At 39.0% G+C, this 503,598-nt stretch overlaps 4 protein-coding genes, 6 long non-coding RNA genes and 3 pseudogenes across 30 annotated transcripts; 6 read left to right on the top strand and 7 right to left on the bottom strand.

The window, feature by feature from the left end:
* Positions 1-19,611: 19,611 nt before the first annotated feature.
* LOC100856282 lies at positions 19,612-20,633 on the top strand (annotated as a pseudogene).
* A 14,203-nt stretch (positions 20,634-34,836) lies between these two features.
* LOC111090656 lies at positions 34,837-37,609 on the top strand. Its single transcript, XR_005353067.1, has 3 exons — positions 34,837-35,043; positions 35,777-35,870; positions 37,210-37,609. It is a non-coding gene; the product is annotated as an uncharacterized LOC111090656 (long non-coding RNA).
* Positions 37,610-71,189: 33,580 nt separating this feature from the next.
* Positions 71,190-83,898, bottom strand: LOC119875958. The gene is made up of 2 exons (XR_005353602.1): positions 83,796-83,898; positions 71,190-75,979 (listed from the first exon to the last, which is right to left on the bottom strand). It is a non-coding gene; the product is annotated as an uncharacterized LOC119875958 (long non-coding RNA).
* A 122-nt stretch (positions 83,899-84,020) lies between these two features.
* On the top strand, positions 84,021-324,687 carry AIG1 (androgen induced 1). 14 transcript variants are annotated; one of them, XM_038526210.1, is made up of 7 exons: positions 84,021-84,201; positions 136,859-137,014; positions 167,228-167,329; positions 275,349-275,464; positions 317,989-318,152; positions 320,449-320,512; positions 323,969-324,687. In XM_038526210.1, the coding sequence occupies exons 1-6, from the start codon at positions 84,061-84,063 to the stop codon at positions 320,472-320,474; spliced, it is 705 nt and encodes a 234-aa protein (XP_038382138.1). In that variant the 5' UTR covers positions 84,021-84,060; the 3' UTR covers positions 320,475-320,512; positions 323,969-324,687. The 14 variants fall into 14 exon arrangements, 12 of the variants coding, with proteins under 12 accessions (XP_038382138.1, XP_038382136.1, XP_038382137.1 ...); XR_005353601.1 differs by lacking the exon at positions 275,349-275,464; XR_005353600.1 differs by lacking the exons at positions 320,449-320,512; positions 323,969-324,687 and adding an exon at positions 248,643-248,785 and having other exon boundaries at positions 317,989-318,123.
* On the bottom strand, positions 228,932-240,558 carry LOC111095529. Its single transcript, XR_005353603.1, has 3 exons — positions 240,395-240,558; positions 231,280-231,395; positions 228,932-229,156 (listed from the first exon to the last, which is right to left on the bottom strand). It is a non-coding gene; the product is annotated as an uncharacterized LOC111095529 (long non-coding RNA).
* Positions 287,001-295,469, bottom strand: LOC111095530. Its single transcript, XR_005353604.1, has 4 exons — positions 293,732-295,469; positions 292,577-292,665; positions 290,573-290,721; positions 287,001-287,200 (listed from the first exon to the last, which is right to left on the bottom strand). It is a non-coding gene; the product is annotated as an uncharacterized LOC111095530 (long non-coding RNA).
* Positions 324,688-337,339: 12,652 nt separating the features above from the next.
* Positions 337,340-344,928, bottom strand: LOC111090660. The gene is made up of 3 exons (XR_005353068.1): positions 344,613-344,928; positions 338,426-338,794; positions 337,340-337,525 (listed from the first exon to the last, which is right to left on the bottom strand). It is a non-coding gene; the product is annotated as an uncharacterized LOC111090660 (long non-coding RNA).
* A 42,240-nt stretch (positions 344,929-387,168) lies between these two features.
* Positions 387,169-387,581, top strand: LOC611679 (annotated as a pseudogene).
* Positions 387,582-393,121: 5,540 nt separating this feature from the next.
* On the bottom strand, positions 393,122-434,251 carry ADAT2 (adenosine deaminase tRNA specific 2). Of its 4 annotated transcripts, none has more exons than XM_038526223.1 (11): positions 434,112-434,251; positions 424,339-424,443; positions 420,967-421,117; positions 419,673-419,779; positions 407,842-407,914; positions 407,440-407,737; positions 405,261-405,941; positions 399,751-400,332; positions 397,127-397,226; positions 396,756-396,851; positions 393,122-394,897 (listed from the first exon to the last, which is right to left on the bottom strand). In XM_038526223.1, exons 1-6 carry the CDS (start codon positions 434,208-434,210, stop codon positions 407,694-407,696), a joined length of 579 nt encoding a protein of 192 aa, XP_038382151.1. In that variant the 5' UTR covers positions 434,211-434,251; the 3' UTR covers positions 393,122-394,897; positions 396,756-396,851; positions 397,127-397,226; positions 399,751-400,332; positions 405,261-405,941; positions 407,440-407,693. The 4 variants fall into 4 exon arrangements, with proteins under 4 accessions (XP_038382151.1, XP_038382150.1, XP_038382148.1 ...); XM_038526222.1 differs by having other exon boundaries at positions 397,127-397,316; XM_038526220.1 differs by lacking the exon at positions 397,127-397,226.
* Positions 434,252-434,376: 125 nt separating this feature from the next.
* Positions 434,377-470,525, top strand: PEX3 (peroxisomal biogenesis factor 3). Of its 5 annotated transcripts, none has more exons than XR_005353607.1 (15): positions 434,377-434,664; positions 442,955-443,086; positions 447,713-447,794; positions 452,575-452,618; positions 453,740-453,864; positions 454,156-454,222; positions 454,330-454,384; positions 454,926-455,094; positions 457,008-457,078; positions 459,339-459,461; positions 461,237-461,333; positions 463,845-464,002; positions 465,219-465,361; positions 467,158-467,286; positions 470,390-470,525. XR_005353607.1 is itself a non-coding variant. In XM_038526227.1 (12 exons), the coding sequence occupies exons 1-12, from the start codon at positions 434,592-434,594 to the stop codon at positions 463,926-463,928; spliced, it is 1,122 nt and encodes a 373-aa protein (XP_038382155.1). In that variant the 5' UTR covers positions 434,377-434,591; the 3' UTR covers positions 463,929-464,636. The 5 variants fall into 5 exon arrangements, 2 of the variants coding, with proteins under 2 accessions (XP_038382155.1, XP_038382156.1); XR_005353605.1 differs by having other exon boundaries at positions 465,222-465,361; XR_005353606.1 differs by lacking the exon at positions 467,158-467,286 and having other exon boundaries at positions 465,222-465,361.
* Positions 439,574-440,185, bottom strand: LOC111095543. Its single transcript, XR_005353612.1, has 2 exons — positions 440,037-440,185; positions 439,574-439,803 (listed from the first exon to the last, which is right to left on the bottom strand). It is a non-coding gene; the product is annotated as an uncharacterized LOC111095543 (long non-coding RNA).
* FUCA2 (alpha-L-fucosidase 2) lies at positions 468,229-486,404 on the bottom strand. Its single transcript, XM_038525479.1, has 7 exons — positions 486,160-486,404; positions 482,243-482,430; positions 478,394-478,733; positions 476,800-477,010; positions 476,381-476,571; positions 470,934-471,042; positions 468,229-469,040 (listed from the first exon to the last, which is right to left on the bottom strand). Exons 1-7 carry the CDS (start codon positions 486,402-486,404, stop codon positions 468,900-468,902), a joined length of 1,425 nt encoding a protein of 474 aa, XP_038381407.1. The 3' UTR covers positions 468,229-468,899.
* An 8,879-nt stretch (positions 486,405-495,283) lies between these two features.
* On the top strand, positions 495,284-496,280 carry LOC102151921 (annotated as a pseudogene).
* Positions 496,281-503,598: the final 7,318 nt, after the last annotated feature.

Below are 503,598 nucleotides of genomic sequence, written 5' to 3' on the forward strand. Positions count from 1 at the left end.
GGAGGAGGAGGAGGAGGAGGAGGAAACCCCCCTGGTGCCCTTGTTCTCGCTGGCGCGGCGGCCGCTCCTCGCCAAGGCTGAGCGTGTCTGGTGGGGGGTGTCTGGTAGCATTTCCTTAAGGACAGAGGGAGGGCGGGCGCGGAGGGAGGGAAGAGATCCCGACCGCCTGCCCGGGCTCCTCTTGCCTTTATTTATTTTTCTGACACTACGCGGGGACGGGCCCGGGGCGCGGGCCGCGGGGCTCGCGAGGGAGCGCGAGGCCCGGGCCGCGAGCAGGCTGCGTGCGGGAGCCGCAGCGGCCGCCTCCCCTCCCGGGCCGTGGACGCACCGGGTTATTCCTGGCAGCGCCTCCCCGAACAGAAGTTACTAGGAGGAGTGCGCGGCGAGGGCGGGCGCGGGGGGAGGCGGAGGGAGGGAGGGAGGGAGGAAGAGGGAGAGACTCAGCCAGCGACGTCATCGGATCCCCCAGCGCGTCCCAGGGAGGGAGGCTGAACCAGAAAAACCAGTCTGGAGCCCGAGAGCGAGAGCGGGATGTGCGGCGCGCGGGGCGGCGGGGAGGGAGGGAGCGAGGCGGGGAGGGAGGCTACGGCGAGGGCAGGGCCGGGCCCCGCTGCGGCCGCTCGGGCCGGGGAGACCGCGGCCGCGCTCCGCTCGCTGCGAGCGGGGAACTCCCCCGAGAGCCGCTCTCTGCTTGTCAGGCAAAAAAAAAAAAAAAAAAAAACACTTGGGCGTCTCTAGGAGCCTGAGAATTTCCTTTAGGGACGTGGAAACCGCCCCCCTCCCCAACTTCCTCATTTCCCCCTTAAAATCTAATCGTTCCCTGTCTTGATGACACACGGAATTAGAGAATAATTAGTATTGTCATCGGGATTCTGGCCGTGTACCTCTGACCCCTTTCCTCTCCCTCCCCCAGCCTCCGCTCACGGTTCTGTTAGGGTCAAAAAAAAAAAAAAAAAAAAAAAAATCAGACTCGCTGCCGGCGGCGTTTCTGGAGCTCTGCAAAGCTTTTTCCTAGCTCTTTCCGTGCCCCTGCGGAAGCGCGAACTTTTCACGCGCCTGAAATGCCCCAACTGCTCTCCCTGGGGTCACTCACCAGGGCGCCCGGGGCGCACCCAGCTCGCGGCGCGCGGCCGGCCCCCGCGGGGGATTCCAACCGGCCGGGGCAGCGGCCGGTTCCTGGGGGGTCTGGCCGGCGCGCGGCCTCGCCTGGAGGACCCGCGAGCGGATCGCAGCCCGCGCGGGGCCCGGGGGCGGGGGAATCCCAGGCGAGTGGGGACCGGGGCCCTGGGCTTCCTCCCCGACCCGGCGACACCCGGGGGACACCGGGGCTCCCTCCAGCCGCTCCCCTGCGTGCGTGCGGACTCGTGTGCACCCTCGGGGGAGGCTCCCCGGAGGCCGCGGCGGGTGGCTGCAGGGCCGGGCGGGCGCCGGCAGCGCGGCCTCCGGGGGGGTCTGCCTGCCGGGCGCGGACCGCGCGCCGCCCCTCCCGGGCTCCGGAGCCGCGGCGCAGAGCCGAGCGGAGCCCAGCGCCCCGGGCACTGGTGGCCCCGGTGGCCCCGGCGGCCTCCCCCTCCCCCTCCCCCTCCCCCGCGCATCCTGCAGCCCCCCCGCCCCCCCCGGCCGCGCCGCCGCCCTGCCCCGGGCGGAGTAAACAAGAGACGCGCAAGATTTGACCTGGCGCGACCCGGATTTCTGGCCGGGGTTCCCCCTGAGCAGGTGACTCCGTGGGAGGGGTGGAAATTCGTCTCTGGAATTCCGGGCCAGAGACGCTCGCTGTGCCTCTGCTTTTAAGGCAGGTATTTCACCGACAACTGCGGAATGTTTTGCGTCTCAAGTTTCAGATTTCGCGGAAAGGCACCAAATGTCAGGCAGTATCAAGTATTCCCTTCCCTTTTCATTAAAAACGAACACGTTAGATGGGAGGACAGCCCCCTAAATGACTTCCACACTAGCACTGCCGGTTTCGGTTTTGGTTTGTTCTGTTTTTCATTTCGACCTATAATCAGTTTGTTTCTCAGGTCCCGGTGCACTGGTGACATTGCCGTGAAGGAAGACCCTGCAGAATAAAGCGGCGATATCTTTTTTTAGCGGTTTTTTTTTTTTTCAAAGGAGAAAAAATCTGAATAATTTGGAATAAATTTCACTGTATCCTTTTAGATTGATCTCATTTAAATTCAGGGCCTACTTCCACTAAACCGGCTTCTTCCATTGTATAAGTTCTTGAATTTTCAGCCTTTCTCCACTTAACTTGAAGCACTTAATAAAAACTCTCCCATCATCGTTTTCTCTTAAATGTATGCCGTTGCATTTTTAAACATCCATTTGAAACGCAAAACATGATTTTCAAAATGTTTTTTTTCACTTCCAAACCCACCTGCTACATACTCCCAGAGCCCATTTTATTTAATTGCTTAATAGAGAAGATTAAGCAGTTTCTTTAAGAATCCAATTTCCCTTCAGCACACACAACAGCAGCTGCCCAAACTCCCAGAAACTAGGCAAAGGAATAGTAGGCAGAGTTTTGCTTCACCAGAATGAATGTTAGTTGAAATTGTGTCTCTTTAAAAGAGGAGATTAAGTGGCATAATGTGAATATTAAGGTATTTAGCTAATTGGGCAGGTAAAAAAAATTTTTTTTAAAAAAAGCAAATATACGTCAATTTTGATGACCTGATTTCACCACCAAAGAGGACCCCTAAAGGCAGTGTTTCATTGAACTTTATTACCCTGTTCCAAAATCATCAAACTCTAAAGGAGATAGTCTGAATTGAGTTGAAGCAGAATGTGTGAATATGTTTAAACTAGCTACCATCCCTTCAGCTTGGGAAAAATCACTATGTTGAAGTAAATGCATCCCTGTCTCCAGCTGCTAATGCAGCAACAGGTTTGTCCAGTTGCTTAAAAGCAAGTGCAATATAGTAACAGAAAAACAAAACAACTCTTTCCAGAGAACCTCCAGAGAAGAAATCAGCAATGGTAAACTGTGCACTCAGCCCTAGGAGGGTCTAAGGAAAGTGAGGTTGGGTGGGGCATAGCCCAGCCAGTTTGGACACCCATATGGAGCAGCAGCAGTCAGGTAAGAACTTTCTTTTCATAAGCTTTCTTACGGCTTCTCAATTTCAAAGGGAAAGAAAATCTGGTGATCTGGAATAAGAGGTATTAAGAAAGTAAAATAATTAATGTCCACATGGCTGTATGGCATTTTTTTCAGAGTCAGAAATCACCTTGGATTTTAAGCACTTTCATTTAAAAAATACTTATTACTAACCTGCCATGTGCTGAAGGTACTTAGGATGCATCAGTGAACAAATCAAAGATGCCCACTTTCCTGAAGCTTGTAGTCTAGTGGGGTAAGGGGGAGAGATGGAGGCGGAAGAGGAGACAAAATAAACAAGAGATATAGGGTATATAACTGTGGAAGGTAAAAAGAGTTATGGGGGAAAACATAAAATAAATTAAGGGATGTGGGTGGGGTAAGATGTGTTGCTGTATTAAATAGGGAGGATCAGGTTACACGTGCCACTTCTCAAAAGTGACATTTTTGCCAATAATTAAAGGGAATGGTTTAGTGGTAGATCTAGCTGGAGTAAAGAGGCTTAACACAGAGTGAACAGCTAAGATAAAGCTCTAAGACCAGAGCAAGCCCAGCATGTTTGTAGACCTCAAGGGAAACACTGTGACTGGAACAGAAGGTGACAGCCAGTGAACAGAACAGCCTCGTAAACCACTCAGAAAGGGCTTTTCTTACTCAGGAAAACGCTTGATAAAGGCAGGTTTATGGCCTTTTGCCAGCCAGTCCCATCAAATCTGAATCTTTGCGGGCCTAGAAACCTGCATTTTTAGCAGATAATGCAGTTTATACTTAAGCATTCTTAAACTCAAGACCTACTGCCACAGAGCATAAAGACCTATACATCCAGGCACGAGACTTGAGTACCAGGAGACATTGTACGTAGAGCTTCAGAACCAGGCATGTCCATGTTACTGATCAGTTGCAAGTTTAAATCCTCATCTCAGACTGGTGTAAGAATGAGAAGGACTTCATGGACTGGTACAGCTAGAAGTCAAGAACCAAATTCCTAGTCAGCCCACTCCTGGGGCTCAAATGATCTTACCCTGATCTGTTTGCCCTCTCTCAGCTCTTCCTACCCCTCTGCTTCACTTTACTCTTTAGACAAACATTCTGCAGGGTGATGGCAGCAGTCCCAGTTTATCATTTTCCCAATTTAGCAATCCCAGTGGGAAAAGACCTTCTTCCCAGATAATTCAAGGCAGCCTAGTCAAGTCCTTGGGCTTGGGTGGTAGGGTAATCTGATTACTCATACCTAGACCTGGAGTTGAGGGGGGGTATGTGTGCGGGTATGGGCCTCATGGAAAGAGCAGTTCCCCAAAGAAAGGAGTCGTAGTGGGGGGGGCGGTGTCCACTATATCCCTTAAATTACTGGCCTTAGTTTCTCTATTTTTAAAGTTAGGGAATTGGTCAAGATGACGTGGCTAACTCCTTATGGCTATAAATTCTATATAAATCACTGCAATAAATCTCTCCACAAAACTGTGTAAAATGAATTAACTACCATGCCATTCCCTCAGATAAATTTATAGTACTATAAATAAGACTCTAAAGGGGTTACCTGCCATAGAGTTCTGATGAGTAAATGGAATATAGCCTTCGGTCTTAGTAAAGAGTGATGACTTAGCACTGCCTTACTGATGCCCCGCCCACTGTCTACTCACCTGCTTTACTTGGTATATGGAGAAGAATTAAGCAGTTTCATGACTTGTACGGTGTGAAGAAAACATAGGACTCCAAAAATTAGTTGAAGAAAAGAATTTTGAGGGAGAATTTGCCTGTCTGTTGAATCGTTCTTAGGATACAAGCCAAACACTCTAATATGGACCAGTCTCTTTATTCCATTATAACATCCATTCATTGGGGAGTAGAGGGAGGAGGTGGTAAAAGGACCAATCACCTGGAGCCATACTTTCTGAGACTGAAGGTGACATCTGTTAGGATTGAAGGATCAAGTGTTCATCCTCTTGGCTTTCATAGGATGGGCAGAGCTCATAGACTTCCAACCAACCACATATCACCCCATACTCCAGAGTTTCTTTAGGTATATTTCAAAGACCAAAGACTACCAGTAACAACATCTCTTGAAATGCTTTTTGTAAAAGTCTGGGCCACCCCCTAAATTTGTAAAATTGGAATCCTCACAGAGCCTGAGAAACTCCATGGTACATAAACAGTCTCCCCTACCTGTGACTCCAATTCTCATTAAAGCCTGAGAAACATTGCTTTACACTTTGCCTCTATGATTGAAATGGGGCTAGCTGACTGCCTGAGAAACCCCTTCTTCCCACTTTATCACATTCCTCAGGCTTCATGTGATCCCTTATGACAAGTTAGCCCTTTTTATTCTTCAAAGATATTCTTCTGGCTCTTATTTTAACCAGATCTCATCTGTGTAAACATATGTTAAGAAAGAAAAGGGTCCCAGTGAATGAACCAAGGCTGGGTATGACAAGAAAGGAGAGATGACAAAGGTCTGTGGGGCACAGAAGTAGGAATGCACAGTGAGGAGAAGGGTGAGAGAAGGTAAGTTGGTGGGAAAGAACAGAATGCAAATAAACACTGATGATTTTCTGGTTTAGTTTAGGACTAGCCATGTCCACAGTTTATGGAAGGGTTCTGCACATTTAAGCAGTCCAAATTGCTAGTAGACTAGCTTCTTACATTCTCGAGAGCACTCAAGGGCTGCCCACATCAGATCTTTATCTTAAAGGAAGATAGGAAAACCAGAAGACTGGAGAACAAAAAATCTTATTAGGAAACAGTAGTAGGAATAAGACTGTCTGGGATAAGCCTGAAATGCCTACCCCCTTAGATATAGGGGAACTTAGGCTTATGGTGCGTCATTAACAATTTAGGAGGATCACATTAGCCCTCCCCATCATGTTCTCTTCCTTCCCTCACTCCAAAATGGGTTATAGTTGAAATTCCTCCACTTAACGGTCACTGCTTGGGGGTAAGGCTTTGCATGGATGAAAATCTTCCAGTACAAGCCAAATATAAGTAGTGAACTCTTAATATCCTAAGCTCTTAATAAGTAATTAACTTCTTATGAGAGATTAATTTATTAGATTGCCTTTCCAGAGTGACAGCTAGCTTAGGACTCAAACTGATTTATCTTGACGAAGCATAGGATGGAGATGATATGGGCAGGTGTGGAGGGGGGGTGAGACAGAGAAGCTCAAAGTTTGGGCAGGGTTGACGTGGGGAAACAGTAGAGGTCTAGGAATAGGACACAGACTGAAGAGGAAACAGTGTGGAAATATGAAGTGAAAGGCAAAGCAAAAGATAGGTCTTTGGTGCCCACTGAGAAAGCCTCTACCTGGGGCCGATGGAGAGGATGCCGTGATGACATAGGCTTCTTATGCATGAGCAAAGTCAGTGGCCCAGAGCATGTGTCCCAGCTCTGACCCTGACCAGCAGCAGACTTGCCTCCCTTCTCTGGGCCTCCACTTCCTCATCCAAGGGGATTCCCTTATAAGCATAGATTCTGAAATTTGAACTGCTGACAACACAGAGTGAGAGAAAAAAAAAAAAAGGAGGAATGGGAAGAGAGAAGAGCAGAAAGGGGAAGAACAGGGGAGAGAGCTTATCAAGCACCTTCGTATTCCTACCAAGTTCTTGTGGTGGGTGAGGGGATAGAGATTTTGGCTTAAACCTATGTCATAGGAACTTGATATACTATATGTTCCGAAACGAGAAGAGTTATTTCTTAGTATCAAGCCTTAAAATATTTTGGGGAAACAAATGTGTTTTTTTTTCCCTTGGATATAGCCAATGAAATTTTTTATTGGTACCTCAGTCCTTAAACTTAGGATTTCTGAGAACAGAGACTTGATCCACTCTCATTCTATTCTACCTGTTGGTCAAATGTCTGATAGATTTTTCCCTCTCATATGTAGCTTTGAACCATGAGTTAGGAGGAGAGAAAAAAAAACACAGTCACATAATTGTGACAATGTCACAAGCTTGTGCAATGATTCAGGCCCTTAGCTAGAAATTTTATGTAAAATAAGGTCAAAAGGATTATATTAAAGAGAAGATGTGCTAGTAGAGGACAGTATCCCAGACCCAGTGGAGAATGGTCTCAGCAAGGAAGGAGATACTGAAAGTACACAGATAAGCAGTGGGGTAGGTTCAACTTGTTACTGGGATAACAACATGGTAAATGCTGAGAGGGTCCCATGCAGCCATCAGCACATTTGATGAGCCCAAAGAACAGAGAGAGGAGTGTATCACAGCAATACCTTTCAAAAGTGAGAAGGAATAAATTCATGATTGCTTAGAAAGATTTCTACAATAGAAAATTAAAATCATTTTTAAAATACTTTTTACACAACAGGGTTAAAATTCAATTATTTGAAAAGTCCACTTATGTAAATGAGACCATTCTCATTGATTTCCATAGAATATAACAGTATTAGAAAGCTAATTATTTGTTTTATATCTTTTTAAAAAAGATTTTCATAAAGGAACCACTTATTCAATATGTCATTTCCCATTGACATCCTTCATATATAGAATATTTCATATTCTTGCATACAAAACCCTCTCTCTAGCATTCTGATATACCCATGTCCCCTAGGGCCCTTTAATTTCATCCATCCTTATTTATAATCAGTTTTTCTATCTGCATTGTGGAACCCTCAACTAGCAGAGGCTGTGCCAGCTATGAATTATGCTGAATAAGTACTCTGAGTTTTAAAGTCAGTATTTTATTCCTGCCTTCTTTTCCTAGGTTCTGTGTATAAGCTATGGCATAACCATTGAAAAAAATAAAAATGAGACTCCTTAGCTAAATAGAGTCTTATACAATGAGATAGGTAGGATCATAGTTAAGAGAGATCCACATTAGAAGAACACATGGTTTTGGAAAGATGTCCTGTTGTGTGGTTGATCTTAGATTTGTCCTTTAATGTAACAACTGTTTTCCAACAATCAAAGATTTCGTGCTGGACATCTAGAGATGTCTGACCCAGGCACCAGTGGTACCAAGATTGCTAAATGTCACACACGTAGTCTAGTCCTTGATGGATTAACACAACAGTCATTTTTTAAAAATTTTTGGTACACAAAATAAACAAACCACAAATGTACAACCAGATTAACTTTTGTATATGTATTTGCTTGTGTTTGTGTAATCATTATTCTGATCAAGATGGAGAATATTTTTAACCTTCCAGAATGCTCCCTTGTGCCTCTTCTCAGCTAATGTACCCCTGAGGTAATCAATATGATAACTTCTACCTTGAAGTAAAGACATCTATCTATCTATCATCTATCTATCTATCTATCTATCTATCTATCTATCTATCTATCTATCTACCTATCTATCTATCTATCTCTTTGTTCCAAAAATAATGTATCCAACGCCTATGTGCTGGGCACCATTTGGTCATTAAAGATACTAAAGCAGATGAGGCCTCTGGACTCGGTATTGCTCACATTCTGGACTCACTTCAAATCATGAAAAATAGCATGAATAATAAAACAAGATGTTTGGTAGACAGTAACTATTGGGGTGGAATAATAGTGGTTGAGGGGATATCTGCAAAGTTGACATTTGAGCTGTGAACTGACTGAGGAAGAGCAGAGAACAAGGGCCTCAGGAAGAAGGAACTGAAAGTGTAAAATCCCTAAGCCAAGAAGCAGTTCATGCCATGAGGAAATGAAAGGCCAGTGTGGCTAGACGTGAGAGGTGAGGAGCTGGGGGAGAAAGTCATAAGATGATGTAAGAGAGGCAACCAGAAGCCAGAGGAAGATTCCTTTATTAAGAAGAGACAGACATTGGAGATTTAAAATATACATATATATTTATAACATCAAATATATATATATATATTTAAAACATATATTTATAATATCAGGTATGTATACCTGATATATTCTCTTAATTAGTTTTTAAAACTTTTCCCCCAAAAAAAACCCTCAGTAAAAAAATAGTGGCTGCTAGAGAGGGCTTGCAAACTGGGTGGCAGGTCAGCAAGGAAAGAATTCCAAAGCCGAGGGCTTTCTGAAAGCATAATTATACATATTGAACATAACAAAAGGAAAATAGTTTTTAAGGTAGCAAATCCTAACGGGAATTTGGATAATGTGGGTGCTATTCTTCACATTTTTCTATGGCTAATTAGAGAGAACTGGGAAACACACAATGCTGCCCACAACCCTGCCAACCCATTATGGGCACTTCTAATTTCAGATAAATGAAGCCCTTGGTTACCACCCCCAGCTTGTCTTAGAACATGCATTGTATTATCAGAGTAGATGAGTAAAAATAATAGCCTTCTGAAGCTCTATAAAGGGTACCTTTCTCTTATTAGCAAATACTTAACAACATCAAATCACGTCTACATGTTAATGAAATGACTCCCAAATTTACTTTGCTCTTGAAAATCTAATTTTTCAGTCTTTCCCCTTTATACAGAAAATGTGATGTTTGGCTGGGCAGCTGAAAGCATCAACAGTTTCATGTGTATGTAACTAGAAAAAAATTAATGGCTATGTAAGATCTTGGGTATATGTGTATGTCTTCTGTTTAGTACATACAGTGTGTGTATTTCTTATCTTAAAAAAACATGCATAATAATATTTATTGACCCAAACATATTTAAAGTTAAATATATGCTAAAAACAAATTGCTGGTTGTCACCTTTAAAACTCTCTATTAAAGAAAACCATGATGCTATTTTTTAAAAACAAACATACGTGATGGGAAATACTAAATTGAATGATGAGAGTGAAGTTTGAGGAAGAAAAATCTCAAGACAATTGCATTTGAGTTTAAGTTCTCAATGAGAGAGTCATCACTAGGTTTATTGCATTTGTATAAACATAAGGACAGTGTTTGCAAAATGCCCCCAAGAAACCTAAATGAATGCAGAAATGAAGAAGATATTCATGATTTTAAATATCAGGAGATTTGAAAGCATAATGATATATTGTTAAGGTATCCATTATCATTGATATTTAATTTCAGAATTTAGAAAAGGGGCTGTCACTCATTTTGGCTTATTTCTTACTCATTCCAGGATTCTATGAACTATTTCCTCCCTCATGAGACCTCCCAAGGCCAGAGATTAAAAGGCAGCTGTTTATAGCATAGGTAAGAGGCCACAGGGCATAGGAGAAGGCGCATAGAGAGGAGAGGTGGTCCTATGGGAGAGGCAATCTATCGATATTAGTAAGATCTTTAGGGGTAGGCTGGGGTCCAAATTCCAACACACTAATTTACCTGACGGTGATTGTCCAAGTACCTTAACATCTCTGAGAGCTTTTTTTTTCCATGAAATTGAGACCATGGGATTTATTTCATTGTATTATTGTAAAGGATAAGGCATATAGTAAACACTTAATATATGCCAGCTGTTTAAGTATTTGGGGCTCAGCCACTAACTTTTTAAGTGACACGGAGCAAGACATTAATCTGTGGGCCTACTTGTCCTCCTTTTAAACTGAGAGTTGAAAGAAGTGAGCCCTAAGTCTCCTTCCAACTTTGATATTCTGTGATTCTTACTAAGGGACCCATTTCCTCATCTTTATCATGGGGATAATAAAAGCACTCACCTCATAGAATTTTTGAGAGGACAAAATGAATTAAGACAGGTAGAATACAAATCAAAACCACAATGAGGTACCACCTCCCACCAGTGAGAAGGGTGAAAATTAACAAGGCAGGAAACAACAAATGTTGGAGAGGATGTGGAGAAAGGGGAAGCCTCTTGCACTGTTGGTGGGAATGTGAACTGGGGCAGCCACTCTGGAAGACTGTGCGGAGGTTCCTCAAAGAGTTAAAAATAGATCTGCCCTACGACCCAGCAATTGCACTGCTGGGGATTTACCCCAAAGATACAGATGCAATGAAACGCCGGGACACCTGCACCCTGATGTTTCTAGCAGCAATGTCCACAATAGCCAAACTGTGGCAAGAGCTTCAATGTCCATTAAAAGATGAATGGATAAAGAAGCTGTGGTCTGTGTATACAGTGGAATATTACTCAGCCATTAGAAATGATGAATACCCACCATTTGCTTCCATGTGGATGGAACTGGAGGGTATTATGCTAAGTGAAGTGAGTCAATCAGAGAAGGACAAACATTATATGGTCTCATTCATTCGGGGAATATAAAAAATAGTGAAAGGGATTATAGAGGAAAGGAGAGAAAATGAGTGGAAAATACCAGTGAGGGTGACAGAACATGAGAGACTCCTAACTCTGGAAAACAAACAAGGGGTAATGGAAGGGAAGGTGGGCGGGGGGATGGGGTGACTGGGTGACGAGTGGGGTACTTGATGGGATGAGCACTGGGTGATATGCTATATGTTGGCAAATTGAACTCCAATAAAAAAAATAATAAAAGAAAAAAAAAGACAGGTAGAAATTCTTAGAACAGTGCCTGGCACATAGGAAGTGCGTAGTACATCTTCGCCGTGATGATGATGAGGATGCTGACAAAGAAGGATGTTGGTGACTCCAGTGGTACAGTGTGATAGCTGTCAAACAGTCAGTATTGGATTGAATACATCATCTCTCCTTTCCAAGTCAGTGCTAGAATTACAAAGATTTTATCTTCTAAACATTCTTTAAAACTAAACACAGGGACACCTGGGTCGCTCAGTGGTTGAGCGTCTGCCTTTGGCTCAGGCTGGGATCCCAGGGTCCTGGGATCGAGTCCTGCATTGGGCTCCCCGCAGGGATCCTGCTTCTCCCTCTGCCTATGTCTCTGTCTCTCTGTCTCTCATGAATAATTAAATAAAATCTTAAAAAAAAAAAAGACTAAACACATTCACTTCTCACTAAGAAATATATAGAGACTTTCCACTGTAGATATGTATCCCAGTCTGCTAATGTCTTTGCTTTCACTTTTGGTATTAACATTTGAAAAATTAACTGGCTCATTTATGGCCACCCTCTCTTTTTGCGAGCCTGGATATGAGCACTTTTATGAGCAATTTCATTCTGAAAAAACATATAGTACCCAAGTCCTACACATGTTGTCAAAGCTCTACTAAATTTACCTGGCATGTTTTCTGCTTTGACTTATTTTTAAGTAAGACAAAATTTCAAGTAACTCAAACATGCTCACATTTCATTGGTACATGAAGAAAAATTTTGATTTATCCAGAACTGTGATTTGCATAGGTCATTTCCTATGTTTTTGTGAAATGCTGCTCACAATTAAATAAGCTAGTCAAGCTAAATGAACTGGTGACTGTGTTCTAAATAGCCACCAGAATTATACTTCAGATGTTAACTGGTTTGTCCTGATTTAATAATGAATTACATCATTTGACAAATGAGATAAGACTTTCACCTTTAGCTTTCTGATCCAAACTTCTAATAGTTGAATTGTATTATTACCATCTGGTGTCTGGCCTCTGAAATGCTCTGGTGATGTCTGCCTCATTTCAAGTAGTCAGGGCTTGTCTGCCAAAAAAGCGTTCTCCTAAGCATCTTGATTGGCAGGTCCAGCGAGAAGGCTAAGAACCCAGTGAACCATGGAGATACAGCTCGAGCTCTGTAGAAGTTTCCTCATTTTCTTGGTTTGTGCTGCAAAGAACTTGTCACTATCAAAGTCATTTTTATTTTGGATCTCAATGCTGAAGGATGCAGTTCCTACTCTTCCAAAGCATGTTTGAATCTCCTGTAAGCTGTTTGGCTCCCTTTACAAACGTTAATAATTTTGGCAGCTTTTAGCCTCAGGTAAAATAATTTGAGAATGAAACTGAGAGTGCGATGTAGCCTGGAATTTTAACTCAGCAAAGCCAAACGAATCTGGCAGTTCTTTAAGTGGTCTTCATATTGTGCTGGGTTCTGAGAAAAGGTAAGATGAGTCCTATGGCTTTCGAAAAATTTATGGCAAGGTAAGAAAGACATAGTTAACACACACCGAACCGTAGCCAATGATATAGATGAAGGTAAAAGTCAGTGTTAAACCTGAGTGGTGCAGATTATAAGTGCCATCCGTTTTCTTGGTACATATGAAAGAAAATTTTATCTTTTTAAAAGATTTTATTTCTTTATTTGAAAGAGAGAGCGAGCATGAGTGGGGAGAGGGGCAGAGAGAAGTAGAATCCTCTCAGAGCCCGATGAGGGGCTGGAATCAGACCTGAGGGGAAGGCAGACACTTAACTGACTGAGCCACCCAAGCACCCCAAAGAAAATTATAAAGAGTGAAATTTAGGAATGCAATTAGAAATGAAATGCAAATAGCAAGATGCAGAGTGATTTAGAGTAGAAAAATATCTATGTCTTGGTAGATTGGAATGCTTTAGAAATGTGATGCCTGAGCAAAATGGGAGTTTCCAATAATAGCTGCACCATTCATTACTAGATGTATCCAAAATATAGTTAATATTAAGTCCCTGTTTGTCTATAGGGAGGCTGAGAGTGAGAGAAGTTAAGTAATCTACCTACAGTCGCCCAGTCAGCAAGTGGGAGAGCAGAGATTCAAGTCCAGGTCCAAGGCCTCTGACGCTATGCCCCTGACTCCTCACCACAGCACTTAGTAACCATTTCCCACTTTGGTTGACTCTACTGAGGTGATCACACATTTGAGAGTAAAAGGAAAAACTATAAATATGTCTGCCTGGGCAATGGGCATGAACCAAAATAGTCCAGAGCCAACTGGGATGTATCGTCACCGTCCCCCTACATCTCTCCATTCCTAGCTATCTACCAGGTACACAGTGCTTCTGGCCAATTGCTAAATTTTTGGAGCAAATTGATTAAAGTCTTATTGTCAGAAGTTCTTTCACTTTAAAAAAAGCCCACAAAGCAACAAGTACAATTAAGTGAATAGGTAATAGCAGAATTTCAAGCAATCAGGTACCTGATAATGGGAACTATTTCAAAGCAATACTATTTTCCTGGCACCCATCAAATCACATCTCTCATAGGAGACTTGGCCAGCTGGGTATTCAAGCATTAGTGATCAGCTACGTAAGTGTATTGATGGATTCACAGACAAACACTGAATTAATGAGGCAAAAATAAAACGTCTTCAGCCCAAGATGTCCAGCACTACCAGAGACCTCTGTTAGAATTCATATTCAATTCAGAATTCATCAACTTAAGGAAAAATATGGAAATTTGAGAGCATGCAAAAGAGACTAAAGACTAAAACATTATAAATACTTTTAAATGTTTAAAGCTACCACAATATACTGTTTTTCAATCAAATGATATATATCCTTAACCTATCCAAGTTCACAAATGTCTAATAGATGCAGATAGGGAGAGATCATCAAATGCCTGTGTACCATTTGTGTACGTTTTAAGCTCACTTCCATCTTAAGTATGTATGACATCAAAAATAACATTCTACCTGTTTTGCTTTTATTTTAGATTTTTGGTAATAGACTTTAAATTCCACTTATATTTGGAGGGGAAAAAAAGATATCTACAAGAAAAAATAGTGGGAAACAAAGGCGAAACAAAGGTAGAATCAATACTAAAAGAAGAAATGGGAGTAAGGAGAAACACCAACACAGAAGCATGTGAAAGTATGGTCCAGGCTCAGAGGACCAGCATTCTTGACAGAAGTGTTGTTAAATATCAAATCCGGTTGCTAAGAGAGGTGAGGGAATCTCCCTTTCCCAGAAGCCTTTAAAAATAGGATCACATCTGTTGGGATGGGATGATGGTGGCGCTCCCTGATGAGACAGCTGCCGAAGCAAACCTAGAGCCTGGTAATGCCACCCCTTCTATTTCTGATCATGAAAAGTAATAGAGAACTTCAGTTCACCTAGCAAACTGGGACTGATGATGTCTATCATTTTAATATTGTCATAAAATTATTTTCATTGGGTTTTGTAGTACAGAGGTAGGTTAACTAAATGACTCGGGATATAGTTGACTTTACCGCCAAGCCTCAAACCTTACTTAACCATTTGTAAGATTTCCTCAAAATATTATGAAACCAGAAAGGTAGTGAGTTTATGTCCTTCCTTATAAGAAAGTTATAGATAAGGCAAGATACAGAATCCTATTTTTCATTTTAACTTAGTAGGACTTGTATCCAGGGGATTGAGGTTATAGGAGAACCTTACTAAAAATTAGGGTCTGCCAGATCAGGATCCCAAGAAGTAAAGCTTGTATTCTCTGCAGAGATCTGTTATATCCACACTGCTGCCTCCATCACTGACATTTTGTTTTATGCTAAGCTATCAGACTATTTGCCACCGCTCTATCTAATTGCACAGGTATTCGTGAAGCTCCTGGGTTTTTTTGTTAGGCCCTGTACCAGTAATACAAAGAGAAAAGGGTCACAAACTCTGACCTTGAGAAATGCACAATCAAAAAAAATAAAAAGCAAACAGGTGGATTCAGGGGTGGTGGGACCTAACAACAATCTAATTTTGGAGCTGCATTTTAAGGACAAGATTAGAAAACTACAAATCTGGAGTTAAGAATGGAAGGGAATATTTATTGCAGCAAGAAAAGAAATCACAACAAATTACAAGTTTTAAAACTGACAAATTCAAGGAACATCACAAAATCTAGGGAAAAAAAAAAAAACTAGTGTTGGCTATGTGACCGATTCACATCTATGATTTTATTTGTCCAATGTTTTGGTTGCATATTAGTGACCCCAGAACAAGAATTTTTTATATCATTTTCTGTAGAAAGAATAAAATGATAATTCAGTCATCCCTCTGTATGCTTGATCAAAATGTGTTTTCTTCCTGATTGATTCACAGCTTATTCATAATTATATAAGCAAAGTTTCAGGATTGTTGTCAAGCACAGGGAAACCTCAATCAGGTTTCTTTCATATGTGAATTGTAAAAGCTGTAAGATTTCAGGGCATTGCATATTTTCTTGTATATGAATAATTTTAAATGCTCTTTCAGTTGATGATATTTATGAATCAGCTTGTCACTGGTGTGCTGTTTTAAAGGTATATCATGAATATGATTTTATCTCTGTCAGTTTCAGTATTCTATATTCAATTTGAAAGAAATTTATTTTTCCAATACATTCTTGTATTAGATTCATTAATTAGATTATCAAAGAATAGTCACTTAGTAATTTAATTCAAAATTTATCTCTTCCTCTTTATCTTATCTGAAAAATATTATTACAATTTATTGCTTGATGTCAAAATAACTTCTATTGATTTTGTCACTCAATTTTCTTTCATATTCCATTAATTTTCATCTGGATTTAGTCTCATTGCTTTAATAAATTAATTCACAGGTGATAAAAGAAGTGTTCTTTATATATGTCTCAATCAGAAGTTACTGATTTCCAGGTTTTTTTAAATGTAAAATTTCCAAAACATCTATGTAAATTGCAATCAAAATAAAATATTTATGCTTTATCATCTTTTTGAATAAACTTTTCACATCTAGTTTGTGTTTATGTTTTTCTTCCACACATTTGAAAATATATTTTAGAATCATTATACTGCAGTGTAGCACATGGAAAGATCTGAGCAGCATTAGTATGGGCAAACCACGTTGTCATCCTAGACTCTTGAAAGCAACATTGTTGGCATTTTCAAAAACTGAAGTATAATTATCATTCAATAAAATGTATAGATTTTATATAGTGTTCAATTCCATGAGTTGTGAATAAATCCATGTAGCCCACCACCTAAAACAAGAGAGAGAACATCTCTACTCCAGGAAGTTTCTCTTGTCTTTCTCCTATCACTCTGACCCCCAGAGCAACCATTTTCTGGTTTCTTTTACCATAATACATTTTGCCAATTCTTGGGCTTCATATAAATGGAGTCATACAGTATGTGATCTGTGTCTGTCTTAATTTGTTCAGCCTAATGATTTGAAGGATCAACCATGTTGTTGATCTTGATAGTATGTCTTAGTAATTTGTTCTGTTTTATTACTAAGTACTATTCCATTGTATAAGTATACCACAATTTGTTTATTCATCATCTCATTGATGGACATTTGGATTCTTTCCAGCTTGGGGCTATTATGAATATGGCTGCTTTGAACATTCATGTACAAGTCTTTTTGTGAACATAGTATGTTTTCCTTTCTCTTGGGTAAATACCTGAAAATAGGATTGCTAGGTCGCAAGGTAAAGCATGTTTAATTTTACTAGAAACATGGCATATGTACTTAAAATATTCCATCTACAAGGAAAACACGAAAACAAAACATGTAACTGTTGCACAATGCCAAAATGTCAATGAATTTGGTTTTTGGAAAGGCAACTCTTCCTCCACCTGTACTGCTCACCTATGGCTTCTTGTCCACCTTCATTCACTCACCCAGCCATGCAGAATGACTTGCTGTGTGAGTTTGTGAGTATGTGACTCAGGGTCTCCCTTATAAGTCTCCCTACAAGGTACTTCCTCTTGTTGGTTGCTGTTCTATTCTTCATCTGCCCTATCTATTCTTCAATACTCCATCTAGTCATTTTTTATTCTGGGAGGCCTTTACACCAACTTCCTCCAACCCCTCATCACCACTCTCAAGATTGAATGAAGGGTCTGTCCTGGATGACTCCATAGAAACTCATATTTCCCCCAAAAATGTTTGGTTATTTATCTGTCATCACCACTGCACCATAAGCTCCCTAAGAGTGGAGTCTTGTTCACTGTTAGAATTTAATGCCTAGTAAAGTTCTTGACCCAAAGTGGGCACTCAACAAATATTATTTGAAAAAATGAATAAATATTTTGGAAGGCTTGTATTGACATTGGGAGTGGAGAGGTTTCTTTATACCTGTGTGATATTCATGGGGAAATAAGCAGTTGGAATATTGGTCTGCAGTGTGAGTATTGGGCTGATGATATGGGCAGGATGTAGGTTGGTTTAGATATATAAGAACTCTCCTTAGTCTCGGTCATATTATATATAGATATGACTTGAGAGTTTGGGATTGAATGAGATAACCTGGGAAAAGGTGCCATTTTTTAAAATAATTGAAAGTGTTATATTTAGTTATACTAAATATAAGTGTTGTATTTAGTTCCCTGTCCCTGAGGAGGGATTATGAAATAAGTGGGAAAAGAGAGAACTTTGTATTTCTTATGTAAAAAATGTGGACAACTAATTCAAAAAGTATTGTGTTAAAAAAAAAGTATTGTGTTGTGATGTCAAGTAGGGCAATCAAGGTAATATCCTAACAGGTAGATGAGATTGAATAGTGCTATGTTGTTTTCACTTTTATTAGTGCAAGAAAAAAAGCCAGTTGAGTCTATTTTCAAATTGAAGGAGCAAAGTCATTGGAGAGATGATATTATTCTGAAATATGATAGTCAAATGAGACAATCTCTGTTTATACAAAGTTTTTGCTAAGATCTTACCCCATTAAATCATGATATACACTTTTTACCATCCTCAATGACCATATTTTCACTTCAAGGCATAGGTTATGATTGGAAGTCAGAAGTATTCAGGTACTCAAAGCAAAAGCCTTTATCCATAATGAGTAGAACTGATTGAAGACTGTATGAGAGGTTTGGATATTCACCAGGAACTCCAAGTGCTTGCTCCACTTCTTGTATTAGAGATCTAATAATGCTAACAGAGACTATCTCATAATGGATTCTAGATAATGACATTTTAGAGCTGGAAATAAGCTTAGAGACCATGTTGTTCTGCATCTCCCAGGCTTTATTTCTTGGTCAGGACACAACTAAGACATCATCACTTATGGGAATCCTTCTCAGGATATGAATAAGTACATCTTTTTAAAAAGTCACAAACAAATCTTATGTTCTTCTCCTAGAGTTTCATAATGTTTATTATTAAAATGTACATGTTCAAGACTCTGAGAAGTTCCACAGTAAATAAACCTATTTGGTTCACAAAATAGTTTCCAACCTCAAGTGGAAATTTGGATACAAAACCTGATGACTGAACACAAAACTCTGATGCTCTTATTTGATGAACACCTATACACATCTCACAGAACCTACTTTGAGGATCACTAACTAATCCTTTTTTTTTTTTTCAGATAAATCTCTCAGTGTTCTTATCTGCTTGTTTGACCCATCTAAACTTAATAGCTTGAAATAGTTTTCTCATCTTTGTTTATTGGGATCATCTGGGAAGTTGTTCTCATCCATATAATGTTATTTGAGTCTGCATTAATCTGTAGCTTGACTTGGCTGGAACATCAGGAAAACCCACTCTGATGCCTTGATAGGGATAGATGAAATGCTGAGCTTAGCTCCAGATACTGGTGTGGCTGGGCTTCTCTCTGTCCATGAGGTCCCTGAGACTTCAGCTCTTCACATGACTGTACCACATGATCTCCCCTTATGGTCTCTTCATAGAGTCAGCAGATGACTTACATGCTGGTTCAGGACTTCTAAAAGTACAAAATCAGACACTTCTACCACCTTTTTAAGGTGTAGGTACAGAACTGGTACAGCATCATTTTCATCAGTTCTATTGGTTACCTTAGTCACAGCACCAGCCCAGATCCAAGGGGAGCAAAACAAACTCTGTCTCTCCACGACGATGACAAATCATTTGCAGTCATATTTAATCTACCACACTTCTCATAGGCTTTTGGCATCTTGTGAAAGAAAGAACTTGCTTACTGATACTGGAAATGTCCCCAGATAGCTTTAAGTACCCAGGCTTCTTGGCACCACAGAGATGGCTGACATCCATTGATGTCGCCCCTGATATCCAGGATCAATGGCTTCGGCAAATGGCCAATAGGACCCAGATCCAACATATCAAGTAAGGGGGAGGCTGAAAGACATGCACCAATTCTAACAGTCTAAAACAGAGGTTGACCAACTACATCCTGTGGACTAAATCCACCCATTGTCTATTTTGATAGAGTGTTGTTGGAACACTGCCACACCCATTTGTTTATGTATAGTCTATGGCTGCTTTTGTGCTACAAGGTCAGAATTGAATAGTTGTGACAGAGACCATGTGGCTGCTAAGCTTAAAACATTTACTGTCCAACCCTTTACATAAAATGTTTACCAACCCCTTGTATAGACTTCTATAAGCATTACAAGATGGAAGTCACCTTATTCTGAAATGACTTAATTCATACATATTAGTCAGTTCAGACTACCATAATAAAAATACCATAGACTGCTTAAATAACAGAAATTTAATCTCACAGTTTTGAAGGCTAGGAAGCCCAAGAACAGGCTGCCTGATTTGGTTCCTGGCTCACCCTTTTCCTGCTTTGTAGAGCCTCCGGGAACTACTCGACTGTCATCTCCCACAACCCGGAGACCAAGAAGACTCTAGTGAAGCTGCCGTCGGGTTCAAAGAAGGTCATTTCTTCTGCCAACAGAGCCGTGGTGGGTGTGGTTGCTGGAGGTGGCCGCATTGACAAGCCCATTCTGAAGGCTGTACCACAAGTACAAGGCAAAGAGGAATTGCTGGCCACGTGTGCGGGGTGTGGCCATGAATCCTGTGGAGCATCCTTTTGGAGGTGGCAACCACCAGCACATGGGCAAACCCTCTACTATCCGCAGAGATGCCCCTGCTGGCCGCAAAGTGGGTCTTATTGCTGCCCGGCGGACTGGGCGTCTCCGGGGAACCAAGACTGTGCAGGAGAAGGAGAACTAGGCTTGAGGGGCTCAATAAAGTGTGTCCTTCAAACATTGTATGTTCTCATTCATTTGGGGAATATAAATAATAGTGAAAGGGAAAATAAGGGAAGGGAGAAGAAATGTGTGGGAAATATCAGAAAGGGAGACAGAACGTAAAGACTGCTAACTCTGGGAAACGAACTAGGGGTGGTAGAAGGGGAGGAGGGCGGGGGGTGGGAGTGAATGGGTGACGGGCACTGGGGGTTATTCTGTATGTTAGTAAATTGAACACCAATAAAAAAATATATAAAAAATAAAAATAAAAAAAAATAAAGTGTGTCCTGCCACAAAAAAAAAAAAAATTTTTTTTTTTTAGTGGCAATTTAATTTTAGGATCTTTAAAAAAAAAACCTCAACTTACAAATGAGTATACATCTGTGTATCTGCTCACACACATATCAATCATTCGCGCCCTCATCATGAGTCCAGCCTTCTATAGGTCGAGGTTTCTGGGGCTCCGAGATGACTGACAGCGTTGGTGCTCCAAGGAGCCCCTCTACCTTGATACTGTTTGGTGTGGCTGCGTGCCACAAGAGCAGGGTCCATTCCACGGCATCACAGGCCAGAGCAGCTCCTGTTCTATTCCAGATGCACCACGCAGATGCCATTTCTGCTGCAGCCCAAGCTCACGTGTCCAGGTGCTTGTAGAGTCTATGACTTTTCTCTTTTTTATTTCTGTTGCCATGTTTTTTCCAGGCCTTCCCAGCCCTGCTCTCAGAACTCATGCTTTGTTTTCCTACTCCATCTTCACATGATAGAGACAGAGATCATCTCTCTTGTGTCTCTTCTTTTATTTATTTTTAATTTAATTTTAAAGATTTTATTTATTTATTCATGAGAAACATGGAGAGAGAGGCAGATACATAGGCAGAGGGAGAGGCAGGTTCCCTGTGAGGAGCCTGATGTGGGACTCGATCTCATGACCCTGGAATCATGCCCTGAGCTGAAGACAGATGCTCAAGCACTGAGCCACCCAGGTGCCCCTGTGTCTTTTCTTTTAAAAGCACTAACCCCATTCATAAGGGCTCTACCCTCATGACCTAATTACCTCCCTAGGGCCCCACCTCCTTAAACACCATCACATTAGGAATTAGGCTCCAACATAAGAATTTTTGGAGAACACAAACATTTGGTCCATAGCACCAAACATTAGGAAACAGAATATTAGAAAGCTGAGAAAGAATTGTTTTATACTGTTGTATGTATCAAATATTTCATTATTTGTCATTGCTGATTATATTCCTTTTTTCATCCATTCACCTGTAGATGGACATTTAAGTTTGCAGTTTTTGATCATCACAAATCTAACATCTATAAATATTCATGTACAGGTCTCTGAATGGATATATACTTTTCTTTTTCTTGGGTAAATATCTAAAAGTGAAGTGGTTGGTTCAGGTGGTTGCTATATGTTTAACTTCTTAAGAAACTGCCAAAAAAAGAGACACTGCCAAAATGTTTTCCAAACATTTTATATTTCCATCAGCAGTTTACGGGAGTTCCTGTTCTGCTACATCCTTGCCAACACCTGATATAGTTAGTCCTTGAATTTCAACCATTTTAATAGGTATAAGTGGTATCCTGTTGTGGTTTTAACTTACATTTGTCTAATGACTAACAATGTTGAGCATCTTTTCATATGCTTATTAGTTGTCCATATATTTTCTTTGGTCAACCATTTGTTGAGACTTTTTGCCCATTTTCAAAACTTGAAGTGTTTATTTTATAATGTTGAATTTTGAGTTCTTTTAAGTATTTAGGATAGATTCTTTATCAGATAACTGACTTGCAAATATTTACTCCTAGTCTATGGCTCATCTTTCATTTTCTTTGGATGAAACCTAATATAACCTTTTTTTTCCTCTAATGCTTTTGGTGTCATACTAAGGAATCTTAGCCTGATCTAAGGTCACAGAGATTACCACTTACATGTTCTAGAAGTATAACTGTTTTAGGTTTTACATTTAGATCTCAATTTAATTTTGAGTTAATTTTTTAATAAGATGCAAGATATAGATCCAAGTTCATTTTCTTTTTTGGCATAGGGATGTCCAATTGCTCCAGTAATATTTATGGAAAAGATGATTCTTTCTCCACTAAAATGCATTTGCCACTCTGTCAAAGATCAGTTGTCTATATTTGTGTCAGTCTATTTCTGGACTCTGTTACGTTCCATTGATTGTGGCCATCTCTCCTCACACTACTTTCATGCTCCAATATAGCTGAAGAAACTGAGAATTCAAAATAAACTGGAATTTAAATTCGTCTGAATGTATATGGTGAGATGGAAGGGTAGAAAATATTGTAATTGTCTGTGAGCTCTACTGCTAACTTTTAGATGTTTAGACAAAATGTGAGTGGGCCTTTTTCTCTGGGTCTGACAAATATGATAAGCCAGGCAGAAAGACAGAATGAAGAGCACCAAATAGGCAAATATAACTTGCTTTCAACCTTCTAGTGTCTGTCAACAAAAATACCATCTCAGAAGTATCAGATACATAAGAATTATTCATAGTAATAATTGTTGGACTAATGAGTTAGGGAAAATGGCAAGAGACAATCTGGAGAGGGAAACAAAGCCAGATCATGGGGCACCTGGGTGGCTCAGTGGTTGAGCCACTGAGCTCAGGTCATGATCCCAGGGTCCTGGGATTGAGTCCTGCATCAGGGTCCCTGCAGGGAGCCTGCTTCTCCCTCTGCTTCTCTGTGTCTCTCATGAATAAATAAATAAAATTTTTTTAAAAAGCCAGATCACAGAGTATTTTAAGTCATACTAAGGAATTTGGAGTATCCTAAGAGTTATGTAGAGCTACGGAAGGATTTTCAGTATAAGGCTGGCACAACGGACTGGCCTTTTCTAAAGATTAATCTAGCTGCAAAGTGAATTTAGGATAAGGGACAGACTGGGATAAGAACAATTAATTTTAGTAATTAGTTGTCTATTTCAACAACCTAAGTGAAAGACAAAGATGTTTTGGACCAGATCAGTGATGATGAAAAGGAGAGAATTATGTATGAGTAAAGTCCACAGGACCTAATAGAAGAGATGTAGAAATTAAGGATTCAATTCCTCAAGCTTTTGGCCTGGGCAGTTGGGTAGATGACAATGTCATCCAATAGAGAAAGGTAGTGGATATATTGTCCTTGAGGCACAATGTAAGGCACATAGTAAGCTTTTGGCACAATGTTGACATATAGTCATTGTATGATATAAACAAATAAATAAATAAGTGAAGGAGTCAAACTTGTTAATTTTTTTCAACTATGTTTATCCTGAGGATGAAAACGATAAGGAGAACTTCCTCTAACATCAAGGAAAGCCTGAATCAATTGCTACTCCCATGAATTCATGTTCTTCTATGTAGATCTGTCTAGAAATGAAGTAATGTTATTATTAGTGAAACTTTATTTTGTTCTAGACTTGCATCGTATGTTCAGCAAGTCATAAGAAATAATTCCAAAATAAAAGACTTATTGAAGTAAAAGTTTACTCACTTCAATAACATCTCAAAGTGACTTTGGTGGTTCCCTTTGGCCAATTCTCTGTTATCTCAGGGATTCAAGCTTCAAATATTAATACAACCCAACATCATCTAATCTAACACCAACCTTAAAGATGTAACTTCTGAGGGCCTCATATTAGATGATAGGACTAAAGGATTACCCAATAAGTTTTAAGGGCAAGGCTAGAAGCAGCTTATATCATCAGTGCCCCCATTCCACTGAGCAGATAAAGTCACATTCTCTCAACACAATGCAAAGGAGCTGGTAAATCCAGACCCCACGTGTGCACAGGAACAGAAACTAAGACCAATGACCATCTAACCGGTCTCTACAACACTTGAAAATCAAAGAACCGTTTTTCAAATAAGTACTCAAATAACAAATATAAAATGTCAGTGGTCAAAATTTGTGGTCCTGTGCAAACTTATTATTCCAAGAATTTATCATTTGTTTTTAATGGCAAATCAAGATCATACTATTCTCTTCTATTCATTTAAGACACTCCACTATTTGGATGGCAAAGGTTTAATTGCTTAATTCTTGCTTCGTTCTTTTAGAGGAATTCAAACCCTTATGCTGAAGATGATATTTAGTGATGGTTCTTTTCTCTTGCAATGAATTCTAAAGGAATTTGCTACCATAACTACAGAGAAAAATTTGATAAACTGGAATGGAGACCTCTAAGAGGTGTATAACACTGATGCTCCAAGTTGCAAAATCTCTAATGTCATTACTGAAAAGATACATAGGTTTTTAGAAATTTCTCATTAAATAACACCTGGCATAACAAATAAGCCTTTTGTTTTACTTATTATCTTATGTACATGTACTATCTTATTTAATTATCACAATGACCCTAATACATTCTATTTGTCCTAATAGTACTGAGATTTTCTATGGGGAGCTCACTTCCTCCCCAATTCCTACCATTTGGTTGGAGCTGACTCTACCTTTAATTTAGGGGATGGGCACCTGACCTAAAACAGGCAAATCAAACTTCACAACTGCCTGACTTCAAGGAGTGATTCAGAGATAAACACAACACATAAGTCATGCTAAGTGGGAGCACTGCCAGTCAATAATTGGACTACTGTTGTAACAGTTAAGAAACAGACTTTCTCTTTCTGAAGTTAGCTAGATATGAGCTGGAGTTTTTGGAGACCATCTTGCCCCATGAGGAGAGCCTGCCTGAGAGTTGGGTCTACTAGAAGAAAGTAAAGCAGACACACAGAGACTGTCTTAGTATGTTCAAGCTGCTTAACAGAATACCATGAATGGAGTGGCTTGTAAACCACAGCAACTTATTTCTCTCAGTCCTGGAAGCTGGAAAGTGCATCATCAAGGTGCTAGCAAATGATCAAGGTGCTGGCAGATTCAATGTCTGGTGAGGACATATTTCCCGGTTCGTAGATGCCATTCTCTCTCTATGCCCTCACAAGGCAGAGGCATGAGGGAGCTCTCTGGGGCCTTTTTAATAAGAGCACTAATTCCATTTATGAGTTTCCTACCTTCATGACTCAATCACCTCCCAAAGACCCCACCTCTAAATACCATCGCATTGAAGTTGAGGTTTCAAAATATGAATTTTGGGGGAACACAAACATTCAGTCCACAGCAGTGACTATATCCTGAACAACGTTGTTTGAATCAGGACCCAGCCACACTGACACAGCCTACTCCTGGACTTCTCACGTACTAGAGTCAGTGCATTCTTTTTCTTTCCTTTTGCCATTTTGAGTTGAGTATCTCTTCTTGCAGCCAAAAGAGTCCTGTGTTGCTCTTGGTCAAGCTGTTGACATTTTCTCTACTTTATAGGAAAATGAAATCAGGTTTCAGAAGCCTAACCAAGTCTCTATAGCTTGGCCTGCGCTTACTCGGGCAAAACAGAAGGAAAAACTGACTTACAGCATAGTGCTTTAATTATTTAATTATTTAATTAAGATTCTTCTTATGTTTTAAAACAATTTTTCTTTTCTATCAAGACTGAAGAAAAGTCTTGTCAGGATAGAATAATTACTGCACCATAATTTAAAAAGTTCAGGCTTTCCAATATTTATTGGCAGTGTTGTGTATATTATATTATTATAAAGATGAATGCGGAGTCATTCTTAAGAAACAAATAGTAAATTTGAGCACTTTAGGAGCTATATGATGGATGCTTCTGCTCTATTATGTACTTAAAATGGAATTTGTTCTACAGTTGAGCTCTAGGTCTGATCTAAAATCAACAGAGAAGGTTCGCATGTGTGCCACTTTTGAAATTTAGTGGTTTTTTTAAAAAAAACATGTATGTACTGTATACTTCAAAATAACTAACTAACGGTATTCTTAATGGGAAAAAAATCCCATTTTTTTCCTGGAACCGAGAATGGAAAACTCAGCTGCATACCATTCCAATTCAAGGATCTGTAATCTTAGACCATTGAAGAGTTCCTCTTTCCAAGGAATGTTTCTCTGTGTGGTTTCTAAGCCTCCTGACTTTTTGCAAAAATTTCGCATCCCCTGGGAAGTGTAAGAGAAATAACAATGTTGGGGCCTCGTAGGTCTCCTCAGGTTTTCATGTTTGACACATAGTTCCTCTATTTTTATCTATCATATTTGGTCACACTCTTTTCTTCATTTGATTTTACTGGGTCGTCAGAAGAAAACAAAGTTATAAGGCAGTGATAAGGATTTCCTCTTTCACAACAAACCAAAAACAAAATTTGCTTAGACTCAGTCATGGATATTACAAAAACCCATGGACAGCCAAATTGTTAGCAATCCTGTTTTGTACTTCACTCTTTTAAATATCAATAGCTCTAGTCTTAATCAAAGTCCATGGCATTCTATATAGTGTTCACCTTAATAAGATTATCTCCTAATTGCCTGCCAGTTCCTGATGTCCTCTGAACAACCTCATGTGAATAAATAGTCCAGACAGGATAGAGAAGGAAATTGTTCTCCCCTCAAATGCAGTGTGGAGAATAATCCTGAATCATAACAGAAGGATGTCTTGATACTGGTGCCCAGATTTCTGGCTCAGAGGTGACCACTGTACTTGCATTTTGGCAGCATAATCACTGAACCTCTCTGAGCCTCAATTTCTTTAGCTGTAAAATAGAAATACTAATACCTTCCCCAGGGGATGTGTGAAAATGGAAAGGTTAAATGTTCTCTTAAACTTAACTGTTTGGTTAAAAAAAAAAAAGTGCTGTAAATCTCTATATGAATATAAAACATTGAAGGTAATTGAGCACCAGTTTTTTAATGCCTCCCTTGACATGCAAATTACGGCAAAATTTATTCAAAATATACTCAAAATCCAAGAACTGATGCAAATACGGTCACACAGGTAAAAATAACCTGTGACAAATTAAAGTCAAGTTACTAACAAGTAAACTTGTACAGTTAAATTGTATCAGCTATTATAATTATATATACAGATATGCACACATACACACAAAGTTTCAATAGGTGTAGCCAAATGCAGAAACCAGATTTGAGTAAAATTCTTTCCCATAGGTGAGCACATTAGAAGTAATTTCTATGGTAGTAGTCTGATGATTCATCTCTCAACTACTGTGCACAGTTTCTTAATTAATTTGAGTCATTTTAATTAGATTCTTCCTCATTTTCGCTTTAGCCCAGCATCTCTGGGTGGGATGGACCTCCACCCACCCCCCCACCCTCAGCACCTCCCACTCCAGCTCTGGCAGCTGGCTAGGGAACAGCCACCAGGAAAAGCACTTCATCAAGGAACCACAAGGAGAGTCAAGTGGCAATAGGATGAAAATGGAATTTTTATTCATTACTCACCATTTTGCCTCAGTTTCTTGGTTCTCATTATCCTCTTTTTCCTAACCCTTTCCTTATCCTTCTCCAGAGCTGCACCCACCCTGCTCCCCAGAATCTGATGTCTTCATGTAGGCAGCTCAGCTAAGTGCACCTCCCTGAAGGCTGTTCATTCCTAAAATGGTCACTACCTTTTCTTCTTCAGCTTCCTTTTCCAGCAAACTCACATCGTCTCAAACCTGCTGATCTCAGAGAGAATGTAAACAGAAAAACCGACTAATCAAGACTAACGTGTGAATAACTGCTTTTTCTTTCCTGGGATTTTGCAATTTAAGCATGTTAACCCATATTCATCCACAATTAGTGGAATCCCAAGGAACTTAAAGGGGATGGAGGTTACAGGGTGGGGATATCTATGGGCAACAGACTTTGTTGTGCCCAAGATTGCGATTCTGAGAAACCACCAAGGAGCCGACACCGATGCAAGCACATGAGGGTTCATTAGCAAGCTCGAGCTTGGGTCCAAGTATACTCCACACAGCAGAGCAGGGGCTTGGACCCCGAAGTGGGTTACAGCTGGGTTTTTATGGGCTGGTCTAGGGGATTTTCAGAAGGGGCGGAGGAAAATTTTTTGTTTCTTTCCAATATGGGGAAAGGGTGGGGGAGTTTCTTAAGATCTGATATGGGATTCTCTGCCGAGGGCATTCTGAGCTTTATTGTCTTTCCGATATGGGATTCCCTGCCTAGGACATTCTGCAGTTTTTCCTGTAAAGTTCAGCTCTTACTCCCAGGGGCCTAAGATGGCTGTACTTGTGCTAATGCTAAACTTGAGGTGGAATGGCCTTAATTTTTCTTGGCCTCCACAACTTTTTTTCATTCCTTTAACTTTTAACTCACATGGAAGCTCGCTTCCCTTTTTGGTGAGGGTCAATCTCTAGAGACTCTGCATTTATTTCCCTAGAAGACTTACTGCTTAGGGATTAGGAGTCACTTCTGGCTGCCATCGTGAGTTTGACACCAAGAATGCAGCTTTATTCATGGAGCATGAAAGCAGCTTGCAGAGTCCTACTGATTGGCATAAACCCATAAAGTTTTTCATTCACGTGCACACACACACACACAAAGTAGCACTTTCTCTTCATTCATACGCAGACACAATTCCAATTGCATTGGGCACATTTTCATCTTTCTGGTATTAGAATATAGAAAAATACAGGTGTGATTGGGGCTTGATTAAATCCTGAATTATCAAGTAACGTGTAGATGCCACAAGCTTCAAGTTTGCCCTTTGATTAAGTTACACTCTGGAGGTCTCAGAGAATCTTGGGAAGAATGAGTACTTTGTGTAAATTTTATTATTTATTTATTTATTTTTGCTGAATATGTGAATTTACAGGGATTCTTTTCAAGGCAGTGTTCACAAATTATTGCAATGTATTATTTCTGTTAATTGCATTATATATTGTATATATAACTCATTGGTAAAAATAAATTGTGTTTATGGATTGGTTTTTTTTTTTTGTACCTGTTTCCTGAGGTTTAACCAGGAACCAGGAATATTAAAGTGTTCTAGGAACACAGAACCACATGTTCCCTCAGTCTGAGCACAGAACCATGATGGTAGCAAGACATGTATATAACATTCTCAAGAGCTAAGAGTAAGGAGGTTTGCCAAACTGCTTATGTGAAAAAAATTATGAGGCAGGCCTTAATAATAGATTCAACTTTCTTCAACATGGATAATCCACCTTTTCCCTCCACAATACTGCCAAAACAATTCTTGAACTAATTCACCAATTAACTTCTAATGGTCGTATTCTAAGGCCTCATTTTTGTCCTTGTAGTAGGCTGTTGGCACATTCTCTTATTGATCCTTAAATTCTGGGGTTCCCATCCATTGTATTCTATTCTCATCCTTCATCAAAGTTCTCAAAGTAGAAGCCCACAAACTGGATAAAGTGCACAGATATATACAGTTTGGGCTCAACAGCCTTGAAGGCAAATTCAAGAAATAGTATTTAAAACCTGAACTCTTCACTTACTTCTTTGGCTTTTCCAAGTTTTGGAAAATGGAAAGAACTGACAATATTAGACCAACATTTATGTATGGCAATGATTAGCTGGAAGTAAATGGAAGTTTCTCCATAGAGATTGGACACCTGGTCTCCAGGTGCCATGGTCCTCACTTCTCCCCAAGGCCTTAAATCCCTGACCCACCCCTTTAACTGGTTCACCTAGGCGAGCATTTGCAGCTATTCTTCATATACTCACACTGTGTAATGTCATCCTTTCTTGTGGTTTGAACTACCTGACTAAAATTCTAATTCAGAACACATTTGTAAACACTACACAATATCTTGGTTCCCCCTAGATGTACTATAGATTCCTCATTCTCAGTATCCAAAACCAACGCATTATTTTTCTCAGAAGCCACCAAATTTGCTTCTCCTATAGTACCTGTACAGTTAATAGGGTCACTCTCTGAGATAGTTAGTTTTATGTGTGAACCTGCCAGGGCTGTATTACCTAATTATTCAAATCTCACTTTTGCTGAGAAGATATTTTAATACATGTGGTTTAACATCTGCAATCAATTGACTTTAAGTAGAAGAGATGATCTCTGATCATCTGAGTGGGCCTCATTTAATCAGTTGCAAAGCTTTAAGAACGAAACTGAGAGTTCTCTGAAGAAGAACTTGGGCCTTAAAAAGTATCATCAGCTCCTGACTGGAGGTTGTCAGCCATTGGCCTACCTGACATGATTCAGACTTGCCAGCACCCACTGTCCCCCTGCTTCTGTTCCTCTGGAAGAGCTCTGACCTAAGGGTAAAGGTAGTTTTGCCATTGACACCTTTGCTGCATGCATTTTCGCCACAAAATGAATTGGCCATAAGGCAAATCTGCCTAAGAGATAAAGTCACAAAAGAATAGAAGAGGGGCTTAATGTCCTTTTTAATAAACAACGTAATGAAACTTGGAAAATTAATAAAAATAATTATTAATTCGTCTCTGCATTTAAAAATGTATCAGTTTTCCAAATACAAGGACACATACTTATTAATGAGCTTTGTGAAAGCCTTCTACACTTGTTGTTCCTTCTCGGTATATTGTCACATGTCTGTTGATTGACATTCCAAGGTTCCACTGGAAATGTGGAAGAAGTGCTAACACTGTCATGCATTTGCAACTGAGCTTTGTTACTGTTGTAACTGATATGTTGTCATTGTCCCATTTAGTACGTAGCTTTATATGCTCTGATTTACATTTTCAGTAAGTTTTGTCACTATATTTTTTATTAAGTCTGTAGAGTAGTGGTCAACTACTATTTTAAGACCACCGTGTCTGCTGGGCTCTGTATAGACCATTATGAAGGCTAGCTAAAATTTATGTAATGAACAAACAGGAACCTTGTCAAAGGAGAAATGAAACCAAACTGACAACTAGCTTCCACACAGTAATTCTGCTGAAGGTGGTTGATTCCTAATAGTGAAATGAAACCAAACTGTCTACCGTTATTTTATCTTTTATGGCAAAATTGCCTTATGGCCAATTTGTTACATGGTAAAAATGTTTGTGGTAACAATGTTTGTGGTGAAAATGCTTGTGGCAAAGATGTTTACCGCAAAGATGCTAACCGTGAAAATACCAGACACGCCTGATACTCCATCCACCTAGATTAGCATGCTAAGAATCTTTTTTTTTTTTTTTTTTTTTTTTTGCATGCTAAGAATCTAAGAGACTTCCCCAATGCTTTCTTCTGCTTATGGCTTTCATCAGTCACACCTCTTCCAAATTATTCTTTAAAATAATGATCAGATATGATATATAATTCTGTAACTCAGATCTTTTCCCTATTGCTTAGAGATCAAAATCTCTAAAATATGGTACACATGGCTATTCATTATCTGGTCCCTGCCTACTTCTCCAGACTCATCTCTTTGCTGAGCTACCTAGTTCCCTTATGCCTACCATCTAAATGGAAAGGCTTCCATATTTTTTAAGGTGCCTTTATATTTTATTCCTCTATGCCTAAGCTGCTCCTCTGTCCTCAAATATCCTTCTTTATAGAGCACCTGGAAAAAATCTACTCAACTTTCAAGACATAGTTGAAATGTTTTCTCTTCTGTGAAACCTCTTCATCGTCCCCTTTGCCCAGCAGAATTGATCCACTCTTCCTTTGTACCGCAGCTTCCTCTTGCATGCTTCACCCATGTACAGCCATAATACAGGAATGTATTTCATTTGCTCATTCATGTTTTTCTGCCTATATTAAACTGTGAGGCCTAATTCAATACCTAATTTAGGAGATCCTTGTGTCAACAATTGCTAATGACCCCATCAATATCTATCCTCCCCTTCTCCAATAATAGAACTTCTACCTAAGCACATGGCCACCTAGAACAGAGGTTACATTTTCAGCCTCCACAAGTTGGTGTGGCTATGTGACTGAGTTCTAACCAACGGAAACAAAGTGAGAGTGCCCTATGCCAACATCCAAGAACCATAAGAGGCAGTTGACATCAGCTCTTAGCCCTTTATTCCTCCTTTCTTCCAACCTACTTCATGGATATGATGACTGAAGTTCCATCTTGGTTCTTAGAAAAAAAAAGTTACTCTTGGTGTGGTCAAATAGAAAGCTGCAGAAGCCTGGGTCCCTGAAGACTTTGTTTTTTTTTTTTTTTTTCCCTGAAGACTTTGTACAGAAAAGCCTCTATACCAGCCCCAAATCACTCATTTCTGCACTTTAACCCAGGAAAGAATTTTCACCATATTTAAGCTATTCTTTCAGAGAAATTAGGTGTATCACTCACAACCAAATATAATTCTAACTAATATATGCAATGTCTTTAATCAACACTCTTTGAGCTATTTTTTTTAAATTTTTATTTATTTATGATAGTCACAGAGAGAGAGAGAGAGGCAGAGACACAGGCAGAGGAAGAAGCAGGCTCCATGCACCGGGAGCCCGATGTGGGATTCGATCCCGGGTCTCCAGGATCGCGCCCTGGGCCAAAGGCAGGTGCCAAACCGCTGCGCCACCCAGGGATCCCGAGCTTTTTTTTTTTTTAATATTTTATTTATTTATTCATGACAGACACAGAGAGAGAGAGAAGCAGAGACACAGGCAGAGGGAGAAGCAGGCTCCATGCAGGGAGCCCGACGTGGGACTTGATCCTGGGCCTCCAGGATCACACTCCAGGCCCAAGGCTGCACCAAACCGCTGGGCCACTGGGGCTGCCCTCTTTGAGCTTTTAAATTAGAAATGATGCCTAAAGATTTGTTACTGGGTCCAAGTAGGAGAGTGGCTCATAATCTCAGAAGTGAGCTGGCTGGGTGTGGGTTTTAAGATCTGAGTGCAGCGTTTGCATATGCTCTTCCTGTCGTCTGCACAGGGTTTCTTCTGCATTTCAACCTATGGCCTTGGACTGAGTTTGATCTCTGCTCCCTGGGGACCCCAACCTTTGACGTGTTCTGCCCCACTTGGCAAGTATCTGGCTGACCAAGCCAGATCCTTCTCCTACATGTAGGGATGTGAGTTAGCAAATCAAACCAGGGGGAGGATGGCTAGGGTAGAGCCAAGATTGAGGTAAGTTCAGAGGCTGTGAGCTGAGTAAAGAAAGTACCAGCAGCATGGCAAAGAATTTGAGCCCAGACTTGGTGCACTGGAAAAACAGGACCAGGAGGAAAATATGTCAGACTATTGCTAGAGTGATTTCATTTGCTCTTTCAAAGACATGCTTACGTGTGCGGATGAATTATGAGGTATCATGACCTCTTTCTACCATGGGTGTAGGAAATAGACACTCTCAAATACTCAGTGGGAGTACAAATAGGAAGAAAAACTGACAAGCCCCTTAAATATTTTAAATGTGCATTCACTAGGAGCCAAAGATTTTTTAAAAGATGGGAAGGAGTTCAGAAGAAAGACTGAAAAGGCATGTCTTTATAAAATTTAATATTGTTCAAAATGTCTTACTTGAGCAATAAGACAAACAGAACCACAATTCACATATATCCTCTATTCCCAACAGCAGTAACAGGAATCACATTTAGCAAGAAACGCATGAAACTCGAATGAAGAAAGGTGTACAATTTCACCGGAGTTTGCATGAAGGCTGAAGCTCTCTCTCTATGATGATGCCGTCGTTCTGGTCTATAGAAAACCAAGAGCAATAACTGATAGCTTAGCACCGAGTTCAGGCATATGGCTAGAAGTAAAGGAAATACATAGAACTCATTATACATTGGCAATATTGATTAGAAAATATAATGGGGGGCAGGCCGAATTTAAATCAATGAATAACTGATTGATCACTCATAAATAGTTTTGGGAAATTTTGATAGCTAAATTAGGAAATAAAATTATATTCTGCATATATACAACCTAGATAATTTAATATGCAAATAAAGAATACGAAGAATAAAATATAGGAGCACTAGAGCACTAAAACAAAATATAGGAGACTATTTTTTTGGCATGAAAAAGGCCCATTGAGACCCTCAGTAAAAAGTTCAGAACTCAAAAAGAAGATCTTGAGAGCCGAATGTGTTTGGTGTCCCTGTAAGGATGCCCTATCCTTCGCCAGCCAGCCTTTCTATTCCCTTATTTTATGGATTTCTCTGGCTATGGCAGGCCAAATCTGCCCGGCTTTTCCTGACGTTTGTCTACATCTGAACTTATTTGATGAGATTACATCTGGCTTTATAGAGAAGTAGGGAGAAGGCAGAAAGAGAGAGAAAGAGATGGAAACACAGAGTGATTTACATGGAAAAGAACGAAGGCAGTGAGTCAAATGAGGTGAGGGCTGCAGCATTTGTGCCCCTTGGGACAGCACCCTGATGAACTAATCACCAGCACTAGAGTCACAGGTCTTTAAAGACCCCCAAGAGTGCCATGGAAACAGCAGAATCATCAGACACCAAGGGACCATGAGGCCTCGGAACACTGGTGTTTGCAGTAGCCCTGCAGGCAGAAGGCTAGAGCTCTCTTCCACCCTAGAGTGGTTTTAAGAAACCCCCCAGGAACTCTGCAAGACCTTGTGGCTTCGCCTAGGGGCCAAATCTGGGGGAGATCCCCAATTAGGGGTGGAATTTAATCCCCTCTTCCACGTCAACAGGATAGGCCTCTGAGTCTAATTTAGGTTTGTTTTAAATAAATAAAATAAATGACATTTCTTACATACCCAGGTTTAAAGTGACTTGGATGCAACACTATTAACCAGCATGGGGGAGAAAGAGGCACCACCCAAAAATAAGCACAAGTATGCAGGAGGACTGTTTGACAGTATGTGTCAAAATGTAAAATGAGTATGCTTTGTCACTAGTCATCTTAATCCTAGGAGTTCACACTAAAGAACTTTCCTGATTGAGCATACTAAATAAATACACTGCAAAATTGCTTATACATGGCAAAAAGATTTTGGAAAACTCTGCATGCCTTTTAGTAGGGAACTGCTTAAATAAGCTATGAAACAAATCGTGATACATATACAATGGAATATTCTAAAGCTTAAAAATGATCATATGCTCAAAGTCATTGGTCACATCTCTCCTGCCTTCCAGCATCAGAGCTCCTGGCTCTCAGGCTTTCAGACTCTTTACCCCAGCAGATGAAGTTCTCAGGATTTTGGCCTCAGATGGGGAGATTGTTTTTCCTGGTTCACAGGCCTTCAGGTTCAGACTGAATTATAACACTAGCTTCCCTCATTCTCCAGCTTGCAGATGGCAGATTGTGGGGCTTCATGGCTTCTGTAATCGCAAGAACCAGTTTCTATCATTAAATCTCCTCTTATCAATATCTCATATATCCTATAATTTCTGTTGCTCTGGAGAACCTTGAATAATACAGGTACTGATACCAATACTTTTCTACAGATAAGTCACAGGTTCCCACTGGATATATCTCTTGTCGGGGTACCAGTCAGCAACTCTATGGAGCAGCAAGCAACTCTATGGAAATTCTCAAAGGGTATGGTTTCAGAAGATTTTTACTTTTTTGTGTGCTGATCTATATTTAAAATAAGGAACGTGCATTATTTTTCCAAAACTAATTGAAAAAAAAAAAAAAAAGGAAAGCTAACAACTAGAGTTTGCTGTAGAGAATTGAGAGTTGCATGTACCATACATGTACCATGTATAATTGAACATTGGTAGAGCTTTTTGGAGGGCAATTTGACAATTCAATTTCTAAGAATGTATCCTGTGGGAGTATTTGTACCCTTGCATATAAGATATATGCCCAACAATGCCCATTATACCATTGTTTGTGATGGCAGAAATGAAAAAAATAATCACCTTTTTGTGGTTTATATCCTCAAGCAAAATCTCCTTATGGGTCTAGGGTAAGAGTAGGAAAACAATTCTATATTACACAACCATAAGAAACAAGGGAGAGAGATCATTTTCCACACATTGACAGGGATTGAATGTTACAATATATTGTTAGTTTAAAATAATACATGAGAGACAGTATGTATAGTGTGATCTCATTTAACATTACTAGAAGTATGCCTCATTTTATTGCACTTTGTTGTGTTTCACAGATGCTTTATTTATTTATTTATTAATTATCTTTTAATTGTAATTTTTTTTTTTATAGAGAGAGAGGGAGTGGAGAGGGCAGAGGGAGAGGGAGAGAATCTCAAGCAGGCTCCATGCTCAGTGCAGAGCTCAAGCAGAGCTGGATCTCATGACCCCAAGATCAGGACCTGAGCTGAAATCATGAGTCAGGGATCTAACTGACTGAGCCACCCAGGTGCCCCAGACTTTGTTTATTTACAAATTGTTTTGTTGCTATTCTGCATCAATCAAGTCTATCAGCACCATGTTTCTAACAGCATTTACTCACTTCATGTGGTTTGTCACATCTTAGGAATTTTTACAGTATTTCAACTTTTTCATTATCATTATGTTCATTATGGTAATCTGTGATCAATGATTATGAATCACTGAGAGTTCAGGGGATGATTAGCATGTTCATTTTTAAATTAAGTTATATATATTTTCTTTTTAGATATAATGCTATTGCACACTTAGAAAACTACAATACAGTGTAACCATAACTTCTACATGCACTGGGAAACCAAAATTTTAGTTTATTGCAATAGTCTGGAAGTGAACCTTCGGTATCTCTGACATATGTCCATATTTTTATATGCTCAGGAGAAAAATCCCAAAGGATATCTACCAGGTGATTAGCAACAATTATCTTTGATGAATGGGATTACAGAATTGTCACTTCCTATTTAATACATTTCTACATTGTATGAACATTTTACAATGAGCATCTATTATTCCTATTATAACAGGGGAAAACAATGACAAGAAGAAGAAGAAGAAGAAGAAGAAGAAGGAGAAGGAGAAGGAGAAGGAGAAGGAGAAGGAGAAGGAGAAGGAGAAGGAGAAGGAGAAGGAGAAAAGAAAAATCCCACAGAGAGCAGCATTGTTCCAGAGCTGGGGTCTTGGGCCAAAATTTAGATGTGGCAACACAGTGGTGGACAGGGCCTTACTCAGCTGGAGCTTGTGAATAGCTTGATTGGCATTCTCTGCCTGGCCTGGGCTTTCATTCATCTGGCATGGCTCAGCTGGGAACCCCCTTGAAATTTCCATTAAGGGATCTCTCCTGCTGTGGGTGTGATATTGGCCATTTCTTAGTTTTCTGTACAGCCAGAGAGCCAAGAATGCTACCAACTATGGGATTAAACTCTACTCAGCTCATTACTTCCTGGCTGTGTGACCTGGAGTAAGTTATTTAGCCTCTCTAGGCTTCCTACCTCAAGGGTCGATTTTGAAGATGAAGCTAAAAAAACATGTAAAATTCCTTCCCAGACATTTCAGCATAGAAAGTACATAATACATGTCAATTCACACTCCCACCACTCTGCCACTCCCTCTTTCTCCCTGTTCACACTTCCTGGCAGATGGATAGAGCAGTGGTTTTCAATGGGTGCTCTGTTGTTTTCTTGGTGGCCTCTTACAAATGGGAGGAGGAATATTTTTTGGTTGCCACCATGACAAAGAAGCTACTGGCTTTCACTCAATCTGAAGAAAGGATCCAGGAATGTCAGATGTCCTGCAAGACAGGAGACAGACCAGACAGTAAAAATCTTGCATCTCACCTGTCAATGCCCCAGAAGGTTTTTGTATAAGTCAAAAACCTATTTATATTATCTGAGTTTAGAAGTTCATTCCATTTTATATAGCATCACTAGGTTTCCCAGGAGGAAGATTGTATTTTGTTTTGCTGGGACTTTACCACTGTTTTCTCAAAATCACATTCTGACATTAGTTCCTCTCCTATACTATTTGAGTTTCCAAATAAAACACACCTCTAACTATCTGCTTTTGTAGTAGCCACAAGTTGATTTGGTCCTTAAATACAAACATCTCACTATTATATCCTCTGGAGTACTCATTCCTAACTAAGCATTTATACGATGAATCCATACTAGTCTATTATAAATTATTTTCTATTATATCTTTTATATTAGTTTGAATATTGTGTTGAATTTTTGAATCTATGTGTATGTAGATTGTATTATCTATGACTTTTATTTTGGAATCATAGCATTCCAAGATAGTTATTACAAAAAGAGGAGATGATAGTGTCTAGAAGAACACAGAGTTTCTCAATTGCATCAATAATCCCAGAGGAGAACACCTCACCTGAGAACTTGGATAGGTTCAAGAACTGCACACTTTCAAGTGTAGAATCATAACATTGACTAAAATTCAAGCATCTCACCGTTCCCATTTTCACAAGGATTATAAGCTTTCAGGATAACAACCAACATTGGTCCCTCTGGAGCCAGAACTGAGGAGGCAACAGGACCCAGAATAACTCTTACGTCCAGTTAGAGAAATGGAATAGTCTGTTGTCCTTTATAGTATGCTAAACCAGAAAGCAAGAGATATATAATGAGTCTGTAGTTGAGATGGGAAGGAAGAAGTCAGAGATGCCAAGTATATGGAGGAGGGGCAGAGAGGGGGCACTTGTTGGTAGGTAGAGGGAGAACAACTAAGTTGGGCAGGGAATAGGGTGAAGAATGTGGAGCCATTTTGGCCATAGCACATCTTCACTATGTGGCTAGGCTCCAATGGGGCTGCTAGACTTGCATGCTCCTACTGAATGCTGACTACTTCTTGCACGGTTTATTAAAGGTGTCATCCAACATTTGAAAGATAAGAAATTAGAAGATCTGACTTCCTACTTCCTCAAGTTTCTGTGCTAATGGGCCAGAAGATGGATGAAAATCATCAAAAATTGCCAATAAATAAACGATGATTTACATTTTGAAGTACTCTGTTACTTTTATCTCAGTTTATTTCTACTAGTGCCTGAATGTCTTCCTTCACAGACTCACTGAGAACATCATGATTTCTAAGACCTCCTAATGGGCTTCAGGCATCAGAGAGTTTGCAGGAGTGAAATTAGTAATAATAATAGTAATAACAACAAGAATAGAATGTGGAGTTGATAATGTAAAAACATTAGTTCCATAGTCTAGTTTACTTTAAATCACAAAACAAATCTGAAAGCAAGATTTCCTGAGGATGTGCAAAATGAATGTCCTGTGCCCAAAGACTGTGTTCACTGATTCTGTCAAAGTGAGGAACTCTATCAGTAGGAGAATAATATGAAAAAATAATTCTGAAGAAGGAAGTCAGAAAGGAGTTAGGCAGACATTTTATGCAGATAAGAAGTGGAGGTTTATTAAGGATGTGAAATATAAGACAGGATGTAAGTTTGATGGATTTTTGAAATATTTTGTCTATGTCATTTTTTGACACATCCAACCTGTCACTCATCATATCTGTCCTCTTATTTTATACATTATACACACATTTTATAAATATATATATATATTCACACGCATAGTCTTATGTAGAGAGATATAACTGGAGTATAAGCCAGACATAGCCCTGCACTTCCACAGTCAAACTAGTGAGGAACTCATCCAGATAACTTGGCAATAACAGCATAGATCCATGCTGGAGAAGTATGGTAGCTACAGGAGGATCTTGGAAGGCCACCTATCCCAGTTCTGGATAGTCCCAGAGAGCTTCCCAGGAGAAATTATGTCTAAGCTGAGATCAAAGAATGAGTTGAAATTTTCTGGGGAAATGAGAGTGGCACAAAGACAGGGAGATTATTTCCTAGAGAGGTGATAACTTTTAGAAAGACCCAGAGAGAATAAAGACTCTTCAAAACATAACAAGAAGTTCAACATAGGGGATAAGTGGAATGGAGTGGACAAATAAGGCTATAAAGGTAAATTGGACCTAGCAAGATTATAGCTAGAACTTTTAAGACTTTACACACCCTAAGAGCAAAAGCTAGACTTTAAAGGCTCTGGCAGGGGAACAATATGAACAGATAGAAATCACTCTGTACATTATAGTGTGAAGACTAGACTAAAAAGAAATTAAAGTGTATCATTTTTATTCAATTAGCATATTTTACTCACTTACCATTTCCTACTTTCTTTTTTTTAAATACTTCTCTCTTTTTTAAAAGATTTTATTTATATATTTATTCATGAGAGACACAGAAAGAGAGAGAGAGAGAGAGAGAAAGAGAGAGAAGCAGAGACATAGGCAGAGAGAGAAGCAGGCTCCATGCAGGGAGCCTGATGTGGGACTCGATCCTGGGACTCCAGAATCACGCCCTGGGCCGAAGGCAGGCACTAAACTGCTGAGCCACCCAGGGATCCCCATAAGCCACCCAGGGATCCCCCACTTCCTACTTTCTAACTCCCAGCTCTCAGCTGGCCAGTGTGAATCCAGTATATCACTGTACTTCAAGCATTTTTCCCCAAAAGATATGCTATATGTCCTGATTAACATATTAGGGAAGAATGAAACAAAAGCTGTACAGAATAAAATGAGAAGATTATTATCAATGGGGTCTCTTGAAGCAATGAGAAAACAATTTTAAGTGCAAGATAAAGAGTTAGCTTCCCTGGTAGATCTAGAGCCTTAAAAAGTCTTGCATTTATAACACAGGTAACAAATAATTATAATTCAGAGCAATAAATAAAACACTTTTAAGGTAATACTGGGAAGGCTTTGTAGAGGAGGTAGGAGTTTGTCTGGATTCTTTTTTTTTTTTTTAAGAATAGATAGGGTTAAATAAATGAAACATTAAAAAAAAGAATAGATAGGGTTTTTGATAAACTGAGATTGGAGGAAAAGTAGTGAAATATTTCAAGGGCAGGGATCCTTTTGAAAAAGGAGAAGCAAAAGACACAGTAAGGATAAAGTGTATGCAAATTGAACACCAATAAAAAATAAATTTACAAAAAAAAAGGATAAAGTGTATGTTTTGTTTGGAACTGTGGACATAGTGCTGGACAACTGCAGGTCCCTGACTGTCCCCCACTCTTGATATCCTGAATGGAAGAGCATCAAAGTCTTGGAGCAGTAGGTTGAAGGACTCTGAGTTCTGCTCTAGGAAATCTCCCCTTGCTGTGACAGGTGGATATGCTAATGTCACGCAGAACTGAGGACAGAAAGACCAATCTGGTTCTAACTACTCAAATGCTGTGTGAGAAAGGCATAAATTTCATGAGCCTATGGATGTGGAAAGGGAAGGAGAGTAGAGAGACTATGTAGTGGGAGAAGGTGAGAGAGAAGAATCTCTCAGTCCTTGGGCCTGTGAGTTGAAAATGGGCTAATTAGCCTTGCCCTACTGCAGAGACTATGGAGACCATGCCAAATCAATAGAAATGTCAGCAAAGTAAGTATTTGCATCTATTAGGAATGTGAGTACTAAGTCGCCAGTCCTTATACTAAATGCACCATGTAGCATGGAGGCCATGAGATGGTGCTTGTGAAAGGAGCTGGTAAGAAATGTTTTTGTTTGAATACTTGGCTTTGCTGCTGTCGAGAAGCAAAGCTAGAAAGCTAAGGTGTTATTATTTGACAGGGATTTATTTATTTTGCCTATATGAAATAATAGCTAACCATATTAATTGTTTTTAAACAGCCTCAAACAGTTCAGTGATTCTGAGAAAAGCTAGTAAGCTCATACATAAATAGGTACATTGATGTCTTGATATGAATTAGCAATAAATCCACAAACAAATCATTTGTTTTTCCATTTTCGCCATGATGGTTTCTAATAACTCTGCACATGCTCTTCACCTTTTATCCCTGGCTACACATTGGCTAAGGAGTATCCAAAGTAGTACACCCATTACAGGATTCTTTTCTGTATACCATGAAGCCTATATAGAAAACTTATAGAGAAAAATTTTTAAAAAAAGCAGATTTCAGGAATCTACTGGGTGGGAAGCTGTGCAACTTGCTTTGGGTACTAATTTTAAAAAATAACTGAGAAGGATGACAAGTTTCTGAACAAGATAGCAAGAATTAAAATGGGATTTTAACGTTTAATTATAGTAACTGTTAAAAGGTAAATGAGGGAAAAACTGGAAAGATTTATGGGAGATTCCAAGAAGAAAGGCTCTGTTTTAGTCTGTTTGGCTGTTGTAACAAATTACTACAAAATACCACAGTCTTGAGTAGCTTATAAGCCAAAGAAATTTATTGCTCACAGTTCTGGAGGCTGGAGTCCGAGATCAGCATGGTAAGATGAGGGTCCTCTTCCAGGGACCAGATTTGTTATATCTTCATATGGCAGATGACTCCATCTTTTCCTGCCTTGAGACACCTGAGCTCCTGGTTCTCCAGCCTTTGGACTCCAGGACTTACACCAATGGCCCCCTGGTTCTCAGGCTTTCAGACTAGACTGAATTATACCACCAGCTTTTCTGGTTCTCCAGCTTGCAGATAGCAGATTGTGAGACTTCTTGGCCTCCAAAGCCAAGTAAGCCAATTTCTATAATAAATCTCCTCCTCTCTGTATCTCTTTGTATTCTATCAGTCTTGTTTTGCTGGAGATCCCTGACTAATACAACATCATAGCAAATAAAATGGAAAATAGGTACAGTTTTGGAGTACTCTTAGTGCCCAGAAAAAAATAAAAGGAGAAAAAAATTGATAAAGGATGTTTCACATCAAGAGGTACTGAATTGGAAGCTAAGCCATGTATGAACATGAGGACCTGGCGTGAGTGATACAAGGAAAAAGGTACTACCAGAGAACAGATTAAGCAGCAAGACCAGGAATGCATTGAACACCAGTAGTGTGGCACTACATTCAGAGATGTAAGGCCACTGGATTTAATCAGAAGAAATCACTGTTGATCACAAATGGGGGATAGTCAAAGGGAGGAAGAACATTCAAGAAAAATAAAGAAATAGTGAAATTACAATGAGAGATATGGGGGTGGGGAAGCAACAGAAGAAAGCAAAAAAACATGGCTGGAGCTTAGAAAATGCTCAGAAATATGACAATGAAAGACAGATTAAATTTGAAAATGCTCAGAAATATGTCAATGAAGACAGATTAAATGAGAAAGGGCCAGAGTCTTTCTTTAGAGCTCCTGCTACTTATATTGCTCTGTGAAGTATGACTTGTGGAGCCTTGAAATTGTTTTGAACATAGCATAATAGATGCAGGGAGTGCACTGTCTCAGCACACAGCACCTCTGTCCTGTCATCAATCCACGAGAAGGACAAAGGCAGTGCCACGGATGCAAGGGAGGAAGAGAAGCTGATGGATGAGAGACATCACAGGAGAGACAAATACAGTAAGGGGAATAATGATGAAAGAAACAGAGGAAAGAAGTGTGGGAGGGAATAAACATTTATTTCCTAATATGAACCAGATGCTCTAAACACATTATCTCATTCAGTGTTCACTAGAGCCCTGACGAGCACACATCACCATATCGCCTTCTTAAGATTGAAGTAACAAGAGGTTAGGTAATGTGTTCAAGACCACAGAGCCACACAGAAGCTGAGACATTTATTCAGAACCTAATATCACAATGTCCATCTTCCTGACATCTATAGGATAGAAGAAACAAAAGGAAAAAAGCTAAGGTGAAATTATTAAATAGAAGAAATCTTAGAAATGTGATGTTAAAACATTACGCCAAGCCACCAGTCATCAAAGTCAAGGGTGTCCCTGGACTGCTATGGGAAATGCCCATGGAATTATACTAAGGAAATGCTACCTTTTTAAAAAGAGGTATTTTCTATTTAAGAAAACTTAATTTTCACGGACAGAATGGTGGGAAGAGTCATATTAATCAACTGAGACATAGTATGAAAATTGTAAATAATGAGGAGAATGCCATGCTTCCTCTGGCATAAAAATATGGCCAGACTGTGGCAATAGTACAAGAATTGTATGAAGGAGACCCCCCTGGAGAAGATCATCTCCCCTGCCCCATTCTTCTAGCAGCCAGACTTTTCTCAGCAATTCCGATCTGGGAAAATAAAAATGATAGGAAATTCAGCATTTGTTCTTGGCAACACTTGCTTTCTTTTTAGGCCACCTCCCACATTTTCCATTTGATCTATCTATTATATTACGATCCACATCTCAGGTCCTCAATGGATACTTCCAAACAGAAAACTACTAGCTATTAGTATAAGACTGCCTCCCTCACAAGTGAATTTCTTAAGCGCCACGACTCTTAGTTCGCTTAGAATAAATAAATCAATAAAATGTAAAATGTGTCTTCCCTGGACAAAACATTTCTGAAAATTGTTTATTTCATGAGAAATGCATGACAGATGGTATGAGTAGTGGTGAGGCATTCAAAACAGTACAAAGTTTCCTACTGTTCTGTCAGATGTTTCCACTCTCTGTTCCATCCATTAAATGCTGACTTATTTTTCCTCCACAAACTTCAGTTTGGCTTTTTAAAGATAAATAATACTTCTGGTATTCATTTAAGATTTTCTTATACTATTACTGAAACCCCAATATGAAATGTAACTTTCACACGACACAGAATAAGTGGTTTGAAACATCATAACCTAAATAACCACAACACCTAAGAATATGGTACTCACTGGTCAAAGAGCATTACTTAAATTACCTATGATCATTGAAGTTATTAAATTTAATGTGTAGATCGGTGCATAAGTAATAGTTAAATATGTTTAGTTAAAGAAAACTTCTCTAAAATTCTAAATGTCCAGTTGGTTATTAACAGTTTTTAAAAACAATACCCATAGAAAATTATATTATCTCAAGGATAATTAGATTTATCCTATTCTATTGGATAAACAATGAATGTTAGTCTCATTGAGGCCCACTCTATTTTCTGACTGTGGATTGATAAATACATAAAATTGGAATATGGGCCCACTCACATGCAGACGTGTGCACACACATACAACTTTCAACAGGATGCCGTTTAAATATGATCCTACATGACCCAGATATTCCAAGCCTACTACATACTACTCTCTCATGTGGTTTATGCTATTTCCCCTTTTTTAATCTTTTGAAAAATTATCTTGAATAAAATAAAACTTGTAAACATGTGGATGGTGACGCTCTAGATGGGCATTTCGGATGGCAAATGTATCGTATTTTTACTCTGCCCACTGACTCAGATCCTTTATAGAACCGAGTGACTCAGCATATGCCATCTATGGCAGAAACAAAGATTTATATCACTTTATCAGAAAGACTATAATCTCTAATAAGAAGCAAGAAAAGGGAAAGACCTCAATGAAAGGCCAAAACGTTTTCAGCAAAACCATATCTGCCGAAAATTAGAAGAACATTTTCAAGGTTATTCTGGAAATAAATTGACTCTATTTGGCAACCTTCACCAAATGGAAAGTACTGCAGCTTCTCCTGCCAGTTTTCTTGTGTGCAACTGACCACTGCTAAATAAGAAACAAATCCCAAACTCCTTTGCTTTAATTTTTTTTGTCTGGCCAGCAAACCAACTTAACGAATTATTTTATTTTTATAGGAGATTTGCAAAGTAGATTGCCATCTGTAATTGTTTTTTTTTTTTTAACCCAGCACTCAGTAGCATAATTGGCTAAAATTTTGTTGTTGATAGAATCCTAATGGTAATTACAAACGGAAGAGAAAACTGGGATATTGAAATCTGAGTAATTTGAAGCAGCGTTTTTAAAGTGGTAGCAGAATAATTCCGCTCTGCAGACTTGCCGTGTAGGTTTCTTTTCTCCCAGAATGCAGATTTGTGTGACAAGCACAGGTTGGTACTTCAGCTTGATAGATTTAATTTTCATTATGGATTAATGGGGAGGGAGTTTAGGGGAAGAAGGGAATGAGGGAGAGGAGGAGAGGGAGAAAGAATTCAGCTAGCAATTGAAGCATGCTGCATGTGGCCACCAGTTCAGAGAAGACATCTAAATCACGTTGCTCTGACTTCCATGGTATGTGCTAAGCTAAGCTCTTAGGAGAAGAAAGAAAATGTGATTTCATTTTTTTTTCCTTGAAGTTAACTACCTCCTTTCTTTCTCTCTCTCTCTTTTTTAAAGATTGTGTTTATTTATTCATGAGAGACAGAGAGAGAGAAAGAGACACAGACAGAGGGAGAATTAGGCTCCTTGCAAGGAGCCCGATGTAGGACTCGATCCCAGGACCCTGGGATCACTCAACCACTGAGCCACCCAGGTGTCCCTAACTACCTACTTTCATACATCTGTTTAAGAAATACATATTGAGCATTTAATGCCAATAGTTACAAAGTCATTAGCCTGAAATAGCGATTTCATTACCAAATGGTGAATACCATCATTAAAGAATGGTGTTCTTGGGTTCTGACCTTTTGTTTTGATAAAAGGATTAAGTAAGATTCTGCTGAGACTAAAAGCAGAATGGAGCAAGAGAGTTAGGACTATCATTAATTATCTTTGACCATTTGTTTTAGTCAAATATGCTAGTGAGTATCAAGATTTAGCTCAGCCTCTTAATTCCCACGAACCAGATGTTCAGCTCAAGTTGTAAAATGGCGATAAATTCCGACACAATCCTTACGTATTTTTCATTAGATCAGGATTCCTATTGCCCTTAGAAAGAAACACAAATGCCTTTCCGGAGCAGACAAAGCCTTGTCCAGTCTGACCACTGCCTATCCTCACTCTTTTCATCTCAAACTACCCTCCCCCCGTTACTTCCCAGCCACCCTGGTCTTATTTATATTCCCATAACATTTGAAGTTATTTTATTTTATTTTTGTTATGTATTTATTTCTCTATTTTATTTCTACATTTTCTGTTCCCTCTATCTGAAATACTTTCAATTCAATCTTCATGGCTCAGTGCAAATGTTATTTCCTCAGGAACCTTCCCTGAGAAGCCTCTCTTGAGATCTTCCTTGACCTTCTTACTGACTAGTGCCTCACCCTGCTCTTTTTTCTTCATAGCACTTATCTTTATTTGAAAATCCTTGTCTCTTTGTTTGTTGACTTGCTCATTGCCTCACTTCTGAGGCTAAAATGTAAAAAATAGGAAAGTGTGAACCTCATTTCTCTTTCCCATTGTTGTGCGTTCTGTGCTCTGGCAGCCTGTGCCACCTATTTGCTGAAGAAGATGTTTAGGAAAAAAGCCTTGATTGAGATCTCTGTTCACAAGGCCTCTGATTATTGGAGCATCGTATCTCCTCTGGTTTTCATGTCCTGCCAGTTTAAGTCACTCAGTTCTTAGTTATTTTCCCAGATTTGAGGATCCTACCTCACTTCACCTTCTGCTGCTTACTTCTTTGCTCATTGACTTAGCGCATGTCCTGTGACTGACTTTAACACTCCCTCTACCTGATGCTTGCAGCTGGACCCACATGTACCAAATTAATTTCTTGCCATAGCTTCTAATGCTCAAGATGATAAGGGATGATAGAAAAAAAAAAGCCTCAGATTTGCATTTTAGTCTCGTGCCACTCTGTGACCTTTGGGCCAATCATTTAAAACATGAAAGCTTTCTGAAGGAGAGTTCTCTGAGAGGCTGGTTGTGGAGTGTAAGAGAGAATGGGAAGGAGACTCCCAGGTGTTTGACCTGAGTAAACAGAGCTTTATTTACTGAGGTGGAGGTAAATGCTGGCGCTGGAGGCCTGGCTGGGGAGCAAGGGCACAGCTGCATTTTGGAGGTGTCAATTTCGAAACACCAATTAGACATACAAACTTAGAGGTCCACAAGGCTGCTGCTACAAAAGTCTAGAAATTGAGAGACAGGTCAGGGTGAGGGGTACAATTTTTAGAATCTTCAATATACTGGAAGTATTTAATGCCTTAAGACTGCATGAGTTCACCTACTGTTACCTGCAGCATCAAAAGGAAGGAAGGAAGGAAGGAAGGAAGGAAGGAAGGAAGGAAGGAAGGAAGGAAGGAAGGAAAGAAGGAGGGAGGGAGGGAGGGAGGGAAGGAAGGAAGGAAGGAAGGAAGGAAGGAAGGAAGGAAGGAAGGAAGGAGGGAGGGAGGGAGGGAAGGAAGGAAGGAAGGAAGGAAGGAAGGAAGGAAGGAAGGAAGGAAGGAAGGAAGGAAGGAAAAGAAAAAGAAAAATAGAAAGGTGGCCTAAAGTCTGAGGCTTGGGCCTACAAACATTTAGAAATTGGTATCCTGAAAAGCAACCAGCAAATGAAAGGCTCATGAGGGAGAAGAGAATTCAAGTGAATGTGAAGACATGGTAAGTTTCCTCTAAAATTTCTTTAATATACAACAACTTTAAAATATTTACTAAGTATATAATCTGTTCAAGTCACTTCAGGGTAACAAAATGAATCAGACCTGTCATGAATCTTGCCTTGAAGGTAACAGTAGTCTGGTAGATGAATAAATGTCTACAGAATATTCAAATGCAAGGTAAAAAGTGATGAATGAGTCACAAATAGTAACATAAGATAAAAAAAAAAAAAAAAAACGTGGTTACTAAATGCAATGTAGTATCCTGGGTTGGATCGTGAAACAGAAAAGGATGTTAGTGGAAAAACCAGTGAAATCTGAATTAAGTCTATAATTTAGTTGCTAGTATTATACCTTTGTTAATTTCTTAGTTTGGAAAAATATACTATTGTAATTTCAGAATTAATATTGAGGGACACTGAGTGAGAGGCACACAGGCATTCTCTATAATGTCATTGCAATTTTTCTGAAAACCTAAAATCTTTTTCAAAAAACCTTTATTGAGGAGTTCAGGTATGTAGATGAGAAAGACCTGGGCAGAGGAAGGCTACACAGGAAAAAGCCTCATGGAGTGAATGAATGTAGTTTGTGTTGACTGGGTAGCATTAACACACAAAACTAAAAAGGAAGTATATCCTAAGCAAAGTGAAAACGTTGGCAAAGGCAAAGAGCTACAGTTCTGACTAACCAGAAAATATCAAACAGCAATAGCTCTTCCACTAGGTGGTTCTAAGTGTAATTTAGAACCACTTCCCTGCTAGACTCAGGAGTGGTAGACCAATCACTACGTTTAGGTTTTGCACCATGTCCCAAACTTCTTGTCTGTCATTCAACCCTGTTCCCTCAGAAACTATCTGTCCCCATCTGGTGGATCACATTTGCTTCCTTGACCCATGATGGGGACACACAACATTGTTACAGCCACTTTGACCTAGCTTTTTGGACATGGGACTATTTTGACATCACCTTACTCATGTTACAGTTTCAATTCAAAAGCCTCTTGAAAAAAATGAAGTCTTTCTTTCTTTCTCAGGAACTCTTGAGCATTTTGTTGAAGGAGCCACTTAGTACTTACCCTTTCTGTCTTGAAGTAAAGCAGGGCCTGAGAAAAGACACGGTGCTGTTTCTCCCTTTGCAGGGTCGTACTTGCTATTGTATTACCTACTGTTTGTGTAAGGTGTGACCATAAGCCTCTTCTTTGGCTTTTCTGAGTGGCTTCTTAACCCTGCTAGTACCTTAACCATTAGGTTGCCATAAACACGGGAGGAAGTGGATAATGTAGTCCAGGGCCTGGAATAAAGAAGTGCCTAATGACACTGATATTATGCTCAAGAAGATGTTTTTTTCCCAAGAGGAGAGGACGACGTGTCTTATTCATCTTGGAACCCTCCATAACATAGTGCCTTATGCCTTTCGAGTTGAATAGTCTCATGAAAAGATGAACAGCCTATTGAGGTATCTTTCACACTTGAGAATTGTACTCTATTGCTAGTCTTCAGTGTATAGAAATTGTAATGCTTTGTGTTGCGGATATCTTAGCATAAGAAGGGCTCTCATTGTAGGAATTTTACATAAAGAAATTAAAGGTCAAAGGGGTGAAGTGATTTGTTCAATAGTGTACAAGCTGGCTAGAAGCTCTGTTACTCTTGTATTTCCTACTTCACATAAGGTAAGCCAACATATATTAAGTATATATTCTATATCAGACACTGCTATGTACACTTTCAAATAAAGATTTTAAATCACAGGGCACCTGGGTGATGCAGGTGGTCAAGCTTCCAACTCTTGGTTTTGGCTCAGGTCATGATCTCAGAGTTGTGGGATCAAGCCCCTAGTGAGGCTCCCTGCTAGGTGTGGAGTCTGCTCCAGATTCTCTCTCCCTTTCTTTCTCCCTCCCCTCACTCATGCTCTCTCTCTCTCTCTCTCTCTTTCTCTCTCTGAAAGGTACATAAAACATAAAATCTTTTTTTTAAAGATTTTATTTATTTATTCATGAGAGACACAGAGAGAGAAGCAGAGACATAGGCAGAGAGAGAAGCAGGCTCCATGCAGGGAGCCTAATGTGGGATCCCGGGACTCCAGGACTACGCCTGGCCAAAGGCAGATTCTATTTGTTTATTTATTTATTTATTTATTTATTTATTTATTTATTTATTTATTTATTTATTTATGATAGTCACAGAGAGAGAGAGAGAGAGGCAGAGACACAGGCAGAGGGAGAAGCAGGCTCCATGCACCGTGAGCCCGACGTGGGATTCGATCCTGGGTCTCCAGGATCGCGCCCTGGGCCAAAGACAGACGCTAAACCGCTGTGCCACCCAGGGATCCCCAAAGGCAGATTCTTAACTGCTGAGCCATCCAGGGATCCCCTACATAAAATCTTCTAAAATTTTTTTTAAAAGATTTAAAATCAACACAAAGAGAGAATTCTTCAATATGATCTTGCATTTGGGAGCTACTTACTGCATGTCACCAATTTCAACCCTGACTACTGAATTGTATTTTGATTGTGAATAGTTAGAGTTGAATGCCCTGACCTTAGAATGGATAGTGGTCCTAAATTTTAGCTTGCTGTCTAATCTTAATTAAGTTCTCAAGGTCATGTGACAAGTTTCAGAGTAGTTCCCTTACCATGATTTTCTCTTTTCCTCATACCTTCTTTCTCTGATATTCTCTGACCAAGAAACTCAACATAAGATAATGCCTGTCATTGGGTCACCTGAGTGGCTCTGTGGGTTAAGTATCTGACTCTTGGTTTCAGCTCAGGTTATGATCTCATGGGCCATGGAATGGAGCCCTGCATGAGGCTCTACATTTAGCAGGGAGTCTGCTTGAAAGATCCTCTCCCTTTGCCCCACCTTGCCTCTCAAATAAATTAATTAATTAAAAAAAAAAAAAGATTCTCTCCCTCTGCCCCTCCCCCTCTCTTAAATAAATACATCCTTTTTCAAAAACTGATTTTATTTATTTGAGAGAGAGAGAAAGAGCGTACAAGGGGGAAGGGAAGAGCAAAGGAAGAGGGAGTTGCAGACTCTCTGCTCAGCAGGGATCCCACATGGGGCTTCATCCTAGGACCCCAGAGCATGAACTGAGCCAAAGGCAGATGCTTTACTGAGTGAGTCACCCAGGCACACCAATAAATGTATGTGTCTGTATCTTTTTATCATATTTAAAAATTAACAATATTTTATAAAAACCTGTATTTCTATTTAGATTTAATATGAAAGAATACTTAGAGTTAAAATGGTAAAAATTTAAATACCATGGAAAGCTATGATGGAAATTGTTTCTGATAATTTTTTTTAGAATTCAGGGCTTCTCCTGTGTATTCATCAAATTAACTACTAATATATAGTAATTTAATAATTACAGTCTTCTTTTTTTATATTTTAAGAAGTATACAAAGGGTTTGGTGTAAAATATGTAGGGCATGGATCCCTTCTATAGATGAGCAAAGTATTGTTATGTGCTCGAGTTATTCCATTTTATCAAGATAAACCTATTTGTTCAATATCTTCTCTTTCTTTCTGCAGAATTATGGGTTTTTTCAATGAATTTATTATAAATTTTTGTTTTATGCATGCTAGTTTTCTATTTTCCTAGCACCATGCTTTTGTTTGGTCTGCTGGGTCCTCATAACGATATTAGAGTAGATGGATGGATAGAGATTTTTACTGAAATTTGAGGCTTTCTAAGTTTCCTGAAAATGCCCTTTATTATTCTTTTACATAATAATGTTATCCTTTGAGCTGTGGGCAGCTTACAGAAGAAATAACCAAGGCTATGAATAGAACAAGAAAACATTGTTTTTTAAAACCAAAATTTAAAAATGCATGAATGTCTTCTATTGAATCATGTCATGTGTATTTGGTGTCCCAATATATCATAATTTCAAAACAATTGCTTTACTGTAATGTCTTTCATAATTTGCCTACATACAATTGTCTGGCTAATCTTTTGTTCCTGTAATGGTATAGGAGAAGTTCCTTAAATTCTGTGTTTTCCATGACCCTTTGACAAAATTGCTGCTTAAACGAAAGCTACCTTCAATAAGGCAACCAATTAAATTCCCCATGAGCTCAAGACACATGGAAACTCTCCTTCCCCTGGCTGACTTCTGCCTTTTCTTTCTCCACACATTTTTTTTTGTTGTTGTTCATAAACTGCATCTCAAAACTATCAAGGCTTTACAGGAGAAGATCTGATTCTGTTCTGTTCATTACAAACTCCCAGTTAGCAAATTCTTTCTGGTCTTAGTCCGAGAATGAAATTTCATGTGTCTTCATTAAGATGTTTTATGTTAATCCCCTCACTCACTGATGAATTTATTTTTCCAGCAAATTTTTATTATATGACTGTGTCAGCTATAATATTTTAATCTAGACATGAAATATGGTTAGAAGTACTTTCCAGTCTTCATGGACTAACGGTGATACAAGTTTAAAAAACAATCAAAATACAACGTATGGTAGATAAAAGTGCTGTTATGGAAGCACAGAGGAGGATGAAAGACACTATTTGAGTGAACTAGGAGAAGCTTTCCAGAAGAGTTGGGTCATAAAAATTGTGTAGGTCCCCATCAGGTGGAGAGGAAGAGAATGGGCTACTGGGGAGCAGGGGAGGAATGATGGAGGCAGCAAGTCGAAGGAAGAATCTAGGCATTTTTTTCAAAGAAGGCATACAAATGGCCAATAGGTACATGAAAGAGGGGTTTGACATCACTCATCATCAGGAAAATGCAAATCAAAATCACAATGAGATATCATACCTGTTAGAATGGCTATTATCAAAAAGATAAGAAATAAGTGTTGGCAAGGACATGGAAGTAAAGGAATTCTTGTGCACTGCTGGTAAGAATATAAATTGGAGCAGCCACTATGGTTTTCCAGGATAGAGATTCCTCAAAAAATTAGTAAAAGAACTACCAGATAACCCAGCAATCCTACTTTTGGGTATATATTGCAGAGAAATAAAAACACTATTTCCATGTTTATTGCAACATTGTTCACAATACTCAAGAAATGGAAGCAACCTAAGTGCCTATCAGTGGATGAGGGGATTAAAAAGCTGTGGTACGTATATACAATGAAATATTATTCAGCCATAAAAAGAAGGAAATCTTGCCATCGGTGACAACATGGATGGACCTAAATGAAATAAGCCAGAGAAAGACAAAAACTATATGTTCTCATATGTGAAATCTAAAAAAGCTGAAACAATAGAAATACAGAATAAAATGGTAGTTGCCATGTGTTGGGGCAGGGTGGAGGAGGGGGGAGTTATGCGTCAAAGGGTACAAACTCCTAGCCATAAGATGAATACGTTTTGGGGATCTAATGCACAGCATGGTGATTGCCATTAACAATATTGCATTATATATTTGAAATCTGTAGAGAGAGTAGAACTCAAATATTACCATACACACACAAAAGTAATTATGTGAGGCAGTGGAGGTTTAACCAACCTTATTGTGGTTATCATTCTGTAATATGTATCAAATCATCACATTGTATACCCTTAGCTTACGTGTATATATGTCAGTGGTTGTCTCAATAAAGTTGAAAAGAAAAAAGAGAAGTGTCTAGGAGAGTAGAATTCAGCATATACTAAAGTGTCTATATTATCTCCAATCATCTGGAGGACATTGGGGGTCCCTAAAAGGTTTTCAAGCATAGATTGAAATAACTACACTTAATGTCATAATTACCTCTACACAATATATTTCATTTTCCTTTTCCTGATACAGAATGTTAGCATGCTGTTTATTTAATATGGCTATTGTTATCTTTAGATAGGACTTTATTTATTTTTAAAGATGTTATTTATCTATTCATGAGAGACACAGAGAGAAAGGCAGAGACACAGGCAGAGGGAGAAGCAGGCTCCGTGCAGGGAGCCCAATGTGGGACTCGATCCTGGGACCCAGGACCACACCCTGAGCTGAAGGCAGGCGCTCAACCGCTGAGCCACCAGGCATCCCTAGATAGGACTTTATTGATGTTAGAAGTCTTAGCAGCCAAAAATGGTCCAGAGCCATCTCTTATTTAATTAACTCTTTCCTTCCAAGTGCCCAGTAAGTACTCATGAAATTCTGCATGATGATAGGAAAGCATTCTCTTCTTATAAAGGAGTTTGGTTATTGGGCCACCAAGATGCAGCTCGTCTTTATGCTTATTCAATGTCACTTTGACCTTGAGAGCATTTCAATGTTTTATTCATTATTTATTTCATGAGATTGATATGGTCTCAGTTCTTGTTCAGGTCCTGCTGTAAGGAACTGAATCATAAAAAAAGAAGCAGAAAGCCCTCTGCAGCCTATAAAACACAGGTCGATCTGGGAAAATGGGTTTAGGAAATAGTGACTTTGTGAAATGTAGTTTAGCAAATCAAAAGAAAAATAGTAGACTTGTATATATAGCCTTAACAGAGGAACAGAACTCAGTTCTACTCTTCCACCATAAACATCTGGAACAATGGACAAAATAACATAAAACAACGGTGTCTAGATGTTTGGCAACAGTCACTGCATATATGTGATCTCTGATAAGTATTTTTTTTTTTTATCATACCCAAAGAAAGCCGGTACTGGGCTTTCCCATAGGCAGGAGATTAATTCATAGCCAAGGCTGAGGGTAGCTCCTGGCCCCTCCCTTATAGGAAAGCCTAATAGAGGGAAATGGAGAATAGTCTGGAGCATCTCCTCCAGCCTAGACAAGGGAGCTGAGATGTAGTCTTCCAGTCCTAGGTAACCAGAAGGGCTGGTGTAAACATCTCAAAGCTGTGCAGTACCAGGGCGCTCCAGGCAAAAGAAGAGCAGAAAGAGCCAAGAGTTCACAGAGCAAAATCAGTGGCCCTATTTGCCCAGGGAACTTGCATTGTAAGTCGGATTGAGTTACAACAGCAAAGAGCTTTACTGGTTTTAGAGTTGCTTCTCCCACTGCACCTGAGCAGGGAATCTAATTTGTAGACCTGTTTACCACTGACGAAAGCTTTCGACCTGTCCAACCAAGGAACTTGACCTGAGTACATAGGAAGCTGCATAGCCCAGTCAACAGCCTTATATTCAGTGGCCCTTAAACAGAGCACAACCTGTGGCCTCCCTGTCTACAGGGCAAAACCAGGGGCCTCACACTAGGGAATTCAGTGAACACTAGGCCTGATTCAGGCCACAACCAAACAAGGAGCTGGGAAGCTAACTCAGAGTCTTAGCCACCACTGAATATACCATTTATTTTTTGCATGAATTGCCTCAAATTTGGCCATTGGATTTCCTTCAAATTGACTCCTGTATCATTTTGACATACTCCCATCATTTTTGATCACCTCCTTATTTCCTGGTATCACAGAGTATTCCAGATTTATCCTGAACTTTTTTTTTGGTCTCAGTCCTGGAATCCACCATTTTTCTACGGAGTTTTAGTTTCTTTCATTAAGGATTAGTTTAATGTATAGTGAATGAAAATGAGAGCTCATATTCCACCACTTTAAGTCAATCCTAAAATATTAGTTTAGGAAACAGTATGAATTGTAGATCATAGTTGAAAGACAAGAAAAGACACGTGGAAGTATGGGTTTTCATCAAGTGATTGGCTTTAAAACAAAAATTGCTGTTGGCTTTCAGTTTTACCAGTTGAAACGTATCTTGGTATTTTAGACACTATTAAACTTTTACTGGAGTCAGAAAGTGTTGATGGGGGGTGGTGTTAAACTGCCCTGTGGGATCTTGCTGGGCTTCAGACATGGGTCATAAGCAGGACCACAGAGCTAATGTTTGAGTCATCATAAAATTCTGGGCTTAGAGCACGGTGCCCAGAAACTAAGTTTAGAGTCAATGCATGAGCCATGTTGTGCCCCAAATGACTTGGTAGTAAGGGAATTGCCTACAATGCCCAGCTGAGCTCTGGCTGAAGATCAACCACCTCTGTGAGGGAAATCAAGAAAGACCTTCAGTGTCTTTTACATTGAGAAATGGGATTGAGATGCTAGAAGACATTTTCCATCGGTATTTCTGTGAAAAGGGGAAGTTTGGTTACAACTTTAAAGAAATGACTATCTTTTGACCCATTTCATTTGATAAACTCAGTTTTCAGAATGACTCTCCTGAAAATTTTTTAAAAGATTTTATTTATTTATTTATTTATTTATTTATTTATTTATTTGAGAGAGAGAGAAAGAGAGAGAAAGTGCAAAGGCAGCGGGGAGGGGCAGAGGGAGAGGGAAAAGCAGACTCCCTGCTGAGCAGGACCCTGAGCCCAAGGCAGACACTTAAATGAGCATCCAGGCACCCCAACTCTCCTGATTTTTAATCACTCTTCAAATATTAGGGACTCCTGGGTGCCTCAGTGGTTGAGGATCTGCCTTCAGCTCAGGGTACGGTCCTGGGGTCCTGGGATGGAGTCCCACATCAGGCTCCCTAGAAGGGAGCCTGCCTCTCCCTCTGCCTATGCCTCTGCCTCTCTCTCTCTCTCTGTGTGTGTGTCTCTCATGAATAAATACATAGAATCCTTTCAAAAAAAAATCTTCAAATGTCATTTCATATCTTTCAACACAAGAGTAAAAATTGATATGACTACTATGTAACCGGAATCATACTACTTGCCTAGTGCCCAAATCCTGAAGTTACTGAAGTAAAATTCCAGGCTTTTTTAAAAATGAAAAAGCCCTCAGAATGTGTACATATTTTCCCACCCAACTTGTCATAAAGAGAGAGGGAGGGAGAGGGCACAGTCTTGACCTTTTTTCAGGAGTACATTATATCCATTTCTACACCTCTCTATCTTTTTCTCTAGTCTGTGTTTTTCAACTACTTGGATTTAAAAAAAAAAAAGAACTGGAAAGAATCTCCTCTCCTTCCATCCCAGGCTACTCAGAGTCAAGTTAGACTTGCCAAGGATAAAGAACTCATCAGGGCCATGAATCGTGCTAATGCTAACTCCCTTTTTAACTGGGAAAGCCTAGAAATCTATCAGGGGAATAAGAAGGAGCTAATGTGGATCTCTCCTGGGTTTTTCTCCATTTGGCATGTCATTTCTACCTTATAAAGTAGTCATGTGAGCTGTGCCTCTCATTCCACCCTAGAAGTTGGCCTTGAGCTGCCCTGAGAAGTCAGGCAGTGGAGGAGTTCCCTCTCTGGAATGTTGAGCAAGTACATTTTTACCTGATACTGTAACCCTGGATTCATCCTTGGCTCTGAAAGCTTCTCCTCCCACATAGTCTGCAAATCAACTTATCCTCATCCCACTGTGCCTGTTTATTCCACTGCTTCATCTGATGATTGTTTGTAATGGTAACATCTGTTGCTTATCTGCCTTTTAGGAGGTTGTAGAGATGAGTGAGGAAATATATGTTCAAATGAAAGGAAAGCACTTCAGCGGCACCCTTTGCTGAGGGCATAGTGTCACCAAACACATCATTTTCCAGAATGCCTCATTTAATAATGGAAGGTATCCTTTTACACAAGGGAAAATGGAATTCCCAAAGAGTGAAGAGACTTAGTGGAAACACAGTTGAAGATGTAAATAATCCAAATTTAGAAATCAAATTTCCAGATTCCAAGGGCTATGTTTAAAATAACCACTGTCTTCATACTCCTTGGGATATGCAAGAAAGTTCTATTAACATGTACAAGACCCTACTTCAGAGTTACATAAGGCCATGGTTTTCTATACTCTAAAACACAAGACAGACTATCTTCTCACAGTAGAATGCATTTAACTAACAAGAAGGCTATGTCAAACCATTTAAAAATAACTTTATACCCATTGACTTTACATTCATATTAGAGCCTAGTTCTAAGCATGGTTTTAAAATTTTCTGAACAATGTTTATTCTTTTCTGGCTTAAAAAGTAATGCAAGATCAATGTAAACGCCCTTTTTTAAAGATTTTATTTATTTACTCATGAGAGACACAGAGAGAGAGAGAGAGAGAGAGAGAGAGGCAGAGACACAGGCAGAGGGAGAAGCAGGCTCCCTGCAAGGAGCCCGATGTGGGACTCGATTCCAGATCCTGGGATCATGCCCTAGGCCAAAGGCAGATGCTCAACTGCTGAGCCACCCAGGCATCCCAGTAAACTCCCTTTGAAAATGCAGAAAAATGTAATATAAAAAATGTGAAATGTAATGTAAATGTAAGGCAAAAAAAATAAAATGTAATGTTAAAGATTATAATTTTGGTTAGTAAAATCACCAAAAATTTCTGTCTATATTAATATAGTTATATTTTGGGGCACCTGGGTGGCTCAATTGCTTAAGCATCCAACTCTTGATTCTAGCTCAGGTCATGATCTCCGGGTTGTGAGACAGAGCCTCACATTGAGCACTGCGCTAAGATAGAGCCTGCTTAAGATTCTCTCTCTCCCTCTGCCAATCTCTCTCTTCTTAAATGAATAAATAGTTATACATTTTTTTGCATTTTTATTTAGATATAATTAATATATAACATGTTAGTTTCAAGTATACAACACAAAGACATATATATGTATATACTGCAAAATAATCATTACAATAAATCTAGGTAACATTCAACATCATGCATGGATAGACATTTTTTTGTGTGATGAGCACTTTTGAGATCTCCTCTCTTAACAACTTTCAAATGCACAATATTGTTAACCCTACTAGTCACTATGCTGTATGTTACATCCCCACATCTTAGTTATTTTATAGCTTAAGCTTGTACCTGTTGACTCCTTTCACCCATTTTACCCACCCTCTCTGCCTCTGACACAACAACAAGCAATCTGTTCCCTGCATATGTGAGTTCGGCATTTTGTTTTTTGATTTTAGGGTTTTGGGTTTATTTTTTACATTTCACATAGAAGTGAGATCATATGGTATTTGTCTTTCTCTAACTTATTTTTCTTAGCATATCTCCTCACAGTCCATTCACCTTGTCACAAATGGCAGAATTTGCTTCTCTTTTATGGCTGAATAATATTCCATTGTATAGATATACCACAGCTTTTTTATCTGTTCACACACTGATGAACACTTAGGTTGTTTCTATATCTTGGCAATTTTTTTAAAGATTTTTTATTTATTTATTCATAAAGACACACAGAGAGAGAGAGAGAGCAGCAGAGACACAGGCAGAGGGAGAAGCAGGCACCATGCAGAGAGCCTGACGTGGGACTCGATCCAAGGTCTCCAGGATTCACGCCCTAGGCTGCAGGTGGCACTAAACCGCCGCACCACCGGGGCTGTCCTATCTTGGCAATTATAAATAATGCTGCAAGAACATGAAGTGTAGAAATTTTTTCAAGTTAGTGTTTCATTTCCTTCAGTTAATATCCAGTAATGGAAATACTGGATCATATTTCTATTTTTAATTTTTTGAGGAACTCTTATACTGTTTACCAATATATAATCCTACTAACAGAGCACAAGGGCTCCATTTTCTCTACACCCTTGCCAATATTTATTTCTTGTCTTATATGTTTTTATATCACATGATTACATTTATAATTATATAAATTATGCATATTATATGGCATATATGGCATATATTAAATTTTATTATATCAATATATCTATTAATACTTACTAATAGCATAATAATGTTTATATTAATAAATCCATCATTAGAATATCAGATGGCTCCTACTTCTTTGAAAAAACTCCCTCTTATATGTATTATGAAACTTTTCCTGTGAATTTATGCAAGTTTTAATGACTGTTAATAATTTTATTGGATGATTAGCCATAAATAATCCAAGTATTATATAATAATAATGTAAATAACATTGTTGGGACATGAAGGAGTCCTTTTTAATATTATTAACAGTGGCCTAATTAATATTCTTATATGTGAATCTTTATGCATATCCATAGCTTTTCCCTTAAATACATACAGGTGAAATATATATATATTAAAATTTAAAAGTTTTTATCACATGTTGCTATACTGCCTCTAGAAGTAGGCAAGTTACTCAAGTTACACTCTTTAAGCACTGTTTCCCTGTCTCTGTTGCAATCATTAGGATTCCATCTGCCTACAGGAAACAGAAAAATCTGACCACAGCAGTTTAAAAAAGATGTCTATTTGTCTCAGGCCACAAACAAACAAACAAACAAACAAACAAAAAAAAAAAAAAAAAAAAAAAACAAGGGTCAGAGCCAGCCTGATACTCATGCTCAACATCACCAGGGAGCCTGTCTTTTCTGATTTCCAGCTTGGCAAAATAGCATTTGGTTCGCTTTCTCTGTGTTGCAAAACCACTGCCCCACTTGCCTATACTTGTGTCAGTGTCGCTGGTCCAAAGCAGGAGGAAAGTCCCCAAACTATTCTTGGGACACTTCATCATTTGTTCGGGAAAGCCCTTCCCTGGGAAATCTACCTACATTGCATAGTAACACACCCTCATTACCAGGGACGCAGGTGTGGGAGGTTGTTATCTTAGCCTTTCAGTTTCTATATTAGAGAAAGGCAGGAAGAGGGGCTTTGAATGTCTTTGGGGTAGTTGTCCTCAGGGCTTGCAACATATATTGTGCTTATTTGAAGTTTTGTAAAAAACATAATGCTAAAATTCCCTCAGAACACATGACCAAAATATACTCTCACCAACAATGTTGGAGAGTGTCAGTTGTCCTTTGTCTAGCTGCCCTGTACTTTGGTATTATTAATTAGAAAACTATTTTCAAATATATCTCCTTTAACATTAACAAGTTTTTTTTTGCCCAGTTATATTCTTTTATATTTCTAATTGGGTATTTGTGATACCTTTGTTGTTTATATTATATGTACAAGTTTGTATTATTTTTTTCACTCAATATTATTTCACATGCATTTTCCTATGCCATTATATTTTAAAAATTGACATCAAATATCTACCTAATATTATAGCATAAGACTATATAATCATTTTATTTTTATCTTCCTCTGATTTTCCCTAATGTTTTGCTCTCTTGAATAATTCTGTTTTGAATAGCTTTATGTGTAATTTTTGTCTGCATCTTGGGTTATTAGGGTCTTATGAATGTCGACATCTATCTATTGTGATATCATGGTCTTGTACCTTTTTAAAGTTTTTAAAAATTTCTCAAAAACTATTTTAAATTATATGTATTTTTAAATATTTTATTTATTCATGAGAGACACAGAGAGAGAGAGACAGAAACATAGGCAGAGGGAGAAGCAGGAGAAGCCTGATGTGGGACTCGATCCCAGGACCCCGGGATCATGACCGGAGCCAAAGGCAGAGGCTCAACCACTGAGTCACCCATGCGCCCTAAATATTTTTATCCTGGAATAGTTTTAGATTTTTAGGAATGTTGTAAATACAGTACAGAAAGTTCCCATAAACCCTGTACCAGTTTCTTCAATTGTTAACACCTAGTAGGACATATTTGTCACAACTAATAGGTAAATATTGATACATTATTATTCACTAAAGCCCATACTTTATTGAGATGTCCTCACATTTTATATGTTGTCCTTTTTCTGCTCCAGGTTCCCATCTAGGTGGTCATTTAGCCATCAAGTGTTCCTAGGATCCTCTGGACTGGACAGTTTCTCGGTCTTCCCTTGTTTTTGAAGACTTTGATAGTTTTGAGGAATACTAGTCAGGTATTTGATTGAATCTACTCAATTTGTACTTGTATGTTTTCTCATCACTATAGAGGTTATTAATGATTTGGGGGAAGAAGAACGCTGAGGTAGAATACCATTTTATCACATCATATCAAGGGTACATGCTGTCAACAGATTTATTGTTGATGATATTAAGCTTGATCACTTGGTGGAGGTAGTGTTCTTAAAGATTCTCCATTGTGAGGTGATTCTTTCCACCCCTTTCCATATTGTACCCTTTGGAAGGAAGTCACTATGAGTAGCCCATACTTAAGGGGTGGAAGTTATTCTCTACTTCCTTGAGGGGACAGTGTCTATACAAACTATGTCTAATTATTCTGCACGGATAAGTTATTTATTCAATCATTTATTTATGTCACTATGAACTCTTAGGTATTTGTCATAGACTTTGGATTATAATTCAATACTACATTATATCTCTTCTTGTTCAAATTCTTTCAGCTTTGGCCATTGAGAGCTCCTCTAGTGACGCCTAGGTCCCTTCAGCATACCTTCATCTTTGGATTTATTGGTGGTGGTGATGGTGTTTGAGGATTTTTTGGTTATGTTGGTTTTTTTTGTCTGTTTTGTCTTTAGCACTTTTTTACTTCATGACACTACAAGATGCTCCAAGCTCATTTTGTGTATTTCCTGCCCCAGTTCTAGAATCAGCCATTTCTCCATGGAGCCTGGTTCCTTTTATTGGAGATAAAAGTATCAGAAACCAAGATCTTGACACTGGGTTTATTTAGTATTATATCCTGTGATCATGGATATATTTTCTCCAATTTTAATCTGATTACAATGAAATATGTATATGTACATATATATATAATTATGTATTATGTATATAACATCTTCAATTTAAGCCTATTCTTTGAGTCCTGTTCTTGGTAGAAATAAAGCATCAATGTTTCTTTTGATATTAATGTGAGTAAAGGTGATGCATAGCTATTTGCTTGATGGGCAGAGGCCTTTCACTCTTCCTGAGGTTACCTGAAATTCTCAGCCTCTATCACAGTCACCCTTTACAAGCTCTGTGAACTTGCACAGAAGGAATAAGAAGCCCCACTCCACCATCTTGCATCACCTCAGCAAACCCAGCCACAGAAAGGTACTTTTACATTACTAGTATTTTCCTTTTTATTTCCCACTAAAAAGCCCCAAGATTCTGCCTCTGAAAAATAAATTTTATATAGCAAGGTGGTAATAGATCAAATGTATCCTGATTTGAAGCTCCATTTGTACCCTTCAATTTTTAACATCATTTTTTTGTGAAATGAGAAAACACAAAGAACAAATTTCAGAAACATGAGGAGCCCTATTCATTTTTATGCAGGCATTGTAGGCATTGTACAATGACAGAGATCATTGGCATCGGATCTAAAATAAGAACAGAGAAGTAATGCAATAGGGAATCCATCAATCACATTAACAGCAAATGGCACCTAATCGTTTATCTATTATTTACCATACAAATAAGTGTATCCTGTCTAGACGGCAGAAACACTTAAATACAAAAGTGTCAATAATTATAAGTAGAGTATAACTTTATCAAACAATAGTAAACATTATTCTAAATTAAAATGAATAGAATATAAGGAAAAACATCTAGGTTGTATTTATCAACATAGCCAATTTTGGAAGTTGTTATAGGAATTCTGATTTATGTTGGCTACTAAATCTGATTTGGGGTATTGGGTAAAAAAAAAATACATGTTCATATTTTTCAAATAAAAAAAATTCCTAGGGACGTCTGGGTGCCTCAGTGGTTGAGCATCTGCCTTCAGCTCAGGGTGAGATCCTGGGGTCCTTGGGATCAAGTTCCCCCATGAGGGAGCCTGCTTCTCCCTCTGCCTATGTCTCTGACCCTTTGTCTGGGTCTCTCATGAATAAATAAATAAAATCTTTTTTAAAAACTCCTAAGTGAATATAGTTTTGTATTTCCATGAGCAATGGTTTTATTTCCAAGTATTTTTATTTCATTTTCAAATTTTTATTAATCAATTTCATGTCCAGTTAAAAGAACTAAAGCAAATGGCTCACCTTGACCACATTTCCCCATTATGACTTCTGTAGCCTTAAACAAAGAAAAAAATCACTGTTAGATACCATCACTATTATAATTTTGGCTAGTTAAATCACAAAATATAGTGTGGAATTTAACACATCCTTAGATAAAGTCAGAAATTGTCCTAAATGTTCCTAAATTTTGTGTCACTCAAAGACTCAATTTCCCCCTTTTGTTGAGTTGTTTATTTGAAAGAGTATTTCATTAGCAGAGTGTAGCCAGTGACTGACAGTGTGGGGCAGTCAGGGAGGAGCCAGGCTTGACAGAAGGGCCCACTCTGTGCACAGGGAAACCTAACCCAGGCTTTAAGGCTGACAGCTAGGCTCAGGCTCACAGGCATTTAGTCAGAGAAAACTGGCTGAGTCCACCCCTCAGTGCCAGGAACCATGGGAGCCCCCTGGCGATCATTATCCTCCCTCCTCTAGGGAGTCCTTGGCACGCATGTCAGAGGACTGGGGTGAAAGGGCACATCCATGACACAATATCAGAGTCTCAGTGGGTGGTGGGTCCTCGCCACAAGCGCCCTAGGTGTCCCTGGGGAAGCAAGGCTTTCACTAGGGTGCTAGATTTCAGGGACGAGATTCCAATACCCTGTAGAGGATTTGCCCAGAAAAATAAACAAGTTCCCAGCTTCCTGAGGTAAAGCAGGCAGGTTATTTAACAAAGATCTTCAATTGGATCAAGGCAGAAGCCCAAATGTAGAATCACAGGCACATAGCAAAGGGGTAAGGTTTTGGGTTAAGGCCACCCTTTGAGAATATGGCCCGGAAGAGAGACAGTGATTAGGGCATGAGTGCAGAGGTCATAGGTCAGCGGGAGACACTTTATTTCTAAATCAAGTAAGAGGAAATGGGTCTTGGCCTCAGGAAATCTGTTTCTGGAATGGAGCACCATGGAAAGCCTGTACTTCAGAAATAACTTGGTACCTCAGCAGTAGTCTTTGGTACGAGCTCAACTTAACAAAGATAGGAATGGAAGGCTTCTGCCTGCAGGACTGGAACAGCTTCATGCAGGGACCAGACTGTGGGAAACAGGGCAGTACAGAGGCTCAACTCAGCAGCCCTGACAACTAACCGTAACGTGGCATCCTGAATACAATCCTAGGACAGAAGGAGGTCAGTGGGTAAAAATGAAGGATGTCTAATCAAGCATAGACTTTGGTTAATTCGAATGTATCAATTGTGTAATATTTGTTACAACTATATCCTACACTGTGAGATGATAATAATAGGAAAATCTGGGTACAGGGTATCTAGGAATCCTCTGTACTAGCTTTGAGACTTTTCTATAAAACTAAAACTATTCAAAAATAAAATCTTAGTTTAAAAGAAATTAGATTTCTTACCAGTTTCCTTTATGCTCTTTCTCTTGTAAACACTTTTCTCTGTTCAGTGAGAAAATAGCAATTCTAATTTATTTGATCTGGATGTTTTTCTATTATACAACTCAAAATGTCTTCCCAGTAATATGATATTTCAGCATATATTTTGTGTATATCATATACAAAACCTGACCCATTTGCCTACATACTACACTCTCTGTGTATTGTTTTATTTTTTTTTTAATTTTTATTTATTCATGATAGGCACACAGTGAGAGAGAGAGGCAGAGACACAGGCAGAGGGAGAAGCAGGCTCCATGCACCGGGAGCCCGACGTGGGATTCGATCCCGGATCTCCAGGATCGCGCCCTGGGCCAAAGGCAAGCGCCAAACCGCTGCGCCACCCAGGGATCCCTGTGTATTGTTTTAATAATGAAGAACAACACATACTATGGTTTCATACCAACATGAAAATATCCTTCTTATCCATTCAAAAAAGCACATTTTAAAAACGATGTCATCAAAAAAAACACAGTCAACTTACTCTTGTCAATAAAAATTAGTTTTCAGGAGGTCCTGGGTGGCTCAGTGGGTTAAGTGTCTCTCTTCGGCTCAGGTCATGATCTCCGGGTCCTGAGATTGGGTCCCCAGTCGGGCTCTCTGCTTAGTGGGGAGTCTGCCTTTCCCTCTCCTTCTGCTTGCCTCTCCCCCTGCTTGCGCTCTCTCTCTCCCCCTCTCTCTGTCAAATAAATAAATAAATAAATCTTTTAAAAAATCAGTTTTCAGATAAAACTTGAAATTATTCTAAATTTAATTTACTTCCTCACTTCTTTTCCCTTCTTTTCCTCTTCTCTCCCTTTCCTTTTCCTCTTCCCCCTCTTTCCTTCCCCCTTTCTTCTTCTCATTCCCATTTTCTTTATTTTTTATTTTAATAGGTTTGAAATCCTTACTTAGATAGGTTTTCTTTGTATTCTTCCACAGTCCAACATTACTTAACTCCCAGTGAATAAGTAACCTGGCTGTGGATACATAGCCTATAGCATTTTGGTGAAAACTTGTAATTGTATTTGATAACTAGAGGTATCTAGTTCAATTCCATCTTTTGATAAAGAACTTGAGGTGTAGGGTTTGAAGAGGCTGCCCAGGATGAGCTATGCTCTTCCATGTGTTAATAAATAGCACTGCTGGGCCTAAATCCAGTAGTCTACCTCAGCCAAATGCACATTTTACTGCAGTGTTGCTTTCACTCCATAAAAATTACTTTGTTTGCAGTGTTACTCTTGAAATTTCCTTTCCTATAAAAAGAAAGACAAGTTTGTGCCAATAACTATTTGCCTGGACCTTATCATCTATTGTTCCAGCAGGATGTTGTGAATCCTTTTACTGCCTAACTTTATTATCTCTTTAAAAGGCGATGCTGGGAAAAATTCATGATTCTCTTACTTAAATGAAAATGCCAGCTAGTTAATAATTTATAAAATAATTTTACTACCATGTGGATTTCCCTCCCATCTAATCCCGTCTTGCAAGTGTGTCTGTGCGCTAAAATTTTAATAGTGTAGACAGTGGTGTTGTTTTTTAAAATCATCTCTCTGAAGAGTTATAAAGCTGTAAAGGAAATGAAATTTGTTAGCCTTGAAGGAGAGGCCATAAGAATATACAGTTACTTGTAGGGACAGGCCTGCTTGCCCATATATTCTGGACTATTCTTTATTTTGTGGCTGCAGTCTATTTGCAGCAGTTTTCTCTAAGGGAATTTCTGCTTCTATCTCAAGTGATTTGTGTTCCAAAAGAGCTACAGAAGTTAATTTCTAATATCCTCTCCACTCCCTACAAGTCTATGTCCTGCTACATTAAGCATATCTTTTCACTTCCTTAGAGCATCTGTTCTGCCCAACCTAGGAGCTGTCTTAGGTGATTTTCCTGATAGGAACTGTTCTCATCTTCCTTGGCTTTCAGCAATGGTTCATGAAACAACGGAAGACTAGAGATGATTGAAGAGTGGTTCAATAGGTCAGACTGTTGCCTTGGCGGGCATGAGTTCCTGATATTGTTGACTGAGGGATCCTGCTATAGCACTTGGATTTGGCTTGGGGCTTGGTGACTCTCTGGCATCTCATGCTGCCATTTTGACCTTGGACACAGCCCTTTGGACTCACCATCAATCAGCACAGTAGATAATCCTAGAGAAATTAATGGAGAAGCAGAGTAAAAATCTCTGTGAAACCTATCCAATTCCAGATATTTAGGACTAGCCTAAGTAATTTTCTTTCAAAAGTTCTTCTCTTCAGGCATTTAAGTCAGAACTAGACACAAGTTTACCTTTGAATCCCCATTTATAGCATATATTCTTAATTTTCATTTCTCTTTGTTTTATATTTTCTAATATAATAGCACAGGCATTACTGAAAAAATTAATGAAAAGGAAGAAAATAATGAAAATATCCACCCCCTCCCTCTGAGAAAATCACTGATCGCATTTGGTATCTATCCTTCCAGCTTTTTTTACTGTGTTTATGCAGACATGTATGTAAACATACTACAGAAAATACATCACACAGTGTGTATGTGTGACTTGCACTTGCTTTTTTACTCGACAATGTATATTGGGCATCTTTCTGTACCAATACACATAGTCATCCCATTGTTTATATTAACTGTTTAGTGTGCTATTCCATTATATGGAGGTATCATAATTCATTTGACCAGTACCTCAATCATGGATATTTGGATTATGTTTTTGCTGAAGGTAACATAATTATACATGTGTCTATGATTACTTGAGGCAATATTTCTGCAGGGTAAATTCCTGGGAGAAAAGTGTCTAGGAAAATATATTATTTCAATTTATACTTCCAGCAGGATTATATGGAAATCTCTATTTCCCTATCGTCATACATCGTATTGCCAACTTTTTTCCCTTTTAGTCTTCACCAGTGTTAAGTGAAATTTAGTTTTATTTAGTTATTAGTGAGTTTGAGGGAATTTTTTAAAAATTATTTATTTATTTATATAATTAGAAAGAGGGCAAGGGAGGACAAGCAGGAGTAGGGGCAGAGGGAGAAGGAGAAGTAGGCTTACTGCTGAACAGGAGCCTAACATGGGGCTTGATCCCAGGACCCTGAGATCATGACCTGAGACAAAGATAGACACTCAACTGATTGAGCCACCCAGGTTCCCCTTGAGTACATTTTTAAAATTATGTTTCACAATTATCTGTAGTTTGGAGAATTTTATGTTCATATTTTTTGTATTTTCTTTAATGCGGTTTTTCTTTACTCACAGATTTGTATTAGAATTTAACATATTGACTTTTAAATTTCTCTCCTTTTGGGAACATCTGGGTGGCTCAGCAGTTGGGTGTCTGCCTTCAGCTCAGGGTGTGATCCTGGGTCTTGGGATCAAGTCCTGCATCAGGCTCCCTGTGGGGAGGCTGCTTCTCCCTCTGCATATGTCTCTGTCTCTCTCGTGAATAAATAAATTAATTTTAAAAATTCTCTCCTTTTGCCATTTGTCTTTTACACGTTTATATGGTCCCTTCTGTTCATCTTCTTCATGGTTTTTATCATGATGTTATTTCACAAAGTGTTCCCCACATAAACATTATTTTCTCATGGTACATTTATTACTTTTGTAATATGTCCTAATAAATTACAGGACTAGACTTCATTAAGCTTTTTCATATTTTTCTTGGTTGATCTTATTTATTTTCTAAATGAAATTTAAAATTAATGTTCAATGTTCTGAAGATGCTATATTTATTTTTCAGTTGTAGTGGTCATAACTTTATTATAATTTGTCATTCATACTGTCTCCCCGATATGATGTTTCTTTTGTATTTCAGTTATATTTTATTAAAGAGCTCATGGAATTTTTTGTTAGATTTATTTCTACTTATGTTTATTAGTGTTGTTAATAAGTCATCTCTAGCATTTCATTTTCTGACGTGTTATTGATTTTTGGTGTGTTATTCTTGAATTGATTGTTTTCCTATGCCTATTTTCCATTGCTATTAATATGTCAAATAATTTTCTTGGTTTGGCTCCAAGGAAGTTACATAATTTTTGGTAAAGTGATTGTACATTTTCCCCAATATAAATACTTTATTTCTTTTTCTTACATTTTTCAATGGTCAGAAACTCCAAACATTGTTGACTGATAGTAGTAGTAACAGAAAAAAAAATTTAACTAATGACTTTAGTGTTATTACTTTTGATATTTCATTACTAAACATTGTATTTGCTAAGATTTCTAAAAAATATTCCTTGCCAAATTAAGAAAGTATGCTTCTTTCACAGCACACTAAGAATTTTAATCAGAAATAATTTTGAAATTTAGACAATGCCTTTTCATTATCTACTAAAATTAAATTTTCATATTTCTAATATTGAATAATTTTTGTGTTCCTGAATAAATTTGGTCAAGTATATTACTCTTTTAATGTACTGCAGATTTGATATTTCATAGATCATTTGAATTTGTGTTATCAGAGAGATTGGCCCATTATCATGTGATAAATTTATCAAGTTTATTGTATCAAAGGATGCTTTTAAGAGATTTGCAGCAGTTAAATAATATAGATTTTAACTTTAATTAGTTGATAATTTTGTTTTTTTGAGAAAACTAACAGGGCCCAGAGCCATTTTACTGGATGTTTGATAAATTTTTAGCTTTTCAATGAATATTAATCAATTTAGACTTACTAGATTTTATTCAGCCAAATCCAGTTGTTTGTATTTTCCAACAAAAACATCTTTTTGAAGCTTTTATTTGCAGGAAATAAACTTTATTTTAAAATTATTATTTTCGTTTTACATCCCTTTTCTTTGCTAATATTATGTTTGTGTTTTCTTGGGCTTATTTTGGCTAGATTTACCAGAGATTGGTTAGTTGGTTTGTCCATTTTGTTTTGTTTTTACAGTTTTTGAAATAATAGCTCACTGTTTCTATCAATAAACTATAATATTTGTTTCAGATGTGAGCACTCAAACAATAAAAATAAAACATACAAATTTAAAAACAGTCAAAAATAAAGGGAGGGGATATCTGGAAATAAAATCAAATGGAAAACTTAATCCATTTTTGTCACATACATGTGACAATGTATATAAGTAACAGAATAAATAGAACTACTCACACTGACAGACACTCATTTGATTTTTTTAATGTTTATTTGAACATTGGAAAAAGCAATTACTAAGCATTATCTAATATATCTGTATAGAATCCTTCTCTTACATGAAAAAAAAATTCTTTAGTTATTGGATGTTGTATATTCTTTCAACTTCTGTTCTATTCATTTGTATTCTATCACTAGTGGCTAGTACCATACTATACTTATTATATGTGAGCTTGTTTTCTATAGTAGCTATATTTTCTGGGGATCCATAACATCCTCTGGGGCCTTCTCCAGGGTTGGGGATTTTAAGCTCTTGATGGATCAGAATCAAGGTTGCTGGCACTGGATTTCTTGCATAAGCAGAGAACAGGACATCCCTGACACTTCTGTGAATATGGACTGGAAATTCTCCACTCTTCAGCTGGATTTTTAGAATAAATCAAGCTACCTACCTGAAGCCTAGGACAAAATACATTCACATGGCTTCAGAGAGCCAGGATAATAAAACTATGTAGAAATTCCTTCAAAATTATTGGATCCATAAAACCAGGCCAAAAGCAACACAAAACTGCTCAATAATATGGCCCAAGAGCAAGTGAAATACCTAATTATCATGGAAGATAAATCATAGACCCAACAAATGGAAAAGTTAATTCCTGACAAAGTAAAAATATTAGACTCATTGGAAAAGGACTTGAATATTAATATATTTAAATCATTCAAAGATATAACATATTTGATCTATGAAAGGGAGACAAGAAGTATAAATTCTTCCCAATCATACATTGAACATTTACCAATATTCAGATGTCACCAAGGAAATATCTTCAAATTATAAGAATCATCATAACAGAAATCATGGCATCCCCCCCCATGCACTGAAATTAGAAATCTACATACCAAATCATGAATGATATAGCTTAAGGTAAGGAGAAATTTATTTAAAAAACAAATTATTGGAAACAAATTAGGTAAGTGTTCAACTCAGTTACAAAAGAAAACATTACACCTAAAGATTGTAAAACTAGGAAATAATAAGTGTAAAGAAAAAAAATAAATAAAAACATTAGATTTTGAAAATACTAATAAGCAAGACAAACTTTCCAGTAGGACTTATCAAGAAGAAAAAGAAGTCACAATGATATTAGAAATGATACATAATACAGATTTGATAGGGAATTAATAAATCATGAGCTAATATATCAATAACTTTATACTAATGATTTTGAGAAATTAGGTGAAATGGACAAGTTTACTTAAAATGCACTTCATGAAATTGACCCAAATAGAAATACAAAATTTAACAATTAAGAAAATTAAACTTCTATTCAGAATAGTCTTTGACCACGCATGGCACAAGAGGCTCTATACATACGTAGTTTTGCAAGTTTTTAGCAAGCCATCAAGAAATAGATAATCTTTGTATTTTACCAAATATATAAAAACAAAATTAGAAAAGAGGGAAAACTACCCAGTTCATCCTATAATCTTAGCACTAAATGCAATCACAGGACTGAAAATGCAAAGTGAGGCCAAGCTCATTTATGTACTTGGAAACAGAAATTCAAACTAAATATTAGCAAATTTTGCCAGAGTTTACGTCATTTCATTGGTCTTTTTAAACTTTTCAAACTATTCTATTTGGTTTTTCTCTTTCTTTTTTTTTCTTTGCTACTAGGTTGAAAGTTTATCTTAAATCTTGCTTTCTTAATAAATGCATTTAAGGGTTAACATCCTCTTCTGAGTACTAGTAGCACCTGGAATGGCAGTTCCATATCTAGAGCACACTGGTCCATACAGCCTGGACACTGCTTCCTCCTGAAGGTCACTGCCTGCCCTGTGGGGCTAGGGGCTATCCATTACTGTTGATGCCTTTCTGACTACCGCACCTACACAGGGTATGAAGAACTCTTTTTAAAAAACTTTTCCCTATGCATTTTGACCATATTCCTCTTCTTCACTTGACTTTGTTTTTCATCTTTCACTTATTCATTATAGCTTCTGATCCAGAGAGACACCTTTTAAAATCTTCCAGGAAGGTTCTAGATTTTTTTCTTTAATTTTGTATTTTTAGGGGACTGTAGGGATTTGGGATGATAAGGGAAAGCTATAGCATTTAGTATGCTTTATATTTTGTGATAAACTTTATTTGTGATTAGTGGTAAGTTTTATAGTCTTGCATTTTACACTTAGGAATATGTTCCATTTTGAGTTAATTTTTTGTGGAAGGTGTAAGGTCTGTGTCTAGGTTCATTTCTTTTTCTATGGGGACATCAAGTTTTTCCAGCAAAACTAGAAAAGACTCCTTTCTCCACTGAATTGCCTTTGCTCCTTTATCAAAGACCAGTTGACTGTATTTGTGTAGGTTTATTCTGCTCCATTGATCTGTCTATTCTTTCTCTAACACCATACTGTCTTGATGACTGTAGCTTTATAATAAGTCTTGAAGTCAGGTAGTATCAGTCCTCCAACTTTGTTTATGTTGGCTATTCTAGGTCCATAAACTTTTGAAATAGCTTTACAAAATACCTTGCTGATATTTGATTGGAATTGCATTGAATAGACATATGATGTTGGAAAGAATTGACATCTTAACAGTATTGAGTCTTCCTATATGTAAGCATGGAATATCCATTTATTTAGATATTCTTTTATTTCTTTCATCAGAATTTTGCAAATTTCCTCATATCAATCTTGTATGTATTTTGTTAGATCCACACCTAAGTATTTCATTTTTGGTACTAATGTAAATAGTGTCTTATTTTTTACTTTCAAATTCCAACCTTTGTTGCTGTTATATAGAAAAAGAATAAGCTTTTGCATATTAACCTTGCATTTTGAAAAACTTGTTATAATCATTTATTAGTTCCAAGAGTTTTTTGATTTATACTGTGAGATTTTCTAGATAAGCAATTCATATCATCTGAACAAAGAAAGCTTTATTTCTTCCTTCCTGATCATATCATCTGAACAAAGAAAGCTTTATTTCTTCCTTCCTGATCTATATACTTTTATTTCATTTTCCCATTTATATGTATTATATAAGGACTGATTAATAAGGACTTTCAGTTCAATGTTGAGTAGGGATGATAAGAGAGAACATCCTTGTCTTGCTCTTGATCTGAAGGAGAATGGATTTCTTACCATTTGTGTTAATGCTAACTGAAGGGTCTTAAAAAATGTTCTTTAATAAGTTCAGGAAGTTTCCCTATGTTTATAGTTTGCAAAGATTCTTTAGCATGAATGAGCATTGGATTTTGTCATATGCTTTTTTTCCTTGAGTCTATTGATTTGATTATATGATTTATATCTTTAGCCTGTTGATGTGATGGATTACATTAATTGATTTTTGAATGTTGAACAAAACTTGCATGCCTAGCACAAATCCCACATGGTCATGCTGTATAATTTTTTATACATTATTAAATTTGATTTGTTAATAATTTGTTGAAGATTTTTACATCTGTATTCATGAGAGATACTCACCTCTAGTTTTCCCTGATGTAAATACACACTTTAATCAGTAATAATCATCAATTTTAATGAATGTACCGCACTAATGCAAGATATTAATGGTAGGGGAACCTGTGTGTGGCAGAGAGAGAGGGAGTATATGGAGACTTTCTGCTCAAATTTTCTGTATACCTAAAACTTTTTTTAAAAATTAAATCTATTAATGTAAATAAAATAAAAAGGAAAGAAAAAGTTGCCCTAAGGAAAGTTTTAGATCTGGCTCTGCCAGTAACTTTAGGCAAATCATTTAAATTTCAGAGCCTGTTTCATCATCTATAAAACAAAGGACCTAGAACAGTTGATCTTTAAGGTTTCCTCCAAATAGAAGAGTCATTCCGCCACTGTCAATATAAAGATGTCAGGCCTCCAATAAATATTAAGGTGGAAGAACAGGCTATTTTGAAAGAAAATAATCCATCAATTTAGGTAAAACTTAAAGGAACATCACTACACAATTCTTGAAAATAAATTACACTGAATATAGTTATTGGATAAATCCGGAATCAGATGTAGTTTTTGTGAAAGGAATAATGGAGAAATGAGGCATAAATAGGTATTGATGAAGCGTTCATTTAAAGAAGATAGAGCTCAAGTGTGTCAAAGATAACTTCAGATGACTTTGGTGCTATGAAATTAAACGATATGGTCAAATGATAACAAAGATTGTCAGTAATGGAAGTTTCGTGAAGGTTATTAAAAGTGGTTTGTGGGCCTGTGGGAGTCTTATCTCAAATTTTCCCATCCTTATGAATCAGATAATGGCATCGAAAAAGATGCTGAAATACAGATGTTGTTTCTGCCCAATATGTTTCTGTCCGATATCAGTGTGGGGGCAACAGGCAGTTGGGGGAAGGTGGGGTGTCAAAACTGTAGACTCTGAGGAAACACAACCCTAATTACATGGCTTATCAGTAGCAGAAGGGGAATTAGAACCTGGGATGGGATATGCACTGACTGGCATCATCAGGTGGCATGATATAGTGATTAAGAACCTCAAAACTTGGTTTTCTATCCTGGCTTTGACATTTACTGGCTGTATGATCTTGGGCAGTTTACTTAATTTTCTCTATGCCTCCATTTGCTCTTAATTAAAATGGGGATAATAATAGTAACCATCCTTAGTGAGGAGACAATGAGTTAATATTTGTAAAGTGTTTATATTAAAGCCTGACCTACAGTAAGTATTACCTGAGTGTTTATTAAATTAATAAAATACATAAATTTAAATTCTGGTCTTAGTACTATCCTACTATCCTCTGATTCAGCACTTTTTAAAGCATGCCAAGAAATAACCCCAATTACCTATCTGTACCATCATTTAGCTGCATGTAATGAAACACCCTAATACATGACTTTAAGCAAATAGGGGGTTATTTTTCCCATATCGTAAGAAGTCTGCAAGGAGGCAGGCTGCTATTGGCATTGGCTCAGCAGGTTATGGATGTCAGGGCCAATATCTCTGGTTATTTTCCTCATACTGAGAAAATGGCTACTAAAGTTCTTATCATCATATCACTGTGAAACAGGAAAAATAAGACTAGGGAAAAGCGGTGTTAGCAAAATATTCCTTAGAAGTCCTTCCAGCAATTTCCATCTTTACTCAGAATCATGGCATGGCCTAAACAGATCATTGTCTTCACAGATAACCTTTCAAAGATCCTTACAGGTGTCTTATCTTCTTCTGTGTTCAGACTCCAGGTGTCAGTGATGTGAACAATTCACCTGCTAATTTTGACACATGAATTTTTGCGAAGAATGGAAAGTGGATGCCCAGCTCCGGGGGTGAGGTGTCAGAACTAGCCTTGGCTCCAGCAGGCCTGCTTGGCTCCCAAGGTTTTCCTGCGGGTTGAGGGAGGCGGGAGTTCTCTCTGCTCTTAGTTGGCCAACTTCACAGATAATTTAATCTGGCTTCTGGCACTTGGCTGGATGGCTTGATGCTACCATCTCTCATGGCAAATCTGTTTTCTGAAAACAAAATGATGGTGTTTGGTTTAATTTTGTCAAACTCTTCTTTTGTACTGGATGTTTATTATGCTAGCTTCTAAACTGGACTTTTAACCAGCTCTGAGGATAACTAACACAGAGGGCCAATAAATGGACTGCAGACATTTTAGCTGCCCTTAATTCTTGGAAAAGGTTGCTTTATATGGTAAAAAGTAGCTACCCATCCCACCATCCCTGCATTCCACATTTCTGTAATACTGCCTGACTGCAGAGGCTCATAGTTCTCCCAAAGTCTTGCCTTTTATGGACAAAGAGTCTGGGACCCAAGGAATAGTTTAATTAGCTGCTTCATGGAATCTCAAACTATTGAGAAATATGCTTTCCATCTTACACAAGAGAAAGAATGTTCTGTGACAGCTGCATCCCCAGTGAATTGGCCACTTCCATGTGAAGGGCATCTTAGGGCAATCCCCTGCCAGGAGGGTGATGATGTTGTCCCAGTGATGCTCCTGAGGTGCCCCATCAAAACATGCTACAATTGCCATTTAGTATAATGTGAAAGGGCATTTCAAATGGCACGTCTTTGCATTATTGGAAGAGTTCTGTCAGAGCTGAGCCTTAAGAGATGAATAGACTTTCAACAGATGAAGAAAGTGATATGAATTAGTTGTACCCAAGGAGCATAGAAGAGTAAAAATAAATGTTGTGTTTTGGGGGAAAATAAGTATTCCGATGATAATGGGATACATAATATTTTATTTTATTTATTTTTAAAGATTTTATTTATTTATTCATGAGACACACAGAGAGGCAGAGGCACAGGCAGAGGGAGAGGGAGAGGCAGGCTCCTCGCAGGGAGCCTGACGTGGGACTCGATCCCGGGACTCCAGGATCATGCCCTGGGCTGAAGGCAGATACTAAACCGCTGAGCCACCCAGGGATCCCCAATACAAAATATTTTAAAAGGTATACTCATGTTAGTTGAAACACTGAGTTAAGGTTATGGATGTCAGGGCCAATATCTCAGATAAACTATGGAAGACATTGAGCACCATTATAAGAAAGTGGGATTTCCTGAAGGCCATGGGAAATCACTATTTTTGATGAGAGGAGTGATTTAATCTGACCTACAGTTTCAGGAGGATAATTCTAGTGGCAGGCAGTGGTGTGGAGATCCAAGGATAGAGGCAAAAGTAACAGAGTTTATTTCAGAAGGTAATAGTGGTATAAGTAGAAATTAAGGCTCAGATATGACGAATGTTGCAGAGAAAAAATATTATTAGAATTTAACTATCAGTTGGATGTTGTGGTAGAAACTGGTAGTGGTCTCCCAATGTTTGTTTTCTTTCCTGTATTAGATTCCTAGAGATGCTATTTTTTTAAAGATCTTATTATTTATTTATTTATTTATTTATTTATTTATTTATTTATTTATTATTATTTATTTATTCATGAGAGAGAGAGAGAGAGAGAGAGGCAGAGACACAGGCAGAGAGACAAGCAGGCTCCATGCAGGGAGCCTGATGTGGGACTTGATCCAGGACTCCAGGATCACACCCGGGGCCGAAGGCAGGCGCTAAACTGCTGAGCCACCCAGGGATCCCCCCCGCCTCTTTTTTTTTTTAATTCCTAGAGATGCTATTAACAAAGTACCACACACTGGAGGACTTAAACAGCAGAAATTTGTTGTCTCATAATTCTGGAGCCTAGAAATCAAGATATCAGCAGGGTTGGTCCCTACTAAGGCCCATGAAGGTAAATCTGTTCCAACCTTTGCCTAGCTTCTGGGGACAGTTTGCACTCCTTGGCATTCCTTGGCTTGTCATGACTCTAGTCTCTGCCTCCATCTTGACATGGCATTCAGCCTGAGTGACTCTGTCTTTTTATAAGGACTCCAGTTGTATTGGCTTAAAGATCTACCATCTGCCAGTATGATACCATCTTAACTAATTGCATCTGCAATGACCCTATCTCCAAATAAGACCACTTTCTGAGGTAGTAGGGATATGAACTTCAACATACATTCTTTGGGGGGGAAATTCAACCCATAACATCCCTTTTCCACACTAATGGAACCCTGATTTGGGGCTGGGTACATGACCACCCAGAATGGAGGCCGCTTTTACTAGCTGTGGCCATGTGGAAGAGTGCTGGCTAATGAGGTGAAGGTGGAATCATGTGGCATCTTCTATAAATCTTCCTTAAGGGACAGTGTACATATGCTCTTTTCACTCATCTTCATATTTTCCTTCATCCTGCTTCAAGGAATAGAGTTGTCAATTACAGCCAAAGTAGCCTTAACTTTTATAGGTGATGAGGAGGAGTGAGTGACAGTTATTTTGGACACCCTGGATAAGATGTTAACATGGAACTCTTTCAAAATGATAATTAAAAAGTCCCTACCTACAGCTGACACAAGCATACAGATGTGTGTGTGTGTGTGTGTGTGTGTGTGTGTGTATGTGTGTTGGTACACAAACTTGCAAAATTTTAATTGCAATGCATTTACACAGGCATTTATTCTGGTTTTTAATAGACCAAATTATGCACTGTAACTTACAATTAGCTTTATTTAATTATGTTACATGCCTGCCCTCTGAAAGATTTGAGCTTAAGACAGCTGAGATATCTTTAAACGTCTGCTTAATATTTGTTTAGAATAGAGGCTGAAGGCTATGGGGAAGAAAGCCCCTCTCACCTCTACGACCCAGAGCAATTGAGTTCTAGTCCCAAACTCTTATACATAGTTCATCCAGCAAACCAAAAGTATGTAATTACCCTGACATCACTGGGGAGAATAATTTTAGCAATGATTTGTTGTTACTCTAGATCCTGTAGATCTCTCTTATCTGTCATCCTATCACCTAAGTTGTTTCTGAAAATGTTTCTTCTAACAATGCTCCATCCCCTCCCTGAGAATTCTGGTGAATGAGTTACCTACAGCTTGCCATATTTCCAGAGATACTTTAGTATTAAGAAACTGGCACCTCTAGGCCATCTGGCTCCATCCTGACGTTTCTAATATAACATGTTGGTGCTGTAACCAGAGAATAGGAATGCTGCAGAGTGTCTAGAGAAGGAAATAATAAGTACAATAAGTACATGTAGATTTTGAATCACCAGTAAGTCATCCAAGTAGATCGTTCAGAGCAGGAAGACCACATATTTCCTGAAGAGGGATTTTATTTGAGAGAGAGAGAGAGAGAGAGAGAGAGCAAGCATGCACATGGGAGCAGGGGGGAAGGGCAGAGGGAGAGAGACAATCTCAAGCAGACTCTCCAACAAGCAAAGAGCCCGACGTGGAACTCAATCCCACAACCCTAAGATCATGACCTGAGTCAAAATCTAAAGTCTGACAGTCTGGGAACCCTGGGTGGCGCAGCGGTTTGGCGCCTGCCTTTGGCCCCGGGTGCGATCCTGGAGACCCGGGATCGAATCCCACGTCGGGCTCCCGGTGCATGGAGCCTGCATCTCCCTCTGCCTGTGTCTCTGCCTCTCTCTCTCTGTTACTATCATAAATAAATAAAAATTAAAAAAAAAAAAGAAGACTATCATTTAAAATAAATAAATAAATAAATAAATAAATAAATAAATAAATAAATAAATAAATAAAGTCTGACAGTCAACCAACTGAGCCACCCAGGTGCCCCTGAAGAGGGAAAGTTAAAATAGATTTATGCCAAGTCCTGCTGGATGTGCTGGATCTGGATACATGCACACAAAGATATGTCCCAAGCAAGATGAGTATCATTGACAAATGCACTGACAGACTTCAGGGAGTAAGGAGAATGTTGCAGATCTATATGTGATCTATCTGGTGATTTGTGCATAATCTCAACACTATCTTTTCTATAGCTTTTCAGTGGCTTTCCATAGAATCCTTGGTTTTTACCAATCTCATAATTTAGTAGAGTTCTCTATAGCAAACACAGTCCATTTTTAAATCTGTGAAAACTGCTGTGACCAGCAATATCAGCACAACTGTAATGGCTGCTGCTCATTTAGCTTGTAAATAACTACTCTTCCCACTTAATAGCAAAAAAATCTGACTAATGAAATGCAATGGTACTGAGTTTCATATCTAAGGTAATTTTTAAAAATCTCTAATTAGCATCAATTGTTGGAAAAAAGTATGATTTTTTACCTACTTCTTTTACTTAGATTTTTTAAAGTTTATTTGACAGTCAAGAGAGAGAACACAAGCAGGGGGAGAAACAGGCAGAGGGAGAGGGAGAAGCAGGCTCCCCACTGAGCAGGTGGCCTGATGTGGGTGGGCCTTGATCCCTGAACCCTGGGAACATGACCTGAGCCAAAGGTAGATGCTCAATTGACTGAGCCACCTAGGAACCCCTTTTATTTAGATCTTAATCTTTCCCAACTGCCTTCTAGGGCAAAACAGCTCTCCTTGGCACCTCAGTTCATATAAACATTTATAAAGAAACACACACATTAGATGATAAAAGAGTGGTTTCTTAAATGGGTTTTAGCTATAAATAATGGTTAAAAAGTGACTTTCTCAATTCAAAATGCTGTCATTACACTGAATTTATAGTGACAAAAGAAAACCTGGAAACAATCTAAATGTCAAAAAGAGAAAAGTTTAAGAAAAATATGATATTCATATTAGGTCATGCTATGCAATTGTTAAGCATGATTTTATAGAGTTTTATTATTTATTTATTTATTTATTTATTATTTATTTATTTTTAAAGATTTTATTTATTTATTCATGATAGACATAGAGAGAGAGAGGTAGAGGGAGAAGCAGGCTCCATGCCGGGAGCCTGATGCGGGACTCGATCCCGGGATTCCAGGATCACGCCCTGGGCCAAAGGGAGGCACTAAACCACTGAGCCACCCAGGGATCCCCGATTTTATAGAGTTTTAAATAGCAAGAGAATATTCTTATTAAATACAAGTTGCTTGATGCAAATTGTTACATAGTATGTCACAAGTAGCTATGTATGTATTGTAAACAGACTGGTCTGTGCTGTATGTTTGTAGTGTTTTCTCTGGTTGATGAGAGCAGGAGCAATTTTTTAATCTTCCTTTTTTAATATCACACATAAGCTGCTTTTGTAAAAAGGAAAAAATAAGCAACCCAAAGGGATCTTTTCTATAGCACCAAGGGTATTTTCCTCATGTCCAAGAAATACATCCCAACTTTTACCCTTGTGGTGCAGACAAATATGGAAGGAAAAGGATTTGCTCAAATATATTGATATTGTTAGAAAATGCTTATCTAATGCAAACACAGAACCAAATGAAATGCATAAACATTGACTATTATAAGGGTATGCATATATATAATTCTTCCTTTTGAATTTTAAGCAAAGACCACAGCTATATAAAGTTGGCTACTTGGAATACAACATAAGGGAGACACAGGGGTCCTTGTCATTTCCAAGATTAGCAAGGATTATCATCACCAATATGTCAGACACCCTTTCCTGAAAGAAAGAAATAAAGAAAGAAAGAAAGAAAGAAAGAATCTATACCAGTTTTTAGAAGTTCTTAAGGAAGAGTATGTCCAGCCTATACACTACAGACTAAGAGTTAAAAGCTATTACAATAGTCAAACAACACTAAGGTAACTAGAATTTAAGATAGGGTCTTAAAATCTTTCAGTGGGAAACATATTTCTATGAACCTCAACTGGGTAAAGGTATTCTCCTTTATCACCACTAATTGTGTGGTAGAATGAAAAAGCTAAAAAAGTGACAGGCAGGTATTTCTTTTCTAGGGTGAAAAACAGTATTCTCTAATTCAATACAGAATTACCATAGAAATATGTATCAGTAAATAATGTATTACAGTTCCTAAAATGGGGCTACTTTTACTGAGTGAAAATTTAAGTGAAATTTTAAGCAATATCCCATTATATTATTTACACTATAAAAACAATCTCTGTGTAAATTTTTCTCACACACACAAAAAAATACCTGTAAAACATAACTAAGATTATTAGATATGGTATAAAAAGCCAAAAAAAAAAAAAAAAAACAAACAAACAAAAACCCCAACCTGGACATGCTAACAGTGAACAAGAAGAAGTTCCAAAAATTGTAGACTGACATCCCATAAAATATTTGAGTAACGGTTTATGCTGATGTTTCATTAAAAAAAAAAAAAGAAAACAACAAAAAAACCCCTCCAGGAGCACCTGGATGACTCAGTGGGCTAAGTGTCTGACTCTTGATTCCTGCTCTGGTCATGATCTCAAGATTGAGATGGATACTCATGTTGGTCTCCACCCTGGGGCTGAAGCCTTCTTGCTTAGAATTGCTCCATCTCCCTCTGGCCCACAGATATCCATCTCCTGCTCCAAAACAAAACAAAATAAAACAATAACTCCACAAAGCTATTTAATAATGATTATCACATGCAGAATAACAAAATCAAGCCCATTAGAATGGGTTCAAACTGTTATTTGACTGCTATAATTATTTATTTAAAAAGAAACTGATCATAGACTAAAATCTTAAATGACTTTATGAAAATGTTATATTTTCTAACGATGGGAATGAGAATTTTATTAATGGTTTTCTAAAATGTATGGCAGGAAGGGTATACCAAACTTTGAGACTATCAGATTAACTTGTAAAACTTTATTAAGGACCTAGTAAGATCTTTAGTAGATCCACTTTTTCACTTTGCAATCTTAAGAACGTGACAAAAAGAAATAGATCCAATTTTTGCATGGACGTGTTGCATATTGCAACATATTGCATGGACTACAATTATTGATAATGAATAACTTTATGCTAGTAGAATGTTCTCGGAGTTACCTTGATTTTTGTGATATCAATTTCGTTTTTTTTTTTTAAGATTTTATTTTTTTGAGAGGCAGAGTAAGCGAGAGAGAGAATAGGAGTGGGGGGAGGGAGAGAGAGAAGCAGACTCCCTGGGAGCAGGAAGCCCTACGCCGGGTTGGATGGCAGGAGTCTGGGATCCTGACCTGAGCCAAAGGCAGACACTTAACCAGGTAAGCCACGCAGGTGCCCCTTGACATCAATGTCTATTAGTATAATTATAAGGCAAAACAAACAAACAAGCAAACCAACCAACCAACCAACCCCTACGGGTTTCTCTATTTTGGCTTAGAGTTTGATTGGAAATTTTCAGGAAAACATCCCTGAGTTGCTACTTTCTCTTTATCTCGAACACTCCGCTTTCCCTGCCCCCTACTCCACATTCAGTGACTCAGAGACTATTTGGAGAGGACACCTGTTTTCAATGGATCCACAGGAAATACCTATGTTGTCTTTTCACAATCTGACCCTGCATCTGGCTGGCTGAAATGTGATCATGATATTTAAAAAATAAAAAAAAAATGCTGCCCACAGGCTGAGGCAACTTCGCTGCGACAGCATTTACTGGAAGGCACTTATTTTCCTTCCATGAAGCTCTGGTGTCGTACGTTAGGAAAAAAAAAAGGGGGGGGGGGCGGGGCGGGGAAGAGCAATGCCAGTTTAACCCTCAAAGGACAAGTATTAAGTTACACACTCGAGTTTTGCTTCCAAACTCAGAGGGGGATGTTTCGAAGCAGAACCAGTCTTGAAGCAGAAACAGTTGCCTGCCTGACACCCCTTTCTCTAGGACCCTTGTTTATAAACCTCCTGTCCAAAGTTCCCAGGCCGCCGTGTCGCACCACGTATGGGCAGGCTGTTTGCAGACCTCGTGCGGCGGAGCCCGGGCAGCCCCCGCACGCCCCGCCCCGCCCCGGCCCGCCCGCAGGTGCCACCCGCCGCGCGCTCCCCGAGCCCCGCCGCCCTCGGAGCCCGCCCACCTGACGCCCAGGGGGCGCCCCCGCCCGGCCTCCCGGGGCCCCGCGCACCAGGAGCAGAATGACGGAGATGACGAAAGAGCTGACGTCACGGCGCCCGGCCGCCGCCGCCCCGCCCCGTCCCCCCGCGCAGGTCGCCGGGCGCTCGCGGTCGCCGTCCCGCGGGGCGCGCCCGCCCCAGACCCCGCCCCGCCGCGCCGCGCCGCGCCGAGCCAGGGATCCCCCGGCGCCCGCCCCCGCGCGGCCTGCGCCGCCCCGCCCCGCCCCGCCCCGCCCCGCCCCGCCCCGCCGTCCAGCCGCCAGGCCTCTCGCGAACATGGCGCTCGTCCCGTGCCAGGTGCTGCGGGTGGCGATCCTGCTGTCCTACTGCTCTATCCTGTGCAACTACAAGGCCATCGAGATGCCCTCGCATCAGACCTACGGCGGGAGCTGGAAATTCCTGACGTTCATTGATCTGGTAAGGCCTTGCGCTCCCCTCCCCCGTCCGCCCCGCACCGAGTCCGCGTGTGTGCAGGGGTGGGTGGGTGCGGGCACCTGCGCGCGCGCCTCCAGCCTCCAGCCTCCAGCCTCCTCCAGCCTCCAGCCGTGTCCTCGCCTCTTCCCCAGTGCTTGCGTCTGAAGGCCTGGCTGCCCCCGCAGCAGCACCTCCCGACCACCGGTTACCAGGTAGCTGGGGCGCGAACGGAGGTGGGCGCAGCCAGGTGGTGGGCTATGTGGAGGGGAACGCAGACCTGCTGCTAAGAGGTGACACGGAAAGAATCGCAACTTAACAAATGGATCAGACGACCTTGATCGTGAGTGGCCTCAGACCCATTCGCCCTCAGCGTGCTTTCCAGAGCACTCACCGTGGGATCAAGTTGCAGCGACTGTTGGAAACTGGGTATTGTATTGTCGAATCACTTGGACCTTGCTCTGAAAGGACCACAGTCCTGGTAAAGAAGAGAAAGCGCCTAATAAAGTTGTCTTCTTTGCATCTCTTTTCTTGCCCATTGTCAGTAATTTACTTCTAACTTTTCTCCCAGAAACATTAGGGGAGAGGTTTTCAAAATGCATTACCAGTATGACTTTACACTCCTTATATTTCCACTTAAAAGTGTGTAATAGTTTGCAAACGCAGCTCTGTTGGCACAATAGGATAGCCTTGGCAGTTGCAGTTGTTTCTGTTTGTTTTGTTTTGTTTGTTTAAAAAAAAAAAAAAAAAGCTTATCCACTTCTGGCACTAAAAAGGCTAGAGCATAAGAATATGAGCATAAGGCCCAATAATGGTATGGGGTGAAATCTAGGAGCTTGAGGGTGAAAGGTGACTAATTTAGACTGGGTGAAACACACACTCACCAATGACCAAATATGGATAGAGGGTTAGAACAAATCAAGGAATTCCAAGGCCTAGAGGAAAGGTAGAAGCAAATCCTGGGATGACAGAACTGCCCATTCAAGATTATACACAAGGTAGACTGCATAATCAAGATTATAATCTATAATTGTTGACTCTCCATTTTGATGAAGAGAACATAATATGTGTTTCAAGATATTTCCAAAGGCTTAGGGTCCCTCAAAGAAATGCAGTCAGAGGACTTTTTGTTTAGAAATACCGCTTTATAGTTGTTTCACGTTAGATCCTTTCAGAGAAGAATTTAAGTGCTTTTTCTCAGCAGTTCCCAAACTATGCACATGACTTTGGGCTTCAAGACTTCCCAGGGCATAGAGGGTTTCAAGGGTTTTAGTTTTCAGATCCTCAACTTCCATCTCTTTCTTGAAACCGATCTGCCTATGAGCATGGGTGCCTGCCTGCCAGCTCTCCTTTCTTCTTCCTCATTCATCCAAGGGATGAGCACATGACAAGGCTCCGTGCTGTATTTATCTGTTCCTTTTAGCATTCAGAATGCAGATTGTCACCAAGACTATCTTCACATTTGACTGAAAAAAACAAAGTCAGACTTGTTTTGACAGAAAGTCTTATTGGGTTGATTGGCTTGTCAATGAGGATTGGCTCTGCCAATTATGTTATAGAGCAGACATTTTCCATAGATTGAATGGTGAAATCTGCAGCCCTGAGGTTCTGATAAATATGTATCAGAGCATATGAAATCATGTTCCTTTTTCAAGTGCTTTATGTTAAAAATGTTTAGATGTTATTTAAAAATATGTGCATAGATTTTCGGAATTCTGTTTTAGAGGCTATGCAAATAAAATTCCTCTTGGATCACTACCTATCCCAATCCTTAATCAGATCTCAAAGTTGGCCTGCTTGAGTGTTGCCAACAAGCAGTGCTGAGCTGAAATATGGTTGGAGATCCTACCGGGGTCATGGGAACTATGAATAGTTCTCAGAAGCACCTTTGTTTTAGGTATAGTTTTGGGGGAGTGAGGGTGGAGGTCAGCAGGTGAGAGGGGTAGAAATTGCGGGTATCAGTTAAAAAGGTGAGAGATGTCTACTTCTCACATTGGCATTGCTTACTATGTGTTAAAAAAACAAGGCTTTCAGGAAACAGTATACCTCATAACCTTTGTGTGACATCATACCACAATAGAGCCAATTTGACTCTACGTAAACTGCCATACAGTTTATATTTTAGCATTTGATGACTGGACGTGCCTGTTTTAAGTATTTAATCACCACAAATATACATTTATCTACTAGAATTCAGGCCATAAATTCAAATTTGATTCCGTTTGTTTCATATTTAGATTCTGTGTAGGGCCTTCAGCCAGTTATTCAGACTTTTTACTTTTTATGACTTATGATTGAAATATAATAATTATCTTTAGTCAAGGATTCCTGTGAGAAAGTATGTCTGGAACATATTCATAAAAACATTCCTTCAAAGTGTTATTTTTTTAATTATTCGAGATTTAGAGGCTTTAGAGCTTATAGATTGTATAGTTGTTGAAATAGTCACCTGCTCAGCCCTTAGTAATGGCATGAAAAAATTAGGCTACTTTTATTTTTTGCATGTTTAAAACAAACTATAAACATTATTACTTAGTGTGTTGGACAACTTTAATGATACTAAGCTCATTGGAACAATTTTGGAGGAGGATTTAGCTTCTAAAAGTTTAATGAGAAGCCCCTTTTTCTAGCCAAGTTGAATTGCATCAGAACATTATCCTGGAGGCCACAGTCTGATTGCATGTTCCACAGCATCAGTTTCCCGGAATGTAAGTCAGGAGTTTCAGGCTACATGGATCCAGGAGCAGATGGCAGTGGCTATTCTGGCTATATCCATTATCTTTCATTGAGTATCAGAGTCGTCCCAATAGAATCAGAGCTCATGGCTAAGGACCGAAACACAAGTTATTCCTGTTGGTAATCTTACATTGTTCCTCCCCAAGAACTAGCATTGAAAAACTGTAGGAGGACTAAAGTATTTTGAAAATCCAAATTAGTAAATAGAAATGGAACACTGCCTTGAGGTGGTAGGCAGACTGATGAGCCCTCAAAGATGTCTACATCTTAATCACTAGAACTGGTGAGTATGTTAGGTTATGTGGCAAAGGAAATTAAGGTCCCTAGTCAGCTGACCTTAAATAGGGCAGTTGTCTCGGATTATCCATATGGCCCCATGTAATCACAAAGATTCTGAAAATGGAAGGAGGCAGAAGGGAAGAGTCGATTGGAAGAAGATGTGACTGTGGAAGAAAGTCACTGAGTGGCACAATGCTGCTGGGTTAGAAGGTGGAGGAAGGGGCCAAGAAGCCAGGGAATGTGGGAGTTGTGTAGAAGCCGGAAAGAACAGGAAATAAATTCTTCTCTAGAGCCTCGAGAAGAAACCAAGTCCTGCTGACACCTTTATTTTAGCCCAGTGAGACCCATTTTGGACTTCTGGCCTCCAGAACTATAAAACAATAAATTTGTGCTGTTTAAGCCACTGAATTTATGGTAATTTGTTATAGCAGCAAGAGAAAACTAGTACACTTGGTTTTAAACCCTCTGATCCAGAAAAAAACTTCAATGTGGTTGTACTTATGCAGTGACTCAGCTAGTTCTTTATGTATATTAGGTAACTGGTTAATTTTAGCTTTAGCTTTAACCAAAATGCAGGTTTTTGCCTCCTGCATCCACAAAACGGTGCAGAGGAGACATAACAATGGGCAGTATGAGAGTCTATCAAAACTGAACAGCATTGGAAAAACTAGGTCTTTACTGTGAAGTATTTTGGAATCTATCGTTACACAACAGACCATGCCAGGAAGACTACTCTCATAACTAGAAATAAGCTAGAAGGAAAGAAAATCTAAATAAACTAATGTCTATTTCCTTAGCCAGTATCACATCTAATGAATTTTCTTGAAATGATACAGACTCATTCACTTATTTGATGATTAAAGGATAATTCTCCAAGTTTTGCAGTGATTGCTTCCAAAGGTAGTCAAAATGAAGAATCGGAATAAAACCAGAATAAACAAATTAAAAGAAAAAGGCAATTGTATGTTGAGGCCTCAAAGTAGTGCTGGAGTAGAATAGATGTTTCGTAAATATTTGAATAAATGGAAACTTTCCAAATATTCAATGAGCGTTCTTGCCCAGTTTCTTCCTAAAATATTCAAAATAACAGGGACTTTTGAAATGTACCAATCAAAATTGTATTTCAATGCATATGGTATAGAATCGGAATCAACCTCTTTGAAAAACATGAACTGGACATTTGTTATCTAAAAAAATTAAATTTAAAACATATTTCAAAATACATATAAGGTGACTTTTACCGTAGCATAATTAAAAACATGTCATAAAAAATTGCAACTTTAAAATAAAAGAGACAAATATGTATTAGGCTATGTAACCTATCGGGATAGGTTATTTATTGCTATTCAAAAGCAAATTTAGCTAATCTTCAGGCAACCAAGGCAAAAAAGAATACATATTTGATTGCATCGTCCCTAGCATTAGAATAAAGGAAGCGGAAGCGTGTAGCAATTTATCAGGAAAAATAGAGTGGTTCTTTCCAGGTACTGACTTTTCAAGGCTATTTCTCTCTCAGACTGTCATATAAAGGACATTGGATAGCATAATAGATAATGCCTTTGATTTTTAGCAGAATATATAGAAATATTCTTAAAATTTATGTTTCTTACATCATGATTTTATGAAAGCCAAAACCATGGTCTTATATTTTGACTGAGTGAAGGCCTTTTTGTAGAGCCTTAAAATAATAAAATCTAGATATTTATTTTTGTTCTCTAAATCCTTATTGCAAAAGAATTTAAGAAAATCACAGAGGGAGCAGAATAAATAAGGGCTCAGATGTTGAAAACCTTGGGGTGTTCAAAGAGCAGAAACTGGTCAAGTATACCTGGGGGATACATTTTTTTTTGCTTTTAGACATGCTAAGAATTTTTGACATTTTAAAAAATATTAAAAAGAATTAATTGCATAAGTATACTATCTGAAGCATTTACGTTTGTCTTATATTTACTTATGTACTATAGTTCATGGTTTAATTTTAAATAGGAAAAAAATATCTTGAGAAGAGATTCTGTGTATCATTATGTAACTATGGTACTTAGTTTTGCCAATCAAAAACCACAGAGTGCCATGTGGAGGCCAGTAGTTCATTGAGTACTCTGAACAAAATTAGGTGGGTTTTTTTGTTTGTTTGTTTTGTTTGGATATTATACAAAGAGGGTAAAACTGCACTTTTTTTTTTTTTTCCAGTAGAATTAAACTTGACCCTAAAATGTGCACATAAACTTTAAGGATGAAATTTTTTGTTTTTTTTTTAACCTGAGGAAGAATTGTTGAGTATAATACTTCACATAGAATCCTCTTCACTCTCTTTCAAACTGTTTCTTTTGGGTTAGACATAAAATAGGGGCCTGGTTTTGTCAGAGTGGGGGAAAAATAGTTGATGATAGAATCACCCATTCCCTTTCTTAGTTGCAAATGTTATTGACATTACAGAAAGTCATCTGACCACGAGTTGAGGTCACTTTTTTTCCCCATCCCCACCATCCTCCATGTCTGGTATAACATTTAGCAAAATTGGTAGCTGCTCTTGAGGGTTTTCATTTGTTTTGCTGTGTTCCCCTGAAATGTCATATGTTTCTGTGGAAGTGTGAACAATAATACAATTTTCCATATTGAATCAGATGTTCCTGTGACCCAAGCATTTTTGGAAAAATCTTACTGCTTCAGATTCCATAACAGCATAGCTTTCTTTTGTGTCTGGCAGCCTATGGCTAGACAGTTAAAGGGCCCATTTCTTACCTGCAGGGCAGTCGTGTCAGGATACAGTGAATACAGAGCGCTCTTTGAATGTGAAAGGCCCCCTTGATCAGATCCATTGTGGAGTGGAGCAAAATATGGAAGGTAGCTTTGATAAGCTAGATCAAGATATGCTAATCAGGAATAACCAGAGAAACTGCTTGAATTTGCAAAGTGGCAAGAATTACTATCATTTTGAGGCTTGAAAAAATAGAATATATTCATTACAGTGCTTTAGAAGCATGGAATTCTAGAAAATCAGCTAGACAATGGCCTCACCCCTTCACCCCTTTGTTTTTTTTTTTTTTTTACCCCTTTGTATTGACTTAAATTTAGACCTCTGAGACTCTTATAATTTAAAATTTTAATATCAAAAACAATACATAGAATTATAGAGAATTTGTACAATACAGAAAGCCATAGGGAAGAAAGTATATTACATTTTAGTGATCCTTAATTTTCTGTTCATTATAGTATTTTAGTGCTTCAAGATGGTATTTATTTATTTATTTTTGTTTTAAAAAGATTTATCTATTTATTTGGGAGAGAGACAGTAAGAGAGAGAAGGAGCTGGGGAAGGGTGAAGAGAGAGAGAATCTCAAGCACACTCCTTGCTGAGTGCCGAGGCTGACACAGGGCTCGAACTCAAGACCCCAAGATCATGACCTGAGCTGAAACCAAGAGTTGGATGCCTAGATACTGAGCTACCCAGCCACCCCAAGATGGTATTTATTTCAGAGCTTTACATACACACAGAAACATATATAATCAGATTGCAGATGTATGTCTATATATGTATATGTACATATATATAGTTAGATTTCACAAAAAATTACATTCTTTGCAAAGTTATTTTTAAATTATAGAGAAAAATATTTGTCATTCAGCAATACCAATATTAGTATTTTGGTATTTGCCTTTTGAGCCATATATATGTGTGTGTGTGTGTGTGTGTGTGTGTGTATACAGAGAAAACAAAAAAATACAGCATATCGTGGTTTGCATACATTCATTTTTTAAATTAACATACACCAAAATTCACTTTTTGGTGTACAATTCAGTGATTTTTTTTTGACAGATGCATAGAATCATGTAGCCAGCACCATAATCACATAAAAATATTCTTTTATGTTGAGCCCTTATAGTCAAATCCTTCCCTAGGACCACAGGTTTGTTTTCTATTCCTATAGTTTTACCTTTCTAGAAAATATATATAAGGCATACCATCTATAGCCTATGAGTCTGGCTCTTTTCATTTAGTGAAATGCATTTTAGATTCATCCATGTTGTATATATTGATAGTTTGTTCCATTTTATTGCTAAGTAGTATTCCATGTTATTGATGTACCACTTTATCGATCCATTCATAAGTTAAAGCACATTTGAGTTTTTTTCTAGTTTGAGGTGATTAGGAAAAGAACTTCCATAAACATTTACATATAAGTTTTTGTATGAATGTGAGTTTTTTTTCCTTTTTTTTTTTTTTTTTTTTTTGTAGGTACCCAGAAGTGGAATTGTTTGGTTATATGGCAAGTATATGTTTGACTTGATAGAGACCACCAAATTATTTTCCAGAGTGGATGTGCCATGTGGCATTGCCATTAGCAATGCATGAAAGTTTCAGTTGCTCTGTGTCCTCATTAGTAAATAGCATTGTCAGTCTTTCTTCTATTTTAATGGGTCTGGCCCTTGTTTTTTGTTGCTGTTGTTTTGTTCAAGATACGGGGGTGCCTGGTGGCTCAGTTAAGCATCTGCCTTCAGCTCTGGTCATGATCCAAGGTCCTGGGATGGAGTCCTGCATTAGGCCATCTGCTCAGTGGGGAGTCTGCTTCTCCTTCTCTCTCTGCCTACAGCTCCCCTTGCTTGTGTGTACATGCTCTCTCTGTCAAATGAATAAATAATTTTTTTTCAAAAAAATTAATTATTCTCTATGATTTTGTCATTTCAAGAATCTTATATAAATGAAATTTTATGCATATGACTTTTTAGAATTGGATTTTTAATTCTCTGGAGATTCACCCAAATTGTTGCATCTGTCAATAGTTTGTTCCTTTTTTATTGCTGAGTAGTATTTCATGGTATGAGTGTACCACAGTTTAACTAGTCACCCATTAAAGGACATCTAGATTGTTTCCAGTTTTGAGCCATTATGAATAAAACCGCTATGAACATTCATGCACAGGTTTTTGTGTGAACATAAGTTTTCATTTCCCTGGCATAAATATTCAGGAAGGCAATTGCTGGGTTGTATGGTGGTTGCAAACTTAGTTTTAAAAGAAACTGCCCAGGACAAGAGTTGTTACACCATTTTTTATTTCTATTAGCAATGCGTGAGCCATACAGTTTCTCATCATTCTTGCTAGTTATTTCATGTTATTCTTCATTTTAGTCATTTTTGATTGGTGAGTAGTGATAGTTCATTGTAATTATAACTTGCATTTCTGAAATGGCTAATAATGTTGCACAACTTTCCATGTGCTTACTTGCCATGTGTAACTGAAACAAATAGTATTGTTTTGTTTATTAGTTTATAGTATATAGAGATGGTAAACTCACTTCTTCATTCTAAGAGCTTTGATAGATTCCATGGAAATTTCTTTTTTTTTTAATGTGAACAGTCATGTCATCTGCTAATAGAGACAGTTTTCTTTGTTTTTTCTTTTTTCTTTTAAGATTTATTTATTCAGAGAGAGAGAGAGAGGCAGGCAGAGACACAGGCAGAGGGAGAAGCAGGCTCCACACAGGAAGCCCAATGTGGGACTCTATCCTGGGTCTCCAGGATCACACCCCGGGCTGCAGGTGGCACTAAACCGCTGAGCCACCAGGGCTGCCCTAGTTTTCTTTTTTTATTTCCAATCTTCATAGCTTTTATTTCTTTTTCATGTTTTATTACATTGGTTAAGACCTCTAGTACAATACTGGACAGAAGTTGTGAGAGTGGATCCCCTTTCCTTATTTCTTTTTCAGGAAGAAAATAGTCTTTTGCAATTAATTATGAACTATATAAATCGTGTTGCAAATACTCTTTTTTTTTTTTTTTTTTGCAAATACTCTTTATCAGTGTGAGTACATTTTCTTCTATTCCTAGTTTGCTGAGAATTTCCTTTTTCAGCTCTTCTTTCTCCATGACTTCTCCCATATACTCCAGCTCTCAGATGCTCCTTTTCTTGGTTCCTCTGGCCAGAAAGATGGAATTCTTTCAGAATTTTAGCCTCCCATACTGTCATGTAGTCCTACCAATTGGGGCTGCCTTTACAGTGGTAAAGCAAGAGAAAAAAAAATACCCCTCACCCCTTCATACAAGAGGGCTTTCTTTTTCCCAGTTCCTCTGGCTACAGATGGATTTTCCTTGGGGTTTTAAATACTTGTACTATTGCCAAGGCAGCTTTGTAACAGAGGGAAATGAAAGGAGGAAAAGTAGGGGCGGGGGAAGGTCTCCTTTCCAGTCTCTAGCACACAGGAATTTTCTTCCCAGTCTTCTGACTAGAAAGAATTTCTCCTGAAATTTTTGCTATCAGTGCTTGCTGTACAGCTCCAATACTCAGCTTGCTCTCAGGTCAAATCTAGGGAAAAAAGGAAAATTAAAATACATGAACTGGTCCTTATTCAAGTTTTTATGTTAATTCCCAATCCGCCTGCTCTGGGTACTTTTCAAAGTCCTCAGGTAGCTGCCTTTTGTATTCTTTTAAGTTCTTGGTTGTAATTAGTGAGGGTGATAGGCTATAGTCAGATTTCACCATCTTGACTGACACCAGAAGTAGCTTACATATAATTTTAATGCCTATTTTTTCCATCTAGCGTATTTTGATAACATTTGCCTCTGCCTTTATACATTCTTCCATAATCATTTTTAATGATTGCATATTCCTTAATACAGATGCTAGTATTCATTATTTCAGTGAACATATGAATAGATAAATCTTTACACACATTTGTGATTATTTTCTTTGGATAAATTCTTAGAAGCAGAATTGCTATGCTAAAGTCATCAAGAGGTTATCTTAACTTTAAATCAATCAATTTACACACTTCCCATATTTGGAGTACTTATTTCTTTATATTCTTGCTTGAGACTATGAGTAGAAATACTTCCACTGATCAGTCAAGGTCCTTAAACTTCACAATGTCCTGCCCTGCAAATATTTCCTCACATATCTCATAAATGTAAGTGACTAGCTGTCTTTAACTCCGTGGTTACAAAGATCAGTGATATTAGGCACATTTAATTTGGGGTCATAAATCTTCAATTGTCCAAAGCATCCTAATTAGAATAGAATTGACATGGTTAAAGTAAGCAAGAATAATCTTGTATACATAATAATCATGGATTTGCTTGTACATTCTGTTCATCTTGCCTTAAAATTGTACTTTAGCTGAGTCATGAGTGATTTGAAAAGTCAACAGCAGGAGTCAACATCAGGAGTCTGAAGACTGTTACACATCTTTTTCTTTGTAATTATACTAATACATCTTTGCTATTTTATTTTTTTAAGATTTCATTTATTAGAGAGAGAGCACAAGCAAGGGGAGTGGCAGAGGCAGAGGGAGAAGCAGGCTCCCTGCTGAGCAGGGAACCCCATGTGGGGCTTGATCCCGGGACCCTGAGATCACAACCTGAGCCTAAGGCAGATGCTTAACTGACTGAGCCACCCAGGTGCCCCCATTTTCACTATTTTTAAAAAGACATATGAACATTATAAATGCATATAGAATGGGGATATATCCTCTTCTAAATTATGAAAGCATGCGTTCTATGCCAGAACCGATCACTTCTGTGTCAGCTCAGGTCTTGTTCAGGGAACCAAGATGGCACTTAAATTCCATAGTTTGAGTGCATTTAGGGAAGGAATGATTTTCAGGGGTGGACCAGGTATACAGAAGTCACCAGATACAATACAGAACTTGTAGTCTAGTAACAGGGAGGCAGGCTACCACTGCTAGGCCAGAGCAGTGACTTTTGGTGCTCATGCAGCATGTGGGGACTCTTCAGGGATTGTGTAAGCCAAACAATACCCTAAGTTTTCTTCCTCTGTCTGAGTTCCTGCCAGTACTCCTCATTGTTTAAACCCTATAAGAAGTCTTAAGGGTAAGAAAGCCTCTTCATGCAATGCACATAGATCTACCAAAGTGAATAAAGGAAAAATTATTAAATTTAAATCTCCTACCACAAATACATCAGAAGTCTCTGGCTAATTTGCAATTATTTGTATCTGATGTAGGAACATTTGTGTTTCACAAGTTATTAATTTACAGTCAAATATATAAAATGATAATTCATAACATACAACTTTTAGTATACTTTTGGTTTATTGGAGAATTACATACAACTCATTATATCCCTATTACAAAAAGGCTGTATAGCATAAGAGGTGAGCACTTAGGTTTAAGAGTCAGATTGAATTTGAATCCCAGCCTTTCCATCTACCACTTCTCTGATTCGGTGTAAATTTATTACCTTCTCTAAGGCCTAATTTTTTTTTCATCTGTTAAATGGGTATAATAATAGTATCTATCACATACAGTTGTGAGGATTAAATAAGATAGTTGTATAATCCAATGCCTGTCATGTATCAAATACTTGGTAAGTGTTATCTGATATTATTATAATTGTTAATATATACCTATAATCAGGATTTAAGGGGACCATGGTCATTTTAGGATGAAAGTAATGGCATTACACTATAGTGTTCAGAAAACATAGAGAGTTCAGTGATTAAATACATAGGATCTGGAGTAAAACCTCGACTTTGTGCCTTAGTTTCTTCATCTGAAAATTGGGGATGACGGAAATATGTATATGTGTGTGTGCATATATAAAACATACATATATGTGTATAGACAGACATGAAAGAAGGAATGATGTCAAACGTTTAGAATTTATAGACATTTGTTCTCTACAATTTGAGAGAATAGCCCATGAAAGCTAGGGCTAGTGAAATTGTTTCCAAATATGTAATTGTTAGTCTCCCATACCTGCTGGTCTAAAAGCTGAGATGATATCGAAGTACTTGGGTGGCCCACTCAATTGAACATCCGATTTTGGCTCAGTTCATGATTTGTGAGATGGAGCCCCTCCCTCACAGGGCTCCAAGCCTCAGTGGAGTCTGCTGGTGATTCTCTCTCTCCCTCTCCGTCTGCCCCTCCCCTGGCTTTCGTGCATGCGCTCCCTCTCTAAAATAAATAAATCTTAAAACAAAAACTGAGATGATGGTTCTTAAGCTCTTTTCTTGTTTCTGATTCAGGGATAAATTATCTGGAAGGACTTATTTATTATTTTTTTTTAATTTATTTATGATAGTCACAGAGAGAGAGAGAGAGAGAGAGAGAGAGAGAGGCAGAGACACAGGCAGAGGGAGAAGCAGGCTCCATGCACCGGGAGCCTGATGTGGGATTTGATCCCGGGTCTCCAGGATCGCGCCCTGGGCCAAAGGCAGGCGCCAAACCGCTGCGCCACCCAGGGATCCCAGGACTTATTTTTTTATCCCAGAGGGTAGATCTGGAAGGCAGCCAAAGTGTGGTCTGACTGGTTTCTGTAAAATCCAGAAAATAAGAGGGCAGGAAGAAAGTAGGAAGAGGGCTAACAGAAGTGCATTGCATTCTGGGAGATGTCTTATATACAAAACAAAGTGTTGGAGCTTCCTGTTAGTAACAAGACACCTGTTAGCAGTGTACTCTTGGATTTATAGTTTCTTTTTCATGTGCTCCATTAATTCTGTGTGTTAGAGAACCAACCTCTAAGTCCAGGGAAATGCCTTCTCAATAGAACAGAGGTTATTTACCAGGAAGCTTACAAAATTCTACACAGACCTAATGAGACCAAATAATTCGTAGCAGAGATATGCTTTAATGAGCACGTGAGAATGCTTGTAATTGGTAACTGAAGTACTAAGCTGCGCAGTGTTAGTTTTTGCTGCTTCTATTGAAAATTACATGGATGAATATAAATTGTTATGCCTAAACTGGCTTAATTATCTTTTCTAAACCATTAGAATGCTTTTATCATTGGTCAATCTCAAAGGTCAATCCCAGCCTTATTGAGGCCTATCTTGAATGAGAATGACTAAGATATTTTATTTTATTTTTTTAGGGAGCATGACTAAGATTTTAAAGACCTCATTTAATCAGACTGCTCCCCTCTTCACTCTTAAATTGTGATTTCAAATAACATAGAATTAAAAAGAAGAACAACTTTGTGTTATTGTCACTGTAAATAAGATTTAAGCCTGATACTTCACAATATGAATTTCCTTGGATTAAGATTTTATTTGTGTTTATGCTACCATGTTGCTATACTGATATGGTCAATCAATTTAATCAATACTATATGACAATAACTGATAAGCAGTTTTATTTTTTTAAATATTTGCTTATTTATTCATGAGAGACACATACAGAGAGGCAGAGACTCAATCTGAGGGAGAAGCAGGCTCTCCGCGGAGAGCCCGATGTGAGACTCGATCCTGGGACCCCAGAATCACGTCCTGAACTGAAGGCATACACTCAACCACTGAGTCACCCAGGTGTCCCTGACAAGCAGTTTTCTTAGTAACTTCTCTATCTTTGAAAAAATAATTTCAAAAGCAGAAAAAAAGGTATGCTTCAATCAAAAAGTGGATCTCTATCAAACATAAGTTAGAAGTAAAGAGGAATAGGGCAGCCCAGGTGGCTCAGCGGTTTAGTGCTGCCTTAAGCCCAGGGTGATCCTGGAGTCCCGGGATCGAGTCCTGCATCAGGCTCCCTGCATGGAGCCTGCTTCTCCCTCTGCCTGTGTCTCTGCCTATCTCTCTGTCTCTCATGCATAAATAAATAAAATCTTTGTTAAAAAAAAAAAAAAGTAAACAGGAATATATCATAGATACTGTAATACAATTGGCAATTGCTTTATTTCTACTTTACATTTTTACTGGGGGGAAACCTCGCATTATAGTTTAAAATGAACATTTTCTAATAATATTTAAACTTTTTCCATATATGAACACCAGTTAAACTCATAATTTGACTGTAACATATCTGAGCCAATTTCTGTTTGCCACAGAAAGCCATTATAATATGACCTAATTTGACATTAAAAAAAATTGCCATTAGTGACCTTTGGCACAAATAGAAAGGGAGCAGCACTGTACCAGAAGATCTAAATCATAAAGGAAAAGTGAGATTTTTTTCCTAGAAGAATGCCTGTCAGATGTAACCTTCCTTGCTTTTTGGTGAAATGGGATTCACTGTGTCATTTTGCAGTGGGAGAATTTCTCAATTATTCTGCTGCGGAAACTTTCCCTGTTGTGTCCCTTCATTTTTTTTTTTTTTTTTTTTTTTTTTTAGCATAGTTTCTGTGATCTGATATTATAAGCACACCCTTGCAAATCATCAACTACAATATCTCTTGCCTTCAATCTTACTTATCTAGAATATATGTAATTCTGACTAAACCCCAACCATTCATACTTGCACTTGAGCAGCTGAGCATGTTTAAGAAAACCATGGAAGCATGATGTTTGGTCCTGCTTGATATTTATGACCACAGATGTCAAGGGGGCCCTCAGTACTGCCCAACAGTGGACTACATTTTCTAGTCATTTGAAAGACTCCTGTTCTTTTTTTTTTTAATTTTTATTTATTTATGATAGTCACACAGAGAGAGAGAGAGAGGCAGAGACATAGGCAGAGGGAGAAGCAGGCTCCATGCACCGGGAGCCCGATGTGGGACTCGATCCCGGGTCTCCAGGATCGTGCCCTGGGCCAAAGGCAGGCGCCAAACCGCTGCGCCACCCAGGGATCCCAAGACTCCTGTTCTTACAGTGCTTCTTACACCTATTTTCCTCTGTCCTCAAACCTTGGGCATTCCTTTCCTGATCCTCTCACTCTTAAATCTCTTACTTGGAGAACAATATTCCTGTTGGCCAAAGAATATAATGAATTTGCAGCTTGTTTCAATAAGAAAGCAGAAGAAATCAGAAGAAACTTCCTCATTCTCCCACCATCAGATTTGCCAATCCACTTTCGTCTAAAACTATATTCCATCTTCTCTCCTGTTAAAATGGAAGCACTGTGTGTACTTCGGAGGACAACTTTTCCTCTGGTATGCTGCACTTCACAACCTCTTGCCAACTTGAGCATTCCCTTTCTGAGATTCTCTCCTCTCTCTATGTATTATACAATTTTCCATTTTGACTGCTTCATTCCCATCAAGCTACAAACATACTATGTTATCTGTCAACGTAAACACAACAAAATAAAACTTACCTTGGTCTTGGATCTTTTAGTGCCACCTTATTTTACTTGTTCCGTTTTCAGCAAAGCTCCTTGAAAGGACTATCTACACTTTCAGCTTCCACTTCCTCTTCTCACATTCTCTCTTAAACCCGTGCTGCTCTGCTGAAAGAGTTCTAGTTAAGGTCGTCAGTGGCCACCACATTGACAAGTAGAATGGTCAATTCTGAGTTTTCGTTTAACTTAATCTCTCAAGAGCATTTGATCCAGTCATACACCTTCTCTTTTTTGAAACACATTCTCAAAACTTGGTTTCTGGCAAATATACTCTCTTGACTTTCCTCCTGCTTCTCTGGCTATTTCTTCTTAAGTCTTCTTTGCTGGTTTCTCTTTTTTTTTTTTTTTTTTTAACCTTTCAATATTGAGTGATCCAGAAATGAGTCCTAAACTCTTTTCTCTGTATCATCTATATTCATTTCTATGGGCATCTCACCAAGCATTATGGCTTTAAGTACCTTCTAGGGATGATGATCCTTTATATTTATATCTGAGCTCCATATTCTTATATCCAACTGCCTGCTTTCTGTCTTGATTAAAGGATTAATCTGCATTTCAAACTTAAGTTCAAAACCAATTCTTGGTTTCATCTCCCACCTCCTATTTTACCTCAGTGTTTTCTGTCTCAGTAAATAACACCATCATCCAGAATTGTGGTGTTGGACACATCCAGAGTGCATTGTTCATCTGAGTTAATTGAATTTTTATTTGTATTTTCCATGGATTTTCCCAAAGAATATCTCATTTATTTAAAGTGAACTTGAAAATGTAAACAATTTGGCAACCATATCTGGCTCTTAAAATTTTCAACCTCTCTGGGCAGCTACTATAGTGGTTATGTGATGAAAATAACCAACTAATATCCATCTGTGTGAGTGAGAAATCATGAAAATTAGAGAGGATAACTTTCATATTGGCCAAAGCATATAATGCAAAAACAAAAAACAAAAAACAAAAATAAAACCTTCCAACCAGTTTTAAGTCTTGGATAAATTTTATCAAAAGGTTTTGGTTTTTTTAAAAAAAGCTTTTTTTTTTTTTTTTTTTTTTACGTAGCATTTGAGGGGGCGGTAACCACACATTTTTTTATTCTGTTAAAGATGGCCATGTTTATTTTTGAATTAGAAAGTGATAATATTATGTAGAAGATTGAAATAATTGACCAAAAATACTAAGGGAACTAATAAGTGATTATAGCAAGAATTGTAGGATACACTTACTTTCCTATGTACCAGTAAAGAACAAATGGAATTTGAAATTATTTTTTTTTTAAGATTTTATTTATTTATTCATGAGAGTGTGTACACAGAGAGAAAGAGAGGCAGAGACACAGGCAGAGGGAGTAAGCAGGCTCCTCGCAGGGAGCCCGATGTGGGACTTGATCCCGGGTCTGGATCCCGGGTCTCCAGGGTCACTCCCTGGGCTGAAGGCGGCACTAAATCGCTGAGCCACCCGGGCTGCCCTGGAATTTGAAATTAAAAACAATGCCATTTACATCTGGACCCCTGAGAATGAAATACTTAGGTATAAAACTAGCATAATAAGTACCAGGTCTCTGTGGGGGAAACTATAAATCTCTGATGAAAAAAACCAAATAACTGGATAAATGCAGAGATTTTCTATATTTATGGATAAAAAAACACAATACTGCCAAGATGTCAGTTCTTCATCACTTGATCTATAGATTCAGTTTTATTACAATCAGAATCCCAGTGAGTTATTTTGTGGGTATCAATGTACTGATTCTAAAATTCATATGGAGAGACAAAAGACCCAGAATAGCCATTATAAGACTGAAGGAGAACCAAGTTGGAGGACTGATACTACTTGACTTAAAGACTTGCTGTAAAGCTGTAATTCTCTAGGCTATGTGGCATTGGCAAAAGAACAGATAAATGGATCAATGGAATGGAATAGGAGAGGCTAGCAAAAGACCCAAGTAAGTTCAGAAACTGGTCTTTGACAGAGGAATAAAGATAGTCTTTGCTGGAGCTGTACATTCACATGCAAAAAACGAATCTAGACATAGACTTTCCACTTTTAACAAAAATTAACTCAAAATGGATCACAGACTTAAATGTCAAATGCCAAACTATAAAACTCCTATAATATAGGAGAAAACCTAGATGACTTTGGGTATGGTGATGACTTCTTACATACTACACCAAAGGCGTGATCCATGAAAGAAATCTTTGATAACTGGACTGCATTAAAATGAAAAATGTCTGCTCTACGAAAGATAAGAAAAAGAGAAGATAAACCACAGACTGGGAGAAAATATTTGCAGAAGGCATGTCTGATAAAGCACTGCTATCCAAAATGTACAAAGAACTCTTAAACCTCAACAGTAAGAAAATCTGATTAAAAAAAGACCAAAGTCCTTAACAGATACTTCACTAAAGAAAATATACAGAAGGCAAATAAGCATATGAAAAAATTCCCCACATCATATATCATCAAGGAAGTAAAGATCAAAACAACAGTGAGCTACCACTACACACCTCCTAGAATGGCCAAATTCTGGAACACTGACAACACCAAATGCTGACAAGGATGTGGAGCAACAAGAACTCTCATTCATTGCTGGAAAAGGTGTGGCCACTTTGGAAGAGAGTTTGGTTGTTTTTTGCCAAAACTAAATATGGTCATACCGTATGATCCAGTAATCATGTTCCTTGGTATTTACCCAAAGTGGTTGAAAGCCTATGACCATGAAGGAACCTGCACATGGATGTTTATAATGGCTTTATTTGTAATTGCCAAAACTTGGGAACAACCAAGATTTCCTTCAGTAGGTGAATGAATAAATAAAGGTGGTACATTAGACAATGGAGTATTATTCACCACTAAAAAAAAAAATAACCATCAAGCTATGAAAATACATGGAGGAATTTTATTTTATTTTTTTTTAAGAAAGGAATTTTTTTAAAGATTTTTATTTATTCATGAGACACACACACACACACACACACACACACACACACACAGAGGCGGCAGAGACACAGGCAGAGGGAGAAGCAGGCTCCATGCAGGGAGCCTGACATGGGACTCGATCCTGGGTTTCCAGGATCACACCCTGGGCTGAAGGCAGCGCTAAACCACTGAGCCACCCAGGCTGCCCACATGGAGGAATTTTAAATGCATATTATTAAATGAAAGAAGGCAATCTGAAAGGGCTACATGTAGTATGACTCCAACATATGACATTCTGGAAAAGATAAAACTATAGATACAATGAAAGCATCATTGATTGGCAGGAGTTGGTAGAAGGAGGGATGAATAGATAGAGCATAGAGGACTTTTAGGGGAGTGAAAATACTCTGATACCATAATAATAGATACATGTCATTATACATTTGTTCAGACCAATAGAATAGACAACATCAAGAGTGAACTCTAAGGTAAACTGTGGACTTTGGGTGATGATGACATGTCAGTGTAGGTTCATCAGCTATAACAAATGCACTACTCTGGCAGGGGATTGTTGATGATGGGGGAGGCTGTGGAGGAGGAGCAGGGGTGTATGGGAAAACTCTGTACCATCCTGCTATTTTTCTGTGAACCTAAAACTGCTTTTAAAAAAGTCTTACATTTTTGGGGGCACCTTGGTGGCTCAGTCGGTTAAGTATCTAATTCTTGATTTTGGTTCAGGTCATGATTTCAGGGTAGTGAGATTGAGCCCTATGTTGGGCTCTGTGCTCAGCATGGAGTCTGCTTGAAATTCTCTCCCTCTGCTCACACACATATTCTCTCTCTACAGTAAATAAATTAATCTAAAAAATAGTCTTATTTTTGAAAAAAGTAAATATCAAACGTCAAAGTAAAAATGCATCATTAGCTCTTTTTATATGCTGTTGCTCCTGAAGAAAACTTCAAACTTTTCAGCCAGAAATATTGCAAAGATCAAAGAGGCTTTCAAAGGGATTTCTAACCAGCAATAAATATCAGTACTCTCTTTCTGCATTATCCAGGCTTGTTATGCTCTATTGCATAGGGTATTCGATATTCTAAACAAGACAAAAACTTTCCAAAGGTCAGTCATGGAACAAATGATAAACATGAAGCAGTATAATAAATCGGTGCACAAGTTATTGAGCTTATTACTACTGTTGCTTTCCATGTCATATTACTTTCCCATCCTATATTTCTGCCTTTTACCTAGAGGTTGTTGCCATCTTGAGTTTTGTGTTTATCATTCCCCGTTTTAAAAAATAGCATGTACTTCTAAGCAGTATATTGTGTTGGTTAGTTTTGGATAGGGCCTTTATAGAAATGGTATCATTATGGAGCTTTCTTTATCCAAAAAGAAATAGCATGTCTGAGGAGGGTAAACCTGTACAATGAGCCATTGTGATACTGTTTACATGCCTGTGTTTTATATTGCTTTGAGTACTATGTAATTTGGTCTTGCAACTGATTAGACAATTAGGAATTGGAAGATGATATGTAAATGTTACTGTCTAACTGACAGAATGATTTATTAGAAACGTATACTTGTGGAATTCACCTGCCTTGTTGTTTGGGAGGCCCAGTGCCAAACCAAAACATGTGTGTTAATGGCAGACCTGTAGCCAGCTTTTTAAGAAAATTCAGCCAGAGTTGAATTCCATTCAAATACAGCAGTTTGTTTGCCAGTGGTGTCAATACTGATTTTAAAATGTATTTACTGAGGTGCCTGGGTGGCTCAGTTGGTTAAACATCTGCCTTCAGCTCAGGTCATGACACCAGGGTCCTAAGAGCCAGCTTCTCTCTCTCCCTCTGCTGCTCCCCCTTCTTGTGCACTCTCTCACAAATAAAGAAATAAAATCTTTTAAAAACTGTATTTACCTTTTTTATAGCTTTGATCAGCATTGTCGAAACTTTCAACACACTTGGATATATCTTATGGGCCTAGCTTAATTTTTTGCATCTGCTTATGCTAGTACTTTCTATTCTTCCAATGCCAACTGCCAAGTGGATTCTCTGAACCGTAAGATTTACATGAAGAAGCTTTCCCTTCGCTCTTAGGAAACTCCAAGGACTACTCATTGACCCAGGTTATTTACTTTGGTCTCAGAGATGGTTGGGGTTTGTTTTCATTAAAATTATTCTTTTAACTAAAGCATTTTGTCTCAATGTGATTTGGATAGAAAATGCTATCAACTATTTTTATAAGGAAAGCAAAAACACAAAAAAGACTGACATTTGGTCAAAACTATAATCTACGAAATAAAAAAGCATTCATTTACTTTAGGAAATAACAAGAATTTATATTATAAAACTGTGTAGTTAAAGCTACCTAGTTTTAAAAGTGCTTTCTTAATATTCTGATCTATCTTTATTCCCTTTGTTAAAAATACATACCCCCTGATGAAGATTTTATAAGATACTAGTGGAGAATAGAATAATATACTTAAAGTCTACGGCCTTACATAATTACTTTAAGCTTACTGTTATAAAAGTTTGAATTTTATTTTGTGTCATCTTTGTATGCATATCTGAGAAGCTTTGATTTTTTTATGAACTCTTTTTACATATGTTTTTTTTTCTTTTCTTTTTACATATGTTAAACGGCTTTGAGTAGCAGGTATTTAGGTATGTTGATTAAAATGGGATGTCATATTGCTGACTCTTATTCTTTAAATTTCTATTTTGGGGGAACAAAGTGAGAAAATGTGATAGTGAGAGGGTACATGCAGAGGCATCTGGGGGATCACTGAACCCAATGATCAAAATAATCCTGGAGAGAACATTCCATCAGTACAAGTAGCCCGAAAGAGTGGTACATATCAATTATTCACACCATGTGTGAATTACTCTAATTAGGTAATCACATTGTTTGCCTTCTACCATTTTAGCCTAATTTCTGGAGAATTATTGGTTAGAAGAAAGAGGATTGAGTTGGAGGGGTGGGGAGAGGAAGATCATGCTTAAGGGCATGAATTCATTCTAGAATAGAGCTTGAAGCAGGTATAGATCTGCAGAGGCCCGAGACTGATGGAGGACAGCATAGGCATGGGGCTCTGAAAATCAGAGAGATGGAGTCCAGAAAGGCTTGTCAGATGTAATCTCCATAGAAACCATCTACTGTGACTCCTGAGTTAATGCCTGAGCAAATATTTTCAGTCAGAAGAATGACTTAAAACATCTAGGAGATGTTAACATGGAAATGTCATTCTTTCTGGACTCCAGGTATTTTTTTAAAGACTGTAGACCCAATATACTCAATGGGAGATTGTGTTAGTTTTTCATTGTTGCATTCATTTTGACATTATGAACTCTGAATATAAGTGTCCTAGATAAAATAATAGTGGCTGATGATATTTTTCATAACTATCATACACCTTTATTTTTTCATCCTAGGTAATAGATACCTGACTTAATAAAATACAAAGGTTAGTTATAAGCAGAGATAGATGTAGACGTGTCAAGTAGTCATTTAGTATTTTATCAAAACCAAAATCAAAGAAAAAAATTAAACTCCATTAATCTGATTGCCACATTATTATTTTTTTTTATATTATACCGGAGTCCCAAAAATTTGTGTATACATTAGGCACAAATACCTAGCATACAGATATGTCTTAAGTCATTGTCAGCGAATCTGTTCTTTTGGAAAGTATCACCAGATTATATGTTTAAAATCAACATGATGGCAAGGAAAAATAGCCATTTTTATTAGTTGACTTGTTTACTTAACAAGTACTTTCTGAATACCTACTATGTACCATGATGCTAGATTATAGTAATACAGTGACAAGTAATATACAGTCCCTGCCTTCAAAAATGCTGTAGTCTAAGAGGGGTGTCAAGCCCAAACACTTACAAAACAGTGTGGAAGTATAGGGAGACAGACATAGTAGATCTTATGAGTGATTGAAAAGTCTACTCCTAACCATCACTGTTGGATCCTAAGGTGACATTGATTAGCTACATTAAGTCCAGCCACATAAAGAACCACATTGCTTGGTAGAATGTATATATCCATTCTGCCTTTGCCTGGTGAAGTATATGGCTGTATTTAGAAATTCACTGTTTTAGCTCATCAAGGTTTCATTTATAGCATTGACAGGGCAGATGTGATAAATATAGATGTTTTCTAAAATGAGCTACTGAATGTCCTTTTTCCTGATAAGTTCTAGCCCAAAATTGTTCACTAAAGGAGAATTACTAGAGCCTTGGAAGACGTTTGGTCACTGGCCAGGATTCTTATGAGTAACTGAGTAAAAAATACTTGCCCATCAAAATATTTTTGCCTTTATTTTCTGCCCTAAATGGAAGGAATTGACAGTGTTTCTGATCTGCTGCAGCAGCTGCTCCTGGGGATGCTGGAGATGCTGGAAGGGGACTTCTGTTTTTATTTTGATCAACCCCAGAGGTGTTCCCCAAAAGCCACGTGATAAGCAAATGTAGAGCTCAAGAGTAGGTCTATGCTGGTTTCTGAGACTTTTCTTTGTTACCTTTCTAGTGCCTCCTGAGGATGACTTTTTTTTCATTATTATTTAAGAGTTTTACAATTTATCATTCAATTCCATGGAAACAGATGAGGTACTAAAAAACAAAAAAAAAAAATAGAAACACCAAAAAGTTGAAGTGCTTACAGCCCTACAGCCTTTCTTTTAATTCTGAGGGTGGTGTTTTCTTCCTACCTCATTTTAGTGGAAGGATTCTTATTTTTCATGAGGACCCCTCTTTCCATCCAGAGGATGCCATCAGAGCAGGAGGATAGTGTTCTCTTGTCTCAATGGGACACTTTGTAGTTCTAAAACTACAAAGTTTTGACACTTTGTAGTTCTAAAACTACAAAGTTTTGAGTCTATGACATTTGATTCACTAAGGACTTCTTAGGTTTTCCCAGATGTGATTGCTCTTACGTTTTTGTTTTTGTTTTTCAGTGCTGAATCAGAGAAACCTAAAAAGTCATAGAATATCCTGAATGTGTCCCAGAGCTGTAACTACTGAGCTTGGAAGTAAACCCCAGAAAAGGGGATATCTGTTCTGGACAGTAAATGGCACGTTAGCAGTTTAGCTCAGCTAAGATAGGATTCTCACTGTGCCTCTCAGCTCTTTGCCACATTTCTCTATTTTTACTAAATTTTGTTTAAAATCAGAGCAACATGGCACAGCCAATGAGAACAGAAGTAGAATTCTGAGAACGTGGTTGAGCTACAGTAATATAAGTGGCTAAGGATGCATCCCAGGCCAATAAAGCCAGATAAACAAAGGAATTTGGCCAAAGAAAGACGATTCAAGACAACACTGAGTTGGAGCAGCATGTGAAGGGAGAAGGTGGAGCCCTGCATGGCATTCAGAAGGGGGAGGTGTGAGAAATCTTTAAAATGAGGCTGTTGATGAACCCACGGGGTGTGAGCAAATAGAGCATTGACCTTCAGGGAAGAAAATCAGGAAGTTCAGGAATCTTTTGTGTATTGTAACTTTAATATCACATACATCCTTAAGGCTAAAATATTTTCCTAGGAGTATGATCGCTGGAATGCTTCCTCAAGTTGACTATAAACACCACGAAGTGTAGATTTTACTGAGAAAAAAGTGTCAAATGATATCAATATTTTTCCTACAGCTCCAGAAAAAAATGTGGCCACAAGCAAAATTCTATCCTTGAATTGGCAACACAAATGAAATGGTTCATTTTCTGTAGGGGAATGTATTAGTGAGTTCTCTGATTTGTTTTTTGTTGTTGTTGTTGTTTGTTTGTTTGTTTTAATTTAAGTAGTCTGGGTTCTGATGTAGGGTTTTACTTTGGAAGTTCAGTAGAAGGCAAGGACCTTCACACAGCTCTCTGCTCACTCAGTTGCAGTTGCTCCCACTCATTGAGATTCTGGCTCTGGGCAGCCAGACTCCGACTGGGGCAGCTAATAGGAATAGGGGATGGACTTGTGGAAACAGGTGGTAGGATTGGAAGCCATTATGGATATGGTGGCTTTTCCATAAGGTTTCCTCAAAGTCTGGTGAATGATTACAGTGAGCTTGTATGCCTTTCTTTCTACATTGTTATGGATTGAATTGTGTCCACCCCACCCATATTCCTATATCAAAATCCTAACGCCTGGTACCTCAGAATGAATTTTATTTAGAAATAGGGTGGTTGCAGGTCATAATGGCATAAAATAGACCCCAGATCCAACATGACTGGTGTCCTTATAAAAAGGGGAAATTGACACAGACACAACAGGGAGAACACTGTGTCAACATGAAGGCAGAGATTGGAATGATGCTTCTATAGGCCAGGGAGCACCAGAGATTGCCAGGAAACCAGCAAAAAAACTAGGGGAGAGGGGATCCCTGGGTGGCGCAGTGGTTTGGCGCCTGCCTTTGGCCCAGGGCGTGATCCTGGAGACCTGGGATCGAATCCCACATCAGGCTCCCAGTGCATGGAGCCTGCTTCTCCCTCTGCCTGTGTCTCTGCCTCTCTCTCTCTCTTTCTGTGACTATCATAAATAAATAAAAAAAAAAAAATTAAAAAAAAAAAAAAAACTAGGGGAGAGTTATGGTACAGATTTCCCCTCAAAACCCTCAGAAGGAACCAATCTCTCAACAGCTTGATCTCAGACTTCTAGCTTCCAGAACTGTGAGAGGATCTATTTCTGTTGTTTAAGCTGTTCAGTTTGTGGTACTAGCAAATAAATATGTGCATTATCTATGCTTTTTGCCTCCAGTTCACGTTGCATTCACTGAGGTCAGAGACTACATCCTGAGCATATCAAATCCTCATCACATAGAACAGTGTCTATCACACTTAGGGAGACCCTCAAATATTTATTGAATTAATAAATCTGTTGGTTTCTACCAAAAAACATTTGGATATCTCTTACATAGGAGACCATATATTCTCTTTTCCCAGTTCTCAAACTTACTCCAATTAGGTCATTTTTGACTATGGATTAGGTTCAGGTGGCTTCCCTCAACTAATTCTTTTCCTCAGATCCTAACACTAACCTTCATTGCTGCATTTCTGTATTTAAAAAAAGTTAAACATAAAAATTTTTGTAGTATCTACAGATAAGTGAAGTTTTTAATACCAGTGTTCTAAAAAAAGCCTTCATTTACATTAAAATTTGTAGAGTTTGTATCAAACATTTGGCTAAGAGTCTCTTGAGGGGAGAAAAGCAATATTTTATTGACAGACAAAGTTAAGGATTCATTTTAATATAAAAATGCGTCTTCCTTATAGAGAGATATTCCTGGGTAAATAAAGAACATAAGTGGACAATTTGTTTAGACAGATCAAAGTGATAGCTTATCCAAAACATATCCATAGATGTAGACATTTACCATCTAGATTGTGGAAACTAGCTATACAAAATGGCAGTGCTAACATGAGTGAACTGAGACAGCTTTGAACTGTAAGTGAAAATGTAGGTTGTTAAAAGTCAACTGGAAAATGTTCCCCCATAAATGCAAGCAACAAAAATATGCCAGCTGGCCATATGTGGAAGTCTCAGCCTCTATACACTTGAATTTTCACTTTGGTACTAAGTGGTTGAAAAGCAAAAGGAAGGAGCTTTCTGGAGACTCTGACAAGATGAGGTGACCTGGAAGATCACAGAAATGAGGGGAAAAATTCTGGGTCAGGTGGAAGAGATGTATCCTCTGTAATAGTTCTCTGAACCCCTAAGTTAGACATTTTTTCTGAAAGCTTGGTGATCAGCTAAAATACCCTTATGCCATAATAACCTCAAAATACTTTCAACTCAATTTATCTTTTATGTTTCAGTTCTTGTGGTTTCTTCGTGTTTGTTTTGTTGTTATTTCTTTCTTAAAGAGGCAAGTGAAGTACAAATACTTCCATTAAATTTTTGGTGCAGTTAAATATATGATGGACAGCATGGTTTTACATAAAACGTCCATCTGAAAATGCATTTGCTTGAATTTCTGTTGTTTTAACTAGAGTTGTATGTTTTGCTTTAATGTTTAGGTTTTGCAAGATGGCTGCACAAACGCTTTTGTGCTGAATTACATCTCTCAATCTACTGTTAAGTAAAAAGTATTTCTAGAGAACAGGGATGCTTATCTTCTCTATAGTCAGAGGAGACTCTACAGTGGCTTCTCTCTACAGTGTTTGCTGCATATGGTTTTTACAATGCTAGTGCTAATCAGAGGGACCAGACTCAAATCTGGTTTTAAAACATTCCAGATTTCCTCTGCTTAAAATGGTGAACTAAAATTTTTCTTTAAGATTTCTTACTACATTAGCATTTTTAAAAATTCACTCAATTTAAGACAGTATCTTGAGAAACCTAAAACCAAGCAAAAAGACTTGGAAGGAAAATGTCTTTTGACCGTGATGGTCAAATGTTTGTGGTGTCTATTTGATAGTGCAACAAGCGAAATAGAACTCCTTGCTTTTCCTTTTCCCTGATATAACCTCTGTTTCTAGGAATAAAAAATAGAAGGGCAGTTGACAGCTCAGAGAATTCTCACTTAACAACTTCAGCTGGATGGGGCCCAAAATCTGGCTCTGGTGTATAAAATTACTCTTTTAAATGTATGGAAGGACATTAACACTTGCCTTTGCCAGTTTCAAACATATATATATATGTATATGTATATGTATATGTCTATATATCTATATATTTATATATACACACATATACTTATATATATATATACTTACATATAATTATTATTATATATATTTATTGTTAGAAACATCTTTTAAACCCTTGGGCTATAGGTGTATTAGTGTAGAATACCATGATTCCATACACTTGACTTATCTTACTTACCCTATCCTATTTATTTTCTAAGCATGACAGACATATTGAGAAATACGCAATCTTTTATTTTTTTTTATTTTAAAAGATTTTATTTATTTATTCATGAGAGACACAGAAAGAGAGAGAGAGGCAGAGACACAGGCAAAGGGAGAAGTAGGCTCCATGCAGGGAGCCTAATGTGGGACTCGATTCCAGGTCTCCAGGATCAGGCCCTGGGCTGAAGGCAGCGCTAAACCACTGAGCCACCCGGGCTGCCCAGAAGTACACAATCTTATATAAGTAATTAAAAAAACTTTTACAAAGGGAACACATCTGTGTAACCACCACTCAGAACAAGATATCAAATATGACCAAGACCCTAGAAAGCAGCCTGTGTCTCCTCCATGTCCTTACCCTCTCCGAAGTAACCATTATGCTGACCTCTGACCTCTGCCACAGTAGGTTAATGCTGCTTGTTCTTAATTTCTGTAGAAATGGAATCATGCAACATGTACTAGTTTGTTTTCTAACTTCTTTTTGTTCGGTATTGTGTCTATGAGGGTTGCTGCTACATGAGGTTGCAAGTAGCACTAATATATTCTTTTTCATTGCTGTGTGGAATTCCATCTTGTATATTTTCAAATTTATTTCCCATTCTATTGATGATGCACTTGTGAGTTATTTCTAGGTTTTAGCTATTAGGGATAATGCATCTATGAACATGTTTTGAACATGTTTATATATGTGTTTGGTGCACCTATATGTGCATGTGTGCCTAGAATAGAATTGCTGGGTCTTCGGGTACACATATGTTCAGCTTCGGGGATACTGCCAAACAGTTTTCCAGAGTGGCTTTAAAAATATACATTCCTGCCAGCAGTGTTTAAGAATTCTGGTTCTTCTGCATCCGCACCAAAACTTTATAGTGTCAGTGGTTTTTTAAAATTTATTTTATTATTTTTATTAAGCTATTTAGGGGTAGGCAGTAATGCTTCTTTGTGGTTTCAATTTGTATTTCTCTGGTCACTAATAATGACAATTTTTTTTTTAAATTTTCCTACTGCCATTTGAATAGACTCATTTATGAAGTGCCCATTGAAGTCTTTTGCCATCTTAAAAAGTTGGGTACTCTCCCGTTGCCTTTCTGATTTATAGGAGGCTTAAAAAAAAAGGAGTCCTTTTTCAGATATATATATATTACAAATATATTTCCTTCTCTATAACTTATCTGCTATGTTCATGGTATTTTTTAATCAGTGGAAGTTCTTCTGAGCTTAATTTATTAATCCGTTGCATTACTGTATATGCTTTCTATTATCCTTTAAGAAATATTTACATAATCCAACCTCATGAAGATCTTCTATGCTATACTAGAAGCTTTGTCATTTTGCCTTTTATGTTTAGGATCCATCTGGCAATGATTTTTGTGTGTGGTGTGAGGTAGGAGTGGAAGATCATTTTTTTCTCATGTGGATATCCATTCTTTTGACCAAAGGGTAGCAGTGGCAGCTTTACTATAAATCAAGTGACTGATTGTATGAGAGTCTGTGTCTGGACTCTGTTCTGCTCGTTTAGTCTATTTATCTATCCTTGCACTGATGCCACACTCTTCTAATTACTATAACTGTAAATTAAATCTTGATATCTGGTAATATAAGTCCTCAAACTCTCTTCTTCTATAGTATTTTTATTCTCCTTGGCCTTTTGCATTTTCATTTAATTGTAGAATCTGCTTTCCAAATTTTACACAAAAAGTTTTAGACTATTCATTGGAATAACATTGAATCTATAATCAGTCTAGTAATCGTTCACATTTTGCAATATTGTGCCTTCTAGACATAGTATTTTTCTCCATTTCTTTAGGTCTTTATCAACCTTATCTCAGTAAAGTTTTGTGGTTTTTCTTTGTGGCAATCTTACACATCTTTCGTTAGCTTTATTATGAGGTATGTGCCCTCTTTTTAGTAAAGAGCTGCTTCTAGTTTGAGTGGAAGAAAGTTCTTCCTTTTGATTCACACCCTTCAACAAGATATTACAGAGAAACTCTATTTTGAAACTGAAGAGAGGAAGTGCCCTTGCACCTTAAGGAGGAGGTGTGGGGTTTTTTGTTGTTGTTGTTGGTTTGAGGTAGGTGAGAGGTAGTATGTCTTGTCCAGATGGAATCTTTGGAATATCCTTCAAAGCAACAGATGTGTGTGGGAAGACTGACAGTATATTGAGAAGCAGACTGACTTACTGCCTTGAGTAATTGCATGGTTGAATGAAGAAACCAGTGCATATTTTAAGTATCTGAAGCACTTTCATTGAATGCCCATTCTAAGCCAATAGATTATATCTTGGACCTACCTTCCTAAATCTTTGACTTACCTTCACCAATCACCAGAGATCAAAAGTTGTAGAATTACTGATCAAATATTATCAAGGTGACTGAATAAGGAATAAATTTGTTGAATTTACCATCAAGCGTTATTTCCCATTAAATTTTTAAAATCTTCAAAATTTAATAAATCATACATGAGTCAGTGAAGGCTATTGTTTCAAAGTTGAAGTCTCTTGGAATTCTAATTACTTGCTTTATTTTTCTTCCCTTTTGTAGTCACACTTTGGGAAAGATTATTTCTTACTGACTTGAAAGGCTATTTTTGAAATACCCTACACTCTAAACACCTATGTGTGGTACCCTACATTCTAAACACCTATGTGTGGACAGTTGCCTGTTGGGCTTCTCTGTTTAAGCACCCCAATGACATCTTAAATTTAATACATCAAAGGAGGAAACTTTTTAGCATGCTCTGCATCTTGGTGAGTGGCACCTTTTGCGGTAGGCCTGAAGGCTGGGAGTGGTTGTCAACTCTTCTTTCTCCTTTTTCCCCCCAATAGCCAGTGGTCGCATCCTCGCTACACTCCTTTTTTTGAGTTCCACTGCCTTTTTTTCTGTGCTCACACCTGGCATACTTAAATAGCCTCCCTGCTAGCTCTCTGCCTTCAAAATTGTCACTCCCCAAATCATTATCTGTTCTCAGGGTGATCTTTCCAGAATGTGCTACTCCTCGTGTAAATCTCTACACTGGTTCTATTTAACATAAAAGTAAAACTTCTTAATATAGCTTTCAAAAGCTAGTCCTATTCAAGCTCCTCTGCCTTCTCCAGTCTCATCTCTCGACATTACCCTTTTTTCAAGTGACGTAGTAGTTATCCAGAGCTATTTGCCATTCCTTCCATCACTATGCCTGCCCTTCAGAGGTGCTGCTGCTGCCGGAACACGCACACTACCCATCATCCTCCTTTGGGGATGACCTCTTATTCCTTCTTTAAAGCTCAACTCAGATATGATACATCCTAGGGGAAAGCTTTCCTCATCCTTCCCCACCAGTCTGGATAATATTATAAGGCATTAAAAGTATTTATTTTGATCATCCCACTCTGAACTTCTTGAAGGCAAGAAGATAAACATGCCTTTCATGTTTATATCTTCCCTCCGTGGCTTCTCTTATAAACGGGCACTGTGATAGGCTCTCGGTTTTCAAAGGTGAAGGTATAACTTCTTCCCTTGGATCTCTTACAATATAGAAGGTGAAACAGAAACATGAACAGATAATCACTGTGTAATTTGATGAGTGTCACATTACAGGTATTTTTAAAACATGGAAAAAGGAGTGCCTGAATCTGGGTCTGAGAAAGTTCTATTTAAGTATACACAAGGGATCTCCAGAGAAATGTTGTGTGGAGAAACAATCCTCTAAGTAAAGATTATCTCCAGGAAAATTCCTGGCAAATTCATAGCCAGTTTTACCAGATACTGTCCAGAAATTGTTCATTCAGATCTCCAGATGCACAGAACTGCAGGAGAGCTAAAATATTTGCCAATGATACTTGAACATGTAAATAAACATTAGGTGGTTCAGTTGGAGGGATATACACATTCGGCATTAGTTAAGACTGGAAAGAATCAGCATCTTATTATGTGTGCTCAGGAGCTCTCTGACATAAATTCTAACCCTAATTGAGAAAAAAAGTCTACCCTGACTTTGTAAATATTTGTCTTTATGGTGAATAAGAAGAAGCACTTTTTTTTTTTCCTGTATATAATGTTAAATCCCAAAAAAAAATCCAGCAAAATAGGATCTTTACATTTTGGTCTCTTTCTACTCACGTTCCAGGAGAGGACACTCCATGGTTGATAGCTGTTTTATAGACAGGTTACCAGGCTTGAATGGTAATGACCAGAGCCTTATGTAGTTTAGGAAGACTGTACCATAGTGGTCAGAGAAGGAAGCCAATTCATGTGGCCTAAGTGATCTAGTCTTTTTACAGGATTGTTTACAGTAGGGGCCTCCCTACTGATACCTGTAGACTTGAGGGACCATGACTGAGCTTCAGGGGGTTTGGAGAGTCCCTAAAATCCCACGCAAAATTGAATGTGAGCACATAGGGATAAAGGTAATAATTTTCATCATGACCTTAAAGTTCTTGTAACTCACAGGACCACTGGTCTAGTTTATGTTTATTTTATTTATTTATTTTGTAATCATTTATTGAGGATTTAGCTATGAGTCCTTTTGCTCAGGGCTGATTTACTATTGTGATATGTGTTGCAGGGATGCATGGAATGATTCAGATTCAAGTTAGCACTAATTGAGAACTGATGTTCCAGGTGCTTCCACATGCAGGATCTCACTTAATCTTCACAGTACATCTGTGTCGTCATACTCTTACAACCATTTTACAGAAAAGGAAACTGAAGTTCAGAGTATAAAAAGAACTTCTTCAGGGCAACTGAGTACTCAAGCAAGTACACTGGGCTTAAGACTATAAGACTGGGTGCCTCAGTCAGTTAAGCATTTGACTCTTGATCATGGCTGAGGTCACGATCTCAGGGTCATGAGATCGAGCCCTATATGGGGCTCCATGCTAGATGTGGAGCCTGCTTAAGATTCTGTCTCTCCCTCTGCCCTCACTCCCAGTCTCCCTCTCTCTCTCTCAAAAAAAAAAAAAAAAAAAAACCTGTGTGTGTGTGTGTGTGTGTGTATCGTGCATATATGTGTGTGTGTGTATACATATACACACACATATATATATACACACAAAATATATACTTATATATTTTGTATGTATATAAATAAAGACAAATAGAACATTGTGCTTCTCCTACTTCTAGAGTAGACAGTAGGTGTTTCTGCAACACTTAAATATAGTGACATACATGCAAGGATAGAAACTAGCCCAGGCTGTACAGGTAGCTACAGTTCAAAATAAGTTTTTAGATCCCCTCCACCGCCACCTTCCCCCAGAAAACTGATTTAGTAGGTGTGCTCCTCCCAGTGAGAAGTACTAGAAGGACATTTTGATTGTGTGAGTTCTCTTAGGACAGAGAAGTACTGTAAACATTTTCTTAACCTAATTTGATTGCAAACAAATCCCAAGCCTAACTACCATTCCAGACACTGAGGTAATGGCATCAACTATTACATGGCCCTGAAAAGCAGGAAAGTTAGTAGAAAAGTGTATTTTCAAGCTGAGCTATCAAAACATGTATCTGTTTTCAAAAATCTTACAGGGACAATAAATTTAATACCTGGGTTTTTTTTCCTCCTCCCCAAAACAGTATAACCGGTTTAAAACAACACTAGATAATTCCTAAGGGGAAATGCTGCAAGAACCTTTGACATAATTAGTTTATGTTTTCGCTTGCTGTTTTAGTTACACATTTGCAACAAGTTCTCAGAAATATGAATGGAAAAACTTCTCTGATTCCACTTTCAAAAGAAAGTGGGAAAGAAAATGCACAAAGTTGGGAGTGGTGGCAGGAGAAAGAGAATTTGAGCAAATATGAGGCCAATACTATTTTTATTTCATTAACAACTAAGCATAGTGAGTTATAATTTGAGTAGAATGTTCAGGTTGTAAGTCTGTATTTTTCCAAATAAAAAAGTTTATTAAACTGCAATCAAATTTTCAATGAAAGTCAGCTTACAGGTTTTTGACCACTATATGATCATCAATTGTCTAAAGTATCCTGGCTAAAAGGTTTATTTTTAGGTCATTATTTCCTTGTATACATGTTTTTCATAAATTTGAGATGCTGTATATAAAATGCTTTTCTGTGCCTGTATTTCTCCATGTGTATAATCAGGATTATCGGAGTCCCCAGTTCATGTGGTTGTGGTCATGATTCAATGAGATAAATCAGTAATGTGCCCAGGACAGTTCTTGGCACTCACTCACCGTTCAGGTCATATTAGTTGTTGCTCTTGTGGTTCTGGTTACTTTTTGTTACTGTTTTTTATACTTGGTTATCTAAGTATTTTCTCAAGTTGTTAACTGTTGTTCAAACACATGGTGTTTCCTGGATATATAACATTCCACTTCTCCCTCAAGATTTAAGTAATGTCATTTTGGTCAGTTTAGCAATTTCCAGATTGTTGATGGTATAAACTCCACTGAATTAAGCATGCTTATCCATAAGTCTTGGTGACTAAGTATGATGCATTTCTAAAAGTATTTTAAAGACCTTAGATTCATATGTCCAAATTACATCCCTAAAAGATTCTACCCATTTGGAAGTGCCTACTTGTATAACAGTGTTTAAGTAAGAATTAAGTAAATACAGAAGAATGTGAAGAAATGTCAGAGAAGGCTATAAGTTTCAGAGCCAGAATATTTGCATTCATTTATACTGTAGGAGGCAAGACAAACATATTATGACATTTATTATTTTTCATGCTTAAAAGAAGCATTTGTGTGATGAAGAGCATCATGTCGAAGTCAAGAGGCCTGATTCCTATACTGACTGATAAAGGAATATATATAAGCTTGAAGTCATCCTACCTCTCAGAGTACACTCAAATTTTGTAAAATGGTGATAAAAAAGTCTTAAAGGACTTTTGTGGCAGTTAAGTAAGATTGTGCATGAAAAGCATCAAGCAGAGGTCCTGGCGTGTGGCAAGCACCTGGGGTTGACCTCAGTGTTATTGATCAAGAGTGTAATTTTTGTTGAAGAACAAGCCTTCACCTTCCTCAGTTTATGGCATCCATAGATTTATACAGTAGCAGAGTTTCCTTTAGGTATCTTGGCTGTATTGTCAACATTTTTATTATCTTGATTCAGGTTAACTTGATATAGTTCTGTTCCTTGATGAAACATACATTTGGCTCCTGCCTTGTTCCAGGCACCAAACCTATATCATTGGTGAGCCACGAATGAATAAAATATTACTTTGCCCTGGATAGGCTCACAATCTAGGCAGGAAGTGATTATCATTTTTTTCTGGATGAAGTTCTTTTCTTTATATGTAATGAACATTTTTTGTACTCTTCATGTGCTAGTAGGTATTTGGGGTTGAAAGTAAGTAATTTGAAAACCAGGCCCTGCCTCGAAGATGGTAGGAATGCTATATGCGGGTTAATTGGCATACATTGGTACAAAGCATATGGGCTTTTAGTCAAAAGACCTGACATTTAGGCTTCAAAACATCCTTGTTGAATGACTTCGAGCAAGGCTGGCCCCTGTATTCTGAGTGAGCTGGAGTAGAGTGAGTGGGTGAGGGGAGGTAGCAGGAGAGAGGGAAGGGCTTTATGAGACATGTTGTTAAGGACTTTGACTTTTACTGGACCTGATATAGGAAGCCTTCGAAGGGGTTTGAACAAGTGACATGATCTGACTGTAACGGCCTCATTCTGCCTGCTGTATAGAATAGAGGGGAGAAGACCAGAAAACAGGGTGGTCAGATAGGAGGTTTTTCCAGCAAACCAAGTGAGAGTAGACCATGCATGAGATAGTAGCAGAAGTGGTGCACAGTGTCAACAGGATAAAGCCAACAGGATTTGCTAATGAATTTCATTCACGGGGCTTGAGGTCCCTGTAACTATAAAATCTGAGTTGCCATAGATTGAGACAAAGTAACAGACTTGTTGCAGGAACACAAGGAGTTCATTTTTGGACTTGTTAAGTTTGAGTTGCCTATTCCACATTCAACCATAGATGTCAAAGAGACAGTTGGCATTCAAAGGAGAGGTCACAGCTAGAGATGTAAATGTGGGAGTCATTATCAGACACTGGATCAGAACTCCACAGCTGGAAAAGAGAAGAGGTCCACTGACTGAGCCCTGGAGAGTACACCAGAGTTTGGAGGTTGAGAAGTTAAGAAGATAAAAGTAAAGAGATGGAAGAGTATTCACTGGGAAAGATGAAAAAGCCAACTTGCAGAAAATCTATATTAAAGCCCATTATGTGTCATAAACTACCATATAGGTGGTCATGAAGCAATCACTATACACTTTTGAAAAGATGTAGTATATCATGGTTTTTTAGTGCCAGATTTGATTGGGGTATTTTTCATGTATAGCCCTTACCCTGTTCACTATGGTCATTGCCCAAAACCTAACTTTTTACTAAATGATGCCCTGATATCTGCATGACCTGAAAGATTTAAAGATTTTCTATTAGGAATTGATTCATGCACAAGGATGTTTGGGCACCCCTGGAGCTGGTCATATGCATCCCTGTGCAGAAAGCTTCATGATAGGGCAGCCCAGGTGGCTCAGTGGTTTAGTGCTGCCTTCAGCCCAGCGCATGATCCTGGAGACCCAGGATCGAGCCCCACGTTGGGCTTCCTGCATGGAGCCTGCATCTCCCTCTGCTTGTGTCTCTGCCTCTCTCTCTCTCTCTCTTTCTCTCTCTCTGTGTCTCATGAATAAATAAATAATCAAACAAACAAAAGAAAGCTTCATGATAACGTTCAAGCAGAGATAGTGACCTCAGCCCCTAAACTTGCTATGTAAAAATATTAAGAAAAGTACAAAAGGGTTTTAGGTCCACAAAGATTAAAATATTACTAAAATGGATGTGTGCATTATTTACAGGATGGCTTCAACATTAAGGCATACCTGTTAGATTTAAGAGATGGGCCGGGTTTGCTTCCAGGAAATAGTTCCTATCAGCTTTTGTCACCTTGTATGTGTAGAAAGCTTTTCCATTTGTCAGTTTTATTCACTCAATTGACAGAAATTAGTTTAGCATGATGAGGACATTATGCTACATGAAAGAGCCAGTCACAGAAGGACAAATACTACTTGATTCACTTCTATGAGGTATCTAAAATACACTCCTAGATGCAGATAGTAGAACAGTAGTTGCCAGGGGCCAAGGAGAGGAAAATGAGGAGTTGTTAATCAATGCGTGTAAAGTTTCAGTTATGCAAGATGAATAAATTCTCGAGACCTGTTGTACAACATTATGCCTATAGTTAACAATACTTTATGGTACACTTAAAAAAAATCTGTTCAGAAGGTAGATAGCATGTTAAGTATTATTACCATGATAAAAATAAAAATGAATAAAAAAGGAAATTTAGTAGCATAACACTGAAACTTACCATTTATGTTGCCTTTTTTCTTTTTTTTTTTTTAAAGATATTATTTATTTATTCATGAGAGACACACACACACACAGAGGCAGAGACACAGGCAGAGGGAGAAGCAGGCTCCATGCAGAGAGGCTGGCATGGGACTTGATCCCGGGTCTCTAGGATCATGCCCTGGGCTGAAGGCGGCGCTAAGCTGCTGAGCCACCCGGGCTGCCCCATTTATGTTGCCTTATGATTGATTGTGTTAATAAGTAACTGAATTGTAAGATCCTATGAAGAGTTTTACAACAAAGTAGAATTTGAGAGACCTAAATAAAAATCATTAACCAAAGCCAGTCCTATACAGAGCTTCTGGAGAGTGCCCCAGAGGAAGAATTTTTATAGGACTTTGTCATTGTCACTTACCAACAAATTTCTAAGAGCATGTCCGGAAGCACTGTGGTTACTGAAGGATCCTAGCTTTTGCCCATATGTGCTTAATTTAAATATCAAACACATCATAAATCTTGTAATATAGATCTTTAAATTAGAGATTATTAAAGGTGAAGCAATTTGAAACTATGTAATAATTTTCATAGGATGTCAACTTCTCAAGAGATATCCATCCATGGGGCAATATTTGGGTGAGTGGAGTAAAATCCACTTCCAAGTGGTGGGTAACAAACACTTTTCTAAAAGTGCACAGGCAGCTGGTTCTGATTGCAATAGGAAATGGAACTGAAGCCCTAGTGCTTCCTGTACTCCCAAGAGGCAGGGTGGGCTCACCAGAGTATGGAGCCATCACTTAAAGATGAAGAGAACAGTTCTTTGCAGTGTGGCTCATGAATACTTTGGGTTTAGTTATCTAAGTGCTGTATCCCTCCCTTTATCCATTGTTTGGGATTTGGGGCTTCTGACTGGCTAAAGAGCCTTAGATAGAGGCATCTATCCTGATCAGTGCACTGATTGGTGTGCTGAGCACAATCACAGCATAACAAAGGAAAACAATGCCACTAAAAAAAGATTTTTCTGATTCTGCACTTGGGGAGATTTCGTTCAAGATATCTTGAAGTCATAAAAGAAAAATTGGGTTTGTAATGTTGACTAAATACTCTGTCCTGGACTCAAAAATCAACAATAGATTTTTTAAAAAGCAACTGAGGCAGATGTTCTGTATACTGTATGGAAGCTTCCTAATGGACAGTCTGTAAATTTGATGTAATTTGTTGAACACCTTTAGATAATTTTTTCAATTCAACTCTTGTGTCCCATGTCCATTATGATAGAAAAGATGGATAGAGGAGCTCTTATTTGTCTACCATATTATCTAACATTTATTTACCAGTTTGAAACGTTAACCTTTAGCTACTGCATTCTGATCAAGAGAGTTACTGACTGGGGCATCCCAGGTGGCTCAGCGGTTTAGCGCCTGCCTTCAGCCCAGAGCATGATCCTGGAGTCCCGGGATCGAGTCCCACATCGGGTTCCCTGCATGGAGCCTGCTTCTCCCTCTGCCTGTATCTCTGTCCCTTTCTCTCTCTCTGTCTCTCATGAATAAATAAAATCTTTAAAAAAAAAAAGATTTATTGACTAAATTGAACATCTCGTTATATTAAGAATGAGGTATATAGATTTTTCAGAGTGTCTGATCAATTTACAACTTTATATTTGCTACAGACTGAATGTTTGTGTCCTGTCCTTCCACCACCGCCCACCCCCCACCTGCCAATTCATGTGTTGAATCCTGACTCCCAGGGTGATGGTATCAGCAGGCAAGGCCTGTGGGAGATGATTAAGTCAAGAGGATGGAGCCCTCATGAATGAGATGAACACCTTCATGAAAGGTTCCAGGGAGAGGTGGGTGTACCAGTGAAAAGATGACCACCCAGGAATGGGGTTCTTGCCAGTACCTTGATCTTGGAACTCCCCAGTGTCCAGAACTGTGAGAAATAAATTTTTGTAGTTTACAAGCCACCTGGTGTATGGTATTTCCTATACCAGCCCAAACAGACTAAGAAAATGTTACCTAAAGCTTTTCTCCCAAAGATGATGCCTCATTCCTCCCCCTTCCTTTCCCCCTCTCCTTCCACACCTCTCTCTTCCTTCCTTCCTTACCCACAGGCAAAATTCCCATAAACAGTCATTGTTAGCTATTTGGAGAAGCTGTGAAAACCACTTGTTAGGACCAATTTCACTGTGGTTAGCAACCAAGACTTTATCACTGTCAAGTGGTAGAAATCTTCACTGTACAAGTGTTAACTCTCATGAACCATACATAAGCATTTGATTTTCTGCTGGTAAAACCTCGTGGTAATCATTTCAAGTAATATTATTCTTAATGTTCTAAGTCCAATAAAAAGTATTCTCAGAAAAATCTTAGAATTACTTAGAAATTTATAAACAGCTTTGTTTTTACTAAATGTACTATGCCTGGAACAAGGTAGTTTTCCATAAAGTTGTTTTTCCTAGCCAACCTTAAAATTTAGCACAAATTTATACTTTCCAGTGTCTAACAAAGAGCTATTATTTTTGTTATTCTAGTGAGGAGATTATCACTTGTTTTCAAAATCAGTGTACCTTATGAAGCAACATAAAATATGTATTTTCTGTGTTCTGAGTTCTTAGAGCACTATGTGTTATTTCTTCCTGAATTTATACTTTTTAATTTTATTTGACTTCTTGATGTGTAGTATTGAATTAGCTTCTCTTAGAAGTTTCTGGATGAAGACTGTTTTTAGAAGAAATGTATATTTTTATTAATACCTGCTGGAACTTCTCCAGAGGACTTTAGATTTTCCTGCTTTATTTCATCCATAACAAAAGTGCTGAGACTAGCTTTATCCCTTTGTGGGGTATAAACCAATCTGATATATCAAATTGATATATACTCATCAATTTCTTATATTGTTCTGTCCACGTAGTTTTGGCTACTGACATTTCCCTCTATTAGCATTTAAACACACACTTTGTTTATGAGAACAGAAATGTGATTAAGGTCAAAAGAAGATGCATTACTTTAATATAATTGAAAGGAAAAATGCCATTGTTTATATTTCTATTGTTGCAAGTCAGTAAGTTACCTTTCATTGTCTTATAAATGTATTTTATATCAATATACTTCATTGATGGATTTCTAAAATATCTCTGATATTTTTTAGGATCAATATTTCTTTGTATATTGACTCCAGTTTCTTTTAACTTGTTTTTCTTGCCCCCAATTTACAATAACATAAATAGTACATGAAATTCACTCCTCACAATACATTTCATCCTCAGTTCTGCTGATTTTTATCTCATCCACCCTTGGATCTTGTTGTCACCTAGAACACCTGTAACTCTAACTCCTTCTCTGACCACAATATCCCAGCTCTCAGTTTGTTCACTCCCATCAGACATGTGACTGCACCCCCTCAGCACAAGACTCCCATTTTCTCCCTTGACTTCTTGTTTTTCTCTAACCAGTATAAACCCTATGATTGACCTTTCATACTCATCTCCTGATACCCTGATGCCCTGGTGCCTTGCTGGGCTTGCCTTTTGAACCCTCAAACCCATTAGGTCCCATTTGGATGCACACTCTAACAAGGGTGCCAAGCACAACTGCAGACAGATAACTCGGCAATGCAGGCCAGTGGAAATATATAGCTCTGCCAAGCCCCTTCCTTACAGGGCCCTCAGCACTTTCATGCCAAGCTCCCACCAGTCCGGGGTCAGGCTCCTTGCCACCTCATTAGACTGTCTTTGCCACTATTATTAATTCTGTATTTGGCAAATAGGTATTAATACTACACCCCACATGTGCCAATCTTAAGGGTTGCAATATTGAATTAAAGCCAAACCCTCCCCTCACTGGCCTACAAGAAAGTTAGATATTTATAAAACAGCAATGCTATTGATGATGTCATTATACTTGAATCAGGTGGTAAAAAAATAAAAAACAACAAAAAACAAAAAAACAAGATAAAAAGTGACCTGAGCTGTGTACTGGGAAGGGGAGATGGAGGTCTAACTCAGCTCTGGGTACCATCATTTATTACTGTCTTCTGTCTTCTCCTTGTAGTTTTACCTGGGCTAATACTGTGGATTTTTATTCAGTTATTTTAGGTCTTTATTTAAATTATATAGCTTTTCTGTCTTCTCCAGCTTACTTCTGTTGTTCAACATTGTGCTTGAATGATTCACTTACGTTGATACAGGTAACTCCAAGTAAATTAGTTTCCACTTCTGTGCATTATTCTTTTAATATTTCTATTTATTTATCGATGGTTGCGTTGGTGCACATTTGGGTTGTTTTCTATTTTTTTTTTTGTCATTACAATTCTGAAGTGAACAGAAAGGTCATGATAATGATTGGTTAAATTTCAGCATCTTTGTAAAATTTCATTTTGGCTATTCACTTCAACCAAAATCACAAGTATCACACAAGTATCACAAATTAGTAGCAAAATAGGCTACTTTGAATGCTCTACCATATTTAAAATGTTAAGGTAATATCTCCACTGGTTTTCCTGATTTTCTTTCTATAGAAGATGACATAAAATAATTAAATGGTCCAAAGTCAGGAGGTAGGACTCATGTTGCCATGCTGAATAATTCAAAACAAATGTCCGGGGGATCCCTGGGTGGCGCAGCGGTTTGGCGCCTGCCTTTGGCCCAGGGCGCGATCCTGGAGACCCGGGATCGAATCCCACGTCGGGCTCCCGGTGCATGGAGCCTGCTTCTCCCTCTGCCTGTGTCTCTGCCTCTCTCTCTCTCTCTCTCTCTCTCTCTCTCTGTGTGACTATCATAAATAAATAAAAATTAAAAAAATTAAAAAAAAAAAAAAAAAAAACAAAAAACAAAACAAATGTCCGTCCCTTATTCTTCCACGTTTCATTAGAACAAATGAAACAGTGCCCTCAGTGCTATTAAATATCAATGAAATCATGGTGAATTAAATAAGTATGTATTATTTCTCAGCTCCAGATTCACCCTGTAATATCTACTCTTCCATAATGGACTGGGCTTTTTAAGCATTTCTACTTCACAGTGATGGTAAATGAGGGGTGCTGAAAGGACATTGCAGGAGGATAGAGTTTTGCTTACTGGTTCTGTCTGCCCCACTGATCAGCCACATGGATAAGAGGATGTCTAATATTGCTTCTCCCCAGCCACAGGCAGGGTCATGCAGACTCTTGGTGACCTTCCGGTGGGCTTCCCAAGGAGGGCACCCAATGCCCTTGGTCTCCTGCCTGCCGTGGTTGTGCAGCGACTTGTGTGCTCCTGCACATGAGCTAAGGCTTATCTGCACCTGGAAAGGCTACTTCCTCCTTGCCCACTGACTATGGACCAGATCTTGCTCAGGCAACCCAGAGAACTTTACCACCATCTAAGAGGCTGCAAGCATACCTTCTAATGTGAGGTTTCTAAAGCCCATCCTTGGGGAGGAGGACCTTCTCTAAGTACTTCTTTCCTTAGATGGTCTCTGTGAGCCACAGAGAAGCTTTTAGAGTTCTTGTTATATCTTGCAGTACTCCTATGATAGCTCAGATGTTATTTATATTAAACTTCTGCCTTTTTAAAAAAAATAATGACTTCAATTCTGAAACCTAACATAAACTTACAGTTCCAGTGTTCTCAATGTCACCAAGTCCTTAAAGAACTAGAAAATCATATTGCACTTTAGTTATGATTAAGTTATGACTTACAATCATTAGATCACTTTTAAACTTATAAGAAAAGCTTGTTTCTTAAGAGAAACTTAAAGGTAATAACTTCATTTAAAAAATAATATCTATATTTACATTGTTACCTAAGTGAGAATTGTATGTATTTCTTTGTTTACTGTAATAAATAATGGTACCACTTTTTTTTTTTTTTTTTTAACAGTAGACTGAAGGATGAAAGCTATAATCTCCAATCTCATTCCAAGTTTTGTACTCTAGGTTCCAGGAGACATACATAAAACCATTCATAGGTAAATGAATCCTCAGTTTCACTAAGTAATACCATTGTTTTTCAAAGTGATTAAACCAAGCTATACTCCCACTAATTTGTTCCATATCATCTCCCATACTTGGTACTATCAGACTTTTCTGTGTCATTAATGAAATTATAGAATGTCTTAGGGACCTTCAATTTTGTCTGACATTTTCATTTTTTTAAGATTTTATTTATTTATTCATGAGACACACACACACACACACACACACACACACACACAGAGACACAGGCAGAGGGAAAAGCAGGCTCCATGCAGGGAGCCTGATGCGGGACTTGATCCCGGGACTCCAGGATCACACCCTGAGCTAAAGGCAGACCCTCAACTGCTGAGCCACCCAGGCATCTCTGACATTTTCATTGTTACTTAAGTTGGATGGTGGGAAGACTCTTTGAGCACTAGTTTCATACTTTCTGAAACTGTAAGGGCTCTGGGATTTAATTAATATTACCAATCTTGAGGTAAATATTGTGGAGTCTTACATGAACTAGTGGACAATAGAAATGAATGATTCATCTTCTACTCTTTAGGCTCTGTAACAGTAAACTTGAAAAGGATATATTAAACTAGTGAATATGGTAAAACAATGTCCAATATGAGCAAATACTGGCTGATAGGGAGTGAGATCTCTCAAAGCCATCCAGAAACTTTTGTCTGGAAGATCTGTTTCTGAAGGCAGAAATCAGTATCTAGAAACAGTAAAGTGTCTTCATAACTATGTTAACCATTCAGTTAGTTCCCTGCCAAGTAGTTAATTACAATTGTAGAGATGTAGCCTTTTGTAGACTCAATGTTAGAGCAAAATCAATAGATTATTAAATATTGAAAATAGAAACTTCTAAGAACAGGGGCCGTGTCTTCCTAATAGGTTTTATTAACACAATTTCACGTGTATATATGTATATGTTTTTAATATATATGTCATTATATATAGATTTTGCACAGGTTATGTATGATTATCTGATTTTATATCTAATCAACATCTGATTTTCTCTTAATTCAGATCAAGGTCCTTTTTAAATGTAGTCTTCAGATTTATCTAGCTCTTTAATGATTAGGTTGGCACTTAAATCATCTTCTGCTGAAAAGAGTAAGAAGATAGTGGGATAACATTTTACAATATTAGAAAATGTAATGCACTCCAGGACAGGGTTAAGACACAACATTTTTTTAATAATTGGTTATCACTATTATTATGCTTAAATCTAGATATAATGTGTTTAACAGATGTGGAGTCCACCAAATTAGAGGTTAGACACTTCTAAGCACATTCGAAATTGTAGCTCAACGCACAATCATTTCATAGTCTGTGTTTCTACATTACTAGTTCACTAAGTGCTATGGTCTCCCTGTAGTTGACAGATTTCCAGGGCTGTCGAAGAATTGCTACAGATATACTCAGATGTCTTAGGCAAGGAAGGCACTGGAAACAAATGCAAAGGAGATCCTTGAAGAATTCACTCATTTGACTTCATACATAGCGATCAATAAATATTTGTTAAATAAATCAATGGTGTGTTTAATTCAGTGTTCAAAAGGGATTCATGCTAATACTAATAGTTTAAAAAATCTTTAAGCCAACACAAGTTTTCAGTAGCTCATGGTATCAGTGAAGTGCAGTGAGAACACCTGAGGGGAAATTTCTGCCTTTATTTGCAGATTTGAGTGGAGTCCCTGGAAAGGTCCCTGCTATACTTTTAATAGAACATTAAAGTATTGTTGCTGGAACATGGTATGATTGCACCCATTCCTTTGTGGAGCATATCCAAATGCCTTCTTTAGATGACTGTTCTCCTTGCTCCTTATATATTGAAAGCAATTACATGATATTGTTAATGAATTTTGTTGACAGGCTTTTCTTTCCAAAAGCTGCTTATCGAAGCACGTTATTTCTAACTGAAAAGCTTATTTTTCTTTCTGTCTGAATGGACTGCTTGCCAGTGGTGACTTATGGCTTACTTCATCGATTTTCAGTAATGAGATAGAGCAGCATGAGGTAAATGTCTGTGTACATGGGCAAGGATTCTAAATCACATTCTGAAAACCACTGGCTTGATGATACAGTGAGTCCATCTCCTCAAAAATGTTTGCGGTGAAGATTTCTTGAAAAACCTTGGGCTTACAGCACATCACTTAAATGGCAGATTTAGCAAAAACAGTTACAGTCTCTAGTGAGAGAACCATGTTGGCTTGTTCAGCGCCTTAGAGGAAAATTCACCAGCCAGTGCATCTGTTGGGGAGGGTCTCAGTGGATAAGAGAGGCAGAGAGAGCCTGTGGTAGTTTTAAATGCATTGATTTCTCTACAAAGGAGCATCCAAAAATGTAACTGTCTATGGTCTCCCTGTAGTTGACGGACTTCCAGGGCTCTTGGAGAATTGCTACAGATACTCAGATGTCTTAGGCAAGGAAGGCACTGGAAACAAATGCAAAGGAGATCCTTGCAGAATTCACTCATTTGACTTCATACTGAGTCACTGTCTCATGGCGCTGAAATACTTCTGGCATTCGCTCTTGATCTTAATAACAAGGGGAAGGAATTATGTGCTTTTAAAAAGTATGATACTTGTGGAATACAGGGGGAATCCCTTGAAGATTGTGTTTTATAGTACTGCTATTTTATGGCCCTTATATCCTTTCCACATGTTCACTCCTTCAGTCAAATTCACTCTTCATTGAACACAGATATTGCCATGAATTGCTTTATTCTTTATCTAAATCTCCTTTTAATTAATGCTCTTATCCTCATACAAGGGCCTCCTCCAGGACCTTGTTTATGACAACTATAAATCTTACTGCCTTCTTTCCATCTGTTCTTTACAGTTTTCTTTCAGCCCGTGATCCACATTACTCCAGTATCCATTGCTACCCCTTAGAGTTCCGTCTTCTTGTTTCTTCTGTCTACCATGTCTCAATTAACTTTAAAATTAGCAAAATGTTCGAATATTATGGAATTCTTATGATAATCTTACAAAATCCAGTATAATAAATAAATGGTACATGATACATATAAGTCATTGGAAGTCTTACTCCCAATGGTCAATATAGCCATACTGTGGTCTTTAAAAATTCATATAAACAATGATTTGTATTTCTTACTTAAAATGCTGTGTTTCCTACTTTGGTGCATTCTTTGTTCTTGCTTGAGATTAGTCTGTTAGACGGAAATGTAAATTAGCAACTAATTATAGTAATGACATACCCCAATATACAGACTAAAGCTTTGGTGTAATTACATATGATTGGGGACATTGAAGATGATCTAATGAAATAAAATAAAACCTATTCTGGATAAACCATATCATATATTTTGGGGAATAAATGGTAGAAGTCTAACAAATTTGCCCTATGCTAGAAACAGAATTTAATAGTTTAGTGCATTCTAGAGAAAAAAGGAAAATAATATTAATTTAATGAAAACCACTCATGGGTAAGAAAAGATAAGAGTATGAATGAAATTTGGGTACATTTCCATACTTGTGGAATTGAATCCTAAACCTAAAATGACTCAGTAAATATTATTTCCTGACAGAGTTGAGGGGGTGGAGAGAAAATGCAGAAGGAATTACTCAACAGTAGAGAACATTCTAGAGGAACAAATATTAGAGTGAGTTCAAAATATTCTGGGATTTTTTTTTCATTTCGATAAATTTCCATTTATATTTCTTGGAGAGATATGGTACATTTGACCACTTCATTTCTACATATGATACAAAATAATAAGAGCAGCCAGCCTGCTAAGAACTCAAAGCCAGATGGTGTATGTATGTGTCATGCTGAGTTGATGGTTTGGAAATGCCAGCTCTGCAGAATGGCTGGAACCAAATAATGCTTCAAGGTAATCCTACTTAAGATTCACTTGTGCATCTCCATATGACTTTCACATTCTTAAGTTAATTTAATGAATTTTAAGTTGCAGTGGACAACATGCTACATATTAGGCAATAGAGTAAAATGTTTCTAACATGATTTGTTGGATGTTAGCTCAAATCAAATTCTAATAAAGTAGCAGAATCTAAAGTGTTAGCTAAACAGTATTGGCTGACTGCTTAAATGAACAATATAACCAAAAGTCAGTCTGTACTTCTCTGTAGAGAATGGTGGACTGCTCTAAAATTTTTAGAGATTATCTTTTGAAAATCAGCCAATGTGAATTAAAACAAAACAAAACAACACAACTAACAAAACCCAACAATTTTCGCTCTGTCTCCTGATGTTTGGAAATGAGGAGAGATTCATTTTGTGGTACCTCCTTTCCCTGACCTCCACACACTGATTGGAGGAGTCTTCTATAGCAGTTCAGGTGAGATGGGGGCCGTACTGTGGTCACAAGCTAGGGAGAGCCAGTGGAGAGGTCTACAGACAGTGACAGGGTAGGTACCAAGTAATAGTGAAGCGACTGCTATGTTAGATGACACCGCTGGATAAGAAGATGGATCAACTGTAGAAGGGTATAAGACTTCATAATACTGGGGCACCTGGTGGTTGAGCATCTGCCTTTGGCTCAGGTTGTGATCCAGGGTTCTGGGATCAAGTGCTGTATCTCCCTTTGCTTATGTCTTTGCCTTTCTGTCTGTGTCTCTCATGAATAAATAAAGTCTAAAAAAAAGACATCATAATGCCATTAATCTTACGAGTTTGGCAAACTGTTATTTAGAACTGTTACATTTGTATTTGCCAAATTACTTTTCTTTTTCTCTTCTAGAATATGAGATTCTGCTTCTCTTCTTATTTTTTTTTTTTCATTTTTAAGGTTTCTCCTTTCCTTTCCTTTTAAATCTTCATAACAGCACCTGTTTCCCAAGAATCAATGAATTATTTATTATTAAATTATTATCATTTATTGAATAATTTAGTCCCATATTAAATTAGTTTTTACTTTTTAAGATCATCATGTTTTCTTAATGAATTACCCTTTTGTCATTATAAATGTTTCTTTTTATTTTTGGTAACATCTTTTATCTTGAAACCTACTTTTTGATATTAGTATGGCTATTCCAGCTTTCTTACAATTGGTATTTACATCCATTTACTTTCAACAAATCCATATCTATTTACTTAAAGTGCTTTTTGTTTGTGTTTTAAATGCAGTCTGTCAATCTATGATATTAACTGGGAGAGTTTAAACCATCGGTATTTAATGTAATTAGAGGCATTATTGGGTTAAGGTCTGAGATCTTACTGTTTTTTTTTTTTTTCTGTCTTGTCTAGTCTTTGTTCTTTTTCCCAATTTCTGACTTCTTTTGCATTACCCTAATGTACTGTTAGTATTCCATTTTATTTCCAGTATTGGCTTTTTAGCTGAGATAGACAAAATTTCTAAATTGGCCCCCAATGATGCCCTACTTTAACCCTAAGAACCTGTCAATTAATGAAATATAATTTCTCTGATTGTATTTTGATACATAGCACAGTTCACATTAGGACATTACCCTTGTGGGCTTGATCTTATCACATGAATCCTTACAGGTAGAAAGCTTTTTCAGACTGATGGCAGAAGAAAAAGTCAGAGGGATCTGAAGCACCAGAGGAATCTGATATTCTGTTGCTGGATTTGAGGATTGAGGGGTGGGAACAGGTACACGGGGTAGAGAGCAGATCCAAGTAGCTGAGAATGACTGGCCCACACATAATAAAGAAGTATGAACCTCAGTCTTATACTCAAAAGGGACTGAATTCTACTAACCGCCAGAATGAGCTTGGAAGCTCCTTTCCTTGAGCCTCCAGGTAAGAACCCTGCTTGACCAATATCTTGATTTTGATGGCATAGAAACCAGACTATCCCACTTGGACTTCTGATGTACAGAACTGTGAAAAATAAATAAATAAATAAATTCATGGTGTTTTAAGCTGCTAAATTTGTGGTAATTTGTTATGTGGCACATACAACTAATGCTGAAGATCATTTTATTTCCTCTAGGGTTTACGGTATACATCTTTAACTTATCACTATCTGCTGCCAAATAACATTATGCTACTTTATATAAAATTAAAAACTCAACAACCTGTGCCTTCCATTTCTTTCTTTGTGCTGTTGTCATAATTTTATTTCCAAATATGTTTAAATCCTTACAATATTTTCTCATATTTTTGCATCAATTATCTTTAAAAAACAAAAGATAGATCTTTTATATTTTATCCACATATTTACTAATTTTTAGCAATTATCGTTGCTTGCTATAGACTGAAAGTTATTATCTGGTATCATTTTTTCCTTTCCTTTGACATATCCTATAGTGAAAAATCTATTGACAGTGAATTCTTTCAGCTTCTGTTAGTCTGAAAAAGTCTTCCACCTTTGAGAAATTTTCCCCCTTATTGGAAAGGTATTATTCCATTGTTTTCTGGCTTGTGTTGTTTTACATGAAAAGTCTGTGAAATTTCTTCTTTATTTTTGTGTATGTGATATGTCTTTTTCCTCCAGAAGCTTTTTTAAAGAAAAGAGGGAGAGAGAGAATGTGTGCATGCATGAGTGGGGGAAGGGAGAGAATCATCAAGCAGACTCCCTGCCGAATGTGAAGCCTGACCCCACAACCTTGATATCATGACCTGAGCTGAAATCAAGAGTCAGACCCTGAACCAACTGAGCCACCCAGGAGCCCCTCCTCCAGTGGCTTTTAAGAGTTCTTCTTTATCACAGATTTTCAGCATTTGATCGTATACTGCCTTGCCTTGATGTGACTTTGAGTATACTCCATTTGTTGATACCTTGATGTGACTTTGAGTATACTCCATTTGTTTAGTTTCTTAGATCTGTAGGTTTATAGTTTCATGAAAATGTCATGAAGTTTTGGAATAACTTCAGCCGTTATTTCTTCTAATACTTTTTCTACATGCCTCCTTTCCTGCTTCGTTAGAGCTTCAATATACACAGATTAGACTGCTTGACATTTTCTCACAGTTCACTGAAATTCTGTTGATTTTTAAAATCTCTTTCTTTCTGATCCATTTTGGATAATTTATATTTCTATATGTTCAATTTTTAAAATATTTCTTCTGCAACATCTAATGCGCTATTATTTCACTCAGTGACTTTTAAGTTTCAGGAAGCATCTTTAATTTTTCAATGTTCCATTTGGTTCTTTTAAATGTCTTTTTCCCCCCATTCATTATTTTCATTTAACTTCTTGAACTTATTTAATTTAGTGATTTATGTTCCTATCTCCTAATTCAAATACTTCTGTCATTTCAATGTCTGTTTTTATTTAATTGGTTTCCTTTTGGTTAAGGATTTTTTTTTTTTTTACCTTTTTGGAAAGTCTAGTAATTTATTATATGTTGAATTTTATAATGTTGGATATTGTTGAATGTCTGGATTTTGGTATATTTCTTTGGAAATTGTAGAATTATGTTTTTGCAAGTATTTAGGTTACTTGTATATGTATATTTTGATCCTTGCTCTTAAGAATTTTTGGGATGGATATAAAGTAGCTTTTATTTCAAGGCTACTTTAGCATCACTATTTAGGTAATAAACTTCTTAGGTCTCAGACTACTGAATGCTTGTAGTCAATAAGGCCTCTCTGGTCAGAATTTGAATAACTCTTCATTCTGACTGAGCTCTGAAAATAGTTTAACCCACAGTTTGTGGTAGGTAGAATAATAAAATGGCTTTCAGTAATATTCACCATTGTATAATTTCCTTCCATGGGGTTTTGGAAGATCCTGTGAATACAATCAATTCTGTAATTATATTAATTTATGTGGCAAAAAGAGAATTATTTAAGGTGGGCCTGACATCATCAGGTGAGCCATTTAATAAAAAAAAGATTTCTTTGACTTATTGCAGAGGAAAAAGTTCAATATATGAAAAACCTGATTTATATATTTAGTTCAAATGTCTAGTTGTTTATGGTGGGAAGGCAACTCTGGTGGTAGATACTTGATCATGAAATTTTATAATTCACTTAATTTGGAACTCACTAAATCCTGCTATTACTAGTCCATCTATAAAATAGAGAAAACTGAGTTAAGAATGAAAGCAAGTGAAAGAGACTAGCCAACTACATTTCCAAAGTATGAAAACCACTCCTTTTTACCTTTTACTTTTAAGTTATTTGTAAATGTTTCATAATAATGAAGTACATAGAAAATAATACAAGCTTCTATATACAGAATCATTTTAAGAAATAAAGTATTATTAGTACAGTTGAGGCCCTTGTATCTTCCTCTAGTCTTATTCTCCTTTTTTATTTTAAAATATTTTCTTTATTCATGAGAAAGAGAGTTTTTGTGCACAAGCAGGGGGAGGGGTGGAGGGAAGAGAGAGAAGCAGGCTCCCCGCTGAGCAGGGAGCCCAAAGTAGGGCTTGATCCCAGAATCTTGGGATCATGACCTGAGCCAAAGTCTGATGCTTAACCAACTAAGCCACCAAGGTACCCCAAGTCTTATACTCCTGGTAGAGGTACCTGAACTGAGTGCTATTAATCTTTTTGAAATTTATTTTAATACTATCAAACTGTAACTCCCCCCCCTTTTTTTGTTTAATGTTTTGTTGTAAGAATGAAAAATTGATATGTACTTAGAATTCCACTCTATGAATATAGCACTGTTTATTTATCCAGTCAATAATTGAGACATATAGGCTGACTTTTTTGAAGGAATGAATGCAGAAATTAACTTTTGTATGCATGTGACAAGAACACATGTATGAGAGTTTCAGTAAGGAAATACCCTCTGTAATGAAGTCATTAGATAATAGAGTCTATGCATCTTTATATCACGAGATATTGCCAACTATTCTTCAAAGGGGTCATCCAAATTTGCATTCCCATATTATAAGTATGCAGAACATACTTATAACCAGTGGTATTATTAGAATTAAATTACAAATAATTATATGAGTGAAAAATGCTATCTCAGTGGTCTACATTTGCATTTCCCTGGTAATTGATCAGGTATGACATCTTTTAATATGCTCACTGGCCAAATTGGCATGGAGATTATTATTCCCCAGCCTGGCAACTCCAATTTCTTTGTGTTTAACATAAAGGTCAAACATCTAAAGTGATAAGATATGGTATGGAAAGTTTTCCTAACTGTGAAATTATTCCCTGAGTCATTGAAATTATTTCTGGTCATCACAACATGATTCTTGCCAACTCTTGAGTTGAGCCATACTCAGTTATGGCAGATTCACCGTCTCCCATTCTGGTTTTTCTGGTTGTAGAAAGAATAACAATAAACTTTAAGTCATTGAAGCTAAAAGACAGGCTAAGTTATGAGAAGGAATATAACATTATACTCTAGCTAAGATTGGCTAATAATGGCAGTATTTGGTAGGCTTGGAAGAGCCAGTGATAGTAAAATATTGCAGGATTTTTGTTTATTTGACTAAGGCCAGCAATAGAATCTCCTTTATTCAGAATTTTCAAAATGGCTTAGATAAGAATTTGAACAGAATGATGAACAATCTGAGTGTGTCATGTTATGCTAAAGGATGGAACCAGGGAATTTTGAGGGTCCTTCCTTCTTCCCTTTGTTCTGTGCCGCAGTGAGGAACTCATCCATTCAATCACAGATTCTTTCCACTGCCAACATGGAATTTTGCACAAAACTTTTTGTTTTCTAAAGAGGTAATTAGTAAAATTGTATCTTTTACAAATATACCATCAGTAAATTATTTCAGATAGAAGCCAGAAAAATTACCCTGAATCTATTCTTGGTGCTAAATGGACATTGTTTTGAGCCCAGGGACTCTATTTTCTGCCCTTTCCATAATTTGAAATATCATGTGGCAAGCTATGTGACAGTATGCTTCCTGCCTCTACTCACAGCTCTGGATCATCAATACTTTTCCACCCACTTTGGGAATTTCACATATTATGGAATTACAGTGTTTTAGTGTCCTCCCCACTGTGATAGTCCAAGTTACATGTAGCTGAAGTAAGTAATTTAATTTGTAATTGATTTGGGAATGTACAACTGAAAGCATTTTGGGGAATATGGTGCGGTATCTCTGTTTATATTACTTTGGGAAGATTTTATTTCATAGAAAACCTGAGAAGGAGGTCTTATCATTTAGGTTTGACAACAGAAAATCACTCTGTACAGCTCTAATTATTGCATTCAGTTAATTTCTCTATGGCTCAAGGACTTCCTTTGGTGAGAAACACTTCCAAACACTTCCTTTGGTGAGAAAATTTCTAAATCTAGGAGATTAAAGCATAGGAAGGTTTCTTCACATTCAGACAAAAGTGTCTTGTTTAATATTCAGGCTACCCTGATTCTTTTCTTTGCGCTTCTTAGATGTTCACTAAACCCCACTGGTCAGTATAACTAGATCGCAGATAAGATGTTTTCAAAATAATGGACATATCCTTATGATATTTGATACTACTTTCTGTTGGGCCTCTTTAGACATGTATGTGTGTGCTTATTTCACATTTGAACTGAAATGAGCAAAAAGGGAAGCAGTGTTTTTAGGATGAATTTTCTCATCTATGATAGCCTTTTGTAAAGAAAGTCGTTTGTAAAGTCTTTTACATTTGTAGGCCAGCTCTTTAAGTATGCTTCCAATCTTCTCTTATCATGTATCATGTTGCAGAGTTGTTGCTGGTTGGCTGTCCTACAGCTGGGGCCTCTTTAGGTCTTTGGTCTTCATAACACCAGCTCTTGTCTCCCTCCAGGTCATCCAGGCTGTCTTTTTCGGCATTTGTGTGCTGACTGATCTTTCCAGTCTCCTGACTAGAGGAAGTGGGAACCAAGAACAAGAAAGGCAGCTCAAGAAGCTCATCTCACTCCGGGACTGGATGTTAGCTGTACTGGCCTTTCCTGTTGGGGTTGTGAGTATGACGTAGAATGCATCTAACCACAAAAGAAAACTTGGGTCTTCTTTCTGGCTTGTAAAAGAAAAAGAAGGGCTGATTATATAGCAGATTTCTGAATTAGTTTGCTGGGGTTACCATCACAAAGCACTGCAGACTTGGAGGCTTCAACAACCAACATTTTTTTTCCCTCACAGTTCTGAAGACTAGAAATCTTAAGAACAGGGCATCCACAAGGTTGATTTCTTCTGAGGTCTCTCTACTGGGCTCATAAATGGCCTCCTCCTCCTGTGTCCTCACATGCCCTCCTCACACATGTGTCCATGACCTTATCTCCTCTTCCTATCAAGACATCGGTCATATCAGATCAGGGCCCCTCCATGACCTCATTTAACCTTCATTGCTTCTCTAAAGGCCCTACCTCCAATTACAGTCACATTCCTACATATTGGGGGGTTAGGACTTCAACATATGAATTTTAGGGAGACACAGTTTAACCCATAACCGTTCCTTTGGCAATCCAAACTTGAAATGTATGGTCCTTGGGTCTATGACCATTCTTGAATTTTTTGAGCTTGGGAGAGGAGGTCAGTATTAGCTTATACTGCTTTGCTCACCCAACTGTACCATTGCCTAATATCACTTAAGTAAATGCTGCTTAATGCTTGGGTCTGTTCTGGCTTCATTGATTTTCATTATTTTCAGTTAGAAAATAGTTAGAAAAAGTCCATTTCTTGACTTCCTTCATGAGCCCATTAATTATCCATTGTCCATACATACACTGTGTTCCTTTAAAGGGCCAGGGAGCCATGAGATCCTATAGATTTTAACTTGTGCATAGCCAGGAAAAGAGAGAGAACTGTAAATCTCAAACTGTGAAGACAAGGAAGAGTGTGTTACCTAATTCAAATTCAGACCTTTCCTTTGTCAACCAATGTACAGGAAAAACGAAGCCCAGGTGATCTGGTCTAGCATATGTACAAAATGAAAGTTCCATGGTAGACAGAGTTGGAAAGTTGTTTTTTTAAATCCTTCCAGTGGCTCTTATTATTTGCCAAATCTATAGCTTACAGAAGACACTTGTTCTAAGACCAATTAGTGAACACCCAGACTATCACTGAATTGCTTTTTCTATGTGCTGAATTGTATTTTCTTAGATGAAGTAGTCCTTCACTCTTGAGAGCAAAGCAAAAAAATTCTTATAATCTGGTCACACTCCTCTGCTCACTCCCTTGTCTTTTTCCTTTGAAAACCTAAATGAGTGCTTAGATTGAAACCATCTAGCAAATCTCTCAAATTCAGTTGCTTAACCTAACAGAGTTAGATGCTTTCCGTATTATGTAGTATTTCCTTTTTTGGACTTGACATATAAAATTCAAATACTTTCTATCAGAATAATCATCTAAGGGAAAATTTCCACTGGCATAAAGTATAAAGATTTATACTCTATGTATGAAAGAATTATCTAGAAAATCCAAGTCTGTGTATTGTTTGTTTTTACTGGTTTATTCCCTTGGAATTTCTATAGGCAGTCATTGCCTCTGGAAGTCTTCTTTGGCAAGAAGGGATACAGTAACACAATACAAAAGTAAATAGGAATACAATATTAACACATTTTTTCTTAGTTCTGCCTCTCCCTCTGTTCCACAGTGTCAAAACTGTGTCTCTAGGGCTTAAATTGTGCCTCTTGCCACTCTCATCAAAAGCACATGGCATATGCCCATTAGACGTTTTTGACATTACTTTGGCCAGAAACTTTTTGCACCTGCTTGAGACTTGAGATATTTGTCAGTTTTCACTGTCCTTCCTGAATTGGGTCCATGTATGCTTCATGATGTGTAAAAAGGATGGGGGACTTTTTGTTTGCTTGCTTGTTTGATTACATTTGATACTTTTCTCTGTTTCACTATTGTTGTTCTCTCTGTGTTTTGAAAAGGGGATGAGAAGTAATTACACCTTTAATTTCACCCCTCCTTTTTAACCCAGAAGTCATAACATCACATTTCATTGTGTATGTATGCACCTGCCCTAGCTGATGAGCATCCAGAGAATTTAAAGAATAATGAATCAGTCAATCAGATGAGCACTTTCACTTATTTCTTTGACTTTCATTTTTGGCTTACCCACTGATATTTTATAGTCAATATTTACATTTTTCATAATCTTCCTTCATTATTATTATTATTATTTTTTCTCTGTCTCTCTCTTTCTCTTTGGTATTAGGAAGAATTCTGGCCAGTATTCTCCAGAAATCTTGTGTTTTCCACTATTTCCTTTTTTTTAAGATTTTATTTATTTATCCATGAGAGACACACAGAGAGAGGCAGAGACATAGGCAGAGAGAGAACCAGACTCCCTGTGGGGAGCCCGATACGAGACTCGATTCCAGAACCCTGGGATCATGCTCTGAGCCAAAGACAGATGCTCAACCACTGAGCCACCCAGGTGCCCCTCCACTGTTTCTAACTCTGTCTTTTGATTTTTTGCACCTATTTTCCTGATTTCTCAAGCTGATACACAGAAATTCATTCAGAGGCAAAAAACTGATAAATGACTTCTTTCCAGCCAGACCCCATTCATTTTGTAGCAAAGTCATATTTACAAAGGACATGAATTTGTCTCTTTATAATCATTTTAACTCAAACTGTTTTTTTCATTAAAACATAATTTTATGATTTTTCATCTTTCTTTCCCCAAGGTAATTTCCTAGTTTTCCTTTCCAGTGTGCTCTTGTCTATGCTGTGACTTCAGAGTTTTTCCCCCACCCCTCCTGTGTCTCTCCCATACCACCAGTTCCTCACTAGGGTCTGGAATTTCAGTGTGGTTTTATCACTGCGGTTTTGCTTCCTTGTTAAAATGCAAACCCTTCCTGGAGCAGTGCCACTAGGAATCACTTGAAGAGGTGGCATCTTCAGTGGTCCTGTGGCTCCCAGCCTGGGATAACAGTGCCCGGCTCAGTGGGTTCATTTCATCTGAAGGATGGGAAGAGCATCAATGCCTAGCACCTGATTTGATGGGCATGTCCTTATACCTGTAGGCACCTCTAGTGTAAGAATGCTTATCATGTGTGCAAATGATTAATTATGACATTTGTAATTAAACACCTTTGACCATGTTGGGTGACACAATCAAAATCCAAAAGAACAAAACACCTGAGTACTTGCCCTGTGCCCTGAGAGCCTTGGGAATAGCTCAAGCTTCCTAAGGATAAGGAGCAAGGTGCACAGCCCCTGTGTAGAACTGCCTGTGGTCCCCAGAGGCCTCCGGGCTGCCAGGGATTGCCAGCATTGCAGGGTACTCCCCCCCCCCCCCCACACTTTCTCCTGGCTTCCTTTGCTCCTCACCTTTTGTTTGTCAGCCAGGAGATTGCAAAGAAAGTAATGTTATTTTTGCTTCCTGGCGCAGGGCAGAAAGGCAAGGGACATGATAAAAGGGCAGAGTGGCACCTCTGCTCAAATTTTCCAGAAGAGACCTCTTAGCCCCACGCTTTGCCTGGCGCTCCCATTATCTCTCTCTCTTTCTCTCTTTCTCACCTCAGCTGCAACTGTGGCAGCAAGAAAGACATGGGTAGGTTATCCAGGATTTGTATTGTCTCCACTAATGCTTCCTCTGATAACGAGGTTAATTGAGAGTTGACAGTAATTGCTTTATGTGGGCATGAAGCACGAAATATGATTTTTGTGACTCATGGACCTAATGCATCTACTTCATGGACTCTATCCCTAGGACATATAAAAATAATGAAGCATTCCAATCAAAGATAATTGGAGTAAAGTTTTGTTTGAGCATAACCTTGAAGAAATCAGGCAGGGTTGCTTGAGTGAACATAGCATGTATCATCCTGGTTTGTGTAGATTCCCATAAATGCAAGGCTGGCCTTGATTAGTAATGCTAATGGCCGGAAACCACCACCACTCCCAAAGCCTTGCAACTCATTTTGCAGGGATAACCCATGGGAGGCTCTTCTTACCATGTGCAGTTTATTTCTGAACCCTGTCACCCTTTTAAAGAAGCATTACAAATAACTCTATGACATTATGTGGTCTGGAAGCACTGAAGTTTATTAGGAGCAATCAAACCAAGAATGTCTTTTGTCTCCTGTGAATTTGTTGACTTTTTTGTTAGCAGATACCCTTCTAGTTAAGGGAATCAGCTAAGACTTTCAACCAACCAACCAAACAAACAAAAAAGATAAAGAGGAAGAGTAGCAAAAAAAAAAAAAAATTGAGAACAATGAGTATGAAATTGGTTCTCTCAGAAATTTTAAATGTGTCTCCAACTGCTATCCAAAGCAGCCCCTTAAGTGACAAAGAACGCTCATACTTTCCCATTAATTTAAGTATATATGTCCCATTCATTTGCACCTTCTCAGCTTGCATGAGACATGTCATCAAACATCGCTACCTCCCCCATACATCTTTGTTCCTAGTGTTACTTGGGTTACTCTATACCAGAAGCTGAGCTGTTGCTAAATTAACCTTGACTGATGAGTGAAGTTGGGGATGTCCCTCTCTGTAGAGAGGGGGAGTGGGCCCAAGAAGGACCTGGAGATCTGGATTGTTCCAACCAGGGATGGGCATCCAGGGTATCCCAGGCAAACCAGCAGGTGCTAAGCTAAGTTCTTCTGGAATTTGGGCTCCAGGATCACACCCTGAGCTGAAAGCAGAAGCTCAACCTCTGAGCCACCCAGGCATCTTGAATTTGAGCTTCTTTATCTGAGTTTAGTCTCAAAGTTATTTGTTCAGTAACTGTCTCTGGTGCTATAAGTTCTTATGAAGACTTTGTGAAGATTTTATATGTACCAACCTGATCTAGATTCCTTGAAATGGGACTGTATGGGGACTGTATGATACCTGCTTCCTTTGGCAATATGGAAGTGTGATTTGGAATCTCAAATGCAAAGTTAAAGTCTTTAGCACCTATTTTCAAAAACTGATGAGTAAGTCTTCATTTATTGACATACCATCTGACTCTAAGCCATTCTTCAGAAAAATGTTGTGAAGCATACACATTTGGATCATCATAACCCTGCAATCTAAAAAACATTATTTTCCTTTCTGAGTTTTAAGTAAGAGATTGGCTTAAACGGAAAGCAAACATTAAGTAATATTAATTACTAATATTAATATCTGTTAATGTAACACATAAAAGAAAGGACTATTACTCTGTTTGAGAGTATATGAAGCAAATGCCTTTCCTTCTGTTTTGATATTGAGGGAACATTTTTTAAAAGCATATTATTTACTTTATTCTACAAACTCTGGATTTAATATAAAAATACCTTAATATCTTCTGATCCTCTCTTTATTAAATTTTCACACAAGTACCTAAAACCAAACTCTTTTTTTTTAAGCCTTCATTGATGTTTTAAGTTTCTTCACATGCCCTTTCCCTTTCTCTTTACTTTTGAAGTTAAAAATATAATATCTGCTAGGTTATATTTTATGGTAAAACCCAGTTCATTTTGAGTTGAATCAATCATAATGCTTTGTTCCTGCACTGAAGTGAGTGTGCATTGAGTAGCCTGAGAGGAAAGAAAGGTTCACAGATGAGCAGTCATTCAAGATCAGTAAACAAAATGAACTTTTTCCTCCCCTACCAGGAGAAATACTCAGGAGACTGTAATTACTTAACCTAAGTGAGTGGTTACATCAGTTTTTGGATAGCCTTTTCCAAAGACCAAGGACAGTGTGTGATTAGACAGATGTACCTGATAGGGAACCAGGTTGCTTCTCAACCATCATATATATTTTTGTCTCCCAAATGGAAACCAAAGATTTTCTGCCTAAGTGACCTATGTAATTTGTAAATTCGTACACATTCATGGAGACTCAGTGCAGTCAGCTTTCTCAATGCTTGTAAGATGAATTTCTTCAACACAAAAAATAATCACACTTTAACAACATTTTCTGTAGGTGCCCACTTTTAATCACACTACAGTGGAAACTACACATTTATATCCAAACATCCAAAGGGCAGAAGCTCCAGTCAAGTCGATAACTATTTGTGGGTGGGACGCTTGGTTGGCTCTGAGGTTGAGTGTTTGCCTTTGGCTCAGGGTGTGATCCCAGGGTCCTGGGATTGAGTCCCACATCGGGCTCCCTGCATGGAGCCTGCTTCTCCCTCTGCCTGTGTCTCTGCCTCTCTCTCTCTCTCTCTCTTTCTCTGTGTCTCTCATGAATAAGTAAATAAAATCTTAAAAAAATAATAAAATTTTATTTACTTATCCATAAAAGATTTTATTTACTTATCCATGAGAGACACAGAGAAAGAGAGAGAGAGAGAGAGAGGCAGAGACACAGGCAGAGGGAGAAGCAGGCTCCATGCAGGGAGCCCGATGTAGGACTCAATCTGGAGACTCCAGGATCACGCCCTGGGCCGAAGGCAGGTGCTAAACCGCTGAGCCACCAAGTGATCCCCAAATAAAATCTTTAAAAAAAATAACTATTTGTGGGTACATGGAGCTCACTAGGTGAGCAGATACCAACTGCTAAGAGCCAAGATAGCAGTAACTAAGAATTGATCTTTTCCCTCCAGAGTCATAATGCCTAGAGAAGGTGACATTATAAGCTATATCAACAAGTAGAGTAAAAGAAGGCATGGTGTAGATAACAGTGCATGGGGTGAAGATGAAGAAGTATTCTAGAAGAGGAAGGGATTGATTTTAGTGAGTGGGAGGTCCTGGAAGACTTCCCAGAAGTGATTATGTCAGAGCTCTGTTTTGACGAATGACTACAAACTTACTGGATGTCTAAGTTAATGATGCTTTCAGATGCAAGTAACAAAACACCCGTAGCTATCCACCTGGTTCACTCTTTTAATTCATTCAAGTCTCTGTTCAAATGATTACCTCTCAGTAAAGCTTCCATGAATTATCAATATAAATTAGCTTTCCATTTTATTCTCAATCTCCTTACCTTGCTTTATATTCTCCATAATGATTACCATGACTTGGCATATTATGTTTATTCTTTTATTTCTGTAGCATATGTCTCCTCTGACTTGGTACATGCCCTGTGAGGCCAGGGAGGTTGTATGTTTGATTTACTGCTGTAATCCAAGCAGCAGGAGCAATGCCTAAATAATTTAGTATTTATTGAGTGACTATCCATCCAACTGTGGCCTAAGCAATAAAGATATTTAATACCTCACAAAACAAGAAGTGTGTAAACAGGTAGTTTAAGGATGGTATTGCTCACTATTATCATTTGAGACTTAGGCATTTTTATTGTCCACTTTTCTATCTCTAGGATGTTGGCTTTTTGTCCTTGGACTTGCTACCTAAGGCCTCAAGAGGGTTGGTAAAGCCCCAAACATCAACTCCCTTGCAGCCGTGTTCAAGGCAGGAAGAGGAAGAAGCTCTTTAGGGAGCTCTCCCCATGTGCTTGTCTCTTCATCAGGCTAATGAATGTTTCCTATAAGCCCTGTCTGCAGACTTCCCAATAGGTTTTGTTGGTTAGAAGGGTCATGTGGCTAGAATCAGCTGCATGGAAAACTGGGAAGGCAAGTGGGAGAAGGGAATTAGCTTACCTTGAGGGCTTAAACTAATTATGATTTATCCTTATTGGTTGGGCACATTGTTGCCCAAACAAAATCAGGTTTTAAGAAATATGATAAGTAACAAATATTGAGGATAACTATTAAATGTAAACTAAGTAAAAACTAATAGGATTTTAAGTAATTTGTTGTTTATGTTTTTATGAAAAATGGATACAGTAAAACTGTTGAGACTAATTATGGACATTTTCTATCTTAGCTAAGAAAGGCATATTGTTTCCATTCATTCTCTGCCAGCACCATTTTTTTTTTTTTTGGTACATTCTCATTAGTATTTTTATAAACAGCTATCAAAATCCGATAATCAAAGAAGCTCTTCTCAAAGAAAGTCCCATATGTTATATAATTGACTAAATGGTTCCTGTTGAGTTTCTGAAACTCCATAGGAAGTTTGTGAGAGCTGGCTCTGCTGCAGATCAGTAACTCAGATATGCAGACAACTAGGTTCGATGAGTAAAATCTTCCTTGAATAGTTCCCTAGAAATTGTAGAGAATGATCATGTGCTGTGTCATTTTGTTGTGCCCAAGATTGCGAATCCGAGAAACCACCAAGGAGCCGACACCGATGCAAGCACATGAGGGTTTATTAGCAAGCTTGAGCTTGGGTCCAAGTATACTCCACACAGCAGAGCAGGGGCTTAGACCCCGAAGTGGGTTACAGCCACGTTTTTTTATGGGCTGGTCTAGGGGATTTTCAGAAGGGGTGGAGGAATTTTTTCCATTCCAATATGGGAGGGGTGGGGGAGTTTCTTAAGATCTGATATAGGATTCTTTGCTGAGGGCATTCTGAGCTCTGTTGTCTTTCTGATATGGGATTCCCTGCTGAGGGCATTCTGAGCTCTGTTATCTTTCTGATATGGGATTCCCTGTCAAGGACATTCTGCAGTTTTTCCTGTAAAGTGCAGCTCTTATTCACAGGAGCCTAAGATGACTGTACTTGTGCTAATGCTAAACTTGAGGTGGAATGGCCTTAATTTTCTCTGCCTCCACAATTTCACAGAGTTCCCACTCTTTGGGGCAGAAGGGCTACAAAAGTGTCTCAGGAAATGAAGATATTTTTTTTCCATATTTATATCCATAAGTATGATAGATATTTGAAGTATGTGATTGAGAAAAGGTAGAATCGATCTTCAGTAACATTAATAATGTGATGCATATTATGAAATAGATATAGGATTCTTGCTCTCAAAAATAAGACCCCTAAATCAGGATCTTTGTAGACCCTTATTAGGGGAACCCTAAACAAGACACAATATTAGCTGTTGGTTAAAAAGGGAAAGAGGAAAGAAACAAACTAATTTTCTTCTTCCTTCTCTGTGTCTCCTTCTTCCTCCTCCTCCTCTCTCTCTCTTACCTTTCCCCCCTCATCCCTCTACCCCAGCCCCATCTCCTTCTTTGTAGAAAAATAAATAATGATTTGTTGTGTGGGTGCTCTGAAACTACAGTCCTTGTAGGCATTTTGAGGTAACTCTTACCTGTTTTAGCTGTTATCACATCAGTTGAAACCAAAAGGAACATTTTCCCCCCGAGGAAGGAGCCAGTGAACTTTCCACCTACACAAAGGTTATTAACTTTTAGTTGTGCCTGTGGGATGACCAATGCTAATGATTTGCTTATCTTACCACAAAGAGCAGGTCCTGGATAGGACTTCTCATTCATCATGCCTTTTTATAGCTCTCTCAGGAACAGAAGTTGAGGTGTCATTCTGACTTTGGGGGATGTTTTTGGGGGGACAGGTGGGAAGACAAGGAGCTGGGAGACAGTGAGGGAAGAGCATGTGTGGACTCACAGCTCACAGGTCACCTCATAGCTCCATTCACTATCTTCTAAGGTCCTCTGAAGAGCACCTGCCAAGATGTTTCCCTCTCCCTTTATCCTGTAGGTTATGTCTGTGCTCCATTGACACAAGGGACCAAACATACACTGGGTGTTGGGTTGTGCTGCTAAGATTTGGTGGATGGGAAGAAAATGAAGGGAGCATGTCTGAGAAGGAGCCAGAAGGAGCGCTTCCATCCCAATCAGCTTATTCTTCTCTGAATGCTCTACCAACTTTGTTCATTGTTTGCCAAGGGGAGACTAGGGAGGGATGTGAAACAAGAAAATTCTGAGCATAAGTGGTGATGTGCCCACGTTGGAGATGAGTTTTCTGTGTCCATTTGGATCCCCACCACTTAACCTTAAGGAGGGCCTCTTCTCTTCCTCACATTAAAAATCTACTACAAAATGAGAACGACTGCCTTCATATAAACATGACTAAGTAAACAGGAAGAAGCCTCAGCATCTCCATGCCCAGAAAATATAAGCATGCACATGCCCAGGGGATGCTGTCAAAATTAGCATTGAGTCAACAAAGAGAAACAGCCCCTAGATTCATTAATATAGTAAAATTTTTGTCTGAATATTCAGAAATACTACCTGAGCCTCCTTGCTGCAATTACCTTAGGGTTTTAAAGAAGATGCCACACACCCAGAGGCATTTGCTTTCTGTTGGTGGTGGAAAGGCAGTTCTATTTGCGCTTTCTCAGACTTCTCGCCATCTCCCTTCCCATAGAGCCAAAACTGACAAACAACTCAAGGCTGAAAAATCTAGTAATGAACACTAACTTCTGCTGCATGTTCAATGGGGAGACAGTGCATAGATTCTGTGCTAAGGGCTATAATTTAATTGTGTATTCAACCCTCATAGCCCCAAATGGTAGGAATTTCCATCATTCTCACTTTACCAAAGATACTTCTATTTTACAATTTTACAGATAGGGTTCCCATTTTACAGCTTGCATGTCTGAGGTCCATGGTGCAGCCAGAACTTGAACCCAGAGAGCAGCCAGTGGAGTGCTTGTTGTGAGCAGGTACTCTAAACTTTTTCACAAACCAGACCTAACTTTGCTTTACATCATTCCCCTGATAGATATATTTAGCTACATACGTAAGTTCTGAGCTGACCACAATTTCTAATTTAGGAGAATGAATCAAAATAAGAAAGGGAGTTATGCAGAATCTGGATCAAAAGCCACTATTTATCATTTTCCTTGAGGCTGTTTAACAAAAGCTGTTTATTTGTGCTTATTACTGTTTCCATTTGATACATCATTTCACACCATAGAGCCAATGGTTTTGTATGGTTTTACTGGCCAGTTTGCAAAGTACAAATTTCCGCGAAAAAAGAACATCTTCCTGCCTTATCTTTCTGTTTCAACCATTGAGTACAGATTTAAGCTCCCACATTTACCCAATGTGCTTGTTTTTAATATGTGAAAATCAGGTTTTATCAATAGAATTAGCTACATTTTTTTAAATGGTTACTAAATGTGTCCAATGTCATCTGCAACTCATCTCTGGACTTGTAAGAAGGCACAGTTAGTGGCTACATGATTGCAAAAGAATATTTTTGGCAAGAAATGATCCAGTACATTCCGTATGAGTATTTTAACAAATGAACTTTGCCTACCCAGCGAATATTTTACTAAGAATTCCTGAAAGCCATTTTGTTCTGCTTTATCAAGAGAGACTTTTCAGTCAAATCTGTCTTTCTTTTTTAATTTATAATTTATACCTTCACCTATTTCCACCAAGGATTTGAGGTGGTCTAAATGAGATCAGTTCATCAAAGTGACCTAGTCTCCTGGACCTCAGCCTCGTTCAGCAGAGGCTGCCTGTAAATAATCTTGCCTATTTGGATAAGTGTCTTCTCTATTACATTGCAAGATACACAGAAGAACTTTCTTCTGGATTTTGTCTTGCAAAATCAGGAAAGCCAGAAAAAAGGGGAGAGAGCTTCAATAGACCTCAGGCAAATTTACTGAGTGCTATGCGCCAGTCACTATGTTAAATGCTCTCACATAACTTCACTTACTCTCAAAGAGGATCTTATAAAAACAAGAGGCAGTAGGCAATGGGAAGTTTACTAATCTCTGAGGCTGTGATCTCAGCACCAGGATTGGCACATTGATTAAGGGTACACAGGCTATTGCCACAATAGGCCACATGGGTGGGTTCTTGCTTTGCTGGGTCCTACCCAGAGAATAATGCCTACCATATTGGACCTGGTTGGTAAAGTTTGAAGCTCGCTCTATGCTTGAAGAGTGTCAAGCAAAAAGGATAGTAAGGAAGGAAAAAAGCAAGCAAACAAGCTCTAGGGAAAAAGAATCATCCACAGGAAGTAGATTTTCTCGCCAATCTTGGCAACTTCCTGAAGTGCTGATCCTCAAAGTAATTAGTTTAGCATAACCTCCTGGCTCTTAATTGACAAGCATTCTTTCATTCATATATTATGTGTGTGTGTGTATACACATATACACACACATATATATATATATAGTTGTTGTTTGTTTAAAGATTTATTTATTTGAGAGAGGGAGTGTGTGTGGGAGCAGGGAGAGAGGCCAAGGGGGAGGCAGAGAAACAATCCCAAGCCGACTCCGTGCTGAGCATGGGGCCAGATGCAGGGCTCGATCCCATGACTCAGATCGTGACCTGAGTCGAAACCAAGGGTCTGATGGGCAGATAGAGTACTGATGCTCAGGCTGCATAGATGCATCTTTGAACCCTTTTGGTTCAAAGGTGACCATTTGTTTGTTGACTCCTTCCACTTTGTTTATACAGCATAGAAACCCAAAGTCCACAGATTCCCACAATGAGCATTTATATATTTTACAATAAGAAAATATCACAAGTATTCTCATTTGCAAATGTATTGTCATTTACAGATGTTTATGCTCTAAACTTAAAGGTTAAATTATTCCTAGAGGAGGAAATAAAATTGATATGCAGTTGATATGATGCTCAAAAATAAATATACCAACCTTTCCAAAAGTTCTTTACCCATTGCAAACTATGCACAGAAATTTCTATGTATCTTCCTAGTTTGTTTTGTATATAATCCAAATTAAACAAAACAAAGAAAACCTTAGACTTTTTCTTCTCCTATCTCCTGAGCAATCCAGAGATTGTGAAGTGGCCATTTGTGGATGTCCTTACGTATTGAGACACTACTCAAATGTCACCGTAGCCTAGGGCCAAAGACCGAGACACTCAATTTTGTCAAACTTTTCTAAGCTGATCCTTCTCTCAGCCAATGAATTCATGTTAACTAAATGATTACAGATTGAAGTTTAGCTCAGAAGGATAATTGAATAATTTATGACAAAAAAATGTCAGGCAGACTCAAATCTACATAAACTCTCTCTAGCACAGAACAATTAAACAAATTGTTTCAAAATTTGTTTCAAATTCAGGGCAAGGGGCAGTGATTGGATGATATTAATGGCAGATGGTCAAGTTACTAGGATGCAGACTAGTAGATTGGAATGCTGCCTTGGGTGGCCAGGGGTGCCTGTCCTCTCTGCAAAGCTGGAGACCCATTCTTGCCCTGTTATAACTATAAGCCTACTCAGTATGATGATCACTTTTCCCTGTTAATATATCCTTCTTGAGCAGCCTATAATTCATTTAATCAGGGTTCAGATTCCACGGTTACAATGGTATTCTGATCAGGCCACTGTGATACTGTTCTCAAGACACTGAATATAGGCAGTCATTGATCCATAGCCAACCTAAAAGGATGCTTCTACAAAAGGATGCTTTAATTACTTAATTAACTTTGATTAGATTATATTTTTCTTAATTTTATTATCAGGTGGTAACTTTAAATTCAAGTTGTAGTTCACTGGATGTCTCTCCTATGTATTTATAGTTGCTTTGTGGATATTCATTTTAATATAATCCTATCTAAAAATAGAATACTGTCCCTTTTTGTTGAAAAGAGAGAGAGCAAGAGTTTGATTATTCAATGATTTATGTGACAAAAGGTCTAAATAGTTTTTTGAAAAAGTAATTTCTATGAATGCTATTTGGTTGGCAGTGGTTCTCTAACATAATAAAAATAGTCTTGTGTAACATTTATGGATATGTTTAATTATTTTACTTGTTGTCACTGACAGAGGGTAAAAGAAGCCTTGTGCAATTTGTTTTGAAGTGGAATTCAATTTAAAATGGACTGATTTAAAACTTTGAACCATTAAAAGGAGGGTTAGTTATTAGAATGCAAAAATGATCCACCTTATGGGGGTGATCTCACCTGTGTGAGGTATAAGGTGACCAGATGTACTCAAAAGAACATGAGCCTTGGAGAAAGATGTAGATTTTAATTTTGGGCCCACCACTTCCTAATGCAAATTTCAAAGCCTTCCAAAATCTTGGTTTTCTAATGTGAAGAGCTCAACAAAACCTAATTCACTTGAGTTATTGTGGAGGACAATGAAAGACACAGGGTATCTAGAACAGTACCCAAGAAGATGACAAGTAATCAAAGAGTGTCAGCTTCCTTCCATTTGCCCTAAAAGTGGCCCCACATCACAGAGAATGTCCTGAGATGAGAGCATGTTTTATTTTATTTTATTTTTTATTTATTTTTTTTTGTTGTGATGAAAACTTTTATTTTTTTTAATTTATTTTTTATTGGTGTTCAATTTACTAACATACAGAATAACCCCCAGTGCCCGTCACCCATTCACTCCCACCCCCCGCCCTCCTCCCCTTCTACCACCCCTAGTTCGTTTCCCAGAGTTAGCAGTCTTTACGTTCTGTCTCCCTTTCTGATATTTCCCACACATTTCTTCTCCCTTCCCTTATATTCCCTTTCACTATTATTTATATTCCCCAAATGAATGAGAACATATAATGTTTGTCCTTCTCTGACTGACCTACTTCACTCAGCATAATACCCTCCAGTTCCATCCACGTTGAAGCAAATGGTGGGTATTTGTCATTTCTAATAGCTGAGTAATATTCCATTGTATACATAAACCACATCTTCTTTATCCATTCATCTTTCGTTGGACACTAAGGCTCCTTCCACAGTTTGGCTATCGTGGCCATTGCTGCTATAAACATCGGGGTGCAGGTGTCCCGGCGTTTCATTGCATTTGTATCTTTGGGGTAAATCCCCAACAGTGCAATTGCTGGGTCGTAGGGCAGGTCTATTTTTAACTCTTTGAGGAACCTCCACACAGTTTTCCAGAGTGGCTGTACCAGTTCACATTCCCACCAACAGTGTAAGAGGGTTCCCTTTTCTCCGCATCCTCTCCAACATTTGTGGTTTCCTGCCTTGTTAATTTGCCCCATTCTCACTGGTGTGAGGTGGTATCTCATTGTGGTTTTGATTTGTATTTCCCTGATGGCAAGTGATGCAGAGCATTTTCTCATATGCATGTTGGCCATGTCTATGTCTTCCTCTGTGAGATTTCTCTTCATGTCTTTTGCCCATTTCATGATTGGATTGTTTGTTTCTTTGGTGTTGAGTTTAATAAGTTCTTTATAGATCTTGGAAACTAGCCCTTTATCTGATATGTCATTTGCAAATATCTTCTCCCATTCTGTAGGTTGTCTTTGAGTTTTGTTGACTGTATCCTTTGCTGTGCAAAAGCTTCTTATCTTGATGAAGTCCCAATAGTTCATTTTTGCTTTTGTTTCTTTTGCCTCCGTGGATGTATCTTGCAAGAAGTTACTGTGGCCGAGTTCAAAAAGGGTGTTGCCTGTGTTCTTCTCTAGGATTTTGATTTGACAAAATACAGCATCCATTTCTGATCAAAACTCTTCAGAGTGTAGGGATAGAGGGAACATTCCTCAACATCTTAAAAGCCATCTATGAAAAGCCCACAGCAAATATCATTCTCAATGGGGAAGCACTGGAGCCTTTCCCCTAAGATCAGGAACAAGACAGGGATGTCCACTCTCACCACTGCTATTCAACATAGTACTGGAAGTCCTAGCCTCAGCAATCAGACAACAAAAAGACATTAAAGGCATTCAAATTGGCAAAGAAGAAGTCAAACTCTCCCTCTTCGCCGATGACATGATACTCTACATAGAAAACCCAAAAGTCTCCACCCCAAGATTGCTAGAACTCATACAGCAATTCGGTAGCGTGGCAGGATACAAAATCAATGCCCAGAAATCAGTGGCATTTCTATACACTAACAATGAGACTGAAGAAAGAGAAATTAAGGAGTCAATCCCATTTACAATTGCACCCAAAAGCATAAGATACCTAGGAATAAACCTAACCAAAGATGTAAAGGATCTATACCCTCAAAACTATAGAACACTTCTGAAAGAAATTGAGGAAGACACAAAGAGATGGAAAAATATTCCATGCTCATGGATTGGCAGAATTAATATTGTGAAAATGTCAATGTTACCCAGGGCAATATACACATTTAATGCAATCCCTATCAAAATACCATGGACTTTCTTCAGAGAGTTGGAACAAATTATTTTAAGATTTGTGTAGAATCAGAAAAGACCCCGAATAGCCAGGGGAATTTTAAAAAAGAAAACCATATCTGGGGGCATCAGAATGCCAGATTTCAGGTTGTACTACAAAGCTGTGGTCATCAAGACAGTGTGGTACTGGCACAAAAACAGACACATAGATCAGTGGAACAGAATAGAGAACCCAGAAGTGGACCCTGAACTTTATGGTCAACTAATATTCGATAAAGGAGGAAAGACTATCCATTGGAAGAAAGACAGTCTCTTCAATAAATGGTGCTGGGAAAATTGGACATCCACATGCAGAAGAATGAAACTAGACCACTCTCTTGCACCATACACAAAGATAAACTCAAAATGGATGAAAGATCTAAATGTGAGAGCATCTTTTAGCAAAGGATTTACACTGCTCCACTGCAAACACTCATTCAAAAGATTAGATGTACAAGTTCTTGAAATATCCAGGGTATGTATGGTCATGCCATCCAAAATCCCAGAAGGAGTTCTTAAGGCTCATGAAAGCAGTAGATGGTAGAGGGAAAGGTTCAAGTACTGGTAAAAGCCTTCAAAGGAAAATAATATACTATTGGTAGAGTTTATGTCATAAGTTAGAAATGGGTCTGCTCTGCTACAAACTCCTCACCGACAATTTCCAACTTAGTTCCTCTGGAAATTTTGGAGGTGGTGGATGTATATTTTATTTTCTGGTGAGAATCAGCAACTGATTTATTGAACTTGAGTGTTGAACTTTGCACAAAAGAGGAAAAAACGGACTTCCTAAAAGAACTGACCTGTCTTTAGAATTTTCATCAGAGAAATCTATGTTATTGATGGATATTAGGCTTGTTTCCAAGTTTTTGGCAGTCCTGGGCAATACTGCTTTAAACATTCTTGTACATTCATTCTCCTGCTCCACATGTGTAAGAAATTCTCCAGGAAAAAAAGCTCCCCAAATGGTATGCTGCAATGAAATACTGGTGTGCCACGACTTGTCAGTCACCTCTGCCCCTGAGAATCTGAGCATGGTCTGGAGTCCCTTACTCCCTAACGGGACTTTCATTCCTTGTTTGCTGAGAATTCTTATCAAGAATGATTGCCACATTTTATCAGATTTTTTTTCTTGCACCTATACAGGTGCTTCATTGATCCTTTCCTGTATGCTGGTTTTCTATTTCATTTGGCTAGTCTTTGCTGTCTTGCGAAGATGGATACCTCATTCATTAATTTTTACACATTCTTCTCTTTTACTGTAAGTATAGGAATCTGTAAAATTCCCTCAATTAACACTTTACATCCCACAAAAATTATATCTATGATTTTTATTACTGTTTATTTCTAAATATTTTGTAGAGTCCATTATGATTTTGTGTTTGATCCCCAAGTTTTTAAAGTCTGTTTTTAGATTTCCAAATGTATAGGGATTTTTATGTTTCTCTTATTGATTTCAGACTCAATTGCACCTTGGCCAGAGGCTATGATCCGTAAGATACCACTACTCTGAAACTTTTTGAATTGCTTTTTGGTTTAAATGGTGGCAAATTTTTATATTCTTAACTTGAGCTTACAAAGAACACACATTTCAGATCACTGCATCTTCCTGAAATTCCTATCAGGCCACAAACCCACATGATTACTATCTTGATGTTCCAATGGTTATCTTATGGTTATGAATTTCCAGGATAATTTCTCTTTCTTCTCAATACAGAGCTAAATTTCCAGCAGGCATGTTTCTTAATGCCCTCCTCTCTGCTAAGTTGAGGGTCACCCTTTCACTGAAGGTAAAACCCTCTGGGGTACTAGCTTTAGGTGGAGGCCTTAGTGGGGTTCCCCACCTTGGAGATAGTCTTATCTCCTATCTCTCGAATTCCACAGAGCAACCAAAGATAAGGTTCAGGTCATTGTGGTTTGACAGATACTTTTGGAGGAAAGCTGGCCTCTGGTGCTTGCTGATCTCCTAGTGATTCTCACTAACTTTATTTTGACATCAGTAGTTTCACTACTTTTTGTCACATCGTGGTTTATTTTAATCATGTTTCCTGGGAATGTTATGAAACAACAAAATCAAGGTTATATTGTATGATATGTATATTTAAGAAAGGGAGACACACACAGATATGAACAGACAGGCATTTATATGTGCAGGTATGTACCTTTTTTCTTGTATTTGCAGAAAAGAACACTGAATGGATGAAAGAGAAACTAATACACAATTACCTGAATGTTTCATTAAACCTTTTTATACTTTTTTTTGTGGTGGTGGTTTTCATTGGGAGTGTAAGTTCAGAGCGTTTGTTCCACCATATAGCAGGATATATAATTTCTGATTCCCTTTTTTTACCACATGGTTTACCTAGAGAATGGATTCACCCATGGCTCCTACCAATTCTCCTTTGTATCAGTGTCTCCATAATAGGAGTTATCTTAGCTTGAAGTCCCTTTTCAAGAAATTATTGTGCCAAATATATCAGGGTTAACCAGGGTTAACCTATACCATTGTAGAATGAAAGAACATTAACTGTTTCCATTGTATGTCTTAGCAGTGGCTATATTACTATGCATTTTTCTGAGTACCTAATTGCACTTTTCATTCCATCTGTGCAATTAGGGGTAATTGATCCTTTTAGTTTACCAACTGAGTCGCAACTACTCCTGATTTCACGTTTATCCTATCAGTCAGATCTCAGTATTTCTTTTTTCCTATTTCTTTCTGTAGCTTGGCAGATGACCAGAAAATGGGACAGAGTTTCCAACCTTAGGGACTCATCTTCTCCACACGCAACCTCCTCACAGTGCATATCCCCTTATTAACCGCAACCTCCAGGATACTGTCAATGTAGTATAATAAACCTTCAAAAGAAGGATGCTACCACTAGAAGCCACCCCAAGGCAATTTGGGTTCACTTGATGGGAAATAAAATCAAACATAAAAGCTGGCATTTCCATGTTTCAGTTGGTGTTGAAACAGGCCAAGCAGAGATGGATGAGACTCTGAAAAGAGACAGAACCAGAGGAATGTGGCCTGATTGGTGTGATTTCAGCCTGTAGGTACAGGGATGATACCCAGCATGACACTGGGCACAGAGTCTAAGGACATAGGTCATAAGCACCCAGCCTCATAAGCTGGTATTCTGGAAAAGGACTTGCATCCCAAAGATGACATGAGAATAAGATAGGAGCTTATTTTTTTTAAGATTTATTTATTTTTATTTATTTATGATAGACATAGAGAGAGAGAAAGAGAGAGAGAGGCAGAGACACAGGAGGAGGGAGAAGCAGGCTCCACGCCGGGAGCCCGATGTGGCACTTGATCCCGGGACTCCAAGATCGCGCCCCGGGCCAAAGGCAGGCACCAAACCGCTGAGCCACCCAGGGATCCCCAAGATAGGAGCTTATTAAGTAAAATTTGAGTAAGGAAGGGAGCATGACTCCAAGGTGCAAGACAAAACCTAAACATCTGTTGGCCATCAGATGTTCTATTTCTCTATCTTGTGAATATGAATTTGCCAGAGGGAGGATGAACCTGGTCAAATAATCCTTGTTGAGATGCTTGAGATACCATTAATGCATTTATTACTAGCAAAGACAAGTATGAGTCTCCTGACTTGTTCTGTATTCCATGCTCCTGTTTTATGGTTTTGTATGTCATGTTTGATCCAGAAGGGCAGCTTGCTGATTTTTCTCCATGTGTCACCATCTTTCTTTTTTCTGGCTTTTCTAGGATGATTAACCAAACATTTTACTCACCAAACATTCATCGAATTCCTGTTATATTCAGGCCTTATTAGAGGACTTAGAAATGATATAGTCTTTGGCATTTAATCATTCATTCATTCAATTATTAATTGCTTCAGAAGTATGTACTATTATGTAGAAGATATATTAAGAGAGGTTAAAAGCGTTGCCTCTGGGGTCTCATTGTCTGGCCTCAAACTATGGCTTGGCCACTTTTTGACCCTGGGAAAGTTACTAAAATCTCTCTAAAGCTAATCTCTTCCTCTATAAAGCCAGAAGAATAATAGTAGCTACCTCAGAGTAGCCTTAAATAATATTTTGCCTGTGAAGTCCCTCACCTATACATAGTAGAGACCAAATAGGTGTAAACTAGCCTGGGAAAGAAAGAAAGAAAGAAAGAAAGAAAGAAAGAAAGAAAGAAAGAAAGAAAGAAAGAAAGCAAGCCAGCCAGCCCTGGGAAAAATTACATTTATATAATATTCTCAAAATGTTAAAATATAGTGGTGGATATGATCCATAGTTGTCAGGGGCTAAGGTTGGGGAAGGGTGTGACCCTAAGAAGATAGCATTATGGCCTTTCTCTGATGATGGAACTCTTCTGAATCCTGATTGTGGTAGAGATTACACAAATCTGTACAGGTAGTAAAATTTCATAGTACAATATGCAGCCCTCAGAAAATGAGTGCCTGTAAAAACTGGTGGAATCTGAATAGGTTTATAGTTTAGTTATAGTAATATGCCAATGTCAGTTTTCTGGTTTGAAACTGTCCTAAGTGTGTGTAAGATGTTATCCTTAGGAGAAGCTGGGTGAAAGATACACAGGAACTCTCTGTATTATTTTTCAATTTCTTTTTTTTTTTTTTAATTTTTATTTATTTATGATAGTCACAGAGAGAGAGAGAGAGAGGCAGAGACATAGGCAGAGGGAGAAGCAGGCTCCATGCACCGGGAGCCCGATGTGGGATTCGATCCCGGGTCTCCAGGATCGCGCCCTGGGCCAAAGGCAGGCGCCAAACCGCTGCGCCACCCAGGGATCCCATTATTTTTCAATTTCATGTGAGTCTTTGATTATTTCCAAATAGAGAGCTAAGCAATAAACATACAAAGTTCCAGGGGAGATATGACAGTACAACAGAGGGGAAATTGGTGGTCCTTGCTCTCCATGCTCACCAACTTCATGCGCCACTGGGAAGAGAAACCAGTGATTACACTGTCACTTATTCCTTCGTGATTCTGCTCAGAGAGCATGAGCAAGAAAAAGGGGAATTCAGGGGAAGCTTCTTGGAGGTTATGCTATTGCCAACCCCTTCTACAAGTGAGGATGAGCTGGGAGGGCTGGGCTGGTGGGAGGCATTCTAGGCAGAAAGAGCAGCAGATGAGGGACCTGGGAGGCAGATGGAGCCTTCCAGCAGGTTAGGGGGGTCAGCAAGTGAAAGGTTGTCTAAGAGTTAGTTGAATGGGTTGGTGTTATAAGCAGAGGCCTGAGGGGGGTCAGGGAAAGAAGTAATTACTTTGGATGAGAAAACTGCAGGGGAGTTTTAGGAGGCGGGGACAACTCTACCATGAAAGTAACACTTGATAGAGCTCGGATTTGGGGGAAACAATGTAATGGATCTCAAGCTGCAGTTACAAAAAGCACAAAGGAATGGATACTTGGAAGTGTGTGTGGTGAGTTTGGGAAACTATACATAGTCTGTTGATTGGGTTCCTGGAAGAAGCTGGAAGGGGACTGGAAAGAAAATTTGGGACCAGATCACAAAGGGAGTTTGGGTTTTATTCTACAAGCTAGGGGAAGCCATTGGAAGTTTTAAACTGAGAAATTTTAAGCGTTTTTAATAAGATAATTCCGAGGCCAAGATAAAGCATGGATAGAATTTAAAGGAAACTGATGCCGGTGGCTCTAGCCAAAGAACTACCGCAGGAGTCCAGAATAGAGACAGTGTGGCCTAGAACTAGTGTAAAAGCAGTAGGCACTGAGAGGAGGGAATGACAGAGGAGCCTTTGTGAGAGTCAGCTCAAAAGGTGATGGTGACCTCAGATCCAGGAGCTTTACTTCTAGTAATTTATTCCTGTGAGATACTCACATAGGTGCACAAAAACATACACATAATGTACTCTTGCAGCATTATTGGAAACTTCAGCAATTGGAATGAATATACATATCCATTAGCGAAAGCTTAAGTCAATTATGATTCATAATCATGCAGTATGGGATTGGAAGTGCTTTAGAAAAATGGGATATCACTATTAAAATGTTCTTAAGCTAAAACATTGCAGAAGACTAGTTATAGCATGATCTAATTTTCTAAAATAATGAATGGAATACTCTTTACATGCGTAGGAAAAGACCTTTTTTAAGGGAATACCTATCCTTTTGACAAGGACTATCTCTATAGGGCGAGATGACAAAGAGCTTTTACTTTTGATACATTTCTTTATGGTGATGTATTACAAGTGTTTTCAGGCTTCAATATGTCTGTCTGTGGCACTCATACATGCATGCATGGTCTTAGATTGGCCTTGTGAACAAGCTCAAGGATGGATAGTACATGCAGAAGAAGAGGACTCTTGGGAGAAACACCTGTTCGAAGTGAGGAAGCAGTGTTGGGTAGAAGGAAATGACTCACACTGCATTTGTAACGGGCATCCTGGGACCTCTAGAGTTGGGATGACCTTTCGGAATTGTCCAAAATGGATGCCGAGGGGCTGGCCTCCTGGCGTTGGTCAGTCATTGAATTTAGACTGTGCCCCCTTCACCCCACCCAGGGAAGGGGCATGCCTTCGGGCAAGGCAGTTCCCTGCAGCCGAGGGCAGTTCCCAATGAGAGATGCATCTCACAGTATTCCCAACATCTGGGGGATGGACACATGGGCCCTGCAGAGGGAATCTGGGAGAAGCACTCCAATATCCACCTCAGTTATTTGATACAAGTGTAAAAGCTCTTCTCTGACTTTGCAGACCTTGCCAGATGACCACACTTAGTTTGTGTGAATACAAAGATAAAGGAGGAAAACTCATGATCTCCATGCAGCACAAAATTCAGTGAAATGAAATGTTTTTAATTAAAAACATTTTAGCAATTAGGAATAGAAAGCAATTTATTTAGCCTGATGAAGAGCACCTCCTCCAGCCTACCCTTCTGCTGAAGCTCTGGCCCCTTTGTGGGACAAGCCCCATGGATGCAGTACCCCACTCCACCAGTTTGCGTGGGCCCAAGGCTGGGGTCATCCATCTCTGTGACCACAGTCCAGAGAGCACTCTAATTCTGGTATGAGCATTTGCCCCTAGGGCAGTCCCAATTTCTATCCTACTGTTCTGGTTTCTTCCCTGTTCTGTTCTTGTCTGTATGGGATTTTTTTTATTTTTTATTTTTTTTTAACTCCCAGTGATTTCCCTTCCTTTCTTGTCTGCTCAGCAATATATTTGAAAGTGTATTTGTTGTAATTTATTTAGCACCTAGTGTTTCACAGTAGGAAAGTTTTTCAGTGTATCTAGTCCATGGTACCACAGAAAGCAAAACCCCCACTGTCTTTACCAAAGACAGTTTTTCCTTTTACTGCTTATAATGTGACTTTCAGTTTTATGTGGTTTTATATTTTATACTTTATTTCTTAAGCTCTCCAGTCTTCTCTTGCTCTATCTTCTTTATTTAATCTCAGATTTTCATGTTTGACCTCTTTTCTTTCATGGAGAATTATTTGATCATTAATAATTTTTCTGGTTTGTAATGTTCAGTTGCCCTTTTTTCGGGGGGTTATATTCTACTTTCTCTCTCTCTCTCTCTCTCTCTCTCTCTCTCTCTCTCCCTCTCTCTCTCTCTCTCTCTCTCTCATGGTATTTATGAATACATTTCATGCTATTTCTCTTCTTATGATTACTCATCCTTAAATTGGTCTGTTCTTCCAGAGCCAGCTATTTGCAAAAGGTTAGAACTGGAGACAGGCTAGGGAGCTGAGCTAGGGCAGCTTGAATTTCTGCCTCTTTTCCATCACCACCTCCTTTGGAGAATGGTTTCTTTCTGGGCTGCACTCATTTCTCTCTTCTGGACTCATTTTGATCACAACCCATTTTGTACGGTGACCGGAAGCTTTGTGTTCATTAGGTGAGCATGAGCTGTTCATGCAGGCTGGTTACCCCAGATCCTTTCTCATTTACCATAACATACCCACATCCTGCTTCTTGCAGAGATGACATACTGGCCCGTTTCCACATTTAACTTCATCACTTCTGACACCTGAAGCCAAGCAGGGATCAGAACATTTCCCCAGGGATCAGAACATATCCCCAGTGCTCCCATGCATCTCAGACCTCCTGTTCCCAGCAAGGGTCATTCAGTATCTCTTAGGATGCACCGCCTATAGCAACCTCTCTGTTCTGCTCACTCGGGCAGGACATCTTTGAATCTTGTTTCTAAATCAGTCTTGCCCTGTCCTGGTTCATTTCTCCTAATACTTAGCAGCCTGTTGAAAAGAGTGATATTTGGATTATGGGTGTTCCCTACTTCATTGGTTTCAACCTGTTTCTCCTTCTTGTGTTTGGTTAATTTGGGGAAAGAGAGCCTTTAGTCTTTCATCTTAATCCAGAAATCCAGAGAAGGATTATGTCAGGATGATAGAAGACTTAAGCAGGTGAAGGAGGGGCTGGCAGGTAAAAAGTCTGAGAAGAGATGGGATAGAAGAATAATGCTGGAAAGAAGGGCTTCTCTTTCTCAAGGACAGAGGACAAAAAATATGGAGAACATAAAAGAGGAATTTTAGGTGATCGCTCCTATGGAAGATGCAGACACATACAAGAAGCACCAATACATCTTTATCATTTACTCTGCAAATTTTTATCATAAACATGCTATGTGTGAATCAGTGGGAAAAGAGCAAGGAACAAGACAGACAAGCTCCTGTTCTCTGACACTTCACCTCCTCATAAGAGAGCCAACCACTGAACAACAGCAAAAATTTATTTTATAGCAACGTCAACAATAGGAAATAATGGGGCAATTGACTCATTGGCAAGGCATCCTCGAAGGGGTGCTGCTTAAGCTAGACCTGAAGAGGCAGTGGGTGCAGCCAGATGAAAATGGGGTGCCAGAATTCCTGGCATAAAAAGTAGGAAGTACAAAGACCCAGAGGCACAAAAGAGCCTAATGAGTTTTAGGAATGGATTGCCAGTTGGAGCTTAGGGAGCAGGAGAGAATGCTGTATAATCTGAGGTCACAGAGAAAGCCAGGCGTCAAGGCATATGGGCACTCTAGGAGCTAGGTTTTATGCTCAGGTTATTTACTCAGTCAGAAGAGCCCATTAAGGACCTAACTGTAAGTAAATAAGGATAAATTATCAATTCTACCACAAAGATTTATAGTTGAAGGCTGTGAAAAAAGGCAGCAACGTGTACTATAGAAACTCTCCAAATACAAATGCAGATTCTGATTTTAAGGTAATTTGAGCATAGTGCACAGAGTAAAAAAAAAAAAAAAAAATGTGGTGTTACTCACAGCCTCATAATTATGAGTAGAGGAATTCTATGTCACATTTCCAGGAATGAGTACTAGAAACTAAGTGCACTCTGGAACAAGAGATAGTGTAACATTTCAGAGGGGCCTGTGCTTTGCTGTACATTGCTGAATTTGAGGGTATGGCTGAAGGAAGTCAGCCAGGAAAGCATGTTGGGACTCGGAATCTCCTGGACCTAGAGTGTGGGGAGCAAAGGGCCTTGTCAAAATGAGAGTCCCTCTCTGCTTGGAGACCATCAGAGAAGAAGCGAGCTAGCATCCAGAACATGCAACTTTTTCCTCACACTTTGTATGTTTGGAAGAAGAAAGCCTAACTGGAAACATGTCTACATATTACCTCTCAGCAAATGCAACCACAGAAAGAAGTGATGGGAAAACAAATCATGACAAGGAAATCTGGAAACGAAGTAATAGAGCCCGAAACAGAATTCATTTTTCCCCATAGGTATTTGGTAAAGGCTGAGTACTTACAGATTTGTTTTTAAAGGAAAACCAATTTCATAGGATTTCATAGGATCATGTCATATTGAAGCTGAAGACTTTAAAGATGTATTCATTTATTTCCTGCTTCCCTGCTTCAACAGTGGGTATTTGAGATATGATAAATGGCCTTTATGGACCAATCTATAGATTAGTGACTTTTCTCTTTGACCTCCTTCATGGTACGTTTCTCTGCAACATCCTTTGCACTCTAATCAGTTTTACTAAATTCCAAAGAAATTCTCACTGATCAGTAAAGCTTCTTCTTAGAAGTGGACTAAAGCTGATTAACTTCAACTTCTATTGGATACCATAGAAGAGGCTCTTTACAGAAGGAGACAAAGCGTGAATCCAGTTTTCTTTTGCATTCATTTCTGATTGTTCCAGGGGTTCAGATGAGGCCTCAACGACTAGCTGTAACACAAGTACTTTGTCTGGGAAGCTTGAAGAACTGGGAAGTGCCTGAGCGCCTTCTACTCTGAGTTCAAGTACAGTATTCTGGGCCTGGCAGCTTAGAAGCAGCAGGTGCATGCTGAGGAATAGCTGGCCACAATAGTGGAACATTTCAGGGGCGCTTAGCCTGTCCAAGAGAACCTATTTTTGTTTCATAGTCATGTCCTGGTGGTAGAGTTCAAACTTATTTTGGGTTTGCTGATGACCATACTATCAAGAGGATATCAGTGCATGAAGCCAAGAAGCCACCATCTGTGCTGTGTTTATATCTCAAGAATTATTTAGAAGGTTGATTATTCAGTTAGCTGGGCCTCTTGACCTTCTAGTGTTACACTAAGAAAGGTGACTCACATTTTCTTGAAAGTCACTTCACTTTTGATAACCCATGAAATTCCCTCAATATACAGTAGGGGTGAAAGAGTTGATCAAATTGCACCAATAAGTACTGACCCCAAAATGCTCTCCATGTGGCAGGGGCACCATGAATGATCATTTATAGTGAACAGAAAATATCTCTCAACACTGATATGCTAGGAAATAATTAACAGCTGGCTCTCCAGGGAGATAAATACCTGATTTGTAGCATTCACTGAATTCCATAGCGGAATAGTAAGAACAGCTTTATAAGTTCAAAAATTTAGATGAGATGAAAAAATTCCACAAAAAAGCAAAAATGACTAAAACTAACTCCAGAGAAAGCAAAAAACCCGAAAACTTTGTATCTATTAAGAAAATTGAATTCACAATGAACTCTCAGGAGAAAACTTACAAGTCCAGATACATATCAAATAAGGAAGAAATAATACCAATCTTGCACAGAGTCCCATGAAAATAGAGGAGGGAGCTTTTCCTGGTTTATTTTTTGAGGCCACCATTGTCCTGTCACCAAGATTAGAAGAAGGCATGAGAAAATAACTATAGATTGATATACTGTATGAATAAAGACAGGAGAAAAATTCTTAGCAAAATATTGGCAAGTCAAATCCAGCAGTATATAAAAATTATAATCTATAGTGACCAAGTATTAAAGGCTGGCTTCACATTTAAAATCTATATAATTCATTGTATTAACAGAATAAAGGAGGAGAACTATCTGGTCACTTGAGGATCTACGGCAAGGTCATCTGAAAAAAAAAAATTAGTACTTGTCCATAACATACCTAACTGAAAGATAGGAGAGATTTTCCTCAACATGATAAAAGATATCTGAGAAAAAGCTGCAGCTTATATCAAATTTAAATGTTGAAAGGCTGGACACTTTCCTAAGGTGGGGAAGAAAATGAGAGTACTCACAGTTCATCACTTCTAGTCAACATTGTGCTGAAGTTTGTAGGTAGGACAGTTAAGAAAAGAAAAAGAAGTACACAGCATACACATTATAAAGGAAGAAGAAAAGCTTGTCTTTATTTGCAGATTACATACATAGAAAAATCTAGAATAATTTATGAAAACTACTTGGGATGCCTGTGTGGCTCAGCAGTTGAACTTCTGCCTTTGGCTCAGGGCATGATCCCAGCTTCTCCCTCTGCCTGTGTCTCTGCCTCTCTGTGTGTTTCTCATGAATAAATAAATAAAATCTTAAAAAAAAAAAGGAAGAAAGAAAGAACTACTCAAACGACACAAATTTGGCTGAGATAGGAGATGCAGCATCAATATACAAGTCATTTGTATTTTTATACATGAGCAGCAAAGAATGTAAAAACAAATCCAGTATTATCTACAATAACATGAAAAAAAACCACGAGATGTTTAGTGATAAATTTTTAAAAATCTGTGTGAGATCCATACACTCAAAACTACAAACTGGCAAACCAGAGATCTATACGAATGGAGACATCAATGATGTCCCTGGGTCAGAAGACTCAATTTGTGAAGATGCCATTTCTCCCCAGATTGAATATATTGATTCAGTACAGTCATAATCGGAATTCTAGGTGGATATTTTTGTAGAAATGAGCAAGCTGAGATTCTAAAATTTAAATGGAAATGTTTCTTAAAATATCCAAAACAATTTGGAAAAAAAGAGAGGAAGCATATGGTAAGCAGAATTATAAGATGGCTCCATGATTGCATCTCCTTTGATGCAGGCCTGTATAATCCCCTCCCCTTGAGTGTAGGAGGGGACCTGTGAATGTGATGGGACATCACCCCAGCTTAGATTACACTACATGGCAAAGGTGAAGGGATTTCCACCAATGGCTCCATCCAGAATTAAAGTAGCTTCGTGCTTGTGTGTAGACTCCCAGACTAAATGTAAAACTTATTCTCACCCTTCAGAAACAGATATGTCTTAACCACCTTGTAGGTTAGGGTGTATACACATTGATTGTACAGTCAGTCCTCCAGTCAGACCCAGAAAGGAGACCCACACAGGCACTGAGGCATACTTGTGTCTTTGGGGGGAGGAAGTTGCAGGATCACAGTTTCCCAGGATGTGGTCTAAAAAAGGAGGTGGAGGCTCTGGTAAACCAGCCACTGGGCTCTGTGACTGCCCCCTCAGTGGGGGAAGAGGCTCAAGGTGTCTGGAGTAGGGCCTTCCAGAGCCGACATCTCAGACTTTAATGTGGATATGAATGACCCCAAGATCTTATTAAAAATGCATATTCAGAACATATCAGAATAGGACATGGCATTCCACAAATCTAATAAGCTCTCAGGTGACATGGAGGCTACTGATCCATGGGACTACATTTTGAGTCGCAATGCTATAAAGTTTGGTGCCGAAGTCTGAGGCCAGGTAACAGTGATTTTCAGTATACTTGAAATCTGTAGTGGAGTGAATAAACTGAAGTTGTGAATAATTCATTGTATTTGGAAAGATCCTAATTATAGTTAACATTAAGCTAATAATATTTTTTTCCATCTTGTACATTTATCAACTGAGTGAAAATAGTTGACCCCAAAGCAAGATAAATAACAGGAGACTCCAATCCGGTATTGAAACTATGTGTGTAATCTCTGGTTGCCTGTTGTAATTATCTTTCAATATGTTTTATGAAATGAGAAATGTTCATAACATCTTAGGTTTTAAGGGTGAACTCTTTTTTTCAGGCTACGATTACCCATGTCATAACTGACATACTTGGAAAAGAATTTTGGAACCCTTCTGATTACTAGCTTGCGTTGGAAGTTTTATGAAAAGTGGCATTAAAATATTTACTACTTTTATTAATAAAATGTGGGGGTATGGACGACTTACAAGAAATGAGATAAAAATTGTTTCTGCTTAATATTTATCTGCATTTTATCACTGTAGCATTTATTATGAGACATAACTCTGCAGAGACTTTGATCCTTCCCTCTGGGATAGTTCCCTTCTCCACACCACATTTATTGACTATGTAGCATTTGCCTTTTCTTTTTTTTTTTTTTTTTTTTTTTTTTATTGGTGTTCAATTTACTAACATACAGAATAACACCCAGTGCCCGTCACCCATTCACTCCCTTTCAAATTCTATGCTGAAGGTTAAGACCTTGGACCATTCATTTCTTTATTTTATCTGAACTTCTGTCACCATTAGTTTGAACAAAGATAAGAGAATAAATCTAGTACTGTACTCTCTTTGGATGGTTTATGTTGCTGATGGGTCAGGATAAACCTCAGGAACCCAGATAAACATGTAAGTTATTCTAAGAGAATTAGGATTCTTCCTTTGTGTTCCATATACTCTGCTTTGAGTACAGCCAAAGCCCCTGCTTAGCCTATATAAACTAATACATTTGCAGGAAATGTGACTTTGGGACATTTTATATAGCAGTGATTTTAATGCTGTTAGTGGTGAAATGGAAACTTGAGAATGTGAAGATTAATTTAAACCACATGATGGGTTCAAGGAAAATCCACTACAGTTTCTTGAATGTGTGCTGACTCTGTACAGTGGGGAATGGGATCCAAAAAACCACCAGTGAACTTTTAAACCCTCTTGAGAGGATTCAGACCAACACAATTAGCCCTAGAAGGGAGCTGTTCCAGATGACAGGCAGATTATTTATCTCTCCCTCGAAAACAGATCCCTTTGCCTGAGAGAACACAGTAGGCAGACCAAGGAAGGATGAAGGACCCCACATGTTACCACTAATGGAGTGAAGTTAGAAATCCCTTTCCAGTCATTAGCTGACTTACTAATTCATCTTTCACAATAGAGTACAGTCTATTGAGTTCTTTGAACAATGGATAACCAAACAAATTGTATATTGTAAATTTGAAATAAAGGATTTCTTTTCCCTTCCAGTTCGTTGTAGCGGTGTTCTGGATCATTTATGCCTATGACAGAGAGATGATTTATCCGAAGTTGCTTGATAATTTTATCCCAGGGTGGCTGAATCACGGAATGGTGAGTGGACTAAAACAAATAATTTCCTTTCATTAAATTTAGGCTTTTCATAGAATGTACCTAACTGGCTGTGCAATGATAGGGATGAAAGATTGTAATTAGAAAAGAATACTGCATGTAAATAAAAAACATCTTCCCATGAAACTGGTCACTATTAAAACTATGTAGTAGATGAATCCACAGTTTATAAGATGTCAGTGTTGTTGGATAATACAACTAGCTCATTCCATGGATGAATTTAATTTCTGTGCCATTCAAAAACTTGTCCCTTATTAGAGCCTAAGGACCTAGTCGCACCTATACAATTCTCGAGGCCCTGTGGTTCCTCCACTTCACGTCAGGGGATTGTATTGGAAGTAACTACCGCACTGGGAAAATTTCCTCCGCAGGAGCAAGGAGACTATTATTTTCTCTGGGAGATCTGCTGTAGGCATTGGAAGTGTCCTTGGCAGGCTGTGCCCATGGAGGGCATTTGCCTACAGTGGCTAGCTCTTTCCCTTCTTCTCCTGCTGATTCCTTCCGATGCTTTAGCCATGGTGTTGCCTTCACATGTTTCAAATCAATTATTTTGAATGGTTTGCATGTCACCTTGCAAGACTTAAGGATACATCCTCTGCAGAGAAATTTTATGTTGTCTTCCCTTTCTGCTTCTGGAATTGAGCAGTTTTGTCATTAACTAAGAAGCCTGCATTTTTTGGTTACAGCAATTTTTAGACTATGTCACTGGGTGCTCCTGGTGAAAAGGGCAACCCATCACAGAAATTATAGGGGAACGAAGAGCTAGAAATCGTACGTCATAGGTCCAAAATAACAGTTTCCTTTCTGCCCCCAATTCTGGTATATTTTGAGAGAAGTGGTGTGTGCTAACAAACAAACATTACTGTACTCAGGGGCTTGATTAATTCTTTCCTAAGCCAATTCATCAAAAGTGGCATATCTCAGAGAACTAGCATTTTCTTTGAGTCCAATTAGAGCCACACTGTTGAAAAATTAATGTGGCACCTGTCTTCTGGTTCCAAACACATAAGCTGGGTCTTGTCAGATTCATTTCACCATCTAAGGGACTTGATATGGTTACTCTGTGCCTCTCCAACTTTTGACTTTTCTTGACTGTGACCTTTTCATAACCCTGGCTCTTCAATCCCCTGTCCCACATGCCTTCCCATTCTTTACTGGAGAACCCTTGTTAGCTTATAGAACATCTCTTAGAAGTCTCTTTTTATCCCCGCAGGCCAGGTTAGCTCCCGTCAGCTAGGCTTCCAAAGCACCTTCACAATCTCCAACTGACACGTCTGTATCCCCCACACAAGTGTTACCTTCCTAGTGCAAACAGCACTCCACCCACCCACCTGATGTGTAGTAGGATCAATACATATTTGTTAGATTGATGAGTGAATTCAGTATACAGTCATTTCCCTCACCTTATCTGAGAGGAATCCATTCCAAAATCCCCCGTGGATGCCTAAAACCGAGGACAGCACCATACTATGTTTTTTCCTATAAGTACATATCTACAATAAAGTTTAGCAGAGTGAGAAATTAACAACATGAAGAGGGCCTTGAATGCCCTTGAATGCAACCGGTGGTTGCATAATGTGCTGTTGAGGACAGGCCTTAACTGTTTGGCATGTCATCTATATACCTCAGATGCACAATATTACCTTTAGGTCAGAGAATAAATCACAACCTTTGTAGATGCAGGTGCTACTTAATGTTTCCAACGAATGGTTTCTAAGTACTGATGAGGCCATTAGAATTATACCTTGACTCTCAGAATTTCCCCTTGATTCACTTTGATGTATTAAAATTCTCACTCTTGGAGACAAACACTACTTAGAAATATAAGGGGAATTTGAGTGATACAGATATATCAGAAAGGGAAAAGATAAATGAATTGACATGTCAAATCCTCTAAGATAATAGCTCAGTGGATTCTTTCCTAATGAATTTTGTTCATTAGTAGAGATGAATGACCTTTCTTTGGTTTTCTTCATGTTCCAGTACATGGTTCCAGAATTACTAACAAAGAAGTTGCATATGGTTGCCGAGGAATATTTTCCGATATTAATTTACGTTACTCTAAATTTGTATATATGTAACTTTAAATCGGATGCTGATTCTTTAGTTTGGCTATTAAAATATGAATATTAACTGCTAGAACCATGAATAAAAAATTTTTATTTTTATAAAAATGTATAAAAATATTTGTGAAATACTAATAAATCAAATAAACATTTTCACTTTATTAAAAAGCTTAATTATAATTTGTATTTTAATTTTAATAATTTTGAATATTTAATTTAAAAATATGAAAATAATTCTGCTAAAAATCTTTACATTCATTTGAATGTTCGTATTTTGATGAAAACATTCAAATTATGTACACTTTGATTATAGTTATATTTTTATCTTTTTATTTCTTTTTTTTAAGATTTTATTTATTGGACAGAGGGAGAGAGAGCATAAGCAGGGGTAGTGGCAGGCAGAGGGAGAGGGAGAAGTAGGTTCTCTGCTGAACAGAGAGCCTGACACAGGGCTGGATCCCAGGACCCCAAGATTATGACCTGAGCCAAAGACAGATGCTTAATTGACTGAGCAGCCCAGATACCTCCATTTTATTATTAATTAATACCTTACATTGATATTATAAATAGAGCTTAAATTTTGTGAAAATTTCCATTATAACAATATATTCAGTGAATTTGCTGAAATGAAGGCAAGAAAATAATTTTTTGGAATATTTATATTATATTAAACAACATATTTTTATAATTTATAACTTACACATTTGTAATTGATCAATCTGTGTGTCTTTACTTTGCTACTCATCCATCCAATCATATTTTTTTAATTTTGTTTGATGAAATATATATTTAATAATATAGGAAGACAGAACATATTTAATATTTTACAAGCTTAATTTGTAAATTTTAAATATTTCTGTGGGTAGTTTATGGCCTCTTAGGCCTTTTACTATTGCCTGTCTAGATCTTTCTAAGTACAAGAATTCTGCGAGAGAATATTCCTTATTCTTATGTGTAGAATCACATTTCGTGTTTGAAGAGTCTCAACATAATCTCTTGGGATCTAGAGCCCAACTAAGATGCAGTTTATCAGTCTGTCATGGCACCCCTTAAGAAGACATCACCAAGTCAGTCTTGAATTTACAGCACTCAACTGCCCAGCACAAAATTAGTACAAGAAGCCAGGCATGAAAAAAGACAGGATTTGAAATTCACAGGACTTTCCTTTTGATTTATTCTAAAGTACCCATAAGTTAGATAGGATTGTAACTAAAGGGAAGTATCCTATCTTTTCCTTTCTATTGTATACCTCTTTTCTCCCAGCAAGCAGTCTTAGAATTTTTTTGGAGAAGAGAAGAGGAAATGGGTAAATAGATGAGTTACAACAGTAATACAACCTCGCTCTATAACTGCTATCTTATCTCCAGGGTCTATTAACATAGCAGTTACATACATACAAAATTTTAATTTATTATAAATAAAAATATCATCCTATAAAATATAAAACATTTAACTGGAATCACTTCAGTCTCCAAAAATCAAGAACTATTCTATCCCTGCAGCCCTATTTATTTTTGTATTTCCAGCAGTTTGAACAGCACATGATGCCCATTAGGCATTCACTAAGCATTGGTGATTAAGAGCATATTTATGTGTTTGTTTCTGAAAGTTGGAAGAATGTTGGGGCACCTGAGTGGTTCAGTCGGTTAAGTGTTGGATTCTTGATTTCAGCTCAGGTCCTGATCTCAGGGTGGTGAGATGGAGCCCTGTGTGCTTAAGATTCTCTTTCTCCCTCTCCCACCCCCCTACTTGTGTGCGCTCTCTCTCTAAAAACAAACAAACAAAACTTGGAAGAATGTCATGTTTACATTTAGATTTTTCTCTATATCTAGAGATATCAGCAAAATGAGTCCGTTTTCAAAATGTCGCAAGAATGGTCATGGACAGTCGTGGTTGGGGTCTGCATGGCTGCAACCGTGAGGGCTAAGGTTTGAATTAATTTAATCTAGCAAACATTTGTTGAAAACCTATGAAATGCAAAATACTAGGATGAGAAAAATACTCTAAAGGGTAGAGTAGAAATGTCATGTTTGAGGTAAAAGAAAGTGAATAGGAAAACAAGTCCACAAAGCAACAGAGTAGTCTCTGGTAGGCTGTGTTCACTCTGATAAGAAGAAGCACTGTTGTTACTCTGGCCTGTTTCTTGGCTGCAAAAATAGATCACTGAACCTTTCTCTTCTGCTGATTATAAGTTTAAAGCATTGTCAATGGAATAAATATACATTAAAAGCAATAAATAAAGAAATATCTAAACTCCATTAAGATTGCAGATTCTCAGCAATGCTGTAACAGGAAAAACCAACAATGAGACAGTGTCTCTGCTTAGTGAAGACCTAATTAATGTTTATAAAATGCTTTGAGAATGCCAAGCACTGCAGAAGTTTGGATATTATTATTTTTATCATCATCACAGATCTTTAAGCATACATGACCTAGATATTCTTATAATCACAGCAGTTGTTCATTCCCCATATAATTTATAAGGAGATAAAAAAAATAAACCCCACCTCTCTTCGTGCTTGATTTGACAGTTGTTCTTGTTGTATGTAACTGATCCTCAAGAGAACTTTAATTTAGGCAACTATTCATTCTGTTCAATATTATTTTGACATTTGGTAATTACTAAAGTTTTTGTACATTTATCTTTCCCAAAAGAGAAGGCATTAAATACTCTTTGGATGATCACTGGTTTTGCAGGAACTCAGATTTGACGTTATTCTTTTGTTAAATAACACAACTTATGGGATGTTTCCAGTTCTGGGCCACAGAGATTATGCATTTCATGACCTATGGAGTCTGTGCCACCCTGATAGTGGATATTTCACAAAATAAGCTGTTGGACAAGAGAAGACGATCTTCTTTTTCATATGAAAAAACTGACCTTTCTCATTTTCCCAATATATTCTAAAGTAACTGGAAGATATCTAGAAATTTTCAAAAATAAAAGTAAGACTGGAACAGAGGTCAGAAATTTCTTGGGAACCACTTTCTAAGACTCCCAATGGACCTCCTAAAGAAAACAAATAAGACCCCGAAGACCCAGAAGCAAGAAGGAGAGTTCCATCCACAGTGAGGCATATACTTTCAGAGTTACTGCATATGGTTCTCATGTGTAAGCTTTTTCACATTTCATTTTACTGATCATAGCTTTCTCCTTGTGAATTTTCATTTGCTCAGGCTCACCTTCTCAGTAAGGCTCACTGTGAAGGTATTGCCAGCTACCCCCATGTCCCCAGCATTCCCTTACCCTGCTCTTTGTCCCTATCGTGGTACTTACCATCCTTGACATCTTATATTGTTTTACTTTCATGTTGTATTTATGGCTTATTGCCCATGTCCTTCTGCTAGAATATAATTTTCATAAGGGCAGGGATCTTCATTTCAGTTACTCGTTTATCCCAAGTGCTTCAAACAGTGCTTCTACATAATGGAAATCAGTGATTATTTGTTGCATCAATGTGAATTTTACTGATATTCTATGTCCATGTTTTCTCTTGCCTTTTTTTCCTACTCTTTGTGTTTTCCTTTTCATAGTAGTTGACAGAGAATTCTACCCCAAACTATTCACTTCTTTCCTAACTTGTATTTTACTTCACTCTTCAGTCTCAGCTGCACTGCAGTAAAATCTTATATACATAGCCTGCAATCCCTTCTGAGGGTCTTACTGGTTGGTATATATCATATTGCTATTACTGCCTGAGAAGGCCTGAAATGATGTCCAAAGAACACAGCGTTGTCCCTGGAATGTCTGAGACTTACAGGCCAGGTAAATAGAAATGCCTGGATCACATTTATTGGAAAGCTCTTCCATATATTGGTCATTTTATCTGGGTATTAGTTGTTTTTTCTCTAGGGTAATAGGCCATGGTTTTTTATTTTATTTTATTTTTTATTTTTTTAAATAATAAATTTATTTTTATTGGTGTTCAATTTGCCAACATACAGAATAACACCCAGTGCTCATCCCGTCACGTGCCCCCCTCAGTGCCCGCCACCCAGTCACCCCCACCCCCCACCCTCCTCCCCTTCCACCACCCCTAGTTCGTTTCCCAGAGTTAGGAGTCTTCCATGTTCTGTCTCCCTTTCTGCTATTTCCTACCCATTTCTTCTCCCTTTCCCTCTATTCCCTTTCACTATTATTTATATTCTCCAAATGAACGAGTCCTTATAATGTTTGTCCTTCTCCGATTGACTTATTTCACTCAGCATAATACCCTCCAGTTCCATCCACATCGAAGCAAATGGTGGGTATTTGTCATTTCTAATGGCTGAGTAATATTCCATTGTATACATAGACCACAGCTTCTTTATCCATTCATCTTTCAGTGGACACTGAGGCTCCTTCCACAGTTTGGCTATTGTGGACATTGCTGCTAGAAACATCGGGGTGCAGGTGTCCTGGCGTTTCATTGCATCTGTATCTTTGGGGTAAATCCCCAGCAGTGCAATTGCTGGGTCATAGGGCAGGTCTATTTTTAAGGAACCTTTGAGGAACCTTCACACAGTTTTCCAGAGTGGCTGCACCAGTTCACATTCCCACCAACAGTGTAAGAGGGTTCCCTTTTCTCCGCATCCTCTCCAACATTTGTGGTTTCCTGCCTTGTTAATTTGCCCCATTCTCACTGGTGTGAGGTGGTATCTCATTGTGGTTTTGATTTGTATTTCCCTGATGGCAAGTGATGCGGAGCATTTTCTCATGTGCTTGTTGGCCATGTCTATGTCTTCCTCTGTGAGATTTCTGTTTATGTCTTTTGCCCATTTCGTGATTGGATTGTTTGTTTCTTTGGTGTTGAGTTTAATAAGTTCTTTATAGATCTTGGAAACTAGCCCTTTATCTGATACGTCATTTGCAAATATCTTCTCCCATTCTGTAGGTTGTCTTTTAGTTTTGTTGACTGTATCCTTTGCTGTGCAAAAGCTTCTTATCTTGATGAAGTCCCAATAGTTCATTTTTGCTTTTGTTTCTTTTGCCATCGTGGATGTATCTTGCAAGAAGTTGCTGTGGCCAAGTTCAAAAAGGGTGTTGCCTGTGTTCTTCTCTAGGATTTTGATGGAATCTTGTCTCACATTTAGATCTTTCATCCATTTTGAGTTTATCTTTGTGTATGGTGTAAGAGAGTGGTCTAGTTTCATTCTTCTGCATGTGGATGTCCAATTTTCCCAGCACCATTTATTGAAGAGGCTGTCTTTCTTCCAGTGGATAGTCTAGGAATAAACCTAACCAAAGAGGTAAAGGATCTATACCCTAAAAACTATAGAACACTTCTGAAAGAAATTGAGGAAGACACAAAGAGATGGAAAAATATTCCATGCTCATGGATTGGCAGAATTAATATTGTGAAAATGTCAATGTTATCCAGGGCAATTTACACGTTTAATGCAATCCCTATCAAAATACCATGGACTTTCTTCAGAGAGTTAGAACAAATTATTTTAAGATTTGTGTGGAATCAGAAAAGACCCCGAATAGCCAAGGGAACTTAAAAAAAAAAAAAAAAAAAAAACCATATCTGGGGGCATCACAATGCCAGATTTCAGGTTGTACTACAAAGCTGTGGTCATCAAGACAGTGTGGTACTGGCACAAAAACAGACACATAGATCAATGGAACAGAATAGAGAATCCAGAAGTGGACCCTCAACTTTATGGTCAACTAATATTCGACAAAGGAGAAAAGACTATCCACTGGAAGAAAGACAGCCTCTTCCATCGCTTTTTAAAAGCAGTTTTCTGACATCACAAATTCCTTTGTAGAGCTAATATTCCACCTCAGGATAGAATTCAAGACTAATACTATTTGGCTTACACTCTGCCCTTTTTCTTACTACACTGAATAGATGAGCAGGCCTAGCAGTAGTTTAAGTTCATCTAAAGGTCTATAAATTTTATTCAGATATTTTTGGGGTCAGCAAAACCCAAAGTGTGGTTTACTCAAGTTCTTTTACCCCTAATCCTTAAATCCATAGATATTTCAAAGTAAACTTCATTCATATGTTTCCCATTCATTTGCCCTTAGTTCTTTATAGTTGAAAGAGAGGTAGGGCTAGACCCGAAGGTGTTGTCTTAGGAACTGGCTTCCTTCTTCATTACCACAAACAGATCATTCATTAGCCACAGACCCAACTCCTTGGCAGAAGTCCATCCTGCTATCCTTTCCAGTTCTCTTTTAATTGAAGCTCCAACCTCAGCAAGCATCAGTGATAGCTGCCAAAGAAAGTGAAGTGGAAAAACAAAGCTGTATTTCCGATCATAGAGGCACAGAATCCTAGCATCTTAAAACTTGGGAAGTGTTTCTAAAGACCATCTGTTCCATACACCATGTGATATCTCAATTCTCTGAACAATATCTTGGCAAATTCCCTTTCAAGTCTCTACCTGAGCATCTCCAATGATGGAGCTTCAACAGTGGACCAAAATCATGGAGTTTCCAGCTCAGGGAAGACTCTCTTAAGGAACTGAACCTTCTGTTTTTCCCTCCAGTTCAAATCTGCCCAGTCCATTCATCCATTCTGCAGGGTTCAAATACTAGCTGTCTTTGTTCTCTTCATGTTCTCTTCTGAGAGGATCTCACTCTTCCCCATAATTTCTGTTATATGGGCCATTCCAAGTCTGTACTTCCTGGTCTAACTTCCAAGGAGCATTGTACTCAGCATTTGAGGCAAGTGCCTTGAGATGAACATACTGAAACAAATTCATATATTAACCCCTCCTCTCATCTTGTTACCCATCTCATGTTGCCACTTTCGTAATGGCAGAAGTGTCTAAAAGCTCCTCTTGCTACCACATCCCTCACAGTTAGCTGACGAGTCCTAATAGAGTCCTAGTCCCCTCCAAAGTAGCTCCCAAAGCTGCCCCAGCCTCCTCATCTCCACCATCCTGGCTTTAGTTCAAGGCTTCATCATCTTCCAAATGAACTGAGGCAATAGGCTCATCTCTTATGTCCCTGCCTCCTACTCCCTCCTCACCAGAACTTTCTCCTCATTGCTGCCTCTCTTACCTATCAAGAAGAGCTAAAGTTCTGATGGTTCCTTGCTACATTCCTTTCTCAGACACCACCTGTGAATGAAGTGGTCCTGAATCTCCTAGACATCTGAGCAGGTCCCTTCTCCCTGCACTCAGAACTCTTTGTCCTAACACCTATGATTTCACTTATCACATTGTTTGATTATTATTTATTTATTTAGTAGTTATTACCCTAATGGGCTATGAGGCCATAAAGGGCAGCAAATGTTGCTTTTTTTCTTTCATCTTTTCCTCCAGAACCTAGCATACTCTCTGGCATTATTGCACACTCTATAAACATTTACTGAGAACATGGTATACAGGCCCTTTACCATCATGCTTGGTCTCCTCTACCTAGGCTTCAGCTTGTCTAGATTTGTTTTTACAGTTTCATATGATTTGACAAGAGCACAGCAGAGCAATTTAGCCATCGCTATTGGCTTATTAGCATTGTCCGAGCTCCATTAACTCTTGCATATAGTGTTTACCTGACCAGTGTGTGGTTTAGCTAAGATTTGAAGTTGTTGTTATTTTTTTTTTTTTTTTTTTTTATATATATACAAAATAGGATCCTTAGGTGCATCCCTAGTGAATTCCATCTTGTTAAACTCAATTCAAATACATCGTGGGCTCTGGGGAGGCTACAGTACTATGATTTTAAGGATAGTTAAATGGATATTTTGGAATTTAATAAAATGACTGATTTATAAAACTCCATTTTGAATTGAGGTGCCTAAGTTTGTGCCATTGAGTTGAGCTTCTTTGGAGGCCAGGGCTGTGAATAAAGTCAGTAACAAAATAACTGATTTTTCAGAGCAGTAAATTTTAAACACCTTGTAATCATCTGCAGAGAGGATGGTTCATTCCTGAGGTCAAGACAAGTATTAGATAAAAATGATATATGTGGTAGCAGAAGGGAAGAGCAGACAGCAGTATTGGCCACTGAAAATTATCACCGAATCCAGGGATGGAGAAATAGGAAATTAATGCAATACATATAGTGAAGAGAGAGTTCTCGGACAAGGGATCTGGTAAGGGAAAGGGTTATAAAATGATATGGGCAACAGGTGGATGGTAGGCTTGGGGACAAAACTCACCTAGGAAGGGTAGGTATTGATGTTTCCCAATTTGGCTGGATTCTAGATATCTAGAGATCCCGAGGGGTCATTGTGTTGATCACATTTAGATAAAATGGGGAAAGAAACTTTTCTGGGAGTCCGGAATCATTGTCCCAAATCCTTATTTTCACACCAGATCATGAAGATGATAAGAATCCTCATCTTGTCCACATGCTCCTTTACCTGAGTCATATTGAAAAGTGAAGAAAGAAAAGCAAGGAAAGATTGTGGCAACCCACCAGGAAATGCTCAACTCAACTTTTTCTTTTTTTCTATTTGAATCTGAACCTAAACTACCAAATTTGTCTCCAAACTGCCTAGTCCTTTACGAATACTGGTTAACTTCCCTGAGCCTATTTGTGGTTAAGATGGGGCTTCCCCAGGACTGAGTGTCCACCCAGCCCTCAGTTCTCTGTCAAAACCCTCCTCCTCCAAGACCACTCATGCATCGACTCTCCCTTATATCACAGAAGTGACCACCCCTCTTTTATGAGCCTCTACCCCATATATATATATATATATATATATATATATATATATATATATATATATGCTGGCTTTCAAGTGTGCAGCATGATAACTTGTCCAGGCTTGCACAGCTAGCCAATGTCCCAGCTGGGAGTAGGGTACTAGGCTAACGGACCCCATCACACTTACCATACCTAGGGCCTCTCTCTATGGAGCTTTGTTAACATGTAGTGTATAGATGCCTTTAAGCATGAATTGTCATTAATATTTTGCAAACATATTTCAAGACATTTTAGAGTGATAAACATTCCTGGCATTTTAGATTATTTTCCTTTTCTTCAAAGCAGGAGTGACTTTTTCCTATTGTTTTACCATATCCATATTCAGAGAATGAGCTTGCCCTTAACGATCTAATTAAGGTGTTTTAACATAGTTGCAAGGATTAGCCCTGGTGGATGGAAATATTTCCCCTTAAGGCAACTCCTTTCATCCTTATCAAATACATTAATTCATGTGACCTGGTAATATATCAAATTATCTTATATGTACAAATGCTACTCCTCACACTGCTACTATCTGTATGTGTTAGGATAAAAAGACTGATGTTAGTAAACATCCTTTTCTATATCTGCCCTGCTGCCACACACAATAGAGTGTCTTTTTTGTTCCATTCTCTTTCTCATACCAGGTTAACCCCCAAAGCCACTCTGTTTCTGTATGCAGTTCTTCTAGTAGATGAAGACATGTGAGCCACCTCAAAAGGGCAGCTGAGTCAAATGACCTCTCAAGCTTTTTCTGGTTCTATCATTCTATGAAAAGGGTTTAGTGTAAGTAATTTAAGAGGTTAGTCAGAATAAAATTCTCTGTTCAATGATCTTTTGAAATTTCTCTACTGAATTCCACTAGTGAGGAACTTACAGCTTGTTGCAGGAATTCCTGAGATTGACTGTGGAAGTACATAGCACAGTACCTGCCACATAATAGGTTCAATAAACAGAAGTCCCTTCAAATAGGATAGGATAGGAATCTTATGGAAAATATACAATAAAGTTTCCTTATAGCTAATGATTTTAACTTAATATCATATAATAGGTAAGAAGCTAGTGTCAAACTCTGTCTAAAGCTTCAAGGAAAAATGTTTGGGTGGAAATCTATATTTTTAGCAACATCAAATTTGTATATACTTCTCACATAAAAAGCTAATGAAATTCCTTAAAAGTTTATATTAAAGGTAAGATATTTATCCTTGGACATAGGATTCAGATCTCTCTTATTTATTTTTAAGCATTTCCCCCTCACTTGCATCTACTGTAAAGAACTTTGCTTAAGCTCAGAATTTGACTGCTAATATTCACACATATGGCAAATACGAACTAATCAGACCACAGATATTTTGCTGCATTCCATGGTGTCTCATTTATTTGTTTAATTTGCAGCTATAGCAACTAGATTCCACCACTGTAGGCTTTTACACAGACCTACAGTCTGATCAGCTTGGTTGAAGTTTGGCACTCAGCACCATGCTCAATTGAAGACATATGCGCAAACTCACCACATTTTTTAACCTGGTTTTCACACTGGGTAGATTTTAATATTTGCATAAAAATATGAAAAGCAACCTTCTGCAAGGATAGTAGGCAATGAAAAGATGTTGTGACCTTCTTCTCTATAACATTTCAAATCTGAAAGTTTTTTTGGCATGCTTTTCAAAAGCCCATCTGACTTTGAAGCAGGCTGCCTCTCCACAGAAGGCTGACTCCAGCAATGACTAATGGGTTGACCTGGTGCCATGCTAGTGCTGCTCCACGCATGCTGCTCTGCACAAGACGAGCATTTGGAAATGACCTTGAAAGGGAGTGTTGCCAAGTTAATGAATTATGGGCCTTCAAGGAGTGCCATTTCACAAGCGATTTCCAGAAGGGTCTCTGCAGCATTGTCAAAACTTGGCTCCTTCATTGGGTATTGCTTTACCATGAGTGTTTAACACACACAAAGAATGATGCTCCCTCTTGATTTTATGAGTTGCACTTTGTAACAGGTTGGAAAAATTAGGTAATGGTGAAAATTGGCATCCTGATGTGGTTTCCCTTAGGTGTTTTTGTTTCAAACATTCTCTGGAGGAAAGGAAGATGCTCAAAGGGTCCAAGTGTAAATAAGGACATGGGAGTTTAAAATGAAGGGTAAGCTGAGGGGCGCCTGGGTAGCTCAGTCAGTTAAGTGACTTTTGATTTTGGCCCAGGTCATAATCTCAGGTCATGAGATTCGGGCTCTGCCCTCAGCAGGGAGTTGGCTTGAGATTCTCCCTCTGTCCCTCCACACTCCTTCTAAAATATATATGTACATCTTAAAAAAAAAAAAATGGAAGAGTGGGACACCTGGGTGGCTCAGTGGTTGAGCGTCTGCATTCGGTTTAGGGCACGATGCTGGGGTCCTAGGATCAAGTCTTGCATTGGACTCCCCATAGGAAGCCTGCTTCTTCCTCTGCCTATGTCTCTGCCTCTCTCCCTCTCCCTCTCTCTCTGTCTCTCATGAATAAATAAAAGAAATATTTTTCAAAAGATGAAGAGTAAGCTACAGGTGGGCGTGAAGATGGTGTTAGTGGGTAAAGAAAAGATGGTAGGAAGAGTACCTCTCCGTATGCAGTTTACTGCCCAGTTGATATGATTCCTACTCACCAGATTTAGGCTCTAGGAGGAGAACGTTCCTTTATCTTGGTAGACACACCCATGTAGTAGTCTGTTGTCGTTTAAAAATGTTCATCGGCGTTGACATCAGCTGTTGCTATATGGCTTTCCATTTTAGTGACTGATGTATTTCTGTTGGTGCACAGTGTCTTTTTTTGATTGCGCTTCTCATGCTGGTGAAGTTGGCTGACATTTCAGGATCTGGATGATGAAGCTATGCTTTAACCTTATTTGGAAGTCAGAGATCAGGCTCCTGGATTCATATGATTAGGAAAGATCCTCCTCGTGTTCTGTCATGTGACTTCGCTTCTACAATCACAGGTAGCAGAGACAGTCCAAGGTCGGGCAGTCAAGGTGGGATGTTGGAAGAACAGTGAGGAACAAGTCATATTCTCTTCATTCATTTTTAAATCATTATCTTCCTTCTTCATTTGTTTGCTCTCAGATTTTTGTACAAAATTAGATTAGATACTTCTTAAAAAAAGAAGATTCAACCATTAGAACTCTCTGACGAGATTGTTAAAGACTGCTGGCCATTCTTATTTTTTAAATGCTGATATCTTCACTAAGTAATCCTGAGAAACAAACATCTATAAGATCAAGACAACATAACTGTCAAAGGCAACTTCCCAGAACATTCCTTTTTACTTCATCTGAGATTTTTTTTTCAATAAGTAATTTGATATTTCTGTAAGTTTAAACTGGAATCACTAAAGTAAAGGCATTTTTCCCTTATAAGCTCAAGCCTTCCAGACTCATCATTTTGTAGAATTATAGAAGTAAGCCATGAAACTAAACTAAAAGTCTAAATTACAGAATATAGTTGTAAGACTTTTCACATTTTACGTAGCAACTTACATTAAAACCAGTAACATTTTTGCAAAACAGGTTTTGTATGCAACAATTTGTATTGAAATCCAGCTTGGTGATTTTTCATTAGATTTTGCTTAGGGTTATATGCTAAAGTATTCATTTGTGATTTTTTTTTTCCCTCAATTGCTTGTGTGTGGTAAGTTTGATTGAAAAGTTCTGACATAGGAAACTCAGAAAGATATCATTATCTTACCCTATTTTCTTTATCTATTTTTAGGTGATTTGCTCTAAATTGCAGTACTACACTTTTTTTTTCACTTTTAAATGTTTTTATTGAAGAACACATTTTCCAAAATAATCCTCATCCCTAGCTTAGAGCCCCATCATATTAATATGACTGATTGTTGTTAGTCTATTTCCTAAAGCACTAATCAATTGCTTAAATAAAGAAGGGATGAAAAAGAGATAAAGAGATCAAAGAAGGGTGACAAAAATAGGCAAATGCAGTGGGGAGCATCAGCCATAAGGAACATCAGGATTTCTGGTACTAAATATCATAGACCACAGCTCACAGAAACCAAGAGACAGAATGAAAAAAGAAGGCCCAGGCTGATAAGCTTCTGACGCCCTGAGAATCCTTGTGTCCTTGCATCCCACTGACTTTGGCACTCAGCGCTGCCTTTCTCTTACTGATGATATTTTTCTTTTATCTTTTCAGTAAACATTTTAGATAACAAAGAAGTAGGGAGCTTATCATGATTCAATACCATCAGACAATACCTTCACCTTTAAACTATATTCACAGTCTCACCAGCCTATTTTGTAGAATCATGTGAGATTATTTATATGTATGTGAAAAGAATGTAAAGTGTTTTCTTATAGAAAAAAAAAAAACTTCATTGTGCATCCCTGCACTGCTCCTTCCAATTAAACAGGAGCCTTCTTTCCAAAGCCCTAGGTAGGGAGTTTCCCAATCTTTATTTTAACATGATGGCACTTTGCCCTCTGCTTCCTTGTCTTATTGTTATAAAATATCTCTCAAATATTGTCTGTGCACCTTTATACATATTTATACTAGCACACATGGTTGAAAGAAATATGATCTTGTATTATTCAGGGTTCTTCAGAGAAACACAATCAGTAGGATATGTGTGTGTGCACACGCACATGCATGCACATATGTGTCTGTTTGTATATACATATAAGGAATTGGCTCATGTGATTTTTAGGGCTGAAAAGCACTGAGATCTGTAGTTGATAAGCTGAAGACGCAGGAGAGCTGATGGTGCAGCTTCCATTCAAACTCAAAGGGCTGAGAAGCAGGAAAGCTGATGGCAGATGTTCTAGTCGAAGCCTGAGTCTAAGGGCAGGAGACGACCCCTAGATTGAAGATAGAGAGTAGATTCTTCCTTCTTCATCCTGTGATTCTATTTAGGCTGTCAGTGAATTGGATGATGCCCACTTCCACTGGGGAGGCCAATCTGCTTTACTCAGCCTACTGATTCAAATGTTAATCTCATCCAGAAACACCCTCACAGACACACCCAGAATAATGTTTAACCAAATACCTGGGCATCCTGTGGCCCAGTAGAGTTGACACATAAAATTGACCTTTACAGATTCCCCCTCAAAAACTCCTCTCTTCCTTTAAAAGTCAACCTCCATTTGTTAGAGTCTGAATAATGCTGTTCCATTTCCACTAAAGTTACACTAAGGTTGATCAACCCTGATTGGCCCAAGTCTCATGCTCAGAGGTTCTGATGGTTTCAACCCAGGATTGGACCTGTACACCATCTGTATTCTTCATCATACTTGCCCACATGGTTGGGGAAGCACAGCCTAGTCTGAGAATCCTTGAATTCATTAGTCTATAGGCTTCCTTGGAGTTCAATGAAAGTGGTTAATTGGGGCAGCCCTGGTGGCTCTTTGGTTTAGCCCACCTTCGGCCCAGGGTGGGATCCTGGAGACCCAGGATCAAGTCCCACATCAGACTCCTTGCATGGAGCCTGCTTCTCCCTCTGCCTGTGTCTCTACCTTTCTCTCTCTCTCTTTCTCTATGTCTCTCATGCATAAATAAATAAAATCTTTAAAAAAAAAAAGTGGTTAATGGAAGAACACAAAGAGGGAAATAACCCTGGCGATGGCTGGAGCTGAACTAAGTGGAGGATGTGGCAAAGAGACAGACCCAGGCCAACGTACATTACCAGGCTGACTTAACCATTAAGGGGCTGCTTACAAGATGGCATCTCTGCTTCTTTTTCAACTGGGACAAAATACTGGCGCCATCCCAAATTCTAGGAAAAAGAGTCAATATTAACATTTCTTAAAAGATTAAAAGCATAATACATGTGTCAATTATCATTAATCCTTAAAAATATTTATGGAGTTAAATGTTCTGTAACTAATTAGAGGTGGCAGTTAACAGGGCATATGGGTTTCCTCTGAGTTATATGAAACAAAATATAAATCTTTTTATATAACTCTATTTCCTACAGAAAGGATTTTTGCTTATCAGTGGGATTTTTAAAGTTTTATTTTGTTTTCTTGGATTTCATTCCTTTTCCATAAACTCTATAAGCAGAATTACAATGAGGTGAGTCACAGTCTTAACACTTTTTTGGAGCTTCTTCTGCCAATGCAGCTTGGAATACAGGGACTTTTTTTTTTTTTAAACTGTGTTTGGGAAACACAAGGAGGGGAGGGAAGGGATGGGTGGGAGGCAGGGAGGGAAGAAGGAAGGAAAAAAAGAGACTTCAGATTTTACTTAGATTGCATTTTTAAAAAATTAATGACATTATAAAGATAAATCTTTCATAGTATCTCATCAGTGTGTTGTAGACAACTCTGAAGTACACGTGGTTTGGGTTTTAAAAGTTCATTCATGAGCTAGTCATTTGGAACTGAGAACATATTTTACCACAAAAATTTTGTTATATAAGTGGTAATTAATTTTCGAAGCTAGCTCGTAATCTGTCCTCATTCTGTTTTGAAACTGAATGGTTGTGCATTTTCAGTGATAAATACACTATACTGTTGAAAATTTGTAGATCAAAAGAACATAAAAGCAATAAAATCCATTTTTGAGTCATTTAAAACTTTTCACTTGCTGGTGCTGGAGAGAAAGCAGATTTAATCTAAGGAGCCTGTGAATGTTCAGAACATCTAATGTTGATATTTGAGAGCGCTAGTCAAAGGAACAGCAACCATTCTCCCTGGAGAGTCTCTAAAGCCACATATATGCTTTAAGCTGATCACCAAAAAGCAACACTCTTAGACCATATTAGTAAGTCCTCAATAAAAAAGTCTTGTTTCCTTCCTACAACAAATACTGATGCCACAGGTACTATGTGTGATATGCTCCTTACCACTTATGCTAGGCGGAAACTGTCAGAACCCCACTCCTCGTGGAGCTTATAATCTAGTGGGGGAGGTAATGAAATAATTGTATAAGTAGATGACCTGTGATTCATCTATTTTTATGAAATATTACAATACAAATATTAAAATCCATACATCTGCACAAGGAATAATGAAGATCTGTATAGGATACACCTGGGGATGGGAAGGCAAAATCCTTATTAAATACCTGGCATGGGCCAGCTACTTACTTCTACTGCCTCATTTTATCTTTGGAGTGACCCTGAGGAGTAGGGACTATTATCACCATCTCACAGATGAGGAGCTGAGACTCAGAAATTAAAAATGTGTCTGAGATGGTCTAACACTCTGCAGCAGAACCTGAGTACAAGTCAAGCTGATATTTTCTGCCAGGCATTTTCTGCCAGTCTGACCTGCCCGTTTTACAAAATCACTCTGGAGATATAGCCTATTAGTTTACTCAGTATTTTTTATGTAAGTATCTATGCAGTAATCTCCTAGAATTTAATAGTGAAAACAATGTTGTGTCTCCTGATGCTGGCATGTTCCTTTTTGTTAATGCGAGCTTCCACTTCTCCTCTGATGCCACATTTAGTGTACTCCGTAGATCCTCACCATAAAGAAGGGACATCGATTGGAAATGCAGAAAAATTTTTTGAAGCAACACTTCATTCTAATACACACATAAATTTAAACCTCTCTTTTTCAGACCTAGATGTGAGACTCAAAACCATAAAAATCCTAGAAGAGAGGACAGGCAGTAACCTCTTTGACATTAGTCTTAGCCCCTTTTTTCTAGATATGGCTCCCAAGGCAAGGGAAACAAAAGCAAAAATAAATTACCAGACTACATCAAAATAAGAAGCTATTGCACATGGGGTTCCTGCCTGGATCAATCAGTTAAGCATCTGCCTTCAGCTCAGGTCATGATTCCAGGGTCCTGGGATAGAGCCCTGCATTGGGCTCCCTGCTCCATGAGGAGCCTGCTTCTCCCTTTCTCTCCCTCTACCTGCAGCTCCCCCTGCATGTTCTCTCTCTCTCTCTCTGTCAAATAAATAAAATCTTAAAAAAATAAAAATAAAAAGCTTCTGCACAGCAAAGAAAACGATAAAAAAAAAAAAAAAAACCTAAAAGACAACCTACTGAACGGGAGAAGATACTTGCAAATGGCATATAAAATAAAGGGTTAGCATCTAGGACATATAAAGAACTTAAAAAACTCAACATCCCCCCGAAAAAGTAATCCAATTAAAAATGGCAGAAGGCATGAACAGACATTTATCCAAAAAAAGACATCCAGATGACCATGAAAAGATGTTCATCATCACTAACCATCAGAGAAATACATATCAAAACTACAGTGAGATCTCACCTCACACCTGTCAGAATGGCTAAAATCAACAACACAAAAATAACAGGTATTAGCGAGGATGTGGTGAAAAAGGAACCCTCATGCACTTTTGGTGGGAATGCAAACTGGTGCAGTCACTGTGGAAAACAGTATAATGGTTCCTAAAAAAGTTAAAAATAGAGCCACTCTATGACCTAGCAATTGCACTACTGAATATTTACCCAAAGAATCCAAAACACTAATTCAAAGGGATACATGCACCCCTATGTTTATAGCAACATTATTTACAATAGCTAAGATATGGAAGCAACCCAAGTGTCCATTGATGGATGAATGGATAAAGAAGAAGTGGTATATACATACACTGGAATATTATTCAGCCATAAAAATGAAATCTTGCCATTTACAAAGACATGAATGGAGAATGCCGTATGATTTCATTCATGTGTGGAATTTAAGAAGCAAAACAAATGAGCAAAGGGGAAAAAAAGAGAGAGAAAGAGACAAACCAAGAAAAAAAACTCTTGATTATAGAGAACTGATGCTTACCAGAGGGGGAAATGGGGGGGGGGGGATGAAATAGATGATGGGGATTAAAGAGGGTACTTGTTATGAGCACCTGGTGATGTACAGAACTACTAAATTACTATATTGTATACCTGAAATTAGTAGAGCACTGTACGTTAACTAACTGGAATTAAAAACTTTTTAAAAATTAAAAATAAGCCCATTTTTTTTGTTTGCTTTTCAGTTTTTGGAAAGGGATTTCTCTCAAGGCCAGCCTATTTTATGGGCCATCTTTTTTGTTGCTAAATGTGATGTACTTTTTCATATGTCATTTTCTCCAGAGGGCTCACTGAAACATTTGGAACCTCATGCTGGCAATGTCTCCTTTCTGTGAGGTTTATACTATCACTTATTTTAAAATTCCATCTGTGGGATTTTTTTTGGACATTTTTGGATGTTAGGATGTCTGTTGTAACTTGATCAGGACTCCCTGAAGACTCCTGTCCCATGTGGAAAGGAACTAAGTCAGAATAGATGTGATCCCTCTTACCTCATGCCAGTGTTGCTGTGACTGAGCATGTCTCTTGAATTGTTTGGTTAAACAGGGACTTCTGGTGTCTGCCACAGCATAGACCCTATTGCAGCTGGACAAGAAGCAGTGACTGCCTGAGACCCAGGACAGATACGGGCAGCTCCCTTCTCTCTCTGTACCTCTGTACCTCTGTGCTCTGTGACTTCCTCTGTGGCCTGTGGTCTGCAGCAGGAAGAATAAGGACCCCCCCCCCCCATTTCCAGACTGGGAGATAGTGAAGGATGCTTGAGCTGAATCAAATGTTGACAGTTCTTCAGGCATTTCTGCCATAATATTGAAATTGAACACATTGGCCGAATAAAGTTGAAATTTAAAAAAAAAAAGCCAACTTATTTGTGGCTTCCAATATAGTTTTCTCTCCTTCTTTCCCACCATTTTTTTGGTCAGATTCTTCATTGTGTTGGTTTCCACCACCCTGGGCATTGATTGATGGTTTACTCAGTATAGCAATTCAGAAGTATAGGTCTGGTTATTTTAAAGAGGACAAAGAAGTCTATGGCTTTGCCTTTATATGTTAATTGTATCATCAGACTTACTACTTTTCTTTTCCTTACTAGGGATTTATTTCTTGTATTTCCTTCTGTTTACCATTCATAAGTGGAATATAAAGGACAATGCTCACAGCTAACATGCATTACATCCTCTTGTTTGCTGTGCTAAGCACTTTCTAGATATTGTCTTCTTAATCCTAACAACCCTATTATTACTCCCATTTCACAGAAGTAGAAACTCAGGATTAGAGGCTTTAGGCAGTTAAGGGGAAAGCAAGGAAATAACCTTCCTCATGGTGAGTTGGCAAGAGATAGAAGAAAAAAGTAGAGGAAGAGAAAGGATTATACAAGAGAAATAAATTGCTTCGAGTATGATCAGTAAAATGCAGAAGACTGGGAAGACTCACACGTGACTTATAAGGGAATTACCCTTCCCGCCCATCCCATGCTCTATTGACCATGAGGCTTTGAAGAGTCACATGCCAATGGCTATTCTTATTTATGAGGTGTAATCTCATGAGGACATCATAACTTTAGTGAAGGGGTTGTACTTAGAAATCTCTTTAACCCACCTAATTATTTGGAAAATTTCAAGTTATACAGTTTAATATATGGACAGAAACCTAAGTCTTTATCCTTCTGGGATGGCCCTTGCCCTGCCCCCAGCCTGCAGTAACTCCAGGATCCTAGTAGGGTCAAGACATGTGCTAGATCCCTCTACGTCTTGGCAGGTGACCCCCAGCTACTCCTAGTCATGACTTCTTCCAGGAGCAGCGCCCCAAGCTGTCCAGGCACATCTGTGACTCTCCAGAGTGTAAAGACAAAGAAATAGGATCCTCTCTGTCCATTCACGCTGGAAGAATAGATGCTCCATTGTGAATAGAACTATTGGGCCTCCCCAGGGAATGAGGAGAGTCACAGTAAGAGATTAATGCTTTTGCAGGTATTTGCCCTACATATATTTGCTTAACTCTCTTGTACCTGGGACCACTCGGGGCACTGGTTTTGTTCCTCTAAAGAACAGCCGGTCAAGGGAGAGACCATTGAAGCTCCGAGAAGGGGTAGAAGAGGGAAGATTTCCAGGGACTACTTTTGGGGAGCTGAAATTGAAAGTTTAGAGCAGATGTGATGATGTGGGGAACAGCTTCCATTCATGCTGAGTTTAGGGACTCAAAATAACTGGATTATCTGGAAGCAGAATAAAATATGAGGCATCCATGGAGGTGTGGTTAGAGAAGGAAGCAGGGAGTGAGATCTGCAAGAGCCCTATGTACCAAAAACTAGTTTAGGTTTTATCTTTCAGAAATGATAAATCATGGAAAAGGCTTGTGTGAGGAAGAAGGTCTGATTTACATGTTAGAGAGATGGGGAAAGGAAGGAAAGGCAGTCCAGGTGGAGGAAAGCAGAGGCAGGACAAACTTGCATATAGTGTGACCCTGCTGTGGAAGAGGTGCCAGGAGGTGACACTGGGTAGTCACTCAGGACCGAGCCAGAAGCTCCCAGTGTCCTGGCCAAGGAGATGGAACGTGATCCTACTAACTTTGGGGAGTTGTTGAGGATTTTAAACAGAGGGAAAGTGGGATCAGGGAGTCGTTTTAGAAGGCTTCCCACTTCAGGGTTGAGGGGAAGAAGCGACAGGGACAGCCTGGGTTTAGGAGGGAGGCGTAGGCTGGGAATAGCGTTTTGGCTAGGGCATACACTAAAGAGAGAAGACAGAGAAGGAGGTCATGGGCACAGGAAACTAGCCCAGGGAAGAAGGGGGTGGAGGAGCCCCAGAGAAGAGCACTCCCGGAAGAAGGAACATCCTGGGCTCACAGAGGTTCCATCAGAGAAGGACAGTGACTGCCATGGGTGCCCAGGAGCTGCAAAATGGGGACGAGCCACAGAGAGAAGAGGAGCCTGCCTAAATAGTGAAAAACAATAACATAATCTCACCTATATGGCGCTTTGGGAGTGAGGGAAGATGAACTGCTTCGTTTTTCACCTGAACCAGAAACATGGGCAGATGGAGTAACGGTACCTGAGGGATGGATAATTTTTCCTTGACGACCTCAACCCCTCGAGACTATCATTTTCTCCCAGTGAAAGAGACACTATTTCTGACATAGGTCTTTAGGAGGGTCAGAAGCTTCCCAGCTACCTGGGATTGGCCTTTGGTCTTCTCTCTGCCACTGAAGGTACCATCATCCGGGATATATCTTCTATATTGACCTGAATGTTAATCTGTACATGATAAGGCCAGATCATAGGCGATTATGCAGAAGAATGTTAAAAAGAATTACTTGGGGCAGCCCCGGTGGTGCAGTGGTTTAGTGCCGCCTACAGCCTAGGGAGTGATCCTGGAGACCCTAGATAGAGTCCCACGTCGGGCTCTCTGCATGGTGCCTGCTTCTCCCTCTGCCTGTGTCTCTACGTCTCTCTCTCTCTCTCTCTTTATGTCTCTATGAATAAATAAATAATCTTTAAAAAAAAAGAATTACTTGTTTATGTACTTATTGAGTTGAGGAAGGAGGAAGGGAAAGTTTAAAATAATCCTTCTCATTTGTGACTTCTCATTTGTCAGCACAACAAAAGCAGAAAGATGATTTGATTAATTGGAAGGCGGCATAATTTAGATTATGTCTTTTTTTTAAATGTTCTAAGTGGCGCCTGGCGGGCTGAGTCGGTAGAGTGTGATGCTTGATCTCGGGATTGTGAGTTAGAGCCGCAGGTTGGCTGTAGAAATTACTTAAAAATAAAATCTTTTAAAAAATAAAATGTTTCAAAATTTGATTTTGTTATTTAGGAAACTCCAGAAATTTCTGTAGACATGTATGAGAGCCATTGGCTTTGGTGAGAACCAAAAAGAGAAGTGTATTTTGAAAACAAATGAAATGGGACTTGGAGAAGCAGTTCTCTGACCAGATGTCATTTAAAGACACTGGACTGTGGGCTCCAGGCTGTAACCATCTTTCAAGATAAATAGACATGTGGGAACCAGGAGGGGCGTTTCCAGAGGCTGCTGTGAAGTCAATATTATCACATGCTGAGCATACCCGTGACATCTTTGGAACTGTGAGGGTACAGATGAGAGACATAGTGCTTCTTAGCTCTTTGTCAGAACTTCTCTCATTTTTCTGGCAATAAAAAAAAAAAAAAAAGAAAAGAAAAGAAACTCTTGAGGAGTATAAAATGTTATTAAATTTGCAGCAGTTGTCATGGTTACCCGCATAGTTCCATTGCTTTATTAATGTGTAATTCTCTTTATTTCTGGAAATATCATTATAATGAAACATAATCGTCTGCAGCCTCTTAGCAGGTTTCGCCATGTGTCTGAGAGACTCTCACAGAGGCTGTGACCAATGCATGTGTGGTTTCTGGGCCACCTGTGTGCTGTTGGTCCAGTAACTAGGACACCATTGTTTAGGAAAAGACGTGAAGTTAATGACTCTTGAAAATCCCTTAGAAGTTCAAATCCTTCGCTAAACAAAAGTGCTTGTTTTTTCCTAGAGAAAAATGATCCAACGCTTGAGTCGTTTTCTGACTAAAATGATTTGGGTTTTCTGTCCTTAAAACTTTTTTTTTTTAAGTGATTAGTATTACTTACTGAAGTCGCTTTGAAGTGTTCAGGAGATTTTTGCCTGATCAATTCTTAAAAAAAAAAAAAAAAAATCTTCCCTAAATTCATTTCTTGTATCATGCAAGGATTTTGGTGAGACACTGCTTTTCGAGTTTTTGGCCAAGATTTTCTAAGTGTATTCTCCCAGTACTCAAGTCGAAGCTAAATAAAATAGTTGAGTAAATTCTTTCAGGGTAACTGCTTATGACAGATCCTGCTAGCTGATCCCCACATTTATGTCTCTTCTTCCTGGGCACTCACCAGACCACAATTGCCAGCATCCCTTGCAGTTAGGTCTCAGGGTAAGACTCAGGGAGAGTGGAATGTGAGGGGAAGTTATGAAATCACTTCCTGGCCTGGCCTGTAAATGCCTCCCACATAATCCTCCCATCCCTTGTTATCAGGCTGGCCAGTGACTCTGCCAGTCCAGACCCTTGAATAACTGGATGGAGCAGAGCCTCATGCTCTGGGAACCTCTGTGTTACATAAAGGAGACAAACCCTGAGATGAGAGGATAGTGTGCTCTATCGGCTAGTATCACACTAATACACTGCTTCTTTCTAAGCACCATATAATGCTTCAAAGAAGGTTTTCATCTGTAAGTGTGTTGGCCTTGTAAATCTCAGGGCCCCTATCAGTGTTCAATAACTTTTGCTGTTTGAGGTAAGTACTAGAGACATGAATGACTATAGAATAGTAGATTATTGGAAAATATCAGACCCTTAGGACTTATGTACACATGGAGCCGAAGGGAATGAAATTAACGTTTTCTGGATACCCTTTCTGTGCCAAGTACTGTGTTCCCTCCTCTGATGGATGCAGACTTATTTATTCTCTCTAATTAATCTTCAAGGGAACTCTGTTACTCCCATTTTGAAGATATTTAAAGTGTCACATAGTTTTAATAGCTTCTTCATAGCTAGGAAGTAGCAGGGAAGGTTAAATTTGTCTAGAACCAAATCCAGCCAGTCTTTCTACTTTGCTGCTTGTTGTGGTATACAATGAGTTAATTAATGTCAGTTGATTATCATGCTTCCAGACTGGAATGATAGCTAGTAATAATTGGAAATGTACGCAAAGAGCATTTGACTGTGATGTAGGGAACAGAAACTCTCATTAGATTTCTAGAAAACTTTCATTTGATTTATAATACTGACATTGTTGAGTTTTACCTTCTAACTTAATTAAGATATCAGGACAGCTGTTTTAACAGACACCAAAATAACAGTACTTTAAAACTGATGGTCTGCAGGTTGGCAGGCCAACTCTTCCTGATGAGGTCAACTAGGGCTCCAGGCTCTTTCATCTGGTTGCTTCTGGATCCTCTAGGGTTGTTCATCATCTGCTTGGTGGCAGTTAGCTTACCACACTACATCTGCATTTAAGCCATTAAAAAGGGGGTATAAGGGAAGAGCCAGCACACAGCTTTCCAGTTAAAGGCATGACCCAGAAATTGCACACATCACTTGACCTCAAAAAGTTGCATGGTCCTGTGACTATCTAACTGCAACAGAGTATAGGAAATGTCATCTTTAGCCTTGTGATGATACTTCTATTCTTCTAGAGAAAGGGGACAAAAGATATTGGGGAACCAATAAATAGTAGCTTCTGCCACACTTTCTTTTCCTTCCCATTTTTTTATGAACATGATAATGAGTAAGATATAAAACAGCAGTAGCTGAAGAGGGAAGAAAATGAATCAAGGAAACTAAGTAATTCAGAAATTGAGTATCTCCTTTTTCCTTAACCTCTTCCAGCACATATGCTAAAAGAATCAAGAGTTAATGTCTAAAACTAAATTGCCTTTAAATGGGCTATAAGTATTAAGTATTCTCTGAATAAAATGATTGCAACAAATTGAGGACATATGACCAAAAACTAGATATTAAATCATATTAAGTAATTAGAATTAATTTCATTAGGTTTGACATGTGGTTAAATAATAAACCAAATTTCAGCTGGTAGAGATTTTTACTGAGGTATATAAGTGAAATGATATGATGTCTGGAGTTTGCTTTAAAATACTTCAGGAAGAAATAGGAGGGATTGATGAATAGATAAAATCAGATTGAGAAGATATTGTGAGTTGTTGCAACCGGATCATAGGTTCATGGGGGTTCATTATGCTATTCTTTCTACTTTTATGTATATTTGAAATACTCCATACCATAATAAAAAGTTAAATAAATACTTGTTCCAGGAAAGAAAAGCAGTTTTTGGCAGTGCCCTAATGTTCATATGAGCTCACTTCTGCACTCCAGTTGAGTGCATTCTTAAGTTTCCAGTGTATTATTTATTCTGCATGCATACAACTGGAAAAAAAAAAAAACCTCATTTCATCTAAAGAATTTATTAATTTGCTTTTGGCCAGTTAAACAAAAGTTGGTGAGTGCCTGTATCTAGTGATGCAAGGGATGCAAAAATTAGTAAGTTTAAAGTCTAATCAGGCAGATAAGACAGTTTCCCCAATAAATCTAATTGAAGAGAAGCACACAAAAAGGGCTTAACTGTTAGGAGATCACATCAAATTAGAAGGATCAGTGGAGTTTCCTGGATCACATGTCATAAGCTTTAAAGGATGGGTAGGTTTTTGACAGATGGAAGTGGTAGGGAAAGTGGTCTGGGCAAGGGACCATCAAGAGAAAGTCTCCAAGCCAGAGAATATGAGATGGCTTCCTGATGACAGAAAAGGAAAATATGGTTTTAAGTGTGAGTATCTGGATGCCCCATTAAAGGAAATAGGGGAGCAAAGAGGGCCTGGATGAGAAAATTTCTCCCTTTATAGGAACATGTTTTTGAGACCCTGGTGAGACTGCACATGAGCTGCCCATCTCCAGATACAGTGTTGGAGCACAGAGAGGTTAGCGTGGGTAGTCAGCTGCATACACTGCTAGCTGCAGCTGTAGATAGATGAGGAATTCGCTACTGAAGAGAATAAAGAATTTTTTAAGGCCAGTTTTGTTAGAGTAGAGGATTATGACAACAACAGCACTGTGAAAACAGCAGAATGATTTCAGGCGATGTTGAAAACAACGCGAATCCCTGATGTGATCACCTCTGTATCCTTGTCCCTCTCTGCCTACTGAATTGTTGGCACCCCTTTTGCTCACAGAGCTTACTTATCTCTACTTTCTCTCTCCACTTCTTTCAGCCTAAGCTTCTCCACAGAGTTGTCCCCACAGATTGTCTCCACTGCCTGACTCCCGTTCACTCTGTAACTCACTCTAAATCAGAATCCTGCTACCACTCCACCTAAACTGCTTCCAGTTCAATATGGAGGGTTCATAGTCACCATGTTGACTGATTCCATGACCATATTTTACTCCTCACTTCCCTTAACTCATTAAGCAGTATTTTACCTAACTAGCCACTTCCTCTTCCTTGGAACTCTCTCTTCTTGGCTTCTGGTTTTCTCCTGGCGGCTGCTTTTCATTTTCTTTGCAGGTTTCTCTCTCCTAAACGTTTATATATTGTGGCGTCTTGGGACCAATCCTGGATTTTTTCTTCCTACAATCTCTCCTGAAGGTGTTTTTCTTGTTCTATGATTTCACCCAACAAAAGTCAACATAACTCTCATATTGATATCTCATTTGAGTTCTGGACATACCTGATACCTCCACTCAGATTTCTCGTAGGTATTTTTTGTGTCACACATCCAAAACTGAATTTGGACTACTCCCACGTACCTCCCTGTTCTCCATTTCAGTAGATGTCACTACCATCTACATATTGCTATTCCAGCCCATAAGGTGAATCATTTTATTTGCAAAATGTCCACAGGATAATTCCACTAGGAAGCCCAAGCAAATACTGCTTTGTTATGAGATGTCCTTTGATGCCTAGCCTGTTCCCTTAAAGTAGCTAAAGTGTGTAAGCCATAAAAATAAAGCTTACCCACATAACTTCATTGCAACATAGCAGTTTGATTTAGGCACCAGTGCTGGCTATAAATTTAAATTTGCGGTTGACTTTAAGCTATAAATTGTAAAGGATTTTGTGGGTCACTTACAGTCAGGACTAGCCCCAGGGGCTCTCTAAGTAGAGGTGACTCCTCAAATCATCTAAGAGATGCAGAGGCTGTTTTTCTGTCAATCAGATTAGAAATCCATGGGCTGTGGACTTCTCTACCACTCTCTACTCTGCCTAGAATGGTGAAAAAAAGTAACCCTACTTCTCTTCTTTGATGAGGAACTGGGGAAACTTTCCATTCCTAGGGAGGGCGGGCATTTCTATCCATGCTTTATGAGTCTAGGTTCCCAGTGGATGGGCATAATGATTTGGAGGAAGAAGAACATGTGTCTAGTTCCATCTCAGGAACTAGCAAGTTAGCTGTAAATCTGATAAATCTGATAAGTAGAATTCTCCTCACCTCTATACCTGTCTCCACAACCAACACAGAATAATAACTAATGTTACTTGGTTATCTGCTTTGTTCCAGACACAGTTCCAGTGTTCTCTCCATGAGGGAATTTGTGTGATCCTCATAGGAACTATGAGTTTATTTTTATTCCTATTACTATTTAACAGATGAGGAAGTTAGTAACTTGCTCAGGGACACCTAGCATTTAAATCCAGGTTATTCAGTTCTGGCTTTGCACCCTCTTCACCACCCCTTACACCAAGTTGCACAGAAACTGGATTACTTTTCCCTCTCATTCCTACTGTGCCTCTGATGTAAGATGTACCATCAATTTAATTTAATGACAGCTTTCAGGAATAAAGTAAGCACTACCAAATCAAGTGTAGTTATGATGGGACTGGCTTTTAAAACTCTAACCAATGTTTTCTCCTTCTTGGTAATTCTCTTTTACTTCATATCTCTGAGGCTTTTAGCTTCAGGGACAAGCTAATTGCAGAAAACAAGCAAATTCTTGGCTATTGACTTGTACAGTTGGGTCATGTGACAGAGATTCTGGAGCCAGGGTTGGTTTTGATTTTCTTCTGTTTTGCTTTGTTAATTACAAGACCGAATTTTTCCAAAGATAAATTTGAAAAAAACGCCTTCAAAGTTTGCTTCGCCCATCAAGAGCCAAAGCCTGACAATTTTGTAGAGTTCAGGAGAATGAAGGATGAGGTCGGAGAAACCTCGTGTTCCACAGGAAATCACATTTTAGCTATGAGCAGAAGAATCTGAGGTCGAGATGCTGAAGTACCCTGAGAAGGTACGCCATGCCCTGGTGCTCCTGGAGATGAGAGAAAACAGAAACCCCAGAAGCATTTGGGGAAATCCCAGAGGACCTGGGTTTGTGTCCAGTTGTCATTCCAGGAGAGGCCCCACCTAATAGGGAAATCTTGCAGCAGCATGATGGTGGAATGGAAAAGCAGCAATGACTAGTTGAGATGTTTAGGCTACATGGAAAATATCTTAAAATTCCCTGTGTCCCCAGAGGCTGCCCTGGGAGGGATTCCCAAAGGCCTCAGTGTCCTGCAGAAGGGACACCGTCAGCTGATGTGATGTGGATTCCATGTGCTGGAGTCTGTGGAAACAGAAGCCATGTCAGTGACATAACAGTGTGGGCCAACACCCCCAGCAAAGATCAGCAGAAATGGGGGCTAGCAGACTGGATGTCTCCTTCCTGATGCCAGGGCACATATGGGTCTTCTTAGAATTCAGGTCCTACCGTAGGAAAAAGAGAAGGAAGGGCAAAATCCTAATTTGACTGTTTGAATTTTGAATCTGACTATGAGAGAACTGAACTGAACTGAGTTTCCCTGGAAGAAGCCATAGTTTTAGTAGCTGAGCTACTCAAGGTCACACAGCCAGAAAATACTGCAGCCAGGATTCTAGCCCCGCGGTCTGACCTCACAGTAAACCACCTAAACCATCATTTGTGCTGTATCATTCTGTCTATGTGGTCTCCACATTTCCCACACTACATAGAATGGCAGTTCAAGATTTAAATTAAATGACGTTGGAGAAAGATAAAAAAAGTGACTATAGGATTCACCCTGTGACTTTATACATAGATTTGAGGTGCATCCAGATTTAAGTAACCGTAAAATGTCTTCAACTGGAATAAACATAAGATACATTCTTTGCTCTCCATCTCCTCTGCCACCACCTAACTCATGTCTTACCTTGGTGATTTCAGCTGTCTCCAAATTGGAGAGGTTAGGCTTTTTCTATAAAATTAGGAGCAAGAGAACTAGGACCAGTGGATGGCAGCTTTACAGAGACAGAATTCTGTGCAGAATCAGAGAACTTCCTCATAATCTTAGACATCCAAAGATAGAATGAGCATCCTTGGGTGGCACCAAGCGTTGCATTCCTTGAGTTGTTAGAGCATCGTCAAGACGCCTACTACTAAGAAGGGACCTTATGGAGGGGAATTCAGGAGAGAACATATGGCTGGATGACGCGGCCTTTAAGGTCCCTTCCAACATTGAAATCCTGCCATTTTAGAATGAAGATTGTGAACACCAGATTGCTGTGTGTTTAAAGAGTGGGAAATGAGGACACAGAAGCAGTGGTATAGACTAGTCTTTTGAAGATGGTTAGCATTGAGGAGAGCAGAGCTTTATTGTATTCTATGGTAGGATTGAGAGAGGGTTTTACACTGGAAGAACTGGGCAGATTTCTATCAGATAGAAGGTAAAGAACTGATGAAAAAGGAAAAATGAAAAGAACTCTGTTCCATCATTGATTGCTGCATAACATACTACCCCAATACTTGGTGACTTTCAAAAACAACAACCATACTGTATCAGGAATTTGTAGACCTGGAATTGAGGCAGTGCTTAGCTGGGTGATTTTTCTGTTCCACATAGTATCAACAGAGTGGTCTTTACTCAGGGGAGTGAAGTACTCCACCACTCAGTAGTCTGTAGCTGGCATGTCTTGTGCCTTGATGGGGATGGCTGGATGGCTGTGTTCAGCTGGCGCTGTTGACCAGAGCACCTACATATGTCTTCACCAGTCTCCTACTTCTTAAGTGGCCACTTGTACTCCCAGAGGTCCAGGAAAAATTGCAAGGCTTCTTCAGGGCTGGCCTCAAAAGCCCAGAGCATCACTTCCTCTGCATCTTATTGATCGACCAAAGTCCATAGGCAAAATTGGATTCAAGGGGAAAGGAGCTTGATGCCACCTCTCAACAACAGGAACAACACAGAATTTATAGTCTTCTTTAATGTCTCACAGAAACAATTGATGGAACAAGATTCTGAACAATATGAGGAGTCCAGGTTGACAGCAAAGGTCAAGGATTGTCCTTAGGATGGTGGAGAAGTATGTCTTCTGTGGAGATAAGCACAAAGAGAAAGAGTTCCAGAGAGAAGATAGACTTTCAGATAAAAACAAGAGAAAGTGAAAGGAGTTATTTTCAGAGAGTTCAAGTAATCCAAGGCTAGCTAGTGGAAGGGAAGTTTCACATAATGGAAATTAGGCTAGCCACTCACTTACCGTATATTTTACCTTTGGATTGTTTCCTCATTCTGATCATGTATCTTCACTGGTTTCACCAGAGGCATGCCTCACACAGACTTTAGTCTGAAGTCACCGCAAGGTTCTTGGCTCATATTTCCAGTGCCTTTCATGTACCCCATGAAGCAGCGTACTGGTGTAGTACAGGTCTATGGGCAGGTAATCGGTCTCCCTGGAAAATGAGCCCATCTGTGGCTTCATTCCCAGTCCATGCTTAAAGGATTGAGCAGACCAGTCATGAACCTAGGCCTGAGTAGCAAAACGTGAAATCCGCTTTGTACAAATTATCCAGATAATCTCTTCCAAGCCTCTTCTGGATAAAAACACAGAGCCACATGAGGGTGACATTCTGGCAGGTGTTCAAAACTGTAGTGCTTGTGGCTTGGCTCCTGTTGTATGCACAGAGCTGTTGGATTGTGTTGATTGACTCAGATCTGCCTGTGTGTATCCTTTTGATTGGTATTTTTAGAAGCTTGCTAATTAATGTTAAAGGAATGTTTCTCTTTGGCATCATATCTCATTCTTTTTGTATTATATATTCCGGTGATAAATGATGGATGCATAAATACCTTACCTTTGCTCAATCAGTGTTTTCTATTGTTGATGTAAAGTGTACAAATTGGATTTATTTCAGGATGGCTGAATTTGGAATGTGACGTTTTGCCAAGTCAGAATCTCACTTGCCCAGACAACACATATGTGGATTTTGCAGTTGTTTTCTTTTTAAAATAGTATATGTCTGTGGTGCCATTGATTAATGTAATGTTGCACTAATGTGCTATTATAACACCCCAGGGCATGCATGCGTTCTTTCAGCCAGCAGCAAAGAATTCCCCAAACTAAAGTCTTTAATAAACTACAGATTCCAGGGCAGAAAGAAAGCATAGACCATGAGAATTTATGGATCGCAAAAGTACTTGAGGAATCAGTGTTTGATAAACTTGCCAATGGAAATACACTATAATTGTTCTCTAATTTCACTCCTCTAAACCATTAGTCATTGTCTCTATCTATCCATTTATTGAATCTTTTCAATGACCCAGATATCTGGCTATGTTGTTCCACAACTTTTATTTTTAAGTTTCTGCTGGCTCCAAGTGTTTATATAGTCATGTTGTCAGATTCAGACTTCAATGCAAACTGACACAGCCACATGTATGACATGGCTCCAGCTGCAAAAATCAAAATTGAATTCTTCACTATCCATTGTAAATAGTGAGGAGGCAACTTTTCTTCAGTGCAGTGCTGATGTAACTCTGGCATGGGGTCATTCTGGACCTATTTTAAGTAACAATTTTTCTTTCTTTCTCAATGTAGTCTTCAATCTTTAACCATCACATTTTCCCGGTTACAAAAATCTGGAATCGTATTTTGTTAAATCAATTAACTGATGTAAAATTTAGTGGAATAAAAACATTCATGCTAGAATATATTCAACTTTGGAAATGAGAAATGAAAATGCTACTTCAGCCTGCTACCAGAGGGCATACATCCCATTCTCCTCTTCTTCAATCTCCAGGGGTATTGAATATCTATTTGATAAGAGAAACACAGGCCAGTTTTTTGCTTTTTTATTGTAAACTTCCCTTAGCCTTACAGTGAATTTAAAAATACAGAAAGTGACATTTCTATGTATAATGCCCTAAAACTTTTAAGATCCATAGAAAGCAAAAGATATAAAAGAAAAAAAAAGTACATGGGAAAAAAATTTTTCAGTAACCAAGTCTTATGAATTAACATTTTGATATAAATAATTTACAGCTATAATCAAAAGATCATTAAGTTTGAGCCTGCAGAAAACCATGTCATGGTCTTTGCTGATAGTGCTAATAGAGGCCAATTTAAATGAGCTAGCCCACTGATCCTAATAATAGGCCTTCAAATCCAACTGGTGTCGATGTTCACAGCTGAGATAAAGAAGAAGGTATTTCTTTTATTATTTCAAATAATTTTAGATCTGGACTTTTTTCCATGGATTCTGTAAAATAAATATCAATTAAGATTAATAGTTAAAATAAATAGGCAATAGTATCTCTGCGGTAGGTGGTTATCTGTGTTTAAAAACTGTATGCCGGGGGTGGGGAGCAGGGTTTATGATGTCATAAGTAATATAAACTCAGGAGGTATTAGGGTGAACACCCCCTACCCCATAAGAGTAATGCAAACAGTGTGTGGAGGAGCAAATTGAGGAAGTTGTCTCTCCCTCCCAGATATCATTTCTTCTGTGAATGCAGATTTTTTTCTCTTTTGACCAAGTTGTAATGACTAAGACTTAGATTCCATCCCATGACTGTCCTTTCCCTAAAACTGGCAGATAGCATACCTCCCATGTCCCAATTATACAGTCCTCTTGTGTTTTTCTGGTGTTTGTATTCCCATAGTTGCAAATAAAAAGTATATTTTTAGTTTTAGAATTTTCCTTTCCATTAAAAAAAAAAAATCCCTGAAGATTTGTGGCACCACTGTTATTTCTGTTAATGTCATTGCTTCCATAGCAGCAGCAAGCTAAGATTTTGTAAGAAACTATGTTTACAAAAAAAAGAAATTATCTAAGTGAACATTATAGCTACATGTAGCAAAGTTTCAATTTAGATTCCTGTAACCATTACAACACACACACACACACACACACACACACACACACACACACACCTTCAATTTGCATTATAAACACAATGTAATCAGCTGTGGAGCTGTCCATGGAGCTGAGGTGTGGCCAGTTCTTTGAGCTTCTGTGGCAGAATGAAAGCTCAGAGAGCTTGCCTTCTGAGACATGGAAGGTGGGTTCTTCCCTGTTCCCAATTCCAAAAGAAAGTACAATATCAGTGCAAATGAGATTGTATTGATATTTAATCCTTAGGATTGGTTCAAGGAAAAAATAGGAAACAAAGGAAATAAATTTCCAGTTTTTCACAGTTCATTTTGCTAAGCATAAACATAACTTTTTTTTTTTTTGCCTAGATTTTTCCCTCTTAGAATTGCAGTTCGTAGAGGCATGTCTTTTTTTTTTTTTTTTTTTTTTTGAGGCATGTCTTTAATTTAGGGTATTTCAGATTTGATTTACCATGTAGGTCAGATATTTCAGTGGCCATTCTATAAAGAAATAAAAATTTCTGGGTGAATGGTAATTTCTAATTAGGTCTAACTCAGTATAAAGTGAGATGAGAATGACATCTGGAGAGAGTATGCTAAGGAATGTACTGCTGGGTTTTATCCTCATATGAGTAGAATTGGCCTTCTCAAGTGTTCAAATGTGGTTTGGCATTAGCAATTTTCTCTGAAAATCTAATTCCCCAACGTTTCTGGTGGACACGGCCTATGGTTGGTTGTGCAGGTAAAAGCTAGCTAAGAAATAAAATTAATATTTTTCTGCAACACTTTCACACAACACCACCCTTTATTAAGATAATCAGATTCAGCAACTTTTGGCCACAGAACTCTGTAGCCATTGTGCAGAAGCACAAGCAAAATAAGAGCAATGGGCCACTTCCTCCCTTCATGCTGAGAGCTTTCAGCTGCATGGAGAACACAGCCATGAATCCAGAGTAAAATAGATGGATTACAAACAAAAGCAGCAAAGTGACACATAAGCAGCCAACTCGGTTATATAATCGGGGGGCAGGAAGGGTCAGCGATGCAAGGTCTTGTTAGACTGTCAAGGCTTAATTCTTATGAGACATTTTGAGGAACGGAAGGCTATAATTTAGTGAGGAGGAAGAACAATGTGCTTTGGATGCATCCAGCAAAATAGTGGCATCATAAAATCAAACAAGATTGCAGAAATTAAAAATTAAACTCACCATATTCATACTGCGTAAAGCAACCCCATAAAACTCTCTAATCTCACATTCACCAACCAAAAAGCCTTTCTCAACCATTTCAGATATTTCCCCCAGCTCTTCTAAAATCCAGTTTCCTTATCCTAAGATTTTTTTAAAAAACCTTCCATTTTATAGTTCAGGAAAATTGTCACAGCCAAGAGAAATCAAGGTAGTGGAGCCCTCTGAAAGTGGGGCTGATGAGAGGAAGGGCTGAGAGATCACCACCAGACACATGCCCTAATGATGGGCCTAGAACCAGCCCCAGAGGAGAAGCCAGTGAAATGCAGAGGGAGCTTCTCCTCTATAGCCTCACGTCTCCTCCTGAGCCTAGTCCTGCACTGGCACAACTTTGTGTTTACCTGAAAGATTGGCTGAAATCATTCCACCCCTTACTGATTTTGCAGTAAAGGAAACACAGCTCTGATGATTTAACAAGAAGCAAATGTTATAGTTCTGATCTATTTCCTAAGTATTGAATTTATTGAACATCTATGTAGATAGCAAACAAGACACTAAAATTCTAGTCCCTCTTATATCATTGTAGTAGGCAGACCAATGGCTCCCAGAAAAGCCCATGTTCTATTCCCTGGAGTGTAGTTGAGATTGTAACTGGAATGCACATCAATAATAAATAAGCTGACCTTAAGGTAAGGAGATTATCCAGGTGTATATATGTGGACCCAGTGTGCTCACAAGGTCCTTTAGGTGTGGGAGAGGGAGGCAGAAGACTCAATGTCAGAGCAATGAGATGTAAGAAAGACTCCACAGGCCATTGCTGGCTCTGAAGATGGAAGAAAGGACTACTAACCAAGGAATAGGGTCTCTTCAAGATGCTGGAAAAGGCAATAAAATGCATTCTTCATTAGAGTACACAGAAGGATTGTAGCCCAGCAAACCCATGTCAGACTTCTGACCTCCAGAAACTATAACAAAGATTTTGTGTTAAGTCCCCAAGTTTTGGTAGTTTGTTATAGCAGCCATAAAAAAAACCAATACAATCATGCCTTTGACTTGCTTCATGTAGCATCAGAAATTAACTTGTTCATTTGCTTCTTTATTTTCTTATGGTCTTTCTTTGCCCTCAGGGATGCCCTTCCAGGAGGGCAGAACCCCACCTGTGTGTTTACTGCTCATCCTGGAAGCTGGGAGCAGAGTTTGGAATACACTGGTGCTCAATAAGTGATTCCTAAGTATCAAGTGAATAATTGCATGAATGAGTGATTAGAAGTCAGGCTTCTCTCTGGAGCTTCTGCAAGATATATACCAGGAAATCACCAAGAGAAAATGAAGGATAGTAAAGGATCGAGACCCACAGGGAGAGTAAATCTAAAGAGCACAGTAAAGTTTAAGAAAATATCAATTACAGAACAATTAAGATTTAAACCCTTTGTGGGCTTGAAAGAGCCCTAGGATACAGAAGAATGTAAGAATGCAGAAAGAAGTAACTTTTATACCAGTGGTGTTTAACCACAGAAAACTGCTAAATTTCTTTTTTAGATTGACTTACCATAGTGCCATAAATCAGTTTTTATCAGGAGACGATAAAAAATGAAATTAACCTATAGTAATAAATATAGTGAGAAAACTGGACGTAGCAGAGACACTGAGTAGAACATTTATTGTGAAGTAAAATCAATATGGCCATGATGTATATCCTGTTAAGGCTTTCACTGCTTTTGCCTGTAAATATTAATAAACAGCTTTCCACATTTGTTACATCACAAAAAAGAAAAAATATTACATTTAGAAACTCCTGCAAAGTCAAAGCCAGGTGTTTTCTTTATTTGTCTTTATTGCTCATTTTCTGTTTTGCTGGATTGCAGGCAGATGTTCAACCCCATCTTTGTTTGCTTTTTGAGGCTTCACTCACCATCAAATATTCATTAAGCACTTTGCACATATTAACTTACCTGTGAGGCAAGCGCCTTGTATCCCCGTTTTTATAGATGAGGAAACTAAGTCTTGGCAAAAGTAAAGTGACTGCCTGATGTTGCACCATGGATTAGAGGTGGAGTGTGGATTGAATCCCAGGCAGTTTGATGCCAGCGTTTACTCTCTTAGCTGCCTTTCTCCTCCTCTATATACTACATCCTGGGCTGGGTCCTAGAACAAATGGGATGCACAATAGACCCCATCCCCGGTCTTGTGAAACTTAATACCATTATAGGAGAGGCATATTGCAGATAAGAATGGCACAAATGTTTGTGGTGACTCGTGCCATGAAGGAGCTACAGAGCATATGATTCTGAAAAAGTGAAAAAATTACCAGAGTGGACTAACCAAGTTCAGGGAGCACCAAAAGCCAGCCACAGGTCTCCTACTTATATTCTATGCCAAGAGTAAAAGAATATTTATATGTGAAAATGTCTGCATAAGTGCCTCATATGCAAACATTAGCAGAGGGGAGGTTGATGAGATGTCATCTGAATGACTATTTTTAGTTCCAACAATAAGTTAATTTCTATGTTTTCCTCCTTTCTTATAGTGTGACACCTACCTGTTCTGAATGTCCTTTGTCTAGGCCAGCATGTCTTAGCTTAAGCAGTATTGAATATTTAGGCTAGTTCTGGGGAAGGGGGTGTATTGTAGGACGTTTAGCAACATTGATTGCCTCCTCTCACTAGTAATAACCCTTCCTGCCCCAAAGTGTGAGGAACCAAAAATGCCTCCAGCCATTGCTGGATGTCCCCTGGAGAGCAAAACTGGCCTGGCTTGAGAAGCAGTGGTAAGCCACCAATAATTCAAATTCCACCTATCTTCAAAGACCAAGTACTTTGCCTAATGATTCCAGTTCATTCTCGTATCCATCTTCTCTTCTCAGCAATACTGCAATCTTTGGAGCTCAGCAGTTGTATTTCTTAAATCCACACACACACTCCTCTAAGGCCAGCCGCCCTAGGACAGAAAGGAGCATACAGGGAGGGAGGAAAATGATCAGCCCTCAGCTCCCCATTGCCCTGCACAAAGTTTGATTTGGGTTTTGTGCCCCTCTCTGCCCCACAAGGTAGAGAAGAAAAGTCAGGGTGGAAAGAACCATCTAGAGCTCCAGACTGGTGAGGGCATGGATAGGAAAAGGGCCTAAGGCAATTCTGAAAGGTGGCAGTTCTGAGCAAAGGACTGACCAGATTATGAGTTTTGATATGCTAGGGGAGATATCTCCTTACTTTATGGTGACACCTCTTCAGGCCTTAAGCCTGAGTCATAAAATGTAAATGTGGGACCAGATGGTGCTCTAATCTTGAGGAGAAAAGGTAAGATGTATGAATGTAGAAGAGCTTTAAGTGGGTATGCCTGAGACAAGAGGGGCCCTTGAGTTTAGCTCTCATTTGGACCAAAACTTAGAAGCTCCTGTTGGCGAGGTACCAGCACAGAGAACAGTCAAACAATAGAAATTAAAGTGAATTTTAAAGGCCTGTCTGCCCAGCAAACATCTATTCTCATAAGGCAGCAGCTCAGCATAACAGAAAGACTTTCTGCTTTGAAACCAAGAAAGGCAGATTTAATCTGTAGAGCCTATGCTTTGCGTGGGATGTGATGGAGGGGAAGAAATGGAAGCACGAAGCAGTCATCTCTGGATCTGCTCCTTAAAAAGCATCGTGATCCTAAGTCTTAACAAATGTCAGAATGGAGCCTTAAATAGTCACACTGGATTCTACACCCCTGACGTCATTCCTGGGGCTTCTGCTTCTTTGCAGTAAAATTACAGCAAAGGTAGGTTTTTAAGGAAAATGTGTTAAATATTCTATCATAGTACCATTTTAAATATAATTGTGTGTTTAGTTATATTGTGGCTCCATTTATTAATCAACGTACAGATAGTTATGGCAGGCTATTAAATGCTGTTGGAGTGCCTGGAGATATAAAGATAAATACATATTCTATTGCTGACTTTAAGGATCTTACTACCTAGTGGAGAAAAAGACAAAACTAACAATCACAGTGCAGGTTTTTAAGTGTTTTGACAGAATATAGGATAGCAGAATAAATGAGGGGCAACCTCTAACTCAAACATGGAGGTCATGGGAGGGAACAGATATCTGGAAAGTTCTTTCTGAGAAGACAGAAATCTGTAAGAGTAATTAAAAAGTAAAAATATTACTTAATTTAGTTGATTTGAAACTTGAAACAAGTCTATTTTGAGAATTCTTATTACTCCCCACATAAATGATGAAAGATGGACTGTAATCAAATAGAAAGTTGGAATCGTAGAGAAACATAGCGTTTGAATAATTGCCACAGCACCGAACAAAAGAATAATAAAATATATGGTTGATTTTTCCTATTAAGAATATTTGCCAAAGCCTAATAAAATACTCTTGATATCTTGCCTCATAAAGTGACTGACGGGAAATGCCTCCGTGTTTTCCTACATTTAAAGCCACTAAGATATGTTACTGCCAAGATATGCAAATAGTACTGCCTGGACTGGATTTAGGGGTGACAGGTTGAGTCTGGAATGCTTGTTGCTCTCAACATGCTGTTAAAAAGAGTACTGGACTTGGGATCAGAAAACCTTAATGCAAGCCCCACTTTGCCACTCACTAGCTGTGAGATTGTAGCCACTTCACTTTTCTGAGCCCCCGTTACCTCCCACGTAAGTTGGGGCCTCACAGAATGAGAAGATTAAATGGAATATAGGTTCTTTTTATCCATTTTATTGCTTAAGTAGCATTGGGTAGATGGATCTTCTACTACAATATGAGATCATACTTAAACACAATTGCAAAATACATGACAAGGGGTGAATGGAAGACTCCTGCTGTCTTCCTACCCCCCAGTCCACCTCAATCGGTTCTCACTATGACCAGAATGATCCTTATGAAACACAGATTGGTCTTGTCCCTCTCCTAAGTGGTACCCCCTCAGTGCCTACTCATCACCATCCAGGGGAAACTCATGCCTTTTGTGTTCAATGGTCCCCTGTGTTCTAGAAGTGATCCATGCCCACCTCTCTAGATGATCTCTTGGGCCCCCCCTTCTGGCACACCCTGTGCTCACCCAGGCTATACATCCACTCTCTCTTCTCTTCATTTCTTTACAGTGCTACTCCCTCATATTGGAATGCCCTTGCTTCTAGTTCATCACCCTACAAAGTACTTCCATCTAGTTCCATGGCATTTAGTGCAAGTCTTAAGACCTTCCTGTGTGCTTTCCATGGTGGGCCAGTACCAGCTTCCCGAGGAGTCTTCTCTCCCTGAAAGGCTGTTATCTATGGGCTTCCTCTCTCTCTAGTTGACTCAGACTCCTTGAGTACAGGGACTAGGAGTCATTGCACTTAGCCTTTGCCTCACACCATGCCTGAAAAAGTATAGGTCCTCAGAAGGTCTTGTTGTATGAGTGAATCAGCCAGTTACTGCGATGGACTAAATGTTTGTGTTCCCCCCAAATTCGTGTGTTGAAATCTTTTTTTTTTTTAAGATTTTATTTATTTATTCATGAGAGACAGAGAGAGAGAGAGAGAGGCAGAGACACAGGAAGAGGGAGAGGCTCCTGCATGGAGCCTGCATGTGTTGAAATCTTAACCCAAGAGGCAATGGTAGAAGGAAGTGGAGCCCTTGGGGGTGATAAGGCTATGAGAGTGGGGCCCCCATGAATTGGATTTGTGCTCTTATAAAAGAGACCCCAAAGAACTCTCTTACTCTCTTTCTACCACATGAGAAGAAGCCAGTGTGAAGAAGGCTGGCTATGAACCAGGAACCAGGTCCTCAACAGACACATAAATTTTCTGGTACCTTGGTCTTGGATTTCTAGACTCCAGAACTGTGAGAAATAAGTGTTTGTTGTTTAAACCTCCCAATGCTCAATACTTTTTTAAAGTATGATACTTTTTGAATGTAGAAGAGCTTTAAGTGGGTATGCCTGAGACAAGAGGGGCCTTTTGTGTGCAATGGTCCCCTGTTTTGATACTTTTGATACTTTTATTAAAGGAATCCTAATGGGAGCACCTGGGAAGCTCAGTCATTTAAGCATCTGACTTGGTTTCAGCTCAGGTCATGATCTCATGGGTCATGAGATGGAGCCCTGCCTCAGGATCCATGCTCAGTGAGAAGTCAGCTTGAAGATTTTCTCCCTCTGCCGCTCCCCCTACTCTGAAATAAATAAATAATCTTTTTTTAAAAAGGAGCCTGGGGCAGCCCAAGTGGCTCAGTGGTTTAGCGCTGCCTTCAGCCCAGGGCCTGATCCTAGAGACCCGGGATCGAGTCCCATGTCAGGCTCCCTGTATGGAGCCTGCTTCTCCCTCTGCCTGTGTCTCTGCCACTGTGTGTGTGTGTGTGTGTGTGTGTGTCTCATTAATAAATAATATCTTAAAAAAAAGGAGCCAGAATGAACTAAAGCAATCAATGATATTAATTAACTAATATATATATCAAGTGATTAAACATAAGACAAAAGAAGCACTATTTATAATGCCAGAATACAAAATCTTCATTCTTCAAAAACTTCCACCCCCAAATGGAACAAGGTTATCAATTACCTGTAAATCTGCTACAGGTGATTTTACTAGTGTCTTGTAGCCAAGACTACTACCTGTTAACTCAGTGCACACTCTTTTTTCTCCAAAATAATAGACTTATTTTTAGCTGGGCACATGGCCACCAAAAAAAAACTTTTTTAAATCTTTATTTCCCAGTCTCCTTTGCAGCTAGATAGGGCAGATGGCTAAGTTCTGCCAAATAAAATGGAAATGGAAATGTTCTGTGGAACTCCAGGAAGGCTGTTGATTCAGGGGTCATCAGGAGGATCCCCCTGCCCTTTACCTTTCTATTTTTTCCTCTTTCTTCTAGCCTACATCTTAGAAATGGAAATGAGAGTCTCAGAAGCCATTCTGGACCATAAGGTGGTCTTGATGAGGAAAGCCGTGTGCAAGGATGTCAAAGCAGAGAGACAAAAGGAGTCCCTTCTCTTCTTAACTCCTCTGTTGCTGACCTCTGGGCTTATTGATGTGAGAGAACTACATTGACACTGGAAGGCAGCAGTTAACAACTTACAGACTTACAAGTTACAAATAAATTATGAAGTTGTTTAGCAAAGAGCTAGTTAATAAGCCTTTTAGTCTCTGTAGGCCATATCATCTCTGTCTCAACTGCTCTGCCCTGCTGTTTCATTGTAGAGGCAGCCACAGACAACACATGCACTCAAGTGACTGTGTTAAAAAAAAATTTCAATATACAAAAATAGGTGGTGGGCTGGATTGAGCCTATGGGCTGCCACTTATGTATCCCTGTTCCAAGGCACGGAGATGTCCAGTCTTTGTGACTCAACAATCTAACCCTAATTAATGCCTCTTACTTGGTGAGATGAATCTTCTGATTTGGAAGAGAAAAATTATCAAGGCTCCTGCTTCATTTTGAAACAGTAGACCATTTCTCCCTTACTTTATCCTGATTGAATTTTACAAAGTTCTGACATTTCTGTTTCCAGACTCTTTTGATTATGAAGACCAAGTGAATCAGACCCAGGGCTTTTCTAGGTTTCCCTCAGTTCTATTATGCTCAGTTTGGAGGATTCCAGCAGAATATAAATGGAACAGTCGTCAGGTGTGTGGACAAGGAGACTGGACAAAAAAAACATGGTTTGTAAGAACTGAATGAAGAATACCACGCTGAGAGCTCCCCAAAGGTGTTTGAATTATATGATAAAACTTCCAGGCTGACTGGATGATACCTTATTGTATTGTGTTACCAGGGAGATTTTACAAGCTGAACTGATGTTTAGCAGCAGGGCACGAGCTAGTCTTTAGGATTCTTTTCAGCAAAGACTTTGCCTGATGCTCTTAGGATATCTTGGCTTTTCTGGTTCAGCTCATCCTGTGAAAGCAGAACAATATAGTACAGACAGGGAATGGCAAATTGATTTCCCGTTCTATGCAAACTCCAGCTGATGGCTAGTAGCTATCTGGAGCTCTGTGTTGAGAAGGATTCTGTGGCCATATCAGGGTTTTAACAGAAGTGGCCTGTACTTCCTTAGCACGTCCTCCCCAGATGCCTAGGAGCGGGAGAGAAGGAGTCGTAGACTGGTTCCCACTGTTGGTATAAACTCAAGGATCATGAAAGTTAGAAGGGAGCCATAGTTAAACAGGCTCTCACTTGGTTATTCATTTTACAGAGGGTGTTATTAAGGCTCAGAAGTATAGAATGCAAGGTTACACAAATAATGATAAAAATCACAATTAGGTCAATGGTGGATTTTCTCATTACCCATACCACACACATAAGAATAAGATCTTTTTACTCTTTTCACTATTTTTCATAATTTCTTTCTAACAGAGAACTTGAACCAGCTTGTTAGTGAGATTTTGCTTGGTTTCCACAACCAACGCCACTAGAGCTCTTGTTCCTGGTAATTTATAAGCCTGATCTTTCAGACTCCATTTAGTTCTATGAGCCCTGGGTGTCCTTCCAAATATTGTGTGTGTGTGGAGGGCGGAGGTGGTTGTTGTTGGGTAAACTATGATCAGATCAGTTTCTGTTGCCTATAACCAAGAACTATCCTTTTTTTTTTAAATTTTTTTATTTATTTATGATAGGCACACAGAGAGAGAGAGAGAGGCAGAGACAGAGGCAGAGGGAGAAGCAGGCTCTATGTACCAGGAGCCCGATGTGGGATTCGATCCCGGGTCTCCAGGATCCCGCCCTGGGCCAAAGGCAGGCGCTAAACCGCTGCGCCACCCAGGGATCCCCAAGAACTATCCTTGATATGGAAATTGACTCTGGGAGTGGGTTTTCAGAAAACAGACTCTCGGGGAAATATGAAGAAATCAGGAATTGATTCTCTGACCTAGATTAGGTAGAGTGCAAAGTCCTATTTGATATCCAGAATGTGATTCTAACAGCTCATGGCGCCCAGTGGTGAATGACTTAATTAAATGCATCTGTGTTCATCTAGCATCAACTGCTCATGGAGAGAGGGCAAGGTTTTGGATTACCACTGCCATCGAAGATGGGAAAGGATATGAGATAGTCAAGGCCCCTATGGTGAGAAATAGAGTGAGGAGCTCAAAACCACATACACCAGGTTCAAGGTACAAGAAAAATCCAAGAATGGTCATATAAAAAAATTCTTTTATGTGGTCTCAGAATTATTTTAATAAAAAATTTAAATCCTGCAAAATTTAATCCTGTGGAATTTTTGTTTGTTTTGAGAGAGAGGGAGAGAAAGAGAGAGCAGGGGGAGGAAGGGCAGGAGAGGGAGAGAAAATCTTAAGCAGGCTCCCAGCACAGACAGAACCGGAGGCGAGGCTCCATTCATGACCCTGAGATCACGACCTGAGCTGTGAAATCAAGTGTCCCAGGCATAACCCACAGAGCCACCCAGCTGCCTCAGTCCTGTGGGATTTTAAATTATAATGTTAGTTGAATGTGCAGTGTCTTCAGGTGTCCTGGAAAGAGCAGGGCCCAGGGAATTGGAGCAGTTAATTTGGGGGACTCAGAATACCTAGAAATCCCTGCCCCCATGGGCCTCCCTTGCCTTTGGATATGACTTCTCCTCCTTCCTGAAGAGGTGATGCTGCTCCATTACCTGCAGGAAGGTGCTTGCCAGGAGAAGCCACTTTTCCTGTCTTGGTTAGGACACCAGAATCTTGCCTGTTCTTCAAGACCAAGCCTTTGGAGTGAATGTTAGCCTATCATGTTTAGGTAGCAGCATTTCCTAACCTCTTGCCCCAGAGGAACTTGTTTATGTGGGATTCTGAATGTCTCCATTGAGTGGGGTTCAATAAAATAAAATAGTTCATAAAATATTACTAAAATAAAATACTTCATAAAATTAACAAGTCCTTAGTCCTAATCAATGACTAAAGATATACACCTAAAAGCAATTTTTAAATAAATAAAAATTCTTAAGTGTGCTTGGTACTTTCCTCCTTAATCTTCATCTTTATTCAATCATTGCTTTATTTTTCTCTGTGTCTCTTCTCCTTTTTATTATTGTTCTTTATCTTAAAGATAATATAACCAACATTATAGAAAAATAAAGATAAAACGTGACTCATGATTCCATTGTTACCATTTTGGTTTATTTGGTTCAGGGCTTTTTCATTTGCTTTTATCCTCTAAACATTACGGTAAATACATTGTTTGTATACAGCTTTTTAAATTTAATATATTGCACACATTATAATCTCAGTGTCTTTATAACCTCCTTCCCAATGGTGGCATAATATTGAAAAGAGTACAGGCATTAAGTTGTGATTATGAATTATTGAAAGAAAGAACTCTTCTTTATTATGCCCAGCTACTGGTAGGTATTCAATTACCATGTGCTGAATTGAACTGAAATTCTTTGCCCATTCTAACTTTGTAATATTTTAAACACTATTCCAACAAACATCTTTATGGATATAGCTTTTCATGTATTTTTATTTAAGATGGATTCTCACAAGTGGGGTTACTGGTCATGTGGTATGACCATGTTTATAGCTCAAGACATGTTGCCAAATTGCTTTCTTTCTGGAAGGGCTGTATCGATTTATACCGCTCTCCTGCAATGCATGAGGTCACCAGCCTCACTACACCCTTGTCAGCACTCATGCAATAGAAGGAAGTCCAGCATCTCATTGTGATTTTAGTGTGAATGTTTTCTCATTTGTGTCCACTAATTGCATTCTCTCACTTGTGAATTTACTTTCTTTAGCAGTTTGAATGAAGTCTATGGAGACCCAAGATAGTAACTTACACTTACTGCTAGTATTGTCCTCATTTGGGTTTTTTATTTTTCCATCTAGCTGTAGAGTTTTTTGGAACACCTTTACTCTCCTTTGAAGAGAAAACTGTTAGCCTTCTTCTGAGAGAACCTTGAGCTCTAAAGATTTGCGACCTTGTGAAAATGCTCCTATTTCCTTGCTTTAGCTGCCAGCATTAACTGACCAAAAGAGGACAACTTATTCTTTAACTACTGTCATCTAATCCAGGAAACACTTTAAATGACCTCATCCTTCATGACGGTGGTGCTCTGATGGTCCAAAATAGAAAAAAGTATCATAAGTTCCCCATTGTTACTCTCCTAGGAAACTTGCCTCTATTTGACCTAACTCTCCTGCCCAACTTCTTGTCCTGGAAGCAGGTGTTTGACATGTCTTTACGTATCTTTGCCTATTTCTGTCTTCTAAACCTGCTTCTGATGTTTTAAAGTAGCCAAGAGGCCCCCCTCTTCTCCAGAACTTGAGTCTAAATAGAACATAAGCTGTTCCCACTATCAAAGGTAGTGATTCCTAAAATTGGGCATCCTTGTTCACTCAGTGTTGTGCAAATCAAGTCTTTTGTAGTTTTTCTAAGCCTCCGCTACTTTCTGACTCTCGACTCCATAGTTCACTTTAGTTAACTGCATCAATTCTCTAGTGAACTACACCAATCAGTGTAGATCACCAATTTTTAGCTTTAGTTTTCCTTCAGGTAGGAAAGACTAATTCAACTTCTAAAAAAATTGTTTTTAGAAATTTCTTCCCTAATCCTATTACCTCAAATGTTGCTTCTAGACTCTAACTGAAACATATTTTCTTTCTGAGGAAACCTCTGTGAGCTCTAGATCCTGAAAACAGGACCTGCATTTGTTGTTCAAAATTAATTAAATAGAAGGGTTGTTTCCCAAAGCATCAGAACTCAGATACATATTTTTATTAAAGGGGATTGTTTCACATAAAGTTGAACAGTAACAAATTCCATACCTATAAAGATGAGTATAGGTCTTTTATTTAGTAAAACAGATGGATAAATTATTAAATCAGAAGTGAGGAGACAGGTCCTAGTCCCAACTGGCCACAAACCAGCTGAATGACCTCGATTGTGTCATTTTACCTCTTTGAAACTCAGTTTCCTTACCTATAAAACTAGACTCAAATGATAATTTTCAAACTGGAGGGCTATCTTTGCAAAACAACTCAGTTTTCAAGTGAAAAATAAAATATAAAACAGACACTTGTAGAATTCTTCTGGTTGAAGTAATAGCAGGAGGCCTAGAGTCCCGTCCTCTTAACCACCCCAATCTCTCATTTTGGAGGGCTTCAGAGGCTACTACAAAGAGCCCTTAGATTACCCATTATCATGATGTGTTCATTGACATATGCACAGACGGAGATCTTTTCCAGCTCTGAAAGTCTGTACGCTCCAGTGGTTCAAACTCAAATTTTGCTAGTGTTGGACTGGGTATTAGTAGAGTAACGAGATTAGCAGAGTGGGGAGGTTCAGGCATTTGGGGATGTCCAAGAATGGAGAAGGGATGCCCCTATCTGCCCTGACTACACAAGGTCATCAATATATCATGGAATTATCTTAGTAGGAATAATGTGTTTCCTGTGTGACATGAACTGCAGGGCAGATCACCCAACATTACCCCCTTTAATCCTCATCATCAACCTCATCTGGAACTACTCACCCCAACCCACTAGTATAGCTTGGTGGGGTCAAAGGGCTTCTTCTCTTATTTTAGGTTCCAATATAGAACCTATTCTATTCCAATTCTATAGTAGATCACATTCCTTTTTCTTTTTAAAGATTTATTTATGAGGATCCCTGGGTGACTCAGCAGTCTGGCACCTGCCTTCGGCCCAGGGTGTGATCCTGGAGTCCCGGGATCAGGTCCCACATTGGGCTCCCTGCTTGGAGCCTGCTTCTCCCTCTGCCTGTGTCTCTGCCTGTGTGTGTGTGTGTGTGTGTGTGTGTGTGTCTCAGGAATCAATCAATCAATCTTTAAAAAAACACCTGACTAATAATAATAAAGATTTATTTATTCATGAGAGAGAGAGAAACATAAGCAGAGGGAGAAGGAGCCCGATGCAGGACTCAATCCCAGATCCCGGGATCATGCCCTGAGCCAAAGTCAGATGCTCAACCACTGAGCCATCCAGGCATCCTGTATACCAAGTCTAGGAGCAGTTTTCTTTGACCATTGTAACTAAAGATATTTGGACATCCTGTCTTATTTAATTCACAATGTGTATTACTACATTCATAAGTATTTAATCAGCTTGTTAGCTTGTATTTATCTTTAGTTGTATAGTTTCTGACTCTCTGCACACACTGAAATGTGAACCCGATGGAGATCTTATCTATCTTGTTCATCACCAAATCCCCAACACCTAGAAAAGTGCCTGGCCCACAGTAGGTGCCTTGTAAGTATGGGGCAAATGAATAAATGAACAGGAGAGGTACTTATTGTAATCTCTGTTGTACAGACCAGGAAACTGAGGAAGGCTCAGAGAGGTTTAATTACCAGCTGTAAATAATATAATTGGTAAATGTTAGAACCTTCCTTCAAACTCAAGTTTAACTGAAAAGCAACTTATTTGGCCTCTCTTGGTGAAGCCATTTCGACACTAATCTGTGCCCATATCTACCTGGTGGAATGCCACTAGATAATGACTAAAACAATAATGAAAATTATGATGCCAATAATTGCACTCTGAGTGTTCCCAGGACTTCTCCTTGACCACCGACAGAGCACACACCACCTCAGCTGGCAGCACAGTCATTGTTGGATGGTCTAATTTCTAAGAAGCGTTCTCTTGAGCCAAAATTTACCTTCATGAGTCTTTTCTACTCATTAATCCTAGTTTATCCCTCTGTAACAAAACAGAATGAATCCTTCCCAGCTGCCAGGCATGAGAGGCAGTGAGCAGCAGCAGGGTGGATTCTGTCTGGATTTCCCCAGTTTCTTGCCAGTGTCCCAGTCCTGGTAAGTCACACATTCCCAAGTGGTCAATTTATAAGGCAACTCACCTTCCTTGGTTACTGTAATGAGTAGTACTGTTGTTTCATCTTAATTGGGGGTGATATTCTTTTCCTTCACCAGTAGATCTGCATTCTTTTTTTAAAAAATGATTTTATTTATTTATTCATGAAAGACAGAGAGAGAGAGAGAGGGAGGGAGGCAGAGACACAGGCAGAGGGAGAAGCAGGCTCCATGGAAGGAGCCTGATGTGGGACTCGATCCCAATACTCCAGGATCACTCCCTGGGCCGAAGGCAGGCGCTAAACCACTGAGCCACCCGGGGATTCCCAGATCTGTGCATTCTTATTAAGGAAATTGGGTCCTCACCACTGGCTTTGAATGATCAGTTTTGCTTTTGCAAACTGCCTTCATGTGAAAGACATCTTCATACTACATTCACTTTCCCCTCTAACTTGGGTGTGATAACGGCTGATGAGAAATCTCATAAACCCCCTGAATTCATTGAAACTAAGACCCAGAACAAACCTGTTTAATTCAGTTCTTTTGTGGTCTCTGCCTTTAGCTGTTGACCTTTGAGGGCATTTTCATCCAAGTTACACTGTGGTTTCTGTGGTCTCTGCCGGTGGCAACTAGTTCCCAAGGATATTACCTGTGTTTGAATCTCATGTGGCTCATAACTTTTATCTAGATCCACTTTTTTCTAGATCCACCTGAAGAAATAGAGAAAAATGTGGGTTATATTATCACATTTAATAGACAATGGCATATCCTGGAAAAATGGCACAGGCCTTCTGAGTGCTTCACATTCATTATTTCACTTCATCCTTAATTTCCATTTCCTACCTTATGGTATTCTATCTTCTTCAGTGATATGATGGATTAGATGCATAGTTTATGTAAAGCACTTAGGACAGTGCCTGGCATAGAGTTGTGGTCAAGAAATGTTAGCTGTTATTATCACCATATTTCTTTATAAATACTGAATAGATTCAGTATTTTGGGATCTAGACTCACAGTGAAGCATGCATCTTTCTGGCTTAAATTAACATACTCTACTATAGTACATAAGATGATAAGGTCCAAGTGGCAATGTGCTGCAGGGCAAGAGATCTGTGGTCAGGCAGGAGCTCTGCCATTGAATAGATTGAAAACCCGGCAAGTTCCTAGGGTCCTGAGAACCAGTTTCCTCATCTGTTTGTGAGATGTGTGAACCTGATGATCTCTAAGACCCTTTGCCCGCTCTAAGTCTTCCCCACATATTTCTATGTCAAAATATGGGGCTTATCTTTCTTACCATAATGAGGCTTGTGTCTGTACCATCTCCGCCAACCCATCATATTAAAAACTCAAATCACTGCAGTGGAAGATGATTCAGGAAATGCCGAGCAAGGAAGATGAGAAAAGTGCCCTTCAGGACCTCTCCTATCCGCTCCCCAGCATTGTCACTGGTATGCAAAGCCACCTATACCCAAGTGGCTTAGGGTAAAGCACAGCATGAAATACACTATTGGTAGGATTTGTTTTTTTGTTTATTTTTAAAATGAGTCTCTTAGGATTCTACTGCATGGGAGGTGTGTTGTGGTGAGGAAATTGCTGGCCCAGGAGCCAAGAGCCTTTGAGCTTCATTCCAGCTCCAGCTCCTCCACTGTCTGGTCCTCAGGCAAATGACTTACCTTCCTTGGGCCTTAGTTGTTTTAATTGTCAAAAAGGGATTGTTAAAAATTTCTGCCAATTCTAAAACTCTTTGCTGCTGAGTTCTTTATGTGAGAACAATACTCGGATGAAATCCTATGGACAGAAAAGCATTTTTTCTCTTCTTTCTCTTTTCTTTGCCAAGCGTAATGAGAGTTGGTGTGGAAAAAAAAAATGTGCTGTGAAAAGGTTCATTCAGCCTTTTCTTAATAGATCGAGTGGTTGGTATTTCTGCTGGCTTCTGAAATACATTACAAATCACAATCTGGAAAAAGTTCCAAAGCAGCTCCAAGCTTTCCTGCTGAATTTGGATACATCTTTAGGTCTTACTCTGCAGCTCATCCTTAACAACTGACAAAATATTTACTTTGCTCGGTACAGAAAAGGGTAACATTTTCCAAAATATTAAACTAGGTTGGATTCAGAACACAGACAATGAGGCAAAAAGTTGGATGTCTTTTCCAAGCCATGTCGTTGAATCATTTTCCAGAGTGCCATGAGAAACAGCGCCTTAGTGGATGTTTTTGCTCCACGGTAATTCTGAAAAACGCAGAAGCCAGCCAGCCCCTGTCTAGCATGCCCACTGGTGTGTAGAACAGAGGTTCTCAAAGTGTGGTTCCCGGACCAGAAACACTAGCATCGTTGGGAACTAGTTAAGTATACAAACTCTCACAACCCATCCCAGACCTAGGGAATCAGAAAGTCCTGAGAGGTGGCCCTGCCATCTGTGATGTAATGAGTCCTCCAGTAAAGAAGTCCAAGTAGATCTAACACTTAAAAGTTTGAGAACCACTGGTGTGTAAGCCCATGAAGTTTACATGCACTTCTTACTTTTGAATTTGAAAGTGTGAAGCAACGGTGAGAGGAGTAATTATTTCTTGTAAATAAATTAAAATTTTTCCTAAGGTACATAAGCTGGTATGTAAATTTGAAACTTGGGCATATTGCTTTATGAAATGTTCTCCACCTCCCCTCTCCCAGCTTCCTCTCCCCTACCCTGCCAACCCTGCCCTCATCGACATGCTTCTGGCAATGGTGTCTGAATTATTTGGCCGTTGTTTAGGTCAGCAAAAATGCACTGCAATTTGTTTTAATATACTTGCATGTAGCTAGTGCTTCTGATAAGAACTAATTGTACCTTAAAAAAATTCTTATTTGAGACCTCTCCTAGGGAAAAAAAAAAAAGGACAAAAGTTGAATGACTCTATAATTTTCTGTTCTATTGATTAGTCTTATTGTTAACAGAATAACTTTATAAATACATAAATTTTGATTTTTTTAAATACTGGAAATTACTCTAATTACCAGCTTTATTTTTTTATATATTTTTTTAATTTTTATTTATTTATGATAGTCACACAGAGAGAGAGAGAGAGAGAGAGAGGCAGAGACACAGGCAGAGGGAGAAGCAGGCTCCATGCACTGGGAGCCTGACGTGGGATTCGATCCCGGGTCTCCAGGATCGCGCCCTGGGCCAAAGGCAGGCGCCAAACCGCTGCGCCACCCAGGGATCCCACCAGCTTTAAATTAAGAAATAGACTACCATTTAAAAAATAGACTATACTGTGCTCACTTCGGCACGTATACTAAAAAATAGACTATATTTAAATGCCTATATTGTTTCTATCCAAAATTGCAAATAATTTCTGGGAGGAATGAAAATAATCCTCCTGCAACTCTGGAATGTCTCACACGTGCCCCTTCACTCATGCCTGTGACCTGCTCAGCCACTGCAGGCATCTGAGCTCTGAACTTTGTCCTGCAGTCTGAAGCATGGCCACATCATTCAATCCCAAGGTCCTGCATCTGTTGGTTTGGAAAACTCACAAATCTGTAGCTAGAGTGATTTTGCTCCCAAGTTTCAGCCAATATCTCAAGCTACTTCTATAATCTTTCCAGCGCCCTAATGATCTTACAGACCACACATGCAAACCAGAACCAGCCATCATGGACCCTAACCTGATTATCTCCAACATTTCTGTTTCTTTTAATGAACCTCCCCCTCTCTGTGCCCACCACAAGATGTCGCAAGTTGGGGGTAGGAAACCAGGTATAGTAGAAATCTCACGGGTTTCAGAATGTAGGTCTGGATTCAAATCCAGGCTTTGCCACCTACTGGCCACGTGATATGAGGCGACTTCTAGATGTTCAGCTTCTTCAGGTGTAAATTGGAGGATTGTTTTGAGGAAGCAAAGAAGAAGAGTATACAAAATAGGATTGTGTAATGTATTGTCCAAACCAGAACACACTGAGATTGAAAGAAGCCATTGTTAATAATCATCTCATGATCAAAGAAAAGAAAAGAAAACAGAAAGGAAAAGGAAAGGAGGAAAAAAGAAAAGAAAGGACAGGAAAGAGCATAAGCAGACTATGGCAAGAAAAGGACGTGTGTCCATCCTATATATTTAGTGTTCGGAGTAGCATGTGTAGTATGTCATCAATAAATACTAGTCCCCTCTCCCTTTCTTTTGGCCATTCCCATGTTTACCTTCAGTGTTTTCTGAATCTGCCCTTCATTTACATCTCTCTGGTGCCCAAAGTTGTCCTCAGTCTGTCACTTGGAGGATAGTAACCTTCTCTTGGTTGAGCTCCTTGCCTTCCATTTCTCCCTCTAATATATCCTATGTGCTCTTGTCAGGTTAATATTCTGAAAGTACATCTCTTAAACGATTCTTTGCCTCAAGACCCTTTCATGACTTCCTATTGCCCATTTAATAAAGTTAAAATTCTCCAGCATAGCATTCAAAGTTTTGCCTAATGAGGTCCAATCTATTTTTTCAGGCTTAATTCCAAGCATTGTCCTTTATCTATAGTAGGTTCTCAACAAACCCCACCATTTCCCTAACTTCCTTGGCTGCCCATGTGCCTTTGCTTATGCACTCCCGCTTGACTCTTCCATCCTTCCTTTCTATCTCCACTGTTGAAACCCACTTTGTCCTTCGGGCTGATGTGCATCATCTTCCAAAAAGCCTTCCCCGATCTGCCCAGTGAGAAGCTCTCCTTTTACCTCCTGAACTCTACTTACAATGTCTCATGCACATCCTGTAGCTCAGGGGGCGCTCCGTTTTGTACTGTGGTTAATCAGCTTTATGTTTTAGACACCCCACAAGTAGGCAGAAGAGAGGTGAGAGGAAGCAGTACATATATCTGGTCTATGCTTCTGCTTCAGATAATTTGCACATAAGGGGAGCTAGTAAATGTAGAATGATTGAATGACTGAATGAAAGTCACTTTTGCCCTGCCAATAATTAAATACCTCCAGAGTTTCCTCAATCAGCCCAAAGTTCCTAAAAATACATGGTAACAATACTCACTTATTTTGCTTCTTTTAAGAACTGGGAAATTAGGGACTCCTGGGTGGCTCCGAGGTTGAGCATCTGCCTTCTCAGGGCGTGATCCCAGAGTCCTGGGATCGAGTCCCACATCAGGCTTCCTGCATAGATCCTGCTTCTCTCTCTGCCGGTGTCTCTGCCAATCTCTCTCTCTCTCTGTGTCTCTCTCTGTCTCTCTCTCTCTCTCTCTGTGTCTTTAATGAATAAATAAAAATAAATTTAAAACAAAAACTGGGAAATTAAAACCATCAAGTCAGTGATAGTGAGTTTCCAAAACTATACACAACTTTCCCTTGACTCTTTACATTGATTTGTTTAGCCTGGTTTGCCCAAAAGGACAAGATAATTTGATGACTTTTTAAAAAACATCTTGGTCAAAGAAGCAAATTTGACACATGCCTACAGTGTAAGTCAGGCATCTATTACAAATCAGGTGTTGGGGGCAGCCTGGGTGGCTCAGCAGTTTAGCACCTGCCTTCAGCCCAGGGTGTGATCCTGGAGTCCCAGGATCAAGTCCCACGTTGGGCTCTCTGCATGGATCCTGTCTCTCCCTCTGCCTGTATCTCTGCCTCTCTCTCTCTGTATGTCTCTCATGAATAAATGAATAAAATCTTTTAAAAAAATCAGGTGTTGGAAAATACTTACAATCTTGACTGCTTCTCTCCAAACTCTGAAATGTGTGCAACAAATTAGTCCCGCTTTCTCCTTGCTTCTGTCCCAATTTGAGAAGCAATTTGTATGTATTCTAGGGTAATGTGGCTCTACTTGTGCTTTTGGTCTATTTGTTTGTGTAACTGTTTTATAATCAATAAGACATACAGATTCTTTTAAGAGAACATCTGTGCTCAGAATCTGTTTAAGAGGAAGCTCCTTGTTTGCAAAGAGATCATTTGGAATGATGGTAACAAGGAACTCAGTCATAATTTTATGACTTCTGTTTTGGTATTTATCCACTTGTTTGACTTGCAAAAGTGCTCTGGCAGAGTGAAAAAAGTCACACCTGCACAATCTTACCTTAAAATGACAGTTCTTGGGCTCATTCTCTGTAACCTTTTAATTCAAGAGATCATTTTCTTTACATTAATAATTGTTCAAATAATTCTGTCAACTGCTGTGAATATGCTTACCTAAGACTTTTATCTGAGTATGAGTTTTCAAAAATGAAAATATAGGCAGTTAACTTTCCTTGAATTCGAAATGCTTGGGCCTCTGAATTTGCATAATTTTATGACAGTTATGTAGAAACCACTTAACTTAGATGACCATTAAAATATTAATGGAATTATAGAAGGGTAGTGATTTCACATCCTCTCAAGGAACTTGAGATGTCAGGGCAAGACACCAAGCATCCTATTTCCAGAAATATCCTAACCTAAAGAAAGACAATTAACTGTCTGAATTGCTGTCTTTGATTTACAATTCTTAAACAAAGATAGTAGACTTCTCAGAGGTAGGGGCTGTCATCCCAGATCCCAGAACACAAGATTCTTACCTATAGCCAGTTAGTCAGCCTGTCAATAAATGCTCTTCAGTGCCTGCTGTATATAAGCATGGGGCTCAATGGAGCTGGGTACAATGGTGGCCACGGCAGGGACTGTGTGTGTGTCAGGCACCATGACCACCATGTCTAGTGTACTGTGGCATGGAGCAAGTGTCCTGTCAGCCCAACCAGGAGAGTATATGGAAAGGCAGAAGCATCAAAGAGCCATAGGCCACCACGAAGGAGGGAAGAGTTGAGGAGCAGGAAAGAGAACCTACCCAGCCAGTATAGAGATCTGAATCTCCTTTACTTACAGGAATGAGGGAGACAAGGGGTTTTGGACTCAGGGGACTGCCAGAAACTCAAAACCAATAAAAAAATGAGTATCACCAAAGGTAGGTGTGGTCTGGAGAGCAAGGAAAACTAAGGTAACCTTCATCTGCCTTTTTGTGTAGGTGTGGAGCTAGCTAGCTTTTGAAAAATATGTTCTTTCCATTTTCAAGATGTCAAGTGTAAAACGCCAACTCACTCTCAATTTAAGAGTTTAATTCTTATTCCTGGGAAAAGGCAAAAGTTGCTTTTGTGGCCACATGAGACATCTCCTTGAAGGATGCCTGGCCAAGATCTTTTTGGCAGAGTTGGGTCGTACCAACACCATGGTAGAAACCCAGATTGGGGCCAAAAGGAGGAGCTGTGATTTTCCCAGCCAGAAGAAGCAGGATATGGCCCTCTGCGGGTCCTGTGCCTCTGGCAGAGGGAAGGCCTAACTCCAGGAGTGCCTTTGGACTTGGCGGTAAGACACTGTGAAGAAAGCAGCTCTGTTTCCTGCAATATGAACAAAGCACATGAAACTGTTTGTACTTACTACACTCACATTGGAAGACCTTTCCTTGCAAAAAGCAATTAATCTGAAGAGACTCAAGTTATAACTGTGGTGCCAACACCAGCTTATTGTGTAATTGAATTTCCCTTGCATAGCCTCCTGGTTTCTGTTTCTGTAGAAGAAGCAGTCTACAGCTAATATTGCCCAAGTTGGGAATCCCAGCAAAGCTTTCCCACAACCCCACTGTCAACTCTTTTCCATCTTCTCTGGGGTTCTATTACAAACAGATATATGTAGCTTGTTCAGAATTGGAAAAAAGACATTTTATTATGTAATGATGTCACTGAGCATGTGTGTCAAATGAGTTATACCACCATGACCTTGCCAACTCATCATTCTTTTGTTTTTATTGGAGTTTGATTTGATATATATATATATATATTCATATATATTCATATATATGTATATATATATGAATATTACTCAGCCATTGAAAACACCAACTCATCATTCTTATTTCAGCAGATGACATCATCTCCAGGAACCACTCTCCACAAAAATGATCAGGCCAATGCCATTTAATTTTTTTTCTTAGTTCTCTTATAATAATTCTATTTTTTTGGATGCTTCTGGTATTTAGACCTCCAGAAAAATGATCTTTGGCCATAGCCAAGGAAGAGTTTTCCTGGTTTATATGGCACTATTTCATGTGCAGCCTACCCCATTTATAAAGCCTCATCATTCAGAGGTAGGAAGTGACATCACATTAGACCCCACATGGCACTTCATGACCGTAGTGTCTTTTTTTATTTAAAGGTAATTAAAAATGTGGTTCAAGTTCACTTATCTTCTCTTAACTTACTGTTGACTAGAGTTGCCATCCCATCACCTTCCTTCCTTTCCCTCAGTTTAGGAGATTGGTTTCTAGAATTCTAAATATAAACCCCATTATGTCACTTCTAGGTTTAAAATCCTTTAATGCATTCCCACTGTCCATTACAGATGGTATGGATATTCCTAGTGGAATTTATTTTATATTTATTTATATGTTATATATTTATATAAGTAAAATATATTTATTTTATTGTTTATTAGGAAATATATATATATATATATATATATATATATATATATATAAAGATAAACTGAATCATATTAAAATTGTGAGAGTTTAATTGAGCAAACATCAACCTGGACCAGGCAGTGCCAAGCCAGCAGTGGTTAGGAGCACTCTACAAACAGGAGCTAAGGGCAACACTTCTATAGAGAAGACATGGAAGCAAAACAAGAAGATTATTTGGCTGTAGCTTAAGGAGCTGCTTTATTTGGGAAAGCCTCTTTGACTCTCAATTATTTGTCCTTACATTTCAATTTCTTAAACTTGAGTCATTTATAGGCTTAGCTTCTGGTTTGCTTATATAAGCTTCAGCTTAGGCATTAGAACCAACTCAATCTAATGGCCTCCTTGTTTAATTTAACATATATTAAAATAATTATAACTATAATATATAACATATTACATCTTAAATATCATATATAAGGAATATATTACACATTAATAAGAATAGTATACTATCATAATGTATTTTAATAACAATACATACATTTCAAACCATTGATACTATTGCTTTGGATGAAAAATAAAGTCAGTGAGTCAATATAGAATCTATTTTAAAAATACTAAGTAATTAGTAGTCCAGGTTGCTTTTAGATGTGGCAAAGCTCATAAAGAAGGTAAGGACATGCTAAAAATTGAAGAATGTTAGCCAACTGGAAAAAGTTTGACTCTTCAACATGTCTCCAACTTTGTGTCTAACACTCGTTATTTCAGCCACTCAGAACTATTTGTTGCTTCTTGAATATGGAATTAACCATCACACCTCCTATTCTTGGGTTCTAATGTTGCATGACTTTGGGAAAGTCACTTAAACTCTTCAGGACTTAGATTCCTTGTCTGAAAAAGGAATATAAATAAGTAGCCTGACTCTGACAGAGATTTTTTTAAAAGATTTTATTTATTTATTCATGATAGACATAGAGAGAGAGAGAGGCAGAGACACAGGCAGAGGGAGAAGCAGGCTCCATGCCGGGAGCCCGAAGTGGGACTCCATCCCGGGACTACAGGATTGCGCCCTGGGCCAAAGGCAGGCGCCAAACTGCTGAGCCACCCAGGGATTCCCTGACAGAGATTTTTGAAGAAAGTAACGGGATATGATAGTAGTTCATAAACGTCAATATACTATATAAATACAAAGGATTACATTTTATATCTCTCACAACGTGTAGCAAATACTAAAATATTAACACATGAGTGAATACTACTGATGTTCAGGTTTGAAATGGCATTTAGTTAATTAAGCAAGCATTTGTAGGATGGCAGTGCTTCATGCACAAATAATGGGGAAGGGGCTTTTACCTTCAAGGAGTCAATCTAAGGGAAGAGACGAACACCTAAAAAGGTGACTACAATATAGATATTATGTTAATGTTTTTTATAATAGAGATATGAAGGACATGAAGTCAACTAGGAAAGCTTCCCCAGAAGTGACGCTGAGGCTCTTAATAGGAGGAGGAATAGCTATCTTAGTATATGAAACAAAAAGAGGCCTCTTACTGAGGAAGCACGAGCAGAACTGTAGACCAGTGCTGCCCAATGGAAATATCATGCAAACCACGAATGTGGACCAGATTAAACAAAAGTTGAAAGAAGCGGATGAAATCTGTTTTAATAGTATGTTCTATTTAATTCAACAAATCCTAAGTATTCTCATTTAAAAGCTAACCAACATTTTTAAATTACTAGTGAGTTACTTTGCATTTTTTATTTTATACTGTCTGCAAAATCTGGCATTTATTTATACTTACAGCATGGGTTAATTCAAATTAATCATATTCCAAGTACTCAATAGCTGCCTGTGTCTAGTGGCTACTGTATTTGACAGCACACACATAAATGACACAGGAAAAGTCTGGAATACTAAACAAACAGAGTTCTTTGATATGCCCAGAGCACAAGCTGTATATGAAAGACTGGTGGGAGATGAAGGAGATGCAGTCAGACACCAGAGCACGAAGGTCTTAGATGCCAGCTTAGGGAGTTGCAATTCAATCATGAAGGCATTCAGAAGCCTTTGATGCCTTTGAGAGATTTTATGTAGATCAAATTTGGGACTTTTGAAAGATTATGCTGACAACTGTGTGAAGGATTGACTGGGGAGGTGCAGTGCAAAGAACAGGGACGGTGTTTCTCAATCTGTTGTGTTTCTCTGCATTTAATGAAACTTTCATACAAACTCGCAATTAGGAGACAGCTGTCAGTTTTTAGTGTTTTATGAGTTTGTGTCATTGGGGGGCCTTTTTGATAATTTTAAGGAGAAGGTAGGAGGGGAACAAAGAATATCCATTTGTAACAGAGAAAAGGTTGGGCTGTGGACACCTTGACTAAGGCTAAGCAGCTCCTGGTGAGTTCTTCAGTCAAATAGACCTTGCCCTCCAGCAACTACTACAAAGTAGTAGACAAGCATCATGCCATGACTAAATGCATGTGTATGAGCCATCTGTCCTTGACAGGAAGGTATACATATACCCCTAAATTCTAGATTACATAGCTTCCTTTGAGGTAAAAAGTGATTTTTCTAGGTGTCTTCTTTAAAAAGACCAAAGCCTTAAATAGGTTACTTGTTTTATCACCATAATCTGCTAATAATTGAGTTCTTTACTTTGTTTTTGCCTTTATGGCAGAAAACAAGCTACCTAGATTTATTTTTTTCAAGATCGCTTACTTTCTGGGGCCCTTTCTTCTTCTTTGCATCTCTTCCACCATTTTATGCCATAGCTTCCTTTTGGCTCCATTAATTTCTAATTGAAAAGACAGCATATCAATAAATCTGTATGCATTAAGGTAGAACAAATGAATATAAAAATATAAAATGGTGATTTTTTTCAAAGTAATACGCTGGCTATGCCACCTCTTTCTTATACTCTGGGAGCTCTCAGCCTATACTAATCCCCCTGAGCCAAATAATGGTAACTTAAATGTATATGGAATAAACAGCGAGACTGGAGGCCATGAGCAGAGGGAGGTGTTGATTGATGGAAGAGGTGTCCATGAGTCTCATACCTGGCTCTACTCCAGGCACTATCCAACCCACTTGTCTCTGAAGCCCAGAAAGTAGCTGAAGCATGAAGTGATAATGATGACTGTCACCTCAGGGCATGGACAGTAGGGGTGGCTCTGCCTGGCACTGCAGCCATTTCCTAAATCATTTGAAAATCAGTTTCTTAAATTTTAAAACCAGGTCCTCAGATTACATGACTTTGGTTCATTCATTTTGCCGCAATTACAGTTTAGGAAATTTGGGAATGGTTGGTGGTTTGATGAGATAAAAGAGAGGAAGGGCAAATGAACCTGGCTTATGTAGTTGAGGAACCACCAAGATGTGAATAAGTGCTGGTTTTTCTCTATCATGTTTATAGTTTACCAAGTTAGTAAATCATTAGAAAAGGCTTTTTTTTCTTTCTTTTTTACTTTAAAAAAAAAGATCTGCATTTTGATTAGGTACTTCTGAGAAGCTAGATGTCTGGCATCTGTCCATGGTGCTTGAGTGCCAGTGAGGATGTTCTGAAAACTACAAAATTGCCCCCAAAAAACACACCTCTGCCCAACCTCATGGAGGTGGAGGCGGAAGGTAGAGAGTGAGTATGGACCACATCACTAGACAGAGAGGAAGAGCTGGACTTTGAAAGTTTTTCTTACTGTTAAAGTAAAACACTAGGCAAATTGCCTTTTCAAAGAGAAAAGATTTCTTTTCATGATCTCTTCATACAATGTACTCACTCATAAAAGACAAGAAAGTAATTATGCTCTGAAAAACTGCATGAGGTCAATTCCTGTTGCTTTTGTCAATTGTCTTCTTTTAGAGGTCAATTAAAGTGGATTAATAGTAATGAGATGAGTATCCCTACAGGGGTTTCCCAAAGAAAAGAGATATTCCTTGTTATTGCCTTACCTGGTTGAAAGAATCAGATATCTTTTAAGAGTTTTTTGTCAAAAGAGAAGAAAATTTTTGATAGAGCACTGATTGGGTTTTGTCTTTACATGGGAAAAAAATTGCTGGAGAAATAAAGTAGGAAGGGAAAAAAGGAATCCAGCCCTAGTGTCACCTTGCTAGATCCTCCTTTTCCTTAACCTAGATTTTCCAAATGTTCTTTTGGGAATGGGGTGAAAGAATTCCACAGACAGGTCTTGATTAGGATCTTTTTTATTAGGGAAGAAGGAATACAAATTACACTTAAGAACCTAATCTAACAGCATTGATAGCAGGGTGGAACAGAAATACTTAGACTTTCGTTTAGAAAGTGGCCTTTCACCTTCAGTGGTAAATATTCTATGATCCATAATACGAGGAAAGACCAATTAGGAGATGAAGATGAAATGAACTTCAATCAGATTGGCTGAGAATATGGCAAAAGGATTATCCCATGCTGAGTTCAAATGCATTTCCCTTCCTGGAAAGGGAAAAACAAAAACTAGTTATTACTCCATACCCCCGTATGCATGTATTCATTCATCAGTCATTAATTGAGGGCCTACTAAATGTTAGGTGGGAAGTGTTGGGGATTCATAAATGAATGAATGATATATGATGCTGACTTGGGAGGCTGAAATTCTAGTGGCAAAAGCGAGGGTTAGGGAATGGTTACATCCAAGGTGAGGGGGTAGGATATGTGTGAGGTACCATGGAACCCCAGAAGACAGGCTTTCCTTTAAATGGAATGCCGTGAGGTCATTCCATGCAAGACTTTTCTTTTTTTTTTTTTAAGACTTTTCTTTTTAATAAGTTTAGTGTTTTCTTTCATCACTGCAGGTGTCCATCAGGACACATGTTGGAAGAAGAAAAAAAAATCTGTAATTTGTTTAGATACTTTTGCCCACAGCCTTGCACGTGGCTAGATTCTATAAAATAATGGCATGGAAAATAGGTGGGAAGGATACAATCTACAGTATGTTTCTGATCTGAAGCTAAGCCTGTACATGAGAAAGGAAGTGTTATCAAATCAGCTTCTGGAATGGAGAGAATGGTAGCCTTTTTCTACTAAATACCTTCCCTAGGCTCTGCTTTTTACTTCTTACCCCCAATACCTTTTTATTTTCTTGTAACCAGTAAGCTCAAGAGGAAGTGTGATGTTTTCCCTGATGAGGATATTTTGGTTTATTTGATAGTGGGAAGCCTCTGTGGGCTTTACAAGTTGTGCCAGTTCTCAGGAGTAGAGCGCGTATGGCTGATGCCCCTCCTGGTGACCTTCGCGGCCATCTGGGCCTGGGCCTGCTTCTGCTCGCTTTGCCCAGCAGGGCAGGGCCTCTGCCGTGAGTTTGCAGATGCTTCACTCAGACCCCGCTTCCGTGACTCACGCCATCTGTTGGTAATTTGTCGTTATTCTGGAGTAAGGGTTTTTCAAAGGCCTCCATCTCTGGAGTCCCTCCATGCAATGCACTATCTGACCACAGTTTTCTGACACCAGCTTCCCATCTGGGCCAGGACCCAGCACTGAGTCAAGCTGCCATGAACGTAATGATAATGTTCTTTGCACTTTAAAGAGCTTCACACCAAATTCCTGCCCCCTCGTGAGCGAGTTACACTCTTTGTGGGACTTGTTTGAAGTTCAGCCAAGCTGGCAGCCATGGGGTTCCATTTTTACAAGCTCTAGCAGCAGTAGGCTGCAGTCCTTTGTGTCACCATGCCATCTGCTTAGCTTTTTCTTTCTTCAAACTGTTAGCAAAATGAGCTACCTAAACCAAAAATGCACCCCCCCTTAAAACATATTTGCATTAAGTCAACCTACATGACTGTTTTGTCTGTTCTAAACCACATTCCTTTCTCATACCTCCTTAGGAGTTGTATTTTCTTCAAAAACACAGACGACAAAATTATGACTATATATTAATTTTTTCCTACATACCAGGCATTGTGCTATAAGTTTTTTATGTTCTCATAATTCCATTTTGTCTTCACAAAAACCCAATGAAGGAGGCGCTATTCCTATCCCTATTTTTGTATATAAGGAAAATGGTAAGTAACTTACCCATGACCATGCCACTGGTGAGTGATGAAACCTAAGTCTAAAGCCCACTAACTGACTTCTGAGTGCAAGAATTTAACTTTTTTGGTGTCCTTTCTTCCATCTCGATAATAATCATCCAATACTTTGAGTTTCAGTGCCTTTGACTAATTCCTCAGGTCTCAAAAATAGCATCACACCTCCAATGGCAATTCCCAGTCATTCACCCACCAAAAAAATATATATTTATGGAGAATCTACTGTATGCTGTGCACCATGCTGAGGCCTGAGTAGCCAATTATGGAAGTCTTATTTCATGGAACTTATAATATAGTTGGAACTACACTTATTTATCTCACAAATCTTTATAAGCAACAGTGTACAGTCACTCTGCTAGGGCCTGGGAATATAGTGTCAAAAACAATACCATCCTTTAACTGTGTTACACTTATGGTTCATCTTCCAGTATGTCAGGACTTTCAGGAGTCACAGTTCCAGGATTAGGAATTAGAAGAGCTGGATGCCAGCACCAATGTTTATTGTGTATGTCCTGGCCAAATCTTTGAACTTACCTCTCCCTTGGTTTCCTCATCTAATGAACAGATGCCATGTAAGTTTACCACCAGCTCTGGAAAAATCGTTTCTACTCTAACTGAACTTGTCTTTGAAAGAAGGCTAGAGTTTAAAACTGTGGGGAAGGAGAAAAGAAATAAGTCTCAGTTAAAAAGAAAAGCAGGAAAAACTTCAAGAATTATATTAATCAGAAAGCTTTTGGCTTCAAGTAGCAGAAAACATGACCAGTGACTTAAAAAATTAGGAATTTATTTTCTCACATAAAAGGAAGTCAAAGGGTAAGTGTTTTTCTGGTGTTATTTTAATTGCTCAGCAATGCCACCAAGGACCTAGTTTCTTTCTAGGTTTCCAATGTGCCACCCTTAGTATGGTGGCCTTTTATCCTCAAAGTTATTGCTTTGTGGTTATAAGTTGTGCCTTGTTTCCAGAGTTACTGTCTTATAAATTATATCCAAAGCAAAAAAGGAAATCATAAGAGAAAAAGCCTTTCTCCCTACTGCGGCATTTTTCTTGTTTCTGCCGGTTTTTTCACTCTGGAAAAGAAGCTAGCCTTTCTTTTTTATCTCATTGGCTAGAACTAGGTAACACATCATGTCCTAAACCAATCATAATTAATCTTTTGGATCTGAAGGTGCAGCTTTGCTTTCTCTGAAGTTGGGGAGGTCTCCACCAGCTACAATATCTGGGTTGATTTATAAGGAATAATAAATGTCTGTTATAGAGAGTTGGGTGGAGGCAGACACTCTAGCAATGCTCATTTAGCCCTAGAAAAGCCAAGAACATTTGAAGAAACTGCAACTAGTGGGAATACTCAAGATAATGCTAAGAAGGATAGGTCCTAAAGAGAAATTTTTTGTTATCCAAAAAGATTTTATGTTACCAGGGAAAAAGGTCCTTAGAAGGGAAAAGTAGGGAATAAAATTGCCACTAAGACACATGAACTCCTCACGACTGGCTTGTATTTGGAATGGAGCAGGATCAGTTACAACTTCTCTTTTGTCTTAAATTTGGACATGGTAGAAATAATTAACAAGGCAGATTGACATCCTGTGGGGCAACCTGAAAGAACCTTGGTCTTCCAAAAGTCTTTATTGAACTGGGCACCAAGATACAAAGGTGAACAAAATACAGTCCACTCACAGGCAAAAAAAAATTATATTTTATACATTTTCAATTGAAATTGGAGTACAATGAATGCTTTACTAGAGGTATGTACAGAATACAGTTGGAACACTGAGAAGGGACTTGCCATTTTTGGAATGGGACAAGTGAGGATATGGGGAGGATGAAGAATGGAAATGACATTTGAGCTGAACTCTGAAGGGAAAAGAGTGGCATTCAGAGTTGAAACATAGCAGAAGGGCAATCTAGTCCAAAAGAATTATAACAGAAGTTAAAATTCCCTGAATGTTTTTTAGCAGATATTTAATATTAACACTTTCGGGACCCAAAGAACCAACAACACTTATATCCACCACCTGGAAAACTTAGGCTCTTTTGTCGTTGTTGAAATAGACTGTGGTTGTAGCTTTAGAATGTTGAGGTTGTGGGTGCTTATCTATGGCTGCTTGCTGATGAGCTGAGAAGCCCCCTTGACAGGGACAGGAGGAATGAATGGAGGAAGGACCATGTGTTCAACTTCCCACCTCTGTTATCATGTGATCTTGTTTCCCCTCATATCTTTCCACTTCCACATCCATATTTATGAGCCCATCTTACCCAGTAAACTTCACCTCCTTAACAGTGGGGTGTGTGTCATTTCTTTATCTTTCTAGCACAAGACCTGACACACTAGAAGTTTCTAGACATTTATTCTCAATTCCTGTCCTTATCTTTCCATGGATCTGTAATAATGGCCAATCACTGGTCCACAGACCACACTCTGAGATTGTCTTAACTGACAAGACTTCCATGAAGAGTTACTTACTCCTGAAGCAGAAATCTTACATATTCCAAATGCTCTTTGCTTAAAACAAGTTACTCAGATTTCTATAGATTTTCCTATACAAACATTGATCTAATGTTTGCCAAGCCCCCTGGAGAACTTCAATCCATCATCAGAGAATATTGGAAGAATGCTGTAAAGAAAATTAAAAACAAACAAACAAAGAAAAAAAACAGAAAAATTGTAGCCTCTGCAGTTGATCTTTTGCTGGCACAAGGTAGATATTAAAGTTACATTTAACAAAGGGTTGAGAGAGCTCCTGAAAGATCCTGGACATGCTTCAGAAACACTATCTTAGCACAGACCTAGTCCAAATGCCTAAGTGGAATCCCTAGATTTCATGAGTGAGACGGAGCCATTAAAAGGAGGGCGCCTTTTTATCCCTCAGCCTATATTACTCAAAGTAAACTTTCTTGACAACTTTTTCCTCAGATACGAACTCAGATTTGGACTGTCACCATGTTCCCACTTCTGGAATGAGACATTAAAAGACAAAGAAAGGAGCCAAGCAAAGAGATTCCCATTCAGCCCTGCTGTTACATCTCCTAACAGAGCTCCACTTTGTATTTCATTTCCTTTTGTTTTTATTAAGCAAATACTTCCACTGTGTTTATCGTGTGTTGGGTACTATTCGAACCCCCTTAACCCTCACTATGACCCTAATAGATCGGTCCTATTATTCTCCCCATTACATAGATGAGGAAACAAAAGTGCAGAGCATTTAAGCAAGGTCACTCAGCTGCATTTTTATCTGTGTCGACATATTTCCTCCTCTGGGGTAAAAAGAAAAAGCAGAGGGAAGGGCTTAGGATGAGCAGGAGTAATAGCAGTCTGAGGAGAACCAAGAATTCTCAAGACTTCCAGCATGAGAAAGCATCCAAATCTCAGAAATAACCAGGGAATTTGAGCTACAGTAAAGGAAGACAAATTTAAGTGAGTGGTAAGATTAGTACATAATATCATAATATGAGAAAAAAATAAAATCACATATATAACAAAATCACATCAGAGGACATAATAATGCATCTGTAACAATAACAGTAAAGATAAAATTGCCAGGCACCTGGATGGCTCAATGGTTGGGCATCTGCCTTTGGCTCAGGGCATGGTCCCGGGGTCCTGGGATCGAGTCCTGCATCAGGCTCCCCACAGGGAGCCTCCTTCTCTCTCTGCCTTGTCTCTGCCTCTCTCTTTGTGTCTCTTATGAATAAATAAATAAAATATTTTTAAAAAAATAAAATTGCATTACTTATTTGAATCTTTACTATGTGGCAGCTTACATGTGTACCTTTGTTCAATCTTTCACAACCCTAAGAGAAAGACAGTATTATCCCCATTTTTCAGATGAAAAAGTAAAGATACAAAGAAGTGTAATGACCTGTTCAGAGTCTTATAGTCACTGATTGGCAGGGCGAAAATTTCTATTGAGTTCTATCTTGATTCCAAATCGCAGGCCATTTTTACTCACCGTACAATCAAAGTTAGTGACCCCGTGCCATGAAGGAATGGATTAAGAGAATTCTAAATCTGTGTGTCAAGTCAATATGTCTCCAAAAAGTGTCAGAACTATGGTACATATAGATTAAACTAAACTAGTTACTTGTTGCTTTCAATTGGGAAAACCCGAGAAAGATGAACCTAGCCACCTATTATTAACTAGATACAGAATACTTCCATTTCATGCAAATTGGTAATGTTGTATGTACCTTACAAGAGGAATGTTTGTGACATGATGGCTGAGAATATGACCTCACTGAAACTCCTGGGGTATCACTGTCTCTCTTAGGCCAGGGTGTGTGCGGTCTGTGGAATATGAAATGTTACTAAGCCTGACTCCTATCTGATGTCCTGGATGGATGACCCACTAGGGTTATTGGGTTCTGCCAACATTATTTCCGTCCTAGATCTACGTAAAGTTTGTTGGCAGATAGAGTTGGTTCCTGAGACCAGACCAGAGGGTGTTTTTATTACTCCAGAGGAGTGTATCAATTCATGCCCTTCTTTTTACAATAAGCTTTGGTCCAGCTTTTTTTCTGCTCTTGATAACAATCAGTTGATTGTGTGGCAACAGTTGCAGTTGCATATGTTGATGCTAAACCTTATTGAGTGCAGAATTGAAATTCTATCTAAGATATTCATAGTTTATCTAAAGCATTTCAAGAAGATAATAAAAGCCAAATAATTCCAGGATGGATCAGAAGGAGTAATACTCTTGGAATGCCAAGTGAAATTGTGAAAATAGCATTGGTAAGAGTTTCAAAAAAAATAAAAATAAAAGGAAGCCCATGCATACTTGGAATTGGCAAGGTACTTCCCCACAATTACATACTTGCTTGGAACCTTAGTCTTACCTCTCTTTGAATGACCTCCCAGTTAAAAATAACCAGATAAAGTATCCTAGATTCCAAAATTCCAGGAATCTTTTGACTAGGTGAAGTCTCGTCTTTCCAGATATCTGATGTTAAGTCACCCGAGATGAACCTTTACATTTTATTTGGTAAAACAGTAGTAACATGGGTATTGTTAAAGTCTTGATATAGTGGAGGAGGGAGACTTTCTGTACTTGCTTAAAAGGATAAATCATTCTATGTTGTCAGCTGGCTGTGGTTCAGAAATATTGCCCTAGACCACTGCCTTATTGTTACTGAGGATGCAATAAGAAATGAAATCCCCTAGAGTGTGGAGGGAAAGTGGGATTCAATAGATGGAGATTTTCTGGAAACAGTTGAGGTTAAAGGGGGATAAAACAGCAACAGGCATTTATCATGTACATTTGCCAGGCTCAACTGTGACTGGATGTCCATTCAGTTTGAACCAGAAAGTATACTCTCCACACAACAGGCGTTATCAAGCTTCCACCTCTATGGGAATGATGCACATGTGGCACTGATATCTCGGCTCTCCCCTTCTGCTCTCAACACAGGCATAGTTAATCAATTACAACACGCTTCTCTACCATACCAGGATTTGGCCTCAAAATCTTTCTTACCCTAGTGCTCCAGTGATCCTGTCAAGCTACAACAATTGGCACATGAATTGAAACCTCTTTGCTTTCTCTGGTCAGCGCTGATAATGCAAAGATGAATAAAGCGGCATCCAACTTCAAACAGTTTGAGCAACACTGGCTCACAATATTGCAAGATGAAATAGCAGAATTATACATTCTGTGGTGTGGGAACACAGAAGGAAGGGTAGCTGACTATTCCTGAAAGAGTGCTTCCTGGAGGAAATGAATATGAATGAGGTTAGAAGGAGGAGAGAATTCACTTCTCAGTCAAGGTGGGATAGGCGTGGGAGCTCTAAATAGCATGGCCTATGAAGATGGTATCTCAACCTAGAGTCTGAGTGGTGGAATGGCATTAGAGTGGGGATAGGAGGCAGGCCTCAAGTCAAGAGCTGCCACTCTTTGATTGCCAGCTAAGATTTTAAGGATTTTTTTTTGTTTTTTTGGTAGAAAATTCCCAATCTGAGGCGTGTGGATTCCTTGAAGGTGATGAAAGTATTACAATGACTCCATGAATCCACCATACACTGGGTAGCCTCTGAACACGCGGTAAATGTTTCACGTAGGTGTGGACTCTTAAAATGTCACCACTAAGAACTCACAATGTACTTGGAACAGAAAATTCAGGATAAAGAAGGCTTTCCCCCTCAACAGTTTAACCTGAAGTGCCACAAACAAAACTCTGTGGGATTAAAGATACCAGATGGACAATTGATTTAATTGTGAAAATTTCTACAAGCTGGGAAAATGTGGGGAGTTTGGAAGAGTCCTGGCATCTGAACATCTACTCAGGGGCTTTTGTGATCTATTACATAATCAGGTTATTTCTTTTTTTGAAAAATGGATAAATTCAGTTTGAGTTCACCAGCTTATAGCATGTATTACCACAATAGCCCTTTCCTGATGACTCAGGGGACTTGAACTTAAATTCCCTCTCTAAGAAGCCATTGTATTTAAATAAATACTCAACAGCATATAATGAGATGAGCACTGAGTGTTATACTATATGTTGATAAATTGAATTTAAATAAAAAATTTAAATAAATAAATATTCAACAAAGGAAATAGCCATTAATATGACTAATAGTTCAAACTTGGAAGAAGAAACAACTGGTAACATTGTTATCACTAAATTAACATCACTAAGGATCAGTGACCATTATCACTTTTGGTTAAGGATAGCACCTCTCAAAGCCCAGGTAGTAAACAAAGCTTCTGGATTTATTCTTCAAAACATTGAACATTAGCTAGTCCTTATTCCCCAAGTGAATATTATAATAATCTTTTACCTTTGGATAGGATAGTTGGCAAATCACTTTTTCTCACCTACATTGTATTATTTGGTGCTCATAAAAACCATTCAATGTAGATGGAAACGTATTATTAAACCTATTCTAGTGATAAGTATTGCCATTATCCAGGATATGCATTTATTTTATTAACAGATACCTGGAAAGAAGGAAGGAAGGAAGGAAGGAAGGAAGGAAGGAAGGAAGGAAGGAAGGAAGGAGAGAAGGAAGGAACCAAATACCTATACAAGCAGAATAAAACAAAAGATTGAATAATTATTTAATTATCTGCAGTGAGAATTTGGGGAATTGTTTCAGCCCTTTCTTAGCCCATGCCAGTTAAGTCATAGAGAGGTTACTCAGGTTTATGAGAACTCTGTAATACTTCTCAAGGTGAGTTGGCACCCCAAAGATGAACCAAGTGAACCTAATAACACACTGGGTCCCATGGCAACCAGGCGGCTTGCAATTTGAGGAATTATCCCAATTTGAAACATTGCTATTAATAGCACATGTTCATAAGTACAAAATGTTCCAGAAAGTATGAAGAATGAAGTCAAATTTATAAGAAACTGAGGAAAAGGGAAGGAGGTTGAAATGATTAAGACCAGGAAAGAGAAAAGGAAGAAGCACTAGTTGCTGGGGAGAGGTGAAGGAGTGGGCGTGTAATTAGTCCAATCCATTGAATGAGAGAAATTACAGGAATTGTTGTCAGTTCTTTTTCTAGACAGCATTTTGATATATGCAGCAGCAAAGTATACTGAAGTGGCATATATTTATACAAAAGTAGTAAAAAAAAAAAAAAAAGGGAACACAGCTTCTATAGAAGATTCTAAGTGTGTAGACTCTCATGGTGATTTGATTTTTTTCCCCTGAGGGCTCTGCCCTAAATTTACTTCTTCTTTCATTTTATTGATACTATAATGGAATTTGATACACTCGAATTCAGAAACTAAAATGTTTATTCATTTCATATGTCCGTAGAAAACCCAATCAAGAATAAATATTGCCCCTCCCAAAGCTACAATCATACAGAATGATAATTGCTTTGAAAAGGGATAAACAAGTTTGAGATGAGGGTGCTATTCTTTGATATCAGCCAATGAAGGAGTTTTTGAAATGGGGCTTTTTATCCAGATTTTTCCTATAGAGTTGTTTGGAAGATTCTATCCTGCCAAGGAAAACCACTGGGAAGTTGGTAGCTTTTGTTCCCATTTATTGATCACTTTGCATGGGTGCCTGCAAACATCACCTGTAATCCTTATATATAGCTGTGTAGTCGATGAGCACTTTCACCAGAGATATTTTCTGGGGCAATCTAGCTTAACAGAAGCATAGGCTTTCAAGAAATATGGGTCTCTGCTCAAGTCACAAAGGATACGGTTTAAATCCTAACTTCTGCTTACTGACTTGACGTAGGGAAGTTACTAAACTCCCCTAAGTTTCTTTTCATGTATTCTTAGAGTTCATTGGGAATTTAGATGACCATTTTGAGCTATTTAACACACAAACTGGCACGCAGTACGTTTATCTAAAAAAAATGATTTGTAGATGTTTGTGTGCGACACTCATAAAGCAGTAGCCAACATTTACTGAGCAACTTATATACCGTACACTGTTCTACATGTTTTATATATCAAAATTTATAATCTTCCTAATGACTACATGAGGGGATACAGAAGTTTCAGCCACTGTGAAAGTTAACCAGTCACAAAACTAAAGAGAATAGTGTTGACACAAGACCATTCTCTCTTCTGACACCATTTGCAAGTCATGGGTTCTCAAAACTGTCCTCAGGTTCAAAAATCTGGTAAAAGAGCTCACAAAACTCTCTGAATGTTGTCATATTGATGGTTGTGCATTTTTACAAGAAAAAAAATAGAGATCAAAGTAAACCAAAGGAATAGGTGTATAGAGCAAAGTCTAGAAAGATCCAATTCTGGAGTTTCCAGTTGTCCTCTCCCCATGGACCTATGGATGGCACCAATTCTTCACTGTGAGGATGTGTGACACTGTGGAGTATTGTCAATCAGGGATGTTCACCTGAGCCTTTGGTGTCCAGAGTTTTTACTGGGACTCAACCACATACTGCTGTGTGCCATCACATGGCTGATCTTTGGTCTCCCTGCCTTTGTAGAGACAGAACTGCTACCATGTGGCCCAAAAATTCCATCATAAAATCATATTGTTAGACTGTTTAGTGGCCAAACTCAGGCAATGACACTCCTGTCAGGCAGCTTATGCCAGGGGTGTAGAGAGCAGCTCCTAATAGCTGAGAGCAAAGATCAGACCTCTCTTTGAGTAGGTTAATTCTTCACTACTAGCATTCCCATTTTATAGACAAAGCAAATAAAATGCAGAGAGTTTAAGAAACTTGCCTGAGAACCTCTAGTTGGTAAGCAGGAGAGCCAGGGTTCAGATCCAGGCAGTCTCTCTCTGGAATCTGTAAACATCCCTCTTTGCTACCTACAGATAGATATGACTTTCCTGGGATAAGACTGCTGATAAATGGTAGGACCTGAATTTGAACTTAGGGTGGATCTGATTCAAGAGTTCTTGGTCTTTCTGTGTTCCTCTGGCTTTCCCTTGCAAAACTACAAGAAGCCCACTGGCCACTGTCTAAAGGACTGTTGCTTCTTATAACCCTGAAATAAATGAATAACCCCACAGAGTTCTCCCTCTGGCACAGTTAGCGATGCTGAGCATCAGTGTCTGTCTCAAAAGGAAAATGCTCCTTTGTGATCTCCTGGGAGCGACTATAAGAGTCTATGGAGTTTTTATGAGCCTTGAAAATAATATTATCTATGAAGCTAGTTAGGTCTGTATTATTTCTTCACGGAAAAAAAGGGGGGCGGGGGGTGACTACTAGGACTTACCAATAGATGCATTCATGTTTAAACCAAGGAAAGGTATTGATGGTCATGTGCTTTAAGTGTTGTTATGAAAGCAGTGTGAGAGCTACCTGTTTGCATACAGGATGTCACAATGGCACATGTAAGAGTGATGTGTCCTCACACATTCTTGAAGGCACTATTTTATGTCCTGGGCGGCTATCTCCAGTACCCTGAAACTTAAGATGTAATTACAGATACAGGTTACAACTTGTTCCTTTAAAAACCCTATCTTTGTTGTTTGTCAGGCTTGGATGGTTGTGAGGGGAGAAGTGGCCAGAGTTCCACACCTCCCCCCACACTACCTACCCTTCAGAAGAGCTTTTCTGAGTAACCACTGCAAACAGAGAAAGATCATTGAGGGAAACTAAAGAAGTGGCACCTACCACCCACAGATCAGCCATGCTGGTGTCCAAGGCCAGCTACCACCCAGGCAGGAGTCAAGCTGTGTGAGTCCCAGCAACTGAAGTTGAATCGAGGCAAAAAATAAGCTTATCTTTTCTCCACTTCCTGCAGTCCCCTTCCGTTAGTTGAATGCCTCGTTAATCAGAATCTCCTGAAATAAGGCATAAGCAACTCTCTCTACATTTTTTCAAGTTCCATAGAGATTCTGAGGCGCAGCAAATATCAAGAAATTATACCACCATTGAAAAACTGAAATTTGTGAACTGTGTGGAACAGGACAACCTATCATCCATACTGATTTTCAGCATTTTCCCTTTAAGGGAAAATGAAATGACCAATCCCCACTTATTTAATTTTGGCTTATGAGAGGGGCTGCTCGTGTTAATTGAAAGATAAGCACTTAATTATATAATACACATATTTTTAAAATTAGGGCACATTTACCACAAAGTCATTTAATTATCATTTATAAATACATTGCAGTTTTTGAAGTGTTTTCACACCATATGTTAATGACCACAACTGAAGGAAATCATAAAGCCACTTCCAGGATTGGAGATGTCTTTTGACTGGTGTTTCTTCTGTGGGGACAAATGGTCGGTTTGAAGCTATTTCCTATCTCACTGACAGAATAATCAGTTACTAAGTATTTATTGACACTAATGGGATATGCAAGTTGGGTTTCAAGTTTTTCTCAGTTGTAAGAAAGAAACCAGGAGGGGTTTCTGAAGCTCACGTGGATGTAGTAGGAGAATACGTGGTACACTACCCTTACCTGTAAGGGAAGACATAAAACCAGCTGGGCAGCCTCACAGCCAGGCCTCAGAAAAACGAACGTTGGGCATTGTTATAGCCAGGCCTGGAAAGAAGCTCCTTTCATCTGACAGTAGTTCTGGAAACCTGACAGCAGCTCTGATAACCTCACAAATTCAATATTCAGCCCTTCTATATCCACTTCTCTATCCACTAGATTGGAATCCTTATTCCACTACCACCTCAGGTCTCTGTTGCTGTTACAAAATACTTTTCCACTTCATAGCTTCTAGTATCTCATGGCTTCTGCTTCCTGCCATGTATCTTTTGCTTTAGCCCATCCTACTGTCTCCTAATGTTCTTTGTGTGTCTGACATGTAAAGCCTCTAAAAGAAAGACCAGGGTCAGCGGTCATGATCCCATATGATGCAACTCCATTGGGCTTATGTTGCAACAAGCAGGTCACCATCCAGGCCACTGCCTAACTATAGTAGGCTGTCTTGGGATCAAGCACTGGTTCCTTGTCCAGTTGGCTTCAACAAGGAAAGTCAAGTCATAGTATATGCAGCATGACAAGCCATGCATAAAAAATCCCTTAGAAAAAGTAAACTGAGCATGGCAGGCACATGGGGTTCCTCAGAGAGAACAGTGTGGCCTGTCCAAAGCAAGGTGAGCCACACCAGTACTCCTGCTAGTTGAACCCCAGACTTAGTCCCCTTTCTGGCCCAGTTCTCCATGTGCCCTGTGCACAGGACCTGGACTTTAGTCATTTTTTTCCATAAATGGACACCTGTGTCTTCTTTCCCCATCAAGATTGGCTCTGGGATAGGAGGCAGCTCTTTATATGCTTACCTGAAATAACTCATGGTTTTTCTGTTTTAAATGTTTTCTTGCTAATTACTGTGGTTTGAGTAAGGGCTAACTAGAATGGCAAACACTGGGGAAGTTAAAAATTTCAAAAGCATTCCATGAGTAAGTTTATTTCCAAATGTAAAAAAAAAAAAAAAAATGACAGAAAATATGTCTACATCTTAATCTCCAGAACCTGTGAATATTACCTATTATGGCAAAAGAGTGATTATTAACTTATAAGGCAGAAAGATGTGATTGCTTCAGGATCTGGGAAGGAGGGGCCTCTCTTGGATCACCAGTGTCTGTATGTGAGGAAGGCAGGGAGAGATCAAGCAGACATGCAGAACAGCAAGAGGTAGCATGAGCAAGAGACAGGGATTGGAGTAATGCAGTCCCAAGCCAAGGAATGCCGGCAACTTCTAGATGCTGGATGAGACAGGGAAGGGGACTGTCCTGGAGCCTTTGGAGGACTGCTTCCCCACCTACTTTAATTTCTAGCCTCCAGGACTGTGAAAGAATAAATGCTTCTTGCTTTAAACCACCCATTTGGGATCCCTGGGTGGTGCAGCGGTTTGGCGCCTGCCTTTGGCCTGGGGCGCGATCCTGGAGACCCGGGATCGAATCCCACGTTGGGCTCCCTGCATGGAGCCTGCTTCTCCCTCTGCCTGTGTCTCTGCCTCTCTGTCTCTCTCTGTGTGACTATCATGAATAAATAAATAAAATATTTTTAAAAAATAAAATAAAATAAAAAATAAATAAATAAACCACCCATTTTAGGTAATCTTTACAGAAGCCTTGGGAAATTAATACATAGACTACCTGAAATGTTCCATGGAGGTCTCCAGAGTTCTTATCTTGAAAACCAGCCTATCTTTGGAGGTTTGTGTGTGTGTGTGTGTGTGTGTGTGTGTGTGTGTTTCAAACTAGAGTCGATTTTGACCTAAGGCAGCTTCAGGATAGCCCTGTGGCAAACCATCCTGAGGGGGCCAAACTGCCAGCTCCATGAGAGTGAAACTGCACTGTACACTACAGGTGCTGCCTACTGTTTGTTGAATGAATCCATGAATTCCCCAGATGAAATCCTCCTAATTTTTTTTTTTTAATTTTCTAGTTCTGTGCACCCAAATGACCCTTCTGGCTCCAGATCACGCTACATTTAAAGCTGCAGCTTTTCAGGCCTTCCCCTCCCCCCTATCCTGGCCCCATCCCTGGCCTTTTACATACAGCTCTTTCCACTGTTCTTCCTTCCACCACCTACATACACATTCTGGATAAGAAAGGCAATTGGCCCTCCCTTTTGTTCCCTTTAAACTAAGCAAACTGTTGTTTCTGAAATAAACCCCATTATAGCTTCTTTCCATTTTTATTCTCCTTCTCTCCAACTCTAAAGCTTAATCAAACTCTATCCCCACAGACAGAACATTCTCCTCTTTGGAACTTTCATGCCACCTAATCCCTTTTCTGTTCACTTAATTATCTCTTGAAAACCAGATATTTATGTGCATACGCCCCTTCTGCCAAATTTAAGAGTATTCTATGATGGGGTTCATCATTCTTTTGATGTGCAGTACAGGAACAGCTAGCATAAAACCCCACATATACCAGATCGTTGAATAGGGTGGAAAATGGGGGGAAGTGGGGAGGTTCAACCAGAGTAGAGAAATTCTGTGATAAAAGCCTTAATGTGCTAGGAAGTTAATAAGGTAAATCAAATTGTTTTGAAATAACATTGAAGGCCCAGCTGAAATGGTAATGGGCTAGTCTGAACTCATATGGGTAAGATCAAAATGTTTAGATGAATCTGCACTTACTTCCTTAGTTTTTTTTTTTTCTATTGCTCTATATAACAAATTGCCGAAATTTAGCTGCTTAAAACAACATACATTTATCATCTCACAGTTTCTGTAGGTCAGGCATCCAAATATGGCTTAGCTGGGTCATTGACTTTAGATCCAGGCTAAGGGTGTGGTGAATGTGTCAGCCAGGGTTGGGATCTTATGTGAAGGGTTGAGTGGGGAAGAATCTCCTTCTAAGCTCATGTGGACGTTGGCAGGATTCAGTGTTTCTAGGGCTGTTAGACTTAGGGCCTCAGTATCTAGCTGGCTCTTGGCCAGAGGTCACCCCCTCAGCTCTTGCCATGTGGACCTCCCTAACATAGCTACTTGCCTTATCAAAACTATCTAGGGAAGTAGCCATCTAGCAAAACAGAAGTCTCAATCTTATCTAGCCCAGTGACATCTCATCAACGTCACCATATACTTCAGTTAGAAGCAAGCCAGTGGGCTACTATTCTCAAAGGCATGAATACCAGGAAGCTAGGATCATGGAAAACACATCTTAGAATTGTCTATCACCATCTGGTAACTACCATAGGCATTCTTATATATTTCTAAGTATTTTGAACAGGTCATGTTCCAAAACTGTATTTCTTGTTCAGATGGAATATAGAATTTAGGATTTTTTTCTTATATAAATAGAATTAGATTCCTGGACTTAACAACCAGGTAAGGGCCATCTAACCTTTAAAATACCAAGTATCATGCTAACCAAATTACTTTAACCAACATTTATTTTATTTATAATAAATTTTTAAATATATTAAGTATGTTTTAAAGTATATTTATTACACTTACTAAAATAACACTTATTATTAACCTATGAGAATATACTTCCCAAATGTCAAGTTGAGATGCTGGGAAAAATTGTCTAGTTAACAGATCTTCAGCATAGCCATGTAGGGAAATTAGGAGTTCTGTACTTCTGCCATCAGGAGCTCATTAACTATTTCACACTAAGAATATGAACAGACTATTCCCAAGCAAAATATTTATCCACAAGCTGATGTTTGTCAATGATGCATTTACTGCAGTCATTCTAGGAAGTCCTCGATATTTGTACTGAAAATCTAAATGTTCCAACAGGGACAGTAAATCATTTTCAGAGTCTTTCATAATGTGTAATTCAAGGAACCATTTCAAATCATTTTTAAATTCTTCAGACTAAACAAATCTTCCACTGCAGTAGTCCCCTGTGCTGAAGTTCCTGGTCCTGATTTGTTTACGCTAAACCTCCTGGGTTAGTAACGATGCCACCTTCCTCTCCCTACAGCTCAGTGTAGAAGAATCTCCCTGTTAGGTGAGCAAAGAAATTCTTTTGATTTTTTAGATGCATCAAAGGCTGGCCCTTTTCCTTTTTGAAGTCTTCTCTTGCTTCCTAGCCATTGGGGAGTGCTTTGAACTCAGCCCCCACTGACCCTGTTTCCTCTTCAAAGACTTCTTCCCTTCTGTGTGGTGAGAAAATGCCTTTTGAAAGTGGTGGGTTCCTGCCCGACACAGGTCTGTTGCAGTAAGCAGCAACAAACAGCAGTAATAATAAGCAGCAGTAGTAGGTCTTGGTAATTTCAGAGAGATCTGGAGCAAACGTGGAAATCAAAGAAAAACCACTTTGCAGTGTCACTTGCAGGAGAGAGAATTTACATGCCTAAATATTACCTGTGTTGCAGCCTCTGTAACTTAGATGAAACAAGAGAATGGCATCTAAAGTGGCCCGATGGTAGGTGGAAACTTTGGCCCAAGTAAACATCCAAGAGACACTAGACATGGCAAAGTCCAAATTTAAAACAACTTAATAGTGGGAATCTTCCATATACACCTTAACAGTTAGACCATTTTATGAGGCAATGTCCTAGCTGTCCTGTTGATGTACCTGTTTTGTTTCATCTATAAACACAACCTGAAGCTGAAAATTCTGGAGAAAACTTCTTTTTCTTAGATACTGCTTCATAGACTCATGGACTAGTTATAGGTTGATTCTGGTGAGCTTTCTTTTTTTCCCCAATTTAAGTCACTGACTTAGATATGTAACAATTTTAGCTCTAATGAGCTATATATTTTTGTATTCTAAGGAAGATGCTAATAGACTTTTGATAGCTTATAAGGCAATTAAAAGTAGATCCTTCCCACTCTAGAAGTCTCTGACCCTGTAATCTCGAGTAAACTATCAGGTATGAGCATGAGCCAGTTCTTAGGTACAGAACATCAGTGGTCTGCAATTAGCAACATCAAACATACTGTCCTTCATATATAATGACAGTTCTTTCAGTCATGGAGTATATTAATTTTCTAGGGCTGCCATAACAAAGTGGCACAGACTGGGTGACTTAACAGAAATTTATTACAATTCTGGAGGCTAGAAGTCCAGGATCAAGGTGCTAGCAGGGTTGGTTTCTCCTGAGGTCTTTCCTTGCTTGCAGATGGCCAGCTTCTCACTATGTCTTCAGTAACCCTTTCTCTGTGTGAGCATACCTCTGGTGTCTCACCCTCTACTTTAAGGATACTAGTCCTACTGGATTAAGGCCCCACCCTTATAGTCTCATTGAACCTCAATTACTTTTTTCAAGGCCCTGTGTTCAAATACAGTAACATTGGGGGTTGGGGACTTCAACATATGAATTTAGGGGGCAACATAAGTCAGTCCATAACAAGAGGTCACCAACTACGCCTGTGGGTGGATTGGAAGTCACAACTAGTTTGTGAAAATGTGTGTGAGTATGTGCATTTGTGGATTTTTCTGAGAGAGAGTTCATGCCTTTCATGAGAATTTCAAAGAATGCTAATAAATAGGACACACTGGGTTTGGGGTTTTTTGTTTGTTTTTTTAAAGATTTTATTTATTCATTTGACAGAAAGAGAGACAGAGCACAAGCAAGGGGAGCAGCAGAGGGAAATGGAGAAGCAGGCTCTCCATCAAGCATGGGGCCCAATGCGGGGCTCCATCCCAGGACTCTGGGATCATGACCTGAGGCAAAGGCAGATGCTCAACTGACTGATGTGCCCCACGACACGCTGTTTTACATCAAGTGTTCTAATTATTTTTCTAGGTGTGATGATATATGCTAATCCTTCATAAAGAGGCTGTGATTCTATAAACTGTTGCTCCATCCTTTCTAGGTTTTAAGATATTTTGTCTGACTACAAATCACCATTCTTTCTAAAGATTAGGGAATCATTGGAGAACATGGTTTTTTATCCTTCTGAGATGACTAACATGATGCTGTTGTATTTTTCATTATTGTATACTTTGAGAGTGTCTTCCTTTGGGAATGATGGCTTATGTGCTTAAGAAAAAATATAGTTTTATAAATCAAATAAATAACTGAGGTAAGTAAAAAGAATAACAAATTAAAAAGTGATTATGAATTTAGGACATAATAATAGTATTGCAAAAATAAATAAATAAAATTCAACTTCCCAAGTATAGGCAGTGTTGTTGGTTTTTGTTGTTGTTGTTGTTGTTTTGCCTCCATAATGTGCAGACAAAAGCACTGAAAACAAGTGGTTAGAGAAATGGGCCCTATGGTAAAAACTGAAAGAAATTAGAATTTTTTAAATGGAAAATAGAGGAGGACCGATACTTTAAAAATTACTCCCACCCTTTCTCCATGTCTTTTAAGTCTACACCTTTATATGAGTCCCTATGATTTGCTGTTTTCTGAAGCTACTATTTTTTAAAATATTTTATTTATTTTTTTTTTATTTGAGAGAGGGAGGAAGAGAGAGAGCAGAGGAAGGGGCACAGGGAGAAGGAGAGAGAGAGAGAGAATCTCAAGCAGACTCCCTGCTGAGTGTGGAGCCCAATATAGGACTCAATCTCATGACCTTAAGATCATGACCTGAGCTGATATCAAGAGTCAGATCTTAAGCAACTGAGCCACCCAGGTGCCCCAGGGGCTACCATATTTGTGCTATTGACTTTCTAAAATTGAATTTTAGATTTTCATTGGCCATTAATAAATTTTATTTTGGGAGATTTAGACTTTTTTTTTTTTTCCCAGTGATTTCCAATTTTTTTTAAAGTATGGAGCTATTAAATCCAAACAAAATCTTTCATGGATGCCGAGGGGATAAAAATGAGACATATAGCTAGATAGGGTCAGAAAGGGTCCTACTGAATATAATACATATTTAATATGGTATTTCCCTAATGCAAAGTACACCCTGTGAAATTCTCTGGTCCATCAACAGTTTTTAGTATATATTGCTTTCTTTCTTTAGTACTCTCTGTATATTGAGATTATCAGAAGAAAAAAAAGAAAACTATGTTCCCAGCTTTTTTACAAAGACTTTTTAAAATATATTTATTTCCTCTGACTGCAGCCTCTTTTAAAATGTCAGTAGTGGATGGGAAAAGTAAGACAATGCTCACTTCCCTTTCCTCGTTTTAGGACAATGATGGCAGGAGGGGACTGGAAATCTTAAATCATCTAACTGGCTTTGGAAATATTTTCAACCTTTGGTCTCATTTGCCCCTAAAGCATGCAGCTGGAGTCACAGAAACTAAATATTTAAGACAACCTATGACTTTCTGGTGAGTGGCTATTTTGGAAAGAATCATTTTAAAGCTGCCATGTCATTTTAGCTGAAGTCAACTGTGTCAGTTTCAAAGACAGCTGGCAGCTTACTGCCTTGATCCATGCCTGATGGCTTTTAGGGAGTGTTCCAAGATCCTGGGGTCTCATCCATTTTGTTCCTTCTCAATAGCACCTGAGTCACTAAAATAAAGTTTGAAATGTACTGTTTACAACTCAGAGAAAGCTTGAATATATCCAGGTGGCATAACTTTGTAAACAACAACAACAAAAGCAAAACAAAAAAACATTTTTTTTCACTGACCTCTGCAAAGAATTGAAGAGACCCTTAAAAAACAAGTTAAACTTCTGAAATTAGTACAAATGCAATTCTTGTGAGTCTTTGGGGTTTCCAGTGGAAACATATAACTGAGTTTCTGCATGTGTATATGGGTTAAACTATAGTAGTTTAAACTATAGTATAGTATACTGTATAGTATAGTATAGTATAGTATAGTATAGTATAGTATAGTAGTTAAGCATTTATATTTTTACAAAAAGTTTTATGCCTGCTTTTTGGGTTTGGGTTTGGTTTAGTTTGGTTCTCACAATATTTTGGCTCTAAATGGCTCCGCAAAGAACTAAAATTGTGATATTTTATGTAATTTGCCCCAGGTCATGTAGAGTTTGTGTGAAAGCCAAGTTGAGATTTTTTTTTTTTATCCAGGCTTTATCTTAATCTGTTGCATTAATTAGCCAATACATGATGGCGTGTTTCTTGGGTTGTCTGAAGGTTCTGGATAGTGTACTAAAGCATATGGAGACAGAGAGATAAATCATGGTCTCTCTCCTCACACATGCATACTCTGTCTTGACCCCATGAGCTCAGTCAGTCCAATAGGCCAAGATAACCTCTTCATGAGCTCTAATTCTTACTTGTGTCAAATAAGATCTGTGGAAGACAGAGACTTCTACTTTGGTGAGAGGCTGAGTTCCCCTACTGTTCATCACATCCTGCCAGCTCTCAGGGTTGGACATATCCATGTGCAGCTGGTGGTGCTTTTTTGTTGGGATTTTGAATGTTAAGGAGGGAAAGGAAACTAATAACTACTGAATGTTTGTTTATGCCCATCTGTGGGTTTACATAATTTAATCCTCATGACAATCTCATGTGAATATTATCTTCATTTAATAGATGAGGAAACTGAGAATCAGAAAACCCAAATAAATGTCCACAGTCCTCTAACTTAATCACTGACATCAACAGGATTTGAATCTAGGCTTCTCCAAAGACAAAGGCCAGATGTTTCCCACTAGACTGAACCTTTTCTATACAAATGGTAGAGAATATAATTTCTCAATTTCCTCATCAGTAAAATAAAGACAAAAGTCTTCCACATCATTTAATCTATCATAAAATGGAAAAGTATTAAATACACTGAACAAATTCAAATGAGCTTTAGTTCATTCAGCCTCTCTGAATTGTGAACAACCAACTTGCAAATTATGACTCAAATCAATAGAATTAATGTTTGCACTGACTCAGCAATGCTGAATTACAACTGATCTCATTGCAAAGATTTCATCTTAATCATTGCTAACATTAAATAGAGCAGTATCTTCTGTTCTCACCCACACCCTTTTGCAAAACTCATAAAACTTTTGCTTAAAGACTTTTCTTCTATTACATGGTTCTTCCCCTGCAGCTTCTGCTAACTAATGAAAATGTTTTGTGGACTTAATTGGCAGAGAAAATGAAAGAGGGACATGTGAATAGAATGGAGAAAGAAATCCGTAGGGGGACTGGCATAGCTGAAGCAAAGAGCCACTTTGGAGATTATAAATGAAAACTTAAATTGAAAACATCTTGAGGAACAATTAAGGAAAAATCTTAAATTCTAGGCCCAAGAGTTTAGATTGGATAATATGGACTAGTAGTATTGACTGCACTATTGTCTTCTGTCTCTGTTAACTACTGATGTGGGTTTTACTGAGGCCTCTGCTGACCTCCACTTGCCAGAACATCAAGAGACATTTTTCAGTTCTTATTTTGCCTTCTCAGTAGAAATAAATGCTACTGACTGCTCTCTCCTCACATCTTCCTTCTTGGTTCCTTAATACTACATGGTCTGGCTTTCCTTTTCTGTCTCTGGCTACCTCCTCTACTGTGCAATGCAGGCTTATCTTCTGCCATCCAGCACAAAACATGGAGTTCTCCAAGTCTTGTTCTTAGGCCCTCTTTTGGTCTTAATATACACTTGTCTCATAAGTGAGCTTATCTATACCCAAAGCTTCATTGACCATGTAGCTAAAGCTTCTTTCCAAGGGGCAGACCTACATGTACTTGATCATCATAAGGCTTCCTCATGCCTAACATGCTCACAGCCAAAGTTAGGAATGTACCCTCCCCTTCCCCACACCAAGGTAGTTCAGTCGGTTAAGTGTCTGCCTTCCACTCAGGTCATGATCCTGGGGTCCTGAAATCAAGCCCCACATTGGGCTTCCTGCTCAGTGAGGAGCCTGCTTTTCTCTTTCCCTCTGCCCCTACCCCCTCACTTCTGTATTAGCTTTCTCTAATAAATAAGTAAAACCTTAAAAAAAAAAAAAAAAAGAATATACCACCCCCCTACCAAAAAGACCCTGTTCAGTTCCCAGTGTTTTACAAGACAGAAATCGAAGGGAAGTCAGAATGACTCTCAGTGTCTTATTTGAGTACTTGTTTGGGTAATGGATAGGGAACACTAGAAGAACAATAACTTAAAAAGATGGCTGGCGATGAATTTTGTTTTAAACTTACTGCATGTGAACTGATTAAAAGTTTCAGTATGATAAGATTTGGATATAGTGACCTGGAGACCAATTGAACCATTTCTGTAGAGTTGGTGGGCCAAAGTTGCTTTGGAGAAGGGGGTAAATAAAGATAGTAAGGGTCTTCTACTCTTGCAGACACCCCTCCCCACCCCCATATTGTCAGTTCAATATGCATAGTTGTACTCAGTTTTTATTAAACAGTTGGAATCTACTACTATCCTTTGATTTTCTTTAAGAGCCATAAACTTCATCTGTTCATTCATTCTTTCATTCATTCATCCATGATCATAGATTCCCTACATGGGCCCACTAAGGCCACTCTACTCCAAGTTCACTCAAAACCCTCTGGGGTACTGTGGTCACAAGAAAGAATCAAGGAAAGATTATAGCTGGGACAATAAAAGAATGATAACACAAACATCTATTGAGCAATTATTCTGTGATGGGTACTATGATGAACACTTTATATACATTGTCTGATTATTCCTGCACACTATTAGGCGGTTATTATTTTTAACTCCATTTTATAGATGTGTGAACTGAGGCTTAAATATGCTGTCTGCCCCAAAGCTAGTAAGTACAAAGCTAGAATGCTACCCATGTTCAACTTCAAAGCCCTTCCCTCAGTCAGTCACTTTTCATCTCACACCTGCAAAAGCTATTCATTGATCAGTACATTTTGCGTAGAGAAAGCCTACAGTTGGCCTCATTCTTACTTTTGCTCATTAAAATTAACAGGCAAAACAAACAAACAAACAAACATGCCTTTCTCTTTGGGTTCAGCTTTTTAGCTGAAAAGAAAGGGCTGATAATTAAAAATGAGAGTCCCAGAGTTTCAAACACAAGCAAACAGCCTAGGGATGACCTGGGAGCCTCACTGTAACCCACCACAGCTGATGTTCTATAGGCCAGTGGAAAGAAGGAAAGCATTGGTTGCTCTTCGATGTTCACACCTCGCAACCCATGCAAAGCTAGATTTGGAGGTGGTGTGTAAATACTGGTGGCCTTGACCTAAGCAAGCAGGTTTCCCCTTGAAACGTAGCTTTAGTTAAGTGTCAGAATCTACAGGGGAGAAATAGAAATCCATTACAAAAACCCATGTAAATTGTAACTCTTCCCTTTCCTCCATATTAAAATGTTTTAAATGCTGGAGTCTAAAGTGTTTTAACACACCTGGAGAAATAGAATCACCTCCAAACTAACCTCCACAGTGAGTTGAGTCCACAAAAATGAAAAGTTAGAGGAAACCTCATTCACTTAGAGTTACCATTGCCTCAGGAGAAGAGAAATCTAGTTAAGGACACCTCCAGTGAGAGCAATGAGCTAAGCAAACAACTCTAACCTTGCAATGACTTAAGGAATTTCTTGGAGTTCTTTTCCTTCCTTGATGTTAGTGCATTAAATTTAAATTGGATGGTAATCCTTGGGCTCTGGGAAAAGCAAATGGATAGTTTATGGTCAATTTCCCTCAATGATTATCTTTCAGCAAACGTGTGAGCTATGAGAGAGAGAGAGAGAGAGAGAGAGAGAGAGAGAGAGAGAGAGAATCTAACCCATCCCACTGTTGAAAAAGAGACTTGGATGACACATTCGAGGTGCTCCTGCTAAGAGGCTTTCCACAATTGCTGCAGCCCAACCATGGATGCGACAGCGAAATAAATAACAGAAGGCAGTCAGAGAATTTGCAAGAGGAAGTGTTTTCATAATATGGCTTAGCAAAAAACATCTCTATATGAAATCTACTTGCAAATTTAAACTGTACCAGGGGAAGGTAAATGGGTTTATATAATCTGAGTAGCATAGGAAATATTAAATACTTCATGTTGTTAAAACAGTGTGACATCATTGCCAAGATGCTTTTTCTCTAGGAAATTGAAGGCTCCATCCACAAGTGAGGGATGGGAAGAATTATTTATTGTGGGAAAACTCTTAACATGCTCACAGGCCTGCCTCTTTTATCTTATTGTATTTGAAGCTGCAGAACCTAAAGGGAAGCAGCAGCAGAGAAAATAAGGACATTTTGGGAAGCTGTGGCCTTCAGATGAGGGAAATTGCTGCCAGAAATACCATTAACTTACTACGTGATCATATATGGATTTTAAGAAGTAGGGATTCTTAAGGGTTTCCAGAATGAAGGAAGGGATTTTTAGACAGGATTAGAAAAAGATAGAGGCAGCCAAAATAAATCAAACAGAACTAAAATTGGAGACTCATTCTTTAAAAAAACGTTTACAATCTAGCAAGTGGAAGATCTTAGGAAGACATATAACCATTATACTTTCCCCTAGAGTTTCCCAGAAGGCCAGAGATGGACACTCATTAGGTGACCACACATAAGAATCATGCAATGGGCACTTTTCTGCCTAAACATTATCAATGCTTTAACAATTTTCAGTATGCATTCGTGTTGCAAACCATTCTAAGTCCTCCCCTTTACATTTCTCTGCAAATTTGATTAGGTAGTCTGAGATACCACACATCAAGTTACCACCCGAGATAAGGAGGAGACCATCTAGTTGGCAGGGGAATGCCACAAGGAATATATGTTAGGGCACTCAAGTCCCAGCAGACTGACTTGAAAACTTGAAACCAAAAACACCAGGACTTCTGGCCAAGGCAGTGGGCAAGGGAAATCAGATTAGCACATTCTCTCCACCCATCCAATCGTCCGAGACTTCACCCTTTATAAAGTCAGGTGGCCCCACCCCAGCACTGCTTATGGCGACCAACCATTTTTAAATGTCCTCCAGCAAAGCCACAGGGATCCAATATTTAGTGCACAACTTTCATTTGATAGCTCTTCCTTTTCATTTACTGTGTCCTGAGATTTTATCTGGTTTTCTTCCTCTCTTATCACTGACTTAAATTTCTCCCTCCTTCTCACTGTTTTATTTCTCATATCTGGAGTGTGTTCATTTTCACCATTTCTTGCTCATCTTCTCAGCTTATGTTATAAGCTGAGCCCTGTTTCGTCGTATTTCTTGTTTTCTTGAGAAAACAAGAAAGTATTTTGCAAGTATTATGCAAGTATTTTCCTATACATAGGCAACATCTTCTTTAATGCATTCTTCACAACTTTTCATGAATTTATCTTTAATAATAAAGTAATACATACAAAGAACATTTGAAAAAATATAAAACTATAGAAACAGGAAAGATGGTCACTCATGATCCTTCAGACAAAGGAAGTCAGTGTTATAATGTCTTCCTTTTAGGAACAAAAACAAGATTTTTAAAAACTATATATGATAATATAAGTAGTCTTTGATGTTCTTTGGTGTCAAAATATGATTATAAGTATTTTTCTTAATGTCTTTTAGTGGCTATGTAGGACTCTGTGGAGTGGATATATCTTAGTTTAAAAATCGTTTCTCATTGTAGATCATTAAGATCATTTTAAATTATTTTGCTGTTGTAAATAGTGTTAGAGAAAATATCTTTGTTCACTAAGCTGAGGAAGGGTGTGTTTTTATCTTGTGTTTATTTGTCTTATTTAGGATGATTATTATTTCTTTAGCATTGACCCAGAAGTTCAATTGCAATCTTTGGGAAAGGGTTCAGAGCCCTTGATAAGAGGGTCAGTTTCCAAAACTGCGGGTGCCACATATTCTTTGTCCAGCATTCATGAGTGTGTAGTGTTCACCTCCTTCTTGCAACTAAGAATTCTGAGTATTCTTGTCTTAAAAGAAAGACTTGCTAATTTAATATGTGAAAATAGTTTTTTCACTTGAATGTAACTGCTTATTAGTAAGGGTGCATGTATTTCCATGAATTTGTTTATTCTTATCCCATATTCATCAGGTCTCTCACCCCTTCCCTACCTTTCCATTGCCTTATGCCCTACACTGGCACCAATTTCCTTTGCTTTTCCTTCTTCCCTTCTGCTAACGTTTCCTCCCCCCGCCCCACCCTGCCCCAAAGCTAGTTTTAAAATTCTTTTTTGTCTCATGTCCAGTAACTTGTGGGGCAGTGGGATCCAAATTACATTTTAAGATCATTTTTATGAGTTGTTCTCAGCAGGCATCTTCAAGGCCCCAAGTCCATTTTTTTGTCCCCCTCTGTGAGAAATTGATTGGCAGCTGGTGACAGGCAGGGCACTGGTACTTGGCACTCACAGGAAGCCCTGCAGGAGGTGCCCAGAGCCATGGCGGGGGAAGTGTAGCCAAGCCAGCACAAGGTGGGGGACCAGATGTCGCCCGATTATGTTCCATTGAAATCCAAACAAAGCCCCAGATTCGGGATCATTTCCTTGAGACTCCCCAGTTGGAAACTGGCACCCATCCAGAATCTCACAACAGCTGGTCTCCCCATGCTAGAATTTATGTGTCTTGCAGAAAACGTTACCTGTGTGTTATTGATTGGTTTCTGTAAAGCAATCAAACAATATCTCCAAGACCCAAAGCATACTGCTCTCTGCCGAGCATAAAAAGAGAGCATATATCACTAAAACGCCAGCAGTCTTATTACAGGCTTGGGAACTCTGAGAAGGATGCATTTTCCTTGTTATTTATGCCATCCATGTTAACCCTGAGGCTGTAAACTGACATTTGCAGCTTTGCAGTGACAATGCTCCACTCTTGTTAGGAGACTAAGCCCACCCTTTGGAAATAAATTATATTACAGAATAAGCTTTTGGGGACACCAGCAGATGAGAAATCATGCTTATGGTTCTCATCATCCAGTTCATGTTGGGAAATCAGAGAGTCTTTCCAAAAGCTTATTACTTGTTATTGCCCAGGTCATTTGCATTTATGCCTTCTACTTCCTTCCTCTGAAGTGAGGTGCACTGTAAGCTTGGTGGTTCCATTTTCTGAATATCAAGGAGGAAAACAAACCAACAAAAACTACACCCCCCCCCCAAAAAAAAATGATATTGTACTTGGTTGTGCTGAGGAGCAGAGGAAGGTTTTAATTTTTAAATGAAACAACCCTTTTTAAGAAAAACTAAATATTGTGAAAGCACATCAATTCATATAATACTTCACTAAGTCTGTACTCCTGCCCTAAATCCAGCAACTATAGTTTATGCATTGGCTTTATAACTGGCTGCTCCTGCTGTCTCAATCACCTGATGAGGTCTGTGCCTGGTCTCCCACTCTCCTGCTCTCCCTCCTTCTCTCTCCCTCTCTCCCTTTCCTGCTCCCTCTGGCTGCATGGCGGCCCTCAACCCAGATTCTCAGACCTCACAGTGAGATGTTGGAGCTAACCCTCTCCATTAGAAACAAACAAAATAAATTGTTTCCATCCCCCTAAGGAATGTGCTAAAGCCTTTTTTCCTCTTTAACATGGATGCAATTTAAGTTTGGCAAGAGCTGAACACAATATACCTCACTGGAAGGAGAGAGCTTTGTGAAAGAGACCCTCATAAGGAAGACGGGCTCATCCTCCCTGTGAACTTAAAATGACAGCAAGTAACCCGGTCATGCCTTCAACATCCACAGTGTTTCTGCAGAACCCTCACCCATTCCCCCATTACACAAAGACGTTAGAAGCACCTACTCTCTGGAAACCCTGTGTGCATGTTCCTTCCTGGCTGTCCCAAGAAGGCCATGAGGTCAGTGCTTCTTACAATATGCATTTCATTTGCTTAATCTCTACCCCTTACCACACCAGGGGCGTCCAGATATTGTTCAGTGACCTTTCTCTTTATTACTCTGATTTAGAATCCTGCTTATCTGTAATGCTCCATAGTTGATGAATTAAAAGGAATTACGGGTAAGACTGCAGCCCATTTCCTGCAGGTATTCAATGGAAATCACCTGAGATGATCTGTCAAGAATCGATCAAAGACAATAATATGATCAAGGACAAATTTAGGCAGAGCCAAAGAATATGCACATGACTCAGAAAAGCAACCCTGGCCCTCTCTCTCCTTCTCTTTCCTGTTCCTCATCTCAATTTGTAAAACATCTTCTGCTCAAGCATCTGATGGATTCCAACATCTCTGCTGAAATACTGGAAGCCACCTTGTTTCTTCTAGACTGAAACAATCACTATAGTGGGTCAGACCCCAGATCAATTAAGGCCAGAGGAAAGAGTCCTCCTCCACATTGGAGAAGGATTTATTTGAGTTTCTTTAACTCCAAGGATGCTTGATATTCTTAGCGCATCCTTGCTTTCCCTACTAATCTTTTATTCTTGGTCATAGTAATAACCAACTTGGTCATATTCTTGGTCATTGATTCAATCAACACTTCTAGTCTTCTTCACTTTTATAAACCCTAAGGTGCCCATCCTTACAGACCACAGCACAGTTTTGTTACAACTCTCAGCTCACTTTCTTCCTAGCCCCAGCATTCTGGAACTGGATGCTGTATCTAGTTCCCAAAGCGCAAAATGCCCCTCATTTTGTACTGCAGCATAGTCCTTCTCCTTTCCTTTCTCCTTCATCCTCTCTGATTCTTGAGAGTGAGGATTCTCACGCCTCCCTGTGAGCTCTCCTGCCATCCTGCTTCCTCCTTTAGTGGTTCCCATAAAGCTTTGATTCATGACTCTCAGAGTGAGGGGAATATGAGTCAGGGAGATACGTTGGCTGGAGCAAAGAGTTAACATAAAGACAAAAGCCAATGAACAGCCCTGAAGGTTTAATACCCACTAGTGAGGAGGACTCCTGTGAAGAGACACACATTTCAGGCATAACTATATACACTGAGGATTTTTCTGTATACCCAAGATATCTGCATGATAGGGACCTGACTCCTAGGGGTCAACAAAAATAGGTGTGGGGAACAGGCCACGAGCCATGCTTAACCTTACAAAAATATATTTCTGCCCTTGATTAGGGCTGCAGAGGCTAATGAAAATGTCAAGTTTCTTTGATTTGGCTGAACTCTGTGAGCCGTGTAGTAATACTGTTGATCTCATACTGATCTGAAGCTGGCCAAAATGTACGTCTTTGATTAATTATATTAAAATGGGGAGGATTATGAGTTGATGTATATGGTTTGGGAAATAAAGCTGTTTAAAATATTGGTGTGTGGATGCAAATAACAAAGCAAAGGCCATAAGGAAAAATAAAACCAGAGGTCACTTGTTAAGATCTAAATCTGGAGCCCGAAGCATATTTCTTCCTCCAGAAACCCCTCCCATATGCAGTCTCACAAGAGAATATATCGTCCATATGACTGGCATGACTCCTAGAATCTCAAATCCATGGTCACCCAAACTAAACGGTCTAGCCTGTGCCTTACTCAGCTGAATAAATCTAGCGTATGCCTTCTTCAGCTGAATAAATTGTTGAATAGCTACAAATTGATAAGTTGTAAGAACATGAAGTGCCAACTGTGCCCAGGTTCATAAGAAACCCAGTTGCATGTCAATGAGTCATGCATGACCAATGTAAAATTACAGCAGCTGACTTTATAGCCCCCAATGAAGTGGTAGTGAGGAATTTTACCATACACTGATCAGCTTCTCACCTCCTAAAAATGTTAAGTTCACAAAAATGTTCATGGCTCTGCAGTACAGTTGTGAACTGTCAGACTCTCATCGTGGTAGATACTTCCTCAGTGGGTTTCACAAATAGAGGTTTAGCTGGCTGCACTGAAGATTGTATGGCCAAGACATGGAATGTGCTGGCAAATAGGACTTTGGCAAAGACCATCCATTTCAGTGGAGGCTGTGATGTGCCACACAAGCCCCCTTGGGGACAAAGGACTCACTTGGCCAGCAGTTGGGAGCACTGCCTTCTCCAGTACTTCCCAGTGTCCTCTCCAGAAACCTCTCTGACCTGAGAAGAACTGTCTTGATAGAGGTCAGGGCCCTCCCTGGGGCAGCCTACACCCCATAGCTGGTCTGTGAGGGTATAAAGACCTGGCCCACCTACTCCAGTTCCAGGCAGCCCTGAAGGGCAGGGTCAGCTTCCAAGCTCCCGATGGGTCAGTCACACTGAGATTGCATCTCAGGCTTGCCTCTCCCTCTGTTGCATTGCTCTTCCTTCTTCTCCCCTGACAGGCACCAGGGGAGATGCTCAGAAACTCCTCAGTAAACCTTCTGCATGCTGGTTTCCGTCTCAGAGTCTACTCCACAGGGAGCCTGACCTACAACACTGTGCCAGACTGGGTCCCTGGGTGATGGAAGTCAGGAGTGCAATGCTGTCATTTAAAGGGCAAGCATGAGAACAACTCAAGTGAAATAGACAGGCAATATCAAGGCTGACAGGGATGTGGAACAAGTGGAATTCTGTACACTGCTGATTGGAGTGTAAATTGGTACAATCGCCTTGGGAAACTCTTTAGCACTGTCTACTGTAGCTGACATCTAGTAGTATACTGTGCAATTCCTCTCCTCAGTACATAGCCAAGAAAAATGCAAACGTGTTCACCAAGAGAACTTATGAGAATGTTCATAGCAGCATGTTTTCTAAATTAATCAACTGCAAAGAGCCACAGTGTCATCAACAGTAGAATAAATGAATAAACTGTATGGTCGTCGCACAATGGAGTACTATACAGTAGTGATAAGGGAAACCCTCAACATGGATGACTCTCAACAATGTAATATTGAGCAAAAATAGCCAGATGCCACAAAAACACATACTTTACTTCATTCATGTAAATTTTAAAATGAAACATAACTACTTTGGTGTTCAAAGTCAGAATAGTGGTCACCTTGTGGGGGGTTAGTTGTGACAAGAAGGAGTGTGAGGGGATATTCTGGGGGACTTGTAATACTCAGTTTCTTGATGTGGGTGCTGGTTATAAGAGTGAGTTCACTTGTAAACATTCATCTCCTGGACGCTTACTATTTGTTCACTATATGTGTTATAGTTAAGATGAAAGTTTACACCTTGAGGAGGAAGGAAGGGCAGATATAAACACTGGATACAGAAATATGTCATCAAGGATGTAGACATGAATCTCAGGACTTGAACAGGATCCCTGCTGTCGACTGCTATGGACTCTCACAGATGAGGAGCCTACATTCTAGAAAGGCTCCTGTTGGCTTTAAGTCATGTAGTCTGCTAATGGTAAATGGTTTCCTGGCCCTGTCTTCTCTTCACCTCTCTATAGACATAAGAGCTTATACAGTCACAAGAGTCCCTATTTATCCGTACTCAATGTTAGCCATACAATCAGCAGTGCAGCCTAAGCAACACATAAAATGTATAGGCAAATAATGCCTGAAAAAAGACCTAGAAGGGACATTGAACTTAATGCACTGTATCCAGGGTTGCAGAGATGTTATCCAGTTCCTAGAGGCCTCTCTCTACCTAGTATCTACCATTGGTCCATCTGTACTTCTATAACCATCAACCTATTTTGTGTAGAAAGTGTTTTCTGTTTGCAAAACCAAATTAATAGGCTACAGAGAAAAAGTTTCGAGCTGTTAGCTAAATTATCACTTTCTCCCTTGACTTCTCCCTGTAATCTTTGGGAGAACATTTGAATACTCTGTGCTGGAGCACTGGGGTGGCTCAGTGGTTGAGCATCTGCCTTTGGGCTTAGGTCGTGGTCCTGGGCTCCTGGGACTGAATCCCACATTAGGCTCCACACAGGGAGCTGCTTCTCCTTCTGCCTATGCCTCTGCTTCACTTTTTGTGTCTCTCCTAAATAAATAATTTTTTTTCAAAAAAAATGAATACTCTGTGCTGTATTAGTCTGTGCTATTCTTCTGATAGTATTACCTTATGTCATGGAATCATTGTGAAAAAAAGCCAAGTAATAGCTGCTTTGTGTGTGTTTAAAATAATGTTTCTGTAAGACTTGAATTTAGTTTAATAGAAAATAGAGATAAGCTTCAATATTAAAACTGAACTCTGCGCCATTCCTTAAGTACACTATGTGTGTGTGTCCGTTGGCATGTATGCATGGGTGTGTGCATGAATGTGTTTATGTGTGTATGCATGCATGTGCATGCGTGTGTTTACATGTGTTTGCATATGTGTATGCATGGATGTATTTGCCTATGTGTGTTTGCATATATGCGTATGCACATGCACATTCTCTATTAATGTGATGCCATTTACTAGGTGCATGTCACTTTCTGGAGACTCACAGTTCTCTGCTTTCGATTACACTCAGACTAGTCCAAAACCCCTCTGAACTAATCCTAATCAACTTGGAAGCCACCACACTCAGGCATGAAGCTGTCAAATGTGAGTGTTTGCAGATGTCAGTGCAGGATGGCAGGCATCCAGCAGGACAGATCAAGGCTTAGTCCCTGAAACTTGCATGCCAGCGCATCCCAGCTCCGGAGCGCCATCGCTGCCATAAGGAAAATGTGTCGTGACAGTAAATCAATAACCTCTTGGAGACGATTCGTTTCTGAAATATCCCTGATTAATTATGCCAGCGCATGCTTGGCAACAGTACTTTGCTCCAGCATTAACCTAATGCGTTTTGCATGAAGCAGGATTATAACTGTTTCTCATAAGTCAAATTTGACATTTCATATCGGGCTTTAAAGGTTTGGGTTATAGATTTTATAATGTCTTCATGTCAAACATAATTGCTCTTATTGCTGCTGGTAGACATTTGCCAATCAATCAGAATAACATTTATTTTATCATAAACAAGGGTAAATTAAAACCACTTGGAATCACTGTGTTTGGAGACTTAGTGAAGAAGATTCTTTTTAGGATCACTGAAATCTCATACACTCTGAGAAAGAGTGTGATGAAATTATAAAGGTCAGTGGAAATACGTTACTGTTTCTCACTTCAACAAATTAATAGCTGTATGTATTTTGTGAATATGCAGTTTTAGTTTGGTGACTTAGTCTCATATGAATATGGTTTAGGTAGGGCAAGGCAGCCCCCTTCTTCTGTAATAGAAAATTATAGTTTTTGTGCTTTCAAGATGAATTTTTTTAATTTACTTATGTAATACATCTGGGAACTTATTTTTTATTCCTTAAATTGCTGAGTTTTTAAATAATAAAACAAGTGGAAAAGTAGAGTTTACTTAAGAGAAAGTCATATTATCATGGTCCTTGAACTCAAGTTTACTGAGACCCTGTTAAGTTTCCTATGCAGTACAGGAAGCTGAGCATACAATGGCCAGTAAGGTCTTTTCCTTCTTCCTAAAGAACTGTTCCCACTGCACTGGGGTTTCCTTCCATCTTGTTAACCATAGAATTCTGTGGTGTATTAATATATTATATATTCACCCCAGCTTGGAAATGCATTGGCCTACAAGTGTCACATCACTTCTTCAATAATAGGCCATTGAGCAGAACTAGTCACAATGGCCCCACCTAACTGTGGAGGTGCAGAGAACTGTGAGGGAGGATTCTTTGGTGACCAGAAAATGACCCTGTCTTAAGTATATGCTACAGAGAAGGTCCTAAACATCAGGGGGTTATAGTCAGAGAGAAGAACACCAGCAAAAGCATGAACTCATGAGGCTTTTGGGGGAAACAGTGACAGTTGCTAGTACAGATGGTCTGAGATTATTCCAGAAAAATAGGTTAAATCCAAAAGTACAAGCCTTTGAGGGGCAATGCTAAGACACTTGGACTTTGTTTTGAGATCATAAGGAGGTTTTATAGAAGGGAACCAAATGGTCAGAACTGTGTTTTTAGAGAAATACCCTTACAGTGGAGGGTGCTGATATATATGAATAAGTGGATTCTGTTGAGCTCAAAATAATTTTTGAGAAGCATGCAAATAACATTAAAATCCTGGTTTCTTATTTTTGAAGTTTCCTTTTTAATTTCAGAGTGCTCCTAACAGTGGGCTTTATTTTCTATACTTGCTCCCTAAACTTGTCAGTGCATCATGATCCTTTAGAAGGCTTTATGTTTTACTGACTACAGAAACACCCCATTACGTTTCCTCTTCCCTGGCCTTCACCCTGTACCATATCTCCCATGGCTCTCCCCTCTACCACCCCTCAACCCACCCTCTAAAATGTTTTTCAAAACTTCAGAACACTTTTAAGGAGAGTTAGCCAAAGACAAGACAAACATAATAGCATGAATAGCACCTCAGAAAGAGAGGGCCTTTCTGTATCAGTGGATTGGGGTTTTTCTCACCCCTGCCCCTCTGGCTAGCTGAAGCCCTCAATATACATGGGATTTGCCCCCCAGCATGAGCAAAAAGTCTGGTCTGATGGTCTACCTTGTATACTTGAATGTAGAGCCATTCATCCCTCAGCCCCTGAAAACTTCCCAAGGTGAATGGGTGTTTGAAAGGAGGCAGGTTCCTTTTCTCAGGCATACCCATAAAACCAACAGGCACCTTTCTCTGATACCAGTTCTTCTAGCTATTCCCCTAGTCTTGGGTCTTCCTAAGTGCTCCAGAGGCAATGTAGCATCATGGCTAAAAGAGTGGCTCCAGAACCAAATGGCCCAAATCTAAGCCTAAATCCACCACCTTCCAGTTGGCAACCTTGAGCAGGTTTCCTAACGTCTCTGTGCCTCGGTTTTTGTAAAATAGAATTGATAATAACATATGCCTCAAAGGATCGTCACGAGATGTAAATGAGTTTTAATCCATGTAGAGTACTTACTACAGTTCCTGGCATGCAGTGAATGTTAGTATTATTTGGCAACCATGTCTTAAGTGAAAGATCTCACAAAGTAACTTCAATTATTTTTTGCATATAGCATGCAAGCCACTTTTACTATAGGATTTCACATAATCCTCATGCAACCCTAATGAATGGGGCCTTTTCGGAGGCGAGAGACTTCAAATCTGTATGAGCCTAACTTTTTAATATTATCTTATTTAAATTCAATTAATTAACATATAGTGTTATCATTAGTTTTAGATGTAGAGCTCAGTGATTCATCAGTTGCATTTAATACCCAGTGCTCATTACATCACGTGCCCTTCTTAATGCCTGTCACCCAGTTATCCCATCCTCCCATCTCCCTCCCCTCCAGCAACCCTCAGTTTGTTTCCTCAGTTAAGAGTCTCTTATGCTTTGTCTCCCTCTATGATTTCATCTTATTGTTTTTTTCCTGCTTTTCTCCTATATGATCCTCTGGTTTTCTTTCTTAAATGCCACATATAAGTGAAACCATATAATTGTCTTTCTCTGATTGAGTTATTTCCCCTAGCTTAATACCCTCCAGTTCCATCCACATCATTGCCAGTGGTAAGATTCCATCCTTTCTGATGGTAAAGTAATATTCCATTGTATATATGCCACATCTTCTTTATCCAGTCATCATCTGTTGATGGACATCTCTATGAGCCTAATTGAAATGCATCCCCAAGAACAGTAATATATGGGGATTAAGAATCTTTGCTCTGTTCTGAGATTTATTTTAAATACCTGGACTCACAGGTGGCACATAGTAAGGTTATTGAATGAATGAACAACCAAACAAGCATGGGAAGCACTGTGTGTCACTCAGTAAAAGCACGGGTTTGGGAGTCAGGTAGATCTGAAGTCCAATGCTGGCTGCACCATTTAGTAGATCTGTATGACCTCTGACAAGTTCATCCTTCTCTTCCTCCATTTCCTCGTTTATAAAATGAGGATGAAAATAGCTATTGCTTCAGAGTTGCTGTGAGAACTAAACACGACACTGGGGGACACTGTCTAGCATAAAACTGAGTATATACTAGGAGCTCAGTAAATGGAAGCTCTTCCTGCTACTGCCTATTCAGTATTTATGCACATAAATTGATAAGGATGGAAGCAACACAAAACACAGAGAGATGAAAGAAATCATGTTATGGGTTTATGTGTCAAATGTGTATTTAGCAAAATTAAAGAAACTGCTTTTCTTTTTTGTTCTTTCCCCTCTGTTGTCTTCAGCATTATGGTACCTACTAAAGTGAGAGAGAAAAGAGGAGAAGGGGGACCCATCAATGGGGAGGCTACAGAGAATTAGAGGAGAAATCAGACTGAGGAAACAGCCCTAAAACTAAATCAGAGAGAGAATGGAATCCATTCTGTGAGAAAAAGCAAGTAGGAGAGGAGAGGGGAGCGGGTTGGTAGAGAAACCTCTCCTCTTACCAATCCACCCTCCACTCCACTTTGCCTTCAGCTTGCTTTTTGTACTGTTAGTATCCAACTATTTTTCTCCCACCAGACTCCATGGAAGGAGTTTAAAAGCCTCTGGAGGCATCAGTGCTTCCTACAGACCAAGTCCATATAAAGCCCTCCATGATTAGGGTTATACCTATCTGACCTGTCCCAAATGAATTCTTCATTCTCCTTCACATCCTACAATGGTGACAGATCTCTCAGTGATGTGTGCCTTGCCTTCACACACCACTTCTCAGCTCTGTGAATGAACTTCTTCCTTGAAGCCTGAGTCACACTTAAAGGCCCAGTTCAAATGTCACCTGCCACATGTTTTTCAGTGTCCTACCCGAGCAGAGCAGGTCACCAGGGCCATCGTACCATCACAGGTCTGCACACCTGTGAGGGTCTTACCATATTGTAATCGTTTGAGGACAGCAGTTAGAGGTGCTGTTCTGTGAGAACTGCAATCACTCACCGTGCAGTGTTCATGGAAGAAGTGAATATAGGTCACTTTAAAGTTGCCTTTTCAATTTGAGGTACAGCGTGGGTCATCTCTGGCATCACATTCCCAAAAAGATTTCCTTATGGGGGCTCACTGGCTGCTGGCTCCATCCGGGAGCTCCCTAACTGTGCCACAGGCCTTGTGGGTACCTTCCTTAGGGAGATTCAGCAAGAGATATTAACTGGCCTCAAGTCATATTAAATTTATTTTTGAAATGCAAAAATAATAGCCAGTAAGATGATGCCACTGTCCCACCATAATTGTTTCTATGATACACTTCTATGCTCTTAGTTGCAAAGATATGTGCCTATCTTGGTTTAATGTGTGGCACTATTCTGTTTATTTGGCCTAATTATTAAAACCATATCCTCATGGTTGTTAGGGATAATGTTAGGACTGGGTGAGTCCCACATTTGATACTGAGCTCATGAAAGGTTTTGGAAGTGCCTGGAACATACTGGCACTCGATAAATATTGATTCCATCTGAATCTAAGTTTCTGACCTTCAGTCACATTTCTAACCTGCTCCTGAGATGCCCATGTAAGCCAGCGGAACAGCTATCCAAGACCACAGCACAATCAAAAAAAGCTCTGGCAGTTTCTGGAGAGATTCTGTGTCACTATTGTACATTATCGTGCAAATTGTACATACTGAGGCCTAGCCACACTCAAAGCAGTGCCTCAGCCCTCCGGAACAGGAGGCTCATGACTAGGGAAGGCTCTAACTTGTGGAGATCTGGAAACTCCACTGGTTAAGACAAGCAGTTCCATCATGTGAAGCACTAAAATATCTCTACTGAAGACAGTGAGGGAGGATGACAAATTCTGAGTTGACCAATTAGTCAAATTAATAAAGACAGTTTCTGGTGGCAGTATAAAACATGGGCAGGTTTTCCGAGTTAAAAATTTCTGTGTCTTAGAGCCCACATGAGTTTAGCGTCCATGGTGCCTGGGATGTCATGGACGCCTCCCCACATACACTGACTCTAAATTTGCAGTTGCCCCAAGGGAAGATCCACCCAGTTCTGTGCCTGTCCCCACCTGGCCCTGCTTCTCCCTGGATTCATCAAATATTTGACTTGTGTGGAGATCCCAGAAGCTTTGCAAAGTTAGGAGAAGACAGCATTTTGTGCTTTTTGCCAGTCATTTCTGATGTCCCCTTTTCTTACATTTTAGATCACATTTTGCTAATACAGTGGACTTTACCTTCAAACTTGGAAATTCCTTCTTGCTTTATTACAGAGTAAGATTTCTCTCTTTTAATATCCATTTTTATTCTACAGGTGAGGAGAGGAAGCCAACAAAATATTCAAGTTGCAATATGGAATTTGTCACTTCCTATATCCTAGAGCAATTTTCCATAATATTTTGATTTATGATAATCTGTAAATTGTTAGGACATCTTAGGGACTCTCTCTCATCCCATCCTGCCAGGAAGCTTTGCCTGCAGCCTGGCTTGCCCTAAGAATGCAGGTGCGTGGTGACACGTGTGTACACTCACACAACCATCCTTCAACTTTTTATTTATGGTTTAAAGTGGTCACAGGGATATAAGAAACCCTTGATATCCTAACAAACATGAAGGCGAGAACTGTGGTCTGCCTACATGAGGACCACCGTGAACTCTATTCCGCATCCAGCACCCCAGACCCCCTGGAAGCAAGGCCGAGCAATCTAATTTTTAAGAAGCTCACCTGGTGATTTGATGTCACATTACTTTGAGAACTTGCCCAGAGGTCTGCCTGTGTCCCACAGATGCACATAGGTGGACATGGGGTCGCCTGGTCTCTTATCGTCCAGCTGAGCAGGGGCTGGTCTGCTGTACCTCACATTCAGAAGCAAGTTTTGCCTCCAAGGAGGAAATTATTTTTGCCTGGGGTTCACATGGTATGGGAGCAGTATTCTGCTATTAAAAAATATTTTGGAAAGAAGGAGAAAGACCTGAGAAGTGACCACTGAACATACTCTTAAGATCTTGTTTATTATTTTTTGTATTGTACACTCAGATGGCAACTCTAGATTCTAGAGCTCTAGAATAATCTTGAGCAGCTCCCTAATTAATTCATGAATTCAGGCCATCACACAGCATAGTTTTATCCTTCTATTTATCCCACAGCAAAGTTTATTCTAAGACATCCCTATAGTTTGTAGGCTACTGATTACCATCACAGATAATCAAAATGTCTTTCCAGTAGTGCATCCAGATCCTCCTTGTGCATTGTAAATCCATTTCTTTAATCCTGTTAAATACTCTGAATTCCTCCATCAATACCTCAACTTCCTACTCATCTTCTCTCCATTTTTCTGGCAAAAGAACATCTGTTCATAAGTCAAATAATTTAGCAGTTAATAGGTAGAGCTACAACTTACAAATAATCTGTTCCAGTGCATTGACAGGGTAGCTCTGATGATGGATAAGATAATGTATGTGGCACAGGGACCTGGCATTAAGCAATATTGAATCACATAGTGAAAAGGTAATTCCGTCTCAATTATCTTTCAATCCTTCTGATTCCGTTTAGGGGAGTCTCTATTTCATGCTAGTGTGTCTTTAATGCCCCTCTAATGCTTACTAATCTCCCTACTGAACACATGAAGAACAGGCCTCAGAATCAGAGCCATCAATAAGACCAACATATCTAGGGAACGTTTATTAAGATCAATGAGTTTTCACTGTATTTGTTTTTGTGATTATCTTCTATTTACAGCAAGTGATCATCAATTTATGAGTTTATAGGTTTTAGAAGTTTCCCTTTAAATACATTTATTTTTTTAGTCTGAATTGCATAAGAAATTTTTTAAAAATCAGGTAGCATTTGACAGGCCTCATTATGACTTTTGACTTTTGTAGGCCCTAAGCACTTTGCATTTCTGAGTCTTTTCTGATATTTATGTATATGTACATGTATATATACATACACACACATTCATTTCAATATATATTTATCTATTTAACTATTTATTATATATTCTATATATTGTATATTGTGAATATATGGATATATATTATATATGTAACATTTTATGTATGTAACATTTTATGACTGCATTATTATGAAGATGAATGTAATCTTCAACTCTAAAAGTTCATTTTTTTTCTTCCTATTGAAAAAAAAAATAAAACATTTTCGTGGGCCTGGATACCATGTCTACCATGCCTAATGCCAGAGTGAGCCCCAGTATGTGATATAGCAAAGCTTAAAATACTAGTTCATCATGATTGAAGTTTGAGGTATACTAGTTTAATGCAACCCCCTCGTTTTACAAAAAAAAAAAAAAAAAAATATATATATATATATATATATATATATAAGACTTTTCAGGTTCTCAAACATTTGTGAAGCTCGGACTTTTCAGGTTCTCAAACACAAATGTTTGAGAACCTGGAAAGTCTTATAGTATGGTAGGATACACTCAGAACTACATCCAAATGTCAGTTCCCTGATCTTTCCACTTAATTACATGGCATTCTTCCTTGGACCCTCTCCTCCAAAAGCCTTTTCCTTATTCCATCTCCTTTTCATCATAATTAAGTCCTGGGTCCCTCCTTGACTCTAGCTGTCTGCTCAAGGCTGAGCATCTGTGTGCAGAAGTGACACCTGGTGGATCCTCTCTGCAGGCTGACCTTTGCCCTGGGATGCTGGTCAGTTCCTGATGATAGTCCTTGCTCCATAAAGGAGACCCACCTGAACCTCATTAAGAAAAAACACAAAGGATGTCAAAACCCAAGATAGATTTGGGCTTTCCTTTTTGGATGCAATTTTCTGAGCACAGTCTCATTATAATATGGGACACCTGAGTGACTCAGTGGTTGAGCATCTGCCTTTGGCTCAGGGCATGATCCTGGGGTCCTGGGATCGAGTCCCCACATCAGGCTCCCGCAGGGAGTCTGCTTCTCTCTCTGCCTATGTCTCTGCTTCTCTCTGTGTGCCTCTCTTGAATAAATAAATAAAATATATATTTTTTTAAATTAGCGGCACTGGAAACTTGAGCTTGAGATAGGATACTTATATTTTAGATCAGTGCTTTCTAGGGTAGAATTTATAGATCAGATCAAAGGTTTATTCCTTGGGCTGTCAACCTTTCATCTTACTTAGCACTTAAACAGTAGAACCTCAGTACCTCAGCTTCAGGCAACTGTTCTATTGACAATGCACTGTAGAAAACAATCCAATACAATTCTTAAGAGTCTCCTCTGGCAATCAGACTATCTCTTTCTTTGCTCATCCAAAGTGTATCTACACCTGAGAAAACTTTAAAAGGTATTTGTGGAAGTGCCTGAGTGGCTCAGTTGGTTAAGCATTCCCCTTAGGCTCAGGGGCTGATCTCAGGATCTGTGATAAGGGTTCTGGGATCGAGTCTCATGTCAGGCTTCCTGCTCAGTGAAGAGTCTGCTTCTCCCTCTGCCCCCCCTCCCCACTGCTTTTACATGCACTTTCTCTCTCTCTCTCTCATAAATAAATAATAAATAAATAAATAAATAAATAAATAAATAAATAAATAAATAAATAAATAAAATCTTTAAAAATAATAATAATAAAAGGTATTTGTGTTTGAGAAAATAGAAACAGATCATTCGGGCAGCCCAGGTGGCTCAGAGGTTTTGCGCCACCTTCAGCCCAGGGTGTGATCCTGGAGACCCAGAATCGAGTCCTACATCGGGCTCCCTGCATGGAGCCTGCTTCTCCCTCTGCCTGCGTCTCTGCCTCTCTCTCTCTCTCTCTGTCTCTCATGAATTAATAAATAAAATCTTAAAAAAAAAAAAAAGAAAGAAAGAAACAGATCATTCCTGAGCATGCTTTTCTGTTTTTTTTCTTTGTTTTTTTTTTTTTTTTTTAGTTGTCAAATGATCCTTTATTGTAATATTTTCTGTTGAGGTTCTTAAATAGCTGGGCATTCCACTGTACCACTGTTGATATCATCTACGATATCATGAGGATGGTGGCCATCAACATTGCAGCCCTCTAACTGGGATGTTCCCAGGTTCTCTTCAGTGGATCCAGAGAGCTCTCTAGCTATAAAGACTGCTACCACATTTGTCAGGCAATGTTGACAATCTCATCGAAAGTGAGACTTCCACTGTGCTTGATGGTTTTTTGCTTCTTTCCGTCTCTGACTGCTTCCTGGCTCCTCTGATGATAGGGCAGAGGCAGAAGGTACCACTCTGTCTGAGCCTATCTATTCCAAATGGTCAGAATCACTGTCATTTTCAGACCCTTCTAGTTAATGTCATCACCATCCTTTTTGGGAGACAGACACAGGGTCCAGTCTTTGGGGCTAGGGCAGACATGGCACTGACTTCCCAGCTCATCAGTTCAGGTCAATGACTCTGATCTTGTTGGAGTGGAGTTTAGGTGACATGTCAAAGGCAGTTGCCAGATCAACTCAGAATACAGGATGACCAAGAAAGCTGCACCATGACCTCCTCTAAACCAGAAGTGAGAAGAGCCACCTCCAGCCATCTTTATCACTGTACCCCTGAAAAGTCCTGGCTTTTATGCCAGCTGATTTTATTGCTTATTATTATTCAGAATGCTTATGTGCCACAGGAAAGAAAACATTTAGCAAAATAGTTTTTTTTTTTTTTTTTTTTTTTTTTTACAGTGAAGATCTCTATTTTGAGGCTCAAGCAAAAAATAATTCTGGTCACTTGAGTGACAATGTAAGTGATCTTCAATCATGCACTCCCACAGGTTTATTGAGTCAAAGATTATCTGACTATATCTTTTAAATTTTTTTAAATTTATTTATTTATGATAGTCACAGAGAGAGAGAGAGAGAGAGGCAGAGACACAGGCAGAGGGAGAAGCAGGCTCCATGCACCGGGAGCCCGATGTGGGACTCAATCCCAGGTCCCCAGGATCGCGCCCCGGGCCAAAGGCAGGTGCCAAACCGCTGCGCCATCCAGGGATCCCTGACTATATCTTTTAAAAATATAATTCTAATGTCGAAAAAAGATCCTAGCATTTGGACACAACTCGTCTTGAACCCTACCTTTAGATGTACGAGCTCTGTAATCTTGAATAAGATATTTATTTTTTCTGAGTCTGCTACCTCATCTGCAAAATGGAGTTAATAATTCCTATTTAAGATGTTGTTTTGAAGATTAAATTATCTCCACAAATATTTATTGAACACCTCCTATGTGCCAGGCTCTTTTCTACAAATATCACAGTGAACAAAACTTAGGACTACTGTTCTTGTGCTACAGGTGATCTTGAATGAACTTCAATATTTCCTTCCGGGATCTTAAGTCATTCAAGCAGAGTATTGCCCAGGAGTAGATTAGAAGTGGATTTCTTGTACCTGTAATTCTAAAATAATTATTCCTCTCACTGCTACAGATTTTAGGTTATAATTGAGCTGCTAAAGATTACATACAGATTTAGCAGGACCATTTATAGATTTTTGGCATTTTCTTAGTTTATAAAACCTTAGCTACCTGCAGATCAATGTTATATTTGCTATAAATATTTTACACTATTTTTACTTTTATCAATATATCCTGTTTAACAGTAAACAGCATTTGCCTTACACATTTTTATAAAGGGAGATATATATTCTTTAATGCCTAAAAATTATGAATGATACATTGTTACCCTGAGATTTGCCACTGCCCAACTGCCACAGGCACAGCTAACCTCAGAAAGACCTTTTGTCATTGATTATGTCATTGATAGAACATGTAGCTCCTTTTTAGTGGTGATGATGCCATTAATGAAGTGATCTAGAAAGATCTTCATTTTTCAAAGAGATTTTCTGTCTGGCATCATCAAAGTACATCCTAACCCTTCCAGCTATGGTATCTGATAATCAGTTAAGTAGGCTAAGTAAAATAATGATAACTGAATAACTAAGATTATTCAGATTAGTTATTTGAATTTATATGACTTTGTAGAAAAGTGGATGATTATCTATTCAGTTGGGAACAATGGATAAAGAAGTAGAAATGTAAACACTTTTTAACATTAACAAGTCAAAAATGTATCATTGTTGTGGTTTTTTTTAAAGATTTTATTTTTTTATGCATGAGAGACATAGAGAGAGAGAGGCAGAGACACAGGCAGAGGGAGAAGCAGGCTCCATGCGGGGAGTGTCTCCAAGATGTGGGACTAGATTCCAGGTCTCCAAGATCCCACTCTGGGCTGAAGGCCGTGCTTAACCGCTGAGCCACCAGGGCTGCCCTCATTGTTGTTTTATAACCCACACAGGCCATCAGAGTCAGGACTATCTTCAGTGTAAATGTCTGATTTGCAAGGATTTTTTTTTCCCCTGTGTGAGATTTGACAAGAGTTGGCCTTATCATTAGCTATACATTTGAATTTTATACATGAATGCACCGTTGCAAAACTAGTGTTGGCATCTCAAATCGTTGGTGAAACTCCAGGCCAATGTCATCTGAGGTGACTAGATTACAGTGAAAAAAAAATAAAAACAATAAAATAGATTTTTAAAATACATACTGTCTCTGTATCAACACACATGTAAATTTTTCATGGTTCCCTTCAGAGCTAATTATACTGTTTTAAAACCACAATAGAGAAGCAAAGGATAAGGAAATATAAAGCTACCCAACTGTGGAATCACCCACCTGACATTCTAGGAATACCATGCTCTAATTACTAATATATTGGCAGTCAGCATAGTTATTTAAAGCAATGAACATTTAAAGCAAAGAATTTCCACTATCTTAGTATTTCTTTAAAAATCCTGCATTTTTTTTCTATAAATATAAACATGTTGCATCAAAGATGTTCACTTTAATATTGCCACCATGTCTTTTCCTGCCCAGGCCCACCTGCCGCTTGGTACCACGATACTTAATTAGAGTTTGAAAATTATAACATTCAATTTCCTGCATTTCCCTTGAACATGCAAACAATACAGTGAGAGCAGAGCAAAGATTCTTTCATGGCCATTAGGGAGGGACTAAGTAGAACTCAGACATACTTGTGGTTCAGTTCTCAGTTATGCCATCCTCTCTCTTGAGAAATTTCAATGTTGGAAGGTAAATCTATATCCTAACCCAGTTTCACCTAAGAAGATCTCTGTTCTTTAGATCTGTCCATTGAATTTCCACACCAAGATGAGCTGACTTTCCTTTCTTCTTATCAAGTTTCATCCCCATCTTGGCCAACTGAACTGAACATGAGAGTGGCCCCTGGGTCCAAAAAACAAATGGGAAGCTCCCATCAAGTCTCTTAGCAATCTGTCTTCAAACATCATATCTAAATCCATGCTCTGCTGGTACAAACCAGTACATTCCTTCTGGAAGCTAATCTGGCATGATTTCCTAACCTGCTGCTGATACACGCATAATTTAGCATTATGCCTTTAACTATAAGAAAGTCATTTAACATTCACACAAAGAATTCTATAAAAGATTTTCATCAGGACATTTTTCATAAATGAAAAATTCAAAATCATTTACTAGTTAATGTCCAAAAAACAGGAATTGGTCAAATAAATTTTGGTATATCCAGTTTATCCATAAAATGGAATTTCAAGCAACTATGGTCAAGGTTAATATCTTAGAAGAATTTCTAAAATGACATATCAAAAATTCTCATGTTGGGGTGCCTGGGTAGCTCAGTTGGTTAAGCATATGACTCTTGGGGACTCCTGGATGGCCCAGCAGTTGAAGGTCTGCCTTCAGCTCAGGGCATGATCTGGGAGTCCCAGGATCGAGTCCCACATCAGGCTCCCTGCATGGAGCCTGCTCTTCCTTCTGTCTATGTCTCTGGCTCTCTCTTTCTGTGTCTCTCATAAATAAATAAATAAAATATTTAAAAAAACAGATGACTCTTGATTTTGATGCAGGTCATGATCTCAGGGTTGTGAGATCTAGCCCCTAGTCAGCCTCACATGCAGGGGGTAGAGCCTATTAAGATTCTCTCTCTCCCTCTCCCTTTGCCCACTCCCCAAAAATTCCTCATGCTACAGTCCCAAAACAAAACCATGCACAGTATGATCCTAACTATGTGTAAATAATACAAAAAGGAGGGGGGAAAAGACATCTACCAAAATATTAACAGTGGTTATTTTTATTTTCTTATGTTCCAATTTTTTTCCTATACATCCTCCAATATTATTTAAATTTACTGTAACAGTCATAAATACAATTAAATTTTAAAAATTCAGATACAGAAGGAAAATACCCATAGAGCGATCGATGCACCACACGTTTTCCTATCCATCCTACCTCTCAGGCAAGCCATATACAGCTACTCTCTGCTATGGCCCTTTTGCTAGGAATTTGCACTATCCATTCTCCTACTGGAGACAAAACAAGTGTTGAGGGGCGATGATAAGAATCTGTGTCACCTGCTCTCTGTTCTTTTTCAGCACACAACAGTTTTGCCCTTTATATTAATCGAGATGAGGACATCACACCACGCGTATCCCAGCAGGAGCAGCGGACTCGCCGCCATATGTACCTTCTCTGTTGGCTATATATTATGGTAAGGACAGTGCCTGCTGGGCTTTCGTATTGTATTAGATTTTGCACTGCTAAATTTGGGCACATATTTCATTATGGATATAATCACTAACAGATTCACACTGCGTGCCTCATTTGGTCCAGGACCTGGGCTTTGTCTCATTTCCCCAGATGCTTATATTTTTAGAAAGTAAATGCCAAACCTCACACAACAGGAATTTGTTGAACAATCCCATGTAAGCAATGGTTCTTCCAAGGCTACATTTTTCAACTCTTTTTCAAACTAAATGTTTTTCTTGGACAGTAGTTTTATTGCTTAAGGGCTTTTTGCTTGGAATTTTTTTGTTGTTGCTATTGTTGATGAACAAATGCAAATGAGGACAGAAGAAATGGCCTCTTGAGAGGAGTGACCTTAAACTTCACAGGAAACAAGTGAAAATGGACGTTCTACTGAATCAGTTTGGAATCTATCTTACAATTAGTCATTACACAAAGTAGGGATTTAAGTGTTTTATTTTTTTTTTAATTGGAATAAATAAGTCACAAGAAATCTCCACTTGGTCTGTTGGGCATGAATAAGTCCCAAGTAGGTGATGCCACATTCATCTGATAACAGCACAGTTGCCTGTTGAGTTTACTTCACATTAGTTTCAGATCTTACCATGTCTTAATATTTCAAAATTATTTAAGACAGAGAATTTCTTACTTCTCTTTAGAATTCCAAGTCCTCTTTGATGTATTAGTACACACAAAAGAGGTCCTCCCGCCAACATTTCTGACTCTTGGGACTCTCTTGTCCTGAGTTCTGGGTCGCCATCCCTTCCTTTAAACCTGAAGGACCGAATCATGTTCTTCCAAACATCCCAGAATGGTACTTAATCCCCCCAAAATCCCAGAGGTCTTTGGGAGTCCCAGGTTCCATGGACCGTTTTTGCTTTAGCCAGCCCAGAAATACAAAATAAAGATCAGGACGGTACTTCACATACTTTGCGGGAATGATCACATAATGCCCCAGATCTGACCAGAAAGGAAATTTGTTTCTAGGAAGTCATACCTTGTGGCTGGATCTAAGGGGACATCCAGATGAAAGAGCCCAGAACAAACATGCAGTAATGCTCATTCTATCTGTCATTTCATCGACTAGTCAAAGACTGCTTGAGAGGCCTGGGGAACATTTGTTTTCCTCGTCATCTTCTAGATTTTTTGTTTCCACCTAAAATGTTAAGTATTGATTTTCCGTAATAGAAAAGATCCAAATGATCAGGGCTCACAGGTGAATCATGACTGAAATTATGTCTCAAAAGTGAGTATATGTACTTTATATATATAAATCTGATATTCAAATTCAAATGACTCTTATCTTTCAGAAAAGTCATGTAGGGAGGCTATGAATTATTCCAGGAATGCATTCATTTTAAAATCAAAAATCATTAAAAATCAAATTCCCTCTTTGCCCCCAAAAATATAGTCTCATTACTTTGTGCTCATATTTGCTTACCTGTGGGAAAGGAAGCTTTTTACTCTGAGATCTCTGGGTGTATTTCTGTGAATTCATTTATATGCCATTAAATTATCTGAATCTTACAGAGCCCCAGAGGTTTCGGGAACTATATATTTTCCTATGGCTTTTCTTCCGTTGTGGGTACACTCACTCCACGTTCCAAAGAGACACATGGGAAATACCACATAGCCTTCATTATAGACCCCCAAGATCTCTCATTAAAATGAATCATTACTCATGCTCTTCATGCCAAGTGAGGCTTGCCAGCTCTGTGTACTCCCTAAGTAAACCAGAACTTGTTTGGACATGTATTTGAATTAACCAGCAAATTCTCTTAGTTCTAAGAGAGCTTTCAAAGTAGACTTTTTCCTTTGGTGTTTTGCCCTAGGTTTTCATAGCTATGTCAAGAGCTAAACAATGCCTCTCATATCATGTCATAGTATATAAATCCAAGAATTTTCATTGTTATCAAAAAGAGTACCTTTTGCTTCCCACCAGACTATCTCAGAGCCACCGTACCATTGATACAACAGTAGAAGGATCAGGATATGAAATCTTTTGGTAGTGTACCAGGATTGTAACTGGATATTCCAGAACCTCATGCCAAAATGGAAGAAAGCATTCCTCTTATCACATGCTAATTATAAAACAAATAGATCTCCCTGCCGTCCTCTGCATGGTAGAGCTGAATCTGTACCTCTGCATCTACTGCCCAAGACTGTCTATGCTTTGCTCTGATTCCCACTTGCTGTCCATTCCCAAATGTCTCCCTCCTCATCTGAACTTGTTCTCCTCCTAGATTTGGATAGCCAAAGTTGAGACATCATATGGGAGCTTTCACTCTAGACTGGAGCCCATTGAGTTGCCACCCTGAGTGGCTTCATTTCCCAACACCGATTTCAGTCCTCCCAAGCCAAGCATCAGAAGTCATCCAAGACACCTTTTCTGGCTCTTTCTCTCCCACCATATTTCTTCCACATACCCAGGGTTGGGAACACAAGCATTTCCCCATCCACTTATGGTGGGCTCTTAATACCTTTTCTGCATACCTCCCCTCCATCATCATTCCCCCACACATTATCTGTACCCTAGTTATGGAGTTTCCCCCTAAAACTGAGATGACCTGTATTATCTTATGCAGGATACAACACAGAGGTTTCTTTTCTTTCTCTTTTTTTTTTTTTTTAAGATTTTATTTATTCATGAGAGACACCGAGAGAGAGGCAGAGACACAGGAAGAGGGAGAAGCAGGCTCCTCACAGGGAACCGGATGCGGGACTTGATCCCCAGACCTGGGATCATGCCCTGAGCAGAAGGCAGATGCTCAACTGCTGAGCCACCCAGGCATCCCTAGATCCTCTTGGTTTCTAATGCAACTGTAATTATCAGGAATTGTAATATACTTGAATTCTTTTCAGTTCTGTGCCAAGTGTTTTTCAAATATTATGTTATTTAGCTCCCCAAATAACCCTTTGAGATAGGCATTTGGCCTATTTACAAATAAAGATACTAAAGCTTAGAGAGTATATGAATTGCTCAAGGAAAAGCCAAGTGTTCTTGTTGTTTCCAGATCTGGAATGCAAGCCCTGTGTGTGGCCACAGTCTATATAATTCAGTGTGCTCTCCACCGCTTTCTTTTGGGTGAAGAGTACCTCTGTGGGTGAAGAGATGAAGTGTATGTTTAGTTTTTATTTTGTTTTGAAGCAATAACATCAGAAATAGCATGTCTAATAGTTAAGGCCACTTCCTGGGTTAGAATTCTGACCCCTTCATTTAACCTTTCTGAGGCCTAACTTACTTAGATTTAAAATAGAGACAAGGACATCAGAGGGCAGTTGTGAGGATTCAGTTACTGTATGTAGAACCCATAGAACAATGCCTGACACAGTGTAAAAAATTTCCATATTTACTTTTATTGGTAGTAGTAGTAGTAGTAGTATTAGTTTTGATTTTTTTTTTTTTAGATTTTTAATGTATTTATTCATGAGAGACACAGAGAGAGGCAGAGACACAGGCAGAGGGAGAAACAGGCTTCCCTACAGGGAGCCCGATGAAGGACTCGATCCCAGGACCCTGGGATCATGCTGAACCAAAGGTAGACGCTCAACCACTGAGCCACCCAAACATCCCAGTATGAGTATTTCTATACTTACTATTCTGAGGACAACAAATAGAGCACATAGTGTTTTCTTATCAAAGGTTTGAGAATTTTAGTCACAATGCTGTAAGCCTTTTAACTTTTACTTTTACTCTTTCTAACTCAGTCATACACTCTTCACTTTAAAAACCCAAAATAGCCCTAAAGGATATGAAAATATCATTTTTGTTTGCTTTTTAATTTTAAAAGGACCATCAGGAAATCTTGAAGGGGGACTGAGTAAAACAGAAAGCTTTAAGATCATGGAGTGTTGACTGCTGTCAGCCTCTGGTTGACAAATTCTGTAAGAGAAGCTATCCCTACTTTACCTATGCAGGACTCCTCCTGATGGCCAATCTGTTCTCTGACTGTGGCCCCTCAACACCTCCCATCATTGTCTCCCTGTAGTACTGGTGTTGCTCGCTGCTTTGCTTTTCAATCTAAAGGACGCAGAAAAAGGAAACCCATCCCTGATCTAGAAAATGTATATCCCCAAAGCTTCAGCAGTGGGTGTCCTCTGTGCTGAGAAGGATTTTTCCAGCCTCTGTCTGTCTGTCCATTCTCCCCTCCCCTGGTGGCTCTCATTCAGGAGACCCCACATGAGACCTCAGGACCCATGCATAATAACACAGGCTAACACTAAATGCGAGGTACAGTCAGGAACAAGAAGGCATTAGGGAAGAGGAGAAAGAGAATCGGAAGAGTGTCTTCTTATGGATAAACATTTCTTGTCACTACATTGAGCTTATTTAAATCAGAAGAGAGATTTCTGTTTTCTCTGGGCCCTAATGATTTTTGATAAATTTTGTATTCCAAAACTCCTTACCCCAAATGTGTCCATTGTGCAACTTCTCAAAACAGAAAATAAGACAAAGTAAAATCAAGATGAAGTGGGATCTTTCTCTTATGATATAGTCTTAAACTACCCTAAATCAGAGTTCTGTCTCACCAAACTTGATTCTACCTCGGCTATGCGATTGCAGATTATTTTTGTTTTCTTACTGAAACTTTTCTTTATTTCCTCAAGTTTGTGCTGGAAACAGAAGTTGTTTCATAAAATAGAGGGGAAAAAATTCTTAAAAATAAGATTGTACTCAAATTTAAGAGTCTTGGAAAGAATTTTTAGCCATGAGCTAGTAAAATTTTTAGAATAAAATTTACATCCTCTTCACTAAAAAAAAAAGTGAAATTTTAGACCACATGTAGTCCCCCTACTTAATTGGATGCTTCTTCACCAGTTAAGCAAAACTGGCCAACAGGTAGTTGTTTTCTGACCAGCAGATGACATTCTCCTCTGTTCAACTTGAACCTTTCACTCTACCATAACTGCCTATCCTGATGACTTTTACATCTGTAACAGTACATTAAAGTTTTCCTGACTTCCTGGCAGTGGAGAATAGGGACCAAGCTGAAAGAGTCACATGGAATGTACCTCGAATTCTGAAGAGAGGTGCCTTTCTTGGGGCTTACAAAAGACAGCCCAAGCACTCTGTTCCCTTACACATCACCAAAGCCATCCACACTTTTTGCCATGCCTATCTTCCCAACCTTCCTTCTTTAGCCTGGCTAGGGAGGAGAGGGGTTTTGGAGTCTCGAGCTAAGGTCTAGGGGAGCCACTGGGGAAAGAAGTGCCTCCCAACATTCACCAAAGCCGATTATAAGAGGCTCCCAGAGAATCCCTGGCAAATATCAGGTATAAGATAGGAATCTAACTTGGGAAGCAGACTTGTTAACCTTTCTTTGCCTCCTGCCTGAGCAATGAAAAGAGCATTGAAGGCATATGGCAGGGTGGAGGGAGGAGCAGCTACAGAGCAGTCTATGACCACATCATTTCATGTGGCAAAGATGGGTGAGTTTCTTGTGGATCTGGTTTAACACTGAGGGAGAGTGCTCAGCTCGGGCTGTCTTAATGGTGGCCCACCCAAGAAGGCTAGCCCCTGGGCATGGGTTTCCATACAGCAGGAAATTGGAGTGTACTGCCATGAGCAGGAGCCAGTCTATATCCCACATGGGGAACCTCTGCAGTGGAGAAGCCCCTCAGAGACCCCTACAAACCTCACACATGTGTACAACATCCAAAAGTAGGAATGTGAACATCAGCCTCACAGCAGTTATCAGTGGAGAGTAGGTATTACTAGAGGAAGAGGGGAAAGAAACCACTTGTATGGCCATGGGCAATGAAGTCAGGAAATGTTCACCCTCCTCCTATATCCCCTCCCCATCCCCAGTTAGGAAGGAGACATCCGAGAAGCAGGCTATGCCCTCCCATTCTACTTCAAGATGCTGAAGAAGGAGGCAGAACAAAAATGCAGACCTCCTCCCACTCAAGGCTCTGGCAATAATCCGAGTGTGCTCAATGCAGGCAGAAGGCCCATGTGTCAGAGTGGAGCAAGGGGAGAGTGCCTGGAGACCTCCCGGAGTGGAGGGAAGATTATGTACGCCTCATAGGCTATGTAAGGACAGTGACCTTAACTCATACTGAAATCAAGAGTTACTGGAAGGTTTCCAACAGAAAACTGACATAATCTGAGGCATTTTTAAAGGACCACTACAGTGACTATGTAGAGAATGGACTAGGGGCAAGGATAGAGCAGGAGAACAATTATGAGGCTATATCGTAATCCCTTCTAGTAGGCAGTGGCATGGCTGGGATGAAGGTGGTAGAAATGGCAATGTGAGAACTAGAAGGATTCTGGATATAGACAGAGCCAGTAGGATTTCCTACCTAATTTTGACCAAATCTAAGTTAAACTCTGGGCTCAGCCTTTTAATACCTTTTTAACTTGATATGGTAGGCAGAATAATAGTCCCAGAAATGTCCCCATCCTAATCGCTAGAACTTGTGAATATGTCACTTTACATGATAAAAAGGACTTTGCAGATGTGATTGCATTAAAGATCTTGGGGTGGGAAGGCTAGCCTGCATTATCCAAGTGGACCCAAGTCAATCCTTTGGTTTCCCTGCTGTGTTAGAGGGGAGCAGGACTGTGAGAGAAGGGCCAGATGGATGTTACAAGAAAAGGACCCAAAGCATCGCTGCCAGCTTTGAAGACAGAGGAAGGGAACCATGAGCCAGGAAATGTGAGCTGCTAGAGAAGTTAAGGAAACAATCCAGAAAGAATGAAACCCTGCCAACATCTTGATTATAGCCCTGTAAGACCTGTGTTGGACTTTAACCTACAGAACTGTAAGATAAATGTGTATTGTTTTCAGCCACAAAGTTTGCAGCAATGTGTTATAGCAGTAGTAGAATACTTATACACTTGGGCAAATCACTTAATCTCTGTTGGCCTCAGTTTCCCCATCTGAAAAAGAAGAGGGTCGTGATACTTAGGATTACTGTGAGAATCAGAAAAATGGGTGTAGGGGTGCCTGGATGCCTCTGGCAGTTCAGTTTCGGACTCTTGATTTCGGCTCAGGTCATAATATCAGGGTTGTGAAATCCAGCCCCCCATTGGGCTCCATGCTGAATGGGGCACCTGTTTAAGAGTCTTAAGATTATCTCTGTCTCTCTGCCCCTCTCCCCACCCCCACACTCACGTGAACTCTCTCTCTAAAAAGGAAGGAAGGAAGGAAGGAAGGAAGGAAGGAAGGAAGGAAGGAAGGAAGGAAGGAAGGAAGAGAGAGAGAGAGAGAGAGAGAAAGAAAGGAAGGAAGGAAGGAAGGAAGGAAGGAAGGAAGGAAGGAAGGAAGGAAGGAAGGAAGGAAGAGAAGAAAGAAAGAAAGAAAGAAAGAAAGAAAGAAAGAAAGAAAGAAAGAAAGAAAGAAAGAAAGAAAGAAAGAAAGAAAGAAAGAAAGAAAGAGGGTGTAAAATGCTTTCCACATAATTGGTTCTAGGTTTGGTAACCATTGTTGTTGTTCTATTTATATGCTAATACTTAGACTTAAAGTAGCCCCTTTCTGCCTGTTTCTTCCCTCATTAACCTGTTGTGTCTGTTCTGGGAGGTGAAGGTCCAGATCCTTAAAGTCATATCATCTTCTGTTCAGTTCCCCTCTTTCCTTGCTTTGAGCAGATCACTTATCCTCTCTTAACCTCATTTTTACCACCTTTAAAATGGGAGTAGTGCTTGCACCATAGACTTGTTGTAAGGACTCACAATTATATGGGGCCCTCAGAAATGATCGTGTCTTTCCTTCCTCCCACCACAAAAATCCTGACTGTCTGAGGAGTGTATGGGAAAGTCCCATTTCTTTCTCTCTCTCATCCCCACAACCTTTATTTTCATTTTATCCTCTGCTCTTATGGATTCTGGTCTTGCTTCATGGGCTTCATGTCCCCTCACAACCTATTAAGAATGCTAACGAATTTTCTGAAAATTTCTTATGCTTCGAACATTAAGTTATTTCCCAAGCTCTGTTTTTCCCCTGAGAACCAAGAATGTCATTGCTTTCCCATTATTCTGATCTGCTTATTTTTACAAACATGTTGTTGAGATGAGTTGCTGTTTTCTCATCTTCTGGACAATGGAGGGCTTGCCAACTGAGAGCATGGCTTGTACTCAGCTCCTCAGAGTGCCCACTTGGGTGTTGATTAAATCAGTTTCTTAGATCTGCATCTGGACAGAAAAGGCTTGTGTGTATAATCCATCTCAGTTCCCAGTATTTATTATTCTGAGTTTTGTCTTCTCCTACCCCCAACAGCTGGTTCTCAGACTTGCTGGGAGCACAGAAAGAACTAGAATTCCCCATATGCTGTTAACCATGCTTTCCCCCAAAATCATCTTCTGTGACCCTTCCCACACTTCCCAGCACTACATCCATACCAACACAACCATTTATTTTCCCTGTGGTCTTCTGGAATCACCAGTTTGATGCTCCTTGTGTCCTTGATGTTACTTGGTAATTTTACTTTGCATTTCCTCTAGCAGCTCTGCCTGCACCCCCTCCACCTCCAGCTCAAACTCCCTATTCCTCTCTCAGAAGACGACCTGACCTTGTATTTCACCAGAGACTGTAAAAGACTTTAAACAGGAACTTTTTCCATTTCTTCCTGCCAACATTCTTACTGTACCCACTCTCTGCTTATAACAATAGGGAAGAATTTCTATACCTTCCAACAGGTGACATCCCCCACCCCAGCTCTTCATCCAACATCATTCCATTCTCCTGGAACTTCAGTCCCACCAACAGGCCCTTCCTGTTGAATACTAGAACACTAGGATTAGCATCCTAATCCCACCTTAAACACAAATTACCCATCTGGTACCAGCCCCATTACATCTAGCAACTGCACGGTCTCCCTACTCACAGCCGAGCTTCTCTGAAGAGTTGTTTACACTGCCTCTAGTCCTGTTTACACACCAAGAGACAGGGCAGTATAGACACTAAGAGAATGGACTCATGAGCCATATTGCCTGAGAATGGATTCTGCTTCTACAATATGACTTTGGACTAGTTGCTCCATGGTGTAATTGTTAGGTTTTTTAGTAACTAAATGGAAATGAGACCACCAAGGCAAGTGAGGGTCCAAGAACAGATTTTATTGCAGGCACCCTCAGGCGAGGTTCCACGACTCACAGGGGAAAGAGAGTGAGTCGGGGAAGTCTCGCCAAGACAAGGTGGTAGGGGGTTTACATAACGTTGTAAGGCAGAACGGTTTCCTATTGGTCGGTTCATATGCAAAGGGAGGATTGCAAGCCGACCAGTCAGAGCGACTTTCACCATGCAAAGGAATGATTGCAATCCAACCAGTCAGAGTGACCCTCACTATGCAAAGGAAGGATTGCAATTCGACCAGTCAAAGGTGACTTCCTCCTCTGGGGTTTGAAGGGCATTGGGTTCGGTTGGGGAAGTCCAAAGGGGAGATGTAAGGGTCTACGTCAAGCTGTCAGTAGGTCATTGGTCCATTGACGTCCCAAGTGGAGGTGGTGACAGGAACCTCAGCCATTTTGGGGTATCCACCATCTTGAGGAGTTTCCCTTCCCGCCTGGCCCCAACAGTAATAAGAGCTTCTGCTTCATAGGGATGTTGTGATGATTAATGTAATATAATCTTCAGTGGATGTAAAGCCCAAGCATGGAGTGTGTACTGTTATCATTATGAACCCACTCCAATGGGAGTTAAGCTGCATTACTTAAGCAAAACATTTGTTGGGATTACCAGTGACTTCTATTTTGCTGAAGTCATTGAATGCTTTGTAGACCTCTCCTCCATTGATATTACAGCAGTTTTGATATTAAACTATGCCACTTCCTGAGCTACTCTTTTCTCAGACTTGGATGATGTCACAATCTCCCAATCTCCCTCCCCGTTCTCAAAATGATCCCTCATAGCATCGTCTGCAGGCTTTTCCCATTCTACCCAAACCCCTTTGCTGGAGTACTTTGGAGCCCAGGCATTGGTCTTCTTCCTTTTTTTAAGTTATTACTTTTAAATTTTATTGTGGAGAGAATACTCAACATGGGATTCACCTTCTTAACTGATGTCCTTTTCTTTTACTATCTACTGTCCCTAAGTAAACCCATCAACTCTGTTGTGTGATTTCTTCCATCCCAGATTCAGAGCTCAGAACTCTCTTCTGATACCTATTCATAAGCCTCTCATGCTTGCAATTGCACACCAAGCTCAAGCAGTTACCTGCTTTCCCAACTGTACCCCAAGATTGTATTCCCTGGGCATTGCCAGACACCCACATGTTCATGCCAGAAATCTATGAGACACCCACAACCCATCTTTCTAGAACCTTTTACAAACAGTCATTGACCAATTTCTGGCTTCTATACTTCCAAAGTACTTAAAAAATCTTTGCCCTTTGCTCCCTCTCCACCATCAACACCATGGCCCCAGCTTCTGTTATCCCTCTCCTGAACCACTGCCCAAACTGCCATTCCCTCACTGCCATGCCTGTCTAGCTTGCAATATCCTTGGGAGATCCTTTAAAAGCACACATGACCACATCACTCCCTTGCTCAGAGAATATGGATGACTTCCCATTGCTTCTAGGAATAAAGTCCAAAAAGTTCCTTTGCATGGCTTCGGGGACCTGCACTATTTGACCCCCCTGACCTCTCTCTCTTCCTCATCCTCCTCTGTCCTCTTTGCTTGCCGGCTCCAACCATAGTGACCTTCTCTCTAATGGTCAAGAGCAATCTAAGTTTCTTCCAAGTTAAAAGCTCTCACCTTCCTCATACTCCACCCACCCTACCCCCAGTCTTGCCTCCATAATTATTTATTCTAAAGCCTCATCATTAGTTGGGTCTCAGCTCAACTATCTCTTTCTCAGGGAGGCCTTCTCTGACTCTCAGGATTTGGTTCAACCTCTCTATGGTACACCACTGTAGTGCCCTGTTCATTTTAAAAAGGAGTTGTAGTTATGTGGTTATTTGATTGATTTTTTTCAGTCTGCCCGCCCCCCCCCCCCCGGGTCTCCCCCCTTCACTTTCTAGAGCAAGAGAAAAATCAGCAGTTGAATTGATCTTAAAGAAAATAAAGAGAGCTTCCCTGTCTACAGTTTTCTAAGGGTTAATACAAACACATTTCCGTTAGACATCATGTCAATCAAAACGTCAGAAAATATTCTTAAGATAGATTGCTTAATAAGAAAAATTGTGACAGTGTGTGAGTTTTAAAAGCAAGCAGATAAAGTAGGGAAAATTTAAATTATATATATATATATATATATATATATATATATATATATATATATATATATATATATCTACACATACACACACACCTACCTTACACTTAGCTCAATGGTAACCATATAAAGTGGTTTACAATGTTCTTACCACCCATTTCTCTAATACTGAATTTCAGCTTGTCTCTTCTCCCGCCTGCTTGATTCACTGAAATTGCCAACTGAAGCTGATAGACTTGTAGAAAGAACCACGCAGACTGCACTCCTTGCCAGAGTGACATCCTATATGGGAAGTGACCCAGGTCATACAACAAAAACATTTTAAGTAGAAGAAAGATCTGTTTATTAGCCAAATTATAGCCTCTTCATTTCCCTGAAGTCAGCCTTCTCTGTGTCTTTGAGAGTATGGGAGCATTTGGCAGGTTCAGAACATATTCTCTGGAGGGGATTATGTGAATATCTTCACAGTGACCATCAGCTCTGCCCAGTCTCACCTTCCACAGCCTGCAGACGTTTGTGTCTCCCACAGCACCTAGCATTGCTGGTCTCCCAGGAGGCACAAAATAAACATTGATTGAAAATAAACAATTCAGATGAGAAGATATTTGTACCAGATTTGAGGGCTTTTTAAAGATTTATTTATTTATTTTTGGAGAGAGAGCGCACTTGAATGAGCATACACAGTGGGGGGCAGGGTGCAGAGAAAGAAGGAGAGAGAGTCTTCAGTGAAAAGGGGCTCAATCCCACAACCCCTGAGATCACAACCATAACAGAAACCAAGAGTCAGATGCCTAACCAACTGCACCACCCAGTTGCCCCAGTACTAGATTTGAGTTTATACCACAAGAGTGAAAAGACATCTACAGCCAAAATGATCTTTTGATTGAAATATAAAAGAAATGGCAAGAGAAATTTAGTCTAAGATAATGCAAATAATAATGCAAAACTTTGACTTTATATACACATTTAAGTAGACCCATTTCCCTAGTAATTTTCAAAGACAAGGAACTAGCGTGATTATTATCATAACATTTTAATTCTCCCTTAATATGAAAGATCTGGGTCAACGTAGACTCAGGACAAGATTCATTAACTGTCTCAAACAAGTGTTTGTGTCCCTACTCTGTGTGAGACATTGTGCTAAGTACAGGTGGTAAAACAATGTATTAAGCTTTGGCTCTGCCCTCAAGGAACTGACAGTCTGCTGAAGGATATAGAAAAATATAAAAGCAATTACCTTACAGTTGATACAGGTTGTTTCTAATAATAGAAATACAGAAGGCTCTGAAAGCTGAGAGGAACATTCCCTAACCAGACCCATAGGGTCATGAAAGGCCTTGAAAAGAAGTGACATGGGAGCTGGCCCTTGGGGATGAGTGTTAGCCATTTGAAGGGCCAGGGTAAAAGTGTCCCAGGCAGAAAAAAGAGATGGCCTGGAAGCAAGAGAGGGCAAATCATAGGCAAAGATGTTTAGTGCACTTGGAGCTGGCCATATCTTGCCCTCCTCCAATCTGGATGACCTGAAATCTACCTCTCTCCTTCCCACCAGAACTATTTTTATATTACGTCTCTACAACATCCTTCAACAAACAAACAACAAACAACCTGTTTTGTGTGTGTTCCTTTGGTTGGTTGGTTGGTTGGTTGGTTGGTTGGTTGGCTTGCCCATTTCCCATGATACCATGCTCTCTCTGATATCCTCACTTTCAGGAAGAACAGGGCCTTGGCAGGCCATGTTGATCTAGCCCTGCCCAAAATCAAACCCTCTTCGCTCCCTTTCTCCTGCTTTCTCCTGTCTCTTCTCCACCTCTTGGGCAGTGTTCTAAAATGCAAATCTGATCATGCCAATCCTCCCACTTAAAACCCTTCAATAGTTTGTTTTCTCCTGTTTGGGGTTTTTTCTTTTTGGGTAGCACTTTTATTTTTCCTTATGCCATGACGTATCCTTGGGCTGTGATATTCTCACATAACAGTAGAAAAATAAGATGTGTAAGTCATCCTTAAAAGCTGAGAAATAACTTACCAAAATCTTACGTAAATTAAGACAATGCATAAATTTACAGGTACAAATACACAAATTGTTTTGCAACCATAGTGAGTAGGTTAAGCCCCGTGCTATTCTGCTGAAAACACATTGGATAAGAAGGAAAATGGAGTCCGAAGGCTTGGATTAGCTGTTTCCTAGCTCTGCTGGAAGACTGTAAGAAAGAAGTGACAGTTCATTCATAAAGTCTTGCCAGCCTCTCGAGAAATCCAGGAATTGCCATTAGTACTCTGCAGATCTAATCAGGCCCCAGAGGAGTGAACAGCTCACACGAAATTGTCAGTTAGCCAAACACCATCACATCAGGCCAAGTCCCTTCCATAAACACATTACTCCTTGCCTCCCATTGTCACACAGATTCCCCAACTAAACGTATAAAGTTTAAACCAAACGTATGTACAGAATTTCAGAAAATGTATTTTAAAAAATAGCTAACTTGAGTACAATGCTGAACAGAGCTATTTGCCTTCCTGTCAGACAAGGACAGGTGTCTTTTTAAAAAGGCATGTTCCAGGTAGATAAGCCTAACATAAGATGTGTACAGGCAAACCTATACAAGTGAACTGACTTGTACAGGAAAGTGTACACCTGCAGCAGAGGGTTTCCACAGCCTGCAGACATTTGTGTCTCCTGCAGTCCATTTAAAAGTATTTGCAATGGCAAACAGGCCAAACTCATTAGAGTTCTACTGGACAATCCACATCGGCTGGAAGGTCAAAAGAGTAGCCAGAGGCTGTAATTGCACTGAAAGGAGTGATACTTTTAATTTTCATTGTAATTGGCTCTGGGGCTGTGAGATCTGTGTTCTAAAGTCAGTAACACTGGGCTACTTGGTAATACCACTGGCCACGCAGTACACATTGTATTGACATCTGGGCCCTTCCCACATCCTATGGTTAAAGGCATTCTTGTGAGTGCCATGATTCCATGCCTAAGAAGGGTGGATTCTGGATCTCAGACCCTCTCATTTCCAGAGGCAAATGAGCTGGCCTCAGGAAGATCAATTCTATTCTCCGGAGAGGATGATAAGCAGTGGTACCTCCTGTTTGATGTCCAGGATAGGGTGGCACCACTTCTCCTGATGTCATGTACAATTTCCTTGTCTTCTATGGTAGTACAGTTATAACATCTTTTTCTCACGACCTTTAGAAATATTTTCAGCTAGCCGAGTTCAGAAATAAGCTAACAGGACTTGATGGGATGAGCCCTGGGAGTTATATGTTGGCAAATTGAATTTAAATAGAAAATATATTTTAAAAATTAAGTAAAATAAATTTTAAAAATTTAAAAAAAAAAAGAGGGACACCTGGGTGGCTCAGCGGTTGAGCGTCTGCCTTTGGCTCAGGGCATGATCCCAGGGATCGAGTCCTGCATTGGGCTCCTCCATGGGGTCTGCTTCTCCCTCTGTCTGTGTCTCTGCCTCTTTCTCTGTGTCTCTCATGAATAAATAAGTAAAATATTTTTTAAAATAAAATAAAATAATAAAAAAATTTTAAAAATTTTTAAAAAGAAATAAGCTAAGAAGAACCAGGTGTAACCCTCATAAATGGGTTTTGTGTGGGTGACACAGTTACCCAGATCTGTACACCCAGTGCATATGACCAGGGGCATCCATGGACAGCACAGTCAGAATAGCACCGTGCATAGCTGGGCTACTGGAGGTGTCAAACAGAACCTGTGACAGGTGGCCTTGAGCCTCAAGGGAGCTTCACTTAATAATAACATGGTACAGAAATCACTGCCAAATGTCAGATTCTCCATCTCACCCAGTAGGAAAAAGAGCCACACTCAATAGCTTTCTTTGGTGGCAGACACCTCTCTTGTTCTGGGTTCACCATCTATATGATTCTCCCTCTGCTCCATACCTACCATGACATCCTGTTGTTTTATGCAGTAACAGAAGACAACCAGACACACTGATAATCATCTTTAGCAGAGACATCTTTCCTCATGCCTGAGCCACTGTTGAGCGAAAGAACAGGGACTTCTAGATTCTTCTTGATACTTTCATTTCCCACCTACACAGATGAAAAAGAACTGGCCTTGAGGAAGTGACAGCATTTGGAGAGCGTTTTACTGCTGAAACCCTTTAGTGGCCTCAAAAGTCCTATATAACCTCATCCTGCCCTTGCTTACTCTCCCTCTTCCCTTTCCCTTCAGTCACACTGGACTTTTTTCCATCCTTCAGACGCACCATGCTCTCTCTTGCCCAAGACATTCATACTATGTCCTTCTTTCACCTTTCACCGTGTTGTCTGGCTTTCATTCCAGATGGCAAAATTCTAATGGTGGGAGCTATGCTTCTTTTTTTTTTTTTTTTTTTTTTTTTTTTGGGAGCTATGCTTCTTGTTTCAATATCCCTACCTCCTAGCAAAATGTTTGGCTCAAAAGCATGTGTTAAATACAGAGATGAGGGCTCCTGGGTGGCTCAGTCGGTTAAGTGTCTGCCTTCAGCTCAGGTCATAATCCCAGGGTGCTGGGATCATGTCATGCTCCCTGCACAGTGAAGAATCTGCTTCTCCCTCTCCCTCTGCCTGCCACTCCCCCCTGATTGTGTTCTCATGCCTCTTCTCTCTCTCTCTCTCTCTGACTCTCTCTCTCTGTCTATTAAGTAAATAAAGTCTTTTAAAAAAAGAGATGAATGACTAAGAAGAAGCTGTAAGCAAACGTTAAGGTCTAGTGACCGCAAGCTGGGTGATTTGTTCTCTTGGCTTCTATTGTCTTTGTGACATGAAAGGGTTTTTTTGGTTTGCTTTTTTTTTTTTTTTTTAAGGGAATAATACAATAAACCCATCACTACTACCCATCACCTAGCTTCAATAATTATCAATATATTGCCAAACTTGTTTCACTTACACCTATAACTTGTTAGATCTTTATAGATATATAATTTACATATAATCCAATGGTTTTTAAGAAATTCATGAGCTTGTGCAGCCATCACACTTACTTATTCCAGAACATTTTTATCACCCCCAAAAGAATCCCTGTGCCCTTTAAGCAGTCACTCTCATTGTCTCCTCCCTGTAGCCTCCAGAAATGACTGCTCTATTTTCTGTTTACATGGATTTGCCTATTCTAGATATTTCATATAAATGGAACCATATAGTATGTGGCCTTTTGTGTCTGGTTTCTTTCACTCATCATGATGTTTTTAAGATTCATCCATGTTGTAGCATGTATTAGCACTACATTCCTTTTTATAGCCAAATAACATTCCATTGTACAGATACAGCACAATTTGTTTGGATATTTGGGGGTTATTTCTAGCTTTTTAGCTAAAGATGGAAATGTGAATGTATAAGGTATCCACATAGTTAAAAGGAGAAAGAGCTTACAGGGAGGCACAAAGATTTCAGGCCACGGAGAAACCTGGTTGAATTTGATACCACAAAACAATGCACTATCATATAATTTTATGACACACAAAATCCTTTGCAGTGAGCTCTGCCTCTTCCACAGAATTCCATATACCAGTTCTACTAAACTTCTTGTAGTTCCTTGAACTTGGTCTCACTCACTCCTTTTCTCTGTGGGGACCATTTGTTTCCAGGGCTTACCTCTGCTTGCCATCTATCTTTGAGTCTCCGATCAAATGTCACTTCACCCAGGAAACCATCCCTGACACTGTAGTTGATGTTAGGTGCTCCTCTCAGGTATCCCCATGGCATCCCTAATCACGTCATCAGACAGCACTTAAAGCACTACTTTGAAATCTCATCCCTGTACCACCACTGGACTATAAGCTTGTGGGCAGGAACTACTAAGACATTCTCCAAATTATCCCCAACACCTAAGAGAGTGCCTGGTGCACAACTGGAGCCCAGTAAATTTTGAAGGAATGAATGAATGAATGATGCATGCTTTCAATACCATGAATCCATGAGGGTCAAAGATTGTAAGAACTGGAGCAGGATGACAATGTGGATCAGTTGCAACTCTTCCCAAATGAATTTTCACACCTTTAAAAATAAGTGAGAATGGGAATATTTGTCAAAACATATATTTGTATTTCTGAACAAGTTTCCTGTCAAAAGTAAATTTTTTCAGAAATATTAGCTTATCAATTCTCCCACTTTCTTTGTCTACATTTGCTGTTCCATTCTTGAATGAAGATTTCTAAAACAAAATTGAAAAGTGGCAAGAGGCAACTCACTCAGGTGAACACAGATAGTAAGAATAGAGTACTAGCCAGGATCTCAATATAATATAGCATTAGGAATAGCCTCTTAATTGATATTGAAGAGTGTTAAAGAGTTTTTCCAAAAGAAAGAAAACTATTAGTGATATACCTGCCCTATTACCATTAATTTTGTTAATTTTTTATTCTTTTTTGTTAACTCAATTACAATTTTGGCTGTGTATACTCCCCAAAATTATTAAATTATGAAAATCTGGATTTTTAATAGCATATTGGGTTAATAGGGATATTGCCTGAAATTGACCAAATAAATCCTTCTGTAAAATAATCACACAAAAAATACGTATGTTTAAAACATTGTATGCTCCAAGCTTTTGGATAAATATTCCTCTGAGGAATGGACTGTGTAGAGAAAGAAATATCTGACACATACAAATTAAGTGAGGTTGATCTATTGAAATGTAGCTGGCAACAGTCCAGCTTCTTAGTTTGCTTTTAATAGTTTATTTCTAAGTGCATGCATCTTTAAACTAGCTATATAGCTTGTTTTTACAAGAGACAAATAGTGGGAGATGGCTCTAAATTGGCTCTTGCTTTGCAATCCAAAGTATATCTTAATGCAAGTTCCCCTGTGCTTATCTAATAATGAGGTTGGACAAGAATAATGCTGCCTTGGATTGCAATGTTGAAGGCATTCATTAAAGTTAATAATCAGTGCTCTTGCATAGAGGCTTTATGCCTAACATTGATCGGCTCTTTGTTGTGTGGAGTTTGCTTGCATTCAAGTAGTAAGAAGCTCACCACAAAGGCCATCAGGTAGGTTTCCATGGTAGCAGTCCTTCTTTTGTTATTCTCATTTGTAACATAGACACTATCCAAATACTCACCGTGTCACTGCTTAATGAAAAGAAATAGAATATTAATAATGCCAGTATAGTCAGGAAGATGGTCTTTGGGTGCGACAATGAGGGAGGGCACGCTGTCTCCTCAGGTTTTCTTTTAAGCAGCCATCCACTGTGTGAGACTGGTGTCCCTTTAATCTTATTACATTATGTCATATTAATGACCTTCAGTGGTCTCATATTATACTCTAGGGACAAATAGAATTAAATGATGGATAGAATCATTTCATCAATGCCAAACCCAACAAAATACAAGTTTGCAACTGTACACTAATAATGCAATGTAAAACTGTAGAAGAAAAAAAATCAACTTTTTAAAACATAAAGATAACATTAAAAAATGTAAATAGCTTTGGGTTTTGTTGTGTTTGTGTATGTGTTCATTTTTCTTAGTGACTCAACACCTGGATGTCTCATTGTCTGTTGTCTAAAACAACTGCATTCTGGTAAGTGTCGTTTTCCTTTAGTTGTGACTCAATTACTAGAGCCCATAGCAGCACGTGGGAGCTTTATTATGCAGTCCTGTCTTGTTCTAACAGAGATTACGAGAGAAGTCACCTGGTATGCAGTCATTCAAATAAACAGAAGAATTTACTAAAGCTTAGCATCGTTCTTCTAGTCAGCTTTGCCGAAATGTCTTTTCTGCCACTTTCTCAAGAGAAAGTAAGAAGTGTAACTCTAACTTAATTTAATTTAATTTACCTTTCTCCTTCCCCCAGGCTAGGAGAACTGAAAACATTTTATGAACTGGTAGGATTTTAGTACTTCAGTTTTAGCTACTTTAATTTATGAGAATTCCACAGGGCATTGTGTGGCTTTCCCAAGTTGTTTTAGCCTTCATTATAAATGACCTAAGTAGATGTAACATGCATGGAGGTATGTAAATTTTCTACTGTATAATTAAATACATTTTAAAATATTTAAAAAGAAACTTCAATGAGATGGAGAATAAGAATTAATAGGGAATTAGATATTAATTTGGCCAGTGATGCAGAAATGGAAAGGACCCAAGATTAGGATGGAAAGAGAGAGATTCAAGGTCACTAGGACTAGAAACTACTGACCAAAAAGAGGGGATACAGCAGAACACTGTGAGCAGGAAGGAGTGGAAGCAGAGCCACTGGAAGCAGACCAGAAGAAGGTCCAGCCTTCTGTTTAATGGATGTAAATTTTAAATTGCCCTGCATTTTGAATGAAGTCACCAGTGTTGAGGTGGAAATACTCTCTACTTTTATGCTAAACTATCTTTCTAGACCTACCCTTTATTCACATATTTATTTGTACTACAGATGTATACATTAGGCTGTATTGGCTGTATTAGGTAATAGAGATTCAAAGATGAACGAGTTCAATGGTGAAAAGCTAGGAAAGCCAAGACGAATGACAAAATAATAATTGTGATATACACCCAGAGCATTCTCACCAACATAGAACATCTTGGAAGGGGAAGAACTTTACCAGAGTTTTAACAGACATGGAGAAAAGGAAATTACTCTAGCCCTCTCTCTATCTTTCCCATCTCACAGCTAGAACATAGGCTCACTAAAAGAGTAAGATTTAACCATATGATTATAGAACATATCCCCATCCTCACACCTACCACCACATCAACAGGGCTCCAGTATAATAGTGGATTACAACTGAGAGAGCTACAAGACATGGATGCTATTTAAGAAGGAGTTCTTAGGGAAACTTGAAGATAAAAGGGAAAGAAAAACAAGGATACTAAAGAAAATCAGAGCCTCTGGCACTTATGGCTGTAGCAAACTTTAAATACAGTCCAAGTCTTAGACTAACACACTAAAGTTCTATTTAGTTCTGGTAGTTCACTGTCTACTACCAGAAATATCATGCCTGACATTTAACAACAACAACAAAAATTACAAAGCATGATAATAGCAAAGAAAAAATAGATTCTGAAGAGACGAAGCCAGCCATCATCAGAGTCAGCTGTGGCACAGATTTTGGAATTATAATGAGTTTAAAATAACTATGATGAATAGGTTAAAGGATCTCATGGTAAAAGTAGGCAACATGCAAAAACATGGAACACTGGAAGGAAAACATGTAAAAACAACAAAACATTGGAAGCAGAGTCAGAAACTCAAAGAATCAAAAAGAAATGTTACAAGTCAAAGACACAGTAACAGAAATGAAGAACAGCTTTGATGGACTCATAAGTAGACTGGACACAGCCAAGAACAGAATCAGTGAGCTTGACTGATATATTAGTAGAAACTTCTCAAACTGAAATGCAGGGAAAAAAAAAGAATAAAAAAGGTGGGACAGAAAACCCAAGAATTGTGGGGCAATTTCAAAAGGTCTAACATACATAAAATTGGAATATCAGAAGAAGAGAAAACAGAACAGAAAAAGTATTTTAAGTAATAATAGCCAAGAATTTCCTAAAATTAATGACAAACACCAAACCACAGATCTAGATCCAGGAAGTTTAAATACCAAGCAGGTTAAGTACCAATAAATGTACAAATATTGTATGCAAGTTGCAGAAAGTTGAATGAAGCTAGAGCAAGGTTGCAAGAGTAGAGGATACCTTTTACATATAAAGCAATGAGGATAGGATTTATAGCATGCTTATCATTAGAAAGCATTGCAGGCAAGAAGAGAGCAGGGTAAGCTATTTAAAGTGTTGAAAGATTGGATCCCTGGGTGGCGCAGCAGTTTAGCGCCTGCCTTTGGCCCAAGGCGCGATCCTGGAGACCCGAGATCGAATCCCACATCAGGCTCCTGGTGCATGGAGCCTGCTTCTCCCTCTGCCTATGTCTCTGCCTCTGTGTGTGTGTGTGTGTGACTATCATAAATAAATAAAAATTAAAAAATAAAAAAGTAAAAATAAATAAAGTGTTGGAAGAAAAAAAAACTAGAATTTTACATCCAGCAAAATTATTCTTTAAAAGTGAAGGAGGGGTGCCTGGCTAGCTCAGTGAGTGCAGCATGTAACTCATGATCTCAGGGTTGTGAGTTCAAGCCCCACGTTGGGCATAGAATTTACTTTAAAAATAAAAATAAAAATAAAGTGAAAGAGAAATAAAGATTTTTCTAAGACAAGCAAAAATTGAGAGTTCACTGCCCACAGAACTGCCTTAGAGAAAACTTTAAAGGTGTTCTTAAGAGAGAAAGAAAATCATTTAGGTCAGAAATTTGGATCTACATAAAGAAAGGAAGAACATAGAAAAAAGAATAAGTAAAAGCAAAATAAAATATTTTTCTTATTCTTAATTGATCTATTAGAGAAGTGCTGTTGACAATTACAGTAGTAATAATGTATTGGGTGATTATTGTATGTGGATAAGTGAAATGATGACAACAAAGTCTTAAGGCATAAAAGGGAGAAATTAGGACTATCTTATTGTTAGGTACCTGCACTACCTATGAATCAATATTTGAAAGCTGATTTAGATTAGTTTTAAATGTGTATTGCAACTCTAGGGAAACATTAAGGAAAGAACTGAAGAAAAGAGGTATAACTGACATTCTAAGAGAGAAGAGAAAATGGAAGCATACAGAATTAGTTAAATCAGAGAAAACAGAAAAGAGATGGAAGAAAAAATAAACAAGAAACAAGTACAACGAATGGAAAACACAAACAGGGTAGTTATTAATCCCAACTATGTCAATAGTTATTTTAAATATGAATGATCTAAATATAGCAATCTAAAGACAAAGAGTGTCACAGTAGATAAAATAACAATACCAAATAAGTATTACCTAAAGAAACCTACTTTAAATGTAAAGGCATAGATAGGCTAAGCATAAAGATAGAGAAATATATAACATGCTAATGCTAATCAAAATAAAGATAGTATAGCTATATTTATTTCAGACAAAATACACTTCAGAACAAACAAAATTATCATGGATAAAGAGAAATGTTACATGACAAAAGGATTAATTCTCAAAGAAGACATAATCTTTAATGTGTATACATCTAACAACAGAACATTAAAATATGGGAGGCAAAAACTGATAGAACTGCAAGAAGACCTATATAAATCCTCTATTATACTTAGCAACTTCAACAACTCTTTCAATATTTTATATATCAAACAAGCAAAAAAATTGTAAGGATGGAGGTGACCTGAGCAGTACCTTCTATAAGCTTGATCTAATTGACATGTATAGGATACTGTATTCAGAAAGAGCAGAGTAGACATTCTACTCAAGCTCACATGGAACATTTACCAAGACAAATCATATTCTAGGCCATAAAACACATCTTAACAAATTTAAAGAATAGAAGTCATACAATGTATGTTCACAGTCCACAATAGAATTAAACTACAAATCAAGGGACCCATGAGCGACTCAATTGGTGAAACAGTTGGCTCTTGATTTTGGCTTAAGTCATGATCTCAGAGTGGTGAGATCAAGCCCCCATGTCAGGCTTTGCACTGGGCATGGAGCCTGCTTAAGATTCCCTCCCCCAACCCTCCTCCCTGCTTTCTCTTGAAAAAATAAAAATAGGGATCCCTGGGTGGCGCAGCGGTTTGGCGCCTGCCTTTGGCCCAGGGCGTGATCCTGAAGACCCGGGATCGAATCCCACGTCAGGCTCCCGGTGCATGGAGCCTGCTTCTCCCTCTGCCTGTGTCTCTGCCTCTCTCTCTCTCTCTCTCTCTCTGTGACTATTATAAATAAATTAAAATTAAAAAAATAAAATAAAAAAATAAAAATAAATAATAAATAAATAAACTACAAATCAATAAAAGATAGCTAGAAAATCTCAAAATATTTGGAGATGAAGTAACACACTAATGAATAACACATGTGCCAAAGACTAAGCATCAAAAGAAATTCAAAATATTGTGAACTGAGAAAAAAGATGGAAATGCAAGTTATCAAAATGTTTAGGATTCAGAGAAAGCAGTGCTTAGAGGTTGATTTAGAACATTAGATGTGTATATTAGAAAAGAAATAGACATTAAAATAACAATTGAGGAAAATTGTGAACAACTCCTTGCCCACAAATTTGATAATCTAGATGAAATGGGCCAATCTACCAAAACTCACTCAAGGAGAAATGGATCATGTGAGTAGGCCTGAATCTACTAGAGAAATTGTATCAATTATTAGTAACCTTCCAAAACAAAAAGCACCAGGCCCATATGGTTTCACTGGTGAATTCTACCAAACATTTAAGGAAGAAATGGTACCAAGTCTCCACAATCTCTTTCAGAATATAGTAGCAGAGGGAATGCCTCCTAACTAATTCTATGAATCCAGCATTACCTTAAAAAAGAAAAAAAAAAAAAACTAGAGAAAGACATTACAAGAAAAGAAACCTACAGACATATATCTCTCATGAACATAGATGTAAAAATCCTCAAAAATATTTGCAAAGCAGGGAGAAGTTAAGATGGCAGAGTAGTAGTGGGACCCTGAGCTTGCCTTGTCCTTTGAACACAGCTAGATCAACATCCAACTACTTTGAACAACTAGGAATATGATCTGAGGATTAGAAAACTATCCACACACTTGGAGGGAGAGAACTTGGCAGAGCAGGGTTTGGAGCTGTGAATTGTGGGAGAGGAAAGTCATGAGCCATGGAGGGGAGGGAGCCCTTTTAATGGAGCAAAGTCATAGAGAAGAAGAAAGTAGGAGAGAGCACAGTGGGTAGGGAATTGGAATTGCACAATAAGCCATGGTGAGGAGATCCCCTGGGTTGCACTGGAAGAGATCATTTCCCTTCCCAGATTACATTTGGAGGAGTATATTTTTTCACTCCAAGGACAGAAGGCCACAGGGAGCCATTGAATGATGCTCAACAGCAGGGTCACAGGTGTGAGCAGAAGGCAGATAACCTTGTAGCAGCTTTTCATTGTGAGCCCCATTAGATCTAAACCACCAAGCAACTGCTTTTCTGGGACAGAACTGAGTAGAGAGAAGAGACATGTGCCAACTGCAGATAACCTGGCCACTGCTTTTCTCTTTCTGCCACAATAGATTCAAGCCTCTGTATGACTGCTTTTTCTGGGATAGAATGGAGTAGGGGACTGAGTCGCATGCAGATGGCAGATAACCTTGTTGCAGCTTTTCACTGTGCATCACGATAAACTCTAGCTGCCATGTGCTTACTGTGTGACTACTTTTCTGGGACAGGACAGTGCTGGGCACACCACAAGTCTCTTCTTGGGGAAGGAGAGTGGGTTTGCACCTTGCCAGGCCCCTTAAAACTTGGAGTTTTGAATCCCAGCCACCAGCCAGAGATAAAATGTAGAATATCTGTGGTGCTGGGCATGCAGACAAGCCTGGGAACAAATAGGTTAAGGGCAAGGAACTAACAAAAGCCTGGGACACAGTTCCCTTTTCTGTGAGGGCCTCCTGAACAGCAGTGGCCAGGAGTTCCCCTCCCCAGGGATGAGAGGACAGGTGGTGCAATCTTCCTCCTCCACCACCACTCCCTGCACTACCCACCACCACAGCTGGACTTCAGAGAGAAACAGTTTCTCTTCCCAACCCCCTGAACCTGGCAGGGATATCAATACAAGGACAAGTGAGTTTGTAAGCCAGTCCAATGGGCCTCTCCCTCAGAAAACCAACACAGGCCTTCCATATGTACCAAATCTACTGATTAAAGAGTCCTCCAAAATGTCAGCTTCTGGTGGAAATAGGACCAGACTTCCTTCTTTTTTTTTTCTTTCTGCTTCTTAACCTTTTAATTTTTTTTTAATTTTTCTATTTCTTATTTTTTTTATCTTTTATTTTCTCTTTATCTTTTTTTTGGGGGGGTTATCAGGCTTATAATTTTTTGTTCATATGCTAAGTGATTTGTTTCCTTTTCTTATTTTTCAGATCAGTCTTATTTTTTTCTCTTTTCTCCCTTTCTTACTCCTTTTTCCTTCTTTCTCTTTCTTTAGAATCAGGCTTATAGTTTTTTGTTTGTCTTTTTTTTCCTGTTTTATTCCTTTTCCTTTTCTCTTGTCTTGGATCAGGCTTTTTTTTTTTTTTTTCTTCTCCAGACTTATCTTAACAAATAAGTCAAAGCACACTTAGTTAAATGTCCAGACACTCTCCACTAAGCAAGGAGGAATCCTGTAAAGGGCGGACCAGTGGGGAAAAGCAGCCAAAACTCAGAGTGTATACAGTATACACTAGAAGCCCTTCCTGAAGTTTCTGTTGTTATTGTTGCTGTTGTTTTTTTTTTCCTTTGTTCCTTTCTTTTCTGGACAAAATGACAAGATGGAGAAATTCACTGCAAAAGAAAGAACAGGAGGTAGTACTCACAGCCAGGGATTTAATCAATATGGATATAATAAGATGTCTGAACTAGAATTTAGAACAATGATTTTGAAGATTTTAGCTGGGCTTGAAAAAAATCATAGAAGACATTAGGGAATCCCTTACTGTGGAGATAAAAGAACTAAAATCTAGTCAGGCTGAAATTAAAAATATTATAACTGAGATGCAGTCCCAAATGGAGGCCATAAAAATGAGGATGAACAAAACAGAAGAGAAAATCAGTGATATAGAAGATAAAATTATGGAAAATAATGAAACTGAAAAGAAGAGGGAAGAAAACTATTAGATCATGAAGGTAAATTTAAGTAACTCAGCAATTCCATAAAGTGAAATAATATCTGTATTACAGGAGTTCCAGAAGAAAACCAGCAGGGGAAAAAGGGGCAGAAGATTTATTTGAACAAATTATAGTGAGAATTTCCCTAATCTGGGGAAGGAAACAGGCATTCAAGTCCAAGAGGAACAAAGAACTCCCCTGAAAATCAACAAAAATAGGTCAACACCTCAAAATGTTATACTGAAACCTGCAAATTACAAAGATAAGAAAAAATTCTGAAAGCAGCTTGAGACAAATGGTGCTTAACCTACAAGGGTAGATGCATAAGGCTGGCAGGAGACCTGTCCACAGAAACCTGGCAGGCCAAAAAGGACTGGCATGACATATTCAATGTGCTAAATGTAAAAAAAATATGGAGCCAAGAATACTTTATCCAGCAAGGCTGTCATTCAGAATAGAAGGAGAGATAGACTTTCCAAGACAAACAAAAACTAAAGGAATTCATGAACACTAAACCAGCCCTGCAAGAAATATTAAAGGGGACCCTTTGAACAGAGACAGAGACCAAAAGTAATAAAGAACAGATACAATCTACAGGAACTGCAACTTTACAAGCAATACAATGGCATTCAATTCATATATTTCAATAATTACTCTTAATGTAAATGGACTAAATGCTGTTATCAAGAACCTTAGGATATAAGAATACATTTAAAAAACAAACAAACAAACAAGACCCATCAATATGCTGCTTACAAAAGACTCAGTTGAGACCCAAAGACACCTCCATATTGAAAGTGAGGGGGTGGAGAACCATTTGTCATGCTAACAGACATCAAAAGAAAGCTGGAGTAGCCATTCTTACATCAGACAAACTAGATTTTAAGCCAAAGACATAAGAAGAGATGAAGAAGGACACTATATCATAATAAAAGGTTCTATTCAACAAGAAGATCTAACAATTACAAATATTTATGTCCCTAACTTGGGAACAGCAAAATATATAAATCAATTAATAACAAAATTAAAGAAATTCATGGATAATAATACAATAATAATATAATAATACAATAGTAGTAAGGGACTTTAACATCCCACTCACAGCAATGGATAGACCATCTAATTAGATCAACGCAAGGAAACAAAGATTTTGAATGACACACTGACCCAGGTGGACTTAACAGATATATTCAGAGCATTTCATCCTAAAGCAGCAGAATACTCACTCTTTTAGAATGCACATAGAACATTCTCCAGAGTAGATCACATACTGAGTCACAAATCAGGTCTCAATTGGTACCAAAAGATTGAGATCATACTATGCATATTTTCAGACCACAATGTTATGAAACTTTAAGTCAACCACAATGAAAAATTGAGGACCACAAATACATGGAAGTTAAAGAACACTCTATTAAAGAATGAATGAGTCAACCAGCAAGTTAAAGAATTTAAAAATACGTGGAAGCAAATGAAAATGAAAACACAACAGTTCAAAAACCTTTGGGGGCACCTGAGTGGCTCAGTGGTTGAGCATCTGCCTTTGGCTCAGATCGTGATCCCAGGGTCCTGGGATCGAGTCCCACATCAGGCTCCCCACAAGGAGCCTGCTTCTCCCTCTGCCTATGTCTCTGCCTCTCTCTGTGTGTCTCTCATGAATAAATAAATAAGCCTTTAAAAAAAAAAAAAAAAAAACCTTGGGATATAGCAAAGGTGGTTCCAAGAGGGAAGTATATAGCAATATAGGTCTTCCTCAAGCAGCAAGAAAAGTCTCAAATACACAACCGTACCTTACACAGCAAATAAAGCCTAAATCCAGCAGGGGAAGAGAAATAATAAAGATTAGAGCAGAAACCGATGGTACAGAATTTTTTAAAAACAGTAGAAAAGATCAATGAAAGTAGGAGCTGGTTCTTTGAAAGCATTAACAAAATTGATAAACCTCCAGCCCAACTTATCACCAAGAAAGAGAGAGAAGACTCAAATAAATAAAATCATGAATGAAAGAAAAGAGATCACAACCAACACCACAGAAATATAAACAACTATAAGAGAATATTGTGAGTAATTATATGCCAACAAATTAAGCAATGTGGAAGAAATGGATAAATTCCTAGAAACATATGAATTACCAAAACTGAAACAGGAAGAAACAGAAAACCTGAACAGACCCATAACCCAGCAAAGAAATTGATCAGTAATAAAAAACTTCCCAACAAACAAGAGTCCAAGGCCGGATGGCTTCCCAGGAGACTTCTACAAAACATTTAAAGAAGAATGCATGCCTATTCTTCTGAAACTATTCCCAAAAAAAGAAGTGGAAGGAAAACTTCCAAACTCATTCTGTGAGGCCAGCAAAAACATTTGGGTTTTGATCCCAAAACCAGACAAACACCCTACTAAAAAGGAGAAATACAGACCAATATCCCTGACAAACATGGAAGCAAAAATTCTCACCAAGATACTAGGTAATGAGATCCAACAGTACTTTAAAAGGATTATTCACCATGACCAAGTGGAATTTATTCCTAGGCTGCAGGGGTGGTCCGACATCTGCAAATCAATCAATGTGAGATATCATATTAATAAAAGAAAGGAAAAGGACCATATGATCCTCTCAATAGATGCAGAAAAGCATTGACAAAATACAGTGTCCTTTCTTGATAAAAAAAAAAAAAAAAACCCTCCACCATGTAGAGGTAGAGGGAACACACCTTAACATTATAAAAGCTATATGTGAAAGACTCAAAGCAAATATCATCCTCAAGGGGGAAAAAGCTTTCAGCTTTTCCCCTAAGGTCAGGAACATGACAGGGATGTCCATTCTCACCACTGTTGTTCAGCATAGTACTGGAAGTGTTAGCGTCAGCAATCAGACAGCAAAAAGAAATAAAAAGCATCCATACTGGCAAAGAAGAAATAAAACTATCATTTCACAGACAACATGATACTCCATGTAGAAAACCCAAAAGAGGGCAGCCCCGGTGGCGCAGCGGTTTAGCGCCGCCTGCAGCCCAGAGTGATCCTGGAGACCGGGGATCAAGTCCCACGTCAGGCTCCCTGCATGGACTTCTCCCTCTGCCTGTGTCTCTGCCTCTCTCTCTCTCTCTCTCTGTCTGAATAAATAAATAAAAATTTAAAAATCTTTAAAAAAAAAAGAAAACCCAAAAGACTCCACCAAAAAGTTGCTAGAACTGATACAAGGATTCAACAAAGTCACAGGATATAAAATCAATGCACAGAAGTCGGTTGCATTTCTGTACACTAACAATGATGCAACAGAAGGAGAAATCAAGGAATCAATCCCATTTACAGTTGAAACAAAACCCGTAAGATACCTAGGAATAAACCTAACCAAAGAGGTAAAAGATCCGTACTCCAAAACTATAGAACACTTATGAAAAAAATCAAGGAAGATACAAAGAAATGGTAGAACATTCCATGCTCATGGATGGGAAGAACAAATATTGTTAAAAAGTCTATGCTACCCAAAGCAATTTACACATTCAATTCAATCCCTATCAAACTCTCTCTTTCCCTCTCAAATAAATAAATAAAATCTTCAAAAAAGATGACTCAGCAAAATATGAATAGAGAAGAACTTTCTCATATTGTCAAAGAACATTTAAAAACCTATAACTAACATCATACTTACTGTAAAAAAAATAAAAATAAAAAATGGATGCTTTATCCTTAAGACTGGGAACAAGGCAAAGATGTCCTCTCTCACCATTTCTATTCAGTATCATATGGTAAGTCCTAGCCAGTGCAATAATACAAGAAAGGAAAGTGAAAGTAATATACAGATGAAGAGGAAAGAATAAAACTTTGTTCACAGATCACATGATTATTTATGTAGACAATTCCAAAGAATTAATCAAAAACTCCTGAAACTAGTCACTGGGTATAAGGTTTATATACAAAAATGAATTGATTTCTTACATACTAGCGATGGACAGGTAGTGTCTGAACTGAAAACAGTACCACTTACAATTGCACCAAAAAATGAAATACTTAGATATAAATCTAACAAGATATGTCCAAGGTCTATATGTAAAAACTATAGAAAGCTGATGAAAGAAATAAATAAGATGTAAAGAAGTGGAGAGACCGTCTATATTCATAGATTGGAAGACCCAATATTGTTAAGATGTTAATTCTTATCAGCTTATTCTATAGATTCAACATAAGTCTAATCAAAATCCCAGCAAATTATTTTGTGGATCTTGACAAATCAATTCTAAAGTTTATGTTGAAAAGCAAAGGACTCAGAATAGCCAACTCAATGTTGAAGAAAAAGAAAATTGGAGAACTGATACTACCTGACATCAAGACTTCTTATAAAGCAACAGTAATCAAGACACTGTGGTCCTGGCAAAAGAATAGATGCAAAGGTCACAGAATAGAACAGAGAACCCAGAAATGGATCCACATAAATGTAGTCTACTGATATTTGACAAAGAAGCAAAGGCAATTCAATGAATAAAGGATAACTTTTCAACAAATGGTACTGAAACAATTTGAAGTCCATGTGAAAAAAACAGTCAATTTGGATACAAACCCTATAACTTTCACAAAACTTAACTCAGAATGTGTTACAAACCTAACTGTCAAGCTCAGAACTATAAACTTTCAGAAGAAAACAAGGAATTGCAGTTTGCTGGAGTTTTTAGATATAACATCAAAAGCATAAGAAAAGTAATTTAGCCCACCCAAATATGATATAATATTTGATGGATAAAAAATAAAAAAGGAGGAGAGGGGCTATAAGACAGCTGAACCCATATCTTTCATGCTAGGAATCAAAAGACTTGGGGAATCTTTTGGGAATCAACATTTATCTAATGTTGATAAATCAAGAATATTGGCAATATATGGCTATTTTTAAGAAATATAGTTATAAGAGCTAAATAAACAGCTGAAATTGTTGAATATGGCTTCCTCTGGGGATCAGGACAGGGCATAGGAAAGAGACAAAGAGTTACCTACAGTTGGGTATGGCAATGACTTTCTGCCTTTTAATATAAACTTTCTAGGGCTTTTGCTGGCTTAACTTTGATAAAAATTAAAATGAAGATGAAAAATGAACATTATAACTCAGCTTAAAAAAATAATAATAATTGGCCCTCCCATCCCTCCCTTGCAGTAGCACGGGCATAATACTATGGTGTCATCTAATGTCTGTATTTCTGTTGTACTGGAAGCCCTGTCACAAGGATAGGACCACGTCTCCATTACATACTGCTATATTTATGTGTCTGACACCTTCTAGACACTGGGTCATATTTATTGAAGGAAAAAACATTTAATAGTTGTAGAAGAAGTACACAGAGGACAGGTGTGACAAATAACACAGAGATAGCCTCACTGCAATTGGAGACTGGGCAGTGGCACAAAGCAAGAGCTCAAGAAATGTCTGGAAATTTGCTATTTATTAAAGAAGGTTGGCAATTAGAGAGAAAGATTGGTGGTTCAAGGAGGTAGCAGGATCAAGGCAGATGTAATCATGGCAGGGTTAACGAGAACGTCGCAGTCCTAAAAATAAGAATCTATAGAAGGAGAAGAACAAAATGTGCTAGAGAGACATTAGAGATCACTTCTGGAAAATATGGAAAATTATGATTTTCCAATGTGGGATTTAGGGTGTTCCAGAGCTAGCAGTTTAAGTGCATGGGTTTCTCACTACCACAGCCAACTCTGATGATTGCTCAGGCCGTAGGAGTCCCTTGCTGACCACATTCCCCACCTCTTTCTAGAAAGAACACATGTTTCCTACAATGTTGTTCAATGTGTCAACTTGATGTTTGGCATCCATATACTTTAAGAAGGTCCAAATTATTAAAGTTAAGCAAAACCAGTCATGAATTTTATTAAAGGAAATTTGAATTGAGTTCTCTCTGGGGAAACATCACCATAAGACCAGGTAAGCTGGAGAAAGTAGAACTCAAAGGAAGCAAATAATTTGAAACCAATTTAGACATGTGCCAGGAAATGTGTTGGGAGAAAATGTTCTGAGGTAGACTATTGGCCTGCCTGTGTGGATAAATTACTCTGGTATTTGTGATTTAGAATCAGGAAGAAAACATATTTCCTCATTACCTCATTACAGGAATTCATTCTGGGAGGCATGCACAATTTGCCTTTTCCCCAGGGATGGGTGGGGGGACTTGTAACCTTGAAAATATCTTTGTGTGTGAGAAGGAGAGAAAAAATATTATATATTTCTGCATACAGAGAAGCAGTGGGAAGATTTTGTTTCATTTGCTTTTTTTTTTTTTTAATCTAACCTAAGTTGACTGTGCTAAGATAGGCAGTATTGTTTATACCCCTATAGAAGAGAGAAACTGAGGCTCTTAAATAATACTCAAAGAGACCTAACTACTATGTGGATAAGCTGGAAGTTGATCTGTAGTATAGATGGAACAGCTACATAGACAGACCGGCTCCATAATTTGTGGGGCCGGTGCAAAATAAAAATTTGGAGCCCCTGGTTCAAAAACAATTAAGAATTTTAAGATAGAGAAGCAGAGCATTAAACCAAATGTGGGGCCCTTCTGATCACAGGGCCACATGTGACTGGATAAGGTAGTCACTCATAAATCTGGCCTCAAGTATAGGTATGTAAATTTGAGCTAGCTCCAATGAGAAAATTGGAAAGTCATTAATAAATTGGAAATTATGATTATACCTTAAAAATTATCTTGAAGAATACTCTATGAAACCCACAGTAAATGAAGAGTTACATAATTATATCTGTAACTTCTAAAATTACCTCTGTAACTGAGCTACAGGATATTTCAACACTGTCTCAGATGGGATCCTTCCATGTGGTATTTCCTTATGAACTGATGCATTAATTCTCTGGCACTACTGTACACATCACTATAGAGAACTTTTTGAGATGTGTTTGCAGAGCCCTGTTCCCATCTAGGCAGATATCCTTTGTCATAATCCCCGGGGCCCGCAGCCATTTCAGTAGGAACCTTGGAAGCCTTCTGTACCATGATCTCCTCAGTAGCACACCTTTGCATCCCTACTGCTGCTCACCTCACTTGACACACAGAAGAGCCTTGAGAAATGTTTGTTGAATAAATGAATGAGTACACAGACTCCAGAAAACTCTAGCCAAATTCTACATTTTCCAAAATGTAGCAAGAACCAATCTCCTTGCAATCAATCATCAGGAGATGGTCCAAGGAGCCTTTATATTGCCTCAAATTGAGATGATTAGATCTAAAAAGGGGGCCATGCCTAAAATCAGGTTAACTTGAACCAAAAGTTAAAACTGCCCTTGGCAAATCCTTCAGAAGCATCAGGTTAGAGGTACCAGGTGAGACACACAGAGACCCACTGGTCAGGATGCTGATGCAATGCACATCCTTTATCTTGCCCCACCCTGGGGCACATGTTCACTGCCTGCCAAGCCGTGTAGTAAATTCCAGTAGGCTAAATGCACATATGATGTGACTCTTTCTTAAGAGGTAAGTTAATGCCTTTTCTGGAGGGAGTGTTTATTACTTTATCCCCGCAGTGGTTTTCCTCCCCTCACAGGAAGTTGTAAAATCTGAACCTTGAGTGTTATAAGAGACTCAATCTTGTGTTAAAACTTCACCAAAACTGATTTATCTTACATTTTGCAACATTTCTATATCTCACACATTTTCTCTAACTTTTATAGTCAGTGGGGAAAAAAAGAAAATTTACACAGAGGTTTCATACTTGGATCACTTTTTGATTCTGAGCATATTAAAAGCTGTCCAGAACCCTGTTCCCATCCATCGCTTCTTATTCTTCAGAGCTCTGAAGGAGGCTGGCCTATAGGCTGAGAGCCAGATTGTTGAGATATGTATCCCTGCTTCTCCGCTTACTGAACCTCTCAGGGCTTCAGTATTCCTCGTCTGCAAAATGGTAATAATAAAACATCTTCCCCAAAGAGTCGCTCATGTAGAACATTCAGTACAGTGCCTGTCACTGAGAATTCAATGACGTTAGCCATTAGCTGTTATTGCGTGAGTCTGTGTCCTATGTGTCTTATGAGCAATAGCCCAGCTGTTGAATAGCCTCACTCCTTATCTAAATGTGATTAACAAAAGCAATTTTTAAAAATAAGCTAATCTTAGGAATTGAAAGGTCATCAGTGGTAAAATATGTAGGTGCATGTGTCTATTCAGGATTAATAAGGGTGACAGAGTTAGGAAAGTGAAGATGATATGTCTTTCTCCCTCTAGTTCCTCAAGAGCTCCAGTCATTGACACAATTCATGATTTAAGTGATGGGATGAAATTTGGCTTTGTGGCATAAGAGCTGCTGAGCTTAACAAGGGCAATCTTTCTTTACTATTTATCATGTATATCCAGTCAAAATCCAAGAAATTTGAATAAGACATATACCATGTAGAATATGAAATTTTTCTTGCTTCTACTTTGTAGGAGGAAAGTCCATTTTCTGGTTATTCCAATTCTCACATATACTGTGCTTCTAGGCATTGTCTATTCTATCATTTTCCCACTTGTCCCCTCCCTGCAAGACACTATACTTCTCTGTCTTCCTTCCCTGTCACTAGCTTTTTTTTTTTATTTTATTTTTTGTTTGTTTGCTTCTTAGTCTCATTCTCCTTGAACTACTCCTTAGATCTTGATCTTTTCCAGGGCTCTCTAATGGACCCTTCATGTATTGTACTCTACCTGGGTGATCTCAGTTTGTTCTGATGGCTCCAATCCATCTTTTGGCCAATGAACCCTATATCTGTATTGCCACATGAATCCTTTCTCTACAGTCCAAACCCATGTAATTGCCTTCAGGAAATCTCCCCTTGGATCTCTTACAGACACTTCAAACTCAACATGTCCAAACTGAACTCGTCATCCCCTCAGACGGGCTCCCTTATGGCGTTCCCTATCTCAGGAAATGGCAGCACTCTCCACCCAGTTAATCAAGCCAGGAATCTATGATTCATCCTTAACTCATCTCACTTCCCTCACTGCCTAAATCCAATCAATCACCAAGTTCTCTTAATTCTATTTTCTAAATCAGCATCTTTCCAATTTATTTTACTGTCCGTGAAAGAAACTTCTTTTGCATCATGACCCCAACCAGCATGCATGTGCATGTGCATGCATGCACAAGCACACACACACAAAGTGAAACACAAGTTTCACAAAGGAATTTTTATTATCATTTTATGCAAAATTTTCTGAACTTTTCTATTGTGTTTTCTGCTGATGTTGCTTTTGAAATGCTAGTAACCAATGGGTGACTGGCAAATGTTAACAATCAGCTCTTCTGTAGGTAAGGGCGGGGGAGCCTGATGTATAGCATTTGAGTCTTTAATGTAAATACACCCATCATGGATGAATTTAAGCTACCAAACAAAGAATTTGCAAACATCCCAAAGATCCAACAATCAGTTCTCCTGACCATCTCCAGCATGCCACTGCTTATGACCTACAGTTTGATAGGTGCTGGTCTAAATATTTCTTAAATCTACCCACTAATGTTCATTCTCAATGCTACCATCCTAATCTTTCCTACCACCATTTCTGATATAATTGGTTTCCAGATCAATTGATCTGCTTCACATTTATTTAATACCACTCAAAAGCTTTCTGTTGTCCACAGGAGAATACAGTCTATAATTCTTACCATAACTAAAAAAGCCACCAACAGTTTGGTGTCTGCCTGTCCCCTCATACCCGCTTTCCTTTGATCTCAACAAAAATGTTTTCTTCCTGAACATCTGGGAGCTCTCTATTGTTTTCAGGTCTTTGGACATGTTATTCTATTTGGCTATAAAGTTCTTGCCTCCTATCTTTGTTCACCTAACTCTTACTTATCCTTCCTATCACAGTTTAAGTGCTACTCATTCATTTCATTCATTCATTCATTCTCCCACTATGTGGCCTACAAAGTGCTAGTGATACAATGAGAAGTAAAAATAGGGTCACCTGGGTGGCTCAGTTGGTTAAGCATCCGACTTTTGATTTCAGCTTAGGTCACAATCTCAGAGTTGTGAGTTGAGTCCTGAGTCAGGCCCTGCACTGAGCATGGAGCCTGCTTAAGATTCGCTCTCTCCCTCTGTTCCTCTCTGCCCTCGAAAGAAAGAAAGAAAGAAAGAAAGAAAGAAAGAAAGAAAGAAAGAAAGAAAGAAAGAAAGAAAAAGAAAAAAAGTAAAAACAGTCCCTCATAGAATTTAGACACTCTAGATGGGGAAAAATATATTCAAATAAAGATATCACTCACATTTAAGTGTTAATAAAAGAAGAGCTTAAAACGTAGATTCATAGCTCTACAAGAGCTTATAAAATCTGACCTAACCTAATAGATCAAGGAAAATTTTCCAAAGTGATGACTGGTAAGTTATAATAGTTGAGCTAAGATATAAAGGAGAAATATAACCTAATGAGTCTAAGGGATGGAGAACTAACAACATAGAAAGAAAGAGGGACATGTAAAAATCCACGTGGCAGGAAGGAATATGGTAAAATCAGGGGACCAAATGAAAGCCAGTATAACAAGAGCCAAGTATGAGAGGGAGTATGAGACAGGTAGAAGCCACTCTATGATGAGCACTCCATACTTTGTTAAAAATATAGGTCTTTGGGGTACCTGGGTGGCTCAGTTGGTTAAGCATCTGGACTCTTGATCTCAGCTCAGGTCTTGATTTCAGGGTCATGATTTCAGAGTCACTTAAGAAAAATTAGGTCTTTAACAAAAAGGGAATGAGAGGCCATTGACATGTTTGAAGCAGGGATATAATGTGTTCAGATTTCTGGTTCAAAAAGATTACTCTGGCAGTTGTCAGGGTGAATCAGAAGGCAACAATAATAGATGTGGAGACAATTAGACACTATTACAGTACTCTGAACAAAGATGATCATAACAGAAATTAAGATGCTGGTAATGGAGATGGGAAAAAAATCAACATACTGGAGAGATGTGTGAGATAACTTTGACAGGACAAGATAATGGATTGAATGTGATGTAACAGAGAAGTAGCAAAGATGCCTCCCAGATTTGAGCTGCAAAACTGAGTAACTAGTAATACCATTCAGAGAGATAAGGAATACCAGAGGAGGACCAGGTTTGAGGGAGAAGAGCATGACTTGGGCTGTAGATATATAGATTCTGAAGCATGTTCAATGTGTTTTGAAGGCTGTTTGATAAACTTCTCTGAGACAGAGGAGAGGTCTGGATTAGGACATAGATTATAGACATGAAGCAGTGGACATAAATGAACTCATTACCTGAGAATGCACAATATGAGAAGGAGCCTTAAAAACCAAAACCTAAGTAAATTCAATATTTAATGGTTGGATAGTAGAGAGTGGAACTTACAAAGAGAACCAAGAGGAGTGGTCAAAGAGCTAGGAGGAAACCAGGAGAAATTGACGTCAAAGAGCTGCTTTGTTTTGGTGGAGTATCAAGACAAAAAGCCAGACTGTGGTGGGAGGAATGAGTGCAAAGTGCATATACAGAGTCAAGGAGTATAAACTCCCTGGAGAAGTTTGCCTTTAAAGAGAAGGAGAGACATAGAACAGTATTTTTTAAGTTAATGGAAACTTTTTGGTTGTGCTTTAATAAAAGCTAACTGTCACACAGCACTTAGGAGGCATTCATAAATGTCATTTTTTAAATTGCACATTCAAGTGCATTAAAATGGAGGTATATTTAATAAAATAGACAATCCCAGAAGTCTCATGACACTAGAATATCTGCAGATTTGTGCATGCATGTGTGCACACAGATATAATTATCAGTTTTTTAGACTAAAATTAAAATTGGTGTCATTACCTTAAGAATAAGCCATTTGGGCACTAAGACACGAAGGCTTTAGAACAAGATAGAAATGGAAGTCACCCAAGAACTGGAAACTCTCCACAGATAGATGAGCAAGGCCATGAGTCATTTTTGTGCAGGAAATTGAGCCCTGATTGTATCAAGGAAACAAATGGCGAAAGCACAACTTGTTAGGACAAGTGGGTGCATCATTCACACCAATCCAGTGAAACCCACATAACAGAACTTCTATATCTGAGATGTAGTCAAGAAAACTTTTTTTAAAAGAAAAGCTTCACTCCATTTTTGGAGACTATATTTAATTCCTCATTTAGGGAAGCAAGTCCATGCAGCAGAAAAGAAATCAGTTGTGCATTACTTTCCCAGCTTTGCTATTTTTTAAGGCAACTTCTTTAGTCCAGTCTCAGCTTCTTTATCTGTGAAATGGGGATAACCATACCTCCTAGGGTGGTTCAATCAGGTGAAGGAGATTACAGATGTTATTAAAGCACCATACTCAGAATAGCTATCTACTTCCCTGCCCTGAGAATTGTACATTTCCACCATTTTATTGGAACACAATCACACTCTTGTCTATATATTGTCTATAGCTATGTTTGCACTAAATGGCAAATTTGAGAGTTGTGACAGAGACCATATGGCCTACAAAACTGAGAATATTTACTATCTAGTTCTCTACAGAAAAGGTTTGTCAACAAAAAGGGCATAAAGATTAGGGAGGAGAATGAGATTGAGACTCTTTAAAAATTATTTTTAAGTTATTGGCAAAGTGCCTGTTGTATATAGTAAAGGCTTAATAAACAGATATTGGGAGTTTTTTTGATATTTCTTTATTCAGCTACTAGTTCAACAAATAATTATTGAGTGCATCTTGTGTGCCAGACACTGCTCTGAGGGCCGCAGTATCTAGCTATGAACCTAACAGACAAAAAAATATGCCTGGGCTCTTTGGACAGACAATAAACAGATTAATAAAAATAAAAGCAGTATAGTAACTGGCTGGAGAGAAAAATTAAGGGCTGGAGAATAGAAAGTTTCAGGATAAAGATTGCAACTTTTAGATGGAGTGGCCTGGGAAGACCTAATTGAGATGGTGTCCTTTGAGCAAAATCCGAAGGACACAGGGAGTGCTGGGAATACTGTAGGGGAGAGGGTAAGGAATAATGTTCCAGGCACAGGAACAAATAAAGAGTATTTGGTGTCCTTAAAGAAAGCTAAGGAGTCGGTGTGGCTAAAGTGAATGAGTAAGAGGGAGAAAAGGAGAAGAAAAGTCAGAAAAGTGCCGGGCAAACCTAGGTAGAGAAGAACCACCCAGAGTCTTTGGCTTTTACTCTAATAGAGAAGGGAAGCAAGAGTTTTGAGCAAAGTAGTGGCATGATCTGATTTGCATTTAATCCAGATCAGTCTGGCTGCTCCAGTGAGAATAGCCTGTCAACTAGACTGCAGCAATTGTAAAAGCAAAAACATAGGAAGCTACTGCAGGCATTCCAGTGAGAGGTGATGATGGCTTGAACCCAAATAGTAGCGGTGGTAGTGGTGACAAGTAGATGTCTTGGGGATATTTGGAAAATAAAGACAATGGGATCTAAGGATGGATTGGAAAGTCAAAGATGATTCCACATTTTCTGCCCCAAGCTACTGCTGCAGTAATGTAGTGATCATTGATGTGAGAAGGGAAAGATGTAGGAGATGCATGTTCATTGTTAAATGGGAGGGAGGGGAGAGGCATGCAGGAATTAGGATGTAGGAATCATGATGACATCATGGAAGTGTTCAGTTGGAGATGCAATCTCTCATGGGAGATGTGCAGTGGGCACCAGGGTATAAAACTCTGGAGATCAGGGATAGGTCAGAACTGGAGATATAAATTTAGGAGTCATCCATAGATAGATGAGATGTGGTTATATCTATTCAGTAGTATGAGATGGTTGCATACAGACCAAAGTGCATCACAAACATCAGAGGAGCAGAGGCCTGCTTTACAGACCTTACCAAAAGCTGCTAGTGACAGTTTCATTTTACCAAAAACAAGTAGAAAGTCAGGAACAGGTAGAAAAAATATAACTAGCATTCATAATTTGAATGACTCCTAATTTGTCTAATTGAGGAAACAGTTTTATAGTGAGTCAGATTATAATTTTATAAGTTGATTTGCAAAATCAATTATAGCTTTATAGTACTACATTTTGGGGATGTTGCCTATTATCTCAGTGGAAATTAATAAGCCACTTGATGAGCACTCAATACTCCTTACACTAGTGAAGAAAAGATTAGGAAGATAAAACTGCCTCTAATTTATGGACAAACAGAATATGATGCATCAGAATCCCACCGGGTCATTCTAACAATTTAATTTCTGCTGATTCTTATGAATCCTTCAGCCTTTTTAAGAAGGAAAAATCTTGGCTAGCTTTGTTTTCTCTTTTGGTAAAAAGCTTTTAGTTTGGACAGTTATTCAAGCTGACCCAGATTGACTTAATGACCATCTCTTCCCACTAAGACAGTGATTCTTCACCTTTCCTTCATTACCGAGCCCCCGACCAAGGAACATTTTTAGGTATCGTTGTCCTAATCTCCATCCCATAAAAATGTTTTATTGTGGTAAGATATACACAACATATTTATCATTTTAATCATATATAATTGTATGACTCAGTGTCATGAAATACATTCACAATGTTATGTAACTATCACTACTATCCTTATCCAAAACATTTTCCTTATCCCCAATACAAACTCTGTACTCATTATACCTTGACTCCCTATTCCCCATTCCCCTCAGATCCTGGTAACCTCTATTAGGCTTTCCATCTGTATGAATTTTCCTATTCTAGTATCTCATATAGGTGGAATCATACAATATTTGTTTTTCTGTGTCTGGCTTATTTCACTTAGTATAATGTTTTCAAGGTCCACCCATGTTGTAGTATGTATCAAAATTTCATTCCTCTGGATACCTGGGTTGCTCAGTGGTTAAGCATCTGCCTTCAGCTCAGGGCATGATCCTGGGGTCCTGGGATAAAGTCCCACGTGGGGCTCCCTGCATAGAGCCTGCTTCTCACTCTATGTCTCTGCCCCTCTCTCTGTGTCTCTCTCATGAATAAATAGATAAAATATTTTTTAAAAATTTCATTCCTCTTCATGGCTGAATAATATTCCATTGTATGGATATACCAATTTTGTGTATCCATCTATCCTAGATGGACCCTTGGGTTGTTTCCACCTTTTGGCTATTGTGAATAATGCTGCTATGAACATTGGTATACAAATAACCTGTTTGTGTTCCTGCCTTCAATTCTTTTGGATGTATACCTAGATATGAAATTGCTGGGCCTATGAAATTTTAATACCACAGAGAAACTGTGTATCTGTTTATGTTCTATGTATATATATGCATATGTGCTTTACACATAAAAAGAATAAGATTTCTTCATTGCCCTCCCAGAACCAATGTTCACCTCCTTGAGCAGGAATGGTATCACCCTCACTGAGACTGCAAGCTCCAAGGTAAAGATACCCAGGTTTTCTGACATGATGAGGTAAATATATAGGTAATAGATATGTAGACAAACTACTTAACAAAAAGTCAAGATGTGGATTACAAGGAAAATGACCCCTAAACACATAAGTATAAAAAGTAATCTTTGTTCCCTATGCAATAATGTTATTTGTATTTTAATTAGTCTTCAACTTTGACAAGAGTTGATAAAATAATGAGCCTAAGAACATTTTGGAAAATTGCTCTTACAAGTTGTGTCAGGTCCAAACCAAGGGAGCAAATCTTCTAAGTAAACTTCTGAAAACAGTAGAAATTAATGATGTTGTACTCCCACTGAGCCTAAAATATCTCCTGAACACGAAAAGGATAATTACAAGCAAGTACTATGTGAAATAGAAAAAAGAAAAGAAATGAAATGAATACAGGATCCAAGGATCCAGGAAAGTCAGGTATTGGTGAGATTACAGGATGGCTCTGTCAGCAGGTATACACTGTGATCTATACTGAGTACACTTCTCAGTATCTGGTTGGAAGGCAGTATGGCAAGATGTCTGTAACAGACTCACCTAGATTTAATTGCAGTGTGGTTGTCTGATACTATATTGTTTCAGTATGTAAGGAAGAAATTAAGATTGTTAAGATTGTATAATGGTATTGAGAAAAACAACAGTTTCACATACCTGACCAGAACCCATCAAGTGTCAGGAAAAACAAGAAGTCAAAGAATTGCCATATTGGAGGAGACTAAGGAGATGTGACCACCAGATACCATGTGGGATCTTGAACCAGAAAAAAAGTTACTAAAGGGGAAATGGGATTTCTCAATAAAGTCTGCAGTCCAGTTAGTCATGTTGTACCAATATTAATGGCTTCACCTTAGTAATTGTGCTGTGATTATACAAGATGTTAACGTTCAGGGATGCTGAGGTGAAGAACTTACCTTAACTCTGTACCACATTTGCAACTCTTCTGTGGGTCTAAAGTTATTTTGGAATAAAAAATAAAAGAAAACAGGGACGCCTGGTAGCTTGGATAGTTAAGTGTTCGACTCAATTTCAGTTCAGGTCATGATCTCAGGGTCACAAAATCAAGCCCGGCCTGGGGGCTTCTCAGTCAGCAGTGAGTCTGCTTGAGAGTCTCCCTCTCTCTGTGCTCCTCCTCACTTCGTGCACACTCCTTTCTCTCTCTCTCTTTCTCTCTGTCTCAAATAAATAAATAAATCTTAAAGAAAGTAAAAGAAAACAAACAACAACAAAGTTTCTGGTAGCTTCTGTCAGAAGCAAACTTGTGACTGACATTGCTGAAAAATGGTTGGAGTGGTGGGGTGGGAGGTCTATATTTGCAATAGCAGGAGCTTTGAAATCTGACATGAGAGGAACTCCTGTCTTTGTCTCTTTTCCAATTCTATTGCAGGGTGTGTTGGATACATCATGTAACTGGGATGTGGGTGTACCCTTTCTTGGAACACATTGGCCCAGGAGCCAGAATCGTCTTCTTTGGGTCTACAACCATCTTAATGAACTTTTTGTACCTGCTGGGAGAAGTTCTGAACAGCTATATCTGGGATACACAGAGAAGTAAGTATTGTTTAGGGGAGCATAAAACAGGAGAATTGCTGTCTAAAAGAGTGTGTGCAGACACTGAAGGAAAATTCCATCATAGCACAGGATCACTTGTGAAGAGTTTCATTTTTATAACTACACAATGTTAATTTAAGAGCTGCTGGCAGTTACCTGAAAGGTTTATTACACACTTTGTCTTATTAGCTAGTAAAATATCCAAATCTAAGGAAAAAGAATTATGTCTATAAAATTTTATAGGGAGAAATGTAGTGCTAATAACAGCAACAACAAAATTTAGAAAGTTCACTCCAATCGGCAAAATGCTGCCTTAGCTAGAGGGAACCCCCCCCAATAAATAAATTATTAAATGTTACCAAACAGTCCCATTAAAAGCCACCCAGACCTCCCCGCTTCTTAAATCATCCTTGTATGGGCCCAGTAGCTTCAGAGAGGTCTCCCCAGTTTTCTGCCAGAACTCCAAGCAGCACAGAATGCCTGTGGCCACTGTGATTTACCAGTGACTTGTCATATTCAAGGACTGAGATGGCAAAGAGGTCCAGGCAATCAAGGGTACTACTTCATTGCTGCAAAACTCTCTTAACCTATGATTTGATTTCTCTTTTGTTTCTATTTATGGCAGAGCCTCCATCTTGGCAAGTCACATAATCTTACCAAAGCTATGCAAACCCTGTCCAAAGTGTATGTAAGATAACATAAAATGGGAAGCTGGAAGAAGCAACAGCACAGGATGTAGTCATTTGAGTCCTGCATGAAAAGATATCCAAAGACAAGATGGTCCGGGAATTTTAGAGAGCTCTGGGCATCGCCAATGTACCATGTACTCACAACATTCTAGACATCACCAGTAAATTATCTCTGTTCCACAAACATGGAACACCCTACTTTGTGCCAGACACTGTGCCAGGAACTTGATCTAATTAGACAAATAAAATGCAGTCAATTGCACAGTTACTGGATTGGACTTTTTTGTGTGCAGATCTTCTAAGATTGTATGTGTCAAGGTGTTGGCCCATGGTATATGCCCAGAGGAATTTGAGGGTTTCTTTTCTCAGCAGCTGGCTTGATTTTATAAGCTATCTATTAGAAAAAGTGTCAAAAATTTTTATTCAGTTCAGGCTACAACTTGGGAAACCAGAAATTAACCCTTTAATAATTCCTTCTCTGTTCAGTGGGAATAATAATCTTTATTAGTTAATTTACTAAAGTATTTAGCTAACTTATAAAAATATTTAAAGAACAAAGTAAATTTTTCTCAGCTTCTTGGGAGAAAGGCCATATTTAAATTTAGGCTCATACATTTAATATATGTTATTCAGGAAGTATTTATGACTCTTCCCTCTTGATTAGCTTGATTCCAATGGTCATTTGGCCATTGTTCTACTATTTCTAAGAGAAGATGACCTGAAAACTAAGAGAGAGGAAAATCCAGTGTATAGTCATAGAATACTGCTCTTCAACAGCTTTGAGTGAGAAGTTAAAATAAATAGGGAAACTCAGGGTTTTCTAAATGATCTGTTCAATTTAATTTGTGCCATTCTCCTATGTAAGGTTGACTAATATTTCATAACTCATCTTAGATATGGAGATTAATTTTATTGATGTGGAACCATCTAGTTAATTCCACAGAGGCAGATGTTTCATGTCAAGTGGGCATTTTTTTTTCATTTATGAAAAGGATTGCAAACTGATGGCCTCCTCCAAATTTTGTCTGCCAAATGTTTTATTAGACTTATATAGTGGGATTGTTGTTTTTGAAACAACATTTAAAAATTGGGAGATTACACCTATAGGCCAGATTTCTCAGCTTATCAAATACTTTAGCATCTGGCAACAGCAAGCCCACTGTTCTTTTCTGGCAAAAATGGATTAGCAATGAGGATCAGTTGCCCCCTTGAGATGGCTTCCTAAGTGTTCCTAGTTCTCACCTGGCCAGTTTGCTCCATCACATTAGCTGCCTGCTTCTGTAGGTAGTTAAATTTGAAACTGCTGATTAAAAGCAGTGTGTGCTGTGTGTGTGTTGCAATGTGTTGCAGTGAATTGAATACAGTCAAGTACAGTATTACTATTCTGGGTGCATTCACTGCACCCCAAACAAAATCCCCCATGAAACAGGGATACCACACTGAGCACCCTTCCTTGTATCCATAATGATTTTTAGTGGCTTCACTTCCTTCACTTGGTTAGGTTATAATGACTTCAACTTTGAGATAAAATCATATTATTACAGAATCTTAAAATTGAAAAGGATATTAGAAACCACCTAAGCTGACCTTTCCTTTTTACTATGCAGCGGCTGAGCCCAGAAACCCTATGTGACGCACCAAAATCGGTAGTTGCAGAGCCAACACCTCTGGGTAATGTTCAATCCAATGTTACTTCTAGTAAGCCATCAGGTTGTCACCATTGAAAACCAAGGCACATGAGAGATTAGAAACTTCACTAAGATCCATGAACCTGGTTTATAAAATAAGAAAACAGACCAATCTGATACGAACTATGAACACAAAGCCCTTAAAATAGGTTAAATGAATAGTTAGGCATTTGCTCTTTTTAAAGGAAATTAACTCAAGGTGGCTTTGTGACTGTTGTATTGGTTTGTTAGGGCTGCTACAGCCAAGGACCATAGTCGGGGAGGCTTAAACAATAGAAATGTAATGTCTCATGGTTCTGGAACCAATCCTTCTGAGTACTGGGAGGGACAGATCTGTTCCAGGCCTCTCTCCTTGACTTGTAGATGACCATCTTCATAGTCACATGACTTTTGTCCCTATGTGTAAGGCTGTCTCCAAATATCCCCTTTTCATAAAGACAACAGTCATATTTGATTATGGTCCACCCTGATAACTTCATTTTAACTTGGTAAAGACCCTCTCCTCAAATATAGTTACATTCTGAAGTACTGGTGATTAGATATGGAGAGACACAGTTCCACCCATAACACTCTGCTTTCTGCTCCCAAAATTCATGTCCTTCTTTCATGCAGAATACATTCCCAACAGCCCCAAAAGTCTTTCCAGCATCAATTCTTAGGTCAAAAAACTCATCTTAAATATCATCTAAATCTGGTATGGCTAATACTTGGGGTATGATTCATCTTGAAGCACCATTGCTTTCCTGTTGTGATCCTGTAAAGCCAGACAGAAAGTTTTCTGCTTCTAAAACACAAGGGTAGGACAGACATAGAATACACATACCCTTTCCAAAAAGGAAAAATTGCAGGGTTTGAAAAGGGGCCCACAATTCTCAACCAAGTTTGAAATGTAGCAGGGCAAATTCTATTAGATGTAAAGGCTTGAGAATGATCCTCTTTGACTGAATGCTCCAACCTCTGTATCACCAGAAGGGGGGTGTGGCCCTGCCCCTGGGTGGCAGCCTTAGCCTCTGGAAGTGGGTAGCCCCTGAACCACCTTAGGAGTTCTTCTTTCATTTCATGCTGTCTCTGTCCCTTTTAGTCCAGTGTTTCTGCTGGTACAAAATTCTCAAAAAACCTTAATGGCTTCCCATGCAATTCATAGCAACCCAAATCGTCAGACAAGAAGGTCTCCCACAGATCTTTCCTGACTTCTGCTGAAATGGTTAATTTGGATCCCTGAATGACATGCCTAATCTCTTTAGCAAATGGTTGTCCAGCCACACCCTTGGCCTTCTCCTACATTCTGAAGTTCTGAAGTTAGGACTTCATATGAACATATGAATTCGAGGGGGATGTGTGTCACATAATTCAACCTATAACGTCTAAAGTATTTCTGTACTTATGCTAAGAATTTATTCCAACTCCAGTGTGTCTAACTGGGGTGACCAATCTTATTAAAGTAAAACTTTAAACAATCAAAAATGAAAGTGTCCAAAACTGAAAGGTTGGGTTGAGGACAGAGAAATCAAGCAAAAGAGAAAGAAGTTTGGATCCAGGCCTGTATGACAGAACCTTCTCCCCCAGCTGCCCATGAAGTCATGTTCCACACAGGCACCCAGGCCTACAGTGTTCCAGTGCTGCCCTCTGGTTGAGCCCTACTCCTAGCCTGGGGGAATCACATGTGACTAACTACCTTAGGGTCAACCAACTCTTCCTCTATGTTCCCAAAAGCACATCCTGCCTCAGCTTTGTGACAGGTTTCTTTTTGCTATTTGTGTGGAAATTATACCTCTGGTTCTTCCAAATATTATTTACAGCTGTCTAATTTTTTCCCTCTACCTCAAAGCTGCCAAACTAAAGTAGGTGGGGAGCCATTTTTCCTGTCTGGGTCAATGAACACCCCCTGTTCTCCACCCCCGCTTTTGAAGATTCCACTATTGCTGCCAAGTCAACCCATCTGCAGGAGAACACTTAGGAAGAAACAGACTTTAAAGAAAAGCAAACAGTTATTAGTTCCTGAGAGCTTCTTCGCAAGAGAGGGAGCATGGGACAAAGTTGGGACCCAAGTCATGTGTGCTATTTGAACAGAATCCCTGCTGTGTTTTTCTGCCTTTGCCTTGGTTACCAACAACTAAGGCATCTCCTGGCCTTCTCGCCCTAAACCCAATTCCTCCTCCCCTCACATGTCCTTACTTCTCAATCTGAAGTTTTCCTTAATATGATTTCTGAGAAGTACTTTGGAAAAAGAGTTACAGATCTGCCAGTTCCTTAGTCATGAAAACCAAACCTGAAAGACTGTCTAAGGACACCTGTTCAGAGCGTGTTACCCGCTTTCCAACACCACCACCCTGACCCCACAAAACAAATGCTGGGAGCTGGAGGAAAGGAGAGTCCTTGCCAATGTAAGCCTATAACAATGACCTCTGGAATTAGGCTTTAATTTTTTTTATATGGTGAAGTTCCATATTTTATTCTGTTTTCCCACTAGCATAGCCTTTTGAGGCTTTCCCTATATTTGTTGTTTATTAATTGATTTGGTAAATTCTAATTGAGCTCGAACTCTGAGTCAACACTGTGTTAGGTGCTAGGGATATTATCAGAAACAAAACAGTTAAGGGCTCTGCCTTCAGAGAGCTTATAACTTATAAGAGAATACCAACAAAACCTGCAAAGCAGTATTTGGGGGTTCTTTTATTCCAGCAAGAGTCTCTGAGAATTTTGTTTCAGAAGAAGAATATTTAGCAAGAAGAAAAAGAAAGGAGAACTGGGGAGCATTTACCAGATTTAACTAATTCATGAGAATGACTTCAACGTTTTCATCTCCAGGAAAATGCAACATCATTAATTAACTATTCACTACAGACAACAGACAGAGCTCTTACTGGTCCAGGACATATGAGTCTCTCAGGAGGTAAAACAGTTCTACCAGAACTGAGTTGAATAGAAAGAGAACTTGAGTTTAAGTACACAAAATTATGGAAATAATCGTTCTTGTGCCTAATAAGCCCTCTATGAGTTTTTTTTTTTTTTTTAATTCTTGACTTTTGAAAATCCAGAATCCTTGCCTTGAGAAGAAACACAACTAAAATAAAAATAAATGAGGTCTGTTTGAGACTCATCAGCTGCACACCTCCTGTTATTGGAAACTGGTTACAAAGCAGTCTGGTTGGGGTTTCTGTGCAAACTCAATGAGTCTAGAACCAACTTGCACTCATCACTCCCAGAAGCCATAAGACCTGGATATGTCCTGATTGAGCCGGGGGGGGAGGGGGGAAGAGACAGAGGCCACTGAGGAAGTTTCCAGAGAAAGTTGTGAATGATTTTCCTTCTAAGCTAAGAGAAAAGGAGTGAATGGGGAAGAGATATGGGGAAAGGAGAGGGTTTTTTGAACAGCCTTGGCAAACCTGCTCACAGTTTGATCTGATGTTAAAATGAAGTACTCTGCCTGAATTTCTAGGTATGGAAGAAGAAAAAGAGAAGCCTAAATTGGAATGAGATCTAAGTCTAAATGAAAGAGCTGGATTGAGCCACCATTGAAGACTGGTTACCCCCTGGGCATTGGCAGTGCAGGAGAGGAAGCATCCAAGAGAGCAATGGAATTCACCTCTGCCTCCCTGCCCCAGAGGGGATTGGGGCACCTTGATAGAGAAATATGTATAAGAATAGAATACAGTTATATCCCAAATAACCTTCTTTATGTTTTAAAGGATTCTTTCCAAATTCATTATTTATAAATAACATCCTTTTTCCCCCTCTTCTAGTTTTTAAAACTAAAATTGGTCATTGAATTTTTAATTTTTGCAATTAAATGGAATTTTGCAATTCCATTTAATTGAGGAAGAATAAAACTGTATTGTGTTTCTTGTTGAGAAATATGTGAAAATCAAATGGGCAGGGGTAGAGCAATGCATTTGAGTACTGAGTCCTGCTGGAGGCTGGGATAACGAACCTGAGCCGCAGGGCAAGTCTGAAGGAAATGTGATGGATGTTCCCTATTGCAATAATGTCACAATTGCCTCAAACAGGCAATGTTAGTAATAATTACATCAATTTAGTCAGAATCCTGAGTGTATTTAGATCTCATGACTTAATCTTGTGGAACTTTTCCTATATGCAAACTGAAACTTTAATAAAGACCAAGCAATCCCAATGTGATTATCTGCATGGTGTATCTAACATTGGTGTCTCCTTTTTTATTTTGTTTCTATTACCTGTTGAAAATGGGCTTACTAAACTTAGTTCTTAATTATTTTCTGATTTTAAAAATGTATCTCTTTTTGATAAATTATAGATTAATTTTTTAAAAAGCTAATTTTTGACGTCTTTGACCATAATTATTTTAAAATAATACTAATGCAGAACATGTAGTAGAAAATACATTAAAATAAATCTTAGAAAAAGGAAAAAGCTAACCAAAATAAAAGCAGAAATTAAAACAGCAGGAAAATAACAGTGGAATTGATGTACAAGTGAATTGATTAATAAACACAGTATCTCATCTATACAAATAACATTAAAATATGCAAACAAGAGAAAGAGAAACAAATACTTGGCAATATAAGCATAGATGTGAAACAAATTATTTAATTATAAAAATAAACATTATAGCTCTATGGCAACAAATTCTTAGAAACCAATGAAATGTGCAATTTTCAAGTAAATGGATTCAATAAGAATTGGAAAACTGTAATAGACTGATATTCATGGAAGACTTTTTTTAATGTTCAAATAACTATCTCCAAAAAAGGATTTGGGTCCAGAGTGTTTTATGAGCAAGTCCTTGAAAACGTTCAAGTAACAACCCTCATGTTATTTAAACTGTTCCAAGATTACAGAAATGATGAAACATTTCCCAAATTATTTATCAAAGTTAATATAACTCTCTAAACAAAGCCAATGTAGCAAAAAAATAAAAATAAAAATTTCCTTTGCTTTAACTAAGGTATTAACACTATAAATCCAATACTACATAAATAATTTTTTAAAACAATAACATTTATTCTAAAAATTTAAGGATGCTTAATAGTAGGATTTTTATTCAAAAACATTGTTTCAAATCATCCCCACTTATCTGCAGGGAACATATTCCAGGACCCCAGTGGATGCCTGAAACCCTAGATAGCACAGAACCATATACTTACTGTTTTTTTCTATGCACATATGCCTATGATAAAGTATAATTTTTAAGTTAGGCACAAAAGATTAACAGCAATAATAATAAAATAAGACAATTCTAACAATAGACTGTAATAAAATTTCTGTGAATGTGGTCTATCTCAAAATATCTTATTGTACTGTACTCACCCTTCTCATGATGGATGATGTGAGATGATAAAATGCTTACAGTTGACATGAAGTGAGATGAAGGACACAGGCACTGCAACATAGTGTTAGGCGACCATTGACCCTCTGACATTGTGTCAGAAGAAGGATCATCTGCTTCCAGACCACAGTTGACTGTAGGTAAGTGAAACCACGGAAAGCGAGATTATGAATAGTGAACACTCAGGTAAGTTGGGGACCACTGTAATGCACAAAAGAAAAAGTTCATATGATTCTCTCCATAGTTGCTCCAAGGCATCTGAGAAATTTTAACAGTTATTTCTGATAATAACATTAAAAATATAAAGATACCTCATATCATGAGAAGGAACAGTCATCTCAAACACCAAAAGAATTCCCTTTTAAGGTAAGAAATAAGATATAGATGTCCATGACATTGTTATCGTTATTTTTCTGAGGTCTTTGAGAATAAGTTATATTTTGACCTGGAGTGAAAAAGTTTAAAAAAAAAAAAAAAATAAAAAAAATAAAAAAAAAAAAAAAAAAAAAAAGAAAAAAAAGAAAAAGTTTTATGTTAAAGTTTTATAACATAATTGATATTATTGATATTATTAATGGAAAAGAAATTGATACATAATTGATATTATTAATGGAAAAGAAAAGTGAATGTTTTAAGGAAAAGCCACCATTTAGAAGGAAGCCATTTCTCCACATGACTCTCAGGAAAGTAAATCTGAAGGAGTGGAATTTTTTTTAGAACTCCCCAATTCCTCTGGGACCTCTCTCCTCTAGCAAATAACACTTTACTATTTAAGCCACCAAAGTGACACCCAAAGAAGTTAATGCCAGTGGTCTTTGGATATAAAGCTGATTTCACTTATGCCCATCACAGCAGTCTGGATATCTACATCACTGCCCTGTTTGAAATACAATTATGTGATCAGATTTGGGGTTTGGCTTAGTTTTCTCACGATGGATCATTTTTGCTTTAGGAACTCCAGGCCCTGAACCCCAGCACCACATCCTACAGGATGTCCAGGGCTGTCTCAGCAGGTGCATGGAATGCACCAAGACACACCTACCCAGCTAATGCACCCACTGACCCATCCCAGAAACTCTGCTTGCCCTGGAGCAGAATCCATTGGAATGAGTCTACTGACTGACTGCCATGTAATCACCAAGTGATTAGGAATAAGTTACCATTGACTTCTCTGTCTGGCTTGCAACCTTACACCTTCTCCCACCAGTTCTCAAACGGATGTTCATACTTTATTCTCTTCTCTGTGTACCTATGTAAAGACCAATCTACCATCCATAATCTCAGGGCAGGGAGGTGGGGAGAATGTGCTTCTAGCTCCACTTCTGGAACATGAAAATTAATAATTAAATAATGTGAATTAATGAAAAGAAATTGTACCAAAGAGGCAGAACAATGAAAAGCTTCTCAACTTATTTTACTTAATATACCCCTCAAAAGAAAGCCAAAAGAGCACCACATTTTATTTATCATAGATAAAATACTAGCACTATAAATCTAATATTATACCAAAATAATAAATTTTCATTACCAAATCATGTATATTTTTCTCTTGAGGGATTTTTTAAAAAGACAAATAAAATGGAAAGATAACTAAATTCTGGAAAAGAAAATTCCTTTCTTAAAGATGTCATTTCTTCCTCCAAATGAATTATAGGTACCGTATAACTCCATTCTAAAATTGCAGACTTTTTAAAGCTTAACAGAAGAAAAAACAAGTAAAAACAACTGAAAAATCTTGAAGAACAGATAATTAATGCATACTCACATCATTAAAACATATATAAAAGTGTAATAACTAAAATAATGCGGTATGCTCAAGGATGGAAAGAAAAATGAACAAAATAAAAAGGATGCCCAGAATTCTGGCCTTAATTTATATATATAAATTTAGCAAATAATAAAATGGCATTTCAGATCAGTAAGAGCATAATAAAGGATTAAATGAGTGACTGCAGTGAATTAATAACAAATTGGTAAACAAGAAAAGGCTGCAGTCCTCTCTTGAAACACATACACACAGAACACACACACAATTTCAGATAGATTACATGATGAAATGTAAGAAAAAGTATAAAAGAAATATAAGAAAATACAGATGAATATCTTATCCTATAATACACATATGGAAAAAAGTACATATATTTTATTTTCCTTCAAATATTTATTTAAATACTAGTTAGTTAACATATAGTGTAATATTTTGGGGAGAGTAGAATTTAGTGATTTATCACTTATATACAACACCCAGTACTCATCATAACAAGTGCCCTCCTTAATACCCATCCACCCATTTAGCACATCTCCCACACACCTCCCACCCCACCGACCTCCCACTAACCTCCCTCCATCAACCCTCAGTTTGTTCCTTATAGTTAAGAGTGTCTTGGGGATCCCTGGGTGGTGCAGCGGTTTGGCTCCTGCCTTTGGCCCAGGGCGCGATCCTGGAGACCCGGGATTGACTCCCACATCGGGCTCCCGGTGCATGGAGCCTGCTTCTCCCTCTGCCTATGTCTCTGCCTCTCTCTCTCTCTCTCTCTGTGACTATCATAAATAAATAAAAAATAAAAATAAAAAATAAAAAAAGAGTGTCTTATGGTTTGCTTCCCTCTCTTTATTTCCCTTCCCCTATGTTTATCTGTTTTGTTTCTTAAATTCCACATATGGATGAATGAAATATGGTATTTGTCTGACTGTCTTATTTCACTTAGCATAATACACTCTAGCTCCATCCATATTGTTACAAATGGCAGGATTTCACTCTTTCTGGTGGCTAATATTCCACTTTATTTATATACCACATTTTCTTTATCCATTCATTAGTCAGTGGGCATTTGGGTTTTTTCCATAATTTGGCTATTGTTGATAATGCTGCTATTAGAGTGCATGTGCCCCCTTCGAATCAGTATTTTTGCATTAAGTACATATATATTATATAAAAACATATATTAGGAAACTGAATATTATATACAGCTGACACTTGAACAACCTGGGTTTGAAGTACATGGGTCTACTTAGATGGACAATAATAAATACAATCCTGTACTATAAATGTATTTTCTCTTCCTTATGATTTTCTTGGAGCATTTTCTTTTCTCTAGTTTAATTTATTATAAGGATACAGTATATAATACATGCAACATAGAAAATATGTGTTAATTCACTGTTTATGTTTTTAGGCTTCCAGTCAAGAGTAGTCTATTAATAATGAAATTTTGGGGGAGTCAAAAGTTATACATGGATTTTTCACTGTGTGAGGGGTCAGCATCCCTAATCTCAACATTTTTAAGGGTCAATTCTAAAATATGTATGAGGAAATGGAATATAATGTATATATATATTAAGAAATTGAATCTATGGTCTGGTAGCTAATATACCATGAAGTTATTGAGAGGAAATTATGTAAGACAATGATAGCATCATTTAATAAGAAACCTGGGGGACACCTGGGTGGCTTAGCAGTTAAGCATCTGCCTTTGGCTAAGGTTGTGATCCCAGAGTCCCGGGATTGAGTGCCACATTGAGCTCCCTGCATGGAACCTGCTTTTCCCTCTGCTATGTCTCTGCCTCTCTCTCTCTCTCTCTCTCTCTGTGTCTCATGAATAAAAAAAAGAAAGAAAGAAAGAAAGAAAGAAAGAAAAGAAAGAAAGAAAGAAAGAAAGAAAGAAAGAAAGAAAGAAAGAAAAAGAAAGAAAGAAAAAGAAAGAGACTAGACTGAGATATGGTTTGATGATGAACTTAACCTTGGATTTTTTATATGTAAATCAAGGGCTATTTCAATGAATTTGTAGGGGCAGAATCTAGATTCCAAAGAATCGAGGAGTTATTGGCATAAGTGAATGATAAAGCAGTAGAGATAGTATTTACAGATGATTACTTCACAAATAATACTTACACAGTAGAACACAGACAGGTTCCATGGGGATTGTGAACAACATGGATATTGGTTTGCGATTATTCGGGTTAGCCTTAAGAGGGAACATTTCCCCAACTGTCACAGGAAAGCAGGGGAAAGAGACAAACGTCCTTGAAAGTGTGTTTGCCAGAGGGATTCCTGGGTGGCTCAGCAGTTTAGCACCTGCCTTCGTCCCAGGGCATGATCCTGGAGATCGACTGCTTATCCCTCTGCCTGTGGCTCTGCCCCTCTCTCTCTCTCTCTTTCTCTCTCTCTCTCTCATGAATAAACAAGTAAAATCTTAAAAAAAAAAAAAAAAAGGAAGTGTGTTTGCCAGACAAAGTTCATAGATGTCTTTTTGATGGCCTTGATAGCTGCAATTTTTCCCTAAAAGAATTGCCTGAAGAGAGAGAGAGAGCAGAGAGGATGGGCTTGAAGCTTGTGATTTACTCTGAGCGGTATAGACTTTGAAAACGTAGGAAGCTTTCTAGCCCACACTGAGGGCTCTGTAGAGGGTTGAAAATCACAAATTTACCCTGATAATAACAAAGCCCAGGGTGGGATTTTCCCCAGGAAAACTCAACAGGCCGGGCAGAGTAAAGAAGTTGAAAATTTGGCTTAGAAATATAGGTGCCACAAAAGGATAAGCAGGTGAGAGTCAGGGTATTGGCAAGAGTAATTGGAAGGATGAATCATGGGGTCTAGAAGGAACAGAAGAGGAAAGATAGGAGACTGACATTGGGAAACAATAAATGGGTCCAGAAATTGGCAATTTCAATGAAGTTGAGGAAAAGATGTATCAAGGAAATGAAGGCAATAGAGAAACAGGAAATTACAATCAGAAACTAACTGTTGAAGTCTTAGGGGAATATGAGACCATACTTTCTTGCTTTTTTTTAGTTAATATAATGTGGCAGTAGTGGCCCCAAAATATGCCCACATCCAAATCACTAGAGCCTTTGAATATTTACCTTTCATGGCAAAAGGGACTCTGAGGTGTGATTACGGATTTTGAGATGTGGAGATTACCCTGGATTATCCAGTGTCCCCAATATAATTACAAGCGCCCTTATAAGAGATAGGGAGAGATCACAGTGAGAGGAAGAAATGTGACCATGGTAGCAGCAGCTGGAGTGAGGAAGGGCAGAGGTTGCAGAAACTTGAACAGGCAAGGAAATGGATTATCTCCCAGGAGCCTCAAAAGGAATTGACATGCTTGACATGAGGATGTCTGACCTCCAGAGCTATTAGGTAATAAATGTGCCACTAAATTTGTGGTAATATTTTTACAACAGCAATAGAAAACTAATACATTTATTATTAAGCACTTTTACATATTTATATGGGCTATTTTGCATTTTGCTAAAACACACACACAGAGTAATAGCCACAAGGTAAATATCCAAAACTCTCTAATTCTGACTCTCTAATAATTGAGTGACCAAGACTCTTGTCTCTCACTAAACCAAACCAATTATCTAATGCTGAAAAGCCAGTCAAAGTCATTCAAACTCATCTGATTTATTGAAATGAAAGTACTGAAGATGACTGAAGAGGTCCCCATGGAAACACTCAAAGACATTTAGACACTTTCATGCCTACTCAGCAGCTGAGCCATGAAAATTTTTGAGACAGATGACCCTAATTTCAAGTACCATTCAAAGGATTTGGGAGTTATAACAAATGCCTACACTTGCCATAAGGAGATTTGCCAAGAAGAGAGGTAGGCATCTTACAGCCAAGCTCTATCGAAAAAAATATACTTTTAAAGCCTCAGTCAAATCAGTCCATGTAGTAAAATTCTCTCAAGGAATTTTGCAAGTATGTAATATCAAGCACAATAAGAAAGCTTTTTTAAAAATGCTATCTCTGGTTTGACATACGTACACAAGCCATTGATACATTTGATAGAGTAGTCTCAGTATAGATATGTGCAAAAACTGAAATTCATTTATTTTCAAGCAACCTTAAATGTTCTGGGTCCTCAAACCTACACCAGCCTAGGCCAGACGTCTTATTTTGTCATCTCATTGAGGTTTAATATTTAATTTTATCTATGTTTGAAATCCAAACTGTCATCTTTCTCTCTCTCTCTCTCCCTCTCTCTCTCCCTCTGTCTTCCTTTTGCTTGGAGAAGAGGGAGGATGATCTATGCTTACACAGCGAATGACATCAGAGTTGGCGAGTCCTTGCCCTGTCTCCCAGCCCAACACCAAGGGGCTGGAATCAAGTGTTTGAGTGGGGATGAAATTGTCAGCTCATTAGGCAGCTCCATAGGGCCCACCCTTGCATAGTTCCCCTGTCCTCTTCTCCCCTATTAGCAAAGCAACACCTAATCCACCCAAAAGTGTTTGCTTCTGGCAAGGCCCAGCTACCTTTCATGGCAAGCACTCATCAATCCTTGCCAAGCCAAGGGTGGGAACACAGGCTGCCCTGGGGCATGCTCTCTCCGCAGCTCCATCAACAACACCAAATGCTCTGTCAGCTCAGTGGCACACAACACTACCCCCACCCCCAGAGTTCTTAGTGGGGGTGGAGGGAACTTGGGAAACACAGATTTCAACACAAGAGGGTGGAACAAATAGAAACTTCCCTGATCTCTGCCTCCCAGGCTCTCCAACAAGGAAAAGGGAGGGAGAAGGTATTGTTAATACTTCAAGAACCTTCCTTCAACGATTTAATATCCTTGCCCCTTCTGTGTCCTTTATTCTATAAAGACCAAAGGAGTGGGGTTTAAGAAACTGGTTCTGCTGGATGCCTTCTGTTAGCAAATCTCAGTGTGGGACTGGCTTCCAGAAGACATTCCTCTGAACTTAAAAGGTGAGACACTTGGCAAGTTTTATCCTGAACCATGGACTCTAGTTGGCAGACCCAGGGAAGCACAAATGTCTCTCATCATCCCTTTACCACTGTTTCTATATATATAAATTTTGTATTGCAGTCATCATTAATTTTGGAATTTTTTTATATTACAAAGTGGTTTTCCAAAAACAGATCCCCAATAACGCGCCTCCAAGAAATGAGTTTTCCATTTAACCTGGCTCAGTTTGAGACTATAATCCTGGCACTAGTTAAGTTATAATTCAGGGGGTCAGTATATTGATTTCAACAGTCCAGTTGAAATTATGGGCTAAAAGTTTCTGAGAACTAAGGATAGAAGATATAGGGGAGGAAAGCCCCAGAATAAATTGAGTTTGCATTTGTGAGAGAGCCTAGCAATCTGGAACGCTTATTCTGCAGTCAGGGAAGAATAAGCAAAGCTGAAAGAAAGTATATTGTATCTGGGGAATTTCTACTTCCTGCCATGAAGAAGTGATAGGGTCTGGAATTATCTCCCCCACAACTGTAAACTAGAAATGATTGGTAAAATACAATAAGAACACTCATTTTCAAACACTGGTCAACAGAGCTGCTTAGGACTATGATCCCTGAAAAAAGGGAAATAAACCATGTGTGCCCTATGATCACCCTGGCTTTCTGCCTAGAGGCAATTTCCAGATCATCACACTGGGAGGGGAATCCAAAACAAAGCCCAGTGGCCTCACTGAGTTAAGGAGCCCAGAGTTCAGGGAGACTGAAGTGACTAGAATTTGTGGAGCAAAACACTGGACACAAGGGAGTTATGAAGCGAAAGAGCTCCAGAAATCTGTGTGGAGTCCCCTCCATGCAGTCTGGCTGAATATTAACCTTCATTTGAATATGGTGAAGCTTTACAGTTTGAGGGAAAGAACAATTACTGAGAAGCTATCCATTGGATAAATCCAAGAGTTCATATAAGACCAGGAATAGGGATCCCTGGGTGGCGCAGCGGTTTGGTGCCTGCCTTTGGCCCAGGGCGCGATCCTGGAGACCCGGGATCGAATCCCACGTCGGGCTCCCGGTGCATGGAGCCTGCTTCTCCCTCTGCCTGTGTCTCTGCCTCTCTCTCTCTCCCTCTATCTCTCTCTCTGTGACTATCATAAATAAATAAAAATTAAAAAAAAAAAAAAAAAAGACCAGGAATAATTCATGTTCCCGCTTAGCCAGAGTGCACAGGCCTCATTGAATAGACAGGGCATTGCGAAGGGTCAAGTGGTAGTCACATTTTTTGAGTAAAAGCTACTCAAAACCCACTCTTTAAAAGTTTTAAAAGAAGCTTCAAAATTATTAAACTGATCCTAAGAAACTTAACAACCTGCCAGTATAAAGCACAATATTCTTTAGGGAAGAGAAAAAAATCCAGTACTCAAGACAAAATTTATTATGCCTGACATCCAATAAAAATTTCCAGACATGTTGAGATGCAGAAGAACTTGACCCTCTAAACCAGGAGAAAAGTTTATCAACAGAAACAGACCCAGAATTGATAAAGACATGAAATTAACAGGCAAGGACATTAAAACAACTATTATGCTCCATATGTCAAGAAGGCAGAGGGAAAATTAACAGGAGCAGAAGACCAATGAAAGATATAAAAAAATGCAAAGAAAAATTTTATATATGAAAAACACACTGAATAGGATTAACAGAAATTAGAGGCCACAGAGGGAAAAGAATCAACAAATGTGGACATTGCAATAGAAACTATCCAAACTGAAGCACTGGGAATTAAGACTGAAAAAAAAGATAACCTCAGTGACCTATAGAACAATTTATGTAATTAAAGCCCTATGAAAAATTAAAGAAAGGGGGGGAGGCAGAAAATATTTGAATAAATAATGACAGAAATTTTTCCAAATTCATTGAAAAACATATATCCACAAATCTAAGCTCAACAAATACCATGCAGGATAGAAACAAAAAGAGTAAATACATCAAGAGAAATAATCATTTTACTAAAAACAAGTGATAGGGATCCCTGGGTGGCGCAGCGGTTTGGCGCCTGCCTTTGGCCCAGGGCGCGATCCTGGAGATCCGGGATCGAATCCCACGTCGGGCTCCCGGTGCACGGAGCCTGCTTCTCCCTCTACCTGTGTCTCTGCCTCTCTCTCTCTCTCTCTCTCTCTCTCTGTGTGTGTGTGTGACTATCATAAATAAATAAAAAAATTAAAAAAATAAAAATAAAAACAAGTGATAAAAGAAAATATTTGAAGTATTCTTGGAAAAAAGGTACATTATATAGAGAGGAATAGAAATAAGATCCTAGGTTTCTTCTCAGAAATTATGTAAGCCCCCAAAATGGAATAACATCTTGAAAGTAATGAAAGCAATTAACTGTCAACCTAAAGTTGTATACCCAGGGAAATATATTTTGAAAATTAAAGCAAAATAAAGATTTTTTTCAGACAAACAAGTTGAAAGAATGTCATCAGCATTACACTTCAGGCAGAGAACGAATGACAGCAGATGGAATTGGATCCATAGAGAATGAAGAACATTAAATATGAGAAATTTGTGGGTAAATAAAAAGTTGTTTTTCTTCTATTATAATCTCTTTAAAAGTTAATGGATGTTTAAAGCAAAAATAAAACAATATACTGTGGTGTTTAAAATATATGCAGAAGGGAAATGTCTGAAACTTATAGCACAAAGAATAGAGGAGGAAATCTTGTAAGATTATTGCATAATTCATAAATTGGTATGATATTTTTGAAGGTAAGCTCATAATTTGAAGGTGCAATTTGTAAACCTTTTACTAAAAAGGGGAGATATAGCTAATAAACCAATAGTGAAGATAAAATGGAGCGCTAAAAATGCCCAATTATTGAAATGTTCTGTCTCTTAATTGTGGTACTGATTCTATATGTCTATGCTACTATGAAAACTCATCAAATTGTACATTTTAGGAGAATATAGTTTATTGTACACGAATTAGTTCCCAGTGAGGTTAATAGAGAATAATCCAATGGAAAGCAAGAAAAAAGGGAATAAAAACCACACACAAAAAAATGAGACAAATAGAAAATAAATCATAAGATCTTAGAGTTAAATCAAACTATTCAATAATTACAATAAATATAAATATTCTAAAATTTTTAATAGGAGGCAAGAATATTTTGGCTGAGTAAAAAGGCAACACCAAATCATATTTTTTCTATAAGAAATTTATTTTAAAAAGAAAGATACAAATTAAAAAGAAACAGATTGAAAGTATATGCCAGGCACTGCTAGTCATAAGAAAGCTAGAATAGCTATAACAGAAAAACTTCCCAACAAAGAATATTACCAGGAAGAAAGAAGAACATGTTATAATAGTAGAAGAGCTAATTAATCAGGGCACCTGGTGGCTCAATCAGTTAAGAATCCAACTCTTGATTTTGGCTCAGGTGATGATGTCAGGGTCATGAAATCGAGCCCCACATTGGGCTCTCCACTGGGCATGGATTCTGTTTGGGATTCTCTCTTTCCCTCTCCCTTTCCCCCCCACCCCCCCCACCCACATGTGAACATGCTCGCTCGCTCTCTCTCTCTCAGAAAAAGAAGCTAATTAATCAAAAAGACAACAATCTTAAATGTGTGTGCAACTAACAATAGAAGTTCAAAATATATAAGGAAAAAAGTACTAGTTTTAAAAGAGAAATAGACAAGTCCATAATTATATTTGGATATATCAACACTTATCAGTAACTGATAGAACAATTAGGCAAGATATCAATAAGGATATCTTACTTAAGGAACCCTATCAACCAACTAAATCTAATCGACATTTAGAGACCAATCCAATGGCAACTACAGAATACACATTCTTTTCAAACATACATGGGACATACATCAAGGTAGAATGTTTACTGAGCCATATAATCTTAAAAATGTAAAAAGATTGAAGTCATACTAAATATATTGTTCAGCTACAATTAGATTAAACTGAACTAAGTGAAACGGAAAATTCTACATATCAAAAATTGAGTGCTATAACTAAAATCATGCTTAGAAGGAAATTTATAGCTATAGATAATTATTTTTTAAAAGAAGATCTTAACCCAATTCTCTAAACTTCTATTTTAAAAGGTGTAAAAAGAGATTAAAACAAACCTGAACTCAAAGAAGGAAGGAAATAATAAGTAGGAACAGAAATGAATGAAATAGAAAGTGAACAAATAATAAAGAAAATCAATGAAACCAAAGGCTGGTTCTTTGAAAATGTCAATAAAATTGATAAACATCTGGCTACACTGATCAAGAAAAAAGAAAACAAATATTTACCAATATCAGCAATAAAAGAGGGAAATCCTAAACTACACTAGAAATTTCATAGGCATTAAAAGTGTACTGAGAGAAAATCATGAACAAATCTATGCCAATAATTTAAATTTAGATACAATAGACAATTTCCTTGAAAAGAAAAAATTAACAAAGTGAACTCAAGAAGATATATAAAACCTGAATATCCTATATAAATTTAATTCCTAATTCAATGCCCGTGAAGGTAACTTTAGATCCATGTGGATTCACTGGTAAATTTTATAAAACATTTAAAGAAGAAATAACACCAAGCCTTACTTTCAGAAGTCTCTTACAGATTAATGGTTACTAGAGATGGAGGAGTGGGAAAAATGAGTAAATGTGGTCAAAAGGTACAAATTTTTAGTTATAAGGTAACTAAGTTCTTACTCCTGAAACCAAAATTACACCCTATGTTAACTAAGTAGAATTTAAATAAAAACTTGAAAAAGAAGTGTTCATCAACCCATTCTTTTATTATACATTGTTCAGGGACTGATTTACTTAATACTTCTTAATAAGTTAATATACAGCAACCGTGTTGTTTGAACTATTGAAGATAATGCCAATGTTTTTGAAGAAGCATCTTGTCGTTGACCATGATTGTTGGAAGGAGGATGTACATACATCACTTATAAATAAATTCTGCTCTTGGCCATCTTCAAAAAAACAAAAAGATAAATAAGTCCTGGGGATGTAATGTATAGCATGGCAATTATAATTAACACTATTCTATTGTATATTCAAAAGTCTTTAAGAGAGTAGATCTTAAAAGTTCTTGTTATAAGAAAAAAATTATAACTATGTGAGATGATGGATATTAACTAAACTTATATGCTAATCTTATCATAATATATACGTATATCAAATCATTATGTTGTACACCTTAAACTAATATGTTACATGCCAATTATATTTCAGTAAAACTGGGAGAGAAATATTTAAAGAATAAATATTGCTAATATTTCACAACACTTATGACTATAGAGGAGGAAGGAATATTCTAAGAAGCCAGTATCACCTTATTATCCAGTATTACCCTTAGACTCAGGCAAGCAAGGGCCTTGCTCTGGGCTTTTATGCCCCAGAGAGCCCCATACCTCAGAGTGCCCTCCTCAAGATATTCTAAGTCCCACTCTGGAGACTGGGATCAATTGAAACTAACAATGCCGTCTAGGTAGGGTGTATTGAGACTAGATGGGTACTTCTTGGTCCTCGTCCCATATTCTCCCTTCTTTGACCCTCTACCCTCACCTATTATCAACCATATGCCCCATTTTGCTCAAGGGCTCATACCTATAGAGTCAACCCAGGACCCCATGACAAGGTTTTAATTTCAGGACAGATGCCCGGCAAGCAGATTACTCCCTCTGGCTAGCACAATATTGTTTTTGTGGGCTCGTGAAAGATTGGGCTTCCAGAATGATACTGACATGCTGATTTTGAGCAGCTCTCACATCAGACCCGTAGCAAGTTTAGGTTTCTGGGCTACTAAGAGTTCACTGCCAACCCTTGTTTGGGTCCAAGCTACATATTTAGACCTATACCTTGATTCTTACCCATCTACGTTCTGATTGCAGTGCTGCCCACGATCACAGCACCTGCAGGCTGTAGTGTCTTTCACCTGTGGTGGTGAGAATGGTTTACCCTCTGCACTTCCCACATCCTGGTTGATGACCCAATCCTCTCTTTAGGCTCCACAGACATGTCAGCAGTCCTTTGGAAGTGGCTGTGCCTGTCTCCTCTGAGGGTTTTTGAGATCCTTGCTCTGAAATACCCATTGCCTTTCAGATTGATGATGCCTCTGATTGATCCCAGGATGGCTTTAGGTCACACCAGATGACAGGTGAACATTTCGTGTACAAATGGGACTGCCTTTCTTGCTTCACCTATAGACTTCCTCACATCTTCTCCCTGCCAGTGACAATCTATGGAATGCAGAAGTGTGGTCAACGTTGAGAAACATCACATTCTGGAAATGCAGCTATTATAGCTAAGACTTCTACATTTATGCTATACAGTACCGAACAGTACATTTAACATGACCAGAAAATGTAATATCATTCACATTTCCCTGCACACTTTGGGTAAGACCTGCATTTGTGGTCATCATCAGCAAAGCATAGTAATAACTATTACTGTGTCCCACTGGAAGCCACTATTCATGGGTGGCAGTTGGGTGATGTGGCATCATGAGTACTGATGTGATCAACATCAAGTGAATGGCAGGACAGAATTGCAGAGGTAAGATGATCTATGCTGTTTCCATAACATTGGTTCTGGCTTTATGAATGATAAGAGTATTGCTGCATTTTCTCTAGATGGCACATAGAAAATAGGCCAGAGGCAATACATTTGATGATAAAGAACTGGAAGACATGGTTTGGGACCCTAAATAGGAAGAAATGGATACTGCAAAGAAACTTCCTGTGCACCAATTAGATAATAAATAAAAGTATAAATACTTCTTTTTTTTTTTTCTTCACCATACTTCACAGAGGCCTATGGACTTCACAAGGCATTTTTAATCAAATTGTTTATATAGACAAAGGCCTGGCAAAAAATATTTGTTTGGAGCCCCACACATCCAAGGCGCACTCCTACTGATATCAAAACCAAACATATCACACAGAAAAGAAATCTGCAGACCAGTATCCCTCAAGATCACATATACAAAAAATCCTAGTGCCACATTAGTAAGTTAAATCCAGCAATAAAAAGGATACCATGCCACAAATAAGTGGAGTTTATCCCAGTTTTACAAAGTTCATTTAACGTTATAAACATCAATCAGTTCACCATTTTAGCTGAATTAGAAAAGAAAAACCACATGCTAATCCAAATACATGCAGGAAAAATATCTGACAGACTTAAATATCAACTCATGAAAGCATTTTATGTCTGGCAGAGGGGCCTGGGTGACATGTCTTTCTGAAATAGGTAAAGGTCTGATCCTGGTGGGGGGCTGGCTCACAACGGTGTACTTCCTGTACATCCTTCCAAGACTGATGAGAGACTGTAGCTAAGGGAAGACCAGACACACTCTCAAGAGCCCACCACTGGTCAGTGGCAGTGCTAGAATGCAAATGTTTTCCTGTCTGTCTCTAGACCATATCCCTTTCTCCACCTCACAGTGTCTCCTATAAAGAACTATTAATTTCGTTGAAGTAGACTGTATCTAGTATTGTTAGAAAAAAAATAAAAATTGAGCACAATCTCTGTTCACAACAAAATTGTACCTATTTTGTACATTGAGTGTATTTTTTTAGAGATTTTCTTTATTTATTTGAGAGAGAGAGACTGAGAGTAGGGAGAGGAGCAGAGGGAGAAACAGACTCCTTGCTGAGCAGGGAGCCCAATATGGTACTTGATTCCAGGATCCCCAGATCATGACCTGAGCCAAAGGCAGACACTTAACCGACTGAGCCACTCGAGCACCTCTTGAGTGTATTTTTTTATGAGCATATTTTTGAGACATGGATTCAATGTGCAAAAATTGCTACTCTTTTTTTCTATAACTGAATCAGAAGCAAATACAGTTTGGTGGGAGAGCAGATTAAACAATTTTGAAAGCCTTCTTTAAGAAAGAGAATGCAATGCATACTAAAAATTAATACAAACATGAACATTTATTTAATCACAACAAATCACTAATTATACAAAGCTGACAAAGACCACAAACAGAAAATCCAGAAAAGTAACAAATATTATTACTCACTAATGGCCAGCCTTTCCTCTATGCTATGTTTCCCTTACCTTTTTTGACTCATACTTTTTGTTTTTGTGATATGGTCTTCAGTTGGAGAAGCTAGAAAGATAATTTACTTTTTTTCTCTGGCATAGTCAAATGAGTTTATTATTATTAATAGTCAAGATTCGAGCAGCCCAGATGGCTCAGTGGTTTAGCGCCACCTTCTACCCAGAGCGTGATCCTGGAGACCCAGGATTGAGTCCCACATCAGGCTCCCTGCATGGAGCCTGCTTCTCCCTCTGCCTGTGTCTCTGCCTCTGTCTCTCTCTCTCTCTCTCTCTCTCTCTCATAAATAAATAAATAATTTTTTAAAAAATAGTCAAGATTCATAAAACATGCAACTTCACACAGAGATATACTGTTTTCTGTGTGGTTTGTGCCCTATGAACACAGAGATTCTTATAAATGCTATTTCCACAATTCCCATTAAAAAGGAAAACAAACGTGTGTTTGCATTTGTATACACTGCATTATTGATTATATTCCCACAGGAGAGAATTCCTGACCAAAAGCAAGGCCTGAGTTGCCTCTACTTGAGCAACATGAGAACTGCGTGGCATTTCTCTTATCTTTCTCTATACCCTGACCATGACTTGGTTCAATGTGAGAAGAGGGCTGCAAGGCCTCCTACTCTGGAATCAACTCTCTCAGTTCTTCTCCAGCAATCTTGCCTCTCCGGGTTAGACGTCCCCTCATCTGCTCATGACAAGGATCAGGAGTGCCCAACTTTATCTTCTCCCAAACAGTTCCCTGCCTCATGTTTGGTTTGAGGATTTTTACACAGAGAGGACAAGAATTTGACATTCTTGTTCTCAGCTCCCTGTATGCCTCCATCTGTGTTATGTGGGCTTGGGCAGAGTCCCAGAGAACACAGGAAGACATTCAATAAATAAAAGCTGGAAACACTTGGGTTGTCACCCATGAAGGGTCACTACGCAGTGGGATCAAATCATAGGCTCTTTTTTTCAGGTAGATCACTCTCAACAAATGCACTTGAAAGTTTTGGAGTTGTTTAATGTTTGCAAGTAATGTTCCCTGAATTAACTTCTTATTATACAATCTCATTTTTAAAGAAACTGTTCTTTGGGACACACAGAGCTCCATCATTTTAACATCAGTTAAGACTATGGCCAGAAGAAAACACTGTTTCCCTATAGGAGGGCCTGAGTGTAAAACCTCTCTCCAATCTAGCTGTGTAGGGATGTAGACATCAGCCCTGCAAACTGGGAAAAGCTGTTCACGTCCCTGACAATAATTGCTGTTTTTACCTGCAATATACTTCAAGCAGTAAGGGGAAAATTATCAGTCCCATATTCCAGGCACCTCTGCTTCTTGCATTCTTACGCAAGACTAGAACCTGTTTTTACTTACTATGGGCTTTCTCTCATTTTATTTGGGCATGAAATTCTAATGACTTAAAAATAACTTGATACCTATACATATTCCTTTGCAAGTATGAAATTTTGCATTTAAAAAGACAATACAAGAAAAATAATTAGAGGATGGCCCTGTCATGGATCCATATTAAAAGTGGCTGTGCGCAGGGCAGCTGAGTGGCTCAGTAGTTGAGCATCTGCCTTCTGTTCAGAGCATCATCCCGGGGTCCTGGGATCGAGTCCCACATCAAGCTCCCTGCATGGAGACTGCTTCTCCCTCTGCCTATGTCTCTGCCTGTCTCTCTCTCTCTCTCTCTGTCTCTCATGAATAAATAAATAAAAATCTTTTTAAAAATAACAAATAAATTAAAAAAAATAAAAGCAGTTGTGTGCTATTAGCTTCTCTCTCAGGGGGCACTTTCTCCTTTCTCGTGCCCCACTCCCCACTCCCCACTGGTATCCTCTCCTCCACTTCACAGATTTCTTGCCATTTGTTAGCAAGTCGGTTTCTCAACTCATTATTTTTGCCCATTTATCAGCCTTCAGCCCCCTTCTCTTTATTTCTATCCACTTGCCCCGCCCTCCTCAGCAATCTTCATTCTCTCTCCTTTGAAACAGCAGGTTTCATAATCTAAATGGGGAGTGGTGAGCACTCCCCACCACTGAAAGGTTTGATCCCTTTTATCAGAGAAATGACAGGCAAGCGGGCTTGAGACAAGGGTGTGGGCATGGGGACAGAGTGGAACTGGGGGTCTGCCAAGACCCCTGCTAATCTTGAATAGTGCTCTTTTGTGCCCTCCCTCACGTGGGAATAGAAATGGAAAGTACCAGTCCCAGGATCCTGGAAGTATTTTTGTTAAATCGTTTGATGATTGTTAGGTGATTAACATACTGATTGTTGCCACAGACCCCCAAACTCTGGATCTCCCCAAGATCCTTCAGCATTCCCTCATTCCAGCCATGGCCCCTAGTTAGTAAAAAGGAACAATCATGATAGAGAGCTGAAACAAGAAAAGGCAGAATGGAACAGAATAACAATGCTCATTGCCTCTGTGACAACTTCCCAAGTTAACCTTCCTAAAGCTGAAAGGCACCTATTCTGTCTGAAACAGAAAGGAAATGAATAGAGAGCTCAAATAGCATAGGGCTTAGGATGTCAAGCTGCATAATCAGGCACAGTGTTGACTCCCAGCTCTGCCTTTCACTGGCTGAGGGATCTCACCATGAACCCTCTAAGCTTTAGTGTTCTCTTCTGGGAAGTGGAGATACTAACTTCCTCTTTCTGGTAGAGCTGCCGCAAATGTGCAATGAGAAGCTGTGCTTGACTTGGCTGAGAATAAGAAGAGATGGAAACCGGGACTACTCTTTCAATGCAATGTGGTAGAGCCTAAGTGGCAAATTAGAAGTGGGAGGTATTTATTAACTGCACTTTGGGATCTCACAACCTAATCAAGGAACAAAACTCAAAGAAAAGATAACAATATAATTCAGGATAAGGCCAATGTTATTATAGACAATAGCCGTTGCAGGAGACAAGAAATTTTTGAACACTGAGGAAGGGTGTCAGGATGCTACAAAGGGCACAGAACTTTTAACTTTAAGAAATCAGTAATTTTTAATGTACAACAATTGTTATACTGTTTTCATATCCTCAAAGATCAGAGACAGTGGGAAATTACATAAGATTTTGGAGGACAAAATCTGTGACTACCCATCTTGAAGTTGGCCTACATCTTAATTAACGTTTTGCCCTAAGGGTATGGCAGTCTTATCAAAAGGGACCATTGGAATAAGCTCTTAATAAGATAATTGCGGAAAGGGCGATGAGGTTGCTCCCTTCTGCCCCATGATCTTAGGCATCTTTCAGTCAATCACTGATCACATCAGTTCCTATTACCCATCTTTTTTAGGTGGTCTTCAGTCTAGTCATCCACAGGTCAAGGCCACCTTTTCAATACTCCGATACAACCATGTCCTCAACTCTTGTGTAGCCTGCAAGGACCAATCAAGACCCAAGAATGAAAGTATTCTTTTTTCCATCAAACAAGCATTTAATTATTAATACTATAACTTTTTAAAAATTTGATTAATTTTTTAGAAGTAGCAAGTACAAACTTAGCTGTGTAAGGGAAAAGCCAATTATATTGCAGTGTAAGATGAAAGCTCAACAGTTTAGGTCATAGGTGTCAGTTTCCTTGAGCAATTAGAAGAGGCCCTTATGTGGATCCCAGAGGGCAAGGACGTTAGCAAGTTCTGAAAAAATTAGGCTTTCCATACTCAGGGCATCTGGCAAGAATCTAGTGTAGACAGACACTGAGGTTGCTCTGTATTCTCTGCTTTGAACATAGCCAAACTCTAACCCTCAAAAGTAAGTCAAAGTAAAGGAATGAGAATCCTCAGCTGATCTGGCAGCAGAACATGGAGGGAAGAGAAGGAACTCATCACTATGTGGTTTAAACAAGCCAAGTACAGATCAGAATCTGGGCAGGCACATCCTGGTATTGTCAAGGTTAAAATAGAGACAGTGGCCAAAAGGTTTATGGTGATGGCCACTCAATATACCTGTGTTTTGAGTCACACTAGCTGACTCCTTGCCTGGTGTACTGGGATTCCTCCTACCTCTCTCCAGGGGTGGATCTTCTTTTTGTTCTGCTATATCCCATGGTTCTTGTTTCTTGGTTTGTTCCCATTCTGTACTTGGTATATTTCCTAGTAGCATCATAAGAAATGATAAATAGAAATATTCTGAGACTTTGTATGTCTAAAAGCAGAAATTTTGTTTTATCTTCACATGCAAGTGAATAGTTTGAGTCAGCTTAGAATTATGGGTCAGAAAGAATTTTCCTTCAGAATCCTGTTGTCTTCTAGCTCTATATGATTTGCCTCAGTGTTGCTTTGAGAAGTCCAAAATCATTCTGATTCCTGATACTTTCTATGTACCTGATCCATATCAGAGATTCTATTTTTAGAATCTTCTTTTCATACCCAACATGACTAAATTCCATGATGACATGCCTTGGAATGCATTGTTTTCATTTATAGTACTAGGCAGAGAGCCTTTTTAAACCTCTTCTAATTAAGAAACACGTGTCTTTCATGTCTAAAAAATATCTTGAATTATTTATTGGTAATTTCTTCCTTTCACTTCCCTCTATTCTTTGTGCCTGGAAATCCTATTCAGATACTAGACAGCCTAGATTAGTCCTCCAATTCTTCAATCTTCCCTCTAATCTTTTATGTCCTTACCTTTTTGTTCTTCTTTCTTAGAAATTTCCTTGTTATCTTCTAATCCTTCATTTGAACTTTTCAACTGCTAATGTGTTTTTAATTTCCAAAAGCTCTTTTTATGTTTCCTGAATGTTCATATTTTATATCATTGTTCTTATTTTCTGGATGCAATCACTTATTTCTTGAGGCTATTGATAACATTTTAATATATTTTTCCTTATAGAATATAAAACTATGTTCTACAATATAGTTTTTTTATTACTACAAGTTGTTTTTTTTTTTTTTTTGCTGCTTGCTTATTTGAATGCCCCTCCTTCATTTTAGAGACTGTTCTCAGAAGTGAGAGACTTCTTAGTTGTCCATTCATGTTTAAAAGGGAGAAACTAAAAATGCAATTTGGATCTTTGAGCAAGTGGAAAGGATTGTCCACCAAACACTTCACATTATTTGTCTGGACAGCTTGATGATGTCCAATTACATCTGTAAGTCTTTATTTATTTATCAGATACCCCGAGAAGATACTTCAAACTCCTGCCTGGAGGCCTACAGAGTCTAAGGTCTAATTGCCAGTGCTCTGGGAGTCAAATAGAGAAGAGAAATGATGAGGAAAGGTGTCAGCATTCAAGATTGTGTGTGTGTGTGTGTGTGTATGTGTGTGTGTGTTAGTACACAAAGATATACTGTTTTAGTCAGCTCAAGCTGCTATAATAAATACCATAGACTGGGTTGCTTAATCCATAGACATTTATTTATCACATTTCTGGAAGCTGGGAAGTCTAAAATCAACCTGTTGGCAGATCAGTGCCTGGTGAGACCCCTCTTCTGGGCTTACAGAAAGCCATCTTCTCATTGTATCATTATAGTGGAGGGCAGAGAGAGAAAGCTCTCATGTCTCTTCCTATAAAGGCGCTAATGCCATTCATGAGGACCCTACCTATGATGATACATAGAGAGATAGAGAGATAGAGATAGATAGATGATAGATAGATAAATAGATAGCATATACCACACATACATACATATACATAATCACCTGCCTTGAAGCCTGAGTTTAAGAAATGGTGAAGTGTTAGTTGAGAATAGGAGAGACTACAACTGTATTGAATTTTTGTCTCTAATTGAGGGAATTCAGATATGCAATTTATTATGACAATCAAAGAAATTAGGTTTAAAGCCTTAAAAACTTCCATTAAAAATATGACTATATTGAGCACTTGGGTGGCTCAGTCAGTTGAGTGTCTGACTCTTGATTTCAGCTCAGGTCATTATCTCAGGGTTGTGAGATCAAGACCCACCTAGGGCTCCACACTCAGCAGGGAGTCCGCTTTTCCTCCCCCTCTCCCCATGCCCCACTCACACTCCACTTGTGTGCTCTCTCTCTCTAAAATACATAAATAGATCTTTAAAAAATATATATGATTATATTGTATTTTAGACTAGGTCTGAAAAAGAGAAAATACAGTTTGTATTGCAAAATGCCATCAACGAGGATGATGTAAAATAGATCATACTTCTTCTCTATCATCAGATATTGTACCTTCTTTTCCAGGTCCACATAGAACACTGATAGAAATGGCTATACATTAATCCCCAAAGAAAATCTTAATAAATCCCTAGAATAAATAGGCTATGGGGCAAAAGATGGTAGCCACTTAATTGTCCACCTGAGGAAGAACTCACAGCTAAGATCACATTTTTAAATTAAAATTTAAACATAAATATACTAAGTAGAGAGGTAAGCAGAGAGCCTTCTGGACCAAGGAGGTGAATGAAACAATGTTCCTCGAGAACAGGTGCACAGAGAAGACAGAGAGGGAAAGGGAGGAAATGAGGATGGAGAGGTCCTTTCATAGCTTCCCCTCGCAGGAGTTTGGATTTCATCATGGGGGGATTTTGAGCAGGAGAGTGACAAGCAGATTTGCATTTTAGAAAAATTGCCCTAGTTTCTATGAAAAGGAAAGGGTGAGACCATTTCTTTGATAAGAGCATAAAGTAAGATGAGGCACAGAAATGCAGATATGAGGCAAATGGAGAATTATTTACAGCAATGCTGTCCAGTAGAACTTTCTTCAATGATGGACATGTTCTATGCCTGCTCTGTCCAGCACGAAGGCCACTAGCCACATGTGACTACTGAGCACTTGAATTGTGTCTAAGGCAACTAAGGAAATGAAATCCTAATTTTCTTTAATTTCAATTAACGTAAAAAGCTGCAGGAGTCTATCGGGTGGTGGAGCTTTAGAAGATAGAACTCTGTGTGTGTGTGTGTGTGTGTGTGTGTGTGTGACTGTGCATTTTAAAAATGTGTTAAATATCTTTATTGAAGTATAATTGGCAAAAAATAAATCACACATGCTTAAAGTGCACATTTGGATGTTTTGACATATGCATATACCATAAGCCATGGCAGGATCAAGAGAATGAGCACATCTATCCCTCTGAAAGGTAAATATAAAATTAATACACCTGAAAAACAGATGTTGGGTAAACATTAAAGGACATTAAACTTTGTCATCTGTTTCTTTGTTTGCTTTAATACAAGAATGCAGCAAAAAATAACCTGACATCCTTTCTGGCCTTGGTTCTTTCAGGTTGTTTTTTGTTTTTTTTTATTCAATTTCAGAATTATATAAACAATCATACAGCTGAGGCAAAGGTTCTGGAATGGGCTAGAGGCAAGAGATAGGTTCAGATACATGATTTGGGACCCAGAAAAGCACAAGGTAGTTTCTGTACCAGCATTCTTCACTTGCCTCAGGGAGGAGCTGTCAACCATTCCCAGAAGACTTTTTGCATGAAATTTAGTCTACTTTCAATAAATTACCATTATGCCTACACCTAAGAGAATTCTATTGTCCCCAGAAAATTCACCCTGAGATTTAAGATTTTCTGAATATACTTTTTCTTGTGTGTGCATGTGTGTTTTTCATCTTATAGGTTTTACCACTTAAACATTTGTATAACATGGAATTTCAGTCAAGAACACGTATGTGCTTTATAGAGGGTATTAGTTACTTTCAACATTTCCAGGAAACAGAAAGAAAACAATTTGAAAGAAAGTTAACAGGAGGGACGCCTGGGTTGCTCAGTGGTTGAGCGTCTGCCTTCAGCTCAGGATATGATCCCAGAATCAGGGGATCAAGTCCCCATTGGGCTCCCCACAGGGAGCCTGCTTCTCTCTCTGCCTATGTCTCTGCCTCTGTGTGTGTGTGTGTGTGTGTGTGTGTGTGTGTGTGTCTTTCATGAATAAATAAATAAAATCTTTTAAAAAAATACTCTCTTGGCCTAAATATCAAAAGTTAACAGGAAGCATTTTCACTTCTTCAAATGAGGAATTTTTTTAAATTTTAAAACACATCAATCTTAAGATGTGTTAACTTTTTGTCTTGGCCCTGAGGCTCAGAGAACATGCTTGCAGAAGCTTCCTGGGTGCTGGCTCTGCATGGCATTTGCAATGGGACTGGCATGCTACTGGGCAATCTCTCCCTCTCCTGAAGTATATTTATATTTAAAGCAAATTACTATAACTCTTTGAAAAATTAGTCATGTTGACTTATAAACTCTCCTTAAAGGCTGATATGAGCCTCTTCATTTAATGATAGAGATAAGAGAATTCTTTTTATTAAAAAATGGATTTGAAATAACTCTAGGCACCCAACTTAACACTGGCCTTCCATTTTCCTTCACCTTGTAAACCCCTTCCAGCTCTAGATAAAGCAACAGTGCTTCATACATGTATGCATGCATCAATTATTTCATTCAGTAAATGTTTATTGAAAGTTTCCTATGTGTCAGGCACTTTTCTAAGGACCAGAGATACAACAGTGAACAATAGCAAAAAAAAATACAACTGTTATCCTGGTTCACAGGGGGGAAGACAGAAAATTTAAAATAACAACAGTAAATACACAGTAGGTCATATAAGGATAAGGACTATAGAAAAAATAAAATAATAATGTAATAAGAATTGACAAAAGAATGAGAGTTGCTATTTCATATGATTTTGTCAAGAAAGGCACTGATAAGTTGAGATTTGATCAGATTCCTGCAGCTAATGGGGGCGTGAGCCACATAGCTATCTGATGAAAAGGCCATGAGGCAAGATTGTCCTTGGTATGTTTGGGATTGTCTGGGACAGGATAAACCAGAGGTCAGGGAGCATACAAAGAGTCAAACCATGTAAAGCATAAGAATATTACTACAAAGACTTTTACCCTGAGAGCAGAAGTTACTGGCAGGTTTCCAGCAGAGCTGTGATGTTATCTAACAAGTGTTTTTAATAGACCACTCTAATGGCCAGTATGGTAAGGATAGACTTGACATGGTGTGGTAGGTAGAATAATGTTCATGGCCTAATCCCTTGAACCTCTGAATATGCTATGTTACATGGCAAAGGGGAATTAAGGTTGCTAATCAGATGGGAAGAGATAAGGAGATTATCCTGGAGTCCCTGGGTGGGCTCAATGTAACCACAAGTGTCTCTCTAAGTGAAAAAGGGGGCTGAGAGTTAGTCAGAGTGATGCAGTGTTGAAAGACTTGAACGTCACTGTTGTCTTTGAAGCTGGAAGGGGGCCATGACTCAAGAAATGTGTGCAGCCTTTAAAAGCTGGAAAGGGCAGGGAAATGGATTCTCCCCAGGCCCTCTAAAAGAAATGCAGCCAACACATTTTAGACTTCTCATATCCAGAAATCTATGATAATAAAGTTTCTTTGTTTGAAACCACAAAGCTTGTACTAATTTGTTGCAGCAATAAAAGCTAATACAGATGGAGTGCAAAGGTGGAAGCAGAGAGACAGGTCACTGAGCACTTACCATATGCCAGACCCTGGGTTAGACGCTAATGATAAATGGAGAGATGGTTTCTATCATCAAAAAAGCACACAGTCTAAAAGAGGGAGGGAGGGGATCCCTGGGTGGCTCAGTGGTTTGGCGCCTGCCTTTGGCCCAGGGCCTGATCCTGGAGTCCTGGGATCGGGTCCCACGTCGGGCTCCTGGCATGGAGCCTGCTTCTCCCTCTGCCTGTGTCTCTGCCTCTCTTTCTCTCTCTCTCTCTCTATGTCTATCATGAATAAATAAATCTAAAAAAATAAAAAATAAAAAAAAAATAAAAGAGGGAGGGATATAAACAAGTAATTATAGGACAGAGTAAAAACTGCAATACAGATGTACATGTAAGGTTCATTTTATCATAAAGGGAGAAGTAATCAGTATCCTTCCTTTCTTTGGGAATTAGGAAAATGCTCCAAAAGGATCTAGATGAATGTTGAGGAAGAAAAAGGACTGGGCACACCAGATTGTAGGATCAGCACATTCAAAGGCACAGATATATGAAATAGGGTGGGATGGTCCAGAACTATAGTTGGAAAGTCATCAATTTGGTGGACTAGTAAGAAATGAACTGTGAGACCCAGATCATGAAGACTTTTCCATACTAAGAACTGTAGATAGTGGGAATAATTTCAGGAGGCTAATCAGGGATTTAATCTGTTTTGCAAAGGTCATTCCAGGGGCAGTGTGGAGTATATACTGGAAAAGAATAAAACTGAAGGTCAGGATTGAAGACATAAAGGTTTAAGAGAAAAGAGAAAGATACCAGAGTAGTAGACTCAATAGGAGCTGAAGACTGATTGTATGTGGGTGTTGGAAGAAGGGACTGGTCTAACATTACTCTAGATTTAGGTTTGGCTGATTTATCAGGAAGAATTAGATTTTCCTGTGAATAACAAGGACAAAACATAGCAAAGACTAGAGAAGACTGATGCTTAATTTCTTGGATGTAAATCCAGAAATTGGCAGTGTAGGATGAATGACTCTGCTCCACGAAGCCCTCAGAGACCCCAGCTCCTTCCTGCATATAATTCAGTGTTCTCCAGGTGTGGCTCTCAGTCTTGTGGTCCAAGATGGCCATTCAAGCTCCTGTCATCACATTCACTCTGTAGGTAGCAGGATTGGAGAAGGAACAAAGAAAGTAAGGACAAGGGAAAGATGCTAGCAATATTTTAAAGGTTTTCATAAGCCACCATGTGACACATCTATTTGCATTCCTTTGGCCAAAACTTCACCACAGAGAGATTGGGAAAGTAATCTTTTTTCTGAGTGGTCATTAATCCAGCTAAAAATATGAAATTGTATTACTATGGAAGGAAAGGAGAACAGGTATTGAGAGATAACAGTATCTCTGCCCCAGCTGATCCTTAGAGGATGTTATCAATGAACCAGATAGAGAGTTAAGAAGGAAGAGGTGAAGACAAGGAGAAAGAACTTGGTATGTGTCATGCTGAGTTTCAGGGGTTTGGAGACTATAAAAATGCAGCTGTCCAATGGTTGTTAGAAAAACAGATCTGAAGAGCAAGATCAAGAAATGTCCCAGAAGTAAATACTTGGAAATCCTTGTGAGTTCATCCAAATGGAATCTGAAGAATACCAAAAGAAAGGATCAAGAGTCTTGACAATGCTAAAATTTATAAGAAACACAGGAAAAAGGAGTTCAGCAAAGGCATACGGAGAGAGAACCACAGGAAAGTGACATCCTAGAAGATAAAGGGGAATGGGTTTTGAAAATGTGGCCAGAGCAGTTTCAAATCTTAAGAAAGGATATGGAAGACCAGTAGGAGAAGGAACCACACAAATTAGCCACTAGGAGGCAACTGTGAAGGTTGGCAGGATGATTTCAGGGGAGTGATAAAGGTAGAAACTACACCAAAGAGAGTTGAGAAGTAAATAGAATATTTTTTTAATAAGTGGAACAAAAATATACATTTTTAAAGATTTTATTTATTTATTCATGAGATACACAGAGAGAGAGGCAGAGACATAGGCAGAGCGAGAAGCAGGCCTCCTGTGGAGAGCTCAGTGTGGGACTCTTCCAGGACCCTGGGATCATGCCCTTAGCCAAAGGCAGACACTCAACAACTGAGCCACCCAGGCGTCCCCAAAATATCCATCTTTTAAACATGAAAAGTTTATCAAAAAAGAAACACAGTTTGATGGCAGAAACTTCTACAAAGAGAAACTTGGACATACATAGAAGATGATTTCATTTAATCTAAATTTCCTTTTGAATTAAGTAATGGTGAACGTGCTCCCAAGGGTAAGGAGAGGCAAACTGGTGGTCTGCAGAAGCTGTTTGCCCACTGCAACAGCAAACCAGCCTCCACATTGATCCATGGGCACTGAACACTTGGATAGATATCCAAAGATATCTTGGATATCGTCTTGGCCTCTAATTTTATTTTATACTTATTCTCTCTAATTGGGTCTCTCTCTATATCACCAACTCCCACTCCCTCACTGACCTTCCCCATTGCAAAAACTAACTTTTTTTTTTAACAGGACCTTGCCTTTTAATTTATGGAACTGGAAGGATATTTCTGAACCAGCCATATTTTTACAACATGCTTTTACTACATGTAGAAAGCCCGTAAGAAGTAGGAGAAATTTAAACCAACCCAGAGAAGGAAGTGGAAGAAAGAGATGTGGGAAGGGGAAGGGAGGAGAAATGTGATGGTTACTGAACCCCTGGTTCTAGGCCTGACACCCCTGCAGCCAGTCTTACTCCTGGCACACACAGTTCTGTTTCCCCTCTATGAGGCACCTTGTGACTGTCCAATAATTTCCCCTTTTTGGTGAGACTAAGTTCAGGAATGATTTCTCTGACTTAACTGAAAACACGTGAAAACTGACATGATACTCTCCTTTAAAACCCACCCTCACTCCTACCCCAAGGTATATTCAGACGGGAAGAATATAATCATCATGTAAGTCTGGGCAGCCAAGCATCCAGAATAAATATAAGTGGCTTCAGTGTGGTCAAAAAATCCAGACAAATGAACTCACAATATCCAGCAACTGTTTTGGAGGAATGATGGTAAATCCCTCTGAAAGTCAAAGTTCAGCTGTTTGGGAACTTAGAGAGGTTTGGAGTACAGAAATACAGGAAGATAGGAAGAATTGTGAACATGAAGAAAATAAGACTGATACAGAGTTCTACTTGAATTAGGAAAACTAAAAGTGAATTGCTTGAGAATAATTGAATGAATTACTTTACCAAATAGAGAAATGCATTGGGGCTCAGGGACTGCTTTGAGTGAATATAGATTGTCAAGATGACCCAAGGACATTCACTTTAATACCAAACTGTCTGGCATTGGTAATTGCCATCCCATCAAAGATTAAAAGTTCATTTAACTTAAACAAGTATTTACTGAATACTTATTAGGGACCCAGATAGAAGAATTCAAAATAAATGAGGCACAGCTCTGACCTCAAAAGCTTAAGTATTAGATGGGAGACAAGACAATATACATAAAATGCAAGGACCCAAAACTGTGGGATTTTACCTTAAGATTTCAGTAACATAGGAGCAACTGAAGGCTTTTGTCTCTCTCCTTATGACATGAGAGGATTCCATTGACTAAACTGGACCAGCCTAGAAAGGAAATGCAGGACCTTGAGAATTACCGACACTTTTTGCCCACTGAAAATTCAAACTATTAAAACCAGAAACATACAGAAGAAACTGAACTTTGGCCAACTGGTAAGCAGTAGAGGGATTTAAACATATCTGCATCCTCCCTACTAGATACACTCACATGAAGCTGAACACAAAGAGAGTGTCCAGGGATGTTGAATTATCTTTTACCCACAATATGGACTTGAGGTCATAAAAATGACAGCAAATAAAATAACAAGGAGGATAAATATAAAAATATTAAAACTTTGTGCTTTCTAAAAAATGTTTAAAAAGAGAGATATCTGCTTTAAATTTCACAAATAATATTTCCATAAACATTATTATTATTATAATACTTGGAATCTAAGGTGAAAGTAAAATTAGGATCACATAAATAATGCATTAACAAAGCAAACTCGACCACAAGTAAGAAGTGCTGAGTGAACGTCTGAATGAACAAAGGTTACACTAAATGATTCTGGAGCTATTTTTATTATTCACATGTCTCTAGGGAAGAAGGAAATGGTCTAATCATACAATTGCCCAGATTTTACTGCAGTGCAAGTTTCAATTCTCTGTATCTCCTTACAATTGGGATTTTTAAAAGTATATGCCTTTACAGGAAAAAAAATAGCAGTCCTAATAGAATCCAGGAATATTTTCCAGATCAAAGCTACTTTCACACTCATGGAGTAAAAAATTTTAACTGAATTGAAACACATAAAAACATACTCATTATCTCATGCACCCATACACATTTTGGATTCTTCATATTACTTTTCCTGGGCATCCCAATGAGTTCTAAGAAAAATTCTACTGGGATTACATTTCATTTACACAGTTAAAAGAAGGATGATTGACACCTTTGTAATTTGATGGTAGTTTTTAACTCAAATTCCAGATTAAAGGGGTTTAAACTCTTGGAGTCACAGCTCTCTAGAACAGATGAGTGAATCTCCAAAGATTTACCATTATTAGAAATTGTACAAATGAAAAGATGAAAGAAAATAGCATCCTCTTTAATGCTTTTGCAGATGCATTCTCTGGATTTCGTAGATATCCCTCCTCTTAATTCTAACCCATTTAAAACATGAGAAAAAAGTCAATGGATCCCATAACAACTTTGGGTAAGCCTTTCATTAATTACTATTTTCATGGACCATCGCACTTCCTGTGGTTAATGGTTAATACAACCTGGTGGCCTGCAAGATAGGTAGCAAACTCAGATTCAATGAGGGTCAAAGGGATCTTGAGAGACCATTTAAATCCATTTCTCTGCCTTTAGAAAAAAACCATTGGGGAAATATGAGATGGTATCAAATTTTTGAAAACTTTAAAGAAAGTAGATTCCAGGGTACCTGGTTGAGCTTCTGCTTTTGACTCAGGTTGTGATCCTGGGGTCCTGGGCTCGAGTTCCACGTTGGCGTCCCTGGAGGGAGCCTGCTTCTCCCTCTGCCTATGTCTCTGCCTCTCTCTCTCTCTCTCTGTGTGTGTGTCTCATGAATAAATAAATAAAATCTTTAAAAAAAAAAAAAAGAAAAAGAAAGAAGAAAGAAAAAAAGAAAGAAAGAAGAAAGAAAGAAAGAAAGAAAGAAAGAAAGAAAGAAAGAAAGAAAGAAAGAAAAGAAAGAAAGAAGAAAGGGGATTCCAGGACACAAGAACAGCAACTCCAAAAAGTCTTCAGTGTCTAGCAACCCTCATCATCAAATCTTTTTTTTATAATAAAGTCATTCTTTAAAAAAAATTATTTATTTATTCATGAGAGACACAGAGAGAGAGAGGCAGAGACACAGGCAGAGGGAGAAGCAGGCTCCACGCAGGGAGCCCAATGTGGGACTGGATCCGGGGTCTCCAGTCTCACGCTCTGGGCTGAAGGTGGTGCTAAACCGCTGAGCCACCCGGGCTGCCCTCATCATCAAATCTCATTGTTATTGTCAACATATCATAAAACTGTGAGCCTGGAAAATAGATGCATAGCATGACTAACTTCTGGATGTCAACTCATTTGCCAATTGTGTGTGACTACCTGGAAGATATACGTAACTCACATCTACACTTCAAGAAAGAAGAGTTCAAACCCTCCTCATTTCTAAAGGGGTTCTAAACCAAAGTGACTTCCATTCTCTTTAGAATAATATACTGATTCTAGGAGGATGAAACCACCTGTCCCATTTCTATTTACCAGAACTAGTCAAGAGTTGAGATTTTCAAATTTTACTGTTCTCTTTGATTCTTCTCTGTGAAATCTGTTTTTCCATTGGAGACAAGAATGTGAACACGTGCTTTAAGGACTTAAAAGGAAACACATCCTTTAAATGCTAGGTCTATAATTATTTAGCATCTTTTTAAATAAAGTCAAGAGTTTCTCCCCCAAAAAAGTGTTACTTATTTTTTTAAGACTTTATTTATTTATTCATGAGAGACACAAAGAGAGAAAGAGAGGCAGAGACACAGGCAGAGGGAGAAGCAGGGTCCATGCAGGGAGCCTGATGTGGGACTTGATCCCGGGTCTCCAGGATCATGCCCTGGGCTGAAGGCTGTGCTAAACCACTGAGCTACCCGGGCTGCCCAAGTATTACTTATTTTTGTTAATTATAGGATCCTGGAGAAGAAGGTGGGATTTTGTTGGGGGGAAAATAATGCCTGGAGTGTATTAACAAGGAGAAACAAGGTAAAAATTATGATAGTTACAAGTCAAGAAAGTCCCAGGCCAATGGTTATTTTCTTTTCTTTATTTTTTTAATCACATCAAATCCCAAGTCATGCTACAGACTACATCATGCCGTGGAGTTTGTTGCTCTCTCTATAGTAACCAAGAGTTCGAGTGGCATTATGTTCTTAACCATGATGTGGCTTGAAGAACAAATTGAGGGATCCCTGGGTGGCACAGCGGTTTAGCGCCTGCCTTTGGCCCAGGGCGCGATCCTGGAGACCTGGGATCAAATCCCACGTGGGGCTCCCGGTGCATGGAGCCTGCTTCTCCCTCTGCCTGTGTCTCTGCCTCTCTGTGTGTGTGTGTGTGTGACTATCATAAATAAATAAAAAATCAAAAAAAAAAAAGAACAAATTGAGGAGATAGAACATAAGATGGTTACAGATTTACCAGTCAGGACATGAAGAGTAGATCTGTGAGTATTCCAAAACCAAAGTTTATGGAAAAAATTGCACAAGCATTTCCAAGGAAAGAATAGAACAAAGGAAAGAAGAAGGAGAATTTGGAAACATTGTAAGAGGTAGAGAGAAGAATGGAAATAGAAGCAAAGGTAGATGAGAGTATCAACTTATGTACAGTAGAGATCAGGGCTATCAGGGAAGCTGAATGTGTGGATCCGCATATGTGTATGTGCATGGATTCAAAAGACATTTTTGAATTTTGTACCCAGATTTAGACCTTACTGGTGACATGACCTGAGCACATGCATTGGTTTGCTAGGGCTGCCAAAATACCGTATCACAGTTTTAGTGGCTTAACCAACAAAAATTTATTTGCTTACAGTTCTGGAGGCTAAAAGTCTGAGATCAAGGTGTCAGCGGGATTGGCTCCTCTTGAGGCCTTGTGGACAATTCTTTTTCTCCCTTTGTCCTCACATGGTCTTCCTTTTGTTCCTGTATGTCCTGATTTCCTCTTCTTATGAGGAAACCAGTCATACTGACCAGAGCCCACCTAATGACCTAACTTTAACTTAATTACTTTGTTAAAGGCTTTCTCTCTAAATATAGTCACATTCTGAGGTTCTGGAGGTTGGAACTTCAACATGTGAAAGGTGGGGGCACATACTCATCCCATAACAGCACATCATATAATCTTCTCAAGGTTCTTTTTATTAAAAAGAGGACTATAGGGGATCCCTGGGGGGCTCAGCAGTTCAGCACCTGCCTTTGGCCCAGGGCATGATCCTGGAGTCCTGGGATCGAATCCCACGTCGGGCTCCTGTCATGGAGCCTGCTTCTCCCTCTGCCTGTGTCTCTGCCTCTCTCTCTCTCTCTTTTTTTTTTCTCTCTTTCTCTATCATGAATAAATAAATAAAATCTTTAAAAAAATAAAAAGAGGACTATAATGAGAAGCAACACATAATACTATTATAATGACTAAATAAAGTTATACTTTTTTAAAGTAATGCATTTTAAAAGTTAAATGTCCAATAGTAGGAAAATGGCTAATTATATAACATCCATACTAGTAATGAATACTAGGCAAAAAAATAGGAAAAGGTTTTAATGACATAAAATAATACCTATGACATTAAGGGGTTTTTTGTTTTTTGTTTTTAGGTTTTTTTAGGAAGGGAGAGAGGGATGGGGGAGGGGCAGAAAGAGAAGGAGTGAGAGAATCTTAAGCAGGCTCCACATTCAGCATGGAGCCCAATGTGGAGCTCAATCTCAAAACCCTGAGATCATGACCTGAGCCAAAAATCAAGAGTCAGACACAACCAACTGAGCCACCCATGTGCCCCAATATTAAGCATTTTTTAAAAGAATCCTTTTTAATAGGTATGTGAACATATATAAATATATTTAGTTTTTAATAAAAATATTTATTGGAGGAAAACAGACTAAAATGTTAATTATGGTTAAATTTGGTTGCTGAAAATTTTCAGAGATAATCTTCATTCTTGCTGCACTAATTTGTATTTTCTAAGTTATCTACAATGTACATGCATGCATTTTATTTTATTTTGCATCAAGACAGGAGGCCAGTGGGAATGTCCAAGCTGAGTCAGATGGGCAAATAGGATTTGGAGGGAGAAAGGAAGGTGAGAGGTGGCAGTTTGACTAAACAGAGGGAACTTACGTGTGAGGCTTGTCTTCATGACCACAAGATGAATGGATCCCTGTAATCTCCTTGCAAACGTTTAAAGTTTATGTAGAAAGAGGCCTTAACTGGGTTCAGGCCAGTATAGTGTGCAGGTGTTCTCAATACTACATCATTCTCAAGTCTGTGTCCTTGGAGCAACCTCTGGGAGCCACGGAGGCAGGCAGAACCCGCATCCCAAGGACAGGGGAAGGAGTGAGGAGCCTCGGGTCACCTAGGTCCAGCTTATGAGTCAACCAGCGGTCATATCTTTTTGATGACCAACACTTGCTCCTCTGTTTATTTATTCATCTATGCAACAAATATTGACTGAGTGCCTAATACATACCTGGCAATGTTGTAAGCAATCAAGATACAGCCATGAACAAAGCACAAACCCTCTAGTCCCATGAGGCTTAAAGAAATAGATGGGCAAGAAAGACAATTAAAAGAAAGTAAGAGAAATAAATAAAGTCCCAGTAATGATAAGTGCAATGAATAACAAGAATAAGGGAGGGTAGGAGAAAGGGAGATAGGAGGAGGGAAGGGGAAGAAGGTAGGGAAGGAGGGAAAGAGAAAGGGAGGAAAATGGGGAAAGCTCTTTTACCCACAGGGGAGGGGGGAACCTCTCCAAGAAGATACCTGAATGTAGTGAAGGAGTGAGCCAGGCAAAGATCCAGAGAAGAGCTTTGCAAGCAGAAGGCACAGGAATGCAAGGACCTGAAGCAAAACCAGTGTAGCCAGAGCAGATCGAGAGAATGATGGGAAATAGTCAGGGATTAGATCTATCAGACCATGTAGACTGTACTGAGACATTTTTCTCTTTCTCTTTGTCTTTTTGTTGTTTTCTAAAATGATGAGAAGCTGTTGGAGTATTCTGAGCAGGGCATGATGGGACCACTTTTCAGGGGCCAGGGCTTTTGTGTTGGCATGTTTCTTTCTTTTTTTTTTTTAATTTTTTTTTATTGGTGTTCAATTTACCAACATACAGAATAACCCCCAGTGCCCGTCACCCATTCACTCCCACCCCCTGCCCTCCTGCCCTTCTACCACCCCTAGTTCGTTTCCCAGAGTTAGGAGTCTTTACGTTCTGTCTCCCTTTCTGATATTTCCCACACATTTCTTCTCCCTTCCCTTATATTCCCTTTCACTATTATTTATATTCCCCCAAATGAATGAGAATGTTGGCATGTTTTTTAGCACTTCCCCGAGACTGGGTTCTCTGTAAATTCTGTATGTTGTTTGAAGTGATTCTAGACAGCTCCAGCCCAGCTTCCCACCTCATGCAGGTAATGACCTCCTACAGAAGTAGTCATTAGACTTTCCAATGAAACACAGAAAATTGTGGGGCATGAGGAGTATTCACAATGACAATGGAGCTAGAATGGGAATGAACAAACCCATCCTAGACTGGTCACCCATGACCATTGAGTGACTGCTGGATTGTTTTAGTTTTCATGTGTGTTCATATTAGCAGGGCTTCCTCTATGACCCTCTACCTCAATAAGGAGAAAGCCTGCTCTCATGGCTACACCTGGGATGTACTACGGGGGTGTTCTTGTCCTACTGGGCATTCTGCAACAGGCCAGGTCAACCACATGCCAGACAGATTATAGAACTCACCCAACATCACATGCCAGTAGGCACCTGCATGGCTCAGTTGGTTGGACATCTGACTCTGGTTTTTGGCTTAGGGTGTGATCGCAGGGTCCTGAAATAAGGCCCCATGTCAGCTCTGTGCTTAGCTCAGAGTCTGCTGGAGATTCTTTTCCCCTCCTTCTCCCTCCACCTTTCTCCTTCCACCTCAACTCCCTGCACTCATGCATGTGTGCTCATTCTCTCTCTTTAAAGTAAATAAATGAAATCTTAAAAAAAAGTGGCAGTGCCAGAATTGGATTGCCTAGCTGCAAAGTCTGAATTTTTTGTCTTCTACCACACTGCCCCCAAATAGGTCAAACGACAAAAAAAATTAGATTTAGTTATCATTGTAGATTGCTCCTACCAGTTTATTTTATGTAAAATTCCATATGGGTCAAATTTCATAATAAAAGTCAAGAAAGCCTCTGTGTCCTAGGGCAGCAGCCTTGGAATTTTTAGCATAACTTATTTTATTGGATAATTTTTGAAATAAAGTAGACCTTAATTGAAAATTAGAAGAATTTTGACATACACAATTTTTAAATAAATAATTTCATTTAATGAATTTCCTAGGATGTGAAATTGCTTTTCTCCAAATAAATCCTATTTAAACACAGACAATAGCTATAGTGGAGAGAGCAGAGCATTATCTGAGGGTTACTAACAATTATCAGTACTTTTTTGTTACTACTTTTCTGTGAACAGATTGGCCCAAGACAGCCTCATTTTTAGCTGTCTGCCCTTGGTTTTGCCAACTCTATGTATTTCAACACTACTTCTGAGAGTACACTCACTCTTCCTCGGTCTCTCTGTCTGCCTCTCTGTTTGTCTCTCTGTCTCTCTCTGTGTCTCTCTCACGCACATACATACACACACATACACATACACACACCACACACACACATTCATGTCTTTCATAGAGAGATTAATTCTACAGAAGATTTTGGGGGCAGAATACCACGCATTATGCCCAAACCAAAAAAACAGAGATGGGCAACTACCAGGGTCTGGATATAGTGTCTCCCTAATTCCTTTATGTTGGCCAATGCTGGAATAATATTGTCCAAGTAAAGATTTTCCATTGGTGACTATTATGTGATCCTGATTAAGCTTGTCTTCATTTACCACAAACACTGAATGACAGAACTAGAATATTAAAACATAGAAGGGACCTTGAAGATATCCACATTCAACCTCCATAATAAATAGATGAAAAAAAATAAAGTTTTGTTCAAAGGTTGCTGGGCAATTAGGAGGTGAAATGAGACCAGAACTCAGGCCCCTTAACTTCAGAGAAACTGCTCTTTCTCAGCCTACCATGCTTTATCCTGAATTTACAATTGACAGAAACTATGCATTCTTCTAAAATCTGAGTTAGGAAGAACACATCTATATGAAAATCCTTGTCCTCTGATACCAATACCCAATGATTTCCCTGGATGAAACTCATTTCTCTTTTCCCATCTTCCCAGCCCACTGACTGTAACTTCCTTCTTCTGAAATGCCATGATGCCTGTCAACACTTACCTGGAGGGACTTCAGAATTCAGACCAAATCCTTGTTGAACAGGAAAGGAGATGGAAGGAACATTACCTCTTCCAATGTAGGAATTTTATGGCATTTCTCCCCAGTGTATAATATGCATGTGGTTGTATTTTATGAAACTTTTATGAGAGTACTTCATTTCAGTTCTCTTCTTTTTATGGTGAGCCTGCTCCTATTATTTTTCTGTAACTGAGGTTTTATTTTTAAATATTAAATTGTGATTATGAAAAGAGGTTCTTTAATCCCAGAGCTGTACTCATGTATATGTAACTTCTTCTGACTTATGTGGAAGTAACTCCCACATCAGAGCCTCAGCCCTGGGCCCTTAATTTGCAAGCATCAAATGGAGCTACATATTGCAATGCAAATTATAGTACCCAGGGATCAGCAGTATAATCACCCAGTTACAAAGAAGGTAAAGAGGAGAAGAAATTACCATAATGGGCCACAAAATATACACAAGAGAATGCTCAGAAGACTATATGGCAGATTTCTCCACCATGCTAAAGTTGTGCTTACTTTCCTCTGAAAATGTGCTCTCCTTTGTAGAGAAAGATGTTGGCTCCATCTTGGAGGGACTTGACCTTCAGTTGCTTTTATGATAGTGATGGATTGGACTGATTTACTTATATCCTCTCATCTGAATTGTGAAATGGCCAACCAGGATTCAGGATAGTTTTAGAAGCTGTACTTCTGTGGATGGGTAGGTTGAAATATGAACACATGGAAATTGACAGCAAGCAGCATTTTAGGAGGAGGAACATGAGTGAGCAAAGGTGTCAAGACAGGAAGACCTGTCTGAAGAGAAGCACAGTCCAATTTGGCTAAACTGTGGGGTGAGACATTTATGGTGCACAGAGATTTGCATTTCAGCCCCCAGTACCCAATAGAACTTAAAGACTGGACCTCGGGACCCTGGTAAATGAGTCCGTCTGAGGGAAAAGCTTTCTCTACTACACTAAACATCTATGATTGGGCCAAGATTCCAGAAAGTCCTCTCAGTAAGGGATGAGAGAGACTTGGAACTCTTCCACTTTGACTCCTAAGATGCCTCCAGTTGACAGCAAATCACAATTTCTTCTACAATAATACATAATACAATATTGAACATAGGTAATTCTTCAAATCATTTGGAAGTGGGCAAGGAATAACCCAATGTTTCCTGTTCAATAAATATTTGTTGGGATCCCTGGGTGGCGCAGCGGGTTAGCGCCTGCCTTTGGCCCAGGGCGCGATCCTGGAGACCCGGGATCGAGTCCCACGTCGGGCTCCCTGCATGGAGCCTGCTTCTCCCTCTGCCTGTGTCTCTGCCTCTCTCTCTCTCTCTCTCTCTCTCTCTCTCTCTCTGTGACTATCATAAATAAAAAAAAAAAAAAAAAAAAAAAAAAAAAAAAAAAAAATATTTGTTAATTAAGTTATTTAAATGCTTTTTTTTTTAATTCGACAGTTATTGAGTGCCTATTGAATATGGAGATAGAAAAAAAAATAAGACACAATCCCTTCACGCAGTACCTTCTTGGACTATTGGAGATGACAGTCGACAATTTTAGTAAACTATGTTAAAAGAAATGCTAGAGAAATATAAATGAGATTGGGAGCCAGAGGAGGGGTACTGACCCCTCCTGGGTGGATGTAGGTGTGGAGGTCAGTGGGAATGTTCAAGCTGAGTCAAATGGGCAAATAGGATTTGACCAAGCAAATGGTGGCTGGAGGAAGAGAGGAAGGTGAGGGACAAAGGAGGGCATTCCAGGCAGCAGAGATGGCAGCAGAATAGCAGAAGTGGGAAAGAGTATAACTGGTGGTGAGTGTCAGGCAGATAGGGCTTACTGGAACATAAAGTACTAAGTAAGATATAGTATCCCCCCTCCCCCCCTCCCCCCTCCCCACCCAGCTGCTGTAACATATTACCACAAACATGGTGGCTTTAAACAACTCTATTGTCTTTACAGTTCTTGAGGGCAGAAATCCACACTCAGTCTTACTGGACTAAGTCAAGGTGTCAGCAGTACTGGCTGAGGGGAGAATCTGTTTCCTTCTTCTACTCTGGGTCTGCATCCCTTGCCTTCTGGCTTCTTCCTTCATATTCAAAGTGAATGACTCCGATCCTTCCTTGTGTCATCAAATCACCTTTCCTATGATTCTGATTTCCCTCCCATTTCCTATTTCCTAAGTGACCTTGCCTCCCTCTCAAAACGATCACTATATTTGCCTCAGACTTAGATAATTTTAGAATAATTTCCCATCTCAAGATCTTTCATTTAGTCACATCTACAAAGTCCCTTTGTATAAGGTAATATGCAACAGTTACCAGGGATTGAGATGTGGACATACTTGGGGGGTTATGATTCACCTATCACATCAGGAACGTCAGGAAAAGAGTTTTAGGAAGCGAAAAAGAATCCACTAAAAGAGGACATTGTACGACACATCAGGAGCTTGGACAGAATTCTGTAGTTGGTGGGGAACCTTGTAGGGCCATAAGCAGGGGAGAGAGCACAGTAGAGGCTAGAGTGATGGGGACTTGCTGAAAGCAGAGAAACCACTTGGAAGGGCCCAGGGAGAGCTCATGAGAAATGCTGTTTATGTCTAAAGGTGAGACAGTGCTCCCCCCTCCCCACATACCCTCAGAAAAGACAGAGGGACCTGACAGCACCTTGATTTTGGACTTCCCAACTTCCAGAACTGTGAGAAAGAAATGTTATTTAAGCTACCCAGATGTGGTGTCTCATCATATCAGCACAAACTAAGCCAATTGTGCTTTAGAGGAATTGTTTGACTTGGGGAATCTTCACTGCATTTTCAGTGCGTTCTTAGAAGTCCTTATTAGAGGAGTTCCTTACTTACTTTCTTTGGTACAACACACGAGTACTTGATGATATGATTAATTATCTAAATTGGTTTTGTTGACAATTACACAGGGATAACCTGTTAAACTAGGATTGTCCCATGCCAACTGGGCATATGGTTGCCCTCTGTTTGGAGGAGGCATATTGGCCTGAAATGGCTTGAGTCCATGCTAGTTTGGGTTGTTAGAGAGGTCTTCTGACTGGTTCAGTTCAGAAAAATTTTGAAGGCAAAGTCAATTAACAGAGCAGCCATAACTTTTCCTGGGATTATGACTCACAGTTCCAAGTGTTAGATGGTGTTATGAAAAAAGCACTTGAAAGGATACTTAAAATAAATATATTAAGTGATTATGTAGTGAGGATTACAATACACAATTGAAAAAAAAGAAAAAAAAAACAGCTGTTTCATGGGTTCTTGTGACATTTAGGAAATGTTTCCAGAGACAAAATTACATCTGGATTCTCAAAATGCTGTGTCTCAAACACCACAAAATTGACCATGATTGGCTCTAGAAAACCATATTAATTTTACAGGTGCCTCCAGTGATGACAAAGACCCTGATGTCAAAATTACATGTGAGGAGTTTAAATAAAACTGTTTTTGGGATCCCTGGGTGGCGCAGCGGTTTGGCGCCTGCCTTTGGCCCAGGGCGCGATCCTGGAGACCCGGGATCGAATCCCACATCAGGCTCCTGGTGCATGGAGCCTGCTTTTCCCTCTGCCTGTGTCTCTGCCTCTCTCTCTCTCTCTGTATGACTATCATAAAAAAAAAAAACTGTTTTATGAAATATGTATATTAATTTCTAAACTAATGCATGTTATTTTGTTGTTTTAAATATACACGTGTTGCTAAGTTAATAATTAAAATGTAGATGGACATTTGACTCTATCAATTAAATTAGCCCCTCTCTAAAAATGGTTGAGTTTTGCAGGGATGATCTTGTAACTGAAAACACCAGAGGGCTATGCTAAATGTTTGTTTCTTCTAATATATATGCAGTATTTTGAGAGTAAACACTGGAGGACTTGATAGATAGGATGTTGAATGAAGAAGAAGGATAAGTCACCTGGATGAGTGGTGGTATTACCAACTGAACTAGCCAATGGCAGAGACATAGGTTTATAGGGCATAGGGCACGCAGGTGATATTAAAGATCTATTATTGGCCATTTTGAATTTGAGATACCCAGGGGGACATGCAATTTTGGAATTTGAGTACAGAATTGGTTAAGGAAATAGGGGAAGTTTATATGCATTAGAAACACAGCAGAAAACTAGAATAAGGGCAGCCCGGGTGGCTCAGCAGTTTAATGCTGCCTTCAGCCCAGGGCGTGATCCTGGAGACCCAGGTTCAAGTCCCACATCCAGCTCCCTGCATGGAGTCTGCCTCTCTCTGCCTGTGTCTCTGCCTCTCTCTCTCTCTCTCTCTCTGTCTGTCTTTCTCTCTCTGTCTCTCATGAATAAATAAAATCTTAAAAAAAAAAAAAAAGAAAAAAGAAAACTTGAAAAAAGGGAAAGAAGCATAGAGACTGAGCATGATGATATGGGAGAGGTCATGTGACTATAAGGTTTTATGTTTTGGGAAGGGAAAGTCAGCAAAGATACCTAAAATGTATGGTACAGAACAATCAAGTGGCTTTGGGATTTCTAATAGTACCAACCAAAAGGAACTCATTGAAGCCATGAGCCAAGACTCCACCATAGTCAAAATCTGGTACAGCCAGTAGGCTGGTGCAGGGTGAAGCCAAAAGACATCAGAGGCCCTGTCTGTAGGGGATGAGGTCTGCTCAGGCATCTGTGATTTCTTGGTTCTCAAAACTGAGGTGTGAAAAACATATACAAAATAGATACATACACACACATGCAAAATAGATAATGAGTTTAATTATTATTATAGACAGAATGTTTGGGTTCCCCAGCCTCACCACCACCACCACCAAACTCATATGTTGAAGTTCTAACCTCCAGTGTGAGAGTATTAGGCAGAGCCTTTGAGAATTGATTGGTTTAAGTGAGGTCATGAGGGTGAAGCTCCCAAGATGGGATTAGTGATCTTAGAGGAAGAGACACTAAAGGCTTCTCCCTCTACCAGACAAGGATATGGTGAGAAGGCAAAGGTGGCCATTTATAAGCCAGGAATAGGGCCCTCTTTAAATCTGCCAGCACCTTGAGTTTGGACTTCCCAACTTCCAGAACTGTGGGAAAGAAATGTTATTTAAGCTACCCAGTCTATGGTGTCTCATCATATCAGCACAAGCTAAGCCAATTGTGCTTTAGAGAAATTGACTTGGGGAATCTTCACTGCATTTTCAGTGTGTTGAGGCATCCTAGTTCTAAAGAATAGGGCCAGAGGCTTGTCGTTATCAGGAGCAAAATGGGTCCACAGCCCATAGTCATGCCTCTCCACTTCACCATTTGTGAGGCTCAAAGCAATCAGAGGTGAGCATTGGGACACCCCCTCCCCAACCCCTTCCCTCTTACCCAGAGTTTGGGAAGAGCTTCTTTCCTTTGCTGGCTGGACAGAACCATACAACTACCCAGACCTACTTATGGAACTGGCTTTCGCTGAACACTGTCCTGAGGTCACTGACCCTCCAGACAGGCACAAGCATCTTTTCTTTCCACAAACATCTGTTCTGTTGGGCCTCCAAGTAGGAGGGTGGGCACTTGGTGGCTGCCTGGCTTGGAAAGTACCCATTATGAGCAGTGGATCATCTTGCATTCCATTAAGCATGTGATTACAGCCAGATGCTGTGGTGATGGGCATACAACAACTCCCTATAATAACCGTAATTATGATCCTAGTGTTTCTTTAGCTCAACATACTCTGAACTTCTGAAGTCAGAAGAAATTTGGAAGAATTGCTTATTAGAGACTGCAATCATATGGAGAAGAACTTGTTTTTTGAGAATGGGGGAAATTCTTCCCTGACATCTTGGCTTCTGTACAGCCTGCACTGACATCCCGTGGTGTGGTTCTGGAGTCCAAAATGGACTCGGCTCTGGCTCCACATTCCTGCTCTTATTTCTCTTCCTTGCACTTTGCTCTGTCCCACCCCACCCCCTCCCCCACCCCACTCTTACTCCCCACCCTTGGTTCCCTCTCAGCTGCTTCTTCTGGCAGGGAGAGGAAAAACAAACACCTGCTTGCCCATCATTTCACATTCCCCCTGCTGTGGGGACTTGCTGAGAGGGGCGCCTCCCCTGCCCACTTGGGTGAAGTTCTTGGAATACCCAGGGAGAGGGGGTCATTCAAAGCTAAAATTGGCTGCTTGCTGTGATGACTAACAGCCACCTGGGCCTGCCATTCTTGTGGATTCATCTATTTGTGGAATATGGAGCCGTTTAGGGTGTATTTGTGTACATGTGAAGTCTTTACTTATAGGAACACATTTAAAAGAGTTGGAAACCCAGTATGTGAAGAAATAGGTTATATTCGTTTTCTAGAGCTTCCATAACAAAATACCACACACTGGACAAGTTTAAACAAAAGAAATGATTGTCTCACAGTTCTCGACATAAGACATCTGAGATCAAGGTATTGGCTGGATTGGTTCCTGCTGAGGGCAGGGAGGGAAGTCTGTTGTAGGCTGTGTCCTTGGCTTGTAGGTGACTGCCTTCTCCCTTTGTATCCCCACATTATCTTCTGTCTGTGTGTCTTTCCCTCACATGGCATTCTTTTTATAATGTCACCTGTCATATAGGAGTAGGGTGAGCTTGCCTTCAACTTTACTAATTACACAACAACTAATTACTAATTATACAACAACCTTATGTCCAAATAAGATCAGGTTGTGAGGTACTGTAGGCTAGGGCTGCAACATAGGAATTAAGGGGGAGACACAATCCAACCCGTAAAATGTATTGTGAGCTCACCACATGCCAAGCATTGTGCTGAACTCTGGAGACACAGTCTTGAACGTGAAAGGCAGTTTCTACCCTCCCAGCGCTTGTCAAGGGTACAAAGAGTAAAGAGCAAAATTACACAGTTAGTAAAGTGATCAGTGAGTGCTGCAATAGGACCCCAGGAGGGCCCATGGGAGAACATAGGAGGAGCACCAAACCTAGCCCATGGAGCCCTCAGAGGCTATCCCAAGGAAATGAGGTAGAGGTGGAGGTCTGAAGGCCACTAGGAGCTTCCCTGAGGAAAGATGGGGCGGAGTCAATAGATATTCCAGGTGGAGACAACAAAAAGAGAGGAGGCCCTGAGGGAAGAAAGATCAGCCAGCAGAAAGAACTAGAAGGAGTTTCTCGGGTTAGGGGATAATGTATGAGGGAACATTCTGGGTGTTGAGGAGGAAGGTGGGGGAGGCAGAGACAATACTAGAAGGAGAATGACACAGGGCCTTGCAAGGCCAGTGAGGAGTTTAAATAAAAACCTGAGTGTACTTGGGAGCCACTGAGGAATGCCATGTAGGAAATGACACAATCACACTTAAGATTTAGAAAAACCCCATTGGCTGCATTTGAAGAGGAGGGGCATGGTGGGGGGGAGACCACTGACAGGGACATTTTGTGAAAGAAGACCATGCTTGAACCAGGAGAGTGGCAGGAGATGGAGCCAACGGAATATGATGCCCACCTGTCCTTCACATCCCAGCCCAGGCTTCTCAGACCTCACAGGCCACTGCCTCCTCCCAGAGGTTACTTCACGAGGGCTTGATGCCCATCTCCTCTCCATCATTTTGTTTTTCCAACACTTATATACTTATGTGGTATTTACCATGAGCCAGGCCCTGAATTAGATGTATTAACCCACTTATGTATCAAAAAGTACCTGTGGAGCAAGTGCCATTACTATCTCTATTGTACGTAGAGAGATAGGAACATCTTGCCCAAGGTCACCGAGCTAATAGCTAATAGGTGGGAGAGCCAACACATGACCTCTGGCTTCTGAGTCCATACTCTTACTTGTGACTCTACAATCTCTCTTACGAGCTGGCTGCCATTTTATCATCACACCCAGCAAAGTGCCTAGCATGTAATAGGCTCTCAGTAAATCCTTGTTAAATAAGAAAAAATGCACCCCTATGTCTATTACAGCATTATTTAAAATAGCCAGGATACAGAAGCAACCTAATTGTCCATCAATAAATGATGGACAAAGAAGATATGGTAGATAGATAGATGATAGATACACACACACACATACACACACACACATCACACACACTGGAATATCACTCAGCCATAAAAAAAGAATAAAATCTTTCCACTCACAACAACATGGATGGACCTAAAGGGCATTGTGCTAAGTGAAACAAGTCAGACATAAAAAGACAAATACAATGTAATTTCATTTACATATGGAATCTAAAAGACAGAACAAATGAATAAGCAAAATAGACTCGCTAATATAGAGAACAAACCAGTGATTGCCAGAGGGCAGGTAAGTGGGAGAATGGACAAAATAGGCAAAGGGGATTAAGAGGTATAAACTTCCAATTATGAAATAAATCAGTCATGGAGATGAAAAGAACAGCCTAGAGAAGATAGTCAATATTGTAATAACCTTGTGTGGTGACACATGGTGACTGTCGTGGTGAACATTGCATAATGTGTAAAATTGTTTAATTACTATGTTGTATACCTGAATGTAACATTGTATGACAGCTACACTTTAATTTAATAAAAAGTTCTTGTTGAATGAATGTTGGCGATGATTGGGTGTATATGGTGAAAGTGGCAGGAGTTATCGGTGAAGGCGTAGGAAGTGAGGACCTTCACCAAGTTCAGGATCACAAAAGAGTAAGCTGTGACCAAGGGGGGCAGAGGGAATGATCTACAAAAGTCTTTACCAGAGACCTCCATGTGTTGGAGCAACTGGATCAGCCTGATGGGGTATTATCTCTTCCCAATCTTCTGGCATCTGGAGCCTCAGCCACCCCTCGGTATCTTCATGACACCCACTGCCCTGCTAAGAATAATATCAATCTGAAGCTTTTCAGGCCTTACTCCATAAAAGCTGAATAACAGCTATTAGCTTTGGACTCTAGGCATTTTTATGAGACCTTAGTTCCAGGGCTTGAGGTTTGGCAAAAAAAAAAGCATATTATTCACACACAAAACAACTGCATTAAAATAGCATTAAGAGTCTGGCTTCCATTGACGAAACCTAGGAGATTCAGAAATGGTGCAAAGCCTGTCCTGAATTCACCCCCACCACCAAGCCTGGGTTGTTCTTCTTGCCAAGCTGTTAAGGGTGGAGAGAAAGGTCCCCACTGGGCAGAAGGAGACATGCTGGGGAAATGCAAGACAGCTCAGGTGAGCAGGGAAAGAGAGAGGAGGAAGATTTGGAGGAAGGGCCAATACAGCAGAGGTCATGGTTTCTGGGGCAGGCCCGCCTCATGGAGCCTGCATGGTGATGCAGGCATGGAACACTGGCCCCAGAGGCCACTCCTCTGATCCCAGAGCCAGACAAAACTTGAACAGCCTCTGCCTCTCCTGGGCTATTGCTGATGATACATACCCACCTTTGCCCCATGGGGCAGAAAGCCCCATTCAAATGTCTACCCCTCTACCCCCACTGGAGTCAGAGAGAACTCACAGGCAGGCACTCTGCTTCCCAGTTTACTTCTATTTTTTGAAGGAATTGAGGAGAAAGAAGCTCAACCATCAATGAACAATAAGCATTAAGAGACTACTGTTAAAGAAAATTGGGGAATTTAAACAACTTTGATTTGGGGTTGCATTGACAGTTGGGAAAGAAGTAAGGTAAAGAAATTTTCTGCTCTTGACCAAAAAAGATCTTTTTTCCATTTGAGATGGGGTAGAATCATTTGTTCTTATTTATTTATTTTCCTCAGGCTTATTGAGATAAAATTAACAAATGAAATTGTAAGATATTTAGAGTACACAGTGTTATGATTTGACATACATCTACATTGTGAAACAATCTTCCCTAATGAACAGATTAACACCTTCATCACCTCACATATTTACCTCTTTTTTTTTTTTTTGTGAGAACACTTAAGTTCTACTCTCAGCAAATTTCAATGATATAATACAATGTTATTAATTTTTGTCACCATGTTATATATTAGATCACAGACCTTATTTATCTTATATTTAACAGTTTGTAAAATTGTTTCTTTGGATGTGCTTTGAGAAGAAATTTCTGTAATTCTGGAATTTACCAGGGTATTTTCAGTAAGACCTTACCCCAAGCTTTTGAATATAGTCAAGCGTAATCCAAGAACTCAAAAATGGACCAAGTTTACAGCACCGAGTGGCTCAGTCAGTTGAGCATCTGATTCTTGGTTTAGGCTCATGTCATGATCTCAAGGTCGCATCAAGCCCTGGCTTAGGCTCTGCCCTCAGCAGGGAGTCTCTTGAAGATTCTCTCCCTCTGCCCCCCGCCCCCCTACGGACATGCTCTCACACACTCTCTCTGAAATAAATAGTATTTTTTTAGAAAACGGCCCAAGTTTGTCTTAAATAGGGCAAACATAATATAACATTGGTGGCTTAATCATTCTGACCCAGAATGATGTTATTTTTTTTAATAATAAATTTATTTTTTATTGGTGTTCAATTTGCCAACATACAGAATAACACTCAGTGCTCATCCCGTCAAGTGTCCCCCTCAGTGCCCGTCACCCATTCACCCCCACCCCCCGCCCTCCTCCCCTTCCACCACCCCTAGTCCGTTTCCCAGAGTTAGGAGTCTTCATGTTCTGTCTCCCTTTCTGATATTTCCCACACATTTCTTCTCCCTTCCCTTATATTCCCTTTCACTATTATTTATATTCCCCAAATGAATGAGAACATATAATGTTTGTCCTTCTCCGACTGACTTACTTCACTCAGCATAATACCCTCCAGTTCCATCCACGTTGAAGCAATTGGTGGGTATTTGTCATTTCTAATGGCTGAGGAATATTCCATTGTATACATAAACCACATCTTCTTTACCCATTCATCTTTCGATGGACACTGAGGCTCCTTCCACAGTTTGGCTATCGTGGCCATTGCTGCTATATACATCGGGGTGCAGGTGTCCCGGCGTTTCATTGCATCTGAATCTTTGGGGTAAATCCCCAGCAGTGCAATTGCTGGGTCGTAGGGCAAGTCTATTTTTAACCCTTTGAGGAACCTCCACACAGTTTTCCAGAGTGGCTGCACCAGTTCACATTCCCACCAACAGTGTAAGAGGGTTCCCTTTTCTCCGCATCCTCTCCAACATTTGTGGTTTCCTGCCTTGTTAATTTTCCCCATTCTCACTGGTGTGAGGTGGGATCTCATTGTGGTTTTGATTTGTATTTCCCTGATGGGAAGTGATGCAGAGCATTTTCTCATGTGTGTGAATGATGTTAAATTACTTGATCAAGTTCACACATAAGTAGCTGAACTGCAATTGGAATTCCACCTACCCTGTTTCAGAGGCTGTACTCCTAACCACCTCGCAAATTCCCACCCCACCCACCACCACCTCATTTGATTTAAACTGGAGCTTAGCCATCTCTCCATCCCCAGACCTGCTTATTAAAATTAGCTGGGAGACATCCAGAGCTATAGACCTCATGAATTCTTCTAGAATCGCTGAGGGACAGAAAACTCAATTGGGTTCATTTCTAAATTGTTCAGAATGACTCTAAAAATCATGTCCTCTTGAAAATGCATTGAAAGCCAATTTCATTTACTGTTCTTAAATGGGAGAACTGAGGGGTTTCTATGCTACCAGGTCGATAGGAGAGCTGGCAAAAAGATTCAGACTTTAGAAAATGACCAGGAAATCACTTTTCTAATGTGCTGTAAAATGTTAGTAATTCTGGGTAACCGCACTGGAAATTCGTTAAAGTACAAAACAGCTGGAAGTTGAGAGAAAGTCCTTTCTGTGTCCCTCCTAATCTGTCATTTAGCAAAGCATGGACAACTTTGTCTCTCATGGAGCGCTGCTGTTGAGATGCCACAGCCATGATCCTGTGGCATTCCATCAGAGGGCACTAGTGATACCTCCTCTTTTTTTGTTTGAAAGAGACACAGGAGAGATCATCCAAATAAAATGATTGATTGAGGTTGGGAGGCAGAGAGGCCATGTAAACATTGGCTATGTAACAAGTTCAAAAGGACACTCAGGACACAGCGACATCAGCAGAACCAGTGACAGCACATGGCAGTCTTCTTGCTCTGGATAATTTTGGTCTGGCTGGAATCCTTATTTAGCTGTCTTGATGAGCACATTAAATGTGTCTTAACTTAAAGTTTGAATGAAAAGCACAAGCACTTGACATGTTTCTTGGCAACACCTTTTGAAAAAAGCATGTGTTTATCTTGAGCATGGTACTAGAGCTCCTTGGTGGGGACTCTTGAATTAAAACATCCTCTTTACATGAATTTTGAGGCTTTTTCATATCCTCTCCATCCCACAGGCCTCCACCCTGCACACACACACATACACACACACACACACGTGTACAGACCCATCAATCATGTGAGGGGTGTGAGCTGCTGGCCTATGCACACTGTATTCCCACCAGACCAGCGCAGTGGGACAAACACGGGAAGCAGGAACCCATCTACCCCCTGTCTCCCAGGAAATGTTTTCCCTGGACCATGCCTGTTTTCTGTCTGAGCTGTGAGGACTCACTGAGGAAAAGATGGAAGAAGAATGAGACACTCTCAGAAACAGGCGTGGTGACAAATGAAAATGATTTATAGGGTTTCACCAGCCTCGGCTCTTTCTTTTCTCCTCCTTCTTATAGTTCAAAATCCCACAGGTGTGAACATGGTAAAATATGTGGTTGTTTTATCATTTAGTTAGATAACACCTCACTCTAAGTCTGGTTGAGTCATGAAACCTTAAGGTTCAGAAATTCAGGTCAAGGATGTGGGGGAAACGCCTGCTGTAGAGAGTCACCAGGTTCATCCTCCTGGCACTGGCGAAGGAGGACGTCACCTCATGACCAGCTTCTCCTGGTGATTACTAAACCCACACAAACATTTCAGTTCCATGGAAACAGCAGGAATGTGGGCTGGGCTCTGAGCCTGGGAGAGAGAACCGAGCTTCCCCGGTTGGTCTGGTCCCACAACTAACTTCCTGTGTTGTCACTTCACACCAGCACACCATGGTTTTCCCTTGGGAAATGCCTGAGAGAGAGTGTGTATCTTGTAAAACTCTATTTGACTAGAGTGGGTTAGCTTGTTGCTGCTCAGAGACAGGAGACAGGATGAAATGACTAACCCTAATATCCTTTGATTGTGCTACATCACTGAGTGGCTTCACAGGGACCCTCCTCGTGGGAGGCTGGCAGAGAAGACCTCCAAAGTCCCTCAGTCCTGTGATTCATAGGAGTGAGTGCCCTTCATGATGCTCCACTGTCAAAGACCATGGAATTGCATGCACATTGTTACAACAGGAAAGGATGAGACCACTAATGAATACACTCATGGGAAGTTTTAAATTTTAAGCAGTAGACAAACATGACTCTGTTGTTTCTCTCTGAGGCAGTCAACTACTTTTCTGAAGATGACAGCAGATTCATTTAGTAGATCCAGATGGCTTTTTATATCAGGTAACAGAGTAAGAAAATGTTTGGGAAATGAAAAAAAAATCACCAAGTTTTCCTCTCAAATACCTGAAAATACGATTACAAAGTTCTCTTGCCTATCACCTACCCAGCACTGTACACCCTAAAGAATAAAGCAACTCTTCCAAGAGAGGATATAAGTAAATGCAAATTGACACAACAGATGCTATCTAGAAATGTGCAGGGAGGCAGCAGGGTGAGGCCGATGAGAAGGGCATCCTCAGGGGGATGCTCTGAACCCGGCCTCAGGGGAGCCAGGGAGCCTGGCAGGCAGACTGAGAGCTTCAAAGGGGCAAGGATGGAAGTCAGCCATGAAAGCAGGAAAGTCTACAGGATAACAGAATTTTACTTTTTTTTTTTTACTCCTCCAAAAGCAAATGATGTGAATCAACCAGGAAACACAGATTTATGACATCGTAGGGATCATTGTTCAGAAGAGGTTTTTGTTTTGTTTTTTTTTAAGTTGAGTTTGTTGTTCTTACTCTCAAAATCAAGCCCACTTTGCAGCCGCACACGTATGCCCACTGAGTCCACAGTGGGTGTCCATCCGTTCCTCTGTGCCAGGCCCTCTTCCAGGAGCTGGCCCAGGGCCTGGCACGACACCGGCATTGTCCTTAATGCCACGGAGCTCGCCCTCCTATGTCGGAGATGGGCAAATAACAAGTCAGCAAACAGAGGTCAGTCTTCAGAGTGATGACAAACATGGTTTGAGAAAACTAAAATATTCACGTGATGAAGTTATGGGTAGGCATAGCATTTGATAGGGGAGTTGAGAAAGACTTCTCTGCAGTTGTGACATTTGTGCAGGGTGAGATGTACGTTCCGGGCAGAGGGAACAGAAAGTGCAAAGGCTGTGAGGAAAAGAGATTCATGTGTGTTAGGACCAGAAAGAAGGTCGGAGTGGTCAGCCAAGGAAAGTGATAGGGAAGGAGAAGGAGAGCAGAGGGGGTGGGAGATGTGGCAGGGGCCAGATCACAGTAAGGTGATCGTAGCGACGAAGGTGACATTACTGTTGTATATCATAGGAAAGAAAGGAGATTGAAGTAAAATAGGCTTATAAGTAAACATCTAAACACAGTGTGTGACTTAGACCTTAGCAGGCTTAGAGGCTCTCCGAGTACCTGGGACATGCATGAATGGATGCCTGCCTAGGGATCACATGAGTACCTGGGATCTACAATGTGAACAGATCCACATAGGATTTTTTAGACCTTGTAGAAGACTCTGGTCCTTACATTGATATATTTTCACAAGTATATATACTGTACAATGAGTATTCAAATAACATGTATATCCATTTCCTAAATTTGTGTGTGATCGTGAATGATATCCAAATATAAAATACAATGAATTCTACACATTACATATAGTGTTCTCAGTGGCTCTTCTAAGATTCTGTGTCTGGTGAGCATGCCACTAACACAGCCTAAAAGGGAGAGAGGGGAATCTTAGCTCACACTCCAAACCAGCCTCCATCCTCAGAAGGCCCCCAGGACCCTCCAGGAGAACCAATCTGTTCTCATCACTATGACAGATTAGAATCACTGGTCTCAAGTCATCATTTCAGGGCCAAGATTTTGTCTCCAGACTGTACCTCACTCATTTCTGACAACATGTTAAAAGTAAAACGTGCCTCTCTACCCTCCTGCTTCCTTTTAAAATTTATGAATTTTGCAGTTTGCTTAAAAACAAAAGTTGCTAAAGATTTTCAGAAGGAGATATTCCTTCACAAATCCACATGCAAATGGCAACATCTAAAGGGGCAGGAAAAAAATATTAAACATAGATCATCAGGGAACATATAGGACGAGATTTAACATTTTTAGAATGAGAGGATTATAAAATTCAGACAGCACAACAAACACCAACCCAAACCCAGCTGCCCAGGACTGTGTCACAATTGCTCTTATTCATCAATTTTGATGGGTCCTGAACCCCAGCAGATACCACCTCATGCTCTGTTGACCAATGGATGCTGGCTAATGGTTTCTGTGCAGAAAAGTGTTCCAGTCTTTAATCTTATCTGCCTTGTTCCATCAAATTGGGGTTGATGAGAGAGGCCCAGGTAATTTACTCTGTCCCTTGTCATGATATCTGATCTCAGGACAACACTAAATCTGGTATGCTATTTGGCCATCTGCCATGAGTCTTGTAAAAAAAAATTTTTTTTTTGAGAGAGAGAGAGAATGAGCATGGGCATACTCAAGGGAGAGTGGGGGATGGAGGGGGGAGAGGGAGACAGAGAATCTTAAGGAGGCTCCACTCCCAGCACATGAGCCCTACGCAGGGCTCAGTCTCACAACTCTGAGATCATAACCTGAGCCAAAATCAAGTCGCATCCTTAACTGACTGAGCCATCCAGGCACACTGAGTCCTGTATTTTAAAGGACTTTAAAGGAAAACACACACACACAACTAAAAATGTTGGGTTAAAAGAATCTTATTTTCTGTTTTAAAGCTTTTAACCTGCAGTTAAGGAAATAGATCCAGGGTGAATGGTTAACTTTTTGAGCTAGCAACAGAACCAGAACAGGAAGTCACATTTTCTTCCACCAAATTCTTCTTCGGAAGGCATTTCTTCTACCAAATGCACCCCTAACCCCCAAAGTGGCTCAGTTATACAGTCCCCCACCTGTCCAGACTTGGCGATAGCTTTTCTACTGCTCAGCCACTTGGCAGATTCTCCCTTAATACTGTCAGAGTGAAAAACAAACTCTAAATACAATATTGCCTTTACCATACTTTTATTCATCTCATTCCTTCAAATTATGAGGATTCCTAATCTATCTTAAATTAAACAATATAAAACCCTCACCTACACGAGACACAGCCAGAGATCTGGCAGTAAGCAAAAAGGGCATCTATCAGGCAAAAATAGCTCCCTTGTGGTGCTCGCTCCGGATCGTGGGGAGTCCCCTCAGCCCTTTTTTGGTGAATTGGACTCCAGTTTAATAACCTTAACAAGCTTGTATGCAGGTTTTTCAAGCTCCCAGAAGACTGAGAATAGCAAGGAGATAAAGAGGAGAGAAGCTTCGACAGGCTGGGAGCCACAGGCCAGACTCTGAGAGCGCTAAGATGCCCCAGAGAACACCAACACCAACAAAGTGGAAACAACACCAACAAAGCACAAAAAGCAGACACACCGTTCACAAAGGATGATCTCGGGCTCTCTCCCAAACCTCCTCAGGCCCTGGAACCAATTCTACCAGCAGCTCAGTGCAGCAAGCAAGGATTTTAAAGTTATCCTTGACTTAAACATCAAGAAAGGTTTTATTTTGCTCGTCAGGCTTTGAAGAAACAGAGGAAGTGTGACCCATCTTAGCAAGATGGGCAAGGCTATTATCTAACGTGGCAGTAACTGTTCAGATTGTAATTGTTTAAAGGGTATAAACAGGTGAACACACAAAGCTCCTCAGCTGTGTATAACTCCCCAGGGTTTCAGGTGGCCAGGGTGCTTCTGACGCTCGGTTCTCTTCTCCTTAGGCTCCCCTGAATCTCTCACCAGAGCAGGACAAGGAGATGGTGTGCTGACTCCTCGATTTTTACAGGAAGGAATGTCAAGAGTTTTAGAAAACAGTTTCAGTTACACTTCAGTGCAAATTCCAAACGACCTGGATGGTGAGAGTGTTTGAGGCAATGCTCATCACAGTGCTGTCACTATCTGCAGCACTCAGCAAAATCCAGAGGGGCAGGTTGACTCCTTACATTTTCCATTTAAACCAGATGCCTTCTGTACACACCACTCTCAAACTGCTCACCTTGAGGAGTGATCTGTTGGATACTGAGATTTTTTCCCCCAATGTCCTGGACCATGCTGGTTAGACTAAAGCATTGGATGGCTGTTTTGTTAAAGCATGCACTCTACCTACTCCTCCTTACAGATGAATAGGTTTTTATGGTTTCTCCTCATAAAAGATAACTTGGATATTTTAAATATTATTTTAAACTAAAGACCCTTTAAAAGAAAACATTTTCAGGGCACCTGGGTGGCTCAGTTGGTTAAACATCTGACTCTTGATTTCAGCTTAGATCATGATCTCAGAGTCATAGGATCAAAGCCTGCATTGGGCTTCACACTCAGCAGGGAGTCTGCTTGAGATTCTCTCTCCTCTGGCTCTGCCCCTCACCTCTCCCAACTCTAACATGCTCTCTCTCTCTCTCTCTCTCTCTTTCAAATAAATAAATTTATATTTAAAAGAAAACCATTTCTCCTGAGGAAATAGTTGCTCTCCACCAACCAAAGTTACAAAACAGGAAGAAATGGCTCAATATAACCCTGGGGATACTGAGGTGTTCTTTTGAAACTATTTACAAACAGGAAGTCTGGGTCACAAAAATCTAAGTATGTAGGAGTAGGCATCTGTGCCCAAGAGGAGTCTGGCCTGAATCAAGAATGCATCAGCAATTGTTCTAGGGTCAAAGACAGCCTCCAGGGAAGAAAGATGTTCCAGAGCTCTCCTCACTATGGCTTCCTACAAACAAAACCAGTTGACCGAGGTGACAATCTGTAAAATATCAGAATAAATTAGAAAAAATACGGCACCAATTAATTTGGATTATCACACTCAACTCTTTACTTATCTGGCCAAATGTAAACTGATCTTTTTCCCATTGGAGTGAACGATCTAGCAAAATAAAAATTTGAAACAAGCAAAAAAACCTTCAACAGAATTGACCTTTGTTTATGGAGGAGTTGCTTCTTGCCCCCTGCCTCTCTTCAATACAGACACACCAATAGCCACATCCTAAGTGAGACCATTCCACCAATCCTGCCACTGGCTGAGAGTTTAGCTAAAACCCTCATCAGTCAACTGGAATTCTGCACGAGTAATGCAGGGTGTAGTGCTGTTGACTGGAAATGGGTGGATTATTCCATGATCTAAGTGTTGACCCCTTTAGTATGCTTTTCCGGCAGCTGCATTCTTGAGAAAACTGCAAAAAACATAGAAGTGTGTACATGAACTGACGAGGACTGGGAAACATCGCACAGGCCCCAAAATCCAGGGGAAAGTGTTTTTGAATAATACTGTGTCACTGCAGCAATCTAAGGACGGGTACTTTCAGAGGAGAGGGTGATGACTAACACAAGTCAATTAGGAGTGAGTCAATACTGCAAAGAAGTGTAAAACGAAAGACAATTCAAATCAGTTATGATGTTATGTTTCTGAAATTAACTTCCAGCTAAACATGGTAGAGGAAGCAGGGATTTTATTTTACTCCTCTCTCTTAAAACTCACTGAAACAAAAAAAAAAAAAAAAAAAAAGAGCAAATTAAACTACAGAACATACTGCCAAAAAACTCTAAAGCCTGAGCTGAGGTGGAGAAGGAGACTGAGAACCATATCCTACCCTAAGGCTCAGGCAAAATGCCAATTTCCCAAGTGTCAGATCTAAAAGACAAATCCAGCATCCTTTGCAGGACTTCAGGTAGGGTTGTGCTGGCAGTGCCCTGCAAAAGGATGCCTGGCCCAGAGGGTGAGGGGAGGGAGCTGGAATCAAGCTCACACTCTGTTCTACAAACAAAAATACATCCTCTTCTCAGATCACACAAAGACAACATCTGCTCACCACACACTGGCCAGCAATATTCTTCTCTCCCAAAGTGATGCCTTCTTGTAATTCACACAGGGCCCCATGTAGGCCACTGACAGCTTGGGGTCTTCAGATAGAGACTAAAGATCCAGGAGTCAGACAGACCAGGGAAGAAGGGAAGAAGGTCTGAGTAGAACCTGGTCCCGCCTCCTAGAATTACATGAAGTCAGCCCCTGCAGGTAGGGGTGGGGAGACATCTTCCTGTAGCCACTCATTCTTTTCCTTGGAAATACATCTCATTTATTTTCAGCCTCCAAGAGTGAGGGTGGCTCTCAGCAAAGTCCCTGAAATAAAAAATAACCTGCTTGTAGGTGCTTCTCTCTCTCCAGGCAAGTGAGCATAAAAAGAACACAAAGAAAGAAGGTGAAGAGCTTACATCACAAGAAGACTCTCCTAAGGAAGCAAGTTTCAACCAACAAGATTTCTAAAGATAAAAACAAAAAAGGAAGACAGTGTGATGATTAATTTTATGTGCCACTGTGTCTGGGCTAAGACATGTCCAGATAGCTGGTAAAACATTTCTGGGTGTATCTGTGAGGGTGTTTCTGGAAAAGATTTGCACTTGAATGGGTAGACTGGGCAAATAAGATCCATCCATACCAATGTGAGTGGGTATCATCCAATCTTTTGGGGGTCTGAATAGAACAAAGAGGTGGAGGAAGGAAAACTTTGCTGTTTTTGCTTGAGCTGGGTCATCCATCTTCTCCGGGCCCTCAGACATCAGTGCTCCTGGTTTTCAGGCCATCAGACTCTGACTAAGATTTACATCCCTCGCCCCCTGATTATCAGGCCTTTGGTCTCAGACTGAATCACCCCATTGACTTTGCTCATTCTCCAGATTTCAGATGGCAGATAGTGGGACTTCTTGGCCTCTATAATATTGTGTCAGTCAGTTCCTATAACAAATCTCTATATCTTCTATAGATATAGATGTACATCTAGATACGTAGACATAGATATAATCTCTTGATCTGATATTGTTTCTCTGGAGAACTCTGACTTAATATAGAAAGGAAGAAAAGATTTTAAAAATTTTAAAAATGATGAGAAGACAACCAAAAGTAAACTAGTGAATATGCCTATTTCAAATTTTGATCAATACTCTTAACTGGGCATCTAAAGATGTCCATCTCTCATCAAAATAGAGGTTTCCCCACATCCATGCTGACTTTGGATGCTCTCAGTCTCTTAAATTGCAGTAATCTGTTGGACCCCCCCAAAAAAAAAAAAAAAAAAAGGCTCCTCAATTTTAATTAGCATTTCTCTGATGATTTGTGAAGTCAAGCATGTTACCATATATTTACTGCTTATTTGTATTTGGCTGCCCCGAGAAGTAGCCTCCTGTGCTGGGAAAAATCCTCAAAGAAAAGTGAATGACATTCTCAATTAGGAAAAAACAGACTCCATGATTTTGAGGTCAGACTTTGCTGGAATTTTAGCTGTAGAATCAGCTCAGTCATTAGGGACAGACTTACTTTTGAGAAAATCTAGAGGTCCAAATTATGTTATGAGGTTTTCTAAATTTGGGGTCAACCAAAGGCACAGAAAAGAGAAGAAACAGAATCAAAGAAGTCAGAGGAATCTTTTCTCAGAGTCAGACAAAGCAGTCTGCTAAGCTGAGTGACTGGGATAAAGGAGTGTTTTGGTTTTACTACCAAAAACAGCCTACACCAACCAAAGTATCCTAGCTAGTCCCTGAAAAGTTGAAGGTTACAATTTGGGGATCAAGCTTTGAATCTTTGAAAGTTCATGATTAACCCTGAGATTCCAAAGTACCTACCATTCACTGGACACTGTCCTAGGCATTGAGTAAATCAAAAGGCACCATAATTTTGCACGGGCTCTGGGTCAAGCAGAAGTGAGAGAAAAGCCTAGCTCAACTAATGACATAGTGAATAATGAGGATAAAAATGCCCCGTTCAAAAAAAATTTTTTTAAGAAAGAAAAGGAACCATCAACTACTTGGTTCGTTAGAGTAGTTTGTACAGAGAAGACAGAGTAGATGATCTCTTCCCTTTATTCGCTAGCTTGTAAAAAATAATATTAAATGCCCAGTTCATAAAAAGCTATGATAATTAGATGAAACAAGCATCTTTAAACAGTTTTTGTCTTGGACAAAGTAACAGCTCCATAAATATTAATCCCCTCCCCCATTTCCTCCAATTCCCTTTACCAGTTAACTTGCCATTATCAATCCCTGTTACCCTAGCAATGCTCCTGAACTGGAACCCAGAAGTGGGGAGACTGGGTTATTCCAGCCAGTGAAGCAGCATGAGTGGTGCCATGAGAGAATAGCCACAGCAAACTGCACTTACTTCACAGTCTTATCACCAAGTATGGTATACCAGGGAGTACTGTATTCCTGTTGACGAACATATGTGCTAAATGCCATACAATGCTATACTGTGCAATACTCTAAGGGAGGAAGTACAAAGGGGTTTCAAGTATGACTTTTTTTGGCAGGAGGGAAAGGAAATGTGTGTGTGGAGGGCAGGGCTCATAGGGCCCCATGTGGCAGGGAGCAGGGTGGGACAGAGAGCAGAGCCCCAGCTGACAGCGCTACAAACTCTGACTCTCTGCTTAGGGCTGCGATGTTTTCTTACTGCAAAAATAAAATCTTACACCATCAGAAAATTTTCTTTTTATCATTAGCATTTTATTTCTTCAAATATTTTCACTTTACAGTAACAGTGCTTTAGAAAGCCCCCATCCAAGGTACCATTCTCAAGACTATTTAAGGAGAGGAACCCTTTGCCATCTCCACAAACTCTGAAATAGCCCCAAATGTGAGAATTTGCATCAGCTCTTGCTGTTATGCAAATCAGAGAGCTAGAGGCTGGTAGGGTGGCCCTGTTTATTTTCGTAAATGTGTGGGTAGGGGAGGGAAAGTGGCTGTTTAAAATGCATTTAAAACTTTTAGTTTCAAATTATTGAACTCTGAAAGAAGGGACTTAGATTTACCAGGAACAAAATGAAACAAAGTTTCCTTCAGAAATATGTCAGGCATAAATTCACTTAAACAAAACCCTTCAAAGCCATGTTGTTGACTAGTAGAATTGGAGAGTTGAGAATTTTCCTACCAAACGGACAATATAAGCTCAATTTATCAGAATCGGAACTGGTCAGCTGCCATATGGAACCTGAAGGCTCTTTGTCACCATTGTATAGTGATGATTGCCCAACGTCTTCTGGACCTGACCACTGCTTCTGAACTTCCAATTTGGTGCTCTAGCCAACTGTGACTTCCAGGACACACTCTTACCTTGGGTTTGCCTCCTACCTCTATGATTTTCCTCACCCCATCTGGGCTACTAATGCCTGGTCCTCAATCTTCTCCCAGGGCCCAGGTCTCTGCCATGGACTCCCACTGGCTGCATTATTCACTGTTAATGCAACTGCACCTCTGAGCTCTTGAATTGCTTCCTCAATTTAGTTAGCATCACATAATTGAATCATTTTAACTATCAAGGATAAGTTGTTATTAACATTAGTATGGAAAAATAAATGTACTAGAAGAGCTGGCAAATCAATTAAAAAGCACAATGTAGGGGAAACTAGCTCTACCAGACACTAAAGGCTGCTCTAGAGCCTCTCTATATAAAACAGTCTGGGACTGGGACATGATCAGGCAAACAGACTGGCAGGATAGAATAAAAAGTCCCACAAGAGACCCAAGTATATATGGAAATTTAGTTTGTGATGAAGGGGGCATTTCTTTTTTTTTTTTTCAATCTGCAATTAAGATTTTATTTCATTCATGTCAGATATAACAGTGCAACTCAAATGTACAAATTCTGAACAAAACATTAAAAAACCCAACAACGAAAAATTTATCTAAGTGGATTCATGCAAAGAAATGAAAGGGACACTGTTGCGGGGGCAAAGACAGAGAAAGCTGGGTACTTACCAGAAAGAGATAAGATCTATATCTCACACCATACATAAGAATAAAATTGAAGTGCATCAGGAATCAAACATAAACATCTAAATTATATAAATACTAGGAAAAAAACATGGGTACATTCCTCTTTGATCGTGGTACAGGGATAGTCTTTCTAACCACAAGTCACAATCCAGACAAAATAAGAGAAGAGATCAATAAACGTGGCTACATAAAAATATAAAAACATCTGCATGGCAGGAGCACTACATACAAAGTCAAAAGACAACCAACACACTGGGGAAAATGTTTGTAACTTATACCACAAGCAAGGGGCTCATATCCTCAATATTTAAAGAATTCTTAAAGAGGGGAATGACCAAAATCAACAGAAGAATAGGAAAAAGACAGGAACAGAAAATTGACTTAAGAATATATATGGCGGGATTCCTGGGTGGCGCAGCGGTTTGGCGCCTGCCTTTGGCCCAGGGCGCGATCCTGGAGACCCGGGATCGAATCCCACGTCAGGCTCCCGGTGCATGGAGCCTGCTTCTCCCTCTGCCTGTGTCTCTGCCTCTCTCTCTCTCTCTCTCACTGTGTGCCTATCATAAATAAATAAAAAATTAAAAAAAAAGAATATATATGGCATTTAAACATGTGAAAAAATATTCAAATTGCTCATAATTAAGGAAACACAAGTTAGAACTATATCATTTCTCACCTATCAGATAAGCAACAATCTTAAAGTATGAGAACACATCCTGTTGGCAAGGCTGAGGAAAACAGGCACCCTCATGCATGGCTGGTGGGAATACAAATTGGCACAGCCCTGTGCAAGAGGAACTTGGCAATGACTAACAAAGCAATTCGTGGATTTAGTTTCCAACTGAGTAATCCCACTTCTAGGAATCTACCCTGAAGATGCATCTCCCAAAATACAAAAATATATATGATGGATTATTCATCACAGCCTTGTGCAGAAACAGCTTAGATATCCATCCTTAAGAGAGTGGCTGAATAAACTCCAGTACACTTGAGCTGTGGAGTACTACACAACTGTAAAAAGAATGACAAAGATTCCTATGAACTGGCGTGGTATGCTTACTGGGCTATATAGTTAGGTGAAGAAAAAAAGCAAAATGTAAAAGAATCAGTAAGATGCTACCCTTTGTGGAAAAGGAAATCAGAAATTGTGCATGTATCTTCTCAATAGTGCAAGAGGAAACAAAGGATTAACTAGAAATTAATGAGATAGAAATAAGGAGTAGGTGCAAGGAGTCGGAAAGGATGGCGAATAAGAACAGGAGAGTGCCTTTTCCTAGGAAGTCTTTTTACATAGTTTAAACAACACAATAGAGATTCACTTACTGAGGATATATAGTTAAATACAATCAACACAGCTGGGAAAGAGAATCCAATATGGAGTATGTTTGAGTCAGAGTCACCTTAGGAAGTAGAAATCATGTGGTCATTTGAACAGGGAATTTGACATAAACCATAACAGGGGAATAACTGTAAAGGTATAAAGAAAACTTTAAATAACACTCTAAGGCAGAGACAGAGAGCCCAAGGAATGAACAGACTTGGAAGGGGCCTCTCCCCAAGGATGAGATTCAGATCTCATGGGAGAGGGTGTGGTAGATGGAGACATTCAGTGAATGCTATAAATTAGTGGGTTGCCTGGGCCAGAGCTGCTCCACAGTCACCAAGAAGCAGGAAATACCCTTCCGGGGTGCAGGCAGGCAGAAGCTGGCAGGAAGGAATTGCAGCTAGGGCAGGCAAGCCAACAGCACTCCCCTGGGGTAGATGTAGCTAAGACAGCAGACAGGCACACAGAAGCAGTGTGATACTCGAAGCCTGTGCACCAGGAGAGCAGCATGAGGCCTGGAGCGTGTGATGTCCACGATGGGAGTGCTACAGTGAGGTGGTCACGGGACTGGGGCCAAGGCTGTGAGCTCACCCAGTGACTATGTGGTCTGGACAAGTAGCTGGGGCAGAGCAGCACTGGATTTTTCCACACACTGCTGGCAGCCATGTGGTAGGGGTGAAGGGATAGCAAAACAGTAGCACACTCGAACCAGGAAAAGAAGCGCCTTTCACCTACAATGGCCCTCCAATGCCCTTCACTGGTAGATCATGACATTGTGCTCTCCATGGAGGAGAAATGCTTAATTTCCATCCCCATTATTGCAGAGTAGGTAACAAAGGGTGCATTTGGATAAGGGGCAATACATTAATAACCAGCAGAAAATACAAATAAGCCTTGCTACATAATAACAAATTAAGACCAGAGTCACATGGAAAATAAAGCAGAAATTCAAAGCAATGAGTGCCCAGATCTGGGTTCCTGGATACCATTCTCCCACAGAAGGAACCAGGGCTTTTCAGAGAAATGGTCATGCCACAGCTAGGCAAAGAACGCACCAGATGAGCCTAGAACATCTTGTGGTGCCAGAAAGCAAGTGTTTTAAAACAAAATGATGGGAGGCCAGTGGTGCTGGGAGCCTGGTGGGTACCTGTTCCTCGCAGCTGGGGTGGGGGTGGCAGCACAGCAGTGAGTGTGCCCACTCCCTAGCTGCAGCAGGGGAGGCACTGTCTCCCATCCCCAGCCCCTGCACTGGTGCAGACACCCTGCTCCCTCTGCTTGCCCTCCCTCCTCCCTTTGCTCGCACCATGGCTGATCAGCAGACTGAAGGACGACAGCTTGCTAAGTTCAAGGAGGCTTTTTCCCTATTTGACAAAGATGGTGATGGCACCATCACAACAAAGGAACTTGGCACTGTCAGAGGTCACTAGGTCGGAGCCCAACAGAAGCTGAATTGCAGGATATGATCAATGAGGTGGATGCTGACGGTAATGGCATCATTGCCTTCCCAGAATTTTTGACTATGGCTAGAAAATTGAAAGATACAGACTGTGAAGAAGAAATTCTGGAGACATTCCAAATCTTTGACAAGGATGGCAATGGTTATGTCGGTGCAGCAGAACTACATCATGTTATGAACAACTTAGAAGAAAAACTAACAGATAAAGAAGCAGAGATTGATGGAGGTAGACAAAGCAACTATGTGAACTTTTACAGTTGATGAATGCAAATGAAGACCTGCTTTCCACTCCTTTTCCTTCCTCTGGAAGAATCCAATTGAATCTTTTCTTACCTCTTGCAAAAAAAAAAAAAAAGTTCATTCACTCATTCTGTTTCAATATAGCAAAACTGAACATTAAAAGTAACTTTTGTCCACACACACAAAATCTGCAGGTATTGGTTGGTGGTTCTGTCCCGTAAAGACCAAGCTACACATCAGTGTTCCAATATAAATACTTGTATTACCTTAAGGATAAGGAAGCACTTAGTGGACTCCCTGCAGTTCCATTTGCTCATGATTAATAGACTGTTTGGGCTGGCCAGTTTTTCATACATGTGGCTTGACAATTGAACACAGGTATTTGTATTAAAAATGAAAACTTAAAACACAAATTTAAAACTATTTAAATGAGTTCTAGTTCAGTTTGTTAATATAAACCATCATAGCTCGTTTACTGAAAAAAAGATTAAAATTGCTTTACCTCAGGAGGCTGTGCAGAAATATGGGTGAAGGATAAAACTGTCTAGACATAGCTTCACTTAGCAGGATGGTCCTTGTGTACTTCTGTGTGCCTCCACCCATGGTGACAATGACACACATCCTTGTCACAGGCTGTGTGTGTTGGTTCAGTGTTGTCTGTGTTGTACTAGAGTGAAATGGGTGTCAGGCTGTCACCATTCACACAAATTTTTAAAAAGAAACCTTTACCAAGGGAACATCTTTGGACTCTGTTTTTAAAACCATCTGAACCATGACTTGGAGCCAGCTGAGTAGGCTGTGGCTGTGGACTTATGCACAGCCATCAACATTGCTATTCAAGAAATTATAATTTACGCCCATTTCAAGTTGTAAATGCTAGTCTTTTTTCCAATAAAGAGACCATTAACTTAAAAATTAAATTAATAAAACAAAATGATGGGAAACATGTCTAAAGGATAACAGCCAAACTTGAAGGGACTCTTCTGACCAAAGAGGAGACAATCTGAATAAAAAAATAGCCAATGATATTAATATACTGCACAAAGTATAGTAAGAATCCATGAGTCCATACTGATACAAATAAATAACTGAATAAACAGAGAAGAAAAGAAAACTATTCCTTACAATGGAATTCCAACTAATGTATGTATGTGAGTAATTATGGGAAAAGAATGCCACCCCTAAAATACTACAGTAATCATTGTTTCAGGCAAGAATTATCAATGAATGATAAAATTAGTGGCAAAAGTATTATGAGAAACAAGATATTTACATAGTTGCAAAGTAGTTCCTAGAGAAAATGCTGATTAAAGAGGAAAAATATTTACTTCACAGTAGGGAAATCTAGCAGATACTACCTTAACCAAATGATCACAGTTAATATCACTAATGACGTGACAAATCATGTGTCTCTTGGGATGCCTGGGTGGCTCAGCGGTTGAACGTCTGCCTTTGGTTCAAGGCGTCTGGGATCAAGTCCCACATCGGGCTCTCTGCATGGAACCTGCATCTCCCTCTACCTATATCTCTGCCTCTCTCTCTTTCATTGTGTCTCTCATGAATAAATAAATAAAAATATTTTAAAAAATAAAAAAAATAAATCATGTGTCTCTTGGTATGACACACTGAGAAGGACACAACATAAATTCTATAGTATTTTTACCAAAAATGCACAACCCAAATTTATTCATGAAGAAACATCAGACAAACCCAAGTGAGGAACATTCTGCAAAAATAACTGGCTAGTACTTTTTTAAAGTGTTAAGGTTATGAAAGACAAAGAAAGAGTAGAAACTGTTCTAGTTTAAAGGAATGAATCAAGCAAAGTGGCTAGGATGCAAAATGAGAAGAGATGCTCACTCCCAAGGTCATGCGAGTATAGGGTTAGCCCCGAAGGAGACCAAGGAGACATGACAACTAAATCCAACATGTCATCCTGGTTTAGATCCTGGACATTAATAGGGAAACTGATGAAATTCGAATAAGTTCTTGTAGATTATGTAATAGAATTGTATTAATGTTAATTTCCTGATTTTGGTCATTGTGCTGTAGTTATATAAGATTAACCTTTGAGGACTCTGGATACCCAGGAATTTTTTTGTACTGTTTGTACAACATTATTAAGTTTAAAATTAATTTAAAACAAAAGTTTAAAAGTTTTTAATTTAAAAATATTAAAGACAAACATCAAGTAAGGATATAGGTTGCTGATGAAGAGCCTAGCATAATGTCACCTGTGGCTGCACTTGCTAAGTCAGGAAATGATAATGCACAGTGAGAGCATGGGCTTTGGAACCATCCACATGTGGCCTCAATTCTGACCTTGTTGCTACTTATTGTGTGATGTCCTAATCTTCCTAAGCCTCAGTTTACTCATATGTAAAGTAGGTTGTCATAATACCTACTTTTATGATTATGATTATTTTAAAAAGGTTTTATTTGTTTATTCATGGGAGACACAGAGAGAGAGCCAGAAACACAGGCAGAAGGAGAAGCAGGCTCTTCGCAGGGAGCTGGATGTGGGACTCAATCCGGGATCCCGGGATCACACTCTGAGCCAAAGGCAGACGTCCAACCACTGAGCCACCCAGGTGTCCCTGATTATGATTCTTTACATTCCTATATCTATTATGATAATCTATATTCAATAAACAACATTTGTAGAGAACTCAGTACAGACTCAGCTTATAGAATTCTCTCTAGTTGTTATTGAGGCTATTATGATTAGCCCCATCAACAACTAGGTTATTCTTTGTGAACAGTTAAACACTGTGCACTAATGAGCCCCTTTAAGACCATATAGGTACCCCATAAACTATGTTTCTAAAGTTCTGATGTATCTCACTGTAAGTAAACACAATACATGAAATTTTAAACTTACAAAACAGATATATAATAGGTGATTATTTTTTATTAGAACATGATTCATGGGCTCTTTTGGGGAGCAAATAGCATTTGGTTTACTTTTAATTTCGCAGAAACAGGTCTATCTATGACATAAAGCAATTATTTATGCATTGCCTTAAGCAGACTGAGAAAGGACCACTGCCGGACGGTTTAGGGGTAGGGAGAATCTGGCTTACTAATAAGCCTTAAAGGTTGACTCTTTGAAAGGGGTAAAGAGAAGCCAAACTCCCTGGTTTGTCTTTTCTAAGCAGATTCTGAACTACTTAAATGTGATGACATAGATCAAATATTTGAGGTTAAGGATTGCTTGTAGGTTCATGCTTTCTCCTTGAGTCCGTTTTTGAGATAACTCCAGCATAAATACCAGAGAAGCACAGAAGAAGGCTGAAAATGGCTAAACATATTCTATTTAGTGCTATTTCAGTGCTAAGTCAAACATTAAAACGTCTGGTGTTCCTAGTAATACATTTGTTTTATGAAATGATATAAGATCAAGAGACTTCTGTGGCAACTGCTCCATAAGTAAATAAAGGATACAAATCATCACAGAATATGCCAATCGCTGTCTTCCAAATATTTCCAATAATCCTTTAAGTCTAGGAAACAACAGTTAAATTCCTGAATAAATTCTCTTATCTTTAAAATCTGTTCCAAAGGTTTGGAAACCCAACTTTTGAATATTAACCAAAGAGTTTCCATCCAGCAATCTGGAAAGTTTGCTCAAATACATGCTAACTTTAACCAAGCAGAGGTGTTGTTTTGTAATTGTTCACTGGCCCCTTCTTGATCTCTAAGTACTGTGACCTGAGCACATTGGATACTCTAAAGCATCTTCATCTCTGAGTCTCATCCAACATTGCTTCCCTTCACTCAGCACTTGTTACCGTATGTTGTTAAGACTGAGTATATTTAAAACAAGTGTCATCTAAACCATTATACTGGTATCTCCAGCTCCATCCAGTCTCCATCCTGTCCCTCAGCCTTTTGGAGGCTCTCCCGTGACTCTCTCCCTCTTCAACTCTTCCCTTCACCTGGGTTCCTAGTCTTATACCCAGAAGTTTCTTCCAATGTACCATTTACTTTTCTGGTTTTCTTCTAAAAATATGTAGGCCTCCTTTATGCTTTCTCTGAATATCTTCTGTACAATTAGCTCTACACTTATTGTTTCAGCCCAAATAATTGGTTTATTGTTTAAACCTGCTATCTAGCCTCACTTCTCTACAGAAATCAATCCAAGGACCTGTTATTAATATCTGTCTTCTCTGTCTCCACCACTTCTGCCTTTGGTGAAGACATTGGGCTCAATCCTAACTCTGAACCTTTACTCCTCTTGTGGCCAGGCTGAAATATTTCCTCTTCATTTATTTCACTACTACACTTTACTACCTTAAAGGTCCAGCATGTGCCCCTTGGCATCTGTGAAGTGTCACCAGGATCTCCCTTCTCTGAACTCTTAAAATATTGTAGGTAGGACCCACTGCATCTCAGAAGTTCACCTGAATTGTGCTCAGGGTGCTACAAAATCTGTACTTTATGCAGTCGTTCTTTCTTGGCTAAGGTATGAACATGTATGCTTCATCGTGCCAACTGGACTGTGTCTCCCAGGAATGTGAATCTTGCATGGAGTGACCAAAGGAGAAAATGGATGGAATTAAACTAGCCAGGCTGCAGAGACCTAGTAAGCCTGTGTCCTAGTCCACCTCCTAGATCCTGGGAGGTACAGGATTTGGCTGGACTTGGCTCTTCACACGTCCTTCATTTCTGTGAGCCACACATTTTTCCCCCTTAAGTTGGCCAGAGTAAGAATTCCTCCCTACATCCAAATAAACTTAACTAGGATTCTCCTTTTGCCTTTTATCACTGTTTAATTTGAGAAAAAAAAGGAGCTAATTAAGTCTTGCGAAGCAAGGAGAAAGTTTCTTAAGGGCAGAAATTCTGTCTTATGACTCTATATGCCTTACATAAATTTTGAACAATTCAACTGCATGACAATAATAAATGAAAATCCTCATCTATAAACAAAGAGACAAGAATAGCCATCTGAGGGATGCCTGGGTGGCTCAGTGGTTGCGCATCTGCCTTTGGCTCAGGGCGTGATCCCAGAGTCCCGGATCAAGGCCCACATCAGGCTCCCTGCGGGGATCCTGCTTCTCCCTCTATGTCTCTGTCTCTCTCTCTCTCTGCATATCTGTTGCAAATAAATAAATAAAAATCTTAAAAAAAAAAAAGAATAGCCATCTGAGATCTTCTTTATGATTCCATGTTGCAGTGGAGGGTCATTCACTCATTTTGTAAAAACATTCTGAGTCCAGCTGCTTACCATGCACTAAGCACGGGAGTTGTGTGCAGGATGAAAAAGACAAAAGACACAGCACCTTCCCTGGCTCCTGTAGCTGGAATTCCACTTTCAAGTTGAACTTGTGTCTTACACAATGATAGTATAACTAGAATTAATTTGTACTTTTACCTCTGAAGCATTTTCAAATATAACACATCATTTGTTATTCCAATTGGATCCATGGGCAAGCTGGTGTTAGATCATGTGACCAAGATCAAAACCAGAGCTACAATGAGATGACAGATCCCTTGACTTACAGTGATGTTCCTTCCATCTCTACCACAATGAGAAACATTTCCTTCAGGACACAATTAAATGCTGGTATTATATTTTATTTAATTCCCACATGACATCCAACTCATAGGTTATTCTTTTGTTGTACAAGATAAAGGAAGTTTCTGAGTTTTTGCTAGAAGAAAACAACAGAAGTACTAGCTGGTTCTGAGACATTTGATTAGCAAATATTTATTTAGTGGACAATAGCACAATGCATTGAGCTAACCTGTGTTAATAACATCCCTGCCCTCATTAAGTTTATGGCCTTGTGGGAGAACAGGTGTCATGTGTAGTGAGTGCTAGGATGAGAAGATATAGCACATGCTCAAGTTCCCAAAATTGTTATGTTCCCAAAGAATCTGAAGTGAATTTTTCAGTCTTTCTCAATCATTTGTATCTTGATTGAAACTGATCAGCCTTGGTTTTGCCTCATTTCAAAGCCAATGTCACTTCATCTTCACGGTATCACTTCCCTCCAAATTTCCCCCTTTCTTCACTACAGTCCCCCTTCCAAATTATGAATTTCTAAGGAGATGCCCAATACCATCCTGACCCACAGGGTGTTCACAAAGATCCTGATGGATGCTCAGCAGTCCTCAGAGGTCCATAAAAATTTTCCATTCAATTTCCTGAAAGCACAAAGTTATGTCTATTATATTGTCAGTGCTCTAGGACAGGACCAGGGGGTCAAGAGCCAAAAGGTAGGTACACCGTGGAATTTGTTCTTTAGGAATGCATTTTTGGTGAGCACCATGTATGAATGTGCCCTTCCTCTGTTTCCAAGGTCAACAGAAGTATATAAAGCTTTTTAACTTTCTTAAAAACTGGAGCCACGAAATTGATTTAATAAAAGGAATAACAATAGTAGCAATAAGTTACAAAGCAAAACTAGGCTAGGACACATCTGTTGAAAGGGCAATTGATACAAAGACTAGATTTTCTATCAGCTCAGAGTCCTCCTTTGCCAATTGCTAAAATGTACAATTTTCTGGACAGTCTTTTTTTAAAAAAGATTTTATTTATTTATTCATAGAGAGAGAGAGAGAGAGAGAGAGGCAGAGATACAGGCAGAGGGAGAAGCAGGCATCATACAGAGAGCCCGACATGGGACTCGATCCAGGGTCTCCAGGATCACGCCCTGGGCTGCAGGCGTCGCTAAACCGCTGCACCACCGGGGCTGCCCTTTCTGGACAGTCTTAAAGATACTGCTGTCAATTGGCATTTTTGAAAAAGAAATTTGTATAGAGAATCATTTTCATGTATAGTTATTGCTAATATAGGGAGACTGGGGTACTGCTAGGAAGGTTTGCAGAGGAGAGAAGTAAGAGCATTAAGAGACTTTATACTCAATATGTTTCTAAAGTCTGGCAGGTGAGAAAGAGCTGAAAAACTACAAAATGTAAAATAAGGTCAAGTACTGACTTAAAAGTCTGTGTATTTCTTTGATCATATATATTATGATATATATATCATCAATTTACATATATAATTTACATATACATAATCATCAATTTTTATGTATAAATTGTTCAGAGAATTTGCTAACATTAATTACTCCTCACAGCATTCTCATTCTATGATATCAACAGCTGGATTTTGTCTTCATTGATGAAGATGCATAAAAAAGGAGTGAAAAGATTGTTCATATCTGGAAAGGAAGTGGAGGCAGTACTAGTTTCTAAATCTGCATTTTGATACTTTATTAAGAGTTCCAGCTTTGAAAAAACATAAACCCAGGTTGAAATTCAAGCTCTGCCATTTAATATCTATGTGACCGTAGGCAAGACATTTACTTTCCATGTCTCAAGTTCTTTGTCTGTAAAAAAAAAAAAAATACGTGATTGATTACAAAAATTAGTCCAATTGTTCAGCATTGCCTATAACCCCTGCCTTTTGCCATGCTGTTTTCCAATGCATTCCCAAGGGAAGGAGTGCCTAATTCCACATCCTCACATTTAGTTCCGTGACTTGCTTTGACCAATGAGATATTAACAGATACATTGCAAGCAGAAGATTGAAATGGACTTACACAATCAGGCTTGTTCAGAGCTTGCAATCAGAGCTTGCAGCTCTTTAATCATGAGCAGAACATGCCCAGCCCAGCCTGTTGGAGGATAAGAGACAAATAAATGGAGGAGCTGCTTGCCCCATTCATATGAACCAGGGCCAGGCTAGACCAGTCTTCAGTGAGCCAAATCATATGTATCCTGAGCCAGCTCAGCCAAGATTGGCAGATCTGTTTAGCCAACCACTCTAGATGTATAAACAATAAATAGTTATTTTTGTACGCCACTGAGGTTTTGTGGGTTTTTGTTATGCAGCATTGCTGTGATAGTAGGTAAGTGATACATGATGGTAAAACCTAACACGTACGTATGAATGTGAGAAAATACATGTAAATTACTTAGCACACTACCTAATGATAATAATAATAATAGTGAAAATGTGTGCTGTTATTTTGAAGAAAGGATTATAGAACATGCAAAGGTATTGGCAGTTCATCCATGGATCCTTAACAGGGCCTGTTTAATTGGAATATTTTTACAGAATCATGCAATTTTATTTCCAGTTTCTGCAGAGAACCAAGCTGATGATCCAATTGTATTTTTTAATTTTATAAGTACCCTGGGATCTGTTCTCACAAGACAAACAGTTCTTTTCCTTCTAGAAGATTTGTTATAACTTCTTTTTAAAAATATAAAACACACACACATACACGATAGAACAAGACATTCAAATTCACTACCTATACTGAAAGAAGCCAAAGGCTAGCCTCATGAATAAACCCAAGTTATGCTATGTTGTTTCAGTGGAGGGCTGGGCAGGGAACAAGAATCAGCATCCTTTTTGTTCTTTTCCTATTTGGGTAATCTTGTTGAAATAGTTTAGTATGATGGTTAAGAAATATGAGCTTCCAGAGTTTAAATTCTGGTTCTGCCTCTGACTAGCTCTGTGATCTTGAGCAAATTAAACCCTGTAAACCTCTATTAACTCACTCCTTAAGTGGGAAAAAGAACAGTAACATCTTAAGTTTGCTGCAAGGATCATGTAATAGGTGCAAAGCTTTTACAGCTGTGCCTGGAACACAACAAGGAGGCAGTGAACATTAGCTACTACTAGTCATTCTAATGAAGAAGCATGTGTTCTGTCTGCTTCATTTCTAACTAGGCTACATTGTAGAGCATACTAAGTAAGGTGAGCTTATAGGCCTTGATTTAAAATAGCCCTTTGGTGTGGAACTACCCATAGCCCCCCTAAGTGTAAATCAAAAACTGAATCTCAGATGTTACATTCCAAAGCAAGGAAAAGCCACTCGTGAGAGAGAAGATACAGGGCTTGGACAAATGCCAAGAGCAATGTTTCTGGGCTACTTCCAAGCTATCTTTCCCAGTCTCTTCTGAGAGTCCAAAGTGCCTTCTGACTTTACACTATAGTTTTGTCCATTAGCACAGAGACAAATCAACATTCTTCACCTACCTAACCAATAGCACCAATACAGAAGTGAATTACCCTCCCTTCATCACCAATATTCTTCCCTTTTTGTCTACTTCTCCTATTAAGCTGGTGAAATTAATCATCAGAGCCACAGTTGAGGCCAAGTGATACTGTCCTCAGGAAGGGAGAATGGGAGAGAGCGCTCTCCATGGAGTCACTTTCTCCATATCTTCTCTTACCTTCTCTTTCTCATATTTTCTTGGTGTCAAAGAGATGGCCACTTCATCCCCTCAGGGCTTTCATGAATGGCTCTCTGTTGTGGCCTCCAGAAGCAGCTGAAACAGGTCAGGACATTCATTACATTAGCCCCAATGCCACAGTCAGTCCCACTTCTCTTTCTCGTCTTGGATCCTGTTCAGCTACACTATTCAACCAAGCAGAGCAAGCAATGAGCACCAGATGAAAATATGATCCGAATAATATGCAGGCCCTATAAAACTCATGAAATTTACTGGGCCATCTTATAAAAGTTAACAATACAAACTTTCTCCCATTATCAATTCAATCTGTTGCTCTCACAGAGAAATTTCAGTCCAAAATGCTGCCCTACCCTATTTCCTTTTACTGACTCAGCTCCAGACAGAAGAGGTAGTATTTGGGCCTTCGGGTGGAATCTGGGATTCTTCGTCAGCAGCTGCGCCCTGGGCCATCTGCCAATATAATCGGAGTGGAGCCTTAGCACCTCCAAAGTTTGATTATTTCAACCCTCAGACTCTTCATTTCCCTCTTTTCTAAAATACCTAAGGGTCAAGAGAACACATGAGAATATCACAGCACCAGCCTTAATCCTACAGAATTCAGAAGCACAAACAAATTCCCAGTAATAATCTAAACATCAGTTTCCATCTGAGGGCTGTTCTCAAGCAGACGATTGCATTTCCCAGAGCATAACATGCTATATACTCCAGATGCTTGTTGCCAGTGCCAGCCACAGGCCATTGTAAAGATTTGGGGTTATTATCCAGGTCTGCAAAGGAAAAAGAGCAGAAAAAAGACCTCCTTTTTCCTTTTGAATTTCAGGACACCAGTGAATTTTTATGTTAGAATTCAGGTCTTGGGAAGTCAAGTTCACAGTGAGAGAGCAATGCTGTATCAAGACGTGAACTGTGCCACCATGTGCTCATTGCCATGTTTTGCCTGCACAGCTGAGCTTATATCCACAAATGGGAACTTAAAAAAATGAAGCATGTTCTGTTGCTCTCGTTGCACTCTGGTGTTGCCAAGAGTAATCAGCAGTGAAAAGATAAAGCCATCAGTATTTGAATTTAAATGTTAAAATAATAATAAATCTTATGGTCTCCCTAAGGTTAGTTTATAATAAAAATAACTTCTTGATCCTGGAAAACTTATCTGGTTTCTTTCTTCCTTTCATTCTCCACTTAATGACTGAAGTTACTATTTCCATGGTGGTCTCCAAACCACACTTGGTTTCTATGTAGATTGGCATGTCACCTCCAACAATTTCACCAGCTGCCTTTTCCTCTCCAGGGAATGTGATTAAAATATTAATCCAGTTTCTGGACTAATCTAGCAAGAAAGTTACATAAATCAATCTCCACACAGCTTTTTAGTTGCTCTGAAATATGCAACGTGTCCTCTCTTTTGTTATGCCTCTGTAAGAAAGTCAGGTTCTAGCAAAGCAGATATAAGTTTTTTACCTCTCTGACCCTCTACCACTTCCTGACTTCTCAAATCTGAAAGTGGGAAATTGCAAACCTGAGCCCAAAATGTAGATTTCCAAATGAGAAAAGATGAGCTGAAGGAACACAGGAAAACGATCTAAGTTGTGCTCCCTTGGCTGCCCCACTGTCTGGCGGTGATGGCCTGAGCAAAAGTACTTGTAGAATGAGGGTCTGTTCGGTTCAGGAAGGCCAGACAGTGTTCGCTTGGTAGTGCTAATTCACCCGTTTGTCCTGCTTGCTGGAAACCATCCAGAACTGCAAATCCATCACTCGGCAAGTATTTACTGAAACCGCCTCTGGGCCTAGCACTGGGCTAAATCCTTGCTTTGGAGGAGCTTACAATCTAATTACTATAATTAGAGACCAATTGAGATTAAACTATGTGACACAAAGTAGGAATTTGAAGAAAACGATCATTGTGGGCTAGAGTAGTTGGAAAAGATTTCATGGAGAATGCAGGACTTTGAAGGGAAGAGTAAAATAATGCTAGAGGCTTATGAGGTTGACAAAATGTGTTTAGGATGAAAGAACACTATGTGGTGCAGTGGGCTTACCTAGGGGGGATTTCCACTGCAGCAGGCGGTGCAATGCCTTCCCCTTGGCATCCTGCCCACACAGCTTCTCACTGAGAAGATGGGATTTCTCAGGTCAGGAAAAAATTTAATTTTTCCAGAAATTGTTTAGCATTTGAATCAGGATGGTGACATTGCCCACATAAAAATCGAGTTGACATCCTTAACTTATTTAGCCGTCCAATATAGAAATGTCATTGGGGATGCCTGGATGGCTCAGCGGTTGAGCCTAAGGCTCAGGACATGACCCCAGAGTTCCCGGATGAGTACCGCATTGGGCTTCCTGCATGGAACCTGCTTCTCCGTCTGCCCATGTCTCTGCCTTTCTCTCTGTGTCTCTCATGAATAAATAAATAAAAATCTTAAAAAAAATTTTTAGAAATGTCATTGAAAGAAATGCCAGTACAGGCTAGATTAAAAGCTGAAAGCACTTTCATGTGAAGTCAGGATTATTGGTGGAGTGATAGGGCTTTTTCGAAAGGGTACTAACAGCCAAGAAAGATCACTGGTAATAACTTCTAGGATTAGGATTACAACCAGCAAGCAGTGGAATTCTGTTTCATTAATTTAGAAAAGGCATACTGTAGGTTTCAGCCTAAGTAGTTAATAAAAATGGCAACTTTATTATTTTCCCTTGTTAACTTAGCATGCATCTGCATACTTAATTGAACTATGTGCATTAGATGACAAAAGTGTCTCTGGAGGAACAATCGGGTTTATCCAGCTCTCCCTGAGATCAACAGAACAGGTGGGCAGGGGTGCAAGCATTTTTCAACGATGGCAAACCCGATTTTCCGAAAGAAAAACTATCAAGGCCCATTTTCTCCCTTGTGCTTAGCTAAGTTGCTGACTGAATCAACTAGGGTAGTGGGGTAATTCTGATATCTTAACTATAATAATTATTTATAACTGAAATGTACCTTTATTTAGGTTTCTCCTTTTTGGGAAGATTCTTTTTATCTTTCAATGGAGGAAGAACAATCTTCTATCATCCTATGTATCACTTGCAGATCAGTTTTTCCACAAAGTGGACAGAAGTCTGGCTGAAACCGATGTTTCTGAATTGTCAATACACGTCAGCTTAGGAACCGACAGCAAAGTGCGCTGTGGTAGGAGTGGTAGGAGTGAGAGCAGAGCTTTCTGTGGGCACTGGAAGGTCCGTCAAAGGCAGTGCGATGTTCACCCGACACTGTGCTGTAACCCAGTCCACTGCGTTCCATTCAGAGACGCCAACATAAGCCTGGGATCCACCACTCAGTCCCTCAGTTCCCAAGTGTTTATGATCCTATCAGATGTTCTGCAGGTTCAGAGAAGCTGTTTCTCAACCACGACCACCTGGGTATTGTGCTTGTTACTCTGACCACAAGCCTAGGACACTTCAGAGCAGCGACTCCAGCGCTTTGCAGCAAACATACATGATGAATGGTGTACATGCGTGGACACACACCCATGGATGTTCCCAGGATCATGCACAATTCCCTGAATGCTGGCTTTAACACACCCTGGTCCAAAACAAGAAAGCATGGCAGATTATTTGATGACAGTAATAGGGAAAGGCTTGAATCTGCTCTAAGGTATGCTTTGAATAAAAGTATATATTTCATAGATGTCAGCATATTACGAAAAAAAAATTGAAACATTTTCACAGAGTTGCAGCATCACATTGACAACTGCTGCCTTTGACACTAAGCTGCCTGGGACACCCAGCATAGCAGTGTCGCATAAGTCAACTGCAACTGGTCAGTCTCGAGGGCTACCCTGACTGGCGGCCACCAAGTAGGGCAGGTGCCATCATACTGTCCTTTCTTGATAGAGAAGGGGCTGACACCTACGACTGTATGGAGTGATAGAGCACACACTCTGGGGACAGCCTGTCTGAATTCGAATCCTGGCTTCACATGTTCTGCTCTTCATTGGGATTGTTCACAAATATTTTAATTCTCCTCTTCCTGAGGTAGATGGCAGATTGCATCTGCCACTCTGACGTTAGGCATGGCTATGTGGCTTCTGTGAGCAGAAATGACGTGTCACTTCTGGGCAAAAGCCAGTAAGCACTCCTTACTCAAGAGTGGCCCCTGTCCTGCACTATAGGAATCACCTGGAGGCTTGCTAGAAAGGCCAAATGGCAGGCTGGTCTCAGATATCCTGAATCAAATGTGCATTTAACAAACTGCTTGGGCAATTCATATGCACATTCAAATTGGTGAAGACACAGAGCATTCTTCACTGTCTTCTCTCATCCCTGCCACAGTGACTGAAGACATTCTAGATGCATTTAACCTAAACCCCTGGCCTGATCTGAGAGATGAGAAGTGAAGCATGAAGGAATTAAAACTTCGTTCTAAGGCATTGAAACCTGAGGGCTATTTCCTTGGCATAACCCAGCCCATTCTGACTGACACCATCACTTAGTACTCTGTGACCCTGGGCAAGTTACTTAACCTCCCTGGGCCTCAGTTTCCCTTATGTAAAGCAGAGATGATAACAGTACTGACTCATAGGGTTGTTCCGAGGATTAGCATATGAATAGAGCCTGGCAATTTCTACATAAATATTAGCTTTTCTTTTAAGACGTGAATATTAGCTTCTTTTTTTTTATTTATTTATTTATTTTGAATATTAGCTTCTAATATTGATACGCTCTGTCACAGTTCAAACCTTGCCTAGTGATGTGCATGCAAATCCAGTCTTCTTACCACAGTGACTATAATGTTAGAACCTTTGTCCCTGGTAATGCCCCACCCCAAAACACACATACTCAAGGAATGAGTGAAATCACACATCAGACAGAAACAGGAAAATTACCCCTTCTCAGAAAAAAAGTACATCTTACTTATGGTAACTTGGCCCAAACATCCCTTCCCTGTGTTTTCACACGATGGTCATCTTCTACTCTAGCACCTACTACTATGCTGCCCCTCATCCTCCCAACCTACGTTCCAAAGCCCGCAGGTCTCTCCGGGCCTAGTTGGTGTCTGCTTTCTCCAGAAGTCTCCTTCAAACTCTGCTTTACTAGGCAACTTAGAATTTGTTTTTTGCTTTTTTTTTTTTGTTTGTTTTTACAACTTAAAATTTTTTGTCTGTTGCACCTAAGGCTTTATTCTGAACTCAATGCTGGGTAAAACACCAAAAACACTAATAAATGTTTATTTTTTTGTCTTTTCTTCAAAGTCAGCATATGTAGCATCAAAGGGTTATCAAACCTGTTACAGAGAGAACTGTAGGAGGAACAGTGATGGGGATGGTATGGAGATAGTTTCCATTTGACTCCTGGTTTTTTTTTTTTTTAATTTTTTTTTTTAATTTATTTATGATAGTCACAGAGAGAGAGAGAGAGGCACAGAGACACAGGTAGAGGGAGAAGCAGGCTCCATGCACTGGGAGCCCGACGTGGGATTTGATCCCGGGTCTCCAGGATCGCGCCCTGGGCCAAAGGCAGGCGCCAAACCGCTGCGTCACCCAGGGATCCCTGACTCCTGGTTTTTAAAGAGTCCAATAGATTTCTGCCATTAGAGTAACTTCTTACAGATGATAAATACTTGACAATATTTTTAATGTGAAAATCATAAATCAAATATTGTTTATTCTTACTCAAATTGATAAATGATCTTTTCTCCTTGCCACTCTTACATGTATGTAAGGAAACAAAATATTCTAAGCCAGAATAAATATATTAGGTGCCTGGATTTCTCTTTCGTATTTATAAACTGACTTAAAAAAAAAAAAAGTCACAGTACTAAAGCAATTTACCACTGCTGGAAATTGAGACACACTCTTCGGTTCCAAAGTTGCAGAACTTTAACCAGAAACTTAGAGATGGAACCCCAACATTTTATATTCTCTAGACCAGAGGGCAGCAGAAATTGTCCTAAAGAGCCAGACACTAAATATTTTAGGCTTTGGGAACCACTGGTCTCTGTCACCACCACTCAACACTGCTGTTGTAGCACAGGGGCAGCTCCAGACCACACGAAAATGGGCATGCTACGTTTCAATAAAGCAATTTGTGGACACTGAAATTCGAATTTCAGATGATGTTCACAGGTCACTAAAGTCTTCTTCTGATTTTTTTTTCCAACCATTTCAAAACATAAAACCATTTTTAACTTGTTAGTGGTACCAAAAGAGGCAGAAGGCTGGGTTTGGCCCACAGGCCATATTTTGTGGACTCCTGTTCTAGGCGTGATCACAAGTTCATGCTTCTTCAACCCACGACAAAGTCCTTAATTGTCACGGACACATGGCATTTAGCTCAATATTCACTTAAAAATCAGGTGTGAAATAATCCCATGAGCCTCTCTTTATTAGCTCAACTTGAAAAAACAAAAGAACCTAAAGATGTCAAACTTTCACCAGAACTTATGCCAGTCTTACCCATAAAAATAACGTCACCCATAACCCTTTTCTTCACCACACACAATTAACAATTTACAGAGTAAGAAACTAGTTGGCAGTTGTCTTCATAGATGAAGTCAGTGCAGTCTCATGCTTTTGCCAAAAGGCAGAGAAACCAGTTCTTGATGCCTCTTCTGCCCAAGGCTATTCAAGGCCAGTTGACGCAGAATGACTGTGAAGCACAAGTTTTGGCTTCAACGTGGATTTTTAACCAGGAACTTTACTACTTTAAAAAAAAATTTTAATGATTTTTTTTTTCTAAAGAGCCTTAGTTTTTTCTATTTTTACTGACACTCATTTTAAAAGCAGCAGTGCTGAAAGTCGAAATGTCTCTATGGAAACCCAAGAGAACTCTGCTTTTATGGCCAATGACTACCTACCTAGATTATCCGTCCTGTTGGATTACTATGGGCCATCTGTGATACCAGAAACATCACATCTCAGACCTATTTTTCCAAAACTATCTTATCAGATATAATTGATGTATTAGTTTTGCTAAGGAGATCAGGAGAGAAAGAACTTGAGGCTTCCTTTTCATTTTTGTTAAGACATCCCTATTTAAAATATTCTTATTACAAAAAGAATTTTGTAAATTTCAGCTGATATAATAAAAGAGAAAGAATACAATCAAATAACCTAATAGTTGCTCTGAAATTTATATCATTGATTCCCCCTCCTTTCTACTAATATCAAATACATTTTCCTGTAAAACTTTAAGTTTCTCTCCCCCAGATTGTTTACTCATGGCAAGGGAGAGAAAAAACAGTAATTACATAGTACAGAAATCAAGTTATCAAAATTAACCAGGTGACCAAAATCAACACCACCCGTGAGGAACAGATGGCCTTTGGGTGCCTTTAAATGTGATTCTGAGAAAATAACATCACCTAAAATGCAGAACCTGAATCTAATCGTGAGAAAGCACCATTATTAAAAAAAGATAATAGTTGGGCACCTAGGTAGCTCAGTCAGTTAAGTGTCATACTCTTGATTTCGGCTCAGGGCATGATCTCAGGGTCTCAGAATCAAGTCCCAAGTCAGGCTCCCTGCTCAGTGTGGAGTCTGCTTCTCCCTCTCCCTTTGCCCTCCCCCCCCCTCCCCGCTTGTGCTCTCTTTCTCTCTCAAATAAATAAAATCTTTAAAAAATAAAATAAGCTAAAGATGCATGGCAACTAAATAAGATACCTGTCCTTAGAATATTCCAATACTGTGGGGTGGGTGGGGAAAATTCTCTAAAGGACATTATGGGGTCAACTGACAATATTAGAATACAAACAGTATATTAGATAAAAGTATTGTACTAATGTTAAATACCCTGAAGCCAGTAAATGTACTGTGATTATATAAGAGAATATCCTATGCTTAGGAAATACAGAAATATTTCAGGGCAAAGGGCCATGATGTGTGATGTAACTTTTTACTAAATGATTGAGAAGAACAATTATATACATTCATACGTACATAGATATGGATAGATAGGGAGAGAGAGAATAAACAGAGCAATGATAAAGCTAAAGGTATAAAATGTTAACCAATTAAATTTATAAGTCTGAAATTATTTGCAAATAGAAAGTTTATAGAAAATTAATAGTGCTTGCCTACATTGGCATTCTTGGCTATCTATTTTCCCTTCATAATATTCCAAATCCAACACAGGAAGAGATGCTTGTGCCAAGTAACAAGAAAGTGCAAAGATATTTTAACATAATCTTTTATCAGTGATCGAAGCCTGCCAAAACATTACACACCATCCATCTTAGCCGAGTCCACTGCAAAGACCAGCAAACACTGGATACTCTAGCAACTTAGATGCAGTCATTTCCTACTAATTCCTCCAAACAGGGCCATGATTCTAAAACTTTTTCACATTCTACAACTTTCAGAATCATCCCATGCATAAAACAAGTCTCTCAGCCAGTCTCTTAGGCACTATCAATGTCAACCAATTGGATTCAATGTTTTGAACTGGAGCATCCTAATATTTTAAGCCATGTGTAAGTAGCTACAGAATGTGGAACTCAGGAAGCAGGATTACCTCATCGTATGTCCAGAACTCACCACCACCACTTCAGAATTGTGGCCAGAATCCCGTAGCCTCAATGTCTATGACCTCACAATGCTCCTCTATCAGCACCAGAGGTGCTCACCTCCAATCTGCAATATGCCCTCTGAACTGATTTTTTTCCCCCAAAAGTAGTAGAGGAAACTGAGCCTAAAACCAAAAAAATAGGAGAGACTTTTCTGGAAGTCAATCAATCACTGAAGAGAGAATCAAAAGGGTGGTAACCAAAATTAAAATTTTTAGCCATGCTTAGGATTAGAAAATGCCCAATCTTCAAAACACAGCAGAGACATGTATAAGTCTTTTCTATCCTTCTTGGTTTTATTACTTTCTTGATACTTTTAATATTGACTATCTGTAAGATAGCCAAAACACCCATATACTACTTCTGGCTTTGACTTCAAGTCCTAGATATTCTCCTTATTACTCATTTTTCTCCAAATGCCAATCAATAATCTTACTTAACAAATGTTTACCAAGAACCTACTTGACATACATACTTAACCAGACTTATTGGTCCTTACTGGCACTAGACAAAAGACTCCAGTTTTTTGTCTACAAATAATCCCTGAGAAAACGATGATGTGAAGATAGAAAGTGCACTGAAGTCAGCTTGCAGGAAAGCAGAAGGAGCCAGGAATGAATTACAACCAACTGCAAAAAGGAATAAACTAGTCAAAGCACTAAAATTTAATGAAGAAATAATTTTTTAAAGTAGGTGAAATTGAAGATAAGTTACATGTAACATTATTATAGATTCAAAATTATGCATATTCTCCATAAAATTTCTCAAATGCAGTTAAAAACATACACGTACAAAAGCAAGCAATTATAAATCCTCTGAAGCATGTAACTTGTGATTAGCTGCTACTCTCAGCAATATAAAAATACTTTTACCACAATTACATTCCAGCCTGTAATGTAATTCAAAACAAACAAGTCAGACATCGCTCAAATGGTAGAACCAACAAATACAGATGCTTTGCATCAAGGAAATGAATCCACTGAAGAAATGCAACAGAGGCCTGGAGCTGGGCTTCTGGTGGAACGGCGAGGCCCCCTTCTGGGCAGACGCAGCGAACCCCAGTGCGGCTCTGCAAAACTGTTTTTTAGCGCCAGCCCTTACTGCAGCATTTCGCCTGAGTGTCTGGGACTTCCTGCTGTGGAGACCCTTCTCAGGGTTTCGTGCACATTTCTAAATTTTAGGTTTTAAATTCTAAATATAGACTTTTATCAAAAGAAGTAACAATTTGATATCAGATTAAACCATTCTATTTAAATTGTGTAATCAGCAGTCCCAATACCAAATGCCACTTTACCATCCTCTTTACTCTGTTTTTTCTTATTGACACAATTCTTAACATCTTCTAAAATGCTATATAATCTATCAGGTGTATTATGTGTTTCCTCCTGCTAGAATAGCCACTCCATAAGGGCAAGATACATGGTTTTGTTCACTGATTTGATGAACAAATCAAGCCTGGCATAGTATAGCTGCTCAATAATAAAGAAGGAATTGTCTCACTTACATTTTTATCTTTTTAAGAAAATATTCATCTTCAAAGAAGGAATAAGGAAGGTTTTATTATAGCAATATGCTATGATTTAAAAATGACACTTAGTACTTGTTTTAAAAGTATGCATTTTCTTGGGCAGCCTGGGTGGCTCGGCAGGTTTAGCTCTAGCCTTCAGCCCAGGGCATGATCCTGGAGTCGCAGGATCAAGTCGCACATCGGGCTCCTTGCACGAAGCCTGCTTCTCCCTCTGAATATGCCTCTGCCTCTCTGTGTCTCTCATGAATAAATAAATAAAATCTTTAAAAAAAGTATGCATTTTCTCTGCCTTCTAAAAGCAAAAAGACAAAAAAAAAAAAAAAAAAAAAAAAACACCTGTTCTGAGAAGCACACATTCATAGACTAGATGTACATAACTCCTAAACAAATTCCAAGGAAGTCACGGGCCCTCAATACACTGGGAGAACAGAATGGCCACAAACAATGAAGAATCCAATTCTGAAGCGCCAGGTGTCCTCAGTGTGGCACACTGCGGTCCGGACACATGCCAACTGCCTGGGTCTGGATGCACATTCACAAACTCAGCACGTTCTGGCATGGGCACAATTATTTTGGCAGGAAGGTTATGCATCACTTACTAATTTCTAAGACCTCAATCTTTATCTTCTTTTCCCCTTCTTAAAATGTTCTTGAAGCTTATGGAAAAGCTAATCATTGTTTACAACTGTGAGACTTTTAAAACGTGCTAATTTGTTTCCTCAACAGCACAAATACATGAGAGACAATTTTCCTAGGGGCGAAGGACACAGATAAACATGATTCAGTGATGTCAAAAGCTTTCTTTCAGTCCAAGAATTCCATCGAGGGGCATCAACCTTCCAACAGAATAAGTTCAAGGTTTCTGACATTCCTTTTTCCGAACTTTTGATTTGGGTGCTGTGAAAAGAAAAGAAAAAGAGAAAATGAAGAGGGTAGGTGCTTGTCAGAGTCTCTTCACACTGATTTGTCTTTATTTTTTTGTATAGCACGGGAAAACTGACCATTTGGATTTTCCTGTTTGTAGAAGGTCTTTAACATTTCCACCGCTTCCTCAGCCCGATATCCGGGAATGCACTGATGAAATGAGAAAATTGAGAATGAATATTGGCCTATGACAATGTGGCCTGTAGCCCATTAAAAACAGCAATGTATACATAATTACATAAATTTACTTCAGGTAATGTTAATATGCTCTAGGGATAGCAATAATGCAGTAAGGAAGTATGTTACAAAAGAATAGATGTATGGACTCAAATGTCACTCTAACCAACTATTATTTTTCCATCAAGTACTACTGAAGTTACTAGTTATGTGATCTTGGGTATGATAATCAAACTCTGTACCCCAGCTTCCTCCTGTGTGAAATGGAGATAATTACAGCACTTACCTCAGAAGGATTTCATGAAGATTAAATAAGATTACATAAAATAACACCTGTTAAATACCTGGCACTTCCTAAGAGTTTGTTAAGCATCAGCTATTTTTATTTAGTGTACTTACTAGTAGCCCATTAAGTGTTTGACGCTACAGAGCTAGAGTTGGCAATCCACAGCTGAAAATGATCAGTTAAGTATGATTTTTATATTTAAGAGTTGTGGAAAAAAAAAAAGATGTAACAGACATAAGTGGCTCACAAGGCTAAAATATTTATATTAGGTTCTTTACAGAAAAAAAAAATGTGGAACCTTACTATAGCAGATTTTTTTTAAAAAGTATTCAGTTTGAGGGGGATCTGGGTGGCACAGTCGATTGAGCAACCAACTCTTGGTTTCAGCTTGGGGTCGTCATCTTGGGATCGTGAGATCGGCCCTGTGTGGGCCTCCATGCTCAGTGCAGAATCGGCTTGAGATTCTCTCTCCCTCTGCCCCTCCCATGCATGCTCTGTCTCTCATATAAATAAATAAATCTTAAAAAAGAAGTGTTCAGTTTGGTCTATCTTTGGTATCTAACTAGAGATAAGAGGTCGTTATGTGAAAGATTAGAAATTGTGATAACGGCATGGAGTGGAATTACATGAAATATTACATGAAGACAAAGCCTGAACTTGCCTTAATTTTTTTTTTAATTTTATTTATTTATTTATTCATGAGAGACACAGAGAGAAAGAGAGAGAGGCAGAGACACAGGCAAAGGGAGAAGCAGGCTCCATGCAGGGACCCTGACGTGGGACTCCATCCAGGGTCTTCAGGTCACGCCCTGGGCTGAAGGTGGTGCCAAACCACTGAGCCACCCGGGCTGCCTTTGAACTTGCCTTAAAGATAGCAAATATTTGGGGCAGCTGGGTGGCTCAGCTGGTTAAGCATCTGACTTGATTTCGGCTCAGGTCATGATGTTGGGGTCATGAGACTGAGCCCTGAGACAGCTTGCATTGGGCGTAGAGCCTGCTAAAAAGACTCTTTCTCCTACCTTCCGACACCCACCCCACTCGTAAGCACATGTGCGCTAAAATAAATAAAAATTAAAAAAAAATTTAAAGAGCAGTATTTAGGGACGCCTGGGTGGCTCAGCGGTTGAGCGTCTGCATTCGCCTCCGGAACTCCAGGATCGAGTCCCACATAGGGCTTCCGGCATGGAGCCTGCTTCTCCCTCTGCCTATGTCTTTACCTCTCTCTCTCTGTGTCTCATGAATAAATAAATAAAATCTTAAAAAAATAAAAACAAAAGCGCAATTATTTAAAGAAACTCAGCAGAGCATTTCAAGGAAAGAGTAAGAATAAGCTTAGGCTGTATAAAGAAACCAACTAATGTGGGGTGGGGGGCCTACAGGTAAAGAATGAGATAAAATGAGATCAAAATATCCAGGGCTTTGAAAGCATGTCACAGACTTGATGCATTGCATCCTTCTAAGGTGCATGAAATGATAAAATGAACAGAGATGCCAAGGAGGCACATCTGGAAGCCACCACAGGAGAGGAAGCAGCGGGGGGAGGAGCAAGATGGCAGAAGAGTAGGGTCTCCAAATCACCTGTCTCCACCAAATTACCTAGAAAACCTTCCAATCATTCTGAAAATCTATGAATTCGGCCTGAGAATTAAAGAGAGACCAGCTGGAATGCAACAGTGAGAAGAGTTCACGCTTCTATCAAGGTAGGAAGACGGGGAAAAAGAAGTAAAGAAACAAAGGCCTCCGAGGGGGAGGGGCCCCGCGAGGAGCCGGGCTGAGGCCGGGGCGAGTGTCCCCAGGACAGGAGAGCCCCGTCCCGGAGACGCAGGAGCTGCACCGACCTTCCCGGGCGGAAAGGGGCTCCAGGGAGTTGGAGCAGGACCCAGGAGGGCGGGGATGCCCTCGGGCTCCCGGGGACACTAACAGACACCTGCGGGCCCAGGAGAGTGCGCCGAGCTCCCTAAAGGCTGCAGCGCGCACGGCGGGACCCGGAGCAGCTCGGAGGGGTTCGGGGGCGGCTCCGCAGAGGGGGCTGCGGGGCGGGAGCAGCTCGGGGGGGCTCGGGCAGAGGAAGAGGCTCCGTGCGGAGGGGGCTGCGCGGTTCCAGGAGCAGCTCGGAGGGGCTCGGGCGGCGGCTCCGCGGAGGGGGTTGCGCGGCCCGGGAGCGCGAATCCACCAGCGCAGGCTCCGGAGCACAGGGCGCCGGGACACAGCCCAGGATCCGGCCTCCCCCGGGACAGGCAGAGGCCGGGAGGGCCCAGGACAGCGAGGACGCTCCTGCCCCAGCTGAGCAGATCAGCGGCCCCGCCCCGGAGCATCCAGGCCCTGCAGACGGAGAGCTCCGGAGTTCCAGGTTTCCAGAGCTGCCCCGCCACTGGGGCTGTTCCTCCTGCGGCCTCACGGGGCAAACAACCCCCACTGAGCCCTGCACCAGGCAGGGGCACAGCAGCTCCCCCAACTGCTAACACATGAAAATCAGCACAACAGGCCCCTCCCCCAGAACACCAGCTAGACGGACAACTTCCAGGAGAAGCCAAGGGACTTAAAGTACACAGAATCAGAAGATACTCCCCGGTGGTTCTTTTGTTTTGTTTCGTTTTGTTTTGTTTTGCTTTTTGATTTGTTTCCTTCCCCCACCCCCCCTTTTTTTTTCTCCTTTCTTTTTCTTTCTTTTTCTTCTTTTTTTTTTTCTTCTTTTTTCTTTCTTTTCGTTTTTTTTTCTTCCCTTTTTTTTTCTCTTTCTCTTTTCTTTCCTTCTTTCTCTCCTCTCTTTTTCTCTTTTCCCAATACAACTTGCTTTTGGCCACTCTGCACTGAGCAAAATGACTAGAAGGAAAACCTCACCTCAAAAGAAAGAATCAGAAACAGTCCTCTCTCCCACAGAGTTACAAAATCTGGATTACAATTCAATGTCAGAAAGCCAATTCAGAAGCACTATTATACAGCTACTGGTGGCTCTAGAAAAAAGTATAAAGGACTCAAGAGACTTCATGACTGCAGAATTTAGAGCTAATCAGGCAGAAATTAAAAATCAATTGAATGAGATGCAATCCAAACTAGAAGTCCTAACGACGAGGGTTAACGAGGTGGAAGAACGAGTGAGTGACATAGAAGACAAGTTGATAGCAAAGAGGGAAACTGAGGAAAAAAGAGACAAACAATTAAAAGACCATGAGGATAGATTAAGGGAAATAAACGACAGCCTGAGAAAGAAAAACCTACGTTTAATTGGGGTTCCCGAGGGCGCCGAAAGGGACAGAGGGCCAGAATATGTATTTGAACAAATTCTAGCTGAAAACTTTCCTAATCTGGGAAGGGAAACAGGCATTCAGATCCAGGAAATAGAGAGATCCCCCCCTAAAATCAATAAAAACCGTTCAACACCTCGACATTTAATAGTGAAGCTTGCAAATTCCAAAGATAAGGAGAAGATCCTTAAAGCAGCAAGAGACAAGAAATCCCTGACTTTTATGGGGAGGAGTATTAGGGTAACAGCAGACCTCTCCACAGAGACCTGGCAGGTCAGAAAGGGCTGGCAGGATATATTCAGGGTCCTAAATGAGAAGAACATGCAACCAAGAATACTTTATCCAGCAAGGCTCTCATTCAAAATGGAAGGAGAGATAAAGAGCTTCCAAGACAGGCAGCAACTGAAAGAATATGTGACCTCCAAACCAGCTCTGCAAGAAATTTTAAGGGGGACTCTTAAAATTCCCCTTTAAGAAGAAGTTCAGTGGAACATTCCACAAAAACAAGGACTGAATAGATATCATGATGACACTAAACTCATATCTCTCAATAGTAACTCTGAATGTGAACGGGCTTAATGACCCCATCAAAAGGCGCAGGGTTTCAGACTGGATAAAAAAGCAGGACCCATCTATTTGCTGTCTACAAGAGACTCATTTTAGACAGAAGGACACCTACAGCCTGAAAATAAAAGGTTGGAGAACCATTTACCATTCGAATGGTCCTCAAAAGAAAGCAGGGGTAGCCATCCTTATATCAGATAAACTAAAATTTACCCCAAAGACTGTAGTGAGAGATGAAGAGGGACACTATCTCATACTTAAAGGATCTATTCAACAAGAGGACTTAACAATCCTCAATATATATGCCCCGAATGTGGGAGCTGCCAAATATATCAAGCAATTATTAACCAAAGTGAAGAAATACTTAGATAATAATACACTTATACTTGGTGACTTCAATCTAGCTCTTTCTATACTCGATAGGTCTTCTAAGCACAACATCTCCAAAGAAACGAGAGCTTTAAATGATACACTGGACCAGATGGATTTCACAGATATCTACAGAACTTTACATCCAAACTCAACTGAATACACATTCTTCTCAAGCGCACATGGAACTTTCTCCAGAATAGACCACATATTGGGTCACAAATCGGGTCTGAACCGATACCAAAAGATTGGGATCGTCCCCTGCATATTCTCAGACCATAATGCCTTGAAATTAGAACTAAATCACAACAAGAAGTTTGGAAGGACCTCAAACACGTGGAGGTTAAGGACCATCCTGCTAAAAGATGAAAGGGTCAGCCAGGAAATTAAGGAAGAATTAAAAAGATTCATGGAAACTAATGAGAATGAAGATACAACCGTTCAAAATCTTTGGGATGCAGCAAAAGCAGTCCTAAGGGGGAAATACATCGCAATACAAGCATCCATTCAAAAACTGGAAAGAACTCAAATACAAAAGCTAACCTTACACATAAAGGAGCTAGAGAAAAAACAGCAAATAGATCCTACACCCAAGAGAAGAAGGGAGTTAATAAAGATTCGAGCAGAACTCAACGAAATCGAGACCAGAAGAACTGTGGAACAGATCAACAAAACCAGGAGTTGGTTCTTTGAAAGAATTAACAAGATAGATAAACCATTAGCCAGCCTTATTAAAAAGAAGAGAGAGAAGACTCAAATTAATAAAATCATGAATGAGAAAGGAGAGATCACTACCAACACCAAGGAAATACAAACGATTTTAAAAACATATTATGAACAGCTATACGCCAATAAATTAGGCAATCTAGAAGAAATGGACGCATTCCTGGAAAGCCACAAACTACCAAAACTGGAACAGGAAGAAATAGAAAACCTGAACAGGCCAATAACCAGGGAGGAAATTGAAGCAGTCATCAAAAACCTCCCAAGACACAAGAGTCCAGGGCCAGATGGCTTCCCAGGGGAATTTTATCAAACGTTTAAAGAAGAAACCATACCTATTCTCCTAAAGCTGTTTGGAAAGATAGAAAGAGATGGAGTACTTCCAAATTCGTTCTATGAGGCCAGCATCACCTTAATTCCAAAACCAGACAAAGACCCCACCAAAAAGGAGAATTACAGACCAATATCCCTGATGAACATGGATGCAAAAATTCTCAACAAGATACTGGCCAATAGGATCCAACAGTACATTAAGAAAATTATTCACCATGACCAAGTAGGATTTATCCCTGGGACACAAGGCTGGTTCAACACCCGTAAAACAATCAATGTGATTCATCATATCAGCAAGAGAAAAACCAAGAACCATATGATCCTCTCATTGGATGCAGAGAAAGCCTTTGACAAAATACAGCATCCATTCCTGATCAAAACTCTTCAGAGTGTAGGGATAGAGGGAACATTCCTCAACATCTTAAAAGCCATCTATGAAAAGCCCACAGCAAATATCATTCTCAATGGGGAAGCACTGGGAGCCTTTCCCCTAAGATCAGGAACAAGACAGGGATGTCCACTCTCACCACTGCTGTTCAACATAGTACTGGAAGTCCTAGCCTCAGCAATCAGACAACAAAAAGACATTAAAGGCATTCAAATTGGCAAAGAAGAAGTCAAACTCTCCCTCTTCGCCGATGACATGATACTCTACATAGAAAACCCAAAAGTCTCCACCCCAAGATTGCTAGAACTCATACAGCAATTCGAAAGCGTGGCAGGATACAAAATCAATGCCCAGAAGTCAGTGGCATTTCTATACACTAACAATGAGACTGAAGAAAGAGAAATTAAGGAGTCAATCCCATTTACAATTGCACCCAAAAGCATAAGATACCTAGGAATAAACCTAACCAAAGATGTAAAGGATCTATACCCTCAAAACTATAGAACACTTCTGAAAGAAATTGAGGAAGACACAAAGAGATGGAAAAATATTCCATGCTCATGGATTGGCAGAATTAATATTGTGAAAATGTCAATGTTACCCAGGGCAATATACACGTTTAATGCAATCCCTATCAAAATACCATGGACTTTCTTCAGAGAGTTAGAACAAATTATTTTAAGATTTGTGTGGAATCAGAAAAGACCCCGAATAGCCAGGGGAATTTTAAAAAAGAAAACCATAGCTGGGGGCATCACAATGCCAGATTTCAGGTTGTACTACAAAGCTGTGGTCATCAAGACAGTGTGGTACTGGCACAAAAACAGACACATAGATCAGTGGAACAGAATAGAGAATCCAGAAGTGGACCCTGAACTTTATGGTCAACTAATATTCGATAAAGGAGGAAAGACTATCCATTGGAAGAAAGACAGTCTCTTCAACAAATGGTGCTGGGAAAATTGGACATCCACATGCAGAAGAATGAAACTAGACCACTCTCTTTCACCATACACAAAGATAAACTCAAAATGGATGAAAGATCTAAATGTGAGACAAGAATCCATCAAAATCCTAGAGAAGAACACAGGCAACACCCTTTTTGAACTCGGCCATAGTAACTTCTTGCAAGATACATCCACGAAGGCAAAAGAAACAAAAGCAAAAATGAACTATTGGGACTTCATCAAGATAAGAAGCTTTTGCACAGCAAAGGATACAGTCAACAAAACTCAAAGACAACCTACAGAATGGGAGAAGATATTTGCAAATGACATATCAGATAAAGGGCTAGTTTCCAAGATCTATAAAGAACTTATTAAACTCAACACCAAAGAAACAAACAATCCAATCATGAAATGGGCAAAAGACATGAACAGAAATCTCACAGAGGAAGACATAGACATGGCCAACATGCACATGAGAAAATGTTCTGCATCACTTGCCATCAGGGAAATACAAATCAAAACCACAATGAGATACCACCTCACACCAGTGAGAATGGGGAAAATTAACAAGGCAGGAAACAACAAATGTTGGAGAGGATGCGGAGAAAAGGGAACCCTCATACACTGTTGGTGGGAATGTGAACTGGTGCAGCCACTCTGGAAAACTGTGTGGAGGTTCCTCAAAGAGTTAAAAATATACCTGCCCTACGACCCAGCAATTGCACTGTTGGGGATTTACCCCAAAGATACAAATGCAATGAAACGCCGGGACACCTGCACCCCAATGTTTATAGCAGCAATGGCCACGATAGCCAAACTGTGGAAGGAGCCTCGGTGTCCAACGAAAGATGAATGGATAAAGAAGATGTGGTTTATGTATACAATGGAATATTACTCAGCTATTAGAAATGACAAATAGCCACCATTTGCTTCAACATGGATGGAACTGGAGGGTATTATGCTGAGTGAAGTAAGCCAGTCGGAGAAGGACAAACATTATATGTTCTCATTCATTTGGGGAATATAAATAATAGTGAAAGGGAATATAAGGAAAGGGGGAAGAAATGTGTGGGAAATATCAGAAAGGGAGACAGAACGTAAAGACTGCTAACTCTGGGAAACGAACTAGGGGTGGTAGAAGGGGAGGAGGGCGGGGGGTGGGAGTGAATGGGTGACGGGCACTGGGGGTTATTCTGTATGTTAGTAAATTGAACACCAATAAAAAATAAATAAATAAAAAAAAAAAAAAAGGAGAGGAAGCAGCCAATGAGTGCCAGCACAAGGGTTTGCCCAGTGTGGTCATTGCTTAGGGTGGTCTGTTGCTCAGAATGAACCTCTCTTTCTCTTGTGCCTTCCATCATCTCTTAACCGGGCCTATTATAAAGCCTGCGTAAATCTCTCCCATTCAAAGAAATAAGCTTTCTGAGTTTCATGTTTTTAGATTGTACATATAAGTGAGACGATACAGTATTTGTCTTTCTTTGGCTTACTTCACTTGGCATAATGCCCTCAAGGTCTATCCACGTTGTCCCCAGAATTTCCTTCTTTTTTATGGCTGAATATTCTATTGCATATATATAATGAAAAAATATATATATATACACACACACATATATATACATAATTTATATATTTATAGAAACATAAAACATTTCTTTATAGAAGCAGAGAGTAGAATCGTAGTTATCAGGGGCAGAGGGGCAGGGGGTTGGTGGGAATGAAGAGACACTGATCCAAGGACACAAACTTTCAGTTATAAGGTTCTAAGGATCTAAGGTACAGCATGGTGACTATAGTTAACAATACTGTATTGTGTACTTGAAAACTGTTAAGAAGGCAGCCCAGGTGGCTTAGCAGTTTAGTGCTGCCTTCAGCCCAGGGCGTGATCCTGGAGACCCTGGATTGAGTCCCACATCAGGCTCTGTGCAGGGAGCCTGCTTCTTCCTGTGCTTTGTGTCTCTGCCTCTCTTTCTCTCTGTGTCTCTCATGAATAAATAAATAAAATCTTAAAAAAAAAAAAAAGAAAAAGAAAACTGTTAAGAGAGTAGAGCTTAAGCGTTCTCACCATAACAACAAAATGGTAATTACGTGAGGTGAATGGTGTGCTAACTTTATTGTGGTAAACATTTCACAATCTATGTATCTATCAAATCATCACATTGTACACTTTAAACTTACACAACATTCACTGTCAATTTTATCTCAGTTAAGGCTGGGGAAAAAAAAAAAAAAAAAAAAAAAAAAACAACCAATAACCTGCCTTCTACCCTGCCCCTCAGGCAAGCTGCTGACCCTACTGGTCCCTGAGAACATTCCAGACTCCTGGCTGTAGGCTTGTGTGGCTTTCATTTCCTCCTCAACCTCATCCTCACTGTCTTGTGATTATAGATATCCCAAAGGCCCCTATTGACCAAAACACTGGTTTCCTTTCCAACTTCTACAACTCTTTGCAGTGTGGAGACTACAGACCATTCTCACTTCTTTTTAGAACTCTCCCCTCCTTAGCTTTTCAGTTCTCCCAACCTTCTCCGATCATTCTAACCATGGTGGGTCAATCCCCTTATTCTCAGGCCTCCTTCTCATGCTCCTCAGATCTCCCACCTCTCCTTATGCTCTCATGAACATAAGGAGCACAAAGCACCTCCTCACCTATGAAGTTAGAGCTATGATCCTCCACCTTGGCTGCTCAGTGGAATCATGTGAGAATGCTCTTAAAAAAATACGTTTGGTATATGTGCTTGGCTAAGGAGCCAATGGGGCCAAGCTACCACCTGTGGGATTATGACTGAATGCGCTAAGTCAGAAACCCACCCAAGCAGAAGACTGGGTAGTGACATAGAGCCTCATTGGCCTCAGAGAACTTGTCCCCCTGCTGTCCCAGCCCAAGGCTGCCCATGTACCCTCACACCCTGCTCCACACAGTCCTGTTCAACACAGTCTGGTGTGGTAAGCCCCTCCTCCTGGGAAACAGCAAGACTGGAACGGGCCTACCCACCTCACCCATCACCAGTGAGTGTTCATGGGGAACCTGCTTCTGGGTCAGGGTTTCCCATGTAGCAGAGCAGCTCTCTCCCTGCAATCTATTGAAAGTCAGCCCTCCACACAAGGGTATGTGAAAAACAAAACTAAAAAAGAAAAAACACAAAAACACCTCACACAAAACCCCCTGCCCAACCCAACCAAATAAAGGAAGAAAACATAGGATCCAGAAACCTAAGGTATCAATGTTTTCTTTAGACTCTCGAAACATTAAAAACAAAAACAAAACATAATTTGGCATCAAACCTGGAGATTGGTCTTCAAACAATGGTCATCATTTCACTGAAGCCAATTAGGCCAGGTACATACACTACAAACAAACTTATTCTTTGGTTCAGCCAGATCAACTCTGTGCAGAGATGTGTAAGAGAGGACAGTTTATGCAACCAATGTCACTGTGTTGTAGAGAAATTTTCTACCCATGTCTGATATCCAAGGGTTCATCTTTGTTCTGCCCAGAAGTTTTGAGAAATTCTTTAGCTCTTTCTCATAAATGAAGTACAGAGTCAGTAATTCGCTTGTAAAGAAAGAGCTAACTAAGCAAATTTTGAAGTACTGATATAAGTGATTGGAAAAATCAAATCACTTTGCAGATTTTCTTAATGGTCAAGCCGATCATATTGTTTACTCTCCGTTGTTCTATTACAATTTGTTTGATGTGATGTTAAAAGTCATCTATTCTCAGATGTACAGAATTTGTTAGGAAAGAATGTTAGGCTGGGAAAACTCAAAATAGAATGTTTTCCAAAACTTATTCTCAGTGGGATTCACCCAAATTTAGCCCTTCATAGGTACTCAGTATTCTCCTAAGAACTGCTGAGATCTTTGAAGTTAACCACCCACCATGTCCAGCATTTGTTAAATCCTTTTCTTGTTAAAACATAATATTTTAGGATTAACCTTAGAAAAAACAATCAAACTAGTTTGTGAAAGATGCTATGTGTCTATAGGCCAAACTCTGAAATATCATTTCCTAGTGCTCATAGCCTTAAACACAAAAACTTGGGGACAGGTGGCAAGATTAAAAGGAAAGTAGAATTTTTAAGAGAAGATGAAAGTAATATGGATTCTTGGATCTGGGGGAAATTTCAATATTGAAAAGGCGGGGGGGGGGGCGGTAATAATGGAAATACAGGTATTCATTGCTAGACACCAAAAGTAGTACACAGCAACAATGATGTCTGTGTGGCTCAGTTGGTTAAGCGTATGGCTCTTGGTTTGGGCTCAGGTCATGATCTCAGGAGTTCTGAGTTCAAGCCCTACATCCAGCTCAGTGCTCAGCAGAGTCTGCTTGTCCCTCTCCCTCTGCTCCTTCCCCTAGGCTCTCTCTCTCTCTCTTTGTGTCACTCTCATAAATACAAATAAAATCTTTTTTTAAAAAAATGTTTAAAAATATAGTACATAGCAATAAAGCAAAATGACTGGCTTTGTGTAAAAATATTGTGTGTAAACTGTAAATAGCATCTACTGTCACTGAGAGGAGAAGCTTCACACAAATGTGGTACAGCATGGAGGTGGGGACAATCAACTGAGTGAAAATGCCAAAGTGACAGCATCACCAAACATACCTGAAGGCATTGGTGAAGACTGTCAGAAGACACTTGGGAAGGCCACAGACTCTTCTTCTGGAGAGATTCTGCTAATTAAAAGAGCCAAGCACTCACCTGGAAATGATTAGCTGTCTTCTTCTATTGAGGCAAAAATGAACTTGACCAGAGGTCCCAGAGTTGGCCTGGTTCTAGCACAGCCTTTTGGTATCCTGACCACATGTGAAGTATTCTCAAGCATAAAGAGATCCAACCAATTAGCAAGAAAAAGCATAAGCAGATCATATTACCTGAAATGGTCTCCCGGTATTTGGTAAATCAGCAGAGGCAATATTTAGAACAGAGCCACAACCGCCAAATCGTTCATTCTGACAGCCATATACAACCAGTGGGATTTATGAGAAAGAATTAAGGTCCTGAAGAGAATGTGCAGCTCAAGTGCATACAGTGACAAAACCAGGCCATCCTGGACAGAAAGGCTCTGGCTACTTTTAAAAACAGTTATACTTAGGCTCAGTCTTAAAAATCATACAATCCATCTACACAAAGGAAGAGGTTTAAAGGATTTAGAGATTAACATCTTCCAATTGCAAATAATGAAAACTGACTACATAGTTGCTAAATGTTCACAGTTTGGTGTTCTCACTTGTCTTTCCTAACTCACTTTCTTTGAGTCATTAGAGAATTGGAGCCAGAAAGGAAGTAGGAATTTAACCCAGGGATTTTCACCTTTCAAAAATAGGATTGTCCCTTCATCTTTCCCCAAATAAAATATAACCTGTGCCCCAATATAAAACAGATCAAAGCTGAACCACTTTGTAAGGTAGGATAGGGAGAGAGTTCTAAGTTGACCAGAACTCCCCTCTTTACACAGTAGAGATTGTACACATTATACTCAAAACCCTGTGTTACTTTTAAAGTGATAAAATTTTTCACACATACACAGCAAAATAAGTACATAAAAATGCACAAGTATGAAATTGAATTTTTGAACTAGCAAATAATTTTTTAAAGATTTTGGAGACAAACTTGCTAACACTCAATATGTGTGTCATTCTATGAAAGACAATTCAAAGAGCTGTAACTTTCTCAATTTCCATTATAAATGACTTGTTTTTTACCTTATATTTACTTTTGACTTAAAATTTTTCACACATTGTAATAGGTATTCATGGCAAAAATAAACAAAAACATATAAGCAGAGAAAGAAAAAATTTTAAATCACCTATAATCTATATCCAAAGGCACCAATAATCTATTATCCAAAGTTGCATATTCTTCAGACCTATTCTCTGCACAGTTTTATCATCTACCTTAATTTATGACTTATCCTTACATAAGTAGTTAGCTCTTAGTTTTTCTTTCTCTAGTTTATTTGGCTAACAGTTTTATATCTATTGATATAAAATGAAGTAATTTTATTATTCAAAAATCTTTCCTAAAAATTTTTTGGCCAAGGGGTACAATATATTATAACTTGTTTCACAGGTCTGTTTTCACATATTAGAAAACAGCTTATGTGTCTGGCCATTTTTAAGTTTATAGGAGAGGCACAAGACATTAACTTACAAAGTCAAAGGATACTCATCAGGCGGAGAGCAGCTGCACACATAATACACGGTTCCACGGTGACATACAGCACAGTGTGTTCAAATACTTCAGAAGGACTCTTGCCATTTTGATGACACCAATCTAAGGCCTGATCGATGGCCACCATTTCTGCATGTCGAGTAGCCTGAAAAAAGCAGCACTGGCATCAACATGTAACTGCATTTTACAAACACTCAAATATAAATACAACAAAATGGGCCTGATGTTTCTGGCATTTTAATGAATAAAGTTTTGGGACACTCTTAGCACTTGGCAATGTATTTCCCAGTTCTATTCCCATAACCTCATGAAGAAAAGACACCTTATAGGAGATGCCATGAGAATTATGCCATATTTTTAGTTAAGTATCTCAGAACCTAAAGGGATGCTCTTTCAATTAAAATGCCATAGAAAATATAAGTCTGGGTGGTGGGGACAGTCTAGAGTTTGTGAATATTCTAGGGGAAGCGTGAAGTCTTTAAGCATGTGCTCCATTGTCAATGTTTTCAAAGCTATCCTTCACTTCACTCTACACAAATCTGTATTTAATTAGTGGAATGTCATCACTTACATTTTCTTTGGGATGAGATTTTATATTCTGGCAGACTCTAGAGAAAAGCAGAGATTTGGTATCAGTCTCAGATACCTCATGGGTGGCGTAGAATACAGAGAAATCACATAGCATTTGGAAATAACCATACCTAAATTTGAATCCTGTCTGTGACATCACTAATTATGTGGCCTTGGGCAAGTTACATAACTTCTCTGTGGTTCCCCTATCTGTAATACAGGGTACACTGGCATCTCTACCTCATAAAACACTGAATTATACGAAGCAGATGCTGTGTGCTATATATGTGCTCTGTGTGCAATAATTATTAATAACATTTGGATAATAACATTTATCAATAAGCTTATTCTGATTGCTAACTATGTATAAGCCACTGTGCTAAATCCTATGTGAGATTTAAAAAGTCTGTCCTCAACAAGTATAAAATCTGGTTGGGGCAAATAAAAAGTTTCTCATTACCTGTGACACAGAATAGGGTGTGAGAAATGCTGGCACAGTGGCCAAGGTGCCATTGAAGCTATAGGCAGATGGAAGCAATGCACGGACAGAAGTACAAACTCAGAGCTGTAAGGCACTTTAGAAAACAGGTTCCCAAACCTACCTGCATACAGAACTGAGGAACTTAAAAAAAAAAAAAGTTTCCCCAACTCAGGTACTTTTTAAAAATCAGATTCAGAATTACTGAACCAAATCTCCCTAGGATTCTCAATATGTAACTTTTGAACTGAATCACTGCAATCAACCTTTTTTTTTTTTTTTTTTTAAGAAAATCCAGAGTGGTGTGGTGTCTTACAAATAAGTGTTTTTTGGGTTTTTTAAAAAAGATGTATTTATTTGAAAGAGAGAGAGAGAGAGAGCGCGTGTGCAAGCTGGGGGAGAGGCAGAGAAGGAACAGACTCCCCACTAAGCAGGGAGCCAGAATAGGGCTTGATCCAAGGATTCTGAAATCTTGACCTGAGCTGAAATCAAAAGTCGGCTACTTAACCAACTGATTTACCCTGGTGCCCCTCAACCTCTCTTTTAGTAATGAATAACTATAAGCAAACTTAAAACATGTTAAAAACACACAGCTGGGAGAGGTGATGGTAGTGATAAGAGTGGTGGTAGTATCAGAGCCAAAAGTAGGACTCAGGTTTCCTTATTTGGGGTCAAGAGTCTTTCTATAGAAGACTTTTGTAGAGTAATTTTCTAAAGGACACATAAACCAAAATAAATGCAGGTTAATTTCAAGATACAGAAGAAACCCAGGTCATTTGGGGGGTTAGATGGATGACTTTAGGGCATTCAAAGTTCTGATATTAAAGATATCATACCAAATCACAAAATACAAATATGGAGACAGGGCAATTACTTAAAATGCAGAATTTTACACCCAGACAAGTATTTGTATATTCACGATTGCTACATTATGTTTATTACTTATCTCGCAAGTGTTTTGATAACCACATAATAATTGCTTTGTGAATCTAGGTTCCTACTTTGTATGTGTTTTCTTTTTGATAGATGTGCTAGATAAACATTAAATTCCCCATAGCACTATTACCAACACTTGTTCTCTGGTTCCCAAGATCAAATAAGATCAAAGTCTATGTGAGTGCCCTTATGGTTAGAAGCTGTGAGTCCACCTAGTATTTCTGATAATCCTAAAATTGCATACTTCATTTATACTTACTGTGACACACTGCTGGAATACCAAGAAATACTGCCTTAATTCATGAACTTCTCAACCTAACCACAGTAATATAAAGGCACACAATCTATTAGAGTATAATGCCAGGGCGCCTGGGTGATTCAGTCAGTTATATGTCCAACTCTTGATTTCAGCTCAAGTCATGATCCCAGGGTCATAAACTCAAGTCCTGAATCAGGCTTCACACTGAGCGTGGAGCCTGCTTAAGATTTCCTCTCTCCTTCTCCTTCTGCCTCTCCCTGCCACACTTGTGCACACATGTACACTTTCTTTCTCTCTCTCTCTAAAAAAAAGTTGTTAAATAAAAAAAATAAAATAAAAAATAATAGTGTATGGAATGATGGGGTGCCTGGGTGGCTCAGGTGGTTAAGCATCTGCCATCATCTCAGGTCATAATCCCTGGATCCTGGGATAGAGCCCCACATCAGGCTTCCTGCTCTCCCTCTCCCTATGCTGCTTCTCCTACCTGTGCTCTTTCAGTCACTCTTTCTCTCAATAAGTAAATAAAATCTTTTTCTAAAAAAGAAAAAATAATAAAGTGTAATACTACATATAGGTACAGAGACAGCAGACGGTAGAGACTATTCCATTGAATTATATATAACAGTTTCCTTTATACAATCCTTTAATACCTCCAAATATATAAACTAAGATGATTTTTTAATCTACCAGGAGGAAAACAATATGTAAAGATAGTAAAGAATGTGATGAGTTAAATTGATGTGTTTTGTAAAGTGGAATTTTCGTATTAGATTTGCTAAGGATGGAGATTAGATTCATTTCTTCAGTACTGACACTCTAATGTCCTAATATCCCTTCTTGAATTTCACTCAAGTGCTAAAGTAGAACTCCATAAAATAGAAAATTACCCCAAAGATTTTATTGCTTCATTAAATTTTTCTGAATTTTCCAAATTTTAAAAAACATGGATCACTTTATAACTAGAAATGAAGGCATTCAAAAAAAGAAATGTTAAGGGAGACTACCCTTTCATCAGTACCTATGGGTCTTGACACAGACCCATCTTCTTGCTACTGTGATGAAGTTCAGTGCACTCCTACCTTCACTGCTGTATGTTTGCAATTAGATTATTCAAATGACATACATTTTTGGTTTGATTAACTTCGTTTCGTCCCTTCCCCACAACTTCGTTGTTGTAGACCATAAGGCAGCCAACAGGAACTTCAATATTCTCTAGGGCTTCCTTGGCCTAAAAGACAAAGTGGAAAATTTAGTATGTAATGTTCAATACTTAGAAATATTACGGGAAAGAAACAGACATAGCATAAGTACACATGTATAAACACTAGAACAAAGAAACACAGCTGAGCTCTCCCTCCCCCTAAATATAGTTCAATATTTAGTGCCTTTGTTCTCTGTTATATCCATATTAAGGGAGACTCAGAAAAAAAACCTTTCATAGGTTCTGAGCCCCTGATTTCTTCTTCTCATTGCAAGCAGAAGTGAGCAAAAGGCTGTTAGAATAAAACTGACTCTTATTCTTGCAGTGGCAGGGTCTGTGCAACTTTTCAGAGATCATATATATGTTGCAAAGGAAAATAGATAACATGTATAAATACTTTATTGAAGTCCTTCCCTTGTTGAAATTCTACTTGCTTAATTTTTTGAATATTAAGAAGATACCTTCTAGAGTTCCAACAGCAAAAAGGTAACCAGACTGGATGTCTCTCTATGCTATTTCTGCTTTGACAAAAGAAAAGCTTTGGTGCACTCTATGTGAAAATGGCATAATCACTTTGGAGAACACTTTGGAAATTTATTTAAAAGGTAAATATACATATAACCTAGGAACAAATTCTACTTCTAAGTATTTATTTAAGAGAAGGGAATATATGTCCATACAGATATACACACACAAAACCCTGTACAAGAATGTTCATAACAGTGCTTGCTTCGGTAGCATATATACTAAAATAGAATGTTCATAATAGCTTGACTCATAATAGCCCAAATCTGGGAACAGCACAGGTGTCCATCAACAAGAGAACAGATAAACAAACTGTGGCATAGTCACATGGTAGACTCAGCATGAAAGGAACAAGCTGGAGATACACATAACAACATGGGTGAATCTCAGACATGCTGAGTAAAAGAAGTCAAACATAAAAGCATATACACTGTATGTCTCTTCAGGTGTAATACTAGAACAGACAAAAGTAAACACAATGATAGCAATTTTTTCATGGATGGGCATGTGTATACTGATTGGAAAGGGACACAAGGAACTTTTTTCCAGGGCGGTCAAAACTCTATCTTGCAGAGAGTATCAATTACACAGATGTTTGCATCAGTCAAAACTGAATGGACAACACATTTAAGACCTGTGAATTTCATTGTATGTAAAGTACATTTCAATTAAAAAATATAAATTAGGAAAATAAGCTTAAGAGCATTTCCACCACCATCATCTCGGAAACGGTAAACCAATGCTTATATTGGCAGTTTCCTCCACCATAGGCTGTCCATTTTTCTTCTAGCTCTGTCGCTGACTGAACCAGAGAAGCCGAGGGCCAAGACAGCTAAAAAATACTTCTTTGGGGAAAGAGCAGAAAGCAAGGAGGTTACATCTGCATGTTCCCTGATCCTGCTGCTGAGAGAGAACAGAGGAAGAGCACAACTCTTGAACTAGTGTATAATCATTTCCATCTCACTACAGTCAAGAAAATCCAAGTATGGCTGTTTCTAGAAAAGCATAGCATTTCTTATTTTGAGAGGCTTGAAGATACTCTGGAAGACCAGATTACCAAGTAACTGTAGGTATTCACACACAGCATAAGGCATATACAGTGCGAAGTTGAAGACACTGCTTAAAACAGCATGTTCTTCCTCCTGTACTAGACCCTATTCCCAGCTATACTTTATTTACAGTAGCAATAACTTCCTATCATCATTCTAACATGGGTTCCTTGCCCCTGCACTTAACTTGTCCTTGGGCCAATAAAGGTGAAAGGAAAAGCCCCTTCCTTCTCCTTTCTCTGTATCTCCCTTTCCTCCTCCAGGGTAGTGGGACATAGCTAGGCCCTGCACAGATGTAAGGAGACAGTATCTGAAGCAGTAACACTCTATTCTTCCAAACTGAGTCATGAACCACCCACAGGCTGTCCAGTTCTGTAACAATGGTTAAAGCATGCCCAGTTTATGCAAAGTTCAGAAATCTGAAGAGTTCCAAGGTTTAGTGAATATATGCAAATAAATATACAAATGCATCACTGGGTACTAGAGAAAGGAAAGCCAGGAGGAGGGCTGGCAGTAAGGACTGCGATGCTAAGTATCCATGAGTTAAGGGAATCAGCATACAAAGAACACTATTTAAAGTAAGATTTGGAATACACAGAACTCCAAGTACACAGGAGAGAGATCATTTACTCATCCCAACAAATATTTGTTGAAGATCCTGAGATAGGAAATTATCCTGGATTACTCAGGTGACCCTAAATGCAATCACAAGTGTCCTAATAAGACAGAGAAAAAGAGAGAGATTTGAAGACGTTACACTTTTGGCTTTGAAGATAGAGGGAGGGACTTTGAGTGAAGCCAAGAACATTGCTCCAGAAGCTGGAAAAGGTGAGGAAACATTCTCCTCTAGAACCTTCAGAGGGCATGCAACTCTGCTGACACATTGGGTTTGGACCAATGAAATAAATTTCAAACACCTGGCATCCAAAGCTGTAAGAGAATAAACTTTTGTTTAAAGCCACCAAGTTTGTGGTAATTTGTTATAGAAGCCATAGGAAATGAATACACTCTGTTAAGAAGAAGAAAAAAAACAAGCTAAAACTGGAAGAAAATATTTGCAAACCACATATCCAACAAAGGTCTACTATCAAGACTATATAAAGAACTCTAAAAGTTCAACCGTAAAAACAAAAACAAAACAAAACACAATCCGAATAGAAAATGGGCAAAAGATATTATGAAATACTTCACCAGAGGGCCTACAGATGGCAAATAAATATGTGAAAATATATTCATACCATTAGCCATTAAAGAAATGCAAATTATAACCACAATGAGTTATCACTACACACCTATCAGAATGGCTAAAATAAAAAGTAAAAACACCAAATGCTGGTGAGACTGAGGAAAAAACAGGATCACTTATACACTGCTGGTAGAGCTGTAAAATAGTACAGCCCCTCTGGAAACTAGTTTGGCAGTTTCTTAAAAAGCAAAATATACAGTTAACATATGACCCATCTATTGCACTCTCAGGCATTCTCCCAAGGAACTAAAAACTTAGGTTCACACAATACATAAATTCAGATACAGACACAAATATTCATAGGAGTTTTATTCGTAATAGGCAAAAACTGGAAATGATCTAAATGTCCTTCAAATGATGAATAGTTAAACTGTGGTATGTCCATCCCATAGAATACCACACAGCAACAAAAGGAGTAACCCACTGATTCACTTAACACTTGGATGGACCTCAAGGAAATCATGCTCAATGAAAAAAACCAACCCCCAAAAGGTTCCATATGCACATATATAACATTCCTGAATGCAAAATTACAGATACAAAGAACAGATTAATGCTGGCCAGGGTTTAAGGGCTTAGGAGGGAATGGTGGCCTTGTGGTGATTGAGCAGTTCTAGTGGTGGTTAAACAAAACCAAACGTGATAAAATTGCATAGAACTATGCACACATGTGCATACAAAGCTGATTAAATCTGAGTAAGCCCTACAGATTGCATCGATGTCATTTTCCTGGTTTTGATTATTGTACTACAGTTACGTAAGATTAGCTACCACGGAGGGAAGCTGGGTAAAGGGTACATGAGCCTTCCCTATATACTTTCTTTGCAACTTCTGTGAATCTATAATTATTTCAAAAGGAAAAGTTTAAAAAATAATAAAGGCTGAGTAAACAAGAATTATCTTGCAATGGAGAGAGATACTCAATGGAGATGAAGAAGAAATGCTTAATAAAGTAGAAGGAAAATCAAGAGTGTGCTGTTTCAGAAGACCCCAAAAGGAAAACAGGCCAAGAAAAAAGGATCAGTGACACACATGCAATTTTGGGGGGTATGTCGGAAATGAAAACCAGTGGCTTGAACAGTGACCTATCTACAGGTTAGATTTCTAGCTTCTATTACCACAGACTGTTATGTCTACATACAACTGTTCTGATTCTAAGCTTGCAAATCATAAGAGCTTATACCTTCCTGAAAAACTTACTTTGACCCAGGACTATTTTAAGCACTTTATAAGTATTAATGCATTTTGTTTACAATGCTATGAGATAGATTCGGTGAGCTTCCCCATCTTAGAGATGAGCAAATGGAGACATGGGGAAATTAGGGAATTTGCTCATGTGAGAGGCCAGGGACAGAATCCAGGTAATCTGCTCCAGGCATTCATTTCTTCAACAAATATTTATGGACACCTATGAGGTACGAGCTTCCTGGCCACTCTGCCTCAAATTTCTACTCTTTCTACACTGATCAGCTGTTTTGTCACTTTTTGGGTTCAAAATAGGTCTAGTAAGGGACAAAAAGGGAAACTTGAGAAACTGAAATCTAGAAAGTTTAAGGATAAAAAACTGCAAGCGAAGAACAAATGAGGGGTGCATGTGACAAAGATTTTCTGTAAAACTATCTCCTGAAGAATTTTATGTGTGGCTGTGTTGCTACCTCAAGTACATAGAAGAGAATTTAAGGCTAAGTTGAGAAGAAGTAGCAGAGGACAAGGAGAACCCATGAAGCCCAGTGGGGTTCCAAGTCCTGACTTAGTCACCTGGAAGAAAGCCTGGCAGCCTCCCACTCCACCCAGGCCCCCAGGTAACTGGGCGTGTGCATTTCATTCTTTCCTTTGGATTTTCTTTTTCCTTCCAGCAAACTTATCTCCTTTGCTCCTTGTCCCAACTCCCAGTATTATCTTCCTTCTTACATAGATTAACTTGTTTTTTGTGAAAAGCCTTCAACTGCTGTCCAAATGAGAGAGAAACCATTAATGAGGAGAGTATTTAAAAGGGCAAATCAGGTTATTAATAAAGAATAGCCCAGCCCACCATGTGGAGGATGAGTGGGTGAGCAGTTGGGAAACATGGGTTAGGGAGGAGGTGGTGAGAACAACCCCAAAAACCCACAAAATTGGGTTTAGGTGAAATGCTGTTCAATAAAATACATGTTTGCTTTGCTGTCAAGTTCAAAATAGAGTTAATTAAACTAATTAAATAATAAACATAATTTTCAACCCATCCCATCCCATACTTTCCAACTCTCCCACCAACTCGAGTCCGATCATTTCTTTACGAATTTGCTTTGTTACTTTGTACCTTGCCCTTTTAGCATGCAGAAGTTTTTAATATTTATGTAATTAAAACCCACCTGTTTTTCTCCTCTGTTTTCTGCCTTTGATGGAATAAAGAGCCCATCTACATTCCACTAATATTTATTTACCACTGGTTCCTTTCTGGTTTTATTCTTCTTACACTATCTCTTTAATTAGGTATTTACTACAAAAGTGTAGTGAAAAATTTCTTTAAAATGACCCATACCTTAAAAAAAAAAAAGTATCTTTACCATGTTAACTAATTATTTGTGTTCTCTAGTCTTTAATTGATTTTTTAAAAAGTTTTAAAAAACCAGCTTTTATTTATTGAGCATAATGTGTCAGGGGCTTTATAAACATTATCTCTTTTAATCTATACAACCCTGTTAAATAGATACTACATACTCATTTTATAGAAGAGGCCTATGTGGCTAAAAGGTTAAGAGCCTATCAAGGTTAGCTAGTTGCCAGTAGGCATTCTATAGTTTGAACATATGCCTGTCTAACCTCTAAATCTATGTGTATACTATAAAATAATCTGTATTGTTTGCTTGTACATGTACAGTATAAAACAATTTGTATTCTGCTTGCTTAATGTTGAGTGTGATAGCTGTGATAATGTCATGTTTATACATAGTATCCATAATCATTTTGATACAGTACATTATTCAACACAGTAATGTACCATAATTTAACCATTTCCCTTTATCAGAAGTTTGAATTGCTTCCCAATTTTCTCTGTTACATATAACACTGAAATGACAATGATTGCTTTTATCTTTCTAAACTATTTCCTTAAGATAAATGCCACAGAATTATATTACTATGTCAATTGATATGAACTTTTTTTTTTGAGGCTGTTAATGTCAGGTTGCCTTCCGTAAATGTTATACCTATAAGACTTAGGGTTGTATTGATTTTTGTACAGACCAACTTTAGATGATTTAAAAAAAATAGATTTTAACCTTTCTCAAAAACTGTTTTCCTTTCTTTTATAATTCAGGCTTACATCTGTAGATTAAAATCAGAGATTAGGATGGAAATTTTCTAGTGCAACCCCTTTATTTTAAACATGAAGACAGTAAGACCCAGAAATTATATGACTTGGCTGTGTTCACCTGCCTGGTCCAATCAGAGCCAGACATTCTACTTACTCATATTGGCCATTTAGATATGTCTACTCTGCACAAAAGCAATGATAATGCTAGTATCTGCCCTACTACATGTATACTGCATATTTCACTTTCAAATTCCTCAGAGGTGAACAGATTTGGCACTAGCCATGCCTCCTCTCTAATCTTAAACTCTTCTCAGAACTACAGAGTATACCTTGAATTACTTCAACAATCTTCAAAGTAGTTCAAGATTTGAAGTTTCTGTAGTGGAGAGGGAATGAATGAACAAAGCTAAGATTTATGACAAGCACTTTTCCCCCTTCAAGACCTGAAAGAACATGTATAGGCCAAAATCAAAATACAAGTACTAAGTAAGGGCCTCCTTGACCCTATGTAGGAGTAGGTAAACTAGGTAATCACATCCCCCAGGTGTTTATAATCCAATTAAGAGACAAAAATGTCAAGGCCAGAGAGATCTGAGAAAGTATGTGGAGTTCAATCATCTCATTTTAAAGAGTATGAAGGGAAACAGAAGGGGTAGTGACTTCCCAAGGACACAGCAAAAGGTAGTAAAAGGACTTACGTGGTTAGTCTAGAAGTCTAGAGAATAAGTGCAGAGATAGGTGGAGGAAATGTTCCAATATACTATGACCAAAAGACACTGAAAGGAAAATAAAGACCCAAAATATGAAAACATGAAAAAAAAATCACAGCTCTGCTACATGAATGGGAAAGCCCAATAACCGATTCAAGTTAGCTGTTTTCAAAACCACTATTAAGTAAGTCCTCTGCAGTAGCATCTCTGAAAATTTCATCTATGTAGGCTCCACACATAAACACATTGAGGAGAGCTCCTGAAGCAAAAGAAAATAAACAGAAGAGCCCATACATTCTGACTTCCCAGCATTCAGGCATCATCTGCCCTTTGGATCTCTCACCCACGGAAGGATACCAATGCAGCTCACTCTAAGATATTTTAGCCTTTGCATATATTATCCTCCTCACTATTTAAGAGCTGTGCAACAGCTCTGTGTAAGAAGCTGTGCAACATAGGATATTATTGAAATGGTCTGAGGAAAGGAGAGTGAGATTTTGATTATCACGTGAAAACTCCTTCTCTCCAACTTAGAGGATTTAGTAACATAAAAGAAGTTCAGGACAAACAAATCCATATTATAAGTTACAAATGAATTTTTAAATATATGTGAATGGTAATTAAAGTATCAGAAGGCTATGTATCTTGTAAGTTTAATGGAAGAAATAAATTATGAAGTAAGCTCAAAGAATGGGTCATAAAATCAAGTTAGTGGGGCCAGGGTTAGCCTTTTCTTTTTTTCAAAAATTGACGGAAGAGTTTTCTGAGCTCATCACGGTGGCGGCAGGCGCATCCTGGACCTGCAGAACCGCGCCAGCGATTTGTGGACCTGCACCTGCCGCAGAAATGCTCTGCCAGCAACCGCATCACCCGCACCAAGGCTCATGTGTCCACCCAGATCGACAGGACTGAGGATGACGAGATGACCGGCAGGTTCAACGGCCAGTTCCCGCTACCTGTGGGGCCATTCGCGAGATGGGTGAGTCAGAGATTCCATCCTCTGACTGATCAAGGCCATCATTTCAAAGAACTTCTGACTGGAGAGGATCATGGGTGTGGAATATTTATCATAAATACATAGTACTCTCCTCCTCCACCCAAGAAAAAAACAAATACCAGGAAAACTGCACATAGGAAGGTGAAGTACTGTTCTGTGAAACTTTTCAGTTTATAACTATGTACATATTTACTGGGTTGTAAAACAAAATACTTTTTTTTTTTTTTTTTTTTTTTTTTTTTACTGTGAGTCACTTTCAAAAAAGTATGAGAAACAAGTTTAAAAGGACATTGGAGCACCTGGATGGCTCAGTGGTTGAGTGTCTGCCTTTGGCTCAGGTCGTGATCCCAGGGTCTCGGGATCGAGTCCAGCGTCAGGCTCCCTGCCTGGAGCCTGCTTCTCCCTCTGCCTGTGTCTCTACCTCTCTGTGTGTGTCTCTCATGAATAAATAAATAAAATCTTGGGATCCCTGGGTGGCCCAGCGGTTTGGCGCCTGCCTTTGGCCCAGGGCGCGATCCTGGAGACCTGGGATCGAATCCCACATCGGGCTCCCGGTGCATGGAGCCTGCTTCTCCCTCTGCCTGTGTCTCTGCCTCTCTCTCTCTCACTGTGTGCCTATCATAAATAAATAAATAAAAATAATAAATAAATAAATAAATAAATAAATAAAATCTTAAAAACAAAAAAGTTTAAAAGGACATTATGTAAGTAACAGAAACAAATGATATATGCTGTAATGTCTCATGGCTTAGAGAAAAATACTCACCTATAATAGTGAATGAATGCAGGGAAAACAGTATGAAAAGAGAACCGAAAAGAATACACCAAAATCAGTTCAGTGCTGAATTCCCAATGCCAAACATAGTGTACTCAACAAACATCAGTGGGGTGAATGAATACACAATTACAGAATTAATTAACTATAGGAGGATGGAAGCCACGAAGGACTGGAAGAATATAATCAATATGCTGTATGAAAAAAGATTTCTTTTACAGCAGCTTTAGAGAAATGTAAAACTGAAGGGCATTTTGCATACGTATATGGGAGTGGGTACATGTATTTGTGTACCTATACTTGTATATGCCAAACACACTCTTATCCCTATTAAAGAGCTCACTGGCACACGTAAGTATGGGTAAAGCTTGGATCATACACAAATCTGATCAGAGCCCTTCTTAATCAGCAATCCTGAAGGAAGGAAGTTAGAAGGACAGAGGGTAGGGGCCCCTGGGTGGCTCAGCGGTTGAGCGTCTGCTTTTGGCTCAGGGCGTGATCCCGGGGTCCTGGGATCGAGTCCCGCATCAGGTTCCCCGCAGGGAGCCTGCTTCTCCCTCTGCCTGGGTCTCTGCCCCTCTCCCTGTGTCTCTCACGAATAAATAATCTTTAAAACGAACAAACAAAAAAAGACAGGGCAGTAGGACAGATGAATGAATGGTAGGATCTGACTGTTGTATCGTGAACGATCAGACACATACATATCCTCGGTGTCTTTTCTCCTACTAGAGAGGGTCAGGAGATCATAAATACAAAATACTGAGCCTTTCCGCACCTGTGAGCGAGCCCCCAGGGGCGGAGGGGGGCGCAGCACGCCAAGAGGCCGGCCGCAGGGAGGGCAGGGCTGTTTGGCTCAGGCAAGCCACTGATAAAAAGAAATGATTTCCGTACTTCCAATCTTCCTCCCCTGCAGCACTGTGAGGATGGGCTAAAGAAGATGTCACGACAGCAAAGCCAGCTGTCTCCCCAGAAAACGTGACCGCCACGGAGATCTTGGTGGCGAGAAAGCACAGCCCGGGCGTTTGCTCAAATGCTCGGGTCGGGAAGAGGGCTGTAGAAAGCTCCCACCCCCCGGCATCCACCTCCTGGACTCCTCACCATTTGCATGGCTTCCTCCATCCACTTTTCGGTCTCCTCGGCCGTCACAGGGCACGCGCCGCCGACAGGAGACGGCGCGGACGGCGCCTTGGCCTCCATCCGGCACCCGGGCCGCGGCGCTCGGCGTCGGACGCGGGCAACGGAACGCGGAGAACGCGGGCCGCCGTTTCCAGGGAAGTCGAAAGGGCGATGCACTCGGGAGCGCATTCTGGACGGACCCGAGTGGGCGGGGCCGGGGCGCGGGGACCGCGGCGCGGCGGCGGCGGCGGCGGCGGCGGCGGCGGCGGCGGCGGCGGCGGAGGCAGAGAGCGCAGCGGCTCGGCTGTAGTCCACGCCCCCTTCCCGCCCCGGTGACAGTCTCTGCGGAGAGTCGCGTTTGTGATTTCGGAGAGCACCCAGCGGGACCACGGCTGCTCGTTCGGGCCTCGCGACGAGGAAACGGTTTCCTGGCGAACTACCCCGTACCTTGAAGGCCTGAAGATGCTGAGATCTACGTGGAATTTTCTAAAACGTCATAAAAAGAAATGCATCTTCCTGGGCACAGTCCTCGGAGGTGAGTGACAGCCGTCTCGGAAGGGGAGTTTGGGAGAAAGGGGAGGAAGCGAAGTGACTGTCTTCTGGAATAGGGGCCGGGCGACTGTAGTCCCGGATACACGGAGGAAACCGGGCGCCGGCTGACCAGCCTCCGAGGCTCTTCCCGTCCCTGCAGCTGTGGGATCTGGGTCTTTTGTCCTGAACGCTGCCGCCTCCGCTGCTTCTCTCCCATCTTTCTTCTCGGACGCTGGGAGCACCCACTGCAATTAAGTTTCCGTTTCAAGACACCATTCTCTTACACACATTTTTAAATTGCTGCTTTGCCGTGAGATTGTTCGTTTCTGTTTGGCACCCTCGATATTTCGTTTGGCTTCCATCCTTCTCAGAAGTTTCCTAATACCCTAGGAGAGAGTTACCTAAAGGCTGCGCTTGCAGTGTGGTTGAAAGCTAGTTTGCATTTTTTTTTCTTTTTTTTTAAACCGCACGGTTAGACTCAAGGGCTGGAAGATACGTACCAGACAGAGAAACATTTTAGTTCCGTTTCTGCTTCTTTAGAATAAAAAATTAGGCAGTAAAGAGTCTGGAAGATGCTGTGCAGCCTTCCTCAGCGTCGTCAAGGTTAGGATCAATGCCCATCTAGCCGGCACAACTGAGTTGCACAGGCTGAGAGGATATTTAGAAGCAGGATCCCCGTGAGAGCCTTTGCCCCATATGGCGCTCGTCATGTCAGAAAGTGCAGAGATTTGAAGGAGAGAATAAAAAGCCTCTTGAGATACAGAAGAGAATGTAGGAATGTTAAGAGGGAATTTTTAGCATTTTTAGCATTTTTTTTTTTTTTTTTTGGAAATACTAACACTAACTACATGCTTTGGTTACAGAAGTACTTAAAAAACAAGAACAGAAGTTTTCTAAAGAATTTGGTTGTTTTTCTCTTACTATCATAGTCTGTTGTCCCATATAATTCGAAATTCACCGTACTTCTGGCATTGGTAACTCAGATCCGTTGATTCTTGAGCGTTTGAAATCAGCTTGTTGATGAGGCAAGGAGAGTCTCCCCTCATCTCTGAGGTCTTTGGCAAATCAGTACATTTTTATTTGAATTTTTACAGAATTCTTTGAGAAATCCTTTACCAATAAATTTTCCAGTATCTTCAGTCACTGACGTCTAACATACAGATCTCTCTCAACTTACAACGGAGTTATGACCCAATAAACATACAGTAAGTTGAAAAGTACATTTAACATAGCTAACGTACCAGACATCATAGCTTAGCTTAGTCTAGCCTATCCAAAATGTGCTAGGAACACTTAACTTTAGCCTGCAGTTGGGCAAAATCATATAACACAAAGCCTATTTCGTAATGAAGTGTTAATATCCCCTGTAATTTATTGAATACTCTACTGAAAGTGAAAAACAGAATGGCTGAATGATTACAAAATGATTATAAGAGTTGTTTACTCTCCATGATGCGTAGCTGACAGGGAACTGGGGCTCACGGCCCCTGCCCAGCATCATAAAAGTAGGTACCACATTTACTAGCCCAGGAAGTATTTTTTGCCACTACTGAAGGAAGGAAAATAATCTCTCTTTAGCAGTCTCAGAATAACATACCCTTTCGGATTTATGGAAGAACTTAATGGTAGATCAGACATAATCCATCATAGAGGAAGCAAAAGAATATTCTTAAGGCATGGTTATACATTTTTTTCAAAAATCTCTTGAGATCTTTATAATTATAGATTAAGAGAAATGGGAAAGGGGAAAAAAGTTCAGAAGGACAGAAACAGAAAATAATCTTAGTGTTTTATATCTTCCTACAACTGTTGCATTTCAATTAACCTAAGACATATATTTATCCAGTGTCTGTAGTGTTTAAGGCAATATGATTGGAAATGCAAGAGTTACAGATTTGTAGGTATCTACAATCTTTAGGCAAATACCTACCATTTATTGGGTGCCCAGTGGGCACTGTGCTAAGCTCTTCTATTCAGTGGGCAGGACAAGAGTAGTTCTTGTTTTTCCCATCTTCAGATGTGGGAACTAGAGTCCTAAGAATTGAAGAAACTGCCCAGGATCTCCGAATTAATAATAAGGAAACTAGAATTTGAGCCAGGTGTGTTGGATTCTGAAGTACATTCCCTTTCCACACTATGCCGCTCTGCCTTCATGGACTTTATGGTCTGACAGGAATGAAAAACAAGTGTCTTAGTCCATTAAGGCTGCTATCACAAAGTACCACAGACTGGGTGGCTATAAACAACAGAAATTTCTCTCTCACAATTCTGGAGGCTGGAAGTCCAAGATCAGCAGGGTGCCAGCAGGATAGGTGAGGGCCCACTTCCAGGTTGCAGACTTTTTGTACTCTCTCATGGCAAAAAGGATAGTGGTCTCTGTGAAGTCCTGTAAACACTGTGAAGTGTTTTTAAAAAACACTAATCTCATTCGTGAAGGCTCCACTCATGACTCCCAAAGACCTCACCTCCTAATATCATCGCATCAGGCATTAGGATTCCAACATATGAGTTTTGGGGGGACACAAACATTCTGAGTATAACAACAAGTACTCAAGTAAAATGCAAAACAGTAAGAGAACTGGTAAAAAAAAAATGGCATACAGATCAAATCAGCAGATGATAGCATGTGCATTTAAAAAAAATAGAAAAAAAAAGAAAAAATAGAAAAGGTCTTCATGGAAGAAGTATATTTTGTCAGGCTTGAAAACTAGGAAAGATATCAACATGTTTGCTCAAACGAATTTGGCAGACTTCTTTTCCACCAAACTTTAGATGGAAAAAAACTAAAACTTTGAGTTACAAGCCTTACATAGGCATTTCCTGCATTTTGGAAGAGTCACTGCTTTAGACTAATTTGTGCAATTTGACCAGTTTATGAAATGTAAACTTTGGCCTGAGGATTCTTTACACTTGTAAAAATTAAAGACTCTAAGCAGCCTATAAAAATTTGTTTCTATTAACAGTTGCCATTTTAGAAATAAAAACCAATGAATTTTTAAAATATTAAGTAATAATAGTAAACCCATTACATATTAACACAAATATTATTTTCAAAAAAAAAGTAGTGAAAAGAGTGGCATCATCTTACACTTTTGCAAATCTCTTTACTGTCTGGCTTAATTGAAGAAAGCTAGATTCCCATCCCATCTCTCTGCATCCAGTCAGTTGCATTACCACATGTCATGTAGCCTCTGGATTACTCTGCTGTATGAGAGAATGAGAATGAAAAAGACAAGAACTACAGAAATAGTTTTGATTCACAGATTCCATGAAAAGGAATTGAACACCTCCATTAGTACCCAAGCCACATTTCCAGAATCACCACTCAGGAGAAAATGTTGCAGAACAGAGAATAACCAGGTTACATTTATTGGCTTCCTGATTTCTAAAAATCTCAGAGCAGTGACTTATAATTTATATCATAACCCCTGTAATTTTTGGTCTCTTTAGTTTTCCATTTATTCATTCTTTCATTGAACTAATATTTGAATGAAAGTGAGTGCCTACTCCCACTATATCAGGCTCTGGGAATACAAAGGAACAAGACAGTTCTTGACTTTGACGAACTCGTGGTGTTGTCTGGAAAGCAGAAATGGAAATAAACAAAAGTGATATGGTGATAATATTATAGTACCATTAATAGAGGTGGTGCTGTGGGGACTTAGAGAAATAAATGTGAAGGTGTCTGGCAGGCTTCACTCAAGAATTCACTTGAGTCAAGTACAGCTAACAAAAGAGAATGGAACATAGCAGGAAAAAGGGATGTTCAACAGATTCAGATATATCAGTTATGATGAATCAGTGTATTTCACTATGGCTAAGAACAGGGACCAAATGGAGAGTGGCAAAAGATGTATTTGGAAAACTAGCTGGAGTGCAGATTGTGGAGGGCTTTGTATACTGTGCCATTCTACTGAATCTGGACATTATCTTAGGCACCAGTGCTTTTCAACTTTCCTATGATAAAAATCAGTCAAATGGGCTTAATAAAAAGAGTTTTCTTTCCCAGAGTCTGATTCTTTTGGTCCAAACCAGTTCATTTATTCATCAGTTATCCAGCAAGTATTTATTGAGCTCCCATTGTGTACCAGCAGTCAGTACTGTACAAGACAGGACACTTGGGGGGTGTTTTCAAGGAACTCCCTTAAAGGCTACATTTTTAACAGATACTTCAAAGTAATTCTGTTGTAAGTGGAACAGGGAATCCACATTAAAAAAAGATGGCAGGGTGTTGAAGAATTCTAAGCACAGGAATATGTAGTCAGATTTAAGTTTTAGAAAATCACTTGGCATCTAAAAGATGGATTAGAAAGGTTTGAGATTAGAACAAAAGAGGAGAAGCTGAAAACCAGTTCTTAAGACCATTATTCAGAATCTGAATGAAGACAGTGACAAAGAGGTCGGAGTAAAGTGGCAAAATTTAGAAAATATTTCTGAAATAGAATCAGACTAGCAGGAATTGGTGTTTTGTTAGATTTTGAGTGATGATAATAATAATGATATTCAAACTCATTGAAATTATTAACCTAGTAATAATCTAATAAGAGTTATTTTGCAGGGATTTTCATCCAAGAAAAGATGACAACAACTAAAAGATAGTTTGAAAAAAACCTGAATTTATAATGTGGAAAGACTAGAAGATATTTTGCTTTACCAGCAGTGTTCTGAAAGGAAACCTTAAAACATTTTACGTTTATTTGGTGGGGAGGGGTGGTTAGAGGAGAGGCTGAGGGAGAGAGACTCTCAAGCAGAGTCCTCACTGAGTGCAGAGCCTAACTCAGCTTGATCTCACAACCCTGAGATCATGACCTGAACAGAAACCAAGAATTGGACACTTAACAGACTGAGCCACCTAGGCACCACAATTTCTGATTGTTCCCATTATTCATAAATAAAGACAATAGCCACAGAAGAAACTTTTAAAGCAACTTATAATCCCAGCCTTTCATTTTATGGATGGAGAAATTTCTGTTGCAGAGAGTGGAAGAGGCTTGCTCAACCTAGATGGTGCCACAACCATCAGTATCAGATGGTCTTCAGGTCAGATTGTCTTCAGGTCAGATTGAGGCAGCCTGTCGAGTATAAATATGATCCTGAACTCCATATTTTAGCTAATGAATGCTCTGCCTTCATACTTCTTTTCCTAGGGAAGAAAAAAATCAGAATTTATTAATGTTAGGAATGAGAGCTTGGCTAAATTTGACTTTATGTAGGAACTTACTTCAGTGCTAAGTAAAACAAACAAATATATATATATATATATATATATATATATATATATATGTTGTGGGATTTTAGCCTAATTTCATGTATTAGTTTGCTAGTGTTGCCATACTGAAGTACCACAAACTGGCTTAAGCAACAGAAATGTATTACCTCATAGTTCTGGAGTCCAGAAATCCGAGATCAGTGTGTTGGCAGGAATTGTTCCTTATGAGAGCTTGTTAAGAGAAGGATCTTCTACAGGCCCCCCTCCTTGGTCTATTGATGGTTCTCTCTTCTGTGCCTTTATATCGTCTTCCTTCTATGCGTCTGTGTCCACATTTCCTCTTACCAGAATACCAGTCATGTTGGATTAGAGCCTATCCTAATGACTTCCTTTTAACTTGGTTACTTCTATAAAGACCCTATATCCAGATAAGGTCACATTCTGAAGTAGAGGAACTTCAAGATATGAATGAGGGGAAGGGGCAGAGGCAGGTAGTGACACAGTTCAATCCATAACAATTCCTTTTCTTTTAGCTTTAGTTAGAATATACTACTCTTATCAAAGAAATATAGTAGTTCCTGAAAAACTTTTACCAGACACTGTTGAGAATCTAATAAAAGCAGTATATCTTTTCTCCTGGAAAACACATATACTAGTCATTTATTGTTATTCCAGAAAATTCTTAGCTACAGAAAGGTCATGTAAAGTGTTTCACTTCACATTATTATTATTTGAGAAATTATAATCAATCATTGTACACATAACTTTAAGCAATCTATTGTGCAAATAAAATACAAGCAAATTGCCTATCAAAGAGTTACTTTGTGAAATACAGGTCAATTTCTTCATACTTTGTGAAATACAAGTCAATTTCTTCATTCTGTTGGTATTATGGGAGTGTCATCTATTTTTTGAGAGTAGATTACAAGAAAGGTAGCTATAAAGCCACTTATATAACTTCCATTTGCTGTTTAAGCGTTATTATAATACATGTATTTGCATACAAACATAGCAGTCATAGTTTATTTCTGTCTTAATTATTTGTAGGACATACCTGATAGTGAATTATTATTTTAAATAATATATGTGTTATCAGTTCATCTATAATGCTTATATTAGTGAAAATATTTCAGAATGTGTGTTTGCTTTGCAGTTCCTAAGGGCTGTCTCCTCCCCACTTGTGACAAACAGACCAAATCAAATTGTTTAGATCCTGCACAGTTCTTAGGTTCTTTTTGATAGATATTGAAGGCTACAAACAGTTGGAAATAGGTGAGGATTAGTTATTACCTTACAAATTTGTTGCTGGATCATAATGGAACAAATGCTGGCACACATAAAAACATCCTATTAGCCAACATAAATAAAGCAATGTCATAACTTGTTTTATAAGCTTATTGAAGTCCCAGCGTCCTCAGTGCTGCAACAGAACCTTGCATAAAAGATTTGCCTGAAGACAGGGCACCTGGATGGCTCATTCGGTTAAGTGTCAGACTCTTGGTTTTGGCTCAGGTCATGATCTCAGGGTCCTGAGGTCTACATGCTGTGTGTAGAGCCTGCTTGGGATTTGCTTTCTCTTTCTGCCCTTCTTCCCCTTCTCTCTCTCTCTCTCTCTCTCTCTCTTTCTTTCTCTCTTTCTCTCTCACACACAAAAGATTTGCCTGAAGCAAATGCAACAGTATTCCAGTTGTAGGATTCTACTGGCCATTTGGTTAACTCCTTTGACTAAGAATCATCCTAATTAGCTGAGGATTCAAGGCTAAGTCCTTCTTAAGGATGAAGGACTTGCTAGAATCATATGTTCTTGCTCAAATGAGTATTACTAAGATGTTTTGGCTAATCCAGTATCTTAAACACCACTAATTTAATCTATGAAAATCCATTTCTGATGTTCATTATGCTAGATAAAAGTTAGTTGAAGTACTTAAACCTTGGAGTGTGGCTTTTGGTCAAATGCTAACCAACCACTCTGGAGTGTTTACATTCCCCAGTAGGACAACTGACTGCCCCTGGGGCATAGACCAGAATGTGCACATTTATATCATCTGCCTATGCTGAAATGTGTTCAACAAAATTATAGGCCTCATGACCACCCCCCCATATTTTTATGCTGTAGTGTTATAATGTAGGAATTTCTGTACCTCCTTCCCTCTCCCTTTTCCACTGAAGATACTAGTTCTCGATGTCTGCCTACCTACCTTTCTTGTAATCTTTTTTTAAAAATTTTATCATAAAAAAAAATTTATCGTAAAATAAATAGAAATTTTCTTACATTTTTAAAAAGTATTATATGTTGACTGAAGAAAATATGGAGAATACAAAACAAACAGAACAAAAAAGATGAGCTGCTTTCCCACTATTCAACAATGATTATTGTTTATTATATGCTAAAACCCATCTGTTTTTTCTGTATATCTACCTCTGTTAAAAAGAGAAACATCCATATTTTATTTTATAACCTAACAATATATATGGATATTTCCTTGAGCCATTAGCTAATTTAGCCATGTGGTTTTTAACAGCCATATAAGATTTCATAAGATTATTGTATGGATAGACCATAATTTATTTAAACAACCCCTATTGCTGGACACTTAGAATATCTCCAGTTCACTATTAAAAGCCCTGCCAGGGCAGCCTGAGTGGCTCAGTGGTTTAGCACTGTCTTCAGCCCAGGGCATGATCCTGGAGACCCAGAATAGAGTCCCACATTGGGCTCCCTGCATGGAGCCTGCTTCTCCCTCTGCCTATGTCTCTGCCTCTCTCTCTCTCTCTCTCTCTCTCTCTCTCATAAATAAATAAAATTAAAGCATTGCCAGACTTTGTATACTTAATTCATTTCTGTTCCCTTCAGACCTAGTATTTACGTACCCATCATTGGCTTTTAAAATGGCAATCTCCCTTTTCTTCTATTTAGGTCACAATTCCTATACAACTCTTTAATGTAGATTTTTAAAGGTTGTGATTGTTAACTTTTCATTGATATAAACCTTATATTTGGATGAAGCAGGTTAAAAATACGGTTTGGAATTTTTAATATTCTAATTAACTAGATTAATATACTTATTTTAAAAAATAATTTTAGGAGTGTATATCCTGGGAAAATATGGACAGAAGAAAATCAGAGAAATTCAAGAAAGAGAAGCTGCAGAGTACATTGCTCAAGCAAGACGACAGTATCATTTTGAAAGTAACCAGAGGACTTGCAACATGACAGGTAAGGCAAAGAGAAATATTTATACATGTATAAAGTTACTTGATGATTTATATTAAGTTACATACCTCTAGGACCAAACTTTAAAATCAGTATAAGTCAATGGTAAATACTTGTTCATTCATTTTATTTATTCATTTAGCAAATACATGGGGTACCCAGTGCCAGGGAAACAGAAGGTGAACAATTAAAACAAATTTCTGACCTTTAGAACTTATATGCTAGTGAGAGTAACAAATAACATATAAATAACTTCAGGCAGTGATGGTTGCTATAAGGAGAATAAAGCTGTGTGAGCAGTGGGGATGTTCTTTAAGAAATGGTAATCAGGAGAGTCAGGCCTCTTTGAGGAGGTGACAATCGAAAAGAACCAAATGATTCAATGGAGGGAGCCATGCAAAATGCCTTCCATGGGAACAAGCTTTACACTTTCAAGAGATAGCAAAAGGGTATGTAGCTAGAGTGGAATGAGCAATGGAAGTAGTAGGAAATAAGGCTGCAAGGATAGGCCTGATTTCATTAGGCCTTGTATCTCCAGTAAAAATTCTTAAGTGTGTTACATTTACCACAGTACAGTAGTATACACTAATCAACATAAATTAGTGATAATAATTTAACCTCCAGAGCTAGAAACCTACTGAGAGAATGCCATAAAAAAACCAACTGCCCATATTTGAAGAGAACAGGCGTTACAACTGGCATAACCCCTTAAAGAATTAGTTCTCAAATCCATGTCAAACCTATTTTTCTTTGTTATTGTTTAAAGTTTAATCTTTTCTCCAACACTTCTTTCAAGAACAGGTAATTTAGAAAGTTTGTAAAGGTAAGTTCTCTTTACTTTTGAAAGCAGAATTTTTTTCTGAGTTTAAAAGACTTTATTTTTAGTATAATAGTACTTCATTCTATAAAGCAAATAGTAACCATAAATACTAAATGTAATGATAATTCAGATAAAACACATTAAAGAGGACACATGATATAATGAGCACTGGGTGTTATGTGCAACTGATGAATCACTGAACTCTATCTCTAAAATTAATAATATACCAAATGTTAATTAATTGAATTTAAATAAAATAATTTTTTTTTAAAATACAGCTCAGTTCTTGGGTTTTCCATGTAATATCCCTATATCTTTGGGCAAATCTAAGTCTCAATTCTCTCTTCTATAAAATGATCATCATAAAACCCACTTCATAAATGTTTTGTAGAATGTTGGGAGATAATGCATATAAAGTGTTTGATGCATAATAAATACTCAGTAAGTGATAACTTTAAAATTACATAATTCTTGGGGCGCCTGAGTGCCTCAGTTAGGTAAGCATCTGACTCTTGATATTAGCTTAGGTCTTGATGTCAGGGTCATGAGTGCAAGCCCTGTATTGGCCTCTGTACTCGGTGTGGAGACTACTTTAAAAAAAAAATGACATAATTCTTTAAGTTGATATTCAGCATTCAGTGAAGTGATGCTACCAAGGACATTTTAATTAATTTTTAGAAAATAAGTACAGTCCATTTCTGGTTATTCCTCAAATTTTCAGAAAGTAGAAAAAGGTAGTCTAGAGTCTGAAAGTACATCTCAATTGACATGGACCCTTGTGTCAGTTTAGGTCCCCTGGGAAACAGATACTAAGATGGGATTAGATACACAAGAGATATATTGGGGGAAACACTCACAGAAAGCAAAGGAGAGGGAGCAGGACTCTACAGGCAAAGAAAGCCTTTAGACCATAGTGCAGGCCTTATATGTGACTGGAAAGAGAGAAGGAAAGAAGGTCAGATAGGAATCTCAACCTACAGCAGTTTCAAGAAAGTTTTGGCAGGCCAGTGGGAAGTCCTTGAGCCAAAGTTCCCTGGTAGACAAGCCCCCCAGGAATAGACCTGTGTTAATATAGCCACAGTCCACTCTCATTGACTGAGAGTGGTGCAGACATGGTAATGGATCCAGAGGGGTGGCAACTGGGGCTGCCAGTTAACCCTGCCCCTCCTAGCAGACTTGGTGGCACATTTCCATGACCATCACAACCCTTGGATTGAATAAATAGCTACAGTTAGGTAATTAAAAATAAAATATTATAGGAGCCAAATATAGGTTCACTGGAAAACTTTGCAAATTAGCTTTCTGGTATGCTTTGATAATGGAGTTACAAATCATATGATTAAATTCCTATCCTTTTGAATAAGATGCAGTGGATATACTAGAAAAATTTAGTACATATAAAAGGTAAACATAGCTAGTTATTTTTTCACCCGAAAAGTTGACCCCAACTTGAAAGACAGTATCTAATAAAATGTTTCTGTGTTCTGCCCAGTGGTTTTATCTTCTTCTTGACTTTACTAAGGATTCAGGAGAGATACTTATTAAATTTATAGATAACAGTGCTAGGCTAGGATAAATGAATTGTTCTGCATTAAAAGTCAGTTGTACAGATACACAATTATCTAAGCTTGTTTGCGTGCAGGATATATAAGTAAGAGTTGGGAATTCTAGTTGACCATAAGCTCATTATAAATAGTCCGATATGACTCCCTAGAAATACTAATTTAATCTTATACTACAATAATCTGTGATTCAGATCAAAGGTAGTTGCATCATGCTCTGGAGTAGTAAGAGTATAGGTCCATTTCTGCCTCTCATATGTTAATAAGATATAAACTGGATGAGTGCCTGAGAGGCAGTTGGTTAAGCACCCAACACTTGGTTTCAGCTCAGGTCGTGACCTCAGGGTAATGAGATCCAACCAGGTCAGGCTCCATGCTCAGCGTGGAGTCTGCTTGAGGCTCTCTCTCTCCCTCTCCCACTCCCACTCATTTTCTCTCTTTCTCTCAAATAAATAAGTCTTCAAAAAAAAAAAAGGAAGAAGAAGATACAAACTAATGTGTGTCAGAAAAGCCCAAATAAAGTTAATAAAACAGGCTGACACTGAGCATTCTTATGGCAAAGAAGCCCTGTTGTAAATGCTTTATACATCTCAGTTAATCCTTACAACAATTCTATAAGGTAGATCCAATGTTATCCTCAGTTTACAGAAAAAACGGAGGCACTGAGAGGTTAAATAACTTGCTCAGGGTCATACAGATTCATAGCTGGTGAAGGGTTGTCTTGTGATTTGTGGTTGGACTGGGGGGTGTTTATTATGGAGACCAGATAGCTAAAGGAAAACACAAATGCTGTATTCAACTAGATTCAGAAATATATTTTTCAGTGTTTATTTTTTTTTCTTTTATTTATTTATGATAGTCACAGAGAGAGAGAGAGGCAGAGACACAGGCAGAGGGAGAAGCAGGCTCCATGCACCGGGAGCCCGATGTGGGATTCGATCCCGGGTCTCCAGGATCGCGCCCTGGGCCGAAGGCAGGCGCCAAACTGCTACGCCACCCAGGGATCCCTATTTTTCAGTGTTTAAAAAAAAAAAAATGCCTGGAAGGGAAGAATTGACTTGTTTTGGGTTGAATAGCCAAAGGGGAAAATAAAAAGCTGTTATCTCTCAGAATTGTTGAAGAGACTCCTCTCAAATCATGTTGTTTTACCACATAATCTTTAAACTAGTTCCTTATTGACTCCATTTCCTGAATGTAGGACTCCAGCCTTAATTTTTCTTGGTGGGCTAACATACCACATTTGGGCTAGGTATATGTACCAAATACATTAAGAGATAAGCTACCTTTTACATTGGCTCTGAGCTGTGACTTTTTAATGGTCTAAATGGACTTGGGTTCTTTAATCATACAGCTTGAGGAAATACGCTGAAGCTGCATAGTCCATCACTGAAATAAATGTCTAGACTAAGCTAAAAGCTAAATGTTGTATAGAAAAAATAATATGGATTTTATTTTAATATGTCTTATATAGTCAAGAAATAAAAATAATACACTGAAGTTTTCCCTTTTAGGATGTGGTATTTGTGATCTCTTGATATTTCTTCATTTTGTTATCATTACTTATTTAGTGTTAGAAATTAATTTTAAATTGATGTATGTGCATTTCTCCAACATTTATTATACCATGCAGTAGCCATAAATAAAGCAACTTGTATAAATTAGATACAATCTTTTTTCTATAGAGCACTATGGCTTATTTTATCTTTATGTTATTCTTGGAAGTTAGGGGCAGTAACCATTGGCAAAACCAAAACTACAACTCAGCAGTTCTTAATTCCCAGCCTGATGTGCTTTGTCTAAGTTACAATAAGTGCTTATTGCTTTGTAATATTTAATAAACTTTTCCAAAAATAGAAATATAAAATAAGAAAAATAAAGATAAAAATGTTGTCTTGATCATTTAACTCTCAGAAATAAATTTATTGTAAAAATAATTTGGAGAGTACAGAAGAGAAAAAAGATGATTATTGGCAATTTCCAAAGACCACCATTATTAACATCTCAGAATAATTTTCATTCTTCCTTGTATGTGTACTTGTTTACATTACGCGCATAAGCAGAGAAATGGTTTATTAGTATAAACTCAGTTTTTGCTATTCTTAATAGTAATAATATGAAAACTCCAGCCCTGACATTCCCTCCTAACCCTTGCTAGTCCCTAGTCTTATAGCCTAAAACAATGTGCATTTCTCAGTGAAAGGCAGTCATATCACTTGTAAACTTTTTTATTTTCTGTTTGCATTACAGTACTGTCCATGCTTCCAACATTGAGAGAGGCCTTAATGCAACAACTCAATTCTGAGAGCCTAACAGCTCTGCTAAAAAACAGGTAAATGCAAGTTAACATGATTTTTTGTTTATACAGGGCACTTAAATTTATAGAATGAATTGAAATATTGTTCAAATATCTTTGTTTCCTTATTTTTCTTTCTAATTGATGCTTGTAATATAGAGAGTCATTTAGAAAATATATTTAGTGACTCTGTCCCTGAATTCATTCTGTTTTATCTATTTATTTTTGCTCTACCTTGATGCACAAAGTATTTAGGTCAACAATATGTGTATTCTGGTTTACATATAAATAGATCTTAATTCACTTTGACCTTTTTCAGAAATTTAATTATTGAGTGCTCATGGAATGTGTTCCTGAACCAGATATTTTTTTTAAAGATTTTATTTATTTATTCATGATAGACAGAGAGACAGAGAGAGGCAGAGACACAGGCAGAGGGAGAAGCAGGTTCCATGCCGGGAGCCCGACACGGGACTTGATCCCAGGACTCCAGGATCACACCCTGAGCAAAAGGCAGGAGCCAAACCGCTGAGCCACCCAGGGATCCCCTGAACCAGATATTTTAAAAATATGTTAAATATTGTGCTTCTTGAAGAGTACAGTATAAGAGGTAAAGCATGTGCACATATATTTTGAATAAGTAAGGCATATGAACTTACATTTTATATTATTAATGAAATGAAGTGCAAATATAACATGAGCATAAATAATGATAACTACCATGACAGTTCACTGAGCACAAAGCACTTTCACACATAGGACCTTATATATGGAGTATAGTGTGTGTTGGGGTGTTGTAATTTAGTGTGATGCTGTGTTCATTTGAGAAGACTTCCAGAAGAAAATGGCTTCTTATTTTAATGAACAAGATAAAGGGAAATGGTTTCATTAAATAAATTTTAATCATTGTAGCCATACTGAAATACTCACTTTCCTTGTAATAATCTTCCAATAGCCAGGGAGAAGAAAGTACTATTTCTGGAGTGTCTCTCTGTGCTGAGCCCAGTGCTAGATATATTATATACATGCTCCTGTTTGATTTTCACAATATCTTTGTGAAGCAGATATTATCATCTCTATTTCGCAGAGAGGAATTTACTACTCAGATTAAATAACGAGCTAGAAAATTTCCTTAAAAGCATTTTCTGTATTCAGAGAATACCTCCCAAAATAACAATGGATTTGTTTACTTGGAATTTTTAAATCTTATTAAAATACAATGCTAGAAATAAGGGGTTTCCCAATAAATTTTATCATTTGTAGAGGATGATGCATTTTCACCACTAAACTTTACAAAGTTTAGTTTATAAATTAGTTCATAGAATTATATGCAGAAGAAACATATAAGCAGACTTATCTTGGTCAGATAAATGCTTAATTACTACCTGTATGTATGTACATAAGTAAGGAGTAAAGAAATATGTACCTGGGTCATCTGGGTGGCTCAGTCATTAAGCCTCTGACTCTTGATTTTGACTCAGGTCTTGATTTCAAGATGGTGAGATGGAACTCTGCATGGGGTCTCCACTGGCAGCAAGGAGTCAGCTTCTCTCCCTCTCTCTCTCTGTCCCTCCCCTCACTTGCACACATATGCGTGCACTCTCACTCTCAAATAAATCTTTTTAAAAAAAGAAATATGTACATAAGAAATAGGTAAAGAACAAATAGATTTTAATTGTCTTAAGTTTTAGTCTTATTAGGGAGGTAAGACAAATGAAATAAGTGAATAGCACTTTTTTAAAAGCAACATAATAACAGGCACAGTAGATATAGTAGCATTCTTCCTTCTTGGTGACTTTCCTGCAAAGTCCTATGTTGCCTATGTTTTGGAGGATTGGAGATAATTAAGATCTCTTTCCCTTTAAAACTTTGTCACCCAAAGAAGGGAGTATATGACATAAATTATCATAACTCGAGACATATTGTGTTTAGTCTCTGGTAAAAAGTGAAAGCAAAATGTGGGCAGAAAATATGGGAGGTTCAAGAGGAAAAGGATTTATTTTGATGGATAACCCTGGACAGCTTTCAAGAAGAGGTGTCATTCCTCTTTTCTTAGTACACAAAATTTAAATTCTTGAATTTATTATGATAGGCAATAGTTTTCCTTATTTACTGTTTCCTTTTTAAGTATCTCAATGTTATTTTTTCTTGACTTTTTTTTTTTCTTGACTTTCTTTTGATTTAAAATTCTGTTTGCAGTTTGGGGGGGAAAATATCCATTTCAAAAATATTTGCATAAAGAATGGCTTGAGCCCTTTACAAAGTGTGTTTAAATGAGGCCTCTAGGATTTAAGTATCTTGCAGGATTTATGCCATCTTGACATCTTGAACCTCTTGTCATCTAGGAAGGGGATAACTGAAGCTCTAGAGTCAGTTCAGTGGCAAAGAAAGATAAGAAGCTAGTAATATCCCACAATTGTAATGGTAACTCAACTTTTTATTAAAATATAAATTTATGGGGATCCCTGGGTGGCTCAGCGGTTTGGCGCCTGCCTTTGGCCCAGGGCACGATCCTGGAGTCCTGGGATCAAGTCCCACGTCGGGCTCCCAGCGTGGGGCCTGTTCTCCCTCCTCCTGTCTCTGCTTCTCTCTCTGTGTGTGTCTATCATGAATAAATAAATCTTTAAAAATATATATGTATAAATTTATATCCAAATATGATAATAAATATGGGTTTGTAGTTTGTATATCCTTGTGGTTTTTCATTTCATTTTCCTTCTAATTTATTTTTATTGTATTTTACAAGAAAGTATCAGTCTGTGACAGATTGGAAATAAAGAAAAAGAAAATTGGTCCTTCCATGTTGGTGGTTTGAAAAGCACTGAACTTCATTTACATGGTACATTCACACAGTGGAGCACTACGCCATGGTTAAAACAAAACAAAAAACAAACAAAAACAAAAAGATGGCTATTATCTGTAATTTCTATGGAATGATCTCCAAGATATATAGTCATATATATCTATATATCTATATCTATATATAAAAGGTAAAGAAAAATGTGTATAGTATGCTACCATTTATCTAAGGGGGCAGATATGAATATATACTTATTTACTTATATAAGGCAAAACAGTGGTAAGTTAAAGTAAAATTTTTTAATAGTCAACTATGAAGAAGAGAGAGAATAAAGAGGAATAGGAACAGACTTTGAATATACTATGCTGTGTAAGTTTGACTTTGGAACCATGTAAATATTTTACGTATTTATAAAACTATAATTAGTGTTTACAAAGAAAGATCTAAAGAGATGGAAAAATAAATCACATTAACATAAATGTGTAGTTAGGTGTTAGAACTGCAAAGATAGAAAGTATTCTAGGTGCAAAATCCTTAAAACTGGTCAGTATTGCTATTGCTATTCTGAGACTGTTGTTCATAGAGGGAAGGATAAAGGAAATTAGTAATTACAGTCATTTCACAGATTGCTAGTGTGGGCAAAAAGAAATACAGATATGAGATCAAGGAGATGAAGTTAAAAACTTTGTGGTTTGAACACACACAATTAGCGTAGTCTCCCAAAAGGGCTTAGAAACAGTGACCTATCCAGTAACAATTAAAATCCTTAATTGAAGATTGCAGTCACAGACTACCATTTTCTGCTACAAGGAAGCAAGACTCTTGGAGAAAGGAGGATTTCAGATCTATAGCAAGAATTGAACAGAATGAACCCAAGGGGTGCCTGGTGGCTCAGTTGGTTAAGTGTCCAACTCTTTTTTTTTTTCTTTTTTAAAGATTTTATTTATTTATTCATGGAGACAGAAAGAGAAAGAGGCAGAGACACAGGCAGAGGGAGAAGCAGGGAGCCCAACATGGGACTCAATCCCAGGACTCCAGGATCACACCCTGGGCAGAAGGCAGGCGCCAAACTGCTGAGCCACCCAGGGATCCCCTGTCCAACTCTTGAGTTTGGCTCAGGTTGTGATCTCAGGGTTGTGAGATCTAGATCTGCAAAGGGCCCCACACTCAGTGGGGTGTCTGCTTGAAATTCTCTCCCTCTCCCCCTGTTCCTTCCTCTTCCCCTCATCATGTACTCTCTCTCTCTCTCTAAAATCAATGAATCTTAAAGGAAAAAAAAGATGAACCCAGAACAACTTTCCTTGTCAGTAAGCAAGGAATCTATTAAAAACTAATAAGATAATGTCAAAAGGATTGAGGAACCAACCTGAATGTACCCCCAATGTCAAAGATGGGCAATTTGAACATCAATAAGTAACTACAGTGAACTGAAACACCAAATATATATTTAAGTTATGTTGGTAATGATACTTTAAAACAAAAAATACTTTATTATTTACCTTTGAAGGATTACTGACATGCTTCCTTATTTGTGAAATGGTAAATGAGAGAAAGAAACAAATGTTTTTCTTAATTTACATTATGCATATGCTGTGAAGGAGGATAAAGACCAGAAGGATATATACCAATACACTAGTTAAAATGGTTGTATTTCTTTTTAATAATTTTATTTATTTACTTAAGAGAAAAAGAAAAACACAGGAGCAGAGGGAGAGGGAGAAGCACACTCGCCTCTGAGCAGGGAGCCTAACAGGGCTCAATCCCAAGACCTCAAAGTCATGACCTGAGCCAAAGGCTTAGCCACCTAGGCACCCCGTGAAAATAATTGTTATCATTGGTTACCGAAATGAAAGGGTTTTTTTGTTTTTTGTTTTGTTTTGTTTTGTTTTTTACTATATTTTGTGGGCTTAGTTTTTTGTAGTTTTCCTGTAATAAAATATAATTAATTTTAGAGATATAACGTTCTAAGTTTTCTGTTAGATTACCTGATTGCTATTTTTATATTTTCTTCTTTAGGCCCTCAAACAAGTTGGAAATATGGGAGGATCTGAAGATAATAAGTAAGTCTACCTACTCTTTATGACAGCACATCCTTAAAATATTTATAAAGGGAAGTTTTTATTCTTTGTTGTGTAGATGACTTTTTTACCTCAAAAAATTATTGTCCGCATTAAATAATTCTCATAAAGCAAGTTGAACAATATCTAGTTATAGAAAGTATTCAGGAAATATTAGTGGTGGTAGTATTATTGCTCTTGTTATTGTTATGATGTATAAACTTGTCCTAGACTACATTTGCCCCCATTAAGTACTGGTATCTACAATATGCTTTTTTTTTTTTTTTTTGAGAGAGAGAAAGAGTGCACAAGGGGCAGGGAGGAGCAGAATAGACAGTGTATACAGAGTATATACATAAGTCTCAGAACTTTATACTACCAAGTATTCCTGCTTTGCCTATTTAAAATTAAATTAAACCTTTATAGTACCCTGTATTTCAGCCACCCTTATATAATATCAAAGACTTCTACATCCCCATTTCTTCCCTCCCACTCATTCTTTGACACCCTATAGCCTGGCTTTTACTTCTGTCTCTACCCAAACATATCTCACAAGCACCACTAGTAACTTCTCTGTTACTAAATCCACTGGATATTTTCCTCCTTCTAGACCTCTTGGCAATATTCAGCACCTTTACTTTCTCTTGTTTTGAATGCTCTGTCCTAGTCTCTGGGTGCCCCCCATCTATACCTTTCACCAACCCTGAAATGGGTTCAGCCTCCTTTACCTGCCATTGCAAGCTGGAGTTCTTCCATGTTCAGCCCTCTACTCTTAACTCTCAACTAGCTCCCTGGACAGCTCAAAGTTCTGTGGTTGCAAATCTCAGTGTTTCCCAGTCCTTTCTTACTCTTCTTCCCAAGCTTATAATATATAACCCTTTATTCAGTATATTGATTATTGATTTTACTGATTATTGTTTCAATTAAGAGATCATACCTAATTTACATTAAACAAATAGTAAGGTGATAGACTATGGATATTTTGAATTGATATTATTTGTACTTGAAATAGTTATAACTGTACTTTTTAAAGGCATCTTGAAAAAAATAACCATAGGGATAGTTTGTAATTTTACATATTTGTTATAATAATAGTACCAAATGGTTTCCTTTTCTCTGTGAAGGTTTCACAAGAAGTATCGTAGCAGTATACAGTACTTGTATGCTGGTGGTTCTTTTGCGAGTTCAGCTAAACATAATTGGTGGATATATTTACCTGGATAATGCGGCAGTTGGCAAAAATGGCACTGTAAGTTTCACAGATTACTATAGATATTGCCCTTTTCTTTAAGATTTAACTGAATTTAACTGAATATCACTTATCCTGGTTATTTCTATAAAATAAATATCTTTATATTTCATGTGATTGTAAATTTCTAACATTATTTTTCATATTTTGAAACTAGACTTTTTGTAATGTTCAGGAATATTACTTTTCCAATCATTTGAGGTCCTGAAAAATCATAGCAAAAGTTATACTGAAGATATATTTATTTACCAATTATATTAGGTGATTTAACCTTATTCCTATTTTGTACAGACAGTTCTTGCTCCCCCAGATGTCCAGCAGCAATATTTATCAAGTATCCAGCACCTCCTTGGAGATGGTAAGATTCTTATTTGTAACCTGGAAAATAATTTTAATTTGTTCATTTGTATTATTGAGGGATTCAAAAAGTGAACAAGGCTTTTATATTTGTTTTTCCTTGAATAGGCCTGACAGAATTGATCACGGTCATTAAACAAGCTGTGCAGAAAATTTTAGGAAGGTAAGGCATTTTGCTTAAACTTTTCTGACTTCCTGATTCTAGTGAATAAAAGAAAAATTAAAATTGTTCTGGTGAAGCTGGTAATTTAACAAATGGTGGTTTGTAAAACTCTGTGTAACCTAATACAGACACAGCCCTCAGATTATAAATCCATTTTCTGCATTAGTGCTAGCTTTTTGATACTAAAGGAAAAGGTTTAATGTTTCATTGTTTATTGATTGACTTCCAAACAAACCATAAATATTTGGGTCATGAGATAAAAGACCTACTTTAAAATCTACCTCTGAGCCTTTTATCTTCCATTTATACTAGTAGTATCTATAATTACAGTGGGAATTTTCTTGTGAAATCTACTGCAAGATTTGTGTGGCTCTGTAATAATGACACTTAACTGATGGCTGATTTCTTAATTTACTCTAGTGATTTTAGTCAGCAGTTTAGGTTTGACTGATTCTCAAAGAGTAATCTGTTAAGAAGAGAGTGTGTATGGAATGTGTTGTATAATTTCAATTTATCCTGATTCCTTTTTCTCTGCTTCTAGCGTTTCTCTTAAACATTCTTTGTCACTCTTGGACTTGGAGCAAAAACTAAAAGAAATCAGAAATCTAGTTGAGCAGCACAAGTCTTCTTCTTGGATTAATAAAGATGAATCCAAATCTTTATTATGCCATTATATGATGCCAGATGAAGAAACTCCATTAGCAGTTCAGGTGATTAATTCATAACCATTTAACCAAACCAGCTACTCTATATTTAAAAAAAATTTTTTTTACTATCTCTTGAAATTTAGATTTCTGAGGCTCTTGAAAGGTAAGTGATTAAAAGGCCTTTATTCAAATGACTTAAATAAAACATTAATTTAGAAAACAAACCAATTATGACTAATCTGAGGGATTCAAAAAGTGAACAAGGCTTAGAAACTACTTAGAAACATAATTTTAGATATTCAGCAAGTTTTTATTGAGTATTAGTTATGAGATAGACATTGTGATGTATGATTCACATACAAAATGAATATTTACATTATACTTGGGGAAATTCAGGAGACATATTCCATTCATGTGGCTAAACTATATTTATATGCGATCCAGCAGCAAAAGATAGAGCTGATAGCTGGGGCAAGATCACGAAGAGCTTTATATGCCAAGATAAAGGTAAAGAGTCTGAACTTCAATTTATAGACAAAGATAAATTTTAACCCAGCCAGTACCACAATTACAGAATCTGCTTTTTAAAATATATCATGTTGACAGTATCAAAATGGACTAATGAAATTCTGATCATACAGTTGAGAAACAAAGGCCTAATCTAACAGTTATCAACTATGGTGTTGCTGCATAGTGGTATTTCGTAGGCAGTTGTGATTTAAATTAGTCATTGATTAAGAATAAGAAAAATGTTGGGGCACCTGGCTAGCTCAGTCAGTGGAACATGCAGCTCTTGATCTCAGGGTCATGAGTTTGAACAGTAAGAGTATTAAAAAAAAAACTTTCTGGAATAATAAAACAGTTTCCAAATTTTAAAATTCAATAGTGGAACTAAAAGAGAAAATGATTCAAAAGAGCAGGTGAGGAAAGGAATGACAGCCACATCCTACCTGATGAATTAGACCCTGAAACTTTAGATTGAAAGGACATAGAGAGCCCCAGACTTGATGAAAAAAGACATACAAATTTTGACAAAATGTCTTACCAAAAGAAAGAAAAATCCCAGCCCTCTAGAACCTCAAAGGACTATCTTTTTCTTTGTAAATATATTCTATAAATGTGTTCAAGAGGGGCAAAATAAACAAGGATCTTACAAAGTAATATCTTACTTTGACTCATTATTTTTTAGTATGGTTGACACGCAATATTACATTAGTTTCACATGTTAAACATAGTGATTCCACAAACTTCTATATTATGCTGTATTCACCACAACTATCATCTGTCCCCCTACATCTCTATTATAATATCGTTGATTGTATTTCCTGCTGTGCTTTTTATTCTCATGACTTATTTATTCCATAACTGGAAACCTTTATCTTCCACTCCCTGTCACCCATTTTGCCCAGTCCCTCACTGCCCTCCCCCTGCAACCACCAGTTTGTTCTCTAGATTTATAGGTCTGATTCTACTTTTTGTTTGTTTAATTTTTTTGTGTTCCACATATGAGGGAAATCTTATGGTACTTTTGTTTTAGTCTGACTTATTTCACCTAGCATAATAGCCTCATGTCCATCTATGTTGTCTTAAATGGTACAGTCTTATCATTTTTTATGGCTGTGTAATATTCCGTGTGTGTGTGTGTGTGTGTGTGTGTGTGTGTGTGTGTAGAAATATTGTATGAGCCAATAATTCTATTATTGGGTATTTACTCAAAGAAAACAACACTAATTTTATGTGTGCATTACTGTTTATCGCAACATTATAATAACTAAGATTCCGATTCATGTTTTAGATAGTACTTACCTATACATATGAACTTTTATAGTTGTCTTGAGTTTAAAAAACTCATTTCTTGATTGTTAATAGAACATAGACCTGTAGATTTCCTGAACTCTTGAGGTTTTAATACAATTAGTTTCATCAAAACTCTACTAATATTTGAAACCCTAAAGTATGGCATTTTAATTTCACAGGCTTGTGGGCTTTCTCCTAGAGATGTTACCACTATTAAACTACTTAATGAAACTAGAGACATGTTGGAAAGGTATGTATACTACATGTAATGGAAAACGTGTTATATTTTGAATGTACTTATGACTGTGTTTTAGCTTTTTTTAAACAACATATGCAACATAGTATGTTGTTAAAATTACATTTTAAATTTTTCCCCCATCTTTAGGTAGGTTATCTATCTTTGTTCCTTCTTTTATTAAGGTGATGAGAGAAATGGGTTTTTTTCAAGATGCCAGTGCCTTCCTTAAGCCATCTCCTTAGCTTAGAGCTTCTGAAATACTAGTTAAGGGACTAGAAGATAATTAGCAATTATATTTTGAAGAAAGCTCTCAGGGGTGGTCCTGATACACCCAGTGTGTTACTAAATGTTTAACAACTAGCTCTGTAAAACAAACAAACAAACCAGAAACTGAAATTGTAGCTGCAGCAGTTCTGACTACCAACTTGAAATCCCTTGATACTGACTTGAGGACTCCAGGAGAAATGTACTTTTGAGCCAGAGGTAGCCAGCTCCAACTAATCCTCACATATACCACGTGTACACATATGCTGATGTGTGTACACTCCTCCCCTCCCCACACAGACACTCAGTTTTGAGATCTACCCCCACTAATCCTCTCAGGATAGACTATACTATTCCAAAAACTTTGATAAAAATTTTACATCTTCCCTAAATTGAGAATTATTGTTTTAAGTCACCCAGAAGACAGCCAGGGTGTTAAAAATGGAGAAAGCACCAGATGTTGCATTACAAGACCTAGATTCAAGGTTGGCTTTCCTGTTTATTAGCTGTTCAATATTAGTTGAGCCACTTAACCTCTTAGAGGTAGTTTTATCATTGTAGAATTTGAGTAGTAATACCAGTCTTACCCACTTTATCTTATGTGGTTAAAACATCAAAGTTTCTTTTATCCTAAAGATGATTTAGGACCTTTTTCTCTAGTTGTGTTTTCTGAGGAAATTATATCCTCTGCTTATAAGATATTTTCATGATCATGATGAAAATCAGCAACTTTTTAAGGTTAACTCAGCTACTGAATCTACTATCTGAATTCATCAAGTTCTGGTCTCTTAAAAAAAAAAAAAAATTTCTGGTCTCTTGACTTTCTACAATAGCCATCTCCACATTATTTCTTACTCGGATTTCTACCAAATCACTCCATGAAATTCCAGAACAAGTCCTCAGTGATCCCTTCCCAAATCCAGTCAACCTATAATGTTCATCTTACTTGGCCTTTCTCTTGATAATTATCACTGGTTGATCAAGCCTTTCTTAAAATTCTTTTCTCATGTGACTTCCATGACAATGTAATCTCCTGATTTCTCTCCTCATTCTCAGATTATTTCCTCTTAGTTTCCTCTATGCCCATCTCTCTTGTAAATATTAGTTTTCTAAGGTATTTGTTCTTCATCCTCATCTGTCCCAAGCAATTTCATATTTACCCATTGCTTTAAACACTGTATACTAATAATTCCCAAATTCATAGCCCACTGCTCCCATGAGTTATTCTGGTTTGAGAGTTCTACATGTCAAAGATCAAATTAATCTGTTCAGTTAGGCATTTTCTAACTTAATAGCACATATATATTATTTTTTATATCAAAACCATTTTGGGACACCTGGTGGCTTAGCAAGTTAAGTATCTAACTCTTGATCTCAGCTCAGTTCTCAATTGTAGGGTTGTGAGTTCAGGCCCCACATTGGCCTCCATGCTGGGCACGGAACCTACTTAAAAAAAAGTTTTTTGTGAGATACTCACATGGTAAAACTAAAAGAGCTTGAACTTAAAGACCTAAAAAGGCCTGGGTTCAAATTCTAGCTCTCTCATTTACTAATTACATAGCTTTGGGCAATTTCTTCATCCCTAAGTATCCAGTTTCTCATCTGTACATGATAATAAAATTTTCTATCTCACTGGGGTATCATGACAGAGATATAAAGCAAACCAATATTTGTGACTATGAAACAATTCCTCTTAAGAGTTTCCTGAAGAGAAGTAATACTGTTATTGATATTTTTTAAAACACATTGTACAAAGTGCTGAATAATATAAGAACATCTCACAAAATGGGTGAAAACTTTCATTGTTTTATGCTAAATAATAACTCACTTTATATGCTTAATTTTTAAAGATTAACTCCTTGATATATTCTTACAGTGTTTCAGGCTATAAAAAGTAGGTTGTGACTGGAAATGTTGGTGGCTGTCAAAGATAACAACATAGTTACTGAGTTTATTTCCTTTTCCATTGAAAATCTAAAAAGTAATTTATCCTTCTTATTTTGTATAGTCCAGATTTTAGTACAGTTTTGAATACATGTTTAAACCGAGGTTTTAGCAGACTGCTAGACAATATGGCAGAGTTCTTTCGACCTACTGAACAGGACCTCCAACATAGCAACTCCATGAGTAGGTAAGATGACAAAAAATGTTATGAGTCTAATGAATAGTCTAATAAAAGAGTTTTGGATGTGTTTATTTGTTCCAGGTAATAAAAAATTCTTACTGGATAAATTTGATCATTTATCAACAAATTAAATTCCCTTAAACCAATGACTCTAGAAGCTCCTTCTGGATTCAATATTAAAAATTTTATTTCTTCCCAAAATTTTGCCACTATATGGAAATAAGTTGTGAAAACTACCTTTCAGTAAGCCAAATTCTAGTTCTTGGAACTTTTTTTTTTTAATTCTTTAGAAAATAAAACTGAAAATGTATTTAAATACTATAAATCATAATTGGCCCACATAATTCAGTAGTTTGGTCATTATAATAGCCAACCATTCTTGTTATAATTTTCCGTTTCATGAATTATCTCCTACTTCTACAACTACATAGTGTATTCATTTTTAGCTCTTGCTGTAGGAATGGAAGTATTTAGTTAGTGCAATTAGTAATTTTAATCACAATTATTTCTAAGTCATACATTCATACTACTAAAATGTATCATATTGTTTTATTATATCCTTTTCTCAACATGAATATTTTGGATCTCCTGTTCGAATTTATACTCTTTAAATAGCCGTTTTGTAGTTTTTTATATTAAACTCAGAAAATAGGGACATCTGGTGGCTAAGTGGTTGTAGGGACATCTGGTGGCTAAGTAGTTGAGCATCTGCCTTCGGCTCAGGTTGTGATCCCAGGGTCCTGGGATCAAACCCCGCATTGGTCTCCCTACACAGAGCCTGCTTCTCCCTATGCATGTGTCTCTGCCTCTCTCTGTCTCTCATGAATAAATAAATATTTTTAAATAAATAAATAAACTCAGAAAATAAGTACTAAACCAATGTTAACTGACTATAAACTAGTCCATTAAAATGAAGAGAAACAGTAAGTGATATGCAGTATGTGTGTGTGTATATATATATATATATATATATCCAACTTAATTTTTAAATAACATAGGACAAGAAATTAGTCAATTCTCTGGAACCCTTTATTGTCTAAAAAAGAATAATTTGCAATTAACATTGAGGATTTGGAATGCTTAGAGTGATAACATTTATTTTCTGAAACAATTTAAATATTACCTTAAAGTCTGTTATTAGGAGTTCTTTAAGTTATACAAAAATAAATTTCATCTCAGTCCTGGGACCAGCCCCACCTTGGGCTCTGCTCGATGCAGGGAGCCTGCTTAGATTCTCTCCCTCTGTCCCTCCCTCCACTTGTACACTCTGTCTCTCAAATAAATAGAGAAATAAAGTCTAAAAAAAAAAAAAAATTCATACCCTTTGACCCAGTACTTCTGTGTTAAAACAAAGAAATATTTAAGGAAAATTAGGCAAAATATTTAAGGAAAATTAGGCAAAAACTTGCCCAATTCCAGGGAATTGTAACAGCTGGAGGATGAATTAGCTTTCTAATCATTAAAAAATAGATTAAAACTTTAGAAGAATTTTTAATAAGATGGAAAAATGTTCATAACATAATAAAAATATAAAATATTGCTGAGGAGTTATAATCTTGGTTTTAAAAAATGCACAAAAAAGTACAGATATGTATAAAAATTACTGGAAGAAATTATGTCAGTTATAGTTGTCATATCTAGGTGGTAGAATTATATGTGATTTTTATTTTCTTAATACATTTCTGTAAATATTCTTCAGTGACTATATTGCATTATAATTAAAATGTTAAGTTCCCACAAGGTAATTTCAGAAAATAATTATTACTTTGATGGTTTTTCAGTCTTTCCAGTGTCAGCCTGCCATTAGCTAAGATAATTCCAATAGTAAATGGACAGATCCATTCAGTTTGCAGTGAAACACCTAGTCATTTTGTTCAGGTAAGAAGAAAGCTTGGAGGTATTATTAAAAACATTGTATCTTTGGTTGTGGTTATTATTTGTTGGACATAAAATTATATTTCTCTCCTGTGACATTTGTTCAAAGAAACCAAAAACTTAAAATCACATGTAGAGTGTGGTAGGATGCCCCATGAAAGCAAGCTTGTATCATAGCAAGTTTATGAGGTTGGGAATACCTCTCTCTGAATTATGATCCAACACCAGTTAGACTTGCAGTTTTAGTCCATATACATTCTAGTGGTCAGTTGAACTTAGCGTGTTAATGTTTTGCATTAAACTGTTGGTAATAACATTGAGCTGTGAGACCAGTGGCCCACTTCCACAAAATTTTTGAGGATACCAAAAAAATTTTTGTGAAGAAGTAAAGCATTTCAGTATTAATAAATATGACTATTAATAGTGTACCAATAATCTGCTCATGAAAAGCTGCATAAGCAGTACTACCTATAACTCCATCCTCTCTTAGAAGAGCATTTTGGAATGCATTGAGTAAGACTGATGCTATTGAAATAGTCACTTTGGTTCCACATAGTTTTTATCCTGAGTCACTTGCAAACTTGGCTTAAAGACTAAAACTTGTATTAGAAGTAAAAAATTGTGGGGTGCCTGAGTAGCTCAATCAGTTAAGCCTCCAACTCTTAATCTCAGCTCAGGTCTTGATCTCAAGGTAATGAATTCAAGCCTTGTGTTGGGCTCCACGCAGGGTGTGTTACTACTTAAAAGGAAAAAAAAAAAAGTAAAAACTTGTTTGCAGTACACCCCAATTCCAAACTACTGAAGTAATGGACAGTGAGTAGACTCTAAGGCCTAAGTGTCAGGATGCCATCTTCTCAGTTCCCTGTGTCTCAGACAAGTTAGGTTATCTTCCTGTACCTTCTCCTTGGGAATGTGAAAGGCACTGAGACTACAGATTGTATTACTTACTTTTTGTGTATGGTGTCAAAAGTTTGTTCTTTACATTCTTATTTCCGTCACTGTTCTCTCCAGTCTCTTGTGTCATCTTTCTCATGTTGTGACAGGCATTCGTATTGCAGAAAGAAGAGTGAAAAGGACTGATCTCATTTCACTTAATTTTAAGCTCAATTTTTTAAAATTAAAAACCTAGTTTAAATTTTTTAATTTCTTGTTAATTTGATCTTCACGTGTATATTGGTGTGAGAAAAAAAGGTGGTAACTTCTGGCATTTAAACCTTAACTTTACCTTTCTCCACTTTCATAAAAGCCTCTGGCTTCATCATTAAGGCTGTTCATCTTGGCAACAAGTATGAAATCCAACCAAGGATGATTGATACACCACCAGCAGCCTTAATACTTAAGTAATTCATGTACTACATTAATTAAAATCTTTTTAAGTGATTATTAAAAGATTTCAATCTAATAAAAAACACCATTGTTTAGTTTTTGGATGTGACGGAATGTAGATTAAACATACATACTACACTACTAATTGACAAGATTCTCACCAGTTTTTTTGACCATAATTTCTATGAGTTAAAATGCCACTCTTCAGAGAATTTTACTATGAATTTATTGAGAGCAAGACTTGCCTAAAGCTCATTTGCGTTTTCTGATACTCAGGAGACAACATAAAGAACAGATTCACTTACTGTTCGATGCTCACAGGAGCATTCAAATGCTTCTGTGTCATGGATCTTTTCACAATCTGGTGAAGCCTATGAACCCCTTCTCAGAATAATGTCTATAAATGCATATTACAAAATAACATAGGTTTTAAAGAAAACCAATTACGTACAGTTTTCAAAATGTTTTTTAAAATCAAATTTATGAAGCAGTATTGCTTTTTTGTTCATATATTAAATAACAAGATGTAATGGCAGTTCATGCAACTTCTACAACTATCATACATGAAAATATAGGATTTCTATTGAGGACAAATTGATAGGCCATGCTACTACTATCACAGTTGGTCTTTCATAATTGAAAGGAATACTAGTTCTTAGTTAAAGATAATGAAAATTAAAATGTGATTTTTTTTTATTTTTACATTCATAAATCTCTTAAGAACCCTTGTTCTAAAGTGTCTATATGTGGTTTATGTATGTATATGCAACAATATGTGACATGCTATATTTATCCTATGTTAGATCTTCTAAAAAAAAGTAATATACCTCACAACCACGTTATGTCAGCTTCTAGCAAAAGTGCCTTGACATCTGTATCTTTAGTACTGTAATCATTTATTCAACATAGTGTATCTAACTTGGCACACAGAAGAGTCCTTTGAAGACTGTTTTGGGTCTTCCACTCAAAGTCACATGTGAATACTTATACTCACCATCCTTCACATAAGAACCTAAATAATAAGCATGTCCTAGAATTTATTGTGAGGAAAAAATACTCCTTTCATGAAATGATTTTTTTAACTCAGTGCCATAAAACAGGACTAAATTCATTGCTCAAATTGCAGAAGTGGATTCAAATTATCTATATTTCTTACGTACTGTAATGTTTTACTGTCATCTTTGCTAGGATCTGTTGATGATGGAGCAAGTGAAAGACTTTGCTGCTAATGTGTATGAAGCTTTTAGTACTCCTCAGCAACTGGAGAAGTGATTTCTTTTCCTTCAAGAAAAACTACAGTGGAATTCACTTTTAAAAATACACTGAATAAATCAACTATATATAGGGTAATGATTTGTTACCAAAATGCCTAATAAAAAATATATTCTTAATCAAAGTCTTCATTTCATAATAAAATAGATTTATTTGGCATCTTAATATATTTTTTTAAAGTCACCAACAGACTAGTTTTTGTGGTCATATCTGAGGGTACACAGTGTAGATATTTGTTACTCCTTGGACATTAGTTCTAAACTGACTAAAAACTAGTGTACTTTTTTTTTAATGGAATACGAAATGTAGTATACATTGACATTAATACTGAGGAGAAATCTGGGGGTGGAGTTTAGAAAATGTACTATGTAATCATAAAGTTCACTGGACAGCAGTATACATGAGGGAATCAGACTTTTCTCCAGTTACTCTTCAAAGGTATAAATCATTTATCTTAAATAAACCTGATGAAGGACTTTTCTTTTTATGGAAATCGGTGAATTTAACAACAATGATCAGTAATTTTTTTACTATTGTTAACAATCCTTAGAAAATTAGTTATTTAGAGGCTAAAGTGCTGATGCTGTTTACTCAACAGCTATTATTATCTACATAGTTTCATTAATTTGTATGTAAATAATTTTAATAACTTTGTATTGATTTTGAGCACAGTAAATATCTTACTGCAATAAAAATATTTTAGTAAAATATTGTTTTGTTGAGTTAATACCTTACAGCTGTTAATTTATTTGTGTCATAGCATTTTTTTGCTGTTATTTTAGGAGAATATGCTAGTTTTCAAGTTTTAACTGGTAATATGATTGATGCTTTAACTTTTTTGTTTAGAAAAAATAAATAGCATTTCTTTCTGAAAAATAATTCATAGCCTCTAGTTAAATCTATATTCTGTATTTATAAGGATAATTAGGGCAGAAATAAATGGATCATCAGTATATTAGATACATTTTCAGTAATATAAGAATATTTTCAGTGACATCACTTTATGCTCCTCCAATATAACATATAGCTAGCTAGTAGAAGGTACAAGAATGAATTGTGAAGTCTCTTCTAAGGCCAGGCAAGGCCCAAAGTCAACTGCTAGGGAGTCTATGTCTACAATGTTTAAAAAAAGAAAAGAAAAAACAAATGTAAAAGTGGTGAGGGAGAGCAAATGCTTCTTTTCAAAATTTGACAGAATATAGTGATACTATTTTCTAATAGGGTTACAGAAAAACTGCATTTCTGGAAAATTAGTGAATGTGTATGTAATAGGGCATGCATCTCTTCCAGCAGTATTAACCCAGGATTTCATCCAAGGAATATTTGAGACTGAACAGGTGTGGCCTTATAAAAGGAGCAAAATCTGGTCAGCTGAAAATTTTCACCTGGAGTCCTCTACACTGTGGAGTTGTGGCAAGTGAAGAGGTGACAAGGTAAAAACCACATGTATTTGAAGCTAATTGGTCTTAGACATTACAAATTTGTCTTCAACTAATACAGTAAGAGCCCTCTTATCTGGGACCCTTAGTTGTTAGGCTAATCCACAAGGTCATTTAAAGCAGGGAATCACACACAAAAAACTTATTCGTAGAGGTCCCTGGGTGGCTCAGTGAGTTAAGCATCTGCCTTCGGCTCTGATTATGATCCCAGGTCCTGAGATCAAGCCCCAAATTGGGCTCCCTGCTCAGTGGGGAGTCAGCTTCTCCATCTGCCCTTCCCCCTGCTGATGTGCTCGCTCCAGCACTCTCTCTCAAACAAAATCTTAAGAAAAAAACTTAGATATTTTAACTTAAAGAATGTTTATTTGTCAAATATTTACTGTAAGGCCCAGGTCTTTTCTTTTTAATATTGGTTCTGCTTATAGGTATCCTCTAATTGTACAAATCACATACATTGCTTTACATTATATAGTTGTGAGCCAAGGATACAGAATTCTTGTAGATTTTTGCTATATTTTCCTCCAGTCTTTTAGAACTGTTTTGCCCATAGTTAGTTAACACCTTTAAATTTTTTAAAAAGGCAACACACTTTTTTTTTAAGATTTTATTTTTAAGTAATCTCCACCCAACATGGGGCTGGAACTCACAACCCCAAGATCAAGAGTCACATGTTCCACCAACAGCTAGCCAGGCTCCCTTAAAAGAGCAACACAGTTTTATCTACTCTTTCCAAAGTTCAGCTTGATTTTTGCAGAAACTACAACTCTTCAAACTCATGTCATCAGTTTGTATAATCATGATAAAAAGTTCAACTGGCATAGTCCGTTTATTTGGTAACTGTTTTAGTTTCCTAGAGCCGCTATACCAAATTATCACTAATTGAGTGACTTAAAAAAACAGAAATTTATCCTCTCAGCATTCTTGTACTTGGAAGTCCAAAATCAAGGTGTCAGCTGGAATATGCTCCCTCTGAAGGCTCTAGAGAAGATTGTTCAATTCTTTCTTGACTCTCCCAGCTTTTCGTGGCCCAAGTGTCCCTTGGCTTATAGCACAAACTCCAGTCCCTGCCTCAGTACAGGGCCTTCTCTGTGTGTCTGTGTTTTTTTTCTCTTACAAGGATACTTTCATTGAGGACCCACCTATGTACAGCATGGTCTTAGCTCAACACTTGAATTACATTTGCAAAGACAGCATTTGCAAGTAAGAGCACATTCTTGGCTTCCTGGTGGACATGAATTGTTGGGGAATACCATTCAACCCACCATAGTAACAAATTCAATTCAGCTTGGTAGACATATATTGCAGCAAGTAGAAATTGAAGGGAAGGGTGTGCCAGATAGAAATCTATTGCCTGAAAGCATGTAGCTTGCCCTAGGCATCAATCAGTATGTTTTTCCAAGCAGATAGAAAGCTTCAGTTAACCCAGTAAATTGGTTGAACAGAGATTATTTAAAACTGCTTCAACTTTTCTCTTTCAAACTTGTATAAATGTGTATGTCACTGTATGTATAAAAATTTGATAAGAGTATGTATTTGCTTGAAGATAGGAAGATTCTATATAACTAGGTCTTTCAGAAGCTTACAAAATTGAAATGAACAGAAGGCAAAACATCTGTCTTGTATTCTGTTGTCCCAATTCATATTTAGTTGAAGAGCCTGACCTTTTAGATAATTATGTTGTTTGCTACAGTACTAATAAGAAAATGAGAATCTTATTAAAGTGATACCCATATCTAAAATATCAGTGTCTAGATTATTCAGTCCAATAATCTAGTTTGGTTTGCTTTCAGCATTTCTCTAGTCATTAAAGGAAAATCAGAAGTTACTGAAATTCAAATTCAAATCAAGCCATTTTGTACCTACTTAATAACTCTGAGAAAAGGATTGATGGGAGGATATAAACTATTGGCTTAAAATAGGTAATGAGAGATCTGATTTTTATTTTATTTTTTTTTTATTTATTTTTTTTTAGAGATCTGATTTTTAATTATCCTTACTATAATTCTTGTTCTCATATCACGTATTTTTTCATATAGTTGGGTTAAATGCTGAACTGTATTTTGTCATTTATCTCCCTCATAGCTGCTAAATAACTCCCTTTTTTTGTTTTTTATTAGTTTAGTGTTTGGGATCATATAAGTCTGTCCGAGTTGGATTTCTAATAAAATTTTAATTGGGATTCAGAACTATGTAAAATACCTTGGCATGGTTTCAAAAATTTGGTAATTTTAGAAACTTCAACAATGAGTAATTTTTTTTTTAATTTTCAATGTTAGCATGTTTTAGGAAATAAATATGTACTTTTCATTCTCTATTTGAAGCATTTTTTTGGAAAAGTGAGATGTCTGCATTTGATTAATGTGACAAAATAGAACCTGCAGTACTTCAAATAAAGACCTGGCCAATTAAACATCTTTTGTTGAGGAGAGCGAGTTCTATAATCAGTATTCCTTTAAATTTACATCAAAATCAATATTATTTTTACTTCATTATTTTGCTTCATTCTTAGATTTGAGTAGAATTCCTAATTTTCAATTAGGTTTTCAAATTCAATTTGCTTGAAGGCACATATAGGAAACATATTTATTAACTTAAATTGGAGCTCAAATTAGCTCACCTACAAAAATTGGCCTATACCTCCAATCCCACACTCCAATCACTCCCCCTCCAAAACCCTGAAAGAATATATTACTAAAATATTAATAGTCATGATCTAAACAATGGCTTTAGCATTTCTAAAATGCTTTGAGCATCTTTGTATGTTTTAAAATACCTACAGTAAAAATACATCAGATTTATGACCAAGAGGGGAAAAAAAGCAATTTTTTTGATAAAAAGACAATTACTATGAGCATTGAAAATATGAATTAGGTCAAATTTATTATATACCTACCATCTGTATTAGTCTGCTAGGGCTGTCATAACAAAATACCACAGACTAGGTGGCTTAAACCACAGTAATATGTTTTCTCATAATTCTGAAGGCTGAGAGCCCAGTGTGTTGGCTGGTTCGTTTGTCTTAAAGCCCCCCTCCTTGGCTTGCAAGATGGTGCCTCCTCCCTGTGTCCTCATGTGGCCTTTCATCTGTGTGCTTGCACCCATGGTGGCTCTTTGTCTTCTTATAAGGACACCAGTCATACTGGATCAGGTTCTCTTATTTTATTTAATCTTAGTTACCTCTTCAAAGGCACATTAGGTGTTAGGGCTTCAGCATGGGAATTTGAGACACAATTCAGTCCTTACCACCACCAGTTCCTAGCTACTGTAAACAGAAATCTCCACTTCTTAATAGCACATGGAGATAAATTCAATGTGAAGAGACTTTGATAGCAAAGTACACTGAAGAGTTAAAACAATTACATGGCTAATTTAGGAAAAACATGAGTAAGAGCCAAAAGGGCTGATTTGCCTAAATAATTACTTGAGTCTTCTTGACCAGTTTCACAATTGCTTTCTCTGTGTGCTACAATTATAGAAATCTGATATTTTCTAGTCTTCGGTGTACCTGCAGCATGAACCTCTCTGTTGCAAATTAGATCACATTAGTTAGTGCCAGAGCCCAGCCCCATTTACTGGGCATCTGATGAAAGGTTAGATGTGGCAGTTGTATCAATAAGCCATTTGGCTTCAAAGAAGTCCAGTTAAGTGGCTGTCCATGTCCCAGCAGTTTAATCTGAAATTAAAAACACACACAAATATTTCCAAATGTATTTCTTTGGCTCACCCACTTTATTGGGAAAGAGTGGCTGGTATTTCTTTAAAACACTATAGTCAGGAGACTCATCTTTTGGTTTTATTTAGTTCACAAGCTATTTTAACCCTTGATCCAAATGAGTGCATACATATGTCTTGCTTCTGTATTCCTCTCATATAAAAGTGTGCAAGTGTTGGAAAAGAAGAATTGTACAGGTTGAATAGTGTCAGAGTAGGGAAAATGACTCTGGAATCAATCCAATGTAAGGCCTGTGTAGTTCTTACACAGAATGTTTGGAGAAGGGTCCCCCCCCTCATCTGGTTACCCTTCCTCCTAAGATTTTCTAGTAACTCATCAACAGTACATAAGTCTGATCAATTATTACTGTGTTTTATCCTTAGTCTTATACAAAGTGGATTTAGATATAAATAATTTTCTACATGTCTGGTTATTTTGAACCAGAAAACATTGCCTATCACGTAGAGCAACACAAAAACAAAACCCATGAACTTTTCAATAACAGTATTAATAGGAGCCAAATAGCATATAGATAAAATTTAAAAATGATGTCATACCCAGGCTACTAAGGTGTAATTAAACATCAAATTTGAACTTCCATCTTCCTTTCTGCTTGGTATCAGTCACAGTGTTAGAAATGAAATATGGAAAATGACACAAGGAGAAGAATATGGATGATTTATGTCCAAGGAAATTGTCAGCTTCTTAAAAATAAGCTATAAAATATATCCAAATGAACTCAATGTCAGATCTGTTGGTTGCAACTGTTAGATTAACTTTCTCCAAATTTTTTTAATGACCTTAAAATAGTAAGGCCACAACATCTTACTTTTATTCAGATATATTCTGGGATGGGATGTCTGGGGGAGAATGTGAATTCATTTTATATATGTATGTACTTATGAATTCCAGAATCATTTTGGATGTTTGCAGAACTTGAACAACCTAAAATAATTGTGAAAAAGAATATCTATTTTATGTTGACACTCATGGAGATAAAATAGCTGTTTTATAAATTTAGTTTTCTGGGGGCGCCTGGGTGGCTCAGTCAGTTAAACATCTGCCTTAGGCTCAGGTCATGATCCCAGGGTCCTAGGATCAAGTCCCACATCAGGCTCCTTGCTCAGTTGGGAGTCTGCTTCTCCCTCTTCCTCAGCCCCCCCCCCCCCCCTGCTCATTCTCTCTCTCTCTCTCTCTCAATAAAATCTTTTTAAAAATCTATTAAAAGTTTTGTTTTCTGGGAAATGAAAGAAAATTCTCAAAGATTTGACCAAACATTGCCATTAATTAAGTTCATTTTAAAATTACAGGTATCACTCACATTTTGAAAGTTTGTGTTATGCCACTTCACTTTTATGAAAGACCTACAGTAGTACCTGTTTTTGTAACTGAAAGAAATCTGAAGACGATATTCAACTTTTACAAAAAAAAAAAAAAAAGGAAAAATAGCATTCAGTGTTTGTTTTGCAGAGAGCCATTTTAGAGGCAGTGTACACCCAAAGCAGCAATGAGAGTGGCAGCAAGTTCCTTCCTACACTCAGCATCTCAGCATCAAGCTACCATAGCTTTGAACTGTGTCTGTGAGCATCTGTGCTGTATCTCAATGTTTTGTGCATCCATTAGCAAGATGTGTTCTAAGGTATCAGAAGAGCCTAAGAGAGGTTATCTTTGGGCTCTGAGACTGTTCAGAAAAACTTCCATATAAATTAATGGTAAATGCTCCTTTGCTTTATATCATTTCAGCTTATGAAAGGTTTCATTGGAATGCTTTTAGATAGTGGGGGAAACCTGTACTCTTATGAGTTATAAAAGGATCATAAATAAAGACAATTAGTAAACATAAAATCTCCTTACCTGTGTTACTCCCAGAGTAGCTATGGGTTGGCTAAGAAATAGACTTCTTGATGTGGGCCATTCAAGAAATATGGCATAGACCAATTTTTGTTTACGTTTAGATGTGTACCTGGTTAAAAAGGGAGAAGAGCAGAGTAATATTTCTCATTATAGGTCTGGTTGGAATTATTTTACAGAGACACTTCCATGCAATAGATATTTAACAATGTGTTTATTAGCAGAGGGAAAGAAAAATAACTCCATGGTAGAATAAAAAGCACCCAAAGGGGGTTCCCAATTCCAGCGTGTGTGCTGGGGACTGGAGAGGAGTTCCCTAACCCACCAAGAAATTCTCAGACACCAGCTGGATGTCCTGCAATTTCAACTCAATTCTGACACTATCTACTGGGAAATAGTGCCAGATTTCCACAGTCAAGGATTTGGTCCTACAAGACTACTTGCCTGTACCACTCTCAACTTTAGACACCAATCACAAGTCCAGGTTATCACCTGGTCCTCTAACCCATAAGCTACAGATGGTAAGTTCCAACAACATTCTCCTTGGGTTCGATTTTCTACAGCAGTTCACAGAACTCACAAACATTTTACTTATTGGATTACCAGTCTATTATAACAGGAGAAAACTCAGAAACAGCCAGAGGGAAGAGATGCTTAGGGCAAGGTATGGGGAAAGGGCTTGGACCATCCATGAACTCTCCAGGTGCACATTCTCCCAACAATCTTGAACCTCTCTGAACCCCATCCTTTTGGGTTTTTATGGAGACTTCATTACATGGGTATGATTGATTAAACCATTGGCCATGGGTGATGGATTCAACCTCCAGCTTCTCTCCTCAACCTGGAGGTTGAAGGTTCCTGTAAGATTCAACCCTGTAATAGCAAGGTGGGATCTCCTGGCAACCAGCCTCACCCTTTGGTGAAGTGAAAAAGTCACCTTGGCAACATAAAAGAAATCTTTATAGTTCTCATCACTCAGGAAATTCCAAGAGTTTTAGGAGCTCTGTGCCAGAAATGGAGATAAGACCAAATATATACTTGTCATTATAAATCATAATATACTAGTAACTCCTTCCCCTTCTTCCCCTCTACTAAAAGGGACAGACATTTTTCTAATATTCATCAGACAGTTCTCATGGGGCTGAAAATAGGCAGGGAAATAGGAGCAAAGAAGGTAAAATGCAAGAGTAAATGGCTTTCTACCTGCTAATTCAAATCTTCATATTCCCTCATCAGCATGTATGTGTCAATGCTGGGCCAAGTACTGAGGCTGGTGTTAGGAATACAACAGAAAACAAAACACAGTTTGTTCTTTGTTCTTACAGAGCTTAGACTAGAATGAGGAAGACAGACGTTCAATAATCACATAGATAACATCACTGTGAGTTTTGACAAGCACAATGAAAGAAATAGAAAGTGAAAGACCATAACAGAGGGATGGATCTCTTCAGATTAGACCATCAGCAAGAAGCCTCTCCAAGAAAATGATATTTAATCTGAAACTTAAAGGATGAATGAGAGAAAAGGAGAAAACGTAAAAACAATAAGCTCTAGACAAAGGAAACAACTCATTCTTTTACTTAATTTTTCAACAAATACATATTGAAATCTTAAAATCCTAATCACTGTTAGAGCTGGAGACATAGCACTGAACATGTCCTCGTGGATCTTATATGATAGTGGGAAAAATTAGAATGAACAGGTGATGATTAAGTGCTATCGAGCAAACTGAAGCCAGGTGAGGACAGAGCATGCTAGGTTAGAAAGGAGGGGTATAGGTGTTATTTTAAATCTAATCATCAAGGATGTCCTCTTTGAGGAAGTGGCATTGAGGAGACCTGAAGAATGTGAGGGAGCTATGTGAGTATTTGGAGGAAGAGAGAATAGCAAGCACAGAAGTCCTCATGCAAGAGTATGCTTGGCCTGTTGACATGGCAGCAAGGAAGACAGAAGGAGAGGAATGAGGGATAGGATGGGAGACAAGATCAGAGACAGCAAGGAGCCAGGTTGGTTTTTTGTTTGTTTTTTTTAAGATTTTATTTGAGAGAGAGAATGAGTGGGTGAGGAGCAGAGGGAGAGACAGGAGCTGACTCCCCACTGAGCAGGGAGCCCTACATGGGCTAGATTCTAGGACCCTGGGATCATGATCTGAGCTAAAAGCAGGCACTTAACTTACTGAGCCACCCACACACCCCAAGAAGCCAGTTTTTCTAGGACCTTGTAAGCCTCTATTAGTCCTGGCTTGTTCTCTAAGATTGGAAGCCACTGGAAGAATTTGAGCATAAGAGTGACGTAACCTAGCTTTATTATTTAAAAAGTTTTACAGCAGAAAGGAGCAAGGATGGAAAGATCACTTAAGCTACTGAAAGAATCCAGGGGAGAGATAATAGAGACTTAAAAGATGAGAGTTGCCACAAGAGAGGATGAGAAGTGGTTGGATTCTAAGTATACCTCAAAGAGAAAGATGATGATAGTTGCTGATGGATTGGCTGTGAAATATAAAAGGAGAACTAAGGACTCCCAAGATTTTTGGCCTCACAACCACCTAAAAGGATGATGCTGCCATTAACTGAGTTGGGAAAGATTGTACACAGAGCTGGTGTAGAGCAAAATTTAAAAACTAGGACCTCAGTTTTGGTGCTTATACCTCCATGAGGAAATGCTGACTAGGAAGCTGAAGATATGAGTAGAGTTCAAGAAAAGAGATGAGCACTGTAGAGGCCATTGGTATTAAGAGGCACTTCAATCTGTGAAAATGGATGTGCTCACCTGAGGAATAAATAGAATGGACGTGGGGAATAAAGATAAATAGGAAGAATGGAAGTCCAAGGACTAAGCCTCAGGGTATTTGAAGGTTTAGTGGTAACTGGAGGTGGAACTAGCAAGACATTTAAGAAGGAGCAGCCAACAAGAAGATATGGCAATCAACAGAGTCAGATGCTGCCATAAACTCAGAAAACAAGAACCATGAAGTGACCCTAGATTGCGAAGGATGGGTTATCAAGGGCCTTGGTAACAACAATTTTATGAAGTGTGGGGGTGGAAGCCTGACCAGAGTGGGGGCAAGAGGAAACTGGAGCAAGAAATTGGAGTTAACATATTAAAAAAAAAATTGTTTTACCATATTTTACTCTAAAAGAAAGGAGTGAAATGGGGAGATGCCTGGAAATCTAAAGGCTAAAGAGGTTTTTTGTTATTTTTAAAGATTTATTTATTCATGAGAGACAGGCAGAGACATAGGCAGAGGGAGAAACAGGCTCCCTGCGGGGAGCCTGCTGCAGCACTCGATTCCAGGACCCCAGGATCACGACCTGAGCCAAAGGGGACATTCAACCACTTAGCCACCCGGGCATTCCATGAGTATTTTTTTAAGATGTAAGAAATAACACATTTGTATACTGACAGGAAAGGATCTAACAGAGGGAAAATTTAAGATGAGCGGGAGAGAACCACTAGAATAATATCCTTGAGTGCCTAATCTGGGATGGGATCCAGGACACCAGGAAATATGTGTGAGTGGGTGTGTGTCTATGTCTGTGTGTTTCAGTCACATGTAGCTACCCATGGTCAGTCATGGAATAAGGAGAGCTAAATTTAACCAAAGGTGAGGTTTTGATCAAAGTCAAGTGAGTACAATAGAGAAAGAACGTATGCAGTGGAGTGACAAGCCACAGAATCTGACCTGGATAAGGAAGAGGGCTGAGGGAGAGAAAAAAAAAAGAGTCACAGATGGTATCATTAGTGGATCAGACACCAAAGTGCTGTGTGGAGTGAGCTGAAATATAAAAGGTGGTGGAACACAACAGAATGCTTCAAACTGAGAGCATGGAAAAGGTGCAATTCTTGGTAATGCAGGATCCAGGGCATGACCGAAATAGGGCGTAGCAAAGGTAGAGTGGACAAGATCCCAGAAGAGAGAGAACAGGAACCCAGAGGTCAGCAAATTAAAAGAAATGTGAGGGATCCCTGGGTGGCGCAGCGGTTTAGCGCCTGCCTTTGGCCCAGGGCACGATCCTGGAGACCCGGGATCGAATCCCACATCGGGCTCCCGGTGCATGGAGCCTGCTTCTCCCTCTGCCTATGTCTCTGCCTCTCTCTCTCTGTCTCTCTCTGTGACTATCATAAATAAATAAAAATAAAAATAAATAAATAAATAAATAAAAATAAAAGAAATGTGAATATAGGTATTCAAATCACTAAAAGTGATGTGAAGAGTAGTTCTGGGGACAGTGACAGTGAGCCAGGGCTGAAATCTTGAAGGATTATAAGAACCTGAGAGTCTACAGATGACTGCAGAAAGGAGGGGCAGCATGCACTGTACAGGAAAGAGCTCCAGTGGGGAATGGGGGCCACATGTGGTTGGCAAAGTCCACAGGAGTCAGACAAGGGGCTTCACAGCCCTTGTTAAATATTTGGCTTTCATTTTTATTTATTGAAATAAAATTTAATGGAAAAATGGTTAATAATTGTGAGATTGTGATCAGACCCCCTGTTGTCAAATATATGCCCAATACAAATTTTAAAACCAGATTTAAACTAGTTTCTGTAAAATGAATGATTGGTATCGAGTTCTCACTGTGGCTTCCCCAAGACATTCTAAAATTCTACAATTAGTTGCTTCTGTCTAGATGGCTTTACTTTATTATCTTCAGTGAGTTGACAATTAGTTTTAAGTCATAAGTCAAGTAAGATCAAAGAAAGACATTTAGTCTAATCTTCTGATTTATACTTGGTCAGCTGTATTCACCTGGTGACAATGAAAGGTGAATTTTTTAAAGCTTCACTGTTGCTACTTTTTATTTATGTATTTTAAGACACCACATCAGAAACCACCATATTTGCAGAGTGTGGTTCAGATACTCACAGGCACATGGAACCTTGCAAAGCTCAGACATTAGCCTGAAGGAAGACTTCTTAAAGAAAATTTTAGTTAAAAGAAAAATTAGCAAGTTAAAATGATTAATTTAAAAAATTCAGGTTAGATTTATTAGAACAAGGTGAACAAATTATAAGTTCTTTTCTCAGTTAAAATAATGCTGTTATTTGGGCTGATTTCAAATATTTTTTTCTGCCCTTTGGCACCTCTCTTTAGCTAATTTCATAAGATGGAACACTGCAAAAATGAGAATTAAATGACTAAACAGAAATCTTCCTTTTGTATTAACCCACTCAACATCGTTCATGTTTCTGAATGGCTTATAATTTTTATAAGAGCTGACTATTTTTCACTAAAGTTTGCCCACTATTAGGAAGTTTCCAGAGAAGATTTAAGCTCAATTTGATAAACAATAAGTGTTCAAAAACATGCTCATTTCTTCTGAAGTTTGGAAAGTGATTTGTATAAATAGGCATGCATCCAATTTCCTTTTTTATACTACTTTTCTCTTTATATCTCTGAGAAATTTTAGATGCCTTCCTCCATCAAATAGTACTTGGTAACAAGAACTTACCACACATTTGGGGTGATATCGTCACTCTGGGACCTCCAAGGGTGGGTTTCATAAATGGCTTCTCCATTGACTTTCAGCCAGGTCCCCATTTGCCTCAATCGCTCCTCAAAAATTACAGAAATGGTGCCATCATGTGTGGGCCCAATATTCATCAAAAGATTTCCTCCACATGAAACTGTTTCTACAAGTTGCTAAAAAATTAAGAATAAATAATTAGGTAGACGAAACAATTCCACTGTGAATGTGTTAATAATATGTTGCATTTATGTGCTTACACCTGCGTATGTAATCAGTATCCAGAAGAACAGAAAATAGAATAAAATACAGACCACTGACCTATATAAATCATAAAAAATAATTTTCACACACTCACACAATTAAGAATATTATTTTAACAGTCACCAGAAGTTTTACTGTACCTTCACTAGCTCTTTGATTGTAAGATAGTCATCAATCCCAGCATCTCTCCTGTAGCCCCAGGAAAACTTGTCTATTGTCATGCAATTTTCCCATTTATGAGGCAAAAGATGTCCTGGGTCGTAACGATCACTGCAGGTATAATAGCCGCCATGCTTACAAATGGTACCGTATCCCCACCGGTCATTGGTGACAACTGTGTCCCGAACTGGGCTGAAATATAATTTTTAAATAAAATGTAAAATATTTTACATAAAGGGAAATATCACTGAAAAGAGATCTAACTGAAATCCACTCCTAAAAATAATCATAGCATAATATAATGCAAAGAACATGGTTTTGAAGTCAAATACCTGTGTTGGTTGCAATCCTGGCTCTGTCACTTTCTAAGCTCCCTGCCCCAAAGTAAGTGACCTAACTCCTCTGAAGAATCAATTTCCTCATCTGTTATGAGAACAGAAATAATTTATGTAAAACACCTAGCTCAGTAACCAGCACATACAGCACTTATAAGACTATTATACTATTATTTGAAGCTCCTTGTCCCACATATTATGAATGATAGCCAGAAGTGAATTTACACTCAAAACATTCTTCTCACCTAGGACTGAATAATCTCATATATATATATATATATATATATATATATATATATATATATATATATATATATATTCTAGCCTTTCTCTTAAAATTGTGCCTGATGTTGAAAAATCTTCAGAAAGTTGAATGTTGCCACCATGGAATTTATAGTGGCATGAAATAATCCCCATAGTATTATTATCAGAGCTCCTGCACCTCCCCACATAAAAGAGAGTTTGACTTCCAAGCTGAAGTGACCGATTCCCACTCCTTACCCTTTAGAAGTACCTGAAGACACTGCTGCTATAAGTATCAAGAGCTCCCCACAATTCTTATGTGCACCTACGTGTGTGTCCAGGGAACACACGTAGAACACTCCTGGACTTCAGAGCACTATACCGAGTATTTTCTAGTTACAAATATAAATTTGGTCCATGTGGTTTAAGCCTAATAGAAGACCTCACCCAGAACTCCTTGTTCTAATGGAGCAGTCTGGAACATTGCTGGAAAGCAACAGGTAAAGAATAGGAAGTGAGAGTGCTGATGTAGGAAAGGAGGAGACAGACAAGAGTGACAGTGACGGAGCAGCAAAGAGGATCAAAGAGTCAGAAGATAAAAAGAAGGAAAAGAGGAATTAAAATGCACAGCATCACAAAGTTATGAATTGTCTCAGAATAGGAGATGAAAAGGGGGACCCACAAAATTAATGTTTTCAAAGTTCTTGATTTTGTGATTTTATTTTATTTTTTTTTAGTGATTCCATTTTTTTTGTGATTTTAGTGATTTCAAAATCAGACTGTTGAGTTGTATTTGACTCCTGATTTGTAACTCTCACTGACTGATTACTCTGAGTAAAATCTGATATATCTAAGAGACATTATTTACAAGGATTTCCTCCTACCTCACACCATAGATGAACCTGAAAGGGAGTATTTCACAAAGCAAGGGAACTCAAACATTATACATGTATGTGGAACATTTAGGGTCATTACAGCAATCTAATAGCATACACACCTTTTGTTATATAACCAGGCTAAGAAGCCTGTGCTGTTCCAGTAGTAATCAGGGGCATCTGCATCACCATCTGACCACAGGATCTCTGGCTGATACTTGTTCACTAACTCATAGAGTTCTGGCAGCATCTTAGAAACTGGAAATTGTTGCTGTTGGAATGACCTGGACTTATCCTCAAGGAAGAGTGGATGAAACCATTCAAAAAGGGAATAGTACAGTCCAAAACGCAGATCGGTCCTGTTCCTAATGGCCACCTCAAGTTCCTTGACGAGGTCCCTCTTCGGCCCCTCATCTACAGCATTCCAGTTCCAGGAATACTTTGAGCCCCACAAGGTAAAGCCTGCACAATTATATTGAGTCTTTGTGAGAATGTGAACCTGTTTAGCAAATTTCCACCTATACAAATGCCAAAACAAATTAGATAGTACATGTGACATACAGAAACTTTTACAACTGTGTTATGGCACTCTTTCATACACACGTTCTGCTTTTATACGAGCAACAAATGAGAATTTGAACAAGGTGGAGCCAAGATTTTTTTAATTAACTTTCTGGGTACCCCTTTGTAGTCTGTGTAGTCTGATGTATCTCCTATATTTTTCCTCTTAGAATATAAGCCTCTTGAGGGGCAGCATGAAACCTGCAGTGTTCCCTGATATATCCCCCAGCCAACTGTTAGCACAGGGTCTCGCATAAAATCAACAATCAACACAAGCAGATTACAGCTAAGATGGGAACATCTTCCATGTCTACCATGCTAAACGATGACTGCTACTACTTATAATAAAGATCCTGACATGCACTCCTGCAAAAGTCTTGCTTGTCTCCTAAACCAAAGATCAAAGTACGTTTCCTGATTTGGGGATAATTTTATGTAGCATGAGTCTTAGAATACTGGTGATCCATATCTAATAGTAAATCTTTCACCTCATCGTTCATCATTTAGCACCAGAAGGGGAAAAGACACTACTCCCCAGTAGTTCTATACTTTAAAATATTCCCATTTGTAATCTCATCCTTCTCTAAATTCATAAACTTAGAGGTTTCTCTTTAAATTACTGAAATTACCTACCAACTAAGTGGGTAAGAAAAATAATGTGTCTGCCATTAAATAAGTACTTTGACATGATTCATATTTTAAAACGAATTTGGGGGCACCTGGGTGGCTCAGTGATTGAATATCTGCCTTCGGTTCAGGTCATGATCCCAAGGTCCTGGGATCAAGTCCTGCATCAGTTCCCCACAAGGAGCCTGCTTTTCCCTTTTTCTATGTCTGCGTCTCTGTCTCTCTCATGAATAAGTAAATAAAATATTTTAAAAAACATTTGCATTTAGATTATTCTGTTTAAAAACATTAGAAATTCTATATACATTGAAATAATATAAAAGCCTCAAAATTTAATTAGTGCCTAGGAGCATAAGTACATTGTTACTATCCCACTGAAATCTAAATGAATCTTTAAGAATAGATACACATAAGGCACTTTGTATCTACTCTCATAAAGTAGCATAAGTTTAAGATTGACAGTCTTCAGATTCATTTTCAAGAAGCTTTTAAAACAGCTCACTCTTGTTCCAAAGGTGGTTGTAGTAAGCTTCAACGCAGTGCCAATATTTAAAGTCCTATTCAAAATATTTCAGTTTGGAGGTATCTGGTTGGCTTACTCAGTAGAGCATGCAAATCTTGATCTCAAGGTTGTGGGCTTGAGCCCCATGTTGGGTTGTAGCGATTACTTAAAATAATAATAAATGTTTCAAGTTGACAGTCTCTATTTGCCAGACAGTACTAAAACCCACAAGGGGGAGCAGCCCGGGTGGCTCAGCGGTTTAGCACCGCCTTCAGCCCAGGGCCTGATCCTGGAGACCCGGGATAGAGTCCTGCGTCGGGCTCCCTGCATGGAGCCTGTTTCTCCCTCTGCCTGTGTCTCTGCCTCATTCTCTCTCTCTCTCTCTCTCTCTCTCATAAATAAATAAATAAAATCTTAAAAAAAAACCACAAGGGTCTTTGTCACCACCATAAAAGCTCACAGAGAGATCTTCCTGTCTATTAAGCTCAGTGGTTTTTTTTTTTCCCATAAAGCAATGAAAACATGAGTCCTAGAAAGTTTACAAATGTGGGCTTCATTATTTGTCCTCAAGGTAGCATTAAAAGTTATTTTATTTTTAAATAATCTCACTATGTAATACTTTGTGCCATACAACTTAATGAGTTCATAGACATCAGAAAATCAGCATGTTCACAAGCAAATACACTTTTTAAATATCTACCTCAGTAATAGAAACATCTATAGGAAAAAGTCATTAAGCCACTAGAATGTACCCAAAGGGAAGAGTATTCTAAGATAATTGCAGATATTTGGTTTGGGTTCTTCCCTTCTATTCCCCTCCCTACTCGTGGAGAAAGCACTGAGGCAAAATTGCTCATACCAAGGCAAAGATGGCCATGCAAAGGAAATTGTCAAATGAAGTAACATGTGGTTGGAATAGTAACAATTTATTGATGTTTCCTGGATCTTTTGGATACTGGAACAGTAATGGGTGGAAACTCTCCTATTAATGTAGGACCACTGTGATGGATAATTTTATGTGTCAACTTGACTAAACCACGGGGTGCCCAGATATTTGATTAAATATTTTTCTGGGTATGTCCACAGGGGTGTTTCTGCATGAGGTTAACATTTAAATAGGTAGACTGAGTAAACAGATTGCTCTCCCCAGTGTGGGTAGGCCTCAGCCAATTTTTGAAAACCTAAACAGAATAAAAGACTGAGTAAGAACTCTCTCTGCCTGTCTGACCTCACACTTTCTCCTGCCTGGGGGCTTAGACTTGGACTAGAACCTAAATCATCATCCACTTTCCTGGTTCTCAGACCTTTACACTCAAGACTAGAACTATATTGCCAGCTCTCCTGGGCCTGGACTTCTCATCTCCACAACTCCTTGACCCAATTTCTTATAATAAATCTCTTTTTATTTATCATACTTCCACCTGGTTCTGTTTCTCTGGAGAACCTTGATGAATACAACCACTGTGTTTCCTTTTGGATATTCTTCTGCCACCTCTGACATTTATGGGCACCATTACAGGTCCACAGATTTCCTTCCAGGTGATCTGTGTCACTTTCATCACTAGCAAATTGTCCACCATTTGGCCATCTAAGAGTTGGCCAAAAGTGCAGCAAAGTGTGTCAGTTATGACACAAGACTACATAAGCACAATCCCCATGGTGATGGAGCCTTCCCAGAATGCATTACAGAGGTATAATGAAAGGAAAGTGGTGGCTCAGTCACAGTGAGGTGTCAGACTCTTGGTATCAGCCCAGGTCATGATCTCTGGGCTGGGCACAAAGTCTGATTGAGATCTTCTGTCTCTGCCCTTCCTCCCACTCTCTCTCTCTCTCTCTCTCTCTCTCTCTCTCTCTCTCAAATAGGTGAATAAATAAAATATTTTTTTAAAAAGTTAAAAGTTAAGTTATGGCTTAAAAAAAAGTTAAGAGGGCAATTCTAATTCTAATTATAAGCTTGGGAGCTGCAACCCACATCTCACTTCAAATAGCTTCATATGAAATCTTGGAAATATCGTTAAATATGCACATAACAAAATGTGATTTTTCTTTTTTTTTGTTTTTGTTTTTGTTTTTATGTGAGGGTGTCTGATCCTTCTACAAACCTAATGCCTCTCAATTGGATGGAATATATGGTCCTTTAAATTACAGGCAAACATCAGTAGCCACTAACTGCTGCTCCTAAGAGAAAACTGATTTCATGTGTTTTAGTTTCTTCTTCTGAAAGAACTACTTTATATTTCATAATTAATTGTCAGTGTTTGTAAATGTTGCACTTATTTACCTTCATGATGTTTGGAAGTTAAGACGATGTATTTGGCACCAGAAGCCTGAAAAATATCTGCCCAGTGGCTCGCATTAAAAAACTTTGCTGTAAATAGTGGTCCGAAATCTTCATATTTGAAATTAGGAGGGTAATTATTTTTCATAAATTGCACATATGTCGGTATCTTTTCCTTTTGCCAATACCACCTAAAGGGAGAAAGAGAAACAACATATAAAGCATACATATAAACATTTGAAATAATTGCCCCAGCTCCCTTTACAAATTCCCCCTTACTCAAATATTACCTAGATTCTTTCTCACTTCCCCATTAGTTTGACTTTGCCTTAAAGAAAGCTTATATAAACTTTCATTTTCCATCTATTCCTCTGAACATTCTAGACTACCCCACCACCTATTTGCTCTTAATTCTTCATGGTTAAATCACAGCATGTAGTATGTATCTTTATATAGTCCTTTGCAACATCAGCCACAGTCTTCAAAAGGAAGATAACATGCATGTTTTATATTCACTAGCAAAGAACAAGTGAAGGTGTTGGCAACAGTAAAATTAAGATGATACTGTTATTTTAATATATTGACTCAGCCTTTAAGGATTACTTGTTATGCATTCATTCTGAGCAAGGCCTTCCTGCCTTTGGACAAGGTTGTGTGAAGCAATGCCTGGCTGTCACCATGTGACCATGAAGGGACAAGTCAACAAGCTGAGGATGACCGAAATAGGTTAGTTCTTTGATTTCATCAATGAGACAACTGCCTCTAAATTTATTGCTGTCTTGGGAAAAAAGAAAAAACAAAACAAACCCCTATTATTACATCATTTATTTAGGTTTCCTGTACCTTGAAATGAAAGTATCCTAATTGATCCATGATGCATTTTTGCATTTTAAATTGAACTACAAAAGAGAAACTGGGACAGGACAGAAAGTTGAACAAGGATAAAGGATTTCTTTTTCTCCCAACAAGGTTTAATTTGAACCTGCATTCTCTACTACAGTCTAGTTACTTTTCAAATTCCATACTAGTAGAGATGAAAAGAGGCACTTACTGTAAACAATCCATCCTTTATATGTGGGCTTGAATTCCCATTAAGGACAGTCAGATATACTTATCTCCACCATTGACTGTCCTGAGTCAAATTAGGGTGCGGAGCAGAGATTTAGAGAAGACACAGAGGGAAATCATAGATAATTAAAGAATCTTTTACAGGGTTGGGGCATCCAGATGGCTCAGCAGGTTAGGTGTCTGGCTCTTAGTTTCATCTTAGGTCATGATCTCAAGATTGTGAGATCAAGCCCTGGGTAGGGCTCCACACACATCACGGAGTCTGCCTCTCTCTTTCCCTCTGCTCCTCCCCCTACTTGTGCACTCTCTCTCTCAAATAAATAAAAGCTTTTTAAAAAAATCTTTCACAGATTTTTTTTCCAGACCATCAGAAATATATTCTAGTTATTTTTTTTTAACACTTTTTTCTTTTCTTGAGAGAGAGAGAGAGAACATGAACAGGGCGGATGGGCTTAGGGAGAAGCAGACTCCGAGCTGAGCAGAAAGCCCGATGTGGAACCGGATCCCAGGACACCAGGATCATGATCTAGTTGAAGGCAGAGGCTTAACCAACTGAGTGAGCCACCTGGCACTCTCTAGTTAGTTTTATATAAGCAGTATCTTTATTGAGGTCAAAATAAACAACCCTGTGTTTAATTGTAGAAAATGAAAAAAACATTGCAAAGAATAATATGACTCAAAACTAGTTATTTTTGGTACAGCACTAGTCTCAACATCAAATCCTCTTCTAGCACCAAATGTATGTTTTATATTCACTAGCAAAGAACAAGTGAAGGTGTTGGCAACAGTAAAATTAAGATGATACCTAATATTCCTGCTTAAACAAAATGATAACATATAATTTATTATATGTTATGAAGGGAAGAAAATCTTGATATGAGGGGAAGAAAATCTGGTTTTGTATCTGGCTAATCTGAAACACTTAAAAATAAATTCAAAGTGCCTTATAGCAGTAAACTTGCAAACAGAGATTTATGAAATCCTGAAGTAAAAATGTCTGGTTATATACAATAGAGGGGAAAGAAAGAGTCCCTTGTTTTACAAGTTGATTTCAAAAGAGTATACGAATAGTACTCCATAGTTTACACAGTTCTTTGACATCAGTTGGCCTAACTTAATTAAAAAAAAAAAAAAAGGTTACTGCTTGCAGATAGTCAATGTCTCAGTAGAAAGTGGTACAATGTATACAAGTAATGTTAATATAATACCTAGTTTATACTCTATTGTATCTACTATACATTGCATATATTAAATTGGATGCGTACTATGTATATAGTATAAAATCAAGTTAAATACTCCTTTATTTTCTTATTTTACACAAGAATATATTATATATGTGTGCATGTTATATATGTATACATTTGTAACATTTCTATCTTGAAGAATTTAATACCTGAAGTATTTAATCGGCAAAGTTATATGAAACAATTAAAAATTGTAAGAGATTACATGTGCATTTTTACATAGATCTCAAGAGAGCCTAAAGAACAATTTTGTGCAGCACTTTTCATATAATAATCTATTAATAGGGAATTTTTTTAGGCTAACATTCTAGAATTTTTTTTAAGTAGGCTCTGGGAACCCAGTGCAGAGCTCAACAGGGGCTTGAAGTTGGCACCAGAGATCAAGGCCCCAGCTGAGATCAGATGCTTAACTGACTAGGCCTCCTTCTAGAACCTTTTTTTAATTCCTACAGCCACACGTGGTAACATCTTGACTTTAAAGAGCCTCGGTGTCCATCGACAGATGAATGGATAAAGAAGCTGTGGTCTATGTATACAATGGAATATTCCTCAGCCATTAGAAATGACAAATACCCACCATTTGCTTCGATGTGGAGGGAACTGGAGGGTATTATGCTGAGTGAAGTAAGTCAATCGGAGAAGGACATTTTATGGTCTCATTCATTTGGGGAATATAAAAAATAGTGAAAGGGACTAAAGGGGAAAGGAGAAAAAATGAGTGGGAAACATCAGAAAGGGAGACAGAACATGAGAGACTCCTAACTCTGGGAAACGAACTAGGGGTGGTGGAAGGGGAGGCGGGTGGGGGTGACTGGGTGACGGGCACTGGAGGGGATGAGCACTGGGTGTTATGCCATATGTTGGCAAATTGAACAATAACTAACTAACTAACTAACTAACTAACTAACTAACCGATGCACGCCCAAGTGAACCTGAGTCAAGCCTCGCCGCTCCTGCCGCGCCCCCCGCACAGCTGGGTTGATTTGGGTCACTGGGCGGCTACAGCGTGGTGACCACAGCGGACCGTGCAGCCGAGGACGCTGGCAGCCTCGAGGCGGGGGAGCCGAGGGGCAGGAGGGGCGGGGGGAGCCGGGGAGGGGGGGGAGCCGGGGAGGAGGGGGGGAGCCGGGGAGCGGGGGGAGCGGGGGGGAGCCGGGGAGCCGGAGGGGAGCGGGGGAGTGGGAGGGGAGCGTGGGGAGGGGGGAAGGGGGGGAGCGGGGGGAAGGGGGGAGCGGGGGAGCCGGGGAGCCGGGGAGCGGGGGGAGCCAGGGAGCGGGGGGGGGGGAGCGGGGGGGGAGCGGGGGGAGCCGGGGAGCGGGAGGGGAGCCGGGGAGCGGCGGGGGGAGCGGGGGGAGCCGGGGAGCTGGGGGGCAGCGGGGGGGGGGGAGCGGGGGGAGCCGGGGAGCGGGAGGGGAGCGGGGGGGGAGCGGGGGAGCCGGGGAGCGGCCCGCTCGGGCGGTTCCGCGGCGCCCTGCGCACCTCAGCCCGGGAAGGGCCGCGGCGCGGAGGCCGGGAGCGGGAGCGGGAGCGGGGGGCGGGGGGGGAGCCCGGCTGTAGCCGGGGCGGGGCGGGGCGGGGCGGGGGAAGCCCGCGGAGGGGCGCGCTCACCAGAACCACTCGCTCCCGAAACTGGGCACGGAGAACACGCCCCAGTGGACGAAGATGCCGAACTTGGCGCGGTCGAACCAGGCCGGCAGCGGGCGGGCGTCCAGGGACCGCCAAGTGGGGTCGTAGCGCGGCGCGCGGCGGGCGGCGGCGGGCGGCGGCGGGAGCAGCAGCGGCGGGAGCAGCAGCGGCAGCAGCAGCGGCGGGAGCAGCGCGGGGCCGAGCCCGGGGGCCGCCGGGGGCCGCATGTCCGCGCGCCCCGCTCGGCCTCCCAGCGCGTCCTTCCGCGTCTCCGGCGGAGCAGGCCCAGCCGCGGTCACCTGACGGCGCCGTCGGGGCGGAGGAGCCCTCCCGCAGGCGTGGCAGTGGCTGCAGCCCCCGGGGCGCCCGGTGCTCCCCAGCAGGCCCGAGGCCGCTCAGCTCTCCGAGTCGCTCTGTGCGCCCGGGGGGTGCGGGGGACCGAGCTCAGCCTTCTGCAGGAGCGGCACGACCCTGACAGACTGCGGGGGAGCGCAACGCGACCGACCCGGCTCGGCGGAACCCTGGACCCCGAGGCCAAGGCGGGAAACCTGCAGCGGGTCACCCAGGACCTTCCAGCTCATTCTCGGGCCTCTGTATCACCCCCCCCCCCCCCACCGCCACTCGCCCACCAGGCTTCTGGGTGTGTTAGAACTGTGGCTGTCCACCTGGAGGCCTGTCGGGTGAAATCCCAACAGTGTCCGATTCAGGTTGGGAGCCCAGAATCTGCATTTCTAACCGAGTCCTAGAGGACACTGATGTTGCTGGTCCCGGTCACCAAACTCTGAGAATCACTGCGTTAGAAAAACATGACGCTCTCAGGTGAAACCCACCGCATGAATGTTCAAGAAATCTGCAGGCTTGGGAAAAACAGCCAGAAACTTGGAATGATTAATCAAAGGACATCATTAGAAGCTCACCTCTCCCCTTCATAAGTACTTTTAGGGTAAAACCAGAATTCCTTCTGCTCCTGCAAAACCCCTCTCGGCCCTTAATGGACCAGTTCAAATGTCACCTCCTCCCAGCTTTCCGTCACCGCCTTCCCTTCCAAATGTTTTACTACCCAGCATGTGTTCCAATTAACATCTCATTCCAACCAATAACAGGATTCCATTGATGCTTTTGTAGTTAGGACCACACAGATCTTAGTTCCCATTAGGCTGTAGCTTCCTGAGGACAGGGATGGCAACGTTTCTGTAGTTTCTGAATTTAAAGCAGTGCCTGGTATGGAGCAGCCCTTAAAGCATATTTGTTGAAGTCCTTCCATGAAGGACTGGGTTCTAATTATTGAGCTTTATGAAAGAACAAAGAAGGAAATGACACCAACTGTCCTATCTCTCTGCAAAGACATGGGAGCAGCACCCCAGGTAGAAGGGCAGTTCCCCCTCTTGATGCAGTGTTAATGGCTCTCCAGGATCGCAGCTCCACCATAAGGGCCCCCTAACTTCCCAGAGCAAGGGGCTCTCCTGGAAGAGAGGGATCGGGGAATCTGCTGAACATGCACTACCAATTGCAATAGCCTCAGTGATAAATGGGGTGATAATTTTTATTATTCTAGGGGCAGAGGGCAGGATTCCCCAAGATGAGCCACTTTGGCATCAGGATTATCCTAAGCTGAAGGCAATAGAGACCCTATGAGCTCAAGAGAAACGTTTGCCCCTTCCTAAACTAGGGGTCTTTCCCAGAATAAGAGTTACTAGCTGAGGTAAGTTTTATCTGAGTGTATGGCAGGGGTAATAGCCAATTACCAAACATCTGCTCTTCCCGATTGCCCTGTGAACTGCATTCCTTCCCTGTAAAGTCCCAGACCCCCCGCCCCCTTCTCCTTGGTTCAGGATGACATGTAGACCTCATTTTGCCTGACTCTCTTTGGAACTTCCATGCCTGTGTGGATTCTCCTTCTGTATATGATTGAATTTAGTTTTCTCCTGTTGACCTATCCCAAGTCAATCTGATTCTTAGTCTAGCTAGATAGACCTTGAGGGGACAAGAATTCCTGCTTCCTGACAATTGGCATCATCAGCAGGACACTTGAACTTACTGGATGCATCTCATCCCAGTACTGCTGCAGCTGAGAAGTCCTGGGATATCTGTCATACAGCCAGCGGAATATAAGATTATTTACCATGTCAGCCTCCCAGAATCTCTATGAGCCAAGTCCAATGGAACAAGAGTGGTGAGAGTCCTTTTTCTCTTTGTAAATTTAGATTAGCAAGAGAATTGGGTGTTATACTATATGTTGGCAAATTGTTTTCCTTTGTGTCTTTTATGTTGCTTGTCATCTGTGGCTAAGGGACAACTTAGAAGTTAAAGCTGCAAAATTCGTGGGTATGGGCTAAACATTTAAAAGCTGTTAGAGTGCTCACCAGCTCAAGAAGACTCCCGTGGTGAGATATGTTGGTCACAGAATGGGTTAGATTGACACTGGGATACCCACCAACTTCAAGAAAATTTCCATGCCATGAGGTACACTGTAAAGCAACACATATTCCCTGACGACATGGCATATCACTCCTAGGTATTAGTTTGGTTCCAAGAGATCCAAGGCTTAGATAAAGCTATTAGATTTTTTTGTTAGTCTTGTTCTATGTTCTGAGAGTGTGGTTTGTGACAGGTAAGAATTTTCTCTTTGGTTTCCACCATCTGGGTGAAGATGCACTTACCTGGGTGTACCTATTGAGGTGAATCTTGGTGGCCAGTAGAATAAAGGACCTGAGATATCTGTCATACAGCCAGTGGAATATAAGATTGTTTACCATGTCAGCCTCCCAGATCTATGATCCTTTATTCTACTGGCCACCAAGATTCACCTCAATAAGTATCTCTCTCTCTCTCTCTCTGACTGTTCCAGTTTTGGGGGATATTTATCATGAGAGGTTCTAGACCATAGGAACCTTTGTTGTCTCAGCTTTTGTTGCTTGGTAGTGCTGGAAAGTCTCATTCCAGAAGTATTTGTTCGGTGTCAGAGATTAGTGAATCTATGACTGGAGGCATCTCACATTTTCATGGGAGACCAGAAACCCTGTTTTCACTACACTATCCTTACTGCCTATGCAGCAAAGGCCTTTGTTTTTTTAGATTAATTTCAGGAGTAGGCTTTTGGATCATTAGGGCTACTACATCATCTATGCCCTCTCTGGATACTTGAGTCTTTGGGTAAGACATTAAAAGGCTTATTGGTTTGAGTCACTATTAATAGATCCTATTTGCCAATGGCTGGATGATGGATGATGGATCAATTAAATTACTCTCTCTCTCTATATATATATGTCTATATATATATATAGAGAGAGAGAGAGAGCATGTGAATGGTGGAGGGGGTCAGTTAGAGGGAGAGAGAAACTTAAGCAGGATCCATGCCCAATGTGGAGCCTGACTCAGGGCTCGCCCTCATAATCCTGAGATTATGACCTGAGCTGAAATCAAGAGTCAGACACCTAAGCCACTGAGCCACCTAGGTGTCCCTATATATATATTTTTTATAAAAAGCTCTTAATTGTCTTATTAGTATAACAGCTAGCCTTATAGTCTTATAACGGACTCCCTTGACAAGATAGAAGCGTAGAAATTAAACTTAAGACTCAAAAACAAGTGTCCACATCCAATGTTAATTCCTTTCTTAAAACCCAGCCTCGGAGCACCTGGGTAGCTCTTTTGGTTAAAATCTGACTTCAGGGCAGACCGGGTGGCTCAGCGGTTTAGTGTCGCCTTCAGCCCAGGGTGTGATCCTGGAGACCCAGGATCGAGTCCCACGTTGGGCTCCCTGCATGGAGCCTGCTCCCTCTGCTTGTGTCTCTGCCTCTCTCTCTCTCTGCATCTCTCTGTGTCTCTCATGGATAAATAAATAAAATCTTAAAAAAAAAAAAAAAAAAAAGATCTGACTTTAAGTCATGATCCCAGGGTCCTGGGATTGAGCTCCCTGTTGAGCTTCATGTCATGCTCCTTGCTCAGGGAGGAGTTTGCATGTCCCCCTGCTGCTTGTACACTCTCTCTCTCTCTTTCTCCCTCTCTCTCATAAATAAATAAATAAATAAATAAATAAATAAATAAATAAATAAATAAATAAATAAATAAATAAATAAATTTTTAAAAAATCCAGCTTAACCTGCTTCTTTTAACTTCCCTTTCCTTCAAATTTTACAGAGATTACTCTTGCCTAATCTCTAGGTTCTAAGTATATAGGTTACTCATGAAATGCTGAAAGCCAGAAAATATTTTAACCAAAGCATCCAAGACTGGCAATAAGGTTTGCTTTGCCCCTACCTTCCAGGGCTCTATAATCAGGTTCTGCCTGCTTTAGACATTCCTATACAATGTTACTTGCAGGTTTGACCCAGACCCCCAGCCCTACCCCACCACCACTGCAAAAAAATTTGTGTCCCTTGGGCAGCAGCAGGTCTTTTAAATTATAAAGCCATTTTACCTCATTTTCAAAAGATCCTACTGAATTTAGAAAGTAATCAGAAAGATTATTTGACTATATTCACAATCTTCCCTTCACTGAGGAAATAAATGATCCAAATTTCTCCTAGGCCCTCCTAGAAATGTCTGCAGGAAGACAATATTCAGGCATTAATAGAAGCCTGAATTATGTACCCAGAAAAAAAGGGTTTTATAAAAATGCTTTCTACAGATTTTACAAAGACATAAATCTTTTGGTTCCCATTTTAGTTAAAGTTCTCCTTGATATAAAGAGGCAAATTTAGTTAAAAGATGGGCCAATCCCTTGATATTCAAGCTGTCTGTAGGAACAACTATCCTTATTTTATGAACCTCTACAAAACTAGAAATACAACTCTAGAAACAAGTTAAAGGCCACCTACCTTTACCAATCTCCAAACCTTGCCTGTTCCCCTAGATATTATAAAAAATCAAGTCCTTGGAATAAAATTGTTCTGTACTTTAAATAAATTTTAGATAGCAATTACCCTGAAACTCTAGAAAAAAATTTTTTACATTCTTTCTCTGTTCCTTGGAATTATAAATCTTATCACATCTATGAAATGTTAACAGAGCCCACAATCTCCTGAGACCAAAAAAAAAAAAAAAGAAAAAAAAAGAGAGAGAGAGAGAGAGAGAGAAAGGTATTTAAAATTGGGCCTGTAATATCCTATTCACAAATATTACTAGAAACAAAAATTATGATTTTGTTTATATCTTATTTGTGTATATTATGTGTGCATGTCCATGTATGTGATACGTGTGAGATATCTTCTCTACCTCTGGATGGTATTGCTAAAATTAATTTGTAAAAGAACTTTATTTAGTTGGTTCAAAGGCACACATTTGTAAGGCTTGGACATTCTAAAACTCAGAAAGATAGAAACTAACCCAAATGTTTTTCAAGTTCACATGATCTGGGAAAATATTTGGTATTAAAGCTAATTTAAGATTGCTGGTTCGGGGCAGCCCCAGTGGCTCAGCGGTTTACCACCGCCTTGGGCCCCGGGGGGTGATCCTGGAGACCCAGGTTCAAGTCCCACATCGGGCTCCCTGCATGGAGCCTGCTTCTCCCTCTGCCTGTGTCTCTGCCTCCTCTCTCTCTCTGTGTGTGTGTGTGTGTGTGTGTCCCTCTCATGAATAAATAAAATCTTAAAAAAAAAGATTGCTGGTTCAATTAAAATAGACCTATCTTTAGAATTATCAGCAGTAAATATAAAACTTTTATTCTGCTTGTGTTTTCTAAAAGTTACATAAGTTCATGATATCTCTATGCAAAATTCATCAAAAAAAACAACCTTTGAATACTGATTGACTTTGTCTAATGCCTCGTGAAGTGTTGTGGACGGTCTAAGCATAATTAAGAACAAGTAAATTAAAATAGATATAAATAAGATAAAATAATGAATATATGTTTACTTTTATCTTATAAAGAAACTAAAGACAAATTTAGGTCTGTTAGTAAACATGTTTTATGCTTTATTGAAAGATTGTACTTCTGGGCCACCAGGTGGCTCAGTCAGTTGGGCATTTGACTCTTCATCTCTGCTCAGGTCTTAAAATCATGGTGGTGAGTTTGAGCCCCTCAATGGGCTCCATGCTGGGAGTGGAGCCTACTTAAAAAAAAAAAAAAGGATGGAAGGAAGGAAGGAAGGAAAGAAACTAAGATTGTACTATGAAAAACACTTTTCTAAAGATATGAAATATATTAATAAATTTGACAGTCTAAAGTATTCTTATGTAACAGGTTCACAACTGCTTATTAGTTTTCAGGAGCAATTAAGGTTGCTAAGCATTAAGAATTCTCTAAATACAGTAAAGACTACTAGAAATAATAAGGGAAACAACTATGTAAGAAAAGTAAGATACATGCTTTTGGTAAGAAAAAGTATAAAGAATAAAAATAAAAAATAAATTAAAAAAAGAATAAAAATATATATTTGTTGAAGGGAAAAAATAGTTTTGTCTAAAGTAAGGCTGGTTATTTAAAGAGGGAAATTTTAGGACAAAATCTAAATGTGTGAAAAAAAAGTTGTAGAAGATATATGGAAAAGAATCCTTGGAAAGAAATTTCATGTGTGCTCAGTACTGGCTAAGCCTAGAATAGTTTAAATGAGTAAATGAGTTTTAATATCAAAAGTACATTGGTGCAAAGTTTTTGTTTTCTCTTTGTTAAAAAGTACAAAGTTCTCTAGACCCATTGGCCTGGTCTTCTTAAGAAATTGTAAACAAAAATTTTTCTTTACTTTTTGTTTGCCTAAAAACAATGACTGTTTGCCAGATAATTTCCTATGTTTATCAACTCTATGATTTCTTAGGAAAATTAGTCCTAATGTTAAAGAAACTAAATTTTGTTCACAACTATGTGACTTTCTGCATTTACCTTTGAAATCTTTCCTTGTCACTTTGGTTAAATAGGTAATTATTGTTTCATAATGACCTATAATCCTATTTAATCAAATGTTCAAATCTTTTGATTTTTTTTACATACTTCCTAAAATCAAATTCTAAAATGAAGTCTGTTGACCACATCTAGCTGAAACTTTCTAGCGAGCTCCTGAGACATTCAAAAGAAATTTTTTTATGAGGAATTAAATTAATGAGGCTTATTTGCTGTGTTAAATTACATGGGAAACATTGTCAAATAAGTGATATTAAACTCTCTTACATAATATTTATATACATACATTTTTAAAATAAGTTTGTAAAAATTATGTGGAACACCTAGAAATCTGATGTCCAGATTTGTCATTATCTCAAAGTGCTAAATGTCACAAAAATAACCAAATTTCTATGTCAACTGCATTGTAATGAACTCTAATCAGATCTTTAACCATGGCGATTTTTAAGTATTTTATCATTTATAGACTTTTATATACTTTATTCAAATGCTTTTATAAAAGTTTCCTGCAAATGTGCTTCATCTTCAATGAGACTCATGAAAAGAAAACAAAACTGAATACATGATTCTGATGATCTTAGATGAAACTGAACTAGTTAAAAATTTCCAGAACTAGTAGAAAAACTGGATTCAATCAGAACAAATTGAATCAGAATTAATAACATGGAGGGGACCAAATACAATGAGGAAGATAACTGTATGTTTCATGACTTCTTATTTGAAACATTGTTGACATTTTTTAAACTGTTTTGTTTTTTCCAGATTTAAGAGAACTTTACCTCTTACGCTGACTTACAGCAATTTGATGAAATATACCTTTGTGAACAAATTGAAACATTTATCTTTTCTCCCTACCTGAACCCTCCAAAATTCAGAAACTCTCACTGAATATTCTTATGTTTTGGTGATACTGTATTTATTTAAGTCCAATAGGAATCTGTTCTCCTTATGACAGGATATAATTAGAAACATTGGTTATATTACCAAAGCTTTGACCGGAATGTCATATTTAGAGAGACATGCATGGACTCAGATGTGACCCAATAGCTTTAGGTAACTAACATTGACTTTGTGAAGCCAATAAAGCCTCTTGGAAATATCAGTCTAATACTTCGCTTACAGAGTTCCCAGCAGCCTTACCAGGTGAGTACAGAAGATTGCTTCCTGGCACACGCAAGAATCTCATGATATTAGGGGGAACCTGAGAAGAAAGGAATTCACCCAAATTCATAGGTATTGCAGACAAAGTCTCATAGCAAGTGTTTGGCTTGGCTTCTGGTCTCAAAAGACTAGTAACAGTTCAATATAGAGATCTAATGAAAAGTTCCAGCAAAGCAGGCCTTAAAGAGTCTATATGGTCAACCATTATTCTTGCTGCTCTTATGTAAATAATCAGGCCAAGATTTTTTTTTTTATATAAACTTACTTTATAAACAAATTAGTGTCAGTTTAGTTATTTTTGGTTAAAAAAAAGAGTGATAATGGAGAAAAATATGTTTCAATAACACATGCTTGTAGCTATTAGATTTTAATGTTATTTATTATAAGCTGGACTAGATCCTAATTTCTTTGTCTCCTCTCATGCCTGGCCACAACTCTCCAAACTAGCATTTTGATTTTTCTCCACCTTTCTGACTTGGAATCATTTGAGAACTAACACTGCCCTACAAACTAAATATAAACAACTTGATGTAAACTTCGTCAAGTTTGAGAAATTACTGCATCTCACGAATACAGAAGATGTGTGGTTGCTCAGCAGGCCAAAGAGCATTAGAGACATTTGAACTATGAACCAGGAGGGTCTGTCAGATGGCCACTACCTAAAGATGCCGTCACTCTACCTAAAGATACTTGAATCTGACATTTAAAAGTCTTCTCAACTGGCTATCCTCAGAATTCAGAAACTGGCTTAACACTTGAACTAATCATTAGCCATTGTTTTTCGCTTGTGTCCATAGCAATGCCTCTTACTTCATATCTGATTATTTGAACCATAGGCCTAACTTGGAGAATACACCTGAAATGAGTTTGACTGTTATTGTCAAGACGAACAGACTGGTTCAGTGAGATGAAACAACCTCCCAGCTCAAATTTTAACATGTGAAACCAGTTCCCTCAAAGGAGGGAACTGTAGAGGCCCTGGGCCAGAAGGCCCCAGGATGGGCTACTTTGGTATGAAGATTATTCCGAGCTGAATAATCAGCCCCTCCCTTAACTACCTAGAAGAATCTAAATTGAAAGACTGCTGTCTCTGAGCTCCCTGCTGCCATGAGCTTCCTTAAAAGTTTCCTGCAGCCTGGGTTGGCTGGGGGGCTTTAGCAGCAGCAATTGGGTCCTACAGTTATGCTGCACAGGCAGGACCTCTGCGCCAGCACCCTCTATATGCCCAAAGCTGCATGTCCTGGTTAGTCAGCTCTGGATGAGGGTTCTTAGTAGAATACTCCACCATGAGTTTGCATGCGGTATCCAGGGACCTAAATGCCTGTCCACAAGAGTATTTGTGTGTTAGGGTAAATGCCACATTTGGAGAAGATTTTTAGAAATCTGCTGCTGATGAAAAGGAAGACAGTGATGAGGGCCTTGAACCTATTGGTAAATTTAGATTTTTTCCTCACAATAAACCAGCACCGCGGGCAGCATTTACTGCAGTGTATGAATGCCAGGCTTTGCGTCCAGATCTGTGGACAAAGAATCAGATGACTATGATAAAGAAGTATAGAATGTAGAAGCACAGGAACAGGGGCAGGGGACATCCCTACATTTTATACATGAAGGATTATCCCATTTAACAATGGAAAGCCAAGCCACATTGGAGAGATGAGAAGGAAGGCTTTCTCCATCTGTGGGCGGCCAACATAACATGGCTGGAGTGTGGACAAAAGATACAGTAAGAGATAAAGAAGATTGGATGGAAGTGGATACTATATCAACAGTTGCCGGCAAGTTTGAAGATGCAGATGTTGATCACTGAAAATGATGTATGCCACTTTGGAATTCTTTAAAAGCAAAGGAGAGAATTTTGTGCCTCTTCAACTATGGAGTGGGTATTGATGAAAGTCTTTTTCCTTCTCCAAAAGGTATCTGAACCAGTTCTTTTTCTGAGAGAGACTATACTGAGACAAGTTGTAACCAGCAGAGTCTATGACCATTGTTTTGAAGATTAATTTTTATTATTTAATTTTTTTATATGATATCCACCCCCAACATGGTGCTCAAACTCAACCCTAGGATCAAGAGTCGCATGCTTTACCAACTGAGCCAACCAGGTGCCCTGTGGCCTTCATTTTAAAAGGCACATTAGCAGGACACCTGGGTGGCTCAGTCGGTTAAGTGTCTGCCTTCAGCTCAGCTCATGATTCCAGGGTCCTGGGATCGAGCCCTACACTGGGCTCTCTGCGCAGCAGGGAGCCTGCTTCTCCCTTTCTCTCTGCCTTCTCCTTATGTTCTCTGTCAAAAAAGTAAACAAAGCCTTTAAAAAAAAATTTAATGGTGCATTAACTTAACCAAGAATGTATTTGTAGTTTGCCATTTACCCCCCAAGACTTTCTGTGTATGAGTACCCTCTGAGTAGGCCTAGAACTCCTGCCTTTACTATATGCATCATCTTTAGTGGGCTGACGTGATGAGAGTGCACAGGTATTTAAAAGTATAGGTCACTGGTTGGAGAGGCGAGAGGCTCAGTCTAAAATATACCCCTTAAAATATAAAGGCCTAAGGATACCCTTTCCCTTTAAAAAGAAAGACAGAGATCCTGGCCTCTGCTCATTCTCCTCAGGGGTAAGATCTTTTTACTAACTTGAGACCCAGATTAATTCACTCGGGCATGTGTAGGGAACTTGCTGAGAACCATCCTAGCTACACAAACGACTACTAACACAGGTGCTTCCCACTAGCTTTTGCTCTTTCCACCATGTTTCACCAGTCTGTTTCATTATAACCTCTTAGATGATAGCCTTGAATTTCTAAACTCTTAGGTCAATTTCTGTAAAGAACTAGTGAAATTGAGATGAAGTCCTCAAAGTACTCAGATGATAAGTGTTTTGTCTTTGTAACAGTTTCACTAATAAATTTAGGGTTTCTATCAAAAAAATATAAATCCGGGGTTTTTTTTAGATTAAGAGTTATTACTGGAGATACATGTTATATGAATGACCCAACTGTATGCCAAGGCAAACATCTAATTACAGAATCTATGCTTGCCTTCTTCTTGTCCTGTGGATTGCCCCACACGCTGTTGAATCCCTAGGCCTCTATCCTATTTCTTAGCTTAGAGCGGCATGTCCCTCATTTTACCTTTCTGTCTTTGAATCTCTCATGTATGTAGGGTTCCTGTACATACAAAATTAAATTAGATTTCCTCTAGTCAATGTGTCTCCTGGCAATTTAATTCTTAAACCAGCCAGAAGAAGCTTCCTAGGGTAAAGGAAAAATTTTCCTTGCAAACAGTTTTGAAATCTCAGAGGTGACAGCAAGCCCTCTTGTGCAACCATAGACCCCAACAGTTAAAGCCAGAAATAGACAAGACTACTTAACTCCGGCACTAACCGAAACCCATTGTGCTTATTTCTCATTGCACTTTCTGAAGGCATTGAAGAAGACAATTTCCAACCACCAGACCAGAAAAGTCCTGATAGCAATGGAATGCCTAAAAGACTATACCCCACACATTCCCTTCCCTGCCCATGATCATGGACTGAACACATACCGAGCCCTATCCATGATCACTGAACTCTCTGCCTGCTGTCTTGCATGTACCCTCCCCAACCTTTTTTTTTTATAAGACCCTAGGTGTCCCTCTTGGTAGAGAGGTGAGTTGTTAAGGCTTGTGCCTACCATAGCTGCTGGCACCCGAAATAAACTTCTCCCTTTCTCTTTTCCAAACCCTCATCTCTAGTGGCTTCTCTTGTGTTAAATGTATCTGAATTTGTTCAGCAACAATGTTCACAGTCCCAGTCTGAAGCTGTGCTTTGGATTTGTCCAGCCCTCCCAGGATTCCCGATGGAGCAGTGAGCCCCCCCACCGCCAGCAGCAGGCCAGGGCTTCCCCACTCCTTTCCTGGCTTAGTGGCTATGATAGATAACCTGTAACAAAGGGGCAGTAGACACAGCAGTAGTGACAATGCAGCAGTGGGGCTCTGTTTGTTTACTCATTAAACAGCATCTGCCCGTTGAACCACACATTTTGAAAGTTTCCATCTTCCAAACAAATTGCTTTTATCATGTAATAAATTATTTACATTTCCATGTATTTCAGTTAAAGAATGCTAATGAGATTTTCTGATCTGCATAAATGTCACTTGGGTCATATATTATTTCACTGAAAGGCAAATACTTTCTTTTAGTTAGTAAATACAACTTTATCATAAAAGTCCAATATCTGTAGGAATTACTGAAAATGGGTGAAAGGCTTTTGTTTGTACCCTTGAGGAAACATCAGAATCCTAGGATCCTAGGATACCAGAACCACTGATCCAGGATTTGGAATAAATAGGAAATAGATTTATTTCAAAACTTAGAGGGAGAAGAGATTCTACTTAAACAATACGTGTTAAATAACTATGTGAAAACTATGAAATATTTTAAAACATGATCACTTAAGGAGAGACCTGCATGGAGTAGATTGCACTTTACATTTTATAAGATTAGCTTTACAAAGCTACAGTCTTTTGCACATAAACCTGCTCTTAATTGAGCAGGAGAATATGCCTGCACCAAGGCTTGTTGGAAAGAAACAGATCCAAAATGGAGTCATTTATGTTAAGCTGCACCAACACTTAATATCTAACTTAACTACAATTTCTGCCTCTCCCAGGAGTGGAATTTTAAACCAATCAGTCTAGAATTTTCTGATCAATGCTAGCAAGGTCACCTGAATGATAAGATCCCTTGCCACAACCCCTAAGATAAAGTAAGTTTTATTTAAATTCTAGTTAGTTAACATGTAGTGTAATATTGGTTTCACGAGTAGAATTTAGTGATTCATCACTTACATATAACAACCACTGTTTATCACAAGTGCCCTTTTTAAAGTCCATCACCCACTTAGCCCATCCCACCTACCTCCCTCCATCAACCCTCAGTTTGTTCTCTATAGTTAAAAGTCTTTTATGGCTTACCTTCCTCTTTTTTTTCTCCCACCTCCTCAAATTTTTGTTCTTTATCAGGCTTAAACTATGTATTTAAAGGTTTTGATAGAGGATCCAGATAACTGAGACAACAGGTTTCCAGGTGCATATGGCTCAATTGCAAGGCATTTTGGGGGGCCTTGGGTCTCAGTGGGGAACACTGTCAAAAGAGCCCTGATGGCATCCTGTTTGTCTGAGGTCACCTTGGAGTACCAGACCAAGTAGAAGGACAAAGTCTTTGCCCCTATAGCAAATACCTGTGCTTCACTGTGGAGTCACAACTGCCAGCAACCACATGCTAGACAGCTGGCAAGTACACCCGGTGCTTACAGTGGTCACTGCTCCTGAACTCCCAGGTGGGAGAAGGCAGGAGGCCAGCCATGGCTGGCTTCTTCGTTGCTGCCAGAGGAAGTAGTCATGCTGTTGATACCTTCAGAGATAGCATTACTTGTGAAGGGCAGAGCTGATGTCTACATGAGGCTCACAGGACACAATCTGGATCTTCATGTGAGAGTTGGGTGACCGCCACCAACTAGTCTCAGCAGTTCCCAGAAGTTTTCTTGCACTAAAATTGCAATAGGTGACTAATGTCAGTCTCCTGTGACCCTCTCAAGTGACCTCAGGGAGAAAACAAAAACAAAAACTGGAAAGCCAGTTAAGTGGAGGCATGCAGGCAATGGTTTTGAACAATCAGATATGATAGAAACATAACATTAAGATGACCTAGAGGTCATTCATGTGTCTGTATGGAAATCAGTAACCTTAATTTTTACAACCAAAGAAATTATACCTTGTGATGTGCAATTATATTTTGGAGGACTGTTTGTAAGCATGTATCTCACTTTATCTTTTGCATATAATCTCCTGTAAGCAAACAGACTTCAGAGCAGCTCTTCAGAGCAATCTGAAAGGCTCTCTCCCCAGCTACTGTCCTCAGTAAGACAATGAATAAAGAATTTACTAACCTAATTGAGGGTTGGCTTTCCCCCCCACACACTGGCACTTCCAAAGTAGACAAGGAAAGAAGTGAAACTTTTGCCTCACAGCTAATGTCAACAGTCTTTCTCTGGAAATGAAGAAGAAAAGTGTGCAGAACAAACTGAACCCACTCCATTCTTTATATGGTAAGTAAACCAGCTTCACAATAGAGAGAGCATAAGACATGAGGGAAATAAAATCTTGCCTTTTTCTGACATGGAGGCAGGAGGTGAAGGGAGGAAGCCGAAGGGTTCATAAGAGGCAGGACGACAGCATAGGCCAGAGTCAAGAGCACAGATTCTGCGGCCAGGCCAGCAGGACTCCTATACCAGCTCCACCTTTACCACAGGGCTGTGTGATTGTGGGTGAGTCATTCAACCTCTCTGTGCCTCACACTTCTTAGATGTGAATGATAGCAGTAGGTCTTCCTTATAGGTTGTTGCATTAAACCTCATCTAATTATAGACTAGTATTATTATATGTGTTAGATAAATTGGGGGGAGCTAAGGGAAAAGTTGTTGTCTTGATTTCATTGTATTGTCTTACTTTCTTGTCGTTGCGGGGGTGAGTTTTAGGGTCGATTTCTTCTTCCTTCCTTCTTTCTTTTCTTTTCTTTTCCTTTTCTTTTCTTTTTCTTTCTTTCTTCTTCTTTTCTTCTTTCTTCTTTCTTTCAGAGCAATAGAGAGAGAAAGCTCCTGTACATGAATGGAGAGGAGGGGCTGAGAGAGAGGGAGAGAGAGAATCCCAAGCAGGTTCTGCACTCAGTGTGGAACCTGACCCCAGTCAATACCATAACCCTGAGATCGTGACCTAAGTTGAAATCAAGAGTTGGATGCTCAACCAACTGAGCCACCCAGGCACCCTGGAAGAGGCATTTCTGTCTTGCTTCCTACATGGGACTCTAGAGGGAGTGTCTTAGGCTGATTTAACTAGACAATTTTTACCTAGGTAATTTTAACTAGGTGGAGCCATGTTGTAAGGCAGACAGAGAGGCTACTTTTTAACTTTCCTGGGTGACCTTGATACTTGATTGATACAAAAAGGACCCAGAAGTAGCTAAGAACTTCACCGGAAGTCTGGCCTGAGTGCTTCCCTGTGGCCAGGTCTCTATGCCAAGGATGTGGGGTTTGTAGCCATAGCTCAGAGGACTCTAGCTTACCAGTTAAAACAGAGGTGAGTCCAAAAGAGGCCAGATCATGAATTATAGCAGCTGCAGGCTTCATCTGGGAACACCAACAGGACAAGCGTTGGCACCACTGGAATCAAAAGAAGTAGAGGTACCATGACCTTTAGTAGTATCTGAAGGACAACCTGTAAGCCTCCCTGCCCCCAACCCCTTGCCTCCCAAAGGAGAAGCAGGGGAGAGGGAAGCATCTGAGACTCCGGGTACTTTAACCCAAAGGAAAGCCTAAATATTTACTAAAGAGGCTGTTTAATTTACAGAGTTTTTGTGCATTTACTCCAAATTAAACAAGTAATTTTGCCCACCAACACACTGGTGTGTATGTGGGGGAGTAGAAAGATATGCTGGTCTGCAAAGGCAAGCAGGTCAAATATAAACAAAACAAATAAGCTATGTTTTCTCTGCACAGCAGTGGGTAGTACCAGCTGATGACACTGATAACACAGGATGTGCAACATATTTGCCTTCTATTCCTCTCCTTCCCAATATCTTCATTGAATAATGAATGATCTAATTAGTGCCTGTGCACAAAGGCCTGATTCTGGGAGAAGAGGTCTACATCACACTTCAAGTCTCCTTGCCAGTGGTCCCAAAGGCTGAGGCAGCTGATGTCCCCAGGGCTCTGCTGGTCAGCGCAGAGAGTGGAATTTCTACAGTCCTGGTTAGCAGTCTGGGAGTAGGAAGGAAAGGGCCAGGTTCTCAGAGGAAGAGGAAGCAAAACACAGAAAAGGAACAATAACTTAAAAAACAAAAACAAAAAAAAGAGAGCTTGAGGAGCACCAGGGTAGCTCAGTTGGTTAAGTACTGGACCCTTGATTTAGGCTCAGGTCATGATCTCAGAGTCATGTTGGGCTTCATGCTCAGCTAGGAGTCTGCTGGAGATTCTCTCCCTCTGCCCCTTACCCCTGCCCATGCACTCATTAAAAAAAGAGAGAGTGTTTGGAAAAAGAAAGAACTAAGAGAAACCTGAAAAGAGAGAGAAAGGAAACATATGGAGATTCCTCAAAAAATTAAAAATAGAAGTACCATATATGATCCAATAATTAAACACTAATTTGAAAAAGATGTATGTACCCTATGTTCATTGCAGTGTTATTTACAACAGCCAAGATAGGGAAGCAACCTAAGTGTCCATCAAGAGAGGACTATAGATGGAATGAGCACTGGGTGTTATACTATATGTTGGCAAACTGAATTTAAATAAAATATTTATAAAAAATAAAGAAATATACATACACATATTATATATATAAAACATATATAATAAAATATTATACAGCCATAAAAAATAATGAGATCATGCCATTTGAGACAACATAGATAGACCTAGGGGATATTATGCTAAATGAAATAAGTCAGCTGAGAAAGACAAATACCATATGATTCCACTCATAAGTATAATCTTAAAAAAGGAATAAACAAAAAGCAAAATCAAACCTATAAATACAGAGAAGGAGCTGATGACTGCCAGAGAGGACAGGGGTGGGGGGATGGGCAAAATGGGTGAAGAAGAGCAGGCTACAGGCTTCCAGTTATGGAATGAGTAAGTCCCTGGAATAAGAAGCACAGCATAAGGAATATAGTCAACGATATTGTAATAGCAATGGAACAAGACAGATGGCAGCCACACTTGTGGTGAACATAGAATAATGTATGAACTTGTCAAATCACTACATCATACACCTACATCATACAACGTATGAACTTGTCAAATCACTACATCATACACCATATAACACTATGTCAACTCTACTCAAAAAAATAAGTGAAAAATGAAAGAGAGAGAGAGAACCCAAGAACATGGAGCTAACAAAAAGAAAACAAACAAACAAACAAAAAAACAGAAAGGTAGCAAGGAAAATAAAAGAATGCCGGAAATTTGGAATCAAAAAAGTAACTACAAAGCCAAGAAAGTCAGACAATGCAAAAGAACAGGGAGTGGAAAGAAGGCAGGGAGGAGGAGAGAGATGGAGGCATGAAAATGAAATGCTGGAGACACAGTGCAGGAAGGGAGCCCGGTACTGTCCGGGGGCTGAGGGTCCTGGGCACCAGGGAGGGGGAAAGGATGTGAGTGTGGGCAGGAGATCTGCCTGAAGACAGATGGGAGGATAGACGCGAGGATAGAGGACCCAGCAGCTTGGGTGGGCTGCTAAGGAAGGGAGCCAGCCCTCTCTACAGCCCGGTCCGGGGGAGCACCTTTCTTTTCTGAGGATAGAGCCAAAATAGCAAGGTCACCTGCTGCTGGGATGTCCCTTCACAGTCAGCAGCCTGACCTAGCCATCAACCCTTCTGATGGTG

This window comes from Canis lupus, chromosome 1 (assembly GCF_011100685.1).
Source record: "Canis lupus familiaris isolate Mischka breed German Shepherd chromosome 1, alternate assembly UU_Cfam_GSD_1.0, whole genome shotgun sequence".
Taxonomy (NCBI): domain Eukaryota; kingdom Metazoa; phylum Chordata; class Mammalia; order Carnivora; family Canidae; genus Canis; species Canis lupus.

Bases quoted from the DNA above. Each gene is read 5' to 3' on its own strand.
- AIG1 (XM_038526208.1), top strand. From the start codon at position 84,061: ATGGCGCTCGTCCCGTGCCAGGTGCTGCGGGTGGCGATCCTGCTGTCC. The intron at 167,330-275,348 runs GTGAGTGGACTA...GTTCTTTTTCAG, and splicing joins GGTGGCTGAATCACGGAATG to CACACAACAGTTTTGCCCTT. The intron at 275,465-317,988 runs GTAAGGACAGTG...ATTCTATTGCAG, and splicing joins TCTGTTGGCTATATATTATG to GGTGTGTTGGATACATCATG.
- ADAT2 (XM_038526221.1), bottom strand. From the start codon at position 434,210: ATGGAGGCCAAGGCGCCGTCCGCGCCGTCTCCTGTCGGCGGCGCGTGC. The intron at 424,444-434,111 runs GTGAGGAGTCCA...TTTGTCTTTTAG, and splicing joins TGGAGGAAGCCATGCAAATG to GCCAAGGAAGCCCTAGAGAA. The intron at 421,118-424,338 runs GTATGTCATTTG...TGCTTTTTTCAG, and splicing joins AAGTTAATCAAACCAAAAAT to GCTACTCGACATGCAGAAAT.
- PEX3 (XM_038526227.1), top strand. From the start codon at position 434,592: ATGCTGAGATCTACGTGGAATTTTCTAAAACGTCATAAAAAGAAATGC. The intron at 452,619-453,739 runs GTAAGTCTACCT...TTCTCTGTGAAG, and splicing joins GGAGGATCTGAAGATAATAA to GTTTCACAAGAAGTATCGTA. The intron at 461,334-463,844 runs GTAAGAAGAAAG...CATCTTTGCTAG, and splicing joins CACCTAGTCATTTTGTTCAG to GATCTGTTGATGATGGAGCA.
- FUCA2 (XM_038525479.1), bottom strand. From the start codon at position 486,404: ATGCGGCCCCCGGCGGCCCCCGGGCTCGGCCCCGCGCTGCTCCCGCCG. The intron at 478,734-482,242 runs GTAAATAAGTGC...ATAATTGTGCAG, and splicing joins AACTTCCAAACATCATGAAG to GCTTTACCTTGTGGGGCTCA. The intron at 469,041-470,933 runs GTAAGGAGATTT...TTTTAATTTCAG, and splicing joins CTACTCTGGGAGTAACACAG to ATTAAACTGCTGGGACATGG.